Source organism: Tyto alba, unplaced genomic scaffold (assembly GCF_018691265.1).
Source record: "Tyto alba isolate M040663 unplaced genomic scaffold, T.alba_DEE_v4.0 Super-Scaffold_38, whole genome shotgun sequence".
In the NCBI taxonomy this organism is placed as follows: domain Eukaryota; kingdom Metazoa; phylum Chordata; class Aves; order Strigiformes; family Tytonidae; genus Tyto; species Tyto alba.
Genome location: NW_024881313.1, coordinates 34262034 through 34838749, shown reverse-complemented (window position 1 = coordinate 34838749; position 576716 = coordinate 34262034). Strand labels below are relative to the sequence as shown.

General features: G+C 41.2%; 7 protein-coding genes and 1 long non-coding RNA gene across 35 annotated transcripts; 3 read left to right on the top strand and 5 right to left on the bottom strand.

Moving 5' to 3' along the window:
- Positions 1 to 99573: 99573 nt before the first annotated feature.
- Positions 99574 to 203377, bottom strand: XYLB (xylulokinase). Of its 9 annotated transcripts, none has more exons than XM_033009686.2 (20): positions 203305 to 203377; positions 181927 to 181992; positions 180996 to 181078; positions 179998 to 180067; positions 178519 to 178599; positions 176698 to 176784; positions 175415 to 175543; positions 174090 to 174155; positions 171631 to 171703; positions 165954 to 166072; positions 164667 to 164748; positions 163601 to 163641; positions 163074 to 163189; positions 160887 to 161002; positions 158343 to 158416; positions 156868 to 156964; positions 114289 to 114347; positions 109972 to 110059; positions 107626 to 107720; positions 99574 to 99862 (listed from the first exon to the last, which is right to left on the bottom strand). In XM_033009686.2, exons 4-20 carry the CDS (start codon positions 180007 to 180009, stop codon positions 99779 to 99781), a joined length of 1419 nt encoding a protein of 472 aa, XP_032865577.1. In that variant the 5' UTR covers positions 180010 to 180067; positions 180996 to 181078; positions 181927 to 181992; positions 203305 to 203377; the 3' UTR covers positions 99574 to 99778. The 9 variants fall into 9 exon arrangements, 8 of the variants coding, with proteins under 8 accessions (XP_032865577.1, XP_042657695.1, XP_032865579.1 ...); XM_042801761.1 differs by lacking the exon at positions 203305 to 203377 and adding an exon at positions 182912 to 183023; XM_033009688.1 differs by lacking the exons at positions 181927 to 181992; positions 203305 to 203377 and adding an exon at positions 202699 to 202717.
- On the top strand, positions 193141 to 198994 carry CUNH9orf152 (chromosome unknown C9orf152 homolog). The gene is made up of 2 exons (XM_009974767.3): positions 193141 to 193369; positions 197972 to 198994. Exons 1-2 carry the CDS (start codon positions 193141 to 193143, stop codon positions 198541 to 198543), a joined length of 801 nt encoding a protein of 266 aa, XP_009973069.2. The 3' UTR covers positions 198544 to 198994.
- NUB1 (negative regulator of ubiquitin like proteins 1) lies at positions 202969 to 220079 on the top strand. 3 transcript variants are annotated; one of them, XM_042801758.1, is made up of 15 exons: positions 202969 to 203023; positions 206144 to 206261; positions 206345 to 206506; positions 208530 to 208588; positions 209147 to 209217; positions 210081 to 210263; positions 211788 to 211876; positions 214118 to 214224; positions 215087 to 215273; positions 215628 to 215735; positions 215902 to 216054; positions 216997 to 217143; positions 217411 to 217509; positions 218264 to 218456; positions 219393 to 220079. In XM_042801758.1, the coding sequence occupies exons 2-15, from the start codon at positions 206145 to 206147 to the stop codon at positions 219554 to 219556; spliced, it is 1839 nt and encodes a 612-aa protein (XP_042657692.1). In that variant the 5' UTR covers positions 202969 to 203023; position 206144; the 3' UTR covers positions 219557 to 220079. The 3 variants fall into 3 exon arrangements, with proteins under 3 accessions (XP_042657692.1, XP_042657691.1, XP_009972608.3); XM_042801757.1 differs by lacking the exon at positions 202969 to 203023 and adding an exon at positions 203054 to 203214; XM_009974306.3 differs by lacking the exon at positions 202969 to 203023 and adding an exon at positions 203514 to 203644.
- A 2232-nt stretch (positions 220080 to 222311) lies between these two features.
- Positions 222312 to 246692, bottom strand: WDR86 (WD repeat domain 86). 5 transcript variants are annotated; one of them, XM_042801767.1, is made up of 8 exons: positions 246069 to 246169; positions 245450 to 245485; positions 245182 to 245370; positions 242358 to 242499; positions 240424 to 240856; positions 230860 to 230995; positions 225854 to 225957; positions 222312 to 223813 (listed from the first exon to the last, which is right to left on the bottom strand). In XM_042801767.1, exons 3-8 carry the CDS (start codon positions 245342 to 245344, stop codon positions 223595 to 223597), a joined length of 1197 nt encoding a protein of 398 aa, XP_042657701.1. In that variant the 5' UTR covers positions 245345 to 245370; positions 245450 to 245485; positions 246069 to 246169; the 3' UTR covers positions 222312 to 223594. The 5 variants fall into 5 exon arrangements, with proteins under 5 accessions (XP_042657701.1, XP_042657698.1, XP_042657699.1 ...); XM_042801764.1 differs by lacking the exon at positions 246069 to 246169 and adding an exon at positions 246570 to 246692 and having other exon boundaries at positions 245182 to 245485; XM_042801765.1 differs by lacking the exon at positions 246069 to 246169 and adding an exon at positions 246004 to 246068 and having other exon boundaries at positions 245182 to 245485.
- A 17120-nt stretch (positions 246693 to 263812) lies between these two features.
- On the bottom strand, positions 263813 to 277830 carry CRYGN (crystallin gamma N). 2 transcript variants are annotated; one of them, XM_033009715.2, is made up of 4 exons: positions 277453 to 277485; positions 271593 to 271841; positions 269630 to 269775; positions 263813 to 264040 (listed from the first exon to the last, which is right to left on the bottom strand). In XM_033009715.2, the coding sequence occupies exons 1-4, from the start codon at positions 277453 to 277455 to the stop codon at positions 263905 to 263907; spliced, it is 534 nt and encodes a 177-aa protein (XP_032865606.1). In that variant the 5' UTR covers positions 277456 to 277485; the 3' UTR covers positions 263813 to 263904. The 2 variants fall into 2 exon arrangements, 1 of the variants encoding a protein (XP_032865606.1); XR_004409496.2 differs by lacking the exons at positions 263813 to 264040; positions 269630 to 269775; positions 277453 to 277485 and adding an exon at positions 277557 to 277830 and having other exon boundaries at positions 271808 to 271841.
- A 2876-nt stretch (positions 277831 to 280706) lies between these two features.
- Positions 280707 to 323474, bottom strand: RHEB (Ras homolog, mTORC1 binding). 2 transcript variants are annotated; one of them, XM_042801982.1, is made up of 8 exons: positions 323083 to 323473; positions 303298 to 303369; positions 296476 to 296543; positions 293210 to 293292; positions 288958 to 289014; positions 288810 to 288857; positions 288200 to 288281; positions 280707 to 281223 (listed from the first exon to the last, which is right to left on the bottom strand). In XM_042801982.1, the coding sequence occupies exons 1-8, from the start codon at positions 323132 to 323134 to the stop codon at positions 281131 to 281133; spliced, it is 555 nt and encodes a 184-aa protein (XP_042657916.1). In that variant the 5' UTR covers positions 323135 to 323473; the 3' UTR covers positions 280707 to 281130. The 2 variants fall into 2 exon arrangements, with proteins under 2 accessions (XP_042657916.1, XP_042657917.1); XM_042801983.1 differs by lacking the exon at positions 288958 to 289014 and having other exon boundaries at positions 323083 to 323474.
- Positions 323475 to 330374: 6900 nt separating this feature from the next.
- PRKAG2 (protein kinase AMP-activated non-catalytic subunit gamma 2) lies at positions 330375 to 555088 on the bottom strand. 12 transcript variants are annotated; one of them, XM_033009655.2, is made up of 16 exons: positions 554590 to 555088; positions 486758 to 486829; positions 474222 to 474501; positions 403206 to 403420; positions 383307 to 383394; positions 363046 to 363155; positions 347793 to 347874; positions 346222 to 346280; positions 343090 to 343135; positions 342222 to 342276; positions 340235 to 340361; positions 339330 to 339495; positions 338960 to 338997; positions 336181 to 336327; positions 333695 to 333788; positions 330375 to 331133 (listed from the first exon to the last, which is right to left on the bottom strand). In XM_033009655.2, exons 1-16 carry the CDS (start codon positions 554686 to 554688, stop codon positions 331102 to 331104), a joined length of 1710 nt encoding a protein of 569 aa, XP_032865546.1. In that variant the 5' UTR covers positions 554689 to 555088; the 3' UTR covers positions 330375 to 331101. The 12 variants fall into 12 exon arrangements, with proteins under 12 accessions (XP_032865546.1, XP_032865549.1, XP_032865547.1 ...); XM_033009658.2 differs by lacking the exon at positions 554590 to 555088 and adding an exon at positions 533593 to 533660; XM_033009656.2 differs by lacking the exon at positions 554590 to 555088 and adding an exon at positions 500018 to 500311.
- LOC116965606 lies at positions 384173 to 398621 on the top strand. Its single transcript, XR_004409493.2, has 2 exons — positions 384173 to 384402; positions 393592 to 398621. It is a non-coding gene; the product is annotated as an uncharacterized LOC116965606 (long non-coding RNA).
- Positions 555089 to 576716: the final 21628 nt, after the last annotated feature.

Here is a 576716-nt window from a genome sequence, read left to right as displayed (position 1 = left end):
CAGATCTTTGTTGGTTTGAGATACTGGGTGCATTTCTCTCCCAGATTATAAAGTGTCCTAAGTGCTTTTCCTCTTGACAGTCTTCCCTTGAGTAACCCTTCCTTTCTGAGATTAGCCTCACTACTTCATGAGATCAGCTGAATTTGGATTTTTTCAATATAGTTTCAGGTGAAACTCAGAACAACAGGTAGTCCCCATCAACCCCCAAGTGACCAGGACAAAGACTCCTGTAAACAGCTATATCTACCTCTTTTCTCCATGGACAAAAGCATGCAACATGCTACCTAGTCTAGAAATCAGAAGACAGTGTCTACACCTCTTAGGAGAGATATGATAGAACCATATTCGAGTACAAATAGAGGGGCAAACAACCTGCATGACTCCAAAATGAAGCATGATGTATTCCTGGGAGAAATTTGCATTCCTTTCCAGATATTTGACGAGCCAAAAATGTCCTTAGTTGCCCATGAAAAATCTACCTGTTTGGATTTGCCATCCTGTCCTTTGATTCCCATCAAAGCTGGTCATCTTAAATAGCCCAGGCTTCTTGGATTGATGTAATTCAGATTCCCCATGCTTCCCATGTCTAGTTTGGTCATTATTTGAAGATAGTAAGGTCTATCAAGGGGCCAGAGAATGTTGTGGGTCCAGGAGAATGGTTTCATAGTCAACATGAGTCCATTAAGGGCTGTGTTGCTATGGAAAGCACCACCATGCACAGTCCCCTTGCCTCCTAGCCCAGCCATCTGTTTCCTCTGCTCTACCAATTGCAACCATAGGGTTCAACCTGTACATTTTTGGCCAGCTCAGAAAGTGGGGCTGACCCTTCACACAGCAGCGCAATTACCAGTGCCAGGGCAAAGGAAGAGGAAAGAAAACACGGCCTGGAATGGTGAAAGGGTGCAGGTGCCTCTTTCAGCTAGTAGCACAGTCTTCAACTTAATCTGATCAGGAATCCATACCTTTAAAGATGCTGCACTCTGACAGGGCTTTTTTCTTGCTGGAGATGTAAAAACAGAAGCCCTGACCTCTTGTGGTCACTAAACACTAAAAAAACAGTAAATTGTAATTTTCCTAATTCCTTAGTCTTCTGTCTAGGCATTTCCTACCACAAATGGTCACACTCCAGTGGTTGGATATGTTGTATTCCCACCAGTCACTTTTTGCTTGGATGGCACAAACCAGAATTATAAGTATTTTGCCAAGCCCTTTGGAAACCTTGTCTGAAAGGTAGTTCTGTCCAACCTACAGTCCAAGCAACCCATCCTCTACAAACATTAGAGAGCTGCTGGGGCCACATCATCATTTTCAATTTCAGGATTGTTTTACAGACATTTAACAAACCACGTAAGTAATTCATGGCACATTTGGGACAAGTTAAAGACGAACTTACATCTAAAAGATTCATACCTGCTTGAGGTGCCTGGGGCTGGAACTGAATAAAATACAGTCTCCTGGTTTAATGTACATGGTGAATGATGAACGGTTGTTTTAATGGTAAGGGACTCATTGGGACAGAACGCAAACCAGCAGTGCCAGAGCGTGAGGCTACTACATACCAAGAAGCTGTTGTGCCCCCTGAGAGCAGAAAAATGCTTAAACTGCAAGGCTGCTCCACCTGGGCAGCTGCAGAGAGCAAGGCCAGAAGACAAAGGGAAAGCTACAGGCACCTGTGTCACTCCAAGCAGACATATCCAAAGACTTTCTGATGGATATATGCACAAGGTTCTTCCACCTTTCTATATGAGGATTCCCTCGGCGCAAGAAATGCACAGCTAAAATAGCACAGAGCATTATTTGGAGCTCCTTGCCCTGCCTCCTGCAGCCAGAACAGCCTCCTCAGGGTGAGCTCCCATCACAGGCTATTGCTGAGATAATTATTATTTGTGACAAAATGGAAAGCTGTACTCTCCCTTCGGGGAGGTGGAATAAGCTGTAATGGGGAAAGCAAACACGTGCTGCATACACAGGAGCGCTTTGCGTCAGTACACTGCACACACTGCCTCCTCTCCTCACCCCATGGCACCCGGGGGGCTGAAACCCCAAAGAATAACTGGGGCAGCTCTTCTGCAGTCGGTGACTCCAACCAGGATGTAACAATTGTCACCTCTGCAAATGTATCACCTGAAATGGTATCCCACTCACATGCACTGTGTTGTATAAACCCCAGACCCTCCGGAAAACTGAGCTGGCCAAAACGGGAATCAACCAGAGGTTTTGTCAGCATTTACCCTCCTGGTTTCATCTGCCCTTCAGCTGTTCAGGTTGGTGTTTGTGCAGTACCACAAAGGGACCTGAGCCAGAATGAGGCCATCTTACACTCCAGGAACAGTAGAAATAATATTAAAAACACAAAACATGGTGATGCTTACTTTAATTCTACAAACACTGAAAAGAGCCCTGATACTACTACATTTCATCATAAAGCTATTAGATAACATGCACACATTTTGGAATCATCTAATTTTATATGTTCCTCATTAAAACTATTGCCTTCCGCATGCTTCTTCCTCCTAAAGAACACAGAGCACTTTTATAACTAAATCTCATTTCAGCTGTTTTCCCTGAGAATACGCAAAACATGCAGTTGCTTGGCATGCTGTGATGTTTCTCCCCTGCCAAGCATGCTGGGTGAAGGAGCAGGATGCGGCCACACACTTGCAGCTCTTCACGATGAAGGTCCCTTCCATCCCCTGAGCTGCTCTTCTTTCTGTTGCACAAGTACCTCTGCACGTGCCTCATCCAGGCTCAGGCAGGGCTGTTCATGCACCCACGGAAATACGCACATGTATTGCCTCTTCCAAGCACTTGTGTTTCTCAGCTGGTTGTTTTCAAGCACGCACAAAGCCCTCTTTCTTCACAAGAAAGAAAAGGCGTGTGAAAGACAGAGCCTCCAGAGCCAGGGCAGTGGCCTCGCCTGTGTTAACGCTTGATTCCCATCCAGCATTTTTCTGCTGTAGTTCTTGAGAAGTCTTATCATTTTAGATATGGGAAAACTGAGACACAGAGTTAGGAAAGGATGGTTACTCAGGTGGGACTGCACTGAGCTCTTCCACTCACACAACTACATGCTGTCAAACCTCCACGGTAGGTGCAGGCAACTGTATTAAAGATTTGACAATTGCAAACACATCAGTGTTGTTACAAGTCCCCATGAAGGTGTGCCCTGTCACTGGAGAAACAGATAAAATAAGGGAAATAAGCACAGATCCTCTCAAAACTCTGAATGCAAAAAATACACTCTGGTGGGGTTTCTTTTTTCCTGACCCCTGATAGTGCTTGGACAACACAGATTCCCTATTAATTTCCCAAAGACCTCTTCCACCATGGGGGCTCATTACTGGTTTGTATTAAACATCTTTTGACATTTACAAAACCCAGGAAGAGTTTTATACGTTTGTGAAGGCCACATGGCTGCCAGTGAGGAGCACAACAGCTCACAGGACCTCTAATTAGTGCCAATTACTTTTCTGATTGAGCTGCCTTGACTCTGAGGGGTACGCTGTCGCTGATGAGTGAGCCAGGAGATGACACTGGGGCATCCACGCTGGCAAGGACCAAACCTACATCACTAACCCTGGGACCACACTGGTCTTTGGGAGGCTGTGGGCACCCCAGGAACACATTTTGCACCACATTGAGAGCTCTGGCAGGGTTCCCCATGTCCTCTAGCCATACAGGAGGGTCAAAGGAAGGTGTCAAACAGTCAAGACATGAGTTTTGCAGCTTTCATCCGTGCTCTAAAACAGGTTGAGGTGCTGTAAACAATTCCCCAGTATTGTAGGAAAAGGTAAATAACCGGTTTGTGAAGCACAAATGCACTCAAGAAAGAGCAGAGTGTGTATGTGTGTGTGTGTGTGTGTGTGTGTGCGCACACGTGCACAAAGAGGAAGAAAGAACAGAGAAGCAACACAAACCTCACCCCAAAAATTAAAGCGAAGGCCTTTTGCTGGGAGCGGGGCTCTGTCCTGTGCTTTGCTGAGGGGAGAGAAGTGGGATTGGTGCCCTGGACAACCAGTGTGCAGAGCATGGGAGAGATGCTCCCACATGTCCAAAAACTACTCGACCATTCGCTGCAACGTTTTCCCAGTGACAGAAGGGCAGGACATCAGCATTTCAGCTTCTGCTCTGCAATTCTCGGCTCTCACTGGGCTCTCTCTTTCTGAAACATATGATGCACTAATGACGCCACCCAGGGATGACAAGCAGCTTAAGAGCTGGCTCTACCCTCTGGACACCTGGCACATTAAACCATGTAGCAAGCGGCATGTGCTTGCTTGGGAAAAAGCCATTACCACTTTGGACAGCCACAGTGTCCAACTGTTAATCCATTGCCTTCATCTCCCCTATTGCTATTAATAAAAGAGAAAAGAAAAAAATCCAGGAGGAGGAATTGACTCAGTCATTGAAGCATGTTATTAGATTACTGATTCAAACCTCAGATGATGAGCCATGATAGGATAGAGTAAAATAACAGTGAATTAAACCAGGGAAAGCTCATGCAATGTGTAATCATTATAGAATAACGATATCCATCCCTAAATCAGCTCAAGCTTTCTTTTCTGAGACTTAAGGATCAAAACCTTTCCTAATGTGTAGGAAAAGCCCAACACACAGCACACAAACTTGGACACTGCTGCTGAGGAGCTGCTGCAGCAGGTCAGTGCTGGGTCTGCCAGCCCAAGCACTGCCAGGGCGAAAGGACCCAGCTACATGAGAGTTTGTCCCCAAGGAAGCTCTCCTTGTAGCTGTCACCAGAGCTGAAAATGTGTTTCCTTCTCACCCATGAAGGTTTATGTCATTTCCATTGCCTTTATTTTTGCGGTCTTCGTTTAGTGTTCAATTCAGTGTTGCTGCAAAAGGCTTCTGGAAGGATTCAAAACACAGACAAGGGTCAGGAGGATCTGTTAGGAAGTCCCCCCTTTGACACAGAGGGTTACAAGCTTAGATTAGCTTAGATATTGACTGCTAATGTTTCTCAGTGAGGGCAGCTAAATCCTTTATTTCCAAAGGAGACCATCATCTCAACATTATATCACTTTACCTGCAAAGAGAATTGGCTCCTGCAGAACTTCAGGGCTGCAGAAAAGATGATGAGAAAAAGTCACCAGATCCAACCAGGCAGAGAGAGGAGGGGAAGGATGCAGGAGGACAATCCTTACACAGTTGTCTATGTGAAACAGAACCACAGGGCCCTGGTATATCTTAGATCCTTGAGCATACAGTTATCCCTCCTCCTCCTCAGCAAACCCCTGGGGTCTGCATTCAATGCATTTCTGTAGAGCCACCCAGAGACACTGTGCGCTGAAGTGATAAAAAGCAAAAGTTGTGTATTCATCAGCGGTGGATTTTGGACTGAGAGTGTAATTGCAAGGACCCTCAGTGTTTATGTTTAGGTCCTACCTGTGCACAGAGAAGACAAAGCTTCTCCACGTGGATGCTCAAGTCAGCCACAGAGCAAATCCTCTTATGTGACCAAAGCAATTGACGCTTGTACAGCTGTCTGCAGAAGAAATGTCAATACCTGGTCTCAAACTCTACCCAGGCACAAGAAGAACATGTTCTGTAGTCTCCAGCACATAGACAAGCCATGAGCTATTAGGAGTTTAAGATAAAATTCCACCAGATACCATGTAAAAAATAAATAAAACAAAGCCCTTTTCTAATTAAATAGATGATGAAAGGGAAAGCTAAGAAGTGGTGCAGCTGGGAACCCTTTGAAATAATTAGATCTACCTACTTGGCTCTAAAGTTTTTTTACTATCAGGAACATCAAGAAGGGTGTCAGCAAGAGACCTTCTCATTTCTTAGGTGAACAGCACTGAAGGATTTAAAATCTATTGAGAGAAGCCTGGGATTTTTTAAGTTCACTGAAGCCAAAGTAATTCACCCTGAATGCAGGCCCTGAAGGTGACTGTGGAGCTTAGAATAAGGATGTCAACACGGTGCTTTCATCGTTTGCTAGCAGAGCTGGTACTGCACATGGAGCTTGCCTTGACCATTTAATTAATAAAGGGACCCACGCAGCTGGAATTAACATGAACTTTCAAAGCATCAAAAAGTCCAGCAAAGGATCAAGCTGATATTTTCATTTATATATATTAGCTTATTCTGGGCCATTGTTGTGCTCCTCATTCACATAATACAGCAGCCTCTTACTCACACACATCCCCTTACATATTTCCTTTCATTTTACCTCCACAGCACTTCTGTGTGATGGGGGCTATCACCAATTAACACTGACAATGGGAACTGGAAGGGAATTTTAGCAGGCACAGCAGGGATTTTTTCCTCCCCAAAATCTTTGAGGAAAGGGATTATTTCCCCCTCTCCACTCCTCCCCCCCAAAAATGTTGAGCTCCATGCCAATGTTTTTCTCTGATCTTTTTTCTATTCTTGGTTTTACTCTGTCTATTTTCCTTTTTTCTTTCATTTAATACCAAACAATAGCAAGAACAATTCTTCAAAAATATTTTCTTTGTAGCACATTGAACAGAACTGGCTTCAACCCTGCCAGGTCAAAACGTTCACTCCACTCTTCAGCACTCCACAGGGTCCTATAAATTAGCTTGTGAGAATCCAGCATTTATTGTTACCTCCAGTCAACGTAAACACTGCTTTTCCTCTTCTTCTTATGCCAATGGGCAAAGGTGTCAATTAATATAATCACAAAATAATATTTGAATGTGCATTGGTCTATTTATAGATTCAACAGCTGCCATTTAAATCCTGTAATTCTCAAGCAAGACGGGACTTCTGGTTAAAATAGTCTGCAAACAGGGGTGATAGGGATTTTGAATCAATGCAGATGGTCTAATCAAACATAAGACCTTGGGCTCAGTGCAGGCACCACTGGACAACATTTTCTACTTTGTATGTCCATGAAAACAGAACATAATAATCTAATTTTCAATTCTAACTTTGAATCCTACTGATCTTTGGTACCATGAGTTCATCAACTATCCTGGCTTTCATGGTTAAGCTCTGTAGATAATCATCATTGAAGCCACAGTGGGTCACTATCCCAGATGCTGAGGAATCATGCACTTTAATGATCCATGCATCTTTTAGTAAGGTGGCAAAGCAAGTAAAAATTGCTTCATATAAGTCCTTTGTTTTAGGCGATGTTACCTCTTTAAAATTCACGTCTTCTCTTATTCTCAATTAAACACCCACTGAGACCATCGCAAAGATTCTTTGTGATGGCCTCAGAGGGTACCCTGATACAACTTTACAGAGCAAGAAACTGGTTGCCAACCAATGCCTTATCAAGCAGCTGCCCTTTGGATGAGAAATAAAGCTGAGACTGAGCAATTTTGATGACAGCAGAACACAGACATTTTCTCAAGAGCAAGAGAGCTATCTTTAGTTTCCTCACCAATTTGCTTGTGTTGACTTCCACTTGGATTTTCAGGTGGACCTTCATTTCCATTGCTACAAAGCCATTGGCCAAATCTCTACCTCAAGTACATGTCACATAGCTGCTGCAATCTGTGTGTCCACCAGAGCTGCAATGTTCCACTGGGGAGGAGTAAAGTCATAGTTAGCTACACTTGTTCAATAGCCTCAATTTGGGAGTCATCCTAAACATTAGGATACAAAGGAAATTAGAGAAGAAACTGTTTATTGGGCAAGTACTTGACACCAAGAGCTCTAATATGACTTCTGGTAGAGTTAGGAAAAATGTGATGCCTGTGGTATGTGAGTGTGGTAGCAGCTGTCTGTGAGTGGTAGAGAGAGCAATTCAGCATCACTAAAATGTCAGGAATCAAGATCACAGACCAGCTCTGATTTTCTATGAGCTTTGGGCTGCCTTTAAAAAGGGATGCAGTCCCTGAAGTATTGGTAATCCCAAATCCCAAATTCCATCAAAGCATTCCAGATATGAATGAGGTACCTGAGGCTCCTGAGACCTGGAGAATAGCTGGGGGAAGAGAACCCAGAATAACCATCCTGTGTAGTACCCAGGGACTAGTGTTACAAAAATGGCCACAAAAAATTATCAGAGGGTTGGAACACTTCTCCTACAAAGGAAGGCTGAGAGAGTTGGGGTTGTTCAGCCTGGAGAAGAGAAGGCTCGGGGAGACCTTATAGCAGCCTTCCAGTGCTTAAAGGGGGCTTATGAAAAAGATGGGGACAAACTTTTTAGCAGGGCCTGTTACGATATGACAAGGGGCAATGGTTTTAAACTAAAAGAGGGTAGATTTAGACTAGATATAAGGAAGAAATTTTTTACGATGAGGGTGGTGAAACACTGAAACAGGTTTCCCAGAGAGGTGGTAAATGCCTCATCCCTGGAAGCATTCAAGGTCAGGTTGGATGGGGCTCTGAGCAACCTGGTCTAGTTGAAGATGTCCCTGCTCATTGCAGGGGTGTTGGAGAAGATGACCTTTAATGGTCCCTTCCAACCCAAACCGTTCTATAATTCTATGGTGGGAATTGACATCAGACCTCTTATCTGTCAGTGGCTTACACTCTTATCTTTCAGTGACTTACACTGTGCTGCAGAAAGATGCCTCTCTTGATGCCATTCCCACAACCTCTCCTATCAAAACCTTGGTGAGTTCACCCCTCTTTCCCAGATCTTCCTCAGCAGGAGAGGGGAGAGGTGCCAGTTACTAGACCTCATTAAGAACCAATGTTGCTTTTTATGGCAGGTCTGCTGCTGCCTACAGAGATGTGAACACATTTTCTTTTCTCTCCAGAGACTGTCTTAAGAACCAAACCACAGGCTCTTTAGAAATTTTCTTTCTCATCTGCTTGAGCTCTTCTACTTTAGAGAAAGGAGTGAGATTCACTTGCTGGTTAGCATATTCCTCTGCAGCAGAAGTGGAGGGGTTCTCTGCTTTCAGGGCTGTCTGTACTTGATATTGAAAATACCCTGAAGAAATTGCATGATTCATTCCTGGATTGAGGGCTGGACATCCACAGAAAGTGTGGAGTTGCCCTACTTTTAGGCAATCACTGGTGACATGAAGTGAGAAATCCAGGTTTAATGACTTTCTCTGCTTCAAGGAATTCAGATCCACATCTCCCACCTCCCAGGAGAGAGTGCCAGCAATGGTCTAGAGCTAGCACTAGATCACTGGGGATTTAGAGGTGACAGTATTCTGAGAACAGGTGGGGCAACTCACAGAAATATAAATAAAAATTCTTCAAAGCAGATTAGAAAAGTCAAAGAGAAAAAAGAAAACAAAAGAGTGAATTTAACATGTTTAACCTCCTGTCCTAAATTAATAAGCATGTTCCAGATGCTTCCAAAATACAGCCATTCAATGAACAAATTGTACTCCTTCAGGCATCAGTGTGAGATATCACCAAACAATGTCAAGGTTGAGGTATCTGCAAGCATCAGGTCCTGGTGGGAGCAGATTTAACCCCTCACATCAGACATTAAACTATCCTCAGCTGCTCAATCCTTCCACCTCTTCCATGTATCTTTGAAGATCTTTCTTGTACAGGTTATTGTCAGGTCAGAGCCACAACTGAACTGGAGCCTAATTTAGGTCTTCAGTCACTCATCCTTCCCTAGGCAGTCAGTGGAGAGCATGGAGGTAGGCTGAATCTCCCTCCATAGGGGGTTTATTTGCTCCTGGTAAATACTTTCAGCGCACAATCTGAGGTGGGCATGGAGTTTAGCACATCAGGACTAAGCAGAAACTTTCTGGGAGGGTCTTGAAAATTGCAGGGCTGGAATCGAACATGCTAAATCCATCTGGAGCTGACCTCCAGCCTCCTGATAGCACAACACATCTCCCCTGTGCCCTGAACATTAAATACCTTGCAAATGTCTAGATACCTTCTAATGATGTCTTTCTAAAGTGGAAACTGAAGGGATTTTCTGAATAAAACACTACTCAGTGTTGAATGCCACTGCAGTATCTTTTAGTAGAAACCCAATGTCTGTCTGAGAGTCTCAGTTAAATATTTTGGTAGCTCCTCTAGTTGTTCCTCTCTACAGCCTGACAAACATTTCACACTGGTTGCACAGCTTTTGGTTGGAAGAAATCCCAGCTTTGTTGACACTGACTTCAGTCAACTTCAGAGGGCCTCTCAACTCTGCTTTTGGGCTTGTCAATGCACGGCGGACTGAGACACAGTGCCAGCAGGCAGCTCCTTCTAGAAAACATTATTTGAATCCAAATTGTCTCCCAGGCAATTTTTTAAAAACTTCATATTGTGCAAGTTACATGCTTGTCAGAATGGAAAATCTGGGTTAGTCCCTCATTGTTCACATTTACATAAGATCATCCCCCCCATTCCTGCCCCACCAACCCCCAAAATATCACATCTTTATCATTCAAATGGTTTCCACATGGCAATGTATAACCCAATCTAACCTGATGCTGCTGAATAATAAACATATATGAAGACAGTCAAGCAAAATAGCACTTGGAGATTATTTATACTTAGGAAAATATCTTCAGGAGGGGCAATTTTAAAATTCTTTTACCTGAATGATCAAATTCCATTATTGCTCTTTTCCTTTTGGAAAACTTGTACTCCCCCTTCTGCCCGTGGTCTCCAGCAGTAAAACAACACCTCTACTTTGACATGGATATTGATATATTTAGTTCTGTTTAATCAATGCACTCCTGGGGTTGTCAGATTAGATCTCTTTAAAAATACTCCACCACTTGCAAAACAACAAAGCCCTACAGGAAGCAGCCCTTCTACATCCTTCAGATATTTTCCACATTATCCAAACTAGAAAGTAGGGAAATAACATCAAAGAAATAACTTTTTTCATCACTCAGTAAGTATAAGAATGAAGACCAATTTTATTACAAGTCCTGTTCTACCAGAAGATATTTATGAAGACCTAGTTGAAGATGCTGTAGTTTATAGAAATCATAATTATTTACTTGTGTTAAAGAAGAACCTAGAGGTCTCAAGAAGGTTAAAGCTCCATGGTACTAGGCTTTGTACTAACAGTTAAAGACATCTAGGTTTTTCAAGAGGTTCTACTCCAAACAGTCCAGACACAAGATAGGTGAGAAGAGAAAATAATCAGAAAAGAAACAATTTTATCCAAGAGCTTAGAGAAGCCAAGAATAAAACTGCTTTTCCTGCCACAGCACTTGATGCCCTCATGAGGTGTATAACTTGGAAAGAAGTCTTTGTCTTTACTCAATGGTTTCTATTTACCTACTTATTCAGCTAATTGGTCCTCAATTTTTAATTAACAGAATCCAAGTGCAACTGGGCAGGGGAATGGCATGTTCGTACAGAAGACCCACCAAACTCCAACATGTGAAACAGCCACCCTATCACTGAAAATAGAGGTGGAAGGAGGAGGAGAAAAATTGTACAAAACACATCGTAACCTGGTTTATCCCTCCATCTTCTGTCCACTGAGAGCTCAGGACTTTCCAAATGGAAACTGAGTGTGAACCATTATGTCTAATAGCCACTGGTAATGATATCCTTCATAATTGTTTGGTGGGCTTTTTTAAGTAGAATTAAAGATTTGTCTCTGCAGCACCTAGTGGCAACAAGTTCATAATTTTATTACGTGGAAAATACTGCCTCTTGTTTGTTTCAGATATATCACCTGATCATTTCATTTGGTCAAGGTATGTCTTGTATTTTGAGAAAATGTAAATAATTGTTCACTCTTTGCTTCTTCCTTTCCGTTCCTGATTTTTGTGTCTTCTAATTTTTTCCTTCACTGTCATCTGTTTTCCAAACTGAAGAGACCTTGCCTGACCAGTCCCACCAGCTTTTCCTTGTAATGGAGAATAGGGCACAAGCACAAGTTGTCTCCTTCCATGAGTCAGCACCACTTCACCAGTAGCTTCAACCAATGGTTTTAGCTCTGGGTCGACCCAGGGAGAATGAAGGTCATGGAGGTAAATGTCAACCATGCTAGAGGAGCAGGACAAGAAGAGTTATAAAGAATGCAGAGCTCTGAATATTGTGTCTGCTTCAGATGAAAAAGCCCTTCAAGTTATTAAATGGGGGGGAAAAAGTGATTAAAAGAAGTAAGTACTTCTTGCTTTTATCATAGGAAACCAAAGCTTCAAGGTTTTTGTCCATCATGAATAAACAGAAAATGGGATTGCAGTTTGCAGAATGTTTTGAAATTTTCTAATTATTTTCCATTAAACAAGGTCTGGAATAAATTGCTGTAGTTATTCCCCACGCTTCAATTTCCCTTATGTCGGCTTTATTTTTGTCTCCCTTTTTCCTAGCCATTTCAAAAATATCTGAAGATCAAGCAGCTGAAATTGAAAATGAAAAGGAGAGGATGAAAGAGAGAAGAGGCAAAAAGAGAAAAAGAAGACGGGGAAAAAAGCTTGAAAAGAATTTCTCCAGAATGCAGACGATAGGTATTTTCAGTGCTCATTGAAAAGGTCCCATCAGGTTGTCACCCCAGTGCCCATGGCTGCACCCAGGGAGCACTTCCCTTTTTCCCTTTGTTTGCAGCCCATCAGACTCAAAGCACCATATGGCAATGACTCATATTGCTCTGACTGCAGATTTGGGCCACAACCACTCTTCTCTAAGCCTCATCGGAGACCAAGAAAAAACTTTTTTCTGCAAGTGCCAGCAATGGTCCCTACCTACAAAGCAAACACCAGACGCTAGAACAATGGGCAAATGTCCAAATATATGACAGTCCTAATTAAAATAAGTTTTCTCATGAAAAGCTGGAGATTATTAAAAGAGAAATGCTTAGCTGGGAAAAACCCTCCTCACTTCTATGCTGAGTGTACTGTACTATACCATTACGACATGCAGAAGTACATTTAAATTTCCTGATGGCAAGGTTACAGCATAATCTGCAATTAACTTGCCTCACACTGTCAGATACTATCAGTCACTTCAGAAAATTCTAATTTCTGACTCTTGCCCTGTGTCTGGCAAAGCATCATGTCAGGAAGCTGTTCCCATCCCAAACAGCTCTCAGATTCCCACTTCATCTTAACCAGACTGTGGGACCTCGGATCCAGGCTTTCCAACGCCAGCATCTACCTGGTTCTCCACAGTCCATGGACCTCTCTTCAAGGAAGAATGTAGCTTTAAAAGTGCAGTTTGTTATTTTCTCACTGAAGACAGCTTCCCCAGCTCTCAGACATCTGTGCTGAAATGGATTTTTTGCTCCAATGGACTCCATTACTTTTTTTTCCATGATTTTGCTCACCTCTGCCAATGGACATGGTTTTTCACTGTAATTATTCAGTATGCAGGGTGTGCTGATGAGTGCTTTCTGTCTCAGGGCATTTCCTTCCTAATTTGGAGCCAGTCATGGCCTGAAGATGTCAATAAAGGTCTGGGGACAGAAACCAAGGTATAAGAAAATTGAGTGCAAGGAAAAACTTCTGGGATACTGAGAATGATGGTGTAATGTTGCAAAAATTTCCATCATCATCTTCAGACTTTCATGCAGGATCAGTGAGCAACCTAAATGTGCCTGAGTGAGCCACAGCTCAAAAGAGCCCAGTTTAAACATTAGAACTGCACAGATATTGGGAGTGTTTTTAAAGACTATTTTTCACAGGATAAGAAACAAAGTCCTTGAAATACTAAATACTTTTTACCAGCTTCAGGCTGGTATTTTACAGACATAAGATGACTAAACAAGTTACCCTTTAGTGTGATTCAGTGATCAGAGGAGAGGACTGGGAGTCAAGGCTTCCCATTTATTCTTCTATTTACCTTTAAACAAATCCCCAATGGGATGCCTGCTTTCCACAGGCATCAAATCCCCACAGCTCCTCCAGACTTCAATTCAAAGTCCACATGTTCAGCATCGCCACAGTGTGGACCTTCTGTCTCTCTGGACATTAAATTAGCCAGTGCTGAAATAGGGTTAATGCTACTGACCTTCTTCAGTACATTTTGCACCTTTGTTTGCAAAGCAATTTGAGATCCTCAAATTGGCTGCTCCAGAGATGCAAAAATTTTGAAATGATCCTCCTAAACTAACCCTGGGATAGTTATTATGCAGAGAACGCTGCCAGCTCCAGAGCTGAAAGAGCAAATGTGTCCACAGCCACGGCGTCAGGCAGCCTGGCGGGCGAGTTCATAACACAATCAGAATGCTTTTTTAGCATTGTTTTATCCCCAAATCAATAAAGGAACCCTTTCAAAATTACAGTTGAAGAAGCGCATCCTTTTGCTCTGTCTTTGTGCACTTACCACACTCTGTGCCAGTGGAGGCAGAGCCTGTACTCTCATAAGCAGGTGACAGAACACAGATTTGATTTGGGCCACAAAATGTCAACTCTAATGGATTCTAAAACCAACAACAAAAGGGTTCTGGTGTCTTCCATGGGGCACAAAAAATGGAAAAAAAAAATCAGCGAGTCGAATGCAGAAATTATGCAGGGGACAGAGCTAGTTGTTGTGTGAGTTGTCTAGAGAAAAGGGATGCGGATAGAGAAAGGAGTGGGGCAGAAAACAAGTTTTATAGACAATTGCTTTTCATTGGCCTAACTAGTGATAAAAGCAAATTGGACAAGCTCCTCCGAACTGCTCTTGGATAATCAATCAGATAACAGAATTAGGCAGAGGCAGTAAGTAAGTGGCAGGATGTTAATTCAAGCTACTTTTTTAACAGCCCTGGGTGACAAACTCTCAGAAAAGTATTTCCTAGATGAAGTTTATGCACTCCTCTTTTTTTTTTAACCTTTCCTTGACACCTGGCCAAATGCAGAATACAGTCATCTCAAAAATGATTCATTATTTGGGATTCTGCACTGGATTTCTTCTGTCACATATTCAGGATGAGTAACATCTCAGCAAAGAGCTTTGTTTAGTCCAGGGCCCCAGACAGCCAGCAAAGCCACTGCTACTGAGGAAAAGGAAAGCATACGGGGTAGCAGCTACTTCAGGAGAGAGGGTATCCTCCTCCCCAGGCACCCCTATTCCCTGCCGTGCCTGGCTGCCGTGGGGCTGCTGCTCACTTCCTGCAGAGAGGTTCACAGCGTGGCTGGAGGAGGTCATCAGATCTGCAGAAAGGGCAATGCAAGCAGAGCAAATTCACATAGATATTACTAAATTCAAATATCCAGCTCCTTGAGTGTGTTCATCCCTTATTCTAACCTATTCAAATAGACCGTGATGGGAATGGTGTGCTAGCAGACTTCTTTCTCCATGAAGCCCATGCCTTGCAGGCAGTGGATTGACCATACTGGCCAAAAAACCTCTCCCATATGGATTTGCCCCAAGTCTCACTTTGTGTGTACTCACTCAGCAGCATCCTGCTTCTGGCAAGTTTCTAGCAGTGCTCCTGTACTAGTACAGCACACAAACACTGTTGTACACATACTAATATTTCTTCGCAGTTGGAGAAAGTCTGATCTTAAAATTAGGTTTCTGCTGGGAATAAAAATAGTCACTCTGAATATTCAGTGTTTGTTTATATCTCACTGCTTCCGCTAACATTCCTGCCATTTAATTTGTTTGAAAGACTATTCAGAGGAAACTAATATGTGGCATGAAGACAGGAAGAGCTATAAAATGCTGAAATCTGAGCACATATCCAGTGACGTTATCCACATTATTTGCCTGGCTCTACTATTTAAAGTTCAAGTCAAAGGGGCAGTTCTGTTTTTAAAAACAAAGACTTGCACACGTATGGACTGCATCTCCTTTCCTCAGAAGCCCTGCTTGGATCAAACGGGTTCAGCAATCTGCATAAAAATGAAAAGCAGCAATATTGCACTTGCAATTAGGCAGATTTAGCCCTGATGTAAGCAGAGCCGGCACAATTCCTTGGCTTCAATGGGAGTTGTAGATGTTTATTCCAGACTTGTAGATGCTTCTAAGTTTGCTAGCCTGTGTTATCAACATTTTTTTTTAAAATAGATGCTTTTGGAAACACTGACTTGCATTTGAGTTTCCGGCTTCTGAGATTTCAGTCAGGCAGCATCTTCAAATATAAGATCACTGCTATAGTCTGAAACAGAACAGAGAAAAATCAAGCTTTGACATAAGTCAAATGTAAAAACTTAAGCACAAATAATAAGAAAGAAAATTTATGTAACAGTGTTTTTATATGATACAGAACATTTTTGCTAAATTTACTACTTTGAGTGGGATACAGTGGTTTCTGTGGATTATTGGCAACATTAAAAGACACAACATTAATATTGCATGACCTTTCTTCGGAAAGAATAAACAAACAGAATATCTAAGCTTCAAGTATCTGTTGCTCCTGATTGGCTTGTTATAAAATTCTCTTTTAAAACTGAAATTGTCAAATCAAAGTAATTTTTCTGTGAAGAGAGTGTATGCTAACAAAAAATAGATTCCTTGCATAGTATATACATAAACACAAGAGTTTTAGCCTAACCTTCTGGTCTCAACTTATGTATCTATACAGTAGTTTCTCAGAATGGGTACTCTATTGTGAATATTAACTGGAGTGGCTAAGGCAGGCCTGGGGCTGATAATTATAATTTGGTCCCTTGGACGATTGAGAAAGCTCACATACGACTGCGCAGTGCAACTTTAACAGTCCTTCCCGATGCCTAACTAGAAAATGTGTTTCAAAGGGGCTCCATGAATTGTAGGGTACAGTCAATTAACTTGAATATTAATTATCTATAATGAATGTACCCTTCTTCGGGGCTTGAAAAGAAGCAAATTACTTGGAGAGGGACTAATTAAGATGATGTAATCTTGACCATGAAGAATAATTCCTTCCTAGTGACAGAAATGATCTAATTGAAGTATCTCATTAATTAATGTCTCATGAAATTGACTGATAAAATGCCTCTATGAATGCCTCCTGAACTCGGGGCCAGCAGAGCATTGTAGCACATACACTCCCGCTCCAGACCCTATCGCTGACAATATAATTAGGCCTTGGAAGCACACTGTGCTCAGAAGGATTTATAACTCTGCAGTGTGGATAATTTACAAATGCAAAGTTAAGACAATGCAGCTTGCCACTGCAAGATTTCTGAAGTCAATGAGCGAAACCATAAATCAGGTATAATCCAATGGATAACAAGTGAATTCCCCACCTGCCAGCTTTGTCAGCCTGCACCAAGGCCAGTTCCACAATGTGCCGATAACCCTGTACCAGGTGCTGGCAGCTCTAAAAGGCTTCTTAACGGCACCACATCCAAGTGCTCTCTGTGTTAGTTCCCAGCTAAATAAAGTCAGATTACAGGCATCTTATTTTCCCTTTTTCACTGAATTACCACATGCCTGTGGATTTTAGCTAACAATGCTATAAGCCTCTTGAGAATGAGGAGCAGGGGAAAGACTCTTTCCCCAGCTACACAGAAGGTCTTGCTGGGGAGATTGTTGTGTGTGATAAGCAAAGCTTTACCAAGAAGAAAGACATTGAGGTGCTGGAGCATGTCCAAAGAAGAGCAATGAACCTGGTGAAGGGTCTAGAGCACAAGTCTTAAGAGGAGTGGCTGAGGGAACAGGGGTTGTTTAGCCTGGAGAAAAGGAGGCTGAGGGGAGACCTTATCATTCTCTACAACTACCTGAAAGAGGGTTTTATTGAGATGGGTATTGATCTCTTCTCCCAAGCAACAAGTGATAGGTCCAGAGGAAATGGCCTCAAGTTGTGCCAGGGGAGGTTTAAATTGGATATTATGAAAAATTTCTTCACCGAAGGGGTTGTCAAGCATTAGAACAGACTGCCCAGGAAAGTGGTTGAGACACCATCCCTGGAGGTATTTAAAAGATGTGTAGACATGGCACTGAGGGACATGGTTTAGTGGTGGACTTCGAAGTGTTATATTTACGGATGGATATTATTATCTTAAACATATTTTCAAACATAAATGATTCTGTGATTTTATGACTAAAACTTCAGTGAAGAAACTGACACTCAGGACCAAGCTTAGTGTCTTTTTGGAAATTAAACCTATCCTTGAAGAATAGGATTCCTACTACAGAGGAGTCACAGGAAATTCTTACATGATTCACCCATTGTTGTGGTTTGAGCCTGGTCGGCAGCCAACCACCACGCAGCCACTCTCTCTCCCTTCTCTTCCAGCAATAAGAAGGGACAGAGGGCCAGGCTTGTGGTTTGAGATAGGACTGGGATGGGGAAAAATCACCCTTTAAGGGCATGAGCAAAAGGCAGACTCATTAGGGGAAGAAAAATAAAAGAACATACATTTATTACAGACAATGACAACACTTAACAGAGTAGGACAGTGAGAAGCATTGCCACATCTTTAGAACACCTTCCCCCCACCCCTCCTTTCTTCCCGGGCTCAGTTCTGCTCCCAATATCTCTACCTCCTCCACACAGTGGCGCAGGGGCAGGGGATGGGCGGGGAGGGGGGGGGGGGGGATGGGGGGAGGTGTGTGCAGTCAGTGCTGCCGCTTTTCCATCTTCGGTGAGGGGAGCTTCTAGAACTTTTTCCCCCTGCTCCATCGTGGTCCCCCCTCTCACAGGAGACAGTCCTCCACAAACTTTCTCCAATGTGAGTTGCTCTCACGGGCCACAGCGTTCCCCACACTGCTCCGTTGTGGGTCACCAACTTTCTCTGACTGGATTCCCTCGCACGCCTGCAGCCCTTCCCGAGCTGCTCCGGCGTGGGACACCCCCACATGCTGCAATCCTCCCAGCACTGAATTACAGCAGCGGGGCTGCCTTTTCCCACAAGAACCCAGCTTTCTTCAGGCACAGCACCTTGATTATCCAGGCAGCAGCCACAGGCCATAAATCAATGTCTGCTCCACCGTAGATCTTCATGGGTGTCAGGGGGGGCTGCCCTGATGTCTCACCACAGGATACAGGGGGGTCTCTGCTCCGGCACACCTCCTCCCTCCTTTCTTCCTTCGTTCCTCCACTGACCTTGGTGTTCATGCAGCTGCAGCAACTCCTCCTCACAAGTCCCACTGCTCGTCACCACGTCCCTTCTTAAATATGTTATCGCAGAGGCGCAGCTGATTGACTCAGTTTCCACACAGAGGTGGAGCTGACTTGGAGCTGGGGGAGCTTCGAGAAGCTTCTCACAGGGGGGCTGTCCCTATAGCCCCCTCCCCTTCCACCAAAAAAACTCCACCACTCACTCAACCCAGGACACCCATGCAAGTAGATGTTCAGCACTGGGACCTCATAGTGAGAGACACTTCACACCTGCAAGTGGCCATGGCCTTATTAGTGCATCTCAGTGGGATGAAGGAACCCAAAGTATCTATTGTATTTGGGGTCTGGTATGGTGACCCACACCCCATGGCTGCCAAGTGCCATCTCACATGTCAGAAAGCACTGTGCTGAGACATTTATAACAGAAGCAAGGAGAGATCCCTGCATGTTGTTAGCTTTCAGATGTGCAAAGCGCACATGACAAGTTCTATATAAAAGCTCAGGAAAATCAGGCAAGTTTTAAAAGGGATGTTCTGCACCTCTTCAGTGTGTCTGGTCTTTCAACCTCACTTGTCTCAAATTAACTTGCTGTAAAAAAGTAATAGTAACCAAAGCTCCAGGACAGATCTTTTGACAACCAATAAATATGCTAAAAATCCACTTTGATCAGCCTGGAGTTATTTGCAAATTTGGGTCTCTGATTCAGGCAGAGTAAATGGGACCTGCAGCCTCTGAAGTTCAGGTGGACATCTCTCAGCTCATCTTGTTGGAGTTGGTCTGCTTTGAGCAGGTGATCCTCCTTGTAAGCATCCAGGATGCCCACTTTAGAAGGTAGTAGACCCAAATCTACCCCTGCTCTTGTGAGTATTTGATTGCATAAGTGGAATGGAGCCAAATATAAATACCAAGTTCATCTCACCCAAGAATAGCTTCTCTCTTAGTGGCTAAAGTCTTCTCCTGGGAAGTGCAGGAGCAGATGCTGGCTTTCAGAGCCTAAAACAACAGCTGAATTTGGGTCTTCAACATCTTCTGCAAGTCTTCTGAAATATCCACCACTTTGGAAAGTTGCTGGTCTTTCTGCCCTTTACTTTCTGGACAAATGACCAAATAAAATGCATTCCTCCAGGTTGAAAGGAATGTTTTGATTCATATAAAATGGGATTATATATTTTGGTCATATAACCTGAGGGAAAAATTAACTTGGTTTAATCCAAATGGAATATATTTTATTTTGGTTGCCAAACAAAAAAAAAAAAAAATCATCCTTTGAAAGCTGTGGTAAAAGTATTTTTCCAATTTTATCTGTTCCGCACTTAGAGTCTTGAGCAAGGACCTCTAAAACTGGCAGAGGTTCCTAGGTTCCAGAGAAATATGATAAGCAGTAATAAATGGTCTGTAGATGATATAAAGGGAAATTTGAATCTCAGAACTAACAATGATCAATTTACTACAAGCCTGTGGGAGCTAAAAATCATATAGGGAAACCGTGGAAACACAGCAACCAGGCAGGCAAACAAGATAAAACGGCCAGTCCAAGGCTGCAATATTGTTATTTGTTTATGTCTTTTCTGTTAAAGTGAATTAAATGCCCACAGCTCATAAAAGGTTCATCTAACAGTGCCGAAGCTCCTGAGTATCTCATACTATTCCAGCACTAATTACATTTCATAAAGCTACCAAATATACCATAACTAACATTTATTGGCCAATGAAATGTTGCTGTAAGTTAATAATTACAGATATATGTAGACAATAAAAAGTGGAGCATCAGACTGGATGCAGGATGAGAGATTAAATGCTTCTGCTCTTGCTGAGTGTTGCTGAGAGGCTAAATTTAAGAGCAGATGCAATAGTGCCCCAGAAAAGCCTGCAAGGATAGAGGAAAAAAACAAAAACAAAAACAAAAACAAAAACAAAAACATGATTTTGGGGAGTTACGCAGGAGAGGGATATTTACTGCACCCATCTGGAATACTCCTAGTGCTCTGAGACTAGGGATCCTTCTCTGTCTCTGAAAGAAGAGCTCAAATGGAGGTAGTGGGACTTCTGCCTCCAACTGCTTACACCCAAGTAGAAAATTCCACAACCGCAATGACAGGGAAATTTCCCATTTAGCTGTGAGCACATAACCCCAAACTCTTCTTAGAGCACTCAGGTCTATATTATGCACAGCACAAGCATCTCTTCCTTGCATTCCCAGTGCATCCCTGCCACTTCTGCTGATTACATGGGGATGGATAGTTTCCTTTTTTGCGGCAGGTTGGGAGTGGGAAGGAGACTGGCCAAAGCAAAGCTGCCATTCCACCTGTGAACACAAAGCAAATGTTAGACTTGCTGCAAATTTTGCCATGAGACAAATCAGCCTTCACTAGTCCCGTATAGAAACAGAAACCAGGAGGTGACCTCCTCTCTGGTGTTTTACCAGGACAAAGATGAATCTGCTTCTCAAACCTCATTTGGGAAAAAGCCCAGCAGTCAGTGGCTGATTATTACTATTACTTTTATTTACCCAGATGAACCAGAAAAAGTCTGGTTAAACCAAAAGGTAAGCAGAGGGAGGAATCAGCCTCCTTCTAAGTCTTTTTGTCACTTGGCTGCCAGATCACATCTTCACTCCCGTTGATTCCCATGTAGCCAGTAACCAGATACTTTTTATTTTTTTTCACCCTACAGTGCTTAGAGCTTTATCTGAGCTGGCCTGTTTGGGTACAGATTCTCCCTCTAAGGCTCTTACTTCCTTATGTAATGAGGTTAAAGCAGATTTAAAAGAACAGTAAGGAGATGAGGAAGGTTAAAAATGCCATTAACTATAACTAAATGCTTTGTCACTCTGAAGACACAGTATCATCATGGTTCAGGCAAACCTTCACCTGAAGGGGTAGTGTTGAGCAGGCTGTTACTCCTTGCAGGCATGTCACTGTGGGTGGGAGGGAAGGGTGGGAGAAGAGGGAGAAATCTATAGGGTACTGATAGTGTAGGATGATGTTTTCCTTCTCTAGCTACTTCCTGCAAGTGGAGACAGTATCTCTGAGTAGCAGGCCAGGTTTGATTATCATCATGATCCCTGTGGTCTTTAGGATTCTGAATAGAGTAGATGCATGTCCTTGCCAGCTACTATCACTAGAACAATAACAAATCCCAGCAAAAGGCAACCTGGACAACCTATGCCAGGAAAGCACAAACTGGTGTAAAACACCATGACAATGCAATCCCCAAATTTATGGGCATTTTTCAGGCTTAAAATGTCACACCCATGATCCTAGTGAACCAATCTAGTATGTCAGGGAGGAAAACAAACTCAGGAGAACACAAAGAAAATAGCATTCAACAATGTTTAGGGAGCAGCACTAAACAATTACAAGGACCCCCCTTATTTTCATCAATTATTTCACTGTTAGAATAGTAGATTGTTCAGAGCTACGTCTAGAGGTGTAGTGATGATGTTGAAGAAGACACAAAGTAGGATCTGTCTTAAAAAGTGAACCATTGCACAGACATATTTGGACATATGCGTATGCCTCTAAGAAGACATATTGGGTATATCTACACCATCACCCTGCCTGAGGCTGGACCCAGGCTTGCTCTGTCATGTGCCTTGTGAGATACACACTCTATAGGACAAGATGCAAGTCTCCACCCTGTATGTGTGTCTCCCTGGTCAACAGGACAGGTAGGGTGCTCCACACTCAAGACAAAATGAAAACCATCTGTAGGCATTTAAGGCACAAATAAGTCTCAGCTGTGGAGCCATGCAGTCATGGCTGTAGGAGTAATGTAAGAGCAGATCCAGCAAGTCCTCCTCTTACACTGTCTTTCAAGGCTTTCAGAGAGCAGTCTTCTCCCCAGTTGCACCTTGCTTTTTCACACTTGTGGTCATGAGGATTGTTCTGTTTCTGACCACCCTCCCTTCCAGAAGCTACAAGACCTCAGGACCCCTGAAGAAAAGAAAGGTATTGGTCACTGATTTGTATTTCTCTCACTTATAGAATAGATAGATTCATACCTGCTCTGTGGGGCAGCTCTTTTATCCACAGTTCATGTCCCCTTTGTCAAGGAGGAAGGAACACAGGGATGCCAGAAGGCTCACCCTGATACACCATGAGGAAAGTCTCATCCTTTTTATATCCTACCCCACTACTACTGAGCCAGGTAAAGTCTCATCAGAGGCTTCCAGATCTGTGTACATCTGAGTTCCCAAAGTAACAAGATTTGACCTCTCAGAGACTGTTCCGCGGGCTGAGACATGTGACAGTATAAAGCATGACCTAATATTCAAAATAAACTTCCCCATCCCCTCAATTTTACCCAATTACTCCTAATTAATCCCCCTTTGCAGCAACTGCTTTTCTTCCCTGGCATATATAATTGCTGATTGTTGCCATAGGGCTAATTCCCTTTCACGTAAGGTTGGCATAAATCTATTCTATAGGGGTGTCAAAGCGTTTGGGAGGTTAAGTTTTGTCTTATTTCAATTCCATGGGGAAAACATTGTAAAACTATCTAGAAGTTGTCCTATTAGCAGTGAGAGAACAAAGATGCCCTGGGCCAGGCACTGTCGTGGTTTAACAGAGAGGGGATCTCCAATCGACATGTAACCATGGCATCACTCTGGTGTATCTGCGTTCACTCCTGACCCCTACAATTTGCAGGTCATTTCAGTACCATAAATGATGAAACAAGATGTCAGGCATTGGGGAATAGCCTCCTGTGGATATAAGCACATAACTCCCATTAATGTGAATGGGAGTTATGCACATGCATTGAGCTTAGGACAGACTCTCGGGTCTGCAGAGCACACTTGGCAAGTCTGAGTAATCTGTGGTTGATTTTAGTTTTCTCCCCAGAGCTCCTGATGAAGGGGGATGCATGAGAAAGCTGGTGTAAAAGGCATTAGCATCAAGGCACGAGTGAAAGAGTGCTCAATGGGATTATTAGCGCTACACAGCACAAGTAATGGATGGTGTCCTACAGGAATACTTTACACTCAGGAGTCATGAGCCCAGCCCTTCTTTTTGGTGTACATCAGGAGTGGTGGTTAAAGCAGAGGGGAGCAAAGCTAAAAGCAGAGCAAGAGCTTTATTCCTTTCCCTTTCTATGGTCAGGAGAGGCTGTTTCTCGCTCTCCTTTTCATTTAACAGTTGGCTGAGAGCTGCTCGCATTGCTTGAGTGCTCTGCACACTCACATCCTTTTCTGTTGACAAAACCCCCCTGCTCCCTTGCTGCCAATCCAGCTCACCATCAGTGCTCCAGCAGGATCTGGTCATCACCCACACAGAGAAACAAGAGGCCCATGTAGCAAAGCAGGAGAGAACCTTTGGAGATGAATCCTTACCTGCATGGAATGAGTAGTCGCAGCAGAGGATGATTGATGTATTGAGCCTACACTGGGACACTCAGGAAAATTAATTCATTTTCTGTTCACACTTTAAATTCATTTGGATTATTTAATCCACATTAGGATCCTTTATGCACACCCTCATTCAGATTAAAGTGCTGCTAATTCAGTTTACAAAATAAATTAAGATCAGTCAAATTAATGTTATGTTAAACTTGAATAAGGGTCTATGAAGAGATTTAATGTGGTTTAATTATCCACTTTACATATCAAAAAATGCGTAAAATATCACATTAAATGATAAAAACAGTCCCTGGAGCAGGAGGGACTGGAAGCTGAAGCTTCTCCTCCCAGAAAAAGGTGCTGGATGACAGTCAAAGGCCTTCTCCTTGGCTTGGAGGATCTCTGAATTAAACAGGAACAGTGGAAGCCTTTCAGCAGCTGGAATAGAGGAGTTCAATTCCTCTTCCCTGACCCTCATCATGGCTGTGAGATAACTCTCCAAAGACATGATGGATCAAAGTCTCTTGGCTGTTGAGATGTGCTCCAGCCATTAGGTGAAGCCACTCACCTCTCTAGGATACAGACTCTGAATATCTTCTCTATGCATCCCCCAAGGATTTGCACAGCAGGAGAAGAGCATCCAGCACCTCAGCACTGAAGGACCAAGAAAAGATAAAATGACTAAGAAACCATGTCATTTCAGAAGTGGGCTAAAAGACTTCAGAGCCTTTGGCAGGGCTCATCTGGATCTTGTGAAGAATGGTGGTGATTACAGGGACCTGCAAAAAAAACCTGTGTAGAAAGAAGGGAGAAAGAGTGGAAAAGCAATTTATCTTCAATTTCTATAAAAATATGAGCACAAAAGATGAAGCCGTTTGTAAATACTTGAGAGATACCAGGAACACTGAGTGACACTCAGGTTTGGATTTTTCTTTAGATCAAATAATTTCTAAACCAATCTGATGCATTTTGGCAGGGTGAATGGAAGAAGAGCAGTAGAGATCATACGTCAACTTCAGCAGTTTATATCTTTTCATAACAAGGTACAGAAATATGGACTAGGTGAAACTGCTATTAGCGTATGCAAAATTATCTGGGAAAAAATATGTATTAGTATGGTAGTAATCAGCAGCTCACTTGCAAGAAGGAGGTATATATCAAGAAAAATTCTTCAGGGTTCTGACTGGGATGTCACACTATGCAATATTTTCCTTAACAATTTGGATGACAGCATAACCTTTATGTTTACATATTCACACACACCACCACAGAAGGAGGGGCTACCAGCACGCCAGAAAACACAGGGCTAGACTTCAAAATCATCCTGGCAAACGATAGAAGTGGTCTAAAAAATAGGATGCAAATGAGCTTTTGTCCTTAACAAATATCAAGATCAGGGAGGAACAACAACTGCACGACTACAAGCCAGGAACAACAGACTGGGTGGCAGAGAAGGACTCAAGGGTTAGAGTGGATCGGCAGATAGATGTGAATCAACAGGGTTATGCTGAAAACAGCAAACACCATGCTGAGGCATGCAAAGAGCACCATCATATTTGAGATGTGTGAAGAAAGCCTTCTGCTCTGTTTGTTGCTGGTAAAGGCTTTACTGGAGAACTTTTTCACGTTTTGGCCACTGTATGTCAGGAGAAGTTAGATTAATGGGAAAGAGAGAAGAGGAGATTTACATTTAAATAAAAAAAAAAAAAAAAAAAAAAAAAAGTAAAGAAAACAAAAACCAGACCATTACCAGAAAGCCAGAAAACATGACTCTCATAGAACAAGAACAGGTAAGACCAGAGAAGAGAACATGGAAAAGTGGCACCATGGTAGTTTTAAACACATACAGAGCATCTGCAAAGACAAAAAGGATGAACTTTTTCCCATGACCACAATGATAGAATCACAGGCCAGATTGAGTTAAGGGGGTTTGAATTTGGGCAACTGGATAACTTTCTTATTCAGCAAGTGCAGGGGTAATCTCTGAAATTATCCTCAGTGGAGGATTTTAAAAACAAGACAGAAAAGTTTTTGCTTGAATTGAAGGGACATAGTGATTGTGGCACAGACTAGATCATTGATTGGGGTTGCCCAGTCTGTTTACACCTGAGAGTTTTATGTTCATTCCCATCTTTGGTGGAACATTGAGATTTTTGCCAGATCACTACATTCCTCTACTTATTAATGTTCTCATATGTAAATATACAGAAGAAAAATTCTCTTCCTTTTCAAAAAAAAAAAAAAATTAAGTAATTCGTTTAGAAAATCTGTCTGATTGTGGATCTGCTCAGATGGTGTTGACTTCTGAAAACAGGAGCTTATCCACTCTACTCTAGATGGAGATAATATAGATCAGGGTCCTCCAACTCATTTTGCATATCTGCAGTAACCATGAAAGAAAGGCTTTGCAGCCTAAACAATTGCCTCGTTTTAGCCTTAAAACATAATTTCCTGGGAGAAAATGTTTGAACAAATATAGCTCCTATAAAAATTTCATCCATTTCCAGCAAAGCAAGAACGGTTTCAAGACCACAGGAGTGTATAGAAGCAACCAAGTGTAGGCATCACTTTAAGATTGAACCTGCACCCAACTGCTTCTTGCTCAAAGGACAGAAAAAAATGTGCATAAACACAATGAAAGGAGGATTGTTTATGTGCCACCCCCGTACTAACAACCATGAACTCTGGCTGATTTTGCTTATCATCCATTAAGGGAAACAACTATAGGTCATCTCTGTGATTACCTAACACTCAGGAGAAGCAATAAAGCTCAGCTGGAGGTGTCACACTGCAGCAAAAAGTAAAGCAAGCCCAACTCTCATTTTTGTTTTTCACTACATTACTTCAGTTAACATAGTGCACTGTTAACATTAACTCCTGGCCATATATTGCTTTATAGATAGACAATCAATACTGCAACTGAAATATGATTTTGTTAAAATGTCTAGGGGGCTGTATGCATTTAGCTTTCACACTATTTTCAGAAAAAGAACATCAATATAAAAATAATGAGCCTCATAAAATAAAGCCTAGTTCATGTGGCTGAGCTGGCTTTTAAGAAAGGGGGCAGAGATTTATATGAAAGGCATCACAAAAGAAACAGCTTAGAACAAACATTCAGCATCTCCGTCAAACCCAATCGAAGGACGTTCAAGGCCAGCACTGAAACGCAGCTTGCCTTTGCTCACTAGGGCATCCACTGGGATGGCAACACTTGGCAGAAGCACTTGGAAACACCAGCAAGAGAATACTGCAGCCTTTAACAGGAGCCTTTAACAGGAATACAAAATCACCTCTTACTTGGAGATCACCATAACAAGTCACATGCCTCACTTTAGTCGAGATGCTTCTGCTTACAAAAGAAGAATGCAAGTTCAGCAGAGGCCAGCCTGGTTGATGCAGGACCAGCAGACAGGACAGGAAAGCCCATGGGACTGTAAGGGTGCTGGTACTAGCGGTGGAAATAGAGGGAAAGTCCTGCTCCCCCTAAGTGAACCAGTTCCTTGGACAGCAATAAGCACTGTTGTCTTACCATCTGCAATTATTGTTTGATTTTCCCTGGAACAAAAATACTGGGTGTAGGCCTGGGGTTGAAATGAGATAAAAAGGAGCATTTTATCTTTTTGACAGCCAAGTGATGAAACGTGGACCTTCACAAGCTGCATCTCAAAAAATAGAGTGTGGTCATGAAAGTGTGAGTGCCGCATGCACAAGACAGTCTATGCTAAACTCCTTAAGACATGAGCTATACATCAAAGCCAAGAGGAATTAGGACATGTATATTGAAAATGACACCTTTTCCTTCCCATCCCTATATTTGTCAGGATTTCCTTTTTTTAAACCTTTCTGAAACATTTGTAGTGAATGAAGAGGTGACAGCATTCCAGAAAGTAATGTTGAAAGGGAAGCCTGTAAAACATCTGAATGACAGTAACCTGAATCAAAGGAGACAGGGGACAGGTCCTTTTAGGATCAGATCCCTTTTAATTTATCTAAAGTAAGTCTTCCTCCAACCCCTTCAGCTCTTTTCACAGGATGTCTTTATTCAGAAATGAAGGTACCAAAACACTTCTCTAAGCTGTGAACAATCTTCTGTTCATGGCTTTCCCTTTCCACTCAAGAAGACGATCAAATTTGAAGTTCAGTTGTGAAATTTCCAAGTTACACATATGATACAACTAACTGACCACGTAGTGGTCATTGGTGTTGGCAGAACAGCAAGAAACACCACAAGAAGCTCTGTTCGAGACCAGATCTAAATAGGTATCAGCCCACCAGTGTTCTCCCTAGATGCAAAACAGAGGTTAAACATGCACACATATCAAGAATGAGCAGAAGGTACTTTAGATCAGAAGAACTTGAAGCAAACTGATCATATCTCATATATTGCAGATGTTCACTAGATCTTGGTCTTTTCTTTTTTCTTTTTTGTGTGGGTGGCTGATATGAATTTACGGAAACTTCTGTTTGTTTCAAACCCAATAAAATGTGTTGTGGTGTTTTTAAAAAACAATTAATCATTTTGAGTTTTCAATTAGGGATGTGCATAGACTGAAGAACTTGCCACCCTAGCCAGGCAGGAGGAAATTATTAAAACCCTTCCCTTTTGCAGGTGTTGTACAGTACCAGCTGGTTTCTGCTTGCTGCAGGGAAAGTCCTTTCATCTATCACACGGTGTGTTATGGGTGGATTATGTCATATCTAATCCAATTACCTCATGTCATGTCAGCTCCCAACATAATGCAACAGAACATACTTGTGAGGTGTAGCTCAATGTATCAGGATACATCAGAAATGTTTAAAAGATGAAGCATTTCCTGCATCCATAGGCTGGCTTTGGGTGCTAAAGCACCTCTCAGCAGCTATCTTACTTGTGTCCTTTGCAGGAGCAAACTCTGACCTCACTACCCAACTCTAACCTCTGCATGGACTCAAAAGCTGTTCTGAATAATCAAACATCATTTCCAAATCCATTTGGAGAGAAACTCTTAACAGCAAAATTCCCACTCCCACTTCAAAATATTCAGTTCACAGTGCAGCTCAGGCACAAGGAGAAACAGCGATGGGTACAAACATAAAGATGGAGGGAGGCTGCAGGAGGGATAACACAAACAGAAGTAAGCACAGAAACACAGGCAAGCATATCTCCTTCAAAAGGCAAGCCAAGCAACAGCCCAAAGCCTGATTAAATCTAGGAGGCTGGTCTGTCTGTTTAATATTTGTTTACATGTTTCCTTTCCTTTTTCATTTGTCCCAGAAAGGCAAGCTCCCAGGGAAAGAATTTAATCACTATCCCCTCTTATTTAAGAGCATGTCTGAAAAAAAACTCTTGAGAGGATGACAAGACTGCCATCCTTTCCTGCTGTGAGCACAGGGAATGGATTCCCTTTAATCCTCAGTTCTGCTACTCCACATGTTCTCCACCATGTGCACAGGCAACTGTGAACATGAAGCTCTGACTCTCCCTCCTTGCACATGTTTGCTCAAAACTTACCTTTTTTTTCCAGCTCTGAAATGAGACACTCTGCATGTACTTTCACCCCAGAAGGTATTAACTAAGCAGGACTGTACAGACCTCAGCCTCATTCCAGTATGATCTGACTCAACACATATCCTCCACATTTCCCCTTCACCTCCCTGAGCTGGATCCAGGGTGCAAGTTGCTGCCTCCTTCCCAGCAGAAAGGAGTCACTAGATCCTGCATGTGGATTTGGGCACCACCAGAGTATGTGGGACACTGGTGATCTTCATGCAAAGACCTAAGGGATCACCTCTTGGCTCAGGTGAGATTGCAGTGGTAGAAGAGTAATACTCAAAGCAGGAGTAAACTAGAAAAAGGCATGCGCCATTTTGTAGTAATTACAGGGTACTTTACCCCTCATTCCTTCAGTATTTTCTTTCAGTGGTCTTTAATATATCTTATCTCCTAGGATCTTTCTATTTTCGTCCAGAACCAGAGCTGATCTACTGGCTCCTTCCCCTTGTCCACACCAATTCCCATAAATTAACTCTTATTTATATAAAAATTACTCTGAAATTTCTGAAGGCTGTTCTGCTGGTGTAGAGAGCTGAGGAGAGAGCCCAGACATGTGAAAATATCATTGTTTGCCATGGAGGTTCTCCCTTCCCAGCCAGCAACCTTTGGCATGCTTTACATGCCTTGCACATCTTACAAATTCCCTGGGGCAGGAGCTGCAACTTCACTTATTTCTGCAGTATATAACACAATATGGTCCAATTGTTCCCGATTTATTCTGCAACATAAATATTAAGGAGTAATGTTACGACCTTTTATTGATAACAACACCAGGGTGAGGAAGATTTTGGCACAGGATGAGTAGTATGTCCTGGGAGATTTTCATTATACCCCCCTGATATTTCAGTCACTCTACAAATGGCCAGCTGAAGAAATCTGATCATACTGAAGATCTGGACCCTTGCCAACGTGAGTCTCCTTCCTATATCACACATACCTTATACACTCGTGTCCCATTCTGGCTGTTTTACACCCAGCACTAGCATAGCTCCAGAGAGGGAATTTAAGTCTCCCATCAAGGACTCAGCTGTGTTATCAAAGGCATCCTCTAAGTCAGTGCTACTGGGTAAAATCTGACCAGGCAGAAGCTGAGTTGTGCTGGGAACAGCGGGGACAGGAGACTGATAGTCCAGCCTGATTAGTAAGTGATGATACTGTGCAAAGGTTAATAACAAAGCTTCTTCCCATGGGTAGAAAAAAGACACCTAGTTTCTGCCACCTTGAAGTGTCTTGAGGTGTATGTCAGGTCCTATATACCATACAAGGCAGTTTTATGCAGATGTTCAAGAAAGAGCTCCTGAAGAGGAACAGCATAGTGAGGTTAGCAGGAGAATATACCTGAATAAGACACTTCGTAAAGGTAACAACCTTCTCAATCATTCCTTAAGATACCTGTCTCCCATCGTTGTCTACGCAAGCACATGAGGAAATAGTCTGAGTGAAGAGGTTCACAAGACTTACTATCCCACAAATCACACCCTCTCTGGCATATATTGGATTATTGCAGTATTGGTAGCTTTGGCCAGCAGGCCCCCAAAACAGGGGACTTTATGGGAGACGATAAACTGGAGGTGGAGCACACGAGAGGTGGATATAGGTTGCAGCAGGTCTAGGGATAATGGTGAAAATACAGCAAGCTCAGAAGATTTACAGATTTGGCCTGATATCCCAAACTCATCTGACCTTGCTAATCTTCTGCATTTCCACGATCACTTATGATAAAGGGGACCATGAATTAGATGGAATAGTTTTACACACCTTTCAGTAGCAAAAGGTACTGTAATTTATGGAGTCCTTTCTTTCTAGTGGAACAGTGAGCGGCAAGACTATGGGGTTTTGACAGGTTCCATATAACATTAAAGCAAACAGTGAGATAATAGAAATCACATTTAACTGCCAATGAAGAAGAGAAAAGCCCAGCAGTTCTTATCTCAGCTTTATTGGTCCCTATGCAATGCTGTTAGCTTTTACTGTTGTTGATGCACCCAATGTCCATTCCCATAATTTGTGCTGCATTACTTATCACCTGAATGAGAACGTGAGAGGAATCTAGGTGCATCTGAGGCACAGGAATTAAAGCAATTGGAAAGAGAGAACATCACCACACACGAGTTCTTGCTGTGTATTAGAGCTGGAGAAAAATCTAGCGATATTCTTACATGGAAGGCAGGGTCCCTTGCACTTGACTTCGGGTACAAATCTAATCTATACATGTGCTCTCCTTTCAGTGAACAATAAAACTCCATTATAATTTTCACAAAGAGTGTCCCAATACTCACATATATACTGAATTCCTGGCCTATCAAATCACAGTTATATCCCAATCCCCTTTTCAGGCAAGTCTCTAAGGTCCTGCATTCAACATGCATGAGGACATATATCAAAAATCCTCCGGTGAGTACTGAATGAGCCACTTCAGAGCCAGAAGCCATAGCTGGACTTTTGCAAGTGTGCTGGACAGTCTTGCTGAGAAATGGGGCTTGTTAAATTGGGCACAGAACCTCACTAACATGCCCTTGGATGCCAGACAAATCCCAAAGGTGGTCCATTTATTGAATTGCCCTGCACATATCAGGCCATGCTGTTCTGGTCAAAGGTAAATGTAGACAAGGTAAATAGGACAGGCAGAAAGAAAGGAGCAAGTACAGCTGAAACGGCAAGACAGAACAGCCCTCTGCTACTGTAGGGTCACAGGTTCCCCAAGGGCAACTGGAATAAGTTTTGAGCCCTCACATGACAAAAGTAATCAAACCCACCACATCAGAGTGATCAGCAGGATATTTAGAATAAAGACTACCCTGGCCATCTAAGACAGGGCTAATACCTCTCCACAAGGCCCCTTTTAACCTCTACAGCAACTGGCTTAGTTCAAACAGTAATCTTGCTGATGGTCTCCTGAGGACTCCCAGCTGATGGACTCATTTCCATTTAGATGCCAAAGCAGCAAAGTATCTATGAACTTCATAATCTTGATCATCTTCAGCCCAGGGAGCCAGAGACAATTGTTTCCATTCAAGCAAGAAAAACACTTGAAACACCAACATGGGGAAAAACACTTAACTCTTTAAACTCCCAGTCAATGTCCAGTGGCAGCTGTCATGTTTCACACGTTCTGTTTTTAGAAAGGTTGAAAGGTACTTTTTATAGTGTAGAAACAACTGGAAGTACTGAAGCACTGAACTGAGAAACCTTTATTTTCATACATACAGGGCATGGAAGGAAAAAACAAAGACTGTAATGGGGTGCACTTGATAGCCCTGGTCATCCCAAGAAGTTCCAATAACTTCCTCTGGCACAGAAGCCTTTCCCTATCCCCTACTCTGCCTTAATGATGTGCTCAACCATGTCCTGGGGCAGGTACAGTACAGCTTTAGCCCCTTCAGAAGTGATGTGAAACAAAGCAATGTTTTTTAGTCCATGATGTGGACTACTCAAGGCATGTCACATCAGCCATCACTAATGATGTGACTGAAGCTACTGGAAGCTTAATTAGCTCCATATTTGGGGTCCAGAGGCTTCTGACTTACTAGGGACCCTTCCAGACACAGCCCTCAGTTAACAGTCCCTCTAATATCTCTCTCACATACAAATGACTACTAGAGCAAATATATGACCAGCCCTGAAAGTGCAACCTGAGGCCAAGATTTGTACCCTAGTCATGCTCCTTCACCATGGGATCCTCCTGTCTTCCTGTCTCTCCCTTACTCACAGATGGTACAACCCAACTAGTTCTACTGGATTTTGAGACTTGATGCCCCACAACAGCATTTAGCTCAAGGATTCAGTTTTCTGGATTAGCAAAGAGCCCAGTGTGAGTCACCATACACACCAGACAGTACAGACCTGGAGTGTCATCATGGGATATTTTTCCAGACACGGTTGTCAGACAAACTCTTAGAAGCCTAAAGAGTCAATCTGTACAGCACCTACATGTATATTTTTGGTACCTAATAAAAGGTTTGACTTGGAAAGGGGCTGAGCCATCTCAGCTCTCATTAGTGTTGAAGGCTTTGAAAAATCAAACGAAAGTTGCAGAGGTGCTTGAATGGCTGATTTCTGTCTCCAAGTTTACACTCTTGGGTGCTTAGTTTTACAAGTGGCAGTAGAGTTGGATGCATCAACATAAGGCAGCATAGCTTGGCATCTCTTTATTCTACCCCACAGCTGGGCCACCATGCAACTTGTCATTTAACACTGTGCCTAGGCATTTTGAACAGTTACCTCCAGGTTAGCAGGAGTGTACTAGCTCCTTATTGATCATTTGTCAAATATCATGCACATGGATCTGCAGCTGGTTAAGAAGCATTTCCTCTAAAAGTCAATATTTATTCATTAACAACCTTTTAGCTGGTTAATTGAAAGTGACAGGATGCATTTTGCCTAACAGATTGCATTTTACTGAGTAATTTCTAATTTACAGTAAATATGATTGAAAATAAAAGTTCATTTCTGGTATCAGTTTAAAAATGGTTTGTACTTCCAACAATTGTACCATAGGGAGCTGCTGTGCACCGATTTATTTCTCTGTGTGTGTGTGTGCATGTTTTTTGAATTGCATCAACTTAGCCGAGTTTGTCTCTTAATTCTGGGTATCAGAGCAAAGGGACCTTGTGGTGAAGGTGACAGCAAATTGTGTTAAAGAGTGATTATTCTGCTATTTCACCTTCTGGCTCTTTTTTAAGAAGGATTAGATTTTTTTTTTTTTTCCCCTCTCCCTCCCTCTGGCATCTCTTATACATTTAAAAACCTAAGCACCTAGGGGTTAATATGCTCCAGATAATAGTATAACAGAGATTTAAAAAACAAGTCAGACACAGAGAACTCTGAACAACACTACTTGCATTGTGGAAACACTTATAAATGGGCACAGAAAGGAATAGTAGGTGCAAAGAGATTTTATTCCCTCAGTACAAAGGCATGTGGCTTGTTAGCATGCTGAGCTCCTGCTTTCCCCTCAGCTCCTCTCACTCTTGCAGGTGAAGAGCATGATCCCTTTTGCTTGAAGTGTATATTACAGAGCAGAAGAGAGTCTGAAGCCTCCCAGATTGTATTCCCAGCTCAGCCAGACTCTTCTGGGGTGTGGGAGTTGCTCTGAAGGCTGATGGCAAAGGTACCCCCATAAACTCCATTTTCTTGTCATCCAACAAGGTTATACACAATGTGCTCCATTTCCAAATAAATTGGTATGGGAGGGTCTCCCTTCCTCCTGTTACCCGCCTTGCAAGCTCATCCTCAGTTTTGGATGTCCAGTGGCTCATGTCCTGAGGAACAAGAAAGTGTCCAGATCTTGAGTTCAGGAAACACACCCGCCAAGGAGAGAGGCACCGGCTGAGAGCCTGCTCGCTCCCCGACTGGGAGCAGGACCATCCCGTGGCCCAACTCACATGGAGGGGCACAGCAGAGTGCAGACCATCTACTCTAATTTAAGTATCCAAAAATCTAACTGAGATATATTCACCCTTGGCCTCATTTACAGCCGACAGTAAGATAGGAAGTGATCTCATCCTAAAATAAGCATCTAAGAGAGGTCGGAAGAACTGCCCTCTAGAAAGGGCTGTTTTTCTCCATTGAGAAAATGTAAAAGGATCCTGGAGTGATTGTTCCAGTGAACATAAAAGAAACCCAAAATTGTCAACTTTAAACTTAAGCACCTCTAAACTTTGCCATCAAAACCATATCTAAAGCAGATTAAATGACTCCTGCTTTTAATTAATCAGTTATCCCACTGAAGTCCTTTCAACCTGGGCATAAAATCATCAGGCAGCTCCCATATGAGGCTGAGCTGCAGAGGCAGAAGCTGCCCCCAGCTGATGGAGTGGGCAGATGTACCTCCAATTACAGGTAGTTAGCAGATCAGCACAACAGAAAAAAAATCACATTTTTTAACTGAGATATTCCTTGGAGTCAGATCCATGCTTTTTGATCTCCATAGGAATGGATAATGAACTATGAAGATAATCCATGCACAACATTTAAATGCCAGGCAGAATTTTTATTCAACTTAATTAATCTTACCCATGTTAAGACAGCAAGCCATGGTACATCCATGCATACTTTGTGGGGTGGGAGGGAAGACATAATATAACTGAAACAGCCTTACATTTCAGCAGAGATTGCTTAGGAATTGCTTTTTGCCAGTCTTACCCGTGCCAAGACAGCAAGCATGGATATACCAGGGAACCTGAGGTGGCTAGTCCATCACAGGACACCTTGTTCCCTGTTTTCTGGCCAGGCTTCTGGGAGTTCATTTTCTTACTAGGGAGAGAACCAGAGGGAGAAGATTGTGATATGCATATTCTAGCACCATTTTACCCATCCATATTCACTCCCATATCCCCATCACATGGCCACTAATATCAGGAATGTACCATAACAAGTACGTTCCGTGTATTAGTCCTAAAACAGGGTAGCATTTATCAAGCAGCTTCTTCATCCAGGCACTATTAGGTTTCACCATAAATCTCTGTCAATAAGCATTGATTTGTCAATAAGTGAAATTATAAAAGCCATTTTTATTTTTTTAATTTTTGACCAATAATTGATTTCCTCAATGATTTCTTTTTTTTTTTTTTTTTAAGATAATCACAGGATCATAGAATATCTTGAGCTGGAAGGGATCCATAGGGATCATTGAGTCCAACTGCCTACTCCTCACAGGACTACCTAAAACTAAATGATATGAGTGTCGTCCAGATGCTCCTTGAATTCTGACAAGCAATTTTTTCATTAGTTCTGATCTCAAAAGAAAAAAAATCTTATTGTCATTCTGTCTAAGGTATGTCTTTTCCTGCTGCTCCAGTCACTCACACCAGTAGAGAGGAAAAATCAACTCTTTGTCTTGCTGCAGCCTGCATGCAGCCACAGCTCATATTTCCTGCAGTAGAGCTGATGTGTTTGCCCTTCAACTAAGAGACAAGCATCCATCAAGGTGTTGTTATAAACGGATGGCGGAAAGAGCTAGATGCTCCTTCCTTGGCATTTTAGGGCCTTACAGAGGAAGAAGAAGGAGAAGATGAAGCACTGGCACTCCGAACCTTCAGCACAACTCTTTCAAGACCTTCAATGATGGGTAGGAACCTAGCAGTGTTGTTTATCCAGTTTTTTTTGTGAACATTACTAGGGCTGACTGCCAAGTTATCTGCTCTTCTACAGACACCCAGAACATACCTTCTGCCCTTTCACCAGCATTAGCCATCAAAAAGCCAATACCCAAAGGTGTCCCCTACAGATAGCAAGGGACATGTGTCAGCTTTTGAGGTTGAAACTGTGTGTCTTAGGATCGTTTCCTCTGTGTGAATCCTGGAGGCGGGCAAAAAAATTCTTCCTCCCTCCTGGGCATCCAACCCTCTCAATTCATCTCTTAACTTATGACCCTACCTAATACAATACTAAGACAGTAACAGGGATAAATATGTCAGTCCTATAACAAATTTCTCAGTAGTTTTCAGTGGCTTTTGCTTCAATAATGAGAGATTCTATTTCAACATTTTGCTTCCTGAACACCCTGAAATCCCGATAATGCTCACAGTACAATGTCCCACGTGGACTAATAACCTCATTCAAGGACACTGGTAGCTTGAATAGCTCATCCAGTATCTTTTACGGATCAGGAGACAAGAAATGCCATCCTTCCAGTGTGACATTACAGGGAGGGGAGCAGTATGTTAAAACAGCACGTTGGGCTCAGCAGAGAGTAATATTGCTGCCAAGTACCACAGCTCAGTCTGGAGACAGACCACTTTTGTTTTAATTCTCTCTGGCTACACTTCCTTCAGGATGACGCAATCCTCAAAGCAAATTAGGGTACACAGGAATCTCCATTGCATTAGAATATGTCATTAGAAATAACTATTTTTAATGGTGTTTTACCAGGGCTATGACAGAGTCAGCGAGTCATATGAATACAGAGATGTTGTTCCTCTGCTGTAGCTCAAGCGATGCCAGAAATCCAGACCCTGTGAATAGTCTTTGAGTGTTTGTTGTTCTTTAAATGCCCTCAATATGGAAGTGTAAAAAGAAAGGGGGGGGGAGGGGGGGCTGGGAAAGGCAGTTCTGATTGCAGACCAACCTGAGTTGAAGGTTACTGTTATTTTTGCTCTGTTTATATTGGTCCTGTCACACAAGGATTATTTAGCTCCACAGCCTTTAAAGAGGTTTGAAGAAGTGAGGTTTTGTTATTGGAAATCCCTACCTCTCCTCTCTCCAATTCCTACATAAGAGACTAATGATAATCCTTTATTTAGAGCTCTGGAGTGGGACTTGGAAGATGAGAGTTCAGTTGTCACGGCCACATATGTCCTGGGAGGCCCTTGACAAGTCATTTAGGCTGGCTCTTTAAGGCTGGTTTCAACACAATATATCTGAAGACCTGAGCTTCAGCTGATGCCTCAGCTGGTCATATCTAAATGCCTCCTACTTTCCTTGGTTGCAAAAAGTATAATTACACCGTAGTGCAAAAAAAGGTCATATGATGTTCCTCAACAGGAATGGCAGCAGTCAAGTGAGAAGTGAGCCCAACAGGGATGCTAGTAGCTGACACAGACTTTGAAAGCATCAGCCTAAGGAAAACAGTAGACATGTGAGTTGTCAGCTCATAAGAGGTGCTAATTCACCCTGTTTTGTGTCTAGCAGACCCTCTCCAGAGTTTCCTTAAACAGGACAAACTGCTTCCCCAGCAAGCGGCCAAAAAGGCTGGGTTTCCTCCTGATATTGATTACTCTCTCTAGAGCTAGGAGAGGAGTCATCATGTCCAGAGGAAATTAGAGGGAGGTGGGAATGTGTTGTCAACAGAGCTGTAAGAAATTAGGAGAAACTGCCTGGGGAAACAAACTGACTTGTATTTCTTCTTAGAAAGGTCATCAAGATTAGGAGTCTTGGGTAAGCTTCATTAAAGCCACTAGAAAACAAATATAAGTGGGGAAATTAATTTGGGCAGCAAGAAATTAAACATACACAGAAAGAGACTTTAAAGTCAGTCAAAAAAGCTCCAAGAGAGCTGCTGGTACTGTTCACCCTGGCTGCAGGGGTGTGAGAAGTCAAGGTCAGGGAAGGTCTCTGTTATGTGGAATAAGGAGGTGCATGCCCTCGCTGCTGGAGCACACCCTCTCACCCTGCATACACATAGATTGCTGTGGTGCTTGGAAATGAACTTGCAGATCAGGAACCAGGGGAAGGTAATCCTGTCCCATAGTTTGGACCAGGTGTGCATTGCTTAATTGGACACCATGGGTCAAGGGCAGTTGCAAACTGATCTTGCCAAGATATGCAGCTGTATCTGTGGAGGATAAATCTCTCTCCCAGAGTGGTGTTACACAAGACTGTGCAGCAAGTTGGTCAAGGTACGAGTCTTATCAAATGCAACTCACTGATGAACAGACACAGTGAAAGCCTCCTGTTCAGGGGAAGCAGGATGGTGAAAATATAAACATTTAACTTGAGAAAGAACTGTCTGCATTGAATGATGGGCCAGGGGGTTGTTTAAAAGTCAGACAGACCAAAGAAATGCTGACTGACTTGCTCTTCATCAAACTACTGAAAAATCCAGAGGTTAGGATGATGGGATTGTGACACCTCACAACACAGAGCAGGGTCTTGAATGTAATCCTTGCACATCCAGGCCAAGTGTCTTACACCTATTATTTCATAGTTGACAAGAGTCAGTATCCACATGTTCCTTTCTTATTTTCTTTCATCCTTACCTTGAGAATCTCAGCTTTCAAAAGTCTCAATGAAGTCTCAATGAGGTACATTTGTTTCTGGGAAAAGCTTGCTTTTGAAAGGTGGGTGTTTTCTGAGTGGTAATTTCTATGGAAGATTCCCATTAAGATCAAATCATAACAAAGGTGGAGAAGAAACTGCATTTTTAAAGTGGAGATCCACTGTGTGCCTTCAAAGAGAACTCCTGAAGATGCACCTTTCTCCTGGAATTTCACTGCACAAAGTGAGCCAGGACTGAAACCTTGGACTGTTGAACCACATGTTATTAAGGTCCCATTTCATCTGGATTTCAGTTTTGCTGCCTAAGCCTATAGCAGCTTCATTATCCTAGGCAGAGCTTAAAGCATCAAAAAAATGTAAGAATAGAAAATGACCTTAGGTTGCTCCTGATCATTTTCTCAGGGGATTATCAGTTATAAATAGAGCATCCCTACTAGGAAATACCAAAGAGGCCTCTTCTCCTCAAGAAGGGCAGGAGAAGACCTTCTGCTCATCCCAGGACAGGACCAGACTGGTACAGGGTGACTGACACCCATGGAGCTGGCTTATACCAGCTTATATCACACAACTGTGTGATGCTCTAAGAAAAGGCACAGGTCAGACAACTCCCCTATTTTCATCTTTGTGATTTCTAGCACTACCTAAAAAAGAATTTGACACCAAAGAGGTGTGAGACAGCACGTCAGAACACAGGATAATTTAGGACAATTTGGGGCTGTTTTCTGCATATTCAGAAAATCAAAAATTAAAAATAAAAAAGAAGAAAGGTTGATTCTGGTCTGTTAAAGTTTATAGGTAGCTCTGTTCTCACAGGGGACCATAAATCACCCAGCACCCAAGTGCAATGCAGGGAAACTATGGGCATCTCAATGCCCTCTCCACCACTCAGCAGGATCAGAGCCATACGCTCTGTCACCTTCCATTTCCAGATTCAGTACCCAGAAATGAATGGGGCAAGCCTGGCAGAATAAACAAAAGGTCTCCACGTGCACCATAGACTTGATGGCTTCTGAAGAGATGCCAACTCTCTTCTTGGGCAACTCAGTTATTTTCTCATACTTTTTGTACATCGTTGCAACCCATATGCATGGAAAACGCTGTCTATGTGCATGCACAGTTAGGAACCATCACTAAAAGCCTTTCCCTCCAAGGCTCAGGTATTGCACCATTTCTTTGGTCTGAATCCTACCTGCCTTGCACTTTCTAGCCAGCTCTTACCTCCACGTAGGCACAGAAAAGGTGCCAGACAGCTCCTCTATGTTGATAGCAATTTGCAGCTCTGATCCAGGGGATCTACAAGGGGCAGGGACTCTGTCCTCTGTTTTGCAGGGCACTGAGAAACCCAAATCATACACTGCTGGATAACTGTTTCTTGCCAGTTCCTCCTTGCAAGGCTGCTGCTTCTACAGAGTGATTAGGAAGACAAAAATACAGGTAACTTTGTTTAAAAAAGAGAACAAACAAGAAAAACTGTGTGCAAAAGCTACTTTTGTCATGAAAGAAGAACATAATTAACAGCTCTTTATGTGGCACTAAATATGGAGAGTAAATGAGCACCCTCTGATCTCCAGACTTTTGTGTTTATTTCTCTATTTTGCTATTGCTGGGGGACAAGAGTTTCCTTTCCCAACAAGCAGGGCCTCTCACAATAGCAGGTAATTAGTCAAGGGGCCCAAAAGGATCGAATCTTGTCAAGGAAAACTCATTTATACAGTCAGGTAATTAAGCCACATGATTGCAGCCGAACACTGCGGTGGCCTATTGAGATACAACTGCATGCTTGTCACATGCCCTCGGCACCATCAGGAAATCACTATTTTCAGACATCCCATTCCCCCTGAAAGTAAATCAGAAAGTACAGCAAATAAGTTGTCAGGAATTGCATGCTGGGTTTGGGGTGGAATGGAAAGACTGGCACTCGCCTGCTGCAGGGGAGCAATGCTGCACAGCCCCTGCCTGGGAAGGGGAAAAGATTTGTGCAGAGACGTTCCCCATGATGGCTCTCAGAGTAATCTCCATAACGTGTTTCGCTTTGAGAGCTCTTTTCCTGGGAAGATTGTGGGTCTGTTTATAAATATTACCTATAAATAAGCCTCATGCTACCCCATGTGAGCTGCCCAAGAGCTATAATTAGGGCTGTGATGAATCCACATTGTTATGGACACGTCGGACACCAAATATCAGGCCTTAAATTTCCACAGATGCCAAATGCAAACATTTCAGATCAGACACCCTATCACATTTGTTGAAAATAAATGTCTTATTTACGTTTCCTTGGTTGTAATCTCTATCCCCAAGCCGCTATTATTAACGAACATGAGTTTTCTTGCTGAGCTGCATCGGATAGCCAAGCAGGAGACAAAGATCTTCAGGGAGGCAGGAATGTCACAGGAGAGGCTGGATTACGCTTCACTCAGAAAATTATTTTCAAAGCCTGTGGACGTTTAGGACTTTATTATCCCCCTAAGAGCAGCACAGTTTCTCTCTGCCTTTAGACACTGAGGTGCAAACAGCTGCTTTTGCAACGTAACTCCCCGTATGCAGAAAGACCATTTTCTAGTGCTGAAACGGGGACAATATTCTGCAGCACCCAGTACTGATATAATTCTGTTCTCCTCGTGGACAGCAGGTCCATCTCCACCCTCCAGTCCAGGCCTACCCAGCGCCGATCTGGTTTGTGCGCAGTCCTGAACCTAAGCTCTGCTCCAGGGGGCTCTGACAGGAGAAGAACATGGACCCAAAACGTCACCCACGCAGGCTGATGGAAGGAAACCCAAGCTCAGCTCTCCCTAAGCCCCGTGGAGGTCTTGAACTTAAGCCACCTAACTGCTGGTCATACGGACTGAAACTGGAAGAGTCAGGAGTACTGTCTTGGCTCGTAGCTGCCCATGGGTCCGAGCATCATCTCACAGTGCAGATATTGGCTCTGAGATTTGCCCTGGGGCAAAAGTTAGGGTAATTTTGAGCATTTTCTAAGAGCCACCCTGAGATTTTACCTGTTGACATCAGGAGCCAAAACTTCAGCATCAAATGGGGAGTGAGAATTCATGCTGCAAGCACCTTCCCACTGTGTGCCAAGGATACTTTCCTCCAGGGTAATTTAAAACTCAAGGCTGATTATTCTTTGCTTTGGGAACTATCCCAATTAAAACGGTCTAGCTGAAACTAAGCTATGAGCTTAAAGCCTTTCCATCTGGGGCCACAGCATGAGCTCTTCTCGCAAACACAGGTCCCAGGGAAGTATTCCTGGCCAGGGGAGAGTACCACTAAGCACAGTCATAAAGATGGAGAAAGCCAGGGTTTGAACTCCCCTTCGCTTTTGTGTCTGCAAAACGTCTAACTGCATGCATAAGAACCTTGTTTGCACAGGCAAATACGGATTTAACATGCACAGCCAGGCTCCATGAAGTAATTTTACAGTCAGTATGTACGTGCCAACCTCTGAAAATTTGTCCTCAAACATCCTTTAGATTCCAGAGTTTATCCATCCAGGAGTCAAAGCAACTTCTGTATTTGCACTTGTGATGAAGTACTCCTCAGCAGAAATGAGGCAGAACCAATTTTGTCCTTTCCTTTTTATTTGGCTGGACTTGGAAAGGCTTAGAGCTGGAAATGCTGGTCATCCGGGAGCTCTGCGCAGCCCTCGAGCGCTGGGATGAAATGCCACTCTAACACACACACAGGCAACAGCCGAGTAGCTTTAAGAAGCTGACTTAAAACCTGCCTTGCCAGCCTGGGGCTCTGTCCACAGCTGGAGGTATGCAGGTATTCTGGTGGGACGTGCAGAAATGTAGGGTATCATGAGCTGTGCGTGTTGGGGAATGGCAGGTCAGGCTGAGGGCACAGGGAAGGCTTTCTCCATAGCTCATTTTTAAAATCCCTTGTCATGAACAACCACCCTCTAGCTGTGGTAATAAGTCCCCAGAGGCCATGAGAGGCCAGGTCAGCAGGTGAGTATTTAGGTTAAACCTATATGGCAGATTTTCATAAAGTCTGTACTTCTGTCCTTTACAGTCTCCCCTTTCCTTCCCATAACCTTCTTCCCACTCCCGTCATCTTCCACACTACCAAGTTCACTGGAGAGGCTCGAGAGGCTATAGTATATATTTCTTCATCTCCCCTCCTACTTTCCCAACTGTGTCAAAGTCTCAGAGACCAAGAACTCCAAATGCAGCTGGAGTTGTCCTTGCAGTGACATTGCTGAGCCAAAGGCAGCAGCCTCATGATGGAGGCTGTTGGGTAACCAAAGCTCAGCCCTGGGAACCAGTGGTCCAGCTCATGGTTGCTGTAGTTCATCCTCATGGACGTCTGTCCAAGCAGATCATGGCCTTCAACATAAAGGTTGTACAGCCATGTGTATATTCTCCCATGCTAAAAAAGAAGAGAAGAAAGAGACAGTAGATCTTATATTGATGACCGGTTACTGACACTGAGACACTGACATCATCAGAGCACATTATTTAGGATATTTGAGCTCCGGATAACTAGCAAAAGGGACAGTAATAGCCCATTCTGAATTGATACAGTCTGTCCAGTCAATGCTAACATAAAGCCAAATTCAATAAAGCTGCTCTCTTCAGCATGACTAAAGCTTACATCAGGCAAGGTATTCAACACTGAAAAGTAAAACTCCCAGGGTACAAAGGGTAGATAAATCTGGCCTGAGTTGTTACACTGAGAGACTAGGTATGCTGCTCTGGCCCTGGCACAGCTTCAGATCCTATTTGGAGACCACAGTCCGATGAAGAGGCAGAGTCAGGCAGCCCAGGGAAGTCCTCACCCCCCTGAAGCCAGTGGCACGTCTGTCATTAATATTAGTGAAGGCAGGATTTCACCCTTCTTTTCCTAAGGGTTGCACAAACTATTCACAATCAGCCATTGGAAACCCCATCATATAGACTTACATTTTCAACTGCTAGATTAGGGGCAATCCAGCCTGAGGCATCTAAAGACCACTTGATCCCCATAAAGTGCCAAGCACCTCTCCTGGTATGGAGCCTCTAACAGGCCATCCTAAAATTAACACCACCCTGAAATTAATAACCACTGTTGACCACATTTTTCATGACTCTTCTCAGACCAGCTGCCCAATTTGCAGCAAATGATCCAATTCTAGAGGAAACCAGCACATTTTTCTCCTTTCCTTGAAGATCATACAGCCCGTGTTCAAACTGCGGCTGGTGGGAGTTTTCGCGTTTAAAAATACACGTCCCTATCCTCTCTCACATACATGCACGGCTTGTGCATGACGATCATTTATTAAAACTCCTCACTCGGAGGCGAGTGGCTGTTCCAGACGAATTGTTGCAGGAGAGCTGGCGACGGAGGAGGTGAGCGCATACCCACGCCATCGTTGGAGGTGTCTGCTGAGCTGCGCACGGCGGGTGAGTTTTCTCTCCCTCCTGGGTCCCCATTTCTTGGAGCAGCAGTGGAAGGAACCTCACTGGGGCCCCGTCGTGGTCCTTATGTTATTCCTCCCAGTTGCTGTCTTGTTTGCTCTCGTTATTCTGCCTCTTAGCTAATGATGAGCTCTGATGCAGTTAAACACTGACACAGCCAGTGATACTGACTACAGTGATATATTTTTATTATTCCTTTTGTACAGCGCTTCATTTACAGTGGTTCATATTATACCGGGAATCAGTTTTAAACACACTCCAGGGTCTCTTCTTCCTATTCACTGCATCCCATTAATGCATCCTGAAAGGGATTCTCATATGCACATACTTTCTGTGGTTACTATTTTTTGCCCTTTCTTCCCTTTACCAATCTGCATCTCTCCATCCTGCCGGGGGATTAGGGCCATTGTTGCTATTTAAAACAGCTTCACTTTGGTCTGTGCTCTGAAGGCTGGACGCTGGCCCATCACTTTCCCACCTGCTTGGATAGTCTCTGCTTGGGACTGAAATCTCTCATTATGTCCTTCACGTCAATGACAGATCTGCTGGGGAATCAGGGTCATAAATAATAGGCAACCCGTGTGGTCCTGTCTCTGCCAGTACCAAATCAGTGCAGCCTTTGAACTGATCCAGTTGGCCCACTGAAACTGAGAAATGATGGCTTTGTCTCCACCATTGTATAGAGAGTGGACTTGATTTCTCCTCTATCTTACAGAATCAGTCCTGAACCACACAGGTACAAACAACTCCAGTGCAACTCCATTAACCAAGCCACATCTCCACTTCCAGCTGTGCTCACCCTGGTATAAGATCTGGGATAGGAGTTTAGAGGTTGAGGGACTAAGACAAGAGCAATCAAGAGAAAAGTTTAAGCCTTCTTATTTACCTATACATCAGATACATACAAGGAAACCAGCTTCTGTGCAAGTTCAGCAAGAGTAATCTCCACCAGCTGTGACTGCTCTCACATTCAGTTCCCTCCAGCCTGTGCACAGAGGAGATGCAAATAGGGACTGCCTCATCTTTATGACACCTGAACATTAAGATGACAAGGCAATCTCCGATTGCACAACTAAAGCAGCTCTCCATCCTTTTAGTGTTGCTGGAGCAGTTTAAGAGATAGATCTAGGTGCTTGGGTCCAGCCCATTATGTTCAATGGAGCTGCATCCATTTGCAGCCGTGCTACATTTGACTCCTGTAAAACACATCGACATGGGGAATAAATGAGTTTCTATAGGTCTTGGAGTTGTACACAAATGCACAATGATCTCAGATCCATCTGCTCCCCAAGGCCTGAAAGTGAAATCTGCTTCCAATCTTATGTTTTATGCTTATTGCTGTCATGCTGTTTATACACCCGAATGCTGCGCATTCTCGTTTTGTTTAACATAAACAACAACTATGCACCGTCTGCTGAAACTTTGTCAACTGCCTCTTCCTTCTGTCTGGATAATGAAAAGACACAATCTAACAAATGCATCTTATTCTAACTGTTTGCTTCCAGACATAATATATCAAGCCTGAACATAAGAAGCAAGGGAAAAAATTAGATGGATTTGGTTTCAGTAGATGTAATTCAGCTTAGCCTCATGGAAGTCAGTAGAACAACACCAAGTGAACATCAGCCAGAAACCTAAACCAGCTGTATCTTTTTTAATCCCATCCCAGAGCTTGCTGACATGCCAAGCCGGAGTGGTCCACTCCCTGGCTTATGCCTCATTTTCAGACACTGAATTCACTGGGGCAATGTTCAGTTTTAAGAAGATAAAGCAAGACCTACATGTGGGACAGCCTTCCCACATCAGCAGTGTTAGATCTTCCCCTGATATATTCACCTGTGGGCTGCATGGACCTTGTCCAATATAGAAATATAGGATACTGCGAACCTTTTAGCTGTGGGATATTTGAAGATTTGAATGCACGTAGCTAGTCTTCCCCATGATACACCCAGTCAACATATCTGCAGTTGCCAACACCTCTAGAGGAGCTGAAGCTATTGTTCTTCACAGAGTCTCCATTACATCCCAACGTGCCATGCAATGTGCTAGGCATTCAGCTCCTTGTAATTAGACTTAGATGTGGTAATTCCTCTCTGAAAGTGAATTTTTTTCTAAATGAATGCTCTTATGGTCACAGCCAGGATTTGAGAAATTATGTGCAAAAAAAAAAAAAAAAAAAAAGCACTATCTGGCTGTCATTTTCTCCTGGACACCAGAAATGCAGGAACGTTAGTCCCATCCAAACAAAATGTCATTGCTGTTCCCTCAACAAAATGGCATTCAGTTCCTCAGCTGAGGCTGCAGAACTTGTATAAAGAACAACAGAAAATACAGAGAATGAGAAAAGAGAGAAAGGATAAGAGACATTGATAAACTGATTTTAAGCTCACAATGTGCACTACTGTTATAAAACATATGTATCATCTTAGCTTCTGTCATGCTAACTGTGCCAAATTCAGGGTGAAAAAAAAATCCACTAAAAAGCTCAGCAAAGCCCCATCCAAAAATACAGAGCCTGAAAACTTTTGATTTGGCTTTTTTTTTTTTTTTTTCTGTTTCTTAATTCACATAACTGTGTAGCTGCAATAAAACCAGTTCCCTAAAATTATTTTCCCCCCTGTATTTCCACATCTTCTAATGGCTGCAATTTGCAAAAGGACATGGATTTATGCAGGTCCCCTCCTTTACTTATCCACACCTTCTTTCCTGCAGGATTCCCTCTGAAGCTGCCCGCTGTTGTCAACAAACATCCCTTAGGTCTCAGATTCCTTCTGCTAGAGCCTTCCAATCACGCTATGCTGTATTCGTGAGTCCTAGCATCCCTAGCCCAAAACTCAGAGCATCCCTGTGACCAGAGATATTCACCTAAAAGACATAAAGATGCTCCCTGGTAGCTGAGCATGAGTCAAATGCACACCTCCACTGAGGCAGGGTAAGAGCAAGTTTGGTGCCTTGCTGCTGTAACATCCCCAGCACCACCTCTCTGCATGGATACAGAATCCTGCTCTGCCAGTGCACTGCACAATCCACTGTCTTTGGCTTACCACAGCCTGTAGGCAGATTGAAGCAGAATTTAAAACATCCTCAATGGCTGGAAAACAAACAAGAATGGGCTATCAAAATGTTTTGTAAATATAGAAAGACTCAGGAGTAATGGGAAAGCAAGAGCATAAAGAGTCATAGTAATAATAATTACTGTTATTGATATCTACTAAATAATCAGTAAAAAATACAGAATTACACATAGCTCTTGTCTGAGCTGTTCGATCATTTCATTTCCATTTTTGAATAAAGAAAAGCCTATCTTGCTATTTCAGCTTCTGAACCAATCCATGACATATGCAGGGATGCCACACACACACACACACATCCTCCACCAGAGACAACCCGACATTTTCCAAACCTAAAAAAAAATAATAAAAAAACACAAAAACAAAAAAAAAAAAAAAAAAAAAAAAAAAACAAACAAACATGAGTTCATCCTGAATGTGGGTGAGTTCTCATTTCACTGAGACAACTTTTTTGGTATAGATGGCTAAATAATCAGCTAGGAAACTATATCCATTAAAAATCAGCTCACTGAGGGATTTCTGAGGCCCTGGATTTGACACAATACATCGTCTATCCATGAAGTTCACTGCTCTGGTACATCTCTACAAGCCACATGTTCAAGGCAGGGTTCGAGATTTCAATAGTAAGAAGAGCAAGAGCAGTAAAACCAAGGAGTTTAGAAAGCCCTAGCAGTTCAGTAGGGATATAAAACCCCTTGTTTGAAAGGATGGGAAAAGAAGAAAACGGAACAAGGATTTTGTAGAAAAGTTCCTGAGTAAGTTATTCCATAACTGCAGGTTTTTTAGCATCTGCCCTGAATCAGAAGGGACCGGTCAAGTTGTGGGAAGGCTATTAAGCTGGACTGGAGGATAGATCGGACATCCAGCTTGCTGTCTTGCACAAGAAATGCATATTCATCTCAAAAGAGAAAAGAAGTGTAGCTGGAAGCTGGGAGCTTGACTCTCAGTCCTTTTGCTTTTATTCCCGGGTACATGCATAAGTTGACCCATGTTTTGTCTAAAACCTGTGTCTGCTGAAACCACCGGCGAAGCTCAGTGGTCCCTGACACAGGACATTGATTCGGGCATGCAGGGACAGGCTCATGGGAGGTTTCATGCAGGATGTTCTTACCGGGCTGCTAAGGTTTTACAACAACCGGTGCTGTGCACTCACGTTCCCCGTGCCCCACATTTCGAGCTCAAAATCGGGAAACGATGAGGTCAGTTCCTGAGACGGCAGCCAGAGGGCTGGAAAAGAAGTGGCAGTAGTGGAGCTGATACAATCATAAAAGCTCCTGTTGAGGGCTGTGTTTGCTGGCAGCAGCACGGGTGCATTGCTCATGTCTGGGAGTGTTGGGAATGACAAATTTTCTGCAGTGAAAACCCATCCTGAGCCAACATGCAGAAGCAAGAGAGGGGCTATAGGTCCAGTCTGGAAGCTGACCCACCTGGAGAAGAATTCAACTCAATGCCAAAGTCCACAGAGCAGAGTGTGGGATGTGATAATCGAGCCCCTACATGACAAAAAAAAAAAAAAAAGGGAAGCATTTGAAGCATTTGAGGGGATTGATGCACAAAGAAGACATGAGAGAAAAGAGCCCAGCTCACCCTTCCCCTGGTTGTTAGAAGGAGCAAGAGGCTGACCAAGGTGAGCAGGTGAGTATGAAGGGAGGAAGGAAACGCACTGTGGGAGCCCGGCCAGAGAGAGCAGGCATCCATTTGTTATCTGGGGTGAAGCAATCGCTGAAAACTCCCTTGTGTTTGTGGCAGTTTGTCACAATGAATATTTAATTGGGCCAAAGCGTGCCTGGAGGTTTGCACACTCCCCCTGCCATGGGGCTGCTTGAGAGCCTCCATCAAGACAGGGGGGATGCACAAAGGAGTCTACAACCTCAGGCCACTGTTTCCACCCTATGTCCCTCCTGTAGGCAGCTAAATCTTTAACCATCCACTTCAATATTTGACTTTCTGGTCAGAAATACTACAGGCACCAAGTGAGTAGCCAAAACAGGAGCTTCCTTATCCCTGAGTATTGCCAAGACTCAGAAATACCTTTTCATTGGCTGAAACGAGGATGTAGGTACCCATTTTAGGTGTGAAAAGCCTCTGTGAATGTATGTCTATGTGAAGTTTGGGAGACCGCTTGCTCTTGAAGAAAGCCCTCAGGATGCTTCATTACACTCAAAACTTCACTAGTCCTTCTGGTCCCATGCAGGGGAAAGTTTCACCCTTTGGAGAGCCAACACTGTCCTGCAGAACTATATGTGGCTGTGGGGATCAAACATCAATATTCTCAGCAATCAGAATCCAAAGTTGGCCACAGTGGCTGATTTTGCCTCCAACACATTCATGTCAGCTTCTCATATCCATCAGCAGCATCCAGCCTTTTCAAACCAGGATCTTCAGAAACATGAGTCTCTCATTGTCCTACTGCTATCCTGAAATGCATCCAGCCCTCAACCTCCCAGCACTGGGGAGAGCAAACAGCACGCAGCTGCAGCCAGCAAAATTGCATCTGCCAACACCAGCCAGGCTGAATCCTGTGCCAAGGGCAGCCACCATCCCAGGGATGGTGGGCTTTAAGACACTGTTGGGACGTAAGCATTGCCTAGGCTTCCTCAGAAATTCACTCATAACAAATCTGGCAGCACAGGATGGATAATTTGACTCCAGGTGGTTGCAATCACTCTCAGGGATCACCACCTTCCAACCAGCTCCCATAGAGGGGTAAATTTCAAGCTGCCCTTTTGCTTTCGCTCATCCCTTTTCTGGTATTAGAGATGAAGGGAAGTATCTTCTTCAGTGAAAAAAAAAAATATATTAAAAAAATAGGCCTGATCTGTTTCTCTTGGGCTCACATCTTTCCCATGAGCACATAAACCTCAATCATTCTGACATTTTCATTGATCCCAATGAAAGGACAAATTAAAAGCTGATCATTAATTCACAGGCTCACTCTACCCCTCTCCCATAGAGGAACACTGGCTTATTTATGCCAAACATTCACATTCTGCTTCATCCCCAAATGTGCCATTATGCCCCAGAAGTTTAAGAAAACCCTCTGAAATGTGGGGACTTATTTGGGAATTACCTGGACTGCACCAGACCCTGCTGGAGGCCTCCCCTCAACCACCCCATGACTGCCATCGAAACAAGTCTCTACTTTTCCAAACCTTTAACCTTGTGATGCCCCTTCATGCCAGTTTGGCTCAGGATTGAATTCACAGCAGGTTTTCAAAAGCAGAAATCAGCCTTAGGACCCTTTGACACAAGTTTTCCTGCCATAGCCCACTGAGATTTCATTTATTTTTCAGTGGATGAGCCATTCGCTTGCAACCACCTTGTGCAAAACAGCTTCCCTGCAGCATTAGACCTGGCAGAGAGATGGTTTGAAAACCGCCTTTGCCCCACACAGTCATCAGAGGAAGAGATCTCAGCCTAGCTGGGGCTTCAGTAGATATGTGGCCATGCAACCACATTGCAAAAAAAAAAAAAAACATTACATGTGTCCAGCAAGTGTGAATCCTGACATAGAACAACAGCTCATGCTCCAAAATGTCTTGCTATCTGTAGCCTAACAGCTTCCCAAGTCTTCATGTGCCCATCAGGGTGGAAAAAATATGAAGTGGGCCAAATTCCTGACTTGTTTGGCCTTATAGACTGCATCTGCTTGTGCACAGACTCTCTCACACTCCATCACCTCAGCACAATGCTGACTGACCTCTTCCACCAAGACTTCATCTGCCACAACTAATAAACAGCATCATCTACCCCCCCAGACCTTACAACTCTGCTTGTTGCTTTGGATTGCATGGATTGCATGCAAAGTCACAGAGGAAGTCAGGAGAAGCACAGCTAAGAGAGGCCATGGTCCATCTAAGGCCTCCCAGCCCTGTGCATTAACCACAGCCATCCCCCTGCTTACATCTCATTTTATCCTCTAAATGCCGGAGGCTGTTTAGTGTCTTTTTTTTTTTTTTTTTTTTTCTGTTCAAATATTTTACTAGCTGCACTGAAAAGAGAGCTACAAACAGTAGGGGAGAATCTCTCATGGCCAGAATACAATGAAGCGCATAAGTGCGAGGGATTGCTCCTTACAATGCTTGAATCAAAGATAAACATGAAAAGAGCTACCTCCTTAGAGCATAAAACAGAGGAAGATGCCGTTCCTGAGGGGAGCAGTAATGTCTTTAAAAATAAACCAGGCAACTCAGAGGTCAGAGCAATGTGCGGAAGAATATTTTTTCATCCGACAACTCACCTGAATTTCAAATCAAGGCAATTTGCTGGAAAACAGCTTTTGGGAACAATACTGGGATGTGGGACTTGCTGCAGACAGAGCCCCTCTTCCAAGGACCCCAAAGCACTCTGTAGTCTTTAATTAAGGAAACTCCGCAACATCACTAGATGCTGGCTAGAAAGCTCTTATCCTTGAAATTATATCATGCATGTATATTGGGCTGACAGACCACTCCTAAGCAGCTGTGGGCACAGTGTGCTCCTCAGCCCCTGTTTTCCAGCCCAGACTTGCCTTCCAGGGTTGGGGGCCACCGTGGCAGCCAGTGCTGGCTGAATCCCAAGAAAGGAGGCAGACCCATTCCCAAAAACAAGGGCTGTCTTGGGTGCCTCCAGGTAGACTCTCTGAAGGGTAGGGGGAAGGCAGCATTTTCAGTTGCTTTAGAAAACCGAGCACTCAAAATATTAAAGATCCCTAAAACATGCAATCTCATGAAATTAAGAGCCATGGAGATGGGGACAGGCGTTCTTAAATCACTAAGGAGAAATATAAAGCCCCCCCCGATGCCCCTCCAAGGGACCCCATTGCCCCAGGCGGATCTCACTGTGCCAGCCTGGGGCACCCCCGGCCGAAGCCCCCGCAGCAGCACGGTGCAGCAGCCAGGAGGGGAGAGCAGCCCAGCTCGCAATTCACTTCCACAAGCCTCGGTGGCTCTTCACCTCTGCTGGGATCTACATCAGCATGCCCAGGCCCCAGGGTCAGCAACACAGCAGCCACCCTTCAGCCCTTGGGTTGGGATGAAACTGTTCCCCAAAAACTTTAGGAGAGGACTGAGGGAACAGCTATCAGAGCTGCAAGAAACTGAGGTCGTTGCTCCGCTTGAATTTTCTGGCCAAGTTATCAAAGAGGTGAGACACTGGCATGAGGAAAAGAAAAGCAAGCTTGAGGTGTCTTCAGAATGAATCCTGTCCTCTTCTGCCTGCCTTCAGGGAAGGAACAACATGTTTCACATGACTCTGTCTGACAAACCCATGCAACATCCCAAATTATGGGATTTTTTTTTTGGCCATGGGGAAAAAGAGAAACTAGCATCGCAGGGGTTAAACTCCAGGCTGAGATGGAGTGGCACCTTGTGAAAACCAGTACAGTATACTGAAAGCATCAGGGCACTTTTGGAGCCTACCTCATTCGCTGTCAGCCACCAGAGTGAATTGTTGCCGTGTCCAGGGGAGATGGAGGGCTGCTGAATATTTATCACCCTTTGAGAAAATCTGCCCATCGCTGACTGGTCCTACACACCATGTCAGGGCTTTGTCACTGCCAGTTGTAGATGTCAAATTATTCTACACTTACACCTAGTGTATAGCTCTGCAACTGCCCTCCAGCAGGGTCTACACGCTTGGACTCTGTTGTGGCTATTGATGATTTTATTCTGAAAATGATGCAAAGATGCAGGAATCGGCATGGCAAGGGAGAGGCAGGGACAGGCAGCTGCCTGGGACAGACACTGGGGCATGCTCAGCTGCTGCAGGCACAGTCTCGACAGCACCAGCTCTTGGTGGAGAGGAGAATCTTTTGGGGAGAAAAAAAAGAATGATCAGCGAGGAAGCAAGCATGAGAAATAAAATGAGCGTGCACAGAAGGACTGAAGTAAAGAAGACTCCTTTCACTGGTATTCCCCTAGCACCCAGAGGCAGCCAAAAAGTTGGGGGGAAGAAGGCAGTGGTGTCTTTCAGGGAATAATCCTTTGAGGGAGGAAATCAAATTAATGCATTGCCCAGGGAAAATAGAAGCCCACCACCAGCACCAGAGGAATTAGATCGTAGGAGGGATAAGTGAAGGAAATGCTTTTTTTTTTTTTACTTGATTTGAAGATATGTCTTTTCCTGAAAAAGGGAGGGAGATCCTGTTGTTAAGTTACACCGGTGCTCTCCTCGAGTCCTGTGAAAGCCTTCTGCCACCATCTGTGACCTTGGGTACAGGTCATTTGGGGTATGACACAGCCAAGGAGAACTCCCCTTGCCAAATACATGCCAGAAAATTTTGAGTGCCTCAGGGGACCCTTGCGCTTTACATTTCATGTCTGAGGAGGCTCAGCCTGCATGGTTACCATGCAGTTATTTTGGTCAATTTGTTGTCTTTTTGTGGAAATGGAACCTTCTTGTCTTGCTCCCAGAGCCAAAGCAGCCTTCTCTCTTTGATACATTCCCAGTCACCTTGGCACGTTTTTCTCAGGGTTCCATCCTTGTGTGTGCTACAGTTTACTGTTTGTATTTCCTCTGATATGTGATGGTTGAGGTAAATAACACTCGGGTTTCACCAAGGTATATAACACAGTTACTCTAGTTAGCGCAAGAAACACACAGCTTTAGACAAGAGCAAGAAAACATCTGTATATTTTCACCTGCCTCAAACTCCAGCTTTTAAAACACAAGGCAGACAGCTAAAGATAACCTTTAGCAGTTGCTGGCCTTGCCTGGAAAGTAACTCCATTTCCACGTGGTGCTAGGAGAAAGCTGCTTCTGAACCTCGCTCTTGCAATATGACAACACATCAAAAAGCTGAACCAGCACCAAAATGTGGCAAGAGGGTGCTCAAGAAGGGGCAAAAGGTTATTTTGGCTCCAATGTCACTGGACTGATATGAGCCCGTGGAAATGGCTGCAAAGACAATTTAAGCCAGCTCACCAGACCATGCTTCTTTACTCTCAAGAGATATAGAAAGAAAAATAGTTTATATTTATGGCAAATTCATGGCGCTCGTGAGACCTTTAGCAGCCCAACAGGCCAAGAACAGGCAACTCTTACCCCTGGCTAAAAATAAAGGCACCACAGGTGAGACTAGCTCCTTGCATGCCACAAGATTAGCTTCTCATGAAAGTGCTCTGCTGAGTGTCTGGTCCCGAGAAGGAATAAGTCCGCTTTGTGCTCCTTCCATGCAGAAACACCCTGCTGGGATGGAGGGAGCCACTGGGCCAGAAGCTTTCATATTCTGGCTTGAAATTCAGTTTTGCTTAAATGGATCCATTTTAAAGGCAACCTGGGACCGAGTGCATGTCACAGGCACATTTTTACTGATGGCATCATTGTTCGCAAAGAGCACTGGGGACACTCAGCCACAAAACACGCATTCACCCAACGTGAAGGATGACCAATATTAAAAGCAAAGCAGCTCCCATAAGGCAGCAAACTCAGTTGCCGGAGGCCACCCATTTGAGCTGCTCCAGGCAGCCGGGTTCCCAAGCAAACAAGCACGGGGCTAGGGGAGTAGAAAGGATTTTGCATGGTTCATGTGTCAGACACAGCTCAGAAAGGTCAATCAGTTTTGCAGCAGGAGCAAAAGGAGAGGGAAAACTGCAGCTGATTAGGAGGAAGGGGGGAAGGGGAGAAGGAATCTGTGGCCGTGCCAAAACCTTTGTAAACAAACTTCACTGCAATGTTGCAGATGAAAGAGCAGCGCCCGGCAAGTGGGATCCAGTTCCTAGGCATAAATCAGGAGTCGCTCCAGCAAAATCAAGGAAGTCATGCTGGCACAAGTGGGAGGAGAATCACCCCCTCCTGCTCCCAAACAATAGCCCTGGGCCCCCAAACACAATTCCCCCCTCCCACGTAGGAGCAGCTTGCTTGGGTGGTAGCACAGCCGTGTGCCTCTGGTGTTGGAGGAGAATTCAGCCCCCAAACACCAGTCCCTGCCCGAGTTTGGGAAGCAAGAGTGCATCCACCAAGCTGCAGCTGGTCCAGGAGGAGAGGGCAGTGGTTTCTCTCCAGCTTCTGGATTTCTTTTGTTCCTTCCTCATGGCAGATCTCTCAAACGCATGTGCAGATGCAGACAGACACTCTCCCTGGAAGGGAAAGAGTGGCTGTCCCAAAAGGAGATGAGCAGTGACACGGACCACAGCTTGCTGACAACACACTGAGCCACAAGCCACTTTTTACACCCTTTTACAATAAATATTAGCTGGAGGGGGCACTGCTTTTCCCACTCTCCCGCCAGCAAGGCCTCTTATTGTTTACTCTCCCCAGCAGTCCAGGCGCTCTTGTTAATGTGCTGTGATTGAGTACTTTGGAGAGGACAGGGTTTGGGGTTAGCTCCCGGCTCCCTTTGGAGAGCTGTTTACTCTTTAGTGGTGCCTATGGCCTGCTGAAGACAGTGCTCCTTCACCCCTGCTGGGTCCATCTGCTTTGTCTGCCTGTTTTCCTGCTGCCACCGGCAGGCAGCTGGCCTGCGCATTTCGGCTAGCTGTTCGTAAACCCCTGGAGGAAAAAATAAAATTAACCCCGTAAAGAAGGGGGATGGGAAGGATGGGGAGGAAGGAGAGAGCAGAGCAGCTCTGCCTCCCAATGCTGCTCCCCCTCCGCAGCCGCCAGCTTTCCTCCTGTGCAGCCAAAGCCTGCAAGGACAGGCACCAGCACTGGGCCAAGCCCCAGCTGATGTCAGGATGCTGCTGGCACCAGGTAAGGATTTGGGTGGGGGTTTTGTCTTGTTTTGTGTTTTTTACCTGGAGTGAACAGCACACTAGCAGAAGGTTTTAGCTCTTCTCAGGTCCTGACATGTCTTCCCCATGGCATGGGCAAGATAAGAGGGATTCAGGCTCCATTTCTCCTGGTCTTGATGTTGTGCCGTGGGTCTCTGCTGGTTCCCCAGCTCCCAGCACCCCTTGGCCACATCTGGCCCAAGCCACCAGCAGGCACATTCCTCATCCTTCCCCTACCAAGAGACCAACACAAGAACGTAACTATCAGATACCATGATCACAGCCATGGCGCCAGGTCTGCCCCCACACACTGTCATCCCAGCTGTGCCTCTGTCATTGCCCTGCCAAAATGCTGCATGTTGGTTGCAGTCAGTGGTCCCTGGGAATCCACATTTGGTCTCAGGTTTCCAAAAGAGGTTTAAGGAAAGCTGTGACCAAAGCCAGCACAAGCCATGGGGTCACAGTCTATGAGACCAGAGATATCCTGATTGATGCCTTCTGAAAATCTGGCTCTCCATCCTCCTGTGAACCAGATCATTTGCAGTTCAAGTGAGACCAAGGTGTCTCTGTAGTTTGAAGCATCACCAGACATACCAGTGCTCCCTGTACCCCCAGGAGCGTGTGCTGCCAGCAGCCTCAGAGGTCACCAAGAAACCTGCAGGTACTCTCCGTGGCAGAGCCAAGGATCACATGGAGTCACTGGCTACTGAGGGGAAGGAAGGAGACAAAACCAGAGCAGTGCCTGGAGAGCCTAACCTCCTACAAGGGGCCTGACCCTTGGGCACAATGAGGGGCTGGGCTCTGGGCTTGTCTCTCCTGCCACCACAGCCTCTGCTACCAGAGGATCTGAACCCTTTGGTCTATCCCAAAACCCTCTGAGACCGTGCTCACTTCTGCACAGGCTGACCTGATTTGGGAAATAGCCACCAAAAGATACAACTGATAAGCGAGCCAACAGGTTAATATGCTGGGTGCCTGTAGGCAGATGCAATACTTGTGGCCACACTCCCACCACGCAAACACAGCGACCGTATGCATAAATGTACATATACCCGTGTTTCACGTGCATACGTACACCCCCACAGCACTCTCCAGCCAGAGGTTATTCACAGAGTTTTCCCCCAAATCCCCCAGCTCTGAGTGGAAACTGGGGTCATTCCTGGTTTGCCTTTGTCCTCCTTCAGATCTGCAGGCGCAAATGCGATCTGCTTCTCTTCACACACAACACTCCCAGCTAATAAGAAAAGTAAGTGGAACCAGAAGTTAGCTACAGTTGTCAAGCCAATATTATATGCTGGGGAAACTAGCAAAAGTCGCTAATCTCCAGGGAAAACTGTAAACCCCTGCGCATACAGACTCCTATGGATAAATAGGTATATAGGATCTAGCATCCCTCAGAGACCTCAGCTACTAAGCCTGCTCCCTGGGGAGTCTTCAAAGCATCTTTTCTTCTCCTTCGTGCCACCCACTAAATCTGCTGAACGCGGCTGCTTTAGTCACTGCTCCGTGACACCTCTCCTGCGCGGCGAGCCAGCCCGGGCAGGGGGGGCGGGCAGGGGGGGCGGGCAGGGGGTGCGGGCAGTGCTCGCTCCGGCAGCCCGGCGCTTGGCACAGGTAGAGCAGATGCCAGGTGCACATCAGCAGGGAACGGCGCCTCGAGATCTCACATGTACACACCACTGCTCGCTGGAGCCGCAACCAAACCCCTCCGCAAAACATGTCCCCTCCTGCCCACACTATCTCCGCAATAGCAGCTGGGCAAGTGAAGCTGCATTGCCTGTCTGACACATTTGCCCTTACATCCCTCTCTCCGGGTGTGCATAGCTCTTGCTAACATTAAAGAAACATGCTCAGTTGCCTTCAACAGAAAATAGATATCCCTCATTGTTTGAGACTGTATTTATAATAGTCGAAGTCTCTGTAAATTACAATTACATGGATGTTCTGCTGTTGGTGTGGGTCCATTAGAGACACTTATTTTTCTTACTCTCATTTCCTCTCTTCTTCCAAGTAATAGGTTTTGCTGGTTCCATACTGCTGCCCATTGGAAATAGCTGCAGGTGGGAGAGGCTGACGATATTCACTCCCCAGAGCCTTTGACTGTATAGCAAGGAGAGAAAATGCCACCTGCTACCTGACGGGGACTAATTTCTACTAGGAAAAGCTGGTTGGTAAACATCTGGCATGATGGACTAGCGAGATGATTTCTAGCAGAGCTGGAGAAGGCAGCAGAATATGTATGCAGTGGACTGGAGACGCTGGCCACAGTTCAGCAGTACCAGGTTGCCCATGGTGATAGCAACAAAAACAACAACAAAAAAATGATATATCCTAAACCTCTGGTTACCAGAATCCACTGCAAACAGCTTGCAGGGAGCACAGCAGTGCCCGTATGTAGGGGAATATACCACCGCAATGAGCATTTTGTGTAAGTCAGGACCTCAAGCTGCAGAGGACTGCTGCAGTTTAGCTCTGTCCCACCTACCAGGTGCATGTGCCTAGATTCTCTAATATTACACCATAGCTGATATAGTAACAGCCATTCATACCCTGACTGCAATGCAATAAACCACTGACATGGGGAGGAGGTACTCTGAATTTTCCTTCTTATCTCTGCAGCTCTTTGAGTGCTCTCAACTTAGCAGGGTTACTGGTTCCCTTCCAGTATGGGATTTGGGGTCCTACTTTCACCCCAGGCTCTGTCCAGGCTGTTTCTGGGAGCCCTGGCTGGTTGTCTGATCCCACGCAGCAAAGGGCACCCAACCAGCCAAGGATTTGTGAGTTGAGATGCTGAAATAGCCTAGAAAGAAAATTCACCTTTTGTATTCTGGGGACTCCAGCACATTTCCACAAGTGAGTCCAAAACTTACCTCTGGGGTCTTTCACACAAGAGATCTGGAAGTGGACCTGGCTGCTGGAAGTCTCCTTTCCTGGGTGAAAGGAGAGAAACCTCAGTTTTAAAATGGTGGGGAAGTGTCCAGGGCACAGAACCCCCAGCAGTGATGGGACATACCAGAAAACCACAGGGGTAGGGCTGTTGTGCACAACCAATAACATCATGGTAGTCTCTGTTTTGCAATGTGACTTCACACTAAGAAATGAATTACTTTTTTTAAGCAGTAGGTTGTGAAGAGACATTTTAGGAGAGAGGGAAGATAATGGAGCTCTCTACAAGGCCAAAGATGTGAGACAGCAGGAGGACTTCTTGGTGTTGTAGCTCAGCCTCCCGCCTCTATTTCTACTTTTAAAGCACAGCATCATAACAAAAGATATAACCTCTGTCCAGATTCGGGAGACTGATCTGATTTTGTTAATTTTTTTTGGTATTTGGATGAAACTGAATGAGATTTTTTAGCAGTCTGACAACAGAGGCTTGGCATTGTCACCGTGAGCCAGGTTTGGAAATCATGAGATTTGCTTGAGAAGTAGATTTTTTTTTTTTTTTTTTTTGCATCGGTTTAGAAACAATACATATTCTTTGTGCTCAGCTCTAGTTCTCTGAAATGTCAGGGTCTGGGCTTTTAAGGAAATTTATCTTTTTCAGCCAGAAGGAATAAGAACTTCTTTTTTTTTTTTTTTCTCGTTAGTGATTCTTGTGCAATTGCATGACACTAAACTCTGGGCTTTGGGATGGGAGAAGAAAGAGGCCAGCAACTTTCACAGGGCTGTCTAATTAATCAGTGAAATGGCTGGTCACTGGCATGCATATAAATGCACGCCTGACTCATGCTCCCACCATGTGTGCATGTCCACTCACAGTGTTCACCTCCCATGCTGTGTGGCTACATGAGCCAAGATTATCCACCCAGCTGCAAGAACACACACAACATATGTGAAAAATCAGGGTCTGCCTTCTTATTTGTCTGCAGCTTTCATTAAACAAGGTTATCCCCCTGCCTACTGAAAATTTCTGCTAAGATTTGGAAGATCTGAGCCTTAGGGCATAAGCATCCAACCAGGGTGCTCAACTGTTTCAAACATAAGGTGGTAAAATCCTTCTTATTGCTTCGAAGCAAGTCTCATGGTTGAGAGTCCTCACAATGACATGCATTGAGTCATGCAAAAAGTAAACCCAAAACATTTCTCTGCTGAAGAAAAGCCCCACAATAGTTCAGGTGTGAGGCAGAGCCTATCCCCTGATGCCAACTCCTGCACATCTGGTGCAAGCAAGACCGGAATCAGGCCCTTTATCAAATAAATGGGCAGTTTTCCCCAGGTCTTGCAGTAAAAAAAAATGGCCATCAGTTTGCATTAAAAAGAAATCGCAGACTTAGTACGAAGCATTCAGCCATGGAAACGTGCTTATGTGGCTCTCGGGATTCCTTTCTTTTCATCAGAATTCACATGAAAAGCCCTCTCGCTGCTTTCCATGTCAGCATTAACTCTTCCAAAATGATTGGCATCAAAGGTAGCAAACACTCCCTCCTGACAAAAGCCTTCCCCCTTCCCCTGGCAGCCCCTCGCCCACCACCGTCCTGTTCCCCACCGCTGACAGGTCTCATTGTGCCTCCCTCCCAAAGCAGCTGCACAAAGAACAAAGACATCAAGGCACAGGGGCTGGGGCTTGTTGAAGTTGTGGAAGAAAACACAAGCAAAGGAGGAAAGTGAAGCTGAAGGGAAGGGATCAACAGTCGTGGACTTACAAGAGTGCTCGGGAACACATAAAAAGCAGCTAAAACCTAAAGATTTTCTGCAAATGTACCTGCACAGGCATTTCTGCCTCTGATTATCCACTGCACTGGGCTTCCAATAGCATCAAAATCACACAGCTAATTGTACTGTAAAAGTAACAGCCTATGAAATTTTTAATGGAGCAGATTGCACTTAGAGTTTTTTTCCTCTGTGGTTCAATATACTTCAATATCTTTTCTCTCTTCCTGCATTTGATGCAGGCTGACAGTGGATTTATACAATTGCCTTTTTCCATGCCATAAAGACTGAACTGGAGGACAGCACTGGTCCATTCTCCAGCTGAATTCAGGCAGCTGAGGGCCACATCTGGATACTCCAATGTTTTGAGGAACATCTAAAAATACAGCCTGCTCACCACCAAATCACCGATACATGGAGCAATCACCTACCACCAGTCATAGAGTTTTGGCATCCCTCTGCCATGGCATAACACAGGGTGAGGACAAGAGGCAGTGCCCCCACACAGGAAGACGTGGCTACTGAGCTTCTACTGCTCCTTCAAGGAAAATATAACTGGGAAAGAGAAAAGCAGAAAATATTTGAAGAGTTGGCGTCAGGGGTGGAAGTAAAGCAGCATTTAAGGTAGGATGAGGATAAGTTCTAAAGGCAACACGGACCACTGTGCTAGAACGCAGTGATAAGAGTACTGGTGGGTGCCAAACTGAAGGGAAGACTGCAGGTACCAGGCATCTTTCTGCACGCCATTGAGTGACAGCTTTGGATCACCTCACAACCATTTCCAACCCCCAAAGCTGAAAAGAACCTGCCACTGGCAGACGGTTGGTTCGTGTCTTGTAGTCACAACCTCCTGAGCAGAAATACATTGTCTTCTGTTGATGCTGATGTCCAAGAGAGCAAAAGACAGCCAGCTACAATCGGATCCAGCAGATCCATCTTACCTGCTGCCACCTTCGTGGAATTGAGGGTGTAAGCATCCTTCTCCCTCTGAAGTTCATCGGTCATCCAGGAATCAGGCATCTCATTGCCCGAGTCCTTGGAGGGACACACTGCATGTTCAGTGCTTGCCTAATGCATTCAAAAGGCAACAATTCCATCACAAAGAACAGCACTTGGAGTCACATGAGTATAAAAACATGGCTGGTGGAGGAGAAGGAAAAGAATAAGATGATGCATTGGAGGTCTGTATATGCAGCAGAGAGAGCCAAGCAGCACAGGGATTCGTAGCTATTTTTCATCAGACATCAAAATGAAATATGTTCTCAGCTGTTTCATATCAATATCATGAAATTCTTATTCCCTCAGAGATAACAAAATGGTTCATTTTCCACTCTACCTCAGAAAATTCCTGGGTGAAGAGTTCCAGCTCCAGCCAGTCCTAAATATTGACAGGCTGTGAAGAGTCTAGAGACCACAGCTCCACTGGGCTAAATCCTGTTAGAAGAGATGGGATCCCCACAGTGGAGTGTGTCGCATGAGCTAAAGAACACAGAGAAAGAGCAAACAGAAGAAATGGGGAAATATGCCCACACCCCAAATTTAACCAGCACCCCAAGTTGCCAAAAATAACTTGATTTCCTGACCGAGCCCTCCCTAAAAATAATCAGCCACAATCTGTGCTGAACAAATCATCATCAGATGAAGGAAATGACCAGTGCTACTCTGATGCCACCCGTTTTCACATCTGCAGAGTATCGGTTTTAACAGTATTAGTGGGAAGCTTGTGTTGCTAACTCACATAAACACACGCACAATTTAGATATATTCTAATAGACAACTCTGGCCCATGACATTCCTGCAGGTCAGAATTAAAATAAAAGGCAGAGACGCGGCGTGCACCTCTGGTTAGACTGTTGGCTGGCTCGGTGCAGAGGCAGCCTGCAGTTAATCAGCCTTCTTTCTCCACTAACTGTCACTGCAAACAAAGGAATTAGCAGAAGGTCTGTAGGGAGCATTGAGATAATTTGGCTGGCTGAAGAAAAGAGAAAGAAAAGAAAAGCAAAACAAAATTACTGAGAAATTTACTTGCACTGACCTCTCCATAAATATTTAGATATAATCATCATTACCTTGGAGTAAATTAAGTTATAAACAGTCTCCACAATTGCACATGATGAATGCGTATCGGCATCAGAGAGCACTTTATTGCAAGTTAATGTGGAAACAGAGCACCTCAATCAATCAGGATGCAGAAATGCTGTCCGATGATATCAGCCTATCTCAACCTATTCATACTGGACACTGTACACTCGCTCACCCACCCACACCCACCCCCCCATTCTTATTATATTAACAAATACATATCAAACTGCAGTAGATGTTAAGACGTATGTATGTGAAGCTGGAACAACGAGGGACATACGCTATGTGTCCTCAGTCGTGCTAGTGGTATTATTTATATTACCATAACATCTACAGCAACCAAGGATATGGCCCCCCTGTGCTGAGGTCTGTATACAAACACAGCCAAAATCCATCTGGGTAGGATTCATCTGAGTAGACGCAGACATCCACAACAGGGACTTTGAACTAATCACCATCAGCTCCTTTCACAGCCCGCCGAGAGAAATCAGCACTTCCTGTACACAACTTTCCAGACCTATTTTAGATGTCTAGTTTAAGAAGAGATGAATCATGCCCTGGACTCCTTCAACTGCCTTGGCTCGATCTCCGCAGACCCTTTGGGAGCCCGGGGTGACTACTGCTGAAGCATCTACATTGCAGATGCCAATTTGATGAGACAAATCCCATCCACTCCAACCAAGACTTGAGGGTTTAGGAAAAGCAGGAAACCACATGGCAAGAAAAAGAAAATCGTAACTGAACTGCTATTTTGGGTGTGAAACCCATGTAGCCTCCCAGGCCTGATGACTCCTCTGGATTTAGAGCTCAGCTGTTGAAGAGGAGAGCAGAAGGGGGAGCGTGTTATAGAGACCTGTGCCACTCACACCTCGCCTACCCCTTTGCTTTCAATGTGAGAGCTGAGAAGTGACAGATCATGAGCTTTGCCTTCCCTTCAAGCCATAGAGGCTCTTTCCCTGTCCCACCCTTCACCTCAGACTCCTGCCCACCCCAAGCTGGGGCAGTTGCAAGTGCACAGTAGGCTACCCAGTGAGCTCTGTCATGGCACTGCCAACTAAGAACAGGCTTTAGGGACTGGCTTCTTCACAACACCTACCAATCACCCATACCTGACTACTGCCACCACCCAATGCATCCAACACTTAGACGTGCTGCACACAAAAGACTAATAAGGGGTTTCCATGCTGCAAAGAAAGAAGGAAGGTGGTCTAATGAGATAACCAATGATGAAACTGTTTCTAAAAAAAGGAGCATGATCAGAGATTTTATCAAGGCTCGTGACTTCAGCAAGGTTGTGAATCTTGTAAGAGAACAAATATTTTTAACTGGAGGGTACGTGTGCCTAAACCTCTTAAGAAAGTCACTGAAATAGGCCCTAATACTGTAAAGCACTGGACTTGGGTCAATTCAATACATAAGTGCATCATCATGCTGTGCTAATGATCTCAAGAAAAACTATCTTCATCTAGTTTTCCACTTCAGGATTTTCTCTTATGGAGAAAACCTTAATATGCATTTTCCCACATAAACTGGAATGTCAAGTTCATGGTGATGCTCAATTTGAATTTGCCATTGCAAAACAACAACAATAGGCAACTCAACAGATGAAAAGTGCCAGACAGAGACAATAATTAAAATGCAAACCAAGTGGGCTGAGAAGATCCTTCTCACAAGCAGGTATTTATAGCAAGAGGTGAAAGAGACACAACTTAGCACTGACTGTCTCTACCCTGTTACAAGGTGAAAGAAAAATATTCCTCTTCTTACCCTCCTTAGATATAGCCTAAATAGAGTAAAATAAATCTCAGCTTGTAGTTGCCTTGTTCCCCAAGGTGTGGGACCTTTCAAAAAGAGGTATCACAGATGCCTTTGCCGCTTTTGCACCAGCCCTGCCAGTTTCTTCTGACAAGACCCTATCTTCTGTCAACACCGCCCGTCAGTGCTACAACACTGACCCTTAATCCGATAATTACCAGGCCCATTAATTATTGCAATTAAGCCCACTTCCCAGCTGCAGCCGAGGACAGCCTCCCAACAGGGCTCCTACCGCCTCGACACAGCCCAGCAGAGTGACGAAGCTCATTTTGCCAAACGGTGCCTCATCCCTACCGAGCCTTAATCTGAAGGAAAAGAAAGAAATCGCTAAATCTTTCAACACAAGGCAAATATTTCTATAGATACCGAAAATCTATTGACAGGCTCAGATCAAGGGCTTTTTAATTGAGTGAAGAACGTTAATTAGTAAATCTCCTGACTTCTAAACACAGCAAGACCTAGGGCTTCAGATTACCATTATGCAAGGACAAAGCAGCTTTCAAGGTCTAGAGAGCATTTTCCCTCTGCTGCCCTATCCTAAGACACCAAAAACTACTGGAGCTCATTGTGGAGATATTTGGTTGGTGCAGTAGCAATCAGATGTTACTTCTCTTTAGCTGAGGGAAGTGCTCAAAGGAGTCATGAGGGATGGTTAGCTCTGAAAGGTGAAGAGGTCTGAAAAAAACACAAGGTGTTGCTAGAAAACAAAAAGATCAAAGTTAAAAGCATTTGGATGGATAAAATGGTTGCAAAGATTATTACTTCTTAACATATAAATTACTCAAATCGCTCCCATCTGTCTGCCTCCACGGCCATATGAAAGAGGAGACCAAAGGCTTAGCTCCCAATACATTAAATCCTAGTAAATCCACCCATGTTTTAAGTTGTAATACATGAAGCACTTTTCCTGGAAAAACTGTCTGCAGACCAGCAGCAAAGGCTTTAAAATATGTTTGTTATGGAATCAGAAAAAGAAGGGATCAAACAGCAGCAGCTCAGCAGTGAAGGATTGCTGGAAAAGTAGAAACTAAAAATGTAATAACAGGAAGATGAAGACAGGAGGAAGCAGCTTACCAAAGGGAATGGCCTTGCTGGGGAAAGGCAGCAGAGTTTATGGCCCCACTCTTTAATAGCTGAGGAAGTCAACGCAGGCTTCTGGCGGGGGGGCGGGGGGAAAGGAAAGGAAATAAAAAGGAGTTTAAGATCATTTTAATGGTTTGAGGCCAGATTCATAGCAGACCTGAGTTGTGCCTGGGGATCTCGCCTCTATTTCTAACACTCCCTGATGTTTTCCCATTAGATGATGGCTGGGAGGCTGACAAGCACCATGTTTCTCCTGTGCCGCTCTACATCCTTTACCATGCATCTGTCATCCTGCCAGCCCACAAGATCCCTCCAGCAGCACTCAGCAAATGTCCAAACCATCCTCCACTTTCATGAGTCCCGACCCACTTTCCAGAGATGTGGGCAGCCCTTTACCCAGCTGGTCACTGCAGCAGTAGATGACACACCGTGCTTATTCTTATGAGCACCCAGGGAGAGCTACAAATTACCTACAATCAATAGGCAGCTTCTGACCAACTGAAGCAACATCCAGCTTACACAGTTTGCCCACATCTGTTCAGGAGAGGCCAGGAATATCTTGACAGTAAACTTAATACAGAGGTGTGGGTAAGTGGGGGCCACGTTTCAGCATCTCACTGTGGATGATGGCAGTCTGAGAATCTTTAATGGCCTCAAATGGTAGCAAAACCTTTGCATTTCACTTCGTAGACCAGCGATAGAGCAGAGTGCTTGGCAAGATACTTGTCCATATTTCTTTGCATGGCTGCAACACATTAGGCCCCTGGTCCCTGCAAGGTCATGATTTACACAGCACAGCAAACAACATGACAGTTCCACAGTGACACCTGTCCTAAATGTAGCTCTTGCAGCAACCCATTTTTGCCTTGGTAAAGTCAAGCCCGAAGCTATGTCAAGATACCTCCTAAATTATGGATAATTTGCAGCCTCTGGTGGCATGGTGCCACATCACCAAGACACAAAGGCATTATTTTATTTAAAGTCTTCTTATAGGGATTTATTTTCTTGACCAGAAGAACAGAAACTGGCACAGCAAAAGGTTCTGCTGTCCTGATTAGCATAATCTAGAGTTAAAACACAGAGGCAGCATTTCCTACGTCGGCTCACTGCTTCAAATCTTACCTGACATCCTGCATCATGTATGAGACATCTGCGCTACACGCTGGTGGAACAAATCTGTCAGCAGAATGAACGTGCAGGGACAAATCCATCCCTGTTTCAACAGCAATGGTGTTAACCCCGGGGACCATTTTTGGCCTGCTAGAGTCAAATGGGATTCAGAGCAAGCAGGTCCCTGTATGCATCTTGGAAGACAAATGAATGACTAAAATAGCATTAGTGGGAGCAGAAGTGCCTGTTCAGTATGCCGAGATACACTGGCTCGACCACGGCTACGGCAGTCACACTACATTTGGATTCAAATTACCACCAATCAGTTATGCACTATACAAATCTGTCCGTTAGTTAAAAAAAAAAAATAAAAAAAATAAAAAAAAACCAAGAAAAAAACAAAACAAACCAAAAAACTTTGTAAAACCTATCCTGTGTTATGCCTTCAGGGCAAATTTGCTTTTATGAGCATGAATAATTCATGCATGTTCATTCATTATTAATTAATATTCCATGAACATGCATGGTTTATTCACCCAAACAAAGCACTGCACCCTACACGCCCCTCCCTGCACCCTGCCCGTGGCTACTTCCTGCAGCCCGACTGACCAAGGCATTAGCTCGGTATCATTTATCACCTCTTTCTGCCCAGAAGCTACTGAGAACTTTTTGACCCTTCTTGCTGGTCACTGGCTTTCTCTACTTCCAGGGCTGGAATAGGGAAATTCAACTCTACTGAGCTTAAACATTGGGGAAGAGTTGAAAATGTGGTTGCAAGAGGGAGGCAAGGAGAGGAGTTGGACTTTTTCGGTGGGCTGTGCCAGGCTGCATCTATTTCAATTCTGGAGAAGCAATGCCAGGCATCCTGCAAAATGCCGGTCTCTCTAGGTCATCGCGTGGGTCACTAGTCAGCAGGGCTGTCAAGGGGACTCATTTCTCATTCAGTGCCATGTCACCAACACACAGCAGCATTTCCCACATGGAAGTATCTCCTATCAGAGAGAAATCATTGCTTGTGGCAGAGCCCGTGCCAACCACATTTCCCTGATGTGCAGGCAGTTCACTGAGAGCACACAGGGATTCCCCAGCAAAGCCAAGGAACTAATGAAAATCACTTCCATCTCAATATAGATCTTCATGTGTATTGACTCCAGCATCAGTCCGCTCTGTGGGGGGGCAGCTGGATTTTTCTTGTCAGCGTCCATCCTCTAAAGAGCCCACGCTTGTTGGATTTGCTCCCAGGGCTGGATCTGCCCCCAGCACATAAGCAATGCTTGCAAAGCCAGCAAAAATCACAATCCATTGCCGTTCATAGGCAGCTCCCCAGCTGAGTCCCTTCAAGCAAGGTCAGACCTGCTGCTCATATCTCTCTGCAACCAACACCACCTAAAAACTAACAAATCTGCACATCTTTATGGGATAGGCAGAGCAGGACTACCAATTGCTCCGTGAAAACACCACCCACAATACCATTCTCATCATTGTCTGCACACATGCCAAAGAGGACTTCAAGTGTAAGCAGACTCACTTGGGTCAAATCACCACCTGGATCATCTTTTCCCTCCAAGATGGTGCCCACAAAACTCCACACAAATAGGTGTTTAGCTCTTGAAACTTCACTTGGTAGGAACAGCCCTGCCACACAGGCACTCCTGGATGCTCTGTTCATGTCCCAGGTCTCAAATCAACCGCCTCACCTGCATCCTCTGTGTCACAGTCATAAAGATGCAGGACCAAGAGCTGGATTTTCTTTATTTGGGCTAAAACATTGAAATGTCTTTATATGGTCATATGTGAGTCTTAATTTAAAGCACAGGAATGTTGAGAGAAGATAGTAGAAAACTCCCTGTGTGTTAGACACTGGAACAGCTTCAAATCAGGAGTTAGCTGAAGCAAACAGAGGAGACACGATTTTGGCATTTACTAAAGGGTTGAAGTACAGCACACATAGAGAGGGGGAGAAGAGAGCATCACTTACCAGAGACATTCACGTGGTGCTCAGCATAGCGGGATACCAACCAGAATGATGGTAGGTCCCTTGATATTCCTGAAGTGGCACGTGGAGGAGGAGAGAAATGAAAAGCAACAGCAACCTAGTTGGTTTTAATTAGTGCTGGGTCCAAATCACAGGTTCTAAAGCCAGATAACCCCATCTTTGAGGGCCTGGAGAGGGGAGTGAAGACCGTGCATGAAGCATACCGTTTCTTTTTTCTCTCTGTAACGGTTTAAACCAAAGGACTGGGTCCAAATTCCCCTACCTGTGATGTGTTTCAGGTCCAGACCTGAAGTGCCTGATTCCAGTAAATACCACAGGCACCCTCCTATTGCCTCAAATTGTTTTACAAATAGAGATAAGTTCAGAAACACTTTGAGAGTTACAGACAATTTAACACACAGGGGCTGCTCTGGGAAAACTTAAAACTGTCATAATTCATCCTCCCCTTTCCCCAGTCCAGAAATGAAAGATTAAACTGAGGAAGATTTATTAAACTGACATTTTAATAGAATTTTTAGATTTTCCATGTTAATAGTTTAAATATAATTGAATTCCATGAAAGGGAGGAATACAGGATGGAGCTGGTGTCCCCCAACAATAAGAATGTTTTAAACACTGGGGCATATCACTAATGCATAATTTAGTCTTATTTGCATGGCCCTTAGAACTGGGAGTAACGAAAACACAAATCTAATTAACAGAGTGAAAGAAATGCCTCCACCAGCAAACTTCATCACAAGCTCCACTACCACACACCCACCCTCCCCAAGTTACAAACATGAAACAGATGGCAAGGAGGAGAAAAAAATAAAAGACATCACACGTCAGCTCTTGGAGAGGAAGAGGGGGGGGAAAGAGAGAGAAAGCAGAAGGGACAGGATGGATAACTGTGCTACTTGACGATGCAGCAATTAACTTGCTGAGGGTGGAATAATTCTTGCAGTGCCTCTCTGGTCGGAGCACTCTCCCAACTTAGCTAAGAAGTAGATGTATTGAGTGCAGTGGAGAGTAAACCAGTTTTCACAATTCCCAGCAGGAGTCTGTTTCGCTTTATGAGATTCATGTGAAAAATTGAAAATTCAGGTTTTTCCAAATGCATCTGTGATCAGCAGCCTGAGCTACACAGGTCCCCAGAGGTAACTGATCACAGCACAAAGTAGAGTTTCACAATCATACTGAGCTTCTCCACTGCATTTTTAAAGGTTAGACATTAATTCCTGATCAATACAAGAAACAGCAGACTACCCCCTACCCCCACTCCCGGAATTGTCTTGCATTATTAACTGAGCCTTGGCTTTGTCCTAGAATTACTTCAAATCACAACTGGGGGCTATAAGGTACAGAGTCTCTCCAGATCCAGAGCAGAGCGGGGTGGGAAAGGCCCTCTCCAATACTTTCTTCCACCATGCAGAGTAAAATACACCTGGTGCTAGCTCTGACTGGCATTTAGCTTTTTTTCTAGCCCCCTTTTATTTTTTTACCCCCCATTAGCAAAGTTATTAAAAAGAGCTGCTGGTCTGGGCATGGTCCTCCCTCACTGATCAGGGACAAAACCTGCTACAGGTTCACCCAGGCAACTGGTGGCTTTTGACTTCCTTACTCAGGAGGTATTTCTATTGCTGGACAGCTGAAAGCAAACAAGGCTTGTTGTGCTTGGCATGGCCCAGGCTGTCATCTGGTCAAACACACACAGCAACAAACACCTCTAGAGCTCAGCCATCCACCACAGTCCTCCTCCTAGTCAGCATTAAAACATCCATGAAACAGAGGGCACAATGCATCCTGTTCTAAAAGAAATGGCTAAGTTGAATCAGACAAATCACTCCAAAAAAAGGTCTCTATTTCTGTCCATTGCTGATACATTTGGACCAAACATTGGAAAGCTTTCTAATTCAGTCCCCAGAGTACATACACAGACAGGCATACACATCCATACGCACATATATCATATTTTGCATATTTCAAAAAAAAACACCAGAATTTTAAGTTTCTCCATGTCTAGTTAGACTATGTAGAAACACATAATTCCAAACTAATCTTCATAGAATGGTTTGGGTTGGAAGGGACATCAAAGATCACCCAGTTCCAACCCCTCTGCCATGGGCAGGGCCCCCTTCCCCCAGCCCAGGGTGCTCCCAGCCCCGTCCAACCTGGCCTGGAACCCTTCCAGGGAAGGGGCAGCCACAGCTTCTCTCGGGACCCTGTGCCAGTGCCTCACCACGCTCACAGTAAAGAAGTTCTTCCTTATATTTAAGCTAAATCTACCGTCTTGCAGATTAAAGCCATTACCCCTGTCCTAGCACTACATGCCATTGTAAAAAGTCCCTCCTCATGTTTCCTGTAGGTACTGGAAGGCAGCTGTAAGGTCTTCTCAGTGCCTCCTCTTCTCCAGACCGAACAACCACAAGTCTCTCAGCCTGTCCTCATAGGAGGGGTGCTCCAGATCCCCGATCATCTTCATGGCCCTCTTCTGGACTCACTCCAGCAGGCCCATGTCCTTTTTACACTGGGGACTCCAGGGCTGTATTCCAGGCAGCGTCTCATGAAAGCAGAGGGGGAGAATCCCCTCCTTTGACCTGCTCACCACAATCCTATTGACACAGCCCAGGATACAGTTGGTTTTCCAGGCTGCAAGCACACATTGCTGTGTCATATTGACTTTCTTGTCAACCAACAACCCCAAGTCCTTCTCTGCAGGGCTGCTCTCAATCCACTCATCACCCAGCCTGTATTTGTACGTGGGATTGTCCCTGACCCATGTGCAAAACCTTGCACCTGGCCTTGCTGAACTTTGTGAAGTTTGCACAGGCTCACCTCTCAAGCCTGTCCAGCTCCCTCTGGATGGCATCCCTTCCCTCCAGCATATCGACTTCACCACAGATCTTGGTGTCATTGGCAAACTTGCTGAGGCTACACTCAATCCCACTGTCCATGTCACCATCAAAGATACTAAACAGTGCCAGTCCCAGTACTGACCCCTGAGGAACACCACTCATCACTCGTCTCCACTTGAACACTGAGCCATTGACCACAAGTCTTTAAGTGCGGCCATCCAACCAATTCCTCATCTACCAAGTGGTCCATCCATCAAATCCATATCTCTCCAATTTAGAGACAGGACGTCATGTGGGAGAGTGTCAAATGTTTTGCACAAGTCCAGGTAGATGATGTCCGTTGCTATTCCCCGATTCACAAATGCTGTAACCTCATTGCAGAAGGCCACCAAATTTGTCATGTTTGAGTACTCTCCATCAACAGTATGCTAAACATATTTTTCCTGGGTTCCTCTGTGCCATTACCATTACAGATTTTATTGACATCAAGACAACTCCCTTGAGCTCTGTAAACAAACTCAGTGTGTCCCAAGCACCAGCTTTTCTACCAACATTTAAAAAAGGGAAAGAAAATCCAGGCTACTCATCAGCCTTTGGTGATCAAAAATTTTCTCATCTCCTCCACACTTGCACACTGGGCTGTCATTTGCTTTCTGCTCATGTGATAGGTGGCAGCTGCTCTTATGTGAAGACCTGGTGCAGTTTGACATGGTCTAAGTCAGTGGCAGGAGCAATGTAAACTGGTCAATCAATCAGATCTAGAATCAATTTTTAATTGTTGGTAATGCTGGTTCCTCCCCTGCCTCTCTTTTCCTCATGGTAATACTCCTGCAGCTTTGAAGACTTCAGCTGCTAACTGGAAGAGATTCCTGGACTTCAGGCAACATTTTGGGGAGGTTTTGGAAATCTTCACGGTTAGGCAGGACTGCGTTCATTAGTATGCACTCACGGTATCATATTTTTTACTGCCTCTCTTCAGGTCTCATTTATTCCACTGAAATCAAACACAAGAATTCCCCATAGGCATCCTTGTCAGATATGGAGTGACTGGGCTACACGACACACTCTTTCCAGGTACTGCAGCAGGTACAGGAAAGCTTACAATGTTTTTTGGTGTTGTATCAATTCATTATCAAAGGGAAATTGATGAATATCCACTTTTGCTGAGTTAGAGAGTCTCCTGATGGTTAACGAGCGTGAATAAAACGTTATGCAAATTAGTGGCTGAGAAGGGACTCAGGAACTGAACTTGAATATGAAATAGGGCATTAATACAACATGTTTTTAACATCTGTTGATTATTTCTACTTTTACATTTGTGGTGAAGATGTCTATGTTAAGATTGAATGAGAAGAACACAAGACAGCCCTGCTCTCCGGCACGCACCTGTCTGAACTCCGTGCCACGCTCAGTGTAAGAAAGCAGGAGTGATTCTGGATGATCAGACAGATCCCTACTCCTAGTGAAGAAACACGATTTATGGCCTAGATTGTTATTTGTTCACCTGCTCAGGACATCTTAGTATTGTGTGTGCCTAGCTGGCTGTGTAGAGTTTCTCATAAAATATGAATACTTCTTCCAGATACTGATGGTGCTTAACTTGCATTTACTGTATGAACAGTTATAGGTTTCTATTATTATTTATAAGCCTACAGTGTGAGAAGCTTTTCTCTAATGCTCAAGAACTGGCAGCTTCTCTCTTGCCAAGGACGGACAGACAAGAGAATACAGCAAGAGGAAGGCAAACAAGAGATGTGTAGACAAGGCAAACTACATTTTCTGTAAACCATACAGGCTATCTAGGTGTTTAAAAACAAGTAAAATTGGGATGGATTTGGGCTTTGTAGGCTTGGCAGTGTAAAGTACAGTTTATGTCTTACCCTGTTGGTACAATCCAGTATGTCTGGGTTCCTGTGCATGGGGCTGTTTTGGTTTTTTTTTTCCAGGTTGAAAAATGAGTGATGAAAGTCAGCAGGTAAAACAGGAAAAACCCAGTTTTTTTGAAGATAATCTGTGGTGCTCATAGTTGCCCCAAAGGGTCTCCAACATATCACAGGAGAGGAGTGGCCTATTAACATTTGGAGGGAGTGTGTCAATGGTCTTTGAAAATGAAATTTGAATACTGTGACCAAAAAAAAACAAAGTGTCGGAATAACTGAAATGTTCCATTATGGGAAACAGGCACTGGGATACACCAACGTACTCACACCCCTTACCTCCCCTGCAACAGGATCAATACTCCCAGGAGGGCTAGATCTGGGTAGGAAATGGTGATCATTACAGGGCATTTTTAAATCTGGTTCTGCAAAGCAGCAATCTTACAGTCTTGCAGACATTCAAAGGGTAGAGGGAAGTAGAGACAAAAGAAAATAAATCTCTTCCTTACTTTCTCCCTGCCCAATGGTTATTGAACTACCCATATGAAGTGGAAAAAGTCCAAGAGGATAAAAACAACCCATCTGCAATAGTCAATAAACTGTGAGCAGAACAATACACTCAGGACACAGAACAGAGTTTCAAGCCATGGTAGTGACACAAGCTTCAGTTTCTCCCTTCTGGGGTGACCACCAAACTCATCCCATCTTCAGGTACTTCGGGTGAGGATATTTCTCTTTGGACAGAGATTCTGCCCTTCCAACACAAAGTTTCAGCTTCCATGAACTACTTTCTACTATCCTGTCAGAAATTTCTACACAACCTCTACACAGGACAGCAACAGGACTCCTTCAAATGAGGTTCATTCTCCGGAGAGGTGGCGGGGGCAAAAGGTGGTTTGGTTCCCCGTCATTGCTTTAGATGCCACACTTCATTCAGAGTCATTGTTTACAACAAGGAAAAGCAAACCAAGCCTCTTGCCAACAGATGATAAAAGCTGGCACAAGTGGCCCATCCAAGCCATGGTCTAAAGTTTTGTTCAGCAATATGAGGAGAGCAAAATACAGTGGCCACTTCTAGTTGAGGTACATAACCAAGGAGAACAGAAATAGGGAAATACTGCAAGAGAAGACCAGGACATGCTTCTTTAGAGACAAAGGCATGGAATAGCAGAATGACAGGCATACTGACTAAAATTTAAGGGAAGAGAAAGGAAACGGTACAACATTTTTACATTTTCTGTTGAAGGGTTCTGCCCACATCAGCAAGGCTCTGTGTAGTGTCTGCACGTGCCTCTTAGGTATGAAACCTCAATCACTGACTGGTAGAGGAGCTTTGATCTAATAGGTTGCTGTCTCAGGTGGTGTAAGGTGCCAAAGCCCACTATCTCACAAGATAAGCATCACAAAACATGCCCTTTACCAGAGCAAGCCAGAGGGCATAAAAATAACAATGCAGGTACTCAGGTTTTAGAGTACAACCTGAGTTCTTCTCTGCTTGGAGAAGGGATCTTCATCAAAATCCAGGGTAGTGATTTCGAAGCCCTCATTCCAGATCAGAGCCACTGCTATAAACAGGGGATAAGAAGACAGTTAACAGAGTTTCTCCATCCAGTGTGCATCATAACCCCCTGGATTGAAACTCCAAGTTGGTATAAGGAATGACAAGTTTTAGTGGAGTAATGAAACCTGGAAGTCATGCAGCTTAACCACAACCCAGGGATTGGAGGTAACTAGACATAAAACTACCAAGACTGAGTCACCATATTTCTTGAATGAGGACCCACAGCCAAGTTTAAATGATCCTTATAAGGCCCCTGTATCTCACATTCATTGCCTACTCATAAGCACTGACAACAACCTCACCTGCTTTCTACAAACCACAGAGGTGGGCTACTATATTTATTATCCCATCACAATTAACCACCTCTGATTAGTTCAACTAATTACTGGGTGCCAGCAATTACTCACTGACAGGCCTCCTCAGAGTCTTTAATAGCTGTTCCCACAAGATCAAACAGGTGAAAGCCAAAAGAAGAAAGCAAAACAACTAAACAAGTGGGAAATGAAGAAAAGAATTAAGAAATCCCTGAACAGATCCAGGTCCTTTGAGACCCAGAGTAGCAAACAGCCCAGCTAATTAGCATGCCTGCTGCCTTGCCAGCATGCGTGGAAATTTTCCCTCCAGCCCTTTTTCTTGCACAAGTTCATGATTTGGGATTCCTCCACAATATAAGCACAAGACATGATGCATTTGCACATTTTTGTTTCAACACTGCAATGGCCCTCCAAAAAACTAAGTCATGTCTGGGTGATTTTGTTTAGGAGGTAAATTTTGGATCCTAGGCTTCCAAGTGGAGGCGTTTTCTTTGCAGCTGACTGAAGACCTCTGACAATGGGGGAATTAGAGGAGAATGGAAATGCTGACAAAGGGATAGCCTTAACTGATGAGGAACACGCTTCTTTCTCTTAGAGGTAAAAATCCTTAGGAGGATGCTCTACATGTTGTAATAGCAACTGTATGATTTCTGTTTCAGATCCTGCCAACAGAAGTGAATGGAAAATAAATTGTTAAAGACACTTATAGAAATGATCTTGATCTGTATTAAATTCTACAAGAGGCATAAAAAAAAAATCATAGAATTGTATCTGATGCTTAGAAAACACACTTGTTCCTGTTGCCTTTGAATTTTACGGAATTTCCCTAAACAGGAGTGCACCCAAATAGTATCTTTGTTCCCAGGTGTGTCTTTTTGAACCTGTGGTGGGGTTTTCAGATGACTGGTGAGGTCAGCTGAGGTGCCAGAACCATTTAACCTCTGGCTTAAGTCAGTCTTGTTTGAACACACTCACCCATGGTAACCGTGGTCAATGATAGTTTCTTCCTTGTGATGCAGATGTTTGCTTTCCCTCACTGTGTGCTCACATGGATAAGAGCAGGTCTGGTTACAGACAGAGGATGAAAGTTTCTGAAGACTGAAACAGTTAATTCTTTTTTTCTCGGCCTCTTCTCTCTCCTGGCTGCCCACTTGACTGCATGCTTCACCCCTGTGGCTATAGCACTTGGAAGATGTCTGCTTCCAGACATCCTACTCCAGGGTCTTTCATCTTGAATAATACTGATTTGACAAGTTTTAAGGGAGGATTTCAAAATATCCATAAAGCACTAGTGTTAGCTTCCAGGTGGCTTTTTACCAGAAGCCAGCTAGCCACAAACAACATGGTCACGGATCCTGAAGGATCTCAGCATCCCAGAACCAGCCTCCAAGCACAGCTGAGATCTTACCAGGGGAGTGTAATACTCAGGAAGCTGCTGGAGAACAGACTTAAGAAGCCTGACATACAATAAGCTTGGTTCAGTGTCTTATACCTGCCTTGCTCCAAACATGATTTTCTGAAATGATGAATGACTGTTTTGCAAATAATAGTTTTGCATTAGAAACATATATTATTTCCTGAATTGCCCCTCCAACCTGGAAAGACTGCTGCCAGCACAGGGGAAGGTGTCCAACATTTTGAGCCTAGCTGTGCCACAGGTGATGATGGGAGGACTGGGAGGCTGACATGGGACAGGCTGTCTGAAGGAGACTGGGGGAAAACGTGACACACACCCCCTCCCTGGACAACAAGCTTCCTGAGCACAACCCCTTGTCCCTGAGGGTGGGCATGAGAGTTAGGTATCTGTGCAGGGTGCGATAAGACCTGCTCAAAGCCAACAGATACAGACAGGATCATCTGCAGATCGTGGATGGAGGAAACACCTATCCCACATGTACATGACATCATTACCCAAGTGCACTCCCTGCTTGAGTAAGAAAGGACAGCAGACATGGTCAGGAGACCTCTCACAACTTGACAGACAGCACTATGCAGGTCCTTTGCCTTTTTGAAGAAAAACAAGGAGGGGAAGAGGGGGATGGTACAGCTAAAGCTAAATTGTCCCATAAAACATTTTACTACAACAAACCGATTAACATTTGACACTGCTATTGAACCCGAACAATGCTAAAGGCTGCAAAATGCCTGCCTGAAAAGGCGATGCAAAACAATATGGTCACACAAAGAGCCCTCGCTGAGGCAGAATGGGCCCCATACAGCCCCCCTGCCCAGCCGCTGGGTGCTTTCATGCTCATGCTAGCTACCCATGTTGAAAAGCCACAGTAAAGGTGTTTTGTTTCAAAGTAAAATCTTTCCAAACAAAACAGGTGTTTCAGAAAGGCAGGGCACACGAGCATGTTCCCCTTTTACAGGAATTACAAGAGCCCTTTGCTCTAGCAAATCAGAAATACTCCCCAGGTTCTGCTTGCTGCCTGCAAGGCGCTCCCCACCCAGTACGAACCCCGACAGGCTCAGCCCAGAGGTTGCCCTGCTCGCGTGGAGGTGGGAAACACGTGGGGACCAGCCACCCAGACACCACCTGAACTCAGCCAAGATGTTGCTAACTGTAGTTCTTCTCCTTTTCTGCAAGTATATTCAACTTATACAACTTCTACAGTACTGGATGAGTTTTATAGACCTAATGAGATTATCATGTGAACCGGCTTAGAGAAGACTAAGTTTTAACTGGTATGCTTTTGCTAATAAATTCAATGCTGGAAATCAGCTGAGGTTCAAGCAGCCATGAGCATCTCTACAGTTAGATTTGATACTTTTAATCAGCTATAAGCAATACTTTTTCCTACAGACACACACACACATAACAGTTTTTTCCTTAAAACTCTTTTCATACCTTTTTGTTTCTTTTTTTTTTTTTTTTTTTTTTTTTTTAATGCTTGATTATTTATGATCAGAGCTGCCAGAACATCTCCTCGCAGGAAGGTTTTGGGAGATCTCGAGAGCGACATCTCACAGGGCCAACCCATGCACAGGTCTTGCAGGCACCGCCAGCAGCAGAGGCAGAGCTGCAGGTGGCCTCCAACGTTTGGGGACCCAAAGGAAAAGTGACAGGAGCTCATGCACTGACATCTCGCCCACCCTCCAAAGCACAACAGATTTGGGTGTCGCAAACTCAAAGATGAGCAAGGCTGGCATCCAGGAGCAGCAAGCCATGGCCGGAGGAAGATGGGTGCAGGAATTTCCAAGAGTGGCTGCTGTCAGAAAATCAGCATCGTTAAGGAGCCTCCTGGGTGGGAAAATGTCAGACCAGCTTGTCAATCAGAGGGTAACGGCTGACAAAGTCAAGTTTTTTGCTATGTCATGCAGGGGTTTATTTTTCACCTGCAAGCAGAAATTCTGGCTCTCCCACATTCACGATGAGACACCTCTTGCAAAGCATCATCCACGCTGCACCAGGCAGGTAGCAACACAGCAACGGTCAGGTCTGACTTACCACTCCAGCTCCACCAAAAAGCAACTGCCAGCCATCATGGGCAGGTCAAGCCGTGCTGGAGAGGGGCCCATTTTCAGGGCTGTGTGCCTGCAGGAGGGGGAGTTTCTATTGTTCAGAAGGGAGATGTGCCCCAGGGAAGCCCCACTGCTCCCCTCCACCAGCCCCGAGGAGTGGGTGGCCACAGTGTGAATATCCACACTGGTCTGGGATGCTTAATATCAAACTCTTAAACAGAGAGGGAATTAAGGTGCTTGGGTCCATGACTGCTTTACACATTAACTCTGGAGAGAAGGAAAACGGAACCCTCTGGTTTTGCCTTTATAAGCAATACTTGGCTTATTCTGTTCTCGAGCTTGTCTCCTGCGCAGTGTATTTCTTTTGCTGATAAATATTTATGCTCCATGATTTTGATTTATACAAGGGAGTTAAATACTGTAAAGCTGGATATAACCAGCATAAAACAACATAAAACAAAACACTAGTATCCAGAATGGAGTGGACTAAAAAGGCGTGCCTCCTGCAGCCACCAAATTTTACCCCAGAAATGACCTTGTCCCCACCCCAGGAGTGGCACAAATTGGCGGCTTCCCCCTCTCTGCTCTACAATTGAGATTTGCAAACTATGTGTATCAAACAGGAGAGGTGTTTGCAGTATTGCCAAGGTTACTAGAGTGAAAACATTGCAAATGGCATTTGCATGATTGTACTTTCAAATCCTAACTTGTAGCAACAGTGCATTTTAAATGAAGGGGATTTATAACTCAAACCAGAACACTAATCATATTCTGGAGTAATAGGATTTATTTGTTGGTTGTTTGGTGGTTGTGGGGTTTTTTAAGCTCAGAGACAACAAGCTACGTTCATGAAAAGGGAGATGGCTGGGCTTAAACCCTACTCCAACAACATTTTGAAAGGATTAGAAAATAAACATGAATGTACTCCACTTTCAATATGCGGTTCAGAGTCTGTGTAGTCTTTAATGCTTCCCTGCTATGAGAATATCCTAAATTGCCAAGCAAGTTCAGACAATTGCCATTTTAAATGTAAAACTCAGATTAGCACAAAAAAGAAGGAGTTGTCTGGGGATCAAGAATGGATGTTTAACAGCGCCCAGCTGTTCTCCAGCTATGAAACTCCTTACCCAAAGCACACGGGGCACGTTATGACGCAATGCTCAGTCCTCCACCAAGACTAGGATTTACAGCCCAATATCTCAACCAACTAAAGCTGGAAGCAGTTGCCATGTTGCCCATGACACTGAATTTCTGGGATTGACTGTTAAGGTCCTCAGGCACCTAACTTAAAGTCATGCAATATTTACGGGGAGAAAGAGCGCATTTAGAACATAATTTAGGAGGTGCAGTAGATCTCATGGCCCACATCCTTACATGGAATAAGTGGATTAAGTCAACATACACCACCCAAAGAGCTTGATTTTAACATCCATACCCTGTGCACACCAGACTTACGGGAAAAAAAGGTTCTCCATGAGGGATGGAAGGTTACCAGAAATAGTTGCAACAAATTCCCTGGGTTTTTGTACAAAAAATAACTTTTCCAGACATTTCTGAAATAGCTCTATAAAACATACATTAAAGCCACATTCTAGGGCTTGTTTTAATATAACTATTCTCAGTGGTGGTCTCTTAAGCTAACCTGTTTAGACATGGAAAACCAGGAGTGCTCATGTGGTCTGTTACTGCAGCCACCTGAATCACAGAATCATAGGTCATAGAATGGGTTGGGTTGGAAGGGACATTAAAGATCACCCAGTTCCAACCTCCCTGCCATGGGCAGGGCCGCCTTCCACCAGCCCAGGGTGCTCCCAGCCCCATCCAACCTGGCCTTGAACCCTTCCAGGGACAGCCACAACCTCCATGAGCATCCTGTTCCAGTGCCTCACCACCCTCACAGTAAAGAAGTTCTTCCTTAGATCTAAGCTAAATCTATCATCTTGCAGTTTAAAGCCATTACCCCTGTCCTATCACTACACGCCACTGTAAAAAGTCCCTCCCCATCTTTCCTGTAGCCCCCTTTAGGTACTGGAAGGCAGCTGTGATGTCTCCCCGGAGCCTTCTCTTCTCCAGGCTGAACACCCCCAACTCTCTCATCCTGTCCTCACAGGGGAGCTGCTCCAGCCCCCTGATCACCTTTGTGGACTCCTATGGACTCGCTCCACCAGGTCCACATCCCAAAAAGGTGATAAACGTCATCTGATGGGCAAGAACTTCATACCACACACACTCCCCTGGTCACTTAAACTGCATCATCATATACTTGCTGGTGGTTATGTTTGGGCTAGTTAAAGGGGTGTCAATTTAGGTACCTAAAAGCAGCACCTAAAATATCTAGTTGTGCTTGGAAATTTTGGCCTTAAGTATGTTCATATACACACTGATTTTATACAGTGTGTATATATGTGTATAATTTCACACTCACATATACATACATCTATAAATGAAAAAATTAATCTAAAAAATGTCGCCCTGCAATCTGTCAAATAAAGTTGATATAATAAATATGTCACTTTATTTAACAACTGCTGCTGAAGAGAACTAGGCAGAATGAAAGAAATCAAGACAGGGCTTAGTAAAAACACTGAGGAAGGCAGAAATTAAAGCAATCAATCACATTCTTGTGGAACGTCTACACCACTCGAAATAATATTTTATTGTCTACTACTGATTGGATGCCACTGAACAAAATTGCAAACAATGAATCTGGTGTTATAAACAAGAATCACAATAAGAATAACGTATTACAAAGCCACGGCCACACAACAGTTTGTTCTCTTCAGACCCAGGCATGGAACACTGGACATCTACCTGCACCACTACTGTAACCTAAGAAAATATCCCTGTTCATTAACAACAGAAAGGTTGGCTTGCAACAGTGCCCGGAATAAGGGCACACTCCTCTTCTGCCCTCCTTTGCATTGTAAGCATGAACATTTAAAGCTGGCAAACTTTGGTGGGACTAGAGAGAAGGACAAAGATACAAAAGAGAAGTGGCACTGTTTTTTTTTCAGTGAAATCTGATTCAGGAAGGAGGGGGACAACACCTTGAATTTTAATCTTCTGATACAATCATGAGAAAAATCAAGGAAATTATACAAAATCGGAAATCAAAACTCGGTTGTGGTACCCAGCAGCCAGACCAAGGCAACTCTGTGGAAAATTAAAGAAAATTTCTACAGGCCTTCTCCAGCAGCCACTGTCCCCAACTCTTTTCCCAAGTACTTTGCCCTCGCTCGGGTGGAACACTGCCACCCCGAACTGTGCAGGGACATGGAGACGGGTCAGGACCCAAGCTGAGCCTGATGGAGAGAACCTGGTGCAAGTCATGAGAGGCTGCTGGCCAAACCACAAGTTACTCATCAAACACCTCGACTGACACCTCCAGGACAACCTGAGACAAAAGGTGCTGCTCATGCAGAACACTGGTCTGAAAGATTCACCTCCAGAAAGGATGAGTTGACACAATACTTTACAGCAGTGAGGAGTAGGACCCACAGATGGTTCCCAAACCCCTCTGAGCTTGGCTTGTAAGGAGCAATGAATATGTGGCAGGGATTTTGTGCAACTGGAGGAAAGTCCTACTTCTTTTTCACCCCTCTAAAGCTCAAAGCATGATAAAACAGAGCACTACTAACACTTCTAGGAAAATCAAATGGGACTGTGTTTAGATGAGCCAGATGTTCCGGAAGATATCCAGACTCTAAAATAAAAGTGGCCAAATATGAATGAAAAACGTTGGATGAAGGAGTGAGCAGTCAGGATGGATTAGAGGACACATCTTCTCTTCCTGGGTTGTCCTATGATTCCATCGGGTTGTCACATGTTAGCCTTTTACAGACATGTGCAAATGGCATGAAAACACTGGGCCAAATCCATCCACGGTGCAAAATCATTGAGTCCCAGCAGATCTACACTGGGTTCTAATTTGGCTCATTATGTATAATTGAACATAAGTCTAATTGACAGGTTTGATTATGCCTCACAACACTTCTGCTTTAATTTACCCATGTAGGGCGAGAAAGAAATATCACACAGAATGAGGTATGGCTCCAAGGGTGACAGCAACAGGAGGAAGAAGGAAAATCATCCCTGGACCTGTGCACGATGGCCAGGGGTGGAGCTGGAGGCATCTCCCACTGAAGAAACATTTACCCTGCTGGTATTCAAGAATCGGGTTGTTTCTAATTTACCATTACACATCTTCACCTACCCAATAGTTTGTCACCCACCCCAGCAATATCCAATGTCTACTATTACTACAGATTTTATGGAGTGGGAGTCCCTATAGGCATTTTGGGGGTAAAAACCCTGCTTGGTATGTAAGGGAGAGTGTGTTTGTGCATGGGCGGGATTACAGTTTGGGGGATTTGGAGTTATAATTATTTTCTCCCATCTGCCTCATATAATCCCCCTTCTCTTACAGACTCTTCGTGTCTCACATTAGAAGACAAATTCAAGCCTACAGGGATCAGTGGTGCCAGCCCCACGTTTCTGGCCAGGAGAGGTACTTCCAAGGGGCTTCTAGTTAATGTGGACAGGAGTCTGGTACACTGGACGCATCCACCAACAAGTTTGGAAGGAAAAGCTCTTGTTCTAATGAATTATATATACTTCATAAAGGTCAGCCTAGAACCCCAATACTGTCCATGGGCAGATCCATTGATCTTGGTGAATTTGTATTACAGATGCTTTGGGCCCAGAAAGCCAAACTGATAGTCTCAAGCTGTAGGGAAAGCTAAGGAGGTAAGAGCACAAGTGGTTGAAAGAGAGCATTCAAAATGGGTAGTGATGGCTCAATCTCAAACCTGCAGAGGCTTGCCTCAGATCTGGGTCTGGCCAACATCTTGATTAATGCCTTTGATGAAGGGTCAGGAACGTGCTGCTTGTGAAACACATAGTGGGACCAAGCTCAAAAGCAGTGCAAGTGACTGAGAGGAGAGGAGCAGAATTCCGACAGACCACAGCCTGAAATGCAACTATCTGAAAGAAGTAAGAAGGAAATCCAGAGAGGCCAATTCAACCTCCTGCCCTCAGGAAGGACATCTCCAGAGCACAGGCACAAAACGAGGTGCTGATTTATGGTTCTGGGAGCAGGGTAAAGGGACACAAAGAGCCAGCAATGAGAGCAGCATCCCATCAAAGTTGTGGGAGTACACAGGGAGGCACATGAACCCACTATGGCATGGAGGGGATAACCCCCAGCCTTCCCTCTGGGCAGGATCCCTCATGCCAGTCTCTGGGCTCTCTATCCAAGACCAGGGACGCTTCCTGCTACCAGGCCAAGGCATACCACACAATCATCCCAATTTGCTGTTTGGTCACTGATTATTTTCAAGAAGCAGATCCAGCTTTGGGACCAAGCCGGCCTGTGCAGAGGAGGACACATGTTCGTGGCATGAATTTTGGGGTGATCAGTGTTCCGCCGCTTGGTTAGCGGCAAGGCTGTGTGCATAAAATGAGCATTTAAAGGGGTGGAAGGAGCCATCAAGATGTACAAAGCCCAATCTGTCCAAACCTGTGCGAGGGAAGGCAGAGGCGCGGAGGAAAGCAATCTGGCACCCTCTAGTGTGATGCTCTGAGAAAAGCTCGTCCCTCCCGCACCCTTCTCCAAACCTCAGCCGCATCTTTCCTCACAACACAAGCCGCCCGTGCCCGCAGGCTCAATCTCATCAGCCCCCTTTAATTGCCATCCACTGTAGCAAGACACGAAACTCGTTAGCGCAAGCAGCAACGCGTCACGGTGAACCTGTCAGGCCATTTGCAGCCCAAGACATTCGGCGTGTGCAAGCCTGATCTGCGGGAGACACGCAGCCAGGCGAGGCTTTGAAAGATTCTCAAAGCTTTGGGGACCTGGCATGGCTGAGACCAAAGAAGTGCCAATGCCAGGACCAATGCCGGGGCCACCGTCACACGCAGCACCATGTGTGCGGGGTTCAGCATGATGGCACACATGTCCCCGGGCACGTGCATGGAAATGAGACACATCACTGTTTGACAGCATTAAGCCATGAGAGAGCAGATTCAGGTGACTGCATGACATCTGGGGTGGGACATTTGTATTAAAAGAGTCTGAGTCATATAAAAAAACCCAAGGAGCGCTGGAGGTCTCCCAGCCCAGCCCATCCCCATCAGTGCAGGCACAGCTACAGCCACCCAAGAACATTTAGCCTTTTACAACTTGGCCTTCAAGCCACTGGAAGAAAAAAAACTTTCCTTCCTAATCACCTTCATCGTCCTCCAGTGAACTTCTGGGTAATGTATGCTGTGTCATCAGAGCAGTGCTGCTCCACGAATGGTAAACAGGCATCTGTATATTTCTCGGGTTGACAGTTCACATTATCATTGAACCCAAGCAGCCAACACAGAGCACAGGCAGGAGGAAATAAAATACCCTCAAACCGGAGAGCACTGTCCCCTCCAGGGGCTGGGACCACTTCCACAAACGCTACTGAATAAAACCTCCTCCTCTCCCAGGGCTTTGAAATCAAAATGGTTTTGGGGTAAGATCATGTGGCTGTGGGACAGGAGTTGGTGGCCTGTCCTTCAGTACATGGGATGGTAGGTAGGACAGCTGTCCCAGCAGCGACCGCTGACTCTGACAGCCTTCAGAGACAGGACAGGGCCAAGTCCCTGTTGACCCTGCAGAGTTGGCATTTCACCAAACTTCGTGCCACTGAAGGTCACCCCTTCTTGTCACATCGTTGATGGCATTTTTACATGTTGGAGGTTTCTATGATCTGCACTGAGTTTTGCGTTTGGTTTAGGGCAAGCTTGTCATGGCAAAATAGTCCTCTATCCTCATCCCTCATGCTCTTCCTTGTCCTGTTAGTCCAATACCAAAGGACCCTGCTTAGGTAAAGAGCAACTCGGGGCCACGGATCTCATGCAGCACCTCTTACATCCCTCACTGCCCTCCTCCAGATACTGTGCTCCTCTGTAACAGCCAAACATTTGCCATGAAAACCATCTGCCGGTAATGCAAGCCATGGATCTGGCTTAGCTCTGTGTAAGGCTGGATCCAATTTTACAAAACCCATCTTGCAAGCAAGTTCATCTCCTATAAATAAACACAAAACCTGGGACATTTGCCTGGCCCCTGAAACAAAAGGAATTTTTCTACAAAGCTTACATTTTTATTGCTAGTTAGTGTAAGGGGAGGGGAAACACAAAAACACAGGCTGAGCCAGGAACTACACAAGCTTTTTCAGGCAAATCAACCAGTGTATCCCCCTTAATGACCTTTAAAATACCTCTTGCCTGTCACGCTAGATTGCATGGTCATTTCATGATGTGGACACATGTTCACAGAAGACTAAGCTGAGACCATCCATGAGACAGATTGCTCTCAATTGATATATTTGTTCTAAAAAGTGTGATTTTCCCCCTTAAATATGTTAGAATCCTGCTTAAAATCAATGTTTAATTTCATAGACTCACCAAAAATGAATACACTGAATTCGGCAAGCTGAAGTTATCAGAGAGGTTATTCAAGCTATATTCAAGACATTCGAGTTATGACCGAATCACCAGTCCCATCAGAAGCAGCAATTTTTTTGGAGGCAGGGCAGGCGGAAAAGCATTAAAGCAACTCACACTGGCCTTTCCACTTGCAAACCATGGCTTCCTTGACATGTATGATGCTTGAATCTTTTTGGAAGACCACAGAAAGATATAGCCTTACCTTAAAATATTACAGGAGCAAGTGTTTCATAGGACATCACTTTGAAAACAGATCTTGGCAAAACGCAAGGGGGCAAGTTCTGCCCTCTCCGATGTAAACAAGGGTGATGCTGCTCTGTATCCTGCCTGCCACAGCACATACCTTGGTAAGAGTAGCAAACAGACCACAATGGGTGTATAAAATTGGGTTGCATCTTCTAGTTATGCACTTACAGAAGACACAGAAGGAAGAGAAACAGGGGCCCAAGCACAGCACTTGATCTACATTTGTACAACAGTGCAACATTGTGCTTGTCCACACCTACAGCTGTTAAGTGCTATTGCAGTAGGAAAGATAATACAGTAATACCCCAATCAAATAAGATATCTTTTCCCCACACTCTCTAGAAGTTTTGAATAAGAACCCTTAAATGAAAGCAGAGGGCTGGTCATTGCTCAAGGTCTATCAACACATCTCCCTCGTGGCCAGTGAAGTTGCATGTGGCGAGGGCTCAGCCACAGGATCTCAGGAAGGTTTGGACAGGAGCTGTGTTGGTGAGAGCAGAGTGAAATCAGTGACAGCAAGAGCAACAGCCTGGGCTGTTGTAAAACTGAAGAGCTGAAACCAACTATCAACTCACTGTCCCTACTTCTCAGCTGGGAAAAGAGAGGAGTGCATGAGCAATGGCACCTATCTATGTTTGTACCATTAGGGGAAAATCTTTACAGTTAAGACATTATTTCTTGGCTTCCAATGATTAGTGAAACAGAGATAGATTTTTCCCAATATCCATATTACCTTATTTTTCTTGCTTGTTCTTTACCCATCACTTAGTTCAACTCAAACTTACTGTTAAATGTACTCCCATCAATGCTGGTCAACAAAGCATTTAGGCACGTGTTTAACTCAAAGCAGGTAACTAAGATGCATTCAGCAAAACTCACCCATATGCCTCACTTTTTTTTTTCCCTCTGAATAGGGGCCCTCCATCGTTTTAAAAGCTGTATTTCTTTTCAGCATAAAGTACTGCAGCCGCAAAAATCAATGCACTATACTCCATCAGTGTGCATCTGTCACTCAGCTTCCAGCCTGGGAAAAAGAAGAAACACACATAGAAAACACTCACCCAATCCCTTTCCTTTAAGAACAGACAAGAGTAAAAAGATGCATAATTTAGCAGAACGGTTTTATTTGTGTATCGGGTTATTTTAAATGTCAGCTAAGGTTACGTTCTTGTCTTCAGTCGCTGCTGGGTGTTGCTTCAAAGTCATTCTGAGTCACTGCTCTCCATCTTCATCTGCTGATGGGCCCCCAGGTAGTGATGGAAACATAACTTCCTTTGACACGGATAACCTCCAATAAAGGAGCGACTTCCCTTTTGACGTGCTGATTAGAATAAACGAGGGGAGGCAGAAGGGAAGAGGAAGCGACCATAGCTCTTGAAAAGCAAAGAAAATGGGTCACATCCTTCTCTCTGCTTCTGTGGTATCAGATTCACTCCAAGCTATCTGCAAAGCAGCAAGAAACTCATTAGATTGCTGCTAGGGAAACAAATGCAGATCTTTACCTATAATATCTTATTCAACAACAAATAAACCAAAGGCTGGGGAAAGCCAGAAGGCTGTAGTCTGGGGAACACACACCTCTCAGTCCAGGAGTCCAGCAGGCTGAAGTATCACCTCTGTTTTTCAGATCTCAGTCCAAAAAAAAAACCCCAAGGTCTGACTTCACTCAGATTTTCTATTAGTTGCATCAACATCAACTCTGAAGAAATTCCTCCGGGTTTCTGTGAACCTGAATAAGGTGAGGATCAGGGCCTGAGAGTTCAGTAAATCAGCCTCAGCCCAGTGCAGTATGAATGGGCTGTGCTCAGAGGGATACAGTCTGGCTGGCGCTCTGCAAGACCAAGGGAAGTCTCCTCCAGAGTCAGGTTATTATTTTGGCCTGACACAAGACTTGCCAGAGCCAGTAATTCTTTCCATTATCTTCCATGGGCTTTGTATTAGGTTGCTTATAGTGAATTCAGCTTTGGCTGCCCAAAGCGATACTTCCTGAGACCATGTAGCTCAGAAACCAGGCAGAAGGTTTCCAGAAAAATCCTGCCCTGGTCTTCTAAGGGATCCTGCTGAGACAATGACTGAGTCATTGAACTGGTCCCAGTAAGGCTACCTGCAACTGGATCACACAGCCAGGTGCTTCTGCTCTCTAAGAAACAGCATTAACACCCACCATCTTGACCCCTCAGTAGGGTCTGCACTTGCTGTCACATGCACATTTTCCACAGAGCGCCAAACATTGTCATTTACACCCATAAAAAGCTGAATTCAGCACTCTTTCCATAAAACGGATCGTGAACCCTTAACACCTCTTGCCTCTCCTTGGAATAATAAATTATGAGGACAAATGGCAGAATCATTATCAGTTTCAATATCCAGTCATAAATAGTCTTGTAAGAACACTCAAATGATGGTGTTTTATTGCGTTAGATATCACTTGCCATTAATTACAGCATGAAACTTTTGTACTTTGATGAAAAGCATTTTAGCCAGCTCAGTTATAAATTTAAAACAGTCTTAAAACAAAAGTCACCTCAAGTTGTGGGTTTTTTTTCCTCTATAGATCTGAACACAAAATACCATTTTAAGCTTGGAATGACACAAAAGGAAGGCTTTATAAAAGCTATTTTATTGCACACACATTCAGCCTTAGTGCTTACAGCAAACTAACAGTACCCATGGCTATTTTTTACAATAACATTGTTGGCAGCTGGGTTTCACTGCTACAGATACTTCATAGCTCATTTGGTTTAGTGGGGGTTTTCTTACTAATGATCAAATGCTGTTGTGAATCAACGTGATCTAGTTTACGTTTCTGCCCTGTTTCTTTTGTTTGGATCATTTCTCCTTCCTTCTGTCACTGTAACTCACAGGACAGAAATGCAGCTGGCTGCAGAGCCAGACATCAACAGGAGCTGGTGGGTTCATCCCCCAGCAAATCTGGGATACCCACAAGACCTCACACAGAGAAGTCAACTTCAGCCTAACTCCAGCGAGATGACCCACGGGAGTGAAGCTAAAACCTAATTTTTCAAACAATTGTGGGATCAGTCTTCAGACTTCCAGGTCAAAGGGATTCAGGCTGTGGCAGTTTAAGTTGGTTGCTGCTCCTGGGGAAGAGGGCATCAGCCCATGGCATTGATCATATGAATTCGTTTGCAAAGGGGATTAAAGGGATTATTTCACCCTGGCTCTGGGCATGGTAACCTTACAGCTGCCACAGCCAAATCCTCCATGGACCAGGATTCAGAGCCTCTGCTCAGGTGAACAGCATTACATCTATTATTGAATCCAGATGGATTGCTAACATCCATACATCAATGTACAGTCCCAAATCCAGACACACAGCACCAGCTGTACTGGCTCCCATAGACTTTTAGGCAGATTCAGAGAAGACATTTTGCTTTCCTTTCCCAACCCTCCAGGAGGAATTATGGGTGGACTGGCATTTAAAATGTTCTCATGAGACCTGAGAGGCTGAGGTTTGGCTCTTGTCCTGCCAAAGGCTCTTGCTTTGCCCAGGGACACAGGAAAAAAAAAAAAAAAGCTTCTCAGTACTATGGTGGGAATCTGCTCAAGCTTAAAACCGTCCAGCTGAGGAGTCAAATTCCCATGACAGTCAATGGAGATCTGGTCCCCATATCCTTCACGTTCCTGGAAACGGCCCCCAGGAAGATTTGCTCTGTAACCTTCCTGGAGACAGAGGTGAAGCTGACCAGTTTTCAGTTTTCTTGGATCCTCCTTACTCTGTTTGAGGATGAACTTAACATTAGCCTCTTCCCAGTCATTGGGGACCTTCCACAATCATCACCACCTTTCAGAGATGATAAAGAGCAGTTTTGTAATTACATCAGCCAGCTTCCACAGCACCCTTGAACACATCCCATCTGGTCCCATGCACACATGTACACTCATTTTTCTTCACTAGTCCCTAAATTGATCCTTCCCTACTACAGATAGCACCTATCTCCCCTAAATTCTGCCACTAGGCACAGAGATAAAGAGGCTTGATAGCAGACCTTGCCAGTAATGAAAAGCAAAGATCATTTCAGTTTTTTCCATGACTTTTGTCACTAGGTTGGACAACCCATTCAGTACGTTCCCCTGTTTTTCTGGTGATTTATTTATAGAAATCCTTATTCTTGCCCTTCACACCCCTCACCAGTTTCATCTCACTTTTGGCTTTTTGAACGTCACCCATGTTGGACCATATCTGAGATCTGAGGACAAGTGACATTTCCCAGGACTCATCAGCACCTGTAAAAACAGATGCCATTGTCGCAACTCAACTGTTGCTTGAAATGGTGACCATTTGCTTTTTGACACAAAAGTGAGAAATTGAAGAAAAACAGTCTAATTGCTCATTTAAGGCAGCCTGTTCTTTCCCTTCTGCTTAGCCAGTTAAAACCTCATTTGACAATCTGAGAGTTTAGCTCCCAGTGCTCTTGCTTAAAATATAACAGATGGCCTCTAATAAGTAAATTGAAAAGTGCAAATAAGGTTAAAACAATTTTTCTTTATTGAATATCATTAACTTCAAGGCTGTCCACTTTAAAATGCTAATTAAACCTCACTTCCTTTTGCAGGGTTCTTGTGAAGAAAGATTGCCGTGGGGTAAATTCCTCTTGCTTGTAGAGGACTAGCCCAGCAAACAGATAGCAAACGGGGCTATTACATGTCCCAAGCTTAAGAAGCAGAGTTGGAAGCTTTCCATCTATTTGTCCCTTCCATACTAGTTCCTTCCCACAAACCAAACATAGTCAAGAAGGAAATTCAAAAGAGGTCAAGTGTGAAACTCCACTCTGCCCACTCTGTCCACATGGCAAACAACATTTTTTTATGAAGGTCACTACTAGTCCAAACCAAATGCAGTTTTCAGCACAAGATTACTGACACCATGTTATAGCCCTGCAAAATGTCACGCTGCAGGTATGGAGCTCTATATTCCTGGCACCACACAGAGAGTACAAGAAGTCCTTCAGCACCTCACACCACCTTACTCCTAATTTCCAGTCCAAGTTTATTTCCAGTCAGTATGTGCCACTTGCTCATATGCCAACATTGTTCTTTGGCTTGAATAGCTTTTCCCCTGCTCTTTACCCACAACCTGAAGGATTCTTACTGAACAATGGTACCCTCTAGCAGCTTCCACTTGCTAGGCAAAGCAAGCTGAACTTTTAGTCTCCTCTCCTAGGACAGCCTTTCCGTTCCCCTGATCAATGTATCAGCCCTCTTGTTCACCTGTTCCAGTTTTAATTCTTCTTTCTTGAGCACAAGAGAGCAGATTTGCAAATGCCCTCCCAGGCTGGGTCTTACCAGAGTCTTGCATGAGGCAATGTTCCCATCTCAACTGGAAAGGCACACAAGTAAGCTTGAGGATAACATTCAACTTCTTCACAGCCAGGTCATACTCATGGTTTCTAGTCATCATGTGAAAAAAAAAAAAAAAAATCGTATGTTGAAATCTTTCACCTCCTTTACCCCTGCTGAAGGTTGAGCTCCCAGCCTGATACAGGTCCAAGAGGCACCACAACTCAGCCTCCGAAGACATGAACATGGAGCCTCATGTTCATCTACAAGAGACGGGTGCAAAGCAGCCAGCTTTTTGGACAACAGCCTCAGGACGACAACACATCGTCGGGAGCAAGGAACTCTGGGTGCTACGTCTGCCTGGTGGGTTAGACCCCAGGTCCCAGTTTTCAGACCAGCATTAGTAGGTTGGAGGAAGCCCAAGCAGGGAGCAGTTTACATGTCTCCCACGATCCTGGGCTGCTGTAGAGATAAAAAGCAAGATGCATCAGGCCAGAAGAAAGGGAGCCTGCCCTGCGTCCCCTCACCAAGCAATTACCAAGTCCAGATTCATTCTTCCTCCCCCTCTAAATACATGATTCTCACTCATCTGAGAAAGTTAATTTACTTTGTCATTTAAAGACTCAGAGTATAAATTACAAAATGCAGAACTTCATATATAAATTACCTGTCCAGTCTCACCTCAGCGATTTCTCACTTAGACAATCTGGCTGAACATCAGCAACACTTACCCCAGAATATTCATGCTATGGACAATCCACCACTGCCTGTCCAGTGACTCTGAGTTACAGCAGTATTTCTGGGCCAAGAGGGAATGGAAGGCATTTCTTGAGATTTACTCTGCCCTTTACAGAAAGCGCTTGCCCCATGGTGGCTCACTTCTTATGCTATGGAAGCCCATGAACAATGACAGTTGACTAACATGCAGGGGCAGTAGTTAGCAACACTTGTTTAACCAATTCATTTGTAAAGCATGCCAAAACTGCACACAACATAGATCAAAATGAAAAAAATCTGTACTCACTGGGCAAACAGCAAAATGAGCCTATGCTGAAAGGCTTTTGAGAGAGTCTGCTGTGCTGCAAACATGGTGAGATGGAATCAGATTAAAAACAACAGCTGAATCTTCTGAGCCAAGCATCACTTTGAGAAAAAAAAAAAAAGCTTTCACAGCAAGGGTGGTCTTGAAATGCAGCTTATTTGCTTATTCATTTGGTTGAACTGTCTGACTAAATCACATATTGGATTAGCTGCATTCAATGTCTTCTCTTCCCTCTGCTTGAGTACGCGTTTCTTTTAAGGGACAACAATGGCAGGGACCAGAATAATTAGACTGAGAAATGGAAATTGGGAAAATGTATTGTAGCCTTTCAACAACATCCTTCTTGATCAAAAGGGTATTTCTGCTATATTCAACTGTCCTCAAATAGGGCAGGAATCTAGCAAAGAAATGATACCAGGAGTGACAGGGGAGTGTCCTGTCCTAACCTAACAAGCTATGGCAGCAGTGTGAAGAGATTCTCTCAGGAGGCATAGGCTGTGGTAACAAAGTTGTGTGAGAATCCTTTGCTTCTTACTTGTTTTCTGCAACATGTTTTATTTTAAGAAAAAAGTCCTCAGCTAAGAAGCAGCTCCATTGCTTCTCTGTTACTCTGTTTTACAGCATGGCTTAGGCTATTTTTTAAGGAGAATTCCATCTTCCAATACACCAGTATTTATCAGATCTGGAACAGAGTTGAGGTTTCAGGAGGGTAGTGTATACATGCCAGTCAGAGAGTAAATATTGTCTCCAAACAGCAAGTTGAACAGACCTTTGTTTTCCTGTGCAATGCTTGTCTAAGTCTTAAGGGAGCTGTCTTTCACTAAGCCAGGGTACTGAGCTTGCAGGCATAACACAAATGCCTGAAAGAGTCTGGCTTGAAGCAATAAACACAAACAAGGGCACGCAACAAGAGGACAAAAAGTAAGAATGTAAGTAACAAAGTCCTCAACCTGTGTCTGTGGGGTACCTCCACCCAGGTGTATGGAAAGGACTGTCTGAAGGGAGTTGCGGAGGTCAATCTCATGGATTTGGCAGTAAAAATAGAGCAGTCCTGAAACAAGAAAGTTTTCCAGTTGTACAATGGTAACTGGGGACAAATCTTGTCTCCAAAGTTCAGACCAGCTTTCAATCAAGTCTTTGGGAGTTTTGGCACAAGAAAAGTCAGCTTTTTCTGTCCTCTTCTCCACACCACTGCGTTTCTACTCAGCAGGGAGAAATGGCTGACTCAAGAGACAAATCACCTGATCTGTTGTACACATCTGCCATAAAATAAAATGAACAACAGCCAGAAACTCCTCTCCCTTGTGGTCCTTTCCTCTGATTACAGAAGGAGCCCATATGATAGCAGACACAGATGTCTACATTGGTCAGACAAATCACACACCTGAGTGACCAAAGACTTCTGTTTGGCTGATGAGATGCTAAAAGAGAAATGACAACCAGATGGATGCACTACAGAATACTAAGGCACAATATACGAAATAAAGACAGAGCTAATCACAGCATATTAGCAAAGAATATATCACAAATACCTGTCATCTGAAGATCTTAGAGCAAGAAACATTGAGAACAGTTAATAATATACCCAGTTGTTCTAATGGGCAGGCTGACACATCAGTGGATGGGGCAACTCAGTGAAAGACTGGAATCAGAGATCACAGCAGTATCCATAAGCAGTGATAGCTTCTCCTTCACCCTTACCCCCTCAGGATACGTGCTTCAAGAACACTGAACAAAATCATTGAGTTCCCACAATGGTTGAGACATTCCCAGAAGTCTGGGATCACTGCAGAAGCATCATTCTATTTGTCAAGGCCAACTTTAAGAAGCAACAGAGGAGCAGAAGAACAAGTAAAGCAAAATGACTCTTGGGGCTGGATTTCAGCAGGAGACAAGTTCACTCAAGAAAGTGTCACATAAAAGAAGTTCTTAGTATCCCACAGAAGTGTAAACAGCTAGCAAGACAAATTGTGTACAAGAAAAGGTCATATCTGCTGCAGGAGAAGAAAAAAAGTTTCTAGGGAAAAAAAATTAATCTAAAAATCTTACATTCTGGCAATGTAAGATTTGATGACTGAAAGATAAACCACTTGAACTGGCTAACCAACAAGACTTGGCCTAGGCCGTCATCAAAACACAGAAGGTAAGCAGGGGCTGTAACTTCTCTGAATACCCCAGACAAAGATGTCCTACTCACACACTTCAGAGACATGCTCAGAAAAAAGCAGGCTACCAAAAAAATTCATCCCAAGTTCTTTTCCCTTGCACATCACATTTTGATTTTGACCTACACAAAATGAGTGTAAAGTAATAAGAAGGTAAGATCCTTTGGTGTAAATATGATTTTGTACCCAATTTGCACGAGAGTAAAACACTATTAAAATTTCAAACCACGTGGAATCAGGACTACAGTCACCTTCAAAGAAGCTTCTTAAGGAAACAGTCCCCATGGGATATGATACTCTGGTATCCGAGTGAATGCCCACCCGCCTGCTTATCATCTTTAGCAGTATGTTTGACAATTTCAACACAATTTAACATGACGGTTGAGATCTCACCAAAATCAAAATCCAAGAGGTTACGTGAAAAAACAGTGGCTGAGAAGAAAAACCCAAATCATCATCTTTCTGCTAGGGAAGGTGTTATAATTTGGCCCCATATTCATGACTAGCATCAAGAGCAGTCAGTTTAGTTCTCTAAAATGTTACTCCTTTCTTCCCTCAGCCCCTAAACTGCACGTAGCAGCCTGAGGACAAAGATAATAGAGATAGGGATAAAACAAATGATTTGTCGGAAGTTCTGCTTTGGCTTTTTGTGGCTTTAGATACATAACCCTCACTGCACTGCTCTGTGATCTGTGGTGGTAGCTGCAACTCCAAAGGAAAAGAAAGCTGAAAAACAAAAAGGTCCCACTGGGATCACACATGGCGGTATTCAGCTCAATTACTTATTAAAGCACTGACAGAACACAGACTTTTTTCAGTGCATTACTTATTCAATCAGAGCTCCAGCTCTCTCAGACTGATCCCTTAAGAAAAAGCAAACATCTTTCCCTGTTTGTTTCCAGCTGCATCACAAAAGACTTTAAAGACTTCAGGCTGCAAAGAAAACCGTTTGTCTTTGGGTCATGGTACACCACGAGCTTGCGGGTGAATCCAGTGCAGCTCTGATTAGACTAGTTAGGGCACAGGCCCATCAAGCTAAGGAAGCTCCTTGTATTTTTCTGTGTAACTCCATGATCCACCTCCAACCTAGAGTGTCTTTGCTTGTGCAGGACAGGAGCCGCAGGTTAGAGAGCAATGAGCAACCTCCTTGTGGCAATCAAGGTGGGTTTTTTCCCAGGAGATGGAATCAAATTACCATCAGATTAATCTAGATTGGGAATAGTTCAGCAGGTCTTCACACACAGAAGCTAACCTTTCGTCTAGACAAGATGGGGATGCCATATTGCTCACCTTGAAGGGGAAGGGAGAGAATCGACCTCCATCAACTATGTTGAGGTAGAGGACATTGGCTCACCTTTAAATTTCTGATAGCTAAGATGTTAAGTAAGTAACCTCTCTATTCCAGACAACCACAATAACACAAGGTAGGCAAGCTGGCAAAAAACCACATGATTTTGGTAACCAAAGCACACCAGATTCTTCCATTACTGGGGGCGTTTTAAAGTGGTGTGCATGCAAGAGCAAGAAGCCTGTGGTTCCTTGTCAGGCTAATGTGCATTCCTAGAAAGACAAAGAGTGGTGCAAGTCTTACAGCAGCTTTTCTTCAAAGGATCTTTCAAGAGGGAGATTTATTGAGTCTTATTCTATCTGACACTAGTCAGTGTACATATGCAACTTTCGTGAGCTGGAAAAAAAAGAGCTTGTCTATAAATTCTTATACTCCAGACACCATTCCTCAGAGGCCAGCCCTAACAAACTCATCACCACAGCAATACTGTAATTCAGTGGCGCTCAACTCCTGGCCCTTCAGAGCCTTGCACGTGAGTGTTTTCTTAGGGACTCCTGCAGCAAGCACATAGTGCATCAGCTACCCCAAGGAAATCTTTTTAATGCTAACGTGAAAGTCACATCAGAGCATCCCAACCCAGCCCAAGAGAGAAGGAAGTGTTTCCTTCTCCCTACACAGAGGACAGCCCAGGCCCAGAAAGTAGTTATATCATCTAGATTACATCTACCACAGAACACTTTGTTAGGAGCCAATATATTACCCAGAAATGTTCCAACATGTGCTATGAGCTGGGAAACGTAAGCTTTAACCTTCTTCAGCTGAGTGAGAAATTGATCCTGAATCTCCCATTTCACAGGCAAAAAAAGCCACAAAGCTACAAGAGATATCAGTTTTCTCACTCTGATATGCTAAGTGAGCTACTCAAAAAATTGTCACCAAAACTGCACAAAGCTAAAAAGACTCTCTGAATCCCTTCCCTGTGTGGTTAACCTTGATGTCAAACCAGTAACCAGGCAGAACTAAAGACTAACGATGATGGCAATGCTGCTTAAACTAGTATGCATTGTTTAACCTACATTAATGAATCCTTCTGCACCTCTCTATAGCCTTGCTCAATGACAAAGCAACTGCTGACGGTGGAGACCTGTGAGAAGTATTATACATTTTAGCACTGTACCTTGGGACCCAGAATAATAAGCACATAAAAGAGATAGATGTGTATTTATAATGCCACCTTTTAAAGCAATTGCTTAAAAGAAACCTGCTTTAGAAACTCGGAAATGTAATTCTTGACCTTCCTGAGTAATCATACTAATATCAAGAGAAGTTATAATTATTCAGTTGTGAACAAAAAAAAGCACCTTTCGTACTTGCAAATGAAGTACTTAAATACAAAAGGGAGAGCAAAGGAGGAATGTCCCCATTCCCCTGCCACTCCCGAGGTGAGTCATGGCAAGGGGTTCTCACCCTCACTGCAGAGACGCAGCAGGGACAGGGAAAGCGCTCCTATGTCACTGTAATGTGAAGAATACAAATTGGAGTCACCCAGCTCCAGCAGGGATGTAATCTAGCTCTCAAATACTCAATAAAGAGATCCTCTTCTCCCTACAATTCCCCGGCTTATTCCCTAGGCACATTACAACTTCTACAAGAAGGGAAGAAAGGCTTCAGTCACTTTCATTAACAAAGTCTGCTTAATTCCCAGAAGAAATTGTATCCTAAGGGAAAGATACAGGCACTGCAGAATGGTGCAGTAAAGTGTTCCCAGCTGCACACGGTGATTTAGGATGTTCATTCAAACTCTGCAACTTCCACACATCTCCACAGAAAGAACTCCTGGCTTGTATTTTCTCTCAAGATTTTCTCAGTTAGAGGCTACTTAATCTGGACTAAAACATTTGAAGTGAAAGAGTAACAACAGAGCAAGACAGTCACCAGTTCTGCTTTTGATCTCCAAGAAAGATATGGGATGTTGGTGGTATAAAAAAATGTGACCTTCATGTCCTGTTAGAAGCAGAGTCCTACTTCTGCAGTCACACTCCTCAGCATGACACGAAGAATTCCATAGCCATGACACCTGAAGGAGGAAAGGAAAACACAGGAACCCCAAACCACTGTGCGGATGAACTGACTCTGCTTTTTGAAATGGAAAAGAAACATGTGCAGCTTCCCACATTTGTTCCCCCATTTTCCTTTTTACAAAACTGATGTCAAGTAAATCATTGTGCAATGGTGTCTGTATCACATAAGGCCTCTGCACTCTCCAGAATTTATAAAATCCAACCACATCAAGTTTTATCACACGACAGACTTTCCATCGTGTCATGTAACAAGAATTCCCCTTCTCTGAGGATTCCATGGAGTCTTCAAAGACTCTAATCAGCCTTCACACCACAAATCTCCACATATTAAAGAAAGATGGGATTAAGTCAATGTGTTTATGCTTTCTGTTGGTTTCATGTAGGCAGAGATATAAACATCGACAAGTTACAGATGTACAGAAAGATAGTCTCAAAATACTTAAGCAAGAGAAGTTGTGAAATTAAGATACTGTGCTAGATAGGTATGCAGAAGCTGGCATGATTCCATAATCAAAGCTGATAGGGATGGGTAGAGTGATTCATACATACAAGGGACTTGACTTTGTCATCCAGCTATTCCAAAACAACAGTGATCTGAAAAAGTATCTAAGAAAAACTGAAGTCACAAACACACTGAGCAATATGATGCTTTTTTAATCAGGTTTTCAATCACAATGTAATTTTTTCCACCAACACACTCAAACACAGACATTTAAAAATTATTTGTCTACTAAGAGGAACAAAATGATTTAAACAACTCCAGTAAATTCTGAGCAAATCTTTTCTGATCTTCTCCTTGGGAGTCCACTCTTCATTCAACTTATAAATTTTGTTTGCTTCTATTTTGCAAGACAAGATGAGGTTGGGTTGTAGACAACCTTCTGTTCAAGCTCAGCATATCTTTTCAGAAGTGGACGATAGAGCTAAAAAGGGAAAAGAAATAAATATGTCTAGGTTGAAAAATTAGGTTTTTAAATCACACTGTAGTTAAAAAACATCTTCAGACCTGAAAAATGCAGCATCTTTGTAGGTACCTGAAGGTTTGGGGTTTTTTTTCCCAATTAGTTCAAGAAAATGCTGCAGAGTCTTCCTTCTTCAAATGTCACAGCTCTTTTTACCATCTCCCCTTTACAGCTTAATTTTATGATATGCACAGGTTGTTCTTATTGTGGCTACGTTCTTGCTATAAGCAGAAGTCATTACTTCCAGAGGAAGCAGCTCAGCTGAAGTCACCTCTCCCAGTCTGACATGCTCCCTCAGTAATAGCTGTCCTAATCACCCAGGCAGAACTCCTGTCCTTGCCTCCCTCTGCTACCTCAGGACGGATCACTGCCTCTGTCCCCTCCTCCTCTGCCTTGCTAATAAGCACACTGCCACCCTCTAGCACAAACACCACCATCAGAAAGGTCTTCCTTGGCCGATATGCTGACCAGGTCCTTCTAAAATACACTTCTCACTCCCCCTCCCACCCCTCTCATACTCCCTTATCTATTTGAGCTTCTTCTCTACTTCACATCTTTCACAGTCACGACTTTTCCATCTGCAATCTGTTCCATGGCCAGGCTCCTTGCTCCCTCAGCCCAGGCCCAGGAGAACATATGGAGACCCAACTTCTTGCCACAACTACACCGAGTATCCGAGTAGCTTATTTGTACTTCCCTAGTTAGAATTCTCCAGGAAATTTTAGATCCAGAATTTTTACGACGACAGAAAGAAGAATCAAGACTAAAATGTATTTAAAACCCCAGCTTCAAAAACACCCTCAGCTTTTGGATATGGGTAAGAACGATGTTGGGGTTTGTTTCATTTGTTACCTAATTTTTTTTTTTTTCTCTCTGCTTCAAATTCATCACAGGACATATCACAGAAGATGAAGTGCTTGTACACGACCAGGTTACATAGCAGAAATCCCGAACAGAGTCCAGCCCTACTGCCAGCTCCAATCCAAAACAAGACTTCATCTAGATCTTGGAGATACACCTTCTTTCTTATCTCCTCTTTCTGGTTTTAACTGTCCATCTTATAAAATCGTAGTTTGACAAGCCGTACCAGGACAGTTTCACTCATTTGCTGGCTCGAGCACAAAGAAGGGACTGCTAGGAGACAGTGTGGGGTCTGGTACAGGCTCGAGCAGTCCTTAGGAGGATGCTGTAAGGTCATCCCCCTGCCGCAATGAATCCTAGGGGCCGCCAGTCTAGTCTACACGCCCCCCGCACTGATGTTATTCATAGTCATAGCAGTCTCGCTCCTGGCTCCAGGTTCAGAGAGGTTATAGAGCCATAATGAATCATACCCAGTAAACTGAATTACTGCTCTCATCAGTAAGTGAGATCCAGCATTTAAATGCATTTTATCCTTTTCCAGGTAAGATCCATCGCCAACAACTGTACATGAATATGCATGAAAAATTCAGGAGGAAAATGTTTCAAGTGCAAACTAAGAGGATGCAGGAAGAGACAGGGTTGTTCTTGTGCATTTTTATGTACAGTCCTGCAGTAGCCTCAGTGTCTGTAGCGATCACGCTTTTTCAGATGAAAGAAAAAAAAAAAATCATAGTTTTCTCATCTAGGAAATAAAGAATTTGCATCTTTTGGTTTTGTGTTTCAATCAATTGCAAAATACCCAGTTTTTTTTGTTTCTCCCCTCCTGAATGATAGTTTCAGTTTGACCAGTAAAACCTGGATTTATCTCTTTGTTCTCACTTCCACCTTCCACACTGGCAGGTCAGAGTGACTTAACGGACAAATTCTGCAGGAGGAGCCTGTTTTGGTCAACCTTTCCCTTTTAACAACCAAATGTTACAGAAATTAAAGTACATTTCTACAAGAGATTAAGTATATGAAGGGGAAGAAGAGAAGGAGCATCCACAGCAAATGGAAAGAGACACTGTTTGCTAGCCATCAGGACATCATCAGAACAGTTTTTAAACCCATCTCAGAGTGACTGAGTGTTACAGTGTCTTTCACTGCTTAAAACAGAGAAACCTATCTACTCCTACCTCTGCAACAGACTCATTCAGTGATCTCGGGCAAGGCATTTAACATATATGTGCTCCAACTCCTCCACAGGACAGTGATACTGAGATCATGGAGATTTATGCAAATTTATGGGGTTAGAAAATAAATCGCACCACTATTATGAAATGCCACATGACTCAGCATGGTATTTTTAACTAACTACATGAGGGTCTTGAGGGCTCAGTGAAGTACGTATATATATTCTTGTAATGTTCCCAAAGAATATTATTGCTCCCATTTCTGCTAAATATGCACATCAGAGTAAACAAAATGTTGAGCAGGCAACTATGGCTATACTGGGAGTATCAGTATGTCAAATAAAACCAGCTCCTTTATTCACTGAAGCATCTATAATCAAGCCTTGCCATTTCTTACTTTGCTATTCTGTAAATTTGATAAACCCTAAGAGCTTCTCAGCAAAGATTCAGCACAACAGAGCTGCAGTGGTAAGTGAGCTCAGGCACTGAGAAAGCAGGCTTCATATTACTTACCCAGCAGTATTTTTATAAAATACACAACAGAGCATTTACTAGAAGGCTGGGAAGTATTATTGTTAATACATCACTCTAAATTAAAATGTGTCAAAATAAATGAACAACCACATTTACTGATACAGTTTCTTTCCCTGTTTATTGGACTTAAGCACTTAGCTTGCTAATTGAGAAAATTCAGACATTTGCAATAAGCTTCTCAGCCATTAGTGTAAATGAATGCTGCATTATGGACCATCTGAAAAAAATACAAACAAAAAATTAAGAATATTCCTTGTACTCTGTTCCTGTTCATTTGGGGTAAAAAGCAGCGCAGTTTAGAGGGCTAAGCCAAAGTCTTAAATCCCCCTTCCTCAGGGAATTTGGCTGTAACACCACCAGTACATTATGGCTAATAAGCACAGCAGTACTACAAGCTTTTCACAAGCAGGATTTTACATGCCAGCTTGACACCAGATAAAGTTTGGGGCCAAAGCAGTGCAGCTCAAGTACAGAGAAGAAAAGCCAAGCTGCACTGATCGAGAACATGGCCTGAGTGCGCAGTGTGTCTGTGAAAGATGCTTCTCCACATCTGCTGCGACTGAACAGCCTTCATGGAACCTCAGGCAACTCCTCCTAAGCGATACCAGGAGTCTTTTTCTTGAGGCAATTATATAGATTTATTTTTATAAAGGGAATAAAGAACTCTCAACGATTCATAAAAACTCAAGAACATAAACTCCCTCTCTGTCATAGTCTCAAACCTAATATATCAAACCATGATATTCAACAAAAGTAATTACATGTATCACAACATGAACCTTATTATTGTCCATAATTTAATTGCCCTTGCTATATTACGGCCTTTTCCCCTGCTTAACTCTATAGCCTACTCCACAACATCAGCAGTACTCTGATGGCTTAATTTACAAACCCTAAACTTCTCTCCTGGGACAATTTGGCCACACTCCGACTGTCCCACAAATAACTAAGCAAATGTTAATGATAAATATTGCATTATAACAGAGAATAACTTCATCTGCCCTGCCTGGAAAATGCATTCAAATAAACGTTACCTTGCTCTCTAGTCCAAATCAAATATGTCATCCTATATTATATCTCTTTATAGTACCATCCTATGAACTCAACATGGCTTTTACTGTTTACATTGTCCCTGCCACCCTCTAAAAGCAAAACCAGCTATAAATTATTACTACAAATGATAATCCACATGTATCTTTCTATCTCCTGCAATGCTGTGTTAGCCAATGATTGGAGCAATTCAAAATTTACAAATTACAAAGATGATGCTGATGATTATCTAATTTTAATCTACCCAAGTACATTTAATCTACCCTGAATAGATTAAAATTAATCAGTCTCTCACACACACACTGCTACTTCTGATAGGTTCTTTTTTTTTTTAAACCAAACTCAAATTTCTCAAAGAGATTTTCCTAAAAATAAAACATTGGTAACTCTTTATTTCTTAAATCACAGCATTCGTGCACCTTTCTTAACACAGAAAAAATATTAATAAAGCAGAAAGAATACAACAGTCCTGAAATATTCTGAAGACTCCTCCAAGGAACCATACCTCAAACAGTTACTTTATTTACTTCAGATATTCATTCTGCAAGCCTATCTTAATCAGCTTAATAGGTTAAAAAAAAATACTGGCTACACAAATCACCTTAATCAAACTCCCATCAATACCTATTATATTTTTGTCATTGTATTATTATTACCTACTTTGCACTAAATTACCAACCTAAACCAATTCTAGAAAACAACTTCCCCCCTCCAAAATCTAACTCAACAAAAATGTCATTATTTTAAATCAATAAATAGGTCATTATAACCTTCCTGGGTACTCAGGTCACTTCTATAAATCCACCTACTTACAAAGCAATTCACCGAAGTCAAGAAAACCTGTTAGGTCTACATTTTCTCTTCTTGAATTTTTTCAAGATTAATACATCTCAGTAGAGTCAATAATGCAATCAAAAATTACACATCCTGAGGTAGTGAACTATGCTACGCCTTCTCCCTACAAAACCCTACAGGACAACACTACAATAAACTTGACATTATGTCACAGGCACACAGCTTGTATAAACACAAGTGATCAACTCCAGATAATCATGTTCTCTCTCATGCTTTTTTGCTTAATTAACCAACTAGCCAATCATCTCAGTTTTATGAGATTACTAAAATAGATCTGAATTCTAATGCTGGAATAATAGATTCTTTCTCCTCAGGGGGGAGAGGAGGCTCCAAAAAGGTGAGATGAATCTTTAATTTTTGGTATTCTGAAAATAAGGAAGAAGGATTCATCAGGTTAACCCACAGAGGGCTGACTTCAGCTAGCCTGGCTGAGTAAGTGACCAAAGACTATCACCACAGTGGTTACCACCAGAATACCTTATGACCTGTTTGGGTATCAACAGAATTAGAAACAAGCTCAAGTGAGCCCCCTCAATCTACAAATATACTGCGAAATCAGGCTCAACTAAGAGACTTAGGGTCATTGCCACAGGGAGGGATTTGTCCTCTTTGAAATGGTCTCTTCAAGGCAGGATGGTCTGCTACAGGATACAGTCATGTTTTTGCCAGACAAGTTGTAACTTATGGGACTTCAGTTTTCACTAACTACTAGTTCATCACCCATCACAAGCTCTACATTTCCCATTTTGTGACTTTATTCTATTTTACCTGCCCATCAGTTTAATTGAACTGGAAAAGTTGTGTCCTGTGCCCTGCCCTTCCTTTCAAAGAAACATTTTTTGCATTTCTGGTTTCTGTAAACCCCTACCACATGCATAAGCCTTGGCAATGAAGATGAAGCTACATCAAACTGTTGCATTTGACCTCTGTCTATAGGAGGTTTTACTCTCTTCAGTGATCTAACACATGTTGTCTCTGACCTATACCAGGAAAAAAAGGATGAAATCAGAGTAGATTGATATGTTATGACCTGTTTTTAATCCACTCTGCCATGATTTAGCTGTAGCCATCCAAAAAATGTAGGGAAGTGGTCCGGGGAATTTCACATTGGTTAGCCAGACTCTTTTGGAAGAGCTCCTCAGTGAGACACAACTTAACCTCAGGATGACTTCGAAGTTTATAAAAAGAACCGCCATTTAAGTGAAAGGTTCTAACCTCAACAGAATGAAACTGGATGGACAGGAAGATGCAGCTCTGTAAAAAAACAGAATCTAACTGACTCATCACATTATGAATTTTCACTGCACTGTTCATGCTAACACACTGTATTACTGACAGGCCCTCTGGCTTTCTGCAGTTTCATAGCCATGAAACTAGCCAGGGAGTCTACCATCAACTACAAAATTCTAAGACAGGAAGAAAAAAAAATATGAGGAATGCGTAATTTCAAGAAGCTGCTTCTAATGGAATGAAGCTGGCAAGCTAAGCTAAAGCACAGGAATATTTATTCCTTCACATGCTGTTTGGCCACTACCTTCTCTATCATTCACTCCTATCTACTGGGGCAATAATTCACTGCTGTACATCATTTAAAACCAATAAAAAGATGTGCTATGAGAGCCAGGTCTAACCAAGTGGAAAAGGAGAAGAAAAGTATTGAGAGGGAGATAATTAACTCTTTTAGCTTCCAGGCCATTTTATGCAGACAGTAAAATAGAAAGAGGTAAATGAATTTCCCACTGATCTTTCCAGTTAGGTTAGCTTGGCCCCTGCAGGGGTACAAGGTGCTTGCTGCTCTTGCAAGGCCCCTGTGACTGACAGCTGTATTCCCTGCCCTTGAGTTTTACAGCTGAAGCAGCACCAGGGGGTCAAAAAAGCAGGTCTCTGAGCACTCTCCACCTCCACACAAGCCAGCCTGGCAGCTTTTCAGCACACAGCATTTTTGGGGGGAACAGGGCAGCAACGTGAGGTGGAATCAGACACCAGAGATCTGCTCCTGAAGTATATTCCCTGCAGAAGGCTTCAGCTGCAACATGCATGACACAGGCCATTGCTGTTAATTATTTTATCTTTTAAAATGAGGGGGGAAGGTTGAGTAAATGAGATCAGATCAATCAAGTTTAAATTATTCAATGTCTTAATATTTCTGAAGGGGACTTCTATTCGATTACTGAGCTCCTCCATCTCAGTTAATAATTAAATAATATGCTGGCAGGCACAATGCAGCATGATCATTTCTATTATTACTCATGATGATATCTGGTGCTTCACTACACATGTAGCTGGGAGTTAGTAGATTTGGCAGATCATTAATTTCCCAGTTTAAATAAAAGCTTTAAAACCTTGTTGCCTGTAGTTAGGGCACATCCAAATCTCATAAATGGAGAGTGTAAGGCTGTGTTGATCTAAAAGAATTTTCTGCACAGCTGAAGACAGAGTTGGATTCACCTTTGGTTATTTAAACTTGCGTTCTCTAGGAATCTTGTTATATTGTATTGTTTACTATTGGACATTGTATTTCAGAAGCTGTTGTAAACTAAGGCCTTTGGCATCTGATAGCAAGAGGTTCAGGGTTGCACTGGAGGGCCTGAGGCAACTATTCCTTCCTTGGTTTTACAGGGGCTGGAACCACGTAGCAATGACTATTTCTTTTGCTTTATCTATGTGTTCCCATAAAGCACAAGCTTCACGTTCAGATGTGCTGAAATTCCTAGGATGAGCGCAGCACTGAAGACTTGTGCCAACTGAATCCTCCCAGTTGGCACACTTTCCAAATGGGAGCTACAGGTGAAGATATACAATTGCAGATCACTGTTTAAGATCAGACAGGAAGGATTTGGGGGGATGTTTTCCAAGAGGTCAGAGAGCACCGTCACCACACTTTTTTCCATGCTGATGGCTCCAAAGAAGTCAAGAGTATTTTGTCAATATTATCAGTTACAACCTGACTGACCTGTATCCAAATTCAACCTATTTCATAATTTTTTCTGACCCTTAAGGAACAGATTTTGCTCTCTGATCACACCCAGTTAGGAAAAATTACTCTCACAGAGCTGGATGGAGTGATCAGATTGTTGCACCATTACAACACTAAAGATCCCTCAAAATCAAATCTATTTTTACAACAAGGAATAAGAGTTGTGTAACCAAATGTTTCTTAAATTAATCTATTTACGAGAAGAATTAGTAAACCACTACATTTTGAGACAGACAGGAAATGAAAAGAAAAATGGTATTCTCAAGCCTGCTCACCTCCTCAGCCCCAGCGGCTGGTGTAACAGCCAATCTAGGCTCCGGTGCTAATTTCACGACATCAGCCAAGGACACATTCATCTCAGCTACAAGCCCTGCAATGAGAATCACAATTCTGATCAATGCAAAAAGCACGATGAGGGATGTGCCTTGACTCCCTGGCAAATTAATACATTATATTGATCTTCCCTGGTCAGGTCAGCATTCAGGATTGAAGGATAAATGGCAGAAGATCTTACATTCCCACGCGCTAGCCCGGGAAGTGGGGACTCTGTGATTGAGTTTTTGCCAATCACTCAATTTGTACTCTGGAGAATAAGTAAGCAGCAGAAATGCTATTCAACAATATCAGTAATTATTTATGGTTACAACAATACAGTAAACAGCCGTGAAAATATGTGGAAGCTAGGAATTCAAGGACAAAATGTGACTAAACAAAAAAAGCAAGAGAAGTGAAAACACTGTCAAGAAAATATACTACAAATTATTAAATATGTTTATATATAAGGAAGCAGAGTAATAGAGGAGTTCTGCTACTACAGCATTTTGCTTTGCAAATGAATTGTAGCATTTCAGGAGTTTCTTGTACAGCTGCTAAGAACCCCAGGCTAACTGTGGAACACCTTACTTGCAGATGTGCACTGTAATATTATTAAGGTGCCCTTGCCATCAATATTTCATTTATATTAGCAAGTCTTCACTTTTAGTCAATTCCTTTGTTTGGCCAAGAGTGAGTCAGCTGAAAGCATCAATCAAAAATGCCGTTTAGAAACCCACACAGCAAGCCCCTGGGGGCTGGCTGGCAGACTACCTGAGCTAAGAAGTCCCTCCATCAGCATGGCATCTGAAATCTTCACTCAAATGCTCTGTCAACCAAGCCCCAAGATTTCATATGCCAAACTGGCAGAGGGAATACACATCTTCCATATATATGAAATATCTGTACAAACATTAATGACAGCTCCATGTTTCACATGCATTCGCAGACAAGGAATTTGCCTGCAGCATTAGGTGCTGGGAAGCTTCTGGTAGCTTCTGCAGCAGTAGGCAAAGTCTGAGTACAGAGAAAAAGAGTTTGGAAACTTGGCCCCCAAGGTGGAAGAACAGTCCCACTGTGGCTTCAAACATACTGATAATCGAGCAGTACTGTTTCCACTGTCCTGCAAAAGCATACTTTGCCTGACAGAACCCTTGTGTCTCTTCTGGAAACAAAGAGAAGAACATGCTCTGTGCACTAAAAACATTGACTCGGGTTTTGGCTGTGCAATTTTCTGTGCTGTTTTCAAATGCAAGAGAGCATGTAGACTTCAGATGCTATAATGTGACAGCAGAATTTGCTTCTAAAATTAAAACTTGGCTGATTCCTTCTGATGGCTGCTGTTATCTTTTCCACGCTTGCTGCAAGCCCATGATATTACATGAACTTGTACAGAAGCTATCCATGTCTTCAGGTTCAAATCCTAAATCAGAAAAAATGAGGCTAACAAAAGTTGGTCTAAATAGGGACTCCTGAATTTGATACACATTCCTTGATTTGTTCAGCCGTAAGATATTAGAAACTGTTTTAAAATACGTGAATAAAAATTCCTGCCTGGGATTCAACTCTTAAAGAGCTGATGACCCAGCCTTAGCATACACCTGTATGCATTAACAGATCAAGTTAATTAACATTTTACATCTAGGACTTGGACTGCTGCATTACAGTGAGTGGTGTAGTACAGCAAGCAAAATGACTGGTCAACCTAAGAGTATCTCAGGATTTATGCTTTTATAAGAGAAAGTGCATACTTGACCGTGGAGCCCAGGATACCTTGCATATCCTTCTTCTTGACGTTTAAAAGCTGGAAGATACATATTGGTTTAATAACATTTGCTTGGCCAGCAGTATTACTGGTCCTGCCATCCCTGCTCTCTCTGATCATCTTTGCTAGGACTGACCTTTTGTTTGGTTTGATCATTTCAGCAATCCAGTTTACAGCCTGATCCACAAACCAGGGCAGCAGGTTACACCAGCATCTTCAGTTGGCTGTATTTGTCCAAGAGCAGCACATAAAGGTAGCAACTCATCACATTAAGGTCCTAGACCTTCCCCTGTCAGTATGAAGAGTTTCCAGGCCCTATCCCTTGGTTGAGAAGCAGCCACCAGACTTGAATTATAACATAAATGTTATTCTTGGGCCTGATCCAAGTGTACTAAGAGCAAAAAACCCTCTTTGACCTGAGTGACCTTCCAGTCAGATCCACACAGCTTTATTCTCCCCTCATTTTCAGTAATGTTAATCCCAAGTATTAACCAACTGAAATTAAATGCCCAGACTGCTCAGAAGTATCTCCTTACAGTCTTACCGTGAATTGCTCTGTAAGCACTTCCTAAACAAGCAGAGTTGGCAGTATCAATAGTGTACACCGGTGCGTTGAACACATCAGACAGGACCTGAGAAGTATCAAAGCATCAGTTACGCATGTCCATGGAAGACAAGGGATAAGCAATCCCCTATCACTGCTTAGGAAAACAAATAACTACCATATACCCCAGCCAAGCATTTGGCTACCCATGAAGGAAGCACCACATGCAACAACGAATCTCAAACTTGTCACACAACAGGGTATTGGTCAATCTGAGCTAGAGATGTAACTGTAGCCAAGAAACAAAGTCTTATTTCTCTCCAAATCTCTCTATTTCAAGTTCAGAGGAGTCTGGGTTCAAGCATCGTCCCCTTCATAAACCCACACAATCAGCCCATGCCACAGGCTTGCATCAAAGCAAGGAAATCTGCTCAGGAACCCACAACTGGTGCCTGCTTTCTCCCATCACATTTATGGCTGAGCCATGTGGGAAGGAAGGAGAGAGGAACCAGTTATGAATCCTCAGTTCTCAACTTTGATAAAATAAAAGCCCCAGTAGTATGAAGGCCTCCCAAGCCTGTCTTCTTCACCTCCACCATTCCCATCATATTAGGGTTATCAGGAAGAATGACACAGGAGCTGGTTACACAGTCTCTACGTTTACCAGGAACTTTCCTGTATTCAAGGGATCTTTAGCTATGAAGATATACCAAGACACTTCTCGACTTGGCTTGAGCAATGCAAAAAAACACTTTACAAGCAAATAATTTATTATGGCATCCAACAGATAGTAAAGTTATTTGACCACACATTGTTCTGCACTGAAATCGACAACAGGCATCTCGCATTCCCTGAGTACATGTGCTCTTCCCCACAGTACAGGTTTAGGAAAACTGATACTGAAGGGGTACAATGAAGACATATTCGGATAAGGACACAGGAGGTTCAGTACTTGTTTTTCCAAAACCACTGTCAACAAACTCCTTCCATTTTGGTTTCATCACCTCTAGGATTGCAGATGCCCCTCGGGCTGAGCAACGCAAGAAGCAAGTAACAATTCAGTTTTAACTTGTGCTGGTTTTATTACTTTTGCCCAAGGGAACAGTGTATCACCCAATTTACATCCACAGAATTGAGCCTAAAATAAGGCCACAGTGTCCAGGAATCTAAACCATTTCGACTAGTGATCTGCAACCCCAATCCAGGAATTTGTAGCCCTACTGATCACGGGCCCCAGGGCTTCATAAAAGATGACTAACAAATTCAATCCATATATGATATAGAAAAGAAATAGTATGTGACATTTCTAAAGGATTTTTCCTCTTTCTCTGAAAGTTTGTGAGGAATCTGCAAATTCAAACCTTTGAAAATCACCAATTTTCATAATTTTAAACAAAAATGGCTGGCTGCTAACTAGAATCCAATGAAAGCCTGAGCTTATGCACTTAAAACACTCTATTCTGGTAAAATAGCCAAATCAGTATTGCCTAACTTCTCTTGCAAGCAAGCACTGAGCAATACATGAGCTTCAGTGCTAGAGGACAAATGGAAAATTAATCATGGTATCTATTAAAAAGCCCTCTGGAAATGATAAGGTCAGAGAGTGCTGGTTTCACTGCCTGTCCTGCCAGCCAATACTACCGTATTGTTTCAGCACATTCCCCATCTGCTTCTTCATCTCACCTCTAATAGGTATTTCTTGTCTTAGATTTGAATTGTACATTCATTCAGACAACAGAGGTCTTTTTTTTTTTTTTTTTTTGCATCTCTGCAGAGCCTTATACAATGCAGCTCTACTCTATATTGAATGCTAATAAGTGCTGTAATACTACAAACAATAACTACCTTTTGTGCTACATGATTATAAAATTAAAATTATTCAAAGTTCATATATTTATTAAGTCATTTGAAACTGTGGTCTCTCTCATGAATAATTTAAAAAGAAACTGTTAGAGGTTTTACTGTTAAATATATTACATTGTGTTTCATGTGGTCACTAATCAAGCAACACTTATGTTATAAAAATGTTCCCAGAACCATGGAGAAAGCTGCCCTACTATATTTTTTAACAGATTTTCCTGAGTTACCTCCTTTGCAGTGTAAAATATAGGAGTTAGTGAAAGTTGATTAATTAAATGATAGTATTTTGTAGCCCTGTAACAAATTATCCAAAATTGACCATGATAAGGGTGGAAGCTGTTATTCTTCGTGCAATTGATATGGCTTCTGAGGTTTTGATTAAATTAAAAAGGAGGATCCAATTAACCAGTGATTGAATTAAATGGATGACACTGTATTGATCATATTATTTTAAGACACTTCTAATGAGTTTTAAAAGCAGCTGTTGTTACACGTGCAGAGTGAGCACCACAACCACCATTTTCCCATTCACACAGTGTTTCAGCTGTGGATGTTGCGGAATTAAGTTATAATGACGAGTGGTGCTCCTCAGGGGTCAGTATTGGAACTATTGCTGTTTAACATGGGGAGGGACTCTTCATTGGAGAGGGTAGGGATAGGACAAGGAGTAACAGTTTTAAACTGAAAGGGGGTAGATGTAGATTAGATATAAAGAAGAAATCCTTCCCTGTGCGGGGGGTGAGGCACTGGCACAGGGTGCCCAGGGAAGCTGTGGCTGCCCCTTCCCTGGAAGGGTTCAAGGCCAGGCTGGACGGGGCTGGGAGCACCGTGGGCTGGGGGAAGGGGGCCCTGCCCATGGCAGGGGGGCTGGAACTAGATAGTCTTTAAGGTCCCTTCTAACCCAAACCATTCTGTGATTCTATGATAAAGACATTCAGTTCTCTGCCTTCATTCCACAGCAAGGAAATCCTACTGGCACCTAAATTGGAAATACAGCTTTAAAAACAAACTCCTCTATTAACCCAATCTCCTTCTTGACGTATTCTTAGTAGAATTACTCTAGTAAGGACCAATGTTTTAAGCAATTAACCTATCAGTTAATTTTCCAATGTCAAGTTGCTAAGCAAAACAACCAAAGCAAATGAAGAGAAGTGACATCTACAGGCAAAACATGCCAAATTTGTGTCCCAATCAGCTGTACAACCAATGGTTATACAAACATGTGCTTTAGATGCCTTAGGAGAGAGAGAGCTTTCTTCTCTTTGCCCTTCAACCTCCATTGATTCCAGCTCATCTTTTGCAGAGCATACAAACTTCCTTTCATATGATTGCAATTGTCAAAGAGCGTGGTGCATAGTTGAGGCTGGCCTCCAGACTCTCTCTAGCTGACTGAAAGGGACTGGCATCTCCAGAAAACAATTCACTCTGTGTCGACTAACTTCAGTGCTAGGACTTAGCCTAAGACCAAGACAGGTGCCTTCTGATGTAAACACCTACCTCCAGGCTCAGTGTCTGCACCTCTAGTCAAAGGGGAGCTTGTCAGGGCAGGCAGTGGAGTACAGAAAGCTCTTGGGGTCACCCAGAGGGAGTCATCTATCTACGTGTGGTAAGTTAAACCACCACCCAGTTTCCTTTGCACTGTAACTGACGGGATATCCCCCGACTGTTATGGGATTGACAGATTGTATACAGACATCACATCTCAGGTGACTCTATTGAAGCAAGATGATTCCCAACCCAGATTTCTAGTTCTGTGATAGCAAAAGCCAGGTGAGAAGCCTCCCGCCATGTGAGCAAGGTTTTGCCATACCTCTGTGGGCAGAAACAGAGAGCATGCAGTACTGTTCTCAAGAAGACAGGCGAAGGATCTTAACTAGGGCTGGGTGTGCAGCAACAGCAGAGGAAGTTGGGAAGAAGGAAGACAGAGGGAAGACTATAAAGAAGTGTAGCTTACACCCAATATGTGGCACAATGCCAATAAATAACAGATATTCAGAACAAGGGCAGGGCTTGGTTTACCTGGGTTTTTTTTTTTGTTTCTTTAGGGTGGGTTTTGAGTGTTCAACACCAGCAAAATCCCTCTCTAGTTTAAACCAATGGTCCAACTTTGATCTGAATGACAAAAACTACAAAGATCTCAGGTATCATGTCAAGTCCCTTCTTGATTTCTTTGCTGACTGATTTGATGTAAGTGATGAGACCTGGAAACCACCAGTGCTTCAGATAAACATTCATAAAACTAGTCAAGTGTAAAAAAACCTTTAAGGTTCAACACAAAATTAGCATTCAGCTAAGTTCCCACACTAAACCTGAAGAAAAGCCCCAAAGACCTGCAGCAGATTCACAATCCCATATCTACACCTTCCTGTGCAGCTGCAGCAATTTGGATTGGGTACTTCAAAATAAAAATGCAGATTAACTGCAAGTTCAGTTCAAAGGATTTAATTTTCTACTTACCTGTAAGATCTTTTTATTGTGAGATGCACCACCAGTAGCCAAAATCCTTGTTCTGGGCACTGCAATGCAATACAACATACAGATCAGACAGAAAGTGCCTAGTGTCAAGATTTGCATTACTGAACCAAGCAACGAGAACAAGAAGGTGGGAGTGAGATGGTCTGGGCTCTCTTTCTGTACCTCTAATTTACCTTCTGTGAAAAAAGGAGATAACACTAATTACCCACCTTCACATTAGAACACTTCCTTAAAAGAGGCAACATAAATACTGCAGATCTATTATTATCATAGTTCTATTGAAGTCAGGCAGATTTGCAATAGAGATATACAATAAGAAAGGCAGAGTGTTATTATACTACAGCTCTGGTTTGAGGTCAGATTGGTTTGGCTTATAGCTGTATATATACAAACTGACAGATAACCTTTAAAATCAGCAGTATTTTCCAAACTTATCTCCTCATGATGTTCACAGTCAGAGTTCACTGAAACCTGGGCAATCCCTATATGCTTGAATGACAAGGAATTGTGTCAAAAGGTAATTAGAGATAGTCTAAGTCACTTCAATAAAACAAAAAAAAAAATATCTGAATCTTCATCCAATGCAAACCCACAGCTTTGGAGATGTTAAAAAATTATCCTGCATTCTTTAGTCCTTAAAGAAACCCACTCTTCCTTCTCACATTCCTGAACGTCTGTTCTATGCCTCATCATTTATTTGTGTGCATACTCCTCTGGAGCACAGCATGCAACAAGCCATATATCTACCCATAACCACAATTCAGCAAAGCATTATGAACATGAGTAGTCCGAATGACCTCACCAACATTCTTCAAAGGCTTAAAACAAAATAAATGCATAAACACTTTGATATCGTATACTTTTAAAAATCTGAACACTTAATTACCCTGCTTTACGGGAATAGTAAGTGATAACCATCATGCATACCCTCCCAAAAGGGGAATTTTATTATGATTGTTGTTTTATCCTAATCTCCTTTTTAATAAAAGCTAATTTATTTCTCAGAAGGCAAAGTTGGTGAACTGATGCCCTAAATAACTTATTGTCATTTATCCTTTCAAGTATCTTAATGAAAAAAGCCCCGAAGACAGAATTAGAAACAAAGATGCAGCTCTCCATGCCATTTCTAGACCCACAGCTAGATGCTCAGGTGGAATCTAAGACCCAGACAAAGCATTGCATGGGGGACCCTATTTTACTGATAAATTTAATTTTATTTTCCTCTTTGGAGGATATTCAGTGATGCACAAATTGGGTTTTAAAAGCCATTAGGATCTATGTCAATGTCAGTAAACAAATAAAACAAACAGCAGAGTGATTCCTCAGGGAAAACAAGTTTCAATTATACCAACACAAAGTGACAGATCCCTGCCAAGATTATCACAACAACATAATAGCACAGAAACCAGTGAAAAATAACTAGTAAGCCTTTGTTCCTAGAAACCAAACTGAACTCTAAATGATTTGCCTAGTAGTCGCAATTCTGTCTTGATAAACCTTGTTGTGAATATAAATTCTTGCAGAACTACCATATCCAACATGAAAACACCACATTTCAGAGACAGCCAGCAAGACAGAATGAGAAACAAACATGTTTGCTACACTTCACAAGGGCTAAAAACAAAGAATAAGGCATGCTTGCTCTCCACTGCCCCTGGGAAGGGGCTTAATAAACTGCTGGGCTATCACCATCAGGAAGGAATGGTGGACAGTATAAAAATGGTAAAGCCAAACAGCAACCACCCCTGTGAAAACTGCAAAGACATCTTAGTTCAACTGCTTCTTGCAGCTAGCTCTATGTCCTAGGGCTTCTGCTCCACAACCTTCCAAATGTTTCACAGTTCTGTCAGTATATATTGCTGCCTGCTTTCACTGGTGTGGTAACTGATAGGCCAGGTAGGGCTGATTTGTGCCTCCTAGCTGCCTCCAGCACCCCTGTAACAGATAACAGGTTTGCATTAGGGATCGAGGACTGGACAGGAGAATTACTCCTTGCTAAGTCAGAAGATTCAGATTTTGGCTACATTATCAATTCATGACATAACTGTAATTCAAGATACTTCTATTTAAATAAGTTAGCATAAGAAAAGTAGGAGTGAATTTATAGCGCATTAGCTATTCGATACAAACTACTCGTGAGTATGCATTTACTCTGCTATTAGTTGAGTTAGGTATCTATCACGAGGGCAAACTGATCTCAAGTCTAGAAGTGTTTAACACCCTGATTATCTTCACACCCATCTTTATTCACACTATTTTTTTTTGTAGCGAAATACTAATTATTTCAGTATATAGCTAACCTACTAGGTAAAATAAATTAATTTAATTTACACTGTGAAGTTTCTAATGTTGGTTGGACATCTCAAGTTCTAAATTGGATCAGCTCATGAGTACAAACACACACAGATACACAGTAAAAAAGCCCAAAACCCTATGCTGAAGCTACATGAAGGGCAAAATCATTCATTCTCCTCCACTTCAAATAATTAGGATGGACCACTTCATGGCAACATATCCCAGCAGGTAACAGCCTAGTGAACCCTAGCCATCACTGCCTGATAACAGAATCTGACCTGCTGTACTGGTGGGACTGGTCCATCCAGACCACGTGGAAGAGTGATCTTAGGTGAAGCCAGCATGCTGCATTTCCAGAGGCAGCTCTGCATACGGCCAGAGCAAATACAGCATCTTGGTTGAATTTCGAACACTTCCTAAAGATGAGGAGTATGTCCCAAAAGAACTTCCTTGAATTTGCTGAATTTTAGGCTTACCTCTTATTTCAATCTCTCTCTAGAGTGAGGAAAATCACTGATTTCAGGGATTGTCTTTTTAATGCCGATGTTGTGTGCTTTACTGAACAGCAGACATTTGCTCTGAGATGTGTAATTGGATACACCTTATAAATAAATAAAGCAAGCCCATCATTTATGTATACAGGGGCATTAACAAAGACATTGTTCATCCGTCACTAGCAGTGTTCTCAGCCAGCTATGTTTGAATCTGTCAGGAGCTACCATCTATCCCCTAAGGCAGGGCACAGAACAAACTTAAATACAGTGTTACTGAAAAAAAAAAAAACAACCCCAACTGTAGAAAACATAACTCATGAATTCAATTCTCTGACAGTTGAGAGAATCAGATTTAAACATCTTTTAATTAAAAGCTCCCTGCACAGTACCTAAACAACCAGTTTATTTCCTTCCTATTTAAAAACTAATGATTTTTTAGAGAGCTGATACAGAATTTTAACCCTATCTAGAAAGCGCTTGAAGCTGCACATGGCGTGTTGTGCTGCAATAAGTACACCTTTTACAAATCTATTATCTGCTGTGGAACGTGGCAACTGATCTAACAAAATTCAGTTAAAATAATAATTCTCACTGGACAGGAGGAGGGGGGAAGACCCAAGTAAAGTAGCTTGCTTTTGCAGGAAGACTGAGTATAAGGCACTTTCTCACACAAGGCTGAGAAGTCAGCCCATTCTATATATGTTACTACTCACACAATCACCCCCATTCTGCCTTTCACGGAGATCCAGCAAGAATTGAGTGATGCTAATCTTCTGGATCTTGTTTTCAGCCAAAATATTGCTTTAATTGAAAGGCACAAAGGGAAGAAAAAAAAAATCTGTCACTGAGAAGAGAGAGAAATTACTGTTATTTGTGTTCAGCCATTGTCAGTGGTCACTAAAAGACTGAAGTCCTGCATCACTGTATATTTACAAACACAGAACTGATGCCTCCCCAGAAAAGCAAGCAGTTTAAACAGATTAAGACAAAAAGTGTAAGGAAAACCAAAGATTTTAGAAAGTGCAGGCTCAAAGAGCACTGACCAGGTGGATTCCGCAAATGAGACAGTGGAACCAGTAATCCTGCGCGTGTGTCTCCTGAGCAGTCTGACATCCCCTCTAATGGTCTTGGCACATAACTGTAGCTATTAAGAAAAATAATCACATAAGCAAACTCGCATCAATCTGAAGGCTAGTGCTGATAATTAGCACCAAAAGTCTGCTGCCACATCACTTGTGCAAGGAGACTGGAGGTAGAAATTCAGCCTCCTGTTCCACCAGGAGAGGGGTCAGATCAGACTGCGAAAGGGTCTGGATGCTGAAATCGATGGGATGACTCCTGGCCTCAGGGCTCTTGGATCTGGCTATATTTCAACTGGATGGTAACAATGTGCCTGTGTCAGTCCAGAATTTTGCTGGCTCATGCTCTACAAAGTCCAAAAGTGGAATCTGACCTTCCATTTTGAGGCTGTAAACTCTTCAATTTTTTCATCCAAATTTCCAATGCTACACACAGCCCAGGTTCGAACCCCAAACTCCAGGCACTCGCTGACTTTCAAAACTCCTAAAAGACATTTCGAAGGCTTCATCCAAACATCTTCGTAACGTCTTTCTCATCATAACTGAATCCATAAATAAAACAGAACAATAGAACATGCATTCAAAAAGCGGCTGATTATGCACATGAACCCATGCCAGCTATAAGCATGATTGCGAATAACTGCAATTTACAATTTGCAAGCAAAGAGACAAGTATCAGCCTCTCCTTTATTTCTCTGATTAACTCCAAACACTGTAATTTTAAAAAAAGTATTTTCTAGCTTTTCATTCAAGAAAAACAAAACAAAAATATATGATTATTTTGTCCCATTTATAAAACAAATATTTCAAAATCATCCTCCTTGCATATTAATTCTTCCAAAATTCATGCTAATCTTCTTTTTTCAGATAAAGACTGTGAAATTAAACTCCCACTATGGTAAAAGGTTTCTCTTGTCTGTACCCTTTAAAATATGAAAATGTACAAGGTACGGTGCGCCCTTTATATACTTCTGAGTTCTAGGACTGGGTCCAAAGGCACTTGCTTCTCTACCTCATTGTGCTGCATCACTTCTGACATCTCCCAAGTATTTCATAACAGAGAAAAAAAGACATCCACAAACGAGACTTCAGCGTATTAGACAATATTTATCTCACTGAGGCAAAAGCAATGTAAACTGCTACACATTTTCTTTTTTAAAAAATTTAGACCAATACAACCCAAGTGAATAAATTACAAGCTTGAAGCCAAATATTCAAATTCAGCCAACTTTACAATTCTAAAACAATACAGTAATTCATAAAAAGTATTTTAAAACTATTTTTAGAAGTGTTTCTGATTCCCACTTTGAAGCGTCAGCTAATTTATTAGCTAATTTATTACAGTGAAAAGGAAGCCATATTTGCCATATAGGTTGGCTGTTTTCTTACTTATAAGCAAGTAAGTTTTCATATTTCATAATGTGCATTAATTTCACTGAGGGTTTCAATTGCTCAAATGTATGTTAGACATTTTCCAGACACAGAATTTATTTTTATTTTTAAATGCAGTGCCTGAGGAAGAAAGACAACTTTTAAGGACAGAATTGATCATCAGTCTCTAAGCCTGCTGTAGTAGAGCTACTAACATATCATCTGTAATTCAACAGGGGAAAAAAAAACAACTCGGTTTTCTCATCAGCAATGACAAATATGGCTAATATTCTCAACATTTATGCTACTTACACAGATAAAGTCTCTACAATGATACAGGAGAGCATAGGCATGATTTTCCTTGCTCTCACTGCTGTAATGCAGGAATAATAGCACTAAAATGAGTAGATATGCACACACCCAAGTAAAACCAAGTAGGAATAGTATCTGTAATCAAGACTTGTATGCTACTGATAGTCTAGGTCACTTTGTGTTCTCAAGCAACTTCTAACAGCAGAAATTGTTCTTTATGAGGATGCCAAATCTGACTTTCCTAAGACTTTGCTTCAGTAAAGACAAAACTTGGTATTTCACAACCTGAACCTTAAAGACATCAAATCACACGACTCTGAAAATTCTTTTAGACAAGTTCACTTGAGATATTAATTTAAAATTTAACATTGACTCAAAGCCTTCCCCTTATTGATGGATTTCAGAAGAAATAAACATAGAATAACAGGTACATAAATTCTCTCTTAACAGCACCTAAAATTATTACAAATCACCCAAAAAATACATACATCCTAAGATGTAGTATAGGAAACAAAATCTACTCAGGATACAACCCCACTGACAACTCAACTTCATTGACTTCAGCAAAGTTATACAACAAAGAAAACTTTGGTACATGAATGGTAAAGACTTATTTGGGAACAAACAGATCAATAGTCATAACGCTGTTGCAACATATACATTGACATGCTTACAACAAGACCTCTGAAATATCTGCACTTCTTGTAGAAATACTGCAGAGTTGCAATTGCTTATCAATTTGCTATGACTTTTTTTTAAGATGCAGATCTCTATTTGACAGAATATTTTGATGAAGCCTGGGATAAATTCCAATGGTAATGTATGAAAAAAAAAAAAAAAAAAAAAAAACCACAGCTCAGCACTAGAGTTTACAGCAAGCAGGAAAAAAAGCAGCAGATTCAGACCAAAAGTTTTTGTAGATACAGGCTGAATATTTTGGAAAGATATTTATGTGAAAGCTTTTAAGTAAAGAGATGGAAGACAAATTAGAAGGACCACTTTAAATCTGTTTGGTCAAGACTGAAATTGTATTTGGGGAGAAGTCCTCTCCTGAAGACCTTATTACTAGAAGTAATTTAATAAACCCTTGCTGTCTCTAACTTGTGTAAATTATTCGTTCTGAATTAATTCCTTAAAGAAAAATTAAGTAATATATTTCATGAATTAGTAAAGTAAAATGGGTTCATGTACCAATGGAACTGGCTTATATCAGTTTTATTTATTTTTTGGCTACTCCAAGTCTTCCTCTTCTGTTACCTGAAGCTTAGATATAGCAAGAATTGTGAAACTTAAAAATAAGGTGTGCTGGGGAAAAATACTAATCACCACAAAAAATATTCAGCAGTTGTCCAAACATTCATAAAGCAGCCAAGGCTCCAATTAAAGGCTTATCATAAGAAAGTGCAACCTGCTTTGATTTACTTCATGCTTCCCCAATTATTCATAGACTCTTCGCAATACCTCCACCTTCACCTTCCACCTCAGAATTCCTGTCATTCAGCAAATAAACATGAAATCTGGAATCAACATGACAAATTAACTGACTCAAAAAATATTCTGAAGCAGGTGGTACCAGCCTGAAAACAAAACCTAGAGGAGATCCAAACCAGGCATGTGAAATCTAGCCATCACATTCAGTTATTTAATAACCTACCTACAGAGAGCTCCAAAAATTTAGAAGGTCAGGGTAGACCATCTGCTTAAATGAGATCATGCAACTTTCACACAGTGATCCCACCATCCAGCCCAGCTCTGTATTCACTGAACTAAAGTAATCTGAAGAAGACACAGAATCTCAGCTGAAGGACTCAAAGTGACAGAGAATTTATTGTATCTGTGTGTTGTTTTTATGTTTAATAATTTTAGAGTTAAATATTTGCAATTTTCCCGTAATTTAGATTTTTATACTTTAAACTTCTATTCGCTTGATTTTTGTCGCTCTAGCCTTCCAGTGAAAACAGTACTATACAGTTGGGTCTCCCCTTCATGTGTTGGCACTTACAGACCACTATTAATTTGCATCTTGTCTTTCTTTTTGATAAGCTAAGGATATTAAGTTCTGGTAATCATTAAAAGGCATAATTTCAAGACCGCAAACCACTGAGGCTTAATGCTGCTGGTATCCTACCAGTGCCTAGCAGAAATCTCTTCACCACTGAAACCACTATCAAATAAGAGCAGAGCTGGTAAGAGCATTAAAACTGTTTACCCTAGAAGTATCTGACAGTCCATGTTGTCAGTTTGCCTATCCAAATATTTAGTAGGAAAGTGCCAGTCTATAAAAACTCCTGATAAATCACAGAGAAACTTGAACTAGAAAACTGCCTGGCTTCTTGGGAGAATGTTCCAGCTTTGAAGATCTGTAGCTCCAACAGACACATGCTCTGTGGAGGCCTGTGGTAGGAGGTCAAGTGTCCTACGGTCCCCGTCGCAGGGAGTCCCAGCGTTCCGGAGGGCTCTGCACCAAGCTACACATCTGGGATCCCTGGAAATGCAAAGTTACAATTCCTGCTGCTCAGTTCCCATGGCTGGAGGTGAGACATTCAGTCAGGAGCATGCAAAATGTTCCCAGAAAATGGTTTTAAATAAAAAAAAATTAAAAAAAAAAAAAAAAAGAGTCATTGCTGCCCTTTCCACTGACTAAAAACAACAATTTCTGTTAAATGTGCTCTGTTGCTAGCATTGCAGCGCAGCTCAGTATTTCCTCAAAATATTCTGACACATGAGAAATTTGTGCTTGAAACTCAGCAAAATATACACCCTCCCATGCCTATCACAACTCTGATGTGTATAATTACCACATGTGGTTTTACAGATCACACGTCAGTAAATAATGCTTGCTACTGATTATTTAGAAACACAAAAAACATTGTTTCTTTTTTAAAAAGCAATTTGTCCTAATATACAGCAATATTCAGCTTTGCAAATCTTCTAAAGGAAAACAGAAAATTACATTGGCAAATCAACATATGACACCAACCATTGAAGGTTTAATTGAGAAAAGCAAGAAAGGAGATAAATGAGCCATCCAAGGTCGCACAAAATCAGTAGAACAACCAAGAATAGAACAAAGGCCTCTTCATTACTGAGATCACAAATGCATTCGATTCTGCATTAGTTAATCTGCAGAGTCTGTGCACCAGTAGCAAGACATGTCCGCACGAGAAAATATAATAATAATCAGTTGCAAGTTCAGCATTAGCTAAAGCCACAGGATATAATTAAAACGTAAAGGGTGCGATGACCTGACCTTGAATGCCACTTGCGTGAAGAGAGGAAGGAACATGCTACCAGGTGGTTTGATTTTTGGGAAACCCAAACCATCACAAACTTGGGGGAAAATATGTTTGGGATCTAGATTTGCAAACCAGATCTCAGGACTATTCTGCTTCTTTCAGCACTGGTCTTTGCATCTTATCAATAACACTAACAAAGACCTCTAGAAATTCAACAGAAAAGAGTCAAGGCCCAAGTATTATTTTATTTTTGCAAAGGATAAGCCAGCCGAAAAACAGGAATGAACTTACAAAGTAAGGCAATTTGGGTGTTTTCTTTACAAGACTTTTCAAAATAATTATTACAACTATTTTGGCATCCACAAACATTGCTCGTAGCTCTTCTCCTAATCCTGTAACACTGTTTTGTGTTTGGTGCTGGTTGAAGAATTTTTCTTGATTTTTTCTTTTTAATACCTCCTACTGCTCTCAATAGAAATAACCTACAGGCTGTAAAGTACTTCACAAGAATAAAATTCATTGATAGGAGGGTGTACCTGTTCACAAAACCCTAGGCTGAGGTAGCAGACAATCTGTTTATTTTGTTTGTTCAGTGAAGTTCCATATGCCAAGAAGGGAAGAAAACATACTGAGTAGGAAACGTTTGCTCCTTTTTTTCCCTAAAATCTATACCAAACTTACTAGCGAAAAAAAACACACTGACCTTCTATATGTGGATGTGGAGGGTTACTTCACTCCTCAACCTCTTTCTTTCTGTACCTACAGAATACAGCACTGGGGACCGCTTCTACCAGTTGAGGCTCCAAGCACTACTAAAATCTTCTGTTATTAATAAACCTCCTGCTTTCCAAGTGGGTTATTTATAAATTAATTTTGTGACCTCTGGCAGGCTAGAACTAAGCAGAGAATATAGTTTTTTCCCCTTTAACTGAAAAATAAAGGCTACAGAAAGATGAATAGAGAGAAGCAATTAATATTTCCTAATAATTGCCATACTGAATGGGAGAACCACTACGTTTCTCAGGGGTTTTGCGCAGAAAGGTTCCAGGTACCTATTCATTCACAGGGTTGGGTTCATGTAAATCAGATGCTGTTGCCAAGCAACTATAGGTGCTAAGGAATGAAATACAGTCTGCAGAAACCTAATAGCCTGGAGAGAAAAAGAACTACAATCTGAGATTTATGGCATATATAAAAGGAAAAGAGTCGTTCTCCCACACACAAAGAACACAGATACTTTATTATAAATGTCCTTAGTGTGTTTTTCTAAAGTATAATTAGGCAATAAAATCCCCACTCCACCCCAAATCAAACAGGTAAGTTTTTTTGTTTTCTTCATTAAGCTTCCTAGAAATAGATCTTGAGAAATTTGCTGCCAAGACAAAAACTAAAATTTAACCCAAAGACCTTTCTTTTGCACAAGAAAAATGTTAGCTATACAGACAGCACTGCAACTGCCAATCAGCTATCTACTTTACCTTCTTATGTTTTTATACCATGCTCATTAACATTGCATCTGATCATCAGAAATTCTCTTTAAGCTTATTAAGATTTTAAAATATTTTTAGCAAGTTAATTAGAATACATTAACAGAGCTCATCTGTGTTCACCCATCATGCATATTTTATTTTATTCAGGCAAATTGCTTTTAAATGAAATATTAGACCTAGGAAGGGTACACTATTGGGTACTGAACAATATAACCCCTTAAGACAAACATCCACCTCCAAACACCCTAATAACTTCATGTCACTAAAAAGTGAGGAGATTTTCCAATGGCAAAGGGCTTTTTTTTTTTTAGTGCCTGTCCTTATCACAATCCCCTCCAGCTGGTGTGTGGTAAACAGACCTGGTAGATCATCCTAGTACCTGAACCATCCTTAGTTGCCATCATGTTCCCACATAATCAATAAAAGTTAAAGCTGAAAGAGACCACTGCAATGGAAACCAAAGGTCCAGCTAAGGAGATGGAAAGAACGTCTTCAACCCCTCATACTGTAGTCCAAAGTCTTTTACAAATTCATGTTTGGTGCTTTTTTTTTTTTTTTTTTTTTTTTTTTTTTTTCTCCTGCTGACAGTCTCTGTAGATACCACTTGATCTTAAGGCAGAAGCCCAGTTAGAAGCACTGGCATGGTGTGGTACAGGTTTTTAGCAGGCAAAAGTGCACATGGATTCAGCAGAACAGCAAGAACAGCTCACAAAGGAAAAACCTGAAATACCCTTTGCTTTAGCTAGCATTATAAATGCCTGCCTTTAATGTGCACTAAATCTCACCAAATTCAATCACATAAAATTAAACAACAGTTTATAAGGAAAAAGGAGACAGCAAAAACTACCTTGTGGTATTTTTGGCATGCCACTTGCAGAATTTCACTCAAGTGAGATGAAGTCCATCACTGGACACTGAAAAGTAACTACAATACTACTACAATAAGACATTCCTCAAGCTCCTGCTATACATTCACTCAGTCAAGTCAAATGTGACATCTCTGAAATTGTTCCTTTAGACTCCATATGGCCCAAATCCTCCCTATGTAAGGAAGGATGGAAAATCACACTAATTTCATCAACAGTTCTCAATCTAAATGGTTACTTTTAGAGATCTGCATAAATGAAAGGATGAACAAAGTTTGCCAGCCTCATGCTTGATTCAGATTTTGCACTCTTGCTGCATTTCAATTAACCTGCCACAGATTGCAGAGCTGACATATTTGATTCAGATAGTAAAGAAAACACTCTTTAAAAAACAACGGGTCTGAAGCTTTTGATGAGTGATCATACAGTCCTTATCAAAACACACATTTAAATCTCAGTCACCACACATTTCACGATCTGCATCATTAACACTGTCTGGTTTGAGGGATTTTGATAATCTCTTTTACAATCTATAACAGTTCTTTGTCTCCAAGGCACTGATGCCTTTTAACCAATGATCATTACTTAGGTATGCTTCATGCCTGTAGCCTTCCCTGAGATGTTAATCTCTTTAATTCTAGAGGCTGCTCTTTTATAAACTGCTGTCATACTCCCCATGTTTTCTCCCACTGATAAACCCCCAAACTTGATGCATTTCATTTAGCGTTTGGCTGAACACATCAGCCATGATCAAGGAAATTTTAATCACAGGTGGCCAATTCTATGGTAAGCTCTTCCAAAAGCCAACAGAAGAGAACCATATCGATGGGTGAGGTCCATTTTCTCTGAATAAATCACTATCAATTGCACTGAATCCAAAATTACCCTGACATACCTTTTCCTTCTATTTCTACATTTACTAATCAACTCAAACATCAAGGACGTAAACTGCAGTCTGCACTTTCTGCTCAAGCTTGACCAAGCAGAAGTTTTGCTTTTTAAAGGAATTCTCTGCCCTTGACAGTTGGAGCAGAGATTTCACCTCCCTGACACTGAGCTGGAGTCAGGCAGCTGCCTTGGCTGCAGGGACCAGCCAGCACCTCTCCCCGGCACTCACTGCATGCTGAGTAACGAGTCACACAGTCCCAACAACCTATTTGTTGGCATTAAAGAACACAAACTGCCTTGGTTTATTTTGTAACATTTAAGCAGAGATATCTCCTGTCCTAAGAAAAACACCCATCTAGAAATCCATATAAATTTCTAGTAGCATCCTAATTGCAAAGAGTAGGGCTTGAATGAGCAATGAAGGCAAACCAACATTTTCATGTTATTTAGAGTGACCAAAGACACTGAAATATGTTTACAATTAAGAGTATTCACTACCAAAAGGAGAGGGGAAAGTAAAGCATGACTACCACACAATAGTAAAATAAAATGTGATTTAGCAAAGCACATTTTGTCACTGCTCACTGTTCCTACAATGGAAACAGAGACTCAAGTTATCCAAGCCAGCACAATTTTAACAAATCCCTATAATATCACTGCTAGAGCTGCATCTACACTCAAGATCACCTGGCTTGATATTTTAATGAGAACCTGGAGGTCTTCACTGCTTACAGACACTTCTCTGTTAACCCAGCAATCCCCAGAGCAGCTCGGAGTGCACTACCCACCTCAATCCCCCATCTGACTCTGCCACCCCTCCGGAGAAGTCTCAGATACCCTTACTAAAAAGCTACAAAACTCCTCCTGTCTATCCTCTCTCTCTTCCTCTTCTCCCAAATCCATAACACATAGGACTCGTGACCAATTCTTTTCTTTAAATTTTCTTCTGCAGAGGCCAAAACATTCTGCTACCTAAAACCCAGCCCCATCTAAGTATGGGATGTCACTGAATAGCCACCAACTCTATCAATTCATATTGTTATTATTATTATTATCATCATCATCATTATTATTAATTTAAAGATGCTCACATCTTCCTTTGAAATGGCAAAAGGACAAGGTTTTCCAGTCTGAGTATACCCTCTGGGTACCCAAGATGTGGTTCTCCACATACACCAAAATACAGCATATTCTCTGAGACCCATTCACTACATTATATCCAATTCTTGTATAAAACAGCAGTCAACAAAAATGCACAACATCTTTTCCCAATTCCTCACAGTTAACACATTAAGTGGCAATAAAGGGTGCAATGACTTTCCAAGGGCATGTACCTGTTTAATTATTCAAAAGAAAATTGACTCAGGCACCATGGTATGAAACACTAAAATATGCAAACGAAGTAAATTATGGGGGAAAGCAACAAAAGAGAAAAAAAGGGATCATGGTGAGAGGAACATATGGGGGCAGATTCCAATCTCCCTGTGTACCTGAGTTTCTCTATATAGTTGTGTATAAGAAGAAAAGCTTGTGAAGTGACAGAGAAATTATTATTTACTCATTTTAGTACTCTGACTAGGGTCTTGAAACAATCTAATCATGACTAGAATTTCCCAGGAGAGTGTTATTTTCACCTATATACATGAAGCCATTTCAGAAAAAGGAATGTTTACACCTTTCTAGACAATCAAATCTTACTGCTGGGAAAACACTTACTTGTTTCAACAGAGGCTGTATAGAACAGAAGAAAAGATGCAGGATCTAATCCATGAGTAAATCTTGTTTATTCTAAATAAAGGGCTTGAAATAACTCACTAAAATAATAAGAACAGGTTAACAAAAAAATATCGTAACACCAATTCTAGTTATTTCTCCATAAAACATAAATATCCCATTAAAACAAAGAGCATTTGATTTTAGCTTGGACCAAAGCAAATGTCTTTCCAATCAAGACATGTAGTGAATTGAATGTCTCTTGTAAGCAGGTGCTACTGTGTTATATTTTCATCCAAACTGCTGAGAATAAGCTAGAAGAAAATGACAAAGTAAATTGAACAAGAAAGTGTCTGATCTTGATGAATAATTCAATGATGCAATGCAACAAATACTGATTTTCTCCTGGTAAAGGCAGTTTACAACTGTCCTTTGCTTAGAAAAATGACCTTCTCGTGGTAATTATGCTTTTGTCTTTAGGCACTGGATGACAGTCTCAGTAATGCTCATGATTCCAGCTCACAGATCTGTTGCTGATCTCAAAGCATTCCATTCCTATATCATCTAATATTTTTTTAATAAGATAATCCAACCACTGAGAAACATCAACTACAATATTAGGCACCCTGGCCACTGACTGTTCTTAAACTATTTTGGTCACTTTTCTGGGTCTTAAAAAGCCCGAGAGTATCTTTTAATAGAGCTCCCAGAGTCACAACCTGCACACGGGCATGAGCCATAGTAAATGCAGTGTGATGTACTAATCAAGGCAGGAGTGATGCCATCGATCAGGAATAGGGCAGCTTGGTGGACATCTAACAACTTCTTACAGCAATAGGGAGAACCTGGAAGCTAAGGATTTTATGATCCACATTCAGGATTTTCTGAACTCTAACAGGAGTACATCATGCCTACTTTTGTCTTCCATCTGTTAAAAGGTGTTAGACTAGAACTACAGCTGGAAAGCAGGATTCAGGGCTGCTGGATTATATTTCTGCCTTGCACCATCAATGATTTCTTGCATTACGTTGGGCAACCTTCCTTCACCCTTAATGATAGAGCTTCTACTTTTATAAATAGGCAGTATTAACAATAAACCTAGTGGAAACATGATAAAAAAGTATCTGCAAGGAGAAAGGGAACAAACTCTCTTCTTCATAGCCAGGACAGACAGAACAAAGACTGATGGTATTAAGCTGTCACATGCCAAAGTTAAATTTGTTGCAAGAAAAGCTTTTTAATAGTCAAGATAGCAAGACAGAGGAATAGGTTAACCACCAATCCCATTCCCTGAGAAACTGCTTGACTGCATGGATAACAGTACAAACATAGGCAACCATCACTCTTCTGTTACAGAAAAGTTACCGTACTGCCAGAGCACAGGATCAGAATAACCATGGCCACATAGTCTAATGAAAAGAGAATCTACTTGGGAAAGGGCTGAGCTGGATGCCTGTCTCTATTCCCAGAAACGTCTTTTACTCTCAACAATTAAAAAATACAAATATGACTTCACCTGTCAACCCTGCTGTATCCATAAGTAAAGATTTTGTTGGAGGAACCCCGTCACTGGAGAGGTGAGCTTAGCCTGATGATCTAATAAACAGAGAGCCAGAGAAATCTTTCTTAGAGTTGTGGTACAAAACAGTGTATTCAGGTCTTCCTGTAAGTCACGCCTTGCATATCAGTATTAAAAATGGACATACTTCACCAGAAGATCACGAATGAGAAAGGCTCATTTTGCTTTTTCTCATTTATTCTTCGCTAATTGTGCTCTACATCTCTTTCTTGATGCATAGTCTTATTATAACAAAAAATACAGCGAAGAATCCAGTCTACAGTAGATTACCAATCCAGCCAGAACAACGACAAAAAACAATTAAGAACAAATTAACCCTACTAAAATCTGTGATACTAGACAGTAGGACTGGCTTAAATGCAAGTAAGGACACAGGCACTTAGGTGCATATTTTCTGTCCCTTGCAATGTATCAGTATCTCTTGCTCATGAATACTCAGATTACATTCAGCTAGTTGGCAGCACTTCTTAACATCTAACAATCTAATAGAAACATATTTTTTCTCTGTGCTAGACAAATCTGCCCACCTTCAACCTCTGCTACCCATAAAACACACAATTTATTCAAGTACCTTTACTCTGAGTATAATTAACCTTTTCAATGTACAAAAGCTTCTGTGCCTCTTAAATGAACAAAGAGCTATTAATGAACAAAAAATACTTTCCTGATCAAATGTTTAATACTATTTCTGGGAATACAGAGTATAATATTACTACCCATATATTGTATATAATACAGTATATACCTCATGCATCTTATTCCAAAAGGTTTCTGATTTCAAAGTATCATTGTATAAGACTGATTTTTATATACCATGAGGATACTTTACTCAAGTTACTGCAGATTTATACTGACAATCAAAACCAGAATGACATGATCATGAAAAAGCCCATTTGCCCTAGTTTCAAAGGCAAGGGATGAATCTAAGAGGAAAACATGATTAATTTTGTTTTATTAATTTCAAGGTTAAACTGCAAAGAACCTTAACATCACACACAGAGACGTAAGTTTTCAATGCATGGTCTGTGAACTATTGGCAGCCCATAAGGTAAGAGAAGCAGGTCGGTTGTCAAGGAGACTTGAATTTACCATATAAGAGGTCCAGACCCATATTGAAAAATTTATGGGACCTACAAATTTTAGATTTGAAACTCAGTGACCAAGATGAACAAAGGCAGCACGTGAGTGGTTTTCATTCTCCGTTTCCCAATTTCTTATAGGGATGAGGCATCAAAATTGGACTGGAAGGCTTGAATTCACCAGTGCCGCACATCATCTCTTCTGTACAGACACTTTACATCAAGGCAAACGACAGCTTCAGTTCTGTATTTTTAGCTGTATTTTTAATTAAAAGATGCACTGAATTCTGCAGTATCACAACTGTTGATCACACTCTGTTTTGTAACAGAAGTCCTGTCAGATATTTAGCCTTAGTTACCAAAAACTATCTTCAGGGAGTACAAACATTTCCCCTCTGGCATCCTGTCAGTCACAGCAAATCTGTAAATAAACTGTCAAACTCCATTCCAATCATTCCTGAATCTGCAAAGGAAAAAAGTAGTAAAATTGGTGCAGCTGGTTGTAGTCCCTGTAGAGCAGTGCTGATTTCACAGCTTTAATATGGTTCACTACTTCACAGCAAGTCCGATCTGATATACAGCATGCAGAAATGAGTGACACCTTTGCTAATCATTTTCTTAAACTTAACACATGTGGAGGTAATAACAGATGCAATGACTTTTCAAGGGCATGGACTGGTTAATTTTTCAAAAGCAAATCAACTCAAGTTCTGCAAAATTAAAAATCCACTAAGACACACTGTCAAGCTATCTAAATTATAGAGAATCACACAAAAATGGAAAAACAAAGCTCTGGTCATGAGAAAGACAGTGTTAGAACCTCTTCTTATATTGTCATATGCAAAGTAGGAATACAGCAGCTGCAAACAAGTCAAGTATCTAAATAGAGATGCAAAGACATTAAATAAAATGGAAAACCCTATGTACTATTACCTAGAACATACTGGCACCCTCATTCTATAATTCATAACTTACACTAAGTAATTCTGAGAGACCTGGTCGAGAATTTTTCTGCAAGGTATTTTTTGCTGGACCACAACAGATAATCAAAGAGTTTTTCAGGGCCACAATAGAAAATGTGCAACAGAAGAAAGATCAGAAAGAAAGCAGATAAACACTATCACCTTGCTGCCTACGGACTCATTTAGGATGTAAATCACCTGATTTAGAGCAGGGACAGAACCTGAAACAGGGTCTGCTTTATGCAACAAATTTTCCTTCCCCATCAACTTATACAAAGTCACACTGTCTCTCTGGACCAGTGAATATTTCCTAAGAAGCAGAATAGCCCCAAGCAGAAGACAGACTGACTAAACCCAACAGCAAAGACACTGGCTTGATTTATATAAAATCTAGATTCAAGACTCATTTCTGTTATCAGTCAAGAAAAGGGATCTCAGTCTCAGTCTCTAAAAGATGTATCCATCACGTTTCTTCACAAAAGCCCCCTAAAAGGTGACTTTAATTATGAGACAGTTTGAAAAGAAATTTTGAAAGCACATAATTTCTTACGAAACAAAAATACAGCTATTTGATTGTACACGCTTGCTCAGTCTCCCTGCACAGGAAAGCAAAATTTTCATGGCAATAGCAGAATGTACCACAAGAAAGGAAAGAGCATTAAGGTCAGTATGACTGCAATGAGTTTGAAGGTGAAAAAAAATAACATCACCCCCTTAATTAGGGTTGCCATATGTTCAGATTTCTAGTTTCATGTTTTCTTTTTTGAGCTCATATTTTAACTGGCTGAAAAGAGAGGAATACAAAATGCATCAAGATTTACCATATGTGCCCTGGCCTCCTGTGCACTACATGTGTCAGAGATCTGACAAATCAGAGACATCATGCTCACCATGCAAAGGCTACATGGCCTATCAACTGCTATTTCCTTCCACAAACTCCCAGAAGAAACAATGGGACCCCTGCTCCATATCTTCCATTTTCCTGCCACACAGAAATCCATACCACATGCTACAAAAGTTTTCAGCAGAAGCAAGTGTTAAACTGGTTTATTCTCCTCTACTCATATACAAGCATCTCATACAAAGTGCAAATAAACCGCTGTGAACCTGAAAACTTCAGTGACGCTGGTCTAGGCCCCTGTACGTGTTGGTGTACAGGGTCCCTAACAGATCTTTCATCTAAGACTAACCACAAAAAAGAAATCTCTGGGCCTGAATCTCATCTCCTATCTAATGACTGAGCGACTTCTATAATCCCAGTCTAATAATAGTCAATTGACTCTCAGAACACCCTTAACAGATAGGAATTACTGTCATCCCGATTTCAGATGTGAGAAAAAGATACAGTGAAGATACTCATCTAGATGAACTAGGACTGCAGGCCAAGACTCCTGAGTATCAAAGCAGCACCTAAATCGCATCACCTTTTCATTGTGAACTACAGCCAAGGCTTTGCTTTAAAATCAATGAGACATCAAAAGCCAGCCTGTACACTTCTATACGTCCAAAAAAAGCAACATTATTTCAATTTCCAATAAGAAAGAAAATGGTTTATTGGATTGTCCTTCCAGTATCAAAAAAATTTACTTTGCATACAAAAGTTTCAGCCTTACAAAAGTCCGCAGTGAAATACAACCTCCTGGCAGACTGCACAGCACAACATAACAACTCATGACATGAAATGAACCCCAAGATAATGGCTGACAAAAAGGGGGCTTTAAGTAAAAAGAATGCAACCATCCCAATGAGAGTTGCTCCAGGGCACCTGTGTTAACTCCCCTGCCAAAAGTATTTTGAACTCTCTGATGGCTACAAATGATAAGAAGAGCTATGATGACAGAAAGTCTGTAAGGCTACACCTGCAAAGTGAAGTATTTTTAAGAAAAATGCTTCAGATACGGAGACGGAAGCAATTAAAAGCCAAAAGAAAAATGTGTACTGCTGTCTTTGTTTTCACCCAAGCTGAACTTCCCCTGCAATTGAATCCCTGGCTCACTGGGGCAGCTGGCTGACATCCTGAGCCATGAACAGGAAGAGCTTGTCTGGGAAATAAGCACAAACCTCAGGCTTGTTTGTTTGGAAATGAGCCCACAAGTAAACACACTTACACACACATACAAACCAAGACCTATGGCATACAACTGCAAACTAATGGGACCTGGTGATAAAGGACCAAAGTTCCTGATGCCACCTTTGCCTCAGTCTTTACTGCTAAAATTTATTTTCAGGAATGCCAGGTCCCTGAGGCCAAGAGGAAAGTCCAGAGCAGGGGAGACTCACCCTTAATGGAACAGATCAGATTAGGGAAAATTTATATAAACTGGACATACAGAAGTCCATGTGACTTTATGGGATGCACCCATGAGTGCTGAGGCAGTTGGCTGATATCACTGTGAGACCACTTTTGATTATCTTTGAAAGGTCATGGAAATTCAGGGAGGCTCCTGAGGACTAGAAGAAAGGAAACATCACCCCTGTCTTTGACAGTGGCAAGGAAAAAGATACTGGGAACTGCAGACCAGTCAGGCTCATCTTGATCATTGGGAAGATGGAGCAAAACCTCCTGGAAACCATTTCCAAACTTATGAAGGATAGAGAGGTGATTGGCATCAGTCAGCATGCCCTTCTAAGGTGACTGGTCTGGTGGATGAGGAGAAAGCAGTGAATATTGTTTATCTCAATTTTAGCAAGCTTTTCAACACTGTCTCCCACAATAGCTTCGGTGACAAACTTCTGAAGTACAGGTTATATATGTGAACAGTGAGGTGGATTCAAAATTGGCTCAACTGCTGGACTTAAAGGTTTTGAGTACTGCTCAGCACATGTGATACACATCAATAGTGCTGGGTCCAGGTCTGGGCAAGAGAGTACAAGAGCGACACGAACATATCGGAGTGAATCTAGTGAAGGGTCATGAAGATGATTAAGGGACTGGAACGCCTGACATACAACGAAAGATTGAGAGAGCTGAGACTGTTCAGCCTGGAGAAAAGAAGGCTTACAGGGGATCTTAGCAATGTGCCTAAATACCTGATGTCAAAGAATAAGACAACAAAGCCAGATTCACCTCAGTGCTGTCTAGTAACAGAACAAGAGGCAAAGGGCACAAAATGAAATACAGAAAATTCCTTTTAAACATAAACTTTTACTTTTTTAAAAAACTGTACAGGTGATCAAACACTGCAGTAGGTTTCCCAGAGAGTCTGTGGGACATCCACCCTTCGAGATATGCAAAACCCAACTGGACACAGTCCTGGGCCACCTCTTCCAGCTGGCCTTACTCTGACTAGACAACCTTGAGAGGTCCCTTCCATCCTCATCTATACTGTGTTTTTAAATACTCTTAGTATAGCTTACTATGTGTAACTGTAAACAGTGTAAAATACCCTGAAAGACTACTCTGCAAAATCAGTCTAAACTGTATGAGATATTAATTTACAAAGATCCATTTTTCATCATCATATGTTTCAGTCTGCACAGACAAAAATACTAAACTGCATGTAAAAATCTACTTTGAAATATAGAAACTAAATACCTAGGAATGAAGGAGTCAGAGCAAAACAGAAAACTGGTCATATGCCTGTAATTTAAAGTGCATCTTCAGCACACTTAATGAAGTCTGAATGGAACAAGCTCAAGATGACGAAATTATTCAAGAAAGCACCATTATGAAGATATTTTTTTGACTAGTAAGTAATGATACTTTTCAGGACATGACAGTTATTTGGGAGAGCAAAAGTTTGTGAATGTAGCCATCTGCTTTGCAGGAGCCTTTGACCCCAAGTAAGCCAACTGATTTCAATTGGAATTGAATGGGACCATAGCAATACAGTGCAACTTTGCAACTTGTGATGATCTAGTCCTAAAGACTTCATCAAGAAACAAACACCTTTAAAGCTGAAGACCCCAAAGATAGGTAATTTACAGTTATACAATTGAGATGATTTTCTGTCCCCCACTATGAAGGCAGGGGACTCCATCCTTTTCAAATTCCTCATACAACATTTAATCAGAAAAAAAATGGTACATCCTATGCATACTAGTATTTTTTTTAGTGAGGAAAAGGAGGACAGAATATATATAAACGACATGACTAAACTAATTTTGAGAATCTCCTGATTTTAAAGTGTCTGGTATTTAAGATTGTGTAACTCCAGGGAGGACAGTTGCCCGTAACTTTATAAGGAGGAAACAGAAGGAAGCACTTGGATAGTGCAGAGAAACAGACAGACAGACAGATTTACTTGACAAGCTCTCTAGAAGCCCTGCAGGCTTCATCGGTGGTACTTGTAAGGCCTTTGAAGTGTAGCTGTTGCACAGCTTGTAAGTCCCTTTCTCCAGAGCTAGCGAGCTTGTGGTGTTATAAGCTACTTAAGCTCCTTAGTCTAGATCTAAGCAAACAGCTTGACGCACTTACAAGATTCACTCCCTCTTATTCTGAAGATGTTAAGCTGCTTAGCTTACTGTCTTCAACTTTCAAATTCCTGCAACCAAATCCTACCCGTACAGCATGCCTCTGCCTTTATTAGGCTGATTCTCCCCTCTGCTGAGGATTCTGAATGTCTTGTGCCAAGTCAACAGTAGAACAAAATGATCTTTTACAGCTTAGTCCTTCCAAAGTCATAGCCAATACCTGAATACCTATTGTTTTGGCAACCACCACTCTGCATTTTCAGTATCCACAGATTTACTGTAAATCAAACATTTTATCTATTCTAACAAATCTCTTTCCATCAATACAGTCTATTAAATATTTCAGTTATGATTTTCAAAAAGACTCCACACTGGCGTAACTCTCTTCTCACAAATGTGAGCTTTTATTATTAAATTTTGATTGCGTAGGAACTGCAGAATCTTTTGGAAAAAAAGCTGCTTATCCAGAAAAGATGGTTTTCGTCTAAATCAAGCTGGTACAAGACTACTAGCATTTACAATTAATGTTACAGGAGAATCTTTAAACTAAGAAGTGCAGTAAGGCTGGCACAAATGGACATGACACATTTTCTGGGACTGAAATCATTAAAACTTTGTATCTATAAATAAAAGATAGGGCAGACATTAATAAATCTGAACAAGGAATCACAAAGAAGAAATAATTTCATTTTAATCATAGCATAAAAAATAAGCTACTGAGCCAACTGTGGAAGTACCTCCATACTGGTACCAGAAATGTAAAAAATACAACAGAAAACCTTAAAATGCCTAGTTTTCAATGACGACATTGACAGAAGCAGCATACTGGTGAAAGGCAGACAATGATTATGTGTTGCAAAATAAAAGAACAAATTATATTGCAAAGATATAGGAAAACCACAGCAGTGAGTGTTTCTATACATTAATGAAAACCTGAATTCAGAGCAGACAAACAAGTTAATTGTACCAACTTGTAACATAATGCATATGCTTTGAATACCACATCAATATTGGAACCATACAACAATAACTAAAACACACACAAAGAGATGAGAGAGACTGCCTGGACAGACAACACAGTAACAATGAGATACTACATTATCCCTGTATGGGTTAGGGTAAAAATCATACTTGCATATGCTTTATGCTACAACTTCTCAAGAACCCTAGGAAAAAAGCAGCAACTCCTGACCTGTCTTGTCTTAAACAGAAAAACACGTTTTCACTACTGAAGAACCACTCTGTAATAGTCACCATGAAGTACTGAGCTGAGGTTGTTCAGCCTGGAGAAGACTCCAGAGAGACCTTATTATGGTCTTTCAATACATACAGGGGGCGTATACGAAAGATGGGGACAGACTTTTTAGCAGGGTCTGTTGCAACAGGACAAGGGGCAATGGTTTTAAACCAAAGGAAGGTAGATTTAGGCTAGATACAAGGAATGAATTTTTTTACGAGGGTGGTAAAATACTGAAACAGGTTTCCCAGAGAGATGGTAGATGCCTCATCCCTGGAAACATTCAAGGTCAGGTTGGATGGGGCTCTGAGCAACCTGATCTAGTCAAAGATGTCCCTGCTCATTGCAGAGAGGGTTGGAATAAATAATCTTTGAAGGTCCCTTGTAACCCAACCTATTCTATGATTCTATTAAGATAAATCATTCTATGAAGGGCCAATCAATCAAAATAAATAATCAATCCACAGCAGAAATACATATTTTCAGTAAAGTGGAATAATATAAAAAGGACAAAGCACATTAAAAAGAAATTAAAGAGAGCAGCCAAAAGCATAGAATTCTCTTAGCTAACACCGAGACTGTTCAAGGACAATGTATGAAGAAGATCTTAATTTGTGATGTGTTAGAAGGCCTGCCGCAGACTGAGGTGCCAACAAAGGATGCTTTAGAACAAATCATATGTTACCCATGCAAAAGTTGTTTATAAATGAAGTGCCAAATTGTTATAACATTACCTGTGGAAAATAAAATCTCTTGCTTAAAACTGCCTTAGTATCAGAGGCATGTTGGTGACAAATACGATGCCAGTTATCAAAATGGGCTCCCAGTTGGACATGGGGAGTTTTCAATAACTGAGATCCATACTAATCTAATTGACAGGAAGCACTGCAAAATCAGAATCATTGGATAATTTAACAAATGTGATTTAATGGGGAAGATTCGGTGTCTTTTGTAAGGAGAAGGCCTGACAAACAGACCTGTAAAGGAGTCTCTGACTTCATTGCTTTAGACAACCATAAGCACAGATTTCCAACAGGGTTTTTGACAAGGTCCTTCACCAATGTTTCTTGTAGAAAGAAGGCTGTCATAGGACAAGAATGAAAGTGGTCTTACAAATTAATGATAATTTTTTAAAAAGACATGAACAGTACGAGTGAATGATCAGTTTTCACCGTCACTAGTGAAAGGTGATCACAAGTAAAGTGGGAAAGGGCAGAGAATGAGACAACAAAGCCAACTCTGAGGAGTTGCAGAATTTTCTCATGATGGAGATGGGATAAGAAACAAAATGGCAGATGAAATTAAATGTTGATCAGTACAAAGTAATGTACATGTAAAGAACAGACCTAAATTTACACATCCAACAGGCTCTGAAGTACTATCTTTGAGTAAAGCATGGTAAATTTTAATAATTTCATTAAAATAGCAGATCAATACTCAAAAATTGAAAAAGCAAGTACATTAAAATTTTTATAAAAGGAATACAACCAGAAACAATATTATGCCACCTTTTAAATAAAAGATTAGTCTCTGTTTGAATATTCAATGCAGTGCTGGTCCTACGTCTCAGAAAGAACATAATAAAAATAGAAACAATGAGAGGCACAGTAAGGGTGATCAAAGGTATGGGACAGCTTCCAACAAGACGAGTAAGTCTTGATTACAATTCTTCAGCCAAGAAAAAAAATGGCTAAGGGGACACCAGGGGGAGGGAGGCCAGTAGAGCACAGGCAGTCAAGGAGATTATAAATACAAAATAATTATTTACCGTTTCTCATAGTACAAAACCTACCAAGGAGCAAATGAAATTATCAGGTGACATGGTCAACACAAACAAAAAATAGAGGTTTCTCACACAACGCACAGCTCAGCTGAAATACTCAGTGCTACGAGATACCACGGGTGCCAAAAACCTAAATGCTTTTAAAAGGGGACTAGAGAAGTTCATGGGAAAAACTCTGTCAACAACTGTTAAATAAAAAAAAACTAAGGCTCAGGAAGTTGTTAAACGGCATACTGGTGGAAGCTGGGAGGATATAATAGCTGTTCAAGCTTTGTTTGTGCATTAGAGACTGGGTGCTCCCAGAGGAAGACTAGACTACCTGGCCCTTTGGCCTGACTGGAGATAGTCTTACCTTCACCAGCAGCAGCAAAACTATTTCAGCCTTAAGCACTCTTGAAAGAACATCCCCTTAATTTTCTGCCACTTTTGAATGAAAGCCTGCAAATCAGGTCAAACCAGAGGAGGTCCAAAAGAATGCTCAGTCGGGAAGACACACCTTGCACATTTTTCCTTCCCTATCACAAAATACATGAAAGTATTTTAAATTGAGTGTTTGAAAAATTTGCCATCAAGCCAACAAATAAGGCACCTTCAGGTCTTGCAAACAGATATTTGATTGTACCAGCTCTAAATTTCCAGGTATAGCCATTCCCCCATTTGACCTATTTTTTTTTAATGTTTTAAAAGTTGTGAGAAGACAGAAGTCTTGCAACCTTATTTATATTTATCATAATTCTGGAGGTTGCAACGTCTTTGACCGTTTTTTCCACATCCCAATGCAATTTCAAACTAATCTTCTCTGTTTAACAAGAATTATCAAATGCCATATAGCATGTAAACCGAATCCTGACTGCTGAGGAAACATCTCTTTGCAGAGCATTATTTAGGCATGCATTTAAGTTTCATTGACCTCAGAGATACCTAAGCACTTTCCTGCAAGCACTTCTAATCCTGACAGCACCAAGAGTCAATGGAAGCTGAAAGCCTGTACCTCAACCCTGAGACTTTCAGTCCATAATATCCTTCTCAAAGGGTGGCTGGTCAAGATGCTTCTTTGTCTTTTTCCACTGTCATGAAGGGCATAACACAACACAACTAAAAAGAAAGCATTCTCTATTTGTCAGAAGTAATTAAACATGTCACTGACTTTCTGTAAAACTCAAGAGTCATCTGGGAAAAGAGCAGTATGTCTCCACATCCATCTGAGTGACAAGGTCAGAGCATCCCTCACTTCCTTGGTTGCATCTCCATCACTGACTCTGTTCATCATGCTGTAAATTAATCTGTAAAAATTTGAATAGTATACCTACTGTAATTAGCTCTATCTCTCCAAATGAGGCAAAATGAGATGGGGTGGCAGCTGAGGGATCCAGTTGGCTCATGGCTGCAGAGTAACAGAACTAGGTCAATATACCAACTTTATTCAGGAGAACAACATAAAATTAACCTTGTCTTGTTACATTTCTAAGATGAGGTTTCAAGATCTTCAGTTACCAAGAGCCCACTAATAAAATGCTTTATATTTATATTTTTCCCTGTGAAAATTTTCTTTTGTATATCCCATTAGAAACTATCATCTATCAATTTATGGACATTGTTTCACATTCTTCTGCTGTGCACCTCAGCAAGGAGCACCTCAACAGGCTGCCATTAGGTCTCCCTGAAGCCTCCTCTTCTCCAGGCTGAAGACGACCAGCTCCCCCAGCCTCTCTGCTCGGGGAAGGACATCCAGCCCCCAAGCATTTTGGTGGTCCTCCATTGCACTTGGTCCGGTTTATCAATGCATTTCTTACATTAAGGGGCCCCAAACCGGGCACAGTACTCCAGCTGTGATCTAATGGACTGCTGAATAAAGGACCATAATTCACTTCCCTCAGTTGCCTGGCTGTGCTACTGTTGGTACAGGCTTCCTTGCTGCAAGGACACACTGCTGGCTCATTTCTAGCTAGACCTCCCACATCCTTTTCAGCAGAGTTTCCCCTTGGATTCTTATCAATGCAGGGAGTTTATGTGCCCCAGGTGCAAGACTTGACATTTTTCCTTGTTGAATTTGATGAGGCTCCCAACAGACCATTCCTTCGTTTAACATGCAACTTAGATGATTTATTCAAGTCACAAGCATGAGCTTCTCATCATCATATCAGAAGATAAGCCTGGAGATAGAGCTGAATGTGTAACACAGGCTTAGGTGTACAGTGGATGAAGTAGTGTGATGCACAGCTCACCTCTTTGGCCTTTTCTCTTTGTATCATAAGACCTTTCTCAATGTTTATATTCACAGTGACTAACACACTGGAGGTCTCTCCACTAATAGTTCTCAGTTCTGAGAAACTGGGCCCAAGCCACATGTCCCTGTTTAAGGGATTTCTGCCAAGAATTGCTAAGTGCACACTAAGTCACAAATGACATGACTCAGTTTTCTTGCTGGCTCTCAGCAGCAGGTGAAAAATTAAAGCTAAGAAGTTAGGAAACCGCTTCAGAGCATTCTTAAATTCAAGTAGCATCATTAGCATCAACAAGTCACTCAGATGACAATGTCTGTATTTAAATCTAGACAAAAAAAATTTGGTCAGACCAGAGACAAATCCCATTTATATAAAAATACATACATTCTCTTCTAAAGGTGCTTTCTTAAGTCAGAGCTGGGATTGGAGGGTTAGGGAAGCTTTCACTGCAGCTACCTGCGCAGAACCTGTTCTGCAACCAAAGAAGAAATTGCAATTTCCACTGTCAATCCTGCAGAAGGTGTGTTCTCTCTTGGTTTTTGTTTGCTTTCTAAATTTTCTGTGAACTTTTAAAGCAGACAGAAGCATTTCAGGACTGTCTGTCTGAACTGGTAATTCCAAGTGAAAGAATACAGGAAACTTTTTGTTTTTAGAGAGTCTAGAAGACTTACACAAATAAGTGCGAGGGAGTAGGTGCCACTAAACTGACAAGTTGAGGAAGTGCATATATATGTACTTATGTAAACCCTCGGATACTTATGGATATGAACCAAGTGTGTCTCAAGATTAAATCATTTCTGCCACTACTATCAGAATTGCAAAACACCTATGCAATTTAAACACTAGTTTCAGAAGCTTTAAAGACAGCCTCTTCACTAAAATAAACACTGCAAAATTACTTCTCCAGGATTATTTATTAAAATGAGTAACAACATTCATAAACTTGTGTCTTTCTTTTGAATCCTTGTCAAGACTAACTTATTAGATAACTGCTACACTTGCAACCTAGAGGCACTTGGGCTTTTCATGTATGAGTAGCACTACGTCAGGAAGAGGTTAACGTGTAGAAACACAAAATGGACTTGGCAAGAAGGAAGTGGAGGAAACACTGCACTTCAGCCAAAGAATATGGCATTTCAGCACATGAGGATACTAAAACATCAGCTATTTTTTTTCTAGACAAAAAGGGAAGCACACTACTTTATGCTCTGTATCTTGGTAAACTGAATGATCTTTACAATTTTCAGAAAACATGGAAGAGAATAAGGGAATCATTTCTCAATACAGTGTGGGATTTGGATGAGTGGGTATCCACCAAGGATCTGGAAATGTCCTTTTTATCCCTCAGTTACAAAACAATTTTGAACATGGTGGGAAGAAAACAGTTACTCCCATCCTGTTCCGTAGCTGAACCATGAATCAAGACCTGAGGTGTCAATTTACCCTCAAGAATCTTTTGTTGCAGTTTAATTTACTTTTCCTCCAATGTAATGCTGGTGTCACCTTACTGCTTAATATTGAAAGTTATTGACAAAGAAAATGCTGATTCATGAAAGTGAGATTTTGCTCTAATATATTCATGTGAAAACAAATGAGCCTGTACCATTACATGGTTCTTCCTCTTGCTCACATTTCTTTACAGCCCTGACAGAATTTCAGATGGGGTGAGTGGATCCTGCACAAATCCTGCAGCAAGTTTTTTCTCAGTCGTGAGCCAATGAACAAATCTGATTTCAAAGAAAAGCTTCATCCTCAGTGCAGTAACAATTCTCCTTGGAGTGTAAAGGGGCATGACCACTTAGAGACTTAAGCAGAGCTGCTTCTGAAATTATGAAATCTGTTTATCTATCTTATTTCCTATTCATACAGCACGTTCTGCTCCATAGGTACGTATTTGCTGTGGCTTAATCCTGATTAAGATTTATATTCTAATCCAGCACTACTTATCTTCAATATTCATAACACCTGTACGTTCACTCATACTGGGCTTGATTGCCTGGGCTGGGTCATGGCCTGCAAACGACTTTAGCCAACTGAAACCAGCCTGTTTTACAGGAAGAAGCAATACAAGCTCCTATTGTGCAGCACAGTCAAATCTTAAAGTTCAATACCAACCCATCTTTCCTCCATGCCAGTGCTTCCGGGACTTCTCCATAACTGATTCCCATTTAACTAGTATGCACAGAAAACAACAGACTGTTTGCTCTTCCTGGATGTGGAGATCCTCATTCTTTGCAGAATGCTACAGTGCCACACCATTCAATTCAGTTAAGCAAGTACAAGATGATGTCATTGCAACATGGTGCTAGATGGCCAGAGGATCATTTTTGAAGTCTAGTTATCCTCTGATCAGTGTGGCAAAAAGACTAAGTTTGGAAGAAACACCTGAAAACATCTATGTAAGAGCATTTTCAAATATCTTCCAGAAGAGAAGCCCAAGCAATGTCAGGCTCAAAACCATAAGACATCTCCTGCAACCCAGAAACTCCTCATCTACATGCCACCACTGCAAGGAGGCACTTGATAGCTGGCACCACCCTCACCAACAAACGCAACATAACAAATGAGGTTTTTGAGCTAGAACGGTCTCACTTTTAGTTCAGGCACACAGTAGGGTTTCTGATGACCACAGGAATGGAGCAGCATGAACAGACTACACGGAGAGACAAAAATGTTTCAGGGGGACATTCCAGAGCCACACTCCAAGGCTTTCTGCAGTGATGGGTGTGGGAGGAAAGCGTCAAGGAAGGGAAGCACTTTGCTACCTATATAGTAGCAGTTACTGAGCATGTTTCACATGCGTGAAGCAAAGCAACACGGCAAATACCATGAGGTCCCCATCATGATGCAGGAACAAGGGTTTTTTTCACTCATTCCAGTAAGAAAACATTACAGTCTCTTTCAGTGCCCTCACAGAACCATTTTGAATTACTCTGGATGCAGGTTGATCCAGAACCCAGAGAAACTGAAAGAGGAGGAGGAAGAGGACAGAGAGAGAATAGGGGGAAAGGATGGGTTTCCAATATTTGGAGTGGAATGGTCACAAGTTTCTCTGACACAGGGTGAGAAGGCTGGGATCCATGCTCAGTGCTCAATGTCTTGCCCTAACTCTGCCACATGCTTCCCCTATAGACACAGGCTTCGCAAATGACTTAACACCAGCATTGGAATCCCATCTCCCAAAGCCAACTAGCACTTTAAAGGGATACACTAGCTACGCCCACCACATTAGGGTAAAACAGAATAGTAACTACCTCAGAAATCTCCATCAGATCAACTCCAACAGTTATCCTGCCAGGAAAAGGTTAACCATTGTCTGAAGCTGAATCAGTTTTACTCACATAGATGATTATAAAGCTACTAGCACTTCCTACCTCATACACTGGGAGGAATAAAGTATGTACATACAGTGAAACCAGAGAAACTGCTGTAAACATCAGCTGTCACCACTGCTCTGTCAGCATCCCACCTGCATGGATTCCTCACCAAAGTCCAACAGGGCCTGCCAGAAGGTTCTAAAACAGTGATGAGGTCTCATGTTTTCCCTCCTCAGCCTGCCGCAAATGCAGTGCAGTCAGAGCAGAGGCAGCTCACCCACTTGTGCTGGACACATTCCTTAACACTGCTAGAATAAACTGAGGTGAGGAGCATGCTGAGCTGTTAAGAATTTTATACTATTGCACTGGCAAGCTAAGAACACTTCTGCATGGGGGCTCAACAGGACAGGCAAGTTCTTCTACACTATATAATAATACAGTTTCTCTAGAAGCTCAGACAGGAGCTCTGGAGGACACTGGAGAAACCCTAGCATCTTATCCAGAGCCATGCAGCACCAGCATGGATGCAGCAGCACAGGCACAAACCAGCCACAGCTCGGGAACACGGTACCACCACGTATGCCTGGCTTGCCTAGAGCTGCACTGGGTACCCTCGGTTACCGTCCCCTCTCTCCACCCAGGACCGTTGCAGGGTAACCACGGGCAGCTCTGGCAGCTATTTTTCTTGATTTTGCCTTCCTGAATGGCTTCCGAGGAAAACAATAGCTTAAAAATTTAAAAGGCGCTTTTACACAGACAAGTACATTGGCTGTGCACAAAGCAGATAAGCCCAAAATAGTACATGTATTTTCCTCTTTCCTACCTACATTTTTATGGATTTCAGTCAGTTTAGATACAACATTTTATAAAAATATAAACCAAAGGACAATGAACAACTTGGAATAATCTAGTTCTGATACTTGAAGACATGCTTCATTTATTTTGGATGTTTTAATCATACAGGGGGATGTATCTTGTGAAACTAGCATTTTTCCTCGCTAGCTACTAGTATTTAAAGTTAGCATAGCAGGAGCCACTGAACATTTATTCAGGTGAACTCATGTATGTAATGGAGTTGCCTTTAGCAACTCTCCCTCACTCCTGGGCCTCCTGTGACTATGCTACCTAAAGTTTACATTTATCTTTCTCTGATGATCACAGCTGGGCAGGATTTTAAAACTTGAAACTACAAAGCCTTGAAACCTGCATTATACACAGCACTAACAGCCCAAAGAAAGAGGCAAAAGCAGCAAGAGTTTTATTGTAATAATGGTATTTCCAAGCTCTTATTGAGCAAAGCATTTAGTCTAATGTATTATATTTAATGAAGAGTCAGGAACTTGTACTGCGAATAACAGATCAGATATAATTGGAATTTGCTCCACACCACTAGCCTACATATATCAATAAAAACAATAACCACATTGGATTTTGGGCTCACTTCATTTGCATTTCTTAATTTAGTGTTTAACTAATTTAACAATAGTAATGATTTAATTCAAATTGAAATCTAAGGAAAATAATTTTTAAAAGCCATTAAAGATTTCATTAAGTTCCATCTAAATTAATATTAGCTTTCTTAATATTTTCAGTAAATGATTTTTTCTATCACCACTGAAACAAACATGAAGTTTCCTCTGTGCAGTCAAGCTTTAGACAAACCTTGTTAGATTTATTGGAATTATTTCAAGCAATTAATTAATATATATTAGAGTTATTTAGAGGAAAAGCACAAAAAATGGCAGGAAAATGGATGAAGCTGTTTTTAAAACACTGCATTCAACTTAGATAATTGTTCTTCGAGCCTTTTACATGGAGCTCTTAGGTGCACACTACCCACTAGATCACTTTTCATATACATTTATGGTACTGCTCCTAAGCATCAGACGCACAAGTTACCCAAGACACGGCAGTTTTACAAGACATCTTCAGCATCTCCACATGTAGCAGTCACTTGCACGAGTGACTACTCAGAGAAAATAATTCATTTCAGAAATATGTCAGTTACAATAACCAAAAGGTCTCTGTAAATCTCCAGTCTTGCCTCCCATCCTCTGAATGATACAGAAAAGTTATTTGTGTGATGCAGGCATTACATAGTGCGCATGTGTATAAATAAAAACATATATATAAAACTTTCTTGTTTTAAGCAGTAGAAGGCAACACATCCTACCCCAGACCTCACTGTATTTTTGCTTTTGTAGTCTCCTGGAACGTGCAGCTGATTTTGGCGTGTTGGACATGCCATTAGGCCAGACAGAAAGGATGTACGGAGGAGGCAGATGCAAGAAGTCAAACTGAGGCCTCTCTAAACTGGAGCTGCTCACTCTATCAGTTTAGTGCCTTATTAAAGTGAGAAACGGTTAAACGGTCAGGCCTCTGAGGAGCTATCTAGCTCATTTTCAAGCATACAACAGGACTGGAAATTAGAGTTATAGTCCTGTTCTCTCCTGGTTCTCATGATTAACCCTTATCCATGCAAATGGCAACACTGAAATCAACAGGAATGCCCTTACAGTGATTACGCTTTGCAAGTAACAGCCTAGATAACATCTAAAATTCACACTGACCTACATCACAGCTCACAGTAGCTACTGTAGTTGAAAGAATTTAGTACCTCTAAGTAATGAATAAAAAAGGAATTTAAAACACAAAAATAAGCAAGGAGGCACTAGGTTCTGAGTACTTGCAATTTACTTAAAAACACAATTCCACCTTTTCAAATAGATATGACAGCAATTTTTTATTCTGATGTGTCATACTTAAAAATAATGGCTTCAGATGTTCACCTGCATTTCACAGGGTACCAGGCTTTTATGCTCACAGACAGAATTAGGTATGAAATATGAAGCTTTGTATCACTTCCTCTGCAGCACAAGTGTTCACTTGCAGGTAAACTTAAGTCATTTAACTAGAAGTGCACTTAATTTGAAGAGATTACTCAAGCAGCTCTCCACTTGTACATTTGTATTACCATTATAATTAGAACTACTCCAAAATAACAAAAAGTTCATTTTTGACCAGAATAAACACAGAGGAAAAAGATCAAGAGCACCTTCAGTGAAGAGAGTGAATGCTTTAGAAAATATCCTTCAATATCCCTCCAGCTCTGCAACCAGCGACCACCTTCATTCCAACGCTACTCACAGGGTTGCTACTACACAGGCTAATATATGACATCATTTTCTGCTGTCTTGTATGTTTTAAGTTGTCTACTGAGAGGACTGAAATACTTCGCTGATTTGTAACAATGCTGAGTGCCCTCCAGCTTTCTGTAATTACTTCCTGAGACGCATACATGGCAACTGGTATGTACAGATAAATATTGACATTTACCTGTTCAGTAAGAGATACCAGCAATGGAGAGGGAAAGAACTGAGTGACCCAGTCCTGAAAACACAGGGGAGGCAGCTAAGGATGTGCTGAAATAGAGCCCCCAGAAGCCTTCCTTCAGCACACAGATACCTCTAGGATGCAAAGCCTGCTACCAACAAAGCCCATATTTGAAATGTAACAGAAGTGATCTTAACCTGTTGAAAACAAGACATGAGAACACCCTGAAGAAAGCTGCTATCAATGATGGACGACATTGACTAGATAGGTAAGTATACTGAAACTTTGGCTACCAACTTTAGGCTAAGGAATTCAAATGTATTTCTAAATCAGTTCATTTGTTGTCCAAAATAATACTGGCACTTGATACTACTTCTATAATGAATACACATTGTTTAGTGTTGTTACCTTTGGTAAAATTGTTGCTTTGTAAAAAGAAATAATTCAATATTTTATGTTTACGCACACCAAACACCTTCTATTGGAGTTTTCAGAAAGAGCACTCAGTTCATTCAAATTCCTATGCAGCCGTTCCTTTCACTTAGTGTTACTGAAAAAGTGGAAATACAAAAGCACACAGGTTTCTATTTAGAAAGATGCTAGCTGATTTCTACAAATGAAGACTAATTGAACTTTTATTCACCAGAACTTCTGAAAACATCTAATAATTATGCATTTCAGAAGAATCAACCAACAGGCATACCCAGTATCAAAACAGTAACAGTTAAGTTACTTTAGTAACATTTCAGGTAAAGATTGACAAGTGCAGTTAACTGCAGTAGAGGTATCTGAAGAACTACTTCACTTTGAGACACTATCAAAAACAAAACCATCACAAACCCACCCTTTTCTTGTATGTATATACACACTTCTATTTTTAATTTCAAATTTCCAGCTTTCAGAAATTTCTTGAAATTTCTTATTAAGCTTCAAATATTGTCAAATGGAAGACAAATACTTTAAAACCAACAAAAGTGGTAAAGAAGTGGCCGTTTCTAAACTCACTCCCTACTTGAGTAGTAATTGATGCATAATTCTCAGCAGGTACTCCTGAGTTTAGTTTTACTTGTCTGTCTAATGCTGTACAATCACTGTCAGAAAAAGGATTTCAGATTTAGGCAAACATTTCCTTTGTGTTTTTTCATCCATTCTTTAGATTTTTCAACCAGGAAAAGTATAGCACTGATGAGCTGAAGGCCACTGTACGAGACATCAAGTCCAGCCCTTTGAACATCAAAGAGAAAAATGGTATCACTGTCCAGAAGCTGGGATCAGGAATTTCATTAAAATCATATCATACCATATCATTAAGGGACTTAATTCTGTGGATGCTCTAATCTCACTCTTCCACACATTCGATTTTATTTCTTCGGGTCAGTGCTGTCACTAATCCCAAATTCTAGCCAAAAAGTGCAAAGCCAAAAATTTTCTCTTCTTACGTCAGAGAGAAAACTTTAGAAGTACATACTGCACTTGAAGCTTATTTTTCATGAACTTCCTATCCTTTGACACCCTGTACACTTGGACTAAACTGACATTGTGAAAGCCTTGGGGCTGAGACTTGTCATTTGACATGTACCAAGCATGCCTTTGCTAATGCATAAATTAGGCATACCACATACAGGCTAAATAACATTATAGTCTAAAGGCAGAAAAAGCAACACCCTTCATGTGCATTCTTCAAAACCACAGGCCAGAAATAACAAAAAAAAAGCTGCCCAAATTAATTTTTTCATGTCTGAAGATAATTAAAATTATGCATGTAGAATGCAAAATTTCCCTTGTTCATAGAAATGTGAACTTCTACTTCATTTTTACTTAAATAAGAAATGTGGGGAGTGGTAGGTTATTTTTTGCTTGAGATAATCTGAGTAAGCAGTGAGTAGATGTCCTCTGGAAATCAAAGTCTGGATGGAACCATTGCTTTAGATATTTAAAATTTTTTTAAAAACTTAGGCAATAATCTCTTTTAAAGTAAGGCAAAACTGTCTTGCTTAATCTCATGCAACAAACACAATCACAGCTAAATATCACTGTACATGCAGGCAAATAGAGTAGGTACGGAAAAAATTATGTATCTAGTAGAACCCCTCCTAACAGTGAAAAACCTCAGGTGTAGGTTGATGCAGCTGAAAGCATTGGGACACTTCATGCTCAGAACTTATGCAAAACATGAGATGTGTAAGAGAAGCTGAATAACCTTAAACCAGATAATAGGAAAGACAGCTGGAGGGATTACGGAATCTTAGGAGAACTGATTAGAGTTCACTAACAGGCCTGTCACATTTGAGCAACAAAAATGAAAATACAGGAAGACACTGGAAGAAATATTTAAAATAATAAGTATCTAACATTTCACTAAGTGTCAGCTAATGTAAATGTAGTATTTTACAAGTAGAATGATCATCAAAACAGGGCATCATTTACAGTGATACCAGCAGCTGCTATTGGTACAAATGATCAATACAAAGCAATGTATATATAGCTGTGAATCAGGTAAGCAATGGCATCCCTTACAGATTCCCATGCGTCTGAGAAAGAATAGATCATTCTGATCCTTTGAACTCATCCTTCTATAACATAAATGATTTCTTTGGACCAGAGCACCTGTTTTTAGGAAAAAAAAAAAAATCTTGTTCTTAAAACTGCCAGTGCTAAAGAATTCACTACACCACTGTCAATTGCTGCCCTGTTTGATTTCAACTGCTGTTAAAAATCTGCACCTTGGATGTCATTTGACATTTGCCTACTTTCAACTTCCAGTTATTGAACCATAATGTTTCTGTCTGTAAGGCTCAAGAGTCCTATGCTATCAAGTTTCCTTTCCCCAAGAAGGTACTTACAGACTGCAATCATGTCATTCCTTTGCTAATCTAATTGGATTTAAAACCGTAGATCAGTCTCAAAAAACAAGTGATAAAAGGAGATTTATTAGATAACCCAACTTATCTCAAAGTCCCCAGTTTCTAGAGATCCATGAAGCTCTAAAAAAAACAGCCAACTGACAGCCTGACTGTTCTTCTGAATATTGCTTGAACAGTACAACCAGTGAAAGAGTCATAAACAATCTCTCCTAACATCAGTGCACAGGAGTTGAACCATTTACATACTTAGGCTTTTGCTGACTAAACATTAAAAGTGATTGTTCAAACAATGACAACATTTTATCATTGTGTCAGGAAAGAAAGACAGATAGTGCCCCTTCCAATCTTTTTATTAACTCTTCAGATTTTCTGTCTTCATTGTGTTTCCTGTGTATGTATAACAACAATAAAACAAAATAAAAGCAAGACAATAGCCACTGCATGAAAAATTCTAGAGCACGTAAGCAGCTTCCTTATAGCACATTAGGTCATTTCCTTCAGAGACACTTTATCTAACCCTTTTAAAAATTATTTAAACTAATACTGTACTCTCGTGAGCCAAGTAATAATAAAAAGCCCTTTTTTGTAAAATACTTGGTCAGGAAATTGGTAATGAGCTAACCAACCTTTCACTCCAGATCACTGGCTTAAAACCAAGCCTTTCTTGATCGTGCCTAGAAGGCTCCACTACGTGATAAAAGTCCGATGCTCTGTGGAAAATAAGAGGGGATACAGTCAAGTTCTTGGCAAGGTATTGCCCATCTCACACTGGCACTCTTATCAGCCAGAAGTTTCATCAAACACAAATATCCTCTGTAGCAGAATCACTGGCTTAGCTGGGAAGAAGATCCTGCCTTTGATGAATTTGAAAGTACTTCTTGAGCCAACTCTCCTCCCTCAAAAATACAGGCTTAAGATCTAATGGCAAGGCATATTTATGGTCTGTTTGTACTGCATACCAAGAGGTATGGTGTGCTGCACCACTATTCATACATGTTCCAATCTGACTGTTAGCACTATTCACTATTATTTTAAACAAGACTTCAACCTCCCATCAAGGGCAGGGTCTTCTAATAATTTTTAAACTGTTTTCACTGACTTGCTGAAGTAAAAAGCCCCTAACAAAGCCGTCACCCTCATGCTGCTGAAACATCATCACCACTCTTAGCAGCAAACAGCAAGAGACAAGCACGAAGCCAACACAACATTTTAGTATCGATTTCTCTAAGAAATTTAAATCCCGCAGGGCATAAACATCAATTTAATCTGTATGCAACGACAAAATGGCCTCAATCACAGTGTTCCTCATTTCAGCCAAAACACTACTACAACTGCAACAGAAACACATTTAGCGGTGAAGGCAAAGGCAGCTGACAGAACAAGTACCTCAACGTTCCTGATAATGCATAAGAGTTTTGTACACTACAGTCACAGAAACCAGTCAAAGACCACCACCAGCAAAAAAATCTGTCTCATAGCCTGACACAAAGCCATCCCAGAGTGTCCCAAAAACCAGTGGCATCTAGCCTTGCTAAACCAGAGCACCACTTCATCCTCCAACACTTTGCTGTGAAGCCATAGCCTCACACCTCGCCTTTGGGTTTCTGTGCCTCTGTATGACAACATGAACAATGAACATGAACAACCGCTCCATGTTACACTAACTGGTATTTTCTGAACTCCCCTCACTCCATCAGACTGCCCTCCCTGTGGACAAGGAGCCACACATTATTACTACCTTCAACCGGCTGAAAAGAGCATCAAAAAAACCCACCACATGAAGGAAATTTGGCACCTTGGAGTTTGCCCTCATGTAATGTTAGTCTGAGCTCTTCAGAAAATCTAAGTTCCACCTCTAACCACTCAGAAGTCAGACCCACTGTGCTCTGACATTTCCCTTTTTTCCCTAGCACTGCAGGACTGCTGTTTTGTTTAAGAACGCATCCTGTTGTATATCCAGTCAGAAGGATGTATGTACTTTCATACATTTGAAACACAGGTAACACAGCACTTAAGGAAAAGAACTGGCTCATTCTTACATCAGTGCAAAGCCACGGGCATGTCTGTGTCACCCCAGCCAGTACTTAAGCACCAAGTACAGTCAGTAGAATTCAGGACACCAACATTATTTGCAAGTGATGGATTTATGTACGTAAGAAACTGTAAATTACATAATAAACACAAACACGAGATTTTATGAACAAAGCTTGTGCTTGTAAAACGTGGCACCTTCTATCCATCTCCCCCTGCTGATGAGAGTTAAGTGGCAGAATCAGATTCCTAAATGTATAAATGTGACACGAACAGCACATCGGGCAACCGGTACTCACAGCACTCACTGATAGGCATAACTCGAAGGCAGAAAGCCCTGTCCAAAGCTAACAGCTTCGACACAGACACCACCCCAGATAACCAGCCTACTTACAAGGCAGGATTTATTAATTGCTGCTGCAGTCCCACAAAAGCTTATTTAACACAACTCTAGCACACACCTGACCCAGTATGTACAGACTTAGTGCTCAGATTACTATTGACATGAAGGTCACTGTAGATCTGCACATCATTTAAATATCTATTGACTACATGTGTGATCAACACCAGAACCCTTACCTGTATGCTGTTTTCCTTCAGCATACATAACGTATCATGGCAATGTTTGCTTCACCCATCATCGGGCAGGGAGTAGATTTTGCTCCCAATAATAGTTTTGTGGGTCTTCACCAGGACAGCTTCACTAGGTCTGATCAAGGACCATTGCAACATTCTCCACTCAGTATCAGTTTTAGGGTGAACTTTAGGATTGTTTGGTCAGGAATAGAAGCAACTCTGAAGCGATCATCAGAATTATTAAAGTATATACTGGCAGATCAGTCTGAACCACTGACAGCTTTATAACTGCTGTGATCATCAGTGCCACTGAGCTGCAGACACTGTCATTTCTCTATAAAGTTACCATGGTTTTGACTTCAGAGAGTCCCCAGACTATGCAGCAAACGTGTGTATGACCAGCCTCTGAACTCCAGTTGTGAGTTTGGCTTTCAAAAGGGGATGGCTGCAAGCAGAAAAAGGAAGTGACAAAACAGAAGGTGTTTATGATACAATCAAAATTCAGGAAAATAAAGGCAGAACAGCAAACCTTCACCTTATCTGCATGAATCTCTGAATCAGAGGATGTAAACAACAGGGACAGACCAAACTTCACTTGTTTGTTCCTAGATCACAACGCTCTATCCACCCCCTAAGAACATAAGCAAAACAGGATACAGGGTGTTACTGAATGATTTCCCCCGAAATCTGATTGAGAAAGATTAGAGCAATTAGAACTGTGACACACACTTTTAAAACCCTTAAATCACGATTAATGTAAGGTTTAACTTTTCTCCTAAGGATCATCTGGTGAGTCTGTGCCATTTTCAAAACAAGGCTGAGACATGCATCCCAGCCTCAATGGAAAAAATCATGAGGCAGAATCCCCTGCCCTCTACTGGCACACAAACCGCACTGAAACCTGTGCACAAGCCTGCAGGCAAGCACAAACAGCACCTGAAGAGCTGTTTTATGGGGTTTTTTAAACTATTATTTGTAATTTATAGAAGATCTACAATGTACGGGACACATCAAACTGGGAACAAAACCTCACATATAAAACACTCTTTCAGCATCATTGCACTTCTTCCTGCAACGCTAGCTAGACCAAGGATTCAAAATACTGCTCCTAGCAAGATAATACATTAATTAACTGAAAGTAAATTCTAAGGGATTATCTAATGTTTTTCATGTTCACAGTGCATAACCAAGAACTCCATATGACAGGGTTTTATTTATTTATATTTACAAAATTCTCTTCCACGTACACTACTGCTTTTCAGATTTCAGTCATCCAAACTGCATTTGGCCCAAGAATAGAGAAGCAGGTTCATGACTGCCAAAATGTTTTTTCACCACCTTGGTGCCAGAACTAGAGAAACTCCTAGCCAGGTTTCTGACTCATTTTCACCAATGAGATGGCACCACACAAAACTTGGGACAACATAGGAAAGCATTTACTGTGACTGACCATGTCACTTCCATTTCTGTTACAGATCCATTTAACAGGTGTTACCATATAACTTTCCAGATCTTGTGAGCAGTTATTACTGTATTCTCCCACTGGTGTAAACAACAACAAAGAAAGCCAAGGTTTACACAGCTGTGATTATATTTCTGAATGTAAGTCAGCTTGATTCCTGGAAAAATCAAAGTAAATTCCCCATGTAGACAAGGCCTAAAAGGAATTGAATAAACACAAGGGTCTTGACTGTATATTTAATCCAAAAGATAAATAAGCTTTTAAATTATATTAAAAACAAAAAAGCAGCCTGAAAAACAGCAGCTATTAAACAAGTCTGGCAATACCAGAGTAATTCCCACAATGCTCATCCATACCCTGAAATACATTCAGAACACACCCTGTTTTCAGAGCTGTCACACAACAAATGCAGATATAAGCCTGCCATCACTACACAAATAACAGAATATGACATTTAAATAATACCACTAAGGAAAAGTGGGAGATGCCTACAGCCTACACTACGCACTGCAGGTTTTTTTTTAAAGCAACTCATCTGTTGTTACCAAATAGCTAAAAGACCCTTGGGACACAAAACAAAAGCACACAAGGTTCCAAGGAATCTACAGGAACGCAATGCAAACACACTGACCTCCTTTTTACTGTAGACATCTACAACATTTTTTAAAGTTTATTAAACCACATCTTAAAACTGGTTAGGTTTTTGGCTGTCCTACTTAGCCTAAATGTATTTACAAATAAATTCTACCCATTTGTTTCTATGTCAGAGTTGTCTGCTATCTTAAATAGTTCTCGCACTCTGGTGTTTGTCTAACCCCTGACATTTACAGAGTGCAAAAGTATGCTCTTCAGACATGAACTTCCTAGGCTATATAAGCCAAGCTTTTGGTGCAGCAGAATCTAAGAAGGAAGGATAAACAGGTATATTTTAAACACAATCTATTTGAATCTCTGCCTGTCTCCATAAATAACCTCCCCAAATAAATATGGTTTCGAGTATATAATAAAATATATAACAGGAAAACATTCACAACATAAACTTATGAGGTGGAGTTGCCAAGCCTTGTGATTTGTTCCAGTATATCTGTATTTTCTCAACTTTCAGCTCCTGGAGTTATCTCTTAAAAATAAAAAAAATTATGTTCTTCATGATTACAGATAAAAGCCTGGAGGTAGGAGTCAAGCAATAGCTTGTAAAGGAGAAGGTCAAGACTGGCTTATAAAGAAAGACATCAGGATGTAAATAAAAACAATATGATTTTTAAAGTAAAACACTGGTTTAAAACCCTCAAGATGAGTTAATTCAGTATTTTTTAAGATGCCACTGTCTGACATACTGATAGAAAATACCAGTAAAACATCTTACCAACTTGCCTGTATTCTTTCTGTAAATTGCACAGCTACTGATCTGATCCCACTTCTATAGATAAAATACTATCTGACTTCTTGTTCCCATGTGCTAAAAACTATTCATATTATAAATTCTAGGAAGCAGGATCTCTTGCTTTCTAAATCACAAGACAGGGAAGGGGCTTTTGCTTTATTAACAGAAAACTGAGGTAGAGGTAAGTGACCTGCTTATAGCAGATCCAGGAATTGAACATAGATTTCAGATTTTCTGAGTTACAGTCTTGTGCTTTAGGCAGGTGGCTGGTCTCCTTTTCACTTAAACTATCAAAGCCTAAGCCCTTATTTAAAAATTTACAATGCATCTCAGTAACAATGAAACAGCAAGAATACTTGGAAAATAAGTAATCTTAAGTCATTGGTCCTTCTGAAGTTAACATCGGCAAAAATTTGCCCCCAACACACCATCAAAAAATTTTCCAGAAGGCTAATTTAGAATTCATAACAGTTTCTGTATCCATCAGGCAGGACAAGAACCACAATACTGACATTACTGTCGGGACACCTTTTTGTTTGATCTCTACTTCTGCAGCTTTTCATTATACTTACTGACTTTATAACCCAGCTTTTCAGCATGAATCCTCTTGGCCATGAACTGCCCCTCTATCAATGCTCGTATTTCTACCTCCTTTGGAAAGTCTGAAACCTGTATCAGAGAGGGATTACATTAAGTTAAGAAGCACCTTACACAGTATATGATGCCAAGCTGGAGACTGGTTAAAAACACAAGACATTTATAGTTGATTATCCCTGTCTTCACCCTGAAGTCTGCTTTCAACTAGGCCCAGTTCTTCGCTCAAACACACAAGCTGGACCTGAAGACTCATGACAGAGAAGTAACCCATAACCCTGGTGTGGTTGGCAAATCCAGCAAACTTGAAATCAAGGCACTATGGGAAAAGGTTCTACTGCAAATTGTACACTCTTCTCTATGCATTTCCCAGCACCAAAGGCTGGTTAAGAATTAGTATCTCAGAAATACAAAACTGAAGCAAGTAAATAAAATTCAGATGCATTAAGCAATGTCACAAAAGTTTAAAACTATTTCTGTCTGCACAAATTGAAACCATGTCATCTTTTCATTAATTTAGTTTCTATATGTAACATTTTTCTGTCCTTTTGTCAACCAGATTATGAGAAAGGCAACAGGAGTAAGAAAATATTGAGCTACAAACAAATACAAAGAATCTTTCACAAAAAGTTGACTTTTTCCATGCACTACAATGAAAGTGCCTACAACCTGTGTAACAGCTAGAAGTGTGCATTCATTTAAACAGCAAATATTTAACAGACTAGTGCTACACTGAAAACACAAGATAGTATCAATCTCTGTTCACCTAGGTGAGGTCTAAATGACTGGGATTCATGATTGATCAAAGGCGTCTCCTGAGTTTCAGTACCACCCAGAAAGGCAGACATTTAAAAAACATCCATTCCGCAACAAAAAAAAAGAAAAAAAATACAAAGAATTTTCCTTTCCATAACGTAATTTATATTTTAATTCCAATTGGACTTGAGCCTGTGCTTATTTACATACCACTACGTAGCTTGTAAGTTACTCCAAGATAGGCAGGACAGTAAAATGAGGTTTTTACTTTACATACACATTTAGAGCAAGCTAAAAAAAATATTACAGCCCAAAGTTTCAACACATCCTTATCTGTGTGTCTGAAACTTAGAAGATGGGGACTAAGTCATATAAGTGTACTAAGATCTTGATCAGATTAAAGTTAATCCTGTTTCAAAAACAGTGTTGGTTTCATTAAATCCACATTTTCCAGTAAAGGAAATATTTCCTAAAAAAAATACCATATAAATTCTAGTTCAGACTTTGCACTGTAGATACTCTCAAGCTACAGACCAAATACTTCCCTATGAAAATCATCCCAGGGACTTGCAATAAATGAAACTTGAAAGCAAGTATCTCAGAGAGAGGGGAAAAAAAAAAAAAAAGATAATGGCAAACATTTCAAGCCTTGACAGTACTCCTTCAAGGTTTGAGACGTTAACAAGATTATTACTACCTTTTGGTTGTCTCTGTTGAATCTGTGAATCCCAACTGCTTCAGGAGTAATTTCCATCACATCAAAGTAGAAACCTGCATCAAGGAACATTAAAGAGTGTCATGTTTGCTCCTAGCCCAAAGTTGGGATCTTATTTCAGCACACAGCTAAAATGATAATAAATGTTTATCACGTATTTGCAAAGACATTTGAGTCACTGCACAGCCTGTTTAACTACTTTCAGTCCACACATTTATCAAATTTAACTACTTTCAGTTTACAAAAATCTGGATCTTAAGCATATCTGGCCCTAGGCATCCAAACAATATAATAAACAAGAAGCCTACAAAAGAGCACACACCAATCAGAACACACACACATGCAAGTAGCAGACACTATATAAACACATCTTAGAAATAGTATCAGTAGGTCAAGGGTGGGAAAAAAAAAAAAACCACAAAAAAACCCAAACAAACAAAAAAAAAACAAACCAAACAAAACAAACAAACAAACAAACAAATGAAACAGAAAAAATGGTGAGCTAGTAAGAAGAGTACAGGAATATTGGAAAATTTCATGCACTGGATTAGATTTCATGAGCTTATTAGAGAACATCACATATTTTAAGCCACGAAGCAGAGCTGGTCTCTGAATAGTTTTGATGAGATCTGAAGAAATGCAGTAATGCTTTGCAGACAGCTAGACAAAAAGTGTGAAAAAGATTTCTTTTGTGTTGATGGCAAGAAGGGTTGGTCAGGAAAGATATTCAAGAAAGGAGACAAAAAAAAAAGAAAATTAGGACCGAAAAACTGACAGCAAAGAAACTAAGGAGAGTTTCTAAGGTTCAGACCTCAGAACAAGAATATGCTGCCCTGGGAGCCCTATGATTATTAGCCAAAAAAAAAAACCAAAATAGTACTGTGCTTTAGCACACATAACCTTTTTGATTAACCATTCTGAAAATCTGCCAGTAAGCAACACTGTGGGTTACAGATCTGCAGGCCCTGACAGGGGATGTGTATCTTAAAATTTCCTTTGACCCTGCTGCCACCTTGAATCTGGCAGATGAGGTCTTCACGTAAACTTCCTGGGTTTATTAGCCTTCTCAGGCACTTCCCAGTCACAACAGGACCCTCATCCAGTCACTCCTCCTCCTCCCCTATTTGCTACCCCTGTTACTCTCATTATCCCAACCTCACGCTAGCAGCCGCCTCTGCCATCTCCAAACCTCTGCAGGGGCATCTTCTCAGACAACAGGGAGTGCAGGGAGTAAGTGATAAAAGGGAGGGTGCCTAACCAGTTACTACTTTGCTCTGCTTCCCTCAGAAACTCAAATTATGGAGGTTGCTGGATTTTTACATGTATACCCAGAGGTTATCCAAGCATTCAGGTCATTGAGGATGACCTCCATGAAACACTCATTTTATAGGGGATTGAGATATGCAAGTGAATATAGTATAGTACAAATTCTAAAACTTTAATGTCCTGGTATCCTTGACATCAGTAACAATATTTTCATCAGCTTCCAATTTTCTTAATACTGTCTCAAGTGGCTGACTTTTGGGTTTTAGAATAACTTCTTCCCAGTTTCTGAAACACCTGAATTGATTTGTCTTTTAGCGAAAAGAGATTCCTGGTCATTTTAATACTCCACAGAGACTGGATTTGACAGACAACATAACAAAGCTTTCAAAAATAAAAAATCAGTTCTAACCTCACAGTGTCAAGAAACTGTATCTTAAATTCACTTTCCTAAGAAGTGAGGTCTACAGCTTAAATATCTACATTTAAAAACTTTACTATCTACAGTTTTTTAATTAATTTTATTCATATCAATTCAGATCTAGGATGATGGCACTGATTTCAAATACAGCTCTACAATGGTTAAATTTTAATCTTGATTACACATATGCTCACATTTCAGTAACTTATCTCAGAGCTATATGGTACACTTGTAAAATGTTAAAGTGTAGGAAAGAAAATAATTTAAAACTTCAAATACATGGGTTTATTTATTTTAAAATGTTGCCATTAAAATCATCTTGTTTCATTTCATCCACTTACCATAACATGGGGAAAAAACAGGGATGAAATTACTCTGTCACATACACTGGGGAAAATGCAGGAAATCTGGGTATCACTTGACATTACTGCTTTGTTCACATGCATGAACAAGATTCTAAAGTAATGACTGAGAAAGAAACAATATGGATCTACTTAATTCACCTGGTTTGAGTCTTCAAAAAAAGAAACAAATCTTAATGAAAGCCTCTTTCAGAAATTACTACATTTAAACATTCTACAGCTAAGATGCTACTAACACACTTTCAATCACCACAAGATCTCCATAAATATAATTTCATTTAGTGAATACTGAAAGAAAATACTATCATGACACTTACAACTGTCAACAGAGCATTTCTAAGTACACATTAGGAATTTCCCTTGTTCTAGTTAACTTAATTCTTGGCCTTTATCATGACCCAAGTAAAAAGCAGGTACAATACCCACTCAAGTATGTGTCTAAACAAACACTGCAACTCCCAGCCCTGCTAAGGCTCATACCCAAGTTTCCATTGTTTCCAGCAACAGTAGATGATAATGCTTTGGAGAATTCATCCCAGGAGCCTGAAGCACAGTCATCTCTGATCCTCTCTCTCATCAGAGAACCGTTTTTAAAACTGAAACACACAAACATACCATATGCATTTTTCCAAAACATTCAGCCCTAGATTTTTAAAGAAATTTGCTGTTTTACTCAATATTGGTGTTTATTGTATCAGCTGAATAAAGCTCAGGAAGCTAAAAGATACAATCACTTCTTCATTATGGGAAGAGATAGGGAAAAAAACAGATAAGAGAGAAAACAAATATCACAGGATGTGTTGAGGAACACAATACATCTCGCCAATGAGTCAGCTTAGATCCAGTCTGGCAGGTCACGCTAAACCCAGACTCTCTGAACAGCTAAGACAGCTCCTCAGAGAAGTACTCTGACACGGCGCTGAAAAGCTCACTCTGAGATGACTGCAAGGAGGAGCAAGAGAGTCTCTCCGTTGCATTCATGATTTCAGGAGCACGGTATCAGCATGGAGCCAGCTTGGGTCCAACACGACTTATGAGGTCTAGTTCTGTGCCAGGATCTGGGCAAAGGAAAGCACCACAGCTGTATCTGCATGGTTCTGGTCCAGAGCCAGTAAATCATGCTGTAAAATATGCGTCTGCTCAGTGTTTATGGTCTGTGCACCCTTTATGCAGTCACCACCTTTGACTCCTCTGTGAAAATAACACTCCTGCAAAATACTGCAGCAACCAACTCAGATCCAGAGGAAAGCAGTTTGAATACTGTCTAGCATGGAGTTATCAGAGCAACTCGGCAGGAAAGGCACAGAAATATCCAGAAAGAGGGCAAGGAAATTATTGAACTTGTTCAGTAGCAGCAGCTGAAGTTACCTGAGTTTTCTGTTCAAATACTCTGCCTGGTAGCTCAAGCATTCTTTTTCTCCTAACTGAAGGTCCCCTATTAACTCTAATAGTCTAGAAATAAAGGAGCATTGGTGCAAAAGGGGCAGTGTCAGGGCAGAAATGGTTAGGCAGGAGGAACAGGAACTCTTTATATTTGCATGGCTACAGAAATATCTTGTGTTCTGAAAGGCAGGTTTGGCCTTCTGCACATGTTAAGCTGCAGTAAAACAATGGCAGTATAACAGTTATTCATAAAAATGCCTCAGCATCTCCTTTCCTATTATGAACAGATTGTTTGTATAGCTCTTTTACACAGCAAAAGCTGGAAAAATATTGGGTAAAAGAGAAACCTGAATGCAAAACCAAAACAAACAAAAAAAAAACCTGCTAGGAAATCATACTATGAAACTCAGTAACTTGCAGTTGACAACATGCTTTTGAACTCAACTTTATGAACACTGTTCCCACTGTCATCTACAGCATCGTATTACTGTATAGGTAAGACTCAACATTACAGTTAAAGGGCAGATTTGAGCTCTGCTGAAGTTTTTCATCTCAAGCACCTACAATGCAGGGGATTTAGACACAAAATTTATCTGCATATTACTTGTAAATATTTGCCTAAACACTATGACCTGTTTTGTAAGTTTTTACCCTGAATACAGCGACTCAGTGAGGGAAAACATAGCTTCAGGCTACCCTTCCACCTACTTGGTTGGCAAGGGACCAAACAATTGCCAAATTATAGCAGCCAAAAGCTACCATGAGGATCATTCTCTCAGCTGGGTTTCTTGAGATCTCAGTATTTTCCACATGCACAGCCTAATATGTCCCTGAACAGCATTGATTATACTCCTCTCTAAAAAGAAAATCTTCACCTGCCCCATTATGTCCCCTCTGGACCACTACAAGAGCACAGAAGTTATACAGCCTGGTCAAGCTTCTGACATTTCACATTATTATATTTCAGAAGACTGTTATTCCTGTACATTAAATATATTACCTTATATTCCTACTGAACTGGGCTCTATGTATACATAAAAATAATTTCAGCTTTTTATTGCCATGAGAATTTATCCTCCACAACTCTGCAGTTTCAGTTACTCAAATTAAACAATAGGAATGCTATAACGTTAATGCAAGTGTTTCAGCAGTAGATTGCCATATACCACACAGAATGCTGAATGTTCTATCCATTATCATTTTGCAAAAGAAATAAAAAAACACTAACAACAGAGAAAGAAATACGTTATCGATCCCAGATGTACAAAAAATAAATTGTATTACCATAAAAGTGCCATATATGTTTGAGAATCAACAGGATTGCAGAGGATATGACCTTCTAAGGCAGGAGTTGGTTCTTGGATCCACAGAAACAATGTGTCACTTGTGCCAAGGCTAATCTGGAGGGGAAAAAAAATAATTGAAGTGTTATCACAATATGCATGGAAAGCAATACAGAAATTAAATTAAAACCATTTGTTATTACCACTAATTGTTTTTAAATTACACATTAAGTCAATTGGATTCGTGTTGGAGCTGGCTCTGACTTAGGTTGTCACGCCAGTGAAATACATACTAGATAAAGACTTACGTTTTAATGTCTGGAGCATTAGTTAAAAATAGTCACAAGAGTTTACTTAAAATCTTTCAGGCAGCTTAAAGATTGATAGAAATAAAACAAGAATGAATTCAATAAACAGAAAATCAACACTAGCAGATAAATTTAACTGATCACCTACAGCAATTTTACATTTCACTTATTTCATTTATCCGGGGATATGGACGGTTTTCAGGAGTATGTTCTGACTTACTGCAATATCTCCTTCTTGAAGTCTCATCCCTGCCAATGATGCTGAAAGCAGAAGTCAGAATACCAGATAAAAAGTTACTTGTTTGGCTCAGTTATAACACACTGTATGAGACATCATAATACATCACATCGACCATCTCAAATTACAATATAAATGGCAAATATGCTCATGATGGCCTTATCCATATACACTGTAAAAGACGGGCAAAGCATCAGGGCGAGAGAGTGATTTTTAAGAAAATCAAAATGCTCAAGACAAAAGACTATAGAACTGCATGTTTATCTAATGTTTTATGTATTCAGGTTTTAAATGCAGTGGACTTTTACTTAACAACACACTTTAAAAGAGAAACACTCGCACTTACATCAGACTATTCATGTATTTATTGGACTAAGCTGGATTTGAATCTCTAGAAGAAAAATTGGATTTCTGGGAAATGCAGAGTTTAACCCTCTCCCAGAATATGAATGTAAAACATATCATGATGAAGCCTCCATCTTGATTCAAACCAGTATATGCTACTGTAATACAGGTAAGTATTTCATTTTCACAGTCCTGAGAAAGAGATGAATTTGCTCTACACTGAAACAGGCTCCAGGATTCAAAAAACAGACCCTAAATAACAGTTTCCCTTATACTGAGATCTATCAGTCTGACAAAAGGACAGCTCTAATTCCCAGAGAAAGTCTATGAGGTCCATCTCCAATTTTTTGCTTGAAAAGACACAACAGCAATTTTGTAATTCATATTTTCTAAGTTGAAATGTTAGCAGTTTATAGTAAGAATAGTTTCTTAGGGGCAGGCAAACAAAAATTGAAGACATCAAGAGGCAAATAAAGTCACATCTAATTACTGGGCAAAAGATAATTCGTCACACCCAGCTTATCCAAGATGTCTATATCTCAGAACCACGAGTGATGGAAGGCTGTTGGAAGAAGGTATTAGTGACGATAAACATGATATTCTTTCACTGAATAGGAAGCACGTGAGAAGCGATGAGATTTATTTAGAATTTTAGTGCATACAAAATCATATTCACTGAATCTTACATATTTAATCATCTCACCTGGATTGTCTCCCGTAAATGCTACTATTTTACAGGCTGGGCTAAACCCATAACGCTGACTATAATATGGAGAAATGGGACCCTAAGGAAAGAAAGAAAGAGAGGGAAAAAAAAGCTTAAAATGGAAAGTAATCTTATAGTATATGACACAGTGTGTTGTAACATAGAACTGAAAAACCCCAGAGCAGCTACAATAATCATTTCTGTGTATTTAAGGTATGAATAAATATCTTCAAGATTTTTAACTCAATTTTTTTGTTTTTAAGAACTTCACAGAAATACCCTCAGATTAGATTTTGAAATAGGTTAAGTAAATAGTAGCATTTTAGCTTTGGGTCTTTCTCCAGTTATTCACATGAAGTAACATAAACACATCCATCTGTTTTGCACACATACATGAATATTAATACACGGAAATTAGAAATTCAATGCAAATATAAGAGGAAACACGACATTAATATACATCACAACATCAAATACTGGAATATGACCCATATTATTTTAGGGGTCAAGAACTGTATTCTTTTAAGCCACATTTGATAGCCAGGGAAAAAACATGAGAAGAAAACTATCCATCGAAAAATACATCTATAAGGATTTTTTATATGTTCCTCTACATTACAGAAGATCAGCACTGAATTCTGAGGCATCGAGTGATGGGTATCTACACTCCCTTACATGTACAACAACTAAAGCAATAGCTTTTTTTGTGCTGGGTAGTATGACTAAATTGATTTACTCTGAGAGATGTGAGTCTTGATTTGATTTCACCATTATGCTACATGAACTGAGGAGCTTTAAATATCACAAATTATTCACAAAGATTACCTCATTAACTCCACAAGCAGTTTAAAACAAGGTCTCTGTCAAGAAATGCAAATGTTGGGTTCTGTTTCCACAGCAATAAATACTGTGTACAGTTCTGCAGTGACCAGGTGCCGGTGGGCATGGGAGGGGACCCCAAAAAATTCTTATCACTGGAGCATCTACCAAAACTTTTCTCATCATAGACCCAGGGAATGCAAGAATCCAAGGAGATCAACGATGGAAGCTATGACAGAAGCTATGACAGACGGCAGCTAGCAGCTTTTAAAGATGTCTGTTTCTGCTCTGGCATACACATTCACAACACACCTGGAAATACTAAATCAAGCAGCATAGCTCCAAGGATAACTGTGCATGCACTCTTGTGAGCACGTACAAATATAGTTCAAGAAAGTGCTATTAGCAGAACTCTAAGCACAAAGCTCTATTTGTTGCTTACAACTCTTACAAACAGGCACATACCAGGACTGAATGGGAAGGTACAGGGCACCCTAGTTTCTCCTCTAATCCAGGTGCACAAGCATCAAGGCAGGACACTGACCATACTTTTTCCCAAATCTGCAGCAAGTTCATACCAGAACCTACAAGACAGAAAGCGTGTATCATTAAATACAAGACAGTACTGTACCAGAAAATTCCACCTCTTTACAGGCAACAGAAAATTTACAGGTGCATGTTTTATATTCAAGGAGAATGGTTTCAGATCTTCTAAGCATAAAGGACACTGATAATTCAGCCTCTGGATAGCTCTCACCTGTAAAGGTAGCAGAAAAGGCTTCTCTGATGCACAATGCACTAGACAATTCAGTTATTCCTGAATTAAGAGCAAAAAGAACATGGATGCCTCCTCATCAACCTCTCCCCAATTTTTCCACCTTAGACAAAGACTCCACTACAACTATCTAAAAGTGATGCAGCAATGATCACCTGAAGGTGTGTTGTGCTCACCTGAGACCTAACAATGAAGAAATTGCCCCCTGGGTGGTGTGGCTTTACACTGCTCCTACCTTTGAGTAGAGTATCGTATAACCATCTAAATCCATGCTGACAAATCCTCCTCCATATCCATGTTTCCTTCTTGAGAGATGACAAAATAAAGCTTAGAAGTCCAAAAAAACCCAAGAGGTCAAATTTTCAAATGCAGACTCTAATTTTGAGGCTAGACTGTAAAGTCCACCTTTGAATAGCAAAGTCATGATTTTTAGAAATGCTGAACTGCCCAACTGAAATATGTAACACCTGCAAGCATGCAACACTTCTAAAGTCTAGATTCTGTGAAGTGAATTACAGGTTGCAAAAACCTAGATAACTGATTTGGTCACCTACTTCCTCACCAGAACTATCACTAGATCTGAGGAAGGCCTGTGCAGTTTTGGTTTGGTTTCTCGTTGCTTTTTCCTCACTATTTTACTAGTGGTTTAGAAGTTAACTGAAGCTGGTTAGTGGTCAAATCTATATAATATACTGAGCATTCCACATCCCTGCTCACATTTCTAAGATGCCTTTAATTGCACATTTCATTAGACTTGAAAATCTGTATGTATTTGTGGTTAGCATTGTTCAGGGACAGATTAGTCTTATTCTAGATTAATAACATTTTCATTTCAAAGACCATTTAGCCCACAGCTTAGTTATCTCAGAAACACAGGACATTCTCAGCTGAGCACAGTGAAAAACGTGAAATTTATTTCCATTCAGTAGATCTTTAAGCTTTTTAAAACACAAAGATGGTGAACTTGACCCCACATGCAGCGTCTGTGGAACAAGACTATGCTTGCAATGCTGGGACACAGAGGAAGAGAAGGGATGCAACCCACATCTCAACCAGCACATCCCAAGGCTCTAGCAATGCTCTTATTCCAAAGAAGAGCACACGCCTGCGACACACTCCACCCACATACGCTACTGCTGGTTACGCATCCACAAATGAGCCCATCCTATCAACTCCCAACAGCCTTCTTCACATAGGCTTAATAATAAGTTAAATAACATTCACAAATAAAGTATGCATTTGTACAGTCCAATCCTAAGCACCATCAACAAGGTCTGGAACTTGTGCTTCACACAGTGTTCTGAACAGAAAGCGTCGCACACTCTAGCTGAAACACTGGAATAACCCAAGCCAAACACTAGGATATCTGGATTATACTTAATAACATAAAAAATTTAATTTATTAAAAATCAATCAATCCCATTTCAGGCAAATTAAGCACACAACAAATTATGCACTGGTTTATTTGGCCTATGATGCAAGAGCAGGAATTTGACAGAGCACAGTGCACATCATGCCCCCCACAGGCAAAAGGTGCATTTCCCATTTCTGCTGTCTAAATCGCTACCACCTACAGAAAAGCAAAGGGGGCAAGATCTACTACAGCTTGTCTCAGTTCTCTGTGTCAGACCACTCTTAAAGCTAGCCATCCTCTCCTTCCAGGGGTAACCTGAGTCCTTCCATGGTAAACTGAGCCCAACATCACTGTCGGCACTTCCCAGAGGCAGAGGATATGAGCAGGCTCCTGTCCCAAGCTCTCAGACATAACAAGGCTGTCTACAAGGAAAGATGTAAATCTATAAATTTTCCTGGAAAAGTCTCTAATTTAAAAAGGCCAAGAACCCCTTTGCTAAATTAAATGAATCATTGAGCAAGAGAATCTTTAAATAAACAGGAATTTTACTAGAGAAAAGTTAGTTGTTTTCTGTGGTTTTGGGGAAAAAATCCTCTCCTTTCTCCACTCCGCAAGTTTACAGAAACATTTAACCAGTATTCTCCAATGCAATTTTTCAATATGTAAGGACAGCCTCCAATCTTTCCTGCATAAAACAGGAAAAACACTAACCTTTATAACTGAAAAGGTCTAAGTTTATATAACACACAAACAACACTTGAGTTTAATGACTGGTAGATACAGTGGCAGCAAGACTTCAATATGTCCTCAGAAAAAAGATGAGCTAATTTATCCCACCCTCAGAAACTCACTTAGAAGATGTGGAACAACTATTTTACAAGAACTATTAATCTGCTGGCCTGGATTCATCCTAGACAACTGTGAGCACCTGCATGAGAATCTCTACTCAGTGGACAATAAAAACCAGGTGCTACCTGGAACCACTTCGCTTTCTCCTCTGATTACACAAGGAGCGATGCACAGTGAGTTCCTAACTCAAGCACCTCTGGTCATGATCTACACCACTAAGTTTAACATATAAAATAAGTAATAACCTGAGAACTAAGGGGGGAAAAAAAAAAAGGGGGGGGGGGGGGGGGGGGGAATCAAAGGCAGCCCTTTGACTTGTCACTCCAAATGGATATCCCATCAGCAATGAAGGTCAATAGTGAAGGCCACAGTCTAGTAAGGACTGAGGAAAGGGTCAATACGTGGATGAACAGGATTCAGTATTTCACTGCAAGCATCACTGACTTGTCACATAAAATGACCAGACGCATAATCAGGACTTGCTAATATTTACTACATATACAAAAGTCTAAGTGCTTCAACAGTGGGGCAGAACTAAAAACAAAGACCAAATGATGCAGACTAACTGGTTTTATTAATCAACAAGCTAAAGATCAATATTTGCATACGTTTATAAACAGTTAAGTGCACCTGTATTAAAGCACTCAGGATTGCCTTTTCAGTGAGCTAAAATTATAAGCAGCGTAACTCTGCTGACACCATGAAAGCTACATTAGGAGTAAATTCAGCCCACCACGCTTCCTGCTGAAAAGGCTTCAGTTCAAAGCATCCTTGTTTGATAGAACAACAAAAACAAGTATGCTAAGCTATGATTTGCCTAAGGCTCTTAAAAAAGCACTTCAAAAGATAAAGCTTCTCCAGGTCAAGAGCTGAATTGCTGTTCTTTAAGGTGTCTTCTAAAAGAAACAATGCCTCAAGTGTTCAAGTTGTTTAGGTCCCAAATGTATCTTACTTTTAACATCTGCACAATATAAATGAAAATCATTCTTCATTCCACCAGAATGTAATTTGATTTTTTTTTAAATCAATCACCCAGGGTGCTCAACCATTCACGAGCAGTGATTTGAACCTTATGAGATTGGACCTTTAAAAAGAAAAAAATCCTGAAACTGAATAGCACATTTCCTACAATAACCTGCAAATTTAGAGAGATAAGTTATTGTGCAGAGCTAAACAATTTGACAGGGTCTTTTAAAGACAGTATGACCTGAAGTTAAACCTACAGAAATGAAGAATAGGTCTATTATCTGAACATTATTTTGAGAGATGCATTTTAAACTACAATATACAGGTGCAACGTAAAAGATCAAGTGAATTGCAAGAAATCGTAAATTACAAGAAAACAAGTTTTTCAGCTGGATCCAAGTAACTACTGAATACTTTGGAATTGTATTTTATTACTGGAATTAGAATTCTCTCTTATTATGTTAACAGAAGAAAAGAACAAACAAGACAAAATATAGCCCACAATGCCAAAAAACCTTTTGTCTTGTAAAGAGAACTACAACATCCTGCTTAGTTCACTTATCTTTTTTCACACAAAGATTTAATAATCTTACATGCTCTGAACAGCAGATAACATTTATTCAAGTTCCGTAAATATCCAGTGGCATAGCAGAACAGGCTCTGCTAGAGCTGTTTGAAAAATGCAATGCAATTTCTAAGAAAGTTTTCCATGAAGCAGATTTTCAACTTCTTTAGTTTTAAATGTTTTCACTTTCAATTAAACACAGAAATGTTCCTGTTCTGAAGTTGAAGAAGCATGGCTTTCCCCCACGAGCTTCCAACTTGAAAAGGCATAGGTTACATTACCAGAAAAAAAAAAAAAAACAAAACACCCAAAACCAAGAGGGTTTTTTAATGATTATAATTTTAAACATTTAAACCAAAATTAACACTTCACTCTCATTGAAAAATAAAAATTCACTGTATTTATGAGAAAAAACACCTTGAAGATCTCACCATTTTACTCTGAAATATACAACATGGAGCTACTGCTATGGGTTGCTGAGCAGCTGAAGTGCTCAGTATTTGGGCCTACCGAGAAGCAAAGTGCAAATCCCTAAAGAGTTATTGTTGCCAATAATACACAAAAAAATGAAATTCAGATGTGAAAATATAAGGCTAACTGAACAGGACCTGAAGATAGAAGTAATAATCTCACAGCCCCTGCAAAATAAGCATGGATTGCCTTGCAATTTTTAAGGTGACAAGCGTAACTGGGAGATCTGATATTGAATAAGTTGTCCATTAGCTAAAATTGAAGTGTCTTGCCTTTTCCTATGAGCTTTGATGGAACAATGAAGAAGAAAAAATGCGTTGGTCTTAACACATGGGTGTCAACTATGGCTCTATAATGCAAAAATTCCTTAGAGACCCTTGTTATCTAACCTTTCAGCTCTGAAATATATCTTCTCTTAGTTTCAGAGCAGGAATCAAAATGCTATTTAGAAATAACAGCACAGCTCCCAGGAAAATGGTTTCCTTTGTAATTGCCATTTAAAATTGTCATTTAAAAGCTGGATAACTGAGATAACACACAACAGAAAAGAGAGACACTAGCATTGTCACTTTTTTGTCTTTGTTTTGATGAATAGAGAGATATGGAAGGTTAATTTTTTTTAACTGAGTTTAGGGGTTTTTTGCTTGGTTTATGCTTTTTTCTCTGGTTCATTTTGAAAATATATTTCTGTTGTAGATCCATACTCCAGTTAGGTGGGGTGAAAAATAATCACAATATACATCTTGTTCACATCCTGCACAACTCAGAGCTAAACCAGCAAAACCAATGAACAAATACCAGAACTACGAAGTCTAACTTAAAAATCCACAACTTTTTCATGCTTTTAAATAGGTATTTCAGCATTCATTTATACATCATAAATGAATAAAAAGGTACAATTTCAATTAAGAACATTTTCTGTGGATCCACTTTCTAGAAACGGGAATCATAGTATGATGGGAATAAGTAAGCACAGCTGACAGCACTATAAAGAGGAGCAACAAAGTGAAAGGAGTAACCTAGCTTAAAATCTAATATACTTGCCATTAAAGTTTAACGACTGAAAATAAATAGTAGAGACCTTGTCCCCCTTTTATGCAAGGTTGGAATGGAAAGGAAAATTTCCTTGTTGAATTGTTACTATAAAAGCCCACACACTTACCGTCACTGTAATCAATGGGTGCATAAGCTCCTAGGAAAAGGGAAGCTGCAAAACTACTAACCAAAGAGATTCTCTGAAAGAAAAAGTGTACAACAGTGAATCCCATCAGTATTTACTTCAAAGAAAGTGAATAATTAAGTCTTTGGAAGCAGCCAATGTTAATAGAAGCTTCATGTTAGACACAGGAAGCACGCAAAAATACACCTAGAAGAATTGTTCAGTTCTGCCTTACTGCCTAAGTAATACAGCAGATACCGATCTAATAGTAACCCCATGATAAAAGCTGTTAATAGCTTTGCATTCTGAACTGTGCAAAATACACCTAGTATTTTAACATACTCGATGTTATCATGAATTAATTCACAACTTCGGTGTATCACAAAATTTCATTTCAAGGAACAACAGTTACTGAGGGGAAAAAAAAAAAAAAACAACAAAACAAACAAGCACCTGTATGTTGACAACAGGGGAAATGCCCAGAAACCATGCACTGGTACACCCAGAGCATAGGTCTGTAAGCTTTTTAGCAGCTCCAGCAAGGCTCTGCTAGCACCTTTATGTGAACTCTTACCTTCCTCCCAGCTGAGATCCCAGACCACCCAGAAGATACTCCCAGGAGCTGGGCATAATCAGCTTTGAACTGCACCACTACCTGCAGCTCTGCCTCACGGTGTGTTCCAACAATGCATTAAATCCAGCTGTAGGTCTTCTGCTACTGGCACGAAAATGCATCAGCCAGGTGACACAATGCACTGATCCAACACAAACTTGCTTCCATTTCAAATCTACTATACAAACCACCAAGTTAACTGGCTACCAAGAAGCTTTCTGTACGATCACATATTATCTGTTCCAAAGAAGCTGGCATAAAAGCTGACAAATTCCTTACTGTGTGCTGTGGCTAATTCAGAAGAAATGTGACTGTCACCCAATAACTAATAAGAATCAAATCTCTACTGGTCAAGGGAGCCAGCAGTGACAGGTTTTTTATTAATGATCACAAAATCTTCATACAGCATTCAAAGACAGACTATAGCCAGAGCTCTACGAGGTGGCTATAATGGCCAGGAAACTTAATGATGCACTTGCTCTTCATGTGTCTCTCCCCAAGAATGTATCACATTGTGCTTAGATAACGAAGGCCTACCTTCTGTGGTGCCCCAGTGGGCCCTAGCTGCCTGAAATGGAAGAAGGATGAAATTAAACTGCAAATCAGCCAGTTTAGCAAGCTGACTTACAGAAGGGGAGACATCCACCTTCCACGTGTCACTGAGACTGCTGAGCTGCTAAGTGCTTCTTGGGGGACCCCAAGAGCATCTCTGGCATAGAGATATTTTGTCTTTAAACACAACATCTTGCATATCCTTTATTGCTAAAAAGTGTCACCAATATAACCAGCCCTCAAAGCCCAAATGATCTGACTGGTTCTCAGATCCATGGACCCACCTCCCCTCCATTAACATATCTATCTCTAAAATTAGTCTTAAGCTTATGAGCAGATCGTATTAGTGCTGTTTCATCCCACACCTTACTAGCATAAAGGTTATACAGTGAAAATGTACTAAGAAAGAAAAAAAATATTAAAAATGAACCATTCTCCCACAAAATAGAGAGTCAACTTTACAGCTCACTTCCCCATGAAATTAACTGTTTCATGCAGGGGTGAGATTTCAAAAACCACAAAAAATTTATGATCAATGCTATCAAGAACTGCAGTAATACAAAAACAGGAGCAGGCTGACTTCACAGGTCTGGATTTCAGCATATTCTAATCCCAGGACAGGAGTCCTGTCATTTACATGGTATTTGCATGGAGTTTTCACCTTGCTTCAAACCATGGCACTTCAGTCACAACTAGATGCAAACTCAACAAACTGAAACAATAATGAAATTTGCAAGCTGATTTCTGAAAATTAAAAATCAGAAGGAAACCAACTACACCATGCAATTCATTTGTAATAATAGAATCAAAGAAGCTGTTCAAGGGAAAAACAATGGAAAAGTCTACAATCGATTGTAGGGTTTTTTTCAGTGTGTATCCACACAGATGCCAGCTCTGTATGGCAGAACAAACACATTTCTGCTTGCAAGTGGCCAGTTCTAAGTGTGAAAATTTCAACTGTGTGCTTAATTACCCACTTGTGTTCAAACTGCTGTAAACACCATTTAGTACCACCCAAATGAAAGTTTGTTTTTTAAAACTTCTTCCACAAAGGTGAGATCCAATGGAGCCTCTTGTGTTAAATGTAAGATTCAAGACAGAACCAATGCCTGATTTTTATCTGCATAATGACTAATAATTTAACGAAACAAAAAATAATCAAATTTTCAATTTTAATCTTAAAATCAAAACATAAGAAACAAAATACTCTTTAGTAAAAAAGTCTGACATCCCCACAAAATTAATTTTAAAAGATTTCAACTGTGTTTTCCAATAAGTGTATTGAAGTTGAGCCAACCTCAGTTTGCATGTAGACCTCAGGATTCTGGCTGTAAATCTTTGCTATCTGGTTTCCTGTAAAACGCTGAGAAAGAAATGCAAATGCTTAGAAACACAAACCCTAAATGGAGTCAATAATCATTAACTCTGTGTAATGAGTTCAGTACATTGCACTTTGGATATTTAATTTGCCTGATGCATGATGAAAGTCAGTGCACAGCAGGCAATCTGCTCTAAACAGGCTATAACACATAGTCTCATTATGAGAATTTTGCTCACCTTTTGAAAAAAAGGCATGTGAAAAAGCATTACTATCCATAATTTACATTTCAGAAATGACAGTTCAATGGAATGAATCACACTTATTCTGTGCACAGGAACCAGCACAATTCAAATGCTGCCTTCAAATCCTTGAAAAGGTTTAAGCTACCCAACCTATGTACCTCCCTGTGAGGCAGGTGAATTGGGAGCAAAGCAGGAAGTTTCATACTCAAAGAAGCAACTCCAACACAGGCTAATAATAGTTGTAAGAATAATTATTTTTCATCCATGTATTACATAAAATAACAAAAATCTTCTAACACTGAAACCTTAACCTTTAGCAAATTCAAAATAAACTGATAGTGGTATGCAAAGTCTGATTTCAACACTGGCCATAAACCTTGCATGATGATTCAAAAACAGAATCACCAGTTTGGGAGGTTAGAGCCTGATTCTGTTGAATCAACAGTAAGAGTAGTCAGGTGGAAGGCCTGGAGGGCAGTCCTGCTCCCACTCCATAACTCACTGTCACAATTACAGGAAAGAGAAGTGTCAAGAAGAGGAGACAAGTGACAGAGTACTCTCTGATAGCATCCCAAACTCCTGAAACACTTCTCCTAGGTCAACAGCTGCTTGGTAGCCTTCAAGGAACATTAGAAGGCCAATCTTTTAATCGCAGAAGTAACCTAGAGAAGTGATCCACAAACAGGGGAGTCATAATCCCAAATAAACCTGTAACACAAACTGGATTGTCATCTCAATGGAAATGTGGCTGCCCAGGAGCTCCCAGGGGAGAATGAGGCCCTGAAATTGTAAGCATGGCCACCAAACACTGTATTTTGGAACCACTGGCCAAATGCAACCGCTCACCCCAGCTGCTTCCTGCAGCAAAATTTGCAATGTTTGCCTAATCTCACTTGAAAATTTCCACATCTTCCTTTGTGAGACTATTTCAAAGCACAGCACCTTCAAAAACTTTTTCACAGTTAATGGCTGATCATTACTGCTGTGGTACCACTGTAATGGCACAACTGTTTCTATCACAAGACTCTGCTGAGGACTTTCTCCCCATCTGCTCCTTACCTCATAGGCTCGAGAACCAGTGATACTCGCTAGGTGCTGTGCTCCTCCCACGGCTTTCTCCAGAGCACTGCACTGGGAACTTGTGCTAGAATCCATCCAGACAGGGCTGTTACTGACGGAAAAACAATCCTGCAACGAACAATATCCTTTACTAGTAAGTCTGATCTCTAAGAAGTCACTGCTAGAGTAATAGCAATACAGCAGATCTGTGTATCAGCTCACAGCTCAGTTCCCCACATGCCTTCTGGTGTCTTGATAATTACATGGAAGTGGATACTGGGCAGCATGGTGGTCAGTGGTGAAAAGCTTTAACCCAAACTTCACACCAGAGGGAAGCAACAGGATGCTTCTGCTATTACTTAACATACCCTGCAGCACGATGTCTCAGTACACTCCTTTGTTAGACAAAGCCCCAGGCCCTTTTATGGAATTTTAGCCCCACTTTTTAGAACTCCTCTTTAATGGATTTCTCTTTAGTGACTGGCATAACCACTTGGAAATGCAACTGAGGCTTATTAGAGAGCATTTTAATTCCATTTTCATGAGTTTTCACAGATATTTTCAAAATTAATCATTTAACAGATCGGTTATATCTGTCTCTCTCTCAACTGTCGTTTCTGATCTTGAAGTAAGGAAGGTCAGGATCTTCAACAGGAAAGTTGATTCCTCCCTACTTTTCTTTTCAAAGTTTGTCAAGTCTATATTCACAACTTACCAACCACATAGACTCAGAGACACAGACACAAACACACACAAAAAATGTTGAGGTTCAACAACATACTTGTTAGGAGTTTGTGACCATACAGCATTACACTTCTATCCTTTCAGATATTAGTGTAAACTGGTCTTTTTTTTTTTTTTATATATATTTTCTATATTTTCTAATGAAATCACAGGCACTGCAAGGGAACTCAGGTACAATAGTATTTTTCAACACAATTTTTTGCTAAGACAAATATATTTTAAAACGTAAAATATTTACAGGTTGTTTACAAAAATAGTATGCTTCCTAAAAGAACAAACAGGCAGTTCCTCTGACAGAAAGATTCTGGGACACTCACTGGCACCTGTACGCTTTTAAAGCAGTATATACTGTCACTGAGGAGAAAAGGCAACATCAAAGGCCCTGGAGCTGAAGGAATAACCAGTGTATTTCACTTTATGCTGCAGGGGGATGCAACTCAGCCAAACAAGACGAAAGGTTTGCAAGGAGAAAAGCAATGTGTAAGGATCAAAAAAAGGACAGTGCAGCTCTCTCCTCAGAGCTCTTTTATGCACGTTACCTTTAGTGACTGATGTAAAGGCAGTTCAGATGATGCATCCTTTAAAATTTGGACACTTCCTTTTTTCCAGTACACACTCCCATGTTGCTGTAGAAAGAGCAGAAACAGAAGTTGGAGACGCCCTCATAAGCTGCAAAGTTCATACTCTGATCTGAATTTCAAAGTTTAAGGGACAGAGAATTCTCTCCAAACTAGGACCAAAAAATGCACCTTTTCAAATCCCAGTGCCTCATTAAAAGACCCTTTAAGACTGAGCAAAGTATATACTAAACCAGAAAATGCAGGAGTCAAGAGACAATGAAGATTTTGAACTGCTAGTGGGAACTATTATTATACTGCTAATGGCATTAGATACTTTGAGGGCTCTTTGAGCTGTAGCCAGGGCTCCACAGTCAGGTCTGTTAGTTCTGTGCTATTTCAGCCCAGCCCCCAGATTCCTCAGTTACATGCTTGCCCCAGTCACCACTAACAGACTGCACAATATTGAGAAGGTTATTTAAGCTCCATCTTTCAGGTGGCTTCCTCAAGCCAGGCATCTCTAGTTATGCACCCTAGGCAAACTGCAAAGCACCAGCCAGAGACACACTAATAGTTCTGATGTCACCAAGTGCACACAGAACCCCCCAGGCACAGAGTACTTGACCAGTGTCATCCAGAATGTATTTCACATCTCTCTGCCATTTCTGCAGACAACTGAGACCAAGTTTGTCCCTTCCTCAGGACAAACACTGGCACATCAGTGCACCTCTGCAGTGATTTGCAGCATAAAGACAAGGTTCTTCAAAGAGAAAAGGGAGAGAGACAATCTGCACTGGAAGGGGGCAACTAAACAAAATCTGTTCTAACTGAATCTGAATACAGCATCGAGTTGATACCCCCAACTTGTTGGACAATGAGTAAAATAAAGGGAACATGGGCAATCTGGAAACGCACTTCCTTTTTTCACTTGAGTAAACTGGGGTTACTTGGTAGTCCCTAACTTCTGTTCCACTGAAGAATTCATAACAGAGCCTTGATACCAGCTATGATTTTCAGACACTTTTCTCAGACTTTCAACTGAAATCAATGAAACATGGAGGTCAAAGCACGAGTTTTGATTAATTCATCCCAGATATATCAAGATGAGTAACCTGAACCTCATGTATCAGAATTAGCTATCGCTTTGGTGCTGTCCTCACCCTGAATATCATCTGTGAAAGTTATAAAAGGCTTCCTTGTTTCACCGGAGTACTAGGAGACTGGCTAACGCACTAAATGTCAGGATGGATTTTATAACTCTCAGAAAAAAGGCATTATGCATTAAAGGCTAAATCATGGCAGCATCTTTGTCATTTCTGCATCAAAGACTATCATCATTTTGGTTTTGTTGTTCCTAGGCAAACTCTATCCTAGCCAACAAAAACTGTGCCCAACAAAATGTTACTATGCCTTTAGCAAACTCCACTTCTCACTATTTTTCCCACTCCGTTTCCACAAGCACCTGGATGAGATGAAAATCAAAATGACCCCATTTATTTCAGAATCTGTACACACAAACAATTTAAACAGGAAACCAACTAGTTATGCACTACACCGATCTAAACGACTGCACTGTAAACCTCATCCTCCGTTTCCACTACCTTCTAGTGACTGCTCTGTGTGCTTCATGTTTTAAGTTATCCTAAGGAACGTGTCCTAATGGACACTTACATAGAAGCTTTGCGTTTACTTGATGTCATTATGGTCTTCTGCAATACAATTATTTAAATGAGAATTATCACTATACCTTATACACTGTTGAAGAAATATCGTAAAACTGACTTTTTTTCTTTGTAAACTAACCTGGCCAGCACCAGACAAAGCTCTGACTTGTGAGAAGTTAAAGCCTGAAGACTTCATCTTTTCCAAAATCATATCCAGAGCCTACAAGAACAAACAGAATCAAAAATGACTGTAATGAGCGATCATATTATGCATACTCACAATCTCTGGAATTAAACACTAAATTCATGTCATCACTGATAAGAGTCCATTGGCAGATAATGAAAAATTAACTAATGACCATGGACTTCTCAAGAAGCTGCATAAATTAATTTGCTAAGAGTCCATAAAAGAAAAATTGAATCACAAAGGGAAAAAAAAGATCCTTAAACAAGCTGAATCACAAAGATCCACTCTTTAAACCTAAATAAAATGCAAGAGTTAAAGAATTCCAAATCATTAAAAAGCCACTTTTAAAAGTGCCAGATACAAAGCAGGATTATTATTTTCTGCTTTTCCTTTTGGAAATCTATGAAATCTTAACAGGGTGCACCCTGCACACCCTCCAAGGTGTTAGGTATCCTCAATACCACTGCCCCGTGTCAGCTGAAAACTCTTGACTCTCTTTAATATAAGGCTAATTCAAGTGAATTTTAACACTTTAAGCACCTAGGTTTATTTTGGTTTTGCCATATTTTCCTGAAGTTTAAAAACAAAAATTAACCTATCTTTACACAGTCTCATTCAAATCAGCATATCTTGACAAAGAGACCACTGTAAGACTTCAGAATTTCCCAAGAAACATCATATACCTATACCATTATATTATTAATTTAATAATTACAACTGTCCTGTTCGTTATGGTTCAAAAGTCCAACTGCAAGAAAATTTACCAAACCTCTGTCAACTACCGTGGACCACCAGATGGGCGTTCTGTGACCTTTCAAGTATCTTAACTGTTCAAATCACACTAGTAAGACAAATTTACATAGTACCATGTGAGAGCAAGTGTTGCAGAATCTGCACAGAAGCAACAAAGACCTTCTTTTAAATAGAAAATAGTGTTGTATTTCAAAAGAAACACCAGTCAAAGTGACTAGGAATCACTGAATAAATTGCTCTTTAACCATTTACCAGTTGAGACATCAATTGATTAGCAAAGCTTATTCTAAAAAAAATAGTGCAGGTAACCTTGATGCTACAAAAACACAGATTTGAGCTAAGCGAAGTGACAGCTGCCCCTTTTGCATATGGAACAAAAAGATGAGGAAATAATAAGTCTTTTTTTCAAATGAGGGAAAGTCAGGAAAGAATTTATCACACATATAATGCTGTAATACTAGAGAGTGAAGAAACAAAAAAACCCTCAAAATGTTATCAACTTCCATTATATTTGTTGATAACAATATCTGCATACTAAAGACACAGAATAACACTTAAAGAAACAGAATAGAAGCCAAAGGACTATGTTGATTTGAATGATGAGTTTCACTATTGTGTGGAATACATTTCCATTTCAATAATAGCAAAGAAGTTGAACTATGTAAAGCTTGTTCATACCTTGACCCACATTAGCACAGGAGAAGTGATCGTCAGTCTGTCACTGTGAATATAGACTCCACCTTGAGTCCTACAGAAAAATGGTATTTTCTCTTGGTAAATTCAGCATTTTTTTCCCTACCAAGTAAAGTTTTTTAAGTTTATTAATAACCAAAGAGAGTTTGCAATGATTTTATGTTAAGAGCCAGAACACAATCAATGTTTGAAACCTGAAAAAGTAAAAGCCAGCTCCTAGGAGGTGACATAAGAGATGTTCAACCCAATTGCAAAGTAAATAATTTGCAAGGAAAGACTCTGATGCTGAAGTAAGATCTGTGATAGATTCCAATGCTGATACTGCTCATTAGCTTCATGTACGTCATAGTAATTTCTAATTTTCCTAACTGTCCCCTTTAGTGGCTTGAACCTAGAAGATTCAATTCCATTTTTGCTGTTAAGCCACCAAGTAAATAAATGTACTTCACTGAAACTTGGGACCACGGAGGATTACATTTGTAAAACCTTGTCTATTAACTGAAGTAAACAAATACTGTCATCCTATATCATATTGTGAGATTTGGAACCACTGAATACGTCTCCAAATGCCTTTGTAAAAGTTCCCCTTATGCAACTTACTTGCTGTTATTGCATTCCACCCCGACACAAAGGTAGTACTTACTTTTTGGTGGCCCGAAAGGAAACAGTCATTTACAAAGGTCTCTAGTCCCAAAGGAACAACAACAGCAACAACAAACTAATAATAACAATAATAATGGATTATTTATACATAATATTTTGGGGTATAATTTTTAAATTTATTTCCTGTTGGGAGTTCTTGCCATCTTTACATACCAAGGAAGGCAAGAGCATATACTACCCTTGTCAAGTATGAAATATGATCATGGCATGAACTTTTTCCACACTTATCAATGAGACCAAATAGGTCAACAACCCCCCCACACCCCTCAATCTCCAAAGTTCTAAATTATGTTATCCAAGTAAAATATAAAAAGCCTTACTTAAATTCTGGAAGGTCTTTATCAAAATGAACATTATCCTCATAAATGACTCTCAGCTGTTCATCAATAGCAATGACTTTCAGCTGAAAGATATAGAACAGGATGTTAACAAAAACTAACAATAATTAAATAGCACTGATAACTCATTTACAGTAATTCAGTTCCCACAGACAAAATGGGAAAGAAGATCACTCCAATCCATACAACTCGCTGAAATTATGGGCACAATGTTGCACTAAATAAGTTATCATGTGAATTTCCAACATGCTACCTATGTAAGTTTGTTTGTTCCCATTCCCCCCCCCCGTCCCTTTTCTCCTTAATCGCAGGAGATGCAGGCATATGCTAAAGAACAGCAAACAAAATACCAGGTTCATAGCTTGCACCATGGTAACCAATTTTTCTGATTTCTCCAAATAATACAATATCTTAAAGATGCCATATGCTTTCCCACCCTCTCCTTTTTTTTTGCCCATTCTTACCAAGGAACCTAACAGACCCTTAGGATACCTTGAGGACCACCTCTGCTCCCCAAATGGTGAGTAACTCAAACTCTGCCAGTCTAGCAAAGCTCAGAGGGCACTGCACAAATACATTCTGAGCATCTGCAACACACGGAGAGCAACATCCCAAATGTGTAACTCCATTAAGCTAAGCTTTCTTGCAAGCACAAACTAGTACTCTATCTTCACTTAAGTCCACCTAGTACAGAAGAAAAATATTAACAGCCTAGAAGAAAAGTGAAAAGGTAGCCTCACATTGTGCACATACTTCAACAAGGGAGAGAGTACAAACTACTGCTAAAGGGACAGACTAAAAAAATCTACAAAGAGTAAGTCCTCTCAAAGAGTTGTATTCAAATAACAAGGCCATCCTCATTTTAGCCGTATGTAGAGCCATTATTTATGCAGTGGCACAACTCATTACCTACCTGATTCTAGCTTAAAAATGGCTCTGACCCACTGCAGCTTAATTGGCTTTCTGCTTGCAGCAGATCCTGTTAAAAAAAACTTGGTCAGTCTAACCTGGATGTGTCTTTTCAAGCTCCCAAACTTCAGCACAGCCATAATGAAGTGACTTATGCTCATATGCTTATTTTAAACATATTCAGGCCCATGCAAAACTTAAGCAGGGTTTCTATTCACAGTGTAGTAACACCCAATTGTGCTGACAAATCAAAATTTCAAGAAGCAACCTGAGCATCAAGGTTCACAGTCCCGCTAACCTTGATTCACACATGGACACTGGAAAAGCTGGATTCAGCTGCAAATCCCAGCTCCCAGCCTCCCTGATGCCACACACAGGCAGGAGGGGTCTCCACGCTGTATGCATGTAAAAAAAGGGTCATAGCACTCCTTTCCAGGATTAAATGCATCCCTAGCAGGATGGGGAAGCAGGACACATTAGGACACTCAGCCCACAGCTTCGGACAAGAGATGGGACAAACAGAAAGGGATGAAGGATGCGCTTATGCAGGTGAAGAGAAGGAGGCATGCCAACAGCCGGGCACACGCAGTGCCCGTGGCCCACAGAACCCTTAAAACACGTGAAAGCGCTGGCAATTATTTGGCATCTGCCGTGGCGGGCTGCCGGCGCGCGTGGAGGACCCTCGGCACGGAGCGCAGCACGGCATCCTGCCGTCAGCGAGGAAGCTGCAGAACAAAACCGTCGCTGGGCGGAGGAAAAGAGGCGATGGAGGCAGCGAGAGAGGAGGAAGGCCTGTTCGCCCGCGGGCGCTGCAGGGCGGCAGAGCAGCGATGGCGGGCGGGCCAGTCCGGGCCTGGCCGCCCTCGCAGCTCTCAAAGGCACCGCCGGGTGTAGCCGCCCGCACGCTTTTGAGGGTGGTAGCAGGGCAGGCCCCGGGGCCGCCCCGCCGGCCGAGGGAGGGGAGAAGCGGGGGAAGGCGGCCCCGGTACCTGCTGCGTGCTGAAATCCCAGCCCAAGTAGCAGGGAGCTGCCATGGTACGGCGGGGCCCGCCCGACCCTCGCCCCGCGGCCGGGGAAGGGGGTGGCCTCGCAGGCCCGGCCTCCCCGGGCGGGAGCCGACAGCACGGCCGGGCGGGGCGGCGGTAACACGGGGCCGGGCGAGCGGGGCTGACCCCTCCTCGCTCCCTCACACGGAGGGGCTTGGGCGAGCGCGGTGGAGGAGGGAGAAGCTGAGGGGGGGGGGGGGCGGTGCGGTGGCGGCTCGTTCGGGCCGCCCGGGGCAGCTGCCAAGCCGCGGGTCATTTTCTGCTGATACCCGGGGATCCCCCCCTCAGCCTCCCGGGGCGAAAGCACCCGATTAACGGAAGCCAAACGAAAAAAACGGGCAACTTCAAACTCTTAGTGTGCTATTAATATAGACCAGTCCTGTTGTGGTATCACAATCCAGTTTGCACAAACACACTTCCACCGTATTCCATTTAAAAAAAAAAAAAAAAAAAAAAAAACAACAAAAAAAAACAGAATTGTTACTTGGGTTGAAGTTTTGTGGTTTGCCTTTTTTTTTTTTTTTTTTTTTCCAGTTGGGAAGTTTTGGGGAGGCGTTAGGGGTTTGCATTACTTGCCATAGGATGTGACAAGCAAAGTGGAATCGCTTAATCAAAAGAAGGCTCATCTAAAATATACTTTCATTCTGCAATCAAGGTGGTATCTCAGCAGCCTTGATGAAGTCAATTAGGTTTTGCATGCCCAGGATCTTAAACTGGCTTAACAGTATAAGTACTTTATTTCAAATGCCCTTTAAACTATATTACTAAATTGTGTCATCTAATGAACATTTAAAATATATTCTAAGGGATTTTTCAAAGCCCTAACTCACATAGGTTTATACTTTTAAGATTTCTGGGTTTTATTGCAAAGAACTTTAAAATACTAATCCTGAAACTCAACCTGAAACACAAACATTCTAATATACTTTTAAACCAATCTTACTCTATCATATCACCTTTTAATATTCAGTATTGACAGTACTTGTATTAAAAATGTGATCACAAAATCTTTAAGACAGAGTTTGAATTAAAGTTGTCTGGAAAATATTTACAATGTCAGTGTCCCTTCAAATGCATAGTGTCATTGGCCTGCATTTTAGAGTCTAATCCTGCATTTTTTTTTTAATAGTTTGCAATCAGGAAACATCCAAATTAAGTAAGTGGAAGTACCAGATCATTTAAAAATAAAGGTACGTAGAATTGTCACACAGTTTGTAGTTTGTCTTCTTTAAATCACATGGCCACCAGGCAGTGGTGGAATTTCCCTGCCCCTAAAGAGCTCATGCTGGATGGATCTGTCCTGAACAAAGGTCTCACTTAACCAAGAGGCTGTGAAGGAAATAGTTTTTAAAGAGTTACCAAGAACTGTTTCTTTAGTATAACTCATACCAGAAAACAAAGGCTCAAGTAACACATAGAGGCTGTTTTTCCATTAGTGCAGACTGTGACTGATGAGCCAGGGAGAAGCTTGCTCTGCCCTTGCTGCATGTTCCCTATAAACAAGTAACAGATACAGAGGCTAAGGCTTGAAATGCTGCGATTTTCAAAATATATCTACTCACAAAAATGAAGAACAGCTGAAGTCATTTCTGAAGAAAGCCATAAGAATGATAAATGACTTCAGAAAATATAAGTTATTGGCTTTTAAATTGTTTTAGAGGAGGTATTGGTTAATAGAAACGACAGTTTATAGGTAAATAGAACAATCTTATGAGGATGTAAGAATCAATTATAATCTTCAGCAATCAGATCAGAACAACAGTCAGGAATAGCAAGAAATACTTCGGCTGGAATAACCACCCTTGTGTTATCAGAGCTCCTTAAATTAGAACAAGGGGGCAAGACAATAGGGTAGGAAAATCCACTGGAGGCCAGAATTGGAATGTTACTGTTGCCACTTTCACTCTTCGTGTTTTTCTAGGGAAAACAGGGAACTTTGGAGAATCGTTGCCTTACCCAGCCACTCTGTTGCCCGTCCTTCCATCACCGCAGTGCTCTCTTAAATGTAGTTGTTTGTGTATGGAAAATGTGCATTGCTGCTGTTCTTTCTGCTTAAAGTTTATGCTGGTAGATACTACCCTAACCTCCAAAACTATTTATTGAAAGGAAGCAAGGTTTAGCTGTGCAGCTATCAGTGGAGTTGCATTCATGTACGAGTGATGCTTTAGCACTGACAAATCCAGAATTTCCAGAGGGGATGGACAAAATGCCGTTTATAATTGAAATGTCACCACTGCAGATTAACAGCTTGAGGCAGAGCACAGATTAATCACTCAAGACACATAGAGCAGGGTAAAGGGAAAAGCAAGTTTATTCCCCTTTTCCTATTAACTAGTTTCTGACCTGATGGAGAAGCAATACTTCCATGCTCTGCTAGGCCCTTAGCTGTTTTGATAAGTTATAACTAGTATGCCAATTAATGCTTTTTTTTTTTCCCCCCACTGTCAAGTTAACTTCAACTGTATATTCATTTCAATTAATTGCAAAATGTAAATTATTTTAACTGTATTCCATATTCCTACATACTAGGATTTTTCACTTTTTATTCTCGAGTATCAAAATCTGCCTTTGACTTCAGCTGCACCCTGATATGTACTTAGATATAACTGCATTCTTCAGCTTTACACAGGTGAACTCCTTTAACTACAACGATTCATTATCATCACATCATCTTACATGTGCCAACAAGTTAGAGAACAGATAGACCAGACCTTTGATATAAATTAGGATTACTATATTGACAGCTGTCCAGCTATCCTGTCTACATAATTTAATCAGATACGGAAGTACTCACACCTTCACAAGAAGTAACAGAAGTCTGTGGGCAACTAAAAAGCTACCAATCCTTTTGCTTCCAGCCAAAGATTCTGGGCATCTAACTAGTTATTTTAAGTAGCAGAGCAGCCAAATATTTCTAAATCCCAAACACGTATTTCACTTTTGTGCATCAGCATAGGTTGGCACAGCAGAAACAATGGGACAGCTGAGTCACTGCACAGACAGACATCAGTTATGCACATGCAACACAACTGCCACAGCCCATGTTAGACCTAGCACTGTTAGGCCTGCTGGCATAATTATTCTTTTCCCAATAAGAAATCTTGTGGCTCCTTAATTAGCCTCAGAAACATTAAACATAGTAAGCTGGGTCAGATAAATGCTAACCTATTTGTCAAGTAACCTGATAGTCACATGCAATGCTGCTAATTAGGTGGGAGATGTTTACAATGTTAATCTCCAAGTAACACAACAATAACACATTAACACATCACCTTGGAGAAAAAAAACCCTCAGCTTGAGCACTAGACCTACCTACTGGAAAGATGCGTGAACAATGACAATGCTCTAAAGGTCATTCCCTTCCTACTTAGCATTGCAAGTACTCTGTTATCACAAAATCTCCAGCAATGTTTAACCAAGTACTGATAATATAAAATACCACAGTACCATGAATTAAAAGGTGAAGTTGCTCTTGTTTTTACTGAGATGGCACCAAAAATGTTTTCCTTTCCCCTAAATATGCACTTACCTGTTGAAGTTACTTTTGCACATGATTTTGTGGTAACCATTATGTTTGTCCGTACCACCAAATGCTGTGGAGAGTCTCATTATTCACTCTGTAAGAATAAGTACTTGATGTTTAAAAGCAATGGATTGAGGTGGCTGTTATCCACTGTAATTTTACTGACTGTACTGTAAATAGATGAAAGCATGTATTAAGATCCAGCAAAAGCCCCACACGTGAGTTCCATAAGAGGAAGTTCAGACCACAGTTGTTGCATGGAGACCGAAAACATGGCTTATTTAGATATAGTAAATATTCCACAGACTTACTGGTTGATTTAATTCTTGACATGTGCATATTCAGAATCCCAGGGGCAGTACTGCATTAATCCATGAAGACCCTTTACAGAGACCTCATGAAGAACTAGTGCAGGATTCCATATAAAAGCATAGTTGTGCACATGAACAATGGGTACAAGAAAGGAATTTAAATGATGGATGTCTTGACTACACAATCTCAATTATATTGTTCGTTTCCTGGGTATTGGTCAATTTGCAGCTCTTAGTTAATCACATACATAAAATCTTCCAATTTCACTTCTGTTGAATTCAGCAGAACATGTGTTGACTTCAGTGGGTACTGAATCAGGCACTGTGGAATTGTATCTGGTTTTACATACTCTAGTTTTACAGATGTAATTTCACTGACTCAATTAGGCTACTAGTGATTATGAAGTGCAGTACAAATTCCTCATGAGATCTCTGCATGGAAGTGAAGGATGTTTCTGAATAACAAATTATTTTTCGGATTCTTTCCTCCCCTCCACAGATTTCAAGTCCATATTCACTCTCACAATAGTAATAGCACTTAAGATGGTCCTCCAAAAAGGATGGTTAACTACAGTCATTTGCAAGGCTTATTAAAGTTAACTTATACAGCTGGCAGATTTCCTTGAAGATGAACACTGAAGTGGTTTGTGTCCTAATGCTCAAAAGCAAATACGTCAGAAGCAAGATGTTGTCACCCAGATAAAACTTTTCATTAACAACAGATTAACCAGTTCTTTCATGCTGTACTTGATTCTTATCAAACTCTACTTACAGATAAGTACATTTTATTGATTAAAAACAATCAAAGATAAATTCATTCCTACTCAAACAATGCCCAAAGTGGAAACTAATAAGGGCCAAGCCTTGCACTTTTCAGCACCATCCTGCAAGGATCAAAAATCATTTTGCAATCAAGAATGAATCAAAATCATGTCGTTTACAGGTGGAAAAATCAATGCAGAAATTTTCTGTAGCTTATTCAATTCGGTTTAGACCCCACTTGAAATTCTCTCAGAGTTCCTATATGTGTATTATGTCTGTTGGGAGAACAAATTAACACAGGTTGCTGTCACCTCCCAGAGCTGTAGCTATCATAACTCTATGGATAGGAAATAGTCAAAGTAGTAGTTGGTATAGAAAATATACTTAGCTAGCAGTACCAGAAATGTGAACTCTGCTTATCAGTAACTTGAATTTGTCATCTGTAGCATCAAGGAAGCTTCAATGAATTTCCAAAATCCTCTGAAGATGGCTACTGAAGGCCATTCAGTTCCCTCTCGCCCTCTTGTCATGGACACTTTAATGAGGTCAAAATGGAGTAAACCTAACCACCCTGTTTGTCACACTAATTTAATAAACCCGAGAACTAAGAAGGAAGCCAAGGAAACTGTAAGGGAAGATGTCAGGGTTCATTTGTTTAAAATCTCTACTTTGTAAATACCTTCAGTTTCTTAGACTTGCCTCTGCACATTGTCACTTCTAAAAGAGAATCACAGAAGTTCTCAGCGGGCAAGGACAGCAGAACTTCAAAATTAATAACTCCTGACCCTAAATTTTGGATGCCAATTGTTTGCACAGGGGGAGAATTTCCAGTCTTAACAATGCAACCAACAGAGTGAGCAGCCCTCTTAACAGAGCAAATTTCAGCATTTTAGTTTATTTTCCACAGCTGCTAACACTCCATAGGAAGATTATTTAATCCTCAGCACCAACAGAGTCAAGGCAGAAGAACAGAGATTTTTTTAATGCTGCTTATGCCAGGCACAAAAAATGCATACAGAACATCTGCTGCATTTAACTCCTCACAACCATCACAATTCAATTTGACCTAGATGACTCCAGTGACTTCAGTGTGACTGCGTTTACCATCCACAAAAAGAAATTTAAAAAATAATAAAAAAGAGAAAAAGTGGTAACATCAAGTTCCCAATACACACAAAGCCAGATAGGTGAGTATTAAAGGCAAAGCACAGGATGATTGGTATGAAATCCTCGGTGCTAACTTGATGTGCTTGATTTAAGCCTTTACAGACACCCAGGCAGAGTGCAGGATCAGAGAGATGCTAGAGTTCATCACTAGACCTGGAGAAATTCGGAGCTTTCTACAGCTTCTACTTCATTCTGGACACAACAGTGTTTTGCAAAATCCCTCCCAATCACTAGGGCTGGATCAGTGGTACAGGATTCAGTCACTAGGGAACTTCAGGGATCTAAGGAATAGAAATTTGACAACTCATTTTACAGCCTATACTAACCAAGCAACCTTCTCGGACCAGTTAACAAAATAATATTCCTGATTTGGTTTTGATATGCAGATATATTTATATACCTACATACACACACACAATCATATTTACATAAAGACCCCAAGGAATAAAAGGGAAAACTAGAATCTTATCAAGTAAATGTGAAGGTGGCCTATATATGACCTAAGCTCACCAAACCTTCAGAGGGTCTTAAAGGACAGCTGGGCCACCCTCCCTTTGACACACTTGAACCCTTTACGTCTGAAAGCACGTGAAAGATCAGATCAGAATAAGCATCTCAAGATCATACCGAAAACTTGCATCATAGGCTCCTTCATCCCATTAGCACGGACATGCAGAGAGCACCAAAAAATAATCTTGCATCATCAGAAAGTCCTGTACTCTATTTAACCAGTCCCTAACTGTGGCATGCTTTAAGGTTGTGCTTTCAAATAACAGAAATATATGTGCTCTTATCAAAAATCTCATTAAAAAATAAGCAATTACTATTGATTCTACTAATACTGTCTGGAACCCAAATATCAGCATCAACTGTTTCTATCATTTTTTTTATTATTATATTTTCTAACAATAAAAGTCACTTTAACACCTTAAGACTGCATTTAAATTAAAACAAACAAACGAAAACCCCAACACCACTTTGGAAAGAAAGGGGATTATCACAGTAACTCTGAATTTCCTTCTCAGCGCCAGTTAAAATGTACAGATATTTGTATTCTATCCTTGTAACCTGCATGAACAGTGTTGGACATGTCTATAATTCTGCATGAGCAACATGAATAATCATATATACCTCTGGTCTCAGGTGTGCAGTAAAATCCAGTGTTACAGAAGTGCATTCAGTCAGTTAACCATTATGAGCATTTTTAATTATCTTTAAATCAACAATTATTCCTATAAGGTTCTCCAAACAATTTTCTAATAAAAAACTAATTTACTACTCACAAATTAATTAGTATGAGATAAAATTAGTTGCATCTTTTTAAATGAGATTTTGCAACCAAGGTCAAGGGCAGTAAACATCTACTTCAAGTTGTAAAAGCCATTGGTTTTGGATTATGAAGTATTCTCTTTTTTTTTTTTGCCTCAAAGAAATGAAGAATTGCTTCCATTGTGTCATAGAAGAACAGACTTAAGGGAAATACAGCACTTCAGACTTCAGTGGATAATCAAATGAAAATCACTCACAGATGACGTTTTGGACAGGAGTTTGTTCAATTAAGGAAAGACAAGTTTTTACACAAACCTAATCATGGCAATAAATTTTCAGAATCTATAGTACTGTTTGGAAGTATGTGTGCCAGAGCTAGGAAATGGCTTGACTGCTTATATTCCTCAGCAACCTACAAGCCAAATGGAGGCCTCTAACATTTAAGACTAAGGCAAATACTGTCATACCACTCCAATAGTGCCACCTGCTGTGTATTTTAAAAGCATACAGTGGTCTGTAGATCCAAGAGCTCAATTTAAAGACTGAATGATTGACTGATTTAAACAGAGGTCATAATTTTGTGTGTATGTATGACAATGTAAAAATTCATTTTTTTTAATTAGTAATATTTAAACAGGCTAGGGATACAAAGGAAGTTGTTCCACTATCGTATAAGAACAGAACCCATGGGTAATCCATTTTCAGGTTTATTCAGTGGCATAACAGGGAGTAGTTACACCAGCTCACCACACATCAAAACCACAACTAACCCTATGTACTTTGTGATATCATGTAGATTAGACCTGCAACTCATTTTAAGAATCATACCTGGTTGCAAATTATTCACAAAACACACACATGTATGCGTGTCTGTATATACACACACATGCCTTGATAGCAAAGTATACACACACAAACATATATATATATACACACACCCCTCTTGAGACTGGATCAAGATGCCCTTTTCACAGGCTTTCCATGAAAAGGAAATAAATTGCAATATATGTGAGATTGGCTCAGCAAAACAAAAGCTAATCCTGTTCCTGGTTCCACCGCTCTGCTGTACCATCTGGTCTCATTCACTTCATTTCACTGGGCATCTGGTTTCTTTTCCCAGTTTCTGGTTTTGCTGCTTACCCATGCAACTGTTTGGGAAGAGACTGCCTTGTATAATCTATTTACATAATTAAGTGTGATGGCTTTTCCATGATCCTGAGGGAATGGTACAAATAATTAATAATAATAATGATGATAATTTCTGATCACATACAAACTCATTATACTTTAAATGCTCTTCTAATGAGAAGTTAAGTGTACATCTTTTAAAATAGAGCCTACATTTCATGTTCAGGGATGCTATCCTGGTAATTCTTTCTGCAACACATAGGTTGCATGAGTCACTTTCACAAGAGGTCAGTGAGTCGAATAGTGTGACTGGAATTTTAAAAAGGTTTGGTAACTTTTATGACCATTAATGTTTGTATTGAATGCCAGCTCAAACTGTAATGAGGTTAATTAAATCTCCTGCCCCAACGTATAAACCAACTGCCTGAAGGTCCAAATGAGGACTCCATGTGCCAACAACTCCGAACACTGAACAAACAAAGCAACTGAGGTACTCCTTTCTGTAGAGCACTCAGTGTTTGTCACCACTGAAGGGAGACTATCAAAACAGATTTACCAAAGCCACGATACATCAGAACAACTCTAACATGACACACACTTTTTCCAGGGTCAAGAGAGAAGCTAACTTGAAGAGTATCAACAGTATCTGACAAAGTATTGTGTTTACTGTTCTTTCCCTGGCTAAGGCAGAAAAAGACTCCAGTCGAGGTAGACAACACAATTTGCAAGACACAAGCATACTGGGAAGGAAAAAGCAGTTATTAGTAAGTGAATTACAGCAGATTTACATGTGAGCCTGCTAAGCCTTACCAGAACTCTGTGCACTGCATAACTTGAGTCTTGTCACCTGTGCATGCTCAACTTCCAAAGGGATTCCCAAGATCTGCAGGAGTTGAGCCTGATTCAGTAAATCATTTGTGATGCAAATCATCACCTAATTCCTGACAGTTACTGGAAAAATACAGCACACCAGCGTTCTTTCCATACGCTGCCTTTTCACATTTTTTATGCAGTGTTTTTTTACTGCAAGAAACCTAGCAGATGCACAATTATATTAAAACTACCATTTAAGTGCATTATTTTTTCACACATTACTCTCTTGGGCCGTTGTAGCAGTATCAGATGCACCTACTTCAGGGACAGAAATCTGCAATTTGTAGTTGAGACACACAGTCTCATAATTTACCTGATATGATCAAAAGCCATGTATTTTTTAAATTTTTGCCTCATTATTAAATAATACTATTACAAGTATGGCAAGTTTTAAAATGTGGCTTACCATGCATTTGAAGAATTTGTTCAGCTCTCAGTAACAAACTGGTTACTTCTACAGTTTATTTCGTTTTATAGGAAGGCAGAAAACCTGAATGAGTCAGTCAGGCATGCCTCTCTCCAGCCTCCCAATTCCAACTGTTGTTGGCACATACTGTTTTGACTCTGCACCCAGGCCTGAATACTTTTAACACATTCTTAAAAGAGAGCAGTAAACACAAAATTATTCAGGTATAACAAATCCTCCCCTCCTACCACACTGCCCCAAGAAGTAGCAGCAAGAATGAACCTGGATGAAAGGAAGGGAAAGCGGAGGGGAAAAGACACAAAATACATGGAAAGAAAACTGAAGAAAGATTTCCCTGGTGGAACTACTGTCTTGGGGAGGTCACCATGACAGCATCCCTCTAAGAATTAACATTACTACATAAACCAGTATTACCCAGCCCTTTGTGCACCTGACTGTGTTCAATGAGGTTTTGTATTTCACTGTTTTTCTTGGCAAAGTTTCATATGCTCACAACCTTAAGTCAACATTAAATCCAACTATCCAGTTATAGTCATGAGCTCTGTATGCAGTAGCTCCAGATGCACCACATGAAAACAAGCTGACTGAAATCCACAACTTCAGAGTAGACCACGCAACTTCTGAAAGAAGTCGCTGCACTTGGAAGAAAGTTACTTCTTCATTTAGGAAGATTTCACATGCTTTATACTTGATTTGCTTTTTTGCCAACACAATGAAGGAAATGTCCTGCTTCTGCATGACTTTCTCTTCCTTGTTGGAACAGATGGTGAAGGCTTACAAATACATGACTGGTATTTTTTCAGTGACTCATACCTCAGAGCAACAGGCTTCAGATCGTGATAAGCAGCCAACCAAGATGGATGTAAGCTTACTCGAGGAGCAGTATGACCATACAAAACAGAAGCAAAAACTGCAATCACACATTATTGTATTTAAAACAGGTATGCTTATATTTATAGAAAAAAATGCAAATATAAAGACTATTTCTTTGAATGTTGAATAACTCCTAACTTTGTTCTTTGTATGCTCATCTTCAAGAAAGGTACAAAGTGAATTATTTTTCTGACATTTGAGGGTTTTATTAATTTATCTGAATGGTGGTCTTATGTTTCTATCTATTAGCTTCATGGCAGTGAAACACTGACATGAATTTGAAACAGATGAAAATATTTGAGATAAGGTTTTACAGGTTTTATGTCAGTAATTTAAAATTCTAAACATAAATGGTAACTCTTACAGGAGCCACGTACTTCATGTCTATCATCAGTGTATTGGTGCAATGTATTCTGTCACATTTCTGCTCTCTTGAATGCTTCCATCTGAACAGGCTATTCTGGGTCTCTTTTCCCCTTTTTATATGTGTAAAGAAATACGTCCTACAAGACTACAGGAAACAATAGCAAGTATCAAGTGACTGGCACAAGTTGGGTTTGTGTTAAAAAATATCTTATACTAAGAGTCATACTGGGTAACTAAGATACAAGCTTTGAACAAGAGGTTCTGTTTTGAAAGTATTTTTCCTGCATATTGCTTGGAAAAAACAAATGGAAAAACAAGTAACAATATGTATCAGTCATCTACCTGCTATGTCAGACAGATTTTACATAAGAAACTTTAAAATGTTTTAAAGTTTTTAGTTAGACTACTATTTACAATATTACACTGATATATTTTCATTTATTTTCCAAGTTAACATGATATTGAGAAAACTAAGTCAATAAATGAAGTTGTCTTCTGAATTTAATCCAGTATGAAAAACATGCTTCATTCACCTCTTATGTTAGTGTTTAGCTCAACATATGCAGAACTTCAGTTACTTAATTCTTTACATTTTCCTGTACATTTTTCAACAGTTCTAGATTTTGGCTGTGTCAGACTATATCATCAAATCAATTGAAAAAACACATAATTATGAACTAGACAACAGATTTGCTTTTTCAATATTCTTTTATTCAACTACCTAGAAAATCTTATATTAAGAGAACTCGAAGCTCTGTGATGAAGAAAAAAATATACACACAAGCTTATTTTATCAGGCATGAAAAGGCAACTAACTTGAAGACAAAACAGCCTGTCTAATCAGCTATAGCAAAAATGTCAGTCAGTTAAAGAAAGAACCCGTCTGTCTTTAGATTAAACTCAATGAAGCTTCAGATGTTATGCATGTAAGCAGAGCAGATTTTTTGCAAGGACACCATTTGAAGATTAAAGAAAAGTTGTAAGAAAGTAGGACTGCACCGTTTCTGAGAAGTTGAAAATTTAGTAGGGCTGGAAGATCACATACAAGTATTTTCACACACATACACATAACCAAAAACATTCACAAAACCACATAACCTACTGCACTGAACTTCTATCTTTAAACAACCTGTTTAAAGGATTCATATTACTGTGTTACTGTTAGAAGCAATTGAAGTTTGGGGTTTTTTTGTTATGCCGTGGTCTCAATGTCTTGAAAGTTGATCTTATACATTTCTATGGTTTGGAAGCTGGGAAAATCTCTTACATAGCTGAGCACTTTGAACCTGTTGTATGCATCAGTTTCCAAAGACATGTCAAACAGAAATGAACACTGCCATATTGGGATAGCCTACAGCCCTATATATACTCCTTAAATTAGGAGCTTAAACTATCCAGAACTTCTAGCTAATATCAAAAGGCAGTCCACATATGTATCAGCATTTTGTACGGACAGCAAATTGTTTCCCTACCTAGAGAATAAGATTATGGCTGGGCTGGGAAGGGGACAACGACAACAGCACCACCACAACCCTACACATACAAACTGCAAAGGCCAGACACAAAAACCTCTTAAGATTCAAACCTCATGGAAGGAGGGCACCCTCAGTCCCTCATGGTCTTAAAACTCCCTGCCAAAGGTCTTCGTTCTAACTAGTAAAACCCTAAATTGTTCCTGCTTGGCTGACTGGCTGTCCTTCCATGATACCACAGGGATTTTCAGCATTTCAGGTTTATTGCACCACAGACAGAACAGTAATTCCAAGTTTACTTGAGGACTTTTAGCTTTATATGTCACGACCTGTTTGCTAGACTGATGAAACTGTGAACCTTCAAACAGAATTTAAGATTCTCTAACTTCTCTAGGTTTTTGACTGGTGGGTTAATAACTAAGAAGTCACCTGAAGACAACTTTCTTTTCTTCCTTCCCCAATACACAAAGCCATGTTCACATTTCTGCCTGTTCCAGATTATTTGAGAACAAAGAGCATGACAAGATTTGAAAGTCACTAGCTACGGGAGAATACAGCAGCATATTCATTATTTATTGGCAAAGAAGCTGAAAAACAGTATTTACTTTAGGAATTAAATGAGAGCATTCAGCACAAGCAGTCACAACATAATAAACACAGGGGCTCTGACTGCAGAAATCTCTTCCAAGTATTTGCCAAGCTAGCTTGAAATAAGATTAATTTTGTCACTCCAGAACCTTAAAAAGTATCTATCTATGATGACAGCATATGAAAAAGGCCAGATGGTAAACAACCCTGCAACAACACTATGATGCACAATTTATATTAAAAAAAAAACAACAACAAAAAAAAAAGAAGCAGACCAAAGATCTGTCTAATTAAAGCTTTATTTAGACATTTAGAGTGCTGAATGGCTGAATGTGTGTTAATTCAACACATGGTGGTTCAGGACTCTCACATTTCTATTCAAGGTCATCGCTTAAATTTGTGTGCTGCACCTGTAGCCAAAGAACCAAATCAAACCTGACCTCAAACCCAGTCCATATTATTAAAATTGGACTAGATGTATTACTTTGAACTCCCTGATCAGCTCAAGCCAGATCATAATTTTTCTGATGACCAGTTCATAAGGTTCAAGATAAAACCTGATGTTGCCTACCAATGCCAGTTCAGACAAGAGCGCAATTACATCCACAAGAACATGCAAAGCTGCATCACCTCAGTCTCTCGGTTCCTTCTGTCTTGCTTTTTCTCTCACATATGGAGAACAAGCCCTTATTTTTGTAGCCTGGTGCTATACTCTGCTGTTCTGCAGATCGCACAGGGTTCTATTTTTCAACTGAAGTTTTTGTAGCCACCCAAGCTCAGCTCTATTTCCTGGATAAAGTCCAGCCATAACCTTGATCCTCACTGTTAGAAAGTACTGTGTTGTTATCTCTGTGAATGGTTTCACCCCAGGAAATTCTGTTAGCATACTTCACTGTATAGACATATGCACAAACACATCTGTATCTCCAAGATCTCCACATGCTTTAGTCTCCTTTCTCCTGGTAACACTTCAGGAGAGCAGATGTGGGCTGACATGGTTCTCACTCCTAGAGCCATGCTGAAAAGCAGCTCTTATCAGATCAACTTTACGTGGCCAACCCAGGGAGCAGAAAAAATTCTGTGATATTATGCTCATGCTATTGCTTCAGCAGTGGGAGCCAAAGACAGCAGTGAAAGCCCCTCCTTAGCTGAAGCCCTGTTGTACAGGTTCACTTACTGCCAATAAACCAGCTCAATCTGACATCTTCAAATATTTCCTTGTAAAGATGGCATGAAAGACAGTTACAAAGGTGAGAGTTGTGCTGTTGGGTTTTATTAAAGGCAGCATCCTATTAGAACTAGCTTCATTTAAAATTCAGGGTTATAATTCTTTCTAAATGGCTATTCATATATTCTGTTTCAGAATATAATCAGCACCCTTCTGTATCTACTTTTTTCACTTTAATATGCCTCTTAACTCATACTGAAGACACAGTTCCGCTAACTCAACCCTGTAAATAAGGTTAGCATTTCTATCCCTAATCTCTTATACATTTCTAGCAGTAACTTTTATACTGCTTTAGAAATTAAGCTGTAGGGATAGCAGGAAAAAAAAGAAGAGACCAGATTCTCTCCCAGTTACAGCTATTCTATATCATGCATGGAACAAACAGAATTTTCCTCTGACCAATCATTCAGGCAACACTAGTGTGATAAGCTATTTACTTTACACCATTTATACTCACTACAATAAGTCAAATTGTGGTCAAATATTAAAATACAAGCCTATATGTTAATGAACCCTCATTAAGAAAAATAAGACAGAAATCCACCACTTCTTTCATCTGAAAACAGTCACAGTATTTTTAAGCTGTGAATACAAACTTCAAACAATATCAGCTAGAACATTTTTGTCTTTCAAATCACAGAATCTGCCAACATACAGAGCAACTCCCTGCTCACCTTAAGAATTTTTGCTTACAAGCAATTAATTACTGAAAGTCAATTCTCAATCTGTGTTGTTAATGAGTCTTGGAGTACCAGTTAGATCAATATTGACTTGATAAATCTCCACGCTCATTTGACTAACCCTAGGGTACCATTTATGTCCTCAGAACTGCAAAACCGAGCATGAAATATTTCTACTCCACAACCTTGCATTAGAAGAACTTGCACTACTCTCAGCCACAGACAGAAATAGCACATATAAACTCATCTGTCAAAGCTCTTCAGCTGAGTTTATGCCACAGAAATCACAAATTTTTTGCCACCTTAGTAATGTGCATATATGCATTTCTCTTGTAGGTGAACATGAATCTGTTCTCCCAGAATCAATGGTCAACGCTGTTTTAATTAATAAAAGTGTTAGAAAATCAAAGTCATTTACAGAATGTGTTCCTGTCAGAAAGGTCAGACTGGAGATGGCCAGCAGTGGCAACGTACAAGACAACTCACCATGGCGTACCCACCTGGGAATTCACCGCCTGGTGCAAGGCCCTCGTCAAGGAGTTACCTGGGATCTTTCCCACTGCAAGGACAGTCCGTGCAGTCCTGACAATCAGAGGCTGATTTCACAGGGGAATGGCACATTGCAACACAAGGAGTTAGAAGGAGCAAGAGAACTATCCACGCTCAGTCAGCTGGGAACTTCAAGCATGTTGAACAGTTCCAGCAAAGAGAACGGCAGTAACATTTCAAGCACCTGCCAAAAGCCTCCTCTGACATCAGCTACTTCAACCACGTGGACACATCAACATACTACTACTACAAAATGCATGCCAGCCTGCAACAAACTAAACTTTTACCCTTTCCCCAATAAAAAAGGACCGAGAATTTCTGAAGCAGCAAGGAGGCTTGGATTATATGTCTCACAATGAAGATATTCAGTAAGAAATAAAAATCAGTCAAAAACTTCTCTAAAACTTAAAATAGCAAAATAGTCTTCCTAGTTACACTGATCAACATGCTGAAGGTCTAGTAATCCTATTAGCCAAGGACGATCCTTGCTATATAATCTGATATTTTACTGTACAGTGTAAAATGAGATGTTCTCATGAAGATGCTGGGCTGCAATGACAGATACTCACTTCTGTTATTCAAGATATCAAGAGCAATGTTACCTTTTATTTTTCCTTCCTTATTTTCAGGTTACTGATTTTAGAAATGAAGATTTTATCACAGCAATATTTGAAATATCTCAAATAGCTACAGCAAAGACTAGTAGAACTACTGATGAAGCAACTAGTACCATACTGAAATTTAGTCTATTTAATTAGACAGTAAACAAGTAATAAATGAAACAGTATTGACGGTGTTTGGTACATTTAACATGATTTCACAGTTCACTTTCCTCAAAAAAATATATTTATGATAGTTTCTGATGTGTGTATTTTTAAAACCAACGAATAAAACCTCTGCCCATTTCTATTGTTTTTTTTAATGGGACTTAGTAAATGTCACCTTTTTCTTATATATAAATTCTGTAATAACATATTTTTGGCTCCCATCTATCCCCATTATTTCATCAGAAAACAAAAGTCTCAAATAATTACTTAGCTCCCCAGTACCGTATATAAGGAATGCACCTTCCTTACCGCAAGTATAACGCATCTTTCTGCTGTTATAACTGTATGCACACAAAGGGGATACAACCATTTCAACTACACAAATATAACTGTGGTAGTACAACTATTTTTTATAGACAGAGTTTAACATTTTCTCTTGTGGCACAACTGCAACACAAAGCTTTGGAAGCTTTTAAAAGTGAGTAGCTACTGCTGGTCTGCCCTCCTGCAACATATCTAGAAGAAGGAGACCCTCTTTTGCAGATGCTTTTCAATGACAAAACCACAAGTTACATATCATCCACTCCTGGCTGGAACTATTCAAACAGCTCTCTTAAATGTAGGCTTCTGGAAAATTGAAGACTTTAAATGTCTTCCCATTTCATGATTACTTTAATTCCGGCTATACTTCCAGTAGCCACTAGCCCTTTTGAAACATTCCGTATTTATTGGAGCTCTGTAAGGACAGCAAAATGAGGATCAGGTGGATGGCCCATAAAGCTCTTCATGATCCCTGCAAAGAGTCTGGAAGCACACATCTCTGGTTACCACCACTGTCTCAAAATCAGACCATCCACACACAAAAAAAAGCGAGCAAAAAAAGATGCCAAAGATGCTCATCTGTGGATTATGTCCTTCTAGACACAAACTCTTCTTAGCAAGAAAGATAAACTATGTCCTCATAAGATATCTTGAAGAGTTAATACCTATGTGCAAATGAAAGCCTATTGTCAAAGAGACAGCATTCATCCATTTCTAAGAGAAACTACCATTTTCTTTTCATCCAATACAACTTCAAGCCATTAATCCTTCATACAATTCCAATGACTTGTGGTGCTTGATGGAGGATACTACATCAGAGATGGCTGCACAGATTTGTCAGAGCCTATGCTTCCATTGCAGGAGAGATGCAACTGTAAGTGTACCACAGTACTTCATTAGGTCCACAAAATTAAAACAAAAATTATCATGGAATATAATTCTACTTTACTCCCTTTGGCCAAACGTCATTTCCTCTCTGCTGCTCAACAATTTCAGACCCAAACTCTGTAGTGTCTCACACAGATCCAGCAACCACCAGCAGGTAAGCAGGCACCTTGTCTCCTGGAAGTGACTGTCCTTAAAATAGTGCTGCAAAACAGTAGCTAGTAGCAATAGCAATGAGTATGCCACAGTAACTCCTGAAGAATTTTCCGCTCGTCCTCAGCAAAAGCAGCAGAATGAAGACAGGTTATTTGTGATTTTCCACATTTTCTAGTGTTTTCAATTAACTGGCTTGGCCAGATTAGCTTCCATCTCAGATGGCGATTTCTATTTCTGGGTAGACATGACACATTAATAAGCAATCATACCTGACTTCTTTTGGTTTTCACAATAGTTACAGTATTTAAGGGAAGATTGGAAAAAAAATAAAAAGATAAAACACAGATATCTGTAATAGGTATAGGTATAATAGGGAGAAAATACCAGATAACAACCAGCCTCTATGAAGTAAGGGAACTTGGAAGGAAATATCAACGAGCAATTAATTTTTTTAATCATGTGGTATACATTAGCTTTCTATTTACTTGTCTTGCTGATTAGAGAGTATACTAATTTGTACACCTGACTATCATTATACTGGAGTGTTATTTTCGTTTATCTCCAAGTCTGTATACCACATAAAGCTAAAGGAATAACTGAAAGAAAAATCACACGTTAGCAAGAGGCCACTATTAAAACTATTCAAAAAATAATTCAAGATCATTTTGCCTTAATATTTCCAACAATACACTTGAGAAAATTTCAGCAAATGCAACTCAAAATTTTTAGTCTTTTAAATCAACATCATAGAAAGTTTATAACCTTATCTAGCCACCTACCTACTCTGTAAACCCATTTGAACTAAATTACTGATTTTACTTTCTGCAAACACTTAAATTGATTTAAAAGTGCTTTGAATTAGTTATCTTAATTAAACATGGACCTTGAATACCTTGATTTAAAACTCAGTGCAGGTTTATACATGGACTAAGTAACTAACTCCTTTGCAAGCACTTTCATATAAATATTTTGTCCTTTCCTAAGGCTTCTCCAGCATATTACTATGCTTTGTACTGACTAAAACTTATTTAGAAAAAGTGTTTTGCCTTTAGGAAAGTCTTTCAATTTAATTCCCAAGAGCATTATGAAAGAACAATATCAGTAAATTTTGATTTGTTAGTGGAGTAGTTTTAGTTATGGGAAAATTTGCTATACTTATAAGAGACTGAAATATTACACAGGCACATTGTCTAATTAGAAAATTTTTTTCCTAAAGCAGCTGTAGTAAAAATGAAACAGTGAAGCGTGAGAAAAAAAAAAAAGTGAAAACTTCAAATATTAGAAGGTCCCTGTTCTCAATTGTGCCTGATTTTCAAAACCCTTTAGTGGTAACTTTTTCACGTTTAGCAATTGTGGGACAGTAACTTTTAGTACTCTGTTACCATACCTTTATCTAAGTTTCAAGCACTGAACTCAAATTGACATAAAAGCAAGTTTACTCTTATCAGCAGGCAAACTTGACTGATCTGTGCACATAGGGGAGCCTGGAATCCTGCAATTCTAGTTCAGTGCTGTGTTCACAAGTTCATGACACCTGTGAGGTTCCCATTTTCAAAGCTGCAGTATGCAGCACCCCCACTTTGTGTGACTGCCTAAGGCAAATGCTTAAGAACAGTCCTGCAGGCCCATCCATTCTAGAATAAATAATACTCCAGTGCAATGATTTCAATGGCACATCAGAGCAGTTAGAATAAAATCCCTTTCCTGCTGCAACAGCTGGTCACATGAAGAATTAACCCACAAGTCAATTATTTCTGGTGTAATTCACTGGAAGAACACTTATGTCTTTTACAGGCACCAGAGATATTCCAGGGACAAGCCCCAACCCTTTGAGGATCTCACATACAAACACAACATTGAGCAGTCTACACTGTACAGCCAAATGACTTTGTAGCCTCATACCCTACTCTCACTCTAGGCTATTAAAGCACTATGTCACTAGAAGTAACACTCCAGCAACACCTCAGCTTGAAGCGGTGTTTAGTACCAAATTATTCCCCCTACCATGTACTTTTACAGCCCAGCCTCTGATTCCGGGTTAAATTTCAGTAGCCCCACAATAAGATGATGCCCACCATCCCTGATGGGAAAATATCGGCCCATAGACAAAAGCTTACCCTCAACACTGTAGCCCTCAGTGAGCACAACAAAAAATCACAGTCAGCCTGCCTCGTCCCTTTCACAGCACCATAGCCTTTTCAGAAATACTCCCTCTCAGCACTGACGGGAATTTCAGCCCCTATTTACCTCACTAACAGGCTGCAAGCGCACTCAACCTCTCCCAAACCCTGGCCCCCTCCTGGGAGGATCACCCATGTGGCCAAGCACCTGGGGGATCACCGCCACACACCACCCCACGCCAGGGGACAAGCAGACCAGGCAAACCTAGAAGGCAGTATGGGAGCAGCAGCGCCTACCACCCAGCCACAGCAAACTCACAAACGCCTGAGGGCCCCCAAGTGAGGGCAGGGCGCTAAGATGGCGGCTGGAGCACGGCCTCAACCACGTGACGCGGACACAAACGCCCGCCCCCCGCTTCGCCTGCGCCTTCTGGGCTTCCGTAGGAACCTACTTCCCCCCCCCCCCCCCCGCCAGGCAATAAACGGCCCGTGTGACACGCGCGCGCAGCCCCCGCCCCGCCCCGCCCCGCCCCGCCCCGCCCCCTGCGCTCGCCCCGCCTACCCCCAGGAGGCGAGCGGCGGCCGCGCAGGTAAGGGCGCGAGCGCGCGGCGGGGGCGGGGCTTGCCGCTCGCCCCGCCCCTCCCCTCGTCCTCTTCCTCGGCCGCCGCCCTGGCGCCTCTTTTCCCTAAGCGAGGGCGGCCCCGCCGCGGCTGGCTGCGTGTGGGCCCGATCTCCCCTCAGAGGCTGCCCCAGGCTCGGCCTCGCTGCTGCGGGCCGCAGGTGGGTGCCCGAGGGCCGTGGCGGCGGGAGCCCTCTCCCCGCGGTGCCCCCCCCCACCCCCAGCCTGCCCGCTCCCCGCCCGATCGGAACCGGAGGCCGGTTGCATCAGCTCCGCCGCCGCCGTGGGAGGCTCCAGCTGCCGGGTCGCCTGAATGCGCCCCGGCCGCCCTGATTTGGAGGCGCCGGGGAAGGGCGGCGACTCCGTGGCCGTGCTTAAAACGCGCTGGTGGCACTGGTGACTTGGCGCAGTCGTGGTAGGGGAGAGACGGGGTGTGCACCCGGGGAGGCCTAAGGACACCCCGGGCAGGGCCTGGCAGCGTTTGAGTCTCCATCCTTTCCTTGAGCTTCTGGCTCGTGGTTTGGCACATGATGCTGCTGCAGTCTCTTACCCCTGCTTTAGCCATGGAGGGATGTGTCATAGTTGTGCCAGGTAGCTTTCCTCCTTGTCTTCAGGAAAAATTAATGCATACTGCTTTATTAGTAAGCCATTCTGAGAATCTTCAGTTCCTTCCATCAAAAATTTGGCTTTTGAACCTTATTTCTGTGATTGTTTTCCATTATGTCATATATAAGACTAACTGGCTTTAGAGGATGACATTTTAGTTACAGAAACTCAGTCTTGCAGTCAACATGGCCCATGGGAAATACCCCTGATTACTCAAATGAGTTCTGAGAGGGTCTCTTTAATCTCTTGCTGAAAGTGAAACCGTGTCAGGAGCACTTGTGGTGTTGGCTGATAGAAAGTCAGTCATAAATGTTTTTGCTAAGGATTCTCTTGCAATTTAGTTATGGTGAAATAGGAATTCATTATAAATGTTGGAAGTGTAATGTATAAAATGATGGCTTTTATGTTTATGAAAGCAAAATCACTTATTTTTTGTTAGACAGTTGGAAAGAATAATCTTAATTGGACACTCTAGTGGTGTTTTCTGTTTTAGTAGCTTAGTAAAAATCACAAACTTAAAAAGCTATAGTATTGATTAAAAATATGAATGACCAGTTTATTAATGCTGCGCATATTTACAATTCATAGTCTTATGTGTAGGTTGCAATTTTAGACTTTGTCTGGGTGCCTCAAAGCCATAGATGCCTTTTTTTGTTTCTTAATGTTAAGAAGAATTATAGCTATAAAACAGCTTTTCAGCATAACCTAAAAGTGTGAAAATGATGGTTACAGGTTGTTCCTGAGAATTGCCTGGTGTGTTTTGGAAAAGAGTGAAGGCTGAATTAATAACTTCAGCACAATCTTTTGAAAATTGAGCATGTTTGTTGCTTTCTGCTTTGTAAATGTCATGTTTTGCCTTGGCCCTAAAATAACAACACCATCCAAGCAAAAAGAAGAATGCATGGTTGTTTTTCCTAGTTTAGACAGACACTATGCAAACTATATCAATCAGTCATGAAGGATTGTTAAACCATCCACTTGCTCAGTTAATCTTTCTGACTCTTCTTTAGAAGAGGCTGTTGTCTTTGCAGCATTCAAACATGTAGCTTGGTAAATCTGGGGTGGAGGTAAGGTTAACCAGTAAACTTAACACACGTTGGATGTTTGCCTACAGATTTTGTGCTCTCAAATAGTCGTTTTTTGAACAAGGAACAGTCTTTGAAACTGGAAAAATTGATAGAAATGCTTGATTCTGCTTTTCTGTCCACTCCCGAGAGCTATGTGCTAATAAACAAGAGTGAGAAAAGGAAACCACTCTGAAAGAAAAGTGAAACTGATTAATCAAAGTTCAATGCCAACCTTAGTGCATATATGCCAACATCTTAAATCCTTTTCTATATAAGGACATCATCTCCCATGTGATTCCCAGTGTCCAAGAGCCAAAATTCTCCCATACTTTAATATATACATAGATTTTTATATTGGTGTTTTCTTCTGTTGAGAACACTGCATCTGCCTTCACTCTGTCTTCTCTATTTCTTGTTTTAGTTTTATTTCAGGGGCATGTTGATTCAGTGGTTGCTACTCTGAGCTGAATAAGAATAACTTAGTGATGGATTCAGCCTAAACTCTTACTTCACTGTAATCTTCTCCCCGGTGATGGGTGTTTTAATGCCTGATCCAGATTTACAGTACACTTCATCTCTGATCTCAGCCTCTTCACTGTATGTTGCTTGTGCCCCATGTGTCTTTTCTAGCTTTACAGTGGGAGTGGGAAGAGTTTCTTGGATTATGAAAAGTGACACCCTGCTATATTTCATTGTTGTGATACCAGAATTTTACAACAGCATTTCATAATCCTATTGAGCTTGTTTACCTGAGAAATGGTTGGGACTGGGGAGAGGAGGCATAGATCATTGCTCTTAGCTCCGGGCTCTAGCTTGTCTCACTTTGCTGGAGGGCTGTGAATTTTACCTTATGTCGTCTCAAGGTGGAGCTTGTGGTTCTGAGATGTTCTCTCTTGACACCTTTTTTGTCGTCCCGAAGAGGGTAGTAGTTCATGTTCAACCATCTACTGGTGTAGAAAGGCTGTTGAATAGGGAAGTGGGAGAGGAAGAAAGGCAGAGGTACAGCAAGGACATGTTTTAGAGGAGAAGTTGGATTAAGCCATCCTTTCCAGAGCAGGGTGGAATTGAATAATGGATCTTGATGAATTGGCACCTTTTGCAATTACAGCTCATATGAGGGGTCAGGAAGAGGTTTAATTTCTCTTGAAATGGCAAGGTCCAACACAGAGGGCTTCTGAATTATCCCTGCTCTAATTCAGGTTTCATACTCTTTCCAAGTTTTTATAATAGTTTGGACTCAGGTTCCCTTCCCCACCAAAATGCATGGAATGCATTTGCTACTCGACTTTTTTGTAGAATTCCAAAATGTCACTTGGACTTCTTGAAAAAAGTACTATATCTTAGTATGGAAAGGCTGTATTAAAAGATTGATTATTTTTCCTTCTTTTCCCTTCCAATCGTGCTTTTGTTTTTAAAGGATGGCACAGAAGAAGTACTTAATAGCAAAACTGACAAGTTGCTTAAGAGAGGACAAAATTCAGCTATGGAAACCACCGTATACAAATGAAAAAAAAGAAGCTGGTAAAGAGATGAAGGTAATATTCTCTCTGAGTTGATGTCATGTGTCTTCCATGTCATTGCTGGTGCATTTTTCCAGTTTTTCTTGCTGTTTTCTTAGGAGCTTGTACAAAAATACTCATCCAAGCTGAATCTCAATGAGAATGATACAGAGAATATGCTTGAGGAAATACGGTGTAAAGCAATTGAGCGTGGAACAGGAAATGAAAATTTTAAAGTGACTGGGATTGCGAGACTTGATATATATCTGCCTCGTAGAAAAGTAAGTGACATTACAGAAAAGTAGGATAAGTAGCTTTACTTTAGCCATCTGACTTCTAGATATGTATCTAATGCAAATATTTTAACTTACTCAACTTTTTCAGGTGTTTCATATGAGAGATCTGTGTTAGGTATATAAAATATGGGGGGAGGGAGTTACTGAGATATTTTCCAGCTTCCCAGGTATGTGGGAATAACGTGGCAAAGGAATAGAAAATTGGGAGATCGGTAATTGTCTTTCCTTTAGGATGTAATGAGAAATTATTTTTCAATTAAGAAAAGTAAATTAGATTTCAGTGTCTGTCTGGTTCAGTTTGATTCCTTCTGATGTGACCGTTCACATTAGCAGCAAAGAGCAGGTGTATTTTTTCAGCTTAGAATAGCTAAAGTTGAATTAGCATATGAGTATCACTGTGTTACAGCAGCTTTTGTTTAAGTGACAGCTTAAAAAAAAAAAAAAAGAATCCCTTTAAGTGCAATAAGCGACTTGAACTTGGTGTCATCTTAGGCCACGTATGGCTGGTAACACTGAAAGGAGCTCCTTTAGCGATGGCATTATCCTTGTGTGACTATTACAGCCCAGGCAGCTAACTAAATCTGGTTTAAAGTAGGTATGTCGAGTGTTTGAACTTCAAAATTAGAAGCAGGATTTTCTGTTGTGGTGGTACTTGTCTTTTCTAAATCAGGCTCCTAAAAGCAAAGATAGAACTGAATTAAGTCTTCCCCTTTCAAAGCCAGGCTTCAACCTGTAGTTTCATGCAAAAAATATGCCAGAATATTGATGTGAATCTAATTAAATCAGTGTCAGGCTGGTCAACATCCCAGATTCCATGGCGACATCTACCCTAGTCAGCTGAGCACGGGTTGGGGACAGGCTGGCCACTGTTCAGTGGACACGCGGAGTGCTGAGCCGTCGGTGTCGGCTCTGGCACAGCTCAGCCCAGGCTGCTGGTGTCCTGCCACTCAGCGCCCGGGCGCGGCGCGAGGGCTGACACGGGCCAGGGACTGCTCTCAGATGGCACTTGGGATGCAGCTGCTCTTCCATGAAGGTTGAGAGGATTCAACCATAGGGGTGTGAATGGTGATGTGCAGGTTGTGCACAGGACGGAGAGCAGGCCCTTGGTTAGGTTCTTACTAATACAGAACCTGTGAACTGTGAATATTTTCCCCTTAAAAACAGTCTCTAGCAAGCACAACAACTATCTCCAATCACTTCCTGCTTTTGATCATGTGCAGGAACAGCATCTTCCCCAATGCTGTATGTCTTCATCCACTCTAATAGCAAAGAGAACTTCTTTATTTAGTAGCACTTTAAGGGTTGTAGTTGTCTTACCGGCATCAGAAGTGAATGTTCACTCTGGAAAAGGGCAATTTAATTTTTTTTTTTTCCAAAATAAGATATTGGATGGAAACCTATGCTTCAGAAGGATTTTTGTCTTTTTAACTGAATGCTTGCAAAAACACAACACACAATCATAATTGTTCTCTCTCTTGTAGTGAAAAATAATTACCAGAGAATGTGATGGGCTAAAGGGTAGAGGGTGTTAAGTGATTGCTATGCAGTTAAAACAAATAGCTTCATAATTCCTCTTTACATTGCTACTGGGCATAGGGGAATTAATTAATTTAAAATTCGAGTTTAATCTAGGACCAGAGACACTAATAGGAATTAATCATAACTTAGCCAGTCACAGGTGAATGGCGTAATTACAAAGCAGAGTTAAGATTGGAAGTGCATAATTAAATTAGTTTAAATTGTTTGGTTCTGAATTCAGATTTATCTAATTCTGAATCTTCTGCTGTTATAATGCTTATTTTTAGCACTGTATAGCTAGTACATGACTCCCTGCATGGAAATTACTAATATGTATGCCCAACCATAACCCTGTTAACATGATTATTATTTGAAAAAGAAATTGTAGTTGTTGTAAAACAATTAATTAAGAAAATGTCCAAAGTATCTTGATAATCATGCTTTTTTTCCCTTGCCACCTCGTTTCCCCAACCCAATATAATTACTACAGAGCAGAAAAATCCCACTGGAAACTAACCTGTTCATCACAGGCAAGGAGCTCAGATCACAGTAAGTGTAATCACCCTTGGTTCTTATCTAATGAGATGGCATACTGTCATACAGTACTGGAAGAAGGGACAAACGGAGCACTATTTGTTCGATTAAGCTTTATCTTAGCATAGCTGTTTCTTCAGTATGTCTCGTGCCCCTGTAGGGCAGTTCTTCATGTAAGAAGCTGTGGTTTAACAGATAGAAAATGAGAAAGTTACATCTGTGGAAGATAGTTCTTTGTAAATCCCCAGCCAGTATCTGAGAAGGCACTAGTGATCAGTGTTCCAAATCTCTAACTGGGCAGGTATTCTGAACAGTAGCTTCTCTTCCTTTTGTGTTTTTAAGCCTAACAAAATCAGATTCTTTTCTGTTTTGCTTTTTCCCTTTCTGTATCTCACACTTTCCCTATATGGTATACAAAGCTTTCTGATGTTATTTTATTTCTAGCAGCCTTTTATAACAAAAGTTTTAAGCTAGTTATGAGCATACTCATTTTTAAGTTTTATTGCTATTCTAACAGAAATACTGTATAGCTTTACAAACTTACATTCACGGATGAAATTATTTACTTCACAGGATAGCACAGGAACATGCATTAAAAGAAAATGCTATCAAAGTAATCATAAATAAGAAGCAGCTTGATCTGGGTATGTATCCCTAGTTGAGTAACTTTTATGATAATTTTCTAGTTTACTGATTCTCAGAAGAAAAATATCTTGCAACTCTTAATTTAATAAATTCCCAAGGAATTCACTTATTTGTCAGGTTCTTCTCTACAAGAAATGTAATAAATTACAATGATCAAAATTCTTAGAGCAATTATAGGAAACCTGTAATGTTGAAAATCCATTTTTCAGGTGTTGAAATGCTGAAAATACGTATTTAAGATAAACACTAAATTTCCTCAAAAATCATATTGTATAAGAATACATTCACAAACTTTTTGTAATGCTTTATACATGGTCAACTTGTCAGACATGTTGTGGGAAGTGATGACAACAGCTTTCTCTGTATTTATGGCCTAAGTTTCTGATATTTTTTTCCCTTAAAGTATGTCAGAGACATGTAATCGATGGTAGGAACTTGAATTCAATTTCCAGTTCCCCTATCCTGTTACTGTTTTTGGTGTATGATCCTGGACGTGTCATTACAGTTTTTGCCTGAAGATCTGTTAACTGAAATAGAAACAATCATATTTTTTTAATGCTTTGAAAAGAAAAAGGCAAGCAACGAAACATACCAATCATTTAAAAAGTACTTTGGAGATGCAAATCTGATTCTAATTTCTGAATTTCTGCTGAATATGTCAGTAATTGGCAGGGGTTTTGATTGAGTTCTTTATTAATTACTGTAATTCTTCAGTACAATATGAGTAAAGCAAGGGACTGTTCAGGTTTTTTTGTTTGTAGGTGTTGGCTTTTTCTTCTACCCTGCCATGGCACTACATTGTAAAATGTCTCTCTTCACAAAAGGAGCATTTGGATTGTATTAATTGTACTCTATTTTGCAGGTAAAACCCTTGAAGACCAGGGTGTAACACACAATGCGAAAGTGATGGTACTTCAACTGGAACAGAGTGATGAGGAAACTAAAAGAAGAGTTCAGGAGGAAGAACTTCAATGCAAGAAAGAAAAGGAAATAAATGACAAGATGCAAAGAACTAAGAAGGGTTTGGAAATTCTGGCAGAGAGAGGTAGGGGGGGTTATGGGGAGATACATGTTCGTTTATACTTGCGCATCAAAAAATATCTTTTCGGTGTACTTTCAACATGGAGGGGTGCCTTCACCACGGCTGGATTGCAGTTTATACTTTTCTAGGTTTCTGCCTGCTTGAAAGCTGGTTTTTAAGTTGACTAAAACTTCTACTCTAACTCTTCTTAGACAACTAGAATGCTAGAAAACATTTGTCACTTGGAGAAGGTTATAATATGAATCAATTACTATTTAATTGACACTTGACAGTTAAGGGACTGATGACTCTTGAGAACAGGCTTTAAATTTATTGTAGACATAAGCACAGTGGAATAATGTATTGTAAGTGATTAACACCTTTTTTTTGTAGTTTACCTCAGATATGGCTGTGTGTAACCATGGTTTCATTGTGCAGAACAGCTCACTTGTCATTCTCATCTGTAATCTGGCTTTTCTGTTCTTGTTGCACTTGATGTTGATTGCTGGCAACTGTGGATTAGGTTAAAGGGATATAGTCAATTTAACAGTAATTTTTCAAAATGAGGTTGTGTTTGTGAATTGCATTGCTAGATGGTGAGTTTAAGTCACTTCTCTATTTTATGGTTTCAAAAATCTACAAACAAGAAACTATGAAACTGAATATGTAATGAATTCCTGCCAAATGCAAAAATATTTGAACAAAGCGGCTTTTAATGGTCAGTGACAGCCTGTTTCTTACTATAATATCAGATTTTGAACAAATGAAAGAAGGGATTCCTTTTATGGATTTAAGGCTAATTTAGACCCCAGCCCTTGAATCCTGCCTGCATAAGGCCTCCTTAAGGTATTTACCACTGTCATTACAGCACAATGCCAGAGTACAGAGTGGCGTCTCTAACAGGCTCACAGGCTGAAGGTTCTGTGTGAAGTGTAGAAAGGATTTAACAACGCTTTTGTTTCATCTGAGCAAAAGTGCAGGGCAGAAGCTTTTAATCTCAGCAAACTCCTGCATAACTGTCTCTTGTTTACAAGAAAAGCATCTTTTCATTTTAAATCAAATGGAAGTGAAAACAAAATTGATAGTTTGGTTATAAGCATTAAAGATGTGGGAAAATGAAAATACTGAGCTGTAGCTTTTTCAGTTTTATCATCAGTGCTCAGTTGTGTGGGTTTTTTATATTATATGCCTTATTTCATAAAGCATTTCAAATGTTCTGCCATGTAAAATGTAGGTGTTTTGTCTTCTGCAAAAAATTCTTTACAATTCATGTAACTTCTAATGTTGTGTCTAAATTTCTGGATGAACAGGGCCTTTTGCTTAGTGACCTTTCTAAAAGTTCCTTGTGTTTATCTGATCAGGGCCGTTGTTGGTAATTGTGTCTCAAAAAACACAGATGTAGCCTTTATATGTAATTCTGATTTTTTTTTTTTTTTTTGCTTATTTCCCTTAATGTTTAACCATGTATTTACTGACATAATTTCACAACAGCAGTTACTCTGTTGAAGGTAGTACTTACAGTTTAAATTGTTTTTTCTTATGTTTCAGAGGAGTACTTGGATCCAGATTCTGTTCCACACCTAGATATAGCTAATCAGACTGGAAGGTCAATCAAGATTCCTCCTCAAGCTAAAAAAGTAGGTAGAAGTATCTTACAGAGCTACTAGGAAGGCTTTTTAAAGCTTGATTTGTGAAGTGTTTCAAATAGGAGATTGAAATAGTTAGACCTTTTGGGGGATGTAACCCTGGCTCTAGTAGATATTTGCTTATTAAAAATAATTTTGAAATAAAATTAAAGTAGAACTCTACAATTGGGAATACTTCAGTCATCTGGAGACACACCACTGATTGCTGATCTAATTGCAGGTCTAATCTTGCACTGACCCCTGTGTGGTTCATATCTTATTTTTGTGTTTTAAGATGAGCTTTAACTTTTATATCCTAGCACATATTTTAAATATTGGGTGTCCTAGAACAACATGAAAATAATTTTTTTCATTAGGCCTCAGTTTGATTTGAAAACTTGGTGCTGAAACTTGATGAGTCTCTCAAAACTGGACTCTCTTAAAATAGTTTTGATATCTTTTGCACTGTGGCCCCTCTGAAGTTTAAACTTGTTCACCACTCAGAGTTCTACTTTCTCAATGGAAAGTGTCTTTGGTTGGTGTCACGTCCTGCTTGGATGAAAGAAACGGGTGACTTAGATTCCTAAATTCCCAACAGAGTAGACAACGGTGAGATAAGTCTCAAAGTCCATGCACAGACATTCACTAATTTCCCACAATGTACTAATTGGATACACAATAATTGGCTAAGTATATAACAAAATACGACAATTGATATAGTATGCTTTCTGATATTTAATGGTAATAAGGGAAAAGGGGAAAAAATGAGAAAGAGAGAGAGCAAGTAGACAAATAGAGTTTGCTTGTCCAGGGGTCTGCATTGGTGCCATCTGAGTTCATTAAGGATGCATCCATCTTCTTCACTTCTTCTTTTTTCTTTCTATCTGTTGCATGCTTTTTTTCCATTCCTCCCCCCCTCAATTCATACACACTTTCCTTAGGTCTCTCCTCTAGGTTGACCCACGTGCTTATGTATCACATGTATGGGGAGGAGCAAGGTGCTTTATCAGATGATGTAATTAGCATGATCTTGTTAATCTACATTAGCATATTCAGGGATGTCAACTTTAATGTGCATTTTGCAGATAATGAAGCAAAGGTCTTTCACCAAACAACTGAAACCTTACAAGACGCACCAGAGCAGAACCACCCTGTCTCCCCAGGGCTCCTTCCCCTGCCCCATCCTGTGCTATCCAGGCCGCCTTATCAGCTCCAGCCTCCACATTATCCACTCTGTGACTATAGTTTCATTACTTGAAAGTGTCTGAGGCATTTCTCAGCTCGGAGGGCCTCCACTCCCCCCCATCCCTTATCTCTTTCTCAGGCTGTTTTTCTCAGTCCCTGTTTCGGGGAGTTGCAGGGTGTCACAGTTGGGTGTATGGATTGAATTACAGTAGGAGTAACATGCCTGATGTCAGCTGCTGAAACAGAAGAACAGTGATAGATGCTGTCTTTTAAGATTGCTGGATTTTCTGAAATAAATATCTTTACAAATACTTGGAATTACACCCAGTAACAAAAAAAAAAATACTTCAGGAAGTAATGAGTAGGCCCCAATGTGTGCTAACTGCTGCCCTAGCCTCTTCTGAGACATTCTGTGTTTTCTGCATCATCTGGAGTTTCTGGATGATTAGATAGGCAACTGGCCATTTTCCCCATGCATGCTGTTCTGATGAAGTGCTGAAAGTAGTAATTCACCTGAAGAGTTAAAGCATCAAATGTTCAAGTACACAAAATTTTATCAGTATTGAATGTGGATGAGAGGAAATACTGCAAGTTGTTTCTATCCAGAAATATTTACGTTTCCATTTGTCATACTGCAGGAACTAGAGTGTGTTCTGGACATATTGAAAATTTAATTTTCAGTTCTGAGGTTTTGGAGGAGGTGAATCATTAAATTTTACAATATAGCTGTAATAGCAAAGCAATAGAAATTTGATGCTGTTGGAAAGTGTAGCACCCAGAAAAATGCTTAGCTCTTCATTGCTCATCACTGAAAATCTATCTGGGTTGCATTTATAGAATAAACTTGGTGCAACATTTCATGTGTCAGTAACATTCATTGCTTTTAATTAGACAATATTTTAACATCAGAAGATGAGAGAAAAATATGAAGTGATGTGAAATAGTACTGCTCTTACAGAACTGATATAATGGTATTTTTCTAGGAAGAACAAGGGCTCTTAATGGGTTGCCTAGATATTTAGCTATATAAATGAGTTAGGTGAAAAAAAAGTCAATCTGTTTTTCTAGGCACTCGTGCTGGCGATGGGTTATCATGAGAAGGGCAGAGCATTAATGAAGAAGAAAGAATATGAAATAGCACTGCCGTATTTGTTGGATGCTGATAAACACTTCTGGTAAGAACCTTTCTGAGTCCACACTGAGTCTTTACTGTCAACCAAATACAAGAACAGCATCAGCTCTACCTCTGAGTATGAATTGGGGCCTGTTTTGCTGGGGATTACTTTACACCCCTCTCTGCAAATGGGAAACAGCAGACAAAGGCTCTGACTTGCAGTGACATGTGTCTTCATGTAAAACAACTGAAACAGATACTGCCACTGGGCAGTTGAATCTTTCATATCGACAGAAACTGTCAATATTCATTTACTAGACTATAAATTGCATTAGCTTCAGAGATGGTTATAGATACTCATTTGCAGTTCCACCTGTGGAATAATAATTTGCAAAAGTTGGAGCAGATAGCTGAGGTAAGTAACCATACCAGGCTTTCTGTAGGTGAACTGGTTTCCTGTTGGCAGTCAGATCCCTAAATTGCTTTCCTCAGATCTCAACAAGTAATATTGTTCCCATCTGTTTCTCATCTATGTGCATGTGCAAGGAGACTGGCACAGAACTCAGCATGTTCATGTGCACTAAGGAACACAGCTGATCTGTCCTCTCAAAGATTACAGAGGATTTAATTCCATTCTGCTTTTAAAGAGACTCTGTCTTAAACAGTGACAAAATGGGTTGTGACTGCTGTAATTCTTTGAGACGTAGTGTGCCCCACGGATTAGGGAGTGTGATGGGAGATCAGTGCTGCTTTAAAGTTCCACTGACCTCAGTTTGCTACCTCAGATATGAAGTGCGTGCTTTCTCACATATGTGAGTATTCATACTTCCAGCATGTTGATTCGTTAGTGTTAAAAGGGGCGTCGGGGCGGTGGGAGGAAACAACCCTTCCCAGAAAACCAATGATTGTTTTGTGTTTTCCAGTGAGTGTAGCACAGAACTGCTGAACACCGTTGATAACTATGCAGTACTGCAGCTGGATATTGTGTGGTGCTACTTCCGCCTGGAGCAGCTGGACTGCCTGGATGATGCAGAGAAAAAGCTGTCCACAGCACACAGATGCTTCCAGAGGTGCTATGGGGAGAACCATGAAAGACTTATTGATATCAAAGTATGCCAGTTTTGATTTTTAATTAGGGTGGCTTTTTTTTCTACATGAGTTCAGTTCCTGTTCAAGTATTACAAGACTGACTTTCAGAAGTTTAAAATTTTCTCGTGTCTTCTCAGCCTGTAATCTAGTTGTGTAACTGTCAGCATAGTGAAAGCATTGGACTTGACAAAAAGGTCATGGCAAAGGTGTATTTATTTGCACAGACATCATCAGTGTCTGCATACTGAGTGTCACGTTAATGACTATGTTGTCTTTAAATGTGTAGTGTTCTATTGATAATGAATTGATGTTGTACCATATGCTTCTACTCACGTGTGCGTATGTGTGTCCCCCCTTGTTTAAACAATTCTTTAGGGAAGCTATGGTCGTGAGAAGGTTTTATTTCTACGGCTTTACCTCCTTCAAGGGATAGGACACTATCACAGTGGCAGAGAAAAGGAGGCTGCTGAGTATATTCAGAAGGTAAGACACCACTTAGGTATAACATCTGAGCTGTTCACACTAGCTCCTGTGTTTGGGCTCTGTCTTGCGCCTGTTCTTTGCTTACTCAGAAAAATAGGGAGACGTTTTTTTTGTTTGTATGTTAGCAACAGTGTAAGGAGTATCATTTTGTTCTTTCTATATACAGGCATCTCGTTTGTATGAAGAGCTGTCCATAGATCCTGATAAAGTTGATCGCCTGTCACTCCTCGGATTCTCCGAACAGGAAGCTCGCCTTGCCCTGCGAGCATGCCATGGGAATGTGGAGCATGCTGCCAATCTTATCACCAACAGGAGAGAGGTATGGTGCAGTGAAAGTATTAAATCAAGGATCGCATTAGTTGGGGTGTCCACAAGATCATGTTTTGTGTGACTAGTGCAACATGGTGCTAAATTAAGGACTTTGATTATCCTGCCTTGGCGCTGTTACTGTAACTGACAGTTTGACATCTGTTGCTGCAAGTTTGAAACCAAAACTTAATACAACAAGGGAAGCTCTGTCCCAAAACAGATGGGATGAGAGCGCCAAAGACCTGTTGTTGTACCACAGAGCACACAGGAGGACTTCACACCAGTGTTTGCTACTCAGTAGCGCTCTGTATGGGAATAAAACCACTGTGATCAAGCTGTCGCTCCTGGGCTGGGCTGAAAGACAAAAGGCTGCCCGATAAAGTGCTGTGAGGGCAACCATCAAGTTACACCATATTATGGCTTTGGACTTGGAAGATGCAGGAGGGGAGAAGAAAAGGAATTGGGATTTTTTTTGTGCTAAAGACTATGTCGTCCAGATCTGAAGTGCCTGAAAGTCCGCTTGGTAAGCCGAGGTGGCACTTCTAGACTTCAGACAGTGAAATGTGGATGGGAAAGTCAAATGGCTGCGAGTAGGGCTGAACAGAACTCCCTGGCTACATGCCCAGTTCTGACTGTGTCCTTGGCAAGTCTTGTCTACAGACCCATCTGCCAAACAGGTTTATCACTTACCACACAGGGCCTATAATAGCTGTGATAGCATAAGATCCGATCTGCAGAGCGGAAGTATGGCAACAGTGCTAGCTCATGGAAATGCAACTTTATTTAGTAATGAGTGTCTGGCAGCACAGTCTGTATTTAAAAAAAAAAAATAAATAAAAAATCCTTTTTCCTCAAGAGATTCAAACTTGAAGTAAATCCAATAAACCCTCTGTACAGGGTAAGGCTGAAGCATTGCCATGCACAGTGAGCTTTAATGGCTGTGTTCTTGCAGGAGAAGGCACAGATAAGGAGGGAGGAGAGAGCTAAAAGAAGGCAACGTCTGGAAGACATAAATACCTTGAAAAGTATGGGCTATTCTGAGAGAGCTGCTCAAGTAGCTCTTCATAATACACAAGGAAACCTGGACCAAGCCTTTAAAGTAAGTGATTTTCAGGAGTAATACCACTGTACAAAAACTTGTTTGCTTTTTTTAGTTGTTGTTCAGCAGATTCTTATTTTCTGTAGTCTACATTTGTTAGTTCATAGCTACCTTTTCTGAACTGAATTTCCACTTCCTGACCCGATGAATCAGCTATCACTTAAGTTGGCTGAGGTTTGCTGATATCAACTATTGGGCTAAATACATTCATACCAAGGACTATTCTATCTCTCTTGCTCGATTCTCATCTTCTCCGTTTTACTGTAGTTTATCCTTGACAATCCTGAGTTATTGTTGGAAGATGATGATGATGATGATCCTGTGGCTGTGGACCAGTTCCAGGTTTCCCAGGAAAGTATTGAGCAAGTAAGTTAGACCCCTTGGTTTCTTAGGAGTTGGTTGTCTTGTTTCTGAATTATGCCTTCAAACACACCAGATCTTCCTTAAGCAAGCTGTACAAATATTCTTTGACCCCTGTCACGCAAGCTGTCACATTTCCACTGTCTGGCATGTGCTCTTCACAGTGAAGTCACAGTAAAACTAAAATGTAATTTGTGCAATTTCCTGCCAGTTACACCAACTGGTTGTGCACAGATGCAGAATGAAGTCTGTGCACTCTAATGCTCTATCCCAAAAAAGACAGCAAATGAGAAATTAATTCAAGTCTCCAAACATTGCAGTGCACAAGGGAAAGAGTTGGAGTGTGTCTCTGTCATCACAGGCTGTCTGAAAAGCTCAGCAGTAGTTAGTGTGGCTACGTAATTAGCGTCAGACAGGCAAGAAAACGATATTGCCTAGAAAAAGTAAATAGCATGTGCACACTCCTGATGTGCTGGAGTGAAGTTTCCTTCTGAAAAAAAACAGAAAAAAGAATGGGTCTGATATTAAGCAAGAGGCTTTTCATTCTTCTCGAGATCCCTGTTCCTTTAATAGGTCACTGCCCTGTTGTTAACTGTTCCAGTAAACTAGAGTCAGTGTCCTGGAATTCCTGGCATGCAGTGCTTTCCTCTGTGCAAGAGGAGTGACTCTCAGATGCAGAGTCACACTCCTGTCAGCCCCTGGATGAGCTTGGGTTTCTGCAGGTTTTATTATTTTGGTTTTTTCCCCCCGCCTCCTGCAGCTGATGTATATGGGTTTCAGCCGTGAGTCGTCAGAGCAAGCTTTAAAGGTCTTTAAAGGCAGCGTCCACTTAGCGTCCCAAACCCTGGCTCATTATGGGGGAGTCCTTCCAGCTTCGCTGCAGCTGTCCCTAGAAGGATCCAGTCTGTCAGAAGAATCAACTTCATCAAAAGACTCACCCACTGAGTCTGCAGGTAGGTGTTGCATACAGCAGGCAGGGAAGGGGGGGGGGGGGGGGCTGTTCTGGCTTTTGTATGAAAACAGCTAAGTGATTTCTGCTTAAATAACAACTAGAGGGCCTTGAGTAATGTCGCAGACTACTTTTATTAGTAACAGCTACAGGCAAGGCACCTGTTCCCCCGGGGAAGCCATAGCCCCTGCAGGCAGTGGCAGCCCTGTACGGGACCATAAGGGCTCTGCAGCAGCTATAGGCAGTGCCAAAGGCGGGTGCAGCCCGGCGGAAGGGTCCCGGGAAGGGCTGAGAGGAAATGGCTGCGGAGCGCGATGTGCTGGGGCACCCGAGGCCTCACGTCTGCATCTTCGCCTCCCCGGTGAGGACCACGTGGCCCTCCCTAGCCCACAAGCAATTATTCCAGCTTCTCCCATCTAATGGTACTGGCTCCCACCAGTTCTCTTTAAAAACAAATCAGCCTCTCCCTGCCTGTACTCTTCCAGAGAGCAAGTACTAAGTTCCTGGACCTACCACTGGTAATGATGGTTTTTTGGCTTGCTGGTACCTGGGTGCTGACTGCTAGGATGTTTATTCCAAATCTGTGCTATCCAGTCAGCTGATGTGACCACATACTCCTTCCTCGTGTCCCTGATGTGGTAGAACCGTAATTGATAACTTGCCATTTAGCAAAGAGGAAACTTGCACATGCTTTCTCTCCCATTATTCATCAGAGCCACAGAGATCCCTGTTGTACAACTAAAGGCTCTCCTACAGCTTTAAGTAATAGGAAAAAATGGTCATCCTGCATATGTATAAATATATGTATAAATATATGTACCTTGTATAAATACAAGGTAGTTTTACCGAAACAGACTCGCAGAACAGTCATGCTGGTGAAAGAGGGAAAGTGCCAACTTCTTTTAGAGGGGAATTCACTGCTGCTGCTTTTTATTGGAAGGTTCTTCTAGTTCACCAACAGATGAAGACATGGAGACTGATGCAGTCAACGAAATCCTAGAGGATATTCCTGAACATGAGGAGGATTATCTGGATTTAACACTGGAGGAAGAGGAACAGATCATTCATGAATACTTATCCTATATCCAGTTACCACAGCATTAAATCTCATTACATCTGCTTCAGTTATATGTATTTACCTTCACAAAGTGAGTTTGGATTATGAATGCACCTTCAGCTTATCTCTTACTAAATGCCTTGAATTCAGTTAAACTATAGGTGGAACACTTAATTCCTGCTTATTTATAAACCTGCTTAAAGCCTACATTTGTGAAACATTGTAATTTATTGTCATAGCAGAAAAATAGAAACATTTATTTTCAGAAGAAAATTTAATAGAACTAAACTATATTTTTATTGTGAAATAAGTTAATTCACTTAGTATTCAAGTAAAGAAGCATTTCTATACCATTTTAAAATACCAGCTTTAAAAAAAATAGTGAGTTTGTAAATCAGAAACCTAGCTCACGAGGTTATAGAGGTATCAACTTTCAAACTGTTCTCCTTTTCTTCTGAAAGATTTCTAAGAGACATTTACGTATCTGTTGTGCATGGATTTATACTGTGCTCTGCTTGTCACTTCCTGCAGGTGTTACACAGGCAATAAAGATAATTGTGCTGCTTCTGCTTTTAGTGAGTCTTCTATGCTTTGGTTTTAAAAACCAGTAGGAACTGTCCCATCAGTCCCCAGTGACCTGTGTACTGGTATTTCCTTTTAGAATGAAATAACCAGTTTTTCCAAGCAGCTCCTCATCACCTCTTGTAGGTATGTGGCTTAAGATTGACAGTTTTCATCGGGACTACAAAGTTTTCTTTAATCAGGTGTTGAACAAAATGTGGTTGAGACGCTGGTGTTGTACCCAGCTTCAGCACTCTGGAGAAACAGCTGGGGATTTTTTGGTGTGGTTTATAACACCCTGTTCTCTGCTCTGTAAGTACTCCTCTCCCCTGGGAAGAGAAGTTCCCCTGCTTGTCAGCTTTTCTTAGACGTGGTTTATCTGCTTTGTGGAACTGCATGCTCACGGCAGAGGGAGCTCATGCCCCATCTGCTCCAGGCGCAGGGCTGGAGCCGGTGGGACCTGGGCCTGGCTGGGATCTCAGCTTAGAGCGCGGCCTAAACAGCAGCTGCTGGAGAAAAGGAACCTTCCCACTGGTGACAGTTTATTCTTACCCAGCATTTATCAGTGGGGAAATGAGGGCTTGAACTCTTCTTAGGGCAAACGTGATGCTGGAGGAAGCAGAGCCCTGGCCTGCACCATGACTGCTCCATTCTAGCAGATGGACTTAACAGGCTTCACTGGTGGAATTTTTTTTTTCCTGGCTACCTTAGCCAAGGACAGCAAAAAGCAGGGAGTGATTACACTGTTAAGGAATTATTTGCATTTCATACTTCTGTATCAAGGCAAGTGCTATAAAAATTGAGTAGTTTTGTATCTCTTCCCAGAAGGCTGAAGTGTTTCTAAAGCCAGTAATATGAGCTTCTGAGGAGAAAAAATGAGCCTCAGCAACCATCATCTCCTCTTTCTCTACAGGCAAGCACAGAGTAACCACTGGCCAAAACACAGAGCAAATCCAGAATTTAAAAAAACAATTTAAAACTGAAAAAACAAAGTGATGGCTGTAGTTTTACCAAGCACAGATTTATTCCTTCCTGTAGCCAGAGGGGTTCCCAAACCTGGCATTCCAGCCCTACCCTATGGCAGCCCCTGGGCGTGCACTGAAGGCAGCTTTGGGCTCTACGGGTGGTGTTTCTCCTCTCTGAAGTGGCTTGCAGAGCAAACCGGCACTGACAACTTAAGAAGTCAAGGTTTGTCCTTGGGGAATGTAAAATTAGCAGGGTAACACACAGTGCTGGTCAGAGAAGCTGTTCTGCAACAGTGTAATTCTGCCAGTGCTGCCCCAGGTAGCTGCGTGCAGTTTAAAGCAATGAGCAGGGCAGGAGGCAGTGGCCAACAGTTTTAATTTTGACGGTGTCTTTGAAGACACTGTGATAGGTTTAGCAACAGGCAGAAGTGGTAATGACTCATTAATTCCACTCTTTGAGATCTGTGTCTATTAAATCCATTTGCTAATTCCAGGTACAGCTGCTATATGGCCAGATAGACAGGAGTGTTTAACATACTGCGTGCAAAGTTTTAAACAAAAAGCATAGCCCAGCCCATCTGTGCAGCTCTGCTAAAGGCTGCCCACTTACCATTGACCTCAAAAGCAAAATACGAACAAAGATGAGCTGCGTGGCAAGCTGTCACCCCAGCAACCAAGAGCCACCATCTCATAAACATTTCTCACAGGGCCAGCACTGACTGACAACTACCTGACCGAGAGGTTTACAGTGGAATTAAGTCTACCCTATGCAGATGACCTCCCCAATTAGTCTCTTGGGGTAGGCATTTAACATAATTAAAATGCTGTTGCCTACTAGATGTGGAAACCTCCCAGGTAAGCGCCAACAGAGCTGCTGGCTTGAGGCAAGCAGGGCCTGCAGCAGCAGTGGCCAGGCCAGACCCAGGGCCGTGGAGTTTCAGTTTCAGAGCAGGGCTCTGCGGTGCCACCTCGGCCAGGGCTGAGCCAGCGCCTGGGGCTCTGTCATCTGCACTTCACCTTAAGACTGGGCTTTGGTTTGTGGCCTGTCCCTCCTTCCCCTGAGAGGGAAACCGAGCTCTGGTGTGGGGCAGGAGGCAGGACAGCCCCAGGGCCCGCCTGACTCCAGCCCCAGCAGTGAAGGAAAGGCAGGAGCTGTTTCTTAAACTAGATGTTTGTGTTTTTTCCATATTCCAGCCATTTGTAACTGTGGGGCATCTGCAGCCAGCCCAATCCCCTCTAAATGAGAATAAAAACTAGACTGTTAGTTGTCTGTAGATGCCACATGTTTATTAGTCCATTCTAAAAAAAAAAGTTTACAGCATTTTTAACTTGCTGTAGTACAGAATAAATAAAGCCATAAAAATAAAAACATGTGGTTAGATATTTTTATACTGGTTCTACAAGGAGTTATAGCTGCAAATAGAAAAATATAAGAACCCTTGTTTATTCATGGCTCAGTGGTTATCAGAGAGGGATGAACCTGGAAAAAGACTGGGAGAACTACTCTTGAGTTGGATGGCTTCTCCGATGCCACCACTAACCTAGCAAACCAAAGCCTGACCCAGCCTTGTAAAGAAGAAAGACAACGGATTTAGAGCACCCGCTCAATCTTCCCATTTCGCTCTCTTCTCCCCTAAGAAAAACACAATTGGACGTTCCCAGTGGATACAAGGCAAGCCTTTCCCCCAGGAGGCCAGTCAAGCAGTGGCCCAGGTGCCTAGTGAGCAGCTTCCCTCGCCAGCCGTGCCCAGGCGAGGCCCTGCAGCGGAGCCACCCGGGGAACCGTGCCCGGGGCACGCGGGCAGCTGGACGCAAACACCGCTGGCAGCACAGACACACGCGAGGCTGTTGAGGCTTCCTTTGCTGCACGTGAGATTGCAAAAGGTGAAAAAAGACCAAGAGCCAGGTTGTTGGGAGGAGGACAGCAGCTGTGCAAAAGGTCTGAGGTTTAGCTTGTTCTCTACCTTATGCTTTGTTAAAAAAAAATAATTAATTTCTGTCCTACTACTCCCAACTTCCCAGAGAGGTGTCCCGTCTGCTTTAAACTCCTGCTGAGCCATCCCATCCTGTGTCAGCCGGTCTAATAGCAAAAAACTGACCCCAAGGTCAGCTGTGAAAATTGAATTTGGAGTTGTACTGCAGGGCACCTTTCATTTCTATATCCGGCTGGACAGAGGGCGTGTGAGCAGGCAACAGGAACAGGAGGAAACATTTCTTATTAGATACTAGACAGGCAGAAGTGTGCAACGCCTCTGTGCTAGAAGGACTTGAAAACAAGCAGTGGTGAGTAAAGTTCTTAATTACACACACACACAGAGGTACATCACCTGAACCACACTGCACTCCCTCCTGACCCCCGTGCTGCTCAGCTGGGAGACAGCTGCAGCAACAGGATCTGACTTGAGTCCATCTGACAGTTGCAGAGAATCCTGACTCCTGAAACAGAGGTACAAGCAAAGCCGTTTCCCAGCTCGTTCCAAGTTCTGGTTTACGTGGACACAGTGGTGCAGAAAACAGAAGTTTAGCTTTGGCCACTGATGGGAAGTCTGTTCTGGACAGTCACATTAGTTCAACAGCCTCGTGTTCCCCATTTTCTTGCTGTACCATACAGCCCACTTTATTGTTGAAGAGACGTGACAGACTTCCCTTCTGAGAGCTCCTGCCCTGGGCAGACCTCTCCTTCTTCAAACGCCGCTTGTTTCTCTTGCATATTCCCCGGATGTCCCAAATCCTTAGTGTGCCATCATGGGAAGCTGTGTAGAGCAACTCGTTGTGGATCTGGAACAACAGGGTCACATTTAATACCAAACTGTACAGCTCAGATTCAGCACAATCAAACTGTCAAAAATCAGAGCAAACACAGCTTGATCCTAACACTTAAAGCCTGATAGCTCGTTGCAAGAGCCAGTATAAATTATCACAAAAGCTGCTGAAGTGGGATGAGACATTACCAAGTCAGGATTCATTTCTCAGCCACTTCACAGAGCCATAAAATATAAACAGCAAGAGTTATTTATAACCTAAACCCACTAGAAAAGCAATGGGGAACTAAATTCAATATCAGAGTAGGCTGTAGCTGGGAATTTCTGTGCTGGTTTCAGACTGCTGGTTTTGAAGATGAAGCTTAAGGAAGCACCAAGACCAGCATCAGTGGGCAGTGGGGGTGGTTCGGGAAAGCTTCCCTTCTCACCTTCCTCCTTCCTCTGCAGTAAGCTATAGGTACAATTCCTCCTTCAGAATTTGTTGTTCTTCCAAATCTGCAGTAATTTAACCACGACTCCCTCCTGTAGTTTCATTTCCTTAATGAAACATTTGCTCCTGTTGGTAACATTTCCAACTGTCCTCACCCCGCCCCAGAAGCCAGTCGTGGGTCTTGATCATGGTCCCCTTCCTGCGTCAGCCCGTCCCCCGCGGGCGCTCGCAGCCTCCCGAGGCGGCAGTGACGGCGAGCAGCCCACCGGCGGGCTGCCTTACATCAGCACCAAGCACCACGCAACCACGTGGGCCTCCTCAGCCCTCATCCACCCCTCGGGGATACACTTGAGATCATATTAAGGTGCCCACTTCTCAGTTCTCTCTCTCTTCCCAGGATTTTTCACTCTGTTCACTTGGAAATGAAGTTATTAAAAAAAAAAAAAAAAAACCCAAAGCTTCAGTCTTAATACTTAGGGCTGCTCTGAGTGATTGTACCAGTGATCACCCAAATACATCCAGATGACCATCTGCTACACAACCAATTGCTCAATACCCAAGAGGTTGCAGTTTAAGACCAACTAGCCACTTGCTAATTCAGAAAAATATGCAAAAGACAACCATATTTACAAATATGTATGCTTGGGATCAGCCCCAAAAGGAATTTTATCTTTTTTTTTCTTTTGACTGTCAGCCAGCCAGAAATACTTAGTGTCTCACGTCCTTAATCAAAATCCTCATCCTGCACGCACTTTTTACCGAGATCCTGATGCAGGGAGGTGTGGATTCTTAAATGCACGAAGCATCCAAGGATTCAGACTTTCCCCCCAGGATTCCTTGCAATTATCCTGGTCTTTGCATTGCCACCAAGGATTACTAATTCCTTCCCTTTTAACTTTTAAACGTCAGTGTCACTTGAGTCTAGATAATCTGCAAGAAACTTTTCAGGGACTTAATTAAATTTTAGAAAATTTTTAAGCCAGTGGCAGAGACTGTTCCATTTGTCTGGTAGGATGTGGGTCAGACATCAATAGAGAGCTTCTTTGTCATCTGTATACCTTCAGAAAAATAGCTCCTGATGGCAGTATTTTATATAAATGTTTATACCCAGGGTAGCACATGGAAATCACCACTAACTCTTCACTAAGATCAGAAAGGATGGTAAACAGTCACTAGGCTGCTGAGGGATGCCATGCCCAGAGGCTTAGGGGGATAATGCTATATATTATTCTGCTTGGATAAGGCAGAAACTTCTGCCTACAGCATTGCGAACACTTATCATCAGTGTCTTGTAACGGAAGGGGTCTCATGAGGTGGGAGTCCAGTCCCTGCCCCTACGCTGGATCAGTTACATCTGTCTCATTTCTTATGGTTGCTCGTCTAACCTGACCTGCAAAACCTCCAATCACAGACATAGGATTATCTCTGGGGTCCCGTTCTGTGGTTTTACTTTTATTGTGTTTGTCTAAAATTACAAAACAAATATTCAATACTGTTACTTTTCACCCTACCCTAGAACAAGACCCAACCCAAGACACACCGAACAGCTAGACGCACCAATTCCCACAAAATAAATGAGGGAGCAATCAGAGGTGAGAAATCTCAGCAAAGAAACCCCTTCCTGACCTGGATACAGTTGATGATGAACTTGTGCCCTCGGAAGATCTTCTGCAGGACGCCACTCTTGGAATTGAAAGCCCTTGCACAGGCATCGCCGCTTCCTGTGAACACTGCAACGCAACCACACAACACAGCACACGGCCAGGTGTGAGCAGCCACGTAAGGTCAGCCCACCCGAGTTCAAAAAGTACCTAAAACTAGTTCACAAAGGAGCATGACGTGTCATTTTTAGCCTTGATTCTCTTCTCAGTTATAGCAAGTTCAGATCATTTTCATTTTGCTGACCCCAGCATACTTGTTTTCATTTTTTCATTTGTATTTTTCAAAACACTGAACTGCCTTAAGCTTACATGTGCCTTAAGCTCCTACATACATCAGCATTTCACTCCACACACACTGTATCTATTTCTGCTCTTCTCTTCCACCTGCATTTCCCTGCCTAAACATGCCTCAATAACTCTAAGCAGGCAATTTATCTCAAGTCTGGTTTTAAGGATTTCGACTAAGCCTTCCATCTGTTTTACCATAGTTATTTTCAGGTCTCCATTCAGTACTGCAGTACCTTCATCACTTCTGCTGCTGCATCCAGCATTACCACCTCTCATACTAATAACATGAATTTGGCCTTAGCTTCATTAAAACATACCATTTTTTCCCCTCCATTTTCAGCCATAAACTTACTATCAGTAGGTAGGGCTGTCTCTGTTGAAATATCACAGTTAAATATGTCCTCAGAGGTGAGTGGCATGTGTAGGCAGCTTTACAAAGCAGCTTTATAAATTCTTTCAGTGTGGTAGATTTCTTCAGCTAAATCCTGTAGTTTAGGATCTTTGCAAGCAGTAGAGCCTTTAAGTGATTCAAGGCCCAGGCTATAATCCCTGTTTCAGTATGGCACAGAATTGAGGGGTTTAGCTGTAACTCTTGTATTGTATGTGCTATATTGTACATGTGCTACAAGGGGGCGGGGGGGTGTTAAGTAAATTAAGCATGCCCAGTGAATTTGGCTGTTCATCAGGTTTCCTTAGGGTATTTTAACATGTTCGAAGAACAACTTCTCAACACTCCAGGATCTTCACATCAGATTCCCAGAATTGCTGCATCCAGAAACTGCAAGGCAGCGTTGAATATTTAGATTTTATACTTCACAATATGCCCAAAAAAGGAGCATATTTGCATGCTTTAAGGGTTACAAACTGTCTTCCTAAACACTCCTTCCCTTAGCCCAAACTCCTCAAGTTTATCTAGAGATAAATATTTCAGGACTGCAAAAAGCAGTATATTCACTGCTCCCTGCATTTCATGTCTTTGCAAAAACCACTAGCATGGCAAAATTTCTACAACATTGAAGCACCTGAAGACAGGGTCCTTATCTTTTGGGAGAAGTCAGGTGCTGGATTACTAAAGAGAGGTGAAGAAATTATCATGGCAGTAAATTCAGGACTACAACAAGAGATGAGAGAACAGGCTACCTACTGCCATCAGCTTTTCTACTTCAAATTGAACAGCAGGAGGCTGCGTACTTCCTGGGTACACCTTCAAGAAACATCTGGATGTGTAGAATCAATGTCATTTTATATGGGCCACCATAAATTGAATTGCCAACACAATCCTGAAAACACATTGCATCCCATTCTGCAAATGAGTAACAACGACATAAAGCAAGGAACAAGGTACAGATTTTTTTTCCAGTGAACGGAAATCACGTAACACTATTATACACATGCAGAGAGTAGGAACCAATTAAGAGCTGTTGTTACTATGCAGCTGTCTGTTTACTTTAGCTATTGCTATCAGGATTTTGGTTTTGACAGACATCCTTTATGTCTTTTGAACTGTCACTCTAGATTTAGGAAGTCTCTTTGTACCTCTGAGTTTCAAAGGAGAGCTGTTGATCTAACTCAGCTTTATCATTTAAATATATGTTTATATATATATCACCTGTGAAACAAACAACACAAAAAAAAATATCAACAATTCATTTTTATTTTTTACTTAAATTCCATAGACCCTTGGGAGGGAGAACAGGTTTTAAATGTTTCCTTGGAGTTCTTGCAACATGAAAAAATATAAACCACATTAAATTTTAAATGACTGTGCACATACTGTAGGAGAGAAATAACCAACATAATATCATTAAGTAAACTAGATTGAGAACCAGCTTTAATATTCCCCATGCTATTAATTACACAAGCGGACTGAGGAAAGCCACTAGAAACACATTCTGATGATTTAAAGCTTAGTTCTCAGATCTGTCTGGGCTCCCTGTACACTATAAAGCCATTTTAGAAACACACATATATTTTTCCTCTCATTTTTCTACCATATTTTCTTATTTGGACCATAAACTCTTCAGTCCAACAAGGCTTTGGGTACTAATCAGATAGGAAGGAACAGAATTAAGATCTTCTAACAGAAAGTTACCACTTTGCAACTGAGATTTTTTCCATGTTCTTGCGCTGGTGCAAATGCTACATAAACTATAACCAACTTCATTTATATTGAAGTATTTTCTCCACATTCTTGAAAGACAAAGAATGGATACACACGGCTGATCTGTCCCAGGTGAAGAGCTAGAATTTTAAGCTATGGGAGCTCCAACATTTGGTATCCAGTGAATATGTCTTTGTAATTCTAATTGAAGCAAAACTGTTAGATACTGTGTAAATAAGTGACCAATATATTACAATAATGCAAGCAATATGAATTAATTTTTAAGGGGAAATTTCCTCTTGTAAGAATTAAAATGCATCTGAATTCTACTCAAACAAGTCCCTAACATTTTTCCATGACATTTTTTCTACCCTTCAAGTGGAAAAATTCAATTCTTCCCAACACTTTTAATATTTTTGCATTTGATTTAAAATGAGATCTTTTAAATAACTCTGTGAACACTTCTATCACACTACCAGGATATTCTTCACAGGTCTGACTAAATGCAGCAACATTGCCTGCATTTTAAGAAAGAAAAAAAAAAAAAAAAAGGTGTGTTATGGAAAAATAGTGTATGTGTATGGCAGGGACAAGGTGGTAGAATGAGGAGGGAAGAGACAGAAAACTGCAGAGCTGATGGGGGTGGCATCAGATAATGACACTTTTGTTCGAACCTAAATTTTCTTTATGATGGTTTTAGTCTGGTCAAGTCTGTATTGGTTGCACAAAAAGCAGGATCAACACTGAAAAAAATGCAGTTCTGGAGGTCTCGTTAATGAAGGAGACAGTCTCTCCATGTTCCACCCAGACATGAAGGTTCCTCACTAGATCAGGCCAACATCAGTTTAGCACAGTTATCTTGTCTTTGGGTAGTTTTAATGAAGTCAATATTTTGCTTTATATCTTTATAATTAAAAGGGGAAAACACACACACACGTGCACAAAAAAAAAAAAAAAAAAAAAAAAGGAAAAAAAAAAAAAAATCAGCATTCTGTTTATCGGTGTTTATCCTGGATTAAAATTTCTCATTCATTTCCCCTGCTCTACCTGCCTGCATTTTGAGCAATAACAACTTCAGGTGCAAAGTAAGCTCAGACCCTTTCCCCTTCATTTCAGCCTTCTAGCCAACTGCAAAAGCTGAAATCAGCAGAAATCATAACCTGCAGGTAGGGGAGAGTGGGGTAGGTCTGCAATACAGATGAGGAGAGCCAAAATTAACCATAAGTTACAATTTGCTATTTTAATGAAGAAAAGTAGTGCTGTGGGTCTAATGCTGAAAGGAAGACCAAAAAAAGGCTTCCTGATTAAAATCAAAGTCTGCCTTTGGTCTTCGTTACACGTTAAGTTTCCAAACATAATTAGGAAATTAATTCAGCTACTGTATTATAAATGTGGTCAGTCGGCCATGTCAATCATGGTGCTAGACAACTGCCATTAAACTGTAATCGGCCTGCGCAGGTACGACTCTCTTCTAACATGTATCATCTTGTGTTTGTCAGCCACTTATCACCATCACACTGACAGATCTGCCAAGAGATAGCAAGGCCCAAACAGCGACCATTCATTTGGTGTTACATGTTTGCTTCATAGCTGAAGTACAGAAATAGAAATCAGAAAAGCTTTATGCATTTCTAGATCAGCTTAAGACAGGCATTCCATCCCAGCTACCCTGAAGGAGAGAAGTACTTGTTTGGGAAGCAAGTGAAGACACATCAGGTCTAACATCAGTGGCAGGGTAAGACCAGGATGACACACAGAGAGGTTCAGACTGATAAAAACAGAGGCGCAGTCTAGCAACGCAAAAGCAGAAATGGATAGATGTCATGCAGAAGGAAATCCAGCCAAGAGACAGATTTAAAGAGGGAGGTTTCATGGTCAGAATATACTGTTATGTCAACAAAAGACAGTTTTGTACAGATACCACTATTAACAGGAGTACTGAAAGTAGGGGAACTGCATCCTGAGCATTAGTAAGGCAAGCAATGCTTGGCTACTGCAGAAATGTGGTTTGGGGAACAAACACACGGAAGAGGACAGATAAAAGGAGAAGGAACTTGTAGAAAATGAGTGTAGGAGATGATCAGATTCTGAAGAGGAAGCCTAACTGTTAGAAAGAAGCAATGAATATTTGAGATGTGATTCTGACTTAGGACAGTCCATTACACAGTACCTACAAGGTGGCAGAGGCAGGCACACAGCAGCATATCCAGCAGCAGCACTTGCTATCCCTGAGTTTGCAGGAGAAGCAGACTGACAGACATCAGACTAGTGAGGTTAAACCACGGCTACACAAACAACCCACAGACAGCTCAGGATTTAAGCCACTTCCCTTGGTAACAGAAATAAAGCAACTGCCTCTTCATTTGACAGAAGAGGGAGGTGGAAAATGGAGGGAAGATCTAAGCTTCCCACATGGAATAGTGCAGAAAAGTTTGATACTGAACACAAACATGCTGGAGTTGAAAAAAAGTGACAATTTCACAAGCCTTCAAAATTACAGTATTCTCTATAAACAATCTTTGATCAAAGACAAACATCAAAAAAGAGACAGGGGATTGCTGAACATAGGAAAGGCAACTTACAGATCCCAGCGTGGTATTTCAAAGTGCTAACGCTGTGTTTGTGAGCCTTGTACGTTTGGATTCGCTCCCCAGTGTCTACTAACCAGCACTTCACTGTCCTGTCCGCGCTTCCTGAATACAAGTGCCGATTCACTAGCTGAAGGGAAGAGAAAAAAGCATCAGCAATAGTCTCTCAGGCACGTTCATGAGAGAACTTCACTGAAGTGACTCATCCAAAGTCACGGTTTCCAACTCAACAGCCTGTTACAAAGAGCAACAACTACACCTTGAAATAGAGGGATGGTGAGAAAAGCCAGCCTTGTATTCTTCACAGCCACATCTCCCATTGACTTCTGGGCCTTAAAAACAGCTCCCACATTTCAGAAGACAAAAAATTTAGCCCATCTGCTGGTGCAAGCAGGTAGGATTTCAGTAAGCTTAACAATGCTAACCCTATTTCCATAGTAAGTTACACAAATACAGCCTCTAAAAAAACCCTGCAGTGTAGCTCCTGCAAAGCCTATTTGACAAGAACTCTTATCAAATTTTAAGTGTTAATTGCAACAAAAGTTTCAGAACAATTTTGCAGTAACAAAAAAGTACACTAAAAATAAAATCCTATGATACATAAACCAGGGTTTAAAATGATTACTTCGCACACGGTCACTATTTGGAAACACTGGCTCTCCCTTGAAACTGTTTTGTATCTGCATTTCTACACGTCTTTTTAGAGTGTTACTGAATGATTAAATAATTAACCATCCTTACATAGGTTTTTAAGAATTGTCAGTCAGATTGTCTTCTGCTGTGTGTTGAGAGCAACTCTGCCTATAAATCCCAAAGAAGAACAGTGCCTCATCACACGAGTCATCCTGCACACTGTGGGAATTCACTAGTGGTGGAGATTGGTTTTTACTCCACACAGACACGACAGAGAATGACAAAAGGAAGGACTGCAGTTAGGAAACCAAGACAGAGAGAAAATAACTGACCTGTGCAAAACTCTAAAACTAGCTAGTACACAGTAACAACTATCCAAAGCCTGGCAGCTCAGCAGGGAAAGTCTCCACAGGGCAGAGAAAAATCTTGAATTCTATGTCCATCTAACAAAAACAAATTAAATTATGTCCAGCTCTGATTGCATACTCCCCCAAGCAGAGGACTGGCCCAGCACATGCATCCTGAAGGCAGTGTACAGAAGGCAGCCAGTCACCCACAGGCTGTAGTGCGAGGTAGGTTTCATGGACCTGCAGCAAGCTCTGTATCAAAAGGTTTGAGAGACAAGAAGGAGAACTCTGACTCCCTGCAAAGAAACAGGATTTGCAGAAGTAGTAATGACACCTTGTTTGCCCTCCTGACACACAGATCAGAAGGTTCAAATGACCAGCAGAGCACCAACCCCTTACGCTTCTCAGATCTCCAGGAAAACAATTGCAGAACAAATGACAAATCAACTTGACGTGGGTTGACTCTTAGGGCATTTTTAAAGGTCTGGTCCTTCCACCACCTCAGATTATCATAAACCTTCCGTCCCCACTCCTTGCACACTCTGTATCTGTAAGGTTGGAACATTTTTCACGCTCTCCCATCACCACTCCCATTTCAAAAAAAGAATCACCCCACTCCCAAAAGGCATTGTAAGTGAGCTTTGTGCAAAAACCCTATTTCCTCTGCATTACAACAACATGAAACAGTAAGATACAAAGCACTAGTGATGGGACTATGCTAACCCATGCAAGAAATGTATGCAGGCAGACCAAGATGAGCACTGGACACAGCTCCAACCAGTCCGGCTGGAGCAGTGCATGCCACACTTCCTACCAGCAGAACGCGGCCCATGGGACAGTTTTCATAGTGAAATGTCAGGAGCTTGTAAAACACATACCCCTGTCAAAAGCCAGCAGTATTTTGAAATGTCACGTCCTATTACTTTTAATCTGTTTTAGCAATGGCATTAATACTACATCTCAATGAGGAAAGAGGAGGAATGACCAGCAGCACTAACAAAAACAGAGCTATACAGTTAGCCCAAGGGAGGTAACCTGACTTTTAATTTCCAGGCTCAACTTGAATGGACATGAAGAGCATTGTCATATTGCACCTGCCTAATGGTAGAGGATGCTTTGAGTTGAGATCCTGCTGCGTTGTTCTTGGCCAAGCCATTGCATTTCTTTTTCAGACATCTTGCTAAACAGCATCAACCCACCCACTGAACAAATGAAAACACTAAGCTATAACCTCCTGCAGGTAAATGCCACTCTGCATTAATGGCACATTAGGTTATGCTGCCTCATTTCTACGTTTAAGTGGGTGTATAAATGCTGAAGTGAAACAGAAAAGCTACAACTTGCCTGAATTTGCTAATTTACTAGCTATAAAAATGTGTTAAATGACGTGGACTTACTCAGGTAATTTATAGCACCAGGATCATAAGAGCCATAAAAGCTTCTGATGCCCAGTCAGAGATCTGGTGAGATGGCTGGCACACCAACCATCTTCATTAAGTTCAAAGCCTCTGTGCTATTCAGGCTGCCCCATGATATACTTTTATGCACCTTCTTCCCCCTCACCAGTTTAAGCAAGTGAGCACAGTAGCAAAGGATTCTCAGCCTTGCATGGAAACAGAAATACTAACAGGTTAAACAACCTACGGGATGCCACAGACTAAGCCTGCAGCACAGCCAGCAGCAAAACCCAGTACAGGCTCTGACTGTCACACAGCCTCTCATTTCCGTGGTATTTTTAAAACACAGAGCACGAAATAGCTATTAGTGGAGAAAGCCATCAGGAGCTATCAGCTCAGGTTGAAGTTGCAAATCAGATCTGCCTTTGGTGATATGACGGAGGCATCATCTTATCTAAATTGATACAGATATCCACAGCCAAGATAGTCCCCTTACAGTCACTCCAGTCTAGGGCACAATTCATCTCATCCTGAAGCAGATGTTTGAAACAGATCACGCCTTAAAACTTGCCATTTCTCCCCTCTGACAAGGACAACCTTCTCAGCTGTAGCTATCTATATCAATTTTGGTGAGATGATGACTCCTTCACTTGACTAAAGACAGCTCTCGTTTACAACTCCAGCCTAAGCTACAACACTTCCAGTATCTGTATTTAATCAAAATAATAATCATCATCACATACTGTTCCCCTAGCCAAATCACCTTACAAGCAGGCCTCACACTTTAATGCGACTAAGTCCATCCCAAAAAGGACTTGGAATTTATAGCACCCTAACTTTTGACTGCCCGAATCTCAGAGTGCAAACCTGATTTGGGAAGCTGATCCAGGCTGCAACTGACCCTTTCTACAATGCCCAGGAAGCATTATGTGCTTCAGGGCCATTGTGACAAGCAACAGCGCACAGTATCCCTGAAACTGGTCAAGAGAGTATATGAAAACCAGATAGGATTCTGTCCGAGAAGAGCATGACAGAGGCACCAGTCCAGTCTGACCCATGTAAAACTGGTATTTTTACTCCAGATCCTTCTTTCAGAGTTTGCATCTAAAGGGCATGGCTATGCCCCAGCAATACAGACATGGCAGCTTTGGCTCTACCTCCCACAAGGTCGGACACACTGCGCAAACACCCTCGTGCTGGCTGGGCACAAGCCACCTTTGCTGTGGAAGCAGTGGAGGTCCTAGGGTCAACCAGCAGCACAGGTCCTTGGCTCCTGTAATCATTTTTCTTAAGTCACGACTGTACTGAAAACTATCTAAAAAGCCCAAGAAAGAGGGACTGTAACCCAGTTCCCCTGCTCACTTCCAGGCAGGTCCCCACAGCACTGATTTCTAGTTAGGTCACCTTTTGCTGGCTCTCCCTCTAGGACTCTTGCTAACCTCCTTACACCAGCCTGGCTTCTCCTACACAGTGGTCACGGGACTCTCCAAATGGGTTCAAATCCCCTCAGCCTGCAGATCCCATTTAATCCAGATCCACCAGTTCTGCTAGAACAGTATGTTGCTGTTCCTTGGATTAAACATCTCCGCTGACACATTAGGCTCAGCAGATCTGTCCCCTCTCAGGAGCTGGACAAAATATACTGACTTCTTCACCAAAATGAGAGATCATGCTACAGTTTCGGTGCGAGCTAAGCCTCTCTACTGCCAAGACTGGCACCTATTTTTGTGTCTGGGCATCCAGGCATAGTCATTTTCTGCAAATATGTGTGGGCTAGGTCCCCAGGTCTGTGACAATTGGGCTTTTCTAGCCCAAAGTCTCCAAATCTTTACCAAATTCCCTAGGTCCCAGTCATATTCTTATTAAAGAATTTAGTTTTCTTATGACTTAGAAGTAAAAATGTAAAATTTTACTCAATAGATTTTTCCAGATATACCCAAGTCTGTCAACTTTGGTTTAAAAATGGTCAGTAGAAACAGTTACATATTCTAATCTACAATTGCCTGGAGAAGCGGTGATATTTTCAAAGCTGTATTTGCCTTGGCTGGCTTTTGAGCACTTCGTTCACTTTGGCTAACTGCCCAACAAATCTCCTGACACAGAAAAGCATGGCAAGGCAAGGACACCTGTAGCAGAGCAGACAACACAGAACAGATTTGCAGCTCAGATACTAATGAGCTGAGTGGACATTTCAAACCCAAGTAGCTTCAAAAGCTTAAAAACCTGATGACAGACATATGCCCAGTTCTAAAGCCTCAGCCAGACAGCAAAAAATCACTGCATTGATACCTGTAATTCTGGACTGTTACTTTTTTTCATTACTCTGAGGGACTTTGCTTTGAACTAGATGACACACTGACACATGAATGAGGCAAATTTGTCTTAATCCTCAGGCCAAAGTAGTGGAGATGTACTATTCCATAAAAGTTCAGACTGCAGACAGCAGTAGCAAAATACAGGTTGTAAACACTGAAGTAGTTACAGGTTTCACTATTAAAAAATGCCAGTTTTATGCAACCCTGACCGTGGTTATAGCCCCCAGACACACCACAGTTTGAATAAAAAAAAACAAACGATCACATCTAGGGTTGGTTTCCGAAGACCATCACAGCCCTATTGCTCCACAAGCTTGGCTGAACTGAATATATGCAGCGGCTTAAGACAATTTCTACCTGTATGAATGCCAAAAATATCTGCAAAAGAGCTGTTTAACAGGTATTTCAACCTTATAGGAAAGGACTTTGCTCTCCCAATTAACCTTTGCTACAAGAAACAATGTAACCCTCATCCAAGAAGCGGCAACTGGCTCTCCAAACAGATCTGGACACATTGTCTTTCTGAAGGTCACTGCACTCAGACTGTCTCCCAGGAACTTCATGATGAGTTCACATCTGCAGACACATGTTCCCTTACCAGCTTCTTCTTCACATGCGGGTCAGTATTCCTACAGTCTCCCAGCTGGGTCTTCTGTTCACAGCTACTTCTAAGTTAAAAATCACCAACTTGGACTAATCTCCAGTTACAACTATGTAAGCCTTCGGCCGAGTTAGACATTCAGGATCCCATTCAAACCACATTCATTTTAACGAGCTAGCGAACTCCCTGTGGGCAAGAAATTGGGTTTTTTTCCTGAGAATCCATCTAGAATGAGCTCTCTGGGCTGGCTGTTAAAGAACGTTTTTCAACTTTTTTACTGCAGTACAAAGTAACGGTCCTAGAAATATGTTTCTTTTCTACAGGTGTTGTACACATTCATATTCCTCTAATTCACATCTTTATCCTTTGATGAATTATGCAACAAATATAAACACAAATTACAAAAACATTGTGCACATAATTTAATTGCTGTGACAAGAAAAGAATTCCGTCCCCGTGATCACAACAGCTAAGCGTATAAATGGAGTTCAGGCAACAGCTTTGTTCAAAGCATTCTTTTCTTCTAGTCAGCTTTAAAAGGCAACTAAAGGGAACGGTCCAAACAAAGGATCCTTTGCAGGAAAACCAGAAGCAAGTCCTTGCCCACTCATGTTCATTTAAAACTCCTTTTGCAAGAAAGAAGTTTTCTTGCAAGAATGTTTGCTATAGGATCCAAGCTAAATTTGAAGCTGGATCGTATCTCTTTGCCAGCTTTTGGCAGCACAGTTCTGATAAATACTCAGAGGCAGAACAATCAGCAAAGGACAAAGCAACCCTCGTGAGCAGTTTGCAAAGATACTTTGGAAACATTTAGAAAAATATACATGGTAAGTCAGGTTTATTCAGCCAATTGCAGGCAGTCACATTAATCAAAATTTATGTTTGATTATTCATTGCAAATACTGGTCTTTAGCCAGGCTTGAAATTTTTAAGTGGAAGAACTAGCATAAGCTGTGTGATTACACTCAGCCCACCCTTGCTTTTTCCCACCGCTTCCTATAAAATCTCATCATTGGCTCTTATATGAAGAGGAAGCACTCAGAACAGCTGCTGTCCCCTGCCTGCCAAGCTATCAATGCACTGCAGGAGAAAGAGTGAAGAATTCTAGCTGCTCCACTGCTAGTTACCTTGCCTGGCTATGGCAGCGAAGTAGTCAAGGCCACGAAGCACCTAACAGACACACAATTCCCACTGCAGATAGAAAGTCTCCTGACATTACCTCTGACAGTCTCCCTTAGATAGCAGAAAGAAGAGTGGAATTAGAGTAAGCTGGTACCTGCAGAACTACCTTGACAGTGGACCACATGCAGTCAGCTCAGCTGGTAAATCACCTTCGACAGACAGACACCAGGACAAGCCCTAGGGAATACCTGAGCAGCTCACCCTCTTCACTGTCCGGGACCACCAAAGACATGGGAAAAGGGAAAGATAAAAGCTCACCAACGCTTTTCATTCTGCCATGCTAAATTAGAGTTGCTTTCAGGCTCCTCTAACTTATGCTAGCTGGCAACAACAGCTAAAGGGTCTTAAGGCAACTGAGGAACATTCAAAATCCAAACACACCTGTGGCATCACCCCTCTGCTTTTCACACACCATCACTGCAGAAAGCAAGGTGGAAAAAACATGGGTGTGCTTTATGGATATTTACCCAGAAACATTCCTTCAAGAAGCTCCAGGAATTTCCATTCACTGATACAGCAACACTATTGGTATTTACTGGAAAGTAATGGGAGATGACTGGAACAGTCCGGTGCTAATTTGCAGCAGTTTAGAACATCCTGGGGCATTCCCGGTAATAATAGTACTTTTTAAAGTTGGGGAAAATATGGTCTTAATATCCAAATTTTTCCTGACTTGTGTCCAGGATGAGAGATCACACTGAGCATTTCTCAAACTTTTTGAAAGGTCACCCTCCCTTAGGGATCTTTATTTGAATAAATAAAATCAAAATAAGTCTCTATTTTTTCCCTTTATTCTCTCCACAAAAGCATTATACCACCCAGAGAACAGGTAACTACCTTTAATTGCTGGTACCAGTTCAGCTCCTCCAGAACAGGAGAGTGAAAACCTGGTGTAATTAGCAGCTCAATTCTGCCCTGAAGAAAATGAACTATTGCCAACAATTAAAACTGTCTGCTGGCTACTCACAACTATCTCCAAGTCCTTCCTGACCCACCGTTTGAAAAATACTATCCCAACTCACTGCCACAGATTGCAACACTGTCACAAAGAAGCCCTAGGCAAAAAAGGCTCTAAGAGCTTTTTGAGAAGAAAACAACAATTAGAAAAAATAAACACCTCTATTCAGGAAGTTTCCCTTCTGTTGTAACATCTTTGTATGGATTCTGGTGATTGACCCCTTTCTAAAAGAATGAAAATACCATGTGGGCTGTGCTGAGAGGCAGCCAAGTGGAACAGAAGGGCTAGTGTTGAACCCAGTAAGGAAGAGGGAGGAATTAGGCAACATCGACAGCCTAAAGCTATTCAGCAGCAGCACAGTGACAGTTTAAACTGGGATAAGTTTGAGAGGCCTAGAAACTAAATGCTCTCTGTGGGGGCAGTATGTACCTCAGCTGGACTCTTCTAGCCTCAAACATCAACTGGTGATGAGAGAAGTGAGGGGCTACCAGTTACTCACAGCTAGAAGATTTGGCCAGGACTGTTGCCAACACAGTCTTGGCAGCAGTAGTCTTGTGTACTTTGAATTGTTCAGGTTTTCCAAATAGATGTATTGGTTTTGCTTTTCTTCTCCCCTACAAGAAGTCCTGTTTGTTTAAAACCATTGTTTAACTCTGTGCTCACAAGCAGAGAAGCACTGCTAATTCTTGAGCATTCAAAGAGTGTAATTGAATTTCCCAGGCTTCTGGGAGAGGGTCAAGCCAGTTTTGTGTAATAATTTTAGCAAGAACCCAATTAAATTAAAGCAAGCTCTGCCGTTGCCAATCTGTGCCTTGGAAAAGGGTTACAATTAAACAGCAAAACATAGCGTGACACTAAGAACAGCAACAGATTTACTTGAGCATCCTCAAAATACATTACCACAGTATCATAAAAACAAGCTTTAACACTAAGAATTTACCCAAGCAAGATAAACATTACTCTAGGGCAACATGACTTTGTGTGGTTTTTTTTTTTTCCTTTCTAAAATTGAAGGAAAATGGAATTCCTTCAGTACTATCAGGTCTTCAGTCTGCTAGTGTCAGCTGTGACTACCTTCTTTAGAAACAAAGACAACATTTATTAAACAGCTATTAAAAATATGTACTGTAGCCTCTGTAAAGGAAAAGCACTTATGGATGACAAACACAAACAAGGAGAGTAGTGAGAAAAACTGCTATCATTAATTTCAGTCAGATACATACATCCATAAACATTTAAGGTTTGCTGACCTGAAACTAAGTTACAAACCATCATATACCTTCTTTAAATATTCCATTAGCATTTTCTGGTGGATAATGGAGTGTACAGGACAAGTGCTTGTGTGATAGTTTCCCTTTTCCTTCATCTGCCTAACCTCCTCCTCCACTCTGCAACATTAACAAACCTGGCAGCATTCACCAGAAAAATACTGCAAACAGAAAAACAAGGCATAGTTTTTCAGGTTACGTTAAAGTTTTTTCCCCTCTCTCCATCATCATTTCCTGATTTCACTCCCCCATGCTCTACTTTTCCATTTTCCTTGCCCGTTTTCTTGTCTTGGCCATCGCTTTCTCCCTTTTTTCCCTCAAATTATGTCTGTGTGTTTTTTAAAGCAGAATTTATTTCAGCTTTATGCTTCCTATTATCTTTTGCCCACAATTTAGGGGTGGGGTTTTTTAAGTTATCTGGTTTACTCTGAATTTTTTTCCCCCCTCCCCTTTTTGAGTTATCTGGCCCTGTGTCTGACTACTTGCTCACGTTATTCTTCTTCAAAGTCTGGCGATCCTGTGTACACAGTCCTACTCAGATTAACAGTTCTCCCAGCAAACCTACTCATGAGTTTCAAGACCTAGAAGGATTTAAATAGATACTGAGCTAGAAGTTAGACCAGTAGAGCCACTAGAAGCCAAGAGGATATCAGAAAGTGCTCTAGGGAAAGACGATTTGCCTCAAGACCACAGAGCACTATTAACTTATTTTGTTATTACAAAAATGTTTAAGCTTACCACCATTTATAAACAATCTCGGAAGAGGTTCTTTATGAATGAAAAATCAACTGAGACCCACATGAGTTAGGATATGGATACCCACTTCGAACGGCTGTTGAAGAAGCCTCTGTTCTTACCTCCAGGCAAATTACTGATCCTTGGTGCTCTTTGAACACTTTCAGCTGCTCACCAGTGACAATATTCCATGTTCGAATGGTATAATCCGTGCTGCCAGAAAACAGCTCCCTGTTTGGTGCGTCAAGTATAAGGCATAAGACAGCCCCAGTGTGTCCCAGCAGAGTCTGGTAACAGCGCCCACTGGACACCCACCAGACCTTAACAGTGCAGTCCGTGCTACCTGTCACCAGGAGGTCTCTGCTCACTTTCTCCTCCTCCTCCTCTTCTTCCTCCTCCTCTTCAAGAACATCCCTGGAGGAATAGTGAGCTAGAGTCAGGACACAGTTCCGATGGCCCCGGAATTCCTGGATTTGTTTCTCCTTGTCCACACTCCAACAGCGGGCTGTCCTGTCATAGGAACCACTAAAGAGATAGTCTTTGGCAACCAGGATCCTGCAGAAAATAGTTTGTTTTTATGAACAGTGTCATTCTTTTCACATAACCATTTTTTGTCACATTTCAATGCCAAGCACCCCAAAGTTAGAAAGAGTAGCATGAACAAAACACATATATCCCCAATTCAGCATCACTGTATAATATATATTATTTATGAAACTTTCTGTTGTTTTTTGTTTTAAAAAATCCAAACACTTCACTGTTTCTGCTTTTAAAATTGAGACCCCTTATTTGGGTGCACTGATGCAGACATTTTTGCACTACAGCATTGTAACTTTGGGCATTCGTGTCTTTCTAAAATTTTTTCCAATAGCACTAGTATGTACTTTTCATACGTTACATATACTAATTAAGAATTTGTTTGGCTCTTTGTGTTGGCTTTTTGGTTGTTTTGGTTTTTTGTTTTTTGGTTTTTTTTTTTTTAAATAACCCATTCTTGATAATTATTTATTAGTATTTCTTTACAAATAATTATTTATAAACTGACCTGAGAAAATAGCTTGGAATTAAAACAATAACCACTAAAAATTCCAGGAACCTGAACTGTAGCTGGCAGTATGCAAAGATAATCATCTATCTTTCCATCATCAAATAGAGTGCAGGAAAAAAAAACATATACCTAATTTCACTTAGCCCAAGATCTCTAAAAAGGTAGAGCAAGAGCACCCCACTTATTACATAACCAGTTGTAGCTGTACAAACATAGAACAAAAAAATCCCTACAGTTCATATTTCCAAACCAGAGATAGTGAACATCATAACCTGTCTTCTTTGTCAGCTAAGTTTGGTTCTCTGGAACCTTTCAACTGGCAACAAAGTCATATGAATAGGGAACACATTTCCCATTTGCTGATTCAAGCAAAAATCAGGCCAGTGCCAAAATACAGACAGAGCCAGCCTTCCTAACTATTTACAGAATCCAGCTACACATAGTATGTGTTTTGAGTTTAGTAAGGAACAAAAAAACCCACCGACTCACCAAAAACTAAATCAAATAAGAAAGTACCTATCTTCAACTGCTGTATTTTTCATTAATTAAATCCAGTCCAACAATTAAGAGGCACTTTAAATTGACAGGACAATCAGTCACGCACAATCAGTTTAATATTAAACCTCATTTGCAAAGACAGGAATAGTAATTCCAGAAGAAGCCCTGACTTTATCCCTCTTACTGACACAAAGGCTTCACGTGATGTTTTTAAATCTATTTATCAGAAGCATCTGTTATCAATTGAACAATTTCTTCTGGAATTTCATTCCTAGCCCTGGATTCAATTCCCCTGCTGTGTGCCTTTCATTTCTCTCCTATCTGCAGTCTAAGGATGTGTCAGCACTGTTGCTAGGAAAACTAATCATTACAGCACAGAACACGTGTAGTATGAACTCAAAGGTTTACACAACTCATTTTATTAGTGTCATAATGGAGAATTGCAGTAAAATGACAAAATATGCGATAACAGATTACAAGAACACAAGGGAAGAACTCCAGAGAACCAACCTGTTAACAATTGATGTGTGTCCTCTGTAAATGGCCAGGCACTGACCTGTCATCACATCCCACTTCCGAATGGTATGATCTGCGCTACACGTGAAGGCAGCCTCATTTTCTAAGTGGCAAAAGGTGATGTAACTTTCATGCCCTAGGAATAACAAAGGAAATAAATTCAATCACTGTGCATGCAAGCAGGACAGACTAGTCAAGCTCTTCACTTAATAAAAAAAGAATACAACAAAGGGACAGATACTCTACTTTTAAATGCACCATCATGTTCTTCACATTTCAGGACTTGTATAAAACCAACATTTTTAATTAATAGAAGAAAACTCTGCTTCATCAATATAAGTTTTAAGTGAAAGAGAAAAACAGTACAGTTCCACCAATCAGGTAGATCAAACAGTATTATAAATACATAATGAGCTAAACTAGTATCAGTATAATAAAACTCAGACTGCTTAAGTTTAAAACCAGTAAAAAACTGGTTTATTGATTTAATAAATAAATGGTTTTGCTTCCTTCCTCTGAAGTCAGGAAAAATAGGCTGCATTTTGACCCAGCCCATTGATTGTCAGGACACAAACAGCACTAAATTAAAGCATGAAACTATGAAAAATGGAAGCGACATGAGACTTACCAACAAGTTTAGTTTCATTGTCCAAGCAGAATGAGACACAAACAAAAAAACATATCTGGTAAAAAGTCAGCCAATACTTTCCACATTATGACTAGTAACATGCATAAAACCCACAGTTTTCAAAATATGAGTATACCTTTAAGGAAATGACACAGAAAGAAAGAATAAGAGTACAATCATTTATACAGTATTCAGAGTATATTGGGATTCTACGGGTAAAATAAAAATAGATGCAACTGCTCCTCTAAAAATGGCGTGCTGAAAAACAGGGTAATGCTAGCAAAGAGGAATTAATACTACAACCGCAAGCTTTAAAAATCACCTTAGGATTCAAGTCCCAGATTTGTCTAAGATCTCTTGTATGAAATTGTTACCACATATCTAATTGTTGGGATGGTATTACCTTGCATTCTTTTGTTTTAATTATTTAGACTGTAAGCTTTCAAGGTCAGAAATGTTTCCTCTTAAGTAACTATCACAAGAGAACCCCAGACTTTGGTTAAAGCTGTTGGGCCCTACTGTGATTTAAATACCACTATTCTTTGAGGAGAAAATGAAAAAATATAAGGACAAATGTGATTAAAGAGAGACAGATGGACACACAAAGATATTAGGAAAACAGAATCATGTTGTAGAGAGATAGTAAAAAAACTGTGGGAAAGACAACTGCCCAGTAAAACACTGTTTCACTGACTACAAAAACTACTACATCTCCTGTAGTTGGAAAGCCTTGTTGTAGATCAAAAATGAACTAGAATCCAGGTTACGAACACATGGCTTGTTTTCTCTTAAGAAAATTCACCAGATGCCTAAAATTAAACAGATCACCAGGGCTGTAAGCAAAACTATACCCATCCTCACATTTTTGTGAAAACTTTTTGCAAAGTTTCAGCCACCGGGATTTTTTTCACAGCTTCATGTAATCCTGCTCTGAGAAGACTAAAAAAGCATCTTGGTTACTGCACCAAAGTCTGTCAGTCAGATTTTAACCATCATAATACTCGAGCCACACAAAGGATGCCAAAACCTCCTGTGGCAGAGAAGCTCTGGTGCTGGTCTGGTCAAAAGCAGCCACCACATAAGTCTGCTGGTTATGCTGTGGTGGAAGCTTGAAACTGTCATCGATACAGGTTTATCGGTAATTATAGCTGTACGATACAAATTTACACAAAAACTGCGTGCATGCATAATATAAAATACATACAATTATCTGATTTGACTGACAGTTCACAGGCCAAACTTCCTTAGAGTTTACCCCAAACATTAGCAGTACATAGGCCAGATTCTTAATATTATCCATTACATTTCTCTTTCTAGTTAAAAGCTAATTAGTGGTTTAAAGGGATTTCTAAGCCTAAAGAGAACGCAGTGAGTTTTCCAGGAGTTAGAACCATGGCGATGTGGGGAAAAAAGACAATACTCCATAGTTAAAAACAAGCAAGCAAACAAACAAACAAACAACAAAATAATCACAGCAATGTGATTTCTTCTTTGCAAGAAAAAAGGATTAGAAATTCCAAATTTAAGAGTTGGGTGGGTTGTTTTTTTTTTTCCTGTATTAGAGAAAAAAACATGAGTAAGAATACAAACATCTTTAGTCCACATCTGACTTCCTCGTGACTGTACTTTCTACAGAGATTTTATTTTCTTTTTAGTTATAAAGATGCTACTCCAAGGATATTAAATTTTGCTTAAAATGCAAAATTTAAAATGAAAAAGGCCAGCGATTAACATTTCTGTGTGTCAAATGTGGGGGAAAAAATAGTCTATTTAGTAAGGTTTCTTTCCAGACTTCTGGGTCAAGAGGTTCTAAAGAAATTATCTGGAAAATGAGATGGTAAAAAGGACAAAAAAAAAAAAAAAAAAAAAGGAAAGAGAGAGAGACAAAAAGTCAATACTTCATTAGGGTGTAAAACAGAGGGCTTCCAGAAAGACACATAAATTAAATGACTGCTATGTTCCACACTCTGAGATAAAAGGATCCATGCATCCAATAGCGCCGGTAACCTGTTTCGCGTTGAAACAGCTTCTGCTTAATAGTGCTGTAATAAATACTTAAAAAAACACAAAACAAAACAAGCATGATTTTGGCTGCCTGGCAGGCTGCAGGGACTGAAAGAGCCCAGAACATGCTGTGTGGCCTGTGCCATGTCTTAGACTCAAAAACTAGGCGAAAATAAGGTATTGTACCTTGAAAGTGGCCGTGGCACTGGCTGTCGGCAGTGCTCCAGAGCCGCGCAGTGCCGTCCTCACTACCTGTGAGCAGGCGCTGCCCATCTGGGCTCAGGCTCAGCCAGTTGATGCCTCCTTGGTGATCCGTGCAGACCTTCACGGCTGAGCCACTGTTTCCCATCCTGGCGGTCCCAGCGAAGGCAGAGGCTGCAGGTCAGATCACAGGCTCTGTGCAACCGTGCTCTGGGCCTCCAGCCGTCTCCCACCGACCAACTTCAGCCATTACCTGAACTCCGAAAAATCAGAAGGGTAGCCCAGACTCCTGGACAGGGACACAAAGGGGGAAGAGGAGGGCATGTTAAATCATGTCATCTTCCCCATGGATACATCACTTTCTCAGTCAGGGCGTGCTGAAGCCATTGAGCGCCTCTATCTCCGCAGGAACCGAAGCCCTACCGTGGAAGGGGGCCCTTCAACACCCGCTCCCTAGGGTGCCTTCTCCATGGGCACAGAGGTACGTCCAGCGCCTTGGAGAGGACCCAGCCTGGACGCCGGCAGTACCGCTACCTGGTGCCCCGCTCCGAGGCTGCCGGCACGCTTGCTTCTTCTTAAGCAATTTCAAGGCTAACTTGGGGCACGCTGAAAAAGGCGACGCCCCTGAGAGAGGGAAGCCCAGCCTCAGGCGGCCCCCAACGCTCCAAGGGGCCGCCTGCCCCCCTTCCCCGGCCGCCGCGGGATCACCTCAGCGGCCCCCAGCCCTCCCCGCCCCGGGCTGCCGCCATCCCTCCCACACGGCCCCCCCCCACCGCCCCGGCATCTCCGCCCTCGCCACTTACGCACCGCCCTGGACACGGCCCCGGGTGGAAGCGCGGGGCTCGTCTCCGGCGGAACGATCCCGCACTCACCGTCGGAAAGGGGGAACCTCCTCCCGCCGAGGGGACCGGAGCCAGCGCTGGGCCGAGCGCGGGATCCCCACCCGCCGCCACCGCCTCCGCCCTGCGGGGAGGCGGGAAGGGCTCCCCTCCGCCCCCGCCGCCGGGCCGAGGCGGGCGCCTCGCCGCCGCCGTGCCCCCCTCTCAGGCCACCTCGGGGCGGTTCCCACCCCCAGCGCCGGCCCTCCCTCCATTACCTCCCCCCCTCCATGTTAAGAGCCGGTTCCCAACCGCGGCAGCCCCCCTCCTCGGGGCGGGAAGCCGCCGCCTTCTCCCCCCCCCCCCCCCCCCCGTCCTCCGCCCGCGCTGCGTTCTCGGTGCTACCGCTGCCCGCCTTCTCCTCCCGGGAGGTGCCCGACAGCTTTGCCCCTCCGGTACGGCCTCCCCCCGCAGCAACCCCCCCTTTGTGAAGGGAAAGAGGCATCCCCCACCCCCCTTCGCCGCCCGCGTCCACAGGGCTGAAGCCGCCCTTACCTCATTTCAGTCACCCGGCGATGAGGGGAGAAGTGTTGAGGGTGCGGCAGGGTCTTTCCCGGCTGGGGGCCCTTTAATAACCGCACTACAACACTCCCACATCCCCAGCGGAGTCCCCGGGCTTGTCCTCGGGGGGGGAGGCAGCGCTTCCTGTGGTACGTTTCGGCCCCTCAGGGCCGCCGGCCGGCCCCGCTGCGCGGCTGCGCCAGCCCCGCCGCCTCAGGGCACCCCCCGAGGGTCCCGGCCCGGCCGCGGGCTCCCCAGCGGGCAGCCGCGTTTCCTCCCCGGCTTCTCAGGCCGGCGATTCCCGAGGGGACGTGGACGCTTGTGCTGCCGAGCTGGGGGGCTGGCTTTGAGGGAAGCCATCGACTTTCGTTCCTCTTCTCGCCCCCCGCCCTGGGTGAGTTCCCGCCAAACTTCCCCTCAGGAGCACCCCCACACACACCATGGGAGCCCCAAAACCCCTCCATAGCTGTTCACCTACATGAAGCTTTTCAGGCTGTTTTTTGTTAATGAGGCCCCTCGCCTCATCCACCCCTGGTATCCCATGGGTTGGGCTGGTGGCAGGGCCCCCAGCTTTGTGCTGTCCCAAACCACCTGGCCAAGGTTTCCAACATGGCAGGGTGGCAGGATGGCAGGGCTCCGCTGCCCTGGGAGCTGTGCAAAACATGAGCTGAAAGGGTCCTGTCCCACTATGGCATAATTAATCATAAAAAAAGATAAATCCACTGGGCAGAGAAAAGTGACATGGGGAGGCTGAGAGCCCCCAGCGAGGCAACAGCAGGGTTCGTTGTGGATCACCTCCACAAGAAACAGAGAGCTGCAACTAATTCGCTGCTAAAATCATAACGGCAGTGGTAGGATAAATCACAAAACCTGTTTCTCCCAGCTCCCTCCCCATTTGATCAGAAAAGCATTTTTTTGTGTCAAATCACCAGCCTTGAAAGAAGCCCATCAGCTCCATTTCATGCTGTCGTGTTCAGTATAGGGGTTCACCAGGAGCTCACAGGCATTTAACAAGGCATCAGCCCTGCTCCGGCATGATGTATTTCAGTGCGTGGGCTGTACAGAAATGCATGCGTTAAATGGATACTTCACGGGATATGTTATTTTGCACAGCGCATTCTGGCAGAGGCAAAACGGGCCTAATATGTCACACCCAATGCAAACATGGGGAGATCCCAGTTCAACTGCCAGTTGTAGCCATGAAACTGTGGAGGAGCTTGCAAGACAGAGATGTGAGGCTGCAAGTTATGGTTTTGTGAGGGTCAGGTCAAGGCCCATGGTATATTGTCCCCAGCCAGCTCTTTTCTGAAGATGAGCATTTCCACACAACCCCTGCACATTCAAGAAATGTCCAATAAGTTTTGGTGTGAGACGTGAGCACTGGGTTTCTTCCCTCTGAAAATCACATTATCTGTGGAAAGATATTATTCTGGACATGGAGGCCTGGAAATCAACTGCTTTCAGGGAGTGTCCCTCACCATCTGGTCATACATCTGTCAAATCCACTCACAAACCCCTGCCCAGAGCCCTTCTTTGGGAAACTGTAGGATAGATTAGCACTCCTTTTTACTTTCCTATGCTGCTGTGATGTGAACACAAGGGAAAATTCAGACAGAAGGTGTATTTTGTTAGGTTTGAAGCAGGTAAGCGTGTTTTAAATGCACGCGGTTTAAATCTCCAGGGGAGGCTGAGCTAGAGGAGAAACCCTTGGCCACAGCTCAGCCATGCATTGGCTGCAGGAGCCCCAGGGAGCAGCGGGTGTGCTGTTCTTTCCCCCCTATTTTAAAGCCCTTTCGAGGCTTTTTTTTTTTTTTTTTTTCAAATTAGTATTTCCCTCCTGTGGTGACTGATGGACACATCTGAGCTTTTGAATATTTTCATTGATATTTATTTGTTTTCTTGGCATTTTTAAAATATTCTTTTTCTATTGGTTTTATCTGTGTGAATTTTAGATCATTTTTCTTTATTGCATTTGTGTTCTTGTTTGTTTGTTTGTTTCTTTGTTTTTAATTGTAGTACAATAAGGAAAGCAAACGAAAGTTATCTTCTGTTTGATTTTGTTCCTCAGGCCCAAATCCTGCAATGAATCCTCCTTCATCCAGACACCCAAGGATGTGCAAGTACAAAGCTCAGGATTGCTGGTATACATTTCACTTGTCATTCTCCAACAATTTTCTATACCTATGTACAGAAATACAGATATGTACGTACACAAATACATGAGCGGCTCCTGTAACATCCAGATAAATATAAAACCTTGAGAAGGCATTTAGATGTTTATGGCTAGATTCATAGTACATCATTGCTGGGATCCGGTGGCTATTGCTAAGTTTGGAGCCAAATTTAAACTCTTTTGGCAGTCACCAGGAGTGAATGTGGAGTTTAGATCAGCTACATTGTCTTTTGGAAGGGGACAAGGGTGCCTCAATCCTTCAACATGGACTATGCTGGGGTACAACATCATCAGGTTCCTAATTCTCTTCCATTCAGTAGAATGAATTGGAACCTTTGTCTTTAAAACATACCTTCATTTCACCAGAGGTTCAACCTGTTCTCACATCTCTGATCCACAGACAACATGGTGCAAAGAGACTCCTGAAACTTCTCCCACACCCCCCTCCCAAGAGAGTAATGGTCGGGAAAAGCCTCTATGAACGACTTAACCCCAAATTATTTCTATTTAGATTCACTTGTCAGACCTTCAGACATACAGTGCAGGCTCCCAGCCATGCTGGAAGTCTTATTTAAGTCAGCATTTACATCAGTAGCTGCACTGATGTAAATACTGAAGAACATTCACCTTGAAAATATTTCAATAATGATGCAAATTATTTCAATAATTTTATCGCTGCTGTTTGTGAGGGAAAGAACACAGGCAGCTCCTCCATGATGACCTCCCCTTTCTGAGGCCTTGGGTATGTGGATGGATTGCAATGGTCTTTGATGGACAACAAAGGCTCTTTTGTTCTATCAAAGCAACAGAGCCAATATGCCCCAAAGAAGTCAGCACCAAGAGCTCCACTCACCAGACCAAAAACGAAAGAATAAAGTGTGCAGCAATGCAAATCATCTTTCTTAGAGAATTAACCCTTTCCATCATCCCAACCCTTCTGCATTCCTACAGAAGGATCTTCCTGGCTGCCAGCATCTTTTCACTGTCATCCTATTGCTCTGGTTCAGACTGTCAACCCCAATCACTGTCAGAATTGCTGATAAGTATTACCGCTTCTTTATTCACCTCAGAAAATTGCAAAAGCCAACTCTCTTAAAACTAGTGTTGGGGGCCCAGAAGATCGATAGTGGTATGTCATGCACTGACATCCAGCTTTGTTTTTTTTTGAATCAGCCACATCGTTATAGTCAATAAGAACTGTTAGCCTCAAAAATATGTTACATGGTATCTCCAAAGGCAAGATTCCTCACTGAGAAAACCTAGTCTACACTAAGAAAATTTTCCTAGTAGGGTTAAATTTGATTTAAAAATCGATCCAGTTACAGTGGTACAATGTAAATAAAATTTAACCTTAAATAGATTTAGATGTAACTTCTACTGGTTTGATTTAATTCAAAACATTATCAACATCTAAGTAGCTTCACTTGCATTAAGAGTTGGCATTGGTGAAGGCAGATTAATTTTACATGGATTTAATTACCAAACTCAAGCAGATGTAGCCTTACTTTGAAGTGAGGCTGTAGGAGCAGAAGTTATCACAGTTTCTTGATTAGTACATGACCAGGCCCTTCTCCACAGACCCAGCAAGTGCTATTGCTCAAAGAGAGAAGAGAAGCTGTACTCTCCTCTTCCCTCCATCCTTTGGTAAGTCCAGTAATAGCAACATTCAACTTTTCCTGGCAGAGCTATACTTCAGCTAAAAGACAGGCACAGAGCTTTGTGTTAAAATGCCACAACATAGCTTTGTAGGATAAAATGTCTTGATTTCCCAGCCTGATGCCACAAGTATGAGGGCAAGTCAATGGAAGCCAGATAACTCTGAATTCTGAAAGGAAATACCTTTTACGCAACATGTAATCAGCCTGTGGAACTCATTGCCACAGGATGCTGTTGTGGCCAAGAGTTTAACAAAGAAATTCCCTAACAATTCATATCAGTGGGACCTTGCCAGCCCTCAAAATTTCTTGTAGACCACCATGTAGCTCTAGATCCATGTGGGGCTTTGCACCCCGGTCACAGTGCAGGGCAAGGCTGTGACCATGCATTACATCTAGGCTGTATGTAATATTGCTTGGGGCCTCTAGGAGAGCAAGGGTTGGTTTGATCCACAGACCAGATGCAGTCTTCTTGTCATACCAGTGTCTACATGTGGAACCACATGCTCTTTAAAGCAGTCCTCTTGCTACCCAGATTGGAAGAGCTGTTGGAGTACACCATGGTTCCCTTCCAGCCTGTGAGCTGAGACTCTTACTGTGTAGGCAGCACAAGAGGGATGGTGTGTGCTTGCACCACTCCCCATGATGACTAACACAGTGTCAGTTCTTAGCTGAACCAACTTAGGCTTTACAAAACCCTAACCCATAGAGCACTGGTGTGTGAAGCACCACCGGGAACAAGACTGGAGAACATGTGGAGGTACAGAGACAACTGTAGTATTGGCAACTGTATCAGTAAACACCGAAAACTGTTTTGGAAGGCGTATGGACCCTCCCCATCTGCCTACTCTGGAATTTCATGCATTCTCCCAGGGTCATCCAAAAGCCTTCAGAGGCTCTGGGCAGAGTGCCTGTATGTGCAGTTCTGCACACCATCTGAAACTATCCTTTCAGACTTAAGACCCAAGCTTCCTGACTTAAATCAGCATTGCAGTTCCTTCTGACCACTCTGCAACTGGCCTCTTTTTATAGGCAACACAATTCTTCCTTTCCTCATGTAAGTGTGGACCCTTGGCAGCTTAAAATGCCCTGGAGTGCTCAAAAGTCTAGCTTGGGTATAAACATTTAGCAAATTCCCCACAGGACAAAAGATGGCTGTAAACTGTCACTTACCCTAGGATTTCCTGGAAAAATCTACAAAGTTATTTTGGTTTTTAATCAGATCTGAAGTAGTGTTTCTAAAACAGTTCTTTTTGAAAATATGTGGTTTTCTAAGTTTCCTATATTGCTATAACAAGAACACTTGTCTTCAAAACCCATGTACATCTCTACTGTCCACTGATGCTTTACCTAGGTGGATAGACTACTCCTAATCAATGTCAGGAGTCCGAAAACCTGGGATCTGGAAAATCAAGTGGTATTCAATGACCAAATGAATGGTCAGGTGATAGTAATATTGCTGGTTGATACAAATGGGGGTCTTTGTACCTAACCCCAATGTCAGTCCCTGGTGGCAATTGGAATTTAGCCATGAACTTGGAGGGGGCAGGGAAGGGATTGCATTAACTTTATGCTGTGATGAACTGATGGTTTAAAACCACTGCTGTGAAGGCGCCTTATCTTGCTGGCTAAGAAAGCAGATGCAATTTCCTAGAAATTTTTAAGATGCTTCATGCCAGGAAGTGTAAGATCTCACAGCAGCTGTTTCAAAGATTAGTGTAAACAGGTTTCCCCTTGCATCGTCTATAGATGGCAAGGCCCTTTCACCATGTCACTGTATAGTGGGAACTTTACTGCATGATTCTAAATTGCAAATATTTACAAAATTACAAAATAATAGTCAAAAGCTCATTTTACCCTGTTCCCTACTTCGATGGGAGCCCTGCTGTTTCTTCCAGACAGTAAGTTGGCCTCTTGCCCAGACCATATATCTCTTATGACAGGCTCCTTAAGGGCCAAATCTAAATAGAAGCCAAAAGAAATATGTCTTACTAAGTGACACAAGGGTAACTTTCCGAGTCTGATTCTGAGCCCATTTTAACTGATTTTGCACGGATACAACTCTGCTGGCTTTAACTGCATTAATCCAGATTTGTACTGATGCAAGCAGAGAGCCCCAGTGCCTTTGACATTGGTACAAAAACAAATTTCTAAAAATGCTGAAGTTGCAACCAGTGACCTAGGCAGTATTTTAACAATTGCATTCACATCTGGCCTCTGGAAGATTTCTCCATTGTTTGTCTGCCTCGTTGTTAGCGGAGCCAAATCTCAGTGTTACCTTAGGTAAGGGGGGAACATTCATGGTCTCTTACACCGCACTGCTGCTAAGAGAGTTATACAAACAACTGATACCAGACCCACCAACTGATACAGAATAATCTTCTACAGCCTCAACTGAGCTTTCTAGCAGACTTTCAGGGCCAGACTGCCCCTGCTCCTGACACAGGTACCACAAGAACTGCACACTTTTTCCAAGAGTTCTGAGAAGGGTGGGGAAGGGCTTAGACAGGTGCTGCTGGTGCTGGGAGCAAGTAGAATTGTTTCAAGGAATGTCAAAGCTTCTGCCCTTTTCTGTGCCTCTGCTAGAGCTTGTTTAGAGCAAATGCTGCTCATCATTTTCTCCACCAGTACCCCAGCAATCCTTGGCAAAGAGAAGGACACCAGGGTAAACATTCAACCTACCATGAGGACTACAAGCACCTATGAAGCTTGAGGTTGGATTCATAGAGAAAATATTCCCCGTGACACACGTTTTCTTTTTTGTTTTTTTTTTTTTTTTTGTTCTTTATGCTTTTTATAAGGTGCATTTCTCATGTACCTTGAGATATGTGGCTTTGCCTTCTCAAATACTCTCACCCCTTAGAACTGGATTTTACTTCTACTTGATCTAATGTAGGTTTGCTCAGGGAAACTGTGCACTGTAACAACCTCCACATCTCTCTGCGTGAGTTTGGGCTCATCAGTGGGCACGGTCTGTCTCTTACTTGTTGCTGTTGGGCTGAATAGAACTGGGACATGCTGCAGCAGCAGCAACATTGGGCCCACAGTGCCATTGCCTAGCAAAATCCTACTGAAATCAATGGCACAATCAAAGTGCAACAGACTAGATGGTGACAGATGTTCTGTTGGGGAGGCACAAAATGGTGGCTGTGGAGTAGCGTGGTGAAGCCTGATGCCATACACTGATACCCGCATAACAGGATGTCAGTTTGCTTTCACTTCCTGAGCATACCCCACAGTTTGGTGAATAGATCTTTCCTCATCTCTGTTCTCCTTTTACCTCCCCCACCAAGTTTGCAGCAGTGTTCATCCCAGTCTTGTTTTAGGAAGGCACCCCGACTGGAGTCCTTTTGTGTTGAGAGGAGAGAGTGCAATTTAGCCGTCTGTTTCCTTTCATTCCTGAGGTTTTCCAGCTGCCCACTAAAACAATGCACTGATACACTCTGTGTGGACTTGAACCATGTCCAGAGCAAAGGGTTAGGTGGGGCCGGGAGATTCGGGGAGTGTTCTTTGTCCTGGAAAACGGAGCAGATACCGGCACGACACGGTCAGAAAGACAATGGTAGAGGAGCAGTCTGCTGATTCCCCAGCCCACACATGGTCCACACACCAGACTTCAGGGTCAAGCACCCAGCTCCTCACTGGGCAAGTGTCTGGAGTACCAAACTCATACATCTGAACACTGGGAGGAAAAACAAACTGAATTTCAAGGTGGACAGATGCTGCACTTTCACAGGTGTAAAGTAGACAAAGTATCACAAAGGGTGTAATATTTAGTTAGTTTTTCAGTTAAACTCTCTCCCTCTCTTTTTATCTTCCTTTCTTTTCACTGAGAGGCATAAAGTGAGTAATAAAAAATGCTAACAGCACAACTTCTTGATTTATACCGCCAGCAGATCTCAGGCAGAACTCCCTGTTGAGTTTGAAGGAACAGCCTGATTAAAAATTGATGCCACAATATGGTCTATCTTAGCAACAACACTTGCAAGTGAAATTCATCTAGGATATAAACCGTGACATTTAAAATGCCTGTTGGGTGAAACTTGACCAAAAAAATAAAAGTTGGTGTGCGTGGCTCTGGGGAATAAAGGCAATTGCCGTGCCACTTTATGGAATATTGTGTGTGAATCACTGAAGCTATTAAGTCTTCTGCTGCCTTTTTCCTGGCCTCGAGAGGTTAACTTCCCAGAGCCATTCACTGGGGTGGGAAATAAGAACCGTGTGCGTGTGCCACAGAGCTGTGTCTGGTCTGGGTATGCGGGTGATCCGGATTTTGTGTTGTTTGCCTGAGAGACCCACTGGAGAGAATAATGAGGGGGTTCAAAAGAAGAATATTCTTTCTGCCAGAAGTGGTCTTTTAACCAGGACTTTGCTTATTTGTTGGGGGAGATTACTCACAGGGTCACCTGACAAAAATGACTGGAAGTTATGAAAGAAAGGGCCTCCTGCCAACTATTTAAGAGAAAGAGGGAAAGAAATGGAGAAGAAATGAGAGAAAGAGCAGTGAGTTGGCTGCAGGGAAAGGGACATTTTGTGATTCAGAGAAAAAGCCAAGAACCAAGGCTGTAAAGGGAGAGAGAGGACCCTGAGCTCCTTAGAAGACTCTGTGCTATATTCTGGTGGCATTCAAGCATGAATTGAAAACTGACGCAAAGTAAAAAGGCACAGGCGCTTACACATGCCTTGTGGAGCCCTTACACATGCCTTGTGGAGCCCTTACACATGCCTTGTGGAGCCCTTACAGTAGAGGTGAAGCTCTAGGAAGAGGTGAGCATAAAGCACCAGAGTGACCGGGGGCTCGGAATTGCTTCTGGAGGTGTAGGGCAGCTGGTCCTCCCCATCCCACTTCCAAAGAGGGGCAGAGAGAGCCTGTGCTATGAAACCAAGACCAGGAAGCTTAGCCGAGTCGCTCACTGGTTCTTAGTTGCTCACTGTGCCCAAAGAGGTGCTTTGAGACTGATGAAAGGGAGGGTGCTTTTGAGATACCCCTGTAAATCCCAGCCTGGGCTGTTGTCACACCAGCAGGGACCTTCTGGGTCCAAGACAGGGCGGGGTCCCAGAGAACTTGGTCCTGAGCATGCCAACAAGGAAAGCTGTCGCAAGGCAGAAGCGATGCACCCACTGAGATCCAAGGCCAATGAAAATATACAGACCCAGCACAGTTCCCTGCAGCTTACATCACTTTGACAAAACATCTGCTCGCCTGGAATAAAATCCCTCCCCTATTCTAAGCAGATACTGTTCCCTCTGAAATAGCAATAGGAGCTGCTGCATCTGCTCACACCATGGCCAGGCCTCAGCCCCAGGAGGATGAGGCCTTAGCTAAATTAGGCTGAGCTGCCTGCTTTATCTTACACTCTCCTGTGAATAACTTTTCTTATTACACCTCTTCACACAAGCGCCAAACCCCAAGCAGGCAGGAAAGCTGTCCAAAATGCAGAAGAATTATGACAGAGGCTCGAGCATCATGGGGTTTTGTAAAGGTTACTCATTTAGTAAGAAAGTAAATGTGCAAATCAAACTCTCTGGCAGCATATGTGTGGTGATAATCATGCTGATTAAGTGTTTGAGCCTCAGGCTATGCTGGGAACGGCACTAGGACCTAGAAAATAACCATCCCATGCTCTTGGAAGACAGATGCAGGCTCTTCCTGTTCTGCTCTGTAAGTGATCCATCTCCTCTCACAGATCTGTTCATTTTGGATACAATTGCTCAAAATATGCATTACTTATGGTCATACAGATAAATACAAAGGGGACTAGCAGTTGCGCCGTTAACCCTTCTGATCCCCATTAGGCCTAGCCATACAATGAGGAAGCAAAAGATTCAGAGCCCAGTTTAACCTACAACTGACTTTGATAAAACCAAGTTACATTAGCTAAGGGTATTAACCTTAGGGAATATACTTTTTCTCTCTCTTCTCTAAATTTGGCAATGATCTTCATTACCATTTGCTAATGGGAAAGGTACTCATGGTGAAAGAAAGAAGCTGGTCAAACCAATGGCCTAGATTCACTTCCAGCCTTAAATTTGATATACCATTTTCATCTAATCAGTGCTTTACAAGGGTGTTAGTGAGTATCTGATGTTTAAGGTGTGGAGATAAATTTCCAGGGAGTTACAATGACACAGAAGTGGCAGGAGGAAAGAATCAGGACAGAGGAGATGCTCTTTACCTTGATCAACTGCTTTGGGACTTTTCTCCCCAGTCCTCCAGCATGAATTTCACAACTAAACCACTGAAATGATAAAAACAATAGCTATTTTGCAGAGGCACTACTGAACTACGCAGTCTTGGAGCTCTTCAGCAGGAACGGAAATGTGAGGAGTGACCATTAGCCATGTAGGAACATACCCATGCTGCACTCCTGCATTTGGCTGCAGTAATTTGGCTGCAGTAAATTGGTGCAGTTGGGCCAAACAAACTTGATTGAACTACCTGGCTTGCTTGATGAGCCAGTTCTGCACCAGGCTCCTAAACCAGCCAGTGTCCCTCTGGGACAGGCTGCAGTAGCCAAGGCACAGCTCTGGGCCTGCCCTAATTCATGCTAATTGGCACTGAATGCCTTGGACACTGGATAATCACACTTTGCAACTGGGAAATCAGAGCTTCCCTGTCATTACTGCACCCAGCAGAAGTCAAGAACAGCAAACGACTGAGGCTGACATCTCCTGACACAGTTTTGGATCTTTTCCATACAAGCTAAAGTGCTCTGCTGCAGCCTTCAAGGGACAATTTGGACCCAAATGGAAAAATCACTAATTTGAATGCTTTTATTACTGTTGTTATTATTATGACTGTTACTATTGTTTCTCTGTCCTGCGAGGGAGGTGCTGGGCAAGGAACACCTTCTGCCAGAAATCAGTGCAAGCTTTGAGAACTGGGGGTAACCTCTGTCCTCCCCTGGAGCTTCCATCATCTTGACAGCAAGTTTGTGCTAAAGAGTCAAATGCCAGTTTGAAAGAAAAAGGAAAAGAAAAAATACCCCAAGAACTGGAACAAGGGAAACTCTGTCTGGTATTTCTTTCCAGCCAAAAATCTCTTTAATAACAAACTATTAGACAAATCCCAGGCCTGGGGGGGTTGTTACAGAGGTTTTGGATTCCTACCAGAATTTTTTTGTGTGTCTCCAAACCTGTATTGTCTGAATGCAGCTGAAAAGAAGAATCATTCAGTGTAATCAAAAGTTTTTTCAGTATCATGGAAGTCCCTATATCTGATAGGATGTGTGATCCTTAATTGTCAAAGGACCTGACTGTTAAATATCATTTATTAATAAATTGTAAGAAGAGAAGTCTGAAACCTTTGAAATGCAGATTGTCAGCTCTGTAGTAGTCAGACCTGAACTGAAATGATAAATTCCAGAAGTCAAAATGGTGTTTGCCTGCTTTTTTTCTCTCTCTCTTTTTAAAAGGTAGATGACAAATTCATCTAGCCCCAACCTCTAGTGAAAAAAGAAACTCTATTATTTTCAGAAAAATAATTTCAAAGGGCAAGTCAGTAATAGCAGGATACACAAAAAATAAAACCTTTGGAATCCTGTTATTATTATTATTATTATTGTAGGTTCAGATGACTCAAATGTTATTATTTTCTTCTTGCATTACCAGCCAAGAAAACCAATGACAACCACATAAAGCTCTGCAAATCTCAGCAGTTTTGATTCCCACTTACATTACTGGAGCAGCTGTTGCACTCGCATAGTTTAGCAGGTCAGCTCTGCGTGTGGACTGGCCCACAGTGTGCTTTGTCTTCTTGAACACTTTAGCTTGATTTAAGATCAGGATTCATGTACAGTCTACTCTGCAGAACTAAACTAGGCTTATAGTATTAGGCATGTTACCATGAACAGGCTCAGCTAGTACCTTATGGCTTATGTAGCACATAGCACTGGTTCATGTACAGGTAGGAGACTTGTTTTGGTGGTGGCCACCTTCAGTAAAGTATGCAAGGAAGAAGTCCATGCCACAGACACCCTTCTTCTATTGCTCTCTCTAAGCTGTTGGTCTCCAACAGCACAAAAGATGCAAGGGGAATGTTAGCTGAAACCAGAGAGTCTTGCCTATCTATGAGTCGGGATCATTCACCCACCTCCCCACCACCATGATCATCGGACAGCAACGTCAAAGCTTAAAAGCACCTCTTTCAAAACATTAATAACCTATGCTAACTCTGTGCGGGTTGTCTTGCCTGATGTGGTGTCTGGCAGGGAAGGAGTTGCACTGCTCTCTTACCCCATCACAGATGATGAGCAACGCTGGTGACCACCGAGAACCAGTTACATGAGAAAACAGCTATCTTGGTGTATATCAGGCTAAACAAACCAAGCAGTGGCATCCCAAAACTGCTGCAATGAGTTAAACTTTTTTCTTTTTTTTTTTTTTGAATGCAGTTTTTCCATGAAATAGCAAAGACTGATCCTTTGCCATCCCAGATGTTGGAGTGTCCTAGCAGGAGCACATGAAACCATTTTGACAGCGAGAAAGCTTTCAGTGCATTTTGGACCGTGTGAGTGCAGGTGTGAATGCCTACACAAAGTGTGGATTTACCACAATCCACTAGAGACCATAATATTTAAAGAAGGAATTTACATTAAGAATTTCAATACGATTTCTTGTTTGCTTCACACACAATTTGACTGAATACACTGGTACATTCCTCCATATGTTAACATGCTTAAACTGGGACAGCCTGACTTGATTACAAACTGACTTATGCTGAACCACAAGAAGATGGTCAGTTGTCCATAGGAAACACGACGCACCCATTTGCTTTTTCTTCAGTGTTTCTGTTGCTCCCTGGAAAATTAATACACATTTTACTTCTGTCTTTTTTCACTTTCTTCCACATGTGTTTGGTTTCCTTCATAGCCACCAGTAAATATAGGAACAGCTCAAATTGTGTGAGATGTTATTGCACCTCCTCTCCTGTTTGAATCGTTACTCTTGGAACAAAAGGACACCAAGCTACATGAGTCTCAACCCCTGGAGGTTGATTTAACTGAATTTAACTTCTCCAGTAAACCAGATGATTTAAAATTAAAAACCCAAACAAACGACCGTTTGCAATGCTGACCACATCAGGCAGATATCATCTGATTCAAGGACTTGCTAGCTATATCAGATTTACTCCTGGACAAGTGTTTAAGCCCATGGATGGTAAAAATTTGAAAGCCAAACCTGTTTTCACCTGAGTTCATTTTCCCTTGACTTCAGTACAACAGGGAAAAGAAAGCTAAAGCCAAACCAAGCAAAGCATGGGAGCCAGGATATCTGTCAATGCTTCTAGGGTACTAAGATGTGTCCCCTCTATGTTTTCACCCTGCCATTGCTTAGACTTTATCAGTGATCATGGCTCCCTTCCTGGTGCCAGAGGTTGGAGATGTCCTTTGAAGCTGTTCATTTCCTTTTTGCAATCAATCAGAGAGGTCAGTGTTGATCAAGACTTTCTACTTAAAGAACTAATAACACAGATCTAGGAGTGTATCCATTTTTATCAGGTCCAGAGAGGTGTCTCTGGAGGAGTAGAGAAGAAGGTACAAGAAGGTGTGAGCGTTGGGTGGCCTCAATAGCAGGATAATACCTCTTGAAATCCCCAAGGAAGGGAGGTGGCTCTGCAGCCCATTTGCCTGTGTAAGCAGTTAGCAGAGATTCATTTGAGCTATGACAACATCAAACATGCCAACAGTGGCTCAGTAGGCAGTTTTCTCCTTACCTTCACTAAATACACATGTACTGGATAATAAAGCAATGCAAAAGTACAGCAGTTGCTCAGATATCTTCCAAGGATTCATCTGAAAGAGATACTCCATCAAATTCCCACATTATCCAGCTACAGAGAAAGGACATTTGTGTATGCAGGCATTCTGGCAGGAGCTATTTGCTTTGGGGCCAGATGTAATTCAAAGTTATTCTGAATATTACACTGCAGCAGCCTGGCCAAGCCCAGTAATGCTGATTATTAGGGCTTTCCTGGTTTTCCAGATGGAGCTGATTTCATTTAGTTCTCTCTCTTGTAATTAATAACTTGTCCTCTTTTTTCATTTTTGAATTTTTGTTTTATCTCTAGCATTCTGTAGAATAGTTTCCAATTTATTTAATCCATTCCTTGCCTCCTCAGTGCACGTAGCAGAACTCATTCAGCCATACAGTTTAATGACGTGCAGCTCAAATCTCTGCTGCACAACCTCACATCCATTTCACATCAAGCTGGCAGTTTTGTCATTTATATTTTATATGCTATAAACTCACAAATCATACCATTTCATGCTAGAGCAATGTCAACAATCTTAAAAAAAAAAAAAAAAAAAAAAACAACCAACTAACCACTAGCAAACATATGGGTTCTGTACATTCTGTCCTTGAAACAAGTGCAGATTTAGCAAGGAGGGGGAGGGAAAAGGAAGAGAAAGAGAGCCACATCCCCCCACTGCCAACGCAATGCATGTTCCTAGAGCATCAGTATTTGAATTAGGCCCTTGGCCACCCTACTTAGGTTTCAAATCAAGAAAAAATAGATGGAATTCAATTCCCCGCTGCCAGTTTTTAGCAATATTAGAGTTATGCAAACAGAGGACTTTTTAAAATAGTGTTCACATGAGGCTAGCTGTTTGCATTGAGAGTGTGTTCATAAATGGGATATCAGATGTTGATAAATGATGAGTATTTGGTCTGTAAGCATATTACAGACATGCGTAAAACGTGCTATAGGTGGCTAAATGCTGGCTGGTTACAAACAGGGTTCCGCACAACAGCGCAGATCAACCAGACTGCTTTTTTTTGTGCTTTTAACTCCTAGCACACAGCAGAGTTCAGTCCAGGACTGGGGCTCCTAACTACTTCCACAATTTAAATAGCAAATATTAATCTACTAGAACGTATAAACAAATGATGAGTTTGGAGCGAATAACTGAAGTGGGCTTGCACACAGTAGCTGTGTGTTGGAGCCAGCCTGTACATCTGCGTGTACGTGCACAGTCCCACGTATCCCATTAAGGACGAGGAGGGATGTCAGTGGGTCCCTCTAAGGGCTGGTCTGCATGGCGGGAGGGTGAACCACTGAACACCTACAGCAGAGTATTGCGATATTGCAGGTCTGACCCCAACGTTAGTGGGACAGTCACCTCCCCTGGCTGTGTGCACCAAGAAAACCAGGTGTGTGAATTTCTGGGCTTATGCTGTTGTTCTCAGGGGAATGTGGGTGGATGGCTGTTCTTTATTTTCTTTGCTTTTGTCCTCCAACTACTTAGAGCATCTGGGATTCCAGTTAGTATATATTTTAAGGCCTTTGTTTCTTTATCCTTCATGCTGCACTGTGACATTGAACGTGCTTCAAATGAATGAAAACCTTCTTTTAAAGCTATTCACAATTCAATGCCTGTCATTCTTTGGGACCACATTTGGGATTTTTAACAGATTAATGGCCAGAAGGTCACAACAGAGAGCAATGCATATGACTGAATATTAACTTTTAATAGAGTGCATTGAGCTCAGGAGCCGATTAGAACCTTCATGAAACAAGAGCAATGCTAATCCTGGAAGGATTCCTAAAATCTTTCATAAGCTGCATTTAATTAAAAGAAAATGAAATACGCAAGAGTTGATGCGTGAGTTGTACATTTGTGCATCCCACTCAATGAATGAATCATTTCCCTGCCTTCTTCTCTGACACAGAAATACCTTGCAATCCATTAAAGATGCTTTAATACTTCTATGGCTCCGATGGACCACATGTCACCACAAGCCACCCAGGACACAGCCATTGCAGGCCAGAGCTGGTCTGGTGTAACTATAGTGCTTCTGGAGTGATTTGAGTAGAGGATGACATGTAGACCATAGACTGTCTACAGGAGGACATAACTGCTTGTGTCACTGCTAAGGCAAATGTCACCCAAACTATTCTTAAATGCACAAGGTTGTTTTTTTTTTTTTTTTTTTGTTTTGTTTTGTTTCCATACCCTCCATAACACATATATGACATATTTGTGTCTGGGGCAAATCTCAGCCAACACAACTCTATGAATGGTACCACTTCCTCACGGGAGCAGCACACATCCTTCTCACACAGGCACAGGCCCGGTTGTTACCAACTGCCCCAGTCCTGTTACTGGTAGAGAGCCACAGGGAGCCAAGAAGCTCTAGCTGGAAAGATGAACGACGAGACAGATGAGTGTGAATTGAGCAAATGGGAGCTGGGTCGGGTGTCAGAGGGGGATGCAGTGTGGTTCTAACCAGCCCCCCGCCCCGCCACAGGGCACGGACCCCTGCTCCGCCGACCACTCTGCAAAGGGCAGGATCCCATTGCCGGCCCGCAAAGCAGAGCAGCCCTGAGGGCACACGCACCTCGTGTTCCAGGGTGCTGGGGACCTGTCAGCCTCACTCACGTCCCTCTGAAGGGCTGGGGACAGTGGTTAGATCAGCAGCCTTCCCAATGGATTAACACGGAGCCTTGCAGCTCTGCCGGCACCATGCCTGTGCCTGTCAGGATCCGTCAAACAGCCAAGGCTTAACATCTAATAGAATAGCAGAGTGAAAAGAATAAAATTGCCCCTTTCTGAAATAGCCAGAAACACTCTTAGATAATGCTGAGCACAGTTTATGATTTTACAGAAAGGAGGCTACCTGACTTTTGGGCGCTGAATGCAAGGGGAAGCACCCAGGCTGTGGCGGATGGTCCCTGGCTGAACGGGCAGAGATGTTCCCATCCCAGCTGCCAAACACCGAGGCGGGTTCAGGGGCACTGAAACAACTGGGATTGACGGGGAGCACCAAAGGGGCAGAAGGATGAGAAGGGGGTTGTGCAGAAAGTAACAGTGCTGTGGCTGTTTTCCTTGCTGCCATCCCCTCAAAATGTCATTGTCAGCTCAAGGGCTTATGAATCAGGGAGCAAAGAAGATTACTCAGGCTTGGTGCCTCTAGGGAATTTTTTAAAAATACATTTTTTAATGTGTGCTAATCTAAGGTCAAAGTAACTCAGAATGAATGATTTCTATCACCTTCGCATCAGGACCAGCACGTTGCACTCAGACCCCATGAATCGGTCAGATCCTGCCATGATCTTCACGTGTGTCCCCACGTGTCACGAGCAGATCCTCTGCCAGCTGTGCACCTGCGCTCACACTGCATGTGTGCAGCAATGTGACCCCCTCCAGGCATCAGCTGGGTCCATCGTGTGCTGGCCCTGGACAGGGCAGAGTGAACACGTGTCAGACCACAGCTGCACTGGGGAGCACGTTCCTGGGTCTGCTTGTCACCACCAGTTCTGGCCCATCACCCCCGTGACTTCCTTATAAATCACTGCAGAATGAAAAAGCAAATTCACAGCATGTAAATCAAGCTTAGAAAGGTTGCAAGTCCGTTCCCTCTTGAACTCATGCAAATCATGGAAAAAAGTACTTAGACCCAAAAGCTGGTGTTTAACAATTTATTCCACAGGTCAGTGAGTGGGAAGGAGGGTGACGCCCAGTCTCAGCAGGCCATCGCTGGTAGGATGAAAGCTCAGCTAGAAGTAGTTGACAACTCTTCTGATGGACTGGACGCTCGCACTGCGTGCCTGCCATGTGTTGAAGCTGCAGAACTCACCCCGCTCCACCACATACATACGGCCGCGGTAGTTGGGCTCCTTGTACAGCACCCACCTGAGCAGAAAGGGAGGGTTATTTGGGTCCCACCCATGTGAGGTGGCCTCATGCCCACGATGAGTGGCTGCCTTGAGGGACGCCGGTAGTGCAAACTACTGGGGCCCGACGGTGCCTCCGCAGCCCCAGTCCCATCCTGCACACAGAAATGCCCTCAGTGGCATTAACTGCTGGTGCTTCACCCCATTTTCAGCATATCCTGGCAATTATCCACAGCTGGATTGGACCTTGCCTTTAGAAGAAGTTGGTTTGGGTTGCACCAGTGATGAAGCCTGGGACCAGGGGCGTCCTGCTTCACTTTGCTGTAGAAATGGATCTCTCTGAGCTTTACCATGTGCAACAGAAACAATAGCATTTGATAGTGATAAAGAAGGTCATAAGTCCCCTCAGCCACTGCATAAACCCCTTTTGGACTGTAAGGAGGAATGTGCAATGCTTGAAGGATGTTTTACTTCTTTCAACTTACACATTAGGTATGATAGGAACCATACTTAATAATTTATCTCTTTGCTAATAGTTCTCAATGGCCTCTCTTCGATGCTTTCCAACAGAGAGCAGGACTTGGCTCAGTTATCTTCACTTTATCACTATGTCAAGTTAACTACAACTTTCCCTTGGAAAACAGTCAAATAGATACAACACTCAGCAACCTTGGTGACTTCGGCATGCCTGACTTCACCTAGTTTGCCTATGTTTTTATCCATTTGAAACTTAGGAGCAATTCTAATGGGCAAGAGGGACAAATTTTGCTGCTCTTGTTGCCCTTCATCCCTTTAGTACCCACTCTACCATGATGTTAATGTGGCCACAGGTGTCACCTCTTCCATCTATTTAAATCTCCCATGTTTTTTTAACCAAGTTTTACCATTGCTCTGATAGTTTTACAGTCAGATTTCCACCCCATCATTGCTGAACTGCTCTTCTCTGCCTCATTCTTCTCTTCCCATCGCTTTTAAGGATTTTATAAGGATCTCTGCTGCTTGTCTCATCTATGGGCTCAGCAATGACAGCAGAGCACAAATGCAATACTCTAAATCATTTGGTTTCTGTGGTCTGTCTCTTGCCAGGAATTCAGCTGTGACGTTAGGATTGGGACCTACTGTATGTGGGATTTCATGGGAGAAACTCAGTTAAGTACTGGATGGGTCAAAGACTGCTGGGCCTCCAGGGTCAAACAACTGCTCGAGAACTCAGATCAGTCAGACCAGAACAAGAAGCTGGAGGCCTAGGAAAAAAGTTGTTTATAAAACCAGCCACCCACAGGCATTATTTTTTTAAAAAAGCAAAAGGTTAGGGTATTTAGTTGAACCACCTTACAGATTCCTTGAGATATTTGGATTTATCCTGTGTTTCTGAGAGGACACCAGGTGGGACTGTGGATGCCCCTCTCCACCCCGCTGCCCTTGCTTGCGCAACCCTTTTCTGCAGCATCTCTTCAATGTGCTCAGACAAGACATTTGGATCCCGAGTGTTTCCTACAAACAAACAAGTTCATTCTTTGGCACTCTTTGCAGCCAGTTTATATCCAAACTGGAATTATAAAGCCATCCTCAGACTTTTCCTTTGAAGCTCACTTTTTAGCGTGTGGAGAAGGCTGCCCGCTGCTTATGTGAGTGTAACAGCAGGTTGCCCTGAAGCCGTGTCCCCCCCATCACATATCCTAATGTGCACTTTCGGAGAGTGTGCTCAACTCTTCAATTTAATTAAGAACAATTTATAAAATTATCCTTCTCCTCTAGATACACCCCAGCCTCGTTCATAAGGCATGCATAGCTTTCCTCCTTTTTACCCTATCCCTTCATCTTACATGCACCTCTATATTTCTGGATGATCACAGGCCTCTTTCTCCATCAGCTCAGCATGCCTCCCTCAAGCACACCTGAAGAGAGCTCCCAACCCTATTTTCTGCACCTTCCAATCAGTCCCTCCTGCTGAGAATACCTAACACTATTGAAAATATTGCATGGTGGTAGGACAAGGATGTTCACAGGGTGTTGCTGGCCCACTGGGACATTGTGGTGCGTCCAGCTCTGCTCTGGGGCATTTTTTGACAATTGGTGGACCCTGGGGAGTAGTGCAGAGGGTAGATCCACCCCTCATAGTCACTGTCTTTCCCAAGACCTCTGCGTTTCTCTTCAGACACATGGTCAACGTGTCTGCACAGGCACATGGAGGGAATGGGACAGGCTTTGGGGTAGATAGAAGCAAGACTGCATGACCTGGTGTGGTGATAAGAACCCACCGATTTGTCTCTCTGCTTAGGAGAAGGCTGCAAAAAAAAGGAATAAAAGCAATAGCAGAAAGATGGGAGTGAAGTGTATTGGCAGTGCAAGGTGATGAGTGAAGGCTTGTATGGCTTACTTAGCTCTTTCTTTATTGCCTAAAATTTAAGTTCCCTGAGACCATCAGCAAGAGAGGAAATCAAGTCAGTCAGGACTCCAGAAAACAAAAAAAAGAGATGATCCTGTCCTCAAGCTCAGCATGGGAGAGCTGATCCAGGCACATAGCACACAGCCCTCAAACATCTCAGTGCTGTGTTTCATTAGCATATAAACCCAGAGGACACAGGAATAAAACTCACATGGAACCAGTGCAAGCCCTGTAAGCCAGAAGTGGCTGCTCACGCTGAAAAAACTAGCAGGGGAGCACTGCAGCTTCCGCCTGAACCAAGCAGGATGCTTTCAGTAGGGCTCGAGGTCACTCATTCTCCATGCCTACATGCATGGAGCAGTGCCATGAGCATCTATCACCTCTGCTGAGAAATAAGTAACGTTTATTGAGCATTTGGGTACCTGTTCTGGTTGATATTTCACAGCCCGACTGCAGAACATCTGCCAAACGCTCATAAATGCTTCAGCAGAATAAATGGTTGGTCTGGCTCCTTCAAGCTCTGTCACTGTAGTGTAGAAAAGCCCTTTTGAGGGTATTCTCTCCTGGACTGTAAAACAAATCCATCTCTTTAAAGTTATTATTTCTAAGCAATCCCTTGTGGAATGTCTGAGGCACAAAGGAGGACAAGAAGTGCACGTCTTCATCTAAAATCAGATGACACCATATGTGAAACTGGAGCTGGCTCTGCCCATGGGACAGGCAAAGCCGCTCGCCGTGCAAACCGCAACAGCTTCCGAGGAGGCGGTAACATCTCAAAACTGCTCCAAAATAGCTGCCTCATTTCCAGCATGGCTTTAACAGCTTTATCATCACCCTTTCTGGCTGCGTGGGGTAGCAGTCGCCAGCCCCGAAAGGGCAGCAGAGAAGGTGTTGGACACCCTCAGCCCCACCACGCACCACGCCAGAGGCGGATGTTTCTCTCCATTCCCGTGTTTCCAGCTGATCCATCATCACTTCCCGCAGGCACGGCCACCCCCACAAGTGCAAGCAGCAGCTTTTTAACAGCACGTGACACCATCCACGGATTTTGAAGGGGGAAGAAAATATTTCTGCATCCAATGGATGTCACGTTGTAGGAATTAAGGGGGAAAATTGCAGAGCGAGACTTTGGCTGGCAGGGAGCTCAGGAGGACCCTGCTTTACGCCTGCTTTCAGCACACACAGGGTAAACCAGACCCTCTTTCAGGCTGGGGATGTGCTGGAGAGAGCCTGTGGCTGAAACTCCCCTTGTCTCCTGTGACCCCACCTCCTCCACTCACCAAACAGTCGAGGATGGGTCCTGGGAGGGCTCTGCCAGGCTGAGCCCAGCACCAGCTACATCTGCGGCACCTCTGGGGTCACCTGGGCTTATATGGTCCATCCAAAGGAGAAAAACGGTGCTGTAGGGTCCTTTTCTCCTCCCTGGTCTCACCTCTCTGCTGCAGTATCTCCTCCTTCCCTCACTTCTCCCGCAGCCTGGGGCCGGTAGGTCCCTCTGCACCATTCTGCTTTTTAATGTCCTTTACAGACCCTTCCACGTGCTTGCAAAAACTGTCTTTCTGGGGTCTGAATGTAATGCCACAAAAATCAGCAAATTTCCTCACCACACTCCTCTTAGTATTTTATTTTTTTTCTATTTTTTTATCGCTACTCGAAGCCTTTGAGAAGTCATGTAATGTTAACATAAACAGTCTGGGCTCCCATGCAAGGGAAAGCAAGCTTTGTGCTCCTTATATATTTTGCAGGGGAAAGGGAAAATCAATCAGAAAAATTTAAGTGCTTGAAAGTTTCTGGGCAGTTTCCCAATTTCTCAAGCTCCAGGCTCTGCGAGAGGGACACATGTGGTAAATAATTGGCCCTAAAGCTCTTGCCAGAGTACTCACAGGCTCACTCTTGGCTTTATAGTGTTGGTACTCAAATGCCTTTTGCTTCAAATGCTCAGCACTAACGGACTCCCTGGTGGGCTCTGGCCATTTCTTCTCATCAGGAGCTGTGAGCTCTGCTCCTTAGATTTAATGAACCACCACTGCTTGATCATAAGCCTGGGTTTTTTTGGAAGAAGAGAGGTCTTGGTTGAATCAGAAAGGGTCCTGGAGGACACTCGCTGTCAGGATGTCATGAACTCGGATGGCAACAACCTTTTTCCTATTCTGGAAAAAAACTGCTGTTGGACAGAAAGGGTCCAACATGCCATGCTGGTGCAGGTGAGATGTGCAAAAGTCCAGTCCAGGACAGGCAGGGAAGAGCATTTCTGGGCTCCCTTCTCTGCAGGGGCTCCCTTCTGCCCTGTGCCTCGCTCCAGCCACCCTCTGCCTGACTGCAGGAGGGTTTTATGGCCTTCACTGCACACTTGCAGTGAAAATGCAACTGTTGGACAGAGGAAAGAGGAGACAGCCAAATAACCAAATAACAACCCGTCTCACACCAAGATTAAAAAAAAAAAAAATCCCGTGACGTAAAAAGGACCAACACCATCAAGAAAACGCAAATTGCCACCCAACAGCAAGAAAAAGGCAAAGCTATCATCCTACTGAGGCTTTCAGGAGCATCTGCAGGGGCAGAAGGATGGGGCTGAGCATCGGTAACACATCTGCAAAGCAGGTTCACAAGGCACCAAGAATGACCAAAACCCCTCATCAGGGTGGCCATAAATCACAACTGTAGCTGCCCCTGTCTTTCAGAGGCAGGACTTAATTTTAAGGTGAGACATGGCTGCCTCATTTTTACTGTCCCAGGAGGAGGATTCTGGTGTTGCAGCAAGCCTTGGTGAAGCCACTTGCAAAGCAAAAGCCCTGACGTGCATCACCTGGAGCCATCCATCTGCCCTCCCCAAAAGCCTCTGCGTGGATTTTGGAAACATGCATGGAAATGTTTAAAAAACAGAAAGGGAAGGGCAAAAAAAAAGCTGTCTTTAGGCTTCATGTTTCATACACCTTCAAAAGGTGTCTCGGAGCTCCTGCAGCTTGTGCTTAGCTGCCACCTTCCAAAAATTGTGCCCCTCTGAAGTAGCTCTCAACGGGCAGGCACCAAAATTCACCTTTAAACCACAGGCTTAACTCACATTTTTAGGCTTTCTCCAAGTCGCCCCAGCAGCGACAGGCTTTGCCACGATGGGGGTGGTCTCCACAGCCGCCGTGCTCCCCTGCAGCGCTGGGTACAAGGGGTGCGGGGCAGGGAGCGCCGCAGCGGCAGCGTGCTGGGACACGTGTGGCTACTTACGCGCCGTCACCGTAGACTTTAAGGGCGTTGATGCAGGTCTTTTCCCAGCCTTGTCCCTGCAGGAAGGAGCAATCTTCCGTCAGCTCCAGGCTGGGACCGCTAAAATGGCTCCCCTCAAATATTTCGATCCTGTAATGCTCGCCGTGCTGAGGACAAAGGGATTAAAGTCAACAAAAAAAAACCAAACCAAAACAAAACACCCAGCAAATTATTTCCCTGGCTTTTATAGGACAAAGAGGAAGACAGAAGGGTGTTTCAGAAGGGGAATATGAAAATGCAATCCAGCACCACCAGTGCCAGCATGCACAGAGCACACACAAACTCATGTCACCTCCCAGCACACCACGCCAACCAGAAAAGCAGACAGAAAGCCCTCGTCTCTGCACCTTCCTGCAGCTGCTGTCCACGTGCAAACACATCGCTCGTGGGATGCGTTGTGCTCAGGCACACGTAGCCCCTCGCCCATCCACAGATCCCTCACACTGGCCCACAAACCCTCCATCCCAAATACAGCATCAGCTACAGCCCCGGCTGTCCGTACACCCACGCAGCAAAAAAAAATATATATATAGCCAGAGTGTACAAAGATATTAGACTATTCCCCTAAACTAATTTATGTTGCCTCCAGTTCCACATGTAGCTGCTGTTTCTCATGGGTAATGTTGTGCCTTTCTTCAAGGAAAATTAAAAAAAGGGAAATATAAAGGAAACTTTCCCAGCATCATCGTTGCTGCACGAGCCCTTGAGGGTGACACGACATAAATTCCTCTGAGGAGATTTCTGCAGCCTGTGGCATACGTATGTGGGATAGAGCAAGCTAAAAGGATATTTTTAAGCCAAATTCAAAGAATACCTAAGTGCATTTTTTAAACAAACAACGTCAATGCACGAGAAGGCTGGGCTGCGATGCCAAACCCCACAGCAGGCAGCCGCCGGCAGCGGCAGAGTGGATATCGTGCCTGAGCAAACATTCCTCCGGGAATCTGCGCTGCTGAAATACCTCGAAGCACTTGCTGGCATCTCATGGGGAAAATCGTGGGCCAAGGAAGGAGGAGCACGTCCTTGTGCCAGCTGAGCTCCAGGGCAGAGCATCCCTCCATGTACAGACCATGGGGGTGCTTTGGGAAGGACATTAAGGACCTGAAACAAACCCATTGCTGTGCCAAAAAGCAGCTTTGGGGCCAACAAGAAACCCCACCAGCTCCAAGTGGGTTCATCGTTGCCCCGGGGGTCATGAACGATAGGAGAATCAAAAGGAAAGACCTAACCCAGATTTGGTTTTCTTTGCTACTTTTTAATCATCCCAACCAAACCCTCCTCTGGGCGGTGCTTTTAAAAACTTCATAAGGGGAGAGCTAGCTAGTACGGGGAAAAAAAATAGTTTTAGTTTAGGATTACTGTGGGATTTTTGCAAAAGCAGATAATTCAGCTAAAATTTGCTAGGAGCAGCCCAGCTGCCCCATAGGTCCAGTTTGGAAAGCCCTGGGGCTGCCCGCTCCCCCTCCGGGTGCGTGGGGAGACGGGGCTGCCACGGTTCGAACTTGTCTTGGGCAGCGAATCGCCTTCTTAAGCTCCCCGTGAGCATTTCATAGCGACTCACGTTAGAAAGGAAAAGCACCTGATGCTGGCAGGACCTTGCCACATCATCTGAAAAACCATGGGAAAAATCTCATCCCGTTAACGCTGCTGCGTTTTGTGCTGTGAGAGGAAGGTGATGTGATTTCCCCCGGTCCGGAAGGCACGGGAAACCGCGACTTGGCTTTGTGGCTTATGCAGACTGCTCCAAGGGGGGACAAACCTGCCCTGGGAGACTATTTCCTTCTCAACGGGTTGTATAATTTCTAAAGAGCACTGATTTTCATTATGCTTTTTCATGGGGCTCATGAAAGATAAAAGCCCAATGGCAGCTTCATCCCGCCAATGCTCCAGCCGGGAGAGGGGAGCCCCAGCAGCATCCACTCACCATCCCGATGGGCCGGCAGGAGCCCAGGTGGTCGCTGCGGCCATTCCAGCGGTAGAAATCGGGGTACTCGCCGTGCTCCAGGACATACTGCTGCCCTCGGAAGTCGGGGTGATCGAAGCAGACCCAGGCCCCGCTCTGAACACAGATGGAGTTTACCCGGTTGAGGAAACCTCGGTCCTGGAAGCTGCCGCAGCTGCCGCAGACCTCCAGCTTTCTGCCCGTGAAGCTTTTGCCTTCGTAGAAAGTGATCTGGGGGGGGAGGAGGAGAGCGGGCCCACGGTGAGGATCAGGGGCATGGCCGGACCCCCATTTCAAGCAGATGGGAATCTCTTGCAGATGCATCATTTTAGGGTGGTTTGGGTTTCTTAAGCTGCTTTCCAGCAAGAGGAACACGGTATCACTGGCACTTTTTCCTAAGAAACGTATTTGTTTTTCTGGGAAGGCAGTGCATCCCGCATTTACGACAATTCTCGCCGCCTCGTGCTCACTCACACATATTTCCAGCAGGAATGTTTAAACAGGAAACTCGGCTCCCGAAACGCAGCTCCTTCTGCCGCACCCTCCCCGTCCCTGCTACCAAATTTGCTCCCGGTATCAGCACACATGTTGCATCCTCCGGGATATTATCCTAACCTACTCCTTCAGCTCAGAGGATGCTCGGGCTCTTCATCTCCAGGCTGAAAGAGAAGCGGTTGGGTCGCTACTTACTTTTCCTGAGTATTGAGACATTTTCTGCTGGCTGCTATCCAAGACCAAGAGCGGGAGCCAAACCAAAACCACGATGGACAGAAACGTTGGACACCCCGCTATATAGCAGCTGGAGCGGGGGGGGGACAGGGCTGGTGTCGCGAGGGCTTTTTAACAAAGCAGCGGGAACCAGGGGCTTTACGCTTTCCTGCTTTGTAGGCAGAACCACCGGTAACGGGGCCTGCTGAGTCCGGGGTTTTGATTTCGGGCAGACGATCTGACAAAAGATTTGCTTGGCAGGGCTTTGGTCAATTAGTGGTGCACATTGACTGCTCCTTTTTGAAGGACTTACTTTTTTTTCCCCCCTTTTCTTCCCTTCCCCCCTTTTTTCCTTTCTTCCTTTTTTATTTTTTCCTCCCTTTTTTCTCCTCTTATTTTAGGACAGACAAGAAGTAAATAAGGAAACGGAAGCATCTCTAAGCATGGCACATAGTGTCTCTGTATTGGGTTCATTTCTTTTTACTGTTTTTTTCCCAGCTTCTCATCTACTGCAATGTGGCAGCCAAAAGTGAGAGTCCTTGGAAGACTCCTCACCAATAACACATTGCACTCCATCCATCAAAGCAATGGTTTCTTGTTCAACCTTTGAACCTCTTCAGATGGCATCTCCAAAAGCCAAGGACCTAATCTGCTCCAAAGCGCAAAGGTTGGGCTCGAAAACCCACTGACGTTACTCATGAGCGTTGTTTTTATGAATGTTTTGATCTTTCAGCACTGAAGCACCAACACACAGAAATAAGTCAGGATTAGAGGGATTTTTAAGCCGTGCCACTGACCATAAAGTAATATTTCCTATATAGCTGCAATTAGGGCTTTGGAGTCCGGCATCTCAAATGCCAGTACAAGGAAAAGCTGCTTCATATTCCCCTCTCCTGTGTTACAAGAGCATCAGAGATTTTAACTGTCTTATGCTCAGGACCATCAGCAAGGGAAGGCCCCAGTCCATAAACCCCGTCAGTTTGGATTGAGCCAGCCTAGGAAGAGGTAAAGGCAAATGCATAGGGGTGGCCCACAGACCAGCACGCAGAGACATACCAGGGTACCATGTTAAAAGGAGATTTGTCTTTTATGCTATTTAATAGCTCTGGAAGAGACTCTACACCCAGCTCCTACTCATCAAATTCTCCTCTTCATCACCCACGGGGCCCCTGTCACCTCCCCCCTGCCACCATCCAGACTCCCCAGACCGTCAGGCACACGCTTCAGATCCGAACCCTGAAAACTCATTTCTTGGCAGGTAGCTCCCGTCCGCACGCGTGCCAGCAGCCTCGCTTGGCAACCCCGCTCTGCCGCCTTGGTTCACCGCTTCGTTTCAAGATTAAAGACCGTTTGGGAAGAAAGGATGTCATTACAGAAGCTTAAACGTACGCCGCCCTTTCAATTAAGATGTAAAAGTTAATAAGCGCATGTATGTGCACACGTAGGCTGAGCTGGAAGATGTTGCATTGACTGGGATGCACTGGAGGCGGAAGGAGGGAGGTGGCACACTGCATCTGCAGAAGAAACGTATCCTTCAGCTGACCTGCCCTGGAATCTCAGAAACACTGTTTACATTTACATGTTCTGATGCGAGGCAGGGAATAATGAAGAAAAGGCTCATCTAATAAAAAAAAAAAAAAAAACAAAAACAAAACAAACACCACCAAACCCTCATGGAAATGCTGGTATTATTTTCTAGGTTTTACATTAGTCACCAGATGGTGTGAGAGAAATAACAGCGCATGGAAAGTCCCACTTGTAAGAGTGGCAGCAGGGGCTGGGGGCAGTGGTGGCATCCCCAAACCCAGCCCTTCCATGTGGCCTTGCACTTAGTGCCCTGGGAGGGAAGGAGATGTGTCCCTCTTCTGAGTCAGGGCTGGGAGCAGCAGGGTGACGAGGTGACACCGGCATTGTCGTTGGGACCCAACTTTTCCACTAATTGGGGTTGTAATGGCCCACGCGCTCTTTGTGTTGGCCACGAGCCGATTGATGACTGGAGAGGAAGACTCACAGCATCCATGACAATCTGGCCCTAGAGTACCTAGTAAAGCAAATATTACCGCAGGAGGAGTTTTTTATGGAACCACAAAAGCCTAGTTTCCTCCGGCTCTGTCTCATGATGGGATTTTCCTGTTTCTCCTAAGGTGCAAGCTTTAATTAAAGTGCAGGAACATGACGTATTTGAGACCTGTGCCTGGCTGTTAGGTTTGTTAGAAGTTGTCCAACAGGTTCAAAAGCTATTTTAGGAGAGATGGAAAGAGGGTGTGACAACTTTATTCTCATCTATTTGAGAAACCACTTTAAAGATATGAAACAACAAAGGACCCATCTCTAGAAAAACAGAAAACAATGGGAATAAAAGAATACTGAAGACTGGAAAATCATAATTCCTGGACAAACCTCCTTAATTCCTTACAAAGGACGGAAAGGCTGCCAATGGAAGAGAGAAAAGAGCAGCCTGAAGAGCCTGTAGCCACTAGCAGCCTTTCAGGCATGCGATGCTGGGACAGACCTCGCCTCCTGCTCGTGCCCAGGTGGAGAATCACATCCATCCATGGTACCCCACACTAAGAGGGTCACGGGCAGCCTTCCTCTGTTGTGGCTGTTTAAAGGATGAAGCACAGGAAACATGATCTTGCAAGTTTGAGCATTTAGCTTTAACAGACAAAACCCAAAAGTCTGAGATTTTTTTTGCACGTCTTGGTCGAGAGGAAGTGAGAAAAAGGGCTTGATGTCTGCAGGGGGGACTTCAGGCTGTGCTGTCCCTGCCTGCCTTTGCTGCCATGAGGCTGAGGAGTGATCAGAGACAATTTGCTCCAAGTCCAGGCCAGAACCCAGAAGGTGAAAAAACTGAACACCTCAACCAGGCAAGATGGCCAAGGTTGATTTCAAGCCCCTCATAACCCTGCAGTTATGTCCTCAACAAAACTAGAGTGGGAAGAACTCAATGCTGTGGAACACTGTTGGTGCCAACACCAGTCACAGAGATAGACCCAGCCATGTTAGAAACCAGAACTCAACCATCCAGGACAAAAAGACCCCGTCTGGATAAATGTGGTGCCTTCTGGCCACAACCCCACTCTCCTCCCCGCATGCCACCTACACACAGGATCCAGGCACAGCACTTGTCCTCTCACAGAGTGATTTCCATTACATGCCAAGGGGTTGTGAGCAAGGTTATGTCGGCATAAAGAAGCCCGGGCTGGGTGGTTTTCAAAATGCAGCCATGAGATGCCACCACCTCTTTCCGTGGGGTGTTACGTAGGATTTACGAGGGTGATTTTTCCATGTAGCTCAGCAGACCCTGGCCATTGCACGTGTGTGGCCCAGCAATACACCCCACAGTGATCTGCAGCGTTAGGTGGGGCTGACAGAAGGATGCTGCCCAACAACCTGAGCTAGGGTAGGAAAACACCAAACTCGCTCCTTCTCCTATACAGATTTCAAGAAAGCAGGGTGTGACTCCTGGAGGTGAATCTTTGGGAGTGACTTTCTTAATGCCAACAGGAATATTTCTGAGAAGAGGCTGAACAGGATTAGCATTCTGCTCAGAGGTACCTACTACGGCCAGTACAACTCCACACAAATAATAATTAAGTGAGCAACAACCAAGGAGTTGCACTGCATCCTCCAAAAGGGCCACGCTTCAGCGTCTGGAGGAGCTTTTAGTATTTGCAAAGCCACGTAAGACCCAGCACAGGAAACATCTGTATCTCAGGGCTTTCAAAACATTCTCTTGCTTTAAAAAGCTCAGAGATTTCTTCACATACCTCAGTATGAGACACTTCTAGCTCATTAGATATGGCACAGCTGTGGGTCTAGCTCCTTCCTATGGAAAATTTTTTGGCTTGCTGCTGAACAGGATGAGCACATCTTCTGGGCCACTTCAGAGCAGCAACAAGCCTCAGAGTGAAAAACCATCCTTATGACTCAAAGGAGAGCTTCTATATTAAATCCATGTTGCTTGATTAAGACCTAGCCCACCTCACGCCAGCTGCCAAAGCACTAATTTCTGCTGGTGATCAACCCATTCCCAGGGCCTGGGTCCGCCACGTGCTGCCTCCCAGAGCTGCTGGGGAGGCTGCTTACACTAACTGCCTAATACCTCTGCAAAACATTCAAGCAGAGAAAGAATCTTCCAGTGCACACCCTCCCTGGCAACTCACCTGTTGCTGGAAATGGGAATCAGCTGCCAGGCCATGGGTTTGTCAATGCATTGTCTTCATCGTGGGTGCACCAAGACATAGTCTCTGCAGTATCTCTACCAAAGGTGGCCGTCCCACGCCCTGACCCACCATCCATCCTGCCACACACCACCTCACGTCACCCCAGGTGGAGCACAGACTCAAAAAAACCTCCTCATGCCTGAGCAAACCCTGTCACAGAATGACAGTTTGAGTCTGGCCAGGCTCCCACTAGGAAAAATAGTTCCTCACCTTGGAGTAAACCTGCTTGTCAGGTTTAGCAAAATATTTACTATTTACAGATACTGAAAAAAAATCTGCCACAGCTTTTTTTTTCAGTAATATTCTGTCTAGGAATCAGTATTAGTGCAGCTCATCGCACATCTCAGTAAGCATCCAACTGAGATGGGACTTGAATTCCATTTTGGAGAACATCAGAAAACCCAGGATTTTGGGTGAAATCCTTTCAGTTTTCATCTTGTTTCAAAAAGAAAAGGTTCCAGCAAGGAAACAGGACACCTAAGAAGCTGGATGCTTAGGACACCCATCACCCAGACCTAGATTAGCCACATTTCCACCGTGCCTGTAATGAGTTGAAGGCATCTGTGCAAAGGTTCTCACTCTCCCTCCTCAGCTGTCAAAGGGGAATAATATTGACCTTATTAGATGAAGTTGTGAAGCTAAATCAGCATTAGTGAAATGCTCTGAAGATGAGCAGTAGTAATTGCATAGGGACTACTTAGAACCTGTTGATTTCTCCTTCCTGAGGGGCTACAGCAGAGCCGTGCTCACGAGCAGCAGAAGCCCAGCAAGCCACCGCCTGCACCACGCTTGTAGCGCGCTGCACAGCAGCCTGTGACCTGCACGGAGCAGCAGCACAAATTCTTTAGCAACAAGGTGTTAAGATTGCACGTTTCTTTTAAAGAAGGTGAAACCACAAAAATACGCACCATGACATAGGCGACTACTTCTCGTTTCAGGCTGCTGCCCATCTTGCACTTCAAAGAAAACTGCTGCAAGCTGGGATGGACCCAGCTGGATGTCTTACACTCACCTGTGCCAGAAACAAAGGCAAGTGCAAAAGTTGTCCTTGATCACTTCCAGGGTGCAACTCAGGACATAGAAACTTCTCTGCTCAAAGAAACCAGAAAATGGAAAGCCTGAAGTCTTCACCATTGCCTCCAATGCTGCAAGAACTTCCTCAGCAAAGCCCAATTTCAGCCCACGCTCCTCTGCCCTCGGTTGAGGGGTGACATAAGGCCGCCTGGTCCGGATACTGCAGTCCAGCTACTGCAGACACAAGGGAGCAGCTTTTTTCTTCTCCAGTGTGCATCCACCAACCCTCTACAGACGTTGGGAAAAAGCACAGAGCGGAAGAATCCACAGACCCAAACCAGCCTGCTTCCAAGCCTTCCCTGTTGGGGAGCTAATCCGGCAGGGATATACTTTGCTATGCACAGAAACAAGAACAACAGGAAAAAGGCGGCTCACGGATCTGCTTTCTGCCTGCAGTCCATCCTCCACTCGCTGAGCTGCACCGGCCCCACCGCCTTCCTCGTCCTCAGCACTCCCACGCAGGGCAGGCTGGGGACGGGCAGCTCGGGCTCTTGGGCTCAGGCTGCCAAGCGGTTTCTCAGTATTCATACAGCAAAGCAAGGAGTTGGACAGGAGCACAAGCAGGGCAGGAGACATTTCCAGAACAGTGCGTTTTAAATCCACCCAAGTCAATGGGAATTTAACTTGATTTATCACAGTTAAATTCTGCTGATTTCCTCAACAGGAAAAGGATCTTTGCACTTTCACCTTTGCCAGTGATCATCCCTTAAGAATAAGGCTCAGCTCTATTAAGCGTGTCTAATTTTTTTTCTAGTCTGGGCTGGAGAACTTACTTCCTTTGTGACTTATGTTTTAATCCGTGCACCATTTATCACAATCCTCCAGAAGCCTCTGAAGGCTCAGGGCAGCTGCCAGACAAGGCTGTATAAATTCATCAATTCCAGGCAAGTATCAGTTTGCTAGATACTGATTTCTTGCCTCTGTACATAACATAGAGCTTCCAAGATTGCCCATTTCAGGGCTTCCACTGTGAAGAACCTAACCCATGCCAGCTCTTAAGTCAGTACAAGGAAGCACAAAGCTGCCCCAGCCTCTATGAGACTCCAACTGTTGGAAGTTGCCATCCTGACAAGCCAGCTGAAACCTCTGTCCAGCAAAGGACAAGTAGCTCACTGATCACACTTGACTACACATTTCATTAAAACTGCAAGACTATTGCATATGGCTAGTGTTTAAATGTGATTAGCAGAGAAAGGCTTGGGTGAGTGGAATGACGTTTCTTACTGGATGAGCCAGCACTAGGGGAAAGAAAACAAAATATGGTGAATTAAACTATTCAGCTATTACAGAAAATGCAAGAGCAGTATGTGCTTCTCAGTGCCGAGTACGTGAAGTCTCAGAAGTTCCCATTGCAAATCATCCAGAGAACCTGCACTTCCCTTTCAGTCCTCCCGAAAGGCCTCACCCCTGCAAGGTAGGGCCTCGATTATCCCAGGACTGCCAACTTGCACATTTCCTCATCCATCCCCTTCGAAGCCTCAGCAGCTGGCTCATCTCAAGCACCACTGCAGCAGCCGTTTCAGGCTTTAGCTTCATCACCAGTACACACATGGTCACTATTTTACAAAAAAAAAAAAAAAAAAAAATTGAGTAAATGTGGTCATTAAAATTTCTGGTATTCCAGAACTTGTACCATGTGATATAGGCTACACGACATGTTTCTGTGATGCAAGTCATGCAATAAAGTCATCTATCACCTCATGATTAGGCAATGAAAGGTGCTACCGAACAGATGCGTATCATTCCTGCTTTCCAGACGGTTTCCTGAATCCTCAGCAACGTCATTATCAGTCAAACTACCCTTGTTCCAGCGTTGCAGGTTCTTGTGAAGGAAACCTAGTGCACAGCCACAGACCAGTCTGGTTCTGAAATCAAAGCCTGGGTTAGTTTCCCTGACCTCCAGTGCTCTGTCAGGTATGAGCATCCAGCTACAGAAACCTGTTTGGCACAGGGTATAAAAATTCAGATAACAGAAATGAGTTTTCAGAAACTTTGGGAAATATCCTAAATGGAGAGAAAAGGCAACTATTTTTTTTGCCAGAAAGCCAGTTAATCTCACAGTGACCAAAGAAAATAGGAAGTTTTTCTATACACACAGTTCCTCGAGGGCTTTAGATCATTTTCTGTATGACGGAAACATCGTACAAGAAAAGAGGTGACACATGCTGAATTTTTACCTTTTGGCACAGGCTGAAATGCAAAAGCTAATTCTGGTTGCAAAAACATTGCAAGCTTCCCTGTCACTTTACTCCTGCCAGAAATTAAGTTTTCAAATGGCTACAAAAATGCATGAGAAACACTTCATTTAATTAACTTCCCCAAATCAGCGTTTGTTTTTGTTGAGTTTTGTTTTGCTTTTAAATACCAAGCAGGTCAACTGCATTTTTTTTTTTTTTAAATATATAGTTAAAGTAGTTTGTTTCCAGACTTAAGAGATTTAAGACTCTAGTCCAAAAGCCAAGGAAAAACTCGGATAGGGGAAGCTGCCCAGAGCTGTGCTGGGACCCCGACATGGTGAGCGGCCAGGTGCCAGATGACCACTCACCTCTACCAGTGCCATCCAGATGCGAAAGTACAGAAATATATGATAAGCAAGCCCCATCAGTTTGTTCGGGACGCGCGATTTATTTTAAATGACATTTTTGTTTTCTTAGCAAGTCTACGCTCGTGACCTGGATAAAGCCGCTCCGTGCTGGCAGCGTTTCTCATTACAACTCCCTCAGCACAGGTGTAGAGCGGCCCCTTCTTGGGACAGATCTGTGTACCCTTTACTCCGTAACTCTTAGTTACAGAGGAAAAAACACAGTGCAAGTTGTCAGACTGAAGCCCCAGGCCTTCCCTTCCAGCTCAAAGGTGTCACTTGTGTCTCCTTCCCACGGACGGGCACAAAGCAGAGCTGAGGTACTCGGCCCGCCTGGAGTTCTTGTAGTAAAGATGATTCGGGTTGCTCACAAATGGCTTCCCAAGCAATAGTCAAACAATCCAGTGGCTCCCCGATCTCATATCTCCTCTTAAAGTCAGCAGGAGAATATTTTTCACAAAAAAAAAGTTGATATGGAATCATCAACAAAAAATTATAAACAAAGCATTTAAGGTTTGCAGCTATTTTATTTACAAGTATACATTTAACACAAAGAAACACTGATATCCAAGCCTAGTTAATAGTAGTGTAACAATATGCATCATTTTGATGATTATTCTAACCAACAAACTACACTGAAAAATTAATGCCAGTAAAATTCTTGGTCATAATATTAAGAAATACAATATATAAATTGAAAATATGATTGCTTAAAATTTGAAAATGGAAGTGAAGCCATTTGCACAGGAGTCAGAGTTTAACATAATCTGAAGGGAAAGGCTCCAAACCAACTGTTTATCTTTCAGGTTAACAGAAGAAAAAAATAAAAATAAAAAAAAAAAAAGAAGCATAGTTTATCCTTAAAGATAATGGGCAGTTTTGCTTCTTCAGGTAGAATGTATTCCCAGTGTTTTCAGGTTTTGCAGTGGAATTACATTACTGAGCATGAAGACTTCCCTTGTGAAGCTGCCCCATCAATTTTTTCTGCCTCCAAAATTATCCTCTTAAAAACATCAACAGCAGTCTGCAAAGAGAGAGTACAACATTAGTAGTTAAGGAGAAACTGCCCACTTACTGAAAACATAATAAAAAAAAAGTTAGCTGTTTTACTGGCTACACCAGCAGATAAATGCACATGAAATGCTTATTCCAAAATCAAAGTGGGAAGATATGGTAATTTCAGTTTTGAACACAACCTTTTGGAAGAAAAGTATAAACTATTCCACAGCAATCCTCAACTATTTTCTCTGTCACTGCAGGGAAGGCAAGTATAAACTGAGCCATATGCACAACAGAGCTAATAACTGTAATTTGGCTTTATTTTAAATAGTAAGCTTGCACTGAGTGACTGACAGCATTGAAGATTTTGACGCTGTGCTGCTTCAGAGAATAGACCAATTCATTTCCTCTATGTAATCTTTAAGATTCCAAGTAATTACAGAAGGCAGCAGATTTTTTCAGCTCTAATCATTGACTTTGCACAGCCCAGAATGAGGGTTACTTTAGTATTTTTGATTTTATCATCTTACCTATAGGTAAGACCAGTACTAGACACAATGCAAGCACACGAGGAGGAAACACGAGTCAAACTAGCCACTGTCTAATATTAGGCAATCTCCTTCGATAAAGTCCTCCTGAGAAAAAGGGGGTTTATATTTTAAACAGCTTGAACTATAGGATAACCATTGCTAACGTGGTCAGGCTCACTCAAATATCCTACCTTACTGTATGGAACATACAGGATTATACAGAGTCCCGCTGCAAAATCAGGAGCCAGACGTGCACTGTGGATCCCATCACTCCTTCAGAGGGAAGGCAGCAAGGACTCACAGCAGGAGTCACTTGCTCTGCTATCAACTCCACTTGGTTTGCACCAAGTCTCCTCCCTCCACACCGAGAATAAAACAGGCTGCTGAAAAAGGTTCTCCCCTACTGAAGTTCCAGGCGATGAAATGGGGTGCACAGGCTTGGGAAAGTGATACCTCCCCAGACACACACATGCTAGTGAGTACAAGTTAAAAATCTTGGGATGGAAAGACACAGTTTCCCAGGAAAATAAGTTTAACTGCAGCAGAGACACTAAGAAAAGATGTCACTTGTGTGATTCAGGAGATTCTGTGGCAGAATTCAATTAAGTGTAGTTAGGTTTTTGGTGGGTTAGTGTTTGGTTTTGAGGATAGTGAAAGATCAGGAAAGTAAGGCATCTGGAACAACATCATAAATGCTACTTGTAGTAAGTACCTTACACTGCTAATCTGGTATTTTCAGGACTCATTCAGTTTTAAAGGTTTCAAAATTGTACACTAGCCTCCATCAGAATATGCAGAAACTACAACATGCAGCATCTGAGATTGCCTAGAATTAAGAATAAATCTATATTACAGTCAAGGACAATTCTGAAGTGCTTTTCTGCTCTATGGCATTATCAAGCTGAAGATTTACTGTACGACCAGTCCTTCAGCATGTGAATCTTCAACTTGGAAATGATCTCCTGATCATCTCAGACATGCCATTTTAAGTTTATCTAACCTCTAGCCATCTGTTTCATGAATTCCAAGCAGTTGCTCCTTACGAAGGAAAATACATTCATTATGTAAAAGTAGTCACATTACAAAAGAGGATAAAAAGAGGGTTTTGTTGGTTTTAATGAGCAGTCCGAAGAGCACCCTGTGATTTATCACTATGTGTTCTGACCTGACAGATGTTTTTCCGCCTCCACAAGGTATAATGCTTAATTGGATCACTTCCAAATTAATCCCATTGATTGAAGTAGCCCCACAACCTTAAAAGAATCTTAACAAGATTAGGCCGAGCTTTAAAGTTTCCTGTATTTATAACCGTTTGTTCACAGTACTATCTCTGGAACTATGTGAAATACTTCTTCAGCTGAAAATAAGAGTATTCCTCCATATAATGGAGTTTCCCTGCAATCCCAACAGAATCTGACAGAAGTGGCTCATTAGTCCAGTAATGATACAACACATTCCCTGGGAAAATTAGACTCTAGGAGAACCATGGTCAGGACTACAGTCGCTATCAAACTGGTTCCACTAATGAAGAGCTTCCCTGAATCAAAACTTGGGGATATACTGATTTACAAATATACTGCACCAATGTTTCCTTACCTAAGAGTTGAAATTTTCAATGGTTTCATTTTAATCCACAAGTTCTTTATAGCTCTGCTTCAAAGCACCCATTAAAAAAAACCTCCACAACTTACTCTGTCAACCAAGAAGCTGTACATTCTCTGTCAGATACGTGCTATTTGAAACACTAAGATGTAGGAGTTCACAGGGCTTGTTAATTCATTTCACAGAAAATATGTATTCACTGAGAAGGTTTAATCACTGCCCTACAGTTAACGCTTAAGAATTTGTAATTCAGCCCAAATATGCTGAAGAATTTTAGAATGAGCTTTTAAACAATGCAGGAAGCTATGTTTCGTGACAAGAAATAAAGAATGCAGCCAGACTTTATACGTATCTGTCTCCATATGGTCCAATTACAGAATGTGGGTCACACCTAGCCTACAGAAAGCCATCTGGCTTTCTTCTACCTTTCTTCCGAGGAAACAAAATAGATGTCAACCTGGGCAACACATGCTGCCTAGAGAGCTTAGCACCATGCAAGAGACACCAGAGGCTCTGCCCATGGCAGGGGGGTTGGAACTAGATGACCTTTAAGTCTCTTTTGAACCCAAACCATTCTACGTGCCCCTCGGTGTGAGCCGGACAGACAGCTCGGGAGGGGCAATTCTCCCTGCACCAGTTGGGAACACACTGCCAGGAGCCAATGTGGGAAGGTGCCAACACCCAAATCCAGCCCACAGCTGCCAGATTCATCCTTCTGTATGCTCTATTTTTCAACTATGCAACTGTTTTATTATTTCAAGAAGGAAACTCTCAACTGCTCATACTACTAGTTTATTTTGGCACAGAACTGGGCAAAGGAACTTGAACAATAGTCAGGTAATGGAAGAGAGGTTTTTTTCCCCCCATCCTTTGCCAGTCCAAACACACCCTCCCAAGTAAACATGTCAGACCCCTAGAGAGGGGCTAAGATACCAAACCACTCTGAATCATCTACTGAGCACTGCATCTTCTGAGCTCGAAGATGGAGTTGTTCTTGAGAAAGAAGCAACGGCCAAGTAATTGCTTTTAGCAGAGCTCCATTTTGACAAGTATATTTTTTGCTACTTCCTTGCCCCTTCTAAAACAAGTATATCTAATGAATTTTGTGCAACTGGATGAACACAATTTAGCTGCTCATTACTCCCTAAACCCTTCCAGCAAAAGTTGGCTCCCAGCTTCAACTGGGTTTAAGGCCAATTTGGATTCTGACTGTATTTAAAACAGTTACCACTTTATTGTACTGGGATTAAGATGAAGCACTATACTATGGCTTAGGTGAAACAAAGTAAGGAATTCCACAAGAAAGGATCAAAGCTCCTGAAGTTAGCCAAAGCAGTTCAACATATCTGGTAATAATTAAGCAGCTTGAGAAGATATGACAACAATATCCCAGCAGTAATCTAAGAGAGGTCTTTTCCATGAAGTCCCAGAATTGCCTTCTCAAAGCCTAGGGATTTCCCTTGATGACTGATGTGTTCCTGATACGCAGGCTCCTCCAAAAGCCAGGTCACCCTTGTCTGGAGGAGCTGATACATAGCCTCAAATATATTTGACCTTGAGAACTCTTGCCAGTTGCTACCATTTACCGTTACCGTGGCTGCGATCTTTGCCTCTCTTGCTTTCCATCTATTCAAAGCCATGCCATTTCTGGAACGTGGTACCTTTTGATAACTCCTGGCAGAACAGGTCTAAGTGTGCTAAAGTTTACTAATCAACTAAAATAGTTGAACAGATTTAGTAAGGCTACACCCATAGGACTCTCACAGATGCTCCAAAAAGGATTTTTTTTTTTTTAGCCAAAGCAAGAAGGGAGAAGAGTCCATGCTCTCACACCCCCTTGTAGAGGGAGAAAGGAGCCTCCACCATCAGAACCTGTCATAGGGAATATCTGCTCTGGTTTCAGCAATTCCTTGCAACCAGAGCTGTTGTAAAGGATAGACCATATAGCTGATCAAGTTCAGTCTAACCCCTGGAGCAAGGGGAACTACCCTCCTCGCTGTTGCAAAGAACATCACGTACCAACCCACTTTCAGACCAGCACACTAGAAATTTTTGCTCCACATCCACCAAATACAGATGGCTAGGTTTCAAAGGATTAACAGACTTCTTCCCAGTCAGGAAGGTTTGAGCTCTCTACTGAAGTTCTTAAGCTCTAAATTCCCAATCCAGTCCAGCTCATCCCTTTAAGCATCCAATTAGCTTCTGTAAATCAAACAGGATCTGAAGCAGTTTTGGAAGGAGTTTAGACTTAATCTTGATAGGCAAGTTACAGTTGCTGTACCAAGCCAGCACAGGTGATGATTTGGATGAATCTCCAAGCAAAAAGTGCTGACAGACTTCTTTTTCCAGTAATGTTGACTTACGTAAGGTGAACATTCAGTACCAGGAGAATGACAAGAAGCCTTGTCACTAAGTTCAAAATAAACCATTTCCCCCCCAAACCAGAGACAGTTTCAGAGTAAGAGAAGATACCCTGTTTTGACAGAAGTCTATATATCAGCTGTTTTGATCTTGTCAAATCAGGATTTGGAGGAAAAAAACCCACATGAGTTCAGAAGTGCTCCTGGTCTAACTCACAGGAAGAGATGCTACAATGCCTGGTGTCTCCTGTTCCCTCTGGCACCATACAGCTCCAGACTCTACACTTGGCTCTCACAACGCAATCTTCCAGCCCTTCAGAGGTGACATTCCTCCGCAACCGTTTACGAGAAGACTAAGGCAGCTGCCCCAGTTTTGGGCTCCTTCACACTTTCTTCTGTACATCCCAAGCCTCGAAAAAGAAGCATGCCAGAGAGCCTGAAAGATAGTCACATGCTGTGGGCACCCACCTCAGAAGTGACATATGATCTCCCAAACTTTAAAGCCAGACAAATTTATCAAGTGTAGTATGTAAGAGGCATGAAGGAGGAACTGTGTTCAAGCACCTGTTTCTAACAACCCATGCCTAAATTCAGAGGGACAGAATTTACAGCAACCCGCAATCGCTGTTCTGAAGGATCCTGCTGAAAGGAAGGCCTGGTAAGAATACCTTTGACAGCAAGAATGAACACAACTTCTGATATTTTGCGGGATTTGTACAGGACTGTACAGAACTTTGAATATTTGACATACAATTGCCATTCCAATTTCCAGGAAGGTTACAAAGTTTATGATATAAATTTCAGCTGGCAGCATAACTTAATACACACGGTCTGAGACTAAGGAGCAGACACAAATACATGGCAGTCAATGGGACTTTGTTAGTGCAGCAATTTAATATGCAAGACATGCCAAGCATCACATAAAGCTTGTAACTTCTTTGTGTAAATATAGCCAACTTTTTTTTTCTTCAACCAAGAACAATACAAACTCCAGAAAAGTTATCAGTAAAACATTCTGCTAGATATGAATTGCTACGCTGCTACACATTGTGAATATATGCCAAAAGAAAAAGAGTACAGGCAATAGCTTTGCCTAATCCAGAAGTATTAAGTTGTTTAAAATAAAGGGCGGGGGAGGGGGGAAATCAGATGCTTTTAACTAGTTTATTCTTTACACTGACAATTTAGTTTCCTTGAATATGTATTTGAAGCTCTCCAGCAGTATGGAGAAGGTATTGAGAAATTTCAAGCTTTCAACATGCCCAATTTTGCAAGGTTAATGCAAGTGTTAGCCAGAAAGAAAAGTACTAATAAACTAACTCCAAGCATTCCATATCTGCTGAAGAAAAAAGAATCCAAATGTTTCTTCCAGGGAAAATCCAACTTTACTCAAGCAACTTGTAACAGACATCAGAGAAAAGCTATTTGTTTTGTTTTTGTGGATGGGGTAGAGGGAAAAAAAAGGTCCTGTCCTAGCTATAGATTGCCCTTTTGATTGTGCTGATGTAATCAAGGAGGCCAAGGATGTAATATGCTACCTTAAATACGAGACAGCGTAAACGTTTCTTCTGCATAAGGACTCATTTGTTTAAAACTAGCTTGACAACATCCTTCTGACCTTATCCTAAGTCTATATTTTCAAAAATCAAAAGCTTTGATGCTTTTGAAACCTATAGGGAAAAATAGAAAGGGAAAAATAAAAGTGGTAAAAAAGATACTTCCCCCCAGTCTGCAGCAGTTAATCCATTACTTCAAACCCCAACTAGAAGGCTCTTGTAGCTTAGACATGCAAGGTGTCAAATCAGTGACAAAGTATTATTAACAGCTACAGGAACAAAATTCAAATACCAGAACATACTTAGGAAGCATTTTAAAGAAAGTTAGAGCAGTCAAGAGTAAGATGTTATTAAGATGTTATTTAACATGTAATTAAGCACTTTCCTTCTGTGATAGGAAACCGCCAAGTGTAAATGTGTGCGGGTTATATTGCATCAGATTGTGCAACTTCACTACAGCTGTATCAGAGCAGTGTCTGACAGCCTCTGCTGTATTCTAACATTTTTCTGTTTGCTTCACCCCATCCCCGAACCCACAAAACAATTATTCCCCCCATTAAAGAGACTGAGCCTTGCCTAGCACCTCAAAACGCGAGATTCATCCCCTTACACCAACTCACTCCTCTGCAACCGCAATGATTTCCTATTTAAGGTAACTGCAGCAGATCACAGACCCTGTTCCACCCACCATGTGGATTCTAGTTTTAGTTTGTCACTAAATGTTCTGTTATGTTCAGTGAGGCTTCACTTTCAGTTCTTCACTTCCTCCTTCCATTTACAGTTGTAAGAAAAACCTTGTATACAAAAACCTGAGTGCAGCCAGCCATTTTGTTTCCAACCATCTACACAAAATACCTGTAGAGTAGAGGCAAATATTTCAGCTTCCTTTAAGTGAAACTATGAGTCATTTCGTTACATTGCTATTAAAATAAAGTGAATCTTAAATCTGTTACCTGATTTTCTTTAGCAGAAGATTCCAAGAAAGCTGCATTCCAGGATTCTGCTAAAGCTTTCCCTTCTTCATAGCTGATCACCCTGACCAAATAAAAAAAAAAAAAAAGTTTCTTTATAACTTGCAAAAGAATTGGAATTTGATACATCAGGAAAGACCTCAGAGTACTGAAGCACATAAATGCATGTCACAGGAATGTTTTGTGAAGTCTGATCCAGAACATTTACTTTTGGCTGCTGACAAACACTCTACTGAGCCAGGTAAGAGCGCTATGTGACCCAGAAGAGCAGTTGTCCCAAATTATTGCTTTGTTTTCGCAACCTGTAATATCATCTGGTATTTTACAGTTGTGTAAAATACACTTTTGTTACTTGTTTTGGAAAAAACTTAAGTGTTAAACGACTGTCCCTGGAACCTTATAACAAAAATCAACATTACAACAGAAGTTCATGGCTCCTAGTTCACATTCTGGACACAATTCCTTTGCCAGTACCTTATTTTAACCTACAATTTGATTTTAGTTACAGAAAGCCAAGAACAAAAGTAGTGCACTGCAGCCACAGGAATGCCGGCTGCTGTCTTGCATTTCACACATACTGGAGTTCACATACCGTTCCATATGCAGGTCTTTTTTATTTCCAACCAGCATAATGGGTATTCTGTGAAAGAAAGTTCAGAACTTCAGAACAGTTACAGTATACTGAACAAAGTACTAGTAACATGCCTGCAATGAAATGAGATGAAAGTGTCACTACTTACTGGACTTTTCCCACCATATCCAATAACTTGCCATGGATAACTTTTATCACTTCAAAACTGCAAAATAAAGGGATGAAGTCACACATGCACTCCAATGTTTATCCTTAATACCCAATACACAAGCAATTAAATGCATATGTAGGTTGCTGTGTTTAAAACTTACTCTATGTATAGTGGCAGAACTACAAAGATGCTGAAAGTCTTACCGATTTGTGTACAACAGACAAAATGGTCCCAGAAGCAGCAAAGACCAGCCTATGCCTACCATTATAGCCTCCCCACTTATATTTGCAGAAATAAGTAACATTACCCAGGACCGATGCATCTAACAAAATCACTAAAAGTCCCTCCCACCTCTCACCTGCAGTAAGAAATTTAACTGCTAGAGTCCAACAATTCTAGATGAGCATGTCACATTACAGCAGTTTCAAAGAAAATATTTAGTTAAGCACACCCTATCTTTAAAGAATACATTATTTTTTTAAGAACGCTTAGTTCATACAGGATTCTTTAGTTTTATTTATGTGAAAGCCAAAAGAAGCTTAAATTCTAATATTCTATGTAAAGTGAGTAAGCTGACCTGCTGGATGGTATTGGAACAGTGGTTAATCAAATAGTCCTTATCTGTTCACCTACCAGGTATGTGAAGTTTGGATGACAGGAGATAAGAAGCAGTACTGTGAAATATCAAGAGGCCAGAAACCTCACTAACAAAATCCACTGCATTTGACATTTAGTACTTTTGAGAACAAGCTATAAATGGGGCTGAAGAGCAGATGTGCTCCTCTAATTACATTATGGAAAAAATGCTGGTACATGAGGTAGACAATTCAGATTTGTTTTGAGAGAGGCACAGGCTCACAGATGTGACACACAACTAGACAACAAAAAAGTGACTGAAACTCTTCCAACTTCCAAGATTGTTAGCTACAGGCAGTGTCTTGACTTGCACTGCATTTCAATTCAAACTGAAACTCTTAAAAACAGAGCAGCACTCAACCACACTTCCAACCCATAGCTCTCAAAGAACTTGTGCCTAAAAACACTATTCAAGCTATCTGAATCATTAAAGCTTCTCACTTCTGGAACAATAAACACTACCATATTTAAGGATTTTCTGTCAAGTAGGTCAATGTGTCTGACTTTAGTAATAATTGTCGAGACTGAGTAGAACACAATGTTTCTCCATGTTCAGCTAATAGTTTTAGTGTATCCTATCAAGAAAATTAGGGTTTTTTGCAAATAGAAGTGTGACTTAGTCTGGCATAACTTACTATTAGTAACTCAAGTGTGATACTACAGACTACATCAAAATGTGGAATCAATGAAAGGTAATTAGGATTACAAAGAACTTATGCTGAAAAGGTATTAGTGACATTCTGGTCTTGAGAACTTTCTTGGACTTTCATTCTCCTAATTATTTAAAAAATAAGTTAAATGCAGCTTGGATGTGACAAAGTTGAGAGGCATTGCTGCACATAGAACTAGATGACCTTGAAAACTGAAAGAATAAAAATACTACAAAAAAACCCCTGCTACAGACCACAAAACTGTTTCTCAGTCTGAAGCAACAGGAAAGATCTAGTATATTAGCCACAGGATAACTGAATCACTAACAGTACGATTATTACTTCCTTTTGACTATTAGGTGTGTGATTTCCATCATAGCCAAAAAAACGCCACACCATGGCACGACACCCTTGCAAGCCCTCACGTGAGGTTCCAGTGCACAATGCTGCAAAGTGTTCTTATTCAGCTTGGGCTCTTCATTTCTCAATTCTGTGTACCTATCTGCTTGCCTAGGATAGTTCACAAGCTCTGTTTTTAGTAAAAATACTACAAATAAAAACTGATCTTTTGTAACAGATCAGGGTGGAAACTAAAAGAGAAATGCTATTTAAACTCAAACATAATTCTGACACAGAAATAAGTTGCTAAGAGCTTCCAGGAATGAAATTGTCTTGACCAGATCAATTTAATGTTCTAGAAAGCTATTCAAATTAGTAAGGCCAGAAGCAGGGACATACTTTAAGACAGATATTGACCAATTCAAAAAGAGCATTATCACATGAAGTTGCAAAACAGTGAGAGATGTGGAGACTGTAAGCAGTCCTTTCCAGTTCTGTCAAGCAAATAGGGTTACAGCAAACAGCTCAATGTGTGAAACGTAACAACAAAAAAATTACTAGCTGTAAGATAAATATGTTACACAAAATCATGGAACCTAGCAAGATACAAAATTGGAATTCAATTAAGCTGAACTAGAGCAAAAACCTTCCTGTAACCTTGCTGCTGAGAGCCTGGGAACATGAAAAATGTAGGGCGTTAACTTTCACTCAAGTCCCATTTAAACTTCCCACTAGAGGTTCGCAGGGAAGACGGTAATTTTAAAAGGGCATTTCTATTAAGTTTGCTGTCAAAGCTCTCACCCCTGCTGGATGAATACTCAGATCAATATACACACTTTGACAGAAGTCAATACAGATGGTGACTGTAATATGATTGCCTGGATGAGTTATCTAAGCTACTAGAGTATTGTGGAAGAGCTTTCCTATTACCTAAACACTGTCTTGATATAAAACACAAGGAATTGAACAAGAGAGGATCATCAATACTTTGAAATTTAAAAGAAGAAACAGAAAAACTTGGAATAAATTCATCAAGATTAAAATACTGATGAAAATACTACCTACCTACAGTCTTAACATACCTTGTTCTGTTGTTATTTTCACCGTAATTTGGTTTCTGTTTTAACTGATTGACTACCACCACAGAAAACAGATTTTAATTTTTTCATCTGTGCCTCTAAGCTCAAGACATCATGAAGCAACAACTGGAGTAGCTGAAAAAGAACATGCCCTTTAGCTGCCAACCAGGCAACAGTACAAGCTGCAGAAGCCTCGTTTTCATTCGAAGACATTTTTGTCATCGCAGTACCACTTATTGGAGAACATCTGTCTATTCACTTTAGGAGTGCAAGATAGTATTCTCAGCCTAAGTAGACAAACTCCTATTTCATACAAATTACTCTGCACCAACACTGAAACTGATTTAAAAAAAAAAAAAAAGAGGAGTTATGTAGCTTTGTATCTCTAGACTTACATGAAAGTCTAACATCTGTTGCATTTCCTCCAGCTCACACATGCTTGCCCTTCACCGCTTCAGAACTCATGATGAAAACCAAGAATGAAGGACTGTGAAAATCTGTTCAACATTAAAGACCTTGAAAGCAACGGAAGTTTATAACCAGACTGTATTCTTCTCTTTGAGAAGCGCAGAAAAGCCAACAGGCAAGCTGGTCTACTAAAGAGCACCTGAGTTGATGAGTTTTGTCTGATTCAGAGGAAAAGACATGGAACACTTCAGCACTCCTAAAAAGCTGATCAGCTTCCTCGCAAGCAGTTGGGAAGCATCAACTTCTCTTCTACTTGCAGAGAGTGGAAGGTCTAAGATCTTAATCATTTTACTCAAAGAAAAACTTAAGAAAATAGGACTGTTTTGACTATTATAACAAAGATGTCATACAATATTAGGAAATTAAGATGTATTAAATAATGACCAGTATTTAAATAAAGCAAGACGACCAGAGGAAGGGACAAAATAACAGAAGATGACAAAGCCTTATAAAGGCTGAGATGCATCTTGTAAGTAAATGACTCCAGCTACAATGGACTCTGTCCTCATGTCAGAATGGACAGCTAACAGTGAGGACAAAACAGATATTCTGGGAAAATTTTCAAGTAAGATTTGCTGCAGCATGTCAAGAGCGAGTCTACAGGCCAAAAGTCATATATTGCTGTTTACATAAAAATTTCTGATGGTTAACCAGTACAATCCAGGACAAGAAGCCAAAGAAATATAAGTACTGTAGCAAGCTACAAGGCTGAGGGACTGATCTAGCAACTAACTGGGTACTTCACATAAATACGAACCTAAACGGCATGCTACATTTAAGTCTGCCTCTGCATCAGATGCTAAAGCAATGAATTCTAATAATTCCTGAAATAATTCTATGTACTTTCAGCTATACCTCAAAACAATGTAGTTCAGCACTGTCTCATTTCTTAAATGGTACCTTGCATATTAGTCTGCAAAGTCTCTGTGACATTTGGATCTGAGTGGAAATTTCTGAAAAAAAATAGTAATTTAAATGAATTAAACACATGTAAAGAAGATATAGCAGAGGCAGGAGCTGAACACAGAATATATCTGGTTAATATCTGAACCAGAAGAACACAACAGATTTTATTACCTTTTTATTGACGTGACTGAATAAACAAGAATGTAGCCATTGATGTCTATGGAGTACGTCTGAGGAAATATGGAGTATTCATCCTGTAGAAAGAATATTGCATTTAAAATTACATACTGCCACAGTTTAAAACTTGATGCTAGCTGATCATCATCAGATAAGTTGGTCAAACTTGGCCCTGTACCTCATGTCTTACATTTCATATAGCTAGTACTTTCAGAATTAAGTTTTTTCATCATAATGTCAGATGTGGAATCTTTGCCAAATTAAGAAAAAGCTGAGTCAGTCTGTATACGCTAAAATTTATTCTACAGGTTTTTTGGTTTATTCCCTCTAAGACTATGAATCAGCTAAAGCTATTCCAAATCCCTTTATCCTGTTTAATTATCAATTTGTATTAGTACAAAACATCCACTCTGCTCTACCACTAATTAGCAACTACACCTCTTATCTTGCTGGTGATACATTTCAAATTCCTAATTTTAACAGCAGACAACAGGATCTAGCAGTTCATAATTTCAAGTGAGACTGATCACATTTAAGTTACCTATGGGATCTGTTAAGAAGTAAATAACTGTGGCTTACTAACTAATGCTTATTAACTATAGATGCAAGAAATATAGTTATTGGTTGTTTTAAGAGAACTAGAAGTTTACATTATATGAAAAGTGTTTAATTACAAAAAAAAAAAAAAAAACAAACCCAAAAACAAACAAACAAAACACCAGAAACTTAATCACTGAATTTATTACCCCTGTAGAAAAGGAACTGACCAAATAGGTGAATAAAACAGACTGCCATTCCATTGCAGGTAATGCAACACAAATACTGTGAATCCCATGTTAAAAAGCTAAATTGTTCTGACAAACATTCCCAGGAAACATTCCCATTTTGACACAAGCCATACTTCCTGATGTATGAGTTCTCGTATTTTCAAACCTATTCTTCTTAAGATGTTAATTTTAGCTTAGTATCATATAACCTCTCTGTATATTGTCATGACTGAACAGATGGAGCAGTGCAATCATGCAGCTTAAATCTAGACACCCAAAAGGAATCAAAACTTCCTTAACTGGCAAATGAGGAAAAACCCTTTATAAATCAACCACACACATTCAGCCAAAAAAGTCTGAAAGAATAGCACTTGACAAAAGATGCCCTTATTTGCCTTTATTGCTACACACTGAGGGCAGCCCTCCCCCACCTTCACTGAAATGCCAAACTGCCACTTCAGTTGGCCATGTAATCCCAAAGTCAATACAGAAGGGATCTGAGCTAGTCTGCGTGTAAAACAGGTGAAAGTGCAACTCTGTAGTTGCTTGACTTTACCCGGAATCTCTCAGGATTGCCCCAGCTGGAATTTGGTGTTAGGTAAGATTTCCTTTTGTGCTCCTCTTTTGTGATCCCGTACCAAGCCTCCTGTTTAACTGAACTACAGAAATCTGAATAGATTACCATGAAAGATAAAGAGACATAGGACAGAAGAGGAGTACCTAGAAAAATAAGTGCAATAACCTCAACTTTTTTTAATTCATTACTTTATTTTTAGCTTGTTAGGAGAATGAAGAAAAACTTCTATGCTTCATGGAATTTGTGGGTCAAATTAAGAACTTTGCCAAGTGATAAAATAATGTATCTGTAACTTTTCAAGTCATATTGAAGTCTTCAAGTATGTAACAAATCTACAATATAATCCTTGCTATGCTGTACACACATGAGGACTCCCTATGGATCATTAAGCAAGACAGACTTGAGAAGTAAATCTGTCCAAGCCACACCTTCCATAACCCAACATCACCTCTCCCCTCTAACCCTGAGAGCCAGAACTCAAAGTTCAACTTATTCATACGAAGAATCAAATCTGAAAATAACCAGAGGCTGGGAAAGAAGTTATTTTGATTTTGCAATACTGTATAACATTAAATCAACCCTGAAAAGAAACCTCAGCAATAGAGGTATGTTACCAGTGAAATCACACTGCCTTCCCAGAAGGCCATTTCTTACTCAAAGAGAAATTTTACTTTTATCACTGCACTGCAATTGGAGATGTAAGGCAAGCACACTTATATTGGCACAAAGTGAAACCTATGGAGCTTGCTCTGCCGTTCACATTTCTCAGCCTGCCCATCTCTCAACCTCGCTCTCCTCTGCAGAACATACCCCATCAAACAATCTTGCCCCAGAACGTGTGGCCAGTATTGTGTTTCTTATCACTTCAGACACCTCTGACAGATTATAAATGGATATAGTGTTGCTGATTAGCACCACAAACTGACATCATATAAATACAGCATGGTTATTCTTAAGTCACATAGCTCTCTTCAAAGAAAGCAAACACACCTAGAAGGTTACAACCCTTCTGCAGTCTCACAGCTATGAGCAAGTGTCCTACAGCTTTAAAGTCTTAAGCACTGGCAGTATATTTTACAGCACTAACACTGCTTAACACTACTCATAGTTTGAAAAAACCCCAAAGGCGTAGTATCAGAAATCATGGAAGGTAAGAACATATAAGCAATAAAAACTTTAGGATAAAAATACAGGGGTTTAACAGTCCCTGTTCTGTTTTTTTCCTAATATAGAGTCTTTCAAAAGATGGAGCACTTCTGTGCACGGAACGTGCAGTGCAAGCTCTGCCAAGCAGCACTATATAATGAACACCTGCACTTCATGAAGTTACTGTCCACGCTACAGGACACGTGTTTGCTGTCTCCTCCTGCTCTCCCTTCTCATTATGTGAAGGCTCAGAAGCACGCGTGAACCATCACATAAAAATGTAAACAAGCTACAGTAGTTTACTGGTAGCCCAGTAAGTACTACCTATATGCATTTCTGTCTACTCCTCCTGACTGTTTCATTGATACAAGTCACAGTGGTGTAGCTGGAGCACACCAATAGGAAAAAAGAATTAAAAACTTCTCCATGGTTTAGCAAAGTGACATTTTTTATCTAAAGCAAGACTGCTAGTTTAGTCGGCAAATATCAAGCAAGCTACTTAGGAACTTTTGGTACATCAGAGTTAAGCCAGTTGCTTCTTCACTTTAGACATACATTCAATGGACAGAAAAAAAAAAAGTGAAAACAAAACAAAGCCTTTAAATAAACACTACAGAAACATTGCTATTTAGTGACTAACAACAAGGCAGAATCATTTAAGTTGAACTTCACCTTTGAACACATGGTTGTTACCAGTTTAGCTCTACAGGAATAGGAATACTTGCTGTCTTAATTCTGAAGAAAGATTCAAAGGAAGAAAGGTAACTTACTTGGCCAGCAGTGTCAACCAGCTGAAGATGATATTCTTGGCCATTTACTGTGATCAGTTTTGTAAAAGCTAGAAGAAACAAGAAACACATAAACATGTCAGATTTATACCAAGGAAGGGATCAGAAGTCACTCATCTATGCCATTGTCAGCCAGGGCACTAAAAGAACCTTAGGCTTTAAAGTAGCAGTAAAAGGCTAGATCAGGTGGTTGTACTTTTAACTGAAGAGTACTGCAGATAATGGAACTCAGAAATTTATTTCAAAAATTTCAAATTTCAGAAGAATCTCACAATGGAAGCAGCAGTTTCTCCTTTACTTAAAAGGAAAGAGTAAAAAGGGTTATTACATGTATTTCTAAGAGACTTCCAGGCAACCATAACTTGTGGTAACACAAGACACTTCAATACAATTAGCATCAAAGCTTAGTTTGAACTTAATATAAAATATTTTCTCTGGTTTCCAAGCAGTTTAGCAAGATCAATTTCCTAAATGCAAATACTATGAGGTAAATGATCGGGATTAAAAAAAAAAAAAAAATTTATAATTTGGGGTCTAAAATGCACAAGGACTAACATGAATACACTAAACCTGAATAATGAGAATTTAGCTAAAAGTTCACCATGTTGCTTTTACATTTGCCATAGCTACCAGCCTATTTAGCCCTCAGTCAGGAAGCACATTCAGTCCCCAGAAGCGATGAGAATTGCTTCTCTTCCTCAGATTCATGAAATGCCAACGCACTGTGAGTTGAGGAATCCTACTCAGTGTTTGTATTAGGCAACTGCAAAAGCAAACAGTGTCACCGCTCTTGTAGGAATCATGTACTACCGAGCACTACATGTACCAACCAGAGCACACAAATCTGGCTTCAGAGCTTCACTTTGGCCTTAGTGTTGCACTCAACATCTGATTACTGGACAGTACTGACACATTGATTAAAGTCTGTGTTGTCCTCTGGTTGAGGTTGTTTTCCCAAATACTAACAGTCCTAAGAAGCTTCATCTTTCATTGCAGTGATGAGCAGGGAAATATCTAACACTGCAGTGACCTGTTCATCATACCCAACAGCTTCCCAAAGCTGCGAAGCTGAATGTTCTCGATCCTGCTGCACAATCTCCTACCTACGCCTTCTGGATTTTGTACAGGGTCTCCTAGAAGCTGAAGTCTGCCAACTTTCCTCCTCCCTGCCAATGCTCGTTGCCCTGTCAAGTCTCCACAATGTGAGTATTATTGTGAGTAAGTGGGCTGAAATATCTGAAACTGGAGGTTTCAACCCACCTAATAAACCAAAGCACCCTTTTTTTTTTAAAAAATGAGCAATTCAAATAGCAAAGCCAAACTAACAGTGTGTCTAAATAAACAGTACAAAGCATACCTACAGTTTACATGCAAATGCAATTTGAAATGGAGCCTTAAAGAGAGAGCTCCTACCTTACCCTCTCTGTCCCCTAAGAAAGCTGCTTTAGCAACCGTGCATGCAAGCTGCTCTCAAGTCACTGTCTGGACACTGTTATCATCACCGCACAAAATTTTAGGGTTATGAAGCAAGAACAGCTCTCTGCCTTGGATGAATACTGTGGTGGGGACAGAAGTAACCGTTTGTTTGAACAGATGTTAACATGCAGCGTTGCTATATACAATATCACTGCTTCAAGACAGAGAGAAAACAGACTCATCTGGAGACATACTGCATTAACAGGTATATTAAAAGTAACACCTTCTGCCTAGTCTCTTGACACTTCACATACACATCAAAGCAGCTTCAGGAGCCTCATGAAGTTAATATTTAAAAAGGGACAGAGACAGATGGCAGCTTTTTCAGACTACTCTAGCAGCCTAGAATAGACCCAGCAAAGACATCATCATCATCAGTACTGAAGCAGAGTGTGACAGAGCCAGGGGAAGGGAAACAGTGGAGGAGTCACCACAGACTGGGTGAGGAGAACTGTTAGTGCTACAAGCCTCTGCACTGAACTAGGAACAACCCACTGCAAGAAATCTGCTTTGACAGTCGTAATTAATGACTCCCGTTTCTTTGCTGAAGCTTTTTAAAAATATTCCTAGTAAGACTTTAATCTTGGGAAAAACTTGCAGCTGTATTAAATGTGACTGGTGATCCACAGGTCCCCTTGATCCAGAGGAAGTCTTCACTTCCAATTCCACCACCTCTCATCCTGGGACACATTGCCTTCTGCTGTGCCTATGAACAAGACAAACAACCCACAATACGATCACTGCACAGTATGGCTCTTCCCAGTATGCCAAGGACAGATTGCAGCAGACCTGAACAATCTCTGCAGTCGTAGTCATACTGTGAGCATCTGCAAAATGCTGCTCATCAGCTGAAGAATTGGGAAAGCCTGTTCTAGCTCCATGAAGCACACAGATCTCAGAACAGGATATACTTATACTTTGCCATGCACAACTTGAGCACAGCTATATGAAGAAAGCTGCCATCCCTACCTTCACCTACAATTGTTCCATGTTCTGATGCATGGCTGAAACTTGGAGAATTTGGTGCTGCTGCGAACAGCACAGCATCAGATATGTGTACAGTTGAGGGTGCAGCGATCAACAGCTGCACTGCAAAGAAACTAAAGCCACTTTGCCACCAGAGAAAGTTCTGGCAAAATGACATGCAGAGCATAGCTCTGAACGCTGCTATAGCTCAGCAGAAGTATAACTTATGCAGCAACTCCATCAGCTGCTGATCATCGTTACCCTAAGATCAAGTATATTTCAATTAGACTAACATGAATGAAATTATTTGCATATGCAACTTGACAGTGGCTGTGAAAACAAGCCCTTATGATAAAAAATCAGTACCAAGCATATTAATGCAGACTTTTATATTAACAGTGCTACCGAGCAAAGGTACGAGAGTGGTGTAACATTACTCCCGTAGAGCTGCTGGCTGGTAGCTAAACACAATCACCTCGTAAGGGTTCCTCGGTTACTACCTTCTGCATCCCTGTCTACTTGTCTTCATTCCAAAGTCAGTGCCTGTCACAAATCTGTCAGGCCATCTTTTACAACACTGAAATGTGTAATGCAACAGAGCTATTTTTAATTTTTCTCAGAAACCTTATTTCCACCCCTCAAGAAGGCTGCTCAGCAGCAGCTCTTGGGAAGAAGCATCCTTCACCCTTCCAGTGCAGTTGCTATGACATGCATGGAAGAAGTTTAGCTTTAAAGATGCTCCTAGCAGATACATCTAAATCTACAGGTATCTCCTCCACAACTACTAGGGTTCCTCCAGGCCTCTCCCCACCCCTTTCTAATACACGCTTCTACTCACAATTGTATTAAAAAACATGTGATGGACGTAAAAAAACTCTGGGGGAAAACCTCCTCCTTTCTTTAGGGAGCTACTGAGCCTGTTTAAGGGAGAAAGGAAGACCACAGAGCTGCAGCAGTGCTAGAAGTTTCTCCAAAACTGCAAGGAAAAGCAGAAAGCAGCTAGATAGGCCTCAGACGAGCTGAAGAGAACATTTCCGAGACTCAGGCAGTCAAGTCAGCTTTCCTGCAACACAAAATCACTGAATTAATAACCAAAGACATCCCTGCAAAGATGGGGGTGGGTGGAGCTATGTGCATATCTTCATTATCTATTTCTTATGGCTTATTTGCTTTGAGTTCTAAATTAAGACTCTAGTTTTTATTCCAGTAAAATTTTTGAGTTTTAAATTGTTCTGGTCTTAGCTCATCTGAGCTCATCTGCTTTCAGAGCCCCATCCAGCTCAGTGTCCCTCCACACACCCCTTCTCTGCAAGGACCTTCTTTCTCTTTCCAACACTCCCCTATGCAATTGTTCCACTTGCTTCTCAACCTGGCTGTCTCAAGAATAGCTGCCCATCATAGTGTCAGCCCTCTTAGTACATTTGGAAATAGAAAAATCTATTTTGCTAAGCAATTAACTCTCACTTCTGCTACTATCAAAATGTTAAAAGCTATTCTTCCTGATACACAAGTTTAGTAGAAGCAACTGAATTCAAGACACTCATTAACTTAAATAAACTAACTTTTCTGGTTCTGACGTAATATAAGAATAGGAAAGTGCAGCAACAACACAGTGTTGACTAACAAACACCAAGTGAAATCTGATGCAGCTTATTTTCCCTTAATCTCTACCTTCTTTGGAATTGGTAATCACACTGAAAAAATGAAAGTACTAGAATATTAGGTCTTTTTCCTATTGTTCAAGGCTTATCTGCTGTGCAACTTGGTCCTGTAAGAGCTTAACTATAGTTTGACTTCTATACAATTTAGCTTTACATTCAGTTTTTTTGAGCAAGTTTTGTTATTTGAAGACAAAAATTATAAAAATTAAGCTACCAACAGTACTGCAGCTTTCTACCCTTTCATCAGTGCTGGTAGAAAACTAATAAACTATCAGTAACAATTTTCTGGAGGCAAAACAGAAATCACAAAGGCCAGACTATTCTTTAGCCTCTATTTTTTCCATTTCTGAGTTTTGTGACACTAAAGGAGACCCAATCACTATATGAAACTGAAAAGGTTTCATAAACTGCTATAAAGCACAGGTCAAATGCAACATTCTACAACATTGTCCCTAATATAGCAACATGGACTTCTCAACCCCTTCTGCAAGAATTGCCAACCAGATTTGACATTACAACCTAGGAAAACAATAAAAGAGTTGATTACATATTTTGCAACTCATGACCCTGCACAGAATCAGAAACATACAGCTGGGAGTGTCCAAAGACCGGCCTGATCAAAGATCAAAGATTTATATTTACAAAAAACATTTTAAAAAGATTAAGAACTTAAATCATAAGAGAGATTTTATACTAATCCCATCAAAACTAGTTTCACATGTCTTTCTAATTTAACATTAAACTTTTAAATATATTGGATGCATCTTTTTCTTTTAAGAACGTGTTATCTCTTCTGTTCTTCACAGAATCATTTTTAAAACATTCTATCAGGCCTTCCAGGGCTTAAAGATGGGACAGACTTCCTACTGTTTTGAATCTCGGGGCACATCTTTTATGTTTTCAACCCTTACTTCCCAGCAATGTGTTCTGCTACAAGAAGGGCCCTTCAATTCTCTACCTTTCAGAAAGCAAATTCCTCCATCCATGCCACAGATCACAAGACTTTCACCAAATGAATAATGCTGTTTGTTTTCCAAACAAATAAGAAATCAAGTGAAAAGTTAAGCCTTTTCAAGATGCCCCTACCCAACAAAGTTTTCATGGCCACAACAGGGTCAATGTTTAGAATTCAGATCAAGCAGTAAGTGCAGACTAAAGGAATCAAGTAAGATCAGAATTCATCCAGAGGGTATTTTCATATAGTTAAGAAATACTACCAGTGCAAGACACACAACTACAGGGTTACTAACACCAGTTACAGATGGCTGTTTCTGTGGACAACAAGAGCTTGTAAAGGGTAAAACAAGCCAACTTTGTATCAAGGTGTCAAAATCATAAAACAAGATACAGACTCAGTTTCCTGAAGACACTTTAAGCCCATGTCTTTCAAGCTTTATTGATTCCCATACACTTGCATAAAACTAAAAGATTACTTTAAGTAATTTACATTTATGTAACACAGTGAAAAACAACCTGTCCCAACTGATATTAAGATTTAAAATAGAGAAACTTGATCTCCAGTATTTTGCTGGCAGCTTTAATTCAAAACAAACCTTATTTATAATTCTAAGGGATGATGGAAAATTTAGGGTTTCTCAAAGTATCATTTGAATTTTAGTTGTAAGCAGTGAAATAATCCTGAGTAAAGTATCCTGATAGTTACTGATTTGTAATTATTACCATCTTATCCAAAAGAAACCTTGTTCTGCTCACTACGTCATTCAGACTTCCAGACTATCACATAGGCTTGACATCTTTCTGCACAAGTTCAAACCAGTAAAAAAGTACTGTACCATTGCATTTCAGAAGCCATTAAAATACAAGAACTCCAGGGTTATGATCATGAAATCCATGTTTTATTTGCCACATGATTAAAGTGAGCCAATACGATCAAGTTATTCAGCCTAGCATCACAGTGGCTCAAGTACTTTATGACTACCACTAGCTCAGAAAGATGTGGTTGGATTGTAAAGAATACTTGGTAATTCACCTCTGAAGTGACTTACTGCTCTTGGCAGCATTTTTAGTATTAGTACCTTTACTCAACCACTATGCCAGCTATTCACAAAGGCACTAGTATTAAAAAAACCTGCTAAGACAAAAAAGACACTTGAGAAGTCTGTTGCCCAGTATTTGCAGCAAAGTGACTGTGTACCAGGCTTGTTATCAAGCAGTTGGAATGAGTAATTTAAAAGATTATCACGTTATCATAGCCACAGCATGTCAGCCTTCTAAGGTAGTCATTTACTCCTGGCTGACATCACTGGCTTTGTGTTCATCTGGATATACTGATTAAATGAGACGTGAGATTTTGGAATGCTTGTGTGTAATGGCACATTTTCATACAGGTATGACATACTTAATTTGAAGCGCCCCGATTATATTAGGGGGACACAGATGTCCAACAACATACATCTAATACAAGAAGGAGATGCATTTTAGTCAGAATAGAATAGGTTTTCCTTCATTTAGTGTTAAAAGATGGTTTAGCTGTTTGGAGAAATATGCACACAATGATTTCCATGTTGTAATACTGTAAACTTGGTAAGCACTGGTTTAAAAGAACAATAAAACGTAACAGTTAATTAATGAGCTTTAATGTTAATATGTAAATGCCCACGTAAGTAATATATATAACCACAATGGCTTCTGACAGAAGTTAGTTAGGTACAGAAGAGCAGCTTGTCAGTGTTTTACTTACTGTTCTCTATGGTTGGATCATACGAATCAACAAACTGTCCTTCCACAAACTGAATCGTCAGTGAAGATTTTCCTGTAAAGCAAGAAGATAATCTGTATTGATACAAGTCTTCAGGCTGTTCTCACTTTACACTTACTAGTAGATACACTAATATAAGAGCCATATGAGCTTTGTATAGTTCATTTAAACTATCTATACAAGACAACCAACCTATTTTTAAATTAAGTGCCTATTCCTAGTAACTGGGTCTCCTGAACATTTTTTAAAAAGTGCAGAAGTTACTTGGCACGTGTTCTGCTTTTGTTTTAACATAGCATAATTTAAGTGCCTCCTCCACTTTAAAACAAATCTAAAATTAGCAGTGTCCAATCCTCATAAAACTAAATTTAACAAACTGCTATACTTGGAAGGTTCTTCTGTTGAGAAGCAAGGAAAACTAGAAATAATTTTCAGTCACTACACAGAAAACTAGGAACTTGGATAAAATTAGCCAAATTTGGTTTGACTAAGATGGGACATATTTCCCATGACAAAAGGATGATCTCAAAATTCTTGAGATCGATATACTTTCCTATTAATCCTCTTAATGCCACACTATAACAGACTGGTGGATGCTTTATTTTAAGCATAGTGACTGAGGGGGCAACACTGGATTTTTTTCTTTTTAAAGCAATTGAACTGCTACTTTTGCAGACAACATATCCAATTTCAGTTATGCTGATCTGACCATACACCCCCTCCAAAAAAAAAAAAAAAAAAAGAGTAACACAAAACATTGCACTTAGTAGCAGATTAAAAAAAAAAAAAGTAATTTAGTGTTGAAAGATTTTACAATATGGTAAAAATGAACTGCATACATTGACCATAAAAAGTACCTCTAAAGCTCTGCAACTGAAGACTTTTCAAAGCACTACTGAAGTCTTAACACAATTTCCATTACAGCACATCTTCTACATTTGGGAATGTACTAGATCCTATTACATTATGTTTACTGGACAAATACACTCTTATATTGCCAAGTGCATTAGCTGCTTTTGGACATGAGTGTATTTTCATGATCCTTTATACTCTTCTCATTGGCAAGAAGCAACAAACAAAATATAATCTCAAGTTAAAATTTAGATTCAAAGTCTAAACTCAAAATTTAGACTCATTAGAAGCCTTTCAATGACATCATAAGTAATCAGTGTTGTGGTAGAACTATATAGTAAAACTGTTTTCCAGAATTAAATGCTTTGGATAAAGATTGCCCATTTGTGGTGCTCAGACCATGCTATGTTTATAACCTGATGTAGAAAAAGTTCTTTCCTAAGCATTCCTTCAGGAGATATTAAAAAACAGTCTTCCACTTCAAACCCCACCATTCTTGTTTAATCACACAAGTCTCCTGACCTATTCACATTTTACTTTTTATTATTATTAGCACATTTAGCAGGTCATTTTGTAAAAGACATCCTAAAAATTGCAAGTCAGACAAAGTACAAGCATGAAAGTGATGCAACAGAAGTTTGGCATAATATTTATAATTACATGTGCAGTCAACTCCTTTCATTAACTACAACACTTTCAGGATTTACTTCTCCAAAAGGAAGGAAGAAAAAGTTACACAAGCAACATAATTTGGGGATTTTCCAACAGCCATAACCTTCATCAACTCACTGCTCAGTTTATTTTGACATCACTGCCCTGTCCTGCCATGCTTATCCCTTTGCTGTCTCCTACCAATCATTACAGTTTATTTAAGATATAATGCTAAAAAAAAACAGACAAACCCCCAAAAGACCAACCAGCACACACAAGTTTTTAAGAGTTGCTTCTTCTCAAATCAAGTTCTTAGATACCATTTTCCGATACACCTAACAGCACAACTAAAGGTATCATACTCACTGTGTATGAGTTTAGAGAGGACACTGTGCTTTAAACTGTTGCTCCAGCAAGGAGAATTGGGGAAAAAAAAAAGCAACCATGCACATATGAAATCATCCTAATAAGGACTGACTTAGAACTGAGACTATGCATCCCAGCAACCTTCTGACACCATGTATTTTGGACACCACTTAGAGAGCAAATGAACTTTCAAGCTATTTCTTCTTCAACTATAAGCTTATTAAGTTGCTACCCAGAGTTCATGCCTCCAGATTCTTTGCCAATACCAGCACATCAAGAACTCCATTTTAAAACAAAGTTAACTATTCCTATATTAGGCTGTTATATCTTCAAGATAAGAAGAGCTAAGCTAAGCTTAGATCATCACTGATACATTTTTCCTCCTAAGAAGGATCCTAAACTAACAGAAAGATTTGACTGCTACTGGCTGTGCTAAGCCTGGTAACTGAATACTAGAAAGAAGTCAGAGCCAACAGAAAATGCTGTATTGAACATCCAGCTGTATTAATTACTGCTTTCCTCCTAACAGTGAAAGAGGAGGAAACAAAACCAGTCAAAGCTAGTGTTCCAACACGCTCCTCCTAAATTCCTCCAAGCTTTGTAACAAGCCTTTCAGTAATGATGTGTTTGTGATCACAAGAGGATGCTTGCTTTCCTAGATGAGCCACAGGAAAGCTCTCCAGTCTTGGATTCGGCCACGTACCCCCTCAGGATAAGTGCATGCAACAGTATCCCACTAAACCAAGGTTTCCAAAGGGGACACAAGAAATTTAAAACCCAGGTCATTAACACCCCACTGCCTTGTCTCAGCCCGTGCCTGAGAAGCACAAGAGACCATGTAAACAGCTTGGCTTGAACTTTGTCCCACAGGTTTTATTCCAGGCCTTTGACCTACACTCATGAACAGAGTGGAAAATTAAGTTGACAATTTAGCTCCTATCTCCTATTTCCCCAGAATGATCAGGCAACATTTTCAGAGAGAATTACAACATCAACGTAATATCTGTGAGGCAGGGGCCAAGGAACTACACGCAACTGCATTTACTGATGTGCTAACCTCATCTCAGAGCGCTTCAGGCAGGAGGACGTGGGGAGATACTGCAGTCTAGATGTGCATACGCCGCTAGCACGCTTCAGCCTAAAGGGACAAGGGCACCTGACACCAGCAGCAAAGACCTGATTAATTGATTACTCAAGGGTACACACCTCAAAAAAAAAGACTCAACTCTAATATGTCCTCATTTGTAACAAATACCAAATGTTTTTTAATTTGATAAGCTTTTCCTTGTAACATCCTCCACACTGGTACTTTCAGTTTAGCCACTCTCCTCAAGTTTTAGGAAAATAAGCATCTGTTGAGACCAAAAGAACTGTCATCAGCAAAAGCAAGACAAAGTCTGCTGGAAACAGTTCACTAAATTGATGGAGACCTGTGATTTTAAGATGAAAAAGCATTTAGCAAAATCTTACTGGGGGAGATTATGGTTTAACCTTTTGACTCTGTTCCGAATCAGAGCTTAAAATTACTAGGAAAAAATAAATTACTCAAATAAGGGCAACACTGGAGCAGGGCAAAAGGATGACTTCCCCAGCTGTACCTGCTATGGTAACTTAAAGCACCAGACACTCTATGGCAGAGGAATTGTAAGCAAAATCCTCCAAGTCTAGTGACTCTCCCTGGAGGAACAGGACACAAGGTAAGGGCTGGGAGGAATGGGTTTTACAAGTATTTAGAACACAAGTCCCAGGTGACCAAAAGCTCAACTCAAGTCCAGAACTACCTAAAGGATATTTGCATACACAATTCACTATTTATAATATGATGCTGGAGAGGTAAAGAAAAGCTCTCCACCATCAAAACAGAAAAGGAACATGTTTTCAGAGAGAAAGCCATTTCAAAAAATAAAGCTGTTCCTATTTCTGTTCATATAATAGACCACTTCCTACATAAAGCGGAACATCCCACAAACACTCTGACTAGTGCAGTCACAGCACATCAGCTTCAAATGACATTGTAATTGTGAAGGCAAAACAATTGCTAAATTGAATTTTTACTCATCCTTTTACTTCTTGGACAAGAGCTGTGGTATTTAATCTAGCCGTAAAATTCAAGCTTTACAACACTAGGCAGTTTACCAAGATGAATAACTGAGCATGGGTGGGCTCATGCACAGCTGGCCTCCTCGAAGAGGCCATGCCCTCTCTTTGGTGAACCACCACCTGCCCCCTGTCCTCATCCCACATCCTGATGCTCCTTGCAATAAGCACAGGGAAAGCCCAGATGAAATTCTCATCTGCAGCCAATTTCCCCGCAAACCCAGGAGATAGAAATGATGCAACTGGCCAGTGAGCAAGTCAAACAACAGCTCCACAAGCAAGGCATTGTGCAAGCTCAGTTCTGCAGCTGCCCTCTAACATGGCATCTCCACAATGACAGCCACTGGCAGCACCGCACAGTTTATCTCAACAGGAAGAATTTCTCAATACTTGAAATCGTATACACAAGCAATCAGTAAACAGTTTAACAGGGTCAAGAACAACTACTAAAGAGTTGCAATTCTCCATTCTGTTAGAAAAAGATGGGTTAAAGAAGCTATGTGTCTAAAATTCTATTATAACACCCGCTTGTGTACTTTGCTTAATTATTAAACACTTAACAGCTCGCAGCACCTAATCCACTTCTACCACAAGCCTAGCACCTTACCTAAGTTAGTCTCTACACAGACCTACACAATCTTACCTGCAGAATGAACTAATTTAGGTTTTGACACAAAAGGGCTCAAGAAACTTCATAATGAAATGCTGTCAGTCACATCAAATTAGGTAAGACTCACTGCATGGCCAACTTCCAGTATCTCATGCACAGCTGTGCTCAACTTGCACATCATAGGGATGAAGTTTTCATACTGAAAATTACACCTGATTTAACTCAAACGTTGGGATCTTTATCTTAATTCAGAATACCAAGATGCACAAAATGGAGACACCGGCATTTCCACAGAGCAGATTATCTATTTGTCCTCAGAGCACAGAAAGGAACTGAATGACTTGTTGGAGCAGACAGAGGTTTAACTCGGTAGCAAAGGGAATTATAGCATCACTCTTCGACAAAATCTTTTTCACAAGATAGCAGATGATCTCAGAACCCATCACTAGCTCATCATCCATCTCCGTCTTCATCATTAGCAACTTTCTATGGTTAAGATTATTTTTTTTTCCCCCAGGTATTAATTATGGCTATGTAGTTGCTATTTTGCTGACTATTGCTATGTAGTTTGGTGAATTAATACTAACGACTATAAAAATGATACATCCGGGTCAATAAAGAATCCCGTTTCTAAACCTCTGGAGACAGCGATACTATGAGTAGTTTGTGTTTTACTCAGATACAACTTAATTCTATTAGACTTTTAATCATGAGGAAATATCACGATAAGCATCTACTCTGAGCCATAGTTTTATCCATTTTGTAGTGATTTTCTTGCAACATCAACATTATGATACTAGGATTAAAAAATTATTTTCTGATGCTTACAGAGAAAACTCTTGCTGACACACAGAGCTCTATTGGTGCACTTGCTCATATGATACTCACACTTGATTTGCAACAGCGTGGCGGCATTCCTCTCTCCAAGTGCTGTCTGAGCTTTCTGAAGGACAGACTAAAGGATCTGCTCCTATAATCCTCTAAGAGGAAAAGCCTGAAGACCTCAGAGAGACATCTTTTGGTAACATAGTAAGGAACCTCAAGAACAGAAAAGACCTTCGTGACAAACCAAACAGCAGATCAGCACTTCAGGACAACGCAAGCCCTTTTTCAGCTTCTATGGCACTCTATTCCACTGCTACATCTGTTCCCTGCCTTTTCCTGATCTATTTTTAAATTAGGATATAAAGAAATATATTTGACAGTCTAAAGCAAGATATTGCAGCAACAACCACTCCTGCTGAAGGTTCACATGACTGTAACACCAAAAACAAAAGCCTGCAGGGAGAAAAGGATACATGTTTGTTTCCCTTCCTTCTGCATTGCACAATCTTCTTGAGGTTTATCAAAGGTATTCCTCTGCAAGAGAGAAGAAATCTGAGAGGCAGTCATTTAGAAAGGAAGTCAGATGGCTTCCTTTATTTTCTTCAGATTCCAAAGCAGTTTGTCAAATTCACAAGTATATTAGAAGGCCCTTGCTAGTTTGTCAGCAATGAGTTTTCAAAACACAAACCAAGAGTCCTAATAGTGCTATCTAGACCATGTTTTCTGTAAGGAAAGCAGTAAGAGAGCATGTGATTTATTCCAGGATATGCAACAGCAAGCTTGCTCCATCCTACAGCAGTGCTCACCCCTCAAAGTTCACTTACGTTGCAACAAAGTATATTAGATGTCCAGGCAAGCACAAAAGAGAAAAATGCCACTGTTTTCCTGCCACAGCAATACTTGCCACTTCCAGGTGTTCGTTTTATCTCCATTTAAGTCAGTAACCTCCGCAAGGGATTGTCATAAGAAATGTTCTAGTTATTTTAGTGCACAGACCACTTACCTCTGCTTATTACCCTCACTGGCAGAAAAACAGAGTGCCACAGTTTGCCTGATACTTGCCTTTTAATGAGCTAAACCAATTTTAATTCCATGCACTTACTATCAGTTGTCAGAGATGGAAAAGCTGTTACAAGGTTTTAAAAAATAGCCCAAAAACTGTGGCATACATCTCACCTGGCCATGGTATACATGGATGGCTACATCCAAGGTGCTTTAAATAGGTCAGGGGAACTGCACCCTGGAGTCTCGTAACTACAAAGGAAATTCAGACATTCATACCCCAGTCAACCAACATTTGCTCAGATAAATATCATCCTCTGTATTCCCTTCAGACTTCCTGCAGAAACTGCATCCCTGCAGCATCCCCCCACCTCCCACTCCACAGCACCAGGCCTGAAGTATTTCAGGTGGTAGGAGAAATTCAGAGGCAACTTAATTTATCAGGCATGTACTGCTAGATTAATTAGCAAATGCATTCCTAAACTAAAAGTTAGGCAGTACAACTTGATATACTGCACTTCCAAAGGGAAGCTGATTAAACTTAAAGATGAAACCCCAATGTTTCAGTTTATGACACACTTAGAGGGGAAGAGCCTGAACTTTTGTACTGATTTCCCCTCCAAGAGGCAAAATTCAACTTGTACTGCTGGGTAGAAGCCAAGTCCTCTCTCCCTATGCACACATTTCAACCAGCTAATTAGGTATCTGAATAAACTTGACCTTTCCTTGGATCATCAGGTATGTACCACATGAAATGTCTTTGAAAGATACTTTTAGTAACTGTCCTTGTTTCTTCATTAAATCAGTTTTAAATGCTATGTCATTACAAATAACAAAATCGTATCTATTGCTTTAATGCATTCCATGCACTTCCCTTTTCCATCTTTGAGGTTTTAGTTTCAACACAAGGGAATGAACTCCCAACTTCCAGTCAGTTCTTTCTTGACGCTGAAGATCACTGGGGTGTACAGCTTAAATTACTTTCCTGCAAGCCAGAAATATCAGGACTAGCAGGTTTTAGCACTTCAAGTAGTGGATTTTTCCAACTGCAGTTACCAGCACCAGCTCCCCATCCACTGCACAGACACTGCCTTAGCAGCACTTGCAGCACAGCTGAATTTAACAGCAGAAGCCAACGAACTCTACTCTATGCACACCACATGGCATAAAGCAGATGTTTGGGTTTACCAGGGGGTTGCAGCCACCATTTTGCCTTTTTTTTTTTTCATTTCTACACAACCAGCTGAAGTTAACACTAGCCACGTTAAGTTACATGCCACTACTGACCACCTGGTAAAGCAGTGTGCCATCGAACAAGCCAGAGTGCACAGGCATAAATTATGATTTTAAACTTAACATTTCTGTAAGCAAACAGGATAAACTCTTCCTTTCACTGCAAATCCCACTTACATTTTAGACCACCTGATCTACACCAGTAACAGAGAAAGCTTTAATAGCATAGAACCCTTCCTAAGATGAAAGGCCTCAGTCTTTCAATGGATCAGTACCATTCCACTGAAATGCAGATCTTCCCTAAGGATCTTTATGAGGACTGGAGCCATAGCACTGACTGTTGCCAACACTGTGGCCACCATACCTCACACCATTTCTTACAACCAGCACCAAGCAGAGAGCTAAATCTCTGAAAATGTCAATTAGAGCTAAGTCTCTGAAAATGTCAATTAAATTTTCCTGGCATCATTTAAAAAAGGCAAGTCTAGGAGTTTGACCCTGAGTGTATTGTAATGCCAAGTAAACTGTCAGAAATGCAGCTGAAAAGGTGCGAAATGGACCCTCTTGACAGTACTACTGAAATGGGGCCTCAGGGATCTTCTTGGAATTGCAATAACAAGAGAGGTATTTCTTACTTGTTGTAGGATGACAGACAGCAGGTACCTGACAAAATCCTGATAAGGTAGTAACATACCCTCCCTTGGCAACAATACCTAGAGAATAGTGTGATATATATCCAGCAACTATAGCTAGGAAATTTCAGCCTCGCTCTGATGAAAGGTCCACAGAGCTATTTGCCAACCTGTAGCAAAACCTGAAGATAGTACTACTGATTTGTTCCAACAACAACAGGCAGGCTACTTTTACAATATATTAAAACACACACATCTCAGTCTAACTGCATAACAATCACTAGAAGATTAGCAACAAAAGACAGCCTCAGCCTGCAGCACTATACCTGACTATGAAGTAGTCAGTCAATGTAACAAACTCTCCAGGCCCCCACTGATGGTCTGTAGCCTGATGAACCCAATGTCAACAAATGCCAGCAACACACATAGCATTTGAAACCTGACTTTCGTGGAAAGTGCTGCTACTGGCAGTCCACATCAGCACACAGCACTATTCACCTGCCACGACTGGCACCACTGGAAGTCCCCGAAGCTTCATGAAGCATCAGCATCAGGAACGGTGGTACCAGCTCTGACAACACTAACATCGCACAAAAGAGAGAAGGTGGCCTTTAGGGATACCTAGAAAGGTTAGTGTTCACTCTCTTCCACCAGTGGAGCAGGACATGGTCACCTCCACTACACTTCTGTCAACAGATGTACAGGTAGACACTGAGACCGTCTTGATTAATGATCATACAGTTGAGCCTTGACCACTTCAATTCTCCTGTGTTGGCACAAGGCTACTGTAAATCTATACATAACCATACCAACACAAAACCCAGTATGCCTGAACTGTATCTTCCTCTACAAAAACTGTCTCCCCTCATCGGATTCAGATCAACTTTTGATAAGTTACTGCTGTCTCTCCTCCAATTCAATTCTAGATCTTCTTTAACTTTACAGGCATCTTCCATGTTTCTTCTGCTTAACATGTGAAGGCCCTCCCGTCTTTTAATCAGGGTTGAAGAAAGCCACAATCTGCTAAATGCCATCTTCATACAATAGCACTTTACACAGCTGGAGTTAGTCATTAACCTCTCCCCACAAACTCTGATTGCAAGCCTTCTTCATTTACACACTTATCCAATCAACATAACAGAGTAGCTTCTGAACACAGAAAACAATCTGTTAACAGTAAGGAAGGTTCAAAGTAATAATACACCAGAATCACAGCGTGACAGATGTGTGTAAGACACCAGGAAAAAAACAGACTCCTAGGTAAAGATAATACCATGCAGAATACCAGAAGAATCATTAGAGCCCCCAACCTTGCGAAATTTTAAGAGAATTTAAGCCAAAGATCCATCAGATATGACATATCATAGTTGATTTTGCCATAGGGCAGAGAAGATAGAACAAGTAACCCTTGTTTACTATAGCATACTATGAAGTTCTTGCCTATCATGACAGCCAGCCGGCTTTCTTACCTTCCTAACCAGCGTGTTGGCTCATAAGGTACTTCACATTAAGAGGCTTTGGGTAGAATGAATGCTTTTCTATTCTCAGTTTTTATACTATCTAATACAAAAAGGACACAATACAGAACTCATATTTGCAAGGAAGAATAAGAACAAAAACACAGAAGAAATTGAAAAAAAACAGCACCCCATTCCCACCCTTCACCAACCACTTGAAAATAGCCAAGGAAGATAACCAAGGATGACATTTGCAACCTGACATTAAACTATTTTTCCATTTAGAACGTCTTTAGCAAGTGAAGTGTCTTCCAGCCAGTCCAGCTCCAGCACCTGAGGAAGCACTTGCCAACAGAAGCTGGATTTTTCATTTTACAGCACTCCACTAGCACACTACACAACTTGGACAAGAAGTTGAGGATCAAGCTACGATTTAAGGCAACCTAACTTCAGGCTGACCTTCTAGAGACAGAGCAGTGAATTGTACTTGTCTGCTATACAATTCTCTGCATATCAACACAAATAAAATTTTCAATGTGCAATAGTGATTATTACTCTGCTATTATCCAGTTAAATCATAAACTAATCCAGCTAATTTTAAATTCAAGTCTACTTTAAACAATACCTAAGAAATTAAGTATGTCACATCTACTTGGCAGAAATGGTTAAAATGTTAACTAGTACAGGCAAGTAAGTCAAGAACCAAGATTCACCACAGGTACAGGAAAGACTTTCAGAAGTTGCTTACTTCCTTAGCCTGGTTATTTGGGAAATAGCCCGTGTCTTCATTTTTGGTTTCCACACTTCCATGCTGTAAGAAGTGGAGATGCATGGCCAGACGTTTCCCACAATAAGCTGACCTTAAAACCTGGGTCCATACACCCCTTCTCATACTGTCCCTTTCTCTCCTTACCACCTCCACCTTTAAACCCTTTCAACCTTTGGGATGTACAGCCCATGCCCACATAAGCAGCTGGATGTCAAAATAACAGGATGCTCACGTGACCATCTTCAGAAAAGATAACTATATATCCTACAGTCTCACCATTATCTACAAATTGTATATGAGATAATGGCTTTATAAGATCACAGTCTTTTTGCCTGGAATTGCAAAAAGATAAGGCATCACCTCATTTTTCTGTACTACCATTAACTCACATTTGTTCATAGCGGTTGGTTGTGACAAAAGCACAACTGAAAGCCAGGCTTAGGAACACCACCCAAGACACTAATCTGGAAGAAATTTCAACAAGCTAGTCACTGAAACAATTCTGGAAGTTTCACTTTAACTCTTCCTGTGTCCTACCATCACACTTAGGTATAAAAGATACTTTGCAGTTGAGGAAGGAGTAGCAGAAAAATGGTTTAGCTGTTGTAAGACTCCTTGATACACTCTGTATCAAGAATATGACTTTGAAACATTCAGACGACTTATTCTTCCTAGCTTTACTCTTCAGAAAAACTTGAATTACCTTATACTTAAATAATTTTTAGACTTAAGTTTAGCAATCACAAAAGGTTTATCAAAATTTTTGACAGCATTTTTCTTTAAAGGTGAAAAAGGTTAATACAGCAAAATTAACACCTTTATTTAGAATTTATTCACCAGTGTCAAACCATACAAATGAAGCAAAACATTTATTTTAAATGGACATTTCCAAGAACACAATGCAGAAGGAGGTACTGAAGCAAACTCAGAAACACGGTGCTTGTTTATATGCATGTTTCAAAGCAGAAACTTCCAGTTCTAATTAAAAATGCAATTTTGAAACCAATGCTAGAACACCAGGAATTTGTTATTAATGGCGGACCAAGCCTTAAAGCAAAGTACACTTTACTGCATTAATGTCAAGTGCTTGATTGTTTTGACAGTTTGTAGGACAGATTTAATTGAGTTTTCCTACGTATTATGCATCCTAGCTCTTCTGCATATAGCAAGAGTACCTTTAAAGGAGGTCATACATATTGAATGAAGTTTTGGCAATACAATCTGACAAGTTGTTGAAGCTAGACAGATGTATCCCACTAACTCAGGAGACAATGTTGTCAAGAGACACTTTCATATCATAATTTCGTATTACACTTGCACATGTTCACACCCACTCACTGAAGACCACTTATGTATTCCCTTTTTTTCCAAATTAAAATTCATTTAACTCAATGCTCCACAGAATATAAATATCTAGCTAAGATTTGTCATGCATGCTGTTCTGGTTCCTGTAATCCAAAAATACCTAAGAATACTGACACCCATTCCAGAATTATTAACTCCTCATTCTTTAAGACTTCAGTGTCGTATTAAAAAAAGAGAGCTGAAAGGAAACTTCACTGTTTAAAGCATAATCTATCAGGGAATCATGATTTCTTCAGTTCATATCTATTTAACATAGAAGCACCGCAACTTTTCTGAATAAGTCTTCTGAGTGTCACACATGAAGGCCTTTTGTTCCTCACAAGGCCTTCAGAAATCATTCACTTAGTCTTATGCCTCAGAAGATTAATCTTGGTCCATTATCCACAAACTCCTTTCATCCAAATTAAACTGCTATAAATTTTCGCCTTGTGTTCTAGACAAATTCTCTAATGCACCTAAGAAGTCTCTTAAGAAATTGCAAGCAGCCTTCCCTTTTCCAAGAGATCCCAAGGATCAAGCTATCCTTTGCTTGTCCTATCTTTATCTTGACTGGCACATCGTGCTTGATAATCTAAAATCTCCACTCTGAGAACTTCTATCATCTGTTTATGCCATTACCTTTTTCGCCATTGTCTCATCCCACATCCTTCAAACAACTATACTTAAAATTTGCATGTACTGCCATCAAAGTGCATATGGTAAATTGAAGAACCACCAGTGCATCTAAACAGATGAAGTTGCTGTGAGTCACCTCCATGCTTCAAGTGTCAATAAATACTCATCAGTAAAGGAGTTGTCAACCAGGTTGAGGAATCAACTGGTATCTGCAGGAAAGAGATGGTCTGTAGGGTATCTTAGCAAACACTGAAGATTGTTCTGAAAAGCAACAGAGCTTTTATATTTGTTTCCACTGGTTTTCCAAGAAGGGAAGCAACTGGTGACTCTGAATGCCTTGCACTTTGTCATACAGTTGTACAGGTTGTAGCGAGGTGGCTGTTGGTCTCTTTTCCGAAGTAACAAGGGACAGGACAAGAGGAAACAGCCTCCAGTTGAGCCAGGGGAGGTTTAGATTAGATATTGGGAAAAATGTATGCACTGAAAGGGTTATCAAGCATTAAACAGGCTGCCCGGGGGAGTGGTTGAGTCATGATCCCTGGAGGTCCTTAAAAGACCTGGGGACATGGTTCAGTGGTAGACTTGGCAGTGTTAGGTTTACAGTTGGACTCAATCTTAAAGGTCTTTTCCAGCCTAAATGATTCTATGATCGTAGTCTGGAGCTTTGGCTTTGCTCCAGCGCAGCACCTTTACTACAAAGTGCTTCCAGAAAATTCCAGATCATATTACTTGAAGCATCATCTGAATTTGAAGACTTCAGAGCAAGGTTTAGATTTACCCCAGGTCAAACATCTTACTTTTTCTCAATTCTTCATGAAATGATTAAATTCGACGACGGAAGGTTATTTAAGCGAGATGCTTGAAAAACTTAATTTATTCATGGTTCCTTAACACACATTTAACCACCTTTACAAGGCTATCTTTTCCTTTCAAAAGAACTACTCAGGTTCAAAAGGTCTGCTGTTAAAAGTTTACAAAAAAGCATTCACGCTTATCTGGAGTGGTGGAGAAAAATACTTACCTATGTGGTTTCATAATAGGTCTGACTGAAGGAAAGTCTACACAGCTACAAAGAGACTACTCCACCCTCCCCCAAACAACTCACACTTCTGGCCCCATCCCCTCTGTCAGGGTTGTACTGGCAGAGCCAACCAGCTGAGCAATATGGAAAAGTAAAAACTTTCCCTTCTGGTTGCTTAAGGAAATCAATTCCCCAAGCTGGTGACCAGGCTTCCAGCAGGCAGGTGGGGGCAGGAAGGTGCAACTTCCAGCCACAGTTCAGGATTGGCTTGACTTGTGCCAAAGAAAGCCCCACCCTACATAGTTCATTTGCAACTGCCTTCATTACATTGCAATTATAAAAGAAAGTGGCAGGGACATCTCTTGAGAAAAGCTGCACCTGGAAGCCTGTTTCAGCAATTTGTTTGAAAACTGCCTCAGTATATTTCCTTGTAACAAGTTCAATACAAGCATATTCTTCCCCCCAAAAAAACAATTCTGCAACCATTATATTTCTCAAGAAGGAAATATAATCTTTAATGGTCTACATTCATAGGTTTTTGGTAAATGTAACCTTAAATCTTGTTAAGCACTCTGCTAAGCAACATATAACATGAACTTTCTCCACTTTCTTCCCTTTTTCCCCATCCCATATACCCTCATTTGCAGAATAGCTGTCATCAGTGTGCAAGAACCATATAGGAAAGCAGATGTCCTGGCCAGGATTGGAAGAGAGAAATTTTAAGCAACAACCACCCCTCAAAGTCAGGAAGCACATCTCAGTTTCTCACATTATCAAATTCACAACAAATTTGCCATTCACTTCAAATATAGACCTTGGAAAACAAAAGGAAGTCTCTCAAGTCTTTAAGAGATAGATCCACGACTGACAAGGGCAGCTTCGTGTTTTTACATACTGCGCTTCATATCTGCAGCTTCCGATTTAGGATAATTTGAGACGACACCAAGCAATTTTGACTCATGCAGGTTTCACAGAGCTTGAGTGCATTATGAACATCCCACAGAGAAGCTGTTTCGATTTTAGATTGAATACACAATTAAGTCGAGCATACGCCCTTGAATGTCACCTTCAGGAGCGGCTACAGGAAGTTAATCATAATCAGTAGTTTATCACATTTTAGCCTGCTCTTCTAATCTCAAATGCGTGGTTATGCTAAGTTTCCACAGCAGTGTGTACCGCAGAGGTGGTTGGTTTACCCAGAACCTACACTTAAGGCAGTGTAGTATATCTAAATGAAGAGCTTCGACTTTATATAGCTTGTAAATTACAGGATCTACATTTCATTTGGTTTCTCCCCTCTACATTAACTCCAGGTTGAGTAATCAAATATCAAAACACTCAAATATACAAGCAAAACCTGCAAGTGTTACCATTAAAAGATATCAGAGCAGGCAATTTAAGAGTTAATCCTGGAATGGTGTCCTCAAGTAACCCGACTGTGGCTTGATATTACAGCTGAACATGCTGCCTCTAGTGCTTCCAGCTACTGCTATCAAATGCGCTGTAGCAACTTTCACTGTGGAACAGTGTAGCCAGTCACACAGAGATGCAATTAAAGCCAGCATTTCCAGCCTCGTTGCAGTCCCCTGGTAGCTGCAACCTTTCCTTTCAGCAGCACTGCTGCACCCCAGCAGAGTCCTAACGAGGGAAGCACTATGAAAATCATCTCGGCACTTATTAAGGACTCGGCAAAATTTTAACCTTAGGTATCAGCTGGATCCTGAACCACTCAATTTTCCTGTTAAATCTCAGGCTTTCCAATGTTATGGACACAACCAATTCTGTAAACCAAATTACAGCACACGACAGCAGTAATTTCTCCATTCCTTCTCTCTTGACATTTACACGGGCAATTTATTGCCTGCTAAAATTACCACTTCCCTCTGTCCAATATCAAAGGAATACCTCCTCAGGGCAGTATACTACTGTGCGAACAGATGCCATCTTTCAGAAGCAAAAAGCAAAGCCCCAACTCCATTTTACAATACAAACCATCTAATACTCAAATAACTCATGTTTTCAAAACCAATAGCTACATTTTTTCCTAACAACTATCCTTATTATTTACATGCACATATTAAAGGTACTGCTTTTTCTGCCTTTCTTGTTTTCAGGCAAGGTGGAGGGGAGGGAGAAGTGTTTTTTAAGTTAATATAACCACCTGGAAGCCTTTCCACATAAATTTAACCTTGGCAGGTAATTTTGTTCCATCACAGGTTTTTTTGCTACCTCCATGACGCAGTTACAGACCATGACTACTTCTGCCTGCAATATGGACTGCTGTCCACCTACACAAAAAAAAAGTTGATTTATTTAGCTGGGGAGGAAACCAGGTAACTCACTCCTAACTTACCTGGATTTCTCCCTCACAGCTATAAATTGACCAGGAGAGCATTTTCAGATCACCAGTCCAAACACGTAACATTCAGAAACAGAATGCCAGCTTCTGCAAGTATACCTGTAATACCAGCAGCAGGAGTTGTATGAACAGCAGGAGAAAAAAAAAAAAAAAAAAGTCAGGCTGAGATAGTGACCTATGACTGAAGCAGCTGATCCGAACACCTTCCTGCTTACATTGAACTAATGGATTTAAGGTAACACAGAGAACCCCAATAATAAGCTACTTTACAAGATGATTTGAGAAAACTCTTCTTTCATATATACATTTCTTCTATAAACAAGAACCAAACTGAGTACAAAGCATTTTGGAGAACTATACGCTGCTTTTTACAGTGGCCATTACTCTGAAGAGATTCAGAAAATCTCAGTCTTGCTTGATTTATTTCCATGCAAATCCATTATTTCCAATTATATTTGAATATATCAAATTATGATCACAATACAAGCATGAAAATTATTTTCAGTGAAGGCAGTAACTTTTTAAAATTTTATGCTGTCATGCATAAAACAGATTTTTTTCCACATTCAAATCTCAAGTAGCTGGTCTGCTCTGGTCACTTATCAAACAACAGCAATCCAAGTCAAGTTCTTCCCATTGTGAAGTGATCAGATTTCGGGATGAAATCTATCTAATTTCTACCAAAAACTCTAAGACAAGTACACTCACATAATAAAATTTAACTTTCCTAGACCGATTTAAGCCTGAGCAAAACCCAAGGGAGACATTCTTGTGTGATTTTGTCTAGCGTCATGCCACAACCTGTATGCTATATCCACATATAATTGGCCTTCCTCACCAAAAAACAAGTCCTGAAGTTCCTGGCAAATACTCTGTCTGCATCTCTGAAAGTATGTCTGCCTGGGAACTCATGAGGCTTCCACTGTGATCTCGCCCATCAGCAAAGAATACTAGTTTCACATATGAAAGGGCTGATGGCAGTGTTGAAAGATAGAGGGAGTGTATTCAAACAAACAGACTCCTGAATTTTCTATTCTGAGAACTATTATATCAGAATACCACTCCCAAACTCTAGTCTATTTGACAACAGCACTGGGAGAAGTATTTAATGTAAGTAAAAGAAACAAGGGCTTAGTATGGAGCCAATACAAGATTCAGACCCTGTTTCATAAATCCCTATGGAGGACATGCCTGCCCCATTACTATACACGCTCATAACCTGAAAGATCCACAAAACTGTTGAATCATCGACTGTAGAGAACAGCTCACTGCTTGAAATATATCATCAAAACCTAGTTATTTCAACACGTAACTGAAAGACTCAGGAAAAAAAGCTCACCATTTTCTGATTAGCTTCATCTTAAACACCATAAAAATTATAAGGAGAGCCTGCAACTTCACAGAGCAGGTCACCTAAGCATTTATGCTAACCTATAAAACTGCAAACACTTTACAACTTCCCAGAGTTAGCCTCCCTTATTCCAGGGTCAAAATTAGTATCAATGACAAAGCAACGTAGCTTCCTAATTATAAAAGGAAATTTGGAAAACATTTCCTTCCAGTCCTTCAGATTTTTTAATTTATTTCCCATCTCAACATTAGCTCTATTCAAATGTTGCATTTTCCCCACAAGAAATGCTATTTATTTTCTACTGTCCAAAAATATGTCATAAGAAGAGATTACATCCTCTCTTACCCAGGGTTCAAGTGATATTCTTGCCATCATAACACAAAGCAAGGCTTACTCAAAAGCTTCTCTGAAGCCGAAGTAAGTCACTATCCTCCTAGGCTTTATTTAGGAAGCATACTTGGATAAGCAAAGGACTCAACCTAAATCTCAGTTTAACTTCCTTGTTTTTCTAACAGCTTTACAAGACGGAAGGAAGACCCAAATGACTTATTTCTACTTTGGCTACAAATTTAATACCCCCATATTTAAGAAGAGTAACTTTGCAGTTTTAACATGCAAGATTTCCACCTAAGAGGTAGTGCAGAATTGTGTAGGACAATGAAAGGAAAACTACACTAAACCAGAATTTTCCCCGTCCACCTCTTAATTCTATGTTGATACAACTTGTAGCTATCCTGATAAAAGTGATCCTGTCCCATCAAGTCTAATACCACACTAGTCTCAGGAAACTTTAGTTGAAGTTCAGCAGTGGGTCTTAACAGACGTTAGGTAATTTTTTGCCCGTCCTTTCCATATCAGTACTATTGCTCAAAACATCACTGACCAGATTAACAATACTATACTATTTCTTCTGGTTTTCCTCAATGGAGTATATACAGCCTGCTATAATCTGATCTTCTGACTGCTGCTTGTCATTGTCAACAGATCAAAGACCAAATGCTCAGTAGTACACCCAGTCCCCATCACAGACTTCTAAAGGGCAGAATTTCAAGCATTCTTCCTTCCCACTTCTACTGCCCATTCCTTGTTTCCACCAGCACTCAAAGAAAAAAAACCATGACACACAAGACAGACAATGGAACAGACCGCAACAAGCAATGTCAAATATACTATGCAAACCAATCAATCTATTACTCGCTGTTCCTTTTAAGGACTAGACAAATTCATCATCCTTTTTACACCACCCCATCTCAAAGTCAGGATGCAGTTACATACAAAATCTAACAGCTTGGCTTATTTAGCCTTTTTTTTTATTTTATCTTTTAAAAAAAGCTTTTTTAAAAGGATTCTGTCTGCTGAGTGCATAACAAAAGCTAGATTACTGATTTAGCCACTACCTTAATGTAAATGCCCCTTTTATAGCAGTATAGTATCTCTCTTTTATAGCATCTTCTTTTTTTTCCAACCGCACATTATCTTCAACATTGATCTACGCTTTTAAATCTGATCGATTAGGACAGCTGTACTACAGCTTATTCCCCTCTGCTTTAAAAACCCAAACGCTGAAACATGTGAAACTGTTTTCCATCAAAGATGGTGAATGTAGGAGGAGAAAGGATTACAGGTGCGGGCAGTTACAGAACAAAAGCCCTATCAGCTACTATTGACTTGTGCTGGACGCTTCCAGGGAGTTCCTGCACACAGATCAGCCTGTGCTGGATTGTACCAGCAGCATCGTGCAAGAGCAACACGATCCCATGTGGGGACACCATGGAGCCAGTGCAACCCCGCGGCCTTAGTGAGTATATAACTGGCTCAACAGCCGGCTTCGCTACACTGCTGCTGCAGATACGAAACACCTCTATGGAGGTGGGGGAAAAAAAAAAAAAAAAAAAAAAAGAGCCAGAAATAGGCAACATATCAACCTAGTTTCCTCTTGGCGTTTCAAAACTGGATCTAAATCCTACGCAGGGGCGCGTTTACAGGCAGCTGGACCACGGCGTCCCGGAGCGCTCCAGCTCCGCATCCCGCCCCGCTCCCACGGGTGGGCAACCGCCCGCGCCGGGAGCTCCTGGCGCGACCCCCCTTCCCCGGGAGCGGCAGCAGGCTGGGGCGGGGGGGCTGGAGCCAGCACACCGACCGCCCCCGGCGGGGCGGGAACCTCCTCCCCAAACCTCCCCCGGCCCGCTTTTTCCGGGGAAAGGAAGGGCCCGTCCGGGAGCGGGTGCGAAACTTCCTATTAAGGGCACGGCGGCCCCGAACCTGCAGCCCCGGGCCCGCAGCGCTCTGCGGCGCCGCCATGGCGGGACCCGCCCGCCGCGGCTGCGCGCTCCCGGCGGCGGGAAGCGGGGCGGCCCTCCCTTCCCCTCCCTTTTCCCTTCCCCTCCCCACCGCTGCACCTGCTGCCGCGGGGGGAGGGCGATGCGGCGGGGCCCGCCGGGCCGCGCTCCCCCGCGGGTAGGAGGGCGCTGCGGGGGAGCCGCCGCAACGGCCCACCACTCCCCCCCCCCCCCCCCGCTCCCTTCCCCTGGCCGCCCCTCACGGCGGCGCCCCGCTGCTCACCCACGCTCCGGTAGCCCAGGATCGCGATCTTGCGGGACTTGGACGGCGGCATCTTCTCCCCCGCCCGGCCCCGAACCACATCAAGGGCGGCGGCTGCGGTGGCGGCGGCGGTCGGCGGTCGGCTGGCGGGGAGCGGGGCGCGCCGCCAGCGACATGCGGCGGGGGGGGAGGAGGAGGGGGAGGAGGAGGAAGGGGTTGGGGGAGGGCGGCGGACCGACCGCACGGGACCGGCGGCGCCTGGCAGCGGCAGCAGCGGCGGCGCCCGCCCCACGTGACCGCCGGGCTCGCCAGCCCCTCACGTACCTGTGCGTCACGCGTCACAGGCCGGAGCGGCGACCTCGCCGCCGCCGCGAGCCGGCGCCAGGCGCCGCGAGGGAGGGGAGGGAAAAGGCGGGGGGGGGGGGGGGGGGGGGGGGGGAAACTCGCTGCGTCATGCCTCCCCCCCATCCCCAACCCGTGTAGCCATTGGGCGGTGCCGCGGCAGCGCGAAGCGGCGATTGGCCGAGCACTCGGCGGCTGCGGTAACAGACGGCGTTCAAAGGAGAGGGGCGGGGCTGACCGAGGAAGGGGGGGGGGGGACGCGGATTGGGCGGAAGGGAATGGGGAGGCGGGGCGTGGGGGCCGCGCGTGCGCGTCGCGCGGGTTCCAACGGCCGCCGCGCTCCTGAGGGGAAGCTTCAGGCAGCGCTCCCCACTCCCCTCAACCGCCGTGTCCGGTCGCTCCTCACCGGGATGGCGGCTGCGTGGGCAGCCGGCGGGTCGGGTCCGGTGCCGCTCCTCTCTGTGCGGTGGGGGGAGCGTCGCTTCGTGTCTCAGAGCGCTGCCCGTTTCCCTGTCAGGGCGGTGGGGAGCCGCTGGGCGCCGGAGGCTCTAAGGGCACAACCGCCGGGCCGCCTCTCCCGAAAAGGGTCGCTCCGCCGGGCTGCGACGCTTATTTAAAACGATCTCGGTTCCTCTTCAGAGCGTTCGCTTTGCACGCAGATAGAACTCCTGTGGAAACATCGGTTCTGAGCATCTATAAAGTGCCGGCAGTTGCATGTTAAAGGGAAGGGGGGATGTGGAAAAGAAATCGTTAACTATGAGATGCAAGCGGTGGAGAGTTTTCCACTTTGAAAGTGAGTGCTGCATGTGCTAAGGGTGGCTTCACTTAGCAGATGCAGAATGTAAGGGAGAAAGACATGAAGAACAGGAAACTTGTCTTTTTCCCCTTCTGCTGCGCCTTCCATTGAACACACTTGTGGCAGTGTTTACCCATTCCACAATTTCCTGAAAAATTAATGTCATTTATAAATAAAAAAGCGTTTCTGCGTGCATTTTGTCTTTTTTGGGGCTACACTGATACCTAACATGCAGTCACGCCAGGGCACAACTCAGCTGAACCACCCTCACAATGAGTCTTCTGCTCCCTGATCTCAGCCGTTCATTCGCCTGTATTCATCTAGTAAGAAGGCAGGGAACTGAAGCAAAACCAAGCTAGTTATGCACAAAAGCAATCTGCTTCTGAAGAAGCAGACAAGCTTTAAGGAGGTATCTACATTTTGGGGGTTAGTCTGATTATACCCTTCATCTTCTGGATTATAGGATCTGGAAGCAAAGTACTGGTAACCTGTGAAACAGCAGGTGTCGGCCTTTAGTGAAGAGGTACCTGACAAACGGATAGTTATTTCATGAGAAAATGGAGTTTATGTACTTTGTCAGCGATGGCCGCAGTGGATATTGTTCTGTGTGCTCCTTCTCCGTGTCCAGCCTCTCCCTCTCCCTGACGCACAGATTCCCACCTCAGCACAGCTCCCGAGCACTGCACCGCGCAGGTGGATTTGGTGGGCCTGCAAAAAAAAGAGCGGCATGTGGAAATCCTGCCTTTGCGAACAGTGATGTAGTTCAAAGCTCTCCAAGACGTGTGGAGGGACAGTCCTGCCTGGTGCAGATCACCGTGTTCCTTTTTGCCTTTCATGTTTTAAAAGACACAAGGATTGTAGTAGCCATAACCCTGCAGGACCATCCCTTGTGAAGCTCTGCAGCTGCATCTTTGCACTTGCTCCCTCTGGAGCCAGCTCCAGGGGACTGTGGTCCAAACCTGGGCAAGTTACGGAGCCAGAGGTCTGAAAGAACTGAGATGAGGGTTACCTTCCAATGACATAAATGGATTTGGAAACGTAGGTGAAGTTTGTGGTAGTTACACTTTCAGCTTCCTTACTTGCTTGTTGTATTTAGGCACTGTTGCAACCTAGTCTGCGTTTTGAGAAAATCTATTTATACCTTTCCACGTGCTCACAGTGGCAAGCATCAGTCTTTTTTAATTTGTGAAAAATTCTGGTTTTGCTCCCTCCTTGACACTCCACATCTCTTGATTAGGTTTTTTCACTTAATCTCTTACTCCACTCACCTTTTGGACCATTATCTATTTATTTAGTTTGTTTCTATTAACTTGTGCTTGTTCACTCTGTAGTTATTTAGGAGGTATCACAGCTGCAGAGTTTCTGCTTCCCCCTTCAAGCCCCTTCAGTTGGTTTATTTACTGCCTCTAATTGCAAGGGAGTTCTCCCACCTTGGGATACCCTCCAAGCTTGCTCAGCCTATGTCACAGCAGAAACATAGAACTCATCCTTCCTGGGCATGAGTGTTTTTCAAACTTGCAGAAAAACCTATGACTGTCTTTTCTTCCTGTGGTTCTTTGGAAGGAATTAGCTAATAATCCTTATTCCATCAGGGTCACATAAGTGCTTTGTTCTATCTTGACTAGGACACTCAAAATACAGGCAAATACAAAGCTTTCCTGGAATTTGGTCATTTCTCCACTCTCTAGGACTTGGTGATAGTGCTGAGTGCCCCTTTGAGAGCAGTCTGGGTTAGTGCTCCTCTAGCTGTAACCACTTAGGCAGAGAGGAGAGGATCTGGGTCGCAGTACAGTGATCATTGCATTTCTCCTGCCTGGGTGAGGTTTAAATGCTTCCCGACTGCTCTGGTGCAGAGGGAGAGCATGCCCTGGGCTGGGAGTGTCAAATCAGGGCACTGTGCGTAATTTCAACTCCTTTATGTGTTTAGGGCTGAATGGCTTCACACCCTCGCGAAGTGACCTTTCGCTGAAATTCTCTCCCCCTCTAACAATCTAAGTGTGATCAGGTTGGGATTTCACTGCAGCAGGGGTAGCATTAGGCATTAGGGCTTTGCCTGTGCAGGCCCTGATCCAACTCCAGCTTCATTTCTAGAGTGCTTGCAAGTTGTGCTGTGAACTACAAAGGAGTTCAGAGAACTTCGGGACAAGCGCCATACATCACGCCCCTCTGCGCTGGCTGTATTCCAGACCTGTTTTACGTCTCACTTCACCAGATACAAAGGCTACACTGGATTTGAAGGAGTATCAGTTCAGATGATAAATTACATTACTTTTATTGTAAATGAGTTAACAAGACATGGTCAATGAATGCAACACATCAGGTAGGGCCTAGGTTCTGAAAGAGAGAACACCAAGAGGGAGGACAGCAAGCACCAAGGGTATGTGTATGCAGGTCAGCAACAGGCATTGAGGGAGGCTGCAAACATTGAACGTGTCTGCCTTGTGGTGCCTACATCCACGCTTCTGTGACAGAGGAAAAACCGTGATGAATTTCATGTAGTAAATGTAACACAACGGTCAGGTGCTTTTATGACAATACGGTACAGACCCCCAGACACACTACTGCTCAGATTCCAAATGCAGAGCGGCTCTGACTTACACACTCAAATTCCTGCAACAGCAATTACCAGTATAATTACCTGCTCTGTCCTTTGGCAAATGAGGACCTTCCCAAGGAGTTTTTTGAAGTGGGTCCTATGTTTGCATTGGGCAGGCTTCCACATGCACAGCATAGACTTTCCTGCCCACAGAGGTTACAAAGTACATTCAGTTCAATCTTACACTTGTTCCTACTCCTGCATTTTCACAATGATTGCATTTTCCAGTATTCAGATAGAAACACTGGCAAAATGTTAACAGAAGCAAATTAAGGAACCAATTCAGTTCACAGCGGCTATTGCCGTCACAGGCTAATGCCATACAGGTCCTGGTATGCAGCTGGAAGGGACGTGCTCTATAGGTGCTTTTTTTCCTAAAGGAATGAGCTTGATGTGTAAGTGCGGGTCACGTGTGTTCCCATTCACTTCAGTGGGAACAGGTCTGACTGCAATCATAAAGAAATGGGTACTAAGAAAGTGACTTTCAAAACCACATTTAAATAAAGACCTGAAGTTAAAAGTAAAGAGCAGTGTCTGCAGAACATTCTTTTTGCATAAATGCATTATGTGGGAACATGGGTAGTATTAAACTATCCGGAATAGCATTTTCCTCTGGAAATTACCCCTAGTAAGTGTTCAATATGGGAGCATAAGGGGTGAAAGTTCATAGAAACTTTTGAAGCAAGCTGGTTACTTCTAAAACTGACTGGGGAGCTCAGTATGAGCAGTTTAACAGCCTGCTGCATGCCAGGATTAAGCACGCATGGTTTCACTTCTAGTTGGACCAAAACTGAGACTCCAACTTACCTCACGCTCTCTCAAAAGATGACAAGGAGTGTTCTCAAAGTGATGTGTAGTCTTGGAACTGCTTCAGTCAGATTCCTCCTGTCTGCTGTGAGGACAAGAGCTCAGGCCTTGGAAAGTAAGGCTGGTTCTGTCTGTGTTACCCAAACTTTCCCAGCAGAATAATATTCTTTAGTAAGAGAAGATGAGCAGGCCTTGCATATGCAACAATGGCAGTTCCGTTCCTAGTAAATAGCAGATACTGTCTTATGTGTATGTAGGGGGCAGCTTAAAGATCTCAGACCTTTTAACTAAAAGGATTCAAAAAAAAACAGGAAAGTGTATTCATCAGTCAAGTGATCAATGTCAGCAAAGGGTGATTTTTCTAAGTTAGTTCAGAGCATCTCTAGATACTGAAAATTATTGAGGGCTGAAGTCTACTATGAAACATTTTCTTACACCTCAACAGCTAAAAATATTCAAAGTAAAAACCAAACTTAATCTGCTCCCTTCCAAGACCAAGAAGCCATTTTTATCTTTCACAGACATCTCTTGCCGGACAAGGATATGCACAGGAATCAATTGTGTGTTTTAGTCTTGCTGGTTAAAATAGAATTCATTTCTACAGGACAGAAGATCAGCTATGCTATTGAGCAGGCTTTCAGCAGTCACCGGGAAGTTTACTGCCATCTCTGCTTGCAGCATGGTCCTGTCTGCGGAAAGAAAGGGACCAGCTGGAGCCCCTGCTGTGGTCTCAGATCCCTAGGTACTGCTTGTTGCCTGTCCAGAGGAAAAAATGTGCAAGAACTTGAGTTTAATGACATTTTCTTCATTCTTTTGTGTGGCTGAGGCCTCTCACAAGCCACGTGAAGAGTACTAGATCAAAGCTTTAGTTGCACTGGCACTTTAATCTGGTACATGCGGCAGTGCTGCTGAGTCACCCCTCCTTTCTCTACCCTCATTTACTTATTCCTGTCTGTCCCTTATGCTGGAACAAGCATTTTTCTACATCTGTAGTAAACTGATCTGTATTAAAAATGACATGATTTCTTCAGTTTTGTTTACTGCATCAGCACTGGTGCTTGTGTCAGTACAAGCAGAGTGCCTTTTGATAGCACTGCTGTTTATTCATGCTTAGGGAATTAGACTGCGATTCTACTTCTCACAAAGCCAAAGTTCAGAACTCAATTCCAAAAAGCAAGAGTGGAAATTCTCTAAATACAGTTTTGTATCGAGGCGGTTGCCTTCTGCAGTTTTGCTAGCCCTGTGTCCACAACACATCAGCAGCACTTGTGATAATGTTAAAATAGTAAGCCTGTACACGGTGGTTCAAAAACTGCAAATTCATGCTGGCTTTCTGCATACTCATTTATGCAGACAGGCCCAAAGCCGTCTGCATGGAACAGGGCCAAAAGACTTTGTACTAAGAAATAAAGTAGATAAAAAAAGTACCTACCAGTGGTTCAACCCTTATCTTCAAAACTACCTTGAAACCAGGGCTGAAGGGTATGCTCATGCAGACTTGTGATAGGTAGAGAGATCTTGTGGTACATTTGGGCAACTCCCTGGCCTCCCCTCTCCTAGAGGAGGCTGCAGTGGTGGTGCTAGAGCCAGACTTCCCCTTAATACAGAATTCTCATTGCCCACACATTATCCCTGCCATGCACCCCACAAAGACCAAGAGCCACTATTTTTAATTTTTAATTTCTATCACTCCATCTTCCCAACCAAGATAATCAGAGCTGTGCTGATGTCATCTCTGATGACAGCAATCAGCACAAGACCCTGAGGGGTTGGCTGCTAGGCAAAACCAGCTATTTCAATTCAATACCATCCAGAATTGCAGGGAACAGAGTCAATATTTACCTAGTCAGAAAAGGTGTTGGAAAAGACTTAACTATGTTTTGTCCCTGCCCATAGCAGGAGGGTGGGAACTAGATGATCTTTAAGGTCCTTTCCAACACAAGCCATTCTGAGATGTTTTTCACAGAGCAAGAAAGTGAGATAAAGTCAAAGAGAACAGATTCCATTGTGTACTACAGGAATATTTTTATACATGAAAGATGCCAGTAAGGAAAAAGTGTCCACACATTTAGTTCAGAATTTAAATTCTCGTAGAAAGGAGAAAAGTTCTGAAGAAAAGGGTTTTCATTACTATTAAAACACCTCACATTTTATGAGCAAACTGAAAACTGTTAACCTCTTACCTCTAAGTCTGTAAGTGGCAAAAAAATGTATCAATTTACTACATTATTCCAGTCCAGCATTCAGGATAGAAACACAGTGAAAAGAAGTATTGCCTGGATTATTCCCTTAGCATAAGTCACCTTTAAAGTTGAAGAAAAATAAGAATGCTTCTGTACCTAGCTCACACTATCAAAATGCACGTACATTTATACATGCAAAAGAACTTGGCAAGAACCGCTAAAAACAAACTGATGTTGTAGGGTTTAATTTCTTCCATCTACAAGAATCTACAGTTATAAAAGTCTCATCTTCAAACTTTACAGTACATTTACATTAGTAAATACCCCACAGCTTTCCTCACTCCTCCACTTCTGTACAAATCATATACAATAAAAAGTTCCGGTTTTGTTGTACAAACATCATTTTACACTTTAATACAGATGAAAATATTGTTCTCTGGCACCTCATTACCTCCATGGTGCCTGTATATTACAGTACAGAGCACTTTCGATCCATGCTTCTGAAATCTTCAGCTCAAGTAACATGGACCGATCAACAGGCCACAGCTCCTGCAACTCCAAACTTTTAAATAATGAGAAAATCTACCACTTTTTTTGTATAACAATCAACAGTTTATTAATGGATATGGTGAAATTTTAGCTATCCACCAAAGATGTGTAAAAAATTGTCATGAAAGTAAAAATAAATAAAGCTGTTTTTAAAATCAGTCTTGTTTTACATCTCAGTTCAGAATGCAACATTTAACACAAAACCGTCATTGAAGTTTTAAAGAAGTCTACTGATATTCAAATTACAGCTTTTATGACAAATCTAATGAGAACTGAAACTGATTTGGTTTTAGGTTTAAAGACTTTCACATTCAAATACAGTGTCTCGTTTAGCACAATACTTCCTTTGACAGTGATGGGCAACAGTGATGACATATTGCTGTATTTTGACATAAGGCACTATGATATGAATATGCCATACACTTGCCTTATGTCACATATATCCATTGCTGACCAGTGACTTCTGTCAAATACAAAATGAAAAAGTTTCAGAATACAGTGCATTTTAATGAAGGACATCATGTGAAGTCTTCCAGCAAATGTTTTGAAGACATTTTGAAATACAAGCCTACATTTTAACATAAGCTTTTGTCATGCTGCTTTTTTTGCGACATCACTGGGGGGAATAGACTCATCATCCATCACTAAGTCCCAATACACATTCTCAACCATCCTGCTCTGTTCTATTGCAGTCACTGTTCTTGAGACAAACTTGACCCAGAAACTTTGTTCAAGTTCTCCTACAAACATGTATACATTCACAGCAGTCATTCACTTTCGTTCTCCTTTTGTTTGGCACCTGTTAACAGAAGAGGAAAGCATGTGTGATTTCCATAGGCACATAGCACTTGGCTTCTGGAAAAGCACTGCCCATTCTGAACGCTGATAACGTCGTCAGACAAAGTTACAGAGCATTAGCACTGGATACCATTTATAAGGAATATACCGCAGGATTGCTAAATGCTAGTGTAAAACAGAATGAGGAAGGCCTTTATTGCTTCTAACTTATTTGGCAAGGTAGTCTAAGTAACTCTTCTGTGAAGTTGTGAAGTTACTAAGAATGGCTTTGAAGATTCTCGCCAGCACAAAAATTTATTTTAAAAACTCCCGATCAAAAAGCCTCACCCCAAACCTGTCCATCAGCTTAGAAGCCAAACTTAATCATCATAATAGCCTCAAAAAATGAAGTCCTGTTTGAGAACAAACTATGTAGGATTTCAGTTTAACTACACTGTGTTGATGGACCCATTTTTCCTGGCTCAGATGAAGATTTTGCTAACAGGATGGATCAGAGAGACCTGTTCAGCAGGACTGTATAGCATCTTGCCTCTTCTCCAAGTACTCAAACTAGCCACATGCTGGGCAACAACTGAACCCTATCGTGAGTTTGGCTTCAGCATCCAACCCTAGAGAGCAAAAATCTCCTGCCAGCAACCCAGAGTTACTACTTGTAATGCATATAATCAAACACTGAGAACTTCATTAAATACATCCAGTTTGCACATGACAGCTGATACTCTTTTCCCCTAACATAGGCTTGTCTTAATTCCTGCCAGTCGATAAATTTTCCTTTCTAGGCTGTGAAGAAAAATGAACACTTTTAGGGTATGATTTATCTGGTTGTTCTTATGCATCCACTTTAAGAAGTAAATCACACTCTAGACTCTAAGACTAGATCTACACTGCAGACATCCTCCTTTCATGAGACAAATCCCAATCTAAAATCAGGCAGCCGCCTGTGGCACTGCAATCTAATGGCTAACTGCTCCTAAAAAATGCCTTCTCTCACCTCATCTCTTCCAGTGGCATGATCCTGCCCCCTCTGTTGCTCTAACCCCTGTATTCAGTACTAGACTCTTCTGTGAGCCAGTTTAGTGTGCCAAACTGACAAAACTCCGCTGCTTTTTTGCTGGCTCAGTTTCCTGTTAGATCAGTGAGTTAAAACAGCTCACAGAGGGATCTCATGAGTGTGGGTGCTGCCACATGCTAAATGCCAGAAGCACATGGTGCAGCGCAGGGGAGCAGGAACTGCCCTTTGTAGTTAGAGCACTGTTATATCAGCTCAGAGTTGCAACTCCAGTGTCCATGTAATTCCAGTATAACAAAGCTCTTGGTTTGTCAGTATCCAGATTCATCTTTTCCATCTAAACTTTGCTCCATTAACAGTAAGTTCTATTCTCCTTGGATCCTTCTACCCTGCACTCATGAGGGAAACTACCTCCTCTGCCTGGAGAGGCACCGACTGTCTGTCTTTACATCTCCCTCTTAGGAGGGTCATATACCGCTCCACTCTTTCCAGGCAATGAGCCCGTTTGACCCAGGGCTTTGGGCTGACTTCCCTATTCATCCATAACTTTCACAGAAAGCTGGGTTACTTGTTCTTCCAGGTCGTAAAATGAACCAGATGCACTGACGTTCCTCCAGCAATATCACTGATTACTTCTTGTCAGAGGAGAAATCTTACTATTTTAAAAGGCTACATTAACTTTTTTTAAGTCTACAGAGGAGAAAGACTTTTGCATTGCTATGTAAACATGTTACATATGTTATCGATCAGTGCAAGTAAGAGGTCCTAGTTAAGCTCACATTTAGACTTTCTTTTTTGAAGGACATATCCAGCTCTGTTTGCTTAGTCTGATTTTTTTCTTTTTAGGCAAAACTGTAATCCTCAAGACATTCTTTTTTTTTGTCTTCCTCAAAAAGCCAAAAGAGGACTTTGATTTAGTTCTTGTGACACTGAAGTAATTCATGTGGTCAAAGTGAAGTTCCAATTAAGAACATAAAGCAGGTTAATAGCTTGGGTAAAACTTAAAAAAATAAAAAAACAAGCAAACAAAAAAACAACAGCCCTCTCCCCACTCAAAAAAACAAACCCACCCCCCTCAACCAACATAAAAGTAGCAGAAATAAACCTATTGTTGGATACTCCTTAAAAGGAACCTGATCATGTTTAGTAATGCACTAGAGATTTGTACTGGAATAATTCTGGTGGTCTGGGCTGCAGAAATTCAGGGAGGTGGGGAAGGCACCTTGTTGCAGATGCTGTCTATACATGCAACATTCAACTTCATCCCGTTCTTCCTATTAAAACATTAATCAAGACCTTTTTTTCTAAAAAGAATATACATGAACAGCAATGATTTTCATGAAGCTTCTGCACGCATTCCTCAGCGAATAGAAGACTGACAGTTAATATTTTGTCAGCTTTTTCCTGAAGAGAAATTAATAGTGTATTTAGGAACTATGACCAAGCAGTTACAAAAGTTGAAAATCAAAGGTTTGTCATTGTCAAATTAAAATCATGAGGGTGTACACGCTACCGAATGGCTTATGGCAAAGGTTGGAAGGCAACATCCATACCTGCTGGTGTAAGTACCAAAGCTTGTAGAATGTCAGAAAGGGAGATGATACCCACAATGCTATCTGCTTCATTCACTACCACCAAACGATGAACCTGAAAGCAGGGAAAGTATTTTGAGATATTTGTCTGATTTAAAGTAATAGCTAAAGCAAACAAAAAAAAAAACCTCAAAATGTCTTAATACAGTATGAAGACAATTTAAAAAAAAAAAAAAGATTCAAAATATTAGCAATACAATCTCACAGCAATAGAAACATGCTTGCCCTACATAAATGAGAATTAGTGCAGGTTAAAAAAGCACAGAGATAATCCAACATGGCGACAAAACCAGATCTGAAGTGACAGCTAAGCCAAGATGTAGGTCTTTAAAATACTTCTGTGCTCTCAAAAAGCAGCACTCACATCAAACACTACCCCAGCGTACAGGCTCTGCCCAACTCAGCCTTCAATCTCAAAAACTAAGATACAGTAATAAACCAGGGCTTCCTTCTGAAAAAATACTTGTCAGAGAGGCACGCACTAAAACTTGTTCTATCTTAACATGTCCAAGTTGGTTTTTAACCTATTTTTCCCTTGTAGGGCTACATAATTGAAACTGAGTACCAGATTGGTTTTTAAAATCCTCATTTTGCACAAAGACAGAGAAAAAGATTCAACTGATCTGTGCAAACTCAGTACAGAGTTAAACACACAGACACAACTTGGAAGAAAGATTTATCAACTTTAAGACTGTATTTTTAAATGATGATCTTATCCTTACAAATCTATTCTAGGACATATTTTATACTACAAAATTTTTGTCCTAAACTGTAGGGAAAGTAGGTGAATACTCCTGTACCCTGAGGCTTATTGGTCAGAGCAGGCTACAGCAGGGAAAGCCCACTGCTGAGCCAGGAGACTGCCCCAGTGTCAGTTACTGCACATGAGCACCGAGCTGTTTAACCTGAGCACCACCGCTGAACCAGCTCCTAAGTAAGCGATCCTATGAAGGGTGTTTGTCAAAAGTTGCAGCCTGCTGCATGTTTATTTTTTACCTAAGTGAACTCTCTCTCTTCACTATTTTAAGTTCAAATAATCAGATACAATGGTGAAGAAAGTGAAAAGAACTTTCCTCATCTTCTCACAGAGGCGATAGTAAGAAAGCTGCATCAGTCTTGATTTAAGAGACATGCTAATTTATGCTTGAGGTCAACCACTTTGTTGCTATTCAGATACAAGAAAAGAGGAGCTCTGAATTATGTGAACAGTCATACCCACCTGACACAGGGAGGAAAGAAAAGGAGAGAGGAGAAAGAGAGAAAAAAATATAGTTTCATCAAAAAGAAAATGCAACAATGTTGGTGATATTTTTGGATGGGGTTATTAGTTTTTGTATATGCACTTATTTAATAATTTTATTCTTCTCTCAGTGTAATGAATTCAAGAAAAACAGAAACTGTAATTGTTGCATTTCCAGTAAGATCAAACACTCGTCTGGCAGCTAAAAATAGCTTGCAGTTTTGACTGACTCATTTTTACATATAATCTCACTATGTTTTGACTAAACCAAAGGGTCAGAAGTTGTTCTTAAAATCCAAATGTCTGAAGCTTCTTAAGATAGTAGTGAAAATTATCCAAATTTTAAATTTGTATATCAATGATAAAATTATTCAATTTTAGGAAAAAAAAAAATCAAGCAGATGCAGAAAGGTACAAGTAAAAATTGTCTAATGGGGGTCCTAAGGGGCTATTAACAAAGTGGTAGTTTTACTTTTATCAAGTATACATATGGTTACAGCCCTAAAGATAGAAAAAACACAAAAATCTTGTAATTGAAGTTAAAGAATGTAAATGGAGTTGATCACACCTTGGAGACAACTGAAACTGGTAATACTGATTTTCTTCTGCAGAGAGGCACAAAGGGAAAGGAAAACATACATACTCATTCACCTCCACGTATAAGAAAGTTCCCAGTACTAACAAATAAGATAAACAGCACCAAAAGAACGAGAAGCACACAAATGATAGATCATTTACAAGAGCAGTTAGTGAAGGCTTCTTCACAAGAATTAATTTTCTGGTCCTGTAATTGTTCAAGAGCCGTGCGGGACGCTATGTATTAACTAATTGTACCCTTTAAAATTTCCTGAACGATGTGCCAATCAACCTACCTATAAGCTGGAGTTTAAAGAATTATTTGTCTGCAGAACTTATGACAGGCTTCGAAGAAACATGATTCTTTCAAAGAAGCTTTGCATTCAGCTCAGTTAATGTCATAAAACAGAAATGAATGACCAAGTATTATTACAGATGTACTGTACAATACTTTGCACATCCTTACAAGCATCTATAATCCAAGTCTATAAAGCAAACATACACAACATGTAGTTATGAAAAAAATACTTTCACCCAGTAAGCAAAATAACTTAGAAAATATAAATTTCTACTATTTATTAGTTTGGTAATATAGCTTTTAACTTACAGTAAAGAATAAAAGCAAACTCACCTCAGCTTTCACTATTCTATCCACAATGGTCTCCAGTGTTTCCAGCATACTACACTTTACAACACCTTCAAAATACTGAGAACGGTGCTGTAGGGCTTGCGTCACCGTGATATCTAGGTTATTATATGTTTTTTCAGCAGCAAGATTCTGAAAAAAGGCATATAACACATCTCAGTACTTAGTAATAAAGTACTCAAAGTAAATATTTTGGTATCAAGTAGAAACACATTTCTGGTGTAAACTGAATCTATTCCAAGCCACATATTAAACAAAGCAGTTGCTCTTTGGCTTCAGTTTTTGGGAACGGTCAAGCATGCAATTATGTTAAACACCATATGACAGACTGGGTTAATTGATAAAACGCTTGTGTGATATGCATTAAGCCAATGAAAATCTCACTACTTGCTGTCCGGCATTTGGCTTGATGTCACCTGTCCTGCTTTTGCCAGAAGTCAAAAATGTAAACATGAAGTTCTACAGACTTTAGAATATACAGAATATCCAATTTTCTTGTTTGGTTTTCATAGGGTAGGGGAGAACACCATCTGCTCTGAATACCACCCATGAAGTAGATCATAGTAAAGATCTAAGGAGAGAACAAATTAAAGACTTTCTTCACCTTTCTTATTTGTGGGCTCCAACTCCCTCTCCTGGACTGTGCTGGCACTGCCATTTGACAACATTTTTGTGTGTGTGTGTATATATATTTTAATAAGTACTATAAAAATAAGATAAATGAAAAACCACCACCACCAAAGTAGGAAGATTAAGAGTTTGAAAGCTGACATTATCAACTTTCATTTTAAGAATATGACCATGCTTGTAGGAAGGGGACTTTGTCCAGACCAGCAAAAGCTTTCTTTGTAGGTAAGACCATAGCGATATGTTGGATAAGTGTTGGCATATCCTGGCCTACTGATTTTGTGTACTGTAGCACTGAAGTAAGAACAAAGACAGACCTTTAAAATGAAAACACTGGACGAAGCAATAAAGTGAAATTAAATTTTGGCTAGAATATACTGTGGCTGGTTCAAGTTTTTTGATTGAATTACACTGAATGTGACAAGATAGGTTTGAGATGATCATGAAGATACAAGGAGTTTTAGTTAACTCATTTAACTAGTTCCTAATGAAGGACATTTGTAGGACATAAAAAGCTTCTGCAAACCCTACACACAATAACTACTATAATACAATTAAAAATCCCCAGTTGAATCTTGCAAATTCTATGCTTATTGGAAAATTAGATTATACATGTTTGATTTTTTTTTTTCCTTCTTCTTTTAAAGCTTGAAGATCAGTTTGAAGCAGACTGATTAAAAACCGGAAGCCTCAGAGGTGATTAACTTTTAAGAATAGAATCTTTTCCCCCCCGTGTCTAACAAGGAAACTAGTATATGTGAGAAGAACCTAAAATAATTGATAGATGCCCTAACTCTTTCTCATGTTACTACCTGGGAAGAAACAATTATATCCTCAAGCCTTTGTTTTGTTCTGTTGTTTTTTGGTTTCGGTTTGTTTCCCTCCCTCCCCGATCTCAATACATAGTTTTTCCAAATAAATGATCCAGCATATCTAAAAATCCTGTATTTTTTGTTGCCCCATTCCTTAAAACGAGACAAGAAGTGAAAAACATAAGGAACCCTCTTCCTTTTCATGTCTTTCTAAAAAAGAATGGGAAATAAAGGAAGCATAGACTCTGAAGCAGGTTAAAGCAGTTACAAAATAAACTGAAACACTGAAACCACCAACTGTGAAATTTCATTGTCTTTGATATGTTAGATCACTATCGCTATACCTACTACCTATTCCCTGACCAGATTTTATGGCAGAACAAGATCTTACACAGTAAAGAATCCCCGAGAACAGAAAGACAAACACCTAGAAGAGACAGGCAAGAAGAGTGACATCGCAAAATTTTCAGTTTTAAGAACATCATTTGCAGCCAAAGATATTTATAAGCTTGAAGTATTTCCATTTGGGACTATTCTCCATATTTCTGAGAGGATTCTACACAGCATTTCAGACATCTGGATTCTTCATCAGCAGTAGCAAGCTGGTGGAATAAGCAACTTGCACACTTAAATCTCCAAAAAATAATGTTGCTATCAGAAGTTCCAATTAGAAGGCGGGTGCATACTGGTGGGAGGGGACAGAGATAAAAAATCCCTAAATATATGTTGAGTTTCTGAAGACCACAAGAATAGAAGAGCCCTTGCTCTCCAAAGTTGGCATATCACAGCATGAATCTGACTGCGCTGTCGTACTCCTGAGGGAAAACTACAAACAGTGGCCTGAATTAGATCTAAACCAGAAGGAATACAGATGCGATACTCTGATGTCAGAGTCACGCGAAAGAGTGGACCAAGTAGTTTTAATTCATTGAGAAGGTCAAGTCACACAAAGTACCCAGACTGCATGGAGAAATTTGCATTCTCTTTGAAAACAGACCGTGGCATAGCAGCAGCTGGGAAAAGAAAATCCTTATCTCAAAAATAGAAACAAACATAAAAGGCCTATGCCTTCTTTTTGTAAAAATACAGCCAGATCCAATTTTGGGTAACATCCAGAGCAGTAGTTGCCTGTGTGCAGGTCCTATTACCAAGGACAGCTTAAATAAAAAATAGTTTAAAAACACCAGAGTGAATTGAATCTGGTTTATTCAGTTTGTTAACTAAAACCCGAGGAACAAAATAGCCCAAACTGACATATTAACAAATTAATTTGCAAATGCTTATTGCATATAAAATATTTAATAGAATTTAAGATATATACTTACTATTACATCAAATTTGGAATAAATATCTACAACTTTTCCTAAAAAGGAAAACAAAAGTTAATAGTGTGTTTAAAATACAAAATTAGTTTTCTTGCTTCCTGCTTTCATTTGTTATTTTATAATTACACACAAAGAAAACAGACAGGTCAAGAAGGAAAGATGGAAAAAACTCAAACAAGCTACAAGCCATGAAGTTTTTCCAAGCCTATGAGCCTATATCTTGCATAAATATTTCTTTATATTCCCTTTATCCCCACCCCAATTTTTATTTCTTTTATTCTTTCTCCTCCCCTCTCACCCCCAACATCAATCCAGGATTCAATACCATTTATGTTACCACACTTTTGTATACAGAAAACCCAACACACACCTGACTCATCCACAACAGGTAATGCCGATATCCTTCTCTCTACAAATATATTCAAGGCTTTAATGATAGGAGTGTCTGGATGTATGAAGGCAATGTTGTGGTAAGTTCCTATTCCAAGTTCATCCAGATTCTTCTTCATAAAGGCAGGCTTTGGCATCTCTGACATCTAGGAAAGTAAGAATTAATGTATTTACAGCTCAGCCTTCTGCATCTACCACGTCTTCATATGATTGGTATATATATTAGGAAATCTGTATTCACTCATCCATCTACAGACTTCAAATGATTGTTACAGTAATCTACAACGAGACTAATGTAAAGCCAAAACAAGCTCAGATCTAAAAGCCTTACTTCTGTTTAGAGAAGCTCTAAATTAAGACTACAGAATTATGCTTTTTGCTGATTTATTTTTGTAGTAACCCGTCACTACAAGCTTTTGATCCTAAGCTATATCCCACTGAAACTGGAGAGACAACAGCAAAACATACTACATGCTGAAAGCTTATTTTGAACTCTTGCTGCTTTGTTTGGCCTCCTATTCATTCCTGTGACTAACATAAGCTACAGTGAGCAATGTTTATCTTGTCACTGGGAGACAATTCATTTTTCATGTAAACAAGCTTCTGAAGCTGAGTACATCTTCCAGAAAGGACAGCAAATTACTCAAATAGCCAAGACAAGTTGCTGGTGTTTAGGTTTCTTTAAATGGCTAAAACCAAAGTAAAGGTAAAGTACAAGTCTTACATCAAGATTTAATTTCTCTGTTATCAAGAAGAGATAATCACAGACACAATGAATATGGAAGTTTGTCAAGAAGTTTCTGTACTAAGTCTTAAAGATGTCTATAGGGGAGAACGGGGCTGTGGGAATAAAATCAGTTAAAGCATAATTTTAAAAATACTTACAAAAAGTTGGAGGAACTTGAGGATTCTTTTATGGGTAAGTATATAAAGTGCATTTCCACTGACTGGATCTATAACTGGCAATCTGTGGATTTTGTTTTTGATCAACGAATATACAGCATCAAAAAGGCTGAGGAGAAAAACCATTTTTTTTAATGAATTCTAGCTGACAATCAGTAATGTCAAGTGATATATATATATACATATTTATACATCCCTGTAAAGTACGTATGATGAGTAATTATTTGAATTATCTTTAGTGTTACAGGAAACAGAAGTTAAGGGATTTCAAATTAACTTTTGTAGCTGGTAAAACACATCAACAACAATATGCTCATCAACATCTAAAACCAGTAAGAAAATCTGACAGAAAGTGACTTTGTGGTAGAAAGTATAACAGAAATATTTCTGCACAAGTGCAAATTGTTTTTCCAGTGAGTGCTGTGCTCACAGCATCCCTGCACTCAGAATAGAATTTTCTGTTCAGAGACAGACAAACAGTGAGAAACAAGTGTTCTTGCACTTCATGCACCTCAATCCCAAACTTCTATAACATTTTCTAAGAGGGGCATTTTTATGGATAAATGCATATAAGCAATTAAGCCCAAACAATTATCTAATAATTTCACTGAATTATCATTTGGCCAAGAAGTTATTCTCAGGAGAGCTGAAACATTCCTCCATACACCATGGACTGCAATTTAGCAATACTCCAACCTATGCAAGTCTGCTCTTCTTGCAAGTAACACTTTGGTTTTTTCCCTTGGTCCCAGTAAGACTATGATAAAATAGCTTAACACCAACTGCAATATATTAATAAGTAATAAAGCTAGTATAACTTTGATAAATGCCTAATTGCTGAAGTAGGCTTCTTTCCATACACAGTAAAGTGCATGTTGTGAGTTCATTACAGGGATGAACTATCCCCATTTGATATACATGGAGTCAAGATTCCCACAACTGCACTGTAGATTCTACTCTTGGAGTAAGCATTTAACTTCACCTAAGTGATGCATTCTGTCACAGAACCCAAGTCCATTTCTTGAACAGGTCTTAAATTGACTTTCTGTATCCTTTTACACATGTCCTACTGCATCTTCTTTATTGCAGTACTTCTCTTGCTGCACCTTTGACTGAAAACAATTCTACTATTTTGTTGTCTTAACGATATTCTTTGCAGCCACCTACCATTCAAAATACACTCCTTATGACTTCTTAATTGAACAACTTATTACTTAACAGCAATTCTACTGAGGGTAGCATATCATTACTTTGAGGTAATCACTAGAGTTCCCTTCACCAGTTTCCTTTGATAGGACATAAGCAATCCTATTCCACAAGCCGAAAGCAAGAATCAGAACTTCACTCTCTGGTTCAGCAATTTAGTAGTACTCATGTTGTTAAGTGATCAACTAAAGCTTTCTCTCAAGTTACCTTTGGTAAATAAGGTATAATGGCAGTTTAAAAACTATTTCTTTCAAATTCCATCAAGAAGAAAAGGACAGTCATTTACATTTTAAGGAACACAACCTAGTAGTAGAGCAGAACAAAAGACACATACTGTCTTTCCTTTAGTTAAGGAAAGTTGCTTGCATTGAAAAGTACTGTAAGTTTTCAGTTACTATGATTGCTGAGAAGACAACTGAAAGGCTTGGTAGTGTTTGATTTTCATGAAACAAAAGTGACTTGCATGCCAGCTTGAAGGGTCATCATGTTGCGTTTTTTGCATGTTTCTGGGCAATTAATTTCGATGTGTGTTTGATCCAGAACAGTTACACTGATAAAAGACGAAAGTCTAACTAAAAAAAAGTCCTTACTTGCAATAAAAAAAGCTTCTACACATTCTTGATTATATTAAAAGGCAGTCCTTCATGAATGTATTCTAGTTTACAATATTAATTGTTTTTCATTATATAAAGAAGTCTTAAATTCAATGTTGAGATGGAGTTAGTTTATTTCAAGTTACACGGACTGAAAAGCAAAATCCTACCTTGCATCAGGGGAGATGTTCACTAAAGGTTTAAATGTCTCTTGTAAATAAAGCTCTGTGTATAGAAAATTAAGACTGTTATTGCTTTATATGAAGACATTAGTTTTTTATGAAAAATTTTATTAATTCATTCATACAAAATTAAGGGGAAGAAAGACAGCAATATAAACAGTTACTTTATTTATCCTACTATTTACTCACATTCCTCTATATTGACATTAAAAAGACAAAAGTTTTAAAAGCACTACTAAACTGATTACCACCAGGGACCACTACAGCAACAGTAAAAAATTATTTACCACTTCCTTTTCTGTGAGGGTCTGCTGCATGGGGTACTTCCATATACTGTTATATTATTTCATATTATTTCGTAGCATATAGTCTATTTTTTTACATAAAGCTTCCCCCCTGCATTCAGCACTTGTGTTCCCACCCAGCATGTTGTACCATTCTCTAGTTCCATCATGCAATTCACTCAGGCATAGCTTGCTGCTTATCCATCAGTTCACTTGCTATGTAGGGTCATCTATCCATTCTGCATCCCGGCTCAGATACATTTCCATTCCACATGTCCTCATCAACTCTAGAGCCATACATCCTGCCTTACTCCAGTTTCTTTTTTTCTTTCTTAAAGAGTGAGATGGTACTAATCACGAACAAAGGGTGAAGTAAGTATATAGCCCAGATCACTCTAGTCCTCGTTCTATTTCAGGTAGAAAATTAAGCAGCAGGAGCCAATAGACAAGCTTTTACTATTTCTACTTTCATTAAAAAGTATGTGGAGAGACAAGGCAACTCTATGATTAATTAAAAATTCACTATATTGAAAACTATATTAAATTATCAACCAAGTAGTAAATATTCTTACCCCTCCAGGTTTCTATCTTGTGCTCCTCCAATTCATAAATCTGAACCTACAATGAGTAGATGGAAAGATTGAAGTATTAATTTTAAACCCAACATCATTAACAATATTATAAATATCTGAATATTTTCCTTACATTTCATTGCAGGCAATCTAACAGAGTAAGAATAGTCCAGAATTACATTTCTTGGCAGTAACAACAAAGGGTGCAATCCTGCTCAGTGCAAAGTACCATACTGGACCTATAATTTCAGGGACAGGAAAGATCTTTTACCTGCTGAGGTTTGTAGTCTAAACTCAAAAGGCATCTCCTCAGTAATTTATCTCACCTTAAAACAACCATGCCAGAGTAAAAACCCTCTGATGATTCTTCACACCCCCAAACCAGCAAAAAGCTTACCCTGACTTGACTTCCTAATGCTAACAAAGGTGAATTTTACTGTTACTTGATTACAAACAAGCAAGAGCACTCGGTATAGTGCTCTGTTCAATCAGAAGAACCAACATTGTAATTCCTCCCCTCCAGTTAGATCTTTTACTGATGTCACGTTCTTCAAATATTTCTAGACACTGCATCTAAGCCATGCATGCTCTCAGCATTTCTCCTGTGCCAGCAGTGTTGCTCATCTGACCTGAGTTCAGCTGGTCCAGGGAACCAAACAAGCAAAAAATTTACAGAAACATTGTTAGTTTTCTGCTGCTTTAGCTTCCTTAACTGGCTCACAAAAAGGACAGGCAAATGATATGAGACAAAGGATGTCGCAAGTCTGCACCTTTTGATGGCAGGTTAACATCAGATCAGCAATAACAAACCACCCTCAAGAGTCCAGTCTTTGAAGTTTAAAACAAACTAAAAGCAAAATGAAAAAAGACATGGTCACATCACCAACTTCCTGCTGTTCAGCAGCTATTTCCCAAAGTTCTTTGTCAAAAGACTGTATAACCTCCCTACAGTAGCTCCTTCCATCTTACTGATGGTTTTCCAAAAATGTTTCAGATGTGAAAGTTACCTTTCTCTAGAGGTATCAAGCTGCAAGCCAGCCACTTGTAATAGCAATTGCACTCGCTATAGCCTAGGCCAAGGGTGCCCGTCATCCCTTACAAGGCTATTCTCTGCCAGGTACCTCTGCAAACACCGAGGAAGCTGAAGAGTTTATAGGTGAAGAGTAGAAGTCTCCACAAAGCCTACTACATCTTTGAGATAAAGGAGACTGCACTTAGATTACGCTCTGGAATTAGCATCCCTTGAAGAGTATAAGGGAATGCAAAATTAATAAATTGTAACTGGACTACTCAAATATAGCATTTTTTGGCTGACATAAGATACCTACATAAATTAAATAGTCTTTTAGGGCACTTGACAGAAAAGGCAGTTAAGACAGTGGAGTGAAGTTCAGAAGATCTACTGAAGTTCAGAAGAATAGAAGACCTATTTAGATGCTGATGAGATGAGGCTAAACCTGGTTCTTGCACCATACTGTAGTGAGAAACTACCTGGATGTTCCTCATCAATTAGTTAAAGATATTACCTAGTACATGAACAACAACATACTTCATACAGTATGTGTTGTGATGTATTTAGAAAGAATGACTAAAAAAACTAAAATACTTAAGAATTAGATTTTCAGCACAATTTTACCTATTAAGACATTCCCCCATGGATTTTTTTTTTTTTTTAAACCAGAAGACTGCATAAATCACTTAAGTCAAATGTTGTCACTTCTCTGCTACTCCTCCCTACTGTTGCCACTTGAATCACAACCTGTGGAATAGGACGTTAGACAATGTAAACGTGATTGACAACAGTCAGACCTTCGGTAAAGTCACATGGAGAAACTGGTAGTATTGAGGTCAAGTGTCATTAAAATATTGAAACCATTTTAAGGAAGTTACCAGTGTACGATCACTTTTCATTTGCTTCTCCTTCTACACCTTGTATTTTTTCCCCAGAGGAAAAAAAACACAAACATTCTTTAACAATAAAGGACAGTGAACCACACTATTTGCATCTGACAAGAATCTCACTGTAAATTTTAAGATTTAACATGAGCTTTGAGAAGCCTAATATATCAGATGTCTGTTTCATCTGACTCTTCTTGATTTTTTTAGCTAGTAAAACATAGTATGTATGTTTTAATTGGTAGAGGAAGAATTGTGATTTGACAAAAACAAGAAAGGGATGTAAATGTTTATATGAACATAAAAGCTAGAGAATGTCATCAACTGACTGTCAATGAGAATTAAATTACAGTTAATTGAATTCAATAGATCTCCAACTGATTGTGCAACTCAGCCATGTAATGAAAATATTTGTATACATTTAACTAGTTTAACTTGTTTATTCTATACCATCACTCCAAGAACAGTAACATTTTAATGCATCCAAACCCCTGTAAGCTAGCATTCTGCTTAACTCTGCATAATCTTTTCGAATACCTCTATCACAGTTATGTGACAAAGATGATTATATAAATATATGGACCATGCATAGCTACATATTTGATTCTTAAATACAATAAACTATTTCATGTAACTAAAAGACATCCTCCTCAAATGCTTTTTGGTTGATATTGGCCATTTATATAGAGCTTTGATCACTACTGAAATACGTGCTTTGAAACAACTTGAATACAAATAAATACAGTGATCAATAATCAAGTATTTTCCTTCATACTTTTTAATATCAGATTTATTAAGTATGTTGAGCCGGGTCCTTCATCCCAAATGCATTATTCGTTAGTAGCAACACTAAGTGGAGCCTCATATCCAAAACAAAGGCAATCATTGTGGTAAGCACCACACAAAACATAATACATGGTAGTACGCATTACGGAAATTCCTCATGTTTATACATGTAGAACTGAAGCAGGCAAATTATGTTATCTGGCCAAGCTTATAGGACCTTCATGGCTAAAGCTGGGAATTGAACCCAAGTATCCAGATACCATTCTATTACCTTCCTCACAAAGCCATCTTTTCTTTCAAAAAAAAAACCCACAGTAAGTACACTCATGACATATCTAAGCTTCTAAGGACTTAAATAATAATAACAATCATCATCAACCTTTCAGTTTGATATTTTGGTCTCTCTACTGTATGGCAAATAATAGAAGTATAGCTTAATATCACACTTACCATTGGAGACTTATAGTATCTATGCAGTATGTTAATGAAATCTGTAATTGTTAGCATTCCTGTAACAAGTAATACATAAAAAAAAAAAAGTTCTTCAGATGTATACTCAACAGAGAACTTCCAGCTATTTTCTATACTTATATTCACAATATATAATTTAATAAACATTAAATCCATGTAATATACTGTTCATACTGGACTAATCAACAGTGGAATTCCAAAACTATTTATATTCACTTTCACATTAATACTATACTTCAGAATAAACATACATGACTGAATTAATATTCAAAATTATAACCTATGTGCTTGCCTTCTTCCAACCTGACTCAAAGAAAACCTTGAATCCTGACTGCATCCACCCTCAAAAGCATGGAAAGAAAATAGAGGGTTTAGAACATCTTTAAAGGTTGGAGATCTATTCTTGCCTTTCTTTTTCTTTTTGAATAAGATGTATTATCATTATGTATTTGCCAAATCAGGCAGACTCTCAGACTCAAATGAAGGAACAGTATAACCCATTTTCTTAAATATTACTTATTAAAGAACTTAATTCAATCATTTCCACAGTAATCCCTGATGTCTGTATTGAAGTGTAACTTTTTTCAGAAGAGATCTTACATCTACATTTTAACCACCAACACCAAACTATGTAATATAATATTGATGATTAGTTTAGTTACCTGAAAACATTAATCTTTGAGTTTTCAAGTTCTAAATTTGAGAAGATCTTATTGCTGCACTGTCTACTACTCTTACATCTAAACTGATGAAACTAAGAAATGGGGCAGGGAAAAATTAATCTAGGGGTCAGCTTTAAATCACTAGAGCTTAGTTACAGACGGAAAATTAAATGAAATATAAAAGGCACACAGCATTCCTATGATGTATTGCATAAAACTACTGCTCTTCCCCCCTTGGATTTTAAATATTTTAACAAATGCTTTATGAAGTATCTGACATTCCTTTCCAAGAACCCTCTTTCAGGTCACAAGAAATACATATAATACTTGTAACTGCCACTATGACTCTGTTTTCTAACTGCAACAGAGATCTAATCTTGGAAGATCATTCTTGTGTCAATTACATGACTTTTTAACAAGCAATACATAGATCTAATGTTTTTCTCCCAATATGGGACATATCTGTAGCACTCAGCATTATTTCTGGTATTTAAAGATTTCTCAGTGCACCTTACTGAAAACACCCAGCGAAAGACATGCTTGTATTGCATGTGTGTTAGGATACTGTAACACTGAAATATTTTTATAGTTTACTATTTTCAAATTTCCTTTTTGTGACTGTTACCTTTATTTTTAAATACACAGTGAAATGCATATATTAGAGACCAAATTTCAGAAGGTCAGGACCTAAAAGAATCATGATGATTCTCAAAGCACAGCAACACTATGAAAGCTGGCAACATTTTACTCCTCACAAGGAGGAAAGAGAAACCCTTGTTGCCAGTGTATCTCTACATTATCAAATGATGGCTAGCCCCAGACAACCTTGTGCAACAGTAAAACACCCTGGAAATTCAAGTAATCCTGAATAATGTTAGAACTACTTACCTACAAAACTCTGTTTTTTACTCTCCCACAGTGGAGCTGCTCTCACACCATTTGCCACCAAGGCAAAAAAGGCTTTCTTTACCTGCGAAAAGAATGAATAACTAAACAAAACTCTGCTCTGAATTTAGCATACCAGACACCAACAGAAGGGTTTCCCCAGTTACTAGGAAAAATGCAGTATAAACAGGTAGCTGATACTCAAAAACAGAACAAAACCCACACACATCAAACAAAAACCTTAAACCTTTTACTTCTAAAATGGTTAAAAAGCTTAGAAAAAAGCTTAGCAAAACCAAATCTGTTTTTGTTTTGTTATGCAAATATCCTATGCGAAAGCCTCTGATGAAGAAGTAAGCTGGTACAGCTGAAATAGCATGCTTGCTAACTTCAAATTTATTCCTGCTTGATATTACCCATAAAAGTTACCCCCCCCCAAATCATGACATTGAATAAATCTGTAATGAATGTAATTATCACAAGTGTCCAGTTTACAGATACAGCTTAACATTTGAAGGTTGTGCTATATTTTTGTTAGTGTTCAGTGTAGCAAGAGTTGTATAAAAAAAAAAAAACCAAACCAAAAACCTAGAAGTGTCTCATTTCCTCTGCAGCTTTTAGACTCATAATTTATACAAATTAAAATGGATTGTTTGGTTATTTTAAACATGTCTAAGCTTTGACTTAAAAGGACTAGCTAGCCTGCTTTGCTGCTAAAGAAATAAGTAAATCTTTTCATTTTTTAAGTGAATGAACCCTCCCCAATTTCTGAATCAGAGGTTATAAGGCTATAGTGTCATTCTCAATATAAAAGAAAAACTTCCCTGTGAACACTAGTTCTCTGAAGTGTGAAGCAGTTACGCTCTAGTGCACTTCAAAATCCTGATCTCTTGGTGATAGGGTTGAGCATGTTCTCATTCCTGCTCTGTCCAAACCCCTTAACAGTCTTCACATGAAAAATACGATACAGAAGAGATGGTTCTTGTCCAGGTCTTGACCTGGCACAAAACCAGGACTTGGCCAATCTATATCTCTGCATCCACAAAATTGGTCTTCAGTCCAAATAACACAGAAGTAGTAATTACAACTACTTGACGATTGCAATCTGAACAGACCATGATTACACAGCAGTATCTTAAATGTCTACTTTGAATTATGTGCCAAAGGCTCTTCTGCACAACAGATTCAGGAACAAGAAGGCCTCACAGTCAACGGAATCAGCATCCAAAACAGTAGGGAAAAAACATAAGTAGGGGAAGAAAAAAAATAGGTCTTGCCATTGTTAGCTACAACCTTCTTGGAAAAGTTTGCAAAGTCATCCATATGATAGCCAGTGTCAGATGATGGTCAACAGAACCTCCATGTAGACTCTACTTAGTTTCATAATGTAGCAGTCTAAATTTCTAAGTTAGTAAGACTTGTACTCTGCACCAGAACACATCACCTCTGTCTACACTTCAGTAATTTGCAGTGAATGTTTCAAATACATGGTGTTATCCTACTGTATGTGAACTCCAATCTTTAAGATTAGACTTCTGAAAGTGATCCATATTTCTTGATACATCTCTGCAGCCCAACTGCTGTGTCTCTGACCACGAGAAGCAAATCTACCCTCCTTACCTCAGCAGATGACAATTCCCAAAGCTGCCTCCTGACTTTACAGATGCTTCTGACATATCATCAACGAAGAGGAATAATGATCTGTTTCACAACCACTACCCCTAGGCTGCATTAAAACTGTAGAAGCCATATGGGGAAAAAAATACCCAGGACCACAAATAAGACTGTAAGATACACACCAAGTAGTATTTATCTAGCAAATGGTTAAATAGAAAAGTCCCGGAGGTGTTCAGCCACCTCACTGACACAAGGAAGAGTCGGGTAAAACAAACATTACCAAATCTACCACAGGAACATACTAACTCATAAAGACAACTGAAACCACGAAGACCCTCCAGGAAGACACATGAAGTGTTCCCACATAACAGCATCACACTTACAGTAAATGAAGCAAAAGTTAACAGCGGCGAGCTATTTGAGGAGCAGATGAGACAGAACTGAGTTCACACAGACTAACTCCACCTTGAGGCAAAGTAAGTTCTAAACATTCTTCATAAAAAAAAAAAAAAAGAGGAAAGTGCATTCAAACTGCCTGAAACTGAGAGCCTTCAGCTTTGATATTTTTCTGTAACAGCAGCTATCACATGAGTTAATGGTCACCATCAACTTATATCTCAAGTCTTCCACCAGAATAAGATGTTCAAACTGTATCAAAGGAAGAATGTAACACCTAATCTATTACAGCCAGGGGAAAAATAGCTTTCTTCCAGATAGCAATCATGCAACAAAACTCAGTAAGCAAGTTTACAAACTCTGTAATTGATAACCTGGAAAAGAAGCACGCCCACAGCAGTAAACATGTGGAGAGCCAACTATAGGACTTCAGGCAACCTCCAAATTCTTGCTACTACTTCTTTCTCAGACACAGTAGCAGCAAACACCACCTATCACAATATTCAGATGGGCAAGATGGTAATATTGAGGTATTATTTTGGATTCAGAAATTATACTTCAAGAGAGTCAATTCCAAATATATAGTAGGCAAGAAGTTGAGTTTGTAGACAATCCCGAAGTAAGTTTCATCAAACAATCACTTCTTGCCCTGATTCTGATTTATTTGCAAGTTATTTGTCTCTAAGAATCTTCAGGTAGATCCTGTCTTGTCTAGCTTTAAAAGACAGATTTTGGAAAAACTGAGGGATGCTGAACAGATACAGCTACTGAGATAGCTCAGAGTTAACTCCATAAAAGACAATGAGTTTAGCTTGGGTATTAGCATATTAAACATCTGATGTAATAAGTTACCAAAATTTAGTAAAGAAATACTTAAACTTATCCCTCTGGCCTGTCTTCCTAGATGACAGCTTAAGTGACATTCCTATTCTTTTCTTCAGCTTTATAGTAGAAAGCGTTACAGTTACCTTTTAAATAAAACAATGCCATCAGTTCTTAATGTTAATATTAGTCTCTTACTTAAGTAAGGTAATTACAAAGCAAAAAAACAACTTAATTCTTATTTGCTAAAACTGATTGCAAGCACAAACATACACTCATCCACTCATACTTTCTTTCAGTTTCTGTGGTTTACCAATTGCAGTTGCCCAAAGTACTGCTTGGTGGCTAGCCAAAGCACTGGGGTGTGGAGCTGGGCTTCCATCCAGTAGATTCAGATGTTTCAGTGATGTTCATGCAGAAAATACCCACAAGGACCTTCCTTTCAGACTACATATAGTTTCTAGCCTTTGAAGGTCTCTACCATGTCCCATCTTTGGGCCTCCAACAGCGTTGCTCTTTCTCTGATCTTGAGTGTTGGACTGGCCTGACCTTCACAAATCCATTGTTCGTCAGCCAGATCCCATAGATTGCTGCTATTCAACACCATGTACAAACACTTTTTAAACAAAGCACTTTTGTTCTTATTAACCATGCAGTGGTCCTAACAAACACAACAAACCATTAAAAATTGGATTTATCTGCCCAGATTTAGAGGTTCTTCTGGCATATATGCTGACCTTGCACATCCACCATATCTCTTCATAGCCAACTGGGGGAAACAGTCATTTCTGTGGCATGACTCATGAGCCTTAGACAGGGATTAAGTTGTATCACACAGATGCCAATTCCCCTCCTCACTGCAAGACATTTACAATTAGATGAGGAATCCCACTTTATATGACTACTTGTCTTCTCCAACATTCTGCCCCTTAAGTAGGAGGGTCATTTTATAGCAAAGGAACACAGCAACTGAAATCCTACATTTATCATAGATCACCTCAACAATAGGTGCTATTACACTACAGTGAAGAGAACAGTAACAAGCTTTTCCTACTACAGGAACTCATTACACCAACTGTGAATAAGCTGAATAAAAGAACAGACTAATTTAGGTTAGACAGGACTTATAGAAATCACTGCATCTGCAGACCATTCAAATATTTCCACTGTAAGTCTTAAGGAGGACGTAGCCTCTTCCAACATAACAGTCATTACCAAAAGAAAGACTGAGTTGATTCCATACATAGGAATTTCAGTTTTTCAGGTAGTAGAATATTTGGAAAACCTTGTCCTTTACAGTTAGGGAGCTCCAAAATAGCTTGATTACCAGGCAGTGACGCCAAAAACAGGGGTAGCAGACAGAAGATTTCACCAGACTACAGAAAATGTTTTTCCCCACTGACAGGAAATACGGAAAGGGACACACCTCATTATGATATACCAGACCAGTAATCTTACAAGCTCTTGTGGAAATGCACTCAAACACCTGTGAATGAAGGAACCATCTGAAAGGAATACTGAAGATGAGCTTGCTTCCAGAAATTCAGCATGTGTACACACACACACTTTTATCTTGTTTTACCTAACACTATGTTATGAAAACTGCAACTACATGCATAAACGACCAGTGGGTTTCAAACTTATCTTATGGGTCAGTCCTGGAAGACAAGGAGGGTGACTGCTGCTGTTGCCATCACTTGTTTCATTTGCCTTGCAAAAAGGTTCTTGTCCTTGACAAGATGATGAGAGAGAAGAGCTGTCACAGTTCCTGGTGCTAAAGGGTCAGTGTTGAGTACAGTATAGAATGCTACTGTGCTGAAAGACACACAACTCAGCACCACTGTCTCAATGCCAAAGTTAACTTGGAAAAGCTGGAAGGTAACAGAAGAAAGAAACAGTTATGGAACACCTTCAGATATGCCATTACCAAGCAAGAGGATGATGCAAAAGACTAGTAGCATGAACAGTGTTAACAGATCTGCCATAACTGCTGTGGTGTGGCTGCCATCCAAGGGCAAGATGATAAATGTGTACCACTCTTGCCTCATCTGTCACTGTACATACCAACACGAGGGCATTAACTTTACCTGCCTAAAAAGCCCCTAATATAACCCTAAGACATGTCTATTTTATCAGATCAGAATAGAAAAGAAAAAGCTCCTTTTATTTTTTGGCACAGAGCTCCCATACAAGCAGTGTCAGACCCAGCTGATCCTTGTCACTTATCTCCTATTCCTGATGGATGTATGCTCAAAGGGGAGCTAGAACATTCATTGTCATTTTCACTGGATAAGTTGACAAATTCCCAGTTTTGTCTCATGATGATTTTTAAGGGCCACAAAATTTAAAGGGAACTTAGAAAATTCACACGTGGACCACAGTATTAAAATAAAATCTTTCAGGCAGTCACTGAGAAACCATAACCCTTCCTAGCATAACAAAATACAGTTTGATACACAGTTGAAAGAAGTTTGCAAGAGGAAGGCATTCAGTCTTAGAAAATTGTATATGAACAACCGAAGAAGCACAGTAGAAGGTTAAACTCATATACCCATATACTCACATTGTCTGAGTATGAAACAGCAAGGCATGGAGTGCCTTCTCAATGGGTGCCTTATAAAGGGAAAAGTTTTCCATTTTCAAGGGATAACAGCATATATCTTCACCATATGAGCAAATATGACAAAGTCACTCTAGAATACAGTCTTTGTTCTCACTATGAAGAGTAAGAAGGTGCAAGAAAAAGTTATCCCAAGATTTCTCTCCTGGAGGCTAAACACTTGCATTTCAATAGTTCTAACCAAGTAAGAAGACCAAGATTAGTATAGCCAGTTTTTGTTGGGACAGGAGAACCATCAGGCCTCTGCTCTGACCTTTGTACCACATAAAAACTGGACAACCCACACTTTACTCCCTTGGTCTAAATGTGTTTGTGAGCTGAGTCAAATGCTTTTGATGTGAAAATGTGAGGAATGGGACAACAGTTTCTAGCCCAACATAAACAGTACATTTCTTTAAGTAGCATGGCAAGTTCTCTGGCTGCCCAAATCTTGGCAGATATCCAGGAGAGGGGGAAGGAAGGAAGGAAGCGAAGAAAAAAAAAAAAAAAAGTCCCAACTACTGCGTACTTGGGAGAGGCAAGCCTGATGATTTAGCTGCAGTAAGTCAGGTTTATAACATATCTCCCCTGCTATTCCCTCACATCACTAGGATTTCAAGTAGTGCTTCTGTAGCAAAGGCTGTAAGGCAGATCTCATATAGGGAATTCATCACTGATTTTGTGTACTTGTTTGACAATACAGCCAGCAAAGAGACAAAATAAGGTAACTAACTACTTGAGTCATACTAACAGTGTCAAATAGGGTGCAAGCCCACGCTCATGTCCAGCAAGTTGTAATATTTTCTTATCTAAAAATACTCTTCAACAATGACTGGAGATGCTCACACTGTCTTTATTCCCCCCTTACTCTCAGCCTCTACCGAAAGTCTTTGGATCCCAGGTGAATCAATACAGTTCACTGGAGAAGGCTAACCACTCAATTTTAACCTGAACCATGGCTTGTGATGTGGTATTTAGGAACATTAAAAAAAACAGAATACCAAGCTGAAAGCACAACTTCCACAGAAAGCTCTTTGGGCAACCCTCTTATTCCACACTGTCAGCATAATCTTCAAAGGATTTTTTTCTATGGCCTGAAAATTTCTGAGAACTAAATTGGAATCAAGGACCTCAGCATTCATCCCCAGATGCCATAATCATCACCTTGATAACACAAAAGCAGTGCAAGCTAAATATTCTTCAAATATGTCATGCACTTTTGCTTTGAAGCAATTCACACCCAGATAGCAATGACATTCAAAACACATTTAACTGAGGAATAAGGTAATTCTTCCTAAATGCAAAATCTGAAGCAAAGAGATTTCAAGGAGGTAGACCAATTTTCCAGAGAATTTCTATCTCAGCTTTCCAAGCAGTCAAGGAGAAACTGAAAAACACTTCTAATTTGTAATTGAGAGAGGACACTTACTATGAGGAAACAAAGTTCTCACAGGAATTGATCTCTTTTAGGGGATCATTAACTGCTTTGTCTTGATGTCACCCAAAAAGTGGCTAACAATGTTACCCAAAAAGTGGCTAACAATGTTACCCAAAAAGTATCCTAACACTGGGAAGGATATTAAGCATAAACTTGCAATTCCATTTTTTTCTCCTCAAATAAACCTGTAATGTCCAATTCAGACATTTTTTTAAGTTACAGAAAACTACAGCCCTGTAAAAGAACTATTTTGAAACATTAAAAACCTCTTTTGTAGTGCATATATATAGTTCAGTGTTTTTATAAATTGGCTGGTCTGAAGGGACTGAAATAACATGCAAGACTACAAGCAACCATCTCAGCATGACTGTTGCATTCAAATTTATTTTCCAATTATTTTCTTCTTTGGTCTGTGCATTTCCTCCCTGAAGGACTATGCCTTTAAAAAAAAAAGCAAAAAGGCTACTTAAGGACTTAACAATAAAGACTTCTGTCTAGGGCAGGGGCCAAGTAGGTCTTGAAGAGAATTTCCTCCTTTACCTCATCACACCCTCAAGTAAAGTAGAGAAAAATTGCACAAGCCTGTTATTAACTGAGAGACTACATTTGCTTTAGCATCTGAAAAATCCCAAACAACAAACATCCGCAAGCAGCTCCTCTAGCTCATGTTGAATTTTGGAAAGCTTACATAAAACCAGACCAAAATTCAGTTCTCTTCTCCATTCACAGGAGATGGAAAGGGAACACTCCTGGTACATTATGTACTACTGACAGCCATAGAGTGCTCAGTAAAATTTAAGAGCTGATGGAGTAATACTGTTCAGACCCAAGCCAAACACCACAAATAATAGGTAGCGTTTTATCCTCAAGTTAAAAGTATGCAGGCACCTGTTCTAGATTCTTCCCAAGAGAACAGGTACTACGTCCACACAGAAGTCTTCCTCACACCACACCCACATGAAAAGGTCCCAATCCAACTGAAGACACAGAACTGAAACCTCAACTGATACTTTACATCAATATGCCTATACTGTAGCTGGCAACTAAGGGCTCTCCTCCCTCTAACACCACACATGTGCTGATGTAAACAGGACCTCTTCTAGATAGCCACTGGTCTATGATTACAGTCAACTCTCTTATTCCATCTCAGTAAGATACTCTGCTGATAATTACTTTCACCTGCTCTTTGAGGTGAGCCTAAGCATTTTAGTAAAAAAAAAAAAAAAAAAAAAAACAAAAAAAAAAAAAAAAAAAAAAAACAAACAAAACCAAAACAAAACACCAACAAAGAAACCAAACCAAACCAAACAAAAACCCTACAAAAAACAGCACAGCTCTGTTTTCTGGGGGTGGAGTGAATCATTTCAAGACAGAATCTCTGCTGCTAGATTTCATGCCACAGTGGGCTAAGACTAAGACATTAGCCTCATAGGCAGAGCCACTGGGACCAGCTGCACTGGGATGGGTACAGAAATACTTTCACAAATTAAGATCTTACCAGAAAAAATTGTGGTGGGGCAGGGAAGGCAAGAAGAATGATGCATGACTTCCACTCAGCCAAGCACAAACACCTTACCTACACCCTGTGTAGACAAATTTCTGCTTAATTGGTACAATGAACTCATATTATCTTCCTCCGAGATCCAGGAACGAATGATTCCTGTTGGTTTTGAGAGCTGAAGGAATTAAGTTCCTACACTTGTTGTGTACAAGCAACAGGAGCAGCTCTGAAAAAACACAAGAGTCTTCCCATATTATGCTGCTGATTCCAGCCTGATCTCAGTGGGGGGAGCTCAACTGCCTCAGTCCACATGCCAGTTAGAAGCTAAATTACATTATTCTCTTACATTTCTGTGGGCTGGGTAAGCAGGGAGGGGTGTTCACACTCCTCAAACGCAGACAGTATATTAGTTTAAGATTTAGCAACTTTGACAAGGAAAAACCTCAAAGCCAATTAAGGAACAGACAGTCAATCCTTTTGTAGAGCTCTGTTGTGACAGCAGACCCAGTCTGCTGTAAGTTTACGGAAGCAAAAGATTCTAGAGCGTTCTTCCTGGAAGCCTGGTCTATCTCATTACCTTGAAGAGAAGCAACACCCCAGTCAAGAATGACCCAGAGGGAACGAGAATAATAAATCCATTTACTGAATAGTCAGCACAGGAAGAGAAATACAAATCATCTTCCACTCTTCTAATGTGGAATCCAATTGCATGCTCCGCAGAAGTTATAAATTGTATTTACTTCCAGTTTGTTAAACCACTAAAGAAGTTTCCAGAAGATTGTCCCAAGTATTTTTCTAGTTATGTGTTAGATAAGTATTTGAGCTCTTACTAGCATTTGGCAGTACAAAATTACTGACAAAAGCCTTTATTAGTGATAACAACATCTGGTCTATTACCAACTCTGATAATTTCATAAAAGAGAAAGGTTAAATAATCTAACCTACACGTCATTCAACTGTCCAAGATTTCTTCAGGATAGAAAAGGAGTCTTTAGGATTCTGAAAGCTTATTTTGATGACTGTTTCCACAAAAACATGATTTTTATTAGTTTATGAAGTAGTGGTGGACAAATACTTTTAAAACAGCTTTGTCATGGTAAGCAAAAGCTACGTATGTTTTAGTATTAAAACATAAATTTACTTTTAACACGTAAGAATATCACTTAGCCAAAGGTTAGCTAGAGCTTTTCATCCCATGAGAGCTTATACAAATTTCACAAGGTACAGCCACTAAAAACATGCTAACACTATTCTTGGGACTGCAGATTGCTGCTTGACATGGAGCAGGGAAATCCCTGTCTTATACTTACCTTTTACATTCCTCTTGGAAGGTTAATTGCTCTGCACTACAAAATAAGCTAATCCTTCTCATCTTTATGTAGGCTGGGTAAAGTCAAAACAAATTAATAAATTTGTTTGAAGGTCAGACAAAAATCTGGCCTTAAGTAAGCTTATAGAGTTGAGCTTCAGAGACTGCTATAAGCTAGGTAAGAGCCATTTTCTTTAAAAATTGAAATATAGTTCAGGTGTGGGGGGGGAGATGCACTGGTCTCTAAAGAAAACGAAGTCCAGCGTATGCAGTAACAAGGAAAAAAGTTAAATCACATTAGTAGATGGTGTTAGTTAGACAAAAATAATCCAACTGAAAGAATCTGAACAAAGTGCTATATTTTGTTGACATTTGAACTTAATACAGAAATTAAAGTTCCTATTCTCCTTCAAAGCACTAATATAAGTTTCAAAGGAGAAGATCAGATTGCTGTGTCACTGTATGTAGCTGATACACATTAAAACCAACAAACAGAAAGGCAGATCTAAATGTCACCTTATTTCCCCAGATCATTACCACATTAAATGCATTAACACTTGTAGAGTACTCAAATACTGTCCCGAAGACAAGATGGTAACCAGTAAATCTGCATGCAGCTCAGTGTTTTCCTGGAGTCTATTATAAAGATAATCCAGATCCATTTATTGAATAATTAGAACAAAGAAGAAGAATAAGTGAATGCTCATTCACAGAGTAGCCCTTCAGGGGACAACTCTCCAAATACCCTCAAAGGGGCTGTGAAGTGCTTGTTCTCCTATTGCTTGCATCTTGGGAGATGTGCAAGAGATTAGAAAGACAGTTTATCCACGGGGAGCTGCACGCTGTTGCAACTTGCCCAGTTTCCCCACCATCCACAGAGTCAAATTTCCAAACCTCGCAGGACAGCTCATAAAATCTAATTGCCTCTTGACTCCCTTCCTGGTCAGATCAGACTTAAAAAGTTTCTTTAATGTGTGTCAAGCAAAGATAGCATCTTCTATCAGAAAAGTGAAAGGCTGAAGCTTGTCACGAACAAGGAGTATTCATGGGTCACAGGCAGGGGAAAGCCACAACACTGAAGGGGAGTTCAGTATGATTCTATAAACATGAGGAACAAATACTTACAGGCTACATCTATATTAGTAAATGAAAAGGGTGAAAGAACAGTTCACTGTCAGTTTAAATCAAGAGAACTTTGCCAGCTAGCACTCTCACAGACAGCATCTGCCACTTCTCAGGGTTCAGTACAGGCTAGAGACCATTTCAGGTAGGCAGACTAGATGCAGATACTGTTTTGGGGGAAACATAAACTAAGCTATAGTAAGGCAAACTGAGCTGTGCCAGTTGGCCTCAGGCAGGTAAACCAACCTCGGCTCAGAATATTTTCTTTATGTAGTATAGACATTGTTCAAGTCTGTGCCAAGTGGCACATTCTCCAGCTGAAGCACAGCAGTTCTCCCCTATCATACAATCTGATGCACAACAGAAGTGCATGAGACATGCCACTGCTTTCACAATAGCCAGGTGGAGGTGCCAGTCACACACGTGTATTCTTGACACAAAAAAATAGACTGGTGTGGTAGCACTAGAGGCCCCAAGATGTTCAGTAGCTGCTGGAATTGAGAGGCCCCCATGCCTTCTGACTGACAAATAAGCAGGACTGAAGAGGCTGTCATCCCATTTCTGCTCTTTATTAGCTACTATTTCTGCTATTTAAGGCCTTCTTTCTGTTTCTAATGTAATAGCACCTTCCCATCTCCTCCCTTATTCAGAGTTAAAACAAGACTCCTTATAAATCTTCATACTAAATCTCTCAAAGACATTGAGACTAAACATTTGCTTTTATGAATATATGTTGCTTCAGTGGTGTGACTTGTGCCACATTATAAGTTAAGATCTCCAGTTTTCCCACAGTTAACAACAGTTTTAGAATACTTTCCACAGTATCTCATGAATAATTTTCCAGGGTAGAAACATGCGATGTGTGCTGTGATTCCTGACCAGCAGAGGGAGATGGGATACTGCAGTCAAATAAAAATCCATCGGTAGAATCTTTCAAAGGATGCCATTAGAACACAACGCAGTTCTGTTTTCTCTTTTTCTTCAGTAATTGCTACTAGCTTATACTAAGGGAGGCAAAAAGTGAGCCGTTATATATTCTGCTTTAGTTCTATCACTATTAAAAAACAGAATTCAAATCTTTGGAGAACTTTTTCAAGGCACTGGGCACTTTTTTTTTTTTAATCAGGAGAAACACTGTTGTGAGTAGGGATGAAACAGAACCAAGGAAGACAAGTATCTGCAAAATTCTCTAAGAGGATTCATGGACACTGACCGTTTCACAAAGCTGCATACTATATTTTCAAAGTCAGAACTGATACAAAGTCCTGACACACTGAAAAATAAGTAATTTTACTTTTTAATATATAAACACAAAGAACACTTTGGAAGTTTTTGCTTGACTACCCTTATTAGGTACATTCTCCACCATGTACTTATTTAGCTGTTTTTTAAAAAAAGCAGCCATTCTATTTTTATATTCTAGACACAAGTATGTGCACCAGCCACACTGATCAAGCCGAAGAAATATAATATGCTTTGAAGATACTGAATGTAGAACATTAATACAAGGTCCTCGGTAAAGAACTGCAAAGGGAAATACTGACAAAAAGTATTTAGAAGACTTACTAGCCAGGATGAGCATTCAGATCAACCTGTTTAATGTTTTCTTAAATAACACTGTAACTTATTATCTGTGAAGTTGGAAGACATGCCAATGCTGGAAGAAGGCTACGGCTTTACAATATTATGACTTTATAAATTAAGAGTAATGCAACTGGGATTAAATGTAACAGTGCAAAGTCCAAAAAATGCAGCTTGGAGAAAAAAAAAAAAAAAGCTCCTCATCAGTAATCCAGGATCAAGATATGGTTCACATTTGTCATATACTAGAGTCTGGCTGAATAACTACAGAATCCCCTTCTACCACCACTGCTTTCAAATACCTGGATAAGCAGACTGAGAATATGACCCCATGATCACAGACCAAGGCATGCCTTGCTCTTCTCCAGTTGTAACCCATGACCATCATCAGGGAATCCAAATAGGACAGATTTTGGTGGGGTGTTGGTAAGAGTTTTTCCGTTACCATTAAGTTACTGGTTTTTCTTTTATGGAGAAAATTCACAACAGTCATTCACTCACACTCTGCTTCTCCAAGTATCACCTCACGCTGGCTCACCAACAGGAGATGAAACTCTAACTTTTTTATGTCAATAGCATTATCCCAACACAGCTCCAGCAATGAAAACTGGTATCTAGCATGATTTTATGTAATTCATCAAAAGACATGGGGAATCTAAAAGGAATGGGCAACCTGGTCCAATAGCCCCAAGATTAACTGGTTCATGGAATAAACAAAATTCGTCTTTCCAATTGCAACAGTGACTAAGCTCAAGCCTTTGACCCAGGTGATCACTGACAGCTGAGAACTCAACAGGTTATGGGTTGTGCCAACAAGCTGCAGGTACCAACTCCCAACAAGTTATCTGACAGTGAGAGAATAAATATCCCCTAGAATCAAAAGGAAGCTAATAGTCTTTGAAAAGAGCTGAAAGAGCATCAGTAAACACTATCATCCCAAATTTGACCTTTCAGGTCAAAGGAGGCTGAATTCTTTAGTCCAGAGTTGACAGTCATTCTGTCTTTTGGACAGAAGAAAGGAAAAACTGCAGAACTTTTCCCCTCTGAGACAATGAAAAAATCACCACAATCAACCTTCCAAAAAAAGCAAGATTCCAAAAGGCAGAGAAAGAAACCTCTCAAAAAGAATGTGGCAGACAGTATTCATTAGTATTATATCTAAATGTAACAGATACTCTTCATTAGAGTTTACAGGGCTTGCAGAGCCCACGTGACTGGTGAAATGCAAGAGCAGATACAGTCAAGAAGCAGAATATACAAAGAAAATTAAAAATGTGAACATTTAAATTCTGTAAGATTGATGTCTATGTGCTCAAAAGCTCTTCCTCTAAGACTACAGGCTACCTTTTTTCCATCTTTCATACCATCACAATCAGGTGTCTTTTCACTACAAAATAGTGTCTAGTAAAGAACATGGAATAACCCTAGGGAAATAAAAGTAACTGTTCTATTGATAACAAGGTACTTAAGCATAAAAAATTTGCAGTAGAAGCCCGGCTTTCTGGGTACAGGAGGAAATAATCTGACATGAGAGACTGGTGACCAACTGTTACATTCAGCATTGGCTTCTTGGCTACTAGATCAGTTAGCAGCAGGAGGTCCTTTGGCACACAGACAGAAACTTAACCACAGTCTTGCTCAAGTTTTAACATAATACTAGTACTGGATAGGATACTTACCTTTAAGGACTCCAGCCAAGGTATCAAAGGCAACACACTGAAGCCTTGGTGTGCTCAGAGTATAGAGTCAAGAAACAAAGGAAACTCCCTCAACCAGGCAGATGCCTGGATAATTGGAAAAGTCCACTGATGAAGTTACAAAGTTGCCTTTTTTTTTTTTTTTCCTTTGACTGAGTAGTACTGAAGCTCCAGCACTTTTAGCCATGCTGCAGAACTCAAGGATACTGTTGGTCATTGTACAAATAGACTAATACATCTGCAGTGCTCTGGATCCACTCCATTACTTTGCCTTGCTGTGCAATGTAGGCTTTCCACCATCTAGATCATCATTATAGCAGTCCATCTTGCATTACATACGTTTATCTGATACACAGGATGGTTCTGTAAACATTTTGGGACTATGTATCCATTGCTTGCCTCTGACTATGGAAAGCTGAAATCCAATTGAGCAGTACATTCCAGACCAAAACTACTTCATTGGTTTAGCTAACCCAGAATTGGAGCATCTTTAAAAGGAAAAACACACCGAAGCAAACAAAAACCAAAGCAAGCCAAAGAATACCAATTGCAAAATCCAGGAAGTAAAAAGAAAGCCACAGCTTTCTACCACACTGGAGAACAGATTAGTCTGTTTCTATAGCAGGCAGCTAATGCCTTCTTTTGGCAAACAAACTCTTCAGACAGAGCCAAGAGTCTAGCAGATGATTTACTGATTAAAAGCAAAATACAAACTGAAAACAAAAATTTTCTGGAGAATGTAATAATTTGCATAATTATGCCATCCATTTTAGTCCTAAATTGTCTTAGCAATACAGTGGGAACAGGCTCAAAACACCTGGATATTCGTTAGCTATTGCACAGGGACCTTTACATAAAATGTCTTTATGTAAATTTTTATAGCTATGAAGAAGCCAATAGAAGTTTGGGCTCATCTGAAAGTTTTTTAGATTGTAATTCCAACTGCAAAATAAATTATATACACTCTTTTCATTCTGCTAGGCAGTCTTCCCTCAGCTCCTCCTCAAGTATAGCATGAAAGAAACAGTTGAAACAATATGGTTTTGTACAGTCAAAGCAAAACATGGGAGAATTTCTCTACAAGAGATCAAATTTCATTTAACACTCAGGAAACAAACACTCATTTAAAGAAAATGAACTGCAAGCAAAGGCAGACTGAAAGGAGAATACTCACTTGTAGCGTAGTGTCGAAAACAACAAGCTTAGAGCTTGTTGGAACAATGTCATAACACTTGTGTGACCTCATGAATCGCACATAAATGTCACTTTCCGATTCTTCAAGTGCTGTAAGTAAAAACATTATGTTGTTTTATTTAAGTAACCTTAAAGAATGCAAAAAACATGCCAAACCAACTGAACACCACCGCAGAAAGACAACCCTGAAGCAAAACTCAAATTCACACTTTTAGATCTGGACAGACCATCACAGTGTTGTACCTTGTATTTCAGGCTCATCTTTCCTTTCAAATTAAATAGAACAAAGACAAAATTCATTGGTTTTCCCTTGATGAGAAAGGATTTACGTACTGAAGTTATTCTTTAAAAAAAATCTTGTTTTTCCTAACAGCAAACTCTTGGAGTATGCATCTGAACTCCAGTTATGTATAGAGGAAGCCAGTTTGAACCTTAAGTAGTGTCAGGCTTGACTAACTCAAGCTCCTTAAATTAGTATTTCTCCAATTTCATCTCTGTCTAGTCCAGTTTTCACATAGTAATTTTGTATTTTCTAAAGAGGCAGCAGGCAATTATGTAATCAGTTCAATTCTCTTCAGGCTATTTCACATACAGCATCACAAATCCAACACTATTTAAAAAAACAGAATCCACTTGGCTTGAATGGTTTTAGTGTGGCATGTCTGTAGCAAGGACATGCCATCCAGTCCATATTAACTTAAATCTACTTTGCATTTGTCAGAGTTTAGATGCATACACATGCATTCTTCAGACCTGCTCAGGTACGTTAACTTTTTTCTTGTAAAACAGTTTGACACTCCATTTGTCACAGCAGGTACCTAAAGCTTGGTCAAGGCTAGCCCCTCCATTATATATGCACCTTTTAGACCCTGTAATAATGCATAGAAACTTGGTCACATGTTAAACTTTTGAAGAGTGGGAAAAAAAGAAAACAAACAAGAAAAACTTGAAATACCTACTGATCCTTGAAGAACTTCATACTAGGAAACTAAAAAACTCAAAATCCTTGTTTGCTAGATTTGCTCAAAATCAGTCATGTAGCACTGGACAAATTATTTGTCACTTCCACAGAGTGGCTCAGCACAGTTTCTTTGGTCCAATTCTACAGAATCAAAGTTGGACCTCCCCTGCAAGCGGCTACTCTAGGATACAGGCAGTGTCTTCTACATACTAAGTCCTCCATCTCCAACTCTCATTACTCTTTAAAAAAAGAGCCTTCTCCACACTGAAACACAAGCAACGTGAAAGAGAAGTTCCATAGGAATATAGAAGAGTCCAATGGGGAGGAAGTAAAAGAAAAAAAGAAAATTCGCTGGATTTATGTTCCTATAAAGGTCAGGACCAGAAGTGAAAATAGCAGGAGCTAGGAAAAATTGGTAAGACATTAGGAAACCATGGGAGCAAACTGATGGGGAAAGGACTAGGCAGAGAGACTTGGACAATACTGGTGGGAAGCAACCTTTATGAGATGATCCCAAAAGGGAACTGGTACTGGCTCCTCAAGGGCACGCGTAGAAGAGGTTAAAAAGGGCAGTCTGAGACAAAAAAACCTTTATATAACTCCATAATATACTAACATCTTATCATCCTCTAACTTCTGCAGTAGCATAAACAGCTACTGTCTGTATGAAATGAATTTAATGACCCTGTGATTAAAGTGAGTTGTTGGGGGGGTTTTGTTGGGTTTGGTTTGTTGTTTTGTTTTGTTCTTTTTTTAATACACAGAATAGAAGCAGGGAGGGGATGAGAGACTAAGCATTAAAAACAATATTATAAGAACATTTAGATGACACCCCAAGAACTCTGGTCTTTACGAAGTTAAGATTGCTTCTACAACCATAAATACAGTCCCTCTGTGCAGTATCAGAGTCATTTACTTTACTCTCTACTTTTTCCATGGGACAGTACACAGTGAGAACTGCACTTGAAATGGTAAGTCAGAACATCAGTAAATAAGACTGGCTACTAACATGATAAGTAACCATCAGAGAGGCACTGTATTGTCATGTCTTTCCCCAGCACTACAAAACTACCACAGTCACCCCAGAAAACAGGGCAAAATTCTCACAATTTTAGCCTCCTGCCTCTTTCATTAGATACAGTCCAATTGCTGCAGCAAGCAAGACAGTGGTCCAACAGTTCTGAATCACCTGCAGACTATTTCCCACAGTGACTGAAACAGAGGTTCTCCAAAACCTTCACCAAGTACCCAGAAACTACCACAAGCATACGTACCATGGGAAATTACTATTCCAATTCTGAATCTGCACTTCCTATTGCATCTGTAGCTTTAACAATGTGACTTTATATACAATTAAATATACCACAGGTAGAAACAAGCATAGGAACATTTAAAATAGTTCATAAACTACAAAACAACCAAATACTTTTAGCTGAAAAAAAATACACTCTTGGAGCACATCATTGCTCAATACAGTCTCGACAACTTACATTAAATTTTCAGAATTGTTGGTACCACAATAGTAAGCGCAGTAACTGTGAAGCAGAACACGTTGCCAGATTTCATCAGGTAAGGATGTTAATGACAGCCACTCCGTTATCAACCAGCACAGTGAAGGTGTGCCTATAAACCTCCCACTCCCCAAACACAATTTCAACTGGACTTCAACAATCCTCATCCACTTAGTGTGCAGGGGATTGGTTAGGTGCTATCCCAGCACACATTGTCTTTCAACTCAGGAGAGGCACCACAGAAGCAACTGCTTCCCAAACCGACACTGGAAAGTTACAATTAAAACTATTCAGAAGCATGAGATAGCCACCTGTGAATACTGTTTGACACCCATATAAATAGCTAGGAAACTCTAGCAGGATCTGAACAAGGATCCAATTGTTCAACTGGAATTGAGGCATATTTCTACAGAAGATCCTTATACTATAAATAAGTATAATGCACTGCTTTATTAGTTACTAACTAAACATGCAAAACAAACAGCACTGATTTAACTCATATGTCCTACCTGACTTCATCAGGTATCTGTTGGAAAGGATATTTAAGACCACCTAACACCTTCAGCCACTTGGGATTACTAAACAGATGCTGTAGCCTAGTTCTTTGTACAGGTATTGTATGTGCACTATGTATACACAGCTGCTCAAGGGAGAAAGGGTCTCTCAAACTGGAGGCTTAGCACATCTCAGGAGTGCACTCACATCCATCTTGCCTGCACAGTATAAGTGGACAGGGCTTCTTTACAGTTCCTCTCACCTTCCAGAGGACAAGCTTTCTGCTTTTGGTAACCACAACTGTGCTGCAAATACAAATAATCAAAAATATAAACACCTTAATCTCCATTAGGATATTTCTACTTTATGACTTATTTATTTTCTAGTTCCAGTCTTATTTGGTTTTGATAAATGCTCATCCTTTCTTGCTACAGTTAAGCTTCTGCAGTCCTACCCAGTAACTACAAAGCAACAGTCCCTTTGGACAGACTAGAACTGATGCCTTTCAGCTTTATTTAAAATCTCACTCGGTCTCTGCATGTCATCTCTGATCTGCATAGATCATCCACCCAACATGCAGGGGCTACGAATATATACTGGCCATTCTTTCACCATAAAGTCAGTAACATATTCAGAGGTTGATATGACAGTGGTGTACTACAGGAACAAAATCTCTGCTCCTGCTTGAGGAAGTGACTGAAATATCCAAAATTAGATTTGCATAAGAAATCTCATTTGGAGAAGCCCCAGTTACACTAATTTAATGCTTAAGATGTCCTAAACTATGTCACAATGATGGGCCACAGAGGAGGACTACATGCTACAGCCCAGCTTCTGAGATCAGGGACCTCCTAAGCAAGCCCTCCTCCTCCTTGGAAGCTGAACTGGAGGAGTCACAACTGTGCTAAGCACCATCTGTCCTTGATATTCCTGTCAATTGTATTCTTCTCCCTTGCTCAGATGCCCAATGTATGCCTTTCTCATATTGCTGCTGCAACAACTCTTGCAACGAGTGGGAAGATGGAAAGTCACTAGACAACTAAAATTGCCCTGGCATGGAAAAGGCAGTTGCAGATAAACTTTATGGAATACATTTGTTGGACCTTAGCTTGGGTCTAGACCAAGACTGAGGACACTGCCTCCAGCCAAACCTCAGCTTTCTACAGCTCATGATCTGGAAGTCAATTGGCTCACAGACACAGCAGATTCCCAGGAGGAGGTGTCTTAATTTAAAGCAGGATCAGAGGAGGAGAAAAGTCCACTAAGAAGTAGTTGAATGTGTATTTCCATGTGGGTGTTCAATCATGAAAACTTATTTCTTGAAGATTTATCTGAAAGTTATTTTGCAAGTGGACATTCTCCCTATGCATCCCCTCCCTAAATCCTAGGTGAAAGCAAAAAAAAAAAAAAAAAAACACACAAACAAATCCCCAGTGCTGTTTTGTGCAATTTTTAATAGAGCACAAACAGAAGTCACCTGAAAAGTTACAAGATTATTTTGACAGTTTAACACCTGAGGTTGAGAGTTTCATCATGCTCTCTCTGCATCAGCATTTTATTTATTCCTACAGGTAGAGATCTTTTAAAGAGTGGCAGATCAATTGATTCTTGTTTCTGCCACTGTACTCCCCCAATCTCATTACTTCAGATGAAATGATTCTTATTCCCTTTCTTTCTCCCACCCTTTGCTGTAACATGAGACATGCTTTAACTTTTTATTTCAGGCAGTAAATATTATTTACAAAAACATCACATTGTTTTTTTTTTAACAGATTAACTATTCAGCGATACTGACTCAGAGACTGCAGTGGGACTTGGTACTGAGTATAATTGTCTATTTAGAAAGCTCTAAGGTAGAACTATCCTCTGAATACCCCTCATAAATGAAAGGGAAACTTCTGCAGCATTACTGAAGTCATTTCCTCAGAGATCTACTGAACAGATACCTTCAGTTCCACTCATACCTTTGCCACCATGCAGGGTGCTTTTCTACTGTAGCTTTCCCCTCAGAATTTCAAGGCCTTCAAAAGAAGAAGAGAAAAAAAAGCGCCTGCAGATGGAAAACAGGAACATGCAGTAACACATATGGTCAACACATATTGAAAAGTTTCCAAATACTGCAACATAAAAACCTATAGGAAGTTCCTCAGAAGTATTTACTGAAATCCACAGGCTATATTTCTGTGCTATACAGCTATACAGCTATATAGACAGTATTTCTGCATACTGGGCTGGCCTAACATTAAGATCCTGAACCATATGTGCTTCCTAATTTTAACAATATAAAATATAATAGGGAAGGTCGTGATTTTGTATTATAGCAACATCATGCTCCTTGTATTTCTGCACTGGTATTCTGCCACATTTCAAGTTTAGTCTGTGGTTCCAGGATCATTTGAAAGGAAGATGTAGGGTTTCTCAGAGACTGTTTTCTCTCATCTGCTTTAAAGAGTTAATTCCCCCACAGACCACAATCATGTTGCTGCAACTCTAACACCCATGCTGCTCATGGTTAGATTGAGAGCTGGTAGCTCTAGTAAGTCTCAAACATTTGAAGAACACAAAGAACCCTTCTTAAGGATCTAAACAACTGTTTGCGTAACTGACATTTCTAAGTTTACTATGACGTTAACTGCCAAATTTTAAAAGCCCTTTAAAAAGCAGGGGAAAACAGAGCCAATAGCAGTATGTAAAAAATATACTCAGCTGTCTAACTAGGTGAACAGCTTAGAGGAAGACAGAAACCACACATATACACAATAATTCCACCATTCCCCCTGATTTTTAATCAGAATCATTCTGGGAAACTGTGCAACTTTAAAAGCCTAGAGTATTCTTACAGCAGCAGGAGCTAAGCACTCCCAGCACCCAACACTAGACTCTTCAGCTTGACTACTATTAGCATAACCATCTCCCCTCGTCCAGTTCAGATGTTGGATAAAAGGAAATGGGAAAAGGAGTAGAAATGTACTTCTGTGATATTCTCACGTGTACTGAATAATGTAGTTACTGGAAAAAACATCTTTTCAGTTATTGCACACATACATATCTGTACTTTAGGTTAATCGCAAGTCACACTCCTATTTAAAAAAAGTCAATTAGTATGTTGAATATCACATTTCAGATGCTAGAAAATTGAAATGTTACCATTAGAGACAAAAGATATTTTTCATCCCAATGTTTACTACAGAACTGATCCAACAGCAATACATTAGGCAAAGTTTATCGGTATAATTATACTGATAAACTTTACTAGAAGAGGTATTATACCAAAAAAATTACTCTATACTATTCTCTCGTATCACTTAATCAAGTAAAATAGTCAAGTCTTTTGTTAGCATAGAAATAAAAGAACCAACTGAAAGAACCAACCGAAATACATATCGTCAGAATGAAAATGGGAATTGGAGAGTTGTTCATGTGCGTCTGGCTTAAGCTGTAATTTAAGAGAAATTTTTCACATCCCTAGCCAATACTCCTTTGTCAGCAAATACAGAATAACTCCACCTTTTCAAAGGCCAGGACTAAAGATGTGGCTCCGCAGCAGCACAGCATAATAGCAACAGTCACTGATCTCTTTGCACTGGCTGTGTGGTTCCATTCCCTCCCTCACACTGCTTCTAGATTTATACAGAACTGTTCCACATATTGGCTGGAAAAGCTGAATTTGTCACAAGTTACCAGCTTCCCAATAGTGCCAGCTTTAAGGTCTATTCAACTCCCACGTCTAGCCATGTGGCAAACAAATTATCCCTGCAAATTATTGGCATATATATGCATACAATAGTCCAAATTGTTTCCTTACACTAAAAGCTATACAGTACAAATACACTAACCTTGCCGTGGCAGCCAGTCACTACATCAGCTTTGCTATTTCAAACGGTGCCAGAAGACACCAGGGTGACTAATCAAATAAGCCAGCGTGAGTTACCATCTCCCCCTACTGTTACAGATAACCCTTGGCAGAGTATACAACAGGTAAAAGATATCATTAACCTCATAAATGGTTCTTCTGCCTGAATTTTTATCTGAGAGTTGTCATCAAAACTGGCTATAAAGTTTCTGTTCATCCCCAGTCTGAACTTACTGAATGAGTTCCTTAATATCCTTGATAACCAATCCCACAACTTTCACAATGCAGGAGATAGCAGTAGTTCTAGTGTAAGTCATTAACACACCACCTCTAATAGATCTGAAAAAAACATCCAGAATGGATATTGTTAATGCACTCCAAGGGAAACAGTGACACTACATGGTAAGAACCACAAACTATTCCTCTGATGTCCCTACAAGCTCACCAACAGCCCCTGAAACATGACTTAATGGAGGCACCTGAATGAAGAAGTGGAGTTTCAAGAACAGTTGTTCCAGGAATTAAATGTTCAGGTAGGCTTTTATCAGCATTCCTCAGCTAAGGGACAGACAGGAACAGATTCTGAATAGGAATCCAGTATATGCTGTGATCACGAGCAACAGCTTTACTTCAACCTACCTTCTATAACAGAAATGACCAATTTGTTAAGATTTTTTTAGATAGGTTTGAATGATACACAGACAAATTAAAATGTACGTGATATCCTGTGAAAATCATGGGAACTGAGGGACTGGGAGATTAGAACAAGAAACTGCCATTTTGTCACAGGTTAATGCAGTAAGAGGGCATGGCTTTTCAGTCTGCTGAGCTATCTGCCAAAGAACCAAGAACACTGAAAACAGTGGACAAGAAACAAGACACCAGAAGTTGAATCAATGTCAGACTTGGTAGAATAACACTAACACAGTTTAAGAAGGGCAAGCACAGAAAAAAAGAAGTGATGTTGTACTATATCATTTGATTTCTGTTTATTCAAGAGGAAACTTTTCTCAGCAAAAATATTCCACCAAAATAACCACCCATGTAACCAGTCACAGGGTATGACCAAGTGGTTAAAAAAAAAAGGAGAAAGTGGGAAGAGATGGTTATAAGGATGCCTACTCTAATTGGCAGGAGATAAATCATCATTAAGTTTTAAGAACATGCTCAACATAACTTTGTTGCAGAGCTGGCAACCAAGGCTAGAAAAGGACTACTTCCAATTTTAGAGGGGAAAAATCCAGACAGTTTTTAAGTCTAATACATAGGAAGTAATATGATGACAGAGATAAGAGTTGGATATTCTATCATAAACTGAAAGGATTTCAAATGCAAGGAACTAAAAAGAGAGGATGTAGTGACAGATACAAGATAGTTTTTTTTTTTCCCCTTCTGAAAACTGCAAAGAGCTTTAAAATATCCTGGCAGACCACACATTAAAGTTACACAGTAGCATTATTCACGCAGCCACGGGCTATATGATGTGGATGTTGCAGATTGAACATTTCCCACCCCTATCTAAAGGAATGCATGAGCTGGCAGCTAAAGAAAGATCATAGTAAGTTTACAGATGTAAGATGCTCTGATACACTTCCTATCACTCCTTTGTATCTAGAGATCAGTATCAGAAGCTTCTTCAGTGATCCAAGATTAATTCAATTATATATTACAGCACAAATACTGGATGTGACAGAACTAGGATTTTAAAAGCAAGCATGAGCACACAGAGACAATGTTAGAATAAGTAAGCTCTACCCTGCTACCTGTATCTCATCCTACAGATAGGAAGAGGGTCTGGAGGCACACAAAACAAGAGGGGAGAAAATAGGTATATTAACAGGTAAATAGAATTGAATAGAGAAGTAAGTGCACACTCACTTGTTGCTTGAGTCTTCAGAAAAAAGTTAATCATTTCTAATAACAGTGCCAAGCTAGAAGAAACCATAATACATCTTACAATATTTTAGCTCAAGAATTATATTAATAATCGCTTAAGACACTTTCAAACGTAACATTCAGGACTGCTTGCATCTATTTTTTTTTTTTTTTGCACATGTTTTGGTATGTCTTTTGAATTCTAGTGTTCGTGTAACACTTCAGTCACTTTAGATCAATTAAGGTAATTGAGATGCTCTCTCCCCTTGTCACAAGGAGTTGCTCGATGCAGAGACAGCAGATTATTACTTGTGTAAACAGGAATCACCACCCTAGTTAAAAATGACCGTTCCTGAACTCTGCAAGTTCATGACGGAGAAGATACAGTACCAGTCAAAAGGAGAGCCAAGCAAATTCAAAACCAGACAGAATTCTTAGGTATCTTTTGAAGTTATTAAAACCAGTTCATTTGTAAGCACCTACTAAATAAGCCCGTCAAAAGCAAAGAAGAAAGCCAATATGGTTCCGTCAAAAACAGTTCAGTCTCATCAGTTTTTACCCAGGATAAAATTACCAACTGGATGAAAAAAGGAGAGTAGACACAAATTATAGATAAATAAATCACAGCATACCTGAGAAACTGATCTCAAAGCAAGCTTGGATACTACTACATGTTAAAAAAAATATGGTAGAATCACCACAAAGTAGCTGCATAACAAGCAATCCCAGCTGCAGCAAAACTTGTAAGATGCCCCTTTTTTTTCAGTGGGTTTGCAAGACCGGATAACAACTGTGTGTTTTTAAGAAGATACGAACTCCATTTCAAACTCTTCTCAAAGTTGGAACATTTATAAGGTCCATCCTATGAGAATCAGCTAGTGCAGAATGGCATGCAAGATCATGCTACATGTCTTCAGTTTTCTACAAGTCTCTCTCTAAGAGCTTTTACCTGTAGCTTGGTATTTTAAAGGGAAAATATTGCAAGAGAGTCTCAGAAGATCAGGGCTTCATTTCATCCATCCTTACTGATCTTCAAAATAGGAATAGAGCATGCTTCAAAGAGTTTGTAGTAAGAATCAGAAACTGTTGCAAGACTCTACACCTCACAGTATCTTTAAACTGAATTCATGAATGGTTTGGAGTTAACAGGACCTTTCAGAGAATATAAAAATCTGAAAGGAACATTCAATTGGATGAGTGCAAGTTAGGGGAGTGACCCAATATCACTACTACTAAGAACTACCCGGTTGTCAATTTGATTTGCTATAGCAAAAGTAGGGAAGAAAAGGCACAAGTTACTTAAATGAAATAATGAGCAAACAAAAAAAAAAACATCCCAGCTGTTAGAGAGCTATTAATGCATTCCAGAAGCTAGTTAGACAGAACAAAGCAACCTTAGGACATTATACAGTCTCCTTCCTTAAAGGTCCTAAACATGGAATGAGACAATTGTCTACAACATAATAAGCACATCCTGCTTTACTGAAGAACAAAAAAGGTTATTAGCTCCTGAGAATACTTCAAAAGACCTACTTTCCTGGTTTTGAGGCTTAAATATCTCCACTTCTTCAAACTTCAGTAGTAGCTAAAACTTATAATAAAGAACTAATACAAATAGTTGCCTGAAGCAGTGAATACGCCTTGTATTCATAGCACACTTCAAAATCCTACACTGAATTTTGTTTCTCATTTTTGGAGTTAGTAAGTCCCAGTAAATAAGCTGAGAAGTTAACACTTTACTGTACCTCTCCACTTGCAGTGTGGATGAGCAAGTGATTACATGAGATCTGAGGCAGACAAAAGCAGCGATGGACAGCTTAAGAAACTTCACATTCCAAGGCTAATCATAGTAACTCTGAAGTTTCTTGTCCAGGCAGGCAGAGAAACTTATCTGTTTACAATCAAGAGCTGCCTTGTTTAGAGACTAACTGGCAAACAGTATCAGAAGTCCAACTGAATACTTCTGAAACAGCCCACTGGCACTCAAAGCAACTTTTGGTCAAAGTTAAAGATCTGTACTTTGAGGAAAGCTACATGACAGTGGTTTTGTGAATAAAGGTAGCAACTTCAACTCGAAACCTAACCATGCTTCTAAGATTTTCACCACAATAAAGAATAATTTGGCCTAAAGAATTTTCTAAAACATGTTCAAGATCTTCCCTTGACAACAAGCACTATGATTTTTCCCTGAGCATCCCAAACAAAGATCTAATTTAAGATGTCGCCTGTCTGGAATGCAGGCATGCTCTTCAAGATTGCGAGACAGAGGCCACAAAGCACAAGAAACTAAAAATGGTATTAAGCCTCTGAATATTAATATCAGCAGCCATATGCTGAAGGGTTCAATTCGAGGAAGCTTTAATTAATGATTAGTGAAAGAATAAACCAGCCTGTATCCTTAGTATCTGCACTGGAAAACTGGTAAACAATTTGAATTTTTGCCATTTCTTTAAAGCAAGCCTAAGTCCAACTACATAGACAGTTTTCACACACTTTAGAAAAGATATACCCATTTAAGTCTTTAACGAATTAGTTTAAGATCAAACCTAAACAAGCAGCTTAACCAAAGTATTATTCACAAAACAAGCATTTGTACACAGCATCATGAGCCATGGTCATACCCTTACTACACAGGGCAAGTATCTAATATTTAGGAGATCTTCCACTGAATTCTAACAATCTAAACTCAATGCACCATTTATATAATGCTTTAAGGAAGAAATAAATTTTTACGCTTAAGACTCAAGGACTTTAGACGGTGGTTGCTGGAGAAACAGTTTTATCAGCCTAATAAACTGTTGGTCTCAAATACTGAATTACTACCTACAATATCTTAATTTCAGTGTTTACACTTCATTTCTCTCTAGTCTCCCCTAACACATTTCTTCTCCTTCCCTCTCTATGCATGCCAACATTTTCTAAATAACTATTATCGCTATTTCTTATTAGAATTTATGCATCTGTATGCACAATTTAATAGATTATGAAGCGTTCTCTTTCAATACACCACTTAAGAGATTTGCCTAACGGCAGGCATAGCTTGAAGCTATACAGAAAAAGAATTAGCAGTTTCCTAACTAAAGCAGGTGAGATCCAACACACATTCAATACAGTACATTCAGATACCGTTTTCTGGAACCTAGTTCAGAAGTTCTATTGATCCATTCTCTATACCAGATAAACTGCAACTTCACCCAAAGCTGATCTTCCTTTTAACTCAGATGATGTCCATACAGAACACTGCTGGGGTTTTGTTCGGTTTGTTTGTTTGTTTTGGGTTTTTTGTTGTTGTTTTTTTGTTTGAAAAGGAACTGACTCAAAACCACTAGGGAGTTCAAGCAAGACTATGGCAGGAGAGATACAAGCAACTACTTGTGTAAAACAAAGCAGAGCAAAGCATCCACCTTCTGCACTGTGGCATTCAGAGGCTTCTATTAAAGGCAAGCACACAATCCCTTTCACTGAGTGATACCGCTCCACCCTGAAGTCATTCAAAGCATTAGAAGTCTACCCTACAAACTCACTCCTACAGTAACAATGCTGGAAGTTAGAATACTATTTCAAAGCTTATACAGGAAGAGTTTATATCCATTTGTTCTTGTGCCAATGTTGTACTTCAGTTAATTTTCCTCCTTAGTGTTTACTCCCTTCCCACCCCTTACAGGATGCTTTCATACATACAGTGTTATCACAACCCTTCTTGGCTTTCCTTTTACTAAGCTAAATGAGCAAAAAAAGTTTCCTGCTTTAATGCATAGTTCTATATTCCTGGTACTATGAATAGCCCCTTCCTATGCCTAACCCAGTTTGCTCCCTTCTCCAGCACCTCAGGTAACTCCTTCCTCTGTGTCTTCGCATCAGTAGAAATTCATCAAAAAAAACAAACAGCAGAAAAGGATACCACAGTGTAAGGGAACAGCAGAAAAAACCGTCTGATTCTGTTTCTCAAAATGCCCAGTGTCAGAACTAAATAGGCAGTCACAATACACAAAGAAAAGAAAAACAATATTGTCTAAAAAAAACACTTTAAAGAAACCCCGCCCCCAAAAAGCACACACACAAAAAAAAAAAAAAAATCACATCATGAATAAAACCACAGGTCTATAGTATATGAAAACTGCTTTTAGACAAAATGTAGCAAAGTCATTTAACTTCTGCCACAGTCAAAACTGGCAAATTCAAAGTCCTTCACATAAAACAGCAAAATCCATATAAAATTCAGCGGAGGAAGAAAGAATCTAAAACCAAGTTATATTTATTCAAACAGTATTTGAAAGCTACCTTGAAGATATCCACATCACATTCAAAAACCTCTTAGATGTGGATCACTCTTAGAAGGATAAGGTTATTTAAGCTTTCCAAAGCTCTGCCTAGATGCCAAGCCAGACACCTAAAAGTCAAATTCAACTTTGCTCTAACACAGTTATATTGTATTTGTATTAAACTGCTTTGGCTATATGTTAAAACAGCCATTGGTGCAGCCCTTCCACAGAAGGATTTTCCTTCTGTCAGTCTTCTCTACTCATAGATGAGCCACAGTAAAGCCCACCACAATGTGCATCTGAAGGCAGACAGTCTCAGTATGGAGAAGTACTTTTTTTTTTTCCTCCAAGATGCAAAAACTGTTATGAAAAATAGTACCATCAACTCCTGTACTTACCTTGGAAACGCTACATTCTTTAAGATGTTTCTGACTTACCTACTTCCCTCTCAAACCCATGCAATGCTAGTATAGTTTTAAGTTCTGGAAGTCAAAATATTCAAGTTAGTAAAGTAACTGCAGACAGATTAAATGCTACCCAAAGAGCAAGCTCCTAACAAAAAGCAGTGCTAATGTAAGTGACCTGACTTAAAGAAAGGCTCCACAGACAAATCCCTGTGATCATCCATCCTCACGTTATCAGGAACATAGTACACATTACAAAAAGCTCTATCTTAAAGGACAGTCACATCTGTTGCAGATGATTAATAAGAAGAAACATTTTTTTATGACTGTTTAGCAATAGCCAGATTGAGCCAACTTCTGCAAATATTCTGCTATCATTCTTATCACACTGGCATTATTGCAATTTAAATCAAGTCACCTTTGTTTAGTACTCAGTCATGCCCCAAGGCACTGTTTTCCAAGAGCACTGACTTCACCACAACAGCCAAATTTAACAGTTGAGGTTATCAAAGTACCAAGACAATATTATTGTTTCATCTATACTGTCCTCCCTGTGTATGTAGGGCATTGGAGAAGTCTATCAGAACATTGCAGACCACCACCTAGGAGGTTTCTTGAGGAATGGACTCTATAGTCACCCTACTCAATCCTGGGAATGCCCAGCAAAGCAGTCACAGACAAGTAACAGCATCTTGTAGTCACCTATAAGGTAACACTGATATTGTCACATCATCCACGTCTATCGTTACTCAAGCACAGCATGCTGTAAACAAAATCCCCCTAAATCAGGAAGTTCTTGGGACACTTGGAAGTCAAGATGATATTGACATTATATAAAGCAGTTGTTCACCAACAGCGATAGCTCACTATCAAACCAAAAAGCTTCTGGATCAAGGAAGTATTGCATGGAACTCATTAGCGAGTTGGCACTGTCCCTCATCTGATGCAGATGGAAGTGATAGCACTAGCTAGAGTGGCTAGTAAAGGTTATTGTAAAACAGTACTTCACACTGGCCACCAGATTCTAAGATGTATACATGCCCCTGAACCATTAATGTCTTTCAAGTGTAGAAGAATACCAGACTTTTAATATTCCTCACAGATAGCTGCTGGCCAATAATGGCTTTCACTTGGAAGATAACGTTTGCAAATTGTGCAGGTGCAACACTACCTGGACACAAATTAGCCCCAACACTTCCTGTAAAACCATTTTCAGTTGCTTAGAGCTTTGCCAAAGCAATTACATGGACTCACTGCCACGGTAAGCATTTTTCCATACTTTTTTTCTACGAAGTCTCAGCCAGAATGTTTTCACTGTTTCCAAGAACAAGTTAGGAAAAATAAATGTTTTGACCACATTAAAATTTTATTAAAGCTTTTCCATCAAGAAGCTCCTGCACCCCCCAAGACCCAAAGCAGAGTTTTAGAGCACATCCTATGTAACAGGGCTGTACCTTTTGCCATACTACAATATCACTTCCCAGATTGGTAAAGCTTAAAAGGAAAACAGGACTGCTTGGAGTGAGCGCTGGGCTGACAAAAACCACCATGTGCAATACTTGCACAAGATGAAGAGGTGTGTGTGGACTGCAGGAGCAGTCTTCATCTAAGACAAGAAAACACCCAATAGCTTCTTTTGCACTGCTCAGTTAAAGTTTTATACCTCCAACTACCTATCATTTTATACACCATTTTCATCTTTCAACTTTGAAGATTAAAATTGCCAGAAAAACAACAACAAAATCTATGATACTATATAGCAAACTGACAAAGGACATGAAGTTGCCTAGGACAGTGGGGCACTTGATCGTAGTTTCTTGCATAAACTAATAAAGCCAAACATCTGAAATCTCCAGATATGTTATTCTTTAACAACTCTAGAAAGTACATCACAGGGAATTCCATTGTCCCATTGATATTCTTTGTTACAAAATGACAGAAAAATACGAACTGAGTAAATTCAGTGGAATAAGTGGTTGCCTATAGTTTCAGATGCAAGTGATTGGTATTACTTCAGATCAGACAGCCAGGACAAAAAGCACCAAGGACAAGATTTATTTTAAGAATCTGCTATTATGCTTCATACATCACACTGCAAAGTAACTCTAAAGCTGGAAGAGAAAATAATCCTAAACTGTATGAAGTCCATAAATACCAATTATCATCTCTGCTTAATAATTTCTTGCTATGTCCACTTAGTAGTCTAATCTGCTGTGGAGATGTTCATGTAAAATATCCCCTATCACTATTCACCATGTACCCCGATATCTCAAAGCACATCTTGTGGGCAAAATGCCGTTTCTGTTAAAGCTGCTTTCTGGAGTACAATCATATAATGAATGTTTACTAGAAATTAATTACAGTTGCAAAAGAATGCTTCAACTTTACTATCTCTGTCCTGGTTCTCCTAACCTGAGCACTTAATCCTTCAGTTTTAAGAATTAAAGAAAATTTGGTATGCACATTAACATGCATTTTATTATAAGCTTCTTTTAACTATTTTTGACCCCAAAGTGACATCTGTTTTCATACCTTGATTCAGATATTCAGTTGACAGCAGGAGGCTGGCAGACAGGAAGAGCTCAATAAGAAACTACTTTTAATAAGAAACAATTAGAAAATCTGCAGAGCAGGAAAGGAATGACCCCAGACACAACAATTAGTTAAGAGGAGATGCAATTACTGGTGAAAGTCTATTTCAGGAGACAGCCAGAAACAAGCACGTGACAGAAGAGATGGATGATACAGGAAGAGCGAGATGAAGGCCAGATCATTACTAGGAGAGATTCCACTCTAATGCAAACTGTTTATCAAATAACTGTCTAAATGGTGCTTTGTGCAACAATCAAGAAATAGAGCATTCAAGAGAGCGCATCAGTCCCATGATGCCAATGCTACAATTGCTGCGTGAACTTTGCAGAACTCTTTTTTCCAGACTAGGAATGGAGCACAGATACAGGGGAACCCTCCATTTAACTCTGTCTGCAGAAAATACCTTATAGGAAGACTGCCTGAGTTGGCAGATGTTACAGGAAAGTAGTTAATTCTGCTTTTAGTAGCTACTACTTTATTACCGAAGCTGAGCAAATGGAAGAGATTAACATGGATGAGAGCCAACATTGCAACAAAACTAGTTCCCAAAATAACATGCTAAAACTATACCAATTAAATCAATACAACTGATAGGCATGCATTCGCTACTAATTTTTTACTCTAATCCAGTTCCTCCTTTCACAGCACAGGTAGCTGTTGGAACACAACCATTTCTGGAATTCCAATTTAACAAATTAAAGCTAGTAAGTGTAAATCGTTAACTAAAGCCCTTTTTTCACATTAGATCTTCAGAATATTTTCTCCCTGCTCTTTTCCAAGCTCATCATATCCTCCATAAAATAAAACCCTGAACTATTATTGACATTGATCAGATATAAAAACAACCTTAATACAGAAACATGATTGCACAGACACTAGAGCTGAACAAGCAAGCCCACCATATGTGTGAAGATAACCATGTTTTGATCATTTATATACATTCATGAGAGGTGTCTCAGCACTAATCTCTTTCAGGCTACAATACTCCACCCCCATCAACAGGTAGCTTTCATACTCTTTGAGGAGACATAGGTAGGTCATTGCCATCCAAGGAATATTGGGCAGGATAAATTCAGAATATTTTACCCAAATAAGTCTTCTGTTTATTTTTAAACAGAGCATCCATCAGTTAAAAAGGGACTCTGAACTTCTTACGTGAGAGTTTTTACTTTTCTGTTCTGATTGCTGTTGGCAAAAAGGTCCTTTAGGGAGTCCTACATAAAACAGCCACTGGCCTATCCAGTCATCCTCCTCTGTGCACATAATCAACCTCTAGCCTGTCCTATTTCAGCTGTAGAGCAGCTGATGATGTTTAACAGTATCTCACCAAGATTTGCTCTTAAACATCAAAAGTGCTATATTATTAAGACAACGCTAGACAGAACTAATGACCCACCAGTAAGGTGCACTTGATCCTAGAGAATCCAGCCAGATATATGCATTAAAAACATCATAAACTGAAGAGATGATCAGCACTTTTGTGTGACAACATCGTCATGTCTAATACCATCCACACTAATTGTGTACAAAATAGTTTATATACATTCTTTGTATATAATGCACATAATGAAAAAAAAAAAATGCCCTTCAACTGACAGTACAATTTTATTTAGAAATCACAGAATCAGGCTAGACTCTGCATATTTCATTACAGTACTACTTAAACCATAAATCTTTCTAGTACCATTTTTTCAATTTAACCCTCTTAATTAGAATCCAAATTAAATGAATGCCTTCTGTGCTTTCACATTCTCATTTGTGTAACCTTTGAGGAGAATGACAAACAAAAATCCATTTCAGCATACTGGATGGCATTCAGTGCACACATTGAGCCTCATTTTTCAGCTCTTTTTATTAAGCTCTCTGTTTCAAGAAAACTGCAGCATAATTTGATACACAAGATAGTTAGCAACTGTTGATGGATACAGAAACTGGAAAGCTAGCAAGACCAAATACACAAAAATAGAGGCAGTCAGGAAAGCAGTTTCAAATTTCTCATTTAACTCACAATTTTAGTTATCAGTGAAGAGACTAGGTTTGACAAAAGATCATCAGTTACAGTGTGGCTACAGCCACTTAATGAAATCTGACTAAGATTTCAAAGAAGTTTCTCAACTTCAGAGCACTCACTACCTGCCATCCAACAAAAAAAGTGACCACCATCAGATACAATTTTACTCTCCCACCCCTAATATTAGCACAAATACAACTACAACTATTGCAAAATTCAGGTCATAAAACACATACTGCAACTAAGCTGCCACATTTCCATCCACATCTCAACTTTCTATGATTCTCATTCTATAGGCCTCTTCATATAAAAGCAGTCTGGACAATAAGTTCTGGTCTGACATTCACAATCTTTATTTTACTTCATCTTACCTTCTGAATACAGCACTCTATATCCTTTCCACTTGGCTTTAAAATTAGGCATAAAACTAGGTTTTCATTAAGTCTGAAAAGCTAGTAAGATGACTGCTTCCATTCAAAATTCACATACTACTTTAAACTGGTCAAAGGTTTGCTATTAGGCATTATTTTTTGACAGATTCCTGAACTACTACTCTCACCCACCCAGCTTCAGTACCCAAAGACAAAGCCTTAGTTTTAAAGCTGAATGAATTAAGACGCAAAGTGAAAGAGAAGCTTGAAAAACAGAAAAAAAAAAAATTAAATAACAAAACTTTCTGTAGAACTCGGGTTATCTTACTGCAGTGTTTCAGAAGACATATAGATATACAGCCTACTCAAGTGTCTCCAAATAATGCTATGTTGAACTGTTAAAATTGCAAAGGCATTTCAAAACTGAGGGTTTGTTTGTTTTGCTTTGGTTTTTGTTTGGTTTTTTTTTTGTTGTTGTTGTTTTTTTTTTTTTAATTTAAGCATCCTTTTCAGATATCTAAATTTATAAGATGTTTAAAATGGCTTCACTATTAGTAATTCAGCAGGTTTTAGGATCTCCTACCTAGCAGTAACAAGCTTTATATAAAAAGAAATACAGAAGTTGGTAACTTTCTAACTCTCTATAAACATAAAATGAAGGGCTACCTAAAAATAGTTAAGCAGTGTGAGGTAAAAAAGCTGCAAGATTGCAACAAATCCCTTGCACCAAATACTCATATTCAATCATGTTCAAGACTCGAAGTGCAAGCATTTCACTGCAACTCAAACTCTGTCTGGACTCTTAAAAAACGAGCTTAAAGAATCCAATTGTTAACAGCTTCCTTTTCTCACACACAGAAAGCTTAAAAAAAAAAGGTGTTACTTTTTCAGACCAGCCCCACAACTGCAGACAGCATGCTAGTAACCAAGAAGCTGGCTTATTAACATACCGACTTAGATACTTCTTTTCACAGAATGACTCAGCCTACTATTTTCAAAGTTTTCCTTAAATATTTGTCCTACATTTTACAATAACAGTTACCAACTACAGAAAAACACATGCCATAAAGTCTTAACCACTTTACAAAACTGAGCGTAGAGATTAGCTATGCGTCCACATTTGCATCCACTAATCTAATCCTTTCTGAAAATGAAAGCTCAAGGTATTCAATACCGATCTTTCAGAGGTAAGTGAATGCTCTGTACAAGTTCGAGAAAAAAAGACTCAAGCTTCTCCATAGCACAGTTTAGTGTTTGCAAGATAGAAAAGCTTGCCAGGAGTTTCCCTATCAAGAACAGCACTCTTAAAATTGCAGTTTTTAATAGGCCAGCGAAGAACAAGGTAAGAGAGCAGCCACATAAGGAAAATTTAGTTTACAGCTGTCCGCTTTAAACAGAGGTATGCGTATCTATAAGGAGTAGAAGCTTCAGTTGAAAAAGCTTTCCACCATTGCTCGCAGCTCGCTCTCAAAGTCTGTACCGCAGACGTATTGGAGAATGAGCGTTTTAAAGGGAGGAGGAGAGGATGCCATGAAGGCTGCCTTCCCCTCAGTGCCAGGGACGCCGGCTGACTGAACCGCCGAGGAAAAGCTCACACCGCCGAGACGGCCGCGGCATGTGCTGCCATCAGCTCCGAGGCGGCGTGCGAGCCGGGCTGCCGCCACCGGGACAAAAGCACCGCCCAAGGACCGGGCCGGGCATGAAGGGAAAAGGTTTGAGACCCGCGCGGCAAGGACACGGCCGGCGGCACCGGGGCTGGCCCGGGCATGGCGCAACCCCCTCCCCGGGGCGGGCTCCTCGTCGGGGATCCCCCGCTCCCTTCCCTCTGCCCAGACCCCGCTGGGCATGTGGGTGTTCACCGACCCATCCCTAGCCCCCCCCCCACACACCACCCTTGAATTTTTACCTTCATCTTCGAGCTCTAGTTTCTCCAGCATCCCTTCGGAGGCGGCCGGGAGCTGAGAGGGAGCCGGAGCCGCCGCTACCGCCGCCGCCTGCGGGAGGGAAGAGAGGAGAAGGAGATGAGCATCCAGGCGCGGACTCACCGGCCCCGCGGCAGCATCGGAACAGCCCGGCGCGGCGGAGGGGGAGTGGCGGCGCTGAGGGGACGGCTGGCGCGGTTCCCGCCGAGCGCTGAGGGAAAGGGGAGGCGGGACGGCGCTGAGGCCGGGCAGCGGCGGCGGCTGCCCCTCGGCCTCCCACACACGCACGGCTCGGTGTGCGCTGCCTCTTACACACACACCCCGCACGCTCCGAGGGGGGAGGAACCGGGACTCGCCCTTCCTTCCCCCACCACCACCCTTTCGCGGCGGCTGCGCCCAGCCCATTAACCCTACGGCCCCCGGGCTCCCCGCCGCCGTGCCTCCCGGAGGCGCCCCCTCCCCCCTGCGCACGGAGGCAGTGGCCGCTGGCGGGCGGTCGCCGCACGGTGAGGCCGAACGCCCTTTCGCAGGACAGTCCTTCCCGCCACACCTTGCCGCCGCCTCTCCCCCGGCCCCCCCCCCTCCGGAGGAGGGATTGGTACGTTCCATTTTGCTGCAGTCAAGCCCGTTGGTCAGCGGCGGGAGGGGAAGGTAACTACCACTTCCGCGCGCGAAAGGGAGGGGGAAGAGGGAGAGGCTTACTACCCCAGAGCTCTGCCAGGCCAGCCGCCTTTCGCAGCCCGCTCCGCAGGCTCGGCGGTTCGCCTGGACGCTTTGCACTAGAGCAGTGCAAGAGGAGGCGGAGGGGAGGAAAACCCTCCACTCTTCCCTCGCCAGACGGAGTTGGTATGGTCCTGAGCGTTCACCTGCAAGGCAGCCGCGGGGAAGCCGACAGTTCCACTGCCCTCCGGGGGGTGTGTGTGTGTTGAGGGGGTTTCCCCCGTGTGTGACAGGGAGCTCCCGCAGTGGTCTGAGCCGCCATCCCGGGCTACCCGCTCTGGGAATAGACGCGCTCGTTTCCATTGAAAACGTTCGAGAAGTTACAATTCAAGGTTAGCCTGAATGTCGGCGTCTACCCATGTAAGTCGCGCGCCTCGCTACCCCTCGGAGCATCTCCTGAGGAGGAGGAGGAGGAGGGAGGTAGCTGAGCGCCCTCCTCATAACGCTCTTCAGCTCAGCCAGAAGTTAGGGGGGGACTTGACCCAGGGATTAGTGAGTGAAATTCTACTTTACATTGTGCAGCAGATCAGACGAGATGATCCTACTTTAAAAATCACTCTTGAAAAAACGACAACAAAAAAATGTGACTGCCCCACCATGGCTGTCGCTACAGACAATAGCGGCAGTTTTGGAGCTGTTCTCCACCGCACTGGGTGTGAGGTGGTGTCATGCCCTGAGCTCGCCCTCAGGTACCTGAGCACATAAAGCTGGCAGCCCAAACCACTTGCTATTAACAGTGGCTGAAGGATGGAGTTTGCTCCGTGGGAGGCTTCTGCTTACCAAGAATGGGATCTATTGCACCCAGCTTTACAAGTCTGCATCCGAGCTTGTAAACCAGGCTACATCAGAATCAATGGAAATAAGGAAATACTTGAAATGGATTCGTCATTTCGATTTATTTAGACAGTGAGATGTGGTAAGCTGTAGCTAGGCTTCCTTAATTATAATGAATAGGTCCCCACTGACTGTTTAGGAAGCCCAGCAGGACCAGCTCAGACATGGACGCTGTAGAGGTGGATAAACAGATTATTTCTTTGGCAATGGCAACAGATTTAGTGGGCAGACACACATGCATGGTGCTCCAAAGGAATCACAGGAGCCATTAGAGATCATTTAAAATCTACTGGTCCCTAAGGAGAGGCTCGAGCTTCAAAAGTTCAGCAGGTCCTTCAAGGAGAGAATGTTGAATAGATCAAGGATAGCACATTAATGTGCATATAACATAGGAAAGTATGAAAGGTAATTAGAATTAAAGTTATGGTGGGAGGAGAGAGCCATAAATCATGGGAAAACAGAAAGCTGTCTGTCATTTCTCAAGTCCAGAGAAGTTACATGAAAGGCAGCTAACCGCTGGTGACAGCTGCTTTTTCTCAAGCTGCCTCATCCTAGGGACACTTTTAAGGCTAGACGAGGAGGTTACCAATATCTTCTTTACCGTAAAGATCCTTTGGAAAGAAAATCCTAAAATATTTGATTCTTAGTTGTATTTTTAAAAGGCTTCTAGGATTTCAGTAAATGCTCTAACTGACCAGCCACGGAAGATACCAAAGCAGTTCATATTAATTTATAATATTTTCAGTCTACTAATTAAAATGCTTTTGAAGCTTTTCATTATCTCTGGGAGCTATCTCTAAAAGCTCTAAATAATTTATCTTCCTTATCATGTACCTTGATACCGATAAGAGTTTTTAACCTCTTTTGCTAACCAAAAGAAAAAAAGATTAAGATGACATACATGATTGGAATTAACTGCCATGATTTTCTATCTTTTTTTTAAAACAAGTATTTTCTACCCATAATTATCCAGTAAGCGCCAGCCATGAGGAAATACAGCTCTGAGGATGTTTGTAGCTGGAAGTGACACCTAATCTTCAAAGATGTGCATTGCATTTCACCTGCTACAAAACACAGATATGTTTATAAGAAGTCAGTTAAGCCTATTTCAAGCAGTGAGCTACACTGTGCTGTGAACTTGAAGCTTACTGCAAGATCAGGGTTTTACAGTGGCAGAATCTGCATCCAGACCAAGAGTACTATGAAAAACTCAAGAAAATATGAAGGCATTAATTTAATATATGACAGGGATTTGTAATGGAAACATTATAGCTATGTTGTAACATCCACACTGCTAAAAAAACCTCCAAAGGAAACAGAGAACTAAAGGCTGAAACTCCATCCTTCACTCTCTGTACAATCTCACAATTGGTTTGAACCAATTTTGGAACAATCTGCTGATTATGGCGTTCATTTTGCTCCTCGCTTTGCATTCTAGCTCCTTTTGGCTTGTAGGCAATGCAGTGAGTCAGAACAGGAAACTGATGCAGCTGAAAACCAAAGGGACTAAAAGCAAAGATTGTTTTTTATCCAGACCAGTTCCCGATCCAATTCACTGTGCAGTTGTATCAGCTAGCACTGGCACAAAGAGTGCCAAGGGCAGGAGTGACAGTGGGACCACACCTTCTAGAAACAACCCACTCTTAAGTCAGCTTACATCAATGGTGAAAACACCATCTTGTTCATTGTGAACTACTACAGCATTAGACAAATTAGCAGATATTTTTAACAGTTGTAGGTATTACCTCTCTCTACAAACTCTGCCTGCCATTTTACCAAAGGATTGCTGGTTGAAGATAGGGAAAAGATCTGTCTTTCCAAGGACCTATAATTCCCACCAAGATGATATTATATATTGTAACATTTCAATATATGTTCATTGTGACTATTTCTTTTACTGCCACAGGAGGTTTGTATTAACTATAACCAAGGGATTTGTCTAGATTATGGTTTAAATGTTTGCTATCAGAGTGTGTCAGGTAGCCCATTTTAACTGTTTGAGATATCCAATGCGACAAGATAGTATATACTTCGTATACTAAGCAAAATAAATTTTATATATAAAAGTTTAGAAGACATATATATGCAAAATCAAAACTGCCTGAACACACTGCTGATTTGCAAGGTTTCAATTCAGTTTTTACAGGGGCATTATTTATGCGAAAAACCATGGACCTACAGCATAATACTAATACAGAAGCTTAATACAGCAGTGCCAGCAATCTTTGTAGAGGCAAAGTAAAACAACTCAAGGTTGATACAACAGCAAAAGTCATAACAAGGTGGATGTAAACAAAAGAGATTTTAGGACTTCTGGGAAGGCTAGAATGTAAATTTTAATAGGTAACCGCTTTGTCTCTGTTTTCTTCAGCTTTCTAGGGTAAAGGCAGTGACTGACATTATGTGGAAATAAAAGCAGTCCTGTAAATTATATATGCACTTATAATGAATATGTTAAAACCTATCTGATAATCTAGGAATCCTTTTAGTCCGATGTCCTACTGAAGGAATTCCATTATTTTCATAAGTATTTAAATTATAGGGACAGTTCAGGGATGTGAACAGCAATTAACATCAGCAGATTATTTCTGATATAGTTTCCTGCCATCTTGCCTCCCTGAATTAGCAGGAATACATCCATTGGGATAGGGATCTCTCAGTGGCAGACATCAGAGCAGCTGTATCAAAATGCTTTGAATGACACCTGCTGTGTAGCTTTTCATATTGAATAAGTTACCCTAGGCTGCTACTTCTGCAACCGGTGGAGAAACACATTTCTGGGACATTGTTCACATGGCCTATTTTAGACATCTACTTCGGATAAAATGATTTGCAATCACTGTACTGACTAGATCGATACATTTCACTTTGGTCAAGTTCATTCTGCTTAGCATAGCTATCTGTAAGGGAAGATGGAGGGAGGGAGCCAAGAAACTATAAACTGTTCACTGTAACTTTGACTGCAAGATGGGTAAGAGAACAAATACACCCATTTTAAGTGGTTAGAGGGAAGAAAGATCATCAGTAACAGCCAATGCGTATAAACAATGCCAACCCAATCTCATTCACTTTAATAACAGGCTAGAAGTCTTGTGGTAAGCAGATGCAGCATGAGTTAACAGAACTTTTGACAGTAACTTGCATGAATGCCCACACAAGCAAGCCAGAGAGTCTAGATGAAACAACTGCTAAATGTCACAACAATATTCACAAGGAAGGTAGTAAGATTTCTTTATCTAACTGGAAGGGTTTAAGGGAGAGTTCCACAGAGGTCTGTGTTCTATCCGATATCATTCAGTGTTTTCACTGATGACTTGATGGAGGAATAATGAATAACCTGATTGCGTTTTCAAATGACTCAACGGTAAAAGATGCTACTCTTTTAGGAGTAGCCTTAGAACTTAAAATAATCTTGAGAAGTGCTGCAATGCTTTGAAAAACAGGATGCACTTTGATATGGGTAAGTAGAGCACGTCACACAATAATCAAATGCAAAAATAAAATGGGAAAGGATTGGCATGCAGCAGTCATGCAAGGAAAAGAACTGAGAATGAAAATAAATGTCAGACAACACTATCAGAAGCTTGGAAAGAAAAATCACACTATCTACAAAAGTGTTACAGGTAAGACACAGAGAATCTGTTCTGCACATTCCATGGTTAGATGTCAGCTGGAATACTGCATTCAGTTTTGGGTATTGAACTCAAGGATGAGCCAAAGAGAGTCCAAAGAAAAGCAACAACAATGATCTAGGAGTCCAGAAAACATGACCTGTAAAGAAGGACTTCAAAATCTCCCAGTTTCTTAGTCTAGGAAAAAAAAAAAAAAAGACTGAAGGAAAATATAACAACAGCCTCTAAATATAATGTGTTTCTGCAAGAAGGAGAGTGATATACTATCTTCTGGGTCCACTGGTTATGGGGTAAGAAGTTATCTACTTAGCCTTTAGCAAGGAAGTCTTAGGTTGGACTTTGGGAGAACTTTCTGAACATAACAGTGATGCACCAGCACTCTTTGCTGAAAAAACTTGTCAAATCTCTGTCATGGGAGGTTTTTAGCAACAGGTTTAAAAAAAACCCCAACATTTGTTGGGAATTATTTACACATAGTTGATTGTGCTGTGGGGAAAATGAATTTTTAATGTCTTTTTCAGACTTATTTTCCTTTGTTTCTATTTTTGTCCCATCTTTAGAAAAATGTATTTAGTCTTAGTGTGATAATTCAGCTAGAAGTCTTTATATGTATGTTTTGTACAAAAGCCAGCTTACTAACGATCTAATACAAACATAAATTTGCTTTGCCCCTCACCCAAAAAAGTAGCCTTAATTCTAAATCAGAAAAATTCTAAAGCAAATATTGCTTGAGTAATAATAAAGATAACATATTAGTCTTTGATGGCTTGGTAAAAATAGAAAGAACAACCTAAAAAAAAAAAGAAATGTTGCTGCAAATCACAAGTCCATGTGAAGCAGACTTATTCAAGCATTGCAACAAAAACATTACCTGTGCTTTATTTAGAAATAGGCATTTCCAGGTAACTTTAAGGCTGTCTTTCTCAAAGCTTTTCCTGACTTTTCTACTCCTCCTTTCATTCTGATCAATGAAGGCTTAATGCCAATATGCTAGGGGTGCTACCTGCACAGCTCATAGTTCAGCAGTAAAACTGAATGCCCTTCCAAGTACTTCAGGAGGAAAACAAAAGCTACTTACCTTATAAAACCTAATGGATTGAAGAGCAACAAGAAGGAATTCCCATCTAAATGCAAATCAAAGCAAACCCATTTTGAATGCAAGAGTAAACTACAAATGGTAATTTTCCCACCATTTGCCAGTGCTCCTTACTACAATTACAGTTCTATACAACTCAAGTAGTTAACAGCTCTTCTCTTGATGAGCTGTCAATGAACAATTTTGTATTTTTTCAAATGTATGTCATAGATATGCTTATTCTGTTGCAATCTGTTTGTGCAAAATTAATTTAAAACACTTACTGCTTATTTTTGCTTTAATTTAGTCTGGTTCATGAAGTGGAAAAAGAAGTTATCAGAACAAAAAAAGGTTTTATCTGCTGGTTAAACTGTAAATTAAACTCCTACGTGTATTCTGCTAGACTGTGATAACTGAATACCAGTGGTTTAAGACAGCCGAGAACACTAGAATGAGGCTGAGAGTGGGATCCCATCTTGGATCCCTTCTGTATTTAAAAATGCTAACTGCATGCTGAAAAGGCTGACTATGGGGTGGCAGTCCCTGGGTCTATTAGGTGGTTAGAGAACATGATCAATGCCAGTGAAGAGCTCTGGGCCTGGTTCTGATACAAAGTCCTCCTTCCCTCGAAAAGCTCAGAGTGAACAGAGCAGCTAGGCAGGAATTGTAGTTTCTATCATTTATTCTAAGGAACGTCTGTTACAGCACCAAGCAAACTGGGAATGAAGGGGATGCCTCATACAAAATACTGTATTAAAGTCTTTTCTTCCTGTACCGGGAAGGAATGCAATAAAATTTGCTCTAGTCAAAAGGCTTTTGAAATATTAAATGCTATAATAATGCCAGTGTGTAGCATGTATAAATGAAGGTGGTGACAACTCAGAGGTTACAGTTTGTTTAGAACACATTAACCAAATCCCATAACAAAACCTGGCATTGAAAATGCACTCCACATTGGCATTTTATGTTCTCCACTGCATCCTTATTGGTGTCGGTTTGGTGCTCTGTCCTTATTCTGCAGGGCCCTCAATGAATTAAAGACACGACTATCCTGCAGGAGGTATGAAAGTGATAGAGCATGTGTATATATTCTTTATGTATTTCTAATACTGTATAGTAAGGTTGAAGATGTCTCTAAGGATTTAATTTTAAAACGGTTCGACCAGAGTTTGTCATCAGATAAGAACTCTACCTTGAAAGGATTTTTTTATTTCATCCCAATATATCATCAGAATGACTCCCCCAGTGGTTCTAAGCAGGAGTCTTTTGACATGGATTACAGAACAATTATACATTGCTTTTACAACTAGTAACTAACTTCCCACTGCAGGTATCCTCCTAAATAACAGTAGCTATAATATTAATTACTTTACAGAGTTAATTATTAGTGCTAAGCAGTCACAGCTGGGGATCTTTAGTAGGTTAAATGGATAACATAAATGGAACAACAATCAAATTCAGCCAAATCCTTAAGAAAAAAAGAGGAGAGAATATAGGAGTGCATTCAACGCTAGGAAAGATGATGAAATGGACAACTTGCATTTCTACTAAATCTTCACTGCAATTACAGCACTGAATGTTGAAATCTGTTTACCCTGAAGACATGTGAACTGAATGTGCAGAGTGATTTCACGTTTTTAGCAGAGAGCCCTTCCTAAGTATTTCTGTATGGAAATGAACTTGCAGTTTAATCACAGTGAGTTCTGTCACTGACTTAATTGAGAAACAGGAGATAGATTTACAAAACTTCCTTTGATCTAACACCAGAAACAAAGAACCTATCTTATACATGAACAGTGTCTTGCCACACCTCACTTGAAGAAAAAACATGGTACTAGTGACAGAAGAGTTAAGCACTTCTAAAAAATAAACTTCAAAGGAAGTAGAAGACCAAGAAGTAGTCTAGATCCTCAGCTAAATTCTTACAGAAGAGTCAAAGCAGAAGTGGAGAAGAGGCAGGATTTGTTTACATAACCTCTAATCTCTATCTGTATGTCTGATTCCGTATCACTCTGCAACTTGGCTAAGGCTGACTTTTGAGTCAAGAATATCAGACGCATTCTCTACATAAGCCTTTGTGGCCAATATTCATTCCTCAGATTACTCTTGTAGAGTATGGGTGGAGTCTGAATTAATGCTATCAGCATGACATGTTATTAATCAAACAGGCCAACAATTTAAATTCTGTCCTTTTCAACACAAAGTTCAAAAAAGTTAAGTACTTGTGAGGAACTAACCTGAGTTTGTTAAGAATACTGATGTTACAAGTGTGCTACCTGATTCTGTGAATGCAGGGATGCCACTTAGTTTTAATCTATTACAGAGTTTTTAAGTGTTCTTGTCTTAAATGTTTGTTATCAGATATGCTCTAAAAGATAAACTTCAGCTGTTTTCACACCTATGCTTGAGTGCTCCTTAGTCTCTTTGAAATAGGACCTACCTCTTATCACAGTGAGGGGTGCACAGTTAAGGGCAAGGGGAAATTATTGCTGGAGAGAGCTGCAATAATCAGGTAATAAGCATAATTACAGTAGATATTTTGTTATGACAAAGGTACATTTTAAAAAAAAAAAAAAAAAAAAAAACGGAAGAATGGATTAAAATAATACTGATGGTAAAAAACAGATAAGCATCCACTAATTGAAAGTGGATGGAAAAGAAGAGTGAGCCCACATTTACATAGGTCTTCATTCACTGGCACTGAATACAGAATTATTTTAGTTGAAATTAAGCACTTACTTAAGTACTTTAGCTGCATCAAGGCCAGAGCACTGATGCACTGAGTGTGGAGTAGTGCTGATGTACTACTGAGTACAGAGTACTGTCTGCAGAAGAGAGGCCACTGAGAATAACAAATTTAAAAAAAAATACTCAGAGCCAAATCTGATTTAAATAGACACATTTACTACACACTATTTTGCTTTTTTTATTTTAGTGTTATATTTCAAAGCCTTGGTCATGGATAGTGACTTCACTGTGCAAACACTTACTACACCAGCTTTCAATGATGATACTTTTTAAACTTGAAATGAAACACCTTTTCCTACCAAAGTTAATTGATACCACACTTCAGGCTTGAGTAAACTGCAAAATTCTAGTAACCTATTGGTGCCCTACCATTAAAATATAATTTTCATGACCATCAGCAGTTTTGAAAGGCTAGAAGCAGATCTGTTGAGCCTAGATGTTAGCAGGATGATGCAGGTCAGAGTTACAAGGGTGGTTTACTGAAAAACAGAGACAACCTTCAGCTCAGAGCTGAATCACCCACAGTCTCAATGAGACTTCTTCAGGAAGTTTACACAGACCTGCACTGAACAAATAGTTCACTCTGTAGCATGGGCTGCACAAAACGGGTAACTGCAGACTAAACGTGGAGCAAATGAGCTGCTCTGTAAATGGCCACTTTCTGCAAAGCTTATCATAACTGAGGATCTCAGTGCTCAGTAGGACTCCAGGAGTATTTGAAAGCTACCTCAGAGGCAGGCAAAGATATTAAATTATTTTTCAGTGCAGTTCTAGGAGGACTTTAAACACCTAAGGACTTCCTTGTAGCACCTGGGGCTTATGTGTTTGCATTAGATTTCAAGCCTACCCCACAGCTGACAAACTCTAGGCATTAATGCCAGCAGTGACCCTACTAAAGCTTGTGAAGTCTGTTATCTCAGAGTAGCTACTATTAAGCACAGACAAACCAATATCTTAATAAACTTCCTTCAACACAGAACCAATGGTTGACCTGTAATCTCCAAATAAATTAATTTTTGACCAAAAGCTGGTTTTCAGATGGCACTGAATTTGCACAGCTTGAGAAACCTAACCCTCTTCCTGAGTTACTTCCAGATCTATTGCTGATCACTACAGACCTAATTTCTGTGCGCTGTTTTGTTTTCATTGTTATGCACAAAAGAAATCTGCAATGACAGCAACATGCAATGGATATCTTCCTTCTGTCATGCATGTTTTCCCTTTTGACAGTCTCTTAACTATATCCTTCTGTCATTTCAGGTACACTACAGGTGAAACCAGATCGTCCTCTGTACTGGTTCTGTGGTTTGACACCGTCTGGAAGGACTGAAGCAAGGACTGTGCTAAGCAAGAAGCATATCAGGTGTCTGAGCTAAATGTTTCATGACTACAAATAATGTCATAAAGAGACATGGAAATACTGGTAAGGCTTTTGTTGGTATTCCAGGAACTAGAACTGAAAAGAATTTAAATTAGTTCCATGCTAATGGACCAGGGATACACCTCCAGCAAGCCTGCCACCATGCTCATATTACTACAGAGGTTGTGGAGCTGCAGATACAAAAGTGTATTCATGAACAGTGGATACTCATAGTGTGGATATGGCAAACACTGGATTCACAATCATGTAAACTTAGACGCAGCTTCAGTCTGTAGTTAAATGTCTGCAAAGAGCTGAAATTATTTCTTGACGTGCTTCCCTCGGGCTCAGAAGAGCTCTTTACAGTGATCTTTTGTGTAAATCTTGATGTGCTCTGAAAACATGATAGCTTCCTTTACACAATTACAGTCTGCAGTGTAAAAGCCTGTCCTTACAAGCTTTAAATACAACATGTTATCTACGGTTAACTTAGCTTAAGACACTTGGAGCTCCTGTTCAAAAAATATCTGAGTTCTGTAGAACTTTTTTACGTATTTATCATCATAACGTCTCTTTGACACTGTAACTCCATTATTTTTATAAATGGGAAACTGAGGCACTGGGAGACCAAGTGATTAGAGTTGCACAAGTGATCTCTGGTGGGGCAGATGGTTGCAGCCAGCTCACTCTAATCTCCAAAGCATGCCCAGATACTGACACTGTATTTTTCTCCTTTTTAAACTCTTGTTTTCCTTAATGACTCTGCAGCTGAAACGCTCTTTGAATTCCAAGATTTATTCTCTAAAACAGCCACAGTCAGATGCTTGAGGCCACGAGAAAAAGAAGGAACGTTGAGGAAGGCATTCTTTTCTTCAAAATGTAACCTCTGGACCTCTAAAATCTTGGATGATGGAAGAAACGACTTGGTGACCAGTTTGTATTATGTCCTTTTGTACCGTAGCCATGCTTGGTGGCATCTTGCTCTCTTTTTCTGAAGACATATTCCAGGAAAGAAAGTTGTGCAATCTCTGTGGAAACTATTCCTCACACCACTCCCTAATAAATCTGCTTTAGCAGATTTGGATTCCTGTCCCTGTGTGCAACAAGTCTGTTGAGGTGCACCCTTGTGCAGTCATTATCAGCATGCTTAAAGGAAAGGGGTAGGAATCTGTTGTCTTCTTTCATAAGCCATGTCTTCATCAATAACCATTTCCATTTATGTAAGGAGCTGGATTCTGAGGTAGTACACACCATGAGTGTTTCCAAGTAAATACAATTCCAACACCCAAAGCTTGAAAGGCCAAACACACAACAGCAGGCAGATAGCAATCTTGCAGCTGCTGCTCTCCTTGCCACTCAGTGATTAGTGATTTTCCATTGTTGCCAGGATCTCTTTTCTAATTCCCAAGCTTTTTCCCTCATTTAGTCTTTTCTGAACCTTTAGTGTCTTCCCCAACTTTTTTTCCATCCTCTGCCTGTCCACCAGGTTCCTTTCTCATATTCAGTACTTGTGATAGTCATTTTAACTGTTTTAATAGACAATAAAAATTGTACAAAGACTCTGATCCAGTAAAGTGACTTGGCATGCACATAGCTTTAAGTGCTCTAGTACTGTTGACTCCAACAGGATTACCAATATACTTAAAATTAACCACACATTTAAGTACTTTCCTGGATCAAGGCCATCATCACATTGACATTGACCAAAACAAAACAGCATCTGAGATTCAGCAACATAAATACATAGCAACCTCAACCAAACTCGGTGCTGTAACCTTCAGGTTACCTTTCTTCAGTGCCTTCTGTCATTGCTAGCTATGTTATGGCTACACTTAAAATCCATTCTGCAAGCATATACTGGAAGCAGTGCTTAGGAACAATCCTGTTTAAGCCAATGCTTTCTTATGGTTTTAGAATTTGCCTGGCCTGTTTTGCTAGATCAGGCTCTTGGACGATAAGGTCCTCAGGGCAAGAATCATGTTTATTTTTCTACCTGAATCATATGTGTTCATATACCACAAACTAGCAATTAGTAACTTTTTGTTCTGAGGTACAAGGAAGAAGACTTTCTACATACTGCAGATGTCCTGGCTTGTGCAGTTGTAAGTGAAAAAGTAAGACAGATAAAAATGTCAAAAGTCTTATCACTGGCACTTTACCGTAACCCTAAACATGCAAAAAAATGAAATTAAAACCTTCCCTCTTGAATTCTGCCCCCTCACCTTCTTTTGCTGACCTTCTGCCTCCATTACCTTTTCTCTTTTATTCTCTGTTGATTACTTCACTGATTTACACTTCAGTTTATAAGCCCCATATGCTAGAAGCTTTGTCCTTTGCTAATCATAAAATAAGATTATGCATACCTTGGGCACTGTACAAATCATTATTGTCTTCCTACAAATGTCTTCCACATGGCCTCACCCTCAGTTCCAGCTGAGAATGCTGTTGTGAACAAGCTCAAAGAATAAATATTTTGCATTCATTTCACTAGCACAATGGAAACATTTTTCCAAGCTGCTGCCAAGATGGTATCTAGTCCTCTTCTGAGTCAGCAGCCCATGCAGCTGACTTTCAAACGGCCATACTTGCTTGATAGTAATCTTAAAAGAAAAAAAAAAAAAAAACAAAAAAAAAAACCAGACACAAGCTGTATTTGTAAAGAGCTGTATTGCTCTCCTTGTGAACAAGCAGGTAGTGACACTATAAAATACGAAAGATGGGGGAAAGAAGCCATACAGAAGTGAGTGTTGTTTGTGATGTCCCATTTATTTCTCCTAACTTTAACAGGCTATTTCATCCAGTCAGAGGAAGGGACAGGGGAGTGGTGTGAAGAAGTGGGAAAGGAATATCACTGCTTTATGTAGTTAATTTCCTTTCTGTATCAACCAGCTTTTTACATCCTTTAAAGTGCTGTTGGCCATTAAAGACAGTGTATGTAAAAATACAGTGTAGACGAAACCAGGCTAATAAAGATGAAGACGGAGAGGAATTCATAGAGTTCCCTTCCATAAGCATGTTTTTCTTATTCTTAGCTGTATTTTCCCTCTGGTCCAATACATAAGCAGGCATGGTGCAACAGAACTTGTTCAAAACTGTGCATCTCTCCTCCATTCTCATGGAAAGACTTTGGTCTGTAATCCCTACTGCTTTGTGAATAAACAGCCTAAATAGTAAATATTTTTTGTGTTCCAAAATTGCCCAGATAAAACTGGTAAGGAACTGTCACCAATCCTATATTAAGCTGCAGCTTTACATTAAATCAGAGAGTATGTATCTGGCTTCTAATGGCTGACAGAGCTCACTCTAAAGTGAAATTCTGATCTTCTGGCAAAATAACAGGATGTTTATTAAATTAACAAGTCTAAAATTCAGAAATAAACTGTGCCATGAGAAATAAGTTCAACGGGTAAAAACAAGCTGTCAATCTTAAAGCACCCTTTTACATCATATTACTTATTCAAAATATATCTATTTATATAGACAGATGAGGCCAGATCCTTAGGTTTAGCCTTTTTATACCGGGACTTAGGGTGATAAAAGTAACTTAGCTTTAAGCCACTAACTGTCTTCAGGATGCTGGGGTCATGATTTTGGTACCAATGTGTATCTTAAAAAAGACTCAGAAATGCTCTAGTTTTAATTGCCTTAGCTACTTATAGCCTTATGAGAGCTGTCAGAGCAGCTGGGAATTGATTGGACTCAGCATTCTGGCTATTCATCCTTCCCACCTAGCCCTTATCCTTTTGATCTAGGACTAGGAGGAACAGGAATTGTAGGACTTATGCCATTAAAATAAAGTATCCACTGAGTGAATCCATAGATAGTTGATTAAATTATCTCTGTGGCTGCAGAAAAAGCCACAAGCTGACATAGACACACATTTCCTTAGGGCAGAAAAAATCATCTTTATGCGTTACAATTTCTCTGCATCTTAAGATTGATTGCCATGAATCTGAACACTGCAACCAGGATACAAACACATTAGGAAATCAGTGTTTCAGAAGGATGTGACTGGGCATTTTTTCTCTAGACCAAATAAGTAGCTTTAAAAAAAAGCAAATGAACTGGTACAAAATGGGTAGTAAGATGTTTGTTGCATATTTTAAATACTAAAAGGGGAGGAAAATACCAAATGTGATACAAAAGATACAACTAATAGGGAAAAGGTGAAGTGGGAAAACAGAATATTAATAAAATGGGAGCTGTATTTAAAAAGAAATAGTGTGGTATAGCTGAAGCTTTCTATTTTTGTAATGTTTGGTTCCAGGTGAGTTTAGTGGTTCATTTCTTGTTTATATCTCACGATCTCACTATGGACTTTTCAACCACATGAAATAATTCTCCTGTGAGCCTATATTCAGTTCAGTGGAGCTACCATGATGCTCTGTTAAAGAAGACTGAAATCAAGTCAGGTGGACTCAAAACATTTTCTCATTAATATTGTACGTAATTGTTACATAGTTCATCAAAAAGTTATTAATTTACTAGGTTTGCAGTGGATTAGTTACCTGCCAACTGTTGGACAAATATATACCATTTTTAAATTAAACACACTTTCACATGGATAGCAACAGTTCCAGCAAAGGAGAAACGTTTAAACAACGACAGCTTGTTACAGCCCATAGGATCTATTAGAGAACAGAATCATCTCCCAGAAGGAGTGCTGGTATTAAGGCACTTAAAACTAGCCTGGACACACCACCACTGCAAGAGCTTTCTTCACTGGTAGATGACAGCCTTTCTGGCTCTAATTTCTGTCATCAGTTTACTGTGGTGTAAATCAAAGCTGAATCACAGTAATGTCTTGGCACTCTAATATATTGCCTTAAACCACATGAATGCTGAAATAGGGAGTTCTTGTACATTTGCAGACTGGATTCCTTTTTCCCAGCCTGTGCTTTTTTTTTTTTTTTTTTTTTTTTAAGGACATCAGAATCAAAGAACACTTTTCTGTTCTCTTCATCAGATTTAAATCTCTTTAATCAGCCAGCTAGATTATGGAGCTCTGATAGGTGGCATGGCTTTTTGGAGAGAGCCAAACTGAAGGACCTGCTGCACATACCCTGGTTCCCAGGCTCCTTGCCAGCAGCAGGGTGTGATGTAATAGCCTTTCACGCTGAACAAGTTAACAGCCCTGTTTTTGAGCTTACTACATTTTGGCTAAGAAACAGCATGAATAGCCTTGCAGGGAAGTGCTACTGTTTAACAAGCAGGTAGCTGCAGAAACAATCTTGTTTCCCTCTCTGGATCTAGGATTGGAAGAGAGTCCCAGCTGTACACTGCTCCTCTCTTCTTCCATATGCTGGAGCAGAAAAGACTGTGTAAAACGACTCCAGACTCTTTCAGTCCCTCCTGTGTGCTATATCTACAGTTTTAACAGGACTTGCTCATGCAAGCTTAGAGTAAGTCTCAGAATACCTTCTGGCTGAGAAGCCCTCCTGAAGAATGTTCTGGAAAATTACTTGGATCAGAAGGTATTTGGAGATCAGTGGTTAACTATACAATCATATGGAAAGGGCCACTTGTTCTGCCTTTGTCACTTCTTCTGAGCAGAGGAAGCCCCAACTTTGTTTACATCAAAAGAGAATCCAAAGGCAACTCCTCAGTTTGGAGCTACCATCTTCTTTCTCTGGCCTGGACTCCTCTCATGCCAGGAAAGGGGAAACCCATAAAGGCCAGGAAATGATGTACCACAAAAATTCTGTGTTTGCAGGAGACAGGGAATACTTCTATTTTCACAGTGTCTTATGCATCAGTGGAGGAAGAAAGGATAAAATGAAAAGGATACAACCACATTAAGCTCAACATACGACATTCCACTTTAAAATACGAGCAAAGCAGAAACAGGGCAAACATGTTCGTTATTGAATTTGCAACCTCTCTACATTCCTTTCATGGTTAGTAATGTCACATTAGAGAAGAGTTATCATTTACCACTTACTGCCTGAAGGTTACACAGTCCAAACAACACAAGGCCAAAGTACAGAGTCATGAACTGTACTGTGAAAAATCAAATTGCTCCTTCCCCATTTAATACAGTGCACAGTAATCTTTTGGTATAGCTTTGATCTCTTATCAGCTGAATTTCTCATTATAACCTTCTAACTCAACCACTAGGAACACCTACACACCCAGAGGAAAGCCTGGAAGAGCTGCTGCAATGGTGTGTCACAGCCTCATCACACCTAGCTTTGGGCACCTAACAGAAGTGCCTCCGTTAGAAATACAACACCCGGAGCCACTCCCTTTATAATCAGTGCAAAATGCTGTTCAGCCCACCGAAGATCTGTTTCATCCCCTGCAAATGCCTCTCTGTGGGATATAGAGACAACTAGAGCTACTGTAGTCCCAACTTAAGCAGCTCAGATAGGTTTCTAAAGTTAGGTGGGATAAATCCAGATCTTAGTGATTACCACAGACATCCATTTAGCATAAGGTTAATTGCTTAGGTTTGTATACTGTGTTGAGATGATACTCCCTGAAGGAGGATCTCCCTCTGTCAGGAACTATCTCCCACTTTTTGTTCCCCTTGCCTGAATCTAAGGCTTAAAAATCACATCAAAATATACACTGTCCAAAGTGCTACTAAAAGATGAAAGGTTTTGATTACATCCGCTGGGAAAGAAATGTTTTTATTCTTTCTTCCATGCCTTCTCCCTTACCGAACAGTTTTAACCAGTCTGTGCCACAGTCTCAGACATATAAAAAACAAGTACACAATCAGCTTCAAATGCAGTTAATCATAAAAATGGGCTAAGATTAGTTCCAAGTCCTGATCATGCACCTTACTATAGTTATCTGCTGTTCTGTGGGGTTTTTTAATAATAATTCCACGTCTGGGTCCAAGGGTTCTTCTTGGCTACTGCAATATATAGAGCAATCATGAATCATTTATAGTAGTTCTGGGATCTCACACATTATCATCACTAGTTAAACGATGTAATAAGTAAACAAAATTTAAGTTGACAGAGCCCTGTAGATAAGAGTTAACTTCTCATTTCAGATGTCAACATAGAAGCTTCCCTGTCATTAAACTGATCATCCAACAGCATGGCCCCTATGAAACCATTTATCATACAATTTATAGTGTGTTTTTAAGATAATTGGAATTGTTATGCCAAGCAATGGTGATCTAAGTAAACAAGAAATTGAGTTTGCCTTTTACAGATTTGTTTATGGCATGTGCATTGTGAAAACGTATTTATTAACACACAGCTCAGAATAAATGAAATGTTTGAAATACAGTACTCAAATCAAGAATGTTGGTCTATTGCTGTCGTATTTGTAAAGGAATGCTATGTAAACAACTTACAGGGATCAAAAGACACAACAGTCCTGAGTCAACACACATCAGCTTCAGATTCATGCCCTTCTGCAGAAACTTAGCCTTTCTCTCCTCTAACAGTTTGTCCTACTAGAAGAGCATGGCAAATCTCTCTGGTCTCTGTTGAAAATTAAACATCCAGGGCTTTGTTCCTCACAGATCTGTAGCTGCAGACAATTGTTCCTAAGTAAACAAAAACCTAATGATTCACTGGCAGCCCTGCACAGTCACTGTTTTCAGATATAAATGAGTACAGAGGGTACAAAACAAAGGTAATCAGGCGCTATATATCCTATGTATTTCTGTGTCTTCTGAACAGGAGGTAATTGAGTCCAACATACTAAGTTTCCATCCAGACTCTCCCTTGTACATATATACAACCACAACGTTTGATAAATACTTGCTAAGAATTCTGTTTCTTTATTCTGGCATCTTCTATTCAACTTCATATTGTCTGAATCAGCAAATAAATAAAAACAAAACAAGTTTTTCAGTCTTTTGGTCAGTGGAATGTGCTAAGATTATGTTGTTTCCCCACTTCTATTCTAACAGGTACAAAAGACTCCTCTGTAGCTGCATAACTCCGATAAACACATTCATATGCAAATAATATGACTGACTGAAACCTACCAAAAATATTTTTGTGTCCTACAAGCCTTTGAGTTTCATAATTTATGTATCCCAAGACTACTACTACTACTTACATGGAAAGGCAATGAGTTGGCTGGAGAAAAATTACTGCTGAAGATCCCTAACTATAAATGTAAGATTTATTTTATTTAATTATTTACTTTTGCATAGCAGCAGAACAGAAACTCGATTTTGTAGGGAGAGTTTGGCTTGCTTAATCTAGAATAACAAAGGTTGGTTTCAGGTACAACAGAATGTAACAAAAAATGAATGAAAATGGCTATTAATTCTAAAAGCAAATGGTCGTAACCTGTCCATGAAAAAAATTAGGTTGAAGATCAGAGACTTCCTAACCATTATGAGGGGTCCCCAAAATATGGCGTGGGTTTTACTGGATGTGTGTGAACGACTTGAAAGACGTATGTGAACACTGATCCAGTACCTAAACACTTTCAGAATAACCACGGCTGCTGCTGCTGTGGAGATAGCTACACAAAAGCAAAAAGATTTTGGAATTGCTAAGAATTGGAGTGAAACAGAACTTGCAGTCATTCAACAGGGAAACAGACCTCATGAACCTTTATGTCCTTTACAGTTCTAGATTTCTAGATATGGGAAATGTCAAAGATTTTACATTCTGAGGGAAAAAAATAAAAAAAAAAGAAAATCTGGGAAAGACAGATGCAGGGTAGTTACCTCTGGGGACAGATCACAGTCTGCCAGTTCTGTGAGGCATGGGAATGATGAATGGAAAGATACGGTTAATGCAAAGGAATTAACACAAAAAAGAAAGAAGGGTCAAAAAGGCAGAGGAGAAAAGAAAAGAAGAGCAATGCCTCTGAGGCTCAGGCTGGCCAAGGGAGAGGGGAGGAGGCACAATGGCATGCAGTGCAGATGTTGTGGTGGAGGATATCAGAGGCTGGAATTCATGTATTCCCAGGAACTGCTGAGTTCATGCATTCCCAGGAATGAAGAAACCACTCTTGTGAAGACACCTCTACTACGTGGGGGGCTAGATAAATGCCCTAGTAGTGCTGCCCTTCTTCCTCTGCTCTCTGAGCTGGGGTAGGAGGTGTGAGAGCAACTAGTGCCATTAGTCACCAGTTCTCCCAGTCATCTGAGACTCCAGAGGCAGCAGGAACTCCGAACCCCTACAGCTCATACTGTGAATTTCTTTTTGATATGCTCTCCTTGGCTGCTAGCTCTCTCATCAGCTCTTCCTAAGAGAGATAAAAGATAATCCCAAATAAAATTTTATCCTTCTCTAAAGTGGCATCTCAGCAGTGTATGCACTGCAAAACTCGCTTGAGAATAGTGCAAAAATTAGTTGTTAATTGGGTAAATCAGAAGGGGAGCTACCACCTTTGGATTCCTTGTGCCTTGTCAGCTGAATACTGGGAAAGTTGTGCCAAGTCTGAAGTAAAAGGCCCATGACATTGTTCTTGTTCTGTTCCACAGTATGGACACACACACTCTAGCCCATTGGTTGTAATACAAGAAACAGTTAACACACAACCCTGTACATTTCCCAGTGGAAAACTGGCCACATGCTTTACTTACTGGTTTTGAGGTAGCACAGGGAGCTGGTGTCATGATAGGAGGCTTGGCTGCACTTTGAGATGGAGGCAAAGAAAATCTCTGCCCTGTGTCCGGAGGTGAAGAACAGTGAATTCGTGTTTCTAGCCTCTCAGGCTCATGCTTATAGGATTCAAGAGGAAACGTGGGCTGCTTGGTCACTTGTGTTGGGGTAGATGGAGAAGAAGAGAGGCCAGAGGCTGTAAACAAGAATAATTACCAAAGATCAGCTCAGAAGAAAAGCAGACAGAAATCTCAGCTTTACAGTGAACCTGTATTTTTTCATCACATTTCCCCAGACTAAAAGTATGTATCTCACCTCCTTGTTTATGAAAAGGATTTCTCCGCCTTGCCATTAAAACTCTTTTAATCATTCAACTGGTTCAATTGTCAGATCCATTTACAGGGAGGCACAGCAGCAAGACAAGAGTGCTGGAGGTTCATGTTGTACTAACCTCCTGTCTGACTGCTTATTTCCAAAATGATCCTTAGCACTGGTATTACTTTATTTTTATAATTTTAATACTCCTGTGAGTCTCAGGATTACCACTGTCTGATGGCAAATGGCTCAAGAGCTTTAATAGTTGCTTCTTCTTATTTTTAATTATTTTCACTGTATCTCAACCTGCACTTAGAATAAAATTAGAAGCAGAGGCAACAACAAACAGGACATATTTCCCATGAATCTCAGTCTGCTTTCTATAAGGCTTGGCAATACCTTTATACAAACTAGAATAGTTTTCAGCAGCCTTTGAGGAGAAAGATTATTCATATCTTTTGCTGAGAATCAATATCAGCAGCAGATCATTTCTCTTGTGAGCATCCTGTTTTCATTTGACCTGTGTATCTAACCCAGCTGTATTTTTGGTTACGTTCTTAGGGCAGTTCTGAACTGTGATCAAACAGATCATTTAAGCTGTATTTATTATCCATTTAAGAACCAGCAGACATCCCTAACCAATTAGAAAATTCAAGTTACAACATCTGTGTTTCTCATTATATCTATATGTACTTCAGCAAACAAAGGTTGATTCTCTTATGCCAGCATAAACCAGGACAGACTTCAATGCATAAAAACTACGAGGCTGAACATAACTACATATTTTTAAGTGCGCTATATGATCTTGGAATTTGCTTCACTTCTTATACTTCCAGATGTTTGTGCAGATGATCAGTTAGTCCAGAGGGCACTCAAGTCCATCAAAAGGGAGCATTGATAAGATAGCATTTAATAAGCATAAAATCCCAAGCCATTCAAGCAAGTGTTTGAGAACATGATAATGCATCTGCATGATAAATCTAGCTCGTCTTCTTTCAAGCTTTCAAGGAGCTTTCAAGGCTCCACCAGAGATTTTTGCACTAGAGATTTTTTTCCCATTCAGCAGCTTTGCATTGGTGTACATGCAGCCCCCACTGGTCCTTCCTTTCAACCCGGGGTAAAGTGCATTCATACAGCTCACTTTATATTCATTACCTCTCAGTGTCACATTTTACCTCACAGTGTTTTCAAATAAAACTTTGTATTGATGGAAGGTAAGAATAAAACTCAGTAATAACTAAGATGCTGGACTCAGAAGACAAGAAATCCAGCAACTCAGGGACGAATCTATTACTTGAAGAAACTGTAATTCCTGACACATCTGGGGAAGAGTTACCATATCTTATGATTAAAGAAATTAAGGAGGAATTTAAGTAACTGCTCTTTAGCTATCTTTCTTCACTGAAAACAACCTTTCTTGATGGCTTTTACGTATGAAGAGACTTAACTTTAAGAGAATAGAATCACTCATCAAGAAACCTGAAAAACATTTAAGCTCTAATGTGTTTTATTTGTAGTGGTTTTAGTGATGCAGTGTAACGTATTTATTTTCCAAAGAAAATCTTAACTCTCATCAAAGAATGTTAGCTTTGCTGGAATCAAAGGGAATCCCCTACTCAGTCCTTCTCTTCAGCCCTTTTCCAAAACTGCAGCTGCCCTCCAAGGGCTTCCATTTCATTTCATAAAGAGACAATAACCACAGATGCAGCGGAGACTGGGTGTTGTAGGCAGATACAAATGTTAGCTAATGTCACATCCCACAGAGTGAGGCAAGAAGAATAACCCTGATTTTGAATGTCCTCAACTTCTGATTTCAGTGGGACTGGAGAGTGTTCCACATCCTGAAGGATTAAAAGGACACCTCACCTGCCTGTTCAGTTTTTGCTTACAGACAAATTCAGATCAACAGTTCTGAGGAAGATGCTCCTCTCTTCTGTGTTTTTATGGATGTACAAATGTTTCCTGAGCACTCAGATTGGGATTTGAGGTGGATGGTAGCTGTAATTGATGCAAATATAAACCACTAAAAGGGAGAAAAAACACCATTAGATCTTAAAGTCTTGCTGCTGGGATGTGTTCATTGTGTGCAAATGTATTCAGCAAGTCTACAAAAACCATTTCCAGTATCAACAAGCTCTGCCAAAAGAGCTATTACCAGACATAAGGAAACCACATATTCACCGTCTTAACAAGGCTGGCCTGCCAAGTGTAGAGGACAACTGTAGGACACAATAAGACGTGGATCAGAGGAGACCAAGGAAGTAACATCTCTTACATCCTATGAAAACTATCGTCACCTCATTACAGATGTGTAACAGCACAACCAGGACAGATGGCATGGTTTCCATTTTATAAGAATGTTCACTGGTGGGAAATCTCCTTTTGGATGCCAGCCTTGTACACTTGGGTGTGAGTTGTTAGGGATGAAGAGCATCTGTGACTCCAGCAACTGTGCTGGGAGCACTCTGAGCCTTAGGATTGTCTGTTTCAACGAGGCACTTAAAACATAAAAGTAGTCACCACAAGGCACACCCTAATACATCTGAGACTCAATTTTTCCGTGACTCAGTTTCCGCACAGAGGTGGAGGGAAAAATACAATTATTTTGCTGGGTATTTGATTAAATTACATAATTGAGCTTTCCAATCTTTGGTATTTAAAAGCCTACCTCACAGCATTATTGCGGTATCTATGTTATTTAAATCTGTACAATACTGACAGTGAAGGAATAATTCCATAGAAAATGATAAATATTTTTATGATTATTAAAAAAAAAGACTTTTGGCTGCTGTGATACAGCTCAACAACCTAAACCCTTCAAAGGATTTTATAAAAGCCTGACACATAAAAGAATGAAAATCTGTAATATATCCCCAAACCAAAATCTGTTCAGGAGTAACAGAACTTTGTATTAACTTTAATCCTATTTAACTGCTATCTAAACAGTCAGTATTGGTGTAAATATGTAGTTACATGTATGTGCAGTAGCTGCCCTGTTCTACTACAAAAGAAGTCCATTGAAGAGACAAAATACAGCTATATTCCATGGCTGAAAACAGTTCATTTTGGAGAAAGTACACGTGAAACAATTAAGCAGTGAAAACTAGCCAACAATTCTAGAGTCTTCTATAATGAAGCTAAAAAATTCAGTACATATGTAGGATTCTTTGAGATTTGGCTGCAAACTCTACTGGTTCTGGTAACAAGATGAACTGACATGGCAAGTAATTATCTCTTATGCTAATGTTTCTTTCATCAGACAATGAAATGCATAATGAAATGTCCTTTTTTCATAACATAAAACTAGAATTTTAGACAATAAAAAATCTAGTAGATTAGTTACTCTGTCACTGGCTAACACAAGGTTTTGTCCTATGTTTCCTATTGATAGTCCCTGTTTAGTTTGAAAACAGTCCAAGAGTTTTGCTTTATTCTGATTCATCCTGACATTTCCTTTCCGGGGACAAAACAAGAGCGAAAAATTAGGATAACTTTGCGGTCTCCTTGTTGATGAATCATAAGTCCTAACATTTGCATAACTGAATATGCATATGAATAAGAATATTCAGAAGACTATATGCATGCATAGTGCAAAATTGCATTACTGTAAAACAACTTTTGTATTATAGTATAACTTTACTCAGAATATGTATGCGAGATCCTAACAGAACTAAATAGCACTAGTCTTAATTTTGAGCAAAATGGGGTGATCTCCAGTTGCCATCTCCTCGTGACAGCGTTGTCTGGTGGGCGCAGTGATGACCCACCATTCAATTCTGTGCTTATATCTGAGCAACTTCAGCTGGGATCTGGCCACCCATCACAGGTTGGCTGCACGAGCCCCAAGAAGGTAGTGCTGTGACAGCAGAGCCCACAATTTGGCCCCAGTTAGCGCACAACCCTAGCTGGTATTTAATTGGTCACAAACATGCAGAAATACTGTTGCTACCTTCACTTGTTTCTCTAGGTATTCGCAAATACTGCTTTTAAATAAAGCCCTTATTTTGCACAGCATTAAATTCTCCACCCACCTGCTTGGGCATTCTGATCCAAACCGGGCCTCTACTGATACGTAGCAGGAAAGGATAAAGCGCTGCGTTGTCATTCGCGTGCTCCCAAGGGGAGAAGAGCGGCTGCCCTCCTACATTTCCTACATTCCCTGGGTGACACCCACAATTAGTTCTATCACCTACATTTCATGCCTGACCTGGCAGGATGCATCTGGCGTTTTCTGGGAGGAAGGATGCTCACAGCTCAGTGATTCCTGCCAAAGCCTCCCTTTTACATCAACCCTTCTCCAGCCAGAAAAACAGCCCCTGCCCCCATGAGCCTTTGGAGCCACCTGCCCACAGATGACAGTGCTCGGAATTTCAGGGATGGGCTAGTGCTCCTGTACAAAAGGGTGGCTGCAGGTCATTTGAAACAGAGTCACACTCCCCTGTTGAGGGCCCAGAGGATACAGCCGGCAGCCTGCTCTCAAATTTTACTTTTGTATTTGTGTGCTTAAGATGAAGTTGCCAAAACTGCTGAGAGTTACTAGTCATGAAAAATAAATCACTTTTGCAGTTTAATTCTTCCTAGGAATCACACTTCAGTATTCTCTCATCCTGTACCTGATCAAGCAGATAATGCCATTGCTAACATGTAAAGCTGTTGCTAAAATAGCTTTCAAGTTTATACATAGGGATATATTCATTTACCTTTTAAACTGAAACTTCTCAGAAAAAAAAAACAAAAAAAAAAAAAAAAAGGAATTTCCATTTGCAGTGGCTCCATGTGACACTTTTTGTCTGATTCCTTCCCAGGACAACACTGTCCTTTCATTTCCGTTCTTCAGCTGGCAGTGAAACAGAGAAGGCAGTAGGCTCTGGGTCCTGAATTTTAAGTAGTTAGCAGCACAAGTGAATCTGAGTTGAACCGGCTGTTCATTAAGCTGATTCACTCTTCAGACACAATGCTATGTTAATTTTGACACATAAGCAAACTGATGGACATTATGTGAAATTAAGTTTAATGCCACTTAATGGCAGTAAAACTATGAACCAATAAGCAGGTAAATGGCCACTGGCTGTTTTCTATTCAAATAGTACTGGTGATGTTGACACTAATGTTGGAAAATGCCTGTTAGTCAACAAAAAAAAAAAAAAAAAAAGAAAAGCCTGAAAATTAATCTCAAGAGTTATTGTTCCCAAAAATATGATAAAGTGCAGGAAATTTCCTGCCATATCTAGCATTTTCACTTACACACCAATTCATGGTGCTTCCCACTGTACAAGAACTACAGCTTCTACTGTTGAACCATATAGCCTGTATCTGTGATCAACAGCGCATCACTTGTGTGATGGCCAGGCCTTCCAGTCCTTCATCGAAGCTCTCTGGTTCCGGCCCAGCAGCATCTATCCTACCTGCACTAGTACACACATTTGTTTCAATCTTACTGAAACAACTCCATGGCTTTTCATGTAGCTGGTACACCATTCAATGGGGAGATTACTTGTTTCCAAAAACAACTTGCAGATTTTTTTATAAATCAAAAGAAGAGAAAAATATACCCTTGAAGTCACTAAAATACCATACGCTCTCTCAAAGTTTTCATAGGGAAATGTATATTTTTTTCAGTAAAAATCTATTTTTTTTATATTACTTCAAACATAGTAAAGGAAACCACACTTTAAGTGGTCTCAGCCACAGAAATACCTGAACCTGAAAGCTCCAAGTTTTGCTTTAGCAGCTATTTGACTTTGTAAAACTAAAGACAAAGCTGTATCAGTTTCCAGGATTCAACCTGTTCTATCTGCTTGTGGTCTATTTACGTGCCTAAATGACACTCATATCTGCGGAATCTGCAATGTAACACCTTTTCCTTGTAAAACTGAGAAGATCAGGAGCTGAAGAGTTTAATTACTAAAGTTCTGAGAGTTGTTCTTCTTTCTGAAGATCTTGAGGCCCCTTTATGAGGAAAGGCTGAGCAGGAGAAACACTTTCCCAACGCTGTATCCTTCAAAGGGTTTACTGCAGATTTCTCCTGCACTGCTGATTAGACAGAGGATCTTCCACCTTGCCCAGAACTGTACATTGGTTATCTTATATTTGTTAAATGTACTTGACAAATCTGGAAAGACTTGACATGTTATGTCAGCATGGCTTACAGAACATAACTGAAATAGTATTATATTTCCTTAGAGCAGATTTTCAAATACCCACCATCTGGGAACAGCAAGCGGGCGACACCACCGGTCTCAGATAAAGGGGGCTTTGCAGGCCTTAGGAGACATCGGGTTTGTGTTGTTTTGCCTTTTCAGGGTGCGCCGCGAGCTTCTGGATACGCTACCAAAGCAGCCGTCACCTCTGCGCTCTCGGGCTGGATCAGGCTGACAGGCTCCCAGGCGCGGGGGATCTGCCCGGCAGAGCTCCCCAGTCCCGCTGTGCAGGCACCCTGGCAGCCGGTGGCCACCTTCTCCTTCTCCCAAGCTTAGCACCTTCCTGAGACTGAAACCTCCACGGTAAGGCAGCGTTTTCACACTTAGTTCTTAATAGTTATTCTCTACAGCTAGATGAGTTTCATCACTTTCAGTTTGTATTGCCTGCTTTCAACAGACTTGTGTTTTTCCTTTATTCAGCAGACAAATTTCTATCAGGGGGCTTGACTGTCAGGAGAGAGGTGGCTGTCAAGGGCTGTGAACTTGGGCTCTTAGGGCCGTAGGCAAGCTGCAGGAAGTAGTACATAGGATCCAGAGATGTATACAATTTTGAATTTGTTGCTTTTAAAACAAAAAATACATGGGATCCAAACACAGCAAGCAGAGAACAGAAATCCTGGTGTAGAGCATCCCTCCCAATGGGACTCTTCTAGTTCTCATTGGCAGGAAGGTTCCAGCCCACCTTCTAACTCCCAGTTTTCTGCCACCCCTTTTCATTTGCCTTGAAAATACTGGAGAGAATACCATGGCCAAATAATTCATAGCAAAGAAACAGATCACCCATGAGCTTGATGGCAAAGAAAGGCGCTTTTTGGTTTTTTTTTTTTTTTTTTTTGGGACAGCCAAATGCACATTCCAATGCTGTTTGACAGACTGACAGGCAATAAATGAAGAGGTCCTGGTACTGATTGAGGTAGCCACTGAATACGTTCCTGAGCCAGACATGAGCAATTAGCTCAGCATGGCAATTATATTGAGAGACTCAGCACCAAGACTTTACCAGACACTTTTTGGCTGGGGCCAGCATGCACTGTCAGAAACACAGGTAGCATGTACCTTGCTAGCAAAAGCACCAATGATAGGAGTAAAATACTAGCAGCGATCCTCAGCAGGTCACAGCACCATGGGGAACCATCCTGAAGAACCGCAAGAAGCAGGAGGAGGAGGTTTGGGCATGCATCTCTGTGACAAGCACACGTGGATTTTAACCCCCTGTGCATCCATCACCCAGAGAGCGTGGGGTCAAGAAGCTTGCAAATACCAGCTTTTCACTTTCTGAATCACCTGGCTAACTTTCCAATCCTGTCACTGACAGCAGAGCAAGAGATTAAGAGTGCCACCTTCCAAATGGCTCCTGCTGTACACAAGCCCAGGACCGCTGATAACAGGATACAACATTCTGCAACCACTGCCTGGGGGTAACTGCTGGGTTATAACAGAAGCTAACTGTGCTGTACCATGATACCAATCTAAAAAGTCACTAAAATGAAAACCAATCACTCCATTCAAACTGCGCTGGAAAGACACGACATCTGTGCAAACACCAAATTTCTTTTTCTGATCCAAACTAGATGACTAAGGAGCGTAAGCCAATCCATGCAAATAAGCCACGTGCAACAGTTGGCCCTTATCAACACACCGATAACTGCTGAAAGGAAAGTTTCCTCTGACTTCCCAGCCCTGTATCAGCACGTTAGCCAGGCCTGGCGCTACATCACATGGCAGAGATTCACATGGTCACTTGTACTATGTGCTGGTTATAGCCGGCTGCTGTCAGAAACAATGCCTACAGCAGGACTGCTTTATTTACTTAATACACCACCTGGCATTTAAACTTTCACAGAGTACTTTGTGTTCAGAAGCTTTAATGAAACAACTTTTGTTTTCTATTTTAGCATTTTTTTCTTATTTAGCATTTTTTTTCTTATTTAGAATTTTGTTTTCTGTTTTAGTCTGGCTGCTAAACTAACATTTAACAGCTCTTTCCACATTAATGTCCATTGCCCTGTGAAGGCTTTCTTTTCTGTTTTGAGACAAGCTTTCTTTGCTGTTTTGAGCCTGGCATTGCAGAAAGCTGCAAACTGCCTATCTTTGGCAGCACTTCAGTGGCCAGCACTGTCTGTCTTCCCATCACCCTGTCCTCTGCTAGAGGCTGTTATAACTGCTTTCTGTGCCGGCACCCTCACCCTGGTTTTGCATAGCAAAGCTCCCAAACCACTGCCACCATCATCATCATTTCTGTTTTGCTTCTGGTAGCACCCACTGTGTGCAACAGGCTTCACAAACAAAAGATACACAGGCCCTGACCTGAAGGATTTACATTTTGACAGGCAAAGGAAAAGAGGAGAACAATTAAGGGAGGAAAGGTGGGAAGGAGAATGTTGTGTGCACAACATATAAAGACAATTTTGGAGGTAAATACTTGCTTACTCTGATGCTTAATTTCACACTTACGGATTTCATACTTAATCACTGCAGTAAATGTCAACTTTTCAAAAGCAGCTGCTTGGGGGCTTGAAGAATGGGGTAAGTTGTTCTCCCATGATTTATGATATGCTCATCCAATGTAAATTTAAAAAATGAGGGAACGGAGGCAAAGATTTTCTTTGCTTGCTTGCTCTAAATCAGTACCTTATTTCTGGAACATGCTAAAGCAGAGGAACACCCCAGGGAAACTGAAAAAAACCCAAACATTTTACAGATATGTTATTAGAGATCCAAGTTAATGAAAAGAACAGTCTAAATCTGAGCCTGCAAAACCCCACTGAAATCACTGTGGGTGATTTCATCTGCATAGTACATCTACTCTCTGTGTAACTGCGAGACAGAATATTAATGCACATAAAGTCCACTGGGATATCCATTTTCAGTGTACGCATGACGGCGCCAGGGCTGGTGCCCGGGGAATGCATGCTGTAATGCTGCACACAGCCCCGGCCGCGCAGCAAGGCGGCGAGCGTTCGGACCGTGCCGCTTCCTGGCGTTCAGAATAGCAGGTTATAAGGCTGAGGGAGCAGAGTCTTCAGGACTCTGGTCCTGGGACCTGCTCCCTATTTAATTTATCAGTTTATATTTGCCTCAGTTTCCTACCCTTACAATGAAAAAAATAGCTCTAGAGGTGCTAATAAAGGCATCAGAGTTACAGCTGGACTGCGAGTCTCGCAGCACAGTTTACTTTTGTTTATTTTCTGCAATGCTTACAAGGGCATTGAGGTGAGAGTAATTAAATATTTGCAAAGTACTCCAAATCCTCAGGAAAGCTGCAGCTAGAGAATGAAGCCAAAATTTGCAAATTCTTTGCTTCTGAAATTCATGTTTTTCAAACCTTCTGTTATTTTATTAAAAGAAGAAAAAATCTCCCTCATTTTAACTCTTTTCAATATTCAACAAGAGTCCAAGCACTGCTTCAGCCTGTGCATTTGCCTCTCCCCACTGTGTCTGACTCAGACTTCTGTCTCATCATCATTCCGATCTTGCTAACCTGGGAATTAATCTTTTTATGAACATATGGCACAGCAGAGATGGCACAGCACTCTCCAGCACACCTACCACAGCCTTCTGAAGAAATAACTAATGACTTTGTGGCTCTTGTTTGATTGAAAATAAATTGCTATGTGCTTGCTCCTGCTCCTCATGCCACTTGGTAGTATAATTTCCATTGCCTTGATTGATACTGGATTGTGCTTTTAGTTGAACATTAGTGCAGTAAATGTCTGCTTTCTCCAGACACTGGCCTGCTCAGAGACTAACCCTCTCCTTCCCATGAAATGATCCACACAGCACCAGCTTTCTTCTGCCTTTCATAACTAGATCTCAAAGTGATGTAGAATACAACTAACCTCAGACCTCTGTCCTTCTGGTTAGTTCTAATCCAGACTGGTTTCCCAGTGCAGTACAAACACTCGTCTTGGCACAAGTATGAGGCCAGCAGGAAAGGGGCCAGGAAGAAAGCAGAATTACTTTGTATGGTGGCATTGCAGGTTTATAATCCTGAAAGCACACAGAAAGCTGCAGCCAAAGTTCATTTAACACTTGATATGAACAGTGTTGTCCATCTAGGATCTGGTTGAGGGCACAAGGGAGAAAAAAGGGGAGAATACAGCTGCACAGCCATGTACAAAACACCAGCTGTATCAAAAGATTTAAAATATGTCCTGAAATGGGATGTCCTTACCTACCACTGGCAAGTCCATGCTTCCCATATATGAGGAATCAGTTATCATCTTATTTTCTTCTCCCAGCACAGAAGCTGGGTAAGCTTAAAATCAAGTCTTCTTGCTGTGATTTTCTACACTCTTACCAATAAAGGAAGTACTGTCATAATACCTAGCAATGAAATGAGGCTGAAGAGCAGTGATATCACATCTGTACCTCAAAACTTCAGGACGGAGCCAGGAGTTACCACAAGAGACTATCTGAGGTATACTGAAAAGGTATGTCTACAAAGTTTTAGATGCTGGTGTTGCCACAACTGCACAAGTCAAATACTCTTATCAAGCGTGCTACATGCTCAACAGAGCCATGAGCACTTGGGCCCATCCTACTTAGAGAAAGAGTTTGGCCAGAAATTAATCCCTGCTTTGTTAACAAAAGCCTAAAGGGAATTTTAAACACATACCTGGATAAATATCAGCTACATGAAATGAACAAACACTCACCCTGGGATATTTCATGATCTTATAATTTTGGAGGTCCTCTTAAACTCCGTCATCTTATTACCTGACCATGAGTTAAATTCAAACTCATGGGAGGGGACTAAGCTTCAGTGAGGTCCATTGCATTGGATCAGCCAACACCCGGTCCAACTGCCAAGTGTTTATACTGACCACACATATTTCTGATATTTCTGCATCCACTACATGATGCAAGGTTGGCCTGTTCCTTCCCATCCACACACGCTTTCTTGACTCTTGATCTGCCTTCTTCTTCTGCAGATCAAACACCTCTCCTCTCTATGCTTCCTGCTAAAATGTTAAATCTAACGTTCAGGTCCACTGGAGACTGATGCTATTAGAATTTCTAAGTTAGAGGAATTCCTCACGTTTCCTCTTTTCTTGTTATTTTCCCTTCTGTTAGCAGGCTGATCTAAACCTTACTCACCAGAGCACCTGCAAGACCAGCCCCCAAAAGCATGCCACAGGGTTGGCTTCCTTTGCTTGGCTGCACAGCAGCTGATACCTCCTCTCGACACTCAGCTCGGAGGTGCTGCAAGCTTCTGGCAGGAAGGAGCACAAGTGCCCTTCAGCAGATCATGCTTACATTTTTCCAAAGGGCTGGCCAAGCAATTTTCCTCTCCAGGAAATCCTTCCCCTCCCTAGTCATTCAACCCCAGGTTCAACCCACAGCCCATCCCAGGTCACTATTACAGCATGCCTCCAGCACATGACAGCAGTCATACTGCTGGCTTGTTTTACTCCTCAGAGCTGTCATCCTGCTATAAAGCACATGAAAACAGTAGGAGCCAAAAGGACTCAGCATGTTGAGAGTGAGTACCTAAACAGCGTACTCTTTGGAGCAGGGGACACCTTCCTGACAGAGATTTCCCTCACTCTGTGGGGAAATCTGATCTATTTAAGGAGAACTACCTTTGCCCTTTCATTCTGCCTTTCCCTCCCATGACACCAGCTCTCATCCTTTTGCAGGTGTCTCCCTAAGTGCCTGGAGACTTTGGTCCATCAGCTGTGGACAGGCAGTTCACACTGACACTCTCAACTACCCTTATTTCATACTCAATACTCCAAAGTGGGATGGGGATTTCACAGCCATTGCTTCAGTCCTCAGAGTCAGGAAGGCTAAGTCATGTCTGTTCACATGCAAGACAGCTGAGTGACAAACCCAGAGAACTAGCACACTTTAAACTGCAGAAGCTAAGCAAATCCAGCAGCCATAAACATGGATGAGGCAAAGAGAGTGCTTCCACTGCATCAGGCAAAAGCTCAGCGCATCTCCAGGCAGGTGCATTTGAAGAGGCCTTTCCTCCAAGTTTGCTACCTCTCTGACTAGGACAAGGCAGTAACTGAAAGCTTAAACAGAAGAGATGCAGTCTATGATATGAATGTTAATATACTACAAGGGGGAAAAGCAGAAACAGCTCTGATTGGCTAATGTGCCAGAGAAGAAAAGCATGGACAGGTCTCAAATATCTGATCTCAGTATCTCCTTCCCTAGATGGATCAGGAAAAAAGCTACATTCATTACTAGAAGATAAGAGAACCACCTGTGGGCAGTGATCTGACCATCTTCCCTGTTGTCTTCTGTAATGCTATAATGGTCAAAGAAAGCAAATGTACAGAAGACACCGATGCCCTTTTATTTAAGGCTTTAACCCCTCAAGAATGTGCGCACACAGAGGCCGACATAGAGAGGGGCTTCAGAGGAGGCTGCAAGGAGGGAACCTGAGGGCAGGACCAGATGTCCCAGGGAAACGATGGCTCCACCAGTCAGGACCAGATCAAGCAATTGGTGAGGTTTCTGCCACAGTCCTGGCAGAGCCACTCTAATGCTGCACTTCAGCTCAGAGTAGATGATTAGTACAACCTCCAGCCCACTGCCCTGCCCACTGACACAGCTGGAAACAGGCAGGGTTCAGAGCTTCAAACCAAGAAGAAAGTATGTTCAATCTAAAACCTTCTGGAGAGCAGGAGGGCTCTTCACAGGACCAGTGTGACCCCGGGAGGAGGAGGGGGTGCTCCCCTGCTAACCTGCCCCAGCCCCCCGTGCAGGTCCCTGTGATGCACAGGCAGCCAAGCAGGGTACTGGTTATGCAAGGACTGACTCAGATGTCACGGAGCAAAGCCAACACTGCAAAGGCCGTGGTGAACAACTGTCAAATGATAAAAGATTTCAGTCACTGATGACTGAAGCTGGATTTAACCTACAGGGAAAGGCTTTGTATCTCATTACCAACCCACTGCACCAGTCACTTCCCTCCCCAGCTGCACTATTTTGACCTCATTTCTGAAAATAAATTATGAGCTGTTTTCTCCTTGTAACAAGTAACTATTGCACTGGAAAGCTGGTTGTTTTCAGTTGTTAAAGCAAGGCAATTCTGCAATCTGTTTCTTGAAGCACAGGCAGCTCTGGACAAGAGCATCACAACCCCAGTCCTTGCATATCCCCTGGATACTCAGGACTCCCACTCAGAAAGCCATTTAGATCGAATCTGCCTCCACAAACAGACCATGACAAGTTTTCAGGCACTTCTGCATATAGTAAAGCACTATATATTACCCCAGTTTGCTGAATGGTCACAAAAGTGTATTTGATGCTAAGAGTCATGTGCTCAACACAAATGAATCAGTCAGATGGTAAAAGACCAGCTGGCTTTAAAGACCCATCTAGATAAGGGTTTGTGGCTGATAACCCATTGCTGAGCCAAAACCAGTCAAGAAAGAGGAATGTTGTCTAGTCCTTCCAGTCTAGATTCAGAGGATGTAAGACGAGGAGAGTGTACTTGCCAAGAAAGCCACATCCTTTGCTTTCCTGAGCCTCTATATTTTCTGACAGTTGATTATGTTCCTGACACCTCCAGAAAAATAGAAGATGACACTGTAGAGACAGCATGAACATATGATCCTTAACTCCTACCAACCAAGAGCTTACAGACTGACTGCAAAGAACATCAGTAAGTTCTGCAATGTTCTTCTCTCAAGAGAAGTACTGAATAATGCTCATGACTCTCCAAATGTTTCCCTAAGATTTATCCTTGCAGGCTCTTGTCACATCAGGGGGCTTCAGCAGTTCATTCGCACCACTTGTCCCATCACACTGTAAATCTGTGGCCCCAAGAAGCTTTTTTCTTTTTTTTTTTTTAAAAAAAACCCCAACTATTGCATAAATTAAACAGATATACTCTGCCAAAGTTTCACCACCATAAAAGCAATTCAATCACTGTTTTATGGAAGGTAGCTGGTATTTAGCTGACACTTTTTTCTTGATGCAGGACTGAACACGAAGCATCACCCTGAAGTTCTGTTGAATTTGAATGGGATCCAACTTGGAACAGCTCAGCTGTATCGGTGTTGGACCGCGGTTGGTACAAGCTGAACACCAGCCCAGGCCAGCTGAGACCTCCGGACCATCACGTGGCTGGCCACTAGCCTTGCAGAGCTTATGTCCAAGGTATTCACACTACATGGGGCCAGGCGTGGGATCTTTGACAGCGTTTGCCTTAGCCGTGACCGTCCCAGTGATGCAAACAGAGTGCTCAGCCCTACTCCAAGCACAGATTATGCCAGGTTCTGCCACCCCACAAAGGCCTGGAGTTTGAGTGAAAGCAACTTCCTAGCACAGACTTGAACCTTTACAGGGTTAAGACCAGCAAACACAGTTTTTGGAGAGGGCACTGACTTCCATTCAACTGTGGTAGCAGCAAGAGTGTTTGTAGCTATAAACCAAGATGAGATGAGAGCTGGGTGTGCTGGTACCACTGGTACTGAGCAGGCAGAGCAGGAAGGTGGAGAGCTCAGGAGCTGGGGGGGCAGTTTCACTGAAATTACGATTATTTGTGTTACTCTGTGCCCCGAGTGCATTGCTTCATCTCGGTAAACACAGATGCAATGAAATTAAGGGGCTCTGACAGCGAATCAAAACTATTTAGTGTGAAGGAAAATAATCAGACCTGGACAGGGGGTTCAGGCACAGCTGGCCGCAGGAGGAGGTGACTGCTACAGAAACAAAAGGCATATCAACCAGAGCGGGCTTAGCCACTAAAGTGGCCAAGGTAAACAAGGCACAATCTGTGCTAGTCTCTCAGCAATATGCAATTAGAAAAATGATCCCTGACAGACGTAATTATGTAACTTTGTCATTACTGAGACATGACGGTGCTTATCAATGACCTTGCTTCCCCATGCCCCATGTTCTACCAGTGGTGAAAGTGCTCCCAGGCACTGCACACCTATGTACTGCGGCAGTGTGCGAGGAATGGGTAGAAATAAATCCATGAAGGAACAACAGAACACATTACTAACTATATTTTGTTTCATTCCTTTGATCTGTCACCTGAAATCAATCAAAATCCAGAAGAAAATATCCCAAACCTGTGCTTAAAAATATATATATATCATGTTGTTTTCATTCACATTGATAAACACTTTTCCATTTCCCTCTTGTCGATGTCTAGAGCTGGAGCTTTGATGACATTTTGCTCTGACTCTGTTTTCAACACCACCGATGATAAATACATGCCAGCAGCCAGCTGAAGCAACAGTTGCTGCAGATCCAGTGTCAGAGTGTGACAGACATGTGGATAGCTGCTGTAGGTGGGGAACACGCAACCAGGGACCCTGTGATTCCTGGTCACATGCCACAGCGTGATCAAGGAAAACTGGCTCAGTCCTTTCCCTCGATGTCCTTCCTCTCCTCCTCCCATTCCCTAAGGAGCTGTCGGCTTTCCTCTCTCATGCTTGGAGCCATTTGGTTTGGCTGGCACAGGGGATTTACCTCAATTAAATTAAACCAAGGAAGGGGAAATGTGTGCTGAACACAAGGAAACTATCTGCCAGCAATATATATGAAGCAAATAGTGCAGGAAAGGCCTCAATAGTCACAGCCATCCATGATCACTTCATCTCTCCTTTACTCAGCTCTGGGTTCTCCCAGAGACCTTTCAGGCGGATCTGAAATCTTTAGCCAAGGGCTTTCTCTGGCTCCTCAGAAGGCTTTCCTTCCTCTTTACTGAGCAGTGATGCTGAGGAGGGTGAAAGTCCCCTTTCCTGCTGCTTGCAGGCTCTTTACTTTCCCCCTCTCTCTGGAGCAGCATTCTGCCCAGTTCTTCTCTTTCCCCACCCCTCCTCATCATCTCTCGATCCCTCCTCCAGCACTTGATGAACAGGACCCATGTTCAGGACTAAGTTTGGGAATAATCATGCAATTGAACTGGCAGAAAACAAGTGTCTTTGATGACATCAGTAGCAGAGACGGGGACCTTGCTGGGATCCAGGTGCTGTCCTTGGGGGGATTTCATTCCCTCGTGAAGATTACAGGGCCGATTTGTGTTGAAAATGCTGACTTTGCTATGTCCTCCTATATCCCCGTGGGGATTACAGGACTCTACTAACAAACCTCCTTCTTTCCCTCCTCTGTCAGGAGTGTCCCAGCACTCAAGGTGCTCCTGCTGCCATGATTTGCTGGGGAAGAGGAAGCAGGAGCACAACATGCTCTCGCCATCGCCTTCCCTGAGTCACCTACGTGTGAGCTGGTGCTTGCCGAAGCACGGAAAGGTCAGATGGCTCAAAGCACAGAGCCAGATTTCTGCAAATCTCAGGAGAATTGGCATCAAATACAAATATGTCAATTCATCTCTGCAATACTACCACAGATCAGCTATGCTGTCCTAAACTACTAAGCACTTTGCAGGGAAAAAAAAAAAAAGCCAAACCCCTCATGATAAGGGCTCTTCTACATCAGATTATTAAACACTATATAGATCTCTTCCAGGCTACAGTTTTCTTGTTCTGTGGAAAGTTATTTGCCAATAGAACTGCTTTAAAACTTGTGGCAATGCATGTTTTATCTCTTAGAAGTGATAATACATTTGCTTAGAACAACAGGCATTTTTAAAGACCAAACCAACATTTGGAGGTGGAGGCTTTGCTAAACATGGAGTCGTGATTCAGCACAGAGAAGTTCTTCCTAGGTAAGTTCTCTATCCACAGAACTACTTAAAGTGTCACTTTAATGCAATAAGGTTGTTTATACCTGGAGCACACTGCTTATCAGTTGATCAAACTGTGACTTCAAAGGGGTCTCAAGTGCTTGGAAGCAGCAGTATGGTTAATTAATAATGTAAAACAAAATCCAACAAAGGCAAGACATCAGCAGTAGAGTATATGGAGCTCTGCAGAAATTAGCTTCCATTAGACTTAATCAGAGCAGCATCTCTCATTCTCCTGAGAACAACGATGCAATTTATCCCTTGAGCTACACAGTCGCTTTTGGAGTCAGACACATTTTATCACTTACATCAAATATGTAGAGCATTATCCACAATAAGTTGGAGACCAAAGTAACCACCTACACATTTTGGGTTTTTTTGAAACGTGATTTATGTACTCCCAATGGTTAAAAGTTGCTCTTCACATAGGGAGCAGAAGCACCAACAAGTCCATTACCATCCCTTTCTGAGAGGCCCCAGCAAGGCCGTCAGCACGTCCCCGTTCCTCGGCAGAGACATGCATTAATTCATGACTTTTCCTGGGCAGCCAGGGCTGGCCGAGTTCCCACCACGCCAAGCTGGAATGCGAAGCTGCCCCTTCCTGGCAGGCTGCTGGGGTCAACCTCTGCCATTGACTCAGCTGCCCCTGCTTGCACTTGGGTTGCTAATCGGACCCCTCTAACACCACGGAGATGACTCCTGCTTAAATATTTGGCTTCACAAGAGGCCAACTCACAGATAATGTGTAAAATGGAACGTAGCACAGAAATTCATGGGAAAAGCACATGCTTATCACGATGGTAACACATGGGATGTCTCTAGTCTGTAATGTGGCTAATTGTGGCTTTGGTTTTTGTTTTGTTTTGTTTTGTTTGTTTTTGTTGTTGTTGGTTTTGGTTTTGTTTTCCTAAAGACATTCTTTCTCACTTTAGGGAGCTTTCAAATCTGATCTGCTTTCCATCTTCTATAAATTTCATCCCATGTGGATAATGAAACAGATTCTCATTTGATTGCTCCTTACTCCAAGGCAGCCTTGCTTCCCAGTTCTCCCCCACAAATGTAAAGTTGCAGCGCACAGGGCTGCACAGCAGCCAGAAACAAAGGGGCTGAATTTGAGATGTCATGAAACCTTTTTCCTAACATTAACTTCTGTAAAACATACACGTGTCAAAATAAAGCATGTAAGCCATTTTCATTTCCCCCTACTCCGATCCTACCCCCTGAAGATCTGTATGCCTTCCCTCTAACGTAGACTTTATCCTTTCCGGCTGAGGATGTTGGGGTCTATCTCCACTTCTGTGAGGAGGCCTAAGAATCTAGGATTCTTTGGTATCTTAAGATATCTTAAGATACAAACCCCAGCCATTCTGCTCAGGTTGTGGGTGGGTTTTCCTGTGATTTCCAAACTGAGCTGCTGCACTTGTTCAACACTTCTCAAAAAAAATTCCCTCTGGGATTCACAGGGCATCATTTATACATTAATAAGCCAGTGCAACTAATCTGGGCTTGGATTTTTAGGCTGTGTGTATCTACTACATGCAGAAGGGAAGACCATTGTTTCTGAGTACTGTAGCTTCTGCTGGCCATAACACTGTGGAGTGGCCAAGCCAAACTTGCTCCCAAATACCTTGTTTTGCTCAGGGCATGTTCAGATCTGTGGGCACAAACGCCTGCATCTTGGGACTGAGTACAGTATAGCAACACCAACAAACCATTTCCCCTCTAGAATGTAAATATAACCCAGCATTTCAATAGCTGTGTTATTATAAGTGGCTTTGATACAGCCACAGCACAGCTACCAAACACTGGATTAGACGTACGTGTTTTACAAGCCGATCCAATTTTAACTCATTCATGTATTGGCATCACACAGAGTTCAGCTACCTTGCTTGAATGTTGCACAACCAAGAACAAGAGCCAATATTTTCAAAGTACCATGCCTAAAGCTATGCATGCGAAGCCAATGTAATGCAGCTCTGATAATGAAGCTAACTCCTGGTTTATATACTTGATTTTCCATTGATATGTCCCAGAATTAAACAAAATTACGTTGTTACTATATAGCTATTTTAATGCATATGGTCCTACTGTAACAAATACATTTTTATGTACATATTGTATTCATTAATAATACTGATTTCAAATGCTACAAAAAAACCCACTAGCTAAACCCTCAAAGTGTCATGGTATTTAAGCTTATAAATGTCAGGGTTCCTATCTGCATTTTCTTTTTTCAGACATTAAGTCTTCCCAATATTTCTCTTCTCCCTGAACGGGCTATAAGATTCCAAGGGGAAAAAAAAAAAAAATCTTTTATTTTCATTTCCTTTTTTTTTAAAGAAAGAAAATGAAATCTTCTATAAAGTGACGTGACACTGGAAGCCAGGGACATTAGAGACTACGGATTCAATAAGCTGCAGTAAATTTAGACTTGGCAATTCTGATTCATAAATTGCTTTTGACTTCTTTTCTCACTTATGCATGCAGATGAAAAAGAAACATCTTAACTTACTCCTGATTTGTATGTATTTATGAAGCAAGAATCAGACCTACACTGTACATAATATGATCATAAATCCAGTAAGTATGAGTTATGATCACAAAAAAATCATTGAACACAAATATCTGTAAATGTTTAATTGAAATTATACGTATAGGTATAGGTGATAAAAGGGAGGGAAATTAAAGAGGATACCAGCTCCTCAAGCAAATAACCTGATTCCTCTGATTCTGCTTCCCTTTTTGTGAATGCTGGGGACATCTCTTACCTACCACACAGCAGTGATTTATGACTTGCTATGTGATGCTACAAATGTATATGAAGCCTCTTGAATTTTATACAAAAAATATTGGAGGAATATAAAATAGACTATTACATCATCTTAGCAACACTGAAATACGTGCTCCAGATCTTCAAAATTGATGGAAGAAGTGGCAATAGGTTAGTATGTTTAATTATTGTTGTTCATAAGTGAAGCTGGACTTCAGGAGAGGGGAAGTGGTTTGTGATTGATTCTTTTCCTCGTTTCACTCACAACCAAAGGCCTTGCTCTAATTCCAGTGAACCTTACCTAGACTCCAAATAAGTCAGCAACTTATTCTATGCATCTGCTCATGCAGTTCCTGCCTCAGAGTAACTTCTAAAGAAAGTTGCTCATATCTGACTTGCACAGAATTTCCCACTTTTAATCCCCAGTATTTTCAAATTCAAAAGAACTTAAACTATTGTATTCAATGTTGTTGTTGTTTGTTTTGTTGTTTTTTTTTTTTTTTTCCTTTTTTCCCCTCCGTAAGTATAATTGGTCTCTTCCATACATGCATTAGGTTTCTATAGCAACGTGCATTGTTACCTAGGTTATGGCCAGGGACAGTATTTTCATTTGTCTGTGACACTTGATTAATTACCAGACTTACAGGCCAACTTCCAGCTGCCTGTACCTCTGTGTATTTGTACATGTGTACACACATACATAAGCAAATTAGGGGAAAAAAAACCCATATAACTTGGGGTTTTAGAGCCCAGATTTGCAACCATTACATGTAAAAACCCAGGCTGGACACCTTTCAGATTTCCTATGAGCAAAACTATACTGCATCTTAGAAGAGTTAATTTTGGGGACTTTAGTATAAAGCCCTGTACAGGAAATAAAAATATCCAAAGTCATTCTTTCTGATGTCCCATAAGGTGCAATAAAGAAACTGAAGTAGAAAGGCAGATTTAATGCCTATGATATTAAAAATACCCAACATCACCAGTGGAAATAGAAGCATTTATACACCAGTAATGTGGAGAATGAGAAGACATGATTACAGTCCCACTAGCCAGTACAAAGAGTATTTCTGCACATTAGTGGAAGGACTATGGAATTCAGCTCCATAAGAAGTCAGCGAGATGAATCCTCTAAACAGTGGAAATACTTTTAAATTAGTACCATATTTATCTAATCGATTGCCACTACATGTAACAGCACTGCTCTAAATCCTGACCACCAAATGCATAACAGAATGGGGCTGTGAAGGTGCCTCACTCATTTCACAGCCGCATTGAGATGCCATTCCATGATCCCTTTAGATTCGATTTTACATGCTCACACAACTCCCAAACTTGTCCCGATACCATTTAATTAATTGAAATCGCTCCTGCAGCCTGAGACTGCAAACTGAATGTTGTAATCCCTCCTGTTTAAATCAAGATTATTTCAAATGTGGGCAAACACGATGCCGTAGGTGTGCCTCTCTAAATATGTCAAAGAATAATCCGCATGCACGTCCAATTGCCAAGCCACGTGGCTTGGCAGCCTTGCTGTAGCAGGATAAATATTATGCCATTCAATAGCAAAGAGACACCTGGGCTTTGAGCAAGCCCAGGTGAAGAACCCTGAGGTTAAACCTCTGATTTTTACATTTCTTGCTCTACGCTGAGAACTTAGCACATACTTCCTTGCCACGGCCAAACCCACCAGACGTGGAGGTGAAAGGACTCCACAAAACCGGGCAATCGCCGTCTGGAGGAGCAGCGAGGACAGGGGCAGGGACGGGCAAAACCAGCCAAAGGATGGCCGAGGGCCAGAGGGGTGAGTTCAGACTTTCCCCTTCCCCAGCAAGGTCTTCGGGTGCTCGTGCTCCTGAGAAAGGGAGTGGCTTTGCCTCGGCAAATCTTTTGCCCTTCCATGAAATTTATGGCTGCACTGGGTCTGTGCTGGTGGGCTACAGATGCTCTTGTGAAGGGGCAGAGACAACCACAGCTGCCAAAAGGCTTGCTAAAGCCCTGGATCACCTGTGCTGCTGCTCCCCAGCTCTCAGAGGAGATTCTCTCCTTTGCACCCTCCAGACAGCTTGGGTGCAAGCCTGGGGATCTGGATAGAGACTGATAATGTACTCCTAGATCTAAACGGCTGCCAAAAAAACCCTCACGGAAATCAATCAAAGCTGCTTGTGAGAGCAGTTGAAGACAAGCTAGTGTTTGTCAGACATATACAGACAACTGCCAGGCTTGAATACTCCTAAACAGTACCAAGAATTTAACATTTAGTCACAAAAATGCTGAAACCCAGCCTGCCATACTGACAAACCCTGTGTTTTTAACAAGGGCTGAAAAAAAAAAAAAAAAGGTTAAAGTAACTCTGCTGGTTTTAAACAGTGGAAATGTAGGAGGAAAAGTATGGTTTCATGCTTTGCAAGCAGGGAAGTAAATTCAGCTCCTGTTACATCTTCTGTGGGAAAAAAGGTATAACAGCAATCCCAGGCAACTGTGATTCTGGAGTAAGAAACAGCCGTACATTTCTGCCCTGAAGTCCCTCTGCCGATTGCCACCTCTGACTCATCCACCCCCACGCCTGTATTTCAAAATTATCCCCTATAAAAAGTTGAATTCCGTAGCATTAGTAGAACACATGCTTTGCTCCCTGTCCTGTCTGTACGTCAAATTTTATGGAAAATAAAAAAGAAACCCTTAGAGCTGTTATAGCAGTTATTGCTATGAATAGTCTCTCAGTGAGTTATCCACATGAGGAAGCATTTACAGTGTATGAAAAGCCAAGCCCAGAAATTCTGCTGTGATTTTTAATACAATGAAAACCTACATTTACTTACAGCATTAATAGCACGGAGACACGGAATAACTCACTGAAAAGCACAATGGGTCATATCATTAGATGTTGTATACTTGGTCTAGCATTAGTAATTTATGTACAGCCACACTGCTTTAGACTAGCATGTGTTACCAGTGAAAGCACCATCTCTTGAACACTTCTAAGATACCATGCCTAATCTGGCATATTATTTGGGTTTAAATCATATGACAAGAGGAAAACCTAATTGCATATATTTTATATACAAAATGAAACCATTAGGAACTTGAAAGCCTCGAAGTTTGTGATCCACAGCTCATGTATTTCAGGCTCCCACCAGTGCTCAAGCATCATATGAGCTTGATCCACATGGTCTTCGAACCCAGACTGCTCGACTGCTTTTGGAAGAGTCACCCTTGGCATGTGCCGAAGGAGAAAGGGCAGGAAATCATCCCAGAGGCTCCACCTGAAACCCTCTGCTATCAGGAGATGAAAGGCTGAAACGAAGGAAGCTGTATGTCAGCTAATGAGCACTGACAGGTCCAGTTAAGATTTTGATAGGTGGATTAGATGGTGAGAACTCACCCATGTACCTTCCACAGCCCATTAAATCATTAGAATGAAATACAGGGAAAGAGAATACAAAAAAAAAAAAAAAAAAAAAAAAGGCAAAAAACCCCCTCAAAATGCCAAAAAAACAAACAAAAAACTTTCAAAGTTTCTGCTCCTTTCTTTCCAGTTCTGGCAGTCTGACATTTCCTTCTGCTTTTCAGAAAAGTCTCAGAAACCTGTTTTTTGGAGGAGTAAACCTGTTCTTGTTTGTTTTGTTTGGTGACACATTTCATTACTGCTAGTGCTAACACCACCTCCTTTCTTGAAGCATCAGCATGCCTTTGACTTTTGGACTCTAGACTGTGTGCCCTGCCTCTCCCTCAGTGGTAAAATAAAGCCCATGAGCTCCAGCACAGCTGCCTCCTCCTAAGGAAATATCTACAGCAGAGGACACTGCATTTCCAGACTCATTTCCAGAACTGCAGGATGATTCGAAACTCACTGGGGATGCAGCAAATATTTACATGGGAGATGTATCTCCTTTTCCAAAAGCCTTACAATGCATTGACCAGCATTTCATATTCATCTCAGATTAACGAATCTTCAAAGCACCCTATATTAATGTGCATCAGATGGAGATAGTTTAGATAAATTATATTAGGGAAGATTGGTGGTAACGGTGAAAATAGCGAGATTTTTACAAAATGAGGCTCTCTCTCCATATTTAGCACTCTTACCAAATGCATCCTGGCAGAAGGGAGCTCTTAGTTCCATGGGTTTTGCCAGCTGGGTAAACAGAGAGGTTAAGGCAAGACCTGTAAACTTGACCTGACATACAAATCTATAGGATTGATTTAAACAATTGCCCAAGTGTCTTAGCTGAGGCACCGAGCACTCACTGGATTCACAGGTTGCTGAGGACAGCCTGTATCACTGAAAACTGTTCTGGCCTCTCTGCAGGGCTGGAGGAAGTGAACTGCCAGCATCTGAGTGGGAATATTTTTATCCAAGTTATCCAAGATCACTCTGCAAGCTCTGATCGTGGAACCTGCCCAGAGAAGCTGTGGCTGCCCCCTCCCTGGAAAGGTTCAAGGCTTTAAGCAACAGCTCCAGTGGAAGGTGTCCCTGCCCATGGCAGGGGGGTTGGAACTAGATGGTCTTTAAGGTGCCTTCCAACCCAAACCATTCGACGATAACAAAATCTAAAACCTTAATTTCCCCTCTCTCTTGTTCTGAGCAGCATATGCATTAACACTCCTATCTGATATTGCAATCCTAGTCATCTGAAATTCAGCAGCATACTTTCACAAGCATCTTTTTAAACCTCCTAGTAGAAAAAAATCTGGGCAAACAACATGCTGACTATCATAGAGCACATCTGTACCATAACCAAGAGATGTGAAACGGCAGCCATGCAGTCGCTGAGCCTGCCAACTCCTAGGGGTATTTATGCAGGTGGCTGGCTGAAAGCTCCCTGCCAAAGGGTTACCTGAGTTAACCAAATGAAAGCCTACTCTGTGCACCTGCAGGGTGGCTGTATGTAATCACACTGTGTCAGAGACAGACTCACTCACATAATCCATCAGATTTCCTCCAAGTGAGCCACTGAAGCGCATTAAAGACGTGCTGGTTTCCTCTCCGTGTGCTCAGCAATATCTGCCATAATTGTGAAATTAAGGATTATTCCATGCATCTGTTTAGTTTTCTTAGAAACAAAATATAATTTCACATTTAAAAGTCACAGTACCCACAAAAATCCCATTCTGCCTGAATTTCTCTGCTTGCTCTTACTCGCTTTCTCTCCCTTCCGCCGTATAGAGAAATAGGTTTTCTCAGTTTGCTTATCCTGGACTTTCTTCCCGTTTCCCAAGTACAATCCTGCTGGTTTTCTGCTTTGCTTGTGTGGACTCAGGAAGAGAAACAGCTTTAAAGTGGGACACCCCCACCCCCTCAAAAAAAAAAAAAATACCTGGAAGATTTGAAACCATTACAGAGCCAGAAATGGCTTTTCTGTCCTGAGTATCTAGACACCAAGTTGTCCCTTTAATTGTAAAATACACAAAAATCACTGCACCCATCTGTCAAAAATGGGTGACTGCAATGAAATCACAAGGGGGAGATGGGTTTTCTGCTAACCCTTTCCATCCTAGGCATGTTCCTATGGGAGACCAGCTGTGGCTGTTCAAGCAGGGGTGGCCTTTATGAGGATGAACGAGGCGTGAGCTCATCTTGGAGTTAGTGATGTGCTCTCAATTCAAGGGAGGCCTCGTTATTTTTTGGCTTTATCATTCTTGCAGATCCTAATTGCATGGTTCTTCCACTCTGGTGCTCAAAATCTCTCCTGAAACAGATGAGCAAAAATAATATGCAATTTTCATTGCTACTATCAATAAAGTTTTAACAGCAACAAGGGAAGCTGGTTGAAAACCTGCCTGGCCAAAGTGGGGGCTGCCAGGTCATCTTCCCCATCACAGGGCAGCTGGAGGAAGATGTTATGAGATACCAGAAGCTGTGTAGGGGATGGAGTGTCCCCAAGAACTTCTCTGAGGTCCCTGATCCCTTACAGAGGCTGCATGTGGGACATCAGTTACTAGCCTGTTTGGCCTGGGAAGACATCTGGCTCTCCAGCCCTTCCCACTGAGCTCCTCAGGCTGGGGCAAGGACTGTGGATAAGGCGTTGGCACTAAAATTGAGCCTTTTTCAGTTACAGATTGTGGAGTCACCCATACATCCGAGAGCACAACACATGGCAAAACATTTGGGTGAGCATCTAGAGCGCCCAGATGTTTCAGTCTTTTCAAAATTATAAAAAAATCTCTACTCTGAATATCCTGGCTGAAGGTCTCAAGAGACAATTGAGAAAAAGAGCCTAACAATAAGGGATCCAAATGTGAATCCACTGGATGTGAATCTCTAATGGGTTTGCATTTATGGAGACAAAGAGCTGACCATTCACACGCAGAACATTTTACACATGAATTATTACCATGCAACTCAGCTCCACTGTTTATAGTATTCCTCTACTGCATTTGCCTCTATCCTCTGAAAAGCAGCATGGGCAGAAATAGTCATCATTTTCTTAGCTGCTGATCAACAATGAGAAGTTCCTGTATGCGTCATTATTAGTCATTATTTGAAATAATGTCCTTTCAACAAATGGGTAAATCTAAAAAGTTTGCTTATAAAAGTATATAATTATGAAAGATTTAGTAAATTTAAAAAAAGGACCTTCTAATTGCCAAAATATTACCACTAGTAACTAAACCATTATTCAACAGGAATCCTGTCTGTCCCTCCACCCTTCACAAAACTATTTCAACTGGAAAAATGAGCAAAGACCTCTGCAAATGCATCAGCCCATGTGAAATATATACTTATGGGAGACCTGAAGATAGTTATGTGGGTAAAGAGAACTGAGCCCAAAACACTGTCTTTGGATACGCAGACAGAAAACTGACACTGATCCAGTTGAAGGCATCCTAGAGTAAATCAGCCCCTGGGTTACTCACTTTGTAACCCAAGTAGGAGATATAGTTTGTCTGGCCTACCTCAAAAGACTTCTCAAGCAACAAATAGGGCAAATGAATCATACGATCCAAACATGCAAAACAAAAACTGGAAGATCAGCAATGCTAACTTAAATAGGAGCATTTGTCCCACATAAACTACACTGTCCAAGGTGAGCCAGCCAGCAGATATGTCCCTTTCATCTGAGCAGGGAAGTGCGATTTGAAACAGCAGGTCTTAGAGTGATCTCTTTGAAATGAAATTTCAGTTATGGTTTTGATACTGAATCTATCCTGGCTGATTTCCTTCATCTCTCTGAGGCTCAGGCTCATCATCTTCTGTAAAAAAGTGGAATGAAGGCTGAACACGCTTTTGGTATCCCAGACCATGAGACATTATGGCAGATAGAGAAAAGGGATCATAAAGACTCTTTAGAACTGCTACAATGAAACCTGCCAATTGAAATATTTAGGCAAAATTTGTTTTGAGTAAGTGACACTAAAAATGTTACATGTGAATCCAACTAGTCTTTTTCAAACACTCCTATTAACACCATCCTGCTGCAGTCCCCCACAATAGCCCTTTGTTACCCTCTTACCCTATTGAAAATGGACTATTTGTGCTCCTTGCCCTCTCTCGTAGAGGCCGTCTTCGTTGCCACTGCTAGCCAGGATTTACTATATTTGATTTCTTCCCTGTGAATGAGAGCAAAAAAAAAAACAAAAAACCACCAGACCTACTGACTTCAGCAGCAGCAGCACCCCTGTGATTTAGCTGCACCCTCCCTATTACAGTTTGAATATCAGCAGCAACCCACTCCCCGCTGAGCAAAGCAGCTCAGCTTTAAAGCATCTTTTAATCTAAGTTAGAAACTCCTGTGTGCGAGTAGGAGTCAGCTGGGGTGAAACTCAAGCTACCAGTACAGTGAAGACAACTTCAATTTTCATCTGCTACAATAATTCCTCTTCTTGTAACAACTCATTTTCCTAAACAGACTCTCATCGGGGGGGTTTAAATCACATCAGTCAGATTTCTTTTGTTGAGTCTTTTGTCAAGGTTCAAAAGAAGTCTAGGAGACTGAGGGCAAGGAAGGACATACTCTGCATCATCATATCACTTTCCTGCAAAATATTGCATTTGAGTACAATTCAGCTATTTTGTTCTGACATCCTTCAGAACGCCAGAGTAAGCAACACAGAGCTGGGACTTGTTACTTTTTCAGTATACTACTGCATGTATCATCTCATGTTTCTGTTTAACACGGAGGCATCTCCTCAGTGTCTTTGATGAAGAATATTATTGCAAAGAACATAACCAGCTTCCCCTGCGTCTTTTTGTCCTGAAATGTTCCTTTTGCCGTTAGATAATGGAATAAATCCATGATTTCCATGTGAGTTCCTGTTTCCAATCCATCAGTGAACAGTGTGTTCTCATGTCTTAGCTATGTGCTCTTCAAACTGTCTCCTAAACTGCAGACATTGAGGCCCCCTTTGTATTTCTTGTTCTTCAAGATGCCAGTTGAGCTGGGGTGAGCTCTGACACCTGCCACTTAAACACAGCATTTGGTAAGGTCTAAGTGGTGAGTAGATTCGGTCTGGGGTAATGAGCGTGAATTTTAGAAACTGAAAAAGGGACGCAGACCAGTCCCACATGCCTTTAGACCTGCATATAAGATTTTTTTTCCATCTTCCTCTCTCAAGTTGTAGTCCTGAGAACTTAAACATGCAGCTTTTCATGGCAGGAGGGTCTGTGCGTTGGGTTGTGTAACCTACCATGGGACAGAAGTCTGCCTTGTTGCAGGTGAGCTGTCATTTAATCTATCTTTTAGTTATCCGCACCATTAAAACACACAAAACTTCTGCCACTTTATCTGATTAACAGCTTTTGGGAGGAGAATGGTCTTAATGTATGCAATGTCATGTTACAAATATAATTATTTTCCAGGAATGGATTAAAACTATATACACTAAAGAATGGTTTTGATAAGCCTACATCTGCCCTAGGGTGCATGTCAGGACAGATCTTGCCACAAAAACCTTTAAATTGAACAAGCTTTACAGTGCAAGTCTCACCTATTTCTGCCCCATTTTCTTGCCACAGCAAGAAGGGACACTGGGTGTGGGCAGAGGCTGAGCATGGGGACTGAGGCGCAACACGCCAGCACCTTACCCATGCCCTTCTCCTACAGACAATAAAGGTGTGGTAGCCATACAGATCTGCTATTAAATTTAGGATCAGACTTTGCTGAACTTGTCCTACTCATCACTTCTAACCTTGCTTTTTATCTGCTCAGCACCTCACACCTTCCCTCTGCAACATCAGCCTTTTGCCTTCAGTCTCTCCGTATACCTTGATAACCGTGATGCTAATCAGAATATGGGAAGATAAGAGTCAAGGAGGATTTAGACGGAAAGCCCTGAGGCTTGCCAAAAGAAAAACCAGGTGACAGGCAGATTGCTTACTTAAGGAATCGATAACAATTTAGGACATTGAGGCAAAATGAGGATCACAGTGAGGCTCCCTTTGTAGTTATTAGTTACTTTCACAACATCTTGATGAGATGGATCAATATTATCAGAATTGTACAGATGGGAAAATAGGTTTTCTGATCCCAGCTGTGACCTCTTCATCATAAAACCGTAGGCCTACCTATACATCAGTGATTTTTTCCATGGCATATATACATCTATATGCTTCTATCTGCCACATTACCCCACATGTTAACTGAACACAGCGTGGCTGTCACCACCATACTGGAACAGGTCTAACCAGGCATGGAGGCACTCCAGTGTGAACTGGCATGCTGTCAGGGAAGCATTGCTCTGAAAGCAATTTGCCCATGGTTATAACGTATCAGGAAGGAAAAAAAGCCCCAACAACTCATTTGCACATATAAGGTTTTTCTCCTCAGCTAGAGGAATGCAAATGCCATGCAGCCTTTACATTGTCTCCAACGGTTTGGCTGATTATCACATCTCTAATTCCAGTTCACACAATCCACGCAGCACTTTCTTATTATGGATGTGCTGCTGACATGTACAAAGACTGATTAGATAGTTAGACACAAGCCAAGGAAATAATAAATACACAACTCCACTTTCCAGAGAAATATATTACTGTAGGGTCTTGTGTGCACAGTTGAATTTATCTTCATAGTTTGACCTCTGTCCCTTCTTAGCCAAAAAAAAAAAAAAAAGCTATTGAATTAAATCTTCCAGATAGATAAATCACATCATAATATTTTTCAGTTTATCATTTTCCCATCTGTTAGACAGTGAACTATTCTTGACTATCCTTATTACAGCTCTTACAAAGCTGCCTTCCTAATCCCATCAGTGGACCAGGAAATACTTTTCCCCTTATACACATGGCCCACCTAGCAAATGTACCCATTCCTTGTTATCAGTACGGGAGCAAACTACACCACAAAGGCCAAGCACACTTCTTTTCAGGTAAGCAGCCACTTGGGTGGCCAAGAGATGTCTTCTGGTTGCTTGGCAGAGGGGTCTGGCTAAGCATGGATAAGCTAAACAGGTGAATGGATGGGCTGCAGAAAAAAATACCCTTCTTTTGGGCCAAGCTCTTCTGATCAGGCCCCAGGGTGGCATCTGTGGTGGCCTTGTCCTGTCTGGTCACTTATGGGCTGTGCTCAAAGGAAGCTTCATAATCCAGAGGTGCAGACTCAGTCGAAGCTATACACTGCAAGAGATGACCATGGGTTTCTACTGACCAACCCCAAAGAGCCCTCAATAAAACTAGAGAAGATGTAGAAAAGGCTGATAAGGTTGATCAAAGGTACAGAGTAACTCTTTAGTTTAGGAAAAGATGACTGCAGGGAAAGGATATGAGAGGCCTGTAAAATCAGGCGTGGGATGGAGATGGCAAACAGGGAAGGGAGCATCAGATGAAAGTAGCAGGTGGGAGGCTCAAAACAAATACAAGGAAATACTTCTGATATATCATGTTCTCAAACAGCAGAACAGGTGCCATTGTAGGTGCTAGAAGTTTGGTTTGGAAATGCAATTGGTCAAGATCCTGGACGAAAAGCTTGTCATGGTCTACCAAACACCAGCTTTAGCTCAGGACATGAGCCACAAAGTGCTGGAGGCTGGGAGAGTACAATGGGAAACATCTTTATGTTCTCGTCCCATTCTTATACTACTTCCTGTATCCATGTTACTGGCAACTGGCACAAAAAGAGACTAATCTGGATGGATAATTGGCCTGACCTGGTACATTTGTTCTTGTGCAATGTTTCATGTGAAAATGAGTTTCAAAGCAGTAAAATTATTAATGTAACCTCATACCCAAGCAGAAGGTGCCTTTATTCTAGTGCCATCCACACTATGATCATGATAAAACACTTAATTTTCCGTAGTCTAAATATTTTCATTTGTAAAATGATACTAATGGTGCCCATCTTTTAAAGATACTCCAAGATCTACAACTGAGCAAATAACACAATGACGAGGAGTTACCCATGTTATTAACCAAAACCTCTCAGACACCTGAGTGTATCAATCTGTGCTGGTGCTCAAATCCAAATAGTCAATGGTTTGTAACAAAGCCTAAAACAAGATGTAAGAAGACATCAGGCATTACATTTGATTTTCAAAAGTATCAACTGTCACTCAGTATATAAGGTCTTTTGAGGTCAAATCCTCCTCCTTGTGTTTATTTTGTAATCTAGAACAGGGGGTCTTGGACTGCTGTTTTCAGAGCATGAAAATTCAAGTCCAAACCTATGTGGCCTGTTTATAGTTATGAAGTGTTGCAACAGCAGTGACAGGATCAAACCTGGCGGATTCCTGACTCCTATCAGGAAAGAAGTTGGGGAAGTAAAAAACAAGCTGGAATTGCACTGCCTGCAATGCAGAGGTGTATCCAAGTCACCTTTAAACACAACACTTGGATAAACTGTGTCAGCACAGCTGCAAAACTTGCCTGGGAAGCAAGGTAAATTACAAACTCCATTACAGGGCAGTTAGGAAGCTACTATTCTCCTTTAAATTAGCTAATTTAAAATTGGCTTCTGTAGAGTTATTTCGCACAGCAGGGACTGCAGTAGAGGCACATTCATGTCTATGTGGTCACCCAGGGTTGAGGCAGTGCTGTGAAGCCACCTTGGCAGCTCTGCAGCTTCAGTGGGACTCATGTTATTCCCCATCTCTGCACAGAGAAAATCACCTTTCAATCTTTTTCAACCCCTTAATCTTTTTCTAGTTTAGGCTGACTTTCCCCCTCATGTATGTAGACTCATAGATCTAATTTTCAACTGAGAGCAAGCACCAAGCATATCATTACAGGTCCTGACCAGTCACCAGCTCCCTCCAACAAAGAAGCAGCATCTCTTCATCTCCCAGACAGTTTTGTAATTAAATTTTAAAGAGTGATGCTCACTCATGGTTTTTGCAGTAGGCTTTCATTTCAGCTGGCAGCTCGCTCCCATAACATAATCATTCTCTATGAGACTCCTCAGTTAGGGTTAGTTTTATCAATCTTGAGTATTACAGTTTTTCTGTATTAGTCTCAAGGTGAGTTTACGCTGCTGGGATTTCTTGTAGGGAACTTGCTGCTTTGCTTTGTGTTCTGTATCAGACTGGTGTTTATTTTGAGAAAAATCTGTAATGATTTACAGTAAGTCCCTTGTTTTACAACCCTTCAGTTTTAAGTTCAAATAGACTTCACATAGTCTCTAGTTTTTCTATAACAACTACCAGGGAGGATCTCCATAAAGTTTTAAAGAAGGACCTGGCTGACAGAAAAGGAAACTGATATCCTTTCAGGAAGGAAGAAAATAAACCCAAATCTGACAGCAACAGAAAGTTGTTATGTGCTCAGGGGTAAGAAGGGGACTTTCATTGCAGCTCAGTAGAAGCAGCAGCCTCTTTAGAGGCAGAAGCACCTCTAACCATCTCACCAGGTAAGTGAGGTAAAAAACAGTTTACTGTAATGAAAATACTGTATGGGGAGAATACCAGTACCAGGAACTCTGCTCTTTCCTACAGCAAATTTTGTATCCCTGTCAAATCTGCTGTCAGACTGAAGCTAGGGGTAAAATCACTAAATAGGGCATTTGCTGGCATTAACTCCTGCAATTTTGGGGAATTTTTGCCTTTGGGTATATATAGCACTATCACCTCCAGTAATGGCAAGTAACATCTCCAGAAGACTTTACTGACTATGAATGCACAGGTCCTTACATGAAAACGTATAGTGACCAAGGTTCATTTGCTCTCATCTCCTTCTCATTCATGCCTGTGCATTAAAGACAAACATGCACATTGATGAAGCTCTTGCTCCCCAAAATACAGTGACAGAGGGCCAGAGTCACACCTGGGGTTCGGGTTATGGGCTTTGCATCACAAGACCTTTTAAATGAATGATTTTCCTCATTAAAAAAACCCTGTTTCTATTTTCACACCTCCATGCCTCCTGTTTGGGGATGTGCTTAGGATTTCTAATTACTTTGCAGGCCAGTTCCTTCATAGCTTCAAAGCTGATTAAAAAGAGCACCCAGTGAAGAGGTGAAGAATATGGGTCAGATCCCCAGATGGTGTAAAAGCAGTGGATCTCAAGTGAGGTCAAAAAAATGCAATAGAAATTAATTCTAATTCTGCCTTGTAATAATATGCTTTAAGCTTGAAAAGAATTATGGGAGTTGGGGGTCAGCTCTATCTCTCACCCTCCCCCTCTGCACAGGTATTCTCCTGAGATGCTGCATGCCACTACTGAAAGCTGCTTATCTGAGTTATAGGAAGATGAACTCAACGTAAACAATACAATTCATAATACTAAATAAAATTAAGAATCAGAATATACAGGGCAGGGGCAGTTAAGTACCTACACATTTCAATATCAGCTATGCCTGCAAATTGCCAGCCTAAAAAGGTCAGTAAAATAATCTGGCCCTTTATCAAGAGCAAACACTTGCTGACTGATAATGCTTAATACATGATGCTAATTCCAGTCACCTCTGGAAGTTAAATTAACCCTTTCCTGAGCATCATATGTGCCACTGTGATATATGAGCTGTCTTCACGCAAATTCGGTTCCTTTCCCATCAAAGGCATTTTCAGTTCATTCTGTAGCTCCTTAACAAGCTTTTAATCTTGTTGCTATTTTGCCTTTGCACCTACTGCCCTATCTTCACAAGGATTTATTCTGTTCCCTTCAGACGTAAGCACTAGCTGGGTTTGAAGGCAAAATAAGATCAAGTAACATTTGCACTTCCCTTACAGAGGACCCTGTCCCTATCAGGTGCCAAAACACACAGCCCCCATTAACTTCCATGTGAGATAGCAGCAACTTCACTAATAGCATTCAGCTTTTTTCAGGTTTAGGTTCCTCACAAATTTCTGTAGATTCCAGTAACAATTTCATAAATGAGAGCATAGCAGGCTATCAGGTCTAATGACAGAGCTGCAGATCTGCTTACTTGGAAGATACGATCCATTACACGTCTTAACCAAGCTAAGCAACATCCCACATGGTTTTCAGCATCCCCTGTGTGCTGGGTGATAACTGCAAACACATCTCTCTGATAGAAAGTAATTCATGCCCTTTGCTAAAGCTTCAAACTCACTGACACGGTGGGGGTTTCTGGATAAATAGATTCCCCTCAAATATTTGTTTTACATGCTAGATTATTTATAAGAGGTTTCAAATGCTCCAGCCTTCAGTCAATAGCTGACTCTACAGCTCTCGCTATCACTGCCCCTTTTGATTTCCTTTGGTTTTCTTTCCTTGAGATCAAGGTGAGCTATTTTTAGTGCAGGGACTGGTTAAGTGAGGAGTTGCTATAGTGACAGATAGCTGATACAAACCAAGTCCCACTGCAATTCCTCCGGCTGGTAAATGAACACTACCCAAAGCGGGGCAGTGGCTGGGGGTGCCCAGACACTGCTCAGCTCAGGGGGCATTAATAACTGCAAGGACTCTCAAGGTCACACTTAATGTATATGGACTAGCCAGAAGGAAATGCACATCTTGCTGCCTTTGTTGGCCCAAGAAATGAGTTGTTGTTGGTCTTGGGCTTCACAGCGGTCTCTTTCCGATGGTCTGCTGATAGAAATCAGCTGTACAAGTGCCCCTAGCTGCTTCTATCCAAGAATTCACTCTGTTTTGGAATATTCATCAAAACAAGAACAATTTTATGCCACTGTTGAGAATTGTGTGGGAAAGTATGCACAGTCAGGATATTTGCAATTTCAGCCTTCCTTGGAACTGAGCAACTGAGCATCGCCGAAATGTTGGTTGGAAACGATGTCTGGAAGCCTCTTCTTCAACATCCCACTCAAAGCAGCTCTGGTATCAACCAAGACCAGGCCAGCCATGGCTTTGGCTAGTGAGTCTTGAAAATCTCTAAGAATGGAGAGGCCGCAACCTCTCTAGGTTACCTGTGCCAGTGCCACATCACCCTCTTGAGGGAGTTTTTGCTAACATCCAATCTGACCACCCTCAGCCACAAACTCTTATCTTTTACTCCTTCTTTTACCATCTGCCACTACTAAGAAGACTTTGGTTTTATTGCCTTTGAAACTGCCCTTCAGGTGGTTGCAGGCTGCTGTTAAATTGCCCCTCAGCCTTCTCTCTGCTGGACAATAAAAGCCCAGCTTCCTCAGCCTCTCCTCACAGATCCCAAAACATCTGCTACAGCTCCCCAAATGTCTTGGTAGTCCTCTAGGGAAACCCTCTCCAGTTCCCCAGCATTTTTCTGATGAGGGCACTAGAAAACGGGCACCCAATTCCAGGTACAGCACCAGCAGCCCCAGGTGGAGCGAGTAACAACCTCCCTTGACTGGACTGCTCCAGTTCTCCTAATGTCGTCCAGGATGTGGCTCACCCTATTGATAATGACAGCACATTTTTGGATTGTTTTCCAGATTATATCCACCACAATCCCCACATCCTTCTCAGTGGGAGTCAGTCATCAGTGCCCAGCATATACTTCTGCATAGGCTCACCTCACCATCCAGGCCACTAATGAACATTATCAGTCCCCATACTGATCCCTGGATGTTGACTATCCCTAAATAGAGGTGTGTCTCTCGGGAAATGCCAACGTTATTCCAGCTTCTCATCCTTTCAACTCAGTCCTTCTCTCAAGGAGGCTGGTACAGTCTTCACCTCTGAACACCCACCCAACTTCTGTCGCCACTACTGCAGCAAGAACTTCTCCATTGCAAACTTTTTGTCTCCCTCATGTCTTCAGTTGACTTTCCATCTCATTTCTCCTTCATCTATATTTCTTAAATTGATTTCTTGCCCTATTCTTGTTTATTATTTCTAATTATATACTATATACAAGCAGCAGAGATGTCACAAATCATCTGTTCCTCTCCAGGAGCATCAGTTGCCAGGAAAGGCAGAACTGTCACAAGAATCCTGTGTACGCTATCGTAATTCTTGCACTGACTGAAATAAAACCACAGGGCCAGATGGGCAGGATCTGTTAAACAATCCGGTGACTGTAGCTCTGAGCATGTCAAAAGGGTCCTTGTTACCCCACAGAGAACACAGCACTAGGAAGCAGCTGTTTTCCAATGCCTCGAAAAATCGCTGAGGAAACAACAGGATGCTCTTAATTAATGTCAGCTAATCCTATCATCCCTCGTCCAGCTAAATCACCCTGACTTTATCAAAGGAGGGGTAGAAAAAGGGCAGGACAGCAACTCTTCAGTGCAAGCATGCGATGGAGTGCTGGGCTCTGTCCTTAAACCAAGTAAGGCTGCGTGACCTTTCCGGCAGGGAGAATTCAAGCCTCTAAGCCAAGCCTGCCAGCCGCACAATGATATCTCACAGAGCAGCCCTTCATCTCTGGAGGCCTAAGCCTTTGCGTTTCAGTACGACTCTGTAATGACAACGAAATGTCTAAAACAATTTTGAGGTGTTTAATCCCACTGCTCCGACCCCTTTTGAGTCCTTGAACTGCTCTTTGGTTGGACAAGAATAAAGGTGAAAGTAGAAAACAGCTGAATCCTGGTAATTCCTGGGATTTGCTGATCCAATAAACCTGCCAAACTGCCCTAACGACATCTTTGAAATTGCACTCTTGGGCAATTCACTGAAACTTTGAGCAAGGAGTCAATAGTCCAAAACATTGATTTCTAATTAAACAAAAGTACCCACCTACCTAAATGCTACTGTCAAGTGGAATTTCAGGCTGTGAAAACAGTCTGGGCTTGAAATTTGCTTATAAAACCTGGCAACAGCATTTATTACATAGATGCATGGGAGTATACATAAATTGTGGTCTAGCTTAACACATTCAAATCAAGTAGAAAGTCAGATTAGGATAACAGCGTCTCATACAGACATTCTGAAAGTCAAAGCCCTTGAAGAGTACAAGTCAAAGAAGCAGGAAACAAACCTGGTGCAATAAGGAGAAGAGTGCAATTTTGATCATGCATGAAAATCAGTAATTCCAGTGATTTTTAGCACATAGGTTGTGACCCTCCAGCATTCAGCATTAAGACACTTCAGGCTGCATTCTTTAAGCTAAGACGTCATGTATGAAAGTTGTATCTACACTATTTCTTTTCATCTCAAAAATTAATTGGATTATAGATAATTATATCACAAGGTAACTGAGATAGTTTCCCAGCCTTATATACATATCAGAAGTGATCTGGTACCTGAAGGTAACAGAAGGATGGAAAAAGAAAATCCTGATAAATACATAAATAGCATCTGCTTTCAGAAACAGGCAGGATCTGCATCTGCGTTCACTCACAGTCAGTGCCCAGCTTCCTTCTGGCTCACTTTTTTCCACCCCAATGAACCCCTCCTCTTACTTGCATTTCACAACTTTACCTAGCTTCAATCCCAAGTTCTGCTTTTAGTTTCTCTCCTCTGTCTTTCAGGAATAACATTCATCCTGCTGTTCCAAATGACACTATTTGAATAGCAGCAAAATTAAAGTATCCTTAAGACAGTAAAAAACTGAAGTGTTTATGATACTGCTGTGTTTGGGGGACAAATACCTGCACCCACAAGCACCCACAAGGACTGTAACCACATGGGCTCCTCTCAGACTGGAGCTCTCCTTGCCGAAAACCTGTACAGTTTGCAAAACAGCCTGCCAAAAGGGAGGCTGGCCCTGCTGGTCTCACCCACCATGTTGCTGACAACAGCACGTCAGTGCTGAATAATTCAGTCATTTATAGTTATATTAGTATTTTTGATCAAACTTTGTGACGAGATGCACAGAGCTGCCTGGAACAGGACTGGCAAGAAGCGTCGGTGGGCAGATTCATTTGCAGCACCGATCTGTAAATTTGTGCCTTGAGAACATACTGTTATTTCATGTGTATAACCTGCCCTTCAGACAAAAATAACGTTATTTGAAAATAAATTACTTGGAGAATTTGCATTCTTGGACAACTCAGCATGAGAGCAAGGAGTCTACAACTTCTTTAAGCCCACAAAGGGCTGCAGAGAAAGGATGCTGCTGGGGTCTGCACCAGTGAGGGAGCAAGAGAAGAGTCCAGGGCAAAGCACTCTGCTCAATATGTCTCCATTTCAATTTCCACCAAATCAGTGAAGTTTTCTGGGGTTTATTACTATCTGAACTTACCAGTACTTGCTTGAAAATACCTTGCTGATTCTACTGCTTCCTGGGCACAGTCCTTTTCCCCCCATTCAGAACACTTCAAAGCTGTGTACAAAGCTGGGATGTGCCAGAAAACACCAGCACAGTGACTATAAGGAAGCAGAAAATGGCAAGATAAAGTCTCAGACATTTCATCAGGCTCCTCACCCCTTTCCTCCTTCCTCACAACCAACCATAGAAATTTCACAGCTTCCAGGTATTGAAGCTCTCTGTAGTACAAGATTAATTGCTACTGATCAGCCAGGGCTGCACATTTTCTAAAATCACTGTCAGCTCAACAGAGCATGAAAACCGGTAGAGAAAATCATTAACAAACCAAAGCAGTCTCAGTTTCTCATGACCAGTCTCTGATGATGGTGGTTTTAAGCTGCTTTTCAGGAGCAACAGGATTTTGCTCTTTCAGTTTGTTTATGGTAGCTTCTGGAACTTGCAGTGTCCTCACTCTCATTTATTTCTCCAGAAATTTTTTTGCTGTGGTTTCTCCCACCACTGCCTCATAACAGAAACATCCCACCAGAATGAGAAAAATAAATATCTCAGCTCCAGTCCTCCCTCAAGCAGCATCACCCACTTTGGGACAAAGTGCCGGACGAGCTGCAGCTCCCCAGGTTGGAGGAGCTGGAGATCAAGTCTTGTCTCCTTTTGCAATCACTTCTCCATCCTCTTCTGACACATATTCTGCCCCTGTTCTCAGTGCAACTATCCACAACCCGGCTTGTGCCAATAAACAGTGATGTGAGCCAGGCTGAAGTATCCCCTGGGTTTCCATTTGCACTTGGAGAGGTTGTGAACCGCCTGCTCTTTGGCTTGGTGTAAGTCCTTGCCCATGGACTGCTGTCTGAGCTGGTCTCATCCTACGGTATGTTAAATCATGTGGTGATCACTACTGCAGTCACCACATCCCCTGTCAGGAAGGAAAAGTATGATTTCTCTGCTTGATACATGATCCATACTCACCCCCAACTCCAGGGGCCCGGAAAGGACCATGGCAAGCAATGGAAGAAGCCTCTTGAGTTTTTGACTGAGGGGAAGACGCTTCCCCTTGGGCTGAATATTTAAAGATACTCTAAAATACAGCACCTCCCAGATCCACTCTAGACCCTCAGCAGCCATCCATCCCATGGCGGTTAGCAGGGACATGGGTTAAAACATATGCACTGAGTGCCACCAGCGTGGCTACAGCAAGTTATGGAGGACTCAGGGACAATCCCCTGCCCTTCGCACTGGGACTGCCTGATTTGTGTGCAGGGTGGGGCTGAAGCACGTTTGCACATGCATGTATTGGGGTCTGAGGCATTCAGCAAACTCATTCCTAATTTAGTCCTCATTTACACCTAATTATAACAGGTGGCAGGGAAATTGTCCTCAAGAGTGTTACTGAGGTGGAACAGGTCAGGGGCCCGAGGGGCAGCACTGAGGTTTGCTTGGAGCCCCTTGGACCCAGCTTGTCAGGGCTCCGCTTTGGCCCCTGCTGATTAAAATCCACAACAACAAATCCCAAGAGGAGTAGCATGGGCAAGGAGAAGTTCCTGGGCATTTCCATGAGGCTAAAAGCCTCCAAAATGAGTGGTTTGAGGCTAAATGCTTGGGCACAAGGCAGCACCGGGGGTCACAGCAGCCACATGTGCTGCAGAGCGGTTCCTTTGCTGGGCACTCATGGCTCGGGTAGGGAAGAAACACTTTTAACATTATACCTTTTGCATGTGTCATTCAATCCTTCATGGAATAGATGGTGTCCTTTAAAGGGCAGAGCAATTAGCCTTGCTGGGGCCAAAAAGTTGTCCCCTTCAGAAATGCCACAGAGCCTATCTATTTACAACACACCGGGCCGCAGCAAGACTTGCCAGGCGGAGAAGCTGCCACCAACCCTGCACCGTCAAGGAAGGAGGAAACTCTGTGGTGGTGATCCAGAAGTTGGAGAAATTTTGGGTAATCTCAGTCCTCAGCCCTACCAAAATCACATTGCATAAATCAGCTTCCCTGCTGTTTGGTGGCTAGCTCAAGCTTTGAGGTTTCTCTGTTGGCTGCTCCTCTCCCGGAGCAAAGCTGTGGGCTCTCTGCCCTCACTCCGCAGCTCTCCCTGCTCTCATTTTCTCCTGGTGCTCATTCATGATTTATTCCTTCCCCTCTCTGTGTGCTCTCTGCTTCTGTTTGGCCATTCTCAGGTCTCCTCTTGCTGTTCACTTGGCATAAAAGGACTGTAAGGCTCCAAAATCAGGGAATTACAGAGATTCCCATCCTTGGCAATGCCAACCTCCACTTTACCAGGATGCAAACCTCTTAATTGGTGCAGAGAAAGGATGGGGTTTAGCTCAACTGATACACAGAAGAATATACTACTTGATAACTTTAGTTGTAGTGGCCTGATGGTATCTACACCTGGGAAGATGAGAAGCTGTGCTGGCCCAATCCTATTTACAATGATCGGAGGACTCTTCCTTAAAACACTTACAGAGATGGCCAAGAAAAATCAGAAATCCCAAATTCAACTAGTCCAAGTGACAGAGTACCCCTTTCTGGGGCATCAGGGGATTTTTTTCCTCTTCTTTCATTTTCTACCCCCTTTCTGAACACAATCCAAGCTCGTTCAGCAACAGGGAGGCTGCAGTGGCTGCATGGCCACCCTGAGAGAGCAGGGTGGGAAAGCCCATGTTGGATTGCTGTCATTCCTTTCTCATCCCTGATATTAGATGGCAACTAAAGGGGATGCACCAGTGTGTGACGAAACCTGATGAGCCACCAAGTCTGGTTGCCACCAGCGCTCAGGCACAGCACTAATAGTGATCATAAAACCTGCTGAGCACCGGTGGCTCCCTTGATTGCTGCTTAGAAAGTGTTTATTAAGGCCTAATAACTACGAGATACAGATTAAATCTAGAAAATACTGCAAAGCTTTTGTTTTGACATTTCCCTGCAAATAATTAAGGCCATTTGTGGGAGAAAGAAAGTATTTGCAAGTGTGTTAACCTGTTTCCTGAAAGGAATTCAGACTTAGCTGGGATGGCAGTGGCAATCCCTGCAGCACAGCATCCAAGGAAGGCAGTAACTCAGACACATCTGTTTGCTTTTTCCCACTCTTGTGACTTGGTAGTTCTCTGTTCATGATGGAAATGTGATGCAGGGAGCTGACCTGGTCACGTTCTTACAGGAATGGCATCTGCAAAGTCTGTAGAGTAAATACTGTTCAGAAAGCTCTGCCTAATGCTCGCTGTGTACCACTGGAGTGGGCTACAGAGCTGGATTAATGGGAATGAGGATAAAGAAGAACACATTTTTTGGCATTACGCTTTCAACATTCCTTTACAACTCTGTCACAAACATTACAGTTCATATAGCCAGTATTCTTGGTGCAGGACAAATTATTTTCTCTGTGGAGGAAGACAAGGATGTGGTTTAGAATTAGACTCTGAGGAAGCAGACCTGAAACACTATGCTTGGTGCTTCCAGCAGTGAATCCTTTTGCAGATGTTGGCTATTCCCATCTCATTGATGAAATCACAAGAGGGTGAATTAGTGGCTCAAAGTGCCATTAATCACTCGATCAACAAATCACATGTGTTTCTGCCTAGGTGAATCTTATGGGGGTTTAATTAGAAATTTGGGAATAAAATTTACATGTGGGCAATCTGTAATTAAAATTTCCCCCTTTTCTTGCATAAACTCTGTTCCCTGTCTTTGTGCATCTTGCTGACACTGTGAAACTCCAAAGACCTGGGTCATATCTCATTTACATCACCTTGACTTTATTACCACTCCAGAAGAAACTCTCAGGTTTAGGGGAATGAAGAACAAGGCACAGTACCTTAGATTTAAAAACACTCAACTGTACAAAACAGGAACAAAAGGAGAAGCATTTGTAAGAAGGACACCCTAACAACACAACTGACCACTAAATAAATTACAAAATATTAAACAATAGAAAAGCAAGCTTTCTGGGCAGCCACTCAGTCGTCAGTTGCAACTCCCCATCACTAAATCTGTATGTACCTCTCTGCACTGTCCATATGGTCCAACACTACTCATACCTTCATCATTCTGCTGGATTTAACACAGTGACTCCTGACTGACAGAGTAAAAAAAGCCTTGCCTACCCTTTGTGTAAGTCAGCCTCTTTAAACTGTGACTTATCCGGCTGATTCAGTGTAACATCAGTTTTAAACCTCTTAGTCACAGGACTGAATCTCTCAGCAGCACTCATGGTCTTTGGGAAACCACAGAGTTGTAAAACAGCTACCATTAGTCCATATAGGGAATGCATTAAACATTATATTTATCCAGTATTAAGAAAAAACAGCCAGATCCTGTTGGAAAACACTTTGTCTCCTGGCCAGCTGATCCCTGTGTGATATGCAGATACTCTCCAACACACACGACTCATCATCTGTACCAGAGTTAATAATGAGTGACCAGGAAAAGCTTTTGGTTAATGGAGAACAGTGCCTAATTGCAACTCAAACATAACTATATCAATAACTGCAGTATCAGAAAGATATGTTTTTAAATGCATTACTTATCAGATTGATATGCAATTTTTCTCTACTTAAAATTCTTCCTTCAATATACAGTGTTAGCCCTAACTTAGCATTTAGTTACTATTCTTCAATTAAAGTAACATTAATCAATTTTGAAACTTCTGAAAGTATTTCATAGCCTTTACTGTAAAGCTTCCTGTACGATCACTCTTCCCAAAGGTTATACCTGATGTCTGTTACAGGTGTCAGCTCTGATGTTCATCTCTGGTGAAAACCAGCACAGAAATAACCTCCACACAACTGCATGATTGAGTCAATGAAATTGGGAAACACAAAATTTTTGTTCAGTTATTCATTATACCCCACTCTCTGCCCTCTCCCAAAGACCCTGATGGGTAACATAGAGGGTCCCTACCGATCAGGCCACGAGGATCAGACTGGCGTCTCTCCGAGCTTTTGTACTGCTCCTTTCTCTTCTTGCTCCCCCTAAAGCTACCAAAACGCTTCATGAGCTGCAACATGCACTCGTGTGGCAGCAGCTGTTGGTCATGCCCAGGACTGAAGGAAAAAAAAGCAGCACGAGGGGCAAGGCAAGATGTTGCTTACAGCGAACGCCCAGGTGCGAGGAAATAAAGCTCCAGAAAGACCGTGTGGCTGCAAAAAAGGTCCAGCTCGCCAGCAGGTCAGCTCCGAGGCACTTGGCGGCCAAACCCCCAGGTACTTCCAGTCTTAATTCCAGCATACAGTAACTCGCCTGCAAGTATCTGTGGACACGGGGAGAAGTTCAAAGTCTGCCCAGCTTGCAGCCACCGAGCTCTTATCCATCAGCCGTCAGAAGCCTCAGAGACCGAAGCAAGGTTTCCCAGCAGAACAGCTCATGTGGAAAAGGTCAGGAACCACCTGATAAGCTCCCTCGTTTAAAAAGTATTATGCAAAGGAGCCACAAGCCCTCTTGAAGGGAATTGTCATGTGCAGCTCGGCATGGTGACTCTTTAAAAAGGCTGTAAAAGGAAACCACCCCTGGACAGACAATTCCTGGCAGCGAGTGTCCTGAGCACACTCACACCGTGACATGACATCACCCAACTATTTTGATTCATGTGTGCTGGGTCTTCACAGCGACAGCATAGTCCAGCTGCCTGTCAATGAGCTCCAAAACGCCCGGCCCTCCGCATCTAATGACTAATGGATTAATGGGAACGAGCTTCTGTCAGTTCAAAAAAGAAGGCTGATACTTTCTGGAAACTGTAGCCGGAGCGATGGGCTGGACTTTCTCTGGCAATATGCCCTCCCCGTGCTACACATATCTATATGCTCTGCATTCAAATTTGCTGTCTGCGAAGCAAAAGGCACCCGGGACAGCTGTTTGTAACACAATTGAAATCCACCTCATGGTCTTTTCAATGAGACAATCATTCACAGGGCTGTTGCTCATCCCAGCTGGTCGAGGTGTATTGTGTTAGGCTCTGAGTCTGTGCATGTAGAGCTGTTTATTTTAGGAAAGGGTTGATCAGCATGGGCTAGATCTTGAGCAGCTGGAAAGGTGTGCAAGCATGGTCCAAGGCATGGTTAAACTATTGTAGCCAATCTTCCTAAGTTTACAGTAAATGTTCTGCTAAATCAAAAGGGTTTTTTTAAAGTCACAGAGCACCAGCCTTACCACTGGACATCGCTGGAACTTGAGGCTCAGATCTTTCAAAAATCAAACCCTATATAAGTAATGAGTATTATCTTTTTAATTCCTGGGAGGAAATAAAGGTCATATCACCTTTTTCCTCTACAAAGAATCATGCTTTTTTCTTTGTGCCCATGATTGCTCCTGGGACTTATTATTAGAAAGGAAAATCAAACCCAGTCATGAATACTCTAGAGAAGACATTTATCAACAAAGATTCCTTACAAGCTCTGGTCTCTCAGAAAGATAACTGTCTCTAAGGCATGAATGCAAGGATGTCCCAGGACCTGAAGGTTCTGAAGGACCCCAAGAGAAGGTGCAGAGATAACAGCACATTCCTCTGCCATCCTCAGCTACCAAGGACTTCCCTCAGTCTACCTGATGGAGAATGTGGAAGAAGACAGTACAGAGGGCACTTTTGTTCTTCCACCTAGTTAACACAACAATTAAATTACTAAGAAGACAATCACCTTCCAGACAAGGCTCTCACTGATATCCAAGTGAGGAACCACAATAATTAATTTAAGGCTGTTCCTAGCCTTTCCCCTCCTGACTTGTCCTCCTACTTTCTTTTACCCCCATCTTTATGGACCTGTTTCAGCTCTGCAAGTGAAGATCCCCACCACACAATGGTATTATTTTCACCAAATAACAACCTTTTGTATAAAATATCCTGTCAGCGGAGTGCTTTTAGAAAGCTTTTTCTCCAGCCCCCCCCTTGAGGCTCACTGTTCACCCAGTGTAGAGAAGAAGCAGGTGGAGCAATGAGAAGTGCTAAGGGATTGTCAGAAGAAAGTGTCAGTGTTACTTAAATATTTGTTTTAATGTAGTTGCAGTAAGTGTCAAACTCCTCACACCCCATCCGGCCTCGTGTGACCACTACATTTAACTCTGCAAGCTTCATCTTCACTGTCCTTTCCCTTCATTTTGCCATGCTCATGCCACCACAACTGAGACAGTAGCTGTAGTGGGACAAGCTCTGGCTCTCCCCATAAGCACATTTCATGGGCCAGTTCTCAACCTACTTTCATGAGCACAATGACCTTCACAGTCCATTCCATCTGAAAACCAGCTCCCCAACAGCAAAACTGAATCTTCCTTGCTGCAGTTTAAGCCTGCTGCTTCTTGCCTTGCTCACCGTGCACATGGAGAACAGACTGTTCCCTTCTGCTCCAGAGCAGCCCTCGACATATTTAAAGACAGTCATCCAGCTCCCTTTCCAGTCTTTACTTGGTCAAAGACACAAGAAGCACTGCCTACCACACTAATGCAATCTGGACCTTGAGTTTCCCCTCCCTAGAAAAGCATTCCTCATTCTTCATTGGCCAAAGGACTGCTGAGAATGACTTAATGTCATCAGAAACAAAACAATTTAAATCCCTCTTTAATGAGATAAGAATTGGTACAGCTTCAGCACAGAAACAGCCCCCTTTTGGATAGAGGCCAAGGATAAATATTTGCTGATGACCTTTTCAAGCAGGGCCATTGCACCAGGAGGGCTCATTTCCCCTTATTAAGGAAAGCAGCAAGACCCTAATGTATCTGCACAGAGCTACCAGAAAATGAAACAACACTGTTTAACAACTGACTTCCATAGTAATTTGTTAAAAAAAAAGCACTAAGTGATTTGAGTGTGATCATTTTGTCTCCCACCACTAATGGTCTGACAGATACTACCACATTTACACCAGATACTACATCTTCTTAATGATTCCAGTGGAAGGATCTTATAAAACTAATAATAAAAAGCTGGGCTTCAAAGAGCTCCTTTGGGGCCATCTATGTTCTGGAGATTGAAAACACAAATCCCTTCCAAACAACCATGAAATGGACTCTTGTCAAGCTACTTTAAAGTTTCCCAAATTAGTTATAGCATATTATGTTTCTTGAGCTGCATAAGGATAACACCATCCCCTTCCAAAAAACATACATGGGCTCACCCTGAGAGATATCAAACACTGGGCAACTTAATAAAGTTATCTAGGGGGAAGGAGCAAACAAACACTTATGTATGTGTGTGAAATTCTACCACAGTCCTGCAGTATCTGCTAACCTGGCCAGACCTGAGCCATTTCCTGGCCGGAGAGCAGCCTCTATGCCAACAACTCCCTGACCTGCCTCCAGCCCTACCACCCTCTTGCCCCAAGTCATCTGTTTCTCTGACAGTTTTACTTCGATGACCTTGTGTTGAGTCCAAGAAAGAGCCCAAAAAAGGCTCTAGAGAGAAAAAAACCACCCAGATGTCCTGGAAATTCTTGCCTTTATCCCATTAGATGCCTGTGTGCCCAACCCACTCAGCAATGTCCTCCCCTGCTCATCCCAGCCCTCCATCCCCTTAAACAACCTGGGTTTTTTTAAAAAAGGGAGGATGAAGCACATGAATTAGAAAAGATAAAACTTCTTCTACTATATTTTTCACTATTTCACAGGGCCACATAAAGAGAGGAGTCTCATGGCAGGAGTCATCTCCAATCCAACCTGAAAAAGCCCCATCCGTGGTCAGGCTTCTTCTCAATGCTTCTTCCTTTCCAGTTCTTCATCTCTCAGGGTAAAAGCACCTTTTGTACCTCCCCACCAGTGACATAGCGTGATTATTCAGGCACAAACATAACAAAAATCTTCCCTTCCCTAGATGTGATGTGAAGATTTGTTTTATGAGGTAGAACTGGGGGTTCAGCATTCAGTTTTGGTCACCAGATAGATAGGAAATATGGAAAATGCCATTGCACCAACCAAGTGCAGCCATCATGGTGTGTCTGACCCAGACATCAGAGTTTTGAAAGACAAACTAATTCATTCATCCCACAGAGGTGTAAATTCTGTGCTGTGGTGAAAATACTTTCAATGCTGATATTTTGAACCATTTTCTCACTTTTTCACAGGACCCTTAACCTCATATACAAATGCAGCAGAAGAGTGTGGGGCAGGCAACAGAGACCAGTTAGACCTATCAGGGTTTATTCTGGTGTGAAAATGGAAAAAACAGTACTTTCCTCCTTGAAATTTAAGAGCTTATTTAGCATGAAACAGGAAGGCTAAAAAGAATGTGTATCCCCTTAATGACAATTAATGCTTCAACTGGCTTCTGACTGCAAAACAGCAAAATCAAGTATTTCCTTTCCTCGTTGCTGAGAATTTCCTTGCTCAGAATTCCCTGGTTTTGTCATCGCTCAAAGAAATAAAGTTCAGATCCACCCTTAGAAAAGTAAAGCATGAATCATGTTTGCATTTATATATGGATCATGTTTCTCTGCTTTGTTGTCCTTAAAAATTTCCCTAAACTGGAATTTTTCTAATTCTATCTTTTAAATTCTACAGACTGATGTTGGAAAAATTAAACATTTTCTATCATTATTAGTGGTGCCAGGATGCTTATAAGCCTTACAACACCAGATTGATTGAAACTGCAACCGTATTTCATATAAATAGCAAACTTGGAAAATATTTCAAAATAACATGCAGAGAAATTTGTAAAAGAGATCTTTGCTCTAAAAAAAAAATGCTCAAGATTACAAGTGGTGCAATGCACAATAACAAAAAGCCTGTTTTGCTCGAACACCATTTGCAGGCTGGTTGAACAGAGCATGCAGTCTGTGTTTTCAAAGAGAAATATAAACTACCACTTTCTCCATCTGGTCCAAGTCCAGCTCACACCCCATAAAAGAATTGCAAGTTTATGACCCCAAGCTGGGCTCAATTACTTTCCATAATCATAACCAAGTGTTTCACTGTAATGAGTTTTTATCTTTATACCCTTTTCTTATACTACTTCATGCTGCTTTCACTGTGCATTAAGAAAGACTTCAATCTCTGAAGCTGTCAGGCTAGCACTAAATTGGTTTTGAAGAATACAAAAGTTTAATTTTACTTCCTTTTAGCAGTCCCAAAGGTGCACACTAGATTCCCTGGAACTCTTGGTAAATTACTTATAAGTTACATCCTGGTGTCTTTGTGATGTTTTTCTACCCTACCTTTCCAGAGCTTATAATACAAACCAGCAGGAATAGGAGTAACAGCAATGGTAGTGTTGGCATATTGGTGATTTCTAGTAAGAAAAACACTATATTTCAGGCTCAGAGCACCTACCCCAAAAGACTGATAAACTGGGACTGATGATGATGATCCTATCCAAATTATAATTTTATCATTTTCCCACCTCCTACTACTAAACTGCGGTGCATATGTTTCCAGCACTCACTTCTTTACCAGTTTCAGTTTGTAACGTGAAAAATGGAGCTGTTCTTATATACGTCACAATCTGGCTGTGCTCAAAACAGTAAAACAGTATTTGATCCAGCAAGTACAGAATGTCTGGTGTGACAGCACCACTCCTAACATTTAATAAGTTCTCAGCTAAAGGGAAACATCTCAGCAGTAACTTTTACAAAAAATAGCAGGGGTAATAAAGTTCTGTAGAAGCATTTTTCCACTTGTGCTTTTCTCATCTCTTCTTGCTTCTATCAACTCATTCAACCATATCCATCCACAAAACCACGAGGAGGAGATAGGATTCACTGGAATATCACAAACTTCTTTTTCATCCTTTTCTTGTTCTTCTTTCTTTCCCACTTCTAACTTCTCATGCAGGATTGGAACAGATTAAATGATGTTAAAGTTGAAATGGGCCTTGTAGGGCTGAACAAAATATCCTGTTCAGTATAAATTAAATAAGTCTTTCAACCACCACTGAATGGGCTGCAAAGTGAATGACAGTGAATGAAGAAAACCAGAAATTACTTCAATAAAGTGATACTTTAGGGATGGCCAGTACCTGAAAGGTGAAATTCATACCACTTTCCCCTAGTGAACATCCTGAAACACGAGAGACTAAAAATCAGACCACCACGACTGCACAGAATTACAGTCCTCCACTGATTCTGCCTTAGGATATTTATTTGGAGAGAAGAGGAAAACTCACTGAACTAGCAACAGGTTGCACCAATCCTCAGATGTCCTTGGATGTCACCCCCATACAAACACAGTGTTTACCCTTCATTGCACAGCCATACATTCGCAATTTATAAGCTAGTAAGAACATTAGGAATAAAATGGCTTCACACACATTTACTGCAGTTTTAACATTCACGCTGGCACAGTTATCACAAAATACAACCTTAGTGACAAACGTGAATGTTGGAAGCAATGCCCTCATCCTAAAATCTAGGCAGGATGATGAGACTTCAAAATAATTTCAAGTTCTTTATGCCTGTGCTCCCTACAATAAGCAGACAAATCTGCCAGCAAAAGCCAAGAAGTTTGCTTATGCTCAGAATAAGACAACAAAGAGATTCTGCTCCTGACTTGGTATAATTATTATCTATTATTTTTGATTGAAAATAATCTTAAGTGTTCCCTAACAATAAAAAATGCTGATGGTGCAATGTTGGGGTTGACAGGCATCCCACAAACAACCCATTCCTATGCCACAGTGGATATAATAAAGACATATGTGCTATTATACACTTAAAATTAGAGATAATGGTCAGCAGGGTCAGCAGCAAACTGTTATACATGTGAGACAACGCAGAAATGCTGACTGATGAGAAAATTGAACCACACCTTGAAAAGCTAAATGCTTAACTAACACTTGAGAAGCCTTTCTCAGTCCTGGCTCCAGCAACTTCAGTGACAACTCTCCTGCTCTTCAGTGATGAAAAAGGGACATTGTTTGGTTCAGCTGCAAGACAGCAGCAACTTCCAGAGGAAGGAACCATTCCCTGTGAACTCCTGACCTCAAAGGTGAAAGAGTTTGCATACAGGTGCCTTTCCTGCTCCTAGCTGCTGGGATGGTGCAGGAGAGCCTGAGGCATTTGTTTAGGTTACCTATAGGGGTATCAAATGGAGGTGTTTATGTAGAATGGACATATTGCAAATGTTGTTTTGTTGACAGTGAAAGCAAGTCTTGTAGCGTTAGACCAGCAGTAAGCTGAACTGCTCACTGAACTCAAGCTCAAAGCTCACAAAATTCCAATGACTAGCCAGGGTACCCATAAGAAGGGCTTTAACTATTTATTATATAGCCACTGATAGTATGTTTACATGAATGACTAAGGACATCGCACAGGACTGGATCCCAATCCTATGAACTAAACACAGGCTTAATGCCAGGAGGGGAAATTCCTAAAGGATCACCCAACACTGCATTGTCATTACAAGTGTGATTGCTCCAGCAAGGGGATTATAATAGAAAGGGAGGAATCCACCATGTGCAGTCAGGGACTGTACTGAAATCCAACCCCTCGCACAGCCTATTTGCATTGCAGCCAGCTCCCTTGGTCTACTTGTTCAAGTTACCCCTAGCAAATACAGTAGACCTTCATCTGGTGGTTAAGAAACAATAAGAGAGATTAAAAAAAAACCCCAAACAAACAAAAAACAAACCCCCTCAAAACAATAACAAAAAACCCCCAACAAACAACAAAACAAAACCAAGATCTACCTTCATTTTCTACCCTTCCTGTTCTACGAATTAATGATTCTGAAGCATTGTTAGTTGTAAGCAGAGGAATAAACCCAAGTACATTGCAGGCTTTAGTGTCATAATAATTCAACAACTGGCAAACCAGCTCTGTTAGCTTCCCAAGATAAACATCTCGGGAACCACCACCAGCTAGATCTCATACAGCACCTTTTCACCTTCAGCAAAAGGCATGTAAATACCATAGTTCGAGGCTTCTTTGCACAGGGAGAAGTGACTTTCCAAAAGTCGCTGTGCAGCAGCCTGGCACAAGGCTGGCAAGGAACAGAACAAGATGGGACATCAAGGAACAGAACAAGACGGGACGTCTGTTGGGCTCGATGGCTCCGCTCCTTCCTTTGCAAGAACATGACATATTGTCCACGTTGCATTAAACCACTGTGTGTGTGAGGTGGCTGTCTCACATGCCCCAGCTCCAAAGGGATTGCTCAAATTAGTCGTCCAGATTACGGAAGATCTGCCAGAGCAGATGGGAGTATAGAGGAGGAAACATTCATTAACACATAGATGATGTCTGGAAAAGAAATAATTCAAAATCTTTCTGGTTTCTCTTTTTTTTTTGGGTGTTTCTTTTTTTTTTTTTTTTTTTTTAGTTTTTTTTTGCACTCAGATCAAACATAGCAATTTTGTCAGCAAAACAATTTCCTGAATTTTTAAGAGAGGTGAAAGCACAATGAGAAAGACAGACCCTGCCACTTACTGAGATGGTAACACAGGTACCTTAGCAATGTGCCAGGTTACAGAAAGGTCAAAGACCAAGACAGTGGACATGTAAGGGAAAGCTGGCATTGTTTTACTGTCTACAATGAACTAGAAACCATTCAGGCTCCAATATTCCACATTTCTTGATAATTCTATCAATTCGTGCAACTGACAGGTAACTTAGAAAAAAGCATCTGACACTTCCACAGCATCCAGCTGGGAAGCTGCTGCGACTGCGGGAGCCAGAAGCCTATGGTGAGAGTGAATCAAGGGACCATGTGGGATGGCTTGGGTGGTAAAATTTCCCTGTTCATTCACTGTGCAAGTGAAAACACCAAGCACTGTAAAGTTCAGAGTTGTTATATTTAGGATTGTGTGAAAAATCTCAGTGGGTTGGCTGCGACCAATGCAGCCTTGAACTAGAGAAAGCTTTTTGAGTCTTTACACCTAGATGACAGAAGGGCTGGAAACCTGGGAGCTACAAGGCAGTAAGAGAATATTCCTGGAAAAGCCAACCCTGCCAGTCTGCACACACAATACTTGGCAGGAGAAAAAATAGTCTAAAACCTTTTCACAATGGCTAATGATAAAGGAAGTGCCTGAAAAGGTTGACAGCTGTGTCCTTGGAGGGACTGTCTGAAAGCCAGAGACAGAGCAGGGAAGAGGCAACATCACAGTAAAGACTTGTGCAACACTTCCTTGGTTATTTAGGTTTTAGGATGCCCTTGGGAATCAGAAGACAGGGACCAGTTCTCAGGCCGACTCTTAATTTGCAGCCAGAATCCTTCCCTCTTCACTTTCTCAAAACAGATCAAGCCTCAAATTGAGGAGAGACCTCTGGAACCATGAGATCTCTTTTAGTGGTGACTTAGCTCAGCAATGCATTGGGCCAATCACACCACTATTTGTACCTTGTGAAGTCATTGGAAACTTACCTAAGCTATTATCACGGATGACCAGAACTTGAACAGTGACATCAGATTCCCAAATCTTGTCAGATGTCAGCATCTTGCAGTGGCTTCAGTGCTTAAAGTAGGAAGCAGTCTACCAAGTAGCTCCAATATCATTAATCAGTTTAAATTCCACATCAAGAACCAAAGCAGAAAATCAGTGTTATGGTTACAGAACTCTGGGTATATCCAGCAGCACAAAGCCCAGCTCTTGTATTTTTTGGTCTGCTGCAAAAGCATCCTGCATCCTCAGTGCTTCACCTGGGTTTATTTGCTTTCAGAGGCGCATTTCTAATATAGTCCTATGAGCTTTCCATAATGCAACCTGGTGCAATTCTGGCTCTCAGAGTCAATGCTGTCTAAAACAGCCTGTAAAAACCTATCAGTGTTACAGACTAAATGCTTTTATTATTGTTACATAATGCATATTTGTGGAAAAAAAATACTCCGTCATCACCTTGGCAGCTAGCAGTAAGGCCTGGCAAGTCTGACAGTCACCTTATTTGCAAGTGTGTCACTGGAGCAAAAGATATTAAAACCTCTGTGGTAATAGACATAAACAGAAGTTATTGCTCCAAGTTACATATTTCTGTAAACGAGGTAGGTTGTTTCCAGTCATAATAAAATACCAACAGGGCAGAGGAGGGGAGGAATGAACACTGAAATGGGGCTGAGTATGGCATTAATAGACTTTGGTTTTATTCTCAGCTCTGCTACCAGGCAATTACATGACCAGGGATAATTCACATCATCTCTGTGAGAGCTTCAGATGAAAAGCTGTCTTCAGATGCTGTGAGTTACTGCACTGCAAGAATCTCATGCTTAGATCAATCCCTCTTCTACTACTACTAACCAGAAAGATAATTAAAAATCTGAAATAAAACAAAGACCTGCAGCAGATGAAATAGATATTTATAGTGACCACAGGTTTATGGCTTTCCTTCCTGTTTATTTGACTATGTGTTCAAAGACAAACAGCAAAATTCCCGTGTCTTCAGGAATTGCTTGAAGTGGGACAATGCAAGTGCAGGGTGGAGAGCATCAACCCTTGGCCCAAGAGACTAAACTCCCACCAGCCTCAGTAGCAAAAACCAGGCTCATTGTCAGCAAAACTGAGCTTCTCAAGAAATCTTCATATTAATGCCCAAGTGGTATTTTTTTTTTTTTTGCTGCACAATGTGTTAAAAGGTGTAACACAAGCTCCTGTGTCAAGCACAGCAGCGACAAGGAAGGTCCTACTGGTCTTTATTTTGAGTCACAGTCCTCAGCATCACCGGTCTAAATCAGTTGCTTCAAATTCCCCCTGCACCCTTCAGCCCTCTCTATTTACAGCCTCCTGGTACAAAATTCACACTCTTAAACTACAGTAATTACTGAAACTTCATCAAAACTAGGAGGAGATCAGCTCAGGGTCACACGTGAAGCTCTGGGGGAGCTGGGAGCAGAGAGCAATGCTCCTGCCCCAGTCTTTACCCTCCCTGCCTGCACAAACCTGCCACATCACAGCCTGCACAAATCTGGTGTGAGAGGAAAGGCATGGGGCACCAGCGGAGCCCAAAGGACTTTCTGCAGCTTAGCAGCTCCCCCCCCCCCCCCCCCCCCCTCCAAATGTGCTTAGCTACTCAGCGAGCGGTGAGCTAAACATCTTCATGCTTAGCAACAAGTTTTGTTGGATTTTTGTGTTACTTGACCTTAATGATTGGGAAGCTCTGTGTGCCTTACCAACTTTTTCTTGGTTGCCATCTCAAGGCACTTCCCAAGGTGAAAGACAGTCTTGTTTTTGCTCCAAGAGCACAAAACAAGCAGCTGTATCTGGGGAGCACTCAGTGCTCCCTGCGTTGATCCACAGCGATGAACAAGCCGGATGCTCAACACAGTTTTAATTTTGCACCTCCAAGAAAAGGTTCAGCTTTGCTGTATTAACATTTCCAGGACAAAAATACTTGCATTTCAGTAAGTGGACACAGCAAACCTGTGTCCTTTCTTTACCTACCCTGCAGCACTGTCTCCACAGCCTCACAGCACAGCCCATCAGGCTGTACGTATCCTGTGCCCATCGGTCCCACCTTACCCCTGTAAGACTGCAAAAGCAAAGGCTTCTTCCCTTCATATATTAACATTATTAGCATATTAATGAAGTTCCTAACCTCATTTAGCCACTTGGTTTTTGCACCATGCAAAAAGAACTAGGAAAGAAGAGGTGGAGGCTTTCTTAGCACAGCAAAGGGCTCCTCTAATCCTGCAACCTATAGTGCAGTGGCAGAAGTTGCTTATAAATGGCTTTAATGAGATCCATTTCCTAATGTACAGTAAGTATCTGTGTCCAAGGGAGAGGATAAGAAACTTTGGGGGAAACAGTGTGCCACATTTAGAGAGAAACAAGGAACTGCGCACCTTCCTAGCCATGAACTCATCAAAGGTTTTTTCCCTCTGAATTTTTGCATGATGTGCATGTGCTTTGTGTTGTTGAGCCTCACATCTGCTGGATGGATGAGAAACTAATTTCTAAGCATTTCAGTGATGCCAGGCATTTTCTTTTTTTAATGTGACCATAAAGTGGCAAAAGCTGTCAGTGGTGCTGGCAGTAGCTTAACAAAAAATGTTGACGTTGCCTAGATACTGAGTCCTGCTCCAGTCTAGGATTTGCCTGCATGTCTGCATTTGACAGCAGTAACTCCTCAGGATTTTAGTTCTTCTTTAATATTCTGAGAGCCATGAAAATATCTCTCCTTATTCAGATCCCTCCTCTTTTCTCCTCCCCCACTTTTTGGCTTTGTAAAATGCAAACTAATTCCTCAACCATAGTAAAGCCATAAATAAGAAGCCGTAAAAATATTTCTCTAGCCTTCTTTTTCCAGGGTTAATCTTTTCAGTTATATAAGCACTTTATAAAATAGCATGGGGAAAGTATATGAGAATCTGTTTATGTGATTAAGACTTGGCTCCTTCTTTATCATGGCCCAATGACATTATTTTATACTTTGCATTTGCCACTGCTGTGGTTTGCTCAGCCATCTCTTCATGACCCCTAAAGCAGAAGGCTGCAAGATTTAACATTGCTTTTCATGGAGTGCCTACAGTAAATCATTACTGGTGGGTATCCATGGAGTCTTGGGAAAAAGAGCATTATTAAGTACCTCCCAATTTTTCACTACAATGAACAGATTCCAGGTTTTCACTGAGGGCAAAAATCCAGCTACTCTGAATGGAAGTGAATTTTCCCCAGTCTTTCCCCTTATTGCTGCCCTGCTCCCAATTTGACTTGTGCCTTAGTGTTTGAAGAAACAGTTCTGGATGCCATCTAGTGAAGTGCTGTAGTGTTTTTTTATCTTTTATGGTAAAGAATTTGGAAATACTCGAGAGAGAGCTTCAGGCAGAAACAGAAACAGGACCAAAGTGCATATACAAAATACAGCACTAAACTTCTCTTCCTGGCAGCTAGATGACAGAGAAGTAAAAAAAAAAAAATTCCACTGTAGATCATTTTTCCAGCCTGGCCCCTGACATGGTTCCTAAGTGAGGAATGATGCACAGTTATCCTGGTGCCCCACAGCAGCAAATTTCAGCACCCTGCAGGATTATTTTCCAAAGGAAATGACGTGTCGTTCAGATACTTCCTTTAGCGCCACTTTTTTTATTTACTTAATAATGTCACAGGCTTTGCATACGCAAGCGGCCAACTCTCTCTCTTTCAACAGTCCTATCCCAAACATCAGTGCCCCATTCCCACAGAGCCCTTCTGCACTGAGAAATTACTTGGTTTAGCCACACTGAAGCGAAGGGCATACTCTCCTGCTCCTTGCAATTGCTCCTCGAAAAAAAAGAAAAGCACATATTCTAGCAATAAACATGACAGCATCACCTCAAGAGAGTATATAAAGCTCGAATGCAACAAGACTGTGTGCCACAACTTTGCAACTCCTTCCAACTGATGCCAACCACAAAGCAGTGAACATGTGAGGTTCATCTACGCAGTGTAATTCTGCTTCCTCTCTCATCACAGCGGTAGCAGACATGAGATTTTGGACACTGTGCCAGCTTCAACAGCTCTGTGGGGAGGAAAAGACATCTTTCTGTTGTAGCACTCCCAATCCTGCAATTTAACCACTGGTAAAAGATATTTACATGGAAAAACTACTGACGCTGTCAATTAACAGATGGAAAGCTTGGGGCAGAAAGAAGCCCTTAAAAATACCGTGGCTCTTCTTTTCAACTTTAAAACTGGAATGGACAAATTAAAAGGCAGTGGAAAGAAAGGTGGAGATGACTCAACGGGCTCTTTCTGTGGTGATGCCTTTTGCTGTTGCCTTCCCCAAGCCTCTTGTGGTTGGGAACCGTAAGAGAACTTGGATTGTTTGAAGATGCAAAAGCCAGTGTGTGGAGGCAGTGCCAGGATGCTCACATTGAACACACACAAGTGTATGAGAAAAATTCACCTCCTCCCAGCTGCACATCTCTTCTTAAATACCAGATGCAATAGAAGAGTGAAAATAACGGTGTGAATACTGAGAATTGTGCTCTCCAAATTTCTTTTCCAAGCACACGTGAGTGCCCCAGCCCAGACCAGCTGGACCCTTTCTTGACTCTCAGCTAAACTAGAGCCAAACCAGGGCTAAAGGTGCAGCACGGCTGCTGCAGGTCTGTGTTCCATCGGCATTCCCGCTCCCTGGGTTTTTAGCTGGGCTCCCAGGGAAGCAGCTGCATGCAGCAGATTTAAGTTTCCTGGTCTGCAGCACTGCTGTCTGCTTTGTGAGCTCCTCCACTGACAATGTTCACTCTACCCACATCCCAGCTTTCCAAGTGGATGGGCTGTGGGGGCTTCCTGTGACTTCCATGGTGGCTTCCAGCTACCCCAAACCAAGCTCCGGACACTCTGCCTCAAAGCTCATTCCCAAATGATGGGTCAGTTTAACAGCAGCGTGACTTCTAACCGGTGCTCATCATCATTGACTTTAATGCAATTTAATTGCGGTGACATGGCTCTAATAACAAAACCCATGCCAAGAAATTGCAGTTGAAGCAAGAGCTGGCCTAGGGCCAATTTCCCAAGGGTTTTCACTCCCCCCATCCTCTAACTTGTGGCCCCCCCAGTGGCTGCAGCCACCCAGATCTCCTCCAGCCACTGACACAGCCACAGGTAACAAGGTGCCTTCCTCTGAATTTCACCCTCTGTGATGGCCACATGCTCCTCCAGCACCATCCTCCTAGGCTGGGGACAATCCCAGAGTAGCCAACATCCTTGAGTCCTCACCAGGGCTTACTAGCTAAAAAAAAAATATCTGAGATTTCACCTCCCTTCTTCACCCCTAAACTCTCATTAAAGGAAAAAGCAAAACACCACAGTGAGGCCAGGGACGGAAACCACCTTGATGACATCTGCCTTCCAAGGACAGAAGTTCCACCCCACCACCACCCCACTCGTCTTTCAGGGTTTATCTGACTGCATGGATATGTGCTACTATGTTACATGAAGATGCTCCACATAACATGCAGAAATAAGACATGGTAATATTTTTTTTTTTTTGCATTTTAATTTACACAGTCTTTGCCTCACTGGTCTGGATAATATGAGAGCATAAATCCACTTCTGTTACACAAATTTGAAGGAATTATGGCCCCATCACAAAGGAATACCAAAGCAATGGCTATTAATTAAACACATTAATGTAATTAAGAAAAATGCTAAATCTCCTTTTCTTTCTTGGTCTTTGTTTCTACAACAAAGACAGGGAACAAGAAAAATGTTCCTAACTACTGCAACAGAGTCTATATCAGTTACCCCATAGCCAAGGCTTTGACCATTTCTCTACATTCAGAACATCTATCCCCGCCTGTCTTCCCTTACCCCTAGTAAGAATTTGCTGATAATCCACATATTTTTCTGCAGACTGGGCTTCTGATTCAACAAAATCCAGACAGCTGTACAAACTGGTTTGCACTAATCCCCAACATTTGCTTGAAAGCTTTCTGTGAATGCCAGTGAACATACAAGAAGTCAGATTGGCAATAATCCTCATTACTTACTATTTACGTTTTTTAAGGAGGGAAGGCTCATAATTAGAATTTTGTCAATGAGTGCCTTTGATTGCATTGGAAGTAAGGGCTTTCCTCTGGCTTAGAAGGACAAAACCCAACACTGAGATACCCACGCAGGAAACTATTCCTTATTGCTCACCACTTTCATAGGGGTGATGAGCAAATATCACTGGAATTAGCCAAAACATTTCCTTTTTTTCTTCTCTTTTTCTTTTTTCTAGTTAATAAGGTCCATTTTTGTTTTGTTTTGTGTTTTTTTGTTGTTTTTGTTGTTGTTGTTTTGTTTTCTTTTTTTTTCTTTTTTTTTTTTTTTTTTTTTATTTCACCCAAGTCAGCTGGCTTAGGTGTCCCAGCAAGGATTCATACTATTAACTTCAGGCACCCAAGTCTGGAAGTTGTCCCACTGTGTTCAGAGCCCAATGGCCAAATCTTCCCCTGTGTCACTCTGAGAAAGACTGATGTAGTAAATCAAATGTGTTTAAATACACACAATACAGCAGAATTTGACCTTCACATGGGCAAATTAATTACCTTCACTGGAAGGAGTAATACTTTCTTCTGAAAGATGAAAAAACTCAGCTCCCTGCTCATCTAAATGTTCACATCGATCCATTTTTGAGGTTCTTTCTCCTGAACAAGTTTAGGCCAGTGCTGTGTTGCAACCAAGCGCCGCTGCCTCCCTGAGGACTCCTATGCCAAAACCCCATTTTTACTACCTGGCTACATGTTTCAGCCACTGTTCGTGCTTCTTGTCTTTCAGAAATTCTTTGAAGTGCACCTAACATGGCCAAGCTTAACAGTTTTCTAGCAAACTCTACTACTTGCAGGTTGCCCAGAGAGATTGTAGATGTCCCATCCTGGAAACATTCAAGGCCAGGTTGGATGGGGCTTTGGGCAACCTGACCTAGTTGAAGATGACCCTGCTCATTGCAGGGGGGGTTGGATAGATGACATTATAGGGTCCCTTCCAACCCTGGAAATATTCTATGATTCTATGAAACACGAAGAGGGCAGGCCCTCAAGAGAGATGCTAAACACAGAATAAATAACACAGGCACTATCTAACACCTTTAGCTACTCTTGTTTCAGTATTAAGCATTAGCTTATGTGAAATTCTTTTCCCCTCTCTCCAGAAAGTCTTGACCTTTGTAGCACTTAGATGTGGATTTTTATTTTGCATAGATTAAAGCCAGTTTGGGCCTCCAGCGCTATGGGGGCCACATCAGCGTGCAAGAGGAATTGCAGCAACCGCATAACTGCAAACAGCATCGTCCCGTTGGAGTTACAGCTCAGGTTGCCAAGCGCAGTTTTGTCAGCATTAAACAGCTCCATGGAAAGACCGTGAACATGAAGAGCTATGGAAACCTTATACTGAGGTTAAGCAAACAAATCTGACACCAAACCTTCTGTCCAGCTCAGGCAGGCGATGAAGCAGATACATTCGTAGTGACCCTGAAATGAAACACTCAGGATTCCCAAATAACGGTGCTTGTTGAAGACTATATGATTAATGGCTTACCTTCACATGCCTCCCCCAAAAATGAATTGCAGTAGGGTCTGTGCATTTGTCAGTGCAATTAAATGTCTATCTTGGTATTGAGGGCCATATCCTGACCTGAGGGCAATGGCAAGAGAAGTTGGTTTCCTGAACGACTGCTGAAATTATTGCTGTCACACAGGTTGGAGAGAGGGATGCTTTTAGCTTCCACTGTTTGAATAGGTTTAGAAGCAAAAAAAAAAAAAAAAATGGCAAGCATAAAAGGTCTTTAGCATCCTGCTCAAAACATAAACCAAAGCATCTCCAGGCAGGCAAAGCAATCCCAGCCTCTCCACACAGCAAGGAGGAGCAGCAGGATGCCCACAGGAGGGCACCTATGTTTCACAGTCGTATAGGAGCTCCCAGAGAGATGCAGTTTGGGCTCCCACCATGTGGCACTGTCTGGTGTCGCTACACGCATGCACTTGTCACCACGGTCCTGTGTCACTTTCAAAGCTGCATTTGCATTTCGGGCTCTGAGAGCCATAAGCAGCAGGAGATGCTGCAAGAAGCAAACTACAAAGAAACCCCCTTACTGCAGCTGCCTACCAGTAGAGTGTGCTTATAGGGACCCTTAGGCAAGCTTCAGAATAATTTAACTAAGAAATTGAGGTGTTTTGGTGGTTGATCATCAAAGGCTCCGAGTACTCGTTTCGCATATCAAGTGCACAGAGATTAACATTTTCCATAATATAAGACAAGAATTTTTTGAAGACAGAGAAGAGTGTTCAAATACTGGGCTAAATACTTCCAGAATTGTGACAAAAAAGGGCACAGCGGAAAGCCAATAGAGAAAGAAAACATTTTTAAAAAACAAACAAAACAAACAAAAAAAAAAAAAAAAAAAAAAAAACAAAAAAAAACCCCAAACCCCAAACAATCCACAATCCATTGTTTTGTTTTAAAGCTGAAATAAGAAAATTTAGATTTCATTAAACACTTCGTGCCTCATGCTATAACCAGCCAGCCCTCGGGGGAGGAGAGGGCAGTTAAGTCTATAGATCCATCCTAGAGATCCCAGGCACAGGGACTTTCACGAACTCACTGCTGGCCTTAGGTTTGTCATTTGTCAACCACCACTGCTGGTTTTAGGATTATCATAAGTCAATTAGCTCCTGACATTTGGACCTTTCCAGCAATGCTCTGTAGATACGCTGGTGTAGCTGTTTAGTTGGATAACAAATTCTAACGTCCAGAAAGTGGGCCACAGAGAAAGCAACCTGGGGAGAATACTGGTTACAGATTATTGCTAGTGGTGTACATGTGATTCTACAGTCTAAAATCTCCTTATCAGAAAGGTCTCTATTCAGGACATTACTCTCAAAATTACATTCACTACAACATTTTTGCTTACAACAGTTTCACACTGTACCCATCATGAATCCTCATCTCACTGCTTCACCCTTTGCACTTTGTAGAGCATCCACACAGGCCCACTTAGCAGCACAAACCCTTTCATACACTGGCTGGCACAGCACAGAGGGGACTTCCAAGCATTTTACAACCACCATCCTGCAAATCCCAAAACAGTGCAAACTTTGGGGAGCATGGGCCTCCAGCAAACTTGCATGTGTGTGCTGGTGAGTAATAAAATGCTATTATGATCCTGAATTGGGTCCTTTGCATGGTGTCATCCTTCACTCAGCATGCCCCACACTGTGCCAGGGAAGCTTGTCAGAAATTTTGCTGGATTATCAAAGCACCTGCAATAACAGCTAGTGGCTCCCAATATGCACATTAACAAACATTTTTTCTTTAAAGATTCTGATGGATGGGAACCATTCATAGGCCAGTGTCCAAAAATTAGACCCAAGACTCATTTTCTGCCATGAGTAGAAGACTTTGCCTGTTCTCTTATTTTAAACTAAAAACATGACTTCTATCCTCCTCCAGCTCATGTGTTCATTATTTCAAGCACAATAAAATTCAAATCAATTAACTGACTAGGCTATAAAATCCTAATCCAATTAATTTTAAAAAGTTGAATCTTTGTTCTCCTTTGACAAAGGAAACATGAGCTTACTTCAGTCAAATACAGAGCAGCATGGAAAGACTTAGCTCCACTACACAGATTCAGGAATATAAGAATTAGTTAGGTCAGTGACATTAACATAAAGTTGGTATTACACCATTTCCACAGCACTTTCCCTTCACCTCTGTCGATCTGCAAGTACAGAAGGGCTTCTTGCTAGATATCCTAATCCAGACTGATATTTACTTGATTTAGCATGGTGATGGGGAAAAAAATCCTAAACCTGGCACTATGCAGAGCTTTGCACTAGAGGAAATTTTCTTTGTTTTTCCACGTCTCCTCATCCCGGTAACAACCAACCTGCATTTAAATTTGCTGTATAGACCAAATGGGCCAATGATGACTCCACAGTTGGATGATCACTATACAAGTTGCTCTAAGGTGCTCCAACCCCTGATCAAATCAAAACGAATACTAGAGGCTCTCCTTGCCCAACTCACGACTCTACCAGTGACTGCTGGAAGTGCTGTGGTGCTAAAGCAGATGCTGGCAGCTCATGCAATGGTTTACACCAGCTCAGCTGTGAGGCTGTGGTGTCTGCCCATGCTTACTTCCCATCCAAATGGGTATGTTGTCTTCACCCGTTTTTACCGTCAATGGAAAAACAAAATACCCAAGTGAAACCAGGGAACAAATCTTGTAATCCATGCAGACTAGTAGCAGAGTCCGTGTGAAGTCTTTAAAACCCTCTCAGTCTCATCACTGGTTACCACCAGGGCTCTCCTTCAAGATGCTTTCACAGCCCCAAAGGTTGCATAAAGCAAACGCTCATTTCCACAAGGCCCGTAAATTGAGACATGAGAGTGATCAACACCTCACCCTATTGACTCTCACAATGCACAGCTATTTACCATCATTATGTTTTTTATTTTCTTTTTAAAATCAGTGCTTTCATTCAGTCCAAGCTCAGTCAAAAATCACACTGACTCAGCAAGGGCTACATAAGATCTACAGGCTTCTGGACAAAGCCTGGGATTTAACTGTACTTTACTTACTCTACTACACATACTGTATTCCTCAAACCATGCATTTTTCTGCCTTGTGATCAGGTTCTTTCATTCCATATTTTTCCACATCAGAAAACTGATTGATTCAACATTTATCATGTTTATTCAGCCCATTTTTAAGGCATTTTCCACAGACTTTATCTAAGAAGCTGAGAATCCATAATGTCTGTAAAGCTTGGATCTGATATTTTAAGTGATTAATAATACTTCAGACTCTAACCATATATCAAAAAGGCTTGGATGCACAACGCATTTTTAATGGGATCATGACAAGCATTCACTAAGATTCGGATAAAACAATGTACTTAACATTAAACGTATGAACAAACCTACTAAAATAAACAGGATTTCTCCAGTGTTTATAACTAAATACTTGCTCAGGGATAAAATTCTGAAATGATTGATCTAAATGATTGACTCTAAACAGAGACATAAATATGTTTGAAAATCTGCTCCTACACATATTCTTACATTTTTAAACTACAGTTTAAAACAAAACAAAACAAAACAACCCACAATCATAAAAAAATCCCCCACAACTTATTTCCAAATGGTTTCCTGTGATTAGACAGCTTGAGACTTCAAACCTCTCTTCAGTTTTATGTTGTTTACGTTACTACCTATGGGGGAACAAAGTCACCTGCACGTGAACACCACCCTGCAGACCTCTCTTATCAAAAGACACAAAGAAGACCAGCAGTGAAAGGCCACCAGGCTTCATCAAGCTTTGGAGATGTTCAAACTGTGGTTTCTATTTCCTCTCCATGCCAGCAGCAGTCTCTAAAAGAGCAAATATAAAACTAAGGTCTTGTCTATACATCAAAAGAAATAACATGGTTGCTATTTGAAAGTCTGATCAATTATAGCATGTTCCATAGTTTGAACCCCAAGATAGAAGATGGGAATCAAGCCGGTTGCAGGTCTGTCCTGTACCCTACAGATGAAAGTTAGAGACTGCAAAACTTCCCTTTTTTTTTTTTTTTTTTTTTTTTTTTTTTCTCATCATTGCATCTAAATCATTAGCAATTTGGAGATAGTCTGAAAAACCCTTCTTGCCTAGAAAGAGTAGTAAAGAATATAAAAGCATACTGGATGCACTCTAGCTATGCAGATAACACTCATCATGGGAAACTTCCAGTACATTGGAAAATAACTCCAAATAAACTAAGACCAATCACCACAGGCACATTTTAACCAGAAAAAAATCATCTGCTGCTGACAGCAGGTGTCAGTAACTGGCAGGAGAAATGGTGGTGAACGTGGCTGGTCTTGGCCATGCTAAGCTGTGTGCTCGGCTGCAGCCATGCTGACACATGTCTGCAAAAAGTAATTTTTCTAGTGTGGACAAGACTGAAATGAACAGTAGCAGTCCCCCTGCCTGCCTCTGCGGGCAAAGCAAGCTTGAAAAAATCATGATTAGATGTTTTTCACAGCAGTACTGGAAAATAAAGCAAGACAAATGGCTCTGCTCCTTTCCTAGGTTTTATGGGATGACAGTGGAAGAGCCTATGCCACCCTCCCAAGGTGAGCCTGGACTGAGCAGCTGCATCCTTCCCCAAGCTGGTCCCCTCATCCTGCATGGTGTGGGTAGTCACAGCCAGAAATCAAAGCTGCCTCATGGCCTTTCCCCCTGGCATCCCACCCACCTGCCCGTTCTGAAGGCAGGGGGACTGTGAACACGGATGAAAAACTGAAGATGGAAGCGGTCTTAGCTTTTTGGTGTCCTGAGGCAGGTTATATTTGATGGTTCTCTATAGCTGTAGTCTGAAGGCTGGAAGAGTTCAAGACTATAGGATGAATTTAGCAAAGAAACATCCAAATATAGACTCCAGCAGCTGGCATGAGGGAGGACAGCACATTGCATGGCATCAAGTGTTGCAGGAAGGTATCCTTAAAGAGTCACGGTGGGAAACAGATTGAGCAAACAGTACCTGAAATGTCTGCACCTGGCTGCTGACCCTCCACAACAGCCTTTTCTCAGACTAAACTCCACTTTTCTGCAAGTTGGTACCTAAATGTCACAAATATGGGGTAAAATCTTGGGGGGAAATGAATCTCAGTTTAAAGCTTGAAGAAAAGTTCTAGCCCAGATCAGCCACAGGCAGGAAGCCTTCAAGGGACCAGGGCTGACTGTGGCAGCATGAAACCCTGCAGGGTTTTCCCATTTCTTCCCTGGGCTATCGCAAATGAGAGCTACTTGCTCCATCTATGGGTGAAGATTAGTACAGGCATAAGCTTTTCTTAGGGATGTTCTCCAAGAAAATAAATTATTAGAATGAATAAAATATATGACAACCTTTCTGGATTGCATCTCCCAGGCTTCTGAAAAAAATACTATCTGGTCCTTTATTACTGGAGCACCAGGAGCCCTCCTTATGGATTATTTTAGGCACCACAGTTAACAGTTCTGAATTTCAGAAGGAGAAAAAATTACTAAGAGAAGACAGAAAATTAAAACTTTATATCAAAAAACACTTCCTTCCTCAAAAATGATGCAAATAGACTGTGATCCAGATCTGACCACCAGCTTCAGGGTGTTTGAAAGCTGTGTCATTTTCAATTCATAGCTCTGTAAAAAAACTTAAATTCTGAGCTAAATTTATCTTTTGATCCCATCCACCACAGCCCAAAGCTCTACGTCAATGGAAACCTTTTAATTGATTTCCATTTGCTGTTAAAACTGGCAGCACCACCAATAGATCATAAGTATTGCTGTTACTTGAACTGATGGTTTTGGAAGGGGAAGCAGGCCTGGTAAATGCCCTGCTGTCCTTTCAATGGGGCATTTAGCCCCATGGAAAAAGCTACATTTTAATGACTTAAATTTCATTCAACCATCTACTTTTAATAAAATATTCAGGGTACCTGATTTTAGCCTATCTGCAGGGGTAGCTCCCTAATTTCCACTCAGTAAAATAAAGCTCTATTTATTTGCACATGTATTGGCTCTGATGGGAGAGCTCATGCAAGAAAAGTGTAATCTGACTTGTGTATTCCCCCAGTGCAGGTCATCCTCATGCGTTTACTTTGGATCACCTCAGTTTGCTTTATTGAGAGTAAATTTGTGCCACTTCTTCCTTCTCTTGGCATTATACCTGCTCATGCAAACTGGCACCCAAGAGAAATGCACTCCTACTGCAGCCAAGAAGACAAGACTCAATAATGTCTTAGAACATCAGGTCCCAAGTTTTTCCTCATGACAGCAATTCATGCAGTTTTGAACAAACCTAAGACAAGCTTGGAAGCAGTTTCACAATGACAATTTTGATGTCACTTTTCACAGCACCTCAAACTTCAACTGTACATCTTCTCTTATCCTTTGTTCCTGTTGTCCCTGAAAAACATCTAGGAAATCAGTGCCAGTTCTGTAGAAGCCTCCTGCTAACTACAGATCACTCCAATTTACTCATTTTTTCATATCCAATTAAAATGTAATTGCTCAGTGTTCCACAGCTGCTCATGCACCCACACTGATGGGTAAAACCCAGGTACTGAGCTCTACATCTCATAGAGCCAAGTCTCCGCTTGCAGAAGGCCCCGGGCTTTGGGAGGTGTCAGGTGGGCACTGCTGGAGGGAACTGCATCTACCAAGCTTCACAGTGTGGGCAAGCAGCGTTAGCAAGTCATCTGCACCACCTCAAAGCCAAGCTTTATTCATCTCAAATCCATATTCAGTTTTCAATTGTCAGTCTAACCGTGCTGTTGCAAAGAAATTCTCAGACAAAGAAGTAATTAAAAAGCCAAGAATTACATTTCGAAGCACTTGTACAGAAACCCAGCACGCAAAGAATTGTCTTGTATTTTCCTGCAGTGAACTTCCCGAACCGAAGGGGCTGCACCAGTGACCAAGACACCTCACCCGAAAAGGTCCCCATAGAGCCTCTTCCAGGTGGGCCTGAGATGGATTTGTTGCCTTTTCAAAGATGGGACACTGGACATGAAGCCCCAACAAGCAGTTTACTGTTCAAAGCTGTACTTACAAAATACCTGAAGTGGCTGGCAGTCAAGTATATGTTGTGGAAAGGTATTTTTCCTTTCAAGGCAAATCTTTTGTCAGATCAGAGCCATGGGGTTATGACCAGATGCTGAACCAAAGGGAAGAGACACAAAGATGAACTTTTGGCTATTGCCAAAACAAGTGATACAATATTAAAGGTGAGCAGAAACTTTAAACTCTTTAAGTGGAAAATGTTTTAAGACTCATGTCTGAAAATCACTTTCTGTTTTAATATCATCCTACCCTAACCATTAATGCCCTTCCTAAACTGCATATATTCAAAAGGCAAAATAACTTAGCTGGGAAAACAGTAACTACATGGGAAAGTAAGCGCTGTGAATACCACACATAGCCTTTAAAATGAAAACAAGCTAGGAAGAAGTTGCTTCCAAGAAAAACAATGAATATGAGGAGTAACAGGTTAGTCTGTGTTTTGAATAACGTGTGGGAGGAGGAAGTGAAGGGAAGATCGGGTATGTTATTTAAAATAAAGACTGCATATACTTCCCCCACATACTGCTCCATGATGATAGGGAGAGGAGTGCAGCACAGACCCATTTCAGATAAAGTGTGGGACAAGAAGCCCCCAAGCCCCTGTGAACTTTTATCTGGTGCTTTTTTTTAAAATTGCAGATTGCCTGAATAAAATACAGATTTGTTATAAACCCAAAGGGAAAGCTCCAGTGCAGTTTCCTAGAAAAGCCATGGCTGGGAGGGATCTCTGGAGCTCTCTGGTCCAAGTTCTGTTCAACTTTAAAGTGAGTTGTTTAGAGCCTTGTGCAGTTGATTTATTAAAATCTGCAAGGGCAGCAGTTTCATACTGAACCCCTGATCTGATGCCATATAACCCCCATCAGAAATGCTTTTCTTACACCTATCTCGAGTTTCCCTCATTGCCTCCTGCCCTGTTGCTGGGCATCCCTGAGATGCCCGGCGCTGCCTTCACCATAACCCCATTAGGTAACTGAAGAAAGCAAAAAGGTCTTCTCCTTCTTCTTCTTCCCCCTACACCATGTGCCCCAGCCTCCGACTAATGTAGTGGCCCTTTTCTGGACCAGTACATCCCTGTCTTTCTTGTACTGGGCAGCCCAGAACTGGACCCAGCACTGCAGATGTGTCTCACCAGTGCTGAGCGGATGGGGAGGATGACTTCCCTTGACCTGCTGGTGATGCTCCTCCTAGTGCAGACCAGCAAAATAGTATTAATTTTCATTTTAATACTATTAACCCAGCATCAGCAGGGCTAAAAAGGCAGGCAAGCACAGCAAGTTCATCTGATTTCAGTGCACTCACAGTTTCAGAACCAATAAAGCAACCTAAGTCCCATTCACTTTTAACACTGGTATCCCAAGCAGCTCGAGAAAATGGGATTTTAATCACATAGGCTGTGACAATTTTGAGCAGTGAAGTGTTTATGCACCTTCAGAAATGTGAAGCCATGTGCTGGTTTACCTCTTCTCAAGGCTCTTCAGCACTGCATCTGTGCAAAGGTCTGAGATATCTGGTTGGAGGAGTGTCTGAGAAGTCTTGTCACTCAGAAATGCTGTTCAAGCCACAGAGACTTGTTTTGAATGGGATGTAACCAATTTGCGTTTTGCAATACACAGGGTTATTCTTTATTTGCCAAGTAGCAGAATGCAGAAGTTTTGATTGTGAAAAACTACATAATACAACAGAAATGCTAACCCATACATTTCTGGAAGTCCGGAAGAGGTTTTGTTAAATAAAATTCAATACAATTTAATTAAATATGATAAACCCTAAGAGTATAAATCATTACTGACCCTTGTTTACCAAATTCTGAATAAAATCTACTTCAACATAGTAGTGAATAGTATGTATCTGCATTAGCATCTCTCTAAGAGAGCTAAAAGAAGTGAAAGCATGTCGTAAGAAATGCTCTGTTTTGCAAAGAGCTGCAGAATAGAAAGAGTTATCAATTTAAACACCAATTTTAATCATCATGCCTTTTCCAGGAGGCTCTCCCTCCTGCCTGTATAACAACAGACCATGAACACCCAAGCCCAGTGCAATTCCTGCAACCCTTTCTGGAGCAGCAGGGTCATGGGTATCTTCTGTTAGCTCAAATATAGCATGGCTCCATTCCAAGACTGTTCCTGTGACAGTGATGTGACCTTATCAAAAGGATTTTGCTGACTACTGGAAGATTCCTTTATTTAATACTCCGTTGTACCTAGCTAGGACTTAAACAGTGCTGTTTGCTCGGATAATTTGATTAAAAAGTCACACGATGGCTTTGCTATGCAGTGTATATTGCTGTTATTCACACAGCAGCAAGCCTTTCTCTGCATACTCAATCAGTGGCATATTGCCTATGCAATAATTAAACCTATATGGACTAGCAAAAAGATCTTAAAAGGACTTTAATTATTGTGAGGCTTGAAAAAGAGAGGAGCATAAAAAGCATGTTTGAACTTCAAGCAGAGAAGAGCAAATGTCCTTGAATAGAAATGATGCTTGGAGTCTATTTGAAGTCCTTCAGAAACACAGATTACTACTTTCAACCTCCTTAGAGAGAGGCAAGGACTGAAAAGGATGCCATTTCAATTTAGCTGCAGCAGAGCTTCTGATAACCATAAAGAAAAATCCTATATGGGTTTTTAGCTGTGCTCTTTTGCACAAAAGTCTCTATGAAATTACTTGTTCTGATTAAAACCAACATTTTTGAGGGAAATTGTGATGAAGAAAACCAAGAAGGTCCCTCCATACTATTTAAAAGTCACTGAAACTATCAATACACTGCAGGAAACATATACCCAAATGTAGGTATATGCATCTCTAATGTTGTACCTATGCTGTCACACATATTTGTCAACAATTTATCATCAAGTTATTTCTTCTGTTTGCAGAAGGAAAACACATTGTGGTCTCATAATCCAGCACCCTCAGTACCAAGATATTATTCCTCTCTTTCCCCTGTATCTTTGTTCCTTTCCTATAGTCACTGACACCTTGGGTACTCCAGGTTTGGTTTGTAGACCAGCACTGGGAATCCTTAATTCAGCAAGAAAGTTTTAAAATCAAAGCCTGTTCTCAACCCTGCTCAGTTCTGAGTCTTAATGGTGTGTTAGCTCATGGGCTGCTGAAGAGGTAAAAACTGTGCCCAATATAAAGCAAGCAAGTGCTCTGAACCATGGAGGTCTATGATGCCTTTCATACTCTATCAGAGGAGCTCAAACACTCCCTTAATGGTCATTTCATTAGAAATACATATCATTTACTTCTATCCAGTAAAGCTCTCTTTCTCCTCCTACAATAGCAAAGAAATATCAATTTAAAAAGCAGCTGAAATTCTCTAAGGAGTCTAAAGAAGTGAGTCTCCCTTAGCTCCTGAAATGAAGTCTTTTCTGTGCCCACCTCCACCACAAACACCATGGACATCTCCAACTGTTCTCGAGCCCCAGCACTGACATTCAACCGGTCTCAGTGGAACCATCCAGAAAATGCCTGCTAAGGTGAGTGCAGGATTTCTAAGCAAGCTTTGAAGCGTGATTTCCCTCCTCAGCCCTGCGTAGGTGTCCAGCATGTCAGAAACCCAAAACACATGGTCAGTGAAAGCAATAACAAACAATTAGCACATGCCTCATCTGCACTTACTTCACTACCGCAGGTAAAGAATGGGCCAAGCCCAGAGGTACTGTGTATCTTCCTGAAATAACATGAGCAATTTCTTACTTTTTCTTGATCTGGAGAAAAACTTGATGCCCCCAGGAGAGGTAGACGGGTTAGAATTGGGGGAAGACTCTTTGGAGGAGGACCTGAAGATCCCACTGAAGCTCATTCGGCGTGGGGAGCGTGGGGGAGACTCCTGGTAGGGGAAGGGGAACACTGTTTTGGGTGAGCCGGGGCTATGTTTGGATCTCACAGGGGCAGAAACAGGGCTGGAAGGTCGGTTCTGAAGCCCTTTTGAGAAAAGGCCTTTTGAAGGGCTGCCGGCAGAGTAGCTTTCTTCCACCTGAGAAGGAGAAAGAAAGAAAAAAGAAAATCACCGTTAATTCAGGTCAGCTTCGGCCATCAGGATATCTGAACTTGTCTTAACACAGTCAACTCCTGTTTATTTGGGTAGTGGGCTAGACAGACCTCACCTTCCCTAGCACCTGCATCCGCTGACATGCAGATGCATGTGTGCCACCTCTCCAGGCTTCATGCTGCCCGTTGCTTTTAAAGTCACCCTCATTTTCACAAAAATATTGCAACGTGTGTGCATGCATTTTATTATCACACATATAATGCAGGATTTTCTTTACCGCTTTTATTTGACACACATCTCTCTTCCTTCTGCGGACAACTGGCAATGAATTTATTTAAGGCAATGAATTTATTTAAGGCAATGAATGATTGCCATTAAGGAAACACAGATCCCCAAAGTCTTCCTCCTGTACTTCGTACAGTACTTAAATCTCCATTGCACGATGTGACACAGCACAGTGCACAAGTTCTCAAGCACCTGATAGGTCTCTACGACGCTGGCCACAGCCACAACTGTGGGACTGCAACTCCAGTCCCCAAAATAGAGAAACTATTTTAGACTGACAATGTTCCTGATAATTACCCCATCCCCAAACTTGGGTATAACCTTGCTAACAGTTGTATTTCGTTTGGGATCTGTGTTGGCCTTCCAGTTAGCCTGGGTATCTGTGCACAACACAGCACTGCAGTGTGCAGGCTCGCCCAGCAAGGGGGAATAAAAATCCAGAAAAACAAATGAAAAAAAGGAGCAAAGATTAAATTCTCCCCACATACAATTAACAGAAGCTGACCCAAAACCTCTGTGGGACTTGTCTGTGCCTGGGCTATACACAGAGTTTGTTTCCTTCTGGATGCACAAAGTACTTCTGTGGGTGTGAGGCTGTTTTTTTAGCTGGGGGCATTTCACATGAATGAAGGGCTCTGTTCCTAGCAAAAGGCAGCAGTGGGTTTCAGGTCTCCAGGGGACACATAAGCAAAGGCCATGGCGTATGTGCCCAAGGGCACGGTGTGCCACTGAGTTTCCAGCCCTTTGCATGCCTGCCCTTTTCTTTCCAATCACACAACACAAAACAGGAGATATGGAGCAGACAGCAACTCCTACCTGCAAAGATGCCACCCGATGTGTGTCAGCCTGGTTAGGTATGGGTGTTGTTGCCATGGGAGTCATTGTAGGGAAAAATAGCATCTTTTATTAGAATGACTTAGATGAAAAAAAGAGATAAAGGAAAGCCTCACAGGTATGTATGCCATCCTTCGGGTCAGTGAAGGGCTTGTGTATATGAATCCAAATAAAAATGGTCAGCTGAGTTTAAAACACATATGCAGTTAACTCCCTTTCAAAACAATGTTTAGTCACAGCTCCAGAACACTTGTAGAAATACGAACAAGCAGCACGATGGCCAAATAGCTGCTCCCTCTGTAACATAGGATCCTGCTTCTCGTAATCTTTTCTATCTCCTGCATGTGCACGTTGGACCAGCTCCTCTTTCCACTTGCAATGGGACAGAGCTGGAATGAGTCCTGCTCTGTCAGAATTGTATAAGGGCCTACAGAGAGCATGGTCCCTCCTTTGGGAAGGTTTCTAAGAAAAAAGGCAAGTGGCATTTGGTCTGGGAGATGGGCACAAATAACATGGGTCACTAGGAGGGGCATGGAGATGTGCCAGCACAGCCCTGGACAGCTGATGAATTCTGCTCTGTGCTCCTCTGCACAGCATGGAGATGTCTGGCAAGAGACACGGCAACTTTTTACACCCACACACTTATTTTTGACAGCGTGGACAGAAATATCTCAAAAATATACCTGTCCTTTTGCAGATGAATTAGGGGAGCAGTTGCCCCGAAAGGGACATTTTTGGAAAAGATAAATCAATTCTAATTGAAGTAACAAGTACCAAAAGTGACAACAGACTCTTGACAGTATCCATAAGAGAAGAAAAAAGTGGTGTTTTATGCTTAATGCAGTGGCCTGAGCCTCAGGTTTGCCTCCCAGCTCTGTCATGGCTTCTGCATGCGATCTTGAAAACCCATTTCGTATTACACATCCTTATGCTATGAGGGCCGTATCTCCTTTATTCCCACTCAAAGTCCTCTGGCACACAGACTGTCTCCCAGTGAGTATTTATCAAGAACAATAGGGCACAATCCCTCAACTGACACCTGGAACAATAACCACATGTTATAAGTAAATTAATACACAAATTGCACTGTCGTCATGGGTAAAATAGACCCAAAGTGATAGCTTTTTCAAAAAACCTCATTAACTTTACTAAAATGTCATCTGTAAATCATCTGAGACTACTCATATGTTGTTCTCTTCACAACTGCATAGTCCAGGAAACAGTCAAGTAGCTCAATGGCACCTCCTTTTGCATTGAAATTTAAAATGGTCTGTTGCCAAACCTACTGCCTGAAATCAGGGAGTAAGAACATTTTCAAGTTCATTTTAATCATAATACAAATCTGCCACTACTACTATAATTTACGACTGTTTCCAGGATGGTAATTTCATTATAATTTTTCCTAACGTGACAAGCCATGACATTTGTGAAGCTAAGAGAAGGATGTTATTCTGGTGCTACCCTTAATATTTCTATTTTGCATGCTTGTTTGGTTATAACAACATACTGATAGGAGACACTTTTTAAAGACTATGGTGTCCTCACATGCTAAAGCAATTCTAGTGATATAAAATGTCAAGCAACTATTTGTCAAAAATGTCTGTATTCCCTTGTATGCGCAAGTCAGACACGAAAGGAAACTGTTCTCAAATTCTGAGTAGAAGCAGTGGGAGGTTTTTATTTATTGCAATCACAACCAGTTGCTTTCTCTCCATCACACCAGGCAGATGAATTAGCTAATTGTCAGAGCACCAGGGGCACTCTGCTAAATACACATGTGCATGCTACTAAATTAAAGGAAATTACTACATTGAATTCTTCCCCAGCCACTCTACATGTTAATTATACAGAGGTTACACCCACCATCAAAGCAGATAAATACCTGTGATTTTGCTTTGGGAATTACAACAGGATTGCTTTCTTAGAACATTATTTGAGGCTAGTGGATTGTGAGTTTTAAAAGATGATTAGGTGCTTCTGTGAGTAAAATCATCAGCAACAGTTATCATAGCATATACAAAAGTCACAAGACAGTGTTAGAACATGGAAGAATTTCTGCTGTGGAATAAACCTCACCATCTTATGCAGACTCGCTGTGACAACTCTGGCAGTGGTGCTAGAGGCATGTTACACAGCTAGATGGATCATCAGCCTGTTCTTCATGCTTTTTGGAATCATTTCCTGGAAGCTGTGACAGGCAGGTGGGCACAAAACTCCCACATGTGGTTTGGAAAGATAACTATTCCCCCAGCTGAGCTATAGCAGCAAAAAAAAAAAAGTACTGCACCCTGGTTTCTCACATTAATAACCCTTGTATATCAGGCTCAGGAAAAGCAGTAAAGTGAGAATGGGCAGAAACATGAAACACACCTAATAAATGCACATAGTGATATGGCTCATTTGACCCCAACCAGATAATTGACCTTTTGGAGATAGGAAATCCAAACACACAATGCAAGTACAATACAAATCAATGCACAAATAAGGTCTAATCAAACAAACTGAAAAATTCCTCTAAGTATGAAGACAGTCACCTAATTAAAAAAAAAACAAAAACAACCAGCCAACAACAAAACATGCCCAGTGTTGGCTTTGTGCAGAGCATGTATAGGATCTTCGAGCTCTGTGCCTAACCTTGGACTCGTTAAACCTTAAACCTGGTTATCCTGGAGAGAAATGTCAGCTCCTGACTGTATGTCTGCAGAGAACAGCGCAGCAGGTAAGGTTAAATCAGCAGCTTGGTAATAGCGCCAGTGCAACCCTACCCTCAGCCTACGGCAATGGGCTCCCTGGTGAGGTTAAGCATCCGAGCAGAGCCCCGTGTTACATCAGATGTGCTGTTTCTGGCAACTGACTCCGCTTGTTCAAGACTAAACTGGTTACCTTACGTAGCACTGAATAAATATATCTTAAAATGCTGTAAGACACTATCAGTTTTCATGCTTCAGAGCACAAAAGGATCCTCATCTGGGGACCAGGGGGAGACTTTGCTCTGTTGTATACGCCAAATAATTTTAGGTAGGTTTCTAAAAGTTGTCCACAACTGGCCACTGTTGAAAATAAAGCAACAAATTGAGACATGTCTTTCAGTGCTTGGCAACTAGTAGACTTAACTGATTTTTTAAATGAAACGTAAAGTGATAGCATGGCACTTGACCCAAGCCCAGCAGCTCTGGAAGATTTCAACCCAACAAATAGCATCCTGACAGCTGCCCCTGTCATTTCACCTGGATGAGGGAATCTTTCTCCCTTCCTAACCTTTTCTGCCTTTCTCCCAGCTATGCACATGGCTTAGAGTCATCCTGTGATGGACTAGAAGACCCACAACTTCATTTTCAACAAACTCCTAGATGACAAATTCCCAACATAAACTACTACCAGTCCCAGACTACTCCATACCAGTAAATGAAACAGCTGGACAGAGGCTCAAACCATTGAGCTGTGGTCCATACGGCTTCCTTGCTCACTCACCACCTGATGGGGATTTAGTCTGTGCTGTACGAACTCCTCAGGTACCGTGTGGGCTCAGAGACAGCACAAGCCAGGGACAGTCTCAGGTTGCACGTGGCCACCCTGCTCTAGTGGGTGCAAGAGTTTGGCTTTGCAAGAGGACTGTGCCCAAGCCTTTCATCTCCGGGCCAAGAGAATGCTCCCTGACCTCTTTTATTTATTGCTTCTGTTGACATATCTCAAGTGAACAACCTTGTATCTTGTACTATTAAGAATTATCCATCCTGAAGGTCATCTAGGTCTTCCTGTATAAGGTCCTTCCCTATGATGAAAAAATCACCTGTCTTTGCATCATCAACAAATTTGGTTAGTATGCTACTGTTTTTCATCTTAGCCTTACCAGCAAAGACCAGGCTCAGCACTGAGCTGCAGAAACGCCACCAGTTCTGTCCCTCCATCCAACAGTTGTCCTTTCAATACCAGCCTGCCATCTTTCCCTTCATCCATTCTCTTACCTGACTTGCAATTCTTCATCTTATTTTACAAGTCCATTACATGTAATCATTGTCATATGATAATCCCCAACACAATGTGCTAAGAGACCAAACTGTTCAGACTTCACCACAAACTAGTCTCTCATTCACACACCAACCATCTCAGACCTGCCTCTTCTCACTCACCAGCAGAAATTTTCCCAACATTGTTGTTTTCTTTCCCATGCTTTGTGTTGAAAATCTGATCCCTCCATTGTACCAAACAAAGTCCTCTCTAAGAAGCCATTTCTGCTCCCAACCTAGAATTTAAGGACCACTTAACTGCAGGGAAGAGAAGTGTCCTGCCAAAGTGATGTGCCCGGGAAAATGAACGAGCTCTGCTGAGAAGACTCTGACTACACAGAGGCAGAGGCTGTGTTGGACCCAATGTGTTGCGTTTGTGTGTGTGTGGTGGGGGTTTTGGTAGCAGTGGAGGGGGCTACAGCAGTGGCTCATGTGAGAATCTTCTCGAAGCTCCCCCTGGCTCCAAGTCAGACCCACCTCTGTCCAGGGCTGAGCTAATTAGTGGTGGTGGCTACACTGCTGTGAGAATATAATTAAGAAGGGGAACCTGGGAGGAGGAGTAGGAGTTGTGAGGAGGAGTTGTGAGGGAGACACCTATGCAAACACCGAGGTCAGTGGAAGAAAGGAGGGGGAGGCAGGAAGGTTTGCCAGAGTAGAGACTCCCCTGCAGCCCATGGTGAGAGGGCAGGCTGTCCCCCTGCAGCCCACGGAGGTCACCAGTGGAGCAGACGCCAACCTGCAGCCCTTGGAGGACCCCATGTCAGAGCAGGTGACTGCTCCCGAAGAAGGCCAGGCCTCCGTGGGAAGTCTCCACTGCTGTAGTTCGTCACTAGGAGGATTGCAACATGAGGGACCCACATCAGAGCAGTTTGGGAAGAATTGCAGCCTGTGGGATGGACTGATGTTAGAGAAAGTTCATGGAGGACTGTCTCCTGAGAGAGGGACACCACACTGGAGCAGGGGAAGAATGTGAGGAGTCCTGTCCCTGAGGAGGAAGGATCAGTGGGACTGACTGCACCCACCATTCCCTGCCGCCCTGTGCCACTGGAGTGGGGAGCAAGGCTGAGCAGGGGAAGAAGGGAAGGCGGGGAGGGGGGAAGGTGTTTTTAAGATGTGGTAACGTTTCTCACTGTCATACTCTGTTTGTTAAGTGCTGTTGTTAGTGTTTGAACTAAATTGTTCTGTCTTTTGACCGTGACCACAATGGGAGAGTCATCCCTCCCTGTCCTTATCTCAATTCCCAAGCCTTCTGTTGTATTTTCTCCCTCCTATTCCTGAGGGGCTGGGGAGAAAGCGGCTGCGTGGTGCTCCGTTGCCCTCTGGGCTCAGACCACAACATCCCAGGCACTGCCCGTGTCCCTGCCACAGCCCTTTGCAACCCTCTCCTCTGTTCCCCTGCCGGGGTGCTCCAGCAACAGGTCCCTTGGGCATACAGCCTTCCCCAGAGAATGCCCTCCCTGAAAAATCTCTGGATCTTCTTGAGTTTCTGGTGAAGTTAGATTAATTTTTCAGAACAGGCTGAAAAAATAATCTGTCTGGAAAAGGAATGGGTTTAAGCTAAACAGCCTTTCAAAATGCTTCTGAATTAAAGTGAGTTATTAAATGTTCCCAAGCATTGTTCCTTTTTTCTCCAACTGCGAATATTTAGGACATTTATGGAGCATTTGAGTTCTGTTTGCTTTTACAGCAGTGAGTTATTTGACCTTTATTTTGCCTCTTCACTTAAAAATTTTTTTGAAAGGCAAGTAACAGAAAAGGAATCCCCTCCCATCATCCTTGACAGGGACAATAAACACAATTAGAGACGATACACCAGATAGATGTCTGCACTTGTTTCCTGCCCTTCCACTGAATCTCAATAAAAAAGCCCTTTGATAAATTTAATTGGATGATTCCCCCATTCTGCTGGAACAAAAGAGCTCACAGAAACACAAAAGCTGACTTCATTAGACTGAAAGGTAATGAAGGACTTACTTACTCTCCCAGGCACCATGTGGTCACATTCAGCACCGCAAGTTCACTTGGTTCTGCATGAGCAGTAACAATTGAGATGACAACGTATTTTACGGGATCAGAGATGTCAATTCCCAAAACTAAAGTACAATGACACTTTCCTAAATTAAAATACAATGGGATGCGGCTGGCTGCTCTGGCAGACTTTGAGAGCTTTGCATTGCTGTATGGACAGTTGGGGTAAGGTTTCCAGCAGCAAGCAGGGCTGCTCGGAGGCAGAAGCAGGCTTGAGGAAAGGTGAAAGCAGGTCTGGCTTCCCATCTACTTCCTAACCCTTAACTGTGTTTATTTTAAACCAGTGGATGAGAAGGAGTGATGCATGTGGCAGTGCAGTGGTTGTCCTGTATACCATTGCCCAGGGCTCACTGTATCCACTGCAGGTGCCCCATGACAAGGCTGTGGCACCGTCCAGGACATGCTCCCCATCCTCACTGCTCCTAATGAAATGGATAATTAAGACTGGGAAAAAAAAAAAAGTCAAAAGGAGATTCATTATCCAGTGAAGGGAGAGTAAATATGGCATATTTTTTTGCTTATCCTCCCTGATCCAGGGGTTGATTGTGCAGTTCCCATGAGTCACTGGACAAAGCAAAACCAATGCTGGGACCAGGAGCAGGACAAAGTGCTCCTCAAAGTCCTTCAATATTGAAGCCACTCCTCAGATGTTTTCTGATCCTAGTTCATCAATGCTTTTCTGCATTACTGATAGCAGAACTGTGAGTCAGTCCCAAACACAGTCATAACAAAAGCTCTACTTTTCAACCTACTTTGTTCGTACATCCAAAAAACAAACGAATCCTTTAACCACCATGTTACATCCAGAATCCACGTACAGCTGATTATCTACAGCTATTCTCAAAGTCTAATCAAGACTTTGTGACAGACTTCCCAAAAATAAAGTCTGTTCCTAGGTGTAACCAATCACAATCTGGCCAAATTAAGATGGGCTGATTCTTTGCAAAATGTGTTTTAAGTGATTCAGGTCATTCTGCATTGGAGAGTTTCCTGCTCAGAATTTACCACTCTTCCCCCCCATTTCTGTATAACTACAAATTGTATCTTTTAATCTTCTTTGAAGTCATTGATAAAGTATGATACAGTGTAGCAACAGAATGTTTTGTCTGGCTAGAAAAAAAAATTTCTACTGATGCGTCTCAATTTATTTTATCAACCAGGTTTTTACTCATTTAATAGGCTCTGTGCTTATTCAGTATCATTCCAGTTTCTTAAATCAAAATGTCTTATGCTACTTTTTTATATACATGACACTGACACAACAACATTTTCCAAGCAGATTTATAATTCATTTAAAACCCTACATTTGTTCAATAAGAACCATTTATCATTAATTCCAATCCAAATGAGTCTACTATAATAGCATCATTAACTATCCAACATTAGAGATGGCATTGTTTTGCCCGGGACTAATGTTAGACTGACAGACCTGTAAATTATCCTAATTGCAAATGTTGTAAATATTAACACAGTAATTGCTTTTTCTGAAGTCTTTTGGAACTTCATCTCTGCTCCAAGATTTATTCAAAATCAGCACTAGTCAGAGAAAGCTCTGCCAGTTAATTCAAGGGCGTTTTGAGAGTTGTTTGGATTTAATTTTAAAATGTTTAGCTTTAGCATCTTCTGCTTTAAATAGACTTAAGTCATTAATAGGTCAGAGTTACCATTGTCATCTAAGATAAACATCTCACCAGCTTTTTCCCCTGTACAGAAAAGAATTTTTAGTGCACACTTCTTTTCCAAGCTTTCTTCTATATTTTTATGACAATCCTATTATTTCCATAAAGGAATGGATCAATATGATTCTTCAAACTTCTTTTCTTCCTCTTCCTCCCTCCTCCACCTGTAATTTGCTAGCTGCCTCCCCATGGATAATTTTCTTCTTGTGTCGTTTTCTTCTCTCTAATCATTCACAATCCTGGGCTATCAGCTGAAAGCAACGGCTATCAGTTTCCTATAATTTCCAGACCTTATCCTTTAACCTACATTTTAGATGAAAGATCTATAAACATTCAAGGTGTTAAGACCTCTAAAATTGATAGAGCCATCTGGGTGCAGAGGGGCACTCATCCCTGACTGCTGCTCTGCCGCACTGTACCAGAATTAGTTTCTGAATGATGCTCCTCATGACTCATTATTTTCCAGGCCTCTAAACTGCCCCTCTTCCACTGTCTTTTCCCAGACCAAGAAAATCCAGGAAATCTAATTGCTTCTCAGCTCCTGGTTGTCCTTGTCTATACCGCTGTATTTAATGATCCTCTCAAGTCTCTCTGCCGGAAGGATTCAAACCATTTCTGGAGAGTCCTAGCTTTGGGGCAATCAGCAATACCAGTTGTTCTAGACAAAACTACCAGCACGAGTATTAAGGCATTTTGTCAGGCAATAAGAAGGGACAGAATACCTGCCACAGGCACAAGAGCTACCTTTCTCCATTAGACCATGACATAAACTTCTACACAAGAGTGTTCACAGTATTATATTGTCCGTCTTCAACAGGAAAAGGTGAAAACTATCCTTATCCTTCTTTTGCCATAGATCATAAAGGAAAGAAGAATGCATCATTTATAATAGAAGCCATGTTAATGAGAAGTGATTAAGGCTAAACTTCAAGAAATGTGTGTCACATTCTAAACTGCTGCCAAAAAATTCCTGTGTGAACCTGAACAAATAATTCTGCACATGATTTTCCCAGCTGTGTAATGAGTACTGTTGTCACAGGACAATGACTGAGAGACATTTGCATGGTAAAGTGCTGAGGATCCCTGTGAAAAATGTTAATTTAGTTTCTAAAAGCCTTTCACAAAGATCAAGAGAATTAAATTAATGGCAGATTGGAAAGACAGGTTGTGAACTACATTGATCTATAGCCCAGGCAACAGAACAGTTAGGTGCAGGAAGAGAGATATCCCTGATGAATTGCCTGCCTCCAACGTGGCTGATGAATGGAAAAGCCACACTACTGATGAAATACTGATTTTTGATATACAAAAGTTACACACCATAGTGTGTAACTTTTCAAACTGATTTCAAACTTGAACAAAGAAAAACCATCTCACTTGAACGTGAAGAGTAACTTGGGGAATTCTTTATTTAGCCCCAGTAGGGACTGACAAGCTTTTAGTCAAAATTAAATAAATACTGCAGTCTGTTGCTACTCATCATTCACTAGCAGGAAAGATCCCATCCTTCACATTTAGAAAAATGATATATAGGAAGAAATGTGTGGCAATGGGTCTTATTAGATGATCAGCTTCTTATCAGAAGTTGGGTACTGCCAACTCATTTCTTACCACTTTGTTGCATATATTGAACAGAGCTCCAAGTATAGAGTTAGAAAAAACTCTGGGTCTTATACACTTGATCAAAAAGGTCGGTTAAAAATGCAATTTCAGATGTTAAGCCACAGTTGCATGATTATTTCAAAGTTAACTGCACTTCCATAAGCAGAACTTGGCTCAATTGTGGGGAAAAAAGCGGCATTTACTGAAGCTGAAAAAAGGGCCAACTACTGAAATGCTCTTCCATTTCTCCCAATACAAGCACCCATCAAAAGAGAGTCCCAAGACCATTAAGAAGGAAAATGGGGGATTCATAAATGGTAAAGTGGAAGTCATTAAATGACATCATGTAATACTCCTCATGAGCGAGATTAGCTTTGGTGTATTTTTTTCTTCATGACTGAGATTCATGCATCTTTCTCACCTTTCTTTGGAAAAAGGAGGTGATAAATGGAAAAATCAAGTTTTAGCTAGAAACCCCTGCCTTCTTCCAGCATTACAACCGTTTCCAAAAACATCACATTGTTCATTTTATTCAAACCATCCAAACAAGCACCTTTTGGTAACGCTGTGTATTTTAGCTTCCCTGGCATCTATATGAGCTCCTCTGCGTCAGTGACTCTTAAAAGGTCCAATGAAGAAAAGAACAAGGCCAATGTTATAAACATTTTAAATTGCTGTTGGATTGCAGTATTTTTTAAAATAACTGTCCTTTGCTGTGATGTGCAAAGGAATAGAAACTCACACTGTCAAAAGTGCTGTTACTGTTCTACATGCAGATTAGCTTCACTAAGGAGATATTTATTGCTTCACCTGCCTTGAACTATAACTGTAGACTCTTTGACAAATGGCTTGTAATAGGTTTAATCTTCACGGAGGTCCATAGCCTTGTAAATACTGTGACAAGTCAAACTGGTCTGCTGTGTAGCTATACATCAGCTTTTGGGGTTATCTACTGTTCGGAGGAGTATCTCTCTTCACCAAGCCTGTGACTTGGCTGGTAGGAGGCTTACATTTAGCAGCCCAGCTTGTACTTTAACGCTTTGTGAAAATGCTAAGGCCAGGACCTGAAGATGACAGATCCCACCCACAATTTTTATTGCTTTGAAGATTGTGTAGGCACTGTATAACCATCCCTAATGTCACCCATTGAATATGCTCGCCTGATCATTTTAAAGCAAGCAAACTCTGTGCATGTATTGGTTTAATTTAATAACAGGCCATCAGAAAAACAAATCATAGCAACGCCTCCAGAAGGATAACCTTGAGTTAATCCCACATTGAGAAGGAATCTTACCACCTTGTTTATGGGAAGACCCTACCTTTATGGCTTCAGCAAATGAAGGTAGCTCATTTTGCCAGTGCCAAAGACAGACAGATCAAGGACACTGAACAGTTAAAAACTCCATATCCAGAGAGCAACCATCAGGAAGCAATTCCAGGAAAACGTGCCAACAACCACAGACACCTATTTGGGCACTGTAGTTCTGCAGCAACACTACAATTTTTTTTAGATAACTATATTCCTGAGAATACAGTTATGCAATATCACTTAATTAACAGACAACATCTGCAGTATTTAAAACAATACCACCAGAGTTTAGCGTTGTTTATAGGTTATACTGCATAAGCACAGTCATGGTAAGGTCTACAAAAGTCACTATACTTACCTTTGTGCATCACTCCCAAATAGGTTAATGGTATGGCAGGAAAGATCAAAACCCCAGGCTTTTTAAAGCCTAATAAATTATGTTTACCACCAAGGGACTCAATCACTACAGTGAACATGAAGCTTTGGAAATATCCTACCTTGCGAGAAGCATTTTTGTCTGTGCTCTCCACATCACCGTCCAAGAATGGCATGGCAAATGAGCTGAGATCCTGACAGGACAGAGAAGAAAAAATGATGTCCTATATTAGTGTCTTCTTCCTTTCAGCAAAGCATCCCATAATTGTAACCTGTGGTTTTATTTCTGAAGTGCCCACTGCTTTACCCATAGCAACTGCTGGTAAGCAATAACATGGGGTCTGATTGGTCTTGGCTGTGAAACCAACGTCAGATTAAGTAACAAGTGAATAGGGATCCCTTAGCAGCACTTGCACTACATCACCATGAAAAAGCACCTGCATAGCCAAGGTCAAAAGTCCTGTGCTAAAACTTTCAAGGGGAGGTGCCCAAACCCCACAGAAAAATTCATAGGAAATTACAGTTTAAATACAGCCGCTTCCTCAGCAAATAGCCTATCTTGCCTTTAGTGGGGTGTATAATCTTAGTTTAAAGAGTATTTATGGCAATAAACAAAACCTGAACGAGAGTATGTCAATATTCTTAAAATATGTAATATATATAACAAAGAGGAAGAAAACAAAGACACAGTGCTTGTGGAGGAAATAACCAATTCACTTGCACAAATGAGAGGAGCACCCAATTCTGTGTGACTAAAGACAATAAAGCCATAAGAAAAGCACACATGCTCATCTTTAACTAACAAAAACGAACTGCAATTATATTCTACCTCCTGCTGTCTGTTCTGTTTATGCTACTTCATGTTCCAACCATGGGGTTTTTAGAGTTCTTTTCTACGTGCATAAGGAAATTATGTTAGTGTCAAGTTTAGCATCTGTTTGATCGGAAAAGTAGATAATGAGCAATTCTATGACCAAAAGCATGGAGTTGCCTAATACTGTGTGCTGAAGAACTGAATCTTGGAACACAAATCTTGATCTAAATGTCAGGAATACCTCCCCAACACTGAACCTCCTAGATGCAAGGCATCATCCTTTCCATGTAATGATTCAGTGCTTCTCTACCACCACATCTGCATCCCATTTAAAATAGTTCAAAACATAAACAAATAGCAATTTCACATAAACCTAATTTGAGATTAAATAGAGGTTAATTAAAAATTAGCACCAGCAGGGAAGTCTGCAAGGCTTGCTTGCCTTCAGAATTCAAAGCAGCTACAGGTCTAATCACATCACATTGTGTAATCATACTAAATCCAAAATATGCTCAAAAATGTGTAACTTGGGCATAATCCTTACAAGTGTTTTAAAATATTCTGGTTACATAACGAACAACAAAAATAAGGAACAAAATATTGAATTACTGGAACTGAAGCACATGGGAGTAATTCATGCCAAGTTGGAAAGGAAAAAAAAAAAGCAGCAGCAGCCAGGCTTGGCCAAGCTGGCCCAAATCATTAGGCCACAAACCAAACTATTCATGACGAATTAGTATGCTCCCGGCTCTATCTATGCAAACTCAATGGGAGCTATCTACAAAGGCACAAACTATAAAGCATCAACCTAAATATATAATGTCACCCTCATTGCCATGCTGTGACATCTGTGTTTCACATCACCTTCATTTGCAAATAAAAATGTAGGGAAACATCTCAAAACCAAGAGAAGAGGCAAATTTTTTGGTTCAGATTTTCACTGTTAACAAGATTTGATGAAGGCTGAACCAGGCATCCCAGGCCCTTAGAGAAAAGCTTCTGTATTAATTTGTTTATTCTTGCAATTAGTTAAGATCATAATTATTTACATACTCCATATAAAATTTATTCAGCCATAAATAGCATTCATAAGCACTGTCAATAAATGCACTATCATTATTATTTTTATTCCTACTTTATATGTTACTGCAGGACTTAAATGAAGAATCTCTGTGAAGACGTTTAAGAGCCTAATGGAAAGTTATACAAAAACATATCCTCACATGTTTACTTCAACTTAACCAAAGGATTTACCAACATTTTCCTCTACCCATCTTTGGTAGTGCAGAAGCTGGAATCTGATGTGTGCTAAGTCATTTTCCATGGAATAAATCAATGAAATAACTTCTTTTGAGCTCCACATACTAGTGTCCCTATATTACTACTTGTAATCCACAGGGAGAAAAACCTGATGTTTTGGAAGGCTGGAGCCTGGATGGAAGAAATTGTGTTTAAGAGGACATATCTAGTAATCAAAGTTGAAAAATCTGCTCAGAAAATCTGGAACAGCAAGGAATCAAATCATAACTTGTTTTTTTGAGTAGAAACCTTCTGCTCAAAACTTGTACATACTACATTCTAAAGTCTAAAAGTATCATGAAACCCAGCTGATGACTTTATTCTAATTTGTAACTCTCAGATATCATGCAGGTATGCTAACTTCATCTGTCTTTACATGCAGAACAGGACATCTCTATTTGTAAGCAGAAATAACTGGAGCTATACCTCTCTGGACAGCATGAAGCCTTTCTTTGTTAATACAGTGCTGGAGAACATTTCAAACAGGATAAGAATTGTACTTTTAGTTCTGTGATAAAGTCTGTAATTGTAGCTGCTACCTAACAATTTTGTCACCTTTCACTTTCTTCACAGGATTCTATATGTGAAGGGATCAATTTACAGAAGGAAAAAAATATGTATATCGAATGTCAGGCTGCAAATACTCCTCTCTCAATTCTAACCTGTTGGTTAAGAAAAGAAGTATTAGATGCTTATTTTCTCATTGCATATATCTCGGCAGAATTGTCAGACTAGTGTCTGTTTCTTTCTTGTGTTCCTCTTCATCCAGAAGCACTTGTGATGACGTGGTTGATGATACACTAACTCTTTAAAAAACAAAAAACAAAAAAAACTGCTCCAAAAGTGTTGCAAAACACCACAGTATTCTTGACAGCCAATGGCATAGCCCTAGCCCTTATCACATATCTGACTGCTCTGATCTTATGCCAACAGATACACACTGAAGGCTTGCTCTGCCATTAATTTGGGATTGAAACTGTTCTTAGACAGATTTCTTGCTCTCCAGCTCTTCTTTACTACACTTGGAATAAGTGTTCTGGAGAGACATTTAAAAATCTTCTACCAAAGGCGTACAGTGACATCTTGATAGAAGGAAGAGTTATTCTCATTTGAGACTGCAGAGCCCTGGATAAAGAACGAATAGCATCTCTCCCTGCGTCCATCAGTCCTGCATTATATCCTCAGATAGACAACTTCTGTACAGACCACAGTCTAGAATCATCCCTGTAAGGAATAAAAGCCACCAGAGACTGTAGCTCCTAGTGCTGCTAACCTGGAATTAAGAGTATGAAAAGTCTGTTTTGAAAAGTTCTGTTAGCCTTCCTGACATGCTCCTATTCCTCAGTCAGTCCTTCACATCACTCAGCACTGCCTGATAACCAGACATCACTCCTGCCATCCCTGGTTAGAAAAAATGACCTCTTGAGCAGTTTAGATTTACTTTAGAGCCACAAAGCAGCTTCAGAATTATTTTGTTTTCAATCCACTTTTATCTACAAGAAGTTGCCGTGGCAGCTCCTGTTATATTTGCTGAAGAATATGGCCCCAGGGATATCAAAGCTTTTTCCAGAGGACAGCAGAGCTGTGACACAGCAGAGCCACAGCTTGGTGCTCTTGATACCAGCCAGGCTCTCTCCTGGGGAGGGCAATCTCCCACAACACCTACTCAACAGGTGATTTTCCATTACTTTTCTTATTGATAGCACAGGAGGTTAACAGATCTAAAAAAACAACTAAGTGGACTTTATTGTTTTTAACAGGCTTGTCTGCTGCTTCAGCTTTTTCAGGGTATAAATCAGGATGATTCTGTCTGTAAGCTTGCTTACCTTCTCTACCACTTCTCTCCCTGCTTCCTCTGGGGGAAACCATATACAGAATCATAGAATGAATCATAGGATGGTTTGGGTTGGAAGGGACCTTAAAGATCACCCAGTTCTAGCCTTCCTGCCAGGGGCAGGGACACCTTCCACCAGACCAGGTTGCTCAAAGTCCCGTCCAACCTGGCCTTGAACCCTTCCAGGGAGGGGGCAGCCACAGCTTCTCTGGGCAACCTGAGTATTTGAAATGTTAGAGATTCTTCATACTAATTTCTCCTCCAAAGGTGAGACTAACTCTAAGATGATTCTTGTCTGGGTCACCCCTACATCCAGAGGGTGATCGTTCCTAATTCCAGCACTTTTTCCTTTGGCAGCCCTTATATCAGAACACTTGAGATAATGTGAAAAGAAGGAGGAAAAAAAATTTTGTTTTCTGACATCCTGGGAAAACAAAGAACCTTTTATCACAACTATTTTGGAGAATAGGAAGGAAAACCACGTTTTAGGATACAGAAAGCAAATATATTGGCTGGCATAACATAGCCAAATAGCAACAGGAGCAAGATCTGGTTAGCCAAGCCATTTTTCACCTTTTCCAGCCCTTTTCACTGTTCCTTTCCTTACTGGGGAGGATTCCTGCCAAGAAGGCTTGCCCAGACATGCTGGTCTGGACATTGCTGCAGTTGGAGACCTTGGTGTCAGAAGAGGGCTTCCAGCAATTCTGTTGCAGAGGCTGAAAGCTTAAATAAGAGACCACTAAAGCCTTTAATCCAGTAAACAACACAGAATAAACAGGATTCTTTTTAAATTATTGTTTTGTTTCAAGCCTACATTGGCAGACAGACTGATAAAGCTTCTCGGCAACAGCTGAAACCAAGCAGCCAGTAAGGCACTCTGGGGCATGCTGTGCTTGACAGGTCAGAGACCAATTTCCAAGGTATTTTGGGTGGAAGTAGGACCTTTTTATGGCCCTGCTCAACAGTGGTCCAAAATTTCAGGGCTGGGTATCAAAAGAATATTTAACAAACAGCTCCCTGGTGTCATTCTTTGCAACTGACCCTTCAGATGCAAGGCATGGCCATGAACAACATGGTCATGTGAAAACTGTGCCCATGGTTGTGGGTCTATGCACCATGAACATAGTCAGTTCTTTGGCAATGGCTCACAGGTGACTCAGGTCAAAATAGCCCCATGGCCCATCTCTGCTGGAAGGCTGGGTTCCTCCACTATGAGCAGCTTCAGAGTCCTAGCGTAGGTAGCATCACACAGACCTGACTGCTGATGGTGTCACCTGTGAAACATTATTCTTCTGCTTCACTAAGTTTTATATATGTGCAAGGATTGCACCAAATTTAAGGATGTGAAATGCCTGCCAGACATTACAGTTTCTTTTTACAACAGAACTCAAGCAGGAGGTGACACTTTACTAAGACAGCTTTTCAATATGTGGAGACAGCTCCTTTAATAAAATAAACAAAGAAAACAAGATACAGAGAAATTAAGCTGAGTGCTGACAAGAAACCCTGATCTCACAAAAAAATGCTAAAAGCTGCACTTCTCAGCATCACACCTTAATGGGGCTCATGGGGTCTCCTTCTCTGCTAATGTTACTGAGCTACGAGCACTTGAACTATCCTACCAAGGTCAAAGAACATCAGGATTTTTATTAACATTATCTGTGAACAGTTTCCTTCATCTCGGTCTGCACAGCAGCAGATTTTTTTTTTAGATCAACCTTGAATTCGTACCTATTAGAAGCCTATGTAAAACTCTGAATAGTAAATATGTTACATATGCTAATGGCCTGTGAGCAGAATCCACAGTTTGAACTCTGTGGAATAGAGGGCATAGCTTGGTAGCTCTGACTGAACAGAAAATTTTCATTTTTTGAAAACAATTCTATCTAGAAGCCTTTGGGGATTTATATCAAATCACTCAATTTTTGCACAAGGAACAATTCAAAACCGACATACGCAGGAATTTCAGTCCTTTTGTTTTTGTTGTTTCGATATACTAGTCATAGTAAAGTATAATAAGACTTGCTACATTGCTTTATTCCTTTAGGAGTAGGTTGCTCTTTGCTTTGCTTTTCTCCCTCCCCCCATGCCATCTAGACTGCAGCATGTGTTTTGGAGACAGATATATAAGTCGTACTGTGAGACTGAGGATGCTGGTGACTAAGTCTCGGTATGACTCAATGGGAGTGGGCAGTAACAGATGTACAAAGCTGGTTAGATTTGTGCAAGCCAGCTTTGAACTTCACAGGGCTATTCAAATTTATTTGTTTGCTACGACTTTTAAGGATATTTGTCTTAAAGAACAATTAAGTGGGTTTGGAAAGTTTGAGATGGTAGAAAGGAGATAGAGAGACTTGATTTTGTCTGCAGCATGAAGATGCCAGAGGCAGCATGCTCCAGAAGTCACCCAGGTGACTGTGCAGGACCAGCTGTGCACACTTCAATGTCAGGTGTACACAGCATCAGATCTAAAATAACAGAGGGTAAATCACCCTAAATGATGTGCCTGGGATAAATGGGAAATATTGAGTCCCAAAGAGGCATAATCTAAACAGTTAGGGAGTAATGGCTGGCTGAAATCTAACCCAGATCTTGGTATGTGAAAATCCCCATCCATCTGGTGATTATTCAATGTCCTATATCAAAAAACTTGCATATGAAAACTTTGCATAAGAAAAGCAGCCTACATGTGGTTTAAAGGCATTTATTTCAGCTGCAACAAGAAACAAGCAAAGTACTAAAGAGCTACTGAAGCTACTTCTCCCCTGTTCTCACCTATGGGTCACCCAGCTTGGATTGCCACCACTGGTCAAAAAGAGCTGCCAAAATTAAGAATTTCAGGGGGAAGGGGATAAAGAAAGCCATGAAACCAGTAGGTCCTTGATATTTCCCTGAAAACAGCTGTCTTCCAAGTTGTTCTTCCCAAGTTATCCTCATCATGGGATACATGCAATCTGCAGCACACCCCTTTTCATTTCCAAACTTCTTGACTAATCTTGACGGGCATTAATCTCCATCAGCATACAGCAAATTCACATTTTTTCTTCTGAGGCTGAAGACAAGGTTCATCAACAAAAACTGCCAAGAGAGCATGGATTGTTTTTTGTTTTGTTCTCAATCTCAGACTTAAATCACTAAAACACATTCCTACACTGTTCACGGAAAAAATGAAATTTTCTCTTAAGCCTCATCTTCTCCTGCCAGGAAACACCACCATATCTTCTTGGTGATTCAGCCTTTGCAGATGAGCAGAGAACAGATAGCCTGGGGTGGGATGCAATCAGTTCTGCCTGGAACCCCATAATGTTTACAATGTCCAGAGAGCTCAGTGCTGTATGGAAATGCTGTGATGAGCTGGAGGGGTACTGCTCTCTACCTCATCAGTAAATCCCAGACCATCATTAGGGGTTCTCTGACAAAGCCTTAATACAATCCTCATGCACACGACAGCCTGGTTTGTCAGCTCCTTCACACCATGAACCACACAGCGCAGTGACTGGCAGCATGTTTATTACAACGGCAGATGGACAACCTAACAAATGTGTAAATAACAAAATGTCATCTAAAAAAAAAAGAAAAGAGAGAGAGAAAGTGAGAGAACAGCAGAGAAAGCAAGTCAGGGAGGAAAGCAAAATTCTCAATATTCCCTGTGACACCACGATCCACACACAAACTCATTATTAACAAGTGCTATTCCTGGGTGCTCAGGTGAAGACAACCTTTCTCTGGTGAGACATTTCCTCCAAGAAGTACCCAAAGTTAAGAGACACAAGGTGAAAGCAGAAGATAACATACCTCAGACCTGGAAAATGTGGTCAGATGAGTGATGAGAGAATTAAGAAACAACAAAGAGACGTGACTGTAGGGAAGGACTGAAGGCGACTGGAAACGTTACCCTTCAGATGGCACATACTCAGTGCCAACAGAATTGCTTTCCAATACTTATATGGTTGTCTTACATAAATGAGACACAGAATCCCAATGTATTTGCAGAAAAAAGCACACATTTGCTACAAAGCATAACTTCAGCCACAGTGAAATAGCGGAACTGCAGGAAACAAAAGATGATTTTGCCATAATGTAATGAAAACACTTGAGATGCTGCAGCATGGGGGCAATCTGAAGGGGATTCAAAGCAAGAATCACCATGAGGCTTTCTAAATCATTTCTACACTTTAGCTACTTTAAAAATCGCTGGTTTGCATTTTTATGTTTTTCCTCACTCTCTATAGGCCAAATCTCTTTGAAAACCATTTCCTCAAGGAAGAGTAAAACAAAGCAAAATCAGAACTGCAAATGTCCGGATGATGGCCTTATCTGAGAAGGACTTGCAGGATTCTCCCTTGCATTTATATGACTAAAAAAGGTGACATTCACACCAGGCAGAAAACCTCTGCCATAAATACCTGATCTGCAACTATTTTTTCCAGTTCACTGCATTTAGGAAGACAGCTGTCTGTTGCCTCCTCTTTACATTCTTGTCAGTTAATAACCGTGAATAATCTTAACAATTGGAAGAAAGCTTATAGCTGGAAAGCCAGGCAAGTGAGGGACCTGCTCTGATCAAGCAGTCCTTCAACTACAAAAGAAAGAAAGAAAAAAAAAGTAGAAGCAGAGAGAAAATTAGGCAAGTAAAGGAAGAACAGGATGGCTCTGTGCTTGGTGTGCTGAAGACCCGAACAGGACTTCAAAGGACAACACACGGAGCCCACAACGAGAGAACATTCCCCTCTTGATGCTTTCTTGCTGCATTTTCCTACATCACACTGCGGTTGCAGAGAGCAGTTTCATGTCTACAAAGTTTACAGTCACTTTGCTAGCTTTTCTTACGGTTTTAGCACCACATGTAAGAAGAGACCAATATGCTTTACTTCATAGGCTATTTTTTTTCTTTTTCCCAAAAGAATGGACGTCTTCATTCTTCACCCTCTGAACTCCTTATTTAAAGCTGCATTTTGCTGAAGCTGGCAACATAAAAAGCCCTCAAAGACAGAATAAAGCTCAAATTCTCAGAGACAATCTAGAAAACTCTATCACTTTCATAGTACAGTACTCTGTCCTAAATCCAGATTATATATCCTTCAGGTCCCACCTTTGGCTTTGAGCTGAAAGATGTTGAGATTTGGTACCACTTATTTTTTCCAGTTAGCGATGCCATGCAATATTAGTAAGTTACATTACAACTTTCATCCTTTGGGAATCCAACCTGCTTTGCAAACTGAAAATCCAGTCCAGAATATCTTCACAGATGGACTTAAGTGATGAGACTTTCATTGCCTGCTCTGGCTTTCTGGTTTCTCTCTGTGAAGGCATCAAGGACAGGATATCTATCACCTAACTTCAGCCATCCAAAACATTGGTCATCTACCCCCACACTTTTTGTCCAGCCTAGAGAGTGGAGAAAAGCCAGCATCTCCAATGGGCAATTTGTTCCCATTACCCTGGTATAGGAGAGGTTGGACAACTTCCTTAAATTTTGGATGATTCAACACAGGATAAATGAATCCTGCCTCTTACTTCTCCTTCTTTACTGTCTATAAAATAGGAATAAACCCACTTATTTTCCTTTCTTTCCTCTCTTCAGAAAGCAAGCTGTCCAGACAAGGGATTGCATCTTACTACGGGCATGTCTACACAGCAATCACAAGCACGGTTTACACCAGCTCACTTTCACCCAGCTCCACACAGCACCGATAAAAGTGTAGCCATGACAACACACGGGTTAGCGTAGGCTGCAAAATCCCCGCGGGAGGCTGAGTAAATACTCCAGCAATTTAGCTCACTTCGAGCTCCTCGCTCCCGCCGCTGTATGGCTGTCAGGACTCAGCTGGGCTAATTTAAGCCCAGCTTCAATCACATCTTTGCTTGCAGTCTAGACATATTATAGGCTCCCATACAATGGGTAGCACAATGAGGTCCTAAACTCTGTTGGCATTTCTAAGTGTTACTAAGATGTACATTTTCTTTACACAGCTTTGGCTGCTGTGTAGAAAACAGGGTTAACTCTTTGACAGGTTGAGCATCCATCGGAGTGAAAATGAAGGAGCCACTGTGTCCAACTGAAACAACTAGAATTTAAATTTTAAGAAAACAGGCCAGCTACACAACCTGTGAGACAAGCATGCTTGTTAAGAGAATTGGCATGATCTAAGCGAAATGTCCAAGGGATATTGTATCTCACACTTCCAAGCCTCCACACACCAAATCCTGGCCACTTCTAAAGGCTGTCTCAAGGGATGTGCTTCAAAAAAGCATCACAGCTCTGCTTGGAAAAAGGTGTTAAAAGACATCAATGACCATCTCTGGAAGAAAGATGGGTAACACATTTACCCATCTGGAAAATCTTGTGAACAATGACACAAATGGGAGAACACAACAAAGGGATTACTCACTCTCACTGGAAATAGCCATCACTGAAAATGAGTTTTTTCAGTGGGTCCAGTTTGGAAATAATCCTCATGTGGAAAGGGAAGGACAGAAATAACACACACTGAGTTTTTTTCTAATTACTGTACATGCAATGCTAAAATTTTAAGGCACATATTTCTCCAAATAAACTGCAGGCTTCTTTCAAGGGCTATGGCTTTCATTGGTATCACTGATATCATTTTTTCCAGAAACTGTTCCTAGTTTATATCCAGTGCAGGGAAAAGAAAAACTTATAAATGAGCCATATTCATCACGATTACAACGGACTTATCTGAACATGCTCTGGAGAAAAGACAAGGGAACACACCTTCAGGTAAATCTAACTGAAAACGTATGCTCAATAGCTACATGTACCTGTTGCCAAAAGCAATTTCTGCCCTATGCAATGGTTTTGAAACTCAGAAGACACCGGTGAGCTGAAACAGGCAAATCTGCATCTGATTTGGCCGGCAGTTTGTGCATCACAATGTGTCAAGAAGCATTTGATCCTGCTCAGAGAGTGTGGGAAACATTTCCAAGTTAGCAGGACACCCTGGACACGGTGACAGATGGGCAGAGTACGAGCCTGGCGCGGGAGAGGCCATTTTATAACTGGCTGTTGCTCCAAGCCATGTGGCAGACACTCCAAACACATTTGTCATAAAAAAATAAAGTTCAGACTGGAATTACCAAACCAAGGCTCAGGGAGAGCCTCTGCCTGTGGCTTACCCTGGTACAGACACCCACCCTGCGAAGGAGTGTCACCAAAAACCTCCCATAAAACAAGCAAGCACCCAAGCAGGAAACAAAATGAAGGAAGAGACAACCAAACCAATGTTTTGCTCAAGGTGAATTAAATCCGCAAGCAGGAAATTTTGATTCAGAATAACATCTTTTATTCTTGCTTTGTTTTTTATTTTTATTTTACTAGAAAAATACTGATTTTTTTTCCTCATTACCAACAATTAAGTTAATGCAAGTAATATGGACCTGAAAAAATATTGGTTATCTTTTTTCTCAACAAGAATGCTATTTTCTATCTATATGTATTGAATAGCTGTACAACAATTAGTATGTATTTTAAACCCAAGTTTTATTAAGATTTATTTTGAACTCTATCAGGAATGGAAATTGAACTTAGAACTGCGATCAGGCAATAGAAGTCATTAAATACCTATTAGAGAAGTGTCTCTGACATCAGAGCAAGAGAATAAGTTTATAAAAATATATGTAAGTTCTAAAAGCAAAAGCATTGGCACCTACAGTGAGAAACAGAAACAGATTTCAGTGGTGACTATGTCCTCCCAGAGGTAGACGTGCTAGAGCTCATCTCACAGGGCATAATTTTTTTTACATGCATATAAAACATGCTCTCATACAGGAGAACATATATGGCAAACATATATAATCTTATAATGTGCACATACAGACATGATAACAAGCTCTTATAGTTTTTAACTTTCATTTCTTTTAAATGTAAGATGGTCAAGCATTTTTTGTCTTCAAATCAGCTTGTCACTGGACCTGCCTCGGTGGCCAAACATGCTGAAATGACACTTGGATTTTCTTTTCCTAATGGAAAGGCAGTGGCTCTCTGCTGCCTGAAGCAAACTGGCTACAGGTGATTTCCACCAACTCTGTGCTTCGCCTTTAAAGGTTTGCAAAAATATTGCTTTTAATTCTAATTTCTTCTCAATGAGTGTCAGACATCTTTGTACAGATTAATGGGGTGGGTTTGGGGCTTGTGGGGGGTTGTGTTTATTTCAAACTGTGGCTTATTTCAAAATAAATAAAAATGGACTAAATTGAAGTGCAACAGAGTCCTCTTTTGTTGGGTTTCCTGCTGTCTCCCTTTGGATCTCAGCTTGGCCCCACATCACCAGGATCCATTTCATCCTCCTGCTCATCGTTCCCTCTTCTGGCAGATCCTCCTGCCCCCCAGAATCCCAATTTTGGCAACTTCAGGTTTCTCTCACCCCCCAGGGCTGCTCAAAGTCAGTGCAGCCTCTGCTTTCCAGCCTCTCCTAGACTCCTGACTCTTCAGCCCATATAGGGGATAGAGCTGAGGGTGAAATCTCTTCCCTGAAGGCAGATACCCTAATCTCTCCTGTGGCTTATAACAGCAGCTAAAACACAGTGACCAACAAGCAAAACACAGAAGATGCTGGCAAAACACCCTGTATAAACTCAAATAAATTTCAGTTGCTAAACCCCTCCCATCACCCCACTAACTGAGTACCTTTACACCCTTCAAGGCTTTGGGTCTGATCCTAGGAAGGAGTCAGCCTTGTCATTATTGGACATTCATTATCTCACAGGTCTATTAATTGCAGCGCAAATTGCATGTGCTCAGCATTAATTCTGGTAGCAGAAAGGGAAAAATGCAAGAGGAATGCAGGAAGCCTGTAATACACCTTCTTATTCTGACAAATCTCATCAAATATCAAATTAAAACCAATAAGCAAAACAGGAGCTCCCCAAAACCTGCGATTTGGGGTTTGCAATGACTAGCCATGGTAATTAGTTGCCCAGCAGTTCAGGCTGCTCTGAGATGAGCAGTGTAAGAAACCAGGCATTGCAGGATGCAGACACCAGATGGTTTTAGACTGAAATTAAATAAACACCCCCTAAAAAATAATCTCTCTTTCCCAAACACTAAGGAAAAGTTATGCAAGGAAAAAAAAACACAACCCAAGCTACATTCTTTAACTAGATAAAAGAACATTTTGTTCAGTCTTGGAGTATCTATTGTAATTAAATGCTCTAAAAACAGGACAACAGCCCTGTGCCAGCCATGCATACAAAAGAGACAAAACACAGTAAAAAAACCCCAGAATACCCGAGAACCATGCATTTCTTACACAGCCTGAAGAATGCCTGCCTCTCGGCAGAGTCCTGCAGTGCACTCGGGCGTCCACCTAAATGAATGCAAAACCTATTCTCCCTGCTAAGATAAATAAATTAAAAAAAAAAAAAAAAATCAGATTCAAAGAAACCAACAGACAATTGAGCCCTGTTCTGACTTACAGCTCTGAAAAATCCTGCAGTCTGGCTGGAAACGTCCATTGAAGAACTGCATTCAAAGCTTTTCCCTAAAGGCAAGCGCATTTAAACATCTCGGGCTCTGCTACTGAAGCTGATGCTGCAACAGATGGGGACCAGGGCTGGGTGTGTTCCTCCTTCCCATCACGGTGCTGCAAGAGGATGGCAGGAGTGGTAGGTAACGCAGGAGAAGGTAGGCGATGGTTTTCTCCCTCGCTGCGGGCTCCCTGCCAAAAATGCTTTAGGCATCGCAGGATTCGATTACACGACTGCAGCAACCTGCCACATTAACTCTGACGGGGGCCAGCGCCGCGCACAGACGGTACAAGCAGGTAATTAAGCGCCGTATTGGGTGCATTAGCTAAATGTTATGGGTACACCGGGGAAGTTGGAGAGTTCAAATAACCACAGACATTTTTAATGTGATCAGAAGAAAAAGGGATCCTGTTTTCAATAGCAGAAGTTTCAGATAACCTACAGTGCGTCCGCGTCAGTAATACTTGGGGGAAGGCAGCACAGAGAAGCAGATGCATTTTCAACTGCTGGATATCTGCTGCACCATAACAGTCCTATTCCTCACTTAACCACAAGTCCACCTTGTAGCTGTACAAAAGTCACATTATGTCTGTGGGCTTAGGTTTTCCCATCTGCAGCATGAACATGGGAAGACTTAATTGACTGACTTTGTTATTTATTATAAAGACCTCACTGGGAAAATACAGTGTCCAAGCACAAAGTATAACATCCCTGTTAAAAATAAAGGTAATAGCAGAGGTTTTGACAGGGTATCACGTGAGCAAGTGCTAGCAGAGCAGTGCAAACTGTCCCAGTAGGAGCTGAGGGATGGTGGGGATCTGAGTTTTCTTCTTCATCAAGAATTATTCAACAAATCCCTCTTTATAACCACATTCAGCTTTGATTACTCCACCAATCAATCTCACAGTGTCCTTTACTGGCAAAGAAATCACCCCCCAGACCATCGGCCCATATCTTTGGTCGAGATGCTATCAAAGGCTGCCACAGATGAGGTCACCTCTGATAGAACAAAGCTAACACGAAGGCAAAAGGCGGAAAGATCATCTCCACAGCTTCCAGTATTTTAACAAAAGGCATCAAAATACTCGTGCAATAAACTGACACCTCTCTGGAGAAACAGGTGGCCAGATCCTGAGCCATGAAGCACTGCCAATCCTTTCTTGGCCATTTCAAAATAACATTTGGGATGATGTATTGAAATACTCCTTAACATGGTGGGGTTGCTTTAACTAATGGCTACCAGTCACTAGATCAATACAGTGAGGTGGACTCAGTTTATGCATCACTCAATCCATTTGTCCTATTTACTGCAGGACCCTACACCCCTTTGCAACTGGGTGAAACCAACACTACCCTTAATTCTTTATAATTCAAGTAATAAATGTCACTGAAGCCAGTCAGGAGTTTTCCTTCAACAGCAACAGAAGTGAGGTCCAGCTGATGCCCCTCGTGCCAGGCAGAGAGAACATACTAGGAAATGGCTGCTGCCCCCACCTCTCTCAGCTTGCTAAGTGCATCTGATAAAACAAGTCACTTCTGAGCAAAAAAGCTGAAAATGGTACATTGTGTTCACTCGCAAATGGCAGCTATTACGCAAACTATTTTCAGACAAGATCAGTGGCAGCACTTTTTAACATAGAAATGAACAAATATTTAGAGTTTAGAAGGTTTTTCCCCAGATAAATTGATATTTTATGCATGCAGAATATACAAATAGTTTAGGAAAATAAACATGCTTCCTCTTAAATTCTTTTTCAGGGGTCCCAGAGAAACCAGTCAACCAGTTGGAGCAAGCCAAACACATTTGTGACCTTCCTACTTGAGCTGTAGGAGAAAGGAAGGCTTCTGTGACTGCCCAAGAGAGGGCAAAAGGGAAGATCAGACTAGACTTGGAATAAAAGAGGTTCTCCTACATGCCAGACTGCAAAGCAAGGTTGAGTTCAAGTGCTTCCCTGTATAGCTAACTGAAAAGGTTTATTCCAATTAGAGATCAGATCAAATAAGAGGAGTATTAACGGCCAAGAAAATGTCCCATATCCCTAAATTATCCCTTTCAAATCATTCACAGGGCTCAGTTTGACGTAGACAATTTCCAGAATCACCAGACCTATTAAGGTAGGTTTTTAAAAAATTAATCTTCAAAACTGATTCTCATCTCAAAGTGTGATTACTACCCTGAAAGCATGTCTTTTCTTCCCCCCACCTTTGGATAAGGAGTACCAATCAGGAGAAACAGATTGCACAACTACACCTCAGATAAGCAGAACAGTTAATGGTTTAGACACCATTTCATAAATATTTGCTGAACTAGTTTTTCATTTCTGTCCAGTTTCTGACATCCATGAAAAACACTGAATAATGTGCCATTTTCTTTCATCCTTCTGAGATGAAAAATAGGCAGAGGGGTTTTATTGTTATAATTTCTTACCATTATTTAATGACTATTCACATTTACATTGATGTGTCCTGTTAAAGAATCCCAAACTATTCCTGAATCTACAGGCCTGAGATGTCTAAATCACATTTATGTAAATATTTATGTATTCTTTATTAATTAATGAATACCTCTCTTATGACTGAAATATTCCCAGTTCAAATACCTGCACTCAGATGTGGCTGGCTAGGCAACTTGTGAAGATCCAAGAAAAAACAACCTGATTTCTGAATAAATACCTGGTTTCAAATTGAGAATTCAAGTGCACGTGCTCTCATCAGAGATGCTGAGGCTCAGGGCTGAAATGCAGCAGCCTCAGTGACAAAAAGCAGCAGTGAGTTAGTGTACAACATCTTGCCCAAGATGGTGCAACATAAGAAATCACCTAAATAAAGTCATTAAATTTTGTTTTCAACTGTATCTTATTGACAAGTTCTGGGAGTCTGTATGAATAGAGATCCAAAATTCCAACTGTTTCTTTATATGTTAAGGACAAAGTATAAGCCTCCAGAAAATGCTTTATATAATCAACATCCCATGCAAATAAATTTTTCATATTTAATTTTTTTTTTTTTCTAATGATTAACTCTTGCCATTTCAAGCTCAGCAGTCATTATTCATTTTATAAATACATGTCTTTAAAAAAACATTTCATTTTGGAGCACTTCTAGATCACTCACATTTGGACTGGCAGAACAAGCACTTATGGTCCAAAGACCAAACTATGAGGAAAGTAGATTCATAACTATCATATTTTCACCAGTGTAAAGCTACAAAATTGCTTGCCCAAGTAATACAGAGATTCAGTGTTGTACCAGCTGTATCTTGTTTTTCCATTTGAAGAGTTTAACGATTCTGGTTTGCAAAAATTCAGAGCCAGACCCTCAATCAGCCTCAGATCCTGTTGCACACAATTCTGGCACAATTCCCTCGAGCTGTTCCGAAACGCCAACTCTATTTCATCTTTTTGGTCCAAGTACTAGCCTAAAGTATCATAACTTTCAAACTGGCAGTTGTGCAACCTTCCACAATTTTCCAGAGGAGACCAAAAATGCCTGGCTATTGGTTGGTGTTATTTATATTCTATAATTTTCCACAAAGATCTGGTGGTTTTGTAAGTACTACAAAAATTAGATGGGTTCATAGGGCCTGCTTCCATTACAGTTTCCTTGTTCTTCCTAGGCAATCAGTCCCTTGAAATCAATGGAGCTACTGTCTGTGAAGATACCACTTAGAAACAAGGCAGCATATAGCAATTACTAAAGCACACGGTGAGCCAGAGCTCTGCGTGGCAGGGCATGGCTTTTGTTCAGTGCATAATTAAGAAAGATTTTTCATATTTTTACAAGGAATGCAGTCATCATATTCATGGTTGCCCTGTTCCCTCTCCTACTGAGCATAGTGAGCAGCAACAAAAAGTGACACACAATACAGATGTGCACCACAGCAGCCTGCAGCCAAGAAGCCAATGCACCTTGGGGGATGCTTGAGTGATAGGAGCAACTCCTTGAAGAGCAGGAAAAGCCACAGCAGCAGTTGGGACACCAAAGGAAAGTTGAAACAGGGAGAGAAAATTCCTGGACTGCACCATAAACTACACCAGCTCTTAGCAGGACCACCAAACTAGCCTCTTAAGGGTGGATGTTTGGCAAAGGGCAGCTGGGATCTGCAAGGGTTGGGAAAGGGAATACAAGAAAAAAAGCATTAAGCCCCAAAAATAAGAAGTAGGGATGAATTGAGGAGTTCAACCCCACAAATCAGGCAAAATTTGAAATTAAGTTTGTGGAGATAGTACAAAATGAAAAGAGAGAGGAGCTGAGAAAATTATCCCATGAAAAACAAAATCCACAGTCCATTCCTTTATTCATCTCAAACAGTCAGTTTTTTCTTTGCAAATTTTCAGCATGATCTACCAAGCAATGAACCAAATAGCTAGGATTCCTGACTCACTGTTGACATGCCAGAAGAAGAGCATCCATGTGAGAAACACCAAACCCTAGTGAGTAAGTGCTCACCTCTCCCAGGGGAGGGAGCACCCCACAAGCCTCTGCAATGAAGGTGGATCACACTGCGCCAGAGATGTCTCAGCCAGCTCAAGTACCAAAACCAGGATAGCTGCAGGTTTGAATTAATACATCTAGTTCTTCAGCAGGACTAAAGCAGAGGGGTTTTTTTCTCTGTATTTATATATGTAGCCAAATGCAAATGATATTGAAATGACTAGTTGTTCATACAACAACAGTATTGGAGGCTGCACTATAGCAGCCTTGTGTCCTGTTCCACCTTGACCCTTCTCACCACCCCTTCCACCTTGTCCTGCTGTCTACAGCTACACAGACAGACAGACACAGCCTCTTTCCTGTCTTACAGTGGGGAGGAGAAGGAGGCTGGAGGCACTCCTGGAGAGGTGCCAGCACAGAGCTGTGCTGTGTCTGGGGTCAGTGGATGTCTCTGAGCAATGGTGGAGAATTATGAGGGTTGGGCTAGGACATGGTGTTCAATAAGTCACAGAGCAAAGGACTAACACTTTGGACTGTAATCCTCTGTGATGGTGGTCAAGTCCCTCAGAGATGTCCTGAACTCTGAGGACAAATAAATCAGAGAGCAAAATTAATGTCAGAGACTTGGTGGTCCCTCATTCAGCTTTGCCCGAGGCATTCAGAGGGGCTGTGACACTGGTATCAACAATGCTCTGGGAGGTTTTGAATCAGAATTGTGCAAAACTCAAGGGTAGCAATTGGTGACTCAGTATGACCTGAATTACACCCTGTGAGCCAGCTCAGAGAGTCCAGCGCTTTCCTTCTCTAACAAAGGCACTGAATTTCAAAAGTCCAGAAGACAGGTTTTACCCTGCTTCTAGCATACTCCTTAAGGGCTTGTTTGAGAAATACCCTTCCTGGTACAGAAATAGTCCCACAAGACAACAGAAGGATGTACTGCAGCATTTAGAAATGGGAGAAAACCACTTGGGAATAGGAACTGGTAGAATAAGAGTAAGAGCTCCAACCATAGGCTTCAGCATAAAAACCTTGTGTATATGTGTGCATATCCAAGACTCTTTATCGGGATCTATGAAAACGTGTACTCTGCAATATGACTTTTCAGCTTCACTCATCCCAGAGTGGAACCTCTAAGGACAAGCACTTCTGTGAGGACACAGCAACGGCAGCATGGACGAATGGAGACGCCTCAGCTCTGCTGCCGCCTCCTTGATCCCTCTGCCTTTGGGCTGCTTCGTGTTCTCTCCCTCAGCAACACGCACTGCTCTCGGGGGCTGCAGCAGCAATGGAGATGGGGAGTCAGTGCCAAAAATAGGGTGGAACAGTGAGGCATCAAGGAGAAAAAGGTGTTGCTAATTAGCTCCACATAAAAGCAGTCACACCTGAACTGTCTATATCATTTTAAGCCTGCCATAGATTTTGTGGCTGAGTACATATAATTTTACAGCATATCCGCAGCTCTCTGGAGAGCACTAATTATTTACACAAAAGAAAACATCCCGCTACAATCACATCACAGCACAACTATCCAGGAATTATGGTGCTCTTGCACGCTGCACAATGTGTTTTATTTTCTTTGAATCTCATGACTATTTGTCACCCATCTGAGGACTCAGTCATGCTGTATGTTATTTAATCTGAGTTGTCCCTCTGACTCCAGGGCACAAGTAAATTACCCACATACTCACACCTTTGCACAGCCTGGCTAGGGACGGTATGTTCTTCTTGTTGGGGATTCTGGGTTTTCTAAGGCACTATGTGCACGTAGCAACCTTGCTGCACACATGTTTAAAGTATGCAATAAATAGTAACCATTAACTCTGAATTGAAGCAAGAGCCCACCTAGAAAAGGATAAAGTGGCTGCCTACATAAAGTAATGAGCAGTTAAAATGTCATCAAAGGTTTAGTAGCTGAAGTACAAAGATCTCTGCTGGTATCAACTGGCTGCTGAAAAAAATGAAGGTAACAGCACCCTGCAGCATTTAAAGTAGGTCAGCATTGCCAAAAAAGAAATGGTTTTAAATTAATATATTGCGATGCAGAAACCTGACACAGAGTCACAAATTCATCATAAAGAATTCAGTAAACATATTTGTCAGCTTAATGAAAATAAAGTAAACCAGTTTATCCACGCATTTTCATTTAGAGACATGCAGCAGTTGGGGGCTGAAGGTAATGGGTACAAGCAACATGGACATTTGTAGACTGACATGAACGCTTTAGGAACAGTTACATCCACAATATTATTGGAAAAAGCAGTCAGACTTTCAGACTGTAACTAAATTGATTGCAGAGATTTCTGGGATACAGATGGACCATTTACCCAAGAGCCAGGCTGCTTCATCTGCTGCCACAGCACCTGCGGGTTGCCCGGCTCTGGTGCAAGGATGCTCCAGCATGGGCCGGGGCTGTCGGCAGAGCAGCCACAGGGGAAGGGGCTGGTGGTCGGGGTTCCTGGCTCCTCTCCGCTGATGCTGGAGTTCAGGGACCTCATCAGAGCCATGTTCCCTCCCCAAAAGGATGTAAGACACTTGGATCCAAAGCCTTGCTGTTTTATTGTGGCATCTACTAGCACAGTGGAAGCCATGTAGTAATAAGTTCTGAAATAGGTGCCATTTATGATAAAAGTTTAGTGTTTATTTAACAGGCAGAAGCTTGCAATTAGGAATGCTGGATATAGGATGCATCCAGTGTATGTGAATTTATTTTAAGATTAAATATTTGATTTCCATTACAGGGACTTATTTACAAAAACTAAAACAAAACAAAAAAAAACAAATAAGAACATACACATTAGGTTTTACTTCCTAATTCTGCCATGTCAGTAATAATTTAAAATAATCTACCCACACCTGAAAGAAAAGTGTGCTCTGAAAGTCTCTGACCACGGGCAACAGCACTTTAAATACATCCTAGAAACAAAATTTGCATAAAGAAAAGTGAACACAGTTTGATTTTAAAGATCTCAACAAATAAACAACCAACAAAGTTTAAAAAATCAAATACAAGTACAAATGATCATTGCAGAAGAAAAGCTTATATCCATTTCTTTAGTATTCTGGTTTTGGTTTGGTTTGCTTTTTGTTGGGGTTTTTTGGGTTTTGTTTTGTTTTGTTTTGTTTTTTTAAGGTAAGACAGCATTGCTCACAAAGCGATCAGTAAGGCATATACATAAAAAAGGTTTTTTTCACTTAAAAGGTTAATGAAATAATTTAAAGGGGAAAGTCTTTTAAAGGCTGTAACATTTACACCCTACAAAGAAAAGGGTGCAAAATGTCACTGGATTCATCTTACTCATAACCTGATCCTGATAAATAGGAGTAATAGTGTGTATGAATATAGATACCCATCCGAAAATATACACATATAGATAGATACATATATAAAAGCTAGTGGTGCATGTGAATATTTTTAGGTCTTCCCACCTCCCATGGTCCACGCTCCCTGTTACATCTATATTTTAAGTAATGAAAGATGCCTCTGTGGCTGAGGCTGGTAGGGTATCCATGTTCTATTCCCAGCCACTGCTTGGATAAACTCTGGCAGGCCATGCAGGCTGGAGCATGCACTAATCTGAAAGGTAACACTGAGGGGTCTCTCTTCTCTATCAGATATTGGCTAGGTTTGTTTGAGTTCAATTTTGTTTTATTTTTAACATATTTTGAGCATCTTCATAAAACTGGAAGAAAACTGGAATATTTTTTAAAATTTTGTACATTTGACACAATAATGGCCTAAACCCACAAGTAAAACATCAGAAATAGCTACAAGCCGCAAATGAAGCATCACTTGTTTGATTCCTCACACTGAAGTCCTCTTCCACAGACACCTGGGTTTCTAGACATGTCCCAAATGCTCCAGTCTCAACTGGGGGCAGCACCGCAAGCCCCAAACCTGCCACTGGCCAGCAAACTGCCCCAAAACATCATTATTGCGCTGGCAGGACTCAAGTCAATAAACATTACTGAGCTCCTCTGCCAGTTCTAACCCTGTCCTACTATCTAAGGAAGGGACACACCATGATATTAATAACTATACTCTCAGTGTCTTCTTGGGGAGCTGAGCCTATGTTGTGAAGAAGAAGAGAACGCAACAATAAAACCTTTCAAATTATCAGAGGCACAGAGGCTGGCAGGGTACCAGCAGCATTTCCAATCCATTGATTTCATAGTCAGGCTGTCTAGTTGTGAGTTTTCTCTTTGAAAATCCTTTTTAACATTCTTATTCATTATTTATCTATCATTTATTGTTTACTGCACCAAATTTGGGACATCTCTACCAGCTCGTGAGAACTGGTAAATGACCTACTAACATTACCGACTTGTCTCACTCTTTCATTTTCTGCTCACAAAGCCTTCTCTCTTTCAAACTTCACCATTTCTGATTTATTATTCAACAGCTACTTCTCATATCTACAGACATAATCCAGTCAGCCTACCTAATTATTTTATGGGCATTCTCCTGGCACTTATTTTAATTCTCCCAGCATAGCATTTGTGATTACAAGGTGTGTCAATATTAAAATCCCACCAAGAACATTTTCATTGTCATTATTAGGTTGTAGACATCTGAGGTTCATTTCCAGCTATGTCTCACTTCAGTAAAATCAAGCAGTACAGCTACAGAACCAGTCCTGAAGAAAATCAGAAGTTAGCAGAGATGTCCCATTTCCATATCTATTATCACATCTAATCAAAAAACTTAATTATGCTGCAAAAATACTGAAGACTGCAGTCAGAATACTAAATGATGTCCTATCAAGTTAAAAGATTAACCAACTGGATCTAACATTTCCCAAGTCATAGAACAGGCCAAGTTGGAAGTGACCTTGAAAGATCATCTGGTCCCACCTTTCATGGGAAAGGGAGCCTAGATGAGATGATCTAGCACCCTGTCCAATCGCATTTTGAAAACCTCCTGGCAAGATCCTTTCCATACCTCAAATTACTACTTTGTTATATTGTCTGTGTTTTAATCACTATGTTACCGTGCTGTGATGGATAATTGATGTCTAAAAGCTTGCTGAGTTTACAGAAATCACCCTGCAGGTGCCCAACCACTTCCCTCCACAGCTGTCAGCACTAGATTAGCTTCTGAACAGGAACAAGTCCCATAAACAGCAGGATCATCTGTTTTGAAGGTTGGAGACTGAAATCTTGTTTCTTGAGCAACATTCAGTAATTTAAAGCATATTCTTATGTGTTTGATAAAATGTCTTTTCCTTCCTTTTCTAGTATTTATGAGTCTATACAGATTTTTTAACGGGAGCAGGCAGCTGGTGGTGGATGTGGGTCCCAGTCCCAATCTCTAAACTGACTCCCCACATGGTCCTGGGCAAAATTGTGCTTCAGTCTGGCAAGTCTTATTTACTTCCACTGATTTATCAGCAAAAATCACTTTTCCACACCAGGCTGTGCAGCCACTTTTGTAAAATGCAGGAGTGTCAATTTAGAACAAGAAGGCATGTCCACAGCTCTCCTTTATTTGTGTTCATCATGAAGAAGAAAAATCATTAATGACTCTTCTTGTAATGTTTCTGCATATGGGATCTTTTTCTTCACCTCTCTTGTTTCTCCCCTCCTGGTTGTTCTTTGCTGCTTCTTTAGAAAATATGCTATTCAGACATATCGCCTTTTTACAGAACATTATACAGTAACAAGTATTCTTTAGAATGATTATGATATAAAGATAATAATACGGTATTAAACAGCCAGTATCAGAAAACCTAAGGGAGCATTTGGCCAGGACACCAGGAGTAAGCATGACAAACAGCACCTTTGGATCTTGATCAACAAACAGCTAGTGGTTGAGGGCTATGCAAACCACTCCAGAAAGTCTTTCAATCTTGACCTTGCTGTTGGATACCTCTGTAGTGCTCCTGCCAAAGATAATAATTCCCTACAGTTTGTTAACATATTTTTAAGAGAGAATTTTATTTACTTTAGAATATGTTGATTGCTACCTGTATGTATTATTAGCAGCATTTTCTCCAAGAATGCACAAGGTGTTAGCTATTTCAGAAGAAAAAAATAAATGAGGAATCATAGCTACAAAATATTGCTGGATTGCCTCCTCCTAGCACTTGAAATGAAAACATTATGTGTGGCATAATATACCAATTATAATGTCCTGAAACAGAATAAACATTTCCATCCACATACAGCTTGAGATATTTGTTTCTCCAGGACCACTGCCTCTCTTCTCGACTGCAAAGCAGCTTTTGAAAACAAATTTCCCAGTCCCTCAGCCTTCCACTCTAACGCTCCTGAAATACCTGTGTTTAACAAGTTGCAGGAGGTCCCTGAGGACCTACTACTGAAACTCTGACAGCACACAGGCAGGTGTAATAAACTGTCTTCCACCTCAGCTAAAGCTTTTTTATGCAATATTTTTCTCTACAGAATTCATTCCCTGGTGTTAGAGCCCTATTAACTCTCTTAGGACTCTCAGTACAGATTTCTACTGAAATTTTATCAGCAGACACTGTTTCTGCAAAAGGAATAAGAGAAATATCTCTAACTTGAACTTTGCAACATAATCTTTCATTGCTTTTGGAAGCTAGACTGTGAAGTCAGATCTTTGTGTAATACAGTGACAACATCTCAGGCATCAGTAGATACAGCATCATTTTGGTTTATTTTCTCTAGGGTGGGAGGAAGGGAAGCAGAAGGAACTGGGAGAAGAAAATTAAATCCCTATAACCTCCTGGAAAACACCATTTCAAGGTCATGGAAGGAAGTGACCACTGACTGGGACTATATTTAAATGTAATATGAAGCTTAACACTGTGATTATTTTTAAGCAAGAATTACTATTCTCCTTATTTTGTATAAACTTGTTCCTAACAGGCATCGTGTACAAAGAGTGGTCCAAGGCAACTTCTAACATTGACAGTAGCGCAGTACAGTGCTATACGGCTGTCTACAGGAACATCAAGGTGTGTTATTTTTTTTCCTACCACCACAGAAATATTAGCAGTGCATTTCCAAGGTGGAATTTCCTTCCCCAGGGTCAAGTCCAACATCTACTCCAGTCAATGATGATTCAGGTATTGTGTCACACTCTAGACTACATCCCAGCCAAACACCAGCCCAGCCAGTATCCTCCCAAATCTCTTAGCCTTTAATCTGTCTGTGATAATTTCACCTGTGGTCTTCCAAGCCATGGCTTGCTCAGCCAAGTGATTCAGAGCCATCCAGGGAAAACTGAACAGCAGCAGAATCCACTAATTTATTACATGGCTAATCTTCCTGAATCCACTTCTCACTTCAATTTTACAAAAACAAATAGGTTAATTTAACTTAGTGCTAGAGTTTGAGGTTCACATACTGAAAGGACAAACATTATGTTCCTGCATGGACTGAATATTGGATCAGTGGGAGAAGAAGAGGTGATTTACACTCTCAAGGTTAAAACAAATGGAGGGGTTTGGGACAGGAGGGATTTCCTCTTCTTTCCTTCCTTCCTTCCTTCCTTCCTTCTTTCCTTCCTGCCCCAATGTGAAAGCGCTATGTTTGGTTGTTTTTCACCTTTTTAATATGTGGTCCCTTTCCCAGGGCCACCTGGAAAAGTTATCTAACAAATTCTTCCTGCCAGGAAAGTAAGTTTCAAACTAAAAAGCTAATAGCACTCTTGATTACTTCAGACCCTTTCCTGTAGAACACTATGGTGGTGGCTTCTGGTTTTCATGACAGATCTAAGAGTTGCTGTTGGAAGCTGTGAAATGTGCTGTGGACTGTTGTGTCTCTGTGTATAGGGTGTGATAAACGTTCTGTAGATCCCTCTAGCATGAAACCTTTGGAGATGGCCAGTAACAATGCTGACAGATAAGCCCCTCTTAGGAAGAACTGGAGTTACTCACATCAAACAAAAATCAAACACAGCACTTCAGGCTTGCATCTTAAAGTTTCAATCTCTCATACACATATACACACCCACGGCAATATGCTCACTGGCAGCAAGTGCCATTGTGCACAGATCTTTTTAGACAATTTGTTGTTCTAAGCAACCACCAGATCAGCTTGTTCCTCCAGATGTAACCACAAACATTCAGCTGCTTAAACTAAGCTTTCAGGCCAAATTAATGTATTTTTTTAATTGAGGAAATGGGGTAACAGGACAATACAGAGCAGCCCGTAGTGATCTTATCCCACTACTGAATTTCTTCAGTTTATAAAAATCACTAAGAGGCAGTTCCTGTGTCAGCTACTCAGAAAGCTGCACGGCAAGTCAGTGGCTCTAATACCTTACAAAACTAGTTGTAAAGTCATAAACTTGATATATGCCTTCAGCTACAGCCACATGCTCAAAACATGGATTACATCTGAATGTACTATTTGGCAATTCCTATTTTAACAACCTGTTTTAAGTTGCCTTTAAGCCTTGCCAAACTGTAATGAGAAAGAGAAGAAATTTTCCAGAGCCACATCTGCCCCAAACAGGAACTAGCTGGGAAAACTTCAGCCAAAATATTTAAGCCGTTTCTAAAAAATGTTGCAGAAAATATGGCATTTCTGTATAAGAAACAATTTTTCTGGTGAATTTTAGAGGGAGATTTCTAGCTCCTTCTTGGTTTGCGTCAAAAAGTTTTGATTTGGCAGGACAGGCATTTCTGTTCTCCTCACAAAAATGCACCTAAATTCAGATACATTACACAAGGACTTTGACACTTACACTGGACAAGTGCTGGCAGAAGTGAGAGTGAACAACTGACATCCTCAAAAGAAGAGAGGGAGCATGGGAGAGAATTTGGCCAGACTAGCTGGTAAGCAGCTACGACGTCTGGAAATATCTCAAGAGGAACAAGGGATTGAGAGGTAGAGGACAAAATCTAATACTTGCTGGGAAAGGGGATTGAAATTGAGTTCAGGCATCTACAGAATGGAAACTGGAATTAATAAGCAGTCAAGACATAGAGACAGTGCAGAGTGGCTGAAGGCATGGGATGGGAATGAGACAGCTTTGTTGGGAATGGGCAAAAGAGTCTGTCCACTATTGCCTACCTGCAAAAAATTAAACAGAACCAATTCCTCCTGAGGAAAGTAAAGATATAGGATTGGGTCACCTGTCATTATGGGAAGGAATCAACTAAGATTAAGACACCTAAGATCAGATATCGCACCATAGGTGTCTACATATGACCTAGTATTTAAACTTATAGGATAGTAAATGGATATGAAGGCTGACATTCAATTGCCTAAACAGAGACCCTCATTGCCATCTGAGATAGCAGAGGAGAAGACACAGGGCTGACATCTGCCACAGCATCTACACATGACTTGTGCTCTACAGAAGAACACTTCACCAATTTGCCTGGCATCCTTTTGCAGGAAACATGTTATTCTACTATGTGATTGACACATCCTCTCCAAAGAGAGGACAGAAGCTTGTAGCCTGATGTCAGTATATGAGACAACAAAGAAGCCAAAGGCCTGGCAGGGTACCTTAGCACAATGCCAATGGTATATTACAGGCTTATACATGGGCATCTGAATGCATCTGTAGAAAAGAAAGGAATTTAAGTTTGTATCCAAACATTTCCTAATTTCTGAGGCACTGACTTTGTAACCTTACCAATATTCTTTCTATGCTTCTTACATATGCTTATATAAAGCCTTTATATATTAATTTGGACTGGCATTGTCAGAAGCATCTAATGACATTCATACAAATCCTCTTTGATTTGTAATAGTCAATAAAACAGTGCCATGCATACATAATGCACAGCGTGTTCTCTACTGATAGGTACCTTTGCCAACTAAAGCAACCCCAGAGCTGGTTTTCCCAACCGCTGAAGACAAATATGGTCAAACAAATGGTTTATGAAAGCCAATGGCAAGGCAAGATTGACACTGAGAGCAAGGCCAGTCTATCTTGATTTCTCTGCCTCCTGTTTCTCTGTGCTTGAGGAATTCAAACTTATTGAAAAACCTCTATGCAGCTGTGAAGACCAAAGAGGAAGTTCGAAGCACCGTGAAAAAGTTAGTGAACAACTGGAAACAAATACATGTTTTGTACTATGTTAACCATGAACAATTTTTGTTTGAATTCTCAAACATAAGATCAATCAATTCAGGTCCCAAACCTGCTGCAGATATTTGGCAATCGACAATCTGTGTGCAAAAGAATAAAGAAAACCCTACTCTTTGTACTGCTGTTATATCTGTTTACTTTCTGGCGTGAGTTCACAGTTCCTGAGATCTTATATTATGTTCTGTAACCACAGAGCTGAAAAGGTTTGAGAACTGCACTAGACCTTGGGCCAACAGTTCAACAAACAACTACAAAAGAAGAGTTCAGATCTTCAAAGAGAAAGAGGAAGGAAATCAACTGTCAGCTAGCTTTAAAAAAAAAAAAAAAAAAAAAAATTATACAGATGATTTATTGCTTTCCAGTTTACTTTGGCAATAAAAAACTAAAAGCCTATGAGACTAATCATGAAAGAGAACAGAAGCTTAAATTTTCCCCCTTCAAGGGGACACCGTATCTTTTTCACCAGGAATGGGCTATGTGGACCTTCACAGAATGACTAAAGAGCAGTCTATCCCAATCCTTCTCCTGACGGGTGACCAACATATAGGCAGCCCCATCATTCCAAGCTGCATATATCTGTGTGCTTCTTCATATGATCACGCTCACACAATAAGCACCCAAATGACCTTCTCCACACGGAGGTGATCTGATACGCCACACATCTAGGCTGAAGAAGCCCTTAAGAAAAGCAGCAGATTAAATGTACTGTCAGACTGTATCCAATGGTATTTTTGCCACCTCTGGCCCAAACTGTGGAAAATACTTGAGATACTTGATGGTGGTGATCTACCCAACCCTATAACAAATCATACAATTCAGAAAAGGAGAAGCTAAAAATCATCAATGAGAAAGAACCATAGCTCACACATCCTCATTAGACAATTGCAAGAGAAAAATATCATAATATTTGGTTACTCTGCATATCCCAACCTGGGGATACAGAACTCAGCCACTCTTACCACTGAATTGATCTTCACATCTCTTGTGATCAGGGAAGTCCCAGACACAGAAATTGAGGTCAAAAAGTTCTTTTCTCTATGCTTCCCTTGCTGATCTCAAAGAGGAGGAAGATGAAGCCTGACTGGAAAGCATAGGAGTGAAGAAGAGGCACAGAGATATAAGAGACAAAATGTAAGGGTAAGAGAAGGGGACAGATTAGCAAATAACAGAACAGCGTGGAGACACATTAAAAAAGAGTGCACATGAATAAAAGCAAGAGAACAGGAGAATACAAAGGGATTGAAAAATGACACTGCAGCTAGGAGAATGTCCATAGGAATGGACAGGAAGCAGAGAAAATATGAGGCAAGATACAAGTGATGGAAAACAAGAGAAGAGTCAGAAACAAGCAGGTCTGTCATTTCACAAATAAAAAAGTTATAGGTTTCTTCTATATGTATCATACACACAGAAAGGTTAAATCAAAGCCATCTCAGCAACCTCAGCTTTTAGGTCCAATTTTGTAACAGTACAACATTTCAATTAGAAGTTCGCAGCTCCGTGCCAGATCCCCTAAGTGGGAATGCACAGATGCCCTTGGAAAAAAAAACCACAATATGCTTTGGACAATGCCAGTGTGTCATCCCAAAACTGTCCTAACATCTAGCATATTTCAACTGATTCTAATTTTCTGTTGCTATTTCTTCTGACCAAAACTTTCTGATTTGTTGCTTTCAGTGAACAAACAAGATGAGAAAAGCAGGCAAGATCAGAGAGAATCATGGGGCCCCAAGACCAAATCAGGAATCGATTTTCTCTGATTTCTCTTACGTCTCTCTTTTTGTTTTTCCTCCTATATTTCAATTGCCTTATACATCTCTCATGGTTCTTACGAACATTTAAAAGGTGTATTACAGATTTTTTTAAAAAAAAAAAACTTTTTTTTAACTATTGCTCAGTTATTTAAGAAATTGCTTTGTTACTTTGGGAACATGCCTTCTCTTCTAGGTTACTCCATTAGCAAGGACATATTTTTTTTCCCACAGTGGAAAAACAGATGTCTCCAAGCAGCATCATACAGGACTTTTTTTCAGATATGGAAAAATGTCTTTATATCAGTGATACCATCCTTGCCTTAACCAACAGTGGGTATGTAAAGTGGTTCCGTCTGGTTATGATACACTGAAGTTTACTAAATAATGTAAATTTAGGGAGTACTTCATTTTATTTAGCTAAGCTATTGAAACTGCTATCAGTTCAGATGGCTAGTTTTGGCAATAACACATTTGTCTGCATTTCTCATTATTGCTTCTTTTGCTCCCTCTTATTTCTGTCCTTTCACCTTTTTGTTCTGCCAACTAACACATGTATAAAATACAAAGTCTTTAACTTTCATCCTCATAAGATATCAGTTCCCCATCTCTTAGGCTCACACGCTAGTTTCACTCGTAGGATACAATTTATCCCAAACACATCCTAAAATGCATATATTCCAACAATTACATCTTTTTTCAGTCTCAGTGTTTTTCCAGTGTAGGTCAGGCCTATGAAGTAAATCTTGTGTTTTGTCCTTCAGGAGCTGAAAGTTAGGATTACCCTGTGTAATTGCAGCCTTTCTCATCACCACCTCTGCTAAAACCTCAAGCTCACACATCTGCTTCTAGAGGACTGTGAGGGGAGAACACGATCAGCTGAAGCATGCTGCTCCCCAGACACGGGTCTATCAAAAGAAACGCCCTGAAGATAACTGCAACCTGGCCCAACATACCAGTGGGAGCCCATACAGAGGCATTCCCAAACAACAACATGTCCTCAGTCCTTCTCTTAGACTGACCTACAGAAAAGCTGAAAGGACACTGGAAGTTTGCACATCCAACTGGACCAAAAAAAGCTACTTAAGCTGGACTCACCTCCAGTTAGCACCTGCCAATAGCACAACAAAACCCTACGCAGCTCCCATGCAAGCTGTGTGTCAGGCCTCTCCGGTGGCATCCCAGGTGCTCCAGCCCTTGGAGTCTTCTTGGGGACTCCATGGAGTGCTAGAGCAGTCCTAGGGTGTTTCCCAGTGATTGTAGGTGTTCCTTCTGAATCCTGATGAAAACTAACCCAACCAGTTGAATTGGTCCTCACAAAGACATATCCTCATCCACCATTGATTCTGATGTAAATCAACAGAGCAAAACCATTCAGAAATGACCACATTTATAATTTGCTCCAATATATATGTGCCAACAGCTATTACAGAAATGCTCTCAGAATTTCCCTTACTCTTAATGGTTGTTTAAGCCAAACACCCCAGTAAAGTTATATATGAGAAAACCAAGGCAAAACCCCAATCTTATCATGCATAACCACAAAAACAATCCATGCTGAGAGAAACACTTCAGGCACCCTCATAATGTTTTGTCGGCATCGTTACTGCCCAGAGGTTGGGCAACTGAGATTTGTACTATTGACTGAAGACATTTCTTGTAAGATCTACAAAAGGAAGTGACAACTGATAATTTACCTTATTTTTCTAAGTAGGAACATAGCAAGAGTACAGGAAAAGGAAAACAAGATTGATAGTCCGTATATACTTCAATATGTTTCACTTAGGAGATCTCAGAGCACTGTAATTAGTGAAAAAGAAAATAAATTTTTTTGCGAAAGAGCTATCACCAACTCAACTCACAATAATTGTAGTTTCAGTTGAAAGAGTGCAGGGTTAGTTTAGAGAACTCGATTTAACGTTATCCCAAATGATAAGGCTCTTAACCTTTGCTAGTGAAAGAGCCAAGCCAGCTCAAAACAACCCACAATAGATCTCCTAATGACTGATGACTCTAAAGTACTGTTTGTTAACAAATATCATATATTAATACTAATAGCAGCCCAGAACCTGCATTGTATTGCCAACAGCAGCAAACTCCACAGGTGATATTTCCCTACTGATATCCATGAATATTTTTGACCACAAATACCTATAACGTAAAACTAAAATATTTACATCAAATATAGCAACTATGAACAACTCCCAGAAAAACATCCTACCTTCCTCAAGTAACTCAACAACTTAAAATGGTATTCTGGTTGTCTTTGTTGCTTGTCCTACATGGTTGTAAGTTTTTTGAGCAGTTCCTAAATAATGCCACCTTCAAGCCAAAAAAGTCTAAATCCTGGAGGCAGGGCAGCCCAGCAGGCAAACCGCTGGGGTGCTGGGAGCAGAATGAAATTCTGAAGCCAAAATGCTATTCAGAAGTTTGAAAATAAGTTAGGAATTTCCCCCAGAAAAGCTCTGCAGCAAAGAGGCCTGGCTGAACTGCCGGCTGCCAGGGAAACATGAATCTGGACAGCTCTTCAAGGGACAAGGCATTCACCTGCTGCCAAGGAGCGACAGGTCTGCTCCCATTCCTGAGCTGCCAACAGGCTGAAGTAGCTTTTCCAACACACAGGGCAAATTAGCATGAAAATGAAGAGCAACAAATTAAAAACATTATGAAGATAAAGACAGAAAATGGTCACAAATTAGGACTTTCCAGGCTGCAACTGATTTGTGGGTTGTTCTTCAATTATTCTGGGCTTATAAAATCATTACTATAAATATACTTATTAATTCACTGCAAAAATTTGGTGAAGCTGCTCATTTGGTATACATTTTTATGGAATTGCGTAAGATATTTGTAGGCTGAAGTTTAACATCAAAGTTCAGAGAAATGCTGATCAGGTTAGTAAGGAGTAGAGTTCACAGTAACACGCAAATAAAACTTCTCACTCCTAGAGAGTTCTACAAGCACATTCTAATTCATCTGTATAATAGCTCTATTGAGAAGACAAGGACAAATTATCCTGCTTTTTAGAAATTAAGGAAAGAAAAACAGAGAAAGTCATTTACCCAGAGTCACTGCAGGAGCTAACAAGTTTTTGATCTTCAGTCACACACTAGTCGGCACATGTCCCGGATCTACCCAGGCACTGTTTCTCACCGCAGCTACCAGATCTGAGGCGAATTCCTCATTGCAAGGTCTGTGACTGTGTCAATACCGGCAACCAAAATTTCAAGAAAAAGACATGGGAATGCTTTCTAATGAAACAGTTCGGCAGTGAGATGAATTGAGGACCAATTCTCCTTGCAGGCTTGGCACATAAGTCTCATTAAAGTTAACAACAGATACGACACTCATGTGCAAGGGAAAGCGATTAGAGCCTTAAATCCAATCAACGTCGGGTTTACTGCATTGTTCCACTTCAACAACTTCTTTACTGCCTACACTGATGGTGATTTCCCAAGGAAGTTTATTTGTACTTGCTTTCTTCTTTCTGCAGCAATTTTTCTTAGAGAAACGCAAATATTCTGCATTTGGCATTGATAACAGGGCTGCCTCTGTGAGTAAAAATGGTCACACCTGGATAATTGAGAAGGTGAGGATTAGGGACTGTTACAGAATTAAGGACTTCAAATGAAACTATAAGAAAAGCTCATAATTCAGTGAAGGCTGAGAACTGCCCAGAGGGATGAGGATGTACACACGCTCCTCATTTCTTTGTTCAACATGGCAAAAAACACATTAGGAGATTTTGGGAAACGGCAACTTTCTTCTCAATTGGCAGGACTCCACTTTCAGAGGCAAGATAGCTCAGCAGTTCATATCTCACCCACACTAACACGTACAGTTAAACTAGTGTTCAAACTAACAGCCAAGTGTTGTGTTTGTTGTTTGGTTTTTGTTTTGGTTAGGTTTTTTAACCAAACATAGCTAGAATTAACCCAGGGAAGGAATACACAGTGGCATTTTGGCTCCACAAACCCCACTTTGCCTACATGCTTAGCACAAGGCTGCTCTCAAACCCACCACTCACCAGAGCCCCTCTCTAGGTTTGTTTCCACATCCCAGACCCTTCAGGTCACAAATCCACAAAGCTGGTTTTTCGAGACTCTTACTCTGTTTCCCGGGAACCAGTGAAAGCTTATAAATGGCATATGCATATTACACAAGAATTAAAAAGTAAAGCTAGTCAAGAAAACATGGTTTACACACAGATGTTGTAAGATGTCAGAGCGGACATAAATTGGGGAATATTTCTAGAGATTTACGATGTGTTACATGATAGAACAGTCTTGGATTGGCAATAATACAAAGCTTGGTCATTTTAAAGCACAGAGAGAGGAAAAAAATGTGTATAGAAGCTCCTCAAACATTCCTGTCGCCAAAGGAAATAGCACTCTTCTCTCCGCCAGCATGAGAAGCACTTTCTACTCACTCAAATAATAGTCATACTGTCACCTATGTGACCACCAAAGTCTGCAGAGGAAATCTTTAACTCTTTTTTCTCAATTTGTGTACAGGCAGTAAACAAAAGCATTCAAAAATGTATATTTTATATATATATATTAAAAATATGACTGCATTGGAGTTTTCTTCTCTCTGACTGGTACTTTTCATCATCCAAGTGAGGGAATTACAGAGCAGGAGGTACAACCCTTCTCCATAATTTAAGATTCTTTTGGGGGATCAATTAATTACTGCAGCTACCCAGATGAGAGTAAGATAAATATCTTACATGGGTAGTTTAAGAATAAATCATAAACTAATCCAATTTAATCTGAAGCAGGAAAGAGCCTCTGAGTTAAGAAGAAACAGCAGATACGATATGCCTTGAATTCTGTAAAGCTTCTTACATTGCTGCACAAGACATTCTCATAATCAAATTAGAGAAATAAGGTATGGATAAAAATCACCATGAGAGTGCCCCCTCTCAAAAAGCCCTCAAAAGGAAAACTAGTAACTAGCAATTGCTTGCTACTAAGGTTGGGAGACTTCTGCATAGCATTACTGTTGTCCTGGTTCCAGGCAGCACCTTTTATTTATTACCTGGATAACAGAATAGAGAATAAATTTCATAATAATTATGACATAATTTCATTTAGATTGCATGATCTTTCTTAGGGACAGCAAAACTAATCTGTATGATGTTGCAAACTGAGAAATGATCCTCATCTGTAAAATTAAACACTATAAACTACAAAGGGCTAGGAAAAGGGGGAAGGAAATGCCTAAATATGAAGCAGGGAACAGCTGGCTATTAGCTGGGCTGCTAAAAGAGTTAACTACTTGAGGATGAGTCAGTGATACGGAACTGCTGCAAAAAAGGACAAATGTCACAACGGGTACATTAGGAGAGCTGTCAGACAGCATTAGAGGCAATTTTTCCACTTCATAAGACTTTTGTGAGTCCCCTTCTAGATCTTTGTCCAGAGCTTCTTCAAAACACAGTGCCCCAAGCTGAAACAGTCCAGAGAACAAGAGAAGGATTATCAAATATGGTCTATACTTTGATAGAACTGAGGCTTCAAGACTAGGAAAGAGAGGACAAGAAATAATATGTCAATGGTCAGATAGTCTCCATGGTCACTAAACCAAGAACAAAAATAAATCAACTTAATTTGCAGGAGATAAGATTCTGGTTGGACACTAGGGATAATTTCCTGTCACAATGACAACAAAGTTTAAAAGACTACCAAGGGATGATGCAGAACCTGCTCCTTTGGAAGGTGGCATACCCTACTAGTAAGAACTATCAAAACTAGCTTAGGTAGAGGTGGTCTGATTTTGTTAGCTTTGGAGGCTGGATCTGAGTTTTGTAATGCCTCACACACTCCACTTTCACAGAAAGGACGGTGTTGAATGAGGGAGGCCGTAGCATCATCTTCTCATCTGGGTTCAGCAGAGGCAGCTCTTCAACCTGTTCATCTGTCTGTGTGCAGCACCAGGATGAGAGCTGGTTGTAGGAGCACCACGTGCTGTGTAAGCAGGCGTTCCCTCTTTTCATCGGTCCCACTGGCTCTGCGTGACCTATTGGCCATCCATGGCCTCAATCCAGTCTAGCTACACCTATCCTGCTTCAGTGCAAGGGGCTGGACTGAGTAATCTCCTAAAGTCCTGAGTGGGAAGCCAATGCTTTCAGAAGGTGTGTCACAGAGATGGGGCTTAAGACCTCAGCTTTGATTTCATAAAGGCTGAATCCATTCTAGCTTCAACTGTTTTCTCCCACAACAGACAATATAATTATGAGCTGTCTGATGATGCGCAGCAGGAATTAAATATAGTTTTTGTAACACTAGACCTGGCTCCCTTCACCACACACCACAAATGGAAAGAAAAATATGTATTTGAATAGTCCTGATCTTAAGTAGCTCTAATAGCTTTCTCGCATGCTATAGCCTTCAACATATGCTTACAATGACAAAATTAGTAGTATTTGTTTTCCCTTTCATTCAGTGCTTATGTTCAAATTATTCATGCTAGAGAACAACTTTCCACAGACAGGATTCTATGCAGTCTATAGTTTTCAACAAATTACATAATTAACATAGAAAATAACCCCTAAAGAACATGAACAAACACGCAGATAGTGATATCCATTCTTGTTTGTTCCTCCAGCCACATCAACTCCATTTTCCCTGTGCACTCAGAATTTTAACTGACATTGGTAGACAGTGTTTTTTTGGCAGTCTTCTGCTCCCACAGTGAATGGGCAAGGTCCTGTAGGTGCCAACCTTTTTGTCTCGAGTCCTCTTGTCTGCACAATGTCCTATTCTTTGGCGCCAGAAACATGGCATTATTTTGGCAGAAACTGCATCTTCCCTTTAGCAAAACCCAGGGATCACTTTTGGGAAAGAGAGCTCCAGAAAAAGTAAAAAGTTTAACTCAAAACCTAGTCATGTAGATTTTTTTGATCAGGTCTTTTTTTTTTTTTTTTATTCAGTGTTTACATTGCAAAATGCTCCAACCAGGCTAAAATCCAACTCCAGCCTGTTCTCCAAACACTTTAGCTACATCTCAGCGTTCTTGCAAAATACACGAGCGCTCCATTTCACTTATAGTGAGAATGCAGTACAAAAACTGCCCATAAAGTCAACCACAGATTCAGGAGCAGAAAGTGTCCTGACTCATTAATGTTCCTCAGCTGACACACCTTTCTGCAACCAGCTCCATAACCCATGACAAAATGAAGACTGGAGTTGGGAGGGGTGAACTGGTTGTCACTGTATTGTAACACCAAGACACACTACTGTCCTTGTTTGCTGTGCTGCATATGGATTTTTCTTCATGTGCTGTCTGGGTAACATTGATGAAAGCAGACACATTGATGAAAGCTCTGTTCCACCATAGTGGGCTTGCTATGATAGTATTTATGTAATAAATAGGTGCTGAGAGTGCGAGGGTGAAATATGACCCTGGCATGGTATGACATTTAATAATTAAGCAAGTTTTGAAGTTTCAAGGTACAGAAACATTGGCCTGATTGGTGTCAAAGCAGTAAACACTATCTTTAAAAGTGTTTTATTGTGAGTGCAGAAGTGAGGAAAGAGAATTTAAAGCAGCCAAAAATTTAAAGCTTTCATTTCAACACAGTTCTTCCTTTTACTTTTAGCTGGAGAAACACAGGCACAGTTAAAATGCCCAACCATCCATGCAGCAACCTGTCCAATTTACAGCAGTGCTTGGCAATTTAAGGTTTTCCTTCAGGTGCTGACAGTCATGATGCAAAAGAAAAACCACGTAACTGATTACAGCCTGCGTTCTCTCTGGAAACACGAAACAGAAGAGGGATGGGGGGAAAAGAAACACCACACCTTCCTGTTTAGACAAAGAGATTATACTGTTACGTATATCCATCCTTCCATCCCAGACTGATGAAGACATTCCTCGGGATGATGACAAGGAAGGCCCAGTGTGGTGACAGGTTGGGCAGGTGGAGGATAATGGGCTGGCAGTCATGAAAGCAGGACATGCCTCCTTTGACCCCTAACTCCCCAAATATCAGATGCAGATTTTAACTCTGGCTAATGACGGATGCCAGAAAGTTGTAGTGAGCAGGATGGTCATCCTCTATTTAGAAATGGGGCCTTATTTCCACCAAAAAAATTTTGATCCACTAATTTCTAATTCTGGTCACCTCTTGTTTACCAATTATCGTCTTAAAATAGTCCTTGGGGATACCACCAAGTCTAATTCATTCTTTTGCTCTGAACTATATTGACCTTTATAGAAAAACACATTACTTCAGAGAAATTAGAGAACAGGCCCCGTGTAAAGCTTTCTGTCCTCCTCCTTTTTTTTTTCGAGAACAAAACCCATATTTAAATTCTGAAACTTTCTGTATGAAATTCAAAATTTTAAAATATGGGTCAAACTTGCAGTGTAAGGAGCTTAATTATTCTTTTAAAACACAATCTGTGTTTTCCCACAGCTATCCTATAATGTATTACACAAGTAACCAGACCAATTGTACAAGGGAGGCTGAGAAAAGAGAACAAATTTTCAGCATGGCATTAGAGACTGACAAATGCTGGAGGCAGGTTACCAGACTTAACAACAAATTATTTCACCTGCTATTGCAAATCCTGCATTCCTAAGTACTTTAGACAAACCTCTTCATAAACCTCTTAATCTGCCACTTGAAAAAATTCCCAGGCTGAAACATTCAACTCAAAGTAATATCAAGTTAACCCTCACCAAAGAAAACTCATAGCTTTAAAATATGTGTTCTATAGCAAATTTATCTTGAGCCAGATACCTGCAAGTTCATTCAAACCTGATTGATCTGTAAATGGAGAGGTTTTCCTTTTAAGATTGGAGGAATGGAAAGGAAATTAAAGGTTAAAAAAATGATTAAGATAAAAATCACATAATGAAGAAGCCACAGAGGAAGAAGAACTGCCATCTGAATATTTTTAACAAAACCCAAAATACCAATGTTTAACTACAAGGTTGAAAAAGGTAACTCATTAAACTGACAATATAAATGAATTAATATAGCTGCAAAGTTTTTCTTAACTGTTTGTAAATTAAAATATGTGTATATAAACCTGTCCAGGTCAACAGCAATTTTACTCCTGAATTAAGATGCTGTTGCTGTGGAGTATAAAATCTTCCCAGATGTAGATTACAATTCCTAAATCCTGGAAGACTGCATTATCAAGTCACCAGGACACTGAATTATGAGTTAACTCTCTTGCTGACATACTTTCTGACTTTTAGTAAGTCATTTCTCCTGTGTTTGTTTCTGTTGAAGCCCTTCCTCAGCTTTGACCATAAATAATATAAACTCCTCAGAGCAAAGTTTTTATTTCATTGTATGTCTATATAGAGCCTAGCACCAAGAGGAACCAGGTTTTTCACTTAATGCAAGCAGCAACTAAGAGAGATTCATAAATCCCTCAAAGGCTCTTCTTCCCACATATCTTGATTTCTGCAGAGACCAAGGAATGTTATAGAGTAATTTCTCCATTAATCCCAAAAACTTGTGTTTGACCTGTTGTATCCCTTCCACTGGTGATCTCCAATTCTGAATGTAACTGGCACTGATGCCTCAAATACTTTAACTACATGTAGAATATCTGATGAGAAACTTAAATGTAAGGAAAAAATTCAGCCTTCAGTTCTCCATGTGTATAGAAGTTAAAACCAATCTGCACTAGAAACGCTATCTGATGTACTATCACCTGATAACTTATAGTCCATGTTTGACAGAATATTAATACTTATTCAAGGAGACTTGCGCATGATCGGAAAACAATTCAAAGTGGAAGGGACTTTTAAGCTGCAAGTGGAATTTCCTCAGGTTGCAGTAGAGCTGGTCCCTGGCTACAGGACCCCAAATATACAGAGATAGGAACCTAAACTCAGAAATTCTTACTTGGAACTATGGTTGATAGTTATATTAATTTTAAGGAGACAAACTGCATTTTCAGCAGTCTATCAGTTTCTTAACCAGCAGATGAGTCTAAAAGGCATTTCCCTAAGATCCCAAACAGGACCATAAGATCAGAGGATAGTTCAGGTTGGAAAGGATATACATAAATCTTTAACTCAACCTCAAGCTTAAAGCATGGTTAGCTATGAGGTCAGACCAGAGGTTTAAATAAAAGTATACCCATACCATCAAGCTGACTCCACAAACACCCCATATTTCAAAAAAGGAAACAAACAAACAAACAAAATCGTATTTTTAATTCTGTATCATCTCCTTTTTTGGAAAACACATTTGGAACGTTCAGTTTTGGTTATGCAGGGAAACAGACAATATTGGGTGGACAGTGAATTGTTTCGGTGTTATATAAGACATTGGTTAAATATCCATGTGACTTCAAAGGGAGATTACACAAGATTATAGACGTAGGGTGAAATTCTGGCTCTGATTAAAATCACTGGCAAAAATCCCACTGGTTTGACCACTGCCAGGATTTTACCTCTAATCTGAAGTGCTCATGCTCTACCCTGCAAACCCTCGCTTGCAGACCCAGACGTATCTCACAAGTGCATCTACGAAACAACAAAGCATGGAAAACTTTTTGTGATCTCTCCCAGAGCTGTGTGTGGGATTTGTCTCATTTTTAAGATATTCTCTCTTCCACTGTAGATTTTTCTTTCTATACAAATTAGGAAGACTGTGTATGCAAGCGAAAACAATGGAACTGTCTGGAAAAAAAGCTGTGAAACAGATTTTTCTGCTTTTTCAAGCCATGGATTTAGGAATAGTAAGGAGCATAGAAGCCTTCCTCCCATTTCACTGCTTTTCCCGCCATTAGTGAAGCTGGAGAGACTGTGCTCCACCTTCAATAATGGCACAAGGGTGTTATCCTGATACAAAGTAGCTTGCAGAGCATCCTTTAGAAAAATCACTCTGAGACCAGGGCAGTGTCTGAGACCCGGGTGAGCACCGAGGTGGGAATACTGTTCACACTGACATTTCATCTGCACATGCACATTCTCCATTTTAATGTCCACCTGCCTTTACCACAAGGATGCTACAACAGGAACAACTCCTGAAAAAACTGAACATGACTGAAAATAACAGCCTAAAATCAATCACTGAAGTGTTCCTTGTGCCACAGAAATTGTTTCACATAGAGACTGGCAGAGCAAAGCCAGTCAGATTAAAACAAATTCTGATCCTGACTCTTACAGTGTTTCCTCATTCCCCTGGGCAAATCCCACTTGACTGTTCCAGCATGTCCTGCACCAGCAAGCTAGTGAGCACGAGGTCAACACCTTTACACATAATCAACCCAGCAACAGAGAGACATCCAAACACCTTCTGCATTCTCCAACAGGAGATCACCCACAGCTGTCAGTGCACAGTTAAAAACATGCGTGGTACAGCCAGCCCCTTGGATGCTGTCTGGGGATGCTTGCTCTTCCCAGAAAGTATTGAGGTTATGCATTATCATATATTCTTCCTGCCAAGTAAATGCAAGGCATCCCACCTTACTCTGGCAAAAGGCATTGCTGGAATTCATCCCAGTGCCACCATTTATTTCACTCATGCTTTCAACACAGCTCTGCACTTCAGCAAGAGGTTTCCCCAGCTAAAAAAATGAGTGTAATGCTCATTTACAGCAAGTGTTGTGACAGTTAACTGTGTAATGCTTGCAAAGGCCTCTGAAAATATAAATTACTTTAGTGTTGAATTATTAACCTTGACTGTTATTGTTTATGCAGAACCTTGGGTTGGGGTTTACAAATGCAAGAGAAGACTAATTATAACTTGTCCTAAAAGCAAAATAGGAAGAAGTGGAACACCCTCAATTTTGCTTTCATGAAAAAACACAGTCACTTAGAGCAGCCTGAAGATGCCAAAATTGCCAAGCTCATCAGGCAGCGTACAGGAGTGTTCAAGTGAGCACTAAGCACACAGCCCACGAGAAAGGAATGAGCTGATTCCTGCCTCTCAGCAGCACACATACAGCCTCACAGCAGTACAGTTTCGCAAACATATCAAATGCTCCTTCTCAGACCGGCCCAATGACAAACACAACTGAAAAGCATCAACTCAGGAAAGAGTATCTTCCCAAAACCACAACTATGCGTTTTGTCATAAAGTTTGCTTTTTCTAATCTGCTACTGTCAGGAACTTAACACAGCAACAATAATTTCTGGGGTTAATAAAAAATATCAGAGTCTTCAATGCAAGTTTTGGAAGTTTTCAGTGTTTTAAGTTTAAGCAGTGTACTCTTCTATGCCCAGTGCAAACACTATGTGACTGTTACATTCCTGGGCTGTGGAAAGAGCAAGACAGGCAGCTGTAATTGCAGGGAGATAGGGGCTTTATTAGTGCGTGCTCAGAACTGATACAGAAAATCCAACACAACTTCTACGTAAAATGACACCTCTTGTAATCCTGGAAATGCGTAAAACACAGCATGTGAAATAGAGACAGCACTGGTCTTGCTTTTAGAGAAGTTAAGCAACTACTTAGTTTCTTCAAAAGGCTTGTAGGAACCAGAGATCTTTTTTTCCTTCCCAAAACATAACAGAGACTTAAATCTATCACAAACATCCTGCATTATGAACACTACTCTCCAAAAGTATAGACATTTTTGCACTTGTCATTGCCCAAACAGAAAAAAGAGCTAAATAACAATAAAATGTAACCCACTGCTAGCAATAATTACAAAGTCAATTTTTTAGCTTGATCGTATCTCCCTAAATAAGGAAGCCCTGCACTTTAAAAGACCTCAATACAGAGATTATCAGAGTTGAGCAATTTAGGTACCTCTGCTAGTGAAACTGTGGTTCCTGTGAAGATACTGAAAAACTTTTTCTGGCTGTAGTAGCAGAGCAAGCTAATTTCTTCAGAGGATGAGGGGTTATTAGTTTAGACCTCTTTGGCGGAACACACTGTATGTGCTAATCAGAATTAATATGCTTGATTCAGCCACTATTTCTTTATTTGGATCTAAATGTTCACAAAATCAGCAGGGATTTTTTTTTTTTCAATCTTGCTGCAGATGGAAATTTCCATACTACAGTTCTGCAATGACTGTAAACAGGAGACCGGTTTCGACATCATCAGATCTTAACCCTTTATATAAACAAGAGAAGCTGAATAATCTGTAGGAATGGGAGTTCAGGGCAATCCAACAAGGGTTCTGTGCAAAAAAGGAGGAACTGAGACTCAGAGCTACATTTCTGCTCAGCTCCCCATTTTTAAACTCTAAAGAAAACAAAGAAAAAGGCGGGAGGGGGGAAGTGGAGGTAGGGGGAGAAAAAAAAAAAAAAAAAAGAAAAAAAGGAAAAAGATCACTAACTGCAGAATTTAACATTTTATTGTTAAATCTGCTCCTTAGTCTGGTACTATATACTAGCTTGCACATGACAAAGTGAGCAAGTCATAAAAAAAAAATTTCTTCCAACTCCCTCACCTCCTAGTTCAAGACATAGATACACTCTTCAATACTGGATGACTTCAATTTTGAGTCATGGAATCCAAAATTTGACATCTTTAGTCTTTTTTTCATTAACTTGAAGAATGAACAGGGACAGAGTATGCATCCTAAAATACAAATTTTCTCATTCACATTATGATGCTGTAGGCTTTCTCCAACAATGCTTCATATTCCTCCAATTTGCTGTACACGCTGGAGATGCAATGACTCTGTCATACCTTTAATAGAGCATGGTTTCCAGAAATGCATGTACACGGGAAAAGGAGATGGGGTTCCTGAGTTTCCAACTCTTGTCCTATGCACAGCAGTTGATTTTTAAGATGCTTCAGGATTTGCCTCAATCTTCAGACATCAATGGAGGGATTAAATATTTCAAGGGTATATTTATATAATCTAGGCCAAAGTTATCTGACGGATAGATTATCTCTGCCACACCTCTCCATGTCAGCAGCTGGGCAGGTTTGCTTTGTTTTCCTTCCAAGGAAGAATAAAGTAAAGTAATAATAAAATAACAGGTTTTAAAAACCAATATCTAAAAAAAAATAAAAAAGTTCCATAGTGATTTGGGGTTAAATCCAAAATTCTAGGTCTTCCTTAAGGCTTAAATTATAAATCAAATGCAAAACTGTCAAAACTTTGCATCACATCCAGCACTCACAGACGCATAATTCAAGTTCAGAAAGAACATTTCAAACTCTTGAAATACTATCAATCTGATTAACAAACGCACATTCTCCAAGCAGAGATGTTCTGGTTCGTGACTTCTGTACTTTATACTGAGAAGTGATCCAGCCTTCTGCAAGTTTGCAGTCTTCATTGGAGAGGACTTCCACCAATGTCTCATTTGAAGGTTCCCACCTTTCATAAGATTTACTAGACTTGATTACTGTCTGTTGCTATTCTCACAAAATCCTCTTGTTATGCTCTTACAGCGATCTGAACAAAACCAAAAGTCAGATTCAAATGTTTAAGCCTCCTTCTCTCATATTTATGCCACCAAGGGACTATGATTTGGCACCTATAGTTCTATGTCCACTAATTAAAGAGTACATCTCCTCTGCATTGCAACACTAACTGTGCAAAACCAATCAATTCAAATTCATGAAGTATGATACCACTGATAAAACCAGGTATTACCACATCCTCTCAAAATAAGTTGAAATCTTCTTTCTCGCAAAGGGGTTTCCTTTTATTTTTTGCTTATACCTCACTGAAGGGAGCTGGAAAGCCTGGCCTGTTGCGAGTACCAGTCCCTTGAATTCCTTGTCTGAGTTTGCAGCCTATGTATAGTTTTTGATTAATATTTATTTGACCATTTTGGCTTCATATTCATTTCTGCATATCTTACTGGGCCTCATTTCACTAAACTGGCCATGGTCCCTGTAAGTTAAATTTTTTATTTTTATATGTATTAACATGGATACTTTTTGAGACTGTGTTTTTACTTGAAAAAAAAAAAAAAAAAAAAAGTGCCACACACAAAAATGGCTACTTTCGTACACGTGTGAGGAGGAGCTGTGGTTTGCTGCTGAATTATTGCATAGATTTGAACACACTGCTCCGAGAAAAGATCTGTAATTGTTTAGTGGTTGGGCTGCTGGCAGAATTCCCTGCCTGGGGCTGTTTTTATAAATAGGCCTGAGGACAAACAAACAAGCTACTAATAACAAGTCGACTGTTCTGTTTTGAAGCAGGCCTGCTTTGTGTTGTCCAGCACATGAGAAACTCAGATGGCAAATATAGCAAAATCCATGGCAAGAAGTAAGGGTAGATCATGGCAGGAATCAGTGGCACTTCTATTTCTCTAAAATGCTAAAATTTCAGTTCACTAAAAAAAGCTTAATTTGGGGGAAATACCAAATACACAAGGCTGTGTATGGCTGTGCTGTTTCAGATCTCCATTTCCACTCTGACTAGGTGAAGTCAATAAATGTGGTAAAATGGCTTATTAGCAGACATCAGAAACTCCAGAAAACCTGGTGAATGCCTAAAGCAAGCTGGTCTTGCTTTTCCCACCAGTTCTTTTCTCCATGTCCCACTCATAACTACATCATAGATCTGGACAATACTCAGGACTTCCTGTTTGACTCCTACGAAGTTCTCAAATTTGTCAGGAACAGTAAAGTATCTCATCACAGCTTTTATTGGGAGGTTCTCTTTCCGTGGGTAATCTGTTGGATACTTAACCGAGAGCAACAGTCAGATTTTCTGCTACCTCTATTTCAGTCTGTTTACCCAATCTCATCACACTGCAACATTTTTTTTCTTGCTTTTAATGTTTTGTGAAGGTGATTTAGGTTTCCCAGCTAAATACTCAAACCTATTTATTGGTCCTTCAGTACCTTTCTTTGAGAAAGACACTCTGTCTTGGATATCTTTCTCTGGTATTTCATATACTTTGTTCTCTTTCAGGAAATAACTACAACATCAGTAGAAAACATTTTTCACCTCTGGCCTTGGAAGCTTATTTGTAACCAACCAACCAACAAATGTTACCAACACAGTTTATATGGGAACAACCTATCCTGATGCAGTAACTCTTCCAAGCAGTGCAGCTGTGGTAAATTCTTTTGGAAGAAAGTAAGGAAAATTAGGCCCCTTACCCTTGTAAAATGTTTTGTTGCTCATGGATCTTATCTCTGTTACATGAAGGATGATCTTCACCAGCCTCTATTGGCCCTTGCTTCCTTGATGTAGGTATCATAAATTTGCTGCCTGCTGCCCATTTTCTCTGATAAGCTTCCTTGTGGAGAGGCTTGGTTTTCCTCTCCATAACTGCATTCGTTTTGCTTAGTTTTGTCTTTTGTATCCTCCTTGGAGAGCATACTTTGCCCCCACAAACCTCCTCAAAGACTTAAAAGCTCTCTTACCTCTTTCTTTATGTCATTCAGCATTAACAGCTTAGTCTGCAAAAACAAATCCTCTTTTTTTGCTGATAAGAAGAGCCACTTATGCTCTTCCTTCCTCTTTGTTTTCTACTCTCTTTGGAGGGAAGATCTAGCCAGTTCTAACACCACTTCATGTGATGATGCAGGCAAGAACATGAAGTCTAGTGGACCATATGCAATTGCTACCGAGGTGAGCACTTTTCTGATAATACCCAGAAATAATGGAGTCAGCACAGATTAAGGAAACAACAAAGCACTCAGCATTTATGGCAACACACTGATGCATTTCAGGGTACGTGCTGCAGCCCCAGGGGAAGCAGCAGTAACATTGCTAGCTCAGATGAAAAGACCCTAGGCAATAGTATGAAAAACACATTTTTCCAGAAAAAAATCCTCTCTGCTAGAACTACATTGGCCCTAATAGCAGCAGGACAGAAAGAGGAGCTGGTAGGAAAAATAATTGAGAGAGCAGCAGCTGTTTTCTCTCCAGAATCACCAGCCACAGTTCCCTTGGCACAGCAAATGCCATGCAGCTCTCCCAGAGAGTGCCCTCATAAATCAGCTTCACTGCCACTAAATGAATTTGTATTTGGTTGAATTTCAAATGATCCAGTCTGCAACGTAAAACTATCACAGCTTTCAGCAAAGCATAACTTCTCAGACCTCCACAGGATGGTGGTGGGGTGAACAGACACCAAAATGGACACCAGCATCCTCTCAAGGATCGGGATTGTCAGGTGAGCCAAAGGCAATGCCAGGCCAGGGGCTAGGCAGTACCTGCTCTCTGGATAAATGGACTACTACAGGGCTGTTAATCCAGCAACTTTTCCAGAAGCATTAAATCCATAGCAAAAGAGAAAAAAAAAAAACTTACCAAAGCATAAGCATTACCAAATAAATTACTTGAACATTTTACTACATTAGTTTACATACATGCAAACAGCTTGTTCTTAAATCTTCCTGCTCCTCAGCAAGCATCTAACAGCATAAAAAAACCTTCAGAGCACCTACTTACACAAGAAGGGGGGAAAATAACATTCTTTTGCAGCTTTAATGAAAGTTGTTTCTGCAAGTTTCTGCTGTCCTGCTATATACCACAGCTGCTCCAGTCCCACTGTCAGCTTTAGCCAATTGTAAGTCATCAGTTTTCAGCCCACAATGCAGCTGAAAGCCAATTCGGCTGGTAACGCTGTTGGAAACAAATCACTGTTTGCCCAGATCTTGTATTAACCTTTTCTTTCCCTTGAATATTGCCTTGAAAAAGGACAGCTCACACCCTTCAAAGATAACAGAGAAAACAGCACAAAGAAAATAATTTAAGAAAAAAAAAAAAAAAAAAAAAAAGAGGAGATTGGGAAGCAGGGGATAAGAAAAGTTTATAAAATGTACCAGAAAGAAAAAGGAAACAAAGCTTTAAAAATTATTCCAAGCATTATCAGCCTCTCAAGCCAGCTGGAGAAGACCCTGAATCAGAATCTGAGCAACTTCTACTTCAAATGAGCTCATCTTCTTTCAAGAACTATATACAACCTGAGAAGCAGGTTACCCTAAACAGAGGGACACCAAAGTATAAGCAGTGTAGTTCCAAAGGTCATGTTGTTTTATCCAGATCACCAAACATCTACCCCATCCGCTTGCTCTAATCACTCTCTCTACTGTAAATTTAAAGCTCTACACAGCTACTACTGCTGCAAGGATTACAGAAGTAGCCCTAACTAAACACATCTAATACTGTTTTAATAATTTGGTCAGATAATTAGTTTGTCTTCCTGCACGCAACTGATCTATTTTCACTCATAGTTCTGCAACAAGAGGTCTATAGCAATTGCTGTGCAAATACTTAGCAAACACAACCCCTTTTTAGTTGGCTGTAATTCAAAAAACTGACAGAAGTTCCCCTCAGATGTACATTTTTTTCAAGCTAAGTTTTAGTTTAAATAAGGATAAAAAAGTCCAAGTTACAAAAATAAATTGTCAAAAAAACCCAACCAACCAAACAAACAAAAACCAACAAACACAAAACAATATTGAATCACAAAGATCTACTACTGTCACCATAACCGTGAAATCTGGTAGGGTTTCATGGGGTAACACAGGTCTGTCTTGTGCCATCTCTGTGAGACTCTGCCCAGCTCTGGCACAGCTGGACAGCTGTGGCAGAGATCACAATTTCTTAGTAAATTCTTCCAAGATTTAGTTTGTACCCAGCAAACCCTCTATTACCCCCTGTACATCCTCTTGTTGTTTCTCTTTGTCACATTGGGCCACTTAAGTGCCAGCTATCTGACCTGAGAGTAAGGAGTCAGTCTCTTGTGCTCTCTCTTGCTGGCATCCTGGGCATCATGGCGGACAATAAATTTCAATTCCCTAGTGCAAAGAGAGGCAATAATCTTTCCATGAAACAATTTACTAGGTAAACAACCTCAATATGTTTAAAATAAACGAGACACCTTGGTGGTGATACCAAGCTACTGGGCTCACACTCTAACAGAATATCTCACAGGAAGGACTGGATAACATCAATGAATGAAGGAGCAGAAATCAGGTTAATTTAATCAATTTAATTTAATTAATTTTGTTTAATCCCTAAATTAAGTACTTATGGACTATAATTTTGTCTAAAACTGGAGCATTCAACAGCTGGATAGAGACAAGCTGAAGTGTACCTGTCTCAAAAGGTTAACTAGGAGCTATCACTGTAATGCTGGTATGGATAAAGCATGTGTGATTAAAGCATGCATCAGGAAGCCTCCAGAGCAGATAAAAAGCTTTATTACCATATTAGCACTGTGAAAACTCATCTGGAATAATGTGTACAGTTCTGGTCATCTGCTCAGGAAAGGCTAATTCAGCTGGGAACAGGTGCACCAAAAGACTATTTTGACAATGAGAGGAACACAGAGTGTCTCTTGTGGGACGTGACTAAAAGAGCTTGGCTTGCTTAGTTTCACAGTTGACAGCTGAGAGTGTATGTGATCCTTCTCCAAAGTTACATAAGGTGGATAAACACCAACAAGGGAGAAGAGAGGTAAAGGACACTTTGTGGGTACAATTAGAAAATGGAAATTGATTGTGAATAAATTTACATTGGAAATTAGGAAGGGAAAAGAGTGAAATTCTGGAGGAAAGCTCTAATGAGAACAAGAAACATCATTACTTTTCAGACTGATGAAGTTTATTAGAGGGAAGATATGATGGGGTTGCCTACAGGATTTTCCTACAGAAGCAGGAAATGAAAATAAATGGCAGGTTAAAGAAGACTCGTTCTTGCTTTATGCATCTTTTAGAGCAAGAAGGGAAAGGAATAATAATTATTTCCAACACTTTTTTCTAGGCTCAAGAAGTTCTGCTCCCATTACGGAGACCCAATAGCTGACAGATCTGCAGAACAGAAACAGTTCAGATGTCTAATGGCTGGAAGATCAGGAAAGACTGCAGACATGTGGAAAGGAGTCATTCTATGTATAACGTGAGGTCTACATAAAATATAGCACGATTCAGAAAGGTTAATTCTGACCTGTTTTCCAAATTTGGAAGGAGACAAATACACAACATGTGGCTGCATGTCAGAGAGCAACTCTTTCGGTGTTTAGAGTATGCCAACCATATTCTTTTGCTAAACCTACATCAAAACATTAAACTTGTCATTAGAAGTCCTTGCTCCCTAATGCCATGCTTTTGGTCCTTCTCAAAAACCTCATTTCAAATGTGCTGCAAGAATTATATGCAAAAATACACATGAAAATATAGGCATATGCAGGCACACCCATGTACATAACAAACATGGGATACTGCTCCTAAAAATGTATCATCTGCTTATACAAGAATCTCAAATACCCCAAGATTTGATGAAGATCTGTATAGTGACTTCAAAGAGGAATCAAGATGATCCTACCTATGTAAACTAACCAACAAGCAGAAATTATCTCTGCAATCTATTAAAAAGTCTGGAAAAATAAACAGGCAAGCAAATACTATTTCTGTAAATCTGAGAGAAATTTCTTTTTAATAGGTTTAAAAGAGAAGCTCAAAAAGAGGAAGGAAAAGCTTTAAAAGTGAAATTACAAGTAAAACAGGACAGAAAAAGAAAAGAAAAAAACCCAAAACTTACTGAAAATGGATGGGAAAGGGAACATAGAAATACACAGCGTTGGTATTTCAAGCATTTGAGCAGCCACTACCACGGTCCCTACTTTCACCTGTCTCAGCCCCCCGGAAGACTACTTTTATCACATCTAGAAAAAACAGACCGTCATTGGGAGAATGCTGAACTGATTTGTCACTGTCTTTCCAGGTTCAAACCACAGTTCCCACGGTGAGGGTGTCCTTCGCAGCATACACTCTTCCTCAGCTCTCCCCAGGGCTTAGGGAACAGCCGGCTCTCCAGAGGCATCAGCTGCTGTAACTTTGGGAGTCTGGTGACCTGTCTTTTAAAACAGTGGGAGTAACTTCCTTTGCTCCCCCAGCAGTGCTTTTACAGAGCCAAGAGCATGCCAAAACACTGCTTGCTCTTGCATACAACTTGAGTAACAAAAGAGCAGCTGTACTCAGTTTAAGACAAGGCTATACTTTCCCACCCCTTATTTAACACTGGCTTATTTCCATCAGCCTTAACAACAGTGAATAGGAGAGAAGGGATGTTTTATGGGGAGATATAGGCTCATGGTGCTATCTGATTCTGCCTCAACTGGGTCAAATTGACTTTATCTATAACTGAAAGCAGTAAATCTATTGACACAGGAGGCTGGCAACAGACCTCATCACAGGTAAACTCCTGAGGCCAAAGGGAGCCCCATTATAGTTGATCTTATGTATGAAAAGCTCCATACAGAGTCAGTGCAGAATCAGGAGCAGAGTGGGCCAAGACATCTGCCAGTGCTGAATCACCTAGAACAATATGGCTTTAAGCATGATGGGGTTTTTTAGCTGGGGAGCCACTGAGCTCTATTTTCCAGCTTGCTATAGACTTGGGCAAGTTACTTATTATATTTTTGCCTTCTAAACTTTAAATCAGAAATAACGGTACTTCCAGGGCAATGTGGGTATTATTAACTCAACCATTTCTCCTAAAGATTTTGAAATTTGCAGAAGGAAGAAGATGGAAGAGGGCAGTGCATTAGGGTTATTATGTTATGTTGGCGCTCTCACCAGGATTTCCTTTGAGGAGGGTTTTAAAATAAATACTTGGATTGAATGCCCCATCAATAAAACCCTGGATATCTTCCAAGAGTCCACTTCTTTGGCAAGTTTAAATAAAGCAGGTCTCCCTCTGTTTAAGGTGTAAGTGAAAACTTGAGTGCACTGAAGGTTGATATTAGAGGGTACACTTGTTTGATAAGAGCTACAATCTACAGAGCATAAACTGAACAACATATGGATAACAAGATGAGACTGGGGCATATCGGGATCTTGCATCTACCTGGGAATTGACAGTACGATGATTGGTAATATTTTACGTTTCAGATTCAGAGTAATTAGGGCATTGATATTACTTGGTTCACTAGGAACCCTTCCAAACCAGGGCCAGTGCAGACAAAATGCTACAGTGGCACTTGACTTTACACTAAATGAACAAAAACATGTTTTTCTCGAGGCACGCAGAAGTAAACTACTTGTGTCCTTCCAAGATCTCACAACGCTTTCCTTTAGAAAATTAATTTTGACTCCAAACTCTGTTCCACACATTGCATTTTTTGGCAAAGTCCTCCCTATCAGATATTCCAGATGAAATAATTTTCTTGAATTCCTGCATAAATTTTTCTAGTACTGTTAAACACCAGTGAAACACTAATGATCTCTGTCCCTAATCTATCTATATGTCAGTCAAATATGGCAAAACATAACTTCTAAAGCACTTCAGAGCTTGTCATATGAGGTTTGTATCAGTTCCAGAGTTTACTCATACAGAGTTTCCACATACTCTGTACCCAGCCAAGTAACTAACTGCTAGAAGGTCAGTGGAGCAGGCGCTTGGTTTGGGCTACATGCTCTCTTCAAGATCAAGAACAAAGCCATCAGGGTGCTAGGGTCAAGACTGCCATGTTTCATACTTCGAGGATATCCTTTTCCTCTACAGCCCTGACACATGGAAAGGATCCAAGATAAAGCAAGCTTGTGGTTAGGAGGTTATACTGTTGATTGTAGTCTGGCTAGACTTGGCTTTAACCACCAGATCAACTGTGTATTTTTGGACTGGTGAGGAAATGAGACATTCATGACCCGATTCAGAAACTAAAGCTATGGACAAAGTTTTAGATGAATCTGTTAATGTATTACCAGCAATGGCTGAGTTTATGTTTGACTGAATTTCTATGGTCAGCTTAATGAATACGTATACTTTGAATAGACTTAACCAAGATGAACATTCATACTCACTCTGCTTTGAAGTTACACATAAAATATACAAATATGCTGCACCAGTCGCAGTTGCTTTACATGTAATTTCCCAACAATAACAGGTCAAGGACAAGAAAATGTTAAGGCTATTGCCAGAACATGTAATTAAATTTCCTTCCCAAAATTATAACCTCCTGTGCAGCCCAACAAATGTGTCAGACCAAGAACTCCAGCTTCAGCCACTGGAGTTAAGTCCTGTTCCTCCACTGGTATCACGGATCTTTTTCTGCACAGTTCTGTAAAATGACACAGTCAGACTCATGGACAGTAGTGCTGAAAAGCTTGAACAACAGAATATTCTAGAAAGGAAAAGACGAACTTCTCAAGGCCTACTTTTAATTAATTACCAGATGGAAATAAATCTTTCTTGGAACTTCTGGAAGCTTCTTGGAAAAGCCAAGCTTTCCCCGCAACTGGCCTTGTGTGCAAATTGGGACAGATAAAAGAAGGGGTTTTTTTCTTTTAAATAGATCATTATAAATTCTGACACGATGCTCAGAAAAGAAAACAACATTAACTAAATCATCATGATGATTCCAACAAAAAAAATCTAGCCAAGTATATGTACTACACATAAAAACCCTCACAGATTATGGAAACGTACATAAAACACTTTGAATTTACAAATCCTCAGCCTGTGCACAAAGGTATACTTTATTTAAATGACTGTTATAAATCTAGATGAAGTGCAGGATTTAGTCTTATAACTGTCTCTTGATCTCATATAGTTACCAGGCCTCTAAACAAAATACACTCTGTCAGAATTCTGTTTGGCCTTTTTGTATTCTGTCTCTACAAGGGGGATGTGAAAGAGAAAGGCTGAACATATTTATTCTGGTCTGGGCACCTTGCCAATACTCACAGAGATATTTTAGGTTTTCTGGCTCACAGCGAGTTCAACCTCTTACCTGCCTCCCCATTTAGAGTGCTGGAAGCAACCACAGCTACAGAATTACAGTTGTAACACAATCAGAATAGCAGAGAGGGTGAATCATAGCATTAGCCATATATTACTACTCTACCCTTGTTTCACTCTCCCATCTCCAATGCAGATCTATTGTATCAGGAATTTTGCACAGTCCTGCTAAATGTGGGAAGAGTTGTGGTAAGCAGCACTGCAAAAGTTGTCTGCAAGGAGAGAAAGCTCTCAGCAGAACATCCAGAAGAAACTTAGATGTTTGTCATATTGAATTATTGCAAAATTGAAAAAAAAAAAAAAAAAAAAAACAAACAAAAAAAAAAAAAAAAACAAAAACCAAAACCACCGGTATTTTGGTATCCATTGACACAGTATTTACATATACACCATATTTTGCTCACGTATACTTTATACATTCACAAGCTTTAGGTACTTCTCCCATCCCTCTAAGCTGCAGGAAGCCATAATGAAATTGTAGCATTTTCATCTGGTGTAGAATTAGTGCCTCCAGCTCCAACCCCACCGATGATAGCGGTTTCAGTGATGACAGGAAAAATATTCCCGCTAAAGCAAGTAACACCAGAGTCACACCCAGCATATCTAGCGGCAAGCAGCTCATACAGCTGGAAATCTTCCAGCAGGTTCAGCTGCTCCCTGCTCTGCACTGAACAGGTTACTTAAGCCAAAAAATAGTCTTTAAATCCCCTAAAATCCGAATTGTGGGTATACTCCATGAAACAGCAGGAGCCTTGTGGCTTCCATTAGCATTAATTACCCCACCACTGGCAGCCAAGGTCATAAAAATTTATGAAAAAACTGATACTCATCCCTCAAGTTTGCCCAGATCTCAGGGATGTAAACAAAACTAAAAATCCTTTCCGTAAAGACCCAACATGGAACCCTGTGAGACTGGCTTTTGAGGTCTTTGTATTTTGTGATTGTGGTGGGTTTTAGAAACTGTATCTAGAGATAGTAGCTAGTGCTTTTGGCTGGGGGAATACTGCTACGGGAATATTATTTGCGTGGAGGTTACAGTGGCTTTTGGAAATCACAGGATTACACATAATAAGTAGAGAACTGATGTGAAAACTGGAAGACTGGGAAGAAGTCTGAGAAACTAAGATCTTTTGGCAACACGCTCAAAATCAGTCTTAGTCAGCAAAGATGTTTAGAAGATTGCTGTGAAATGAAGTTCCCAGCCCAGTGCCAGGAAGTTGGATTTCCACACTACAATGATAAATATCTTCAGTGGTAATTGCTGGAAGGCCAATCCTACCTGTCAAAATAGAAGCGCCACAATGAACTGCTGTGAGGAATTTTGTATGGTGAACTCAGTCTGTGCTCTGAACCATGACTGGTCTTCAGGGCTGTCCTTGTGATAATTTTCACAGCACTGAATTTACATCATTTTAAGGAGATAAATCTAAATCCTCGGATAAACCATCCTATCCTTCTGCATTCTCACTTCTCTGCAATGATACCAGCAATCATATTTCTCCCAGTAAATAGTTTTCCATCTTCCTTAACTCTATTATTATTTTCCATTTAAAACACACTCTGGCATAATCAGACTGCTTTTCAAGATCAATCAGCCCTAGTAGGCACAAATATCTGTCTTTGAAAAAAAGCAATTGCATTGGCATAATCAAGTTACTAATGATAGTTCCATTATACAATCAACAAATTGGTGTTTCTTCTGGCTATTCCCTTTCCTCTTGCCTCCATAATAGTTCTTCGTTCAGTTAGACATTTGTGATTCATTTAGTAAATGGATGAAGTAAGCATTTGGATTGTTACCAGTTGTGTTGCATTGTGCTGATTACTAAGTGCAGCTGTTGCATTTCACTGCAGAAATATCTACTTTTCAGCATAAGTATGGTGATCTTTCAGGCATAGATGAACATGCAAGTGCCCTGCGTATCACGTGTGTTTTCTGTTTCCTTGATGTAAAGAGTTTTTTAATCTCCAAAAGATTATGGATCCCCGAATGGGCTGGTAGCTTCCGTGTGTAGCTAAATCTCCACTGTGTAATAAAGTACAAATCTACTCATTTTACTTTATGAATCTCACTAACTTTACTAACTTCATTTTCAATTGCTTGTAATTTCACACAGCTTCCATCCTTTAGGATAAATGTTCCATTTTCAGGCTCATCTTACCAAATGGTCATCCCTTCATCACTGTCTTTACTTGTTTTTTTTCAGAGTTTAAGCAAAATACAGTGTAGATATTTCAGCACAAGAGTTCTTGGGAGGAAACTCTGGTTTTCATTATGACTTTAAAAAAAACAAGTATGTAATCTTATTCTATTTTATTTATTCTATACAATTGATCTGCAAAGCATTTCAGCCTGCTTTGGCTTAGCGGACACAGTATGGAAAAGAGTCTCTTAGATACTTAACTCCATTTCAGTGGAATATATTTTGAAATGCAACTAGCATGTTACATTAATAATTAATTCATTTAAATTTTCCATGCCCAATATTTAGGCAATACCAAATAACTAGAACCAAAAATTAACAGATGATTTCTAGCTAGCTCAGCAGTAAATTGCTACTACCTGTTACAATTCATGATTGCTAAAGTCCATATCCCCAAATAGCCAAGAAAGCCTCTAGAGGTAAATAAATAAAAAAATAAACCTTCTAAAATTATCTGGCAGGGGTAGACTAAAGCAGAGGATTCCTGTTGTGGGAGTTCTCCTGTGCAACATGTACATTCCCAATGAGCAAGCCCAGGCATATTTGTTTTTACACAGTTGTTTCCACACCAAGACACATTTCCATTCCCCCCTCCTTCCTTCTGCTTTTGTATTCCATCGTCCACACCAACAATTAGTGGAAGTGCCTGGCTGTGCCTGTTCACATTGTTCCCAGACTTTTCTCTCCCCCAGTGAGCTCTGAAGACCATGCATTATTTGACATGACATGACTTGGAGGCCTTCTACAGCAACAGCCGTATGCAGGGAAGCAGACAGGACAAGGAAGAAAGTTAGTCCTGGTTGCAGCTATCTGAGACAGAAGGACTTAAATTAATACGTGTTAATCTCTTAGCACAGTACCCCAGGTGATTGGACTTTAAATTACTTAGTCTTGTAAACAACAAAAAACAAAAAACAAAAAACCCAACCAAACCCCACCAGAAATAAAAACATCCTAAAGGTCAAGATACAAAGTCAACTCGTTGTTCTATTTGTTTTGTGACATTAAAACACAGGATATGAAATAAAAAATAGTCTTAGTACAGCTAGAAACTAAATCCAGATGTTTTAACATCAGGCAGTAGCATATTCATAATGTGGGTTTTTTTCTGAAATAATTAAATATCTATTGCATTTTCCATCACAGATCATTTCTCTGCAACATGAGCAATTTGCCAGCTTGTACATACACACAAAATGCACTCAGTTTATAGTAAACAGCTGCACACAGGGCAGTTTCCCTTCACACACACAGGTTGTGCAGTTGTGTCCTTACATGTTTTTTAAATTAACCCAGTCAAGTGCACATAACATTCAAGACCATAAAACATAATCAAAAGTACCTATTCCTCTCTGGAAATGAACTCTTAGAAATATCTTCTCTAAAAATGGATATTTCCTTAGAGTGTATACTTCATATTTCCTCTCATTTTGTTGCTAAAGTCCAGAGAAATTAGATTTTACTGTTCCTCCAAGAGAAGGTGATCCCCAGATATATGTCCCCAGATGTTCAGCCTGTGTGTTCCAACTCGTATCTGCTAAAGTGCAAATACTGATCACTGCCATTGATATTACCAGCCTTCACTTTTACGTATGTGCCTCTTCCTCGGTTACTTCAACACAAATACAGTCAAGGCTGAAAGCTTCTTTTACAACTGATATGTATATAGAAATTTCAGAGACTAACTTGGTTACCCCATCAGCTTCTCACAACCTGAGGAATTCCCCTGTGGCCTCCCATCTCTCTACAGTGACCTCAACAAGCAGCAGCCTACAAAGCAATATGGACACTGACTTGTAGAACTTCAAATACCTTTAAACACAAATACCTCTGCTTCATAAACACGCTGACAAAAAGTATATGCAGATTATGGCAATGAAACATATTTTTCCTTTTAAAACATGAATACTTGAAAGTAAATTTGAAATAACTATCCACAGTGAGTCTAAACACATTAAATACCTACAGTAGTTTGCAAAACTTTAAAAGTTTACACAGGTAAAAAAAATATAAATAAGAAATCCTCTCAAATTTTAAATGATTGAAGCTTTTTCTCAAGTTACATTGAAAAGTTGAAGGGAATAGAAAAGGGATTTCTTTCTTAAGTCTTTTTCATATGTAATACTTGGTCACTGTCAGTCAAACATAAGGTCGTACATAGACTTTATCATGTGTCAGAACGGACTGCACTGCACAAAGTATCAGTATTAGTTTCAGTCTTTATCATCAAGAGAACAGCTGCTATTTATCTCTTTCCAAATTACTTCCTAGTATTACTTTCAATCTCTGTTCCATAAAAAAACAAGCTTCTGAATTAGGTTTATTTTGTGGGTTGTTTTTCCATTTTAGCTATCAGGTGCAAGAGAATTTTACTGGGAGTAGAAACATAGGAAAAGCAGCTTCAGCATTGTAATACAGGTATAAATAGCTGAGGGGGAAGAGTGGCATCTTGAAAGCTTGATTTTTAACTGCACTTAAGGACATCCTCATCCAAGTGGACTAGTAGGATCTTCAAATATTGCAAAGAGATCTAATGTGCCCAAATTTTTTTTTCAAATACCATCTCTCTGAACTACTAGGCTTCTTAGCACCTATTTTTTTTTTTTCCTGAAGGATTAACCTTGTGAATGGCATTTCAAGTAAACTTGAGTCATCTGTTGTTCTCGGATTTTTGGATCTCAGATTATATACAGATGGACATCAAAAGTGAATGTGTTACCAAGGTTTACCAAGTTACCACTCACTTGTTTTATCTGACAATGTACATCATGAAAATAAACCATGTTGGCTAACTAAGAAGGCATTGTAAGGCAACAGGTTTTATTCAGCATTGCAGTGGATAAGGAAGATGCACATAGTCTGTTAATAAAGCCAACTGGTGAACAGTGGCTTGCTTTGCCTTGTTAACTACTGGTTGAGTTCCACCAGGCAAGCTGATGAATACTGGATGAAAAACATTCTTGTCTTACTAAGTAATGGAGACTAGCCCACTACTGTGCATGGTTAAGTAAGGCATGTTTCCTCTTTTACTGACTTCAGTGTTTCACAGTTGAAAATCAGAAGAGTTCATTTAACAGCAACTTTTGCATGCCAACTAATGATGCCTCCACAGGTCTGCCACAGTGGAAGGAGCCAGAACTCCAAGTACACAATACAGAAAAAAAGAATTTAAATAACTGCAGTTTTTTAATTACTAGTATTACTTTTTAAAGAAAAATGCTGGCATGTACCCACCTGCATCTGCATAGCTTAGAGCGTGTACAGTCATTCTCAAAAACAAAAAAAAAAAAGTATAAGGAAAATGTATAATTAATCGGCACCCAACTAAAAGAAGTCTATTAAATTAGTATTTACCTTTAACATCAACTAGCTAAATAAAAGGGCAAAGAGAATAGCTGAATAACATCTTCTACCTCCCATTCATCTCAGGCTATAAATCTTATGTTTCTGGATAATGTTGGCTCAACTTCTCAGATGGCAGAAGCGCTCCATTTTCCCATAAAAATGTAGAGTTGATCTAGCATTAGTGGAAGGAGTATCCAAGAATAGTGTTGAGACCATGTTGGTATTCTCTCTCCTGCACTAGCTGGCAGCAGTATTGAGGAATGCCCAGCTCCAGCAACTAGAAGGACAAGTCAATGGAGTGCAGGGATGGAGACAGGATGTCTGCAAACTCTTTGGAGGGTGCTGTAGGTTGAATGTGGCTGGTAAAGTGCTGTTTCGGGTGTCTGAAACCCCATCAGTTTGAGTTTAAATGGCATGTAGTCACCTATAGCACCAAGGCATGCAGCTGCCTTGTTTCAAGAACTCTGCAAGTGATGTGCCATCCGCTATCCAGAAAAAAAAAATTAGTAATGTTTCACAACTTCCAGCAACCACATGAATCACATGGAGGGCGTGATAATTAGGCACATTCATTGATGTACACTTTTGATGCTGGAAGTTAATATAGTCTCCTCTAATTTATCTAATATCCTCAATCCTTGGTCTTCCTGATCAGACTGCCAAGACAGTCCTAATTGTTATTTTAGGACACAGCATGACTGGCTGTAGACATTAGACTGGAATGCTTTCACTTCACACTTTCAAAAAGCAAAAGGAAAAATACTTTCCATCACTGATGACTTAGTGAGCTTGTACATCAATCCTTATGAGACAAATATAGGAAGAAGATTTGGCTTATTATGGTTAAGATAAGTGAACTAGGTCTCGAGACTTCATGACTCCAACTGTCACACTCCTGTACAACATGGGGCAAGTTGCTTAAACTCCAGTCATCTACATGAATATCACTACTGCAGGGACAATGTTGTTTCCTCTCACCTGCTTCCAGTCTATAACATCAATTGAGGCTTTAAATTCTTCAGAGTTTGTCTTTATTAATATCTGTACTCTTATGCATGCATAGACATCTAGCTCAACAGCATTCAGTCATGGATGGGAAGAACATCCCACAAGATGTTTCAGTGTTTCAATGTGGCACACATACTTTAAAAGTTTATTCTTTGTGAACCTCAAGCTTCAGCCATTCCTCAGTGCAAAGCTTACATCAAGGACTCTCCTCTGCCCAACCTCAGGCAATACAGCAGATAGAGATTCAGACAGCTAGGTGACGACTTAGTGCTCTTACCCCTGAACTGTCTTTCCTCATACCTCTTAGTTGAGATCATACTTCCAACACAGAAGCCATGATTAATACTCAGTAACAGCAAATCCCCCTCTAATTAATTTATGCAAAAGGAATGACGAAGCATGATGAAAACCACATTCCAGAAGATACAATGCTCTACTGAGAAGCTGGCAAATGCCCGTATATATTGCGGTAACATTGACTGTGCACCTTTTCTTATCTCTTCTTTACTGTCCCTTTCTCCCACAAGCTCTGCTGGGATGGTTGTATTTCAACTCCCATCTCAGAGCATGGTTTTCCCAGAAGTCTCTACAGTACATGGCAAGATCCAATTTCACTCCCCAGATGAACACTATGCTTTTGGGACAAGATCCAACCAGCTGTGGAGTTGAAATCAATGTGCCTGTGTAGTGGCTGAACAATATTTAGTCTCAAAGACCTTTCACTTGCCCAAATGCATTCCTTCAGAGCAATGAAACTGTGCAGTCTCCATCTTTGGAGATACTAAAAATCTGATGGGGGACAGTCCTGAGAAACCTGGTCTAGCTGACCACAGGATCAGCAGAAGACTGGACTAGGCAATCTCCAGAGGTCTCTTCCAAACTCAAATATTACATGATTGTGTAAAAACACTTGTTAGCAATTACACCTTTTAACAGCTCATAACTAAAAGCAAGACAACACAATCTTAGCAAACATACTAAATGCACAACTATTTAAATGCATCTTTGACAAGTTTCCAATCTGTGGAAACTTGTCAAAGATTAGGGCTAGAATCATCATGATACACTTCAGGATTCTGTGCATAATTCCAGGTGTCTTTCACAATTTCCATGCAAAGTCCATTCAAAATAAGTGGCATGCAAGTAACGATCCATTTTTTCCACTAGGCAGACTACAGGCAATGCTAATAGCACCTGTTTAGTCCACCACATTCTTACAATTATACCTTTTCCATGGAGAGCTTGTCTTCATGGAAATGTTTCTTCATGACTGGATTCAAATTTTACCCCTAATCTAGCTAACCAAATATTGATTTCTCTAATTCCACAGAAAACATATTTCCAAACTTTTCTAAAGGAATCAACAGGCATGTAGCTTCCACAAACCAGATCCAAACTTCAGTCACTCAAAAAAGACCACTAGTAAGTCTACAACTGAGCAGAAAAATCCTGTGTTTTGTAGTGCTGTAAGCCTGAACTCTGAACACACAGATAGCTTTTCTTTCTTCAGCTTGCAGAAGCAGAGTATTTTCTTATTTTCATTGTTCCAGCAACATTACCAACATGAAAAGATGACTGAAAACTGCAGAATGCCTGTTGTGAATAAATGATGATAAAGGCTTAACATGGCAGGTAATGCATTGTATGCATTACCTCCTAATAAAACTCCAGCTCTATGAACGTGCTGTCCAGCAGCCTAAAAAAGGCATATAGCTCTATCACTATGATTGCAAAAATAGATTAAGTCTTCAGTTTATGACATAGGTTCTGGTTTTGGAGCAGAAGGTCACAGGTATCCTTTTCAATAATGACCATAAAGTCTGAACAATCACGATGTGTGATATAAATGACAACCATGAAACACATACTGCAGTGCATTTGCTATGCATCTCACTAAGTCATGCTTACATAATGTAATTTACTGTCATGCTAAATTATATGAAAATTTAAAGGACGCTATAGATGATTCCATGAATCCTCAATGTCAAAAACTGAAGTACCATGTTTTTTTGGTTCTTTGCTGTGTAAATAATGCTTTCATGATTAAAGATTTCATATGTAGTTATATGCAAGCAATTTAAGAGAGACAGTATCACAGAAGCAAACACTAAACTGAAGCATTATATTCTAGTTTCTACAATTACGTAAAGAATAAACACAAAAATCATTCTGCAGCAGAAATTGTCACATACATCACTATTTCAACTCACTGCTAGTACTAAAAATAGTTCAGTAGTAGCATAGTACTATATCACCAAACCACCAGTAATATTTTCTGTTGATGGCATCTTATATTCATGTGTATACATAAGTTCTCCTGTCCAGGAGAAAAAAAACATACTCCATTAAAGCAGCTTTTTCTTTTTGTCTTTGAAGACACGCATAACTCCCCCTATTTGCTAGACCATAACACTTTCCCCAGTGTGTCTACAGTGCAAACAGTGGTAGAAAATTGAGACAGCAGTCTTCTGAAACCAGATCAGGCCCTGAACGCAGGCTAATTGTCAAAGCCTGATGATTAGTCTAGGGTAACGTAGCCCACAAAGGGGCTATGTCACAGAATATGTCTGTCTGGCATAGACATCTCCTGTCTGCTACTGGTGTCTTCCTTGATGCTTCATTTTTCTTGTAATGAACTTTGCTCTTTCTTTATTCCCTATACATGGGAAGCCTTTCAATATAAATTCAGCTTTTCTTCAAAGGGATGAGAATTATATGCGGTATTTCACTCAATATGAATATCCATAATTTGGTTTACCAACAGCCATGCTGACACAGTTTTGGCTCCTTTCTACTCCCATCAGCCTTGCCAAGCCAGCACACAGGCACACCAACCTGCTTCCATGACTGTCCGTATATCGTCAACAAAATGATCGTTGAATCCTGTCTTCAGGGTCAAATTCTGCTTTCAGGCATATCTGAGCAGCTCCCTTGAATGCAATGTGGTGCCCAGGTGAAACTGGGCATAAGCTGAACGTTGCAGGTCTGTGAACAGGCACTGGAACCTCCCAGGTGGAGGTCACTACTTTCTACTTCACTCTTGATCCCTCTGGGAGCATGATATTTTCTTCTGTTTCAGTAATTCCCAATACAAGCACAGTGTGAGTAACCTTCCCTGAGGCCAACAGTCTCACCAGACACATTTCTGTGAGGTTCCTTCCACATTCGTGACTTATTTTTCCAAGGGAATTCACGTTCCTCTGAGCCCATAGTCCTCACAGGCTCACAGTTATAAATAAAGGAGGTTGGATGAGACCATTTAGGAGCAAAATCTCCTACCAGAAAAAGTGATGTTTTAAAGAAGCAATACTTTTCAATAAGCTGATGCTCAGTTTGTGTTACGCTTTAAAACCAAAAAGACTGGGAGCATCCCTAATACCCATGGCAGCTATTGTGACTACAAACATGAATCCTTTCTTTTTCCTTCAGACAGATTGAAAGTGCAATCTCAACACCCCTAAGCCAATACCTCCTGCCCTTTCAATTCCTTAATATATCAGCCCTTTATGGAGGAATCCAGATTCAAACTTCAAGGCCACAGAGGCTCAGTCTGTCCTATGAGAGCAAGGGGGAGGACAGTTGCAGATTTAATTTTAGGGAAACATTTCTCTCTCCTCTGTCTCCCTCTCCCCCTACCTTCTCTTCCCAAGAAAAAAAACCATTTTTTTCATTCCTAGATCACATTGGAAGCTTATCCCCTCATCTCCTCTGAAAAAACTGACTAGCTTATCCCTCATCTGCAGCTTTCTAAAGTGATCCCTAGACTGAAGTGCTGTTCTCATCAGCCCACCCAGCAATTACCAGGAGACAAGAAGTACCCTGTAAAAACTGTAATGGAACAAAATCGTTTCACAGTGATTTATTAGGCATGTGGCCACTAATGACTGTGCAAGTACGGAAAGCAAGATGGAGGGGCAGAGCCTGAGCCAACACTGGCTGTCAGAACATCATTGTCATCTATCGGGTTAGAAATATTTAAGCCTGATGTTTCAGCCTGGAATCCTGACATAACAACATGCCTGGAAACAGCAATACATTTGCACAGTGAGGAGTCTATTCAAAATCATAGAGGTTGACAAAGAAATGGGAGGAAGTGTGCAGAGATGTTTGTTTGTGTGACACTGAAAATAAAGGCTCATGATCTCCAAGAACATCCTTCTAGTGCATCAACTCTGCTATCAGAAGTACCATAGGCAATAGCCACTTCACTGAACTGGAAGGTGCATTTATATTCATTTGCAGATGTTATTTTTCTCCTTATTGTGAAGAAATCTCTTTGCTCTTTTGCATAAGAAGTCACCTTGAGATGCATTTGGGGAGAATCCAAAGAAGTGCCAAGGTTCTGCAATTTCTACCTGCTGGGAGCAGCAGGTGGTTGGCACTTGCCGTGGCGAAGCTCTTGAGACAGGTTCTGGCCTCAGATGCATTAGTGTAAATGCAACGCAGCTTTGCTGGCACTGACCGAATTATCCCAGATGAAATTCAAAGTAAGCAAGAGCAAAACCTCTCCTCTTTTTTTTTTTTTTTTTTTTTTTTTTTTTCAGCAACACAATGGTAATATTAACATTAGAACAGATCAATTTTGCAAGATGAGAAAAGAACATACTGATCTCACTGCTGGGAGCTCCTACTCAGCAGACAATTGCATCCTGTCAGAACAGGATTTTAAAAATGTTCAGAGCAATGTGCAAGCATTAACTTCTAGTGGTTTAAAAAGGAATTGTATAATATTAATGTCTTCATAATACAGATGTGGTGCATCTAGAGAGCAAAGGTTTCTGCTGAAGTCTGTAGCAGCTTTCAAAGATATTCGAACCAGAAATTTCCATTTAGGCATCTCTAATTTCAAGACTTCAGAATGTGCTGCTGGGAAAGACGGAGGTTGATATGACCTCTACTTTATAAAGGCTCCTGCAAGTATATTATGGTCCATCTAAATTACTAGCTTGTTAGTCAGTTGTGCATTTGCAAAGAAAACAACAAACAAACAAGCAAAAAGTTGTTCAATCAGTCCAGCACTTTAGCAAACACTTCCCTGGCACGCTAACAGAATACAGTGGCCCCCACTTTACTCTTGGCCACCGAGCGACAAGTTGAGAGCAGCTAGGAAACCCAGCTGGCAGCAACGTAGTGGTCTGCCACTATTCCCAGAAGCAAGGACTGGACACTACCCACTTGTGCTGAAGGAGACCGAGCACAGAAAGAAGGTGAAAATAGAGTGTTTCCAGACTTTTTGTATCCTGTCTTGTTCTTGCTTGAGAAAGATGTACCTGAGAATGCCCTGGTGCGTTGCAAGACACAAAACCAGCTTTCTTAAATTGATCAATTTTTTTCCCCACTGCCACTGGCAAACCCAAAAAAATAAAAATATGTGGGAGAGGAAAGAAAAGCATACCACTTCCTTTTCAGACATGCCTATTATTCCACGATCCGCTAACCTAATTGTAGCCTATTTTGCATTATTTGCCTTTTTTTCTGCACAATATTTGTCATTACTTTTTTCAGTCAGCATTTTTACATGACTAATAAATGTGTTTTAGGATAGCCTGCATCACAACAGTACCTTTCTGTCCCAATGCTTTCTCTTTCAGAACTGACTCCTCTCTTCCTCCTACTCAGACCTTGTTAGTCCTTCTCTTGTTCCTAATTTGAAAATCTCAATGAGCAAGAATTACATGTCTCAGCAATAAACATGATCTCACAGCAACACAAAGAAGAGGATGAACAAAATAAAAATTACTGTCTGGTGAAAGCTCCCTTAACAACTACAGCTACACTGACAGGCGCCACTGAAATAATAGGAATGATGCTTCAAAACAACAGCCAAGAAAACGTTATGAAAGAGAAAAAAAAAAACAGTCTAAATGGATCTTTTCAAAAGCAGATTCCACTGTCAAAAGAGGAGAATGAGAAAAATGTTCTTTCTTATAGCACAATCATATTTAAACTCTGTCAGATAACAGAAAACCACCAAAAATGTGAGTACAACCTGAGAGATCCTGGGACCAACAGTCCATTCCAGGAATGCTAGAATGATACAGAATGGAACAGGAGGATCACGTTTTGGGGACTGAGAGGAAGGATGGAAGGTGTTACCTCATTACTAAATCTTCAATTGCTTCCAACTGGATGAACAATAAAATTCATTGACTTCGGTGCGATATCAGGCATTTGCAGGCTTGTATCTCAATAACTACCACTACCTAGGTGACAAACTGCGCAGTAAAGAAGCCAAGAGATTAATGAACATGAAAAATTATGGCCCACTACTAATGATGTTCCACCCAAGACAGAACTAAGGCAACACTCATGAAGAAATTGTCTACGGGCTTAGGGAGGCAATTAGGAAAAATCATTGGCCTTCCTCTGACACTAATGCTTACATGCGAACAAGTCACTTAGGCACTTCTTCCACCTTAGCTTCACATCCATAAAATGGGGAAAACTGCTGCAAGTGCTGGTGTGGTCGGAGTTATCTGCTGGTTGGAAGATATTTCAAAAGTACCAGGTGGATGCTGTAAAGACCTGCAGCAACTGCAGCATGTCCCAAACTACCTATGGCTCTTCAGCAGGCAGAAAATGCAGCTTCTTGGAGCAGAGGTGGAGATGCAGCTGCAGAGAAGTTCTTGGCTAGACTGAGTCAGAGGTGCAGGGGCCATGGAGATGGCAGAGACAGTGCAGCAGGCAGGGTGGAAAGGGAAAAGGTGCACAGGGTGAGTGGCACCTTGGTGTGATACATTTTATTTTCTTGGTATTTTACATCCCTATTGTATTAAAGTATTACTGGTAACATGGCAGAGATTATTGCCTAAAAACTCCCCTCACAAATGCATAGGCAACACTCATCTTAGTAGAAACAGACCCTTTTCTCCTAGTACTGAATGCACTCAGAGCTCCAGAAGTTTGGCTTAGGCTCTTGGGCTTGCATTCCTCTCCAGAGAAAAATGAAATCTGCAGAAGAACCATGTATTTCTCCTCCATTTTATTCCACACTCTCAAGACACCTAATAAATTTGCTTTGACTTCTCATTCTTCCCTAAAACAAAGGAAAAACTTAGAATCAGAAGTATCTTTTTGATCCCTGGAGGCCTAGCAGAGACACATGTAGGACTGTTTTCCACTTTTATATAATAAGATAAAAAAAAAAAAAAAAGCCAACAAAACAAACAAACACAAAAAAACCCCAATCAAACACTACCAAAAAACAGATTACACAGAAAAAGACATAGGGACTCTGCCATTTCTTGCCAGAAGCACTGAAACCAGAAGCACAACGGGACTGAGAATAAAAACCTAAATAGTTACATAGATAACAAGATCATTCTAATAGTAAAGAAAAACAGTAATCAGAGTTTTGAAAGGCATGCAAACCCTGAAGACAGAGCCAGACAGCCTTTTAGTACTCACTGGCAATAGAGAAACTTTTGGTCTGAGGTTTTTCTGTATCTATATACTAACATTTCTTGCATGTTTCTTTATAGTCTGAATATACAAAACAGAGCAGAGTCAGTGAACAGGCTGCATGGCTCACTAGCCTGTTCCACCATGGCAATACAACTGTCCCTGCTCTTTCGGCAATAAACAGACTGCTTCTGTCCAAATCCGAGCGAGCTCAGGGTTGCCCAGCCCTGGGAAACCCAGATGTGGATTAGTTTTACGAGGGGGAAGAGTCAGATTAAACACTGATTCAGCCATACAGCATGGACAGTTCCCAGAGCCAAAGCTGGGGATGTTGAGAGCAGTATTTGGGGGTGAACGGACCTCTCGCTGAACTGTGCTGCAAGTCTGCGTGTGAACTGGATGCGACGTACCGAACCAAACCCAGAGCCCAGGGCAGGGGAGCAGTGGCGGGGCCAGAGTTATCCGCCCCCTCCGTGCCGAAGACACTGCACCCTGAGCTCCCAGCACTGCAGGGGGAGCAGAGGCCAGGGGAGCCCCCCGTGCTCCAACCCACCCCAGATGTGGACGACTTGCCTGTTGCACAGGTTGCACCCATCAGCCCAGCATCCCCCCAAACTCTGGACCTCAGCAACAGGAAACAGCTCTCCCTGCCTTTCGCTGCGCTACATGTCAGAGAAAAACATGCCCCAGCGCCCAAGCCACGCCAGCTGCCAAAGGGGAGGAAGCACAAGGAGCCACTTACGGGGATGTGCACTCGCAACATGAGTTTCTTCTGGCTGGAGCTTTTCCTGCTGCTGCTGCTGGAGGCATCTTTCTTCTTGTCCATGGCAGTGCTTCCCATCCCTTCGCCCAGGCGTGGTGCTGGGCAATGGTTTTGGAGAGAGAGAGGCTCCTCTTCCACCTCTCCCCACCGTCCCACCGGCCGCAGTAACTCCAGGCTCCTTATTTTCTTTTTTCTTTCTTTTTTTTTTTTTTTTTTTTTTTTTTAAATGGCCCTAGGAAATGGTGGGGGGGGGAGGATAGGAGAAGCCGAGGGAAGGGGAGGAGTTTCTCTAGCTCCGGCCTTTAAATCCCAGCAGCGAGGTGTCAGGGGGGACCTTCTCAAGAGCATGAGATGCCCTTACAAACGCTGCTCGCTTTCTCACTCTTCCGCCCTTTCAAAAATATCCGGAGCATCCTGGAGGGGGTGGAGGGGTGAGAAAGTTTCCTTCCCCTCGCCCAGTCCGGCCGTACTCTCCCCGAAAGAGAGGAAAAAAAAAAAAAAAACCAAAACACCCAAACGCCACAAAAACCCGAAAAGAGGAAGGCGCTCGGAGGAGGCTCCCGAGAGCCCGGCGGCGACGGAGGGGGCCGGGCCGGGCCGCGGAGCGAGGGCGGATGCCCCACGGCGGGCGGCTCCGCGCCCCGCGGGGACCTCGGCGGGCGAGGGGTGCCCGGGGGAGCCCCGCCGGGGATGGAGGAGGTGCCCCGGGCGCTGCCGAGAGCCGCGGCCGCCTGGCCAGGAAGCGCAAACCGAACCCAACGCAACTTTTCCTCCGCGGCTTGCTCCGCAGCCCTCCGCGTGTGCGTGGAGCGCCGCAGCCCGGCCGCTTCCCCCCCCCCCGCCCCGGGCCGCCCTGCCGGCCCCTTTTGGGGAGGAAAGAGGGGAGAAGAGGAGCTGGGGCTGTGCCCGCATCCCCCGGTCTGCTGGAGCATGGGGGTGGGCGAAGAAGCTGGGGTTCACCTTGCCAAAAACGCCCGAAGGCGGCGCGGTTCCTTTCCCCCCCAACCTCCCAGCCCGATTCCTCACCTCCCTCCCCCCAGGACTTCTCCGGGTCGTGCCCTAAAGGAAGGTTATTGCCCCCGGGATGGCGCCTCTGCCCGCCTCAAAACCCCCCGGGCTGCCCTCCCCCTGCTCCGGGGAACATCTGCCAAACCCAGGAGGGCCCCAGTCCACTCGCGAACACGGATTTTTCCGCTCCCTCCCTCCAAAGCGCCGTCAAACGCGAATGCGAACTGAGCCGAGGGAAGAGGGGCAGATCACACCCCGCGGGCAAACGATTTTGGCGTGACAGCGTATCAGCAAATGAAAAGCTTTCAGAATCCACTTCACCTGTGGCTGTGCCGGTTGCTGGCGTTGGGGAAGGTGCCGCGTTGCAGCTCCAGAGCAAAGCTCTGCCAGTGCCAGCCCTGCTGCCAGGCAGGCTTTCAGGGCTGAGATTTTTGGACAGCAAAGAGAGAGAGATGTCTTTGCTTTAAAACAGCAAGTGGTTTTCATACCCATAGAAACAAACATGTACTCTGCATCAAAATAGAAGTCTTTGTTTCAGAAGTGCCTCTTTGTCTGAACTTGACAATTAAACCGAGCCCGTTACAGCCACAGACCTTTGATCACATCACTTGAACAGAGATTTTCACTGGGTTCAAAGCTGGGCACGTATGCATTCCCAGAGTCTACACCACAACTACTTCTAACAAATCTTACCAGATTTTATATAACAATGTTTTATAAGCATTGAGGGGAGAACGGGAAATGTTTTCCACAAAAATCTTAACTTCTGGAAAAACAGAGGATTGAGATGGCTATCTTCAAGAAATAGCAGAATTCAGATTTACTGCCCTTCTCCTTATGGAAGTCTCAGGATTTAACAGATGCTAGGTCAGGTATAAACTCTGTAGCCACTTCTCTAAACCCATACAGAATCAAATAAAAATATGAACTCTTTTCTTTATTGTTATATATAACTATCCTATAGGTTCCTACAGGACATCACGAAAGGAAACATACCCAGAAATGAGACCACAGGGGTTAACAACATGGTCACGGGCTCAGAGAGGGATATTAATGGCACATGGAGAGAGGAAGCAGAATTGTCCCAGACAGACAGTAAATGGTGCCTGGGGCAGCCTGGAAGTCCCCTCGAAAAAGAGGAGTGGGTGTGTAACACCTGCTTTTGCCTGACATTTATAGAAACTCTTCTGCCATCAAAGTGCCTCTGCCAAGGGATAAGGGAATGACTGACCCCTGGAATCAAGCAGTGAGAAATTACTAATAAACATGCCTATCAAAAAACTTCCATGACATCTTTCATTGCTAGTATGGTCTTGAAAGTTAAAAAATAAGTGAAACAAAAGGTAGAATTTCTTTAGAAGTATTTTAGCAGTAGGTATCGTCAGTAAGCAAATCTCCTGGCTGTTCTTTATTAAATTAACAAACATTTGAGGTGGAATAAAATCTACCATATATGTAATCCATTCCCTTATTTATGCATACTAGTTTCCTACAATATTATCATTTATTTTCTACATTTAGTATTTTAAATCTAAATTAGTTCCTTTTCTTCATGTAGATTATTTATATGAATAATGGCGGAAAATGTAAAATAAGTTTCAGGAAGATACATAAAGGCAGTATGACCAAACTCCCAAACCTAAAAAAGCCCCATTAATTAGCCTCTCCCTGTCCTCCACCATGATATTGCCTTAAGCAAATTTATAACTTTAATAATACCACAATGTGGGATTATTATTATTTTTCTCCTCTGATCCTCTAAGATTCCAAATATGACCTTTGATCCTCCAGTCTTATTTTTAAACTTTTCATTGCAACTCTGAGGATTAGAGATACACTTAAAAAAAAAAAAAAAAAAAAAAACCAAAAACAACAACAAAAAAAAACCCAAACCACAAAAAAATAAGAAAAAAACAAAACCAAAGCCAAAATCCTCCTACAGCTGATAGACTCCAGGAGATTAACTCCCCATAAAATCAACTGTTAATAAGACCCTGCTATAACATAAAGGAATCACCAGTTATTTCAGATAGTAAGGCATCATGTTTTTATCCTTCCTTTTTTTTTTTTTTTTTTAAATCTTCTGTGGACAAATGTAGCCATCATATGTACAAGCAACTTTGCAAATATTTTTAAAGAGAGTTAAAAATATTTTTTCCATGTTAAATCCTGTCAACTTGACTACTAACCACCATGTTTTCAGAGGCATGTAAGCATCTAAATTACTAATTTCACAGACAAATGCGTACCAAAATATTTTTGAGAATATCACTTTAAGTACTTAGAGGTTTCATGCACCTGGGGGGGATGGAAAGCAGAAGAGCATCTCGAATACATCAGCCACATTTTGCTTCACTCTAATATCATCTAGGTGATCCCCATTCCCAAGCCATGACTGTAACTCAGCAGAAGTAGCACGTGCATTTTGGGCCACACTCCTTCACAGGACTTGCCCTAGTTATTCCTCAAATACAGGTTGAGTCAATTTTTCCATGATAAATTCCCAAAGTACATTCCTAAGCTTATAAATAGCCATAAAATTTTGCTTTGAGCCTTGGTTGTATTGATTGTAGCTGCCATAAGTAAAATAATATGTCGCCAGCTAAATTTTGTGTTGAAATTTCATGTGCAATATATAGAGAGATTTTGTTAAGACTTTAAGTGAAAAAGTGTGTCTGAAAAAAGTAGTGCATGGGGAGAATAATGCGAGTTGTGGGTAGCTTTTAAATCTTTGTTAAAATGAGCATTTTTTGCTAATGCTTTAAAGTTTGCTGTTAGTAATATTGCCAAGCACTTACATATTTTATTACAGAAAAAAAACCCCATCTATGAAAATAACTATTCTTTCTCTTCAGACTACATATATTAATCTTACTGTGAGCATGTCATGTAGATTTTTCACACATGCAATCTATAAGTATTTTGCAGCCACTAAAACCTGCATAAGTCCCATTTTTGGGGACTAAATTTCCCCAAATAAATAATGCTTGTATTATACCAGGATAAATATTGTAATTTCTCAGATCAACCACATTATTTCTTATGTATGTGTATACATGGATTCTTACTTGGGCTTCTGAAATCTTTTTGAAATGTTTCCAGGATTTAAAGACAAATCCTTGAAAATCAATGTATTTTGAAATCCAAATGCTCAAGAACCTGTCTGGCTGTTACTGGTATCCAGTATCCCAGCACCTACCACTCTTCATCACAGGTAATTTTTTCTTTCTTTTCTTATTGTGTTAACTTTTGTCCACATTGGTCTCTGCAGTTTCTCTTTCACCTGTTCCTTTCTGCTCCTCTTCATATTCCGCCTCTTGTTCTCATCCTTCTGTTTTTGCCCTCCATCTTTCTCTGTTTTCCAGTTTACCACTCACTTTCCTGAGCATGCATCAAGTTGATTGTTCAGTTTCTGTTCAACACATTTATTGGACTGAATTCAACCCTACTGCATAAGACTTCTTAACTTAATCAACAGTACAATGTAATTAACATGATGCAGTATTGGGATGCAGTAATCCCTGCACAAGTTTTTTCTGTGGAGGCCAGAGAGGACACACCCCCTTACGTCTGTCTGCCCATACTCACACACTCGCCTGCTACAAGCTGACACTCAGCACAATACAGGGAGCAGTTTTCAATCAAGTAGAATATAGTCAGCATGAGGAAATATCTGCAGACAGCTAAATTACATTGGTTGCCGCAAAACTGCCATTAAAACAGTCTTCTGTGGGGAAGTTTGCAGGGAAAATTGCAAGCTTGCCAGGAAAGCCTAACTGGCTGAAGTAAGGTGAGATAGTGAGGTTAATGAGAGGAACTACCAGTCCCCAGAAGGTCCCCAGAAACATAACAGCAGCAAAGACTGATAAATGTTTATGCTGAAGGAGAGAGTTGTGTGGTCAGGTGGCTGTGCTTCCTCTCCAGGCTGTCAGACGCCCTCTGGTACAGGAGTGGTTACTGAAATAAATCCTCTATCATCACCTGAAGCCCAGCAGCACATGGTGCTGTTTTAAAGTTGCATGCTCTGGTTGAGCCATTCTGCTCTACAGCTCTTTCCCTCTTGCTGACACCATTTCTGCTGGTGTGCTGGTCACTCCAGAGCCGTGGCACTGATTCACCCACTGAGACAGCAAGATGTCTTCTCATCCGGACCATAACACAGAGGAGAGGAAGTAAGAGAAAAGCAGTTTCATAGGAACTTTCAAGGCTGTTCCTCTAATCTAATCTGACTGCTAATATCTCTCCAAAGAGCCAAAGGCAGGGGCAGTTTTTTGAGTTTTCTTTCCTAAAAGTGTCTCAACTGCAGATGTTGTGAAGCTTGACCGTTGATCTCGGGTATCAAAAAGTTTCATAAGTTTTCATTTGAAATGAGTAGGACCATGCAATGGATTAATTTGATACGTAGAGAGCCATAGCATGGTTGACATGGGCACAGGTGCAAGGTTTGGCAGGAGGCTCCCCGTTTTGCCAGCTGCAATGCTTGCCTCACTATCTCCCATCCTTGTGGCTTCACAGCCATAGTCCTCCAGCAATTGCCCACATACTTCATGGTACTGACACCAGAAGAACAGATGCAGCCACAGTAAATCAGATGGGTGCATGATGATGTGACCCGAGCCCTATTGTGTGGTTCACCTTAGTGCCAGCACAGTACTGTAGACTATGATGATAGGTAAGCTCAGATTCTCATTTGCATCACTGTATAGTAAGAGTAAAATAATACCCTTAGTGTCATCTCTGCATAGAAAGTAAATGTCTGGGAGACCTGATTAAGTACAAACATGAAAAACACATTTTCTTTTCTGAACCATAACAGCTTGATAAAAGACCTTGAAGCTGATTTTTCAGGGTTGACAGAACCTCTGTTGGTTATGAGAGTCAGGAGAGCCTTTCAATGATCAAAGAACCTTCTGAGATAAATAATATCTTTTTTTTTTATATTGGTTTCAGTAAAAAAAAAATTTCCATTAACTGGAATGATGCTGTTCAGCCTCAAGTTTTCTCTAGTATTGAAGAATCACAAAAGAAATGGACAAAGCCCTGTAAAGCATCTAATTTCCTCCTTACTGATACAGGAAAATTTCTTTTGTGTTTTCCACTGATTGTGATTCAGACTTTCTGGCTGTTAGCCAGACACAATACTTAGTGCTTTTTATTTGCATATATAGGCCTACAAGTTAGACAGATAAACTCAATAAAAATTTAATATAGCAGATTATATGCAAAACCAGTGGAAAGATACTCATTTCCCATACAGAGCGATTTTTGTCAGTCCTGCAAATTAACACAGAGAAGTACAAATAGGCTTCAAGAGGAGTCTGCTTTTCATTTTCTTTTCCAACAGTATGTGTAATGCAGTACATTAGCTAAAAGAGCATTTAAACGAGGCAGAGTCATAGTTCTACCAGATATGTGTGGGCACAAGAACAAAAAGTGTTTTCAGCAGTAAAAATCTGAAAATACTTCCATGTTCTTCCCAGTGAACTGGGAAGAATTCAGAGAGCTGAAGAATTACAAACGCACTTTCTGTGAGCCTTCTCTGTGTAATAATCTCAGAATTTATTCCTTGGCATAGAATTTGTTGGGCCTCAGACAGTGCAGTAGGCAGTAACAACACTTGCCTTCTGGAGCAAAGTGGGTGAGACTGCCCCAAAACATCAGCCTGTTACTGCTTGGTGGTGCAGATGTAAAAAGTGGTGAGGTTTCCAAAAGCAATCATTAGCAGTGAATTCCAGGATGGTCTGTAAGATCTCAAAGAAAGTAATTTTTGTGTGGTTAGCTTCAAATTTATTATGCTGCAAACTATTGGTAGCAAGACGTACCAGAACATACCTCTAGCAGTGTTCCTCCACTTGATCTTTGCCCAAGGCCTGTGGCTAGGCTCTGTTTAGGGAAAGCAAAATTGCACTGACCAAGAGTACTTCCTGCATAAAACAATTCAAGCGTGTTTTTTCACATAAGATTAACTAATAACAGCAAAGCACCAAAAATCACATTGTGTGTGGAGAACCAATGAGAAGGTGACCATTTATGGATGAGACAGAGGAGTGAACAAAAAAGGAAGAGACCCCAGGATTGTATGAAACCTCATCTGCACAATGGCTTCCAGAGGATCAGAATATACGCTGCGACTTTGCTTGCCTACACAACTCAGCAGGACCTATGGATATCATAATACGAGTGCAATAAGATCCAAACATCAGAAAAGCATGAGAGATGAATCGCAACTTCTCCTTGTTTTCATAAATAAATTGCATTTTTCTTGTACTAAGAGCACAGTTTTTCCTAATTATTCTTGCTTGCAACAATGCCAACACATTATTTAATCCTCAGCTAGCTGCTCTGTCTAATTGAGGTGCTGCAGAAATTGTTTTTATGCTTCCTCATGCGTGATGAGCACAAGCAAGCATGATGAGCAGGTGTGAAGTATACATCGATGCAGATCCAAAATGCTATCTCTCCAGAACAAAAGGTGACATGTTGGAAAGGTTGCTCAGAAACAATACTTTCATCTACACTAGCAAACCAGACAGCGTCTGGGCACAGGCCTGAGCACTGTCCGTATTGTTATATTGTTCGCACAATCTCTGCAGAGTTTTGGCTCAGGCCAACTACCACTCTCCAAGATACTGCATGGTTCAGGAATTAAGATCGGTTGGGGATCATTCCCAGTAGGAAGCTTGGACGTGGCTGCTCTGCCTCAGAGATAAGAGCTTTACTAAAGCCTTGCTGTACCAGCTGGCCTCCGGTCAAGAAAGTCATCTGAGATCTGCATCCTGGGCCTGTGCAAGAGGAGGGAAATGTTAGAATCTGGTTTCCCTGCATGCCTGGGCTCTCTGCGAACAAAATCAAAGTTGCTCCTCAGACTTTTCAAGGCCTGTTAGCAAACCACTTCCATAGGAAGAGACAAAGTCCTACGATATTAGTACTGTTTTCAGCAGAAAATAAGTGATACGAAGAGGAATGCTCTTCACATTGCACTGAAGTGTATAATGCTGAAGGTAGCAAGGGTCATAATTATTACAAATCATTCTGACCCATGAATGGCAATGGATATATCCAGTTAAAGACCGAAGACTGCACATTACCATAGGAAAAATGGAATTCCAAAAGAAGTATGTATTTATAACGCAGCAAGTGCAAATTTAACACATTTCATTTTTCAACTCAGTCTGAGATTCTAAAGCCAGGAGAGTAGCTTTAAGTCTCTCCAACAATGTTAGAAAATGGTGAAGATGACAGTAATGGAAGATTTATGGTAATATAATTTCACATCAGGAAGAACATTTGTTTTGAAATATCTCAAACTAACTGTATCATTTTTCTTAAGATGATGGTCTAAAATCTTACGAGAAGAGTTTTAGAAGCAACAAATTTATAGAGATGACTCTAGAACATAAATGATCTCCCCAGCCTGGGTCCAAGGAGCTACCAACAGATGCTAGTTAGAGTGATTCAGTATAGCTTCATTGAGATTATTGATTTTTTCTCAATTAAAATTTTGATTATGTCTTATTATGCAAAGTGCCTAGACTTCAGAGTCTTAAATGAAAAATTAAAAGCTTACACTAGAGATGTGTATAAGCTCAGTAGATACACGTAAGATAAAAAGCAAATTAAAGGAATGACTCAAGGAGAACTCCTAGGTGTTGAAGATAGAAGACAAAACCAAAAAAAAACCCCGTAATTGATTGTTTTATGTCACTGATGAAAAGTTTATAATGTTCCTAGGTAGAGAATGAAATAACATATGAAAGACACAACATACAGTTAACATGAATCCGCAGAGGTATACTGGCCATGCAGTCAAAGTATCCTCTACTGAATGTCCCCCATAAAATGAAAAGAAAATGAATATGAAAAAAAATAGTTCTTACCTTCGTAACTGATACTTGATAGGTCCCCATTTTGGGCCAGCTTAATTATTTTCAACAGAAAGCAGTCAGTCTTCCCAGCTCTCTGGGTATTCAGCATTGTGAGGAGAGCACAGCGAACAGCAGTCTTGAATTTACTTATTTTTAAGTCGAATTGACTTATCCATTTGTGCTGTTTACTCCTAATTCAGCAGTCATCTTACAGAGTCAAACAAACAGAAGCAACCAGCAGGAATATCACTTGTTTTAGTGAATGAGGACAAGGTCAGAAGCTCACACAAAGTGCCGGGAAAGTGCAGAAGACAGTAGGAAGTATTGATAGAGTGCAGTTGCCTGCAGGAATCATGAAGGGATGGGATATAAAAGATCTGCTTGGAGAGAACAGATGTCAAGGTCATATCTACTTCCACAGACCAAGGAAGTCACACTTCCAAGGGTGAGTCACAGTGTCTGGTGCTGGGGAGAAAACTGGCCAAGAATCAATGCAGAAAGCTCTCCCAGCTGGAATATGTGACAGACAGCTGCCAACCAGACTGAAAGAAAGGCAGCTTCTTGGTAAAAATCTTGCAAAATAGCATGTAAAGAATAATAATGTTCTAAACCGTCCTGATGCCAGCCCTGAGAGTTCCCCACCTACAGTCTAACAGCAAACCTGAGAAATGGTTTGAGCCATAATTTAGAGATAAAGATCATCAGGTGTTTATTTAGCAGGAGAACTGGTGGAAAGTTAAATGACTGAAAGGACTGTAGCATCCCCTTAGCACCACTAATACAGAACACTTGCATGGGGTGATGTGATCGGACTGAGGCCAAGCAAAGGGACATGTCTCCTCCTCTTCCAGCACCCTTCCCTATTCACAGAGCAGCTAGATCTGGCAATGCTTAATATCATGAACTACTAAAATACTGCAAAAAAGCAGAGCTCCTAGTGTGAAAAAGTGGTACTGCTGTATGAGAGAAGACTAAAATCAGCAAACTCTTGGAGAGGAACAGAACCTACGTACTGGAGGAGAGTGAATAGCAGGAGGAAGATTGAAACAAGATTATTAAAGTCCTGTATCAGGTTAGACACAAACAACTTCTGCATCTGTTTCTGTAAGCATATCTGCAAGCTTCCCAGATGACAGTAAATGTATAACGTGGAACTTGCAGTCTTCTTTTTAAATATAAATTTGTTTTCTGTTATTTTCTGATATACATAAAAATGTGGGTGGGAAATGTGGGAAACTCTCTGAGATGAGTGAAATATGTTCACTGTGCTCCAGCTCTACTGCGGTCCGCACATTTCCACTGGGAGATCATCATGATGTGAGGGGTCCCAAGAGTTTTGGTGCTCCACTCCAGTGTGTCCCGGTAAGCCGTTATGGAACCACAACAGCTCGGGCGAGAGGAGGCAGAGAGCAGTCATTCTCCTGTCAAATTTCTTCCTGTCCATCAACACTATTTCTGATTGCATGAGGCTGATCGTTTGGAAGATTTTTTTAATTGCACGGTAGTAAGCTCTACTGAGCATTATTCTATTATCTGAACTGATAGTAGAATTATCAGTTATTCAGAATTAGCAGAATTACAAATATCTGGACTGATATTTAATATATAGGAGATTAATATGGCAAGCATTTTGTGCCTGGGAACTACAAATCAGAACTATAACATATCTGTATTTTGACTAGCGTATACTACAAGAGTAATTCAATAATGTATAACTAATTAAGAATATAGAAGAACCATCCATATGTAAAAATCACCATAAACAGGTCTAATTTTACATCAAAGGCAATGCCAAAGTAAAGATAGAGAATTGCTAATATGTAGACATAAACATATGTGCATGTGGCATATATATCTTTAACCAGTCTCAAGTGTTCCATAAAATATTGGCCCCAAGGTAACTATATTTTCTATTGAGGAAAAAGTGTTGATAGTTTTTGCTGGAAGCAGGCCATTAATTACTAAAGTTAGGGTTAATCATGCAATGATATCATATCAGAAGTTTGGTTTTTATCAGGACTTCAGGATCCATATTAAACAAATATTATCTCATTGCCAAAAGAAAATGTAAAGTACTTGGTACAATGTGTTTGATTTAATGGAATATTCAAATTTCTTATTCATATGCCACTCTTAGGCACTTGATACTCAGAATTTATTTTATGGTATTTGGACTAACAATTGCACTATTCTTCAAATCCCTAAGGTTTGCTATCATTCAGCTCAGCAGCAAGACTTGACTCCTGGGAGTGAAAACTCGGACATTTCATTTTAAGCTGTTTGGAGGCGAAGGGACAACTTTTCCCATTCATCTCTTCAGAATCTGACAGTAATCCCTTTGCAAAAGGCTTAGTCCTACCAGAACACAGATGTCCCATGAAATTAGGGCAACTTCAGGAAAAATATTTTTAGTACACTCCGCTCATTAGCACTAAAAGAGAACCTGAGGAAATCCTAATACTCCAAGAAGTATATATGAAAGTTCACACAAATATTTATCACTGAATCACACAAAAAAAATTACAGCTTCAATAGTAATGTTGAGTGAAGGATACCATTTCCTTATCTGTATAAAATTATGTGTCTCATTAATTCTTTTCACAGTAAAACTGCTTCATTATTTATCCTCTGGGTAAGCAATTGCTAACAAAGTTGACCCTGAGCGGTGCATGCTGTTTTTCTCCTTAATATTTACTACAAGAGACCAGATATTTCAAGTCACAAAAGCCAAATTAAAAGAAACCCCCAGAACTGAAGAATTGCTCAAAGCAATAAAGCACCACTGGGCAGAAGGAAACATGTACCTTCGTGAAGAAAACTGGAGAGCATTGGAATTATAGATTTATAAGCTCTTTTAAAAAGCATCAGCATGACCCTGAAAATGTTCTCAGCTCAAACACAAATCAATTAAGGTGAAATCTGAAGTTGACACAAGAACAAATGTAAAAAAAAAAAAAATGGCATCTGTACATTTAGCCCAGGAATTAGAAGAAGTTTCTTATATATGAGAGCAAACAAGTTCTGGAATGAATTTTCAATGTGAAACTGGGGCAAAAAACTCCACCCTGCAATTTATTAATGAAAGGGATTACATATAATGTGATATGGGTAATAACAGGTGATTGGAATAGGTTCCCAGGCAGAGTATAAACATTAATCTCAGAATTAGGCCCAACAAGGTGTGACTTCCAAAAGCGTAGTGTGAGATTCACAGCTGGACACCACAACTGAGTCTGTCCTGCCATTATATTGTTCAGTTATAGCCCCCAGTTTATTTCTGATTTGAAGAAAAAAATATATTGCCCTAAAATCTTGGTGCTCTCAAGCTAGAAAGCCTATGTTGAAAGCACCACAGATTAGCTCATCTATCAAGATCATTTTCAGTTTCAAACTGAAATGAAAGAATTTACTCATTTGGGTGAAAGACCATTATTCCCTTAGAATAATATGGATAGAAGCTAAACTATTCAAATGTTCCGAGTCCTCTGAAGTTTTCCCAGAATATATGTGCTTGCCCAGAAGGAAAGGTGAGTTCTCCCAAAATTCACTGGGAAAGGATAAGAGTGACTCATTTTACCATAGTCCTACAGACTGTGAGATAGTTCTGAACATTATGAGACTCTTTCAGAAGTCCTAGCACCTTCTGGAAGTACCATTAAGACAAAGAAGGTATTGCACCACCATGAGCGTAGCAACTCAGAATGACTTCTCAACCAAATCAATTAGCCTGGTAAAGATTACTGTAATTAAAGTAAATTATTTTGTAATAGCTCTGAGTATTTTAGGAAAAAAGTAGTGCTATGGTATGAAATCTGTGGAAGTGAAATATTTCCAGGGCACAAGGCAATTCTAGTTGGAGGAAAACGAGTACTATCAGTGAATAACAAAAAAAAAAGCACACAAGTTAAGAAAGGCAAATGGGTGGAGGCCAAATCAGTTCTCAGCTGCCACTGGACACCAGAGTCTGAGGCTATGTGCCCTCTGCTGCTGGTACTGACATAGGAATGCACTGTCCTTTTTGTCCCCCCAAAACACTTCAAGTCACTGAGACCTTCTCCTCCGAGTCAAATGTCACGGCTAAGCTTCAGTTTTATAGTGGTTTGCAGACACAGTTGTGTAAATGTTCAGCACCTCGTGGAGCCCTCAGAAACTTCCTGAAATCAAATGCTGAACTTGCCTCTTGTAACACAAAACCACAAACCAGTCTTTTCATGTGCCTTTATCACATTAGATCTTCAGCTTTTTTTGTAGTGTTATAATGAGCCAAAGTAAACCTATTTTTCACGCATTACCATTAACGTATAAAATCTGCATTTCATTTTCCCTTTTGTTAGACAGAAGAGTTTTGAAGCCCTTGGTGATAAACATTGATAATCATTGCTCAACATTTTAAAATGTGCCTATTTAAACTTGGTATGAGTATTCTGCGGGTTTTTTTTTTTTAGTGTCCCTCCAAAGTGTTTGCATGCTTTCTGCAAAGAAAATAGAACAAATATTATGGCACCACAAGTTGGTCAATTATTAGCCTTTACATACCCAGATAATGGCCTTTCTTTACAAGGGCACATGTTAATATATAATAGAAGTGTATTTCAATTCTTTTTAAATTGATTTTTCAGACACATATTGCAATCTTATAAGGTCAGCTAGAAAGTAAGTCAACCAAAGAGAGGCCTTTCAGAAAAATAAGTCACTAGACACACATAAGGAGAAATACAATCCAAGCTAAACATATGAAAATTATTTTAATTTTGTAGCAGTCCCAGGCTGGCATTTGACATGCATCCACCAGCCTCACTTAAGTCTGGATGAACTGTCCATAATGGTCTTAAACTGTGATTCTAATACTTCTCAGATCAGAGAGATGTAATAAAAGTATTGGGCCAAATTTAAAACCCACTTTTTCAGGCTCCTGGTGCCTACCATGGCTGTGACTATCCCTGTGAAGATGCAATTGCTATTTCACATACAATCATCATTTTGAGAATGTAGAAATGGTAAGCGGGGAAACAGCAAGCAAGTTTAATCTGATTCTGTGCATAGTAAATGAGGTGGCAGGGAACCCAAAATGACCAGGCAAAGTACACACAGCAATCAAAATTTTTATGGCTATGTTCCGAGACAGAATTAGGAAAATGTGAGAAAGAAAGGTTTTATTCTGAGACGGATTAAGGCAAGTCAGAGTTTTCTCAACCATAATATTACTAACTTATAGTCACAGATAAAAATGACCAGAAAAGAAATAGGCAGAAAATTAGAGAATGGTAGCCAGAGAATAACAAACTGACTCATGCAGCCTGAAGACAAAGACTGAGCCAAGCAACAAGAGATCAAGAAGTAGTCTGGACTCACCTGGCTCATTGCGGGGACTTTGATAAGATAAAGAAAATCATATCAGAACAGTCCAGTTCAGCCTTCAACAAACTGCCTGAACTTTGTGCTGTTGTGTCAGATACAAGCAGTTTTAATGCAAGGAGGACTGTATTACAGGTCATCATACTGTGCTGAGACCACATTTATTCTGTACCAAGTTCAAAGTCTTACAGAGGTAAAAACACCTGAAAAAGCTTACACCAGAGGTGTAAAGGCATGAGGACTGTACACTCCTATACACAACCTGGCACACAAAGAACTCTTAAGTAGTACATTCAATATATCTAGTGGCTTAACTCTCCCATCTGTTTCCTAGGCAGAGGTGTGAGGGGCTCAGGAGGAAAAAAGTCCTTGTAAGCAAGAGTTTTTTTAAACTGTCTTTCTAGAAATTGCAATTCCCAGTTTTGCCATACATTTATTTTCAAGTATTCCATTTAAATTTCTAAAAATTAGCTAATTTCGGCTGCATTTTCAAATGGAATTATAATAATTATTTATTATTTATGAATTGCACATTGTATAATTATGCTATGATTTGCAAAATTTAGCACCCTATCTTGAGGGGACCTGTAAAGGAAATAAAAAAAACCCCAACAAAACAATTCAAAACTGAAGCCAGGAATGTGTTCTAATCAAAGTGTACAACAGAAGAATTAATTAGGCACTTTAAAGAGAGTAGTGTACAGAAATGACCTGATCTCCTTCATTAACATGAGTCTGAGTGTCCTGTCATAAGAGATAAGAAGGGAAAGTATTACCAGGGGTAGGTGACAAGACAGTCTGCTTTAGGCTGATACAGCTGTTCCAGGAGCCTCTGAGTAACCTCTTTATTACTAGAACATGAAGGATGTAGCTTTAAAGTTTTCTACGTGAACCAAGTCTGATATAGACAGCGGAAACTAATCAGTCTGTCAGCCTTGTACTGGACGAGATGTTGCAGCAGCTATGAAAAGGCTTTATTATCAAACATAACCTTAGTAACCCATCCTGTATCTTTTTGTAATTTTCTCCATTATTGAAAATTGTGTGTTCTTAAGTATTGTTTTATCCCTAAATCTCCTCTAGTGGTAAAGCAGATTCTACACATCTGACATATGAATACAGCATTCCTTTTAGCATCATGAATCCATTACTTGGTGGGTAAATGGCAAACTCCTGGAACAGTTATCACACACCACTTGTGGGACTCCCAGAAGTCGCAAGGGGGATCTACCACTGAGCTGCAAGGTCTGGGCCACAGGCAGACAGCACAAGTTCCTGGGGTGAAAAGCAATGCTTGCTTAGGAAGTTTCAATACAAATCTCCTTGGCAAGCAGTGAAGTAATGAAGGGGCTAGAGATTTAGGGTCACCACTATAAAGCTATTTTTAAAGCTGATAATCTAAATTACATCCAGATTTATACTGATGAAATTCTCCAATGTTATATAACTCATGTAATATGTTAGTGAGATGCAATTGGATCTAATTAGACCCAGAAACTTGATAGGAAAACCAAAGAGTGTTTGTAATTGTTTGGGTAAATCTAGTACAGAAGCCTGAATGCAGGGAACACTTTCCTATTTATATTGTCTTGGGGTTTAAAGTGCATTCATCTGCAGTTTGGGATGGGTCCACATGCTTTATAAGCTTGTTTTTCATTTTGTTGCAACTGAAAAAATCTATATATAAACCTGGAAACCTGAGATATCTAAGTTTCTTTTAGCAGTATGGACTTTAACTCAGCCATGCAACACATGCGTAAATGCTATTAAAGAGTAAAGTTTCTATCTCTTAACAACTGTGAAAAAAACCTCAAGAATTTGATCAGGACCGACAGGTATGCAAGGAACCTGGAATAAGAATTCTGAGACCTCTACATTTGCTTAAATGCCTCCTAATGGCAATCTGAATGCTAACATTGTTAAGTAAGTTTATCAATAATTTATTAATATGCTTATCAATCATATTTTTTGTTCATTATTGTTTCTATAAGAGAACAGACAGGTCAAGACTTACACACAATTGCCTTCCTTGGTACCCCAAACTGGGTGATGTCTCTGCTATTGTGCCACATTCTCTATCTTCCAGTCAGGAAAAAAACAAAGTGGCAAAGTAACTGTGATGTCCACAGGCAGTTTTCTTAGAAGCAGTTAGAGGATGTCTACTGCCAAATCATTTGAGACCTGCCTTTCGAGAGTACTGTGTGCACACGGTTTTTACTGAAGTGGGAGCTACAGCAGGTCAACTTCTTGCCCCCTGTCCCAGCATGGACCCGATCCCACATGATTCATTCACCATCAGACTTTAGTGGTCTGAGGCAAGAACAAAGGCGGCAACAGGGTCCTCCCATGTGGGAATTTTGCCAAAAGGAAATCTTACTGGGGTTAAGTTCTGTGCTACTGTTTTCTCATTTGTAATGCAGGACGTATAAGTTTTCCCTATTCCAAAGGGCTGTGGAATGATAAAGGGTTTAATGCAGATACACTGCACTAATAACATAATATGCTACATACCATGAAACATTCTGTGGGAGCCTAACAGAATCGGACAAAAATGTTTTAAAAAGCCATAGCTGGAAAAGCAAAGCTGTCTTTTCCTTCTGTTTTGAGTCAGCTTTGGCAGGAAGGGATATACTGCAGAAAATGCAATAATTTTTCTGCTTTCAAATGTGGAAGAAAGTAAGAACCGTGTTACAAATATACTGCATTATAGAGGGATGATCTGAGAAAGCATGTCATGTAGTTTACACAAAGATCACTGACCTTACAGTTTCTCCTGGTTTTGTTCAGGCTCCCTCCTAGACAGCACACAGAACACCAGTGATCTATTATCTGTAAACAGATAAGCATTTAATTCCAGGTGAACACTTCTGTCTATGGAGAAACCCCCTGAAGTCAGTGGAGCTCACTCTGTACACATAAGCATGGTAATTGTAGTCCAGATACAGCATTAGACTTTTGGATCCTGAGTTTCAGAACTGTTCAGCATATTACATTGGCCCCAAAGCAACCTGTAGCAGCTAGGGACAGGCAGCTAAATAATTTTAAAATCAAGCCCATAGCACCATATTGGACAGGACCTTTCTGGCTTAAACTTTGCATAGCAGGGCAATGTGTATTACCAGTAATCTAAGGGAATTTTTATCTTCTGCCTGCTTTTGCCAGCAATGTTGGCTAGTGAAAACTGCTGTGTAAAGGAAAAAAATATCCCGCAGTATACCCTCTCACTTCCAACCCCTCATTCCTAGAACACACAGATTTAAAGCAACCTTTTGTGAAATACACAAAATAAAACAGCTGGCTGCCCAGAAGGCCTCACCCAAGACAAAACAGTAACAGTCCTTCAATTAATCCATCTCCCTGGCTTAATCAGATGCCAAGGAATTCAGAGCCTCCCAGACTTCTGGGAAGCAGGTAAATACCCTAAAATGCCATAGGTCAAAGCACTTAATGCTTCTTCAATGTCTCTGATCCATAGCTGTTAGGGAACTGCTAGTCCTCAGACCGATGGCTATTGCTGATATGCTGGTGGCAGCACTAGCTGGCAGGATGCCATCACTGCTAGGATTGTGCCATTCCTTTTTACACAGCAAAAATAAAATCACCTCCCAGATTGCATTCCAGAAAAGGACAGGTACCCGAAATTGTCCCTTTGTGAAAAAGAGTGAGGGAATAAAAAAAGGCAAACAGGAATGTGTGCGTATTTTGTCAAGGTTCTCTTTTTTTTTTTTTTTCTTTTGTTTAGCTAAATACTTTTGGTGTGTTGGAAGCAAAGAAATAGCCTTGGGATAATACCTGCAGATTCAAATGTGAGGTTGATCACTATCACAAATACTTTGTGACCTAAAATAAAGCTCTGAGTAATCATCACAAGTGTCAATAAGCAAACTGAAGAATTAAACTTCTTTAAACCATAGAATCATAGAATGGTTTGGGTTGGAAGGGACCACTGAAAGCAATCTAGTCAACGTCCCCAGAAATGAACAGGGACATCTTCAACTAGATCAGGTTGCTCAGAGCCCTGTCCAACCTGACCTTCAATATTTCTAGGGATGGAGCATCTACCACCTCTCTGGGCAACTTGTTCCAGTGTTTCACTGCCCTCATTGTAAAAAATTTCTTCCTTATATCTAGTTTAAGTCAACATCATGGTGACTTTGTCAGACTGAGTACCCAAAATTTAAGTTCCACGTTAACTCTGACAGCTTAAATAGTGTTTATTTTGCATGGTCTGCGTTTCTTCACAGGGATGGATTTCACTGTTGTACAATGATTTGATGGGAGTGTACTAGCAACACTCTCCACATCTCTCTGCTGTTCAGTAGCAACTACTCTCACCATTTCAGTCCTATATTTCAGTTATTTATATGGATCTCTATTACTAGAAAATCATAAAATCTCACAAATATACTTCCCATCAGTCCTTATCTCCATTTCCTTTAAGTCAAGAACATCATATTCTCATTGAAGGGCTAAGTAATGGAGGCATAGTGAGAAGTGATTTGTATATGACGGTTGGTGGTCTAAGAAGAAACTGAGCATACATCTACAGAAATCCTGGTTGGAAGCCAAACCAGATGACCATGTTTGAACCAAATCGAACTAAATTAAATAAAGGCCTTCTGCAGCACTCAGCACGATGTTATTTATGCCTTGAAATAGCATATCTGTTTTCCAGATCTTCCTGTCCAATTATTTAAAGGCTTGGTCCAACAGAGATAACATACAGAATCTGACTGTCAAAAGATCTGCTGCCAGCTGCAGTCACCTGCAGGGACTGGGAAGAAAGACATGTCTGATGATAGCATCAAGACTTTGGCTGAGACTGTTAAGCTTCATAAAGCTGTCATTGTTTGAAAAGTGATGTCTGTTCCTTCTGCATCATGATGGAACCAGCAATGATCCATCCCTTGGATTTTACCCAAGGAAAGGCCAAAGAGAAACGTGAAAAACAAAGGAAATGAGCAGACCGCTGTTGCCTGCCTCTGCCCCCAACCACAACCCACACGAGTTCAGTTTGTTGTTTTGGCAGGAGATCAGGCACTGAATGAGCAAGAAGAGCTGAAACTGGCAGAACAGTCAGAAAAGTATTTAGAGTTGTTTATGTATGAATGATTGCAGGGTGGGAAGGGCAGATATCTTCTATTTGGATAGATCAGGTAAAGCCCTGGGGGCAGCGCTGAAAACAGAGCCCTTTGCAATCAGATGAGTAACATGATCCTGGACAGCTTTCTCTTTTCCCTCTGTGCAGACTCCAAGTTACAGTGGAGCTTTGCCCTGAAGTCCTATTGAACATTGCATTCACAGGCATTTGTTAAATCCTGCTATAGCCCAGAGGATGCCTACCACTTTAATCCTCTTTATTAACAACTCTCAAATTTTCTGTGTTGCAGCCAAGGTTCACTTGCTGACTCTCACTCTCAAGAGGCCCTGGAATATTTATATGGTATATTTACCTCCCTTTGATTTCATTACAGTAGTGATACTTGGCACTTTTATACTACCTCCTACAAAGGAGGGACATGTCCACCACTAGTAATATAGGTGTGACCACCAGCCATGCTTAGCTGCATTCAAATCCTGAGCAGTAAACAGGGAACAAGTCTAAATGCAATGCCCGTTTTGCACAGCTAATAATCTGACTGAGAAACTGCTACTATTTGAAACGTTCACCATTGCCTTTATTGTGAGGATTATACCCTTTGTAAACACAGCCACTGTGGGGCAGCAATACATAAGCATTCATCAAGGCACACAGAAGTATAAGTGTGCTTTGCATCTCCCAGGGTGCTGATGAGGCTGGTAAGTGTTGTTACCCTCCACCTGCAGACAAGGGGGCTGATGCAAAGGTTAAGAAGGTAACATCCTTTGCTGTAAGGCAACCAGGGTGACTTAGTGCCTTGGGAACCATTACAGTTTTGGAAGGTAATGTTGAGATAAGGCAGCACCAAAAACTGCTTTGCGTAGTTTATACGACTATTCTGAGAGATGTCAACAACTCATAGCTTGAGGATGTTTGAACTTCACTTGTGCATGGTGCCAAATTATATGTTCTCAGGAGGATCACGCCTACATGCAAACAGGCAAGTTGCTATTTGCTTTTGCCATTTTCCCAGAGGAAATGATGGTGCCAGACAAGTGTGAGCAGACCAACCTCATATAGTATGTCTGGCTTTGTGGTTTGTAACTCTGGAAGTAGAAATGACAAGCACTCCCACTACACTTTGTATAATTGCCCAGGGACGCAGAAGGGTGACTCTAATCCAGGAGAGCATGAGATCCCTTTACCCGGATCAAGTCTCCAGGCTCAGACACACAAGAACTTTCCAAATCTGAATGAAGGTTTTATCAGAATTTCCTGCCAGTCCTTAGCGTCCTGGATTCCTAGAGCATTTGCACTCAGCCTAATTGTAGATTCAGCCCAGAGCTGAAGAATGGAGATTGTAACTGATACTAGCTTGATAATGAAGAGATAACTATTGGAGCTCATAACCATCACTTAGAGACAGAAGTAAACTAAAACAATATGGAAGCTAGTTTTTCCAAGTTGGGATTCTTGCCATCAAAATGAAGACAAGGAGACCATAAAAACTGGTTTGGATAAAACACAGAAAATTCTACCTACCTACTTGCTAAAACCAGGAAATCAGATGTTATAGTCACTCTTGAGGATGAATTTTGAGCCAAATCTCTACCATTAAGTACTACCATGCCTCTGTGTATGGTGACAGCTTTTATCTTGTCTTCATTAATTATCTGACAGACCAAGATTTTCTCAGTTTAAATATATTCAATAATGATTATCAGTTTTATTTAGTGTAAATTGGTTACTGAGCAAGAACAGAATCAATTTTACTTTTCAGCTTATCTTTGTAATACATAATGCAAGAATTTTCTAAACCTTTCTTTGCCCTCTAAACATAAATCACATGAAACAAAACCTTTAGTTCAATCAAAAATTTACACTTCTTGCTAGACTTCCGCATGAATTGTCTTACGATGTCAAATAAGCAGATGAAATAGATTCACTTAATGAGCCTGGATAAGAGGGGGAACAAAAGAAGAAGAAAAAATAAAACCAGACCTCACAATAATTGAAATTGGTTGTTTTGATTTTCTTTCTGTAGGTGCCAAGATATGAGAACTGGGAATTGAAATGATATCTTTAGATAAGCCCCCAGAGGTAACAGTTATCCATTCTAAAGTTAAATCAGTGCTACAGGCTGCACTATAAAGAGAGCTAGCTTTAAGTGTACAAGCCTGAATGTCAGAAACAGTCTGGACATGGCTGTATAGAGCTCTCTGCAGATTAACTGATCCTCTTTCTTTGCAGGGTGAAGACACAACCCGAGACAGTAAAGAAACTACATGCCTCCTCATTCAGACCACCATGACTTTTAAGGACCATATAGTTCTATTAAGATCAGCAGGGTGAAGAGCTGACCTGTTCCTGACTTACAGTTTTCTTCCAGGTTGTTGTGACAGATGGGTGCTGCACCAGAATCATAGACACACTCAGGTGGGGAGAGCATCACAAAGGGCTCAAGAGCTGCATATGTCCAGTTTTTATGCTACCAGTCATTGGGTTAGACTGGCTTTCTAATAGGACATTAAAAATATTGCTAATCTCGGACTTCCTTTTCTTTAATCTTCTCTATAGGACATTACAGGATAGAGAGATGTGAAGTTTTGTGTTTGGGTTTTGTTTTGGTCAGATTTAGGGGGTAAATCTTTTCTAATGTAAGCACACACTTAAACACTTGTACTTGGAAATTTCTGAAGATTTCAGCTAAAAAGTATTTCTTTTCTTGTGTAGTCAGTAAATATGTAGCACACGTGGAAAAAGATTATTTTCTTTTTGAAAATTTTGACTGAGTATAG

What these genes read in the sequence shown, in the direction of transcription:
- CRYGN (XM_033009715.2), bottom strand. An exon ending in CCTGCCGGCCCATCGGGATG is followed by an intron (nt 269,776 to 271,592) that starts GTGAGTGGATGC and finishes CTTTGTCCTCAG; the next exon opens with CACGGCGAGCATTACAGGAT. An exon ending in AAAGTCTACGGTGACGGCGC is followed by an intron (nt 264,041 to 269,629) that starts GTAAGTAGCCAC and finishes CTTTCTGCTCAG; the next exon opens with GTGGGTGCTGTACAAGGAGC.
- XYLB (XM_042801759.1), bottom strand. Translation starts at nt 182,956, where the DNA reads ATGGCAGCTCCCTGCTACTTGGGCTGGGATTTCAGCACGCAGCAG. An exon ending in TTCAAGAAGGAGATATTGCA is followed by an intron (nt 163,190 to 163,600) that starts GTAAGTCAGAAC and finishes TTTCCCCTCCAG; the next exon opens with ATTAGCCTTGGCACAAGTGA. An exon ending in TGGAAACAATGGAAACTTGG is followed by an intron (nt 158,417 to 160,886) that starts GTATGAGCCTTA and finishes TCCTTGATGCAG; the next exon opens with GTTTCTACTTTGATGTGATG.
- RHEB (XM_042801982.1), bottom strand. Translation starts at nt 323,134, where the DNA reads ATGCCGCCGTCCAAGTCCCGCAAGATCGCGATCCTGGGCTACCGGAGC. An exon ending in TCAGTCACGTCAATAAAAAG is followed by an intron (nt 289,015 to 293,209) that starts GTAATAAAATCT and finishes TTTATTTTGCAG; the next exon opens with TTTTGAAGTGATAAAAGTTA. An exon ending in GATATGGTGGGAAAAGTCCA is followed by an intron (nt 288,858 to 288,957) that starts GTAAGTAGTGAC and finishes TTTCTTTCACAG; the next exon opens with AATACCCATTATGCTGGTTG.
- PRKAG2 (XM_033009655.2), bottom strand. Translation starts at nt 554,688, where the DNA reads ATGGGAAGCACTGCCATGGACAAGAAGAAAGATGCCTCCAGCAGCAGC. An exon ending in ACAAAAATGCTTCTCGCAAG is followed by an intron (nt 474,502 to 486,757) that starts GTAGGATATTTC and finishes TCTCCTTCTCAG; the next exon opens with GTGGAAGAAAGCTACTCTGC. An exon ending in ATTCCAAATTTGATGTAATA is followed by an intron (nt 336,328 to 338,959) that starts GTAAGTATATAT and finishes GCCTTTTTTCAG; the next exon opens with AATCTTGCTGCTGAAAAAAC.
- CUNH9orf152 (XM_009974767.3), top strand. Translation starts at nt 193,141, where the DNA reads ATGAAGGAAATGTCCTGCTTCTGCATGACTTTCTCTTCCTTGTTGGAA. An exon ending in CATTATTGTATTTAAAACAG is followed by an intron (nt 193,370 to 197,971) that starts GTATGCTTATAT and finishes TTTCTCTTGTAG; the next exon opens with GTGAACATGAATCTGTTCTC.
- NUB1 (XM_009974306.3), top strand. Translation starts at nt 203,625, where the DNA reads ATGTGTCATAGTTGTGCCAG. An exon ending in GGCAAGGAGCTCAGATCACA is followed by an intron (nt 208,589 to 209,146) that starts GTAAGTGTAATC and finishes TTTACTTCACAG; the next exon opens with GATAGCACAGGAACATGCAT. An exon ending in CCCAGGAAAGTATTGAGCAA is followed by an intron (nt 217,510 to 218,263) that starts GTAAGTTAGACC and finishes CGCCTCCTGCAG; the next exon opens with CTGATGTATATGGGTTTCAG.
- WDR86 (XM_042801764.1), bottom strand. Translation starts at nt 245,344, where the DNA reads ATGGGAAACAGTGGCTCAGCCGTGAAGGTCTGCACGGATCACCAAGGA. An exon ending in GATCAGTAATTTGCCTGGAG is followed by an intron (nt 230,996 to 240,423) that starts GTAAGAACAGAG and finishes TCTTCCCTTCAG; the next exon opens with CTAGTGAATCGGCACTTGTA. An exon ending in GAAATACCACGCTGGGATCT is followed by an intron (nt 225,958 to 230,859) that starts GTAAGTTGCCTT and finishes GTTGCGTTGCAG; the next exon opens with TGTTCACAGGAAGCGGCGAT.